The 442,164-nt window shown below is 43.3% G+C and overlaps 1 protein-coding gene across 2 annotated transcripts; it reads left to right on the top strand.

Annotated features, from left to right (window-relative positions):
* Positions 1 to 6,152: 6,152 nt before the first annotated feature.
* Positions 6,153 to 435,228, top strand: PDE3B (phosphodiesterase 3B). 2 transcript variants are annotated; one of them, XM_029582157.1, is made up of 16 exons: positions 6,158 to 7,818; positions 262,540 to 262,590; positions 280,162 to 280,410; positions 282,464 to 282,606; positions 304,471 to 304,577; positions 305,553 to 305,763; positions 307,808 to 307,896; positions 314,576 to 314,718; positions 333,980 to 334,117; positions 361,335 to 361,446; positions 363,661 to 363,774; positions 404,328 to 404,527; positions 414,871 to 415,074; positions 422,507 to 422,668; positions 423,089 to 423,329; positions 432,968 to 435,228. In XM_029582157.1, exons 1-16 carry the CDS (start codon positions 6,919 to 6,921, stop codon positions 433,198 to 433,200), a joined length of 3,297 nt encoding a protein of 1,098 aa, XP_029438017.1. In that variant the 5' UTR covers positions 6,158 to 6,918; the 3' UTR covers positions 433,201 to 435,228. The 2 variants fall into 2 exon arrangements, with proteins under 2 accessions (XP_029438018.1, XP_029438017.1); XM_029582158.1 differs by lacking the exon at positions 414,871 to 415,074 and having other exon boundaries at positions 6,153 to 7,818.
* Positions 435,229 to 442,164: the final 6,936 nt, after the last annotated feature.

Consider the following 442,164-nt stretch of genomic DNA (forward strand, 5'->3'; position numbering starts at 1 on the left):
ACATCTTTAGAGATAGGTCAGGCTTTTTAATATTAATGAGCTTAACATCTTTTGAGGTAAAGGTTTTTGTGTGCATTACCTCAACATAGGCAGCATAGCCTAGTGGTAGAGCTGTTTGTGGTGATGGTGAGAGGTGCTAATTCAATCGGCCCGCATAGGAGGCTCATGAGTAAAATGAGCTTGGAAGTGGGTGCCAAGCTGGTGAAGTGGATTACAAACTGGTTAATTGACAGAAGACAGTGTGTAATGGTACTTGGAACCTACTCTAAAGAGAGAAAAGTGTTTATTTATTTTCACAACTTATAACTCACACTATCCATAGTTCTAGGCTGGTAACAAAAGTACATGCACAATTAATATAAAAAACATTCAAGACATGTACAAAAATATAAAAAAAACCCCCAGAAAACACATTGACCACAGATAAAAATTAAAACAAATCAAGTTTGTACTAAAAAGAAGAAAAAATAAACTAGAAACTTACCATGAATCTGAGATACTTCCGGTGCCTTGAGAAAATTTAGATATGGGTGTATATGTCTTTTTTGTAAAAAAAGAGATCAAGTGCCCAGAAAAAACATCTTGAACTTTTCCTTTTTGATGAATTTGTTCAAGTCCCTTAGGTCTAAACTGGGACAGAGTCCCCTGCTTTCTTTGGTATCAGGAAGTACCGGCAGTAAAATTCCTGCTGTCTTTTCCCTGGTGGAACTGGTTTGACTGTTCTGGCCATTAAGAGGAAGGAGAGTTCCACTACTAGTACCTCTTGATGCGCTACCAGGCCCCAGAACAAGCTCGGGGTAATCTAGCGGGGCATCCAATAAATTCAATCGTACCCTTGTCAGATGGATTAAACCACTAGTCTGAGGTTACACTGGCCACCAGTTCACAAAGAACCATAACCTTTCCCTGACCGGCAGATCCACCACCCTGGGTTCGGGCGACTAGGCCATACTCCTTATGATCAGTCAAAAGCCTGTCCCTGAAGTTGACTGAGGCGCCGACTGGGGCTTCAGGGATCTTTGTTGCTTGGAACAGCCACAGGAGCCCTGTTGAGACTGACGAGAATGAGATGGTGGCGAATAGTACTTCCTCAGGTGGAAGAAGGACTTCCTTGGGTGGAAGAAGGACTTCCTCAGCCCAGACCTCGATAACCTCCTGGATGAGAAGGACAGGTCTGGAATGCTGGCAGAGAGCTGTGAAGGGCCTCATGGTGGTCCCAGATTTGGGCCACCATGTCCTTGACCTTATCTTATTTGTTTTTTTGATCATACGCTAATACAGAATCATGTATATAGTTAATAATTCAATCCCTCTCTAATGGCCCTGTTTAAGTCCACTGGACCCTTTTCTTTCCTCTACTCCTTCCAACTTGTTTCCTCATCTCCCTGTTACATGTAACTTTAATTTTTTCTCTTTCTAAAGCATGTTTTTATTATCCTCATTAATTGTAAACCGATGTGATATGCAAATGAATGTTGGTATATAAACATTTTTAAATAAATCAATATATCTCCAAAGAGATTCTCCCCTGTACACAAGTCAGCAAGTCACTCCTGTACCTCTGATCTGAGATCTGAGGCCCACAGCCATGCAAGTCTGTGGACGCCAGTCACGCCAATTCCCACTGCAGAGATTCTCGATGCCATTTCGAAAACTCAAGTTTCCCAAACTCCAGGCTCTTATGTATCAGCGACAGGAGTGCGTCTTGCTGCTGCTGATGCAATTGCTCGGCAACATTCTGCACCTGCTTCCAGATGTCCTGCATATGTAGATCTGATAGACAGATATGCGGTCAATGAGCATAGCTCCCTGGAAAACCTATTCCCAAGAGCGTTCATTGATCTGTGATCCTTCTTTGGGGGGGACTAAGGAATGGGTCTGAGAGCACTTGGCCTTCTTGAGAGCAGATTCGATGACTGATTAGTGGGGCAGCTGATGCTTGTTGAATCTGAGAGCCTTTTGGATGAGATAAATCACATCCACCTTCCTGTTCACGGGAAGCGCTGAGAGGGGGTGTTCCCATGTCCTCAACAGTATCTTCACAGGGATCTCATGCACTGGGACTCACACAATCTCTTTGGGAGGCTCTATGAACTGGAGAATATCAAGCATTGTATGCCGGTATCCTCTTCAGTCATTAACTGAAAGGGGATGGCCTCTGCCATCAACCGGACAAACCCTGTGAAGAAGAGGTCCTCTGGCGGGGACTTCCTTCATTCCTCTGGAGGAGAAGGATCTGAGGGGAGACCATCAGAAGCATTGTCGGAGATCCCTCAGGGATCATACATGTCCTCATCCCCACTGTGATTGACAGGGGACGGAGCCCTGGATGCTCGACCTTCATCCAGTGGTGCAGGCACCGATGGAATGACATGTGGTACAGGCCCCAGTGTCTTCGCTGGTCTATGGGGAGCTTCCTACTCCGAGGACCCAGAAACGACAACCAGATCGAAATGAGGCAGCTGTGCCCCACAGAGTATCGATGCCACCCCGACGATGTCTGGGTTGGAAACAAGCTGATGAGTGCATGCAGAAATTCCAAATATGGCTTGAGGGGCAATGATGCCTGTCATGCCAAGGATGCACATCACCTTCTCGACAGCCAGTTGCACACGCCTAATTCCTCCTCGAACACAGATGATGCCAAAACAGGCTGGGATGGAGGAGGTGTAACCAGATCCTCTTTGGAACTGAGAGGAGGATCGGTGGCTGGCATTGGGACCAATGGAGTCTTTGGTGAATCCCCAGTATCAATGGAGGACTGGCTTTCCTCACCACAGGGTCGCTTCAGGGGCATCGCAGCTGAAGCTGCTGCATGCTGGTGCCTGCAGTATGCATCGACGGGGACTGATGCCAATGTTTCTTCGGCTTCCCTCGATGCTTGGAACGGTCTTACAGCCAACGAACTTCATGGAACCGATGGTCCCGCCAATGTTGATGGCTTGGTTTCCATCGGTGTGGCTCCAAAGTGTTGCGTCCATTGCTCGCAGATGGCTGCGATCGCTCTGCCTTACTTATTTTCTTCCTTTTTCTCTCTCCTTGAGCAAGATGGTGTTATGGGTTTGAGGTGTTTGAGTGGATTCTTGAGTACTGTGGTGATGGCCACTCCCACAGGGAGTAGCCCCATGAGGAACCGCAGCACTAGGCTAGACTCGGGACACACAAACACAGAAGATATTGTCTTTATTATACAGCTGGATGATACTACCAGAGGTGGCAGTAGTGAAGTGATCCGGTAGCGGCAGTCCAGGGGCCCTCGGCAGAGGAGACCCATCCCACAATGGTAGATGGTAGCAGCACATGATAGTAGAGGGAGTCCTGGGTGCAGGTTCCCAGTGCTGAGCTGTAGATGAGACAGACTGACAAAGGTTAGATTACTCACTAAGTTGATAGCTGTATAGATAGAGATCCCAGCAGGCAGAAGTAGTAGAATTACAGACACCAAGGCAGGGAGAGCAGGCCCTCAAGGAGCGAGTACCTGGTATCCCAGATAGGCACCTGAAAGAAAGCAAAGGGACCCCGAGGAGCGGGTACCCAGGTTAGATGAATGACCCCGAAAGGCAGAGAGAGCTTCCAGCGGCAGCAAGGAAGCGGCAGAGCAGCTTAGACTGGAGGCATTGCAATCCAATCCTTGCTAACTCGATTTGTTAGCAAACGAAGGGCAGGCTAAATACCCGGATGGCGTGACGTCACTCGAGGGGGACGCCCCCAAGGTTCCCGCCATGACGTGAATATAGACGTGGGTGGCGTGCGCGCACCCTAGGAGGCCCTCCGGAGAAACATGGCGGACAGCCTTGCCATTGCTGTTCCGGGGACTACGGAGAGAGTGGTGTGAAGACGCGACGGTAGCCATCTTCCCAAGGCTAGTAGAGAGAGCAGGAAGAAAGGTGAGGCACAGAGGTCGAAGCCATCTGAAACTGACGGACGCAACAGACGGCTGCCTCTGGTGCCGAGTGTCTCGGCATCTCCAACCTAGCATGGGCATTCCAGTCTGCCATGCTCACTCCCGTGGCCTCCTAGGGCGCGAGCACGCACATCTCCTACGCTCAAATACACGTCATGGTGGGAACCTCGGGGGCGGCCCCACCGCATGACGTCAATACCTCTGGGTATATCAAGCCTCCGTTTTGCTACCATCTTTGAGATAGCAAGGACTGGATTAGCTACTCTGACCGCTCTAAGCTGCACGCTTAGATGCCACTTTCACTCCAAGGGCCTCGCTCCTCTAGAAGCTCTAGACACTCGCTTCTCGGGGGTCTCTCGCTTCCAACTACCCTTCGGGGCCTCTACTAACTAATACAATCGCTCCTCGGGGGTCTTTCTCTCTCTTCTCCATTTCAGGATATCGGACTATCAGGTACTCGCTCCTCGAGGGCCTACCAGCCTATGTATCCTGCACCACGGACCTTCAGTCCCACCATTTCATCATTAGGAAGACGCCTACATTCCTGTGAGTACCTCTATGATCCGGTGCTCCAGTGCCATCCACCAGCCATGGTGTTACCCGCACTGCGGGCTCCCGCCTATCGTGAACATCTGCGTGAGATTGTACATCCGAGCCTGTTGAACTTATTAGCACCTCGTGGATACCTTCCTGCCTACATCATCTACCTACAGCAGTACAATAAAGCCCTCCATCCATACTGTGTCTGCTATCTGAATTCAGCCTATCGCTGTGGTTCCCCAAGGGACCCCACCCCGTGGCCGGAGTCATCTCCACAGCGACCAAGGGTCCACAATGCCACAAACACAAAGTCCCTTGATGTCAATGGATCGGTCTTCTCCGGCTGGAAGAGGCACTCCATCTTGTCAAGCTGGATCTTACATCCTTTCAGGGTCATTCTGGTGCACTTGCTGCAACCCTGAATGTCGTGTGAGGCCCCAAGGCAGAGGACACATCTGTCATGGGAGTCCGTGGTAGATATAGTCCTCATACACCTGGGGAATCACTTAAAACCCAAAGTAAATATGTTGTCACAAAATAAAAGGGTTGCAAGATCAAAATCAATGGCGGCGGCTGTCGATGGCGGCACGCACCGAGTGCACTGCCGCCCCAGGAGTATCGATAACAAAAAAAAACGTACTCAGCCGAGCACACTGTTTTACCCGCAGTTAGATGCGAATTGTATAGGCGCCACCTAATCCCCTTATGCAATAAGGACAGCCGACCGCTCGCAGCCTCTAATTTAAATATTGCATGGCGCCCCCAGGAAGGGTGCCTGGGGGTGCATTAGGAAATTTTATGAGCGTCCATTTTCCTAACAGGTGCACAGCCATGGGTTAGGAAAATGGATGCTTAACTGTTTCCCTAACTTGACCACCTGCACTTTTTTTTTTTTTTAAACTTTTGGTTCCTCTGATTTAATATCGCCACACTATTAAGTCAGGGGATGTACAGAAAAGCAGTATTTTCTGCTTTTTTGTACAACTTTTTGGGGTGCTCAGAAATGAACACCTGCCTCTAAAACGCAAGTCCAACCGAAGGGTAAAGCGCACTGTTTTGCATCAGGCCCCAAAGACAGGGAAGCAGTGTTACATTTCACCTTAGTCAAAGAGGTGTAAACTAAAAAAAAATTTATTTGCAGGGACTCTACAGTCTCAATTTATAAAAGACAATTTTAACAGAATAGTATATCACCATGGATACATACATCAAGAAGAAAGCCTGACAAACGGTTCTTTGGGGGAGACAAATAGGGTGGACTGCCCTGGTAACCCCATCCCCAACGCTATGAACTCCTGTCAGCTTGGGGATGGAGCCATGCAGGTTACGTTCCAGGGCCCAGCTGATGTTCACGTGCCCCAGGCCCCAGCTGATGTTCACGTGCCCCAGGCCCCAGCTGATGTTCACGTGCCCCAGGCCCCGCACCTTCCTAAGATCTGCCCTGCCTCGGGATATGGAAGAGCTCCTAATTAAAGTCACTTCTATATGCTTTTCATTTGAAAGACCAAGCACAGAGCGGCCAGACGATGATCACAGGGCCACATTCCCCCTACAAGATTATTCAGCTATAGCTAGTGGGATTTTTCGACCAGGGTTCCCGCAAACATCTGTAAAGGGTTGCAAGCAATTTTATCTATATAGTGGGTGGGAGAGAAGAAGGGAGGGAGAGAAAGAGTAGAGGGTGCCGCAGAATTGCACAATGTATTTTGTGGATCCTTAACCAAAAAAGTTCAAAAGTGAAAATCACGGAGTTAAAGTCAGCCCCAGAGGCCATCCACAGTAGGCTTCCAATGCAAACTACTAGAGAGCCGCTGGCTGCGGCATTGCCCGTCTGAGCATTTTCCCAGAGAAACAAAATGGGGAAAACCCTTTCAGGTTAGTAGCACGTGTGGCCCAGAGCCGTTGGCTAACAACCGTCGCTCAAGCAGCGGGGGCGGACGTCACAGCGCGTGCCTTCAGCAACAGAATTTCTACCAGGATCGAGTGCTCAAGCAAGGGCTTTACAGGCGCAGGAAACGGAGACCCGAAGCGTAGGGGGGTCTCGCACTTTGGCGTGCGCGCGGGTGACGGAGGGGGGGGGGGCCCCCGAAGACGGGCGCGCGCCGAGAGCTCGCCGACTGCTGTGCGCGCGCGCGCTCGCTCTCGTGCGTGTGTGAGACTGGCTCTTAGTAGTAACTACGGCAGCTGCTGGGAGGCGACAGCGAGTTTCAAGTTGAGAGCGAGCAAGCAAGAAAGAAAGAAAGAGAGAGAGAGAAAAAGAAATAAAGGGAAAAAAAAGCGAGAGAAGACATATTTTTGTCTAACTTCTTTTCCGTTTACCCAAAATGCTCGGCTGCGTTCGGTGACGATGGCGAGCGCTCTCGCGCCGAGCCCCAGCTCCCAGGCCAGCAGCTCGGGGGAGAGGGCGTGAAGGGAGCATGAGAGGCGAAGGGCTGGCGTGACGGAAAAAAAAAACAAAAAAGAAAAAAAAAACCATGGCTCTGGGAGAACAGCGCGAGGCTCCGCAGCGGAAAATGAAAGCGCCGGAGGGGGCCGGCGGCGGCGGCGCGGAGGGCTTCAGGAACGGCTATGTCAAGAGCTGCGTCACCCCTCTCCGGCAAGACCACCGGAGGGGCATGCTGCTCAGCGCCTGCCGGTTCTGCAACGTGGACTTCAGCCGCGCGCCCGGGAGGCTCCGCTCCCCCGCTCTCTACGTCGGGGCAGTTGCAGTTCTTGCGATCTCGCTTCTGGTTTCCAGGCGCCTGGAGAGTGGCGGGACCTCGCTGCTTCTGCGGACTTTGCAGGCTTTCCTGCTGGGCTTTTCGCACTCGGTCAGCCCCCTCTTCAGCATCGGCTGTGCCTTCTTCTTCTTAACCTTTTGTCTGGCGAGAACTAAACGAGAGAGCAGCACGCTTTGGCTGACCGCTTTGCCGGTTTGCTGTTACTTGGGGGATTTTTTGGCCGTGCAGTTGTTACGATGGGAAGAAGATCAACATCAGATGCAAATGGTGGGCAGGTTACTCTTCGTGCTGGGCTGCGTGGGTCTGCTGACATTGTTTCACACTTTAAAACTTAAACACAGCGTTCTGATTTTAATTTTTGCCAGCGTTGTCTGGTTGGTTTCTTTTACTAGTCTCCGCTCTCTGCCCCAAGCTATCAGACCACTTTTTGCCTGTCTGGTTGGGGTAGCTGGCTCCCTCCTGGCACATGGGTTTGATCATTTCTTTCAAATAAGGGAAGTTCACGCCAGGATTCCGATTGTGGAGGAGAAAGTGCCTGTGATCAGACCTCGGAGGAGATCCAGTTGCGTGTCTCTAGGAGAAACTTCCAGCAGCTACTATGGCAGTGTTAAAATGCCAAGGAGACCTTCTTTGCCTTGTATATCCCGAGAGCAGGTATGTCCCAAAACTGTTTTTAAAAACTGCATCGTGCTGTTTTTATTTGCGCTTTCTTCTTCGTTTAAGACGCACTTGTGCAGTTGTTGCAGCCTTATTAACTTGTTTATAAACCACTGCGGAATAAATCGTTTCAAACTTGCAGAGTTAACAAAAAGAATACTTAAACTTCTGTGATGCGAGCTGCCTCTGGATGGAAGCTGTTTTGATTACAAATAAAACTGAAATGTGATTTCAGTAGTAAAAGAAGGGTGGGTAATGAGTGGTACTATAAATTGCTATAATCGTAAAATATGTAACTTCTGTTTTTAAAAATGCTGTTTATCTTGTGTTATTACTGTTTTGCTCCTTGGCCATTCTAAAGCCAATCGCCTGCCTCCCGAGGTGGTGGTGTAAACAGAAATTGTGGGAGCATGAAATGTAAACACAGCTTCGCAGCGCTGCAGGATTTCAGTTTATTTTCATTATTATTGATAACAGTTGATCCAAGGGTACTGGAAAGAATCAGATGTTGGGATTGTTTACGAAGTGAGCTGCATGGTATAACAAAGGCTAGCCGTTGTCTGGTTTGTTTTTTTTAATTTGTTTTTTTTTCATTTTAAAAGAAGATTGTAAATTGGGATTCCGACAGTGTGGACACGTTCTTTAAAAAGTTACTGAAGCTGGTTATTGAGTGTTATGATGATGCTGACACCAGAAAGTCCCGTTCTTCCAAATGTTTATCTTGAAAGGAAATTGCTATTAAGGATTTAGGGATAAGTTTTGTGGTCTCTCTTGCAGAAATAACATTGGAAATATAACAGCTTTTTTTTTTTTTTTTTCGAGGCGAGTTTTTACGTGCATTCCCTTTTTGTGTGAGGTGGCAGATACCACAAAACTGTTGCCGTGTTCCCAGTTTGTGGCTTTAAGGTGCAAGCACGTGGACAAATCGAACGCGTTTTTTTTCCGTATGGAGTCCACTGCGGAATACTAAAGAGTAAAGTGTGAGATTTATGCAGGATAGTGTGGAGCTGCAGGACATCCCAGCAATCTATTAACAACAACCCTGGAAAATGGTTTTCCCTTTCTTCAGAGCAGACCTTATTATTTTTTTTTTTTGTGCCGCTGTTCCCAGAAATGCCTTATCCTGTATTTGCCCCTGTATGTTGCAGAATCTCATCATAAATTGTAATTACCCAGTTTACTCGCTCCTCCACTTCAAAAGAGAGAGGAGGAGGGCGTAAACCACCTGGTGGTGATACTATCAAGCCAACAAAATTCAAAGTTGTTTGTGGAGGATCTCTTACTGCATTACTTTCACTTTAGACATGTCTTATCAGTTTATAACTGGCTTTTAAAAACATTATGTTAAAACTGAGTTCTAGTGCCGTCAGTGTTGCTTTCATAAAAGCTAATTATTACTTTATTAGTATATATAGAAAATATTGACCTATAACTGAGCAGGCAGAAAGCTCTATAGTTCACTCGAGGTCTTACCTATTTTCATAAATTATTGGTGATGTGCGTCATACATTTAAATACATTGTACTGACTTTGCCTGTCTAATTTTTATTAGTACATGGTATACATTTTAAAGCATTTGTTTTGAAGTAGTTGAGCCATGTTTTGGTCTTCACAATTTTTAAACATGCTAGATACCTAGTACATCTCAGGAAACTTTTAAAATTACTTAATACAATGATTGTTGAAAATGTTTGCTTTTTCATCTTGTTTATTGTCAGATGTGCCTTTGATAGCTGCTGTCTGTTTAATTTTTTATTTCTAAAATGTAAATGAAGTTAATGAGGTGCATGCTATTTATTATTTCATTCTGGCCATGAAAGTTCAGGTTTACTTATGTACCCAACTTTTCAAATGCTCAACCAATGTAGTTTGTAATAACGATGTAGAACTGTTGTCAAATCAGCGGTAACCTACTTTTAAAATTAGAATTTTTTTTTGTTTTGTTATGCATATATACGTCCTACTAAGAACTTTTTGCACTTGTTAGGAGTTAATAGAATTTCAACTTTTAATAGTTTTCACTCACTTGAAAATTTTAAAAATACCTTTGCATTCGTAAGGGTCAAGTACAACTGCACATGTTTATGAATCTAAGAGCTGAACTCAGGCTGTTTCTACTTTTGGTAAGTACATTAAGTGCTGCAGTTGCTATTTTAGAACATATATGTAATTGAAGTGGTATGAAAAAAAAATTAGCTAGCTTGATTTTTCAGATATGAGAGCTCTGTTTTGACTTTAATGTGTTGATATTGACTTAAAGCAGATTTTAGAATTCTTAATTTGCTCTGATTTATCAATGAAAATGGAAACAATATGAGAACTTTCAGAATAATATTTCACCTGCTGTTCATCTTTTTTTTTTTTAACTGAGTGTAAATCATTTTGAATTGTGAATTGAAATGTGTTGTCTAAACTTTCAGGGTTTTTTTCTATTTAACATAATGGTAAAACTTTTTTTTTTTTTTTTTTTTTTACAAGCGCTGACTGTTTTTAAGTAGTTTTATTTGTAGGCAAAATATTATCTAGTAGATAAGCAAGAATGTCTAAATAGTTTTTTTGCCTTGTTTATTTGTAATAGAGAAAATGAGCTAATAAGAGTTTATCTTGTTAAAGCTGTGTGATAGACCTCCGTGTGCACTGCTGCAAATAAAGAGCTACAAGATTGTAATTGGTTTGTAGTAAGGACACACCTTATTTGTCCAATTAATGTAATATATTGTTTAGTATTCAGCAAGATATGCTAAATTAAGTTCAGTGGAAGCCATATTGTCATACTGAACAGTGATTACAGACTATTTTAAATCATTTTCTACTGTAGGAACTTCATCACTGAGTATAGGCAAGTTGCAATTTAACTATTGTAAAAATGAATATTTGCATTATATGCTTAATATACTGATTTTTAAAAATGGTTGCCAAATAGTCATCATGCTTGCCAAAAAAAAAATGTATAGACTAACCCTTTTCCTGTTCTGGACTAGGTATTCTTGCTTGTAAACCTAATTACAGCTTATAGAGATTTTCAGGTTTTGTGTGGCGTAATATGCAAAAAGATTTGAATGCAGCTACTCAAATGCATTTCAGTAACTTGTTTTTAAGATATGTTCTTCAGGTTTATAAAAGGTCTTAAAATGTGTACACGTTATTGCAGTCTACTTAGTTTGATTAATGAAATCCCACTGAGAGAATTTTAAGTCATTTTTCCAGTAGTCAGCTGAAAATGATGTTTGGAAGATGCTGGAAAATAGCTTCTTAGGTACTATGAGCTTTCCTATACATAAAGGGTCCTAAAATATTGATTGCAACCTTCACCATTTGTAACAACATTGAATACATTTTTCAGACAATGAATTTTACAATAGTAAATTTTAGTATAATTTTTATGTAATTTTTAATCAATTTAAGTATCTTAGCAAGATTTTGTCCTGTAAACTGTATATTTAACATGGCCTGTGGTTAGATTAAAAAAAAAAAAGAGCACTAAAAGTTTGCATTAGAATAATTTCCTGTCTTCACATTCAGTGTGACCATGAACGAGTCCACTGAACCTGTCGCCTTTTCAAAGCTGCTACATTTCTTGAATTATGCACTCTGTAAATATGTGATTTTATTTGGAACTATATTGACTGAGGTAACACAACTCTCTTAATATGGGTAGAAAATAAAGATAAGTTTAGCTACAACAGTCCACTGAGAGAAGAACTTAATCTCATTAATCTCATCCTCTCCAATCCTTATCTCCAACTACACCATGATTAACCATCTCCATTATTGTTTACATGTTTGAATTAATAACCTGTCCTTTCTCTTCTTTCTCTGCCAAGTTCCAATCTCCCTGTTATATGTAACTGCATTTTCCGCACCACTGTTTTTAGTTTATGTTTACGATGCACCCCTGTTCTATGTGAACCAGCATGATGGGACTGCGTTCTCGAATGCCGGTATATAAAAACCCAAATAAATAAATAAAATAAATAATTTTGGTGTTTTGACCAATAATAGAAATAAGGCCTACTAATAATTATAGAACTAATTTTATAGGAAATAAATTATTGTGACGCATAGAATGAAATACTAAGAATTTCCAACCTTTATGAATAATAATAATAATACACTTCTTTATGAATAATAATAATAATACACTTCTTAGTTATAACAGGCAGTACTCTGCCTGCCCATTACAGTACGCATTGGGTGTATTGTGAGTTCAGGTCAATAACCAGGCAACTTCAACACCCAGGTAGTGTTGTGATATACAGGTAAAGCACAGATTGCACTGCTTGAATGTTCTTGCCATGGATACTGGCTTTTCTGGTGCCACAACAGTGCTTTTTACCTGACCTTTGTAATATTGCATTCACTAGTGGTCTTAGTAGGGTGGTTCTAATAGCTCAGTGTGTGGGGGATCTGCATTTTGGATTCGTCATCCATAGGTGTCATTTGGGCTGGATGGTGACCGTATACCTGAGGATGGAAGGAAGATGGCTGTTGCTACTGTTGCCGCTCTGGTTGGTCAATGTGGCACTGAGGGTTTGCTTTTCAGGAATTGCTCAGGCATTTGAAGGGTATCTGTATTACTTGGCCATGCTTTTTAGGTGAACAGGAATAGCACAGACTGCAGGATAGAAAAGAACAAAGACAAAAAGAAAAATGACTTAAGCAGGTTATGCATACTGCAGACTTCATCCTTTAGCTTGCCAGGATATACAGGTATGTTAATACAATTTTCATTTCACAGTGAAGGACACACATTGGTTTGTAACTTGGATAAATTGCTTTATAGTTGAGGTACAATTTGAACAGGAAGGGAGAGAGCTGATAATTTAAATACAGACTCATAGTACTGTTATAGCTGTAGACTTGTAGTAATCAACATTTTAAAGATTCCTTGAGCCGCACTTCTGTAGTGCAAAATCAAACATTTTCCCCCTATTCTGATATACTTATTATGGTTCGTCAAAGATGGACCACATGCTGTCAATACAAGAAACAGTTGGAGCTTTTGAGTTTTTCTCCAATTTGAGATACTGGAACATTCTTTTGGAAACCAGGTCTTGTACAACTCACCTACAACTTGAAAGGGGCTGATACATTTTTGCATGCAGCTTATTATGACTCCTGATGCAGTAAAGTAATGGTAGACTAATGAATTGTGTATTTAAAAAGGTATGCTAACCTGAAAAATGCAAATAGTATCCTCTGCATAGAGTGTGATTTATATGCCCAAAATACAATTTTATGCGCATCAAAAAAAATACTGGTACACAAATCATTTTGTCTGTGAATAAAACTTGCTTTATGCACAGAAAACTTGATTTCTGAACAAATTGTTTTATGTGCATACATTCGTATAGGACCATCACATTTTGAACTCCAGGTTCAAGCACATAGATTAACATTAGCCTGAGTAACACTTACTCCAGCTCTGACCTGGGGTTAAATTTTGAGCATCAAGAAATCATGCATTAAGCCTCTGTATTGCTGAGTAATAGTTAATGCCTTCATTAACATTGAATATAAATGAGGGTGGGATAACTTGTGTGCATGGTTCTTTCTATGCAGGTTTGTGTGTGTGGTGTTTGGGTTGTTTTTTTTTGCCCAAAACTCTTTATTGTATTGGGCATAAAGTCTGCTCACAGAAAATGTGTGCATATTCATGGGTAAAAGTCCGTACAGCCCAGCACATCTTATATCAGGCTCTGAGTTAGTTGTGTTTGTGTCAAAAATGGCTCATTGTTTGGTAGTTAAAACCAAATCGTACAAAGGAAGCACCATCATCTGTTTGTAAAATGGTGTTCAGAAGAATTGTTTTATATTTTGCTTTTGAGCAATGATGTACCTGTGATCTGAGCAGTGAGTATTTTGCAGATGGGCTTTATTATTTTAGCTGCTTTTGATGTCTGATTCAGACCTACAGAAAACTTAAATGGGTTGACTAAAAATATGAGTTAATTCCATTGGTGGTGGTAGTCTCACTTCCTACTAACTATTTCTTTTATTATCTGTTTACAAGAAAGGGTCTTTTTTTTAAAACTTTTGTTGGAATATATGATGGCTAAAATGTCAGAAAAATTAGGCAGAAAAATGTATGCATGGAAGGGGTTAAATTAGAATAAGTTTGGGTTACTGATGAAAAGTTTCAATCATCAAAAGTTCAATCCTAGCTACTGCCTTTTCATGAATCTCTTGTAAACTCTCAGAATTGTCATCTTAAAAAAATATTTGTTTGTACTTTAAGAGAATTTGAGTACTTATCAGATGTATGAATAGATAGTAACTAGTGTTGAGGCCTCAAAAACTGCCACTGCTGCTTATGGTTTCAAACTTGTGCCAATTCATTCTCTTTGTGTATAGAATAATGAAGGAAATATGTACTGAAATAATACAAATAGCAGTTGTGCATATTATAAAACATTTTTTGCCTGGGAGGCTTTTTCATTTTCATTTTCGTTTTTGTTATATGTTGCTTACTTAAATATGATCACAGAATGTTTGTTTGAATTGTAATGTGTTTTTCTGACAAAATGGCTCTATAACAAAGATTTTAAATACATTAATTGACAATACTTAGCTTAGATTTCTTGCTACAGCATTTTCGGTTGGGAATTACTGTTGTGACAACAACTAAATACATGTTTTGTTCTTAGACAAGGGTTCTTTTCCGGGAGCAGTTGTTTCTGAAACTTTGTTTCAGGAAGGAGTATGGGTGATCTTGCACTGTTGAATTTCTTAGGTTTTTGATTTAGGACCCACTATGAGAAAAGCATTTTGCATAATGAGCTATCGATGCAGAAAAGCCACAAGTTGCATGAAGTCTGCCCAAAGAAGAATGCCCAAATTTCCATGGATAACTTAAAAAATCATGGACCTGATTGATTTAAAAGAAAAGGCACATGCGCAGAGATCATAGTCTAGGATAGCTTCTGTACCACCTGTGCTTAATGTGTATATAGATGACTACAGAAAGAAAAAAGCTACCCAAATAGTTTACTTATACAGGTAAACATTTGGGTAGGGTAAACATAATTTTGTTGGTTGTCTTTAGATATTTTAGCCAGGAAGTAGCTTAGTGAAATATAATTCTAGTCATTAAAAATGGTAACACCAGAAATATTTTCCAAGTAATTTCAGCCAAGATAACTTATGCCACTGTTCCAGTGTACAAATGCTGGCTTCTAAGCACACAACTCTTTAAAAAATAAATAAATACAAAAAATGTATATAAAAAAACCTTTTGTTGTCTAATACCAGATCTTACATTTTAATCAGTTTGTCATCAGTACCTAAATGCCTTTTAAAATAGGGGTTTCTTTTCTTTTTTTCTGTAGGCACAAACTGGCTGAAACTCTGTAGTTTCTATCCCATAGTGTGTAGATGATCATTAAAGAAAATCAAATCTATAGTTTTATTTCCTATTTTGCTTTTCTCCTAATGATGGAAAATTGGCTTTTTACTCTTATTCATTGGCATTTAGTTAAAATTTGTATACTTGTTGATGTTTTTTTCATCGACAAGCAGTGCTGAATTAACCATGACAAATGGGTGATGTCATCCAGTGGTACTGAACAGATCCTTCTCTCTCAGCTCATAGAGCTTTCGTTCTATTGAGCATATATGGGAGTTCCCATGTGGGTGTTGCCTCGTGAACCTCCTCAGTATTTTTTCAGCTGAGCTTCAGTACGGATGTGTACCCTATCTCTCTCTCTCTGTTTTCCTTCATTGAATACCTCCTTATATCTCAAGCTTTTCCTAACTTTTTAAAATTATTTCATTGTATCTCTGCCTTGGCAGCCCCCAAACAAGCACTTTTCAGTGCTATAAAAAAAAAAACAATTTTTAAGAAAAATGCCTGGCACTAAGAAGCCCACCATCATGCTTTTGCATGTGGTAAAAAGATGTCCATCTCTGATGGACATATTTATCGATGCCTAGGACCTCACCACAACTGCTATCACTGTGGCCGGATGTCTCTATATGTTGAAAAGTCCAGAGCTTGGAGATGGAGGAACTGTGTAAGACTCTGAGCTGCAGCAGGTCTTCCTGGAGTAGAGCATTGTCTGTTCTCTGGCATTGAGTTGAGTAGGAGCTCCTCAAGTAAACTTCCCCCCTCCCCCCTTGTTGTGCCCCTCCATTGGGTTGAATAAGCAGAAAAGCGCCATTCTCAGGGATCAGCAAGCCCTCAGCGCTCTGTGCCTAGTAAAAACAAAAAAAAAAAAAGAGTGGTGCCACTTTTCAGAGCCGGTGGTGCCATCTGTGCCGAAGAAACTCCATGTCTTGGCCCAGTTGGTGCAATTGATGCATAAGGAATTGATGCAGTCTTTACCTTGTTCACTGGAGCATCGACTCTTGACACAAATCATAATTCCTCCCTCGAATCCTCCAACCATGGATCAGCATCAGCGATGCACCGGGCCTTGTTGCTGCTGATATAACTATTTGTAAAATCACCACTTACAGGAAGCATGGGAGGCGCACAGGGAGATATGCTTCACTTACCTCCCCAGATTTTAAGGGTGATGCAACCTTTAGAATGACTTGCTTTGACTAGAAATGCCAGGTCCTATCTGCTTGGTTGTGCCATTAATTTCTCCCCCCCCCCCCCCCCCCAGGTCAAATATTAGAAAGGCCTGAGGGATGTCGAGGCAGTTCCATTTTAGTTTCTGAGGAGGATATTCCACTCCTAATGTCTGCCCTTGGTCTAAGGGGCAGAGTTAGTGAATACATTCTTTGCCTCCCTGGATGCTAAGGACAAGGAGGGCACACTTCAACCTATCCTCTCTAGGTTATTGGATTTTCTCTCATCAGAGCTCTGTGAGCAGGTTTGAGTCTTTGCCAGTCAGAGGAAATACACTAGGATTACTCTCCTCTGAGGTGACTGAGGATCCCTCCTCCATTGTCTGCATTACCATTCCTTCCACCTTTCTTTCAGGCCGATTAAAAAAAAAACAAAACTCTGCGGGAGAGCTGGCGCTCCGAGGTGAGTGCCTGCTCTCCCGACATGCGCCCAGGCACCTCTCCTGGGCACGCGATTCTTTATTTAAATTAGGGCCTGTGCTAATAAGGAGGTGCTAGGGACACTAGCACGTCCCTAACGCCTCCTTATTAGCGGAAGCGGCAGCTGTCAGTGGGTCTGACAGTTAAGCTTAATTTTACCGGCGTTGGTTGTCGAACCCGCTGACAGCCACGGGTTTGGAAAACGGACGCCGGCAAAATTGAGCATCTGTTTTCCAATCCGCGGGACGGCGGATTGGAAAACGGGACGGCGGATACAGAACGGTGCACTCGGCTGAGTGCACCGTTCTGTATCGGCCTGTTAATATGTGGAATACATCGGGACTGTGCTTCTAGGATAGTATTTTTTTAACAATGTCCATGCCTCTTGCACACTTTTTACCTCTTAGTGTGTTTCTATTTTTCTCATTTTATCAAAGCTTTCCCTTTTAAAAGTTTAGCGCTAGATCCGTGGATTTTCTTATTGTCCCCCTTCCAGTTATTAATTCAAATTTGATCATATTATGATCACTGTTCCCTTCCTCATCCATTATATCCTCCAAATCCAGGATCCTCTCTTATCCCTTTTTTCTCTCTTCCTCTGAGTTCCCAGTACCTAGTCCTCTCTCTTTCTATCCTGTGTTTTCTTTCTCTCTCCATCACCCTGTCCTTGTATCTAGGGACCTTTTCTACTTTCTTCCGCTTCCTCAATCCCTGTCTTTCATTTTCTCTTTTTCTTTCCATTCTCCTGCTTCCTCCTGATTTTTCTCACTTTCTCCTTCGTACCTCATCCCCTCTCTCCCTCTTTCTCTCCTCTTTCCAAACCTCCTCTCTCTGCCCTTCTCCCCACCCAGCAGAGGCAGCCATGCATAAAACTGTAAAACTGTATCAGCATCCTTTCACCCCCTTCTCTTCTCACAAATGGTTCTCATCTGGTTGCATTTTTGGATGACTCCCTATTCTGCTGTCATCTGAGTCCCAAGTCTCTGCATCACAGACATCTAAGGCCTCTGTGGCAGTGACTCTCCAAATCAACAGAGCACAGCAGAGAAGAGCCTTGTACTTCAGGCAACAGGTGGGGAGGGCTTGAACAAAAAGCAGAGGCTCTTCTCTATTATTCACTGCTGTTGTGCTGGCTCCCTGTTCCTGCCCATTCCTTCTGGTCTTTCGGAGTATTGTCTGGTTGCCATGGGATGGGAGGGTGTCGAAGCAGCAAGCAAAAGATTTGGGGCACTGAGGCACAGGAAGAACTCTCCCAAGTCACACAGGTTGAAAAACTCTTCTTTACTTTATGAAGTCGGTAACAGTTTAAAGGCTTGAAGTTCGTATTTTCTAGGTTAAAATAATATGCATAGTAGTTGGCCTTGCAGTGTCAAGCAGTTTTCTGTAGCAGTATACAGGAACATTACTGAATGGTAAATTGTTTAACATTGGCTGTAGTTCTAGCATGATGGCTTAGTGGTTGTGCTGTATGATGTTGTGCAGGAGACCCAGGTTCGATTCTTGTAACTGGTGACTTCTTTTTGTACTGACCAGGGCTTAAGGCAGTGAAAAGTCAGGGAAGGAGGGAATCCCAGGCCAGAGCCCCTGGTCTCCCTGCAGCACATTTTTCAAGGTTCTGCAGTAAGAGTTAGCACATTGCCACTGAACCTTGAAAAATCTGCCACCATCATATTACAAATTTGCAAATGTTTGCATTTTATATATAATATTTAAAACATTAGGAATGTTCATTTTCTGTTGGTTCTGTGTCCAGTTAATTTATGTAGTTCTTTATTAGAGGAAAAAGGATCTTGATGATTGGTGCCAGAAGGAAAGCAATGGCAGCATGTTGGACTGCATGGTCTTCCATCGTGAGTCAGGCTGACTGGTGCTTTGAACTTGCAAGACTGTGTTTCCACGTGGTTTAAAACAGCACTCTGTCCCCTTGTGACAGAGGAAAACGATGTGGTCCAATGTCCTGCCAACATTCTCCTCCTGCAGCCCGATTTTTGGGGAGAAGGAAGAGCATTGAAGGTGCTGCTCCACTGCTTTTGTTTCCCTAATCTGGTTTGGTCTACAGTCCGTGGGAAGGGCTGAAATTTACAGTCTTCCTGCCATAATGGGAGACCAGGGTCCCTGTCCTAGGCATTGTCCATGACAGTACCTACTGACTGGCTTAAGAGCATGCTTACACCAGACTTGTGAGCAAGAGGATTGTCTGATTTGGCAAGGCTAGGTAAAAGGAAGAATAAAAATAGGGAAACAACTTGGACTGTTGTGAATGAAGGGTCTGTGGGGGAGTTTATAGACATCTCCTTCAGTCTACCTTAAGGTTGAATCCCGCAGGGAATCCTGGGCGAAGGGAGGAGCTCTTCACCAGACCTTAAAACCTGAGGGCCTGAGAGGGTTAGACAGCCCCAGGGAACTAATGGAATCCCAGCATATGCACAGACCAGTTAAGGTTGGTAAAACTGCATGTGTTTAAAGGTGAGCTGCACTAGTGTGTTAACCTGAAGTTACTGTGAGCTATGCTGAGCTGAACTCAAAGCTTTTGACCTGGAGTTAAGGTGAATAGCACTGTATAATTTGAACAGAAGCTAAGTTGTGCTGCCTCTTTTTGTGTTTTTGTCTGTTTTCCATTGTAAATAAAATACACTGAAGAGCAGTTGGGAGACTATTTGGTGGTTTTTCTCTGGCTGTAACCTGGCTACCGACTGCTTGTGCTGCTACAGGGTCATGGAGCCTTAGCCTAGTTAAGGCAGATTCAAACAGAGCTGAAAACCTAAAAGTAGCTGAAGAAATTCTGTACCAAAAAAAAATAAAATAATTCCATAGGATCCTAAAGGCTTTCCATTCTCATTGTCCTGTCTATTTAAGAGGAAAAGGGGAGCATAAAAATGAGTGGCATGCCTTAAAGCAACACAGCACTGCCACATGGAAAATAATTTAAACTCATTCACAGGACGATACAGTAAAGTGTGGCCGCGGTTATCCTGCTTCTAACCCGCTTTCTACTCACAATTTGGCCGCGTTAGCCCAACCCGCGATTCACTATCCCTTTTAACCCATCCTTACCGCTTCTTTAAATCAACGGGTACCCCTTTCCGCCCGCGGCATGTATATGAGATGTAAACGATTGGATTAGCTATTCCCCCCCCCCCATTCAGTAACGTGCGCCCCGACTATCGCCTCTTTAACCTGCAGTTTAGCCGCGCGTTTAACCTGCTAATTTACCGCCTACCCCTACCCCTGTGTTAGAGGCAGGGGTAAGGGTAGATGGCAAACTTTCCCCCAAAAGAAAACCTAAAATCCCCTCCTCCCGAAGCGTCTCGACACGTAAAATATGTGAATAAGTGTAACCAACTTACTTTTTGTTTCTTTTTCAGCCCTTTCAGCCTTCTCTGCCATCCTCCGGAGGGGGCAGCCGGCGGCGAAAGCGGCTTCCAGTGGCCCCCGCCGGCAAAGATGGACGAACGCACGCCCGTAGTGCACGGGCGCTCAAGCCAGCGAAAGCACATGGATGGGCGTGCGTGACGTACGCCCGTTCATGTGCTTTCGCTGGCTTGAGCGCCCATCAATTTGGGCGCTCTAGCCAGCGAAGCATATGAACGTACGCCACAAACAAAAAGTAAGTTGGTTACACTTATTCACATATTTTACATGTCGAGTCGCTTCAGGAGGAGGGGATTTTAGGTTTTTAGGTTTTCTTTGGTTAAAGTTGGGATCCACTTCCTGGTGCCTGTCATTTCAAATGTCATTTGAAATGACAGGTACCAGCGCACCCAAGATACTGTATAGGCGCTGTATAAAGCGCCTATACAGTAAAATGGATTTTGCTTCATGGACGCGTGTTGGACGCGGCTTGAATTTGCATGCGATTTTAATACAGTATCGAGCGGTAGGTGAGCTGGACTGTGCGTGCGGCAAACACGGGTGCGCCCGGCACTAATGCAGCTCTTCCTACCGCTCCTTACTGTATCGGCCTGTCAGTTAGCAAGTAGATCTAGAGGTTGACATAACATATTGAGGCAAGGAGAGAGATAGGAATAAAACCCCAAAAGGAAATTGTTTTGTTATTCTTGGTTCTTTTTTTTTTCTTTAAATGTGGAAGGTCGGTAGTATAAATAACTGTAGTTCTCTCCTATTGGGCACAAAGCATGAAAATTAACTGGGCTTAAAAGCCTCAGACATCAGAAGAACTAAAGAGGACTTAAACAGAACATATTGACACAGGCCTTGCAACAAACAAGATCAGAACATAAAAACTAAGCTTACATTTGAGAAGTTGAAATGGTGGTATGTCCCCTCCTGCACTGCTTTAGCAGTGACTTAATAGTGTTCCAGGTACATTTCAACTCACAACGGATGCTATATAATAATGTAGAGATCTGTGACTTATCCTTAACCTTCCTTTGCCAATCCAAATTACCTCATTTCATGTCAGCCATGGTCATGACCACCCATTATTTGCTCTTATCACACTCTAACTGTCCTTTCTCCACTTCTGGTTTTATGATTGTTTTGTTTTTCTTTGTTTACCCATAATAAACAGAAACAGTATGTAGAGCAATTCTGTAGAGATACTTTTTGTTAAAGACTCTGCTGTAATATTTTCATTGATTTTCCTGGAGGAAGCCAAAAGTATTGAAACCCTTAAAGTATCAGTACAAGCCAGACTGCTCTAAATATCAACTGACCTGTTTAATAATTCCTTATTTTTCACCCTCTGATATTGGTCACACTTGCGGTTCATGGTGGGTCACATTTAGCTCTTTTCTTTTAGCCTTATTAAAGTTTGTCAGCTTATATCATAGGTCATGGTAGGTAAGAGTTTATATTTTCTAAACCTTTTTTTATTTTGTATTTTAAATACTCTTGAAAGATACTCAATTTTGAAAGCACCAGAGATCAAATTTCTCAGTTTCACAGAACAGGTTTGGCATAAACAGTGGCATAGACAAGCATTCCTACTACTTAGTTGCCTTTACTCTTTTTTTGGGAGAGATTACACTTAAAAAGTGAGAGGGCAGTTCTATCTCTGTGTCTGTGCAGTCTAGCTTTTTTCCTGAAACTGTCAACAAAGATAGCAGTTAATGAGAACTGATATTTTTTTTCCCCCCTAAACTGATATGGTCATCATTGGAAACCAGACTGAGATCGCTAACATATTTCATGTGGGCCACCTAAATAGCTTTCCAGTGGTGACGATCAGTTACTATCAGCTTGAGTAGGATTTGAACTAGTGATCTTCAGATGAAAGGGTTTTTTTTAACCCTATGCCATTGTCCTGAGTCAAACAGTATTTTAATGTTGGTCCTTCCATCAGAAATTTGGAAATCCTGGTCTATTAATAACGTTTCTTGTTTAACTTTTTAAAGTTCTCACTTGCCTGTCTAAGTAGCCTAGTGAGTAGAGCAATGGGCTGAGAACTAGGGGAGCCTGAGTTCAAATCCTGCTTCTCCCCCTGATGCTTCTTGTGACCTTAGGTAATCTCTATTTAGCCACTGCTATTACTAGCAACAGTAACATGGGATAGATTTAGCTTTTGGGTACTTGCCAGGTTCTTATGGCCTGATTGACCACTGTTGGAAACAGGATGCTGGGCTTGATGGGACCCTTGGTCTGACCCAGTATGGCATGTTAAACTGCTCCCTATTTTCAAATGCATGCAAAGCAGCTCATCTATAGGTAATTATGTAAATAAAATAATGCAACTTGCCAAAGCTGTGCTATTTCCTGAAAAGTTAGCTATAATTCAGGAGTTGTAGCTAACTTTTTCCCCCCGGAAGCATCAGGATGCTAATGTGTGTCCTGATGCCTCCGGCCTGCTTCTTAAAGGCCCCTCCCAATGTGCCTGGAAATGCCCCTCCCAATGTGTCAAAAATCCCCTCCCCCACTGCCTGTGGAAGCGGCCTAGCAGGGGGAAAATTTTAAAATAGTCACACAGTGATGCCCTACCCCCTTCCCAAACCCCCCTTCCTTTTGTCAAAAATTGACCCCTCCCATTTCACCAGTAGCAGCTCCCAGGCCCCCCCCCCAACATACAAAATATTTCCTGGTATTTCCTAATATAACCATTCTGCCCTCCCTTTTCATAGGACATTTGCCCTGGTATTGTAGTGGGCCCCCCAACCTCCCCTTTAAAAAGTTACCCTGGTTGTCCACTGAGGGCTTGGAGTACCCTCTAGGCTTTGGGCCTGTGCAGTGGTCATTTTTAAAAATGGCACCGCCTGGCCCTTTAAGAAGATGACGGCCCTGGGTGAAGTTGGCCACCATCATATGTTTTCGCCCTTTTCCCTAAATTTTTTTCTCGCAGAAATTTTCAACAAGAAAAAAAATATTATGGGTGAAATTTTACTGGAGAGGGGCTAAATATTGCAGGAGCCCACCCGACAATATTTTTCCCATCTCACGATGTAATATCACGACACAGTAAATGACCCCCTTAGATTGTAAACACTATGAGGCAGGGAAATACCTGTCATACCGGAAATATCTCATCTTGAACTCTGGTTTAGAAAGACAAGTGATTTAAAACAAAATCCATATCTACTAGGAAAAAACCTATTAATCTCATTTGCAGGGGAGACTTGACTAAATGACAGGAGGGTGTCATATTGTCTTAAATAAAACTGCAACGTCCCCAACCTGAACTATGCAGTATTTCAGAAGATCAGATGGAATTTTTTATTTTTCTTTGACGGTGCCCCTTAACAGTTCCTAGCACCTGTGGAGAGTAGCTAGTTCAACAAGAATTTCATTCATTACAATCTCACTATATCTCCTTGGTTTAAGTTGAATATGTTCTTTTTTTTTTTTCCAAAATAATTTTTATTAACCCGAAGATGTTACACTCACATGGTAGAACAATAGCATATGCAACACAGAAAACACTGGTACATGGAAAAACTGATTTTGACTTTAGTCGTTTTGACCTAAAACATGGTTTTCAAGTGACTAAGTGTGACTTAAGTACAAGGACTTCCTATATTTATATATTTCTGATCAGGAGCCATGTTTATCAGTATAACCACAAACCCTTTAACACATCGGTGGCACCTTATGGAAAACATCTAATTTAACATTATTTCAGTAAGAGTGACGAAATGGGGTGTACTTTTGTATGAAACAGTTCCTTTATAGATTAACCAGATACCATACTCTCTCTCCTCCTCTCTTTTATTTCACAAGTCTTAAACTGTTGATTAGGGATATGGCAAGAATAGGGGAGGGAGGGGAACCTAAAAAGACAGACTATGGGTCTACCACTTATTTTATAAGTTTCCACCTGCATGGGCTGCAAGCTCAATGGAAAGGCTCATTGCCTTAGAGATTACTTCATACTGTTAGTATGTTGGTGGCAAAACATTACAATGTCCTGTTCAGAATATATGTAGTCAGCTTTAGTTAACATTTAACAACTATTTTCATTTGAGTATTAAATGTATTCCAAGTCATAAAATATGTATGTTTGTAAACTGCTTAACATTATCTAGCAATCAATATTTTTTCTGATGCAGCAATGTTAAAGAAATTTGATTTCTATATCATACAGCCTGAAATGTTTTAAGTATTTTAAGGCTGGAAGTGACTTTTCTATTGTCCAATCAGCATTAAATGGTTCAACTTTTAGGAACGTGACTGGTTATACAGATACATTTTATAAAATGACGTTCCTTTTCTCTGGTTGTGTAGTTAATGCCGAATAACAGTGGTCAAATATTGTGCCCCCCGATGAGGAGCTTACTCAAAACATTGTAGTGGTATTGGGACATCTAGGGATATCTTTGAAATTCCTTGAGAATCTGTCATATGAAGACTCGGTTTTGATCAAGATAAGTTCAGTGATAAAATTCCAACAAGACATTGTATTACATTAAAAAAAATAAAAGGACATATGTTTGAGACCAATGATTACATTAACAATTAGCACAATACAGTTCAGTCTTAGGATGGGCTCTTTATTACATGTATATTGAGCTTCTTTGTGAAGAAGGATTCTATTTTCAATAAAGAAAACGTGGAGCAATATGAATAAAAATGTTTGTCACTCTTAGCTTTTGATATACTAAATACAGAAAATGAATAATTAGATTTGAGTTATTTGTGTTCAAGGCCTCTATGATAAATTTAATAATCTTTCTGAAGCAAGAGTAGCATCAGTTTCTACATCATCAATCACCCTGGCCAACGTTTTAACAAATGCTGGGCCAGAGGTACGTTTTTCTCCATAGATATAAAATGGGAAAATCCCTTACATGTGATCCTTTATGTACTATACAATGCTGGTCAAATAAATCCCAATAATACCAGTTTCAATATAAGACACATGGAATATTGGTTTTGACCTTTTGAAATTCTTCTAACTATTGAATACAGAAAAAAAAAGGTTTCCTGATCTCTAGACTGGAACATATTTCTATTTTCATATACCACTTTTTACCTCCAAAAGGGGACCCTAAGGAGTTTACAGAGAATACAATTATCAATACAGTATCTATAAAAACAATAAAAAGTCCCTAATACTGCCTACCCCATTCCCTGTTCTAACTAAGGGAGGTGACAAAGCAGCAACATGCAACTGAAAAATACTTCCTCCAAAGCAATACAATAAAATTCCTCACCATCAGGCCAATACAGTACAGTGCGCTCCGGAGCGCACTGTTAACCCGCCATTGGACGCACGTTTTCCCTTACCCCTTATTCAGTAAGGGGCCGAAAACGTGCGTCCAACCCGCCGAACCTAATAGCGCCCTCAACATGCAAATGCAGTAAGATATTTAACATGAAAAACACACACTATTACTGAATAACCCCAATTAAGAAAAATGGGATGTTTGGTAAATGTGTGTGTTCCACATTAAAACCCTACCTCACATTAGTGAATCAGTCCCTTGGTGAGCTCTTAGGGAGGTCTTCCTACTCTTGGTGCATAAAATATATCAGCTATTAGGAAAGCAGGGCAGCGCTGGCATCATACTCCTAATTGGATTGCTTTATTATTTATAAACGGGCCGATTCAATAAAGTCCGCGGGAGACTGCCCAGGCCACTAGCCTGTGCGCGCAATTCTGTATTTAAATGAGGCCCGGCGGTAGAAACAGGCAAAAGGAGGCGCTAGGGACACTAGTGCGTCCCTAGCGCCACCTTTTGGCCCGGAGTGGCGACTGTTAGCGGGTTTGACAGCCGGGGTCCCGAAGGGTAAAAAAAAGTTAAACAAAATAAATAAATAAAAACAATTTGAATTCGGCCCGCAGCTGTCGGGTTGAAAACCAGATGCTCAATTTTGCCGGCGTCCGGTTTCCGAGCCTGTGGCTGTCAGCGGGCTCGAGAACCGACGCCGGCAAAATTGAACGTATCACTAACGAATAACCCCCCGCCCTCGGTTATTTACACTTTCGAATAATAGAAGGACTAGGGGGCATTCCATGAAGCTAGCAAGTAGCACATTTAAGACTAATCGGAGAAAATTCTTTTTCACTCAACGCGCAATAAAGCTCTGGAATTTGTTGCCAGAGGATGTGGTTAGTGCAGTTAGTGTATTAATCAAATTTACTTAGGGAATAGCCACTGCTATTAATTGCATCAGTGGCATGGGATCTTCTTAGTGTTTGGGTAATTGCCAGGTTCTTGTGGCCTGGTTTGGCCTCTGTTGGAAACAGGATGCTGGGCTTGATGGACCCTTGGTCTGACCCAGCATGGCAATTTCTTATGTTCTTAAGACCTCTATCATATCACCCCTCAGCCATCTCTTCTCAAAGCTGAACAGCCCTAACTTCTTTAGCCTTTTCTCATTGGGGAGCTGTTCTATGCCCTTTATAATTTCGGTTACCTTTTTTTGAACTTTTTCTAGTTCAACTATCTCTTTTTTGAGATGTGGCGACTAGAATTGCACACAGTAATCAAGATGCAGTCTAACTGTTGAGCAATACAGAGGCATTATGACATCTTCTATTTTATCTGCCATTCCCTTCCTAAAAATTCCTAATATTGTTTGCTTTTTTGACCTCCACAGCACACTGTGCTGACAATTTCAATGTAATATCAACTAAGACACCCAGATCTCTTTCCTGGGTGGTAACTCCTAAAATAGAACCTACCATCATGTAGTTACAGCTGGGTTATTTTTCCCTATATGTATCACCTTGCATTTGTCCATATTATATTTCATCTGCCATATGGATGCCCAATCTTCCAGTCTTGCAAGTCCTGCAATTTATTACAATCTGCTTGTGATTTAACTACTCTGAACAATTTTGTGTTATCTGCAAATTTGATCACCTCACTTGTTGTACCTCTTTCCAGATAATTTATAAATATACAAGCCGTTAAGCCCGTTAAAACGGGCTACATCCCTCTGTCTCTCACCTCCCCCTCATTCTCTCTCCCCTACCTCCCTCATTCTCTCTCCCCTACCTCCCTCCCACCCACTCACCCACTCCTCCCCAGCCTCCCTCTCCTCTCACTCAGTCCCTCCCTCCCACTCAGTCTCACTCACTCCCTCCCCCTCTCTCCCTCTCACTCACACTCAGTCCCACTCACTCTCCCTCAGTCCCACTCCCTCCCTCCCTCTCCCTCAGTCCCACTCACTCCCCCTCAGTCCCACTCCCTCCCTCCCTCTCCCTCAGTCCCGCTCACTCCCCCTCACTCAGTCCCTCCCCCTCACTCCCTCTCCCCCTCACTCAATCCCTTCCCTCTCACTCAGTCACTCCCTCCCACTCTCTCTCTTCGTCCCTCCCACTTAGTCGTCCCTCCCTCCCTCCCTCATCTCTCTCTCTCTCCTCCCTCCTCGCTACCCGCCGCGCCCGTGCCCGCCTGCCCGCCTGCCGATACCAGCCGCCCGCTGCAGCCCTACCGCCGCCGCCCAACCGCCTCCGCCCCGCCACTGCCGCCCGCCGCTACCGCCTCCACTGCCGACCGCCGCTACCGCCTCCGCTGCGCCCGCTACCGCCCCCGCCCCACCACCGCCGCCCGCTACCGCCACCGCCCACCACCGCCGCCCGCTGCCGCTACCGCCGCCGCTACCGCCGCCGCTACCGCCGCCGCTGCCGCCCGCTACCGCCGCCGCTACCGCCCGCTACCGCTGCCCGCTGCCGCTGCTACCACCGCTGCCGCCATGTTTTTTGGTTTTTTTTGACGCTGCCTAAGACTGACGTGCTCGCCCGCACATGCGCAGTAGAGCTGCTCTCTACTGCGCATTTGCGGCACGTCGGTCAAGCGTCGTTTATCTAGTTAGATTAAAAAGCACTGGTCCAAGTACAGATCCCTGAGGCACTCCTTTATTTACTTTTTTCCACTGTGAAAACAGACCATTTAATCCTAGTCTGTTTCCTGTCTTTTAACCAGTTGGCAATCCACAAAAGGATATCATTAGAAGCCTCTCATGAGGGACTTTGTCAAATAAATGCCATCTGAAAATCGAAATACACCTGTTCTACTGGTTCACCTTTGTCCACATGTTTATTCACCCCTTCAAAAAAATGTAGGAGATTTGTGAGGCAAGACTTCCCTTGGGTAAATCCATGTTGGTTGTGTCCCATTAACCCATGTCTATCTAATTGTTTTGTGATTTTATTCCTTATAACAGTTTCCACGATTTTTCCCGGCACTGAATTCAGGTCTGTAGTTTCCCGTATAACCCCTGGAACCCTTTTTAAATACTGGGATCACATTGGCCACCTTCTAGTCTTCAAGTACAATGGTTGATTTTAATGGTAGGTTACAAATTAATTGTAATAGGTCTGACATTTAATTTTTCAGTTCTTTCAGAACCCTGGGTATATACCATCCTGTCCAGGTTATTTACTACTCTTCAGTTTGTCAATCTAGCCTACCACATCTTCCAGGTTCACTGTGATTTGGTTCAGTCATCTGAATCGTCACCCTTGAAAAAAGTCTCTGGAACGGGTTTCTCCCCAACATCTTCTTCAGTAAACACTGAAACAAAGAATTTGTTTAATCTTTCTGCGATGGCCTTATCTTCCCTAAGTGCCCCTATAACCCCCTTAATCATCTAACTGTCCAGCTGACTCCCTCGTAGCTTTCTGCTTCAGATACGTTTAAAAAAAAGTTTTATTATTGTTTTGCCTGGATGGCCAACTTCTTTTCAAATTCTCTCTTATCTGTTTTATCAATGTCTTATATTTAACTTGCCAATGCTTATGCTTTAACCTATTTTCTTTTGATGGCACCTTCCAATTTTAGAATGAAGATCTTTTGGCTAAAATAGCCTCTTTCACCTCACTTTTTAGCCATGCCAGCAATCATTTGACCATCCTTCCACCTTTTTTAACGCGTGGAATACATCTGGACTGCGTTTCTAAGTTGGTATTTTTTAATACCAACTTAGTGCCTCTTGGACTCTCTTTACATTTATAGTGGTATGTTTCATTTTTTTTTTTCTTTTTACTATTTTTATCATTTTATCAAAGTTTACATTTTGGAAGTTTAGTGCTAGAGCCGTGGACTTTCTTACTGTCCCCTTTCCAGATTAATTCAAGTGGCCCCACCACTGTTACCTCTCTCACCAAATCCTGTGCTCCATTGAGAATTAGATCTAAAATTGCTCCCTCTCTCTTCGGCTCCTGAACCAAATGCTCCATAAAACTGCCATTTATTCTATCCAGAAATTTAATCTCTCTAGCATGTCCTGATGTTACACTAACCCAGTCAACATTGGCATAATTGAAATCTCCTATTATTACTGCATTACCAGTTTGGTTAGCTTCCTTAATTTCTCTTAGCATTTCACTGTCCATTTCATCATTTTGGCCAGGTGGTATACGCCTATCATTATACTCTTCCCAACACACAAGATTTCTACCCATAAAGATTCGATTGTGCATTTAGTCTCTTGCAGGATCTTTATCCTTTTAGACTCTATGCCATCCCGGACATAAAGCCCCACCCCGCATCCCAGATGCTCCTCTCTGTCATTGCGATATAATTTGTGCCCTTGGAAAGGCAGTGTCAGTGAACTCTTGGAATTTAACAATTGGCTAAATAACCTTGATGGTAACTTGAAATTCAGAATGTTTTTTTAGACATCCTTATAAAGCACACTACCGCTGGATTTGTAACTGACATATGCAGAAAACCTACAGATACGAATAAACTTCTGACATTTAATAGCAATCATAAATCACTATTATGTAATTTACCGTACAGCCAATTTCTTCGTCTAAAAAGGCTATGTACAGATAAAAAAAACATTTGTGAAGAGATCAGTAGAAATGAAAAACAGATTTTTAAAAAGAGGATATCCAAGAGATTGTATTGACAATGGCTTTCTGAGAGCAGACGAATGGAAACGTTCTGAACTATTGCAAACCCGTGTGAGAACTGTGAGGAAAGATAAGATTATTTGTCCATTAACATTCACAGGATTATCGTATGATATTACCAGAACAATCAGAAAATACTGGCACATCCTCCAGTTACTACCAGTTTTCCAAGGACAGGATGTTATGGTGGCCAACAAACGGGATAAGAATTTGAAAGAGTTCTTATCCCCCTCTGCATTACCCAATGACAAACTCACAACAAAGGCACAATTAGGACATAAACCATGCGGCAGATGTAGTGTTTGTTCCGTGAATTTAAGAGCACAGTCCCTAAAAATTGGAAGAAAAGGAAAAGCTTTTGAATTAATGAATTCCACCACATGTAAATCCTCAGGTGTTATCTACATCACCATCTGCCCATGTAATCTTTTTTTCTGTAGGGAAAACCATAAGACAATTCAATAAGAGTGTTATAGAAAACAAAAATGCTATCAACAGACGCAGTGAGGGAAAACCTTTGGTCGCACATTCAATTGATATGAATCATTCTTTTGAGGACTTCAGATTCTGTATTATTAAGAAACCACATATCAGTTGGAGAGGGGGGAACTTTGACAATATTTTACTCAGATGGGAGCAAAAATTTATTTTTGATTTCAACACTGTATCTCCCTTTGGACTCAATTGTGATACTGACTTAAGTGTTTATCTATGAGCAACTTGGTGATTTCATATCATTTTTACACCCTTTATTTATTATAGTTTATTATTTTTTATCAATTTTTCATTTTTATTCATTTTTTATATTTTTCACATTTTTATTGATTTTTTACATTTTAACATTTTAATATTTTTATACGTATCCATTAAATGTCCAATTTTGCAATATGATTAGTCTTGACAAATTGGGTACATGATTTACCAATTACACTCATGTATAGTCTATCAAGCCCCTACCTTTATTTATTTGTTTTTCCATAAATTTGTACACATTCTTTAAAGGTACAAACAAAAGACTATTTTTATATTTCACTTTTTTAAATTTAAATTTCATATTTTAATCTAGTATTTTACACTCAAAATTGTTATCTAGCTACCACTTATTATCCAAGGTACCACATCGGTCTGGTTTTAGTGCAATATGTTTATTTTTCAATGAACACTGCTATATCCTTGGTTACATTCGTCAGTATTCTTTTAATTTAAATTTTTTTTTATCACTTGTTGCTTTTATTTTCACATTGATTTGGGCGTGTGTTTAATTTCATTTTTTAGCGTTTTCTGTGTACTCTTGTAATTGGTAAGTACTAGGTTTTCAGATTTAAAAAAAAAAAGAGCACATTTGCAATATTTTTGTAGATACTCACAATTTACTATCTAAATAATTACACACTAGTTTTTTTGATTGACATACTACATTGGTTACATTCTATATCATTATTCTAATTTTATACTTTTTTAGCACTTTTTTTTTTAAATATTTACAATGATTGGGGCATGTTTTTAATTTCATTTTTTAGCGGTTTTAATTGTAACAAACCATCTTTAAAAAAATGGCACGTTTGAAATTTTTTTTATAGATACTTATAATTTTATACCTGGTGTGATGGTACGCTGTTTTTTGAATGACATGTCACCCATTGCGCTTTTGCTCCTTGCTGGTGCTCAATGCACATAGAGCCAGATTTTCAAAGGGTTACGTGTGTAAGATACGTGCGTACCCCCCGAAAACCTGCCCGAAGTTCCCCTTGTGCGCGCCAAGCCTATGTTGAGTAGGCTCGGCGGCGCGTGCAAGCCCCGGGATGCGCGTAAGTCCCGGAGCTTTCCTGGGGGGGGGGGGGGGGGGTATGGCGCAGCGGCGCGTCATTTGGGGGTGGGGCCGCGGCCGTGGTTCCTGCCCGGGGGCATTTCGGAGCGGCCTTGGAGGGAACGGAGGCAGGCTGCACGGCTTGGCGCGCGCAGGCTGCTGATTTTGCACAGCCTTGCGCGTGCCGATCCCGGATTTTAACAGATACACGCAGCTATGCGCGTATCTATTAAAATCCCGCGTACTCTTGTTTGCACCTGGTGCACGAACAAAAGTACGCGTGTGCGCAAATTTATAAAATCTACCCCATAGTGAGTTGCCGCTGCGGTTGCGCAGTAACTGCATTTAACCACCTTTTTTTGGCGGGCTTTTTTATAAACAAACGCTGTGGGCATGTATTTAAATACCCCTTTTGGTACTTGTCACTCTTTTCGGCTTTCGGTACGCGTCACAGGTAAAGAAAGTATGATAGTTTTTTGAATAAAAGGCTTCTTATTCGGATTGTTCGCTATATTTATTTACAAATCATTTTTATAATCTCCTGCCGATATTCACAATGACGGTCTGAATACAGAAAGTTGTCACGCTAGATACAATTCGGCATTAAAACAGTGAGTTGAGATACATTTTCTGACTAAAACCCTAAGCCCTTTTTGGTATAACATCACATATAACATGGTTGCAATATAATTTTGCACCTTTATCTCCAATTAATTTTATAGGCAGATCCAGCTGCCTTCTTAAGTTCCATACTGAGGATCAGTGAACACCAGGAGTTCTTTTATTATGCACAAACATCATAAAAAGCCCGACTCAGGCCAAGTTTCGCTCTTTGAGCTGCTTCAGGGGCTGACAGAACAAAACAAATACATACACATATAAAAACATGTACATGTGAATATAAACATATACACCAACATAAAGGTAATATAAATTATATAAAATAAAAAATACAAACAGAGTTGACGTTAAATAACACTTAGTGCCAGAATCATGTGACATAAATCAAAAAGTATCTAAATTCATATGTGCCTTTATCTCTATCCAAGTATAGGTAAACATATTTTAAATACCTATTGTGTGTGATGCCGGCGGTTTGTCTTCAAACAGTAGTTCAGCCTCTTTTAGAAATGTTTAAACAAGTGCCTTCTGGACAGACAATGATGAATACTGTAACAAATTACAACCACATACTGAAGCAAAGAATACCTACGCAAGTTATCATTGACATCGCAATGATAGCCCTAAACAATAATTTCTTTGCGTTCAACAAACAGTATTATATTCAGACGAAAGGTGTGGCTATGGGCTCTTCGATGGCTCCCTCAATTGCCAATTTGTATATGGCAAAATTTGAAGAAACATATTTAAATAATAAGTTTCAAGAGCAAATTGTGATCTGGAAAAGATATATAGACGATGTTTTTATGATATGGGCAGGAGATGTAGAACAGCTGTTTCTATTCAAAGATTGGCTTAATGATTTAGATAAGAATCTCAAATTTAATATGGTTTTTGATTCAACTACTGTTCCGTTTTTAGACATATCGATCACACACACCAAAGAAGACTTCCTTAAAGATATCTACAGAAAACCAACAGATAAGAACAAGCTTTTAAGATTTGATAGTTGTCACAGTAGGCCGTTGGTCAAGAATCTACCTCACACACAATTTCTAAGACTTAAGAGACTTTGCACAAAAAGTGACACCTTCCACAAAAGGTCTATGGAAATGAGAAATAGGTTTATTGCTCGGGGTCATCCTAAAAACTATGTTGATGACTGTTGTTATCGGGCAACTATCTGCAATCGTTCCACTCTTCTAACTTCAAAGGTAAAAAATAATTTAAAAAAACCCAAAATAGTCTGTCCCATTACATATACAAGTATGACTAATGACATCAGTAAAATCCTTACGAAACATTGGCATGTCTTACAGATAAAGAAATTATGATTGCGAATAAGCGTGACAAAAATTTAAAGGACCTTTTGTCACCATCCTCATTACCTTTACATAGACCAAGAGATATTAGACCAGCAGGCCACAGACTGTGTGGAAGGTGCAGCGTGTGCAATGTTAATTTAAAAACCACAAGCATTAAATTAGGTACAACAAACAAAGAATATTTTTTGGAATGTTTCACAAACTGTAGAGTGATGGAGTAATATATGTGGCCATTTGCCCGTGTAAAAAGATGTATATAGGTTAGACCATCAGACCTCTGCACAAACGCATAATTGAGCATAAAAGCGCAGTCAATAGAAAGGTCGATGGTAAACTGCTAGTAGCACATAGCATTGAGGCAGGATATAAATTTGAGGAATATAGATTTTGTGCCATTAAGAAAGTAAATAAGAATTGGAGAGGAGGGAATTTTGATCAGAATCTGTTGAGAATGGAACAAAAATTCATTTTTGATTTTAACACAATGTCACCTAATGGTCTTAACAATGAGAGATTTTTCTGTTTTTCTATAATTTTGTATTTTTTACTATCCATTTTTTAATCAATATTATTTATATATTTTTAATCTCATTGTACAGACATATGGCCACATTGGTTTTTTTTATGTTTTTATTCCTTCTTTTTTATGTGCTTGTATATGGTTTGATTTCATTTCAGTGGTTTTAAGCATTTTATTTTGTCATAGTTGTTACTTCCTCTTCATTACATGAATGTCATTTTATTCCATCACTACGGATTTTATCATCTTATGATGTACTATACATAGTTTCAATAATATTTGTTCTAATTTTACACTTGCAGAAAACTTTTTTGTTACAACTATCATAATAAATTCTGTTTAGATGCATAGAAACCCATTCACTCAATTATACATCCATATATGTGATCAGCAATTGATAAGTTTTTTTGAATTATTTATACTTTCACTTTTGTGCCGCTTCTTTTATCCGGTTCTTCACTATTATTTTTGTGCCGCTTTTATTATTTAATCTTCTCTGGAGTTTCAATTTAAGTACAACTTCATTATATATGTGTGTAATGCACGGAGGCATGTCTCCTTACAATCAGTCTCTTTACAATCAGCCCGCACCGGTGCTATAGAATTTGGCGCGAGAAGGAAGTATGTAAGGGTTTGCCAGACGCGCAGCCCGGCATTTCCAGTTATAAAATTTATGACTTTTACTGTCTAAAGGCTGGTATTCAATCGGCTGAGTTCCTGTCTGAAGTGGAACCTGCCGCTGAAGTGTTTGCGCCGGCACTGGAGTGAAATTGGGGAGCCTCCGGATATAGTAAGAGGAAATGAGCATGACAGCGGCTTTTTGAGTTTGTTTGAGAAATTTCTATACCTCCGATTTTTAGTTTTTATAATGATATTTATTTGTGCCATTTTTAATCGCTTTAATTTTTTAATCAAATGTCGAGTGCACAGCCCTTAAATTATGGCGGGGTTGAATTAGTGTTGGTGCAGCTCAGCCATGATATGATAGCAGTTTTATAGACATTTTTATGCTTTCCGCTATAATAGTCCTTTATAATTGATATTTATTTATGCTATAATAATGTTTTTTTTAGATTAAGTATACAGTGCATAGCATAAAAATACAGTGGGATTAAAGCAGCGTTGGTGTAATTTAACCATGTGATCGATTTAAAGCTTTAGTATTCTTTTCATATTTTTGGGCCAACTTTCTACTGAGATTCAGTAGTTTATTCATTTTTGTATTTTAGCAACCTTGGTTCCTTTGAGTTTGTCTGCATGTCAATACCTAAGACATTTGTTCAGGCAGAGATACTTTGTTTCAGTGTGTGGTTGTAATTTGTTACAGTATTCATCATTGTCTGTCCAGAAGGCACTTGTTTAAACATTTCTAAAAGAGGCTGAACTACTGTTTGAAGACAAACTGCCGGCATCACACAATAGGTATTTAAAATATGTTTACCTATATTTGGATAGAGGTAAAGGCACATATGAATTTAGACACTTTTTGATTTATGTCACATGATTCTGGCACTAAGTGTTATTTAACGTCAACAACTCTGTATACTTGATTTTATATAATTTATATTACCTTTATGTTGGTGTATATGTTTATATTCACATGTACATGCTTTATATGTGTATGTATTTGTTTTGTTCTGTCAGCCCCTGAAGCAGCTCAAAGAGCGAAACTCGGCCTGAGTCGGGCTTTTTATGATGTTTGTGCATAATAAAAGAACTCGTGGTGTTCACTGATCCTCTTGTTTTGGTCGCAACTGCTGTTTTGGATCGGTTTCCAATTTGCTTTTTTGGACCTTCCTTTTTGTAAGTTCCATACTGTCCATTAAATAAGAGTACAAAAATCTTTTTTCAGGCTTGAACTTAATCGCGCCTGTGTACCTACATGTGATGTCATATAGATATTTTATTAGATGCGTGATCCACTGTATCAACAACACTGAGGTAATCAACCATTGTAATATAGCTTGTTTTAGTACATGCACATCTATGTTATAGATATAATTGTAAAGCACCGCATTTTATTTATTTTCTTTTCTTTTTATCCCCATTCTTAATATATACATTTTTATTTTTGTTTTTAATTTTTATACGCACTCACCATTTTTTAATGTTTTAGTTTTTAATTTTTTGTGATCCAACCCTAGTTGTTTGCCTTGGCTTTTTTATTTTTGATTCATATTTTTAAGGGATCATTTGTTTGTTTTTACTTGTTACTTTTTAATTGTTATATATGATAGATTGTAACACCAAGTTGCTTTTAGAGTGGCCATTTACAATCTGTGATGACCTTCATTTGAATCCTTCAAAATCAAAAGTAATCGATACACATTAAAAAATGTACTACTTTTTCTGTTTCTTTTTTCCTTTCGCTCATTGTGACCATTTTTCACTCCCATTAGGTAATGATGTCCTTTGTGCTAAGAAGTATATATTCACACATCACTTAATACTAACATTCCATAGTACGTCTATGTCCTTTGCACCGCGAAGTACACACACACACACACACACACATATATATATATAATTCAAATACCAGTGGGGTGTGTGTGTGCATGTATATGTATGTATGTGTGTGTGTATATGGTATTTGAATTAATTCTTTATTAATCAATTCAAACAAATTAGGCACATTGTTATTCACAAAAAAAAGATTGTTTATTCATCAGTGTATTTATTTGTTACATGTTTATTTTTGTACAATTTATTCAAATCATTTAAATTCATCGCAGCATGTTGTAAAAATATGTGCTCACTATTCAGCTTCATTGTACTTTATATATGTCACTTACTGTTTTATGTATTTATATACATTCATGTCAATATGTTATATATGTGTGTGTCTTGATTTTAATTTTATAATTTTGCCCTTAGTAGCCCCTGAGGCAGCTCTTAAGAGAGCGAAACTCTGCCAGATTCGGGCAAGCTTCAATAAAGGCACTTTTTTTACACCGATCTTCTTTGTCTTTTCGCTTGCCAGCATATTGGATCGGTTTCCGCTTTGTTTTTTTGACTGTAAACCAGTCAGAATATAAAATAGAACAAGAAAATTTTGGGGTCAACTTGGTGGCTAAAGAGTTAGGTCTCCTGGATACATGGCATGTATTACATTACATTCTACTCTAATCCTCGCAATTGTTGTTCTTGCTTGGGCTATATCTTGATTTCTACAGATATGTTTTCTACGGTAACTGATGAGAAGATTTCTGATCATGCACATGCAATGATGGATTGGAACTGGGGCATCTTTTTAAAAAAGGAATATAATTGGCAGATGGAGCCAAATCCATATCAGGATCAAGAATTTCATGGCTACTTACAGGATAAATGGAGGGAATTTATAATGACAAAGATCAGATTTAACCCTTATTGTTGTGGGAATCGAGCAAGACTGTTATGCATGGCCATGTGATTGCCTATGTGGCCAAGCAGACAAAAACTCATAATGCTGAAATTTTAAGGCTTACAATACTAGCCAAACAAGATCTGAATATTATAACATTTTAAAGTTTTTTTGTTCTTAAATCCCATGGCTAAATTTTATAATTCTTGGTTGGAAATTGATGCTATCCCTGAAGTAAGGAATTGATAATAGTGCTACCTAAAAAAAAATGGGCAAGGACCAGCTTGATATAGGTTCCTACAGGCCCATATCGTTAAGTAATGTGGACATGAAAATTATGGTTTCAGTATTGACTGCTAGGCTTAATTTGATGTTACCAAGCTTAGTTGCAGAAGATCAGACTGGTTTTGTCACGGCAGACATGATGTTTGGAATCCAGGTAGATTGATTGCGACTCTTATTCAGCAGAAGAATCGCAGAGCTTTAGTGTTGAGTTTTAGATGCTGAAAAAGCCTTTGTTTCAGTATCCTGGGATTATCTGTTTTGGGTACTAGTAAGTTTGGATTCCAAGGGGGTATATTGCAATGGTTACATAAACTATATAAGTTGCTAAGTACTCGCTTACTTATAAATGGTTTGCTCTCAGATAAGTTTTGGTTGGGGCGGGAAGTAAGACCAGACTGCCCTCTATGATCATTATTGTTTGTTCTAGCCTTAGAACCTATGGCAAATAGGTTGAGGAAGGAAGATGTCTTTAAGGGTATTCAAATGCGTTCAACCCTTTTAAAAATTTCTCTTTTTGCAGATGATATACTTCTTTATGTAGGTGTCCCTAGCAGTAGTGTGCCTTTATTCAAGAGCTTTTTGCTAAATTTCAAAAATTTGCAGGGGTAAAAATAATTTGTGAAAAATCAAAGCGCTTGCCCTGGATCCTATTATTTCTCAGGTGTGTGTGGGGGTCTTTCTGTTTAAGTGGGCGACAGACAAATATTTGGGCGTGTGGATACCAAGAGACCTTTCTCAATTATACTACCTCAATATTCAGGAGATTTTGGTGAAAATACAGGAACTATTACAGATTTATTTATTTAAAAACACTTCTATACTGTCGTTAAGTTAGATAACTATTACAACAGTTTACAGCAAGGCACGATAATGAAAATATGAGTGGTATAGATTACAAATTAATCATGTGCCATCATAGTCCCAGGGCTTGTGTGCACCGCCAAGCCTATGCAAAATAGGCTCAGCGCGCGTAACCCTTTTAAAATCTGGCCCATAGTTTATATCCATTGCACAGAGGTGTTAAATATGTATTAAATAGCATAGCTCAAACTGCTGAGCCTTGAGGCAGTCCAGTAGTAGTTTCAGGCCCTTGAGAATACTCATTATTAAACTCAATGCACTGATAATGGTTCACGCAAGAGGTAAACCACTAACACAGTTCCAGAGCTACCACATTCATGAAGGTGATGTAATAAAAGCCTTCACAGTCCTCCCCTATTTAATTTCCTTGCTTTTCGCCCAAGTTGTACAAACCCTATTCTCTATACTTGCTTCACCCATTTTATGTTTTCCAGGTTATTTCTTCCCTGTTCTTTGTTTTATCCAGGTTATTATTCCCTGTTCATTGTAAAACAAGACTTTGTCTATGTTATTTTGCTGGTTGTAATGTAAACCGAAGTGATAATTAATCTTGTTAATTGAACCTCGGTATATAAAAGTTATAAATAAATAAATAAATAGTACGGTAACAATTTAATACAATAAACTATGTGTGTAAGTTAAGCTTGTCTGTTGGGAACATATTAGGCGGTTTGAATTTAATATTAATATGCATTTGTAGGTTACAAGTAACAAGTTCTAGTTTGGTGCGTCCTTATCAATCAACTGGTTTTCTCCTTCTCTTTATCTTTATAAAAAGCTTGTTTAAAGAGCCAGGTTTTCAGATTGGTTTTGAATATTTTCAAATTTCTCTGCAGTGTTAAGCCAGTCAACTTTTTCATCGTGGATTAGTTTGTGAATTATACATAAAGCCTTATATTGAATTCTTTGTTCAATTGGAAGCCAGTGTAATTCGGCGAGTGTTCCTGTAATGTGGTCATTCTTTTTTTTGCCAGTCAAAATTCTAGCAGCTGAGTTTTGTAATATTTGCAGTGGCCGAATTGTAGATTGTGCTAGACCTAAAAGTAGGGAGTTACAGTAATCTGTGCTTGCGAGTATCATTGCCTGCAGAACTGTGCGGAAATTGTTTAGTGTTAGAAGAGGTTTTAGTCTTCTCAGGATCATTAGTTTCGCGTATCCTTCTTTTATTTTCAATGAGATGTTTTGTTTCATGTTTAGTTCAGGGTCAATTATTACTCCTAGATTCCGTACTTTTGTTGCTAGTTCAACGGTTTGGGTATTTTTAATTGTGAGTGTTGGTTGAATGTGATGTATGTTTTTATGTTCAAGGTGTAATAATTCCATTTTGTTGCTGTTTATTACCAGTTCTATTTGATTTAAGAGCTGTTTGATAATTTCAAGATACATATTGGCAAGTTTCATTGTTTCTTCAATGGTGTTCACAATGGGTAGCAGTAGCTGTATATCGTCTGCGTATAAGTAATGTATGATTCCAAGTCCCGCTTGGGGTGACTTGCCTGTTTCGTTCATGGGGAGGTGTGAACTGTTGAAGATGATTATTCTGTCGAAAATTCTTTAGAGACTATATATATACTTCCTTGTTTGCTATCTAATGCAGATCTTGACATAAGAACATAAGAAATTGCCATGCTGGGTCAGACAAGCCCAGCATCCTGTTTCCAACAGAGGCCAAAACCAGGCCACAAGAACCTGGCAATTACCCAAACACTAAGAAGAACCTATGCTACTGATGCAGTTAATAGCAGTGGCTATTAGGGATGTGCAGACCAAAAGTTTATGTTCATAAGTCCATAAGTCGAAAGGGGGGGTCAATTTCGGTCAATATGGACATATGTAGAATTCCATAAGTTGAGCCTATGTCCATACGTGCACCGATTCCCTAAATAAAAATTTAAACCCCTCACCCTCCTTAATCCCCCCCCCCCAAGACTTACCAAAACTCCCTGGTGGTCCAGCGGAGAGTCAGGACGCCATTCCTGTATTCCTTTGCGAGGAGCACGTGACGTCGGCTGGCCAAAAGTTCCGGTTGTGTCCAACGAGGGTCCCGGAGCGAACGCGCGGGGAATCACGTGATGTCCGCGTCCGCCCGATGTTGAATAAGTTGGAAATCCGATCGTTTTCGCCTCATCACTTTTTTAAGTTAAAAAAAAAAAAAAAAAGTTGCGTTTTACATATGCGGTCAAAACGAATGCACACCCCTAGTGGCTATTCCCTAAGTATAATTGATTAATAGCCATTAATGGACTTCTCCTCCAAGAACTTATCCAAACCTTTTTTGAACCCAGCTACACTAACTGCACTAATCACATCCTCTGGCAACAAATTCCAAAGCTTTATTGTGCGTTGAGTGAAAAAGAATTTTCTCCGATTAGTCTTAAATGTGCTACGTGCTAACTTCATGGAATATCCCCTAGTCCTTCTATTATTCGAAAGTGAAAATAACCAAGTCACATCTACTCGTTCAAGACCTCTATCATATCCCCCCTCAGCCGTCTCTTCTCCAAGCTGAACAGCCCTAACCTCTTCAGCCTTTCCTCATAAGGAAGCTGTTCCATCCCCTTTATCATTTTGGTTGCCCTTCTCTGTACCTTTTCCATCGCAACTATTATCTTTTTTGAGATGCGGCGACCAGAATTGTACACAGTATTCAAGGTGTTGTCTCACCATGGAGCGATTATAGAGGCATTATGACATTTTCCGTTCTATTAACCATTCCCTTCCTAATAATTCCTAACATTCTATTTGCTTTTTTGACTGCTGCAGCACACTGAGCCAACAATTTTAAAGTATTATCCCCTATGATGCCTAGATCTTTTTCTTGGGTGGTAGCTCCTAATATGGAACCCAACATCGTGTAACTACAGCAATGGTTATTTTTCCCTATATGCAACACCTTGCACTTGTCCAAATCTTGCCTCTTAAATATGCTTTTCTCAAGTTTATTTGGAGGGGTAGAAAGGCTAGAGTGGGTTATCCAAAACCTCTTTATAGCAAAGAGGAAGGGAGTCTTGACTTTCCAGACTTACATCAATATGCTATCAGCCAATTACGATTTCTTGGGGAATGGCATACAGATATAAATATTGTGAGAAGGGTATGCTGGAAGGTATGCTTCACCCATGTTTGCTTATGTTTTTTGTACACTTCATTGAGGCCAAATTGATTAAAAAGGCTAAACAAAATGTATTTTGGGCAGTGGCAAGGACTTGGAGGTAGCTCAGGTTTGGTTATGGAATAATTCTCAGTTCCTCTTTGCTGTTACCCTTTGTGGGGAAATAATCATTTCTTACGAGGCCGAGAATACAAGCCCACCTTTCGTTCATGGTCTCATGCAGGAGTAAAGGCCATATTTCACCTATACGATGCTGAACCTTTAACTTTGCCATTCCTTTCAGTCCTTGCAATTATAATTTGATCTACCCAAGTCTTCTTTCTATGCATTTCTCCAGGAATGACACTATCTGGGCACTCTTGCTTGGTCGAAGGAGGATATCCAAAAATAATTCATTTTGCGGATTTCATCCAGCAAAATGGGGAGGCCAATAACTCTATCTCTCAATGGATAAGACTTTGTAAAAAGCTGATGTCTCCTGATGGATTTCAGGCATTAAGTGATTACTAGAGCAGAGAGATAGGAGCCCCAGTGTCCCAGAAAGCATTACAAAAGAGCTGCTTATATATATAGATATAGATATAGATATAGATATAGATATATAGATATATAGATATATTTATAGATATGTCTCTGTGAGAAACATGGTTTATTATAATATACCATGCCTATTATGATGATGATGGTAAACATATTATGAAGCTTGCTGAAGCTGTATCAAATGTAGCTTAGGAAAAGGTACTATGAACACATTTTTGCATTGTGACATGGTGATCCCGTTTTGGAGGTAATTTGCAAATGTACTGGGGTGGTGTTGCTGCAGCAGGGTAATATTCTTCTATTGAGAGACGGGGAATATTCAAAATATAGCAACAGTGTAGCCCCATTTCCTTCTCTTGCTTTGAATGCATGTAAATGTATACTGATGATATGGATGGTGGTAGCTCCACCTACTATCGGTCTGTGTTTGAATAAAATGGTAGACTGTATGGTATTAGAACGTTTAGATGTTAAATTTGGAAAAAGGAAAGTGTCCAAGGAGTATGTGAATACATGAGTCATTTTTTGAACAATTGTCACTAGAAATGGCATGTTAAGCGAATTGGGGGTATGACCCGGACTGAGGAGAAGATGGGTGAAGGAGAAATCTACTGAACTTGAGTTTAAAGGGTACAAGTGGAGTTGTGGGTTTCTAATCTGAGTGATGACTCTTGAAATTGCAGTGAGATGTGACACTGGAAACAGGTTTGGTGGATGGATGTAAGGGGTTTGAATGGGTGTGAATGTGTTTGATTGTTTTAGTAGTTTAAGGTGTGCTTGTGGGTTTGTTTTTGAAGACGAAAATGGAACAAGGGCAGCAGATTGCAAGTAAACTTTTGGTGGGGAATACCTAAATTCTTAGCAGTGTCTGTCTTATAACATCTTGTATTGTGATTATTTGGTCTTGGGTCCATGTTTATACTATGGGTATAATATGTTATATGTTATATTGTATTTCATTGTCATTTCTGTATTTTGCTTTTAAATAATTATCACTTAAAAAAAACCCCCAAACAAAAACACATCTTTACGAGATAGCCAGCGTGGTAACATTTGTAGCTCATAGAGCAGCTTTGGGAAAAGCACCATTTTAAATATTGCTGCTCTACTGACTAGAGAGAGAGGAAGGCCTATCCACGCTGATTGTACCTGAATAGTCTCTATCAAAGGCAATATATTGAATTTATAGAGATCCAATACATTTGATGAAAATTTAAAACCCAAGAAGCCCACTGGAAAGGAAACCCATCTGTCCATGCCAAAGGGAGTTTAGGATCCAAGGCCAGAGCGTCAAACTTAGGGAAATTAATCGAGTCCAGAAAAAGAACCAAAGACTTGAAATAAATGTAAAAAAGTGCTTAAAGATTCTTTAGGGTGAAGGACAGACAAAAGGATGTCATTTGCAAAAAGGCATATTTTTTGCTCTTTCCAACCCAGCATGCACCCTCTTATAGAAGTGTAGTCTAATTTTTGTAGCAAGCGGTTGCAGCATTAATACATATAGTGCCATCTCACAAAACAAAAGTGTGACACCTGATTATTAATTAGAGATCTCATTTGGGGATTAGTATATAAAGTTTCAGCTAATAAAGAAAATTACCTTCTATTCCATATTGTTACAGGATCCAGATCATATAACGCCACTGAACCTTATTGAAGGCTTTATCTGAGTCTAGGTTTATCATTCCATGTTTATTCCCGGATTAGAATCCCGAAGCACATGTATCAGCTTACGAACATTAGTTATTCCATGGCTATGTTTCACAAATCCCACTTTATCAGAGGAAACCAAATTGGGGACCACCACACTTAACCTATTACCTAATATAGTTGCTAGAATTTTAATATCTACATTAATAAGAGATACAAGTCTGTAGTTTTCAGGTCTTGTAGTATCTTTACCCTTTTCTGGAAAAAACTACTACTAGCACCTGGTTAGCGTCAAAAGTAAAGAATCCTTTCCTCAATGAATAACTGTATATTTGTAGTAAAGGATCTAATAATTCTTCTCTGACTCAAAACCCATCTTGGCAAGGGGCCTTCTTCAACTTTAGATTTTTAATAGCAAAATCTGTTTCCAATTTAGAGGTAGGTAAATTGAACCTTTCTAATTGTATAGAAGAAAGGGAGAGTAAAGGTACCTCTGAGAAAAAGGAGTTGCTAGCGTCTTCAGAAGCTTGAAGTGTTGCATAAAGATTAATTGCATCAGTAGCATGGGATCTTCTTGGTGTTTGGGTAATTGCCAGGTTCTTGTGGCCTGTTTTGTCTCTGTTCTCCTATATTGTTGGTCTCTGTTGGAAACAGGATGCTGGGCTTGATGGACCCTTGGTCTGACCCAGCATGGCAATTTCTTATGTTCTTATGTAATATAATAATCTAAAAAAACCTGCATAATGTCCTAGTTTTTTGATGGATGACTCTTGTAGGGGATTATATGTTTATAACAAAATATTTGTTGTAAATTTTTGATCAGCTGCATCGTAATCTAAACTAAACTCAGAATTCAAGAAAACCTAAAAACATTAAAAAAAAAGAATTAAAAATTTGGTTGTTCAACAAAGCATATCAAACCACCCAAAGAATCAACTAATCATCACCGCGCTCCATTACAACCTCATGATTAAATGAATATCAGCACAACTATACTTTTCTAAAATAAGAATGAACTCGTTTTGATCTTAAGCATGAATTTGTTTACTACTAAGCCTAATAACATGTTGTGTTTTTACACCCCTTGTCAAACCCTTTATCCCTATAACCTTATTTTGTAAACCGTTATGATGGCGTTATTTTGACTTTTCCGAATGACGGTATATAAAACTCGTTAAATAAAATAAATCTTATTTGGTTTATTTGCATAACGAAACATGGTTGCATAGAAACCTAGAAGTGACAGCAGAAAAGGACCAAAATGGTCCATTCATTCGGCCCAGCAAGCCCTAAATCTAGTTAGATTGCTGTGCCCTCTGAAAAAGCAAATGATTAAGCTGCTTCTTTAAAGAGTCCACTCTATCCCTTTCACAAGGCTAGACTTAATATGTTGCTTTTTTGCATCTGTTATCTGGCTAGTAAGCTACAAAATATCTGCATCTCTCCGTTTTGCTTTCAGTGACAGGAAATAATCTCTCCACGCATAACCGCTTTCCCAGCATCCCATAGTATTTGCGGAGAACTCTCAGGAGACATATTTAGACTAATATATTGCTGCCATTTATCCACTAAAAAGGATTTAAAAGCAGTATCATCATACAGTGCTGATGGAAAGTGCCACTTAAAAGCCAAAGACCTTCTTGGGCCTATTACAAACTCCACAGATATGGCAGTATGGTCTGAAATAGACATAACACCGATTTTTGCTGTCATAGCAGTAGGGAATAAAAAAGAAGAAAGGAAAATATAGTTAATCCGAGAATAGGAATGTGGAGCTGAATAAAAGGTATAATCAGACTCATTAGGATATAAGACATGTCAGCTATTCATCACCTGTAATTCCTTTATTAAAAATGGCAAACCCATACCTCTACCAATAGATTTCATCTTTCTGAGGGGTTTAGCATTAAGAGACGTATCCAGCACAATATTAAAATCTCCTCCCAATATAAGAGCACAGTCTGGAAATTCTTATTGTAGTTACCAACAGGAAAAAAACCCCCCATGACTATAGATATTAGGAGCATAAACATTCCCCCAAAAAGATACTGTTCTATTTTGCAGGGAGCAAAATAGAACAAAAACATAATGAACTTCTGGATCTGTGAGCTCCACCACAAAAGAAGTAATTTTGTGATTTAATGTTATCACCCCCCTCTGTCAAGCAAAGATAGAATAAAAAGAATACTGGTCAACCACTACCTTCTTTTAAATTTTTTATGCTCCTTAGAGGACAGATGAGTCTCTTGTTTAAAAAAAAAGGCAGCTATGCATGTTTTAAGAAATCAAGTATCTTTCCTTCTTATCATGGAATGGACACCATTCACATTGAGAGAACATATCATAAGAGGTGCCATAACATGAGATGAAAAAGAAAGTAATACTGATTTTTTTTTGGTCTAAGACAAAATACTGAAATAAATATGAAGGATGTTCTCCACTCACAAGCCAGGCATAATCCTATAACTTACAAACATAATTAGTTTCCATTGAGGTTAAAGATAACACTAGGAACTGTCTATAACAATTAAAGCTTGCTAGTTGACTTGTAATCCAATTCATACAGACACCCGGTATACCATAACACATCTGATAAGACAGTTAAGAATGTGAACCACAAAGACAACATATAACATAAGTAGTAGAAGTCCTCCAGTACCAAGGGATTGCATCCTTGTTCTTCTGCTACTTCTGTATGAAGATGCTCTACAGCACAATCCTGCAGGGTGCATTATAGCACTGGCCAATTTAGTAAAGAAAAAGCTATCAGCCTTTGAGTTTAGCTAAATACTTTTGAGCCTGTTAACCCAGTTCCTTTTTAGTGTGAAGCTTCCACATTACTCGAATACTTCCTTCATCTCTACAAGTCAGGATTGAAATTCGACTCAGTAGAATTGCAGCATATCACAATCTTTCTAATGGATTCCCTGCATCTTTAGTAGCAAGATTTTATTAAGGATCTTTCACCTACATTTCTCTATAAAAGACCCTCCAATGCAATGGTACTTAAAACAAGTTTATCCTCCATTTGAGTCTTCTGGCATCTACCGGCATCAAATTTCTATTATGGAAATTGCTTTTTCTCATAGCACTTACTTTAGCCTGCAGAGTAAGTGAATTTCAGGCTCTAGTGATAGAACCTCCATACACTCAAATTTTTAAAAACAGACCAGTATTCAGAACTCATTAAAAATTTTTTTTTTTTTACCAAAAGTGGTTTCTCAGTTCTATTTGAATTGTCAGTAGTACTGCCAGTTTTTTTTCTTAAAACTTGAACAGGCTTTTCACGTATTGGATTGCATAAGAGCTCTTCTTTTGAAATCTTAGTTATTTATTTTTCAGTGATCCAAACAAACAAGGCTACCAGTAGGAAAGAAAATGCTTTTGACTTGGTTATTTGACTGTATGCCTTTCTAATTAAAAAAAAAAAGAAAAAAGTGGGTATTGATCTACCAAATAAAGTCAAAGCTCATCAGATTTGAGCAGCTGCAACTTAAATAGCTTTTCTCTACTCAGCCTGTATTCAGGATATCTGTAGATTAGCTACATATTCTTCAGTTCATACTTCATTAAGCATTATTGTCTGTTTGAAGAGGAATTTTGAATAGTGCTTTGTCAAACAGTTCTTAAAAAAAAAAAATATATATTCAACTAACGGCTTCAACTGCCCCACCTTCTGTACACAGTTGAGTTGCATACTTGTCATAAGGCATTTGAAAATTATTCATTATGAAATCCTCAGCTTGGGAATTCCACTTACGTGGTTGTATTTGTCTTACTTGAGCTCAGAAAAGACAAAGTAGCTTTCCTGTAACAGATGTTCTTGACAACAGGATAAAACAGTCACACATCCCACCCTCTTCCCTTTAGATTTGAAGCTCAGCTAGGGAAAAGACTGAGGAGAATTGTATGGGGTAGGTGCATGGGAACTCCCACACATGCTCAGGACGACTGTCTTTCTAAGGTCTGAGAGAGCATGTCTGGATTGGTACCATCAGTGATGTCACCCACCGGTTACAAGTAAGTAACTACTATATTGTACCTCATTCAGAACTTTTTGCTAGAATTGGGCGACTAATAAATGTAAGTAAATAATTTTCCTTGAACAAATTACTGCTCATGCTTAGACGAATGGCTGGAGTCTGGATCTGGTAAACTCTTTTGGCCCTCAGTCCTTAAATGTTATCACATCAGGACGTGAATAACTTTGGTGAAGAAATGTAGATTATTCCCACCAGATCGGGTAAATATATTTCAGTTGAGCAATATGGCGACAGCAGGGCTTTGTAGTAACCTGATGGTCCTAAACCTGATTGCTGTCCATCAGCTCTCATGGGATTTGGTCATGCTACAGCTGTTATATTTTATATTGGTTTTTCGATGATGACCATATCCCTTCCTGCCTGGCTAAATCTGTTGGACCAGAGAATGCTCTCTTTTTTGGGTTTCTGTCATAGTGTCACTGGTTCCTTTCGCTCAGGGGCCATATTCCGTAACAGAACATGTTTTTTCTATTCCTGTTTTCGCTAGAGGTACTCTCCTATCTTATGCAAAGAAACAAGATGGTCAATCCAAACTGATAGTCAAATGGCAATCTGTATGAAAGCAAGTAAGGAGGCACTGGGACTGATACTCTGCTGAGAATTTCAGCAGATTAGGTATGAGCTCTTGGTTGCAAGGCCTCCCTAAATGGTACAGACCTTCCGATTCATTAATGGATCACCTTCACAGCATCTTCTATCTTAATAGACTGGCTATTCTTTCGGGCCCTCGTCCTTAGTCCTTTTTGTATTGAAAAGTGTCATAAAGGCTGAATAGTTGGTTCCATCCTACAGAACGACTACAGATTGGTTCTGACCCCTTTTGGCTAATGAGACATACCTACTGTATGCGTATCCACAACTGTGTTTATTGGCAAGAATGGTACAGAAAAGTATTTAGGTTGGGCTAGCCTTTTCTAGTCATAGCATGACTCACACAGGATCTTTTCTTCCCATAACTTATCCGATATTTGATCATCCTTCCAATTCCTCTGAGTGTCAAGTATTCCCATCTATTGCAGGGGAAAGGTCATCTGTACCCTATGAACCTTTGCTCAACCTAATTGCAAAGGAGTTCGATGCTTGATCATTTCCTCTTTTCACCGTTCAGAGATCCAAAATATCTCCTATTTGACAAGGAAGCTGTACCTCAAAGAGGAGTATGGTAGATATTCTCATCCAGTTACCAGGGGGCCTTCTGTTTCCTTTCACCTGTTCTGCTGAGGGTCTGCGTTGGTGCTTACTTTCCTTTTCACAGCAAGTCTCAATACTTCATCAGTGAGACTGTGCTTTACTGCTATCACAGCTTTGTTCCAATTGCATGAAATTCTGTTCTCACTTCGTTCTTGGATATCACAATTTATGGAGGTTTTACTGGCACTTAAAAACTCCAGTTTTGAGACCGCCTGTCTTATGCAACCTCACAGTTGAGCTGCTGGAGTTGGTCTCTTGAAATGTCTTATCTAGAAAGTTCTATTCCTAATTGCAATCTCTTTGACTAGATGAGTCGGTGGCTGCAGCCCTTTTATTACAAAGGGGTGTACCACACCAATCTTGAATTTCTTCTGAAATAGCCTCTGTTTCATTGAAATCATGCTATAAGCATTGAGAACAGAAGGCTCTTAATTCATTCCTCTGTGAAAGGGCTGTGTCATATTAGTGGAGGAGAACGCTACTACATTGTCAGGCTCTTCTGTTGTCTGTGTTCTACAAACCCATTTGTTTGGGAGTGGCAGTAGCCATTCGTTCTGTGTCCAACTGACTAGTGGGCTATATTGTGCAGCCTTCACTGCCTTCTGGTTATAGACTTTGTCCAAACTCATCAAGTAAGAGCTTTACATTTTCATTATACTTCTGAGAGCTTTCTCCATTGCTGTCATCTGTAAAGCTGAAACTTGGTCTTCCATATGTCCCACTACTCTTGGGAGAACATATCCAGAAGAGAGTATTTTTGGAGAAGCAGTTTGGCATAGCTTGTTTACCAGAAATCTACTTTCTACGGTAGGGATTGGGTTGCTTTCCAGCTTGGGACTCCCTACATGTCATGGTTAATTCAGCCTTGCTTATTGACTGAGAAAGCAAGTTTGCATACGGTAAATGGTGTTCTCCATAGACAGCAGGATGAATTAGCCATGCTTAATATCTACCCGCCTCCCTGGAGAGTTGACTACTTAGCTAGGTTTAGCTTTAAAATCAGCTGAGGGGCTCGTGAGGTGATGCCCGTGGAGGAAATATCACACATGCTCAGTAGGAAAAGCTCTACTGAGCTAGAGAGATCGGACTGTTCGGTGCTGCAGGATGATGTCGCTCACACATCATCGCTAATTCATCCTGCTGTATATGGAGAACATCATTTATGGTAAATACATTTGCTATCTAGAGATACTGTTTTTGGAAATAGGTTTTGTCAGATGAAATATTAAATCAAGATACTGGCTATCCTGTGAGCAACAAAAACCCATTGGTGCTGGGTTTTTTTTCTTTTAAGTAAAAATTGAGATTCTGAAAATGTTAATTGATTGTATGTATTCTATTGATTTATATTTTTACTTTTGAATATCAATTATGGAATTTTTTGTATTGCTCTTTGAACATGGTATTTATGTAATTAAACTGGATATGGATGTTTGTATCCTGACCAAATTCCAATATAGGTTGTATATTGTGACCTATACAAATTTCCAGTAAAACATTTTTCCAGAAATTGCTGTAATTTACATTTCTTCAGACTGAAATTGGGATCAGAACATCTTCAAAGCTGATATGTTGGTCTTTGCATATGTCCTGTAGGTTGGCGGCATCATTTTTAATGGATTTAAGCTCCTGATGTTTTTGTTCGAGAGACAAAAATGAATTATTAGTTTGTATGTAGGATTTAGATTGGTATGCCAAACACACTACTTTTTATCTGTGCGTAAGGCAACAGTGGCAGTTTTTGTTTTATTTGTGAACTTGTTTTCTAGATTCCACAGCAAACTATCAGGCTAGTACATTTTCAAGCTTTAAGGTAAATGGGCAGATTGAATCCTAGCAACTGAAGGCAAATAGACTGATACGTCAATGCCACATTGATGTCAACAGTTAATGCCATTTGCTTGCGAACTCTTTTGTTTTATGAAGTTTCAATGGTCTCTTTCAATGGTATATAGCCACTGGTGGGCAAAAAGCAGTGTTGTGTACACTTCATTGTGGAAACCTGTCCGTCTGTATACAAATTTGTATTACATGTATGTAGAAAGAGTGAAGGAAACTATATTGAAACATGAATTATCTATTAACTCAGATCTGAGATTTCTAGTTCTGGATTAGGCCAAAACTAACAAGGCAGCAAATTGGAGAGCTGCAGAGAACTGCATATGTGTTCTGTTAAAGGGTCTCCATGGTAAAGCTCACTGAGGGTTAGGTGTAAGGAAGTGTTTCCTAAACATTTATCTAATATGACCCCTTTTTAATTTTTTGTCGGCAGTTTCCTCCTGCTCCTTTGGGCCTCCAGCTCAGTTGGAACCAGGGCTGGGATCCTGGTGCCATGCATCTTAATTTGTAATTATTCAGGGATTTTTTCCTCATATTCCCATAAGAACATGCCATACTGGGTCAGACCAAGGGTCCATCAAGCCCAGCATCCTGTTTCCAAAAGTGGCCAATCCAGGCCATAAGAACCTGGCAAGTACCCAAAAACTAAGTCTATTCCATGTTACCGTTGCTAGTAATAGCAGTGGCTATTTTCTAAGTCAGCTTAATTAATAGCAGGTAATGGACTTCTCCTCCAAGAACTTATCCAATCCTTTTTTAAACACAACTATACTAACTACATCCTCTGGCAACAAATTCCAGAGTTTAATTGTGCGTTGAGTAAAAAAGAACTTTCTCCGATTAGTTTTAAATGTGCCACATGCTAACTTCATGGAGTGCCCCCTAGTCTTTCTATTATCCGAAAGAGTAAATAACCGATTCACATCTACCCGTTCTAGACCTCTCATGATTTTAAGCACCTCTATCATATCCCCCCTCAGCCGTCTCTTCTCCAAGCTGAAAAGTCCTAACCTCTTTAGTTTTTCCTCATAGGGGAGCTGTTCCATTCCCCTTATCATTTTGGTAGCCCTTCTCTGTACCTTGTTTCCTGAATATATCTAGTTTGATCATTGCAGTATTGTCCTGAACTGGGGTCCATACACCAGGGCTCTTTCCAGATCCCTGCAGTCATTGGCCCTAAATCTGGCCACTAGGTGTCAACCTTCAGTGATTACCATGATGCCCTTCCCCTGGGGGCTGTGAACACTGCCTCTTCAGCATCCATAGCCTCTGCCAACCTGTGGAGTGAAAGACCACACTTGGGGATTGAACCAGGGACTTTTCGCATGGCAGTGCACAGCACTCCCATAGCGGTCAGTCCATTCCATTTTAACATTTGAAAATTCACACAGTACCGGATGACCACTAGGACAAAATAAGTCTTCTACTTCTCCTCCCTTCCCTCTAAGCAAACGTCCCCACCTACTCACTTCTCAGATGCAGCAACAGCAGTGGCAGTTAGCGCAGGGTCTGTGAGTCCAGCATGTACTCACAGGCCTCGGTCCTCCTCTTAGGTTTCTAGTTTAATACAAAGCTCGTGAAGGAGAAGGGGGCAGGACTCATGAGTGCGCACAGGCTCATAAACCCTATGCTGACTGCATTTGCAAGTTGGAGTAGAGATCCAGAGAGAGTGGGACAGTGGTGTTCTGTGGCTTTTGACCCTTTCTATTTTTGTGTCCCCATTTGGTACACAACACGGTTTGGGAACTGCTAGTATAAGAAAATCCTGAAAAAACCCCAACCCAAAAGCAAATTATAGAGGAAGTAACCAAGGTCCATCAAGCCCAGCATACTGTCTCCCATAGTAGCCAGTTCAGGTCAAAGGTATCTGGTAGATCACAAAAGTAGATCTATTTCTTGTTGCTTGCTCCCAGGACTGTTTATGGTCTCTTCCTTCAGGAAGTTGTCCAAACCTCTTTTAAACCCCACTACACTAGATGTCTTGACAATGTTCTCTGGTAACAAGTTCCACAGCTTGATTGTGCGCTGAGTGAAAATGTACTTCATATCATGTGTTTTAAATCTGCAAGCAGGAACAAATAGCCCAACAAGTAGGTGTGATGTCATCTGATGATGCTGCCATGATTATAGCTCTCTCTAGCTTCAAAAGACCAAAGTCTTTGAGTATGCATGGATGTTCCCGTGGTGTTGCTGCCATGACTCAAACTGCCTTAGTTTTTTTAACTAGAGGAACAGACACAGAGAGCCTGCATTATGAAAATTGGGGAAGTAGTGAAGCTCCTTGTCTTGAAGCTGGACAAACTAGACATAGTAGTCCTACCTGCTTTAGCCAGTTGGATGACGCAGTCTGTTACATACAAAGATCTTATGGGCAGGGACCCCAAGAAGAGTTGCTTACAGAGCCTGAGGAGATTGCAGCGGAGGCCGTGATATCAATAGAAGATCCTGCAGGGCCCTGTATTTGCAGAAGGGGGTTTTAGCATTAAAAAGGAAAGGAGCTTCCATCAGTGGATTAACCTGGCCATTAACAAAAAAGAAAGGGTATTAAAGAAGGAGGCGCCAAGTATGGAGTCCTTACGAGGTTAAACAAACAAGTACCTCAGAAATGAACTGAGATACATGGATACAAGTTTAAAGGTGGCCACATCGGCATTTTGTCCACCTTGCATTAACTGTGCCGTATAGGCAGTGGGCCCTTAATTGTATCAGATTATGGCATGGACTATTGACTGACTTTTAACTGTCTTTAATTTCCTCTGGTATTATAAAAAGTGATTTTGAAACCTAACTTGGTGGTTCATCAAGATGCCTGGGGAGGGGAGAATTCTGAAAGGAACAATGGGGTCTAGAACCGCTGACCTAGATATTGGGAGACCGGAGCCTTCTCAGGTGAGCAATGTTTGTGGCAGAAAGTTGGGGAAGCAGTAATGAGTTAATTCTCAGGTATTGTGGGCTAGGCCATACCTAGCTAGAGGCTCATTGGTCCGGAAGTAGACCCACCCTTGTAACACAACTGATTTAAAATCTATCTATTTATTTATTTATTTATTTATTTATTTAACATTTTTTATATACCGAGGTTCTGGTAACAGTGTTACTAATCACTTCGGTTTACATATAACATTGAAATGACTTAACACGTGTGTCTTACAGAGAACAAGGAAATGAGGAACTTGGGAATACTTAAATTAAATAACATTATGATTAAACATTATATATAAATAACATTAAATAACATTATCTAGCCAGCAGAGTGTTGTGTTGGCACATTTCTGGCAACTTTAGGATGATATTTTATGTGACTTTAATGATTTTGTTGTAAATCGTTTTGGGAGATTTGATCAGGAAAACAATTAAATAATATTAAATAATTAAATGCTTAGGGCTGAGTCTGAAGTGCTGAAACCTTTCGAGTTGCTTGGATGTTATTTGTGTGCCTGATTAGGGAAGCTGCCTTGGCAATCTTTTTTTGTGTTTTTTTTTTTTCTTTTTCTGTATAATGTAAGCCAATGTGGCTACCTCTAAACTTGTATCCATGTATCTCAGTTCTTCATTTCTGAGGTACTTGTTTGTTTAACCTTGTAAGGACTCCATACTTGGCGCCTCCTTACCCTTTCTTTGTTTGATTCTTGTTTTTTCTTTTTTTTTTTCCTGTTAGTGAAGCCTTGTCTCTTATGCCTGTGCATGCTCAGATCCTGACAGATATGGACATGCTGGAAGGAATAGAGAGAATGAAACATGATTTAAGGAAGCTTGAGCAGTGGTCAGATATGCCAGCTGGGATTCAATGCCAAGAAGTGCAGAATCATGCATCTGGTGTCCGGTAATCCAAAAGAGCTTTATGTGATGAGAGGTTGTACATAGATCAAGAGAAGGACCATGGGGTGATAGTATGTAGCGATCTGAAGATGGCAAAGCAACGTGATATGGCGATAGTTAAAAGCCAGAAGAATGCTGGGCTGCATAGAGAGAGGAGTAACCAGTTAGAAAAAAGTGGTGATAATCCCCTTGTACAGGTCCTTGGTGAGACTTCACCTGGAGTACAGTTCTGGAGACCATAGCTCAAAAGGGGCAGACACAGAATGGAGGCAGCCAGATAAGGTGACCAAAATGGTGGAGTCTCCATCAAATGACTTAGGAGAGGTTGAAGGACCTAAATATGTAGATCCTAGAAGAGAGGAGGTGCAGGAGAGATAATGATACAGACCTTCAGATACTGAAAGGTTTTAATAATGCATAGTCGACAAACCACCTCTGTTGGAAAGAAATCAGCAGGGAGGATCACTCAGAATCAACATCAGGAAATATTTCTTCACGGAGAAGGTGATGGATGCCTGGAATGCCCTTCCAAAGGAGATGGTGAAGACAAAAAATAGTGAGAGAATTCAAAGGAACATGAGATAAACACTGTGTATCTCTAAAGGCTAGAGGATGAAAATGAAGAAGAGTGCATGGGGTAACTTGCTGGTGCGGCAATTACTACCCCTAACCATTAAGGTTTCATATTGTTGATGCACCGTTATTGCTTTCTGCTTCTGTGGCAGGGGGAAAAGTGGAAAAGGGAAATTGAATTCAGACAGCAACCAACAAGACTGACTTTTACGGTCTGGGAAAACAGAAGCATGTGGGTAACTTGCAGATGCGGCTGTTACTACCTTTAACCAATAAACCTGATACTCTTGATTCAACTCCCAATATTGCTCTCTGCTTCAATGGCAAGAGGTAATGGGGAATTGGATTGAGACAGCAACCAATAAGGGCCCTGACTTTTATGGTCTGGGAAACTTGTGTGAGGACTTGTGATTTTTGACCAGTATATAGAACAGAAATGAGATGTAAGTTATAGAGCAAATGTTAGGTGATCTGAAAGTCTTTTGATAGCCGGCTTTCCAAAGGGAAAGAATGTTTGAGATTACTGTTCTGTGTGTGTGTGTGTGTGTGTGTGTGTATGTGTGTATATATATATATGTATATGTGTGTGTGTATGTATGTATATATATATATATATATATATATATATATATATATATATACACACATACATACAGTGGGCCATTGAGTTACGACCGGCTCGGGTTACGACCAACCTTTCAGGTCTTGAGTTATGACCAAAATTCGACTTATGACCGGTTTTTCCGATTTGCGACCAATATTCAAGTTACTACAAGTTTTTTTTTTTTGGGGGGGGAGAGAGAGCCTAGCTATAATGCCCTCATACTAGGTAGGTATTTATACCTCTATATGAGGCCCACCTAGTTACTCGAGGTGAGGTGTAGGTTAAGGGGTTAGGGGCCACTTTGACATGCAGAGTGTGACGTATGAACAGAACAGTGCACTCTTGTGAAGATGTGATGACCTTCGGAGTGAGGAAACACAGAAAGATGAGATTTGTGCAATGTTCTCTCAACCTAGCTTGATGTTACCCCAGGTAGAGAGTCATTATGCAGATATCGTAAAGGAACTGGTGGAGGAGGTAAAATTGTTGTTTCTGGTAGGTTAGGCACATTTTATAAATTTTTGGTGAGTACACTAGGAAATTATTGGTGTTTCTGGTAATAAGATACATTATACAACCATTTTTTATTATAGAAATGGTTAGGTAAGAGGTGCTTTTGGGAGGTTTGGAATGCATTATGGGTATTTCCTATGGAAAAAATAGTCTTGACTTACAACCAGCTGGGATTCTTCCTAATAACTTTTTTTGTTTGGTGTCCTGTCCACACCAAATTTTCAAGACATGTCATGTCGGAGGGAGATGACTATGAAAAAGTGAGGGTGATTATTTTTCTTTTTTGATCTATGCATATGGACAAGTTGCAGATGTGTGTGCAGATCCTAGAAAATAGGCTCTTTTAGTTCTGGGTGTAACTTCTTGTTCTATATCATGACTTCTGGCATCAGTGGAATATTTTCTAATGTGTGCTAGAAGTCTAAAAAATAAGATGGGAGAGTTAGCATATACAGAACTGGATGAAGAGGTAGATATAATTGGCATCTCAGATACCTGGTGGAAGGAGAATAACCAATGGGACACTGTGATACCAAGTTACAAATTATATCAAAATGATAAGGTGGAACAAATTGGCGGAGAGGTGGCACTGTATGTTAGACAGCATTGAGTTAAACGGGATAAAATTCTGCAGGAAACAAAATGCAATATTGAATCTTTATGGATAGAAATTCCAGGTGAAAAAGGGAATACAATAGTAGTGGGTTGTATTACTGTCTTAATGGTCAGAATGAATTAACAGACATATGCTAAAAGAAATTAGGGAAGCTAACAAAGTCAACAGCATAGTATTGAGTGAGTGAATGTTACATCAGGACATTCTAGAAAAGTAAAGTTCCTAGATGGCGTAAATGACTGCTTCATGGAGCAGCTGGTACAAGAACTAACAAGAGGGGAAACTATTTTAGACCTAGTCCTTTTTAGAAGACAGGATTTGGTGTGAGAGATAAGTGTTGGAGCCACTTGGCAATAATAGTGTTCACAACATTATCAAATTTGACTTAATAATTGGAGGGAGCGCAAAAAAGGAATCTACTATGACAGCATATAACTTTCAATAAGGAAAATGATTAGGAAAAAACTGAAAGGAGCAACTGCAAAGATTAAGAGTTTAGCTCTGGCATGGATGTTTAAAAATACCATCTTGGAAGCCCAGACCAAATGTATTTCACACATTAGAAAAGGTGGGAGGAAGGCTAAATGACTATCAGCATGGTGAAAAGATGAAGTGAGACGGGCTATAATATCTAAAAGAACATCTTTCAAGAAATGGAAAAAGGATCCGAATGAAGAAAACAGCATAAGCACTGGCTAGATAGATGTAAAGCATTGATAAGGAAGGCAAAGGGAATTTGAAAAGAAGCTTGCCGTGGAAGCAAAAACTCATAATAAAAACTTTTTCAGGTACATTCTAAGTAAAAAGCCTGTGAGGGAGTCAGTTGGACCATTAGATGATCAAGGGGAGAAAGGGGCACTTAAGGATGACAAAGCCATAGTAGAGAGACTAAATTAATTATTTGCTTTACTTGAGGAAGATGTAAGAAAGATACCCATGCCAGAAATGATATTCAAAGGTGAGGATTCTGCACAAAAACATCTCAGTGAACCTGGAAAATGTACTAGGGCAAATTGACAAACTAAAGAGTAACAGATCACCTGGACCAGATGGTATGTATTCCAGAGTGCTGAAAGAACTCAGAAATGAAATAGTTCACAAATTTCCAATAGCAGGTCTACAATCAGTAACCATCTATAGTACCTGAAGACTGGAGGGTTGCCAATGTAGTGCCAATTTTTAAAAAGGGATCAAGGGGTGATTCATGAAACTACAGACCAGTGAGTCTGACGTCAGTTTCTACCATTTTGCCTGGCACAATCATAAAGAACAAAATTGCTGAGGAGAGAGAGAGATTATGGCCATCTGCTCATTTGGCCCTCCCCCTGCTGACACTGCCAACTCATACTATCGGGACCTGCCTCAGAGCATAAAAAGCGCTGTGCCTAAGCCACACACTCCTGGGCCATTTTCCTTTCAGCATCTGTTTCTTTGGTCCTGGTATGGGGAAGAAGAAGAAAACGGGAACTTCCGTCCTCTCCCCTCCGTGTTGGTGGCTCCTCCTCCTTCCCCACAGGTGATTATTGATAACTTTTTCCAACTACATGGGCACAGTAGGAATTGAAGCTTCTAGCTCCTTCCATGATGAGATTGAGGCCTGAGCTCAGCTGGACCTATATCCCCCGCAGGCTGTTATGTCTGCTTCAGGTGTCTCTGTCAGCGAGTCTGTAGTAATGCACATTCCTACCTCCTCTCTCTCTGCGGATAGGGAAAGGCCCTTGTTAGGAGAAATAATACCTCAGCCAGAGTTTGTCATTCTCAGTGGAAAAGCCTGCTGAAATAACATTGAAGTTTTGTGGTCTGCTATCACCAAAATGGGCCAGTTTGTTTCTAATAAGATTGATTCTTTAGTTAAGGAAGTTCATAGAATATTTCTTTCCTTAAATGAGCATTCTCAGGCGATTCAAGATCATATTGAAAAATAAAAACACTTAAAAATCAATGTGCTAAATTACAAGAATCTGGTGCTGCACTTATCAGGAATACACAGTCTATTTACCATAAACTGGAAAATATTGGTAATCATCTCTGAAGACTTACTTTGTGTTTCTTAAATTTTCCCAAATGTCTCATTTCCTCTAAGGAAATGTTAAATAAATTTCATTTAGAATTTCTTAAGGTCTCTAAAGAGACGATACCTGGCTTTACTAAAGTCTATTACTTATCAGAGCATAAGAAACTTTCATCTCCTAATTTGGTTGGAGCTCCTCCTAATTTAGATATCTCTTCCTTTCTGGAGCAGTCCAGCTCTGAAACAGTTGAGAGAGCTACTCTTTTATTGACTTTAAAAGAAAAAAAATAATCAGAAAAGCAGTGGACTCTGTGTCTTTTCTTTCGATTAAACAATTCTCACAGGACAAGCAGGATGGTAGTCCTCACATATGGGTGACATCATCAGGATGGAGCCCAATCAAGGAAAACTTCTGTCAAAGTTTCCAGAACTTTGACTGGCCCCTACTGGGCATGCCCAGCATGGCACTAACCCTGCAGCCAGCAGGGGTCCCCCTTCAGTCTTCTTTTTTCCGCACAGCAGTAGCCTCGTGGTTTAGGAGCTCTGAAGAGATTCCTGACAGGAATTTTCCTCACAGAGTTAATTAAAATTAAATTGCCCCACAGGGGTCCCCCCTCTAACTTTACTCAGGCCGCGGTACTCCGGTAAGTTTTTCACCGTTTTTCATCGATTACTGTCGAGTTTGGCCCTCGCGGCCTACTGGCCGTCGACCGTACCGCGGCTCGATTTTTCTATGGCCATGGCGTCGGGGTTTCGTCGGTGCCCAGACTGTACTCGCACCATGTCTAACACAGACCCTCATGGAGTCTGTGTAATGTGTTTAGGCCGTGAGCATGATGTCCTGACTTGCACCAAATGTGCCCTCATGACACCAAAAGGTCGCAAAGCCAGAATGAAGAAGATGGGATTCCTTTTCCGTGCTCACACCCCGATGGCGTCCATCGCATTGACTTAATTGGAACCGGCACAGTCGAAGCTGCATCAGCATCGACAACCGTCCGGTGACCGCCCGCCATCGACGTCTTCACGGCAATCGACTCCCATTTCTCCCCCCTCAAGATCGAGGGGATCATAGGGAGAAACATCGACATCAGCATGTAAGTCTCGGACCGTCGAGGGAGCGAAATCATCGACCTCGCCACTGTCCGAGCCACCATCGAAGAAGCCCCTTCCAGGAACGGCACAGACCATTCCTGCGACCGGGTCACCGAGGCCACCCTCACCCGATCGGGGTTTGGGAGTCGCGATTCCGCCTGTAAAGGTGGTCCCTCCGACTGTGCCTCAGCCTCCCTCTTCCGTCACGGAGCCGGGGCTGATTGTCCCAGGTCTCTGGGAAGAACTGGACCGGCTGGTCCAGGAGGCCATCAACAAGCAATGCAACGACTCCAGGTTCCTCCGACACCGGCACCGAGAGTGGAACTGGTCACCGACCCGATTCCAGCAGCGCTGGCACCGCTGCTATCCCGGATGGAGGCGCTCATGGCCACCCTTCCACCGGTGATTTCCGGGTCTCCGATGGCTCCGGTGCGCTCCCTGATTACAGCTTCATTGGGAGGAGAAACACTGTTCCGCATTCCTCCTTCGGGGGTATTGCCTCAGCCATCGATGCCATGTCGTCCCTCGCCACGGATTCATTCATCGGGGGCGATACACACATTGGTGCCATCGATGCCTTTGCCGGCACCGATAACCCCCCAAGGCCATCCACGGTGCCCCTGGTGATTCCTTCGATTTTCTCGGAGCCTCAGCCGGGCCCTTCGGGTATCCAACCCCCTTCTCGTCCTACAGGTCAGTCTACTGATCCTTATGACACCTGGGGTGATGATACTTCCACAGACACCGATGACTTATTTATTTATTTAAATTTCTTATATACCGGCATTCGCGATGGGAGTCGCATCATGCCGGTTTACAAATAACAAGGTGTGACAACAGAATAAATACTTAACTTAAAAACATTAACATGTGATAGAAGAATAAGGTAGCAGTTACAATAAAACAGGGATAAAATGCAACTTGGACTTAACTTCACCTCCCTCTCCTACTGAAAGTAGAAAGCGTTCTCCTCCAGAGGACCTTTCTTTCATTAATTTTGTGAAGGAAATGTTGGAATTGGTCCCTTTTCAGCTTCAGATGGAGCAAGATAATAGGCACCAGATGATGGAGCTTCTCCAGTTCCTGGATGCCCCTAAAGTGATCACTTCTATTCCCATTCATCAAGTTCTTCTTGACCTCCTAAAAAAAACCTGGGAAAACCCTGGATCCGTTGCCCCAGTACACAGAAAGGCTGACACTACCTATCTAGTACAGTCAGCCCCTGGCTTTCAAAAATCTCAGCTCGACCACCACTCAGTTGTGGTAGAATCAGCTCAAAAGAAAGCAAAAAGGATGAAGCCTCACTCCTCTACCCCTCCTGTTAAGGAACACAAGTTCCTAGACAATATTGGTCGACGAGTGTTCCAAGGGGCCATGCTCGTCTCCAGAATTGCTTCTTACCAGCTGTACATGACCCAATACAATAGGGTCATTTTCAAACAAATACAGGACTTCTCTGAAACACTGCCTGACCAATTCCAAGAACAGCTTCAAATCCTTGTCAACAAGGGCTATGAGGCAGGAAAGCGTGAGATAAGAACAGCTTACGATATCTTCGACACCTCCACTAGAGTGTCTGCAACTGCCATTTCGGCAAGATGCTGGGCCTGGCTCAAGTCTTCTGACCTTCGCCCAGAAGTACAAGACAGGCTTTCTGACCTGCCCTGTATAAAAGATAATGTGTTCGGTGAACAGATTCAGCAAATAGTGGCTGAGTTAAAGGACCATCATGAGACCCTCAAACAGCTCTCATCGATACCTTCTGACTTCCCCTCTAGACAGCCCTTCAAGAAGGACTCTAAGAAGTCATTCTTCCGCCCAAGGAAGTACTATCCTCCACCAGCAAGGTCCCGAATTACAAGACCCTATCAAAAATCTCAGCCTCGCCAGCCCCGCAAACAAAAGCCACAAGCAGCTCCCCAGCTGGGGCCTGCTTCAGGTTTTTGACTTTCCCTTGGAGAGCAGCAGCCTGATTCCTCTGCCAAGCATACCAGTGGGAGGTCGATTGTGCCACTTTCACGGCATGTGGCAATCAATCACAACCGACTAATGGGTGCTAGCAATCATTGCTCAGAGTTACCACCTAAACTTTCTCGCTCTTCCACCGGACTCACCACCTCTACAAGCGTGGAGAGTAACCGATCACTCTGTCCTTCTGGAGCAGGAGGTTTCCCTTCTTCTCCAGTTAAGAGCAATAGAACCCGTCCCTCTTTCGCAACAAGGCCTAGGGTTCTATTCCTGGTACTTTTTGATCCCCAAAAAATCCGGGGGCCTTCGTCCAATTCTGGACCTACTTGCCCTCAACAAGTACCTCCAGCGGGAAAAGTTCAAGATGGTAACCTTGGGCTCGCTTCTACCTCTTCTACAAAGAGGAGACTGGCTCTGCCTTCTGGACCTCCAGGACGCATACACCCACATCTCGATATCTCCAGCTCATCGCAAGTACCTCAGGTTTTTAGTAGGCCCAAAGCACTATCAATACAGAGTGCTTCCATTCGGCCTAGTATTGGCACCACGAGTCTTTACCAAATGTCTCGTAGTTGTCGCAGCCTTTCTCAGGAAAGAAGGTGTTCACGTCTACCCCTATCTAGACGACTGGTTAATCAGGGCCCCAAACCAGCAAGCCACTCTATCGTCCCTGGATTTGACCCTACACACTCTAATTTCTCTAGGATTTCTTGTCAATTACGAGAAATCCTATTTAGTCCCATCTCAAACCTTGTCGTTCATTGGGGCAGACTTGGACACCTTGCAGGCAAAAGACTTTCTACCTCAACGAGTGCAAACCCTCGTGTCCCTTGCTCACCAGTTGCAGTCTCAGCATACAGCAACAGCTCGGCAATTCCTTGTCCTTCTCAGACACATGGCGTCCTCAGTCCATCTCACAGCAATGGTCCGCCTGGCCATGAGGCTCATGCATTGGACTCTGAGGTCACAATGGATTCAAGCGACTCAGCCTCTGTCAACCATTGTCCACATCACCGACGCACACCGTCTGTCTCTCGCCTGGTGGAAAGATCAGAACAATCTCCTCCAGGGACTGCCTTTTCACCTACCAGATCCTCAACTCATTCTCATCACCGACGCTTCCAACCTCGGGTGGGGAGCTCATGTGAATGATCTACAGACACAAGGGTCTTGGTCTCCAGAGGAAGCCAAACACCAGATAAATTTCCTGGAGCTTCAAGCAATGCGATATGCTCTCAGAGCTTTTCAGGAATGCCTGTCAAATCACGTCATCCTGATTCAGACGGGCAACCAGGTGGCCATGTGGTACATCAACAAGCAGGGAGCCACAGGCTCCTTCCTTCTGTGTCAGGAAGCTGCGCAGATTTGGGCAGAAGTGCTCTCCCACTCGATGAACCTCAGGGCCACCTATTTGCCGGGAGTGCACAATGTTCTGGCAGACAAACTGAGTCATGTATTCCAACCGCTCGAGTGGTCTCTCAACCCCTCGGTAGCGACCTCTCTCTTCCAGCAATGGGGTTATCCCCAAATAGACCTCTTTGCGGACTATTTGGGGATAGACCACTAAACTCCTGCAGGACCGGGCGGTACTCCGCACTCACCCTAAGTTTTTGCCTAAGGTAGTTTCGGAGTTTCACATTAATCAATCCATCATACTACCTATCTTCTTTCCCAGGCCCCACTCCAACCCAGGGGAACAGGCTCTGCATACCCTTGACTGTAAACGGACTCTAGCGTTCTACCTAGACCGTACAGTTGCCCACAGGAAGAGCACTCAGTTATTCGTCTCTTTCCATCCCAACAAATTAGGGCAACCTGTGGGTAAGCAGACTCTCTCCTCCTGGTTGGCGGACTGCATATCTTTTTGCTATCAGCAAGCAGGCATTCCTTTCAAGACCGTGTTAAAGCACACTCTGTAAGGGCCATGGCGGCTTCAGTAGCACACCTACGATTGGTGCCGTTTCTTGACATTTGCAGGGCTGCCACCTGGAGTTCTCTCCACACTTTCGCAGCCCACTATTGCTTAGACAAAGCTGGAAGACAAGATTCCATCTTCGGCCAATCTGTCCTGCGTAACCTATTTCCAAAGTGACGTACCAACACCCTTCCGCCTGCCCGGTGGGCTTCAGGATGCCCTCTACCAAATTCCACCCCAGTTGTCGTGCCTGTTGCACGCCGTTGGGTTCATTTGATGCATGTTCGGACATCCTCAGCTCGGTACTCACCCATATGTGAGGACTACCATCCTGCTTGTCCTGTGAGAAAGCAAGTGTTGCTTACCTGTAACAGGTGTTCTCACAGGACAGCAGGATGTTAGTCCTCATGAAACCTGCCCGCTGCCCCGCGGTGTTGGGTTCGTAATGTTTTGTTTTATTTTTTCGGCACTGCCTGTAGTTATCAAATAAGACTGAAGGGGGACCCCTGCTGGCTGCAGGGTTAGTGCCATGCTGGGCATGCCCAGTAGGGGCCAGTCAAAGTGCTGGAAACTTTGACAGAAGTTTTCTGTGATTGGGCTCCATCTTGATGATGTCACCCATATGTGAGGACTAACAACCTGCTGTCCTGTGAGAACACCTGTTACAGGTAAGCAACACTTACTTTCTTTTATGTGTCAAAATATTTCCTTATTTTTACACGTGGTGAAGAGAGACGCAAGCTAGACATTAGGCTTCTTAAAGAGAAAAACCCTGAGTTATAGCTTTAAGTGCAACATTTGTACTGAGGTTTACCTCTAAGTTTCATTCTTAAATATCAAAGAATGCAATATGTTTTTGGATCCTATTCCTTTGGAAAATGATTTTGCAAAACAGACCTGCTCCTACAGGTGTTTTGGATGACCATTTTAAAGCTTTGTAGGTCCTGTTATTATGTGGTGATTTTTCTTTTCTTATTAATTTAATTGTATTTGTTTCTTCCCAGATATGTGGTCTATTCTGGAGACTGTTTATATAGTAACATAGTAACGACGGCAGAAAAAGACCAAAATCGTCCATCTAGTCTGCCCAGCAAGCTTCCCAAGGTAGTAACTGCTTCTCCGTGCAGGTTACCCCCATGTTTCTCTTAAGGGTAGTAGAATGATATATTTTTATTCTGAAAACATTTGTTCTGATTTTTGTTTGTATCAAGTTATCTTGTTATATATTTTGAAAATTTAAAAATAAAGAAATAAAAAAGAAAATTGATGAACATATAAATAGGCATAGTTTAATGGGACAAAGCCAACATGGATTTAGTCAAAGGAAGTCTTGCCTCACAAATTTGCTTCATTTTTTTTGAGGGTATAAATATGTGGATAATGGTGAGCCAGTTGATATAGTGTATCTGGATTTGTGGAGCCAACTGTCACCCTCTGATGCCAGTATTTGGCTTCGAATAGGCCAACCACCATGGAGCACAGAAACAGGTCTCTTCCCACCCCACCCCAGCATTTGGTACACTCCCCTTAACTCATCCAAAAATGGGCGCCAAATATCTCCTCCAGAGATGCAGACCCAGGACCCACAGCCCAATTATTGATGATGAGCTTACACTGGGTCTGCTTTCCTCACATAATATTTTTGCAAAGTTAGAAAAAATCCTTCAATGGCTGTGGAAGAGTTACTGAGGCTTCTGATTAAAATATCTTGCCTGATCGAAAACAAATTAAAAAAAAAAGATGTTAATGTAATGTGACTCTTAGCGTCTGCTGCTGTCTACATTTACTGTAATAGCACACATTGAGTGACTAATGAGCTGTTAGCTTGGAGATATTACAGGTGTCATATGTTACTATTTCAAAGGTATTCTGGAAACTGTGTAGATGCATTTGTTTATTTGCTTTTACAAATTACGCATTACAAATAATGTCTGTCAGCACAATAGTCGTTTTCCTAGCGTGTAGCAGATGGACTCAAAACAAATGGGTATAGTGTGCTCGTGCTAGCAGTTGGAGACGGATCTGACGTCAGCACGGGTACATATACCCCCACAGGAAGTGCCGCAAATCAGTAATTTCCGTCTCCAAAGCAGTTTGGAGCTACCTCAAGCTCGCTGAGCGTGTTTCCAAATTCTAACGAATAAATTCCTAGAAGAAACCTATTGAAGTCAAGCCCCGCACTCCTGCGGTGATACCTGGCGGTCACTCACCCAGTTGAGTTTCCCGAGCTGACTTCCGTGGTCCCTCGGAGGTAAGAGCCTCGGTCCGGTGGCTGGTTCGCTGCAGGGACCTAGCCCCCGAGTGAGAAGGGCTCGGGCGCGGCTTGGCCCCCGAGCGAGACGAGTTCGGGCGCGGCCTGGAGGCAGCCTCGGTCCCGACGTGGACTTGGCCCCCGAGCGAGATGAGTTCAGGAGCGGCTTAGAGGCAGCGGGCGCACTTCCTTATGCGCGGCGGTTGAAGGTACTCTCCCCGCAGCCGGAGACCGCCTGGGTCGCAGCCGGGAGGCGCCGAAGACAAGGTAAGGCGTATATCTTTACTTGGTCTCTGAGGAAGTGTGGATTCGCTGGGCCTGCCTACGAGGCAGCACGCCAAGGAGGTCGCCATTTTTGGCGGCCTACTCATCTTCAAGCCGATGAGCGCATGTTGCTAAGCTAAGCGCCCGCGATAGGCGCATGTTGTTAGCGCACGCGATAGGCGTATGTTGTTAGCGCAAGCGATAGGTGCACGTTGTTCGCACATTGTACATCTCCCGTGTATAGACATTTATAAGACGCCCGTGTATAGGCGCACATTTATTAGACACCCGTGTATAGGCGCACGTATATAAGCCGCCCGTGTATAGGCGCACGTTGATAAGGCGCACATTGATAGGACGCCCGTGGATAGGGGCACATTTATAAGACGCCCGTGGATAGGGGCACATTGATAAGACGCTCGTGGATAGGCGCACATTGATAAGACGCCCGTGGATAGGCGCACATCTATAAAACGCCCGTTCTAGGCGCATGCTGTTATGCGCACTTGTTAGGCACACATCATTGGGCGATACCGAATTTCAGGCGAATGGAGTATGTCCACATCAAACATATGGACATATGTCCATATGTTTGATGTATCAGAGAGCCCATGCGGCCGCAGAGCCGGCACCTCCAGAATCTGGCATGAAAGCTCTAAGCCTCTGCTCAGCATGCAACCTCAGAGCCACACAGAGCGAGGAAGCAGACTCACTATGTGCCCAATGTGAGGAGGCCATGGGAGTCCCAGGACAGGACCAGCCACAGCCCAGCGGTTCCTCAGGGAGCACACCGGACTTAGCTGGCCGCGGCGAGCAACCAGGGAACCCGAGAGACCTGGTGCCCCTACGGCCAGATCCGGCTTCGCTTTCCTGGGTGGAATTATTCAGAGGGATTCACGCCTTTGTCCAGATGCAGTCTGCTCCTCGAATGGGTCTTTCCGTCCCGGTTGATCCAGTCCCTGGACCCTCGAGACCTAGGCGCAGCCACTCACCACCCGACAGCCCCGCTTATGGGGATTCGGATTGCTCCCAGGACAGTGAGGAGCCCCCCGAGGAGGGTGAACTTCCCTCGGAGATAGAGCCATATCGGACCATGAGGCGCTTCTTTCAGAAAGAGGATCTTTCAGGCCTGGTCTCGCAATGCCTATCGGAGCTGGCCATTCCGGGCCAGGATACCCCAGGGGGCCCTAAAATGAACCCCCCTGTTAGAGGGCCTGCGCCAACGGGCTCATCATTTTCCCCTCCTACAAGGCAGCACAGCAGCTAATCGATCTGGAATGGAAGGCACCGGAGGCCTCATTTAAAGGGGGTCGGGCCTTGGCAGGCATGTACCCTCTGGATCCGGCGTCTAAGGAGCTGTTGGCGTGCCCCAGGGTAGACGCCATAGTTAACGTAATAGTGAAGCGCACCACCATTCCGGTTGAGGGGGGAGCGGCCCTCAAGGATTCGCATGACTGACGCATGGACACCATTCTGAAACAAGCCTTTGAGGTAGCAGCCATGTCCTTACGAATCGCGACCTGCTGCACCGTGGTGACGTGCTCCTGTTTATCACAGGCGAGAAACAACACCCAGGGAGCAGACATGGAATCCGCTCTCGCATTTCTCACTGACGCAGCCTCTGACCTCGTTCGTACGGCAGCCAAGGGAGTCTCCTCTTCAGTGGCAGCCAGGAGGCAGCTTTGGCTACGTCATTGGGCGGCCGACTCATCCTCCAAGACACGACTCATAAGAATGCCCTTTAAGGGTTCCTTACTGTTCGGCAGCGATCTCGAGAGCTGGGCTACTAAATGGGGTGCCTCCCCATTACCCTGTCTACCAGAAGACAGGGCGAGGAGGAGCCAGCGTTCTTTTTCTAGACCATCTAGAGGTAGAAATTCGCAGTGCTTCAACCCTTACAGGACTTGCTATCGAGCACCTCGTTCCCAGGCCAGGAACCAGTTCTTTCGGACTAAGCATAACAAGAAGAGAACCGGCTTGGGTTCCGGCCCCGGCCGCAACCCACAATGACAATCAGCCGACCCATCCGGGGGTAGCAGCCATAGGGGGCAGGCTAACCCTCTTCTACCGCAGGTGGGTCAAGATTACTTCGGACCAGTGGGTCCTCGCCATCATCCGAGAGGGATATTACCTGGGTTTCTTTTGGCTTTCGCCGAACAAGTTTGTGGAATCTCCTTGTTCACTGGCACTAGAAGTGACCTTACAGAGGCTCCTGGCCCTAAAAGCCATAATCCCAGTACCTGCGGGAGAGGTAAATTCTGGGCATTATTCCGTTTATTTCATAGAACCCAAGAAGGAGGGCACTTTCAGGCCCGTCCTGGACCTCAAGTCAGTCAACCGACACCTACGGGTCCCCAGCTTTCGCATGGAAACTCTACGGTCGGTCAAGAATTCGGTACAGCCAGGGGAGTTTCTCACCTCCCTAGATCTGTCTGAAGCCTACCTGCATATCCCAATCCATCGGGATCACCAGCGCTATTTACCATTCAAAGTCCTGAATCAGCACTTCCAGTTCCGAGCTTTGTCCTTAGGGTTAGCCACCGCGCCGCGGATCTTTACCAAGGTAATAGTAGTAGTGGCGGCGGCACTCAGGAAGGAAGGAATTCTCATCCATCCCTACCTGGACGATTGGCTGATCAGGGCAAAGTCACCGGAGGAGAGCCACCAGGCAACCAACAGAGTTATAGCTCTTCTGGAGAGCCTCGGATGGGTAGTCAACTTAAACAAGAGCTCCCTACAGCCGTCCCAGTCGCTGGAATACCTAGGGTTCCAATTCGACACCCGAGAAGACAAGGTCAGCCTGACCTCCAAGAGAAAATCAAAACTCCAGTGTCATCTGCAGGCCCTGCTGAGCGCCAGCCGGCCCACAGCTCAAGATTACCTTCAGGTCCTCGGCCTCATGGTATCCACTCTGGAAGTGGTGCCCTGGGCGCGGGCTCATATGAGACCATTGCAACGCGCCCTTCTATCTCGATGGAGGCCACGATCACAGAACTACACTGTATGCCTACCTCTACCGGCCAGAGTGCGGTATCAGCTACGGTGGTGGTTGCAGCCCGGCCACATGAGCCGGGGGTCAAGAATGTCCTCCCCAACCTGGATTCTGCTCACCACAGATGCCAGCCTGAACGGATGGGGAGCACATTGCAAGGAACTCACCGCCCAAGGGCGGTGGACCAGAGAAGAGTCGAGGTGGAACATCAACCGACTAGAGGCACGGGCAGTCAGGCTAGTGTGCCTGCGATTTGCCCACAGACTTCGCGACAGAGCGATCAGAGTGATGTCCGACAATGTCACCACGGTGGCATACATCAATCGTCAGGGCGGAACCAGAAGCCAACAGGTATCCCTGGAAATAGCTCCCCTGATGATTTGGGCAGAAGCAAATCTCCAGGACATCTCCGCCGTCCACATTGCCGGGCAGACTTCCTCAGCAGAGAAAGCCTAAACCTGGGGGAGTGGCAGCTGTCACCCACAGCCTTTCAGATAATTGTGGATCAATGGGGGACGCCAGCCATGGACCTCTTAGCGGACAGGTCCAACGCTCAAGTACCCAGATATTTCAGCCGCAGGCGGGATCCTCGGGCTCAGGGGATCGATGCCCTGGTACAGCCGTGGCCTCAGGGGATCCTGTTATACGCCTTTCCTCCATGGCCCCTGCTGGGCGCCATTGTACACAGGATTCAGCGACACAGAGGCCTAGTTATTCTAGTGGCCCCGGACTGGCCAAGAAGACCCTGGTACGCAGACATGAGAAGACTACTGGCAGGGAACCCTCTACCTCTGCCTCCCTACAGGGACCTGCTGCGGCAAGGTCCCATCCTCCACGAGGATCCGGCTCAATTCTCTCTTACGGTCTGGCCATTGAGAGGGCTCGACTGAAGAAAAGGGGATACTCGGAGCTGGTTATAGATACACTCCTCCGAGCACGCAAGTTCTCCACATCCCTAACATATATCAGGATCTGGAGAGTTTTTGAAGCCTGGTGCGACTCTCACGGCACCAACTCCAATGCCGCTAAGATTCCTATCATTTTGGACTTCCTACAAGATGGACTTCAGAAGGGTCTGTCCCTCAGCTCCATCAAGGTTCAGGTAGCAGCGCTGTCTTGCTACGGTCCCAGGAGTGACGGCAACACCATTGCCAAACACCCAGATGTCTCACGTTTCCTGAAGGGAGTCAAACACATTCGCCCGCCACTGAAGTGGCCAGTGCCCTTGTGGAATCTCAACCTAGTATTGGAATTTTTGGCGGGATCAGCCTTCAGGCCCCTTCGAGGCCTGTCCCTCCGTTTATTAACCTTGAAGATCGTGTTCTTGCTGGCTGTGTGTTCCTCACGCAGCATCTCAGAGCTACAAGCACTTTCCTGTCGTGATCCATTTCTCAGAATCACTCCAGAGGCTATCCATCTTCGCACAGTGCCATCCTTTTTACCCAAGGTGGTCTCACACTTTCACCTCAACCAAACCATATCCTTGCCTACCACGGAAGGTTTGAAGAAGTCTGAGGAAGGTCGAATGCTACGCCATCTCGACATCGGCAGACTGCTGTCCAGATACCTGGAAATGTCAGAAGCAGTACAAAAGACGGACCACCTGTTCGTCCTGCACAGCGGGAAGAAGCCAGGGGAAGCGGCCTCACGGTCAACCATCGCCCGCTGGATTAAAGAAGTTATCAAGGCAGCCTATGTGGAGGCGGGAAAACCACCGCCTCTACAGGTCAAGGCTCATTCTACCAGAGCACAATCGGCCTCTTGGGCAGAAGCTAAGCTGCTGTTGCCTGCAGAGATATGTAAAGCGGCGACGTGGTCCTCCCTCCATACCTTCTCCAGATTCTACCGTCTGGATGTCCAGGCCAGGGAGGACACAGCATTTGCGAGGGCAACCCTAAACGGTCTTCGGGCAGCCTCCCGCCAAGTCCGGGAGTAGCTTTTGTACATCCCATTTGTTTTGAGTCCATCTGCTACACGCTAGGAAATGTAGAGATTACTTACCTGATAATCTCGTTTTCCTTAGTGTATGCAGATGGACTCAGCATCCTGCCCGGCTGCCGGCATACATGGGGATTCACCGACTCACGGTAAGCCATGTTTTCTTATAATAGGCCATCCACCCTGCCGGGTGTCGATGCCTTCCGGTTGTGATCACTGGCGGTCTCCAGCTACTATCAATCGGTCAGGGTAATCCTGTTCATTTAATTGATCGGTCAGCTACAGCTTTTGCAAGGAAGATTACTGATTTGCGGCACTTCCTGTGGGGGTATATGTACCCGTGCTGACGTCAGATCCATCTCCAACTGCTAGCAAGAGCACACTATACCCATTTGTTTTGAGTCCATCTGCATACACTAAGGAAAACGAGATTATCAGGTAAGTAATCTCTACATTCCTGTCCTTTCAGTCAAATTTCTTCTATGCATCTGTGTAAATTAACTACTATGTACAGAGCAACATGGTAGAAAATGGTTTTAAATGAATTTATTTATATATTTGCTGTCGTTCCAAGCTAAGATCACAATCTTTAGTTTGTGTTTCAATTTTTTGTGGTTGCTATAAAAAGTGGAGCTCTCTTTGTGATATGGCTGCAAAGAGCATAAACTAGTGTAATGACATCATAACAGACAATGTAATTTGAAGAAGAAGATGGGCCTTTAGATGGTTAAGATATGAAGCAGGATAATGGAACCCATCATGTAGATGAGCAAATGATTTATATGTGTTCTCTCTATGCAGCCTCGCTCCTTTTTTATTCAGAAAAATAAATTTTTATGGATGCATATGGTGGATGTTGGATACGTGCTGTGTGGCAAAAAGACAACTAAATTAACAGGACCCACACTTGATCAGACTGCTTTTGTATTTGTAGTATTGTTACAAGAGATGCACAATTGAAATAACGGAGGCTCTGCCTTGCACAGCCTTGCCTATCATCATAAGCTTCTTAACTGTTATGAAATCGACAGTCATGTTTAACTTGCCTGGAAACATAGGTATGACCTTGCTTTTATTATTTTTTTGTTTTTCACTTTTTTTGTAGGTGATCATGCTGTCTATGTGCTGTAGGATTTGTATAAGAGTATTCTTTGTGACAGATGATTTAACAAAGTGTAGAACATAATTTTCAAATCCTAGCTTCCTATGTAGCAGCAAAATTAAACTGTAAGCTTTTTACTTATTTATCCATTATGTTGAAAAATAGCTTTTGCTTTGTGTATCACTTTTTCTGTATTTGAGTATTTTGTACAGATGAAACTCAATGTAACATAGAAACATAACAGAAAAGGATCAACCGTTCATCCACTCTGCCCATCAAACTTATGGTAGTATCAGCCGTGGCATATAGGTCTCCCCTAATATGGTAGCACCCAAACCGTCAAAATCAAGGCCCTTGTTGGATGCTGTCTGAGTCCAATTCCCCATTACCTCTTGCTGTTGAAGCAGAGAGCAATGTTGGAGTTGCATCACAAGAATAAAGCTTATTGGTTTAAGGGTAGCAAGTTACCATCATGCTTGTTTTCCCAGACCGTAAAATTCAATGTCCTTGTTGGTTGCTGTGTGAAACTAATTCCCCTTTTCCTCTCTTCCCCCTGCCGTTGAAACAGAGAGCAATAATGGAGTTGCATTTATTTATTTATTTATTTCAAGTCTTTTCTATACCGTCGTTTGGTGGGGACCGTCACAACGCTTTACATCAAGGCACATAAAAGTAATGATACTACAATTTGTCCGTTTACATAGGTGCCATAAGGTTCGGTAACATAGTTTATCAATGTTCATTGTTAAATGTGATTAATCATGTCCATGTCTTTCCTTCTCAGTTTTAATTACAGAACTAATTTTACAAATGTAACTTATCTATTAGTAATGGTGCGCTATACCTTAAAAACTACACACTTAGTGAATTTCTGCAGTGTTCATGATTGTTTAATTGTTCGTGCTTTGCCCATCCCTGGCTTCTATTCTCCATTCTCTTTCTGGAAAGCTTGTTTAAATAGCCAGGTTTTTAAACGTTTTCTAAAGGTTTTGCTGTCTCTTTGCATCATCAGTATGAAGCCTTATTGGTCAAGAGTAATAACCGCCACACCTGCAAGTCATCCCCATGTGCTCTTTTCCTCATATCCATTCTCTAGCATTTAGTGATCCACAGTGTTTATCCCATGCCCCTTTGAAATCCTTTTGTCTTCACCACCTCCTCCAGAAGGGCATTCCAGGCATCCCCCCACTTCTGTGAAGAAATATTTCCTGAAGTTGTTTGAGACTTCCTCCCTGGAGTTTCATTTCGTGACCCCCTGGTTCTACTGATTTCTTTCCAACGGAGAAGGTTTGTCGATTGTGCATCATTAAAATCTTTCAGGTATCTGAAAGTCAGTATCATATTTCCACTACACCTCCTCTCTTCCAGAGTATACATATTTAGGTCCTTCAACCTCTCCTCATAAGTCATTTGATGGAGGACCCCCCCCCCCACCATTTTGGTTGCCCTTCTCTGGACCACCTCTATCCTGTCTCTGGTCCTTTTGAAATACGGTCTCTAGAACTGAGCACAATACTCCAGGTGAGGCCTCAGTAAGGACCTGTTCAAGGGGATTATCACCTCCCTTTTTCTTACCGGTTATTCCTCTCTACACAGCCCAGCATTCTTCTGGCTTAGCTATCACCTTACACATTGCTTTGCCATCTTTAGATCTCTCTACACTATCACCCCAAGGACCCTTTCTTGCTCCGTGCGCAACAGCCCTTCACCTCCCATCATATACAGCTCTTTTGGATTACCATACCATAGACACATGACTCTTCACTTCTTGGCATTGAATCCCAGCTGCCATATCTTTGACCACTGTTCAAACTTCCTTAAATCACATCTCATTCTCTCTACTCCTTCCGACGTGTCCACTCCGTTGCAGTTTTTAGTATCATCCGCAAAAAGACACTTTCTGTCCCTCCTGCAATGTCACTCACAAAGATATTGAACAGGACCGGTCCCAACACCAGTACTCCACTTAACACTGTTCTCTTTTCAGAGTAGGTTCCATTTACTATCACATGCTGTCTTCTATCTGTCAACCAGTTTGAAATCCTCGTCACAACCTTGACATTCACTCCCAAGTTTCTCATTTCATTCACAAGCCTCCTACATGGGACTGTATCAAAAGCTTTGCTGAAATCCAAGTAGATGACATTAAGCATTCTTGCTTGATCCAATTCTTTAGTCACCCAATCAAAAAAATCCATCAGATTTGTCTGACAGGACCTTCCCCTGTTGAATCCATACCGCCTTGGGTCCTGCAATTCTCCTGACTGTAGATAATTCACAATTCTTTCTTTCAGCAGAGTCTCCATTACTTTTCCCACCACTGAGGTGAGGCTAAGCTGCCTGTAGTTTCCAGCCTCCTCTCTGCTCCCACTCTTGTGAAGCAGGACTACCACCGCTCTTCTCCAATCATTCGGCACCATTCCTGTTTCCAGGGATCTATTGAACATGTCAGGCAGTGGACCGGCCAGCACATCTGAGCTCCCTCAGTATCCTGGGATGAACCTCATCAGGCCCCATGGCTTTGTTCACTTTGTTTTCCTAGCTCTGCCCATATATTCTCTTCTGTAGACAGTTTTGTCTACTCTACCCCCATCCACTGTCTTGGTAACCAGTGATGGTCCTTCTCCAGGGTTTTCTTTAGTGAACACTGAACTGAAGTATTTGTTTAATATTTCTGATATTTCTTCATCTCTCTCCACACATTGATCCTTTTCACCTTTCAGTTTCACTGTTCCACGTTGGACTTTTCTCCTTTCTCTGATTTATCTGAAAAATGTTTTGACACTTTGCTTTACCTCTTTGGCAATGCTTTCTTTTGCTTGACTTTTTGCTTTCTTGATTACTTTCTTCGTCTCCTTCAGTTTCACCAAATAATCTTCCTTGAGTGTTTCTTTTTGGGATCCTTTATATTTCTTGAACACTGTTCTTTTTGCTTTTATTTTATCAGCTACCTCCTTTGAGAACCAGATAAGTTTCTTATTTCTCCTGCTTTTGTTTACTTTTCTAACATATATATTTGTTCCCTTTGAATTGCTCTTTTTACTTTGGCCCACTGTTGTTCCACTTCTCTTTTTTTTCCCAGTCTTCTAGTTCTACCTCCAAGTATTTCCCCATTTCAACAAAGTCCGCATTTTTGAAATTCAAAACTCAGGTCTTCATGTGACTCTCTGTATCCTATTTGTGATATCAGAGCATACTGTTTGATCACTGATGCGAAGGTGGGCACCCACCTGGACGTTACACATTATCCCTGTTAGTGAGCACTGAGTCAAGTATAACTCCCTTCCTCGTGGGTTCTATTACCATTTGTTTGAACAGAGTCCCTTGCAGGGCATCCACTATATTTCTATTTGTTAGATTCTGAAGAAGGGATTCTCCAGTCTGTGTCCGGCAGATTAAAATCTCTAATCAACACTTTTCCCTTCTTTCCCACCTTTTGGATGTCTTCAACCAGATCTCTATCTAGTTGTGTGTTTTTTTTTTTTTTAATTTAGATTTATATTCCACTTTTTGCAGCACTTCAAAGTGGATTACATTCAGGTACTGTAGGTATTTCCCTATCCCCAGAGGGCTTACAATATAAGTTTGTACCCAAGGCAATGGAGGTCACAAGGAGCGACAGCAGGACTCAAACCCTGGTCTCCTGGTTCATAGCCCAATGCTTTAACTACTAGGCTACTCCTCCACTCCTTCGATTTGAGTCTGAGGCCTGTAAACCAGTAAAAATTGATGCACTATCATTTTTTTTAGGATGGTCCATAATGCTTATTCTCTACCCCACATTCCTTGCAGTTTAGTTGCTTGGATATTATTTTTGACATAAAGAGCTACTCATCTCCCTTTCCTGTCCCCTCTGTCCTTCCTTAACAAGTTAAAGCCCAATATGGCTGTATCCCAATCATGAGAATCCGTGAACCATGTCTCCGTAACAGCAATAATGTCCAAGTCAGTCTCCACCATTAGGGCTTGCAGGTCTGGGATTTTATTGCCCAAACTATGAGCATTTGTGCTTATAGCTTTCCAGCTTCTCTTCTTCAGGTCTCTGCTCTTCTTGGACCTCTTTTGTGCCTTATTCAGCTGACTTTTGTTATTGCCTTCACCCATTTCATTTAGATTTGGGAGGGGGGGTGACATTCCAATTTCCTTCTGCTACCCCTGTCTTCTAATTTAAATGTCTTATGGCGTAGGATTTGAATTTATCTCTTAAGACCCTTTTTTCTGCCACAGATGTAAGCCATCTTTGACATAGAGCCTTTTTACTGTTCTATACACAGCTCCAGCCTCCAATATCTCCAAAACTTTGTTCCTTACACCAAATTTTGAGCCATGCATTGAAGTTATCTATATTGGCTTATGCTCTCTTCCCTTTCCATGAACAGGTAACACTTCTTCTGAAAAGGAAATAGTCTTCACCATGTGACTGTTGTGTTTGTGGCATCGTGTGGACCCTTAGTCGCAGTGGAGATGACTCCTCCCACGGGGAGGGGCCCCGTGGGGAACCACAACGATAGAGAGCAGACACTTGTAGGTGGAAAGCTTTATTGTACTGCTGTAGATAGATGGTATGAGGCAGAAAGGAAATGCACTGAAGCCCACAAGGTGCCAATATATTCAGACAGTCTCAGATACAGAAGTCTCACCCAGATGTTCAAGGTAGATGGGAACCCGCAGTATGGGCAAAGTCAAGCCTGGTGGGTGGAGTTGGAGAACCGGATCGTAGAGGTACTCACAGGAGCATTGTGCAGGCGTCTTCCTGACAATGGAGATGGTGGGACTGAAGGTCCGTGGTGCAGGATACACTGGACTGATAGGCCCTCGAGGAGCGAGTACCTGATAGTACAGAAGATCCTGAAATAGAGAGAGAGACCCCCGAGGAGCGGTTGTCTAGTTAGTAGAAACCCCGAAGGGTTGTTGGAAGCGAGAGGCCCCCGAGGAGCGGGTGCCTAGAGCTAAGGAGCGAGATACCCCGGAAGGTAGTGAGGCATCTAAGCATGCAGCTTAGAGCGGTCAGAGTAGCTAAACTGAAGTCCTTGCTAACTCAACGTAGGTAGCGTAGCAGAGGCTTTAAATACCTGGAGGTATTGATGTCATGTGGTGGGGACGCCCCCGAGGTTCCCGCCATGACGTGTACTTAAGCATAGGCAACGTGCGTGCGCCCTAGGAGGCCACGGGAAGGAGCATGGCGGACTGGGACGCCCATGCTGAGTTGGAGACACCGAGGGTTTCGGCACTTGGCACTAGAGGCAGCCATCTTACCCAAGGAGGAGGAAAAGGGTAAAAAAAGAGGTAAGGCAGAGCAGTCGCAACCGTCTGCGACTGACAGACGCAACAGTGACTAATCTGCTTCGCCAGAGACTGGAAATCTTTGTACCATTTGGATGTTGTTTCCAGCAAGGTCATTGGTTCCCAAATGGATGATGATATCAGCTTCAGAGTCCTTTCTTCTTGGATTGCATTGACTATCTGAATAGCATTTCTACCAGCTGATGATCCAGGAAGGCTTCTAACTATAGTGTTTCCCTCAAAGAGTTCCCATATTAGTGCCTCTTATGATTGAATCACCCCAGGACAATGGTATTTTTCTTATGGCTATTGGTTGTATAATTGAATTTTTGCGTGCATTGGGTTTCTTCTTTCCTTTCAGATACCACTTCAATCTCCTTCGCTAGAGCTTCTTAATTATTTAAGACACAGAAGGCATTTTGTAGTTGTGTTTAAGAGAGTGTCTCTGCTTCACAGGTCTTATTCTACCAGAGCCCACTATAATCCATTTAATCAATTTGTTCTTGGGTTCCTGTACGCTGTGTATAAGTATGGGGGAGGGGAATGTAGGCTGCACAATTGTGAAGAATGGGTGTGTTTGGGTCACAGGTCTGAGCCCAATGAAAACCACTTTTTTGGGGCTTTTGAATTTTCTGTGGTAATGGGAAAATTATTCCTGAATTCTGTAAAGGGGGTGAGGATTTCTTGGTGATTTCTGATAGTTTATTGCAGCTAATTCAGCTTTAAGGTGAGCCAATTCCTTTTCCAGGGCAGAGATTTCTGACAAATGGGGCAAGCCCTAAGTTTCCAGATTTGCCTCCATGTGTGTTTGGTCTCACAGTACCTTGAACCAAAATGAACATGGCTTGGTACAACCCAAACTATAAAACACTGCTGCATCATATTTTTAGACAGAAGGTCTTGTAAAAAGTAAACCACTACTATTACTACTTAACATTTCTATAGTGCTGCCCTGCATTATTATTTCTATAGTGGTCTTAAAATGTAGACATGTTTATAAAGCACATTTTTGGTGTAGTCTGACAATTTTATCCCACTGAATGATATCATTTACTTGTGTGCACTTGCATTCTGCTGTTCTTGTAGAACATCTGTGGCAGGTAAGCAGCTTTATGTTGCAAGCCCTTTTGCTTTTAGACATCTGGAAGCTGACATGTTTAACATGTTTGCATCACTCTGATGTGTGCTTTGCTGCAGGAAGCTAATATCATGGCAGATTCCAGATGTTGGATGGTATACTGGGCTGCAAAATAAAAGATTTTGTGATTTTTAAATATACTGTTATGGCCTTGCTGGACGATTTGATGATACCCCCAAGGTGGGGGAATGCAGGGGTCAGAAGCAGGCAAGGTCAGGTGTGTGAGGTCTTCTGCCTGACTAACCACTTCCCCTTCGAGTTGAGCCCTCTGGTACTGGTGGCTGGCAGGTCTTAGAGTGTGGTGCACAGTCCCCTGACAGGACACCCCCTGGGACTGGCAGGCAGTGAGAGGCAAAGGGCAAGAGGCTGCCCTGTCTACACCGAACACAAAAAGGGTGTGCACGGACAAAACAGGGATGGACAGGTAAGCACAGGGCAACGTAGGACTACAAACAAGGACCAGACAATGCAAGAACAACAGATGGAACAAAGGAAACACATGGACAAGGGGGCCCCTGGGAGTCCTAAGACCAGACAGGAGCACAGGCAAGGAAGGCTACTGAGAGGCCCAACTACAGGACAAGGGCAAGCTAGGAACATACTGGTGAGATAGGTCACTGGGAGGCATAACCTAGAAAAACAGCAAGTCAAGGAACACACAGGCAAGGAAAGCCACTGGGAGGCCTAAACAGCAAGAACAAGGCAAATAACACACAGGTAAGGTAAAAGAACAAGGATACCAGGCAAAGAATATACAGACAAGGGACCAAAGGCAGAGAAGACACACTACGCTGAAATGGGGAGTAACCAATGAGGGAGGATGATATAAGGTTGGCCTTGCTGCATCATGCGGCCTTCATGGTGGAGGCTAGAGCGGGTCCAAGTAGCCCATTAAGGACCTCTGCTAACAGGGTGCTGCCTAGCAACCAGTCTTGTTATAATTAATATCTTAATAGCATTTGTATACAGAGTTTTTACATTGCAATAACAGTATGCTTGTGAACACTGGGCAGCTTGTTCCTCCTGGAAGTAAGCTGCTGGAATGGCCTTTCTGATGCTATAATTTTGAAAGCGTATATGCCATCTTAGAAAAAGAATTGACAGGCTTAAACAATATCCTAAAATATTTTAAAATTATAGCTAGAGATATATGTACAGTTAATATCTGATATGAAAAACATGGCTATTAATGTTGGTGCATGATCTGAATGAAAAATTGTGAGGAGTTAAGAAACAATGCTATCTTTATTAGTACCCGATTTCAGTTAGCTAGTCCAGTGGTTCTCAACCTTTTCCCCATCGGGACACACCTGACAGACCACTGCTCATTACAATTTACGACAGAAATAAAAAATAAAGGTCCAGTATTATTTTTATTGTTAAGAATGACACAAGAAAAGGATACATATTCTGTCTGAACAGAAATTGCATAAACAGTAAACATCCCACACCAAAACAGCACCAATTTCCAGCACTTAACAGTAACCACCTTACCTAAGAAAAGGCAACACTAAAAATATTATACCAGGCCTTAAGACACCAATACATCTATTAGGAAAACTGGCCAAGTCAGGCTGCTATAGAGCCCTACACAGAAACTACACCCCAGCAGAGAACCTCACCTGAATCACATGTGCTGACCCTCGCCTAACAAAGAATAAAGAGACCAAAACGCATAACTAGAAGCATGCAGGCAAAAACTGAATTGGAAATCGCAACAAGCTAGAGTCTATGTAAGCAGTGCAACAAAGGAAAAAAAAAGAAATCACCCATCCTTATAAAACAAATCAAGAAATATAAAATCAGTAGCAGTAAAACCATACTAACAAAAAGAACAGATTATTTCAAAACAGCGGATGAATGAAATATCCAATAATTAAAAACTCATATAAAAAATTTCTAGATACCAATAAAATATTTCAAAGTAGACACAAAGACCCAGTAATGAAAAATAATAAGGATACAAACAATTTTTTGCTCTGCATATCTGGGAAAGTTTGATATTCAGGTGTCCTGAGATTGTTTTGAATTAGCAGGAGGAGGGATGGTTTGCTTGCAATTTTCTCCTCTCTCTCTCACTGGCTCTCAATCGCTCTCACTTATATAGGCTCTTAATTACACATTTACACACATGCTGTCTATCTTTTCAGGCTTACACACACACAGGCTTTCAATCACACACATACATGCGGTCTTTTTCTCTTACACACAGACTCTCATGCTTACAAACATGCCCTCTCTCTTTCTCTAATTTACACTCAGGCTCTCAATCACATACTCACATGCTCCCTCACCTAAACCAGCTCTCAATCACACATACTCTTTCACATGTGCAGGCTCTCAATCATTCACATACATGTTCTTTCACACACACACACACATGTTCAGCCCTCGCGGAGAAAGGAATCCCATTGGCCGCGGGGGTTGATGACATTCTTTGTTTTTCTCCGAGCCGCGCAGCTCATTCCTCAGGCTGTACCTCTCTTCTTTTCTTCCGGCCGACGCTGCCAGCACTAGCATGGTCTCTTCTTCCTGCGCATGCACCCCGCTGCTCACCACTTCCGCTTCCGGGCCGCGGGGTGGGGGGCGGGAAGAAGAGAGCATGCCGGTGCCGCTGACTCCAGCTGTCCTGCCACGTTCCGTCCGGACTATCAGCATTTTAAGCCTGGGCGGAGGACCTATTTTGCTCAGGAGGGGGAGCAGCTGGGTTAGCGGGGGAACGGGAAGTGTGGCGACACACCTGCGTGTTCTTGGCGACACACTGGTGTGTCACGACACACCGGTTGAGAACCACTGAGCTAGTCTGTGGCACAGGAAGATAGTGACTTGCCAAGAGAGCAATACAGCAGTCTTAGCAGCATTCTTTTCTTATCCTTATCTTTGTCACCTAGATATCGCTTCTTCCCTATGGGCTCTCTTTCCCCTAGAGGTTGTGAGTGGGGTGGTTTTGTTCTTTTTACTACTTTTGTTTATTCACTACCAGATACAATCTGGCAGAGACTGAGTTTTTTCTTATGCTGCTCTGCTCCTCACCTGAACCTGAATTGGATAATCATTTGCTCTAGGGATGAGATTTAATTTAATCTTAGTTTCTTGGTAGTTCTTGAACTGAGAGTGGCAGTTTTTATCTATCTGCTAATTGCTGCTGCAGCAACCTCTCAACTTTCATTTTATATGGTACTTGAGTTCTCTATGGTGACTATTGGACCTTAAGATTTTAAAGGAGTTATTAACAAGATGCTAAAATCACAAACCTGTAAGGCCTGTCAGTAACCTTAGGTTATGTGAAACCATAGTTTTGCTTCATTCCCAACTGAAGTAGGCTGAGAACAGTGTTAAAGTTTAGTGTGATAGGTTTATTTTTGCAAAAGATATTTAAAAAAAAAAAAAAAAAAAAGCTGTTAATTTTATAACGTTACAATTCTCTATTGAATTGCAACTGCAGATTCTGTTAAAGTAATGGAGTGCAGATGTATGGTGTCACGTGCCTTTGCAAGCTCTCTGTACTGATATAACATATAGAATTGCTCACCGGAGATAGTGTCTTATATATCACTCAAAGCAAAACCAAATTAGATTTGAACTGTACTGTTTGAAGTTGTGTAAAAAGTTGATAGTACTGCCCAATTTAAGCTTTTACCAGTATAAGAAATGCTCAGCAGGGGAGTGGCATAATTGAGTGGTAACCTATAACGGTGTTTTCTGGGTAGATTGGAAACTACAATGCTATAGATTTCCCAATTGGTGTTGTGTTGGAGGTAACTACTATCTATGATTATGATTAGTTTGCTGGTATAGAAGAGGTTTTCTAAACTATTTGGCAGGATCAAGTTCAACTTTGTTATTTATTTATTTGAAACTCATTCTGCTAATTCAGCATCAGTGGTTCTAAGTGGATCATAAACAGTTACCTACATAATGTTTTATATATAAATATATTTATATTAGTACTCAAATTATGACAAATGCAATAATCATTGAAAATTCAATCTGAAAACAAACAATTTTGAGAACTTTACATAATGCATTAAAAAAGTCTGCCTGAACAATTAAATCTTTAATTTTTCTTAAAAAGCTTGCTGTCAGCTTCTGTCTTAAGTTCTATTGGGAGTTTATTTTGGAGTATGGTCCCGTCCCCGTCCCCCCCCCTCCCCCCCCGACTAAAATTGTTTGATTGCAAGTTTGCAGTCTGTATTTGTTTGCAGAGAGGAATGCTAACAATGACACATCTGCGGAATATAAAGCCCGGGAGGGAATTTATTCCTGCAACATCTCCCTCATGTACAATTGTATACTTTTTTTGAACAAACATTAATATTTTAAATGTACAAAAAATCCCCAACTTACTGTTAATTTTGAAAGCCATAATCTTATTTACAGTTATCAGAACAGATGATTTTTTTTTTGAAAGTTTTGGTTGCCTGCAAAATAGGAAGATCTATCTTGAACTTTATGAATGCACTGTATGAGAATGCTTAATAGTGATTTGAATTCCAAACCTGTTTTTTTTACAGTTGTAATTTTAATTAATTTCTGTATTAAAATTTTATATATCTATTAATAAAGTAGGACATAAGTTTTTTGTTTTTATTTTGGTGAGGCTAATACTAAGCTCATACTATAGAAAAATATCACAGGTTAGCTCTAGGGAAAAGAGTTTCAAAAGAGTCTTAACTGTTTTGGAACTGAACATAGTATTTTTGTTAAAATCTTAGGGTTACCACTTTACTAGCAATCCCTTAAACTACAGTATATTGAAGAAGTTGAAGTTTGACGCAGGTAAATAGGCAGTATTTGACCTTTCACAACACTATGAGGCAAACAGATCCCAACGCTTAGAAGATTTTTGCTGTACTGTTATTTTTTGTCATTAGAAAATGTGAATTGTGTATCTTAACAGTCATTAACAGGTCGATACTGTAACGTGCGGTTGAGGATTTCCCGTCTGTAACGAGCTGGGAGCGCACAATTCGGACGCGTAAGGCGATCCAGCGATACAGTCTCCAGTTTCACGCGACCTTAGCGCTTCTTAAAACAGACGCATAACCCTTTCCGCACGCAGCATGTATATGATATGTAAATGAACGAATTAGCTGTATAATGAAGGAATTAGCTATTCCCCTCCGATACTGTGACGCGCGCTCAGATTATCTCCTTTGTAACCCGCTATTTTGCCGCGTCCTTAACCTGTTAGTTTACCGCCACCCTCTACTTGGTGTTAGTGTGGTGTTAGAAAATTAAAACGGAATAAAGTGTAAAAAATGGGGGCGATTTCGGCGCTCAAGGCCCCGTCCGGTCTCCAGTGCAGCCCCAGTCCTGTCCCCTCCTCCCGAAGCAAAAAAAAAAAAAAAACCCCGAAAAAGTAGCAAGGCTCGGGCCTGCTACGGTAGTCCCTTCTCCCTTCTCCCCTCCTCCCGATTTCGGTGCTCAAGGCGGCCGGGTGGGCGTGCATTCATCCAGGCAGAGGGAGCCGGCGGCGAAAGCGGCCTCCGGCTCCCTCTGCCTGGATGAATGCACGGCCCCCGCCGGCAGTAAATGAATGCCCGTGCGATTTCGGCGCTCAAGGCGGCCGTGCATTCATCCAGGCAGAGGGAGCCGGCGGCGAAAGCGGCCTCCGGCTCTCTCTGCCTGGATGAATGCACGGCCCCCGCCGGCAGTGAATGAATGCCTGTGCGATTTCGGCGCTCATGCCTTGAGCGCCGAAATCGCACGGGCATTGTTTCTGTTTATCCCAGTCTAATCGGTTGCCCATTCAGGAGCCAAAGTTATTTTCATTATGACTAGGATTCAGTGGTCTTTTTCTGATTTAAAAAAAAAAAAAAAAAGGCTGGACATCAACTTATTTGTTAGAAAGAGGTTTTCCTATAAGGAATTGATGCATGAATGAATGCCCGTGCGATTTCGGCGCTCATGCCTTGAGCGCCGAAATCGCACGGGCATTCATTCACTGCCGGCGGGGGCCGTGCATTCATCCAGGCAGAGGGAGCCGGAGGCCGCTTTCGCCGCCGGCTCCCTCTGCCTGGATGAATGCACGGCCCCCGCCGGCAGTGAACGAATGCCGGTGCGATTTCGGCGCTCAAGGCGTGACGTCACGTCATGTGACTGCCTTGAGCGCCGAAATCGTACGGGCATTCATTCACTGCCGGCGGGGGCCGTGTATTCATCCAGGCAGAGGGAGCCGGCGGCGAAAGCGGCCTCCGGCTCCCTCTGCCTGGATGAATGCACGCCCACCCGGCCGCCTTGAGCGCCGAAATCGGGAGGAGAGGAGAAGGGAGAAGGGACTATCGTAGCAGGCCCGAGCCTTGCTACTTTTTCGGTTTGTTTTTTTTTTTTGCCTCGGGAGGAGGAGACAGACTGGGGCTGCACCGGAGACCGGACGGGGCCAGGACAGGTGAGCGGGGGCTGGGGGAAAGTTTGACGAGCATCGGGGAACATAACTGTCCACTTCCTGGTACCTGTCATTTCAAATGTCATTTGAAATGACAGATACCAGCGCGGCCGTGAAGCGTTAGGCCCGCGAACCCAGGATACTGTATAGACGCTCTATACAGTAAAATGGGTTGCGCGGGCCTAACGCTTGCCTAAGGCTTCGCAGCCGCGGCATGCATTTGCATGCAATTAGAAGAGAGTATCGAGCGCTAGGTGGAGAACTGTGCGTGCGGGGAACGAGGGTGCGCCTGGCAATGCCGCACTCTTTCTACCGCGGCCTTAGAGTATCGACCTGTAAGAAAGGTATTTGCATGGCAGTCTCTTTTCATGGTATTGAATGGATAATGCTCTCAAGTTCAAGAATAAACTACAAGTCCTTGGTATAATTAACTGGAAAAACCTGCAAGATTGAAATATGACTTTTGAATGAAAAAATGTTAAAGAATTAAATTATTAAAAAGATATTAAGTGAAATACCCACAGTAATGCATATATCATTTTATTTTCTTAAAAAGTAAATGATGAGGAATATTACATGATTATAGGAAATCCTCATCTTATATATTTACTAATGGAAGTGTCAGAACGGGACAACATTATTCCCTGGAGTAGTATCATTGTAAAAAGATCTATTCTAGAAATGCTTTACATTAATTAGTGTGTAATTGTTAGAAAATGTCTCCCATGTGTTAGTACAGAAGAGAAAGTTTGTGGTATTGCCTGTACCAGATCTGTGTGTTCAGATTTCCCTTTGGGCAAGCAACATTGAAAATCACTTGCCATGTGAATGAATTGTGGTCATTGTTTAGTCTATATGAAGAGAATCATCTATCTCTGTAAGGGAGAAAAAAAAATTGATCTGTTTTCTCTTTGGTAAAGCAAATTGTGTGTTTTTTTTTAACAATATACAGAGTAATTCAGGGGCGTAACTTGAAAGATTGTGAAATTTTAGTTATTTAAAGCTAATACCGTATTTTCCGGCGTATAAGACGAGTTTTTAACCCCTGAAAATCTTCTCAAAAGTCGGGGGTCGTCTTATAGGGCGAACAATTACTGCATTTTTCGCTCCATAAGACGCACTTTTTTCCCCCAAAAGTGGGGGGAAAATGTCTGCGTCAACCCAGCATGCCGCACTCCTGATGGTGGCCACCATGATGCCTGACCAAGTGGTGAGGGGGGAAGGGACCAACATGTGGCCCCCAATGAATACCAACCCCCAAGCCCGTGGCCCAAACACCAAAGGGTAAGCAAGGAGACGCCCCCCCCCCCACCGCTGGTGAGTGGCTGGGCGGCCCTTGGGAGGGCGGTAGCAGCTGGAGCCAGAGGGGGTGCAGCCTGCGGGGGCACACTATTCTCCCCGTTACAGACGCTCACCCACCCGCTGCAGGCTGCGTCAGGAGGGGGGCTGTACACCCGTATAAATCTGCAGTGGAAGCCGGATACCATATTCCTAGTCTACTCTTTTTTTTTTTTTTTTTTTTTATAAGTCTTTGTAAATTGTCTGTATTCCCAAAACTTTACATATGGTATACTAATAGGTAAGAATCCTTGCTAATTTTTACATTTTTCTTTCTTTGCTTATAAACCTAGTTAGATTCTAGCTAATGGATCTTTTGTTTTTAATTGTTACTTTTAATTTGGGGTCGCTTTGTTTTTTTTCTTGGGGAGAGTTGGATGTTTCTGTCTAAACAGTTTCTTGCTACTCTGAACTTTTATATACTGGGGATTTTTTTCCTATTTTTATTTTTCATGTTTCATTCTTAGTTGAATTATTTATTCTGATATGGTTGTTTGATGTTTTTACATAATTTAGAGCAGTAATATTGGAAAGATGGTTTATAAATCAATAAATTAAATTAGCACTTTCTAATGAGACTTCGTTTGCATATATCTATGTCTAGCCAGTAGATACTGCTGTTGAGCAGTGATTCGGACTTCCTACCCTTGGGGTATGTAAGTGCTGTCTTCACAGTATCCTTTGTCCTGAAAGGAGCAAAAGCTAAGCTCATAGATCAAACCCAGGCTCTTCCACCTTACATCTGTACTGGGCCTTTGGTTTGTCCCCTTTTTGGATCTCACGTAACAGATATATAGGACATTAATTTACTATATACTAAATATATAAATACTCTAAATACTACACAAGCATCAGTACTTTCATAATAGCTCAACTAGCACGGACTTTAGGTCTTAGCTTCTTAATTTACTACCCTTGTAAGCCTTTCTTTCCAGCTGTTTAAGCTTCCAAGTTTTGCAGTCCTTGTTAAATGTAACTTTGTTTCTCCTGATTATAATAAGTTGTTTATGTTTACTGTTTTATGTCCCTGTTCGATGTAAACCGATCTGATAAGGTATTTAACCCCGCCGGGGTCGCGACCCACAGGTTGAGAACCGCTGATCTAGACAGTGGTCTAAGAATTTATAAACCACATAACTTTCTCACTCTCGCACAAGCAATGAAAATTGTACAGAAAATGGTTTGCTATAGTTTTTATACCTAATTGCACTGTAGTCTTGAATACAGATTCATAGAAAATGAATGTGGTAAGTGTTTGGCTTTTCAAAATACAGATGTAGCTAAAGGCTTTAACTATAGATAGTTCTTTATTTTAAGTTTAAATTGATTGTCTTTGATAAATTCCCCCCCCCCCTGTATTTTTTTGCGCAAAGTTGAAAATTGGGTTAAACTGACTTTACTCATGGACAAATAGGTCAGTAATCAGCCACACGAGTGTAGCGAGGTGATGTCATATGATAGTCTTGCCGCCACATGAGTTCTCAATCTGTTTTTCTTCCTCTGTGGCAAAAAGACACAATTTTGTTTCTCTTTCCTCTAAGCCTCTTGTCATCCTTTTTTCTTGATGGTATCCTTTTTATTATTTTCATTAAGCTATTTTATGTGAGACTTCCAAAAAAAAAGAGAAATTTCAGTTCAGTCCTTTTTGTGATGGGAGACACACAAAATAAAAAGGGCTTTAGGAGGTGCCCTAAACATACCTACAAAATGCCTGTGGATCTTCATTATGTCTGTAATGGTGCTGCCTAAGAATAAATGTCAGCCAGGGCTTTTAAGATTCAGAAGTTCAGAAATATAATACTTAAAGAACATTTACATTCTGCAGGAGCAAAGAGGAACAGCCAGTTAAGGGAACAGTACCTAAAGTAAAAATGGTCTCATACTAAATGTCATGACTTGCAGAAGTCTCAGCACAGTCTTCATTTCTCCTCTGAAAAATTAAGAGAAACTCTGCCTCTAAGCACAAAAGAAGTAGGTGCTGAGACAGGCCTAATCTGTACCAATGACTCATCAGCATAGAGAATAAAGATGTCTGCTCTATGGCGCTGAGGCTTCCCTGGCACCATCAATGAGCAAAGGTGCAATGTTCTTGTCTGTGCCATTGACATCTCAGCATGAGAATAAGATGTTGGTGCCTACCAGTCTGAAATCTTGCTAAGAAATCTTTACCATTTCAAGTTCTGGAATCTGATAGCTCTTCTATTGGGATAGTTCTTCCTACTGTGGAGCACAACTCTTCTGAGACAAATGTGGCTTTTTTTTTTTTTTTTTTTAATTAACAATTTCACCAACATCCCTGGTTCTGCACCTCCTTATTCTCAATTGGAATCTTCTATTTTGGAGTCCTTAGGCCCAAATTCTGAGCCTTATCCTATCATTTCACCATATCAGGCCAAACAAGATATCTTGCACCTTGACCTAGATTTCAAGTCTCAAAGTTCCATTCTTCCAAAGATAGACCAACATCAGAGGAACCATCTATAATACTATACATTCTTTTTAGAAAGAATCACAGTCCTTGCATTATGATGGTGATGATTTAATCAGACCCTCACCGAAAGATGTCATGCTCAACTTTTCATCAGAACATGGCAAAAGCCATCCCATTCTCTTTGCAGGAAAAAAACAGAGTCTAGGAGCAATACATTTGGAATACTAAACTATATCCAAGCCCCTAAACAAATGATGGCAGTACCAGTTCATTGAGTATTACAGGAACTCTAGGCAAGAATGTGGATAACACCATTACCTACACTATTTTCGCTTAAGACATGACCCATCAGCTTCCTGCTGGCACTATGGATTGTGTAACAGCAACAATACAAGAAGGAGAGGTTTGCAGAAAGTATCTGATTTGATCAGTTTACAATGCATACAGTACTTCCTTCAGGACTACTATAGCAATAGGAGATAGAAGGCTCTCATAGCTTCAATCCTTCATGAGGATGTTCATGAAAAGCTAGTCAGTGCTCCATGCACAAGAGAGAATATCTTTGGAGACAAGGTGAAAAAACAGTAGATCTCATTTAAACATCATTTAAACACTTCTTACCCTATCAGCAGCTACAGCAGAGCAACCATCTGCAAGTAGAAAGTTGTTCTCAACATTACAGAAGGCAGACCAATGACCTTGCATGCAATAGCAACAGCAAAGCAGGACTTGTGCTAGAGAGCACAAGCTAAACCTATCTAGTCAGAACAGTCAAAATCTAATCCTAGCTTTTGATTACAAAATCATCAAAGCTCTACCATTTTGATTTTGAGCAACCTTTCAGTGCGGGAGGGGAAGGGAAGGCTTCAATATTTCAACCCACAATGTTCTTTAATAACAATGATTTTTGGGTCTTGATCATATATATTATTGTTTGCCATTGGGAAGGAAGGCCAAAGCTGTCACTGAGCTGCTGCTGAGAGAAGAGGCACAGGGACGTATATCCTGCGAAGAGGGGAGAAGAGAGAAGGGAACACAGAGAGCGCTGATGAAAAGAGGAAGATGCTGGGGAAGAGAGAACAGGTAAGATGTGAAGGAAAGAGAGGAGATGCTGGTGAGAAAAGGAAAGATGGAAAGGAGAAATGCTGGAAAAAGGGAAGAAGTGAGAGGAGATGGGGAAAAGAGGTCATTAAAATTTTCATTAAGCCTTGTCGATTTTGAAAGTTATGTGGGCCCTCTTCATAAAAAGTCTAGGAATTCCTGCTCTAGAGTTCTATTCTGCTTAATATCTCTCTCCATACACACACTCCCCACACGTCACCTCTATAAACACACTCCCCCCTTAAATATATGCACACCACACATATATGCACACCATCCCTGCATACTCACACACCACCCCTAGACCCACTTTATACTACCTTTTCCCCACAAATTCACACCCTTCAACCCCCACTCTGCCAAATTCACCCTTCCCAACACAGATCCTTCCACCACAACTCCCTCCCCACACCACTACTGTCTACCCCCGCACATATTTTATTGGTGGGGTATGGGAGTGGTCAAGAGAGCCGCACTGGCTTTCTTGAGTGCATTTTGGGGCAAACTGTTCCTTGTACAATTTACATTATATTATTTGATGATGCTTCGTCCATTAAACTTCAGGGTTCAAGGGACATGTGTTAGAAAGCATTTATGTTGGGTAGAATCAATTTTAATCATGTGTAGAGAGTGAGATGTGCCTTCTTTTTGGCTCTGGCGCAGTCAGTTTCATTTATTACTACAAAAGGAAAACATGGCGAGCCGCTCTTCTTTTTAAGCATAGACATTTGTTTCTAGCTGTATGGGGTAGCAATATCCAAAGATTACCTACATGGGCTCATAGCTGGGTCTTGAACTTTTGATCTTCTCTTAAATTTTTTTTTTTTACATTTCTCTCATCTCTCCTAGGTTATAGTTGGTGAATATAATAATGTTTTTTTTTTTAGCCTTAGTGTAGGAAGTTATTTATAGGGGATGAGGCTTCAGGCTTCATAAATGTCATGTGTGTATGTAACAAAACTAGTACTACTTGCAACATGATTGTATAACTACTACTCGGTGTTTGGTTAAGATATTTTTTGTACAGTTGTAAATTTTTTGTATAGTTGTACAGTTGTAAATTTAACATAAAAGATATCCTGTAGGAGCTGGCTGCCAATGCAGTTCGCATAAAATTGGAGACACATGATCTCTTAAATGGTTGGCTATATTTTTTTAATAACTAACACTCAAAGATGACAAGCCAGCAAACATTCATACAGTGTATCTCAGTAGTCAATTGTAATCACAAAAGCTTGAACTGTGGCACAGAAGTCTTGAAATGTAAGTCTTCTAACTAAACGTAACTAACTAAATGTAACTTTTATAAAAGGAGGACCAAGAGAGCATTCAATTGAGGTTTAAGGGCAAATCCGGCATCAGATAGCACACCAAGATCACAAACAGTGTCAAGACAATGGCATACCATCCAAACTTAAGTGGGAAAGAACCCCACTAGGCAGGGGTGACCAATCAAAAGAACTTCAGTTTTGGAGACATTTAACTGCAGTTTATTCTGCTTCAGCCAATTAATGGCTTGCAAGTAATCAAAGAGGGAGCTAGTGTCTGTTACTGGTCCTTTACTTAACAGGCCAAATTAATGGATATAATCAGCATAGCATTTAAAGAAAATTCCAAAAGAGGTAATGAGCTCATGCAGGTGCTGCTTGTAAACATGAAACAAAGAAGCAGATAACGCTGAACCCTGTGGGACTCCAGTAGAAATAGTGCTCCAATTGGAATGCCTATTGCAGAAGACCTCCAGGAAACACTATGGGGCTTGAAAGATTATTCGTCTCCCTTGTTGGGAGAAGAGCCCAATAGCATAGGTCAGAAATTGGCTCCAGTACTTCCCACTGAACCCCTATTAACCAGCGAGGCATGTATGGTGTGTATCGGGGATGTGGGGGTGGTAGTGTATGGGGAGTTGGGGGTGTGTATGTATAGAGGTGAGGATATAGGAGATTGGAGATTTGTTTATGGGGAGTATATGTGGGTTTTGTGTGTGTGTGAGACTTTGGAAATGTGGGGATGCTATACTTCAACAGATGCATCAGTTATTTTTTTCCCTATTTCTGTAGTGTGTGTGTGTCTGCCTGTGTTGCTCTTTGCTGAAGTACTAAAAGGGTGAAGACTGCTTTTGGAATGGAGTTGTGCTGAACATTTTGCACAGCTTTCTATAAAAAAAAAATCAATGGCATAGATATAGGTTTTTTGGTTGGGTTTTTTTTTTTTTTTTTTTGCAGGCTTTGTTCTCTGAAAATGTTGACCCCAATGTTACTGTTTTTCAAACTCCATTTTAAATAGTCACATGCTCTTCCGGCATGCCAATTTGGGGAATTTCTAGCCTTTTTTTTTTTTTTTTTTTTGGAGAGTTATTGTGCCTATAGACAGCCATGACAATCTCCATTATATAATTATTTCCAACAATTTTATACATTGGAAAGCATAAGTCATATTTCTCAGGGAAAAAAAATCAGTAGCTGGTTCTGTAGCTTTAAAAATTGTTTAGTTATTCTGTGAATAATAGTGCTAATCTATAAACATTGTGCTAATTTCACTTTAAACAAACAGCAAGTAATGTACTTCCCCTTTTACTGTTTTTACAACTCTGGTGAGGAATTTACTTTTAGGTTTTGAAATTAATATTTTAAGGCTGAAATTGAGAGAGAACGAAATGCTAGAAAAATAAATGACATGTTCAGCTTTAAGATGCAAGTTTGTTCTATATCAGAGTTAGGAATGTTGTGTCAGATAAGCAAAACAGTTCTGTATTTTTGAGAGAAAACAGAATCTGCTCAGGCATGCAGCTAGTTCAAGTGTGGGCAAATGTTTTGGCCTCAGGAAGACATTGGGGTATAGTGCTATTTCCAAGGGTCAGGGGGTCCCCCTTGAGATCGGTGTGGGTGTGTTGTGGGGGGGGGGGGGGGGGGTAGAGTGCAGGTATCTTTCTTCTAACCCAGTGCAGCCCCCAACTCAAATTTCTCTTTCTCATGCACACGCACTATTACTTTCCATCAGAGGACTCTTCCCCCTTCTTTCAAATCATGGGCCTCTTTCCCTTCCTTCTCTCTTTCCTCCCTCAACGCAAGGGCTCTTCTTTTCCCTTCCCCAATCCAAGGGCTCTTTCCTTACCCTGTACTCCCCTGTAACCTCATCTTTCTGCACTTTCTGCACCTGTGGAGGGAAGACAGGCTTTTATGTTCCTGAGCCCCAGCCTTCCCCAGCCAGCACATACCCCCAAACACATATGGTTTTCTTTCCTTCCTTCCTTCTGTCTGCATTCACCAGCATTTCCATGTTCACAGCTACTGTATCTCAAATCAAATCCCTGCACAGCTGCCTGACTTATCACTGCAGCCTGCCTCTAGTTGCTGCATGTGTGTTGCTGCATGAGTGTTGGTTTCACATTCGGCCATTTCTAGCAGAATGGATTTCACCACTGCATGCCTGAAAACATGATGCCATAGAAGAAAGGTATCTATGAGACTGAATGTGGTCCATGAGCTGTAGTTTGCTCACCCCTAAACTAGGCACTTTTGTTTTTTCTTTTAGCATGTTCTATGAAAAAATAAAAATAAAAAGGGCTAAAGTTTTTTGTTGTCCTTCCATACTTCTGTGACACTGATGTGATAGGTGGACCGTGCAAGAATATAAGTAATGGCGGAGTTAAAACCACTGTAGTGGCAGAAGCAGCAGGACTGGTGGGTTCCCAAAGGCCAGCCCAAGATGAGAAGGAGCCATTAGCATTCAGAGCAGTGGCTTGGCATTATTCCTTGTGCTCTGCCTCTCAAAGATGAGCTGCCAGCAGCCAAAGCATCAAGACTGGCATAATTCCCCATGCCCCAACATTGAAAGATAAGGCAGAGATGATGACTGAGCACCTTGAAGGGGCTACAACCCCTGGAGCTAGATTCTGCCTTGAGTCCTCTGTTTATATATACATACTGACCCACACTTCCTTACTCATCCATACCCCTTTCTCCCCACACTTATAAATCTCCACCTCTGTGTAGCTGCAAAATACACATACATACCTGGTGCTTCTGTAACAAGCACATTTGAAAGAAAGAAATATACTGTATTTTTCGCTTCATAAGACACACCTAGGATTCAGAGAGGGAAAATTAAAAAAAAAATTAAAAAAAAAATGGTGTGCTAAACCCCCTGTGTTCCTGGGTGTCTGTGCGTCTTATGGAGCAAAATAGGGGAGGGCATAAAATGTTTATTTTGTCCCCATTCCCCATCCCAACCCTTTAAATTTAATTAACTACAACCCCCCACCCTCCTGACCCCCCCCCCAAGACTTGCCAAAAGTCCCTGGTGGTCCAGCGGAGGTCCGGGAGCGATCTCCTGCACTCGGGCCGTCGGCTGCCAGTATTCAAAATGGCGCCGATAGCCTTTGCCCTTACTATGTCACAGGGGCTACCGGTGCCATTGGTTGGCCCCTGTCACATGGTAGGAGCACAAGATGGCGCCGGCCATCCATTGCTCCTACCATGTGACAGGGGCCGACCAATGGCACCGGTAGTCCCTGTGACTTAGTACATAAGAACATAAGACTTGCCAAACCAAAGGTCGATCAAGCCCAGTATCCTGTTTCCAACAGCGGCCAAGCCAGGTCACAAGTACCTGGCAGGATCCCAAGGGGTAAAATAGATTCCATGCTGCTTATCCCAAGAATAAGCAGTGGATTTCTGCAACTCTACCTTAATAATGGTTTATGGGTTTTTCCTCCAGGAACTTGTCCAAACTTTTTTATTTTTTAAATGCAGCTACACCAATAGCTTTCACCACATCCTCTGGCAACGAATTCCAGAACTTAATTATGCATTGAATAAAAACATATATTCTCTCTTGTTAGCTTTAAATGTATTACCTAGTAATTCATTGTGTCCCCTGATCTTTGTACTTTTTTGAAAGAGTAAACAACTGATTAAAATAAGGGCAAAGGCTATCTGCGCCATTTTAAATACTGGCAGCCAACGGCCCGAGTGCAGGAGATCACTCCCAGACCTCTGCTGGACCACCAGGGACTTTAGGCAAGTCTTGGGGGGGGGGGGTTCAGGAGGGTGGGGGGGTTGTAGTTAAGTGTTTTGTTTTTTTAATATTCGCTCCATAAGACACACAGACATTTCCCCCCCAATTTTGGGGGAAAAAAAGTGCATCTTAAGTAGCGAAAAATACGGTAATTCGTAGTAGAAATGTGCATTTGTTTAAAACAAATAAGAAAGCTGAATGAAATTAGGCAGATATGTTTTGGTTTGTAGAAAATGAATATGAATGGTCAGTGCCCTTAAACATTGCTTAAAATTAAAGACTTATCGAAAAGCAATATTGCAGTGGGTTTTTTTTCTTCTTCTTGAGGGTAGGTAGCAATGCTTAGCAACTAGTTATATCACACTTGACCCTGGACTGAATGAAGCTGGAGTCAGAAGAGAGAGGGAACAATCCAGGAAGGAGGACCAATCAAGGTCAAACTTTTTTTGATCAGCTTATGTTTGCTGGCATCTGCATGGATTGATAGTGATTTCCTCTCTCCCCCCCCCCCCCCCCCCACCTCCCAAACAAGTTAAATCAGGCAGGCCACATAATTTTGAACTCTCTTGTCTTTGGATGGGAAGAGAAAAGTGGTTAGGTTTTAAGCTTAGAGAGCTGAGAAAAGAGTGAAAAGACTGGGCTAATAGAAGTGAAAAGTGAGATGAGAACTAGCTCTACTGTCTAGTTTTTTTTTTTTTTTTTTGGGACAGACACTTTATTACAGTGTAATAAAGTGTTCTTTATTACACTGTCGAACATCTTTTGAAGTGATATAGCGCACACTTGCTAAAACAGAGCAGAAGGAAAACTCGGTGTGAGCTCGCTGTAGTGGGTGCAAGTCAGTTTACTGACAGAATTTTAAACTACAAACATTCACTGCAGTGTATGTATACAGTGAAGAAAATAGAGCAAAGGAGCTAGGTTTAAAATTTTGCTTTTGTGATTCTCATCTTAATATGGGAAAGTGTGTAAACTCTGTATATATGGTGGCGTGCTATTTTTCCATAAACTGTATCCTCATCTATGGGGGAAAATAAAACAGTATTGCTACCAATAGTGTATGTGTGAATAGTGAAAAGAAAGCACCACACACTAATGCTACAGGTTTTGTAAAAAGACAATTCCTTTTCCATAGTCAGCTGGCAGTGGAGAACTCCTGTCTCTGCTGGTACTGTTTTGCCCCTTTATGGTACCTTGAACTATTCATGTCACTGTTCTTCTTTGCTGCTGTTTTGGATGACTTGGGCTGCTATTGGTGACCTTTGCCCTTCTCACAGTACCTTGTGGTTTTGATGCAACTCTACCATAGGTCACACTCTACTTCTTGGAGGGTTTTGATGCCACTGTTGCAGCTGCTTTATTGCTCTTTAGGTGCCTTGAGTTGTTCATATTATTATGAGTGCCCTTTGCTCCACTTTAGGTGCCTTGTATTTGGTGACCTTTGTGCCTGTCTTGGGGTCTTCACACTACATTTATTGGTGCCTTTTGCCTCTCATTTGGAGCTTTGGAGATATATCATGGATTTTAATCTCCTCAGCAGTTTCAGGTTTTAGAAGGCAGTCTTAGTGGTTGCTTTCATAGAAAGGTTAGTGTCAAGGTAGACACCCAGATATCATACCTCATAGTGAATAGGAATAACTCTTTCACATTGATGTAGTTTTCAGGCATTGGAGATTGGCTAATCCATAGAGCATCAGTTTTAGTTATGTGAAGAGCAAGTCTATTCTGAGACGTCCAGGATCTTACAGCTTGCAAGCAGCTTAAACAGCTGGAAAAGATGGTAAGTGACAGGAAAAAGCTGATGTATACTATCAATGTATATATGATATTGTACCCCAAGAGAAGCAAACAGTTTAATCACAACATATAAATATTGAAAAGTATTACTGATAAGGCAGATCCCTGCAGAACTCCTGAAGATAATGTGATCCATTTTAAAATGGTTGGTTAGAAAGGTGGTGAACCATTTAAGGATAAAGGGACCAATACCTATTTCTTGTAAGCATAAAAGTAGAATGTCAAAATCTACATTTTCGAAGGCAGCTTTAATAAAACAAGCAAAAACACTTTTCCTTTTTCAAGATATTGGCTTGGAAAAAAATCTAATACAGACAAAAAGGTTAGTTTTATGTGCTTTGTGAAGCCGTATTGCCCAGAATCTAATATACAATGTTCAGGGAATTCTTGAAGTTGTTCTAATACTTAGTCCTGGGGGAATTCTACACTACTGCAGAGTGCAGAATTTGCGTAGAATTCCCCCTCGCACAGAATTGTGGGGGGGAAGATGGCAAAGATGAAGGCCCCCGGCACGCCAGTCGCAGTGAAGACGAAGGCCTCCGGCATGCCGCAAAATGAAGTGTGTGAGACATTCGCGACGAACATGAAGGCCCCCGCATATCTTGGGATGCACTCCACTCGCGGCAAAATGAAGGCCCGGTGAGCATGAATGTATGTAGAGAGGTGTGTGTGTAAGGTGGGGGGAGGGGATGGGAGTGGAGGGGAGAGATGAGGGAGGGGGTGAGAGAGAGAGCAGGGGGGTTAGCAGGAGGGTGAGAGAGAGAGCAGGGGGGGTTAGCATTAGGGTATGAGAAGAGAGCAGGGGGGTGTTTTAGTGTGGATGCCAGAGAGAGGGAGCCTATATGAGGAGATTGTGAAGTAGTGTGTATGTGTGTGAGAGATTGGGAATTGGTGTGTATGAAAAAGGGATCGTGTGTATGCAAGGGTGCTAGCCTGTGTGAAGGGATTTTGTATGTGTGAGAGAGCCTGTGTGAAGGAGTGCGTGAGAGAGAAAGGGAGCTTGTGAGAATGTGCATGCAAGAGAGAGGGACCCTGTATGAGGGGATGTGTGCGTGCACTAGAGAGGGGGAGCATCTGTGTGAGAAAGGGAGGGTCAGAGGGAGCCTGTGTGAGGGGCAATACTGAGAACGGGGTCAAACTCCGGGATTGGAGATAAGTGGAAGGGGTTGAACCTAGAGATGAAGGAGAGAGATACTGGCAGGTGGAGGAATTGGTGCCTGAGAGGGCAAAGTGGCCAGGGTAGTAGGGAGAGAGAGTGGAAGAGAGACTGAATTTCTAGGGAAATTCTGTTCAAAATATTAAAAAATCTGTATCTTTAAGTAATAACTTTTTTCTGTATTAATTTAAAATGTAATTACTTAAAGACTGTCATGTAAATTGTGTTATTTTGATCAATATAACATTTACAGAATTTTAAGTTTTTGTGCGCAGAATTCCCCCAGGAGTAAATACTGTATTTTCATGTAGGTTGGCCAGAAATGGGAGACTGGAAATTAGGTGGTGATTGCAGGTTAATTTAGGATCAAGGGAAGGGGATATTTTTCAGATTTGGAAATACCCCTTTCTTTAAACAAGCAAGGATGTCTTGAAGTAAAGTGAAGTAATAATCTTTAAGTAAGGAGCAATACTATTTCTGGTAGCCTTAACAAGCCAGCTTGAAGTGGGATCAAAAGTACTGAATGCTGGTTTTAAGGCAAAAAGATATCTTGTGATTTCAGACAGATGGGAGAAAAATTCTCCATTAGGATATTCTAAGAATGTTGCTCATAATCTACTATTGCTGAGTTATTAACATCAAGTTCTCCTTGGAGACCTTTGGATTTTTGTTTAAAAAAACAAACACAAGCCATTTCATCAGTCTGGGACATTTGACATTGAAGACACTGAAGGACAAATGGTCAAAGATTTCACGAGAAAAGTTCTCTGTGATTGAGAGCAGATTGTAATTTAGAAAAGAAATTCTTCTTTGCATCGATCAAATGCCTATAATGGCATAATAAGATAGGATTCTTTTACCAGTTAAGTAGTAAACATTTCCTCCATTTCCATTCAGATTGACTTAATTTTTTCTTAGCCTGATTGATCTTGGAAGTGAACCACAGACATCTGACTTTACATCATGGATTAATGGGCTTCATTGGAGAGATCTGATTTGAGAATACTGCAAACAAATTTGATTCCAATGATTGATTAATTCTGAGGTCAAACAGCCTTCCAGATCATGTGTTTCTGGTTCCTGGAGAGAAACAAAGCTTATATATCGATATTAATACACCAGATTATTGCCTGAGAGAGCAAAGCTTTTTTTTCATACTGGTTGAGAGAGGTATAAAAACTTAAAAAGACTAGATAATGATCAGTCCAGAGCACTATTATATGGTGTAAATTAGAGATTAACCATTGTTTAATATCTTCTTCCCTTAGAGAGATTACATCTAAATTATGACCTGCTGTGTAAGTGGGAACATTGATAATCAATTTGTATCCCCAAAATGTCATAGTTCATAGAAATTCAGTATCTTTAGTAGGCTTCTTTATATCTGATGGGATATTGATGTGTTGGCAGCATTTGACACTTTAGATCTTAGAATTCTTTTGCAAAGGTTACAAGAAATTGGTATTAATGGTGTAATTCTACAATGGTTTATCTTATAAAGTCAACTTAATTACCTGCTATTAATTAAGTTGACTTAGAAAATAGCCACTGCTATTTCTAGCAACAGTAACATGGGATAGACTTAGTTTTTGGGTACTTGCCAGGTTCTTATGGCCTGGATTGGCCACTGTTGGAGATAGGATACTGGGCTTGATGGACCCTTGGTCTGACCTTGGCATCTTATATTTTAGTGATTGTACCCAGTAGATCCATATTGGTAGCAGCTTCTCTAAACGATATCCAATAAAAACTGGAGTGCCACAAGACAACTCTTCTATTTGCAACCTTTATGCAAATTGCTGGCAGGGTTAGGTTAAACTTTAGAGTCTATGCAGATGATTTACAATTCTTGGTACCAATTGATTAGTCTATAGCCCACCCACTGAAGTTACGAGATTTACTTAGCAGCAATTCAGAAATGGATTTTTCAGAACAGACTGTTACTAAACATCTTAAAAACCAAGATTATTTATTTGGAAGAAAATTGGCATCTGATGATGCATCCTTTCTGCATATTGAGGGTCAGGTCATTAATTTTTCCAAGCATGTTCGTGATCTTGGGGGTCTTCCTTGACTCAGTTACCCGTTAATATACACATTAATTCTACTATTAAAGATGATTATTATAATCTGAGAATTGTGCAAAAGCACTTTTGTTATATGATAACTTTTGAACAGTTTTGCAGTTGTAACTTTTTTAAAGTATCGATTACTGAATCATGCAGATAGGCTTACCATAGCATTAATGTGGAAATTGTCCCCCACGATGATTTGCTGGAGATAAGTGTACAAGATCGCTTTAGTAGAGAAGTTTACCAATAATATGTTGAAGCAACACATGGTGAGATATGATAAGATCTGGTCTCGAGCCATTATGAGAGGGAGAGTGGCTTGGCAAAGAGCAAGGGCTGAAAGGAAGAGGGTGGCCTTTGTAATATAATCTATGTACTTGCTGTACCAAAAGGGTTACTATCAAAGTAATATTTTATTTCCTTCTGTGGGGAGGGGGGTAAATGGTTGCTCTTGATGGTTGTTATATGAATATAAAATACGTTTAAAAAAAAAAAAGTATTGATTACCGTAACGTGCTCTCTTCTTGGTCTTCTAGAGAATTCTGTATGAGCCCTAAAGTATTACAAAATTTGGCAGCCCATGTCTTGATCAGGCAAAGTAGATATGATCATAAAACCTCTGTTTTGGCTTCTTTCTGTTGGCTACTGATCCTTGGGGGGGAGCTATGCTGCGAGTATATATTCCACCCTGAGCACTTACATCTGCAAAAGAAGTCATCTTAAAATTCAGATATACACATATCTTGGTGTATTGAGAGAACATGTACTCTCAAATGCTGAGCCTGTTTTTTGGAATTCCATGTCAGAGCAGCTCTATACTATGTTAGATATAGCCATGTTTAAAAAAGCTTTGAAGACTTTGCTATATCAACAAGGTTTTAAATATATTTAAAAATGGGTGAACTATTCTGCAATTTACGATTCCATATTAATATTGATACCTGGTTTTATAGCAAATCATGGACTCTGTGTTTTCAATATGATGATCTGTTCCTGGGGTGAATAAAATCATTTATAGCAGCCTCAGATTTGTTACTCCTTTGGTCACAGTTTAGATTTTGTCCATTGATAGTAACCAGAACGTTGAATCTGTCTGTTGGTTTTTTTATTGATTGTTGTATTTTTGTTTTAGGAATATTATGTATGTGCTTTTGTGAATCGCCTTGACTTTTGGATTGTGGGATCAACAAATAATTTTAAATAAATAAATAGCCTCTAATTATATATAAGGAACTGATCAGCTGGAAATGTGTGAGGGTTAATAAACTCAGTAATATTTCTAAAATGTTGGCTTAATGGCTGATCTACCCACAATTTTCATTACTTAATTTTGGATTCCAGAATAGGATGCATTTCTTCCTTCCTTGAACTTATAGGTGAACGAATGACATGAATAAACATGTTTTTGTTGTTCAAAGCAAACAAAACAAATTTTGGGGTTAAAGAAAATGAATGAACCGAAACAATTTTTTCCTGCAAGCCTGTAGTAAGGAATTAAAAAATTGCAGGGCAAGATGTAAACTGGCCTTCTCTTCCACGGCTTGTTTTCAAAATGAAATGTTAAAACTAGAATTTAACTTACTTAAACAACATAAAAGATATCAGTAAAATCCTTTGTACTCTTTTATGCCTTCTCCCACAGTTTTTTGCATCAACCCCCTCCCCATAGTCCTCTATCTCCTTATATCAGAGCTTTAGGGTGGCCGGAAGCCTGTTTCCTCTTCATATTAGACAGACTTTGCTGCTTGTGTTCCCTATCTTCCCACACAAACCAACCAGATGGACCCTCCTATTTCTCTTTCATATAGCTATGGCTTCTGCTCTCCACAGGCATGACTTTTGTTGCTACTTATACCAGCCCCCTTGCTTTCACTCAACTACTCACACTCACTTATAACACTCTTTCCTTTCTCCTCAATTGAGCCTCCCTTTCTCTTCCTCTTATCTCCTTCCTTTTATTTGCTTTCTCTTTGCTTCCTTTCTCTGGCCTTCCCATTAATCCCCTGTTTTCTTCTTTTCTCATGGTCCTCCCCCTCTGTTGCTGTCTTCCCTCCCTTCCCTTCTATTCCTCTTTCCCCTTCTTTTTGTTCCTCTCCTTTTGCTTTCTCTCCTCTCCATTGATTTTCTTCCCTTCTCTGCTTTCTCTCCCATCTACTTCTATACTGATTGTAAAATGGGGCTGTTGAGGCTCTGACAGACTAGGAGAGGGGAATTTTTTCTATGTGCTGTTGCTTCCCCTATCTCCTGCTGCTGGTTTGTTTTCCTGAGCAACCTGAGCCAATCAACCTTGGGCAGTAGGAGAAGCAGCAGTGCATTGAGAAGCACTTCCTGCCATTCCCACAATTTTTCCTCTTCTTTTTCTGGCATCACATTGGCTCCATTTTTAAAAGGACCACTGCGATACTTGGACATTGCACCTTCTGTGCTGAATAAAGGAGAGACAACTGAACCAGAGAGAAGACACAGGCTGGGAAATAAATTTGGACTCCCCTGCTGCTGCTTTTCCCTACCATGGTGATGCCTCTTTGGTGGCATACTTGCAATAGTTTAACAACCTTTTACTGAATGTGGGAAGTATTTTTTAATTGTAGAAAACAACTGTTCAATAATACATACAAAGAAGCCAAATGCTGCTTTCATGTGCTCTTAGTAGGGAATTTAGGGCATTAGTTAAATCTACCAGTGGAATTTATGAAGATTCTGAGCAGAATTATGAAACTGTGATATCGTAAAGAAGCTAAGCGGACTAATGAAGACTGTGGTTCTTCCTAGTAGCAAATGCTAGGACACTTTATTTTCAGGAGTTTCTAATTTTTTTTTCTAGTTTGCAAATAGCCTGGTAATTCTTCAGAAGGTTTGGAGCTTCAGGTGAACAGTGCCTAGAAGTTGTTTTTTTTAAAACCAAGTTTGCTGCAGGTGGAGAGAAACCGAAGAGATAAAAAAAAAATCTAAAATTTTAGAAGCTTCAGCATCTTAGATTCAGTAGTTGGGAAGAACTTAGCATGATAATGAAAAATATACTTCCAAGAGACTAAGTATTTTAGTTTTTGGAGCTGTCTTTGAGCTAGGCTGTATGTATATATGCGAAAGGGGGTAGGCTTAAGTATCTACCCATTTTCACCTATATGTACACACAACCTAGTTGAGAAAGGAAGGCTTTCTCCTAGTTGAGTAAAAGCTGGTTAGCAGGCTATGGACTTAACTGAGTTAGAATTCCTGAGCAAAAGGCAAGGCATGAGCCTTGCTGAGTTATAAACCCTGACAATGGAAATCTTTCACCGAGGAAAAACCCTTGGAATGTTGGCCTTGCAGTGGTGGAGCTTTCGTCCCACCCATTAACACCTTCTTCCCCAGGTGGAGGCACCGGATAGCAATCGCATGAGTACAGACAGAGCCCTCCTGAGGGGGGCTCCTGCAAGGTTGGTTCCGGACCCAGGGACACCCTTGCAAGATAATTGGGTAGAATGGTTTACACATTGAGAAGGTTCACTTATTATGAATTAAAAAATACTTTCCATTTATTTGAATATCTCCATTATATCCCCCCCCCTTTCTGTCCTCTGGGGGTATATATATATGTAGGTCCTTTGTACTCTGTGTGCTTCTGAAGATGGTGTTCAGAAGGGTCTAAGCAACAATCTGTACAACAGCCCAATCACTTTTTTCCTAGTTATCTCTCTTCACAGCTTCCCTCTTGCTCTGGCCACTGTCTTGTTGCACCTTTTGCTAATTTCAGTAATGCACTAATTTTTATATATATTGTCTGTCAAGTGTGAAGCTCATAGACCTCTTCCTTTCCTGACCCAGGTTTATATAGTAATCACTTCACACACATGATTGTTTTGCAGTGACAAGTAAAATTGGTTTTCTTATTCTTCATTAATGGAAATTTTGCATGAATTACGTGTTTAATTTATTAGGCATTACAAGCCATGGCTTCATTAAAGTAAACAGTATCAATAGCAATTACTTACTGGTGTCAACTAGGACATAAGAACATAAGAACATGCCATACTGGATCAGATCAAGGGTCCATCAAGCCCAGTATCCTGTTTCTAGTAGTGGCCAATCCAAGCATTAAATATTTCTCAAGCTACTATTGCTTATTAATTAATTAGCCATTAAGCCCGTAACAACGGGCTACATTAAAAAAAATTTTCGGTCCGTTTTCGGACACTGCACCCGTCTACACTTCTTTTCCCTCACCCCCCCTTCCTCTCGCTCATTCACCTCAATCACTCACCCCCCTTCCCTCACTCTCACCTCCCCCCTCATTCTCCCTTCCCTCACTCTCCCTTCCCTCACTCTCACCCCCCCCCCATTCTCCCTTCCCTTCCCTCACTCTCACCTCCCCCCTCATTCTCCCTTCCCTAATTCTCACCTCCCCCTCATTCTCCCTCCCCTAACTCTCACCTCCCTCCTCATTCTCCCTCCCTTCACTCTTACCTCCCCCCTCATTCTCTCCCCCCTCATTCTCCCTCCCACTCATTCTCCCTCCCACCCCTTCTCTCACTCTAACCTCCCCCTCATTCTCCCTCCCCTTCTCTCAGTTCCATCCCTCACTCTCATCCCCTCCCAGCTCATCCACACCCCCTTCCCTCTCCCTCTTGTGCTCTTCAGCACGGCCCACTCACGGAGACGGGAAGTCTCAGGGGATCCCTCCCTGGCGGCACCTCAACTGCTCCTTACTGCCACTGCATTTCCTCCCGATATCACCGCTGCCGCTCCTCCCAGCTATTGTAGCTCGGCCCACCCGACACTCCCATACCGCCACTGCTATGCCCGATATCCCCGCCGCTCCTGCTCCTCCCAGTGCCACCTTAGCTCCGCTCTGACTGACGTGCTCTCCCGCCCGCGCATGCGCAGTGGAGCTGCTCTCTACTTAGCATTTGCGGCATGTCGGTCAAGCTTCATTTATCTAGTAGATAGTTTATGGATTTTCCCTCTAGGAACTTATCCACACCTTTTTTTTTTTTTAAAAACCCAGTTACACTAACTGCTGTAATCACATCCTCTGGCAATGAATTCCAGAGCTTAATTGTGAAGTGAAATAGAATTTTCTTCAATTTGTTTTAAATGAGCTACTTGCTAACTTCATGGAGTGCCCCCTAGTCCTATTATTTGAGTGAGTAAACATTAACTTGTGCAAGTCCTTTCATGATTTTGTAGACCTCTATCATATCCCACCTCGGTTGTGTCTTCTCCAAACTTTATCTATCGCCGGCCCCACACATTGGAATTCCATGCCCATGATGCTACGATTAGAATCCTGCCCGAATAAATTCAAAAAGAAATTAAAAACTTGGCTGTTTCAGCAGGCCTACCCAGATTAGTCTCCTTGCTTCCCTACCTCCGAGCCCTTCCGCTAGGCCAGAGCTTTCCAAACTTTTCATGTTGGTGACACACTTTTTAGACAAACATAATTTTGGGACACAGTAATTCAGTCTTCTAGCAAACCAGAGGTTAAAGGTTAAATGAACGAAATGTATTTCGACAATTTATGTATGTTTCCTTAAATATATACATAATAAAATGATTCACGACACAACCTATCTTGTGAAAATCTTTCATTTATATTAAAAATATATAATATTCCAAGATTAATGTTATTGTTATAATTTATGAATAACAATAATAAAACAAAGTTATTGTGTTATTCAATTTACCTCTTTAATGAGATATATGAGCTTGATGGGATGAACACAGCTTTTGAATATTTGGTGTTAATAAGAAAGTCCAAAGGGTCTTCTGCGTAATTTTAAAAAGCTGGCCAGTTTCACACTATATAATTATTTGATAGCCTCATTCAACTAATTCTATATGGCTATGAGAGTGAAGTCTGGAATTTATAAGAAGGGACAGAATGTCAGTATAAATCCTGCACCTCCAGTTCTGTAACTCTGTGCATCCACTGAAATTCCCCCAAACAATGGAGCTTGGATGTTTCCCTTACAGCTCATCATACTAAAAGATATTTTCAAATTCTGGTGTCACCTCAAAGTAACAGCAGCACAAACACCTTCCACTGCCAGGCATATTGTGAACTAATACAAAACCTTGCAAAAAAGATACTCAAAATCTAAACTGCAATCCCATTGTAACACAACAGAAATAATACCAAGGACTCAAACAACAATAACCCTACCTGTGAAAAAGCAAGGGTAAATATTACACTGGGTCCTAGAATACCAATACACCACCTACTGAAGAAACAAAACAAACCAGATTGCTATAGATCCCTATGCTAGCAGAATCTCTCATCATGGTCACACACACAAGGAGCAGAGACAGACCCTCACCAAATACAAAATAAAGGAGCACAAATTAGACAAAAACTAACCAGACTCTGTGTATTACCAATGGAAAAACAGAACCACCATTCCTCATAAGACAAATAAAATCAAGAAACATAAAGCATCAGTTATAATAATAAAACCATACTAATAAAAGAATATTTTAAAACTACTGATACATAGAATTTCTATTAATTAAAATCATATACATTTTTTACAATTTCCCAAACACCAATAAAATATTTCAAAACAGCACATATATCAAATAACACCCAATAATTAAAACTAATAAGGATTTTAAAAAGCCCCTGCTGTCCATACATGGGAGCTCTTGATTTCCAGTCACCCTGATATTGTCGAGGATTAGGAGGTTATCCTCTCTCTCTCTCACACATACTCACATGTCCATTCTCTCTCACGCATACACTGTCACATACATACACATTCATGCTCTTATACCCACCATAACCTCTCGCTCTCACAGACACTGACACACTCTCAGGCTCTAAGACACTCTCTCCCCCTCCACACACACCCCCCACACAAACTCTTATTCCCCTGGATTTTCTCATACACACTCATGCTCTCACACTCTCTGGCTCCCTCACATACACACAAACACACACACCCAGGCATGTTCCCAATCATTCTCACACACACACACACCCAGGCAAGCTCCCAGTCATTCGCACACACTGAAACTGACCCCCAGGCAGGCTCCCATTCATTTTCACACCACTCACTCACTATCCCCCAGGCATGAACACATTCATTCTCACACACACACATACACCACACACAGGCAGGCACCTATTCTCTCACATACAAACCCCAGGAAGACACTCATACATTCTCATACACAGACACACCCTCAGGCAGGCAACCATGCATTCACACACATACACCCCCAGGCAGACTCATACACACACTAAAGGCAGACCCCCCCTCTCTTTCTTTGCCAGCAACCTTGGAGCCTCTCTCATTCCTCTGCTGCCACTGTCACTGCTGCCGCGTGGCTATTGGGGAGGCGCTGATTGCTGCTATTGGCACTGAAGCCCATTCTGCTGCCTCCTCTGTGCAGGCCCCGTGGGTTTCCACTTCCTCCATGTTGATCTCGTACATTGTAAGATCCGCATAGAGAAAGTGCTACTCTTGCACATTACCAAAGATTACATGTGCCAATCAGTAAAAAGTAATTTTTTTTTCTTTTACCTTTGCTGTCTGATCTTAGTTTTCTAATTGGTTGGTCACAGGCTTTTTTGTTCCACCTCCCCTTTCTTATTTTTTTGCCAATTCCTTTTATATTGTCTTTTTTTTTCTATTTCTTTTCTCTCCATCTATCTTCTTCCCTCAAACATACAGTCAGGTTCTCATTCTCACATGCTTCTCTCTCTCTCTCTCTCTCACACACAGGCTCTCACTCACACATGCTCTTTCTCATACAATCATTCATACAGTCTCTCTCTTGCACATGCTGTCTGACTCTCACACACCCAGGCTCTCTCTTACTCCCACATGCTGTCTTGCTCAAGCACAGGCTCTCACTGTCACATGCTCTCTCTCATAAAATCATTCATACACACAGGCTCTCACTGTCACATGCTGTCTCTCTCACAGACACACAGGCTCTCACATGCTGTCTCTGCAAACATTCAGGTCCTCACTCCCATACACAATCTCTCAACTCATCTCATACAAGCACACAATCTCTCAACTCATCTCATACACGCATTCTACGGGCCCTCAGCCTCTCTCTTACCTCTGGGCCTCCTCTTCACGGGTCGCTGCAGGATGGGCTCTGCAGTGGCTCTGATTTTCACGAGCCGATCCGCGGCAGCGGCGGCCCTGATCTTCACGGACCGATCCACGGCAGCGGCGGCCCTGATCATCGCGTGCCAATCCACGGTGGGGACCCTGCTACCGGGCCTCCTCCTCTTCTCAGTCCGCTGCTCCTCTGCTGCACGCGGCAGATGCTCCACTTCCTTCCTGCCCGTGCGTCTCCGGCAACATTTGTCTTCCGGGGCCGCGTGGGCAGGAAGGAGGAGGAGCACCTGCACGTTTAGACGTGACTTTTTCTTCGGGCCGTGGTGACGTGAGCTTCACCAGGCCCTTCCGATCTTCCTGCTGTGCGTCCTCGGCACAGCCCAGCCCAGCCGAGCAAAACTTCACTGCTCAGCCGCCAGTGGGATGAGGTCCACCGGCGGCCGCATTGGCTCCCACTTGCCGGTGTGTCACGTGCACCGGGCTTGCGCGGCACACTGCAGGCGACACACTAAAGTGTCGCGACACACACTTTGGAAAGCTCTGCTCTAGGCCCTCACTCCCTTGAAGCCCTCACTCCTCCCCCCCCCCCTCTGTCTGTACTTCTTAACCTAGGTCTCTACCCCCCTTTATCGTTCTGTGATCCAAGCTTCTACTCTGATAACTAAGTGCCATCTCCTCCCTTTTCCACCTCTAATACATTATAATCTCTTTGTATTATGCCCTTTTCAGTTTTTAAATATCATGTTGAATTGTTGTAATTAGTTTTAGTTTTTAATTGGCCTCTGATTATGTTATTCACTCTTTCTTTTCAAACCTGCACTTCCGTTGCCCTTTTGGCTTTGCTTCCCCTCCCCTATCTCTTTGTTTTATTGTATTTTCCGCTCATTTTATTAAAATGTGAACCGGCATGATGTTTCGCACTAATGCCGGTATATAAAAGCTATTATTTAAAATAAATAAATAAAATAAAATAAACTGAACAGCTCTAACTTCCTTAGCCTTTCCTCATAGGGCAGCCGTTCCATGCCCCTTATTTTGGTCATCCTTCTCTGCACTTTCTCCATTGCAACTATATAATATCTTTTTTTGAGATGCAGTGACCAGAATTGCCCACAGTATTCAAGATGCAATCTCACCATGGAGAAGTACAGAGGCATTATGGCATCCATCATTTTATTTGCCATTCCCTTCTTAATAATTCCTAACATTGTTTGCTTTTTTGATCGCCACGGCACACTGAGCAGACTATTTTAATGTATCATCCACTATGATGCCTAGATCTCTTTCCTGGGTGGTAACTCCTAAGACAGAATCTAACATTGTGTAACTATAGCAAGGGTTATTTTTCCCTCTCTGCATCACTTTGCACTTGTCCACGTTAAATTTCATCTGCCATTTGGAAGCCCAATTTTTCAGTTTTGCAAGGTCCTGCAATTTATCACAATCCACTTGAGATTTAACTACTCTGCATAATTTTGTGTCATCCTACAATTTGATCACCTCACTCGTTGTACTGCTTTCCAGATCATTTATAAATATATTAAAAAGCACTGGTCCAAGTAAAGAACCCTGAAGCACTCCACTACCTTTTTCCACTGTGAAAACAGACCATTTAATCCTACTTTTTGTTTCCTGTCTTTTAACCAGTTTGCAATCCACAAAAGGACATCGCCTCCTATCCCATGACTTTTTAGTTTTCTTAGAAGTCTCTCATGCGGGACTTTGTTGAAAGCCTTCTGAAAATCCAAATACACCACATCTACCGGTTCTTCTTTGTCCACATGTTTATTCACCGCTTCAAAAAAAAAAAAAAAAAAGATTTGTGAGGCAAGATTTCGCTTGGGTAAATCCACTTTCTGTGCCCCATTAAACCATGTCTATCTAAATGTTTTATGATTTTATTCTTTATAACAGTTTCCACAATTTTTCCCGGCACTGAAGTCAGGCTCACCGATCTGTAGTTTCCCAGCTCACCCTGGAGCCCTTTTTAAATATCGGGGTTATATTGGCCATCTTCCAGTCTTCAGGTACAATGGATGATTTTAATGATAGGTTACAAATTAATGAAATAGGTCTGAAATTTTCATTTTTTAGTTCTTTCAGAACCCTGAGGTGTATACCATCCGGTCCAGGTGATTTACTGCTTTTCAGTTTGTCAGTCTGGCCTACCATATCTTCCAGGTGCATCGTGACTTGTTTCAGTTCATCTGAATCATCACCCTTGAAAACCGTCTCCGGAACGGGTATCTCCCCAACATCCTCTTCAGTAAACCCCAAGGCAAAGAATTTGTTTAATTTTTCCACGATGGCCTTATGGTTCCCTAAGTATCCCTTTAATGGTCCAGCCAACTCCTCGTAGACTTTCTGTTTTGGATATATTTAAAGTTTTTATTATGAGTTTTTGCCTCTACAGCCAACTTCATTTCAAATTCTTTCTTAGCCTATCTTATCAATGTCTTACATTTAACTTGCCAGTGCTTATGCTTAATCCTATTTTCTTCTGATGGATCCTTCTTCCACTTTTTGAATGAAGATCTTTTGGCTAAAATAGTCTTTCACCTTTCTTAGTGCGTGGAATACATCTGAACTTCGCTTCTAAGATGGTATGTTTTAACAATGTCCACACTTGTTGCACACTCTTTACCTTTGTAGCTGCACCTTTCAGTTTTTTTTAAAATAATTTTTCTCATTTTATCAAAGTTTTCCTTTTGAAAGTTTAGTGCTAGAGCCGTGGATTTACTTACTGTCCCCCTTCCAGTCATTAATTCAAATTTGATCATATTATGATCACTATTGCCAAGTGGCCCCACCTCTATTACCTCTCTCACCAAATCTTGCGCTCCATTGAGAATTAGATTTACAATTGCTCTCTCATCTGTTCCTGAACCAGTTGCTCCATAAAACTGTCATTAATTCCATTCTAGAACTTTGTCTCTAGCATGTCCTGATGTTTCACTTACCAAGTCAATATTGGGGGTAATTGAAATCTCCCATTATTACTGCACTACTAATTTGGTTAGCTTCCCTAATTTCTCTTAGCATTTCACTGTCCGTCTCACCATCTTGGCCAGGTGGATACTAGTATACTCTTATTACTATACTTTTTCCCAACACACAAGGGATTTCTACTTATAAAGATTTGATTGTGCATTTAGTCTCATGCAGGATCTTTATCCTGCTGGACTCTCTGCCATCCTGTACATAAAGCGCCACCCCCACCACCAAGATGCAATATAATTTGTACCCTGGTATAGCACTATCCCATTGGTTATACTCTTTCCACCACGTCTCTGAGATGCCACAAGTCTGTCATCGTTCTTTCCTATACACTCTAATATTCTCATCTTCTTAGACCTCTGGAATTAGCACACAAACATTTCAAAGTGTGTTTTTTGTTTGTATTAACATTCTGCTTTTCAGTTGACAGGGATAAATTGGCATCTTTAATTTTATGTGATTTGTTTTTACTTATAGGCACTTCTTTTGATTTTATTGGAACCTCTTTGTTGGGATGCTCTAACTCTCTAGTTTCATTAGTATCCTTTGAAGATACCTCCCTCCAAACTGTGTGCTGCTGAGCAACTGTTGGCTTTGCCTTTGTTCTAGTTTAAAAGCTGCTCTATCTCCTTTTTAAAGCTTAGCATCAGTAGTCTGGTTCCACCCTGGTTAAGGTGGACCTGTCCCTTCAGAAAAAGACTTCCCAGAGCTTAAATTTGGCTTCCATAATCTCCCTCCGACATTTTCCTATGTTGGTGCCCACATGTACCATGTAGGCACCGGCTCCTCCCCAGCACTGTCTAAAATCCTATCCAGGTGACAAGTGAGGTCTATCTCCTTTGCACAAGGTAGGCATGTTACCAGGCGATCCTCACGCTCACCAGCCACCCAGCTGTCTATATTCCTAATAACTGAATCACTAACTTTGACGACCAACCTAACCCTTCCCTCCTGGGCAGTAGCCCTGGGAGACATCCTTGGTGCGGGAGGACAGTGCACCACCTAGAGAGCAGATCCTTGCTACAGGACCATTTCTTGCTGCACCAGGTTGATGCTCTCTGATCATGAGAACTTCCTCCTCCAAGGCAGCACCAGGGCTGTCAGACTGGAGTTGGCTACTTTGTCCCTGAAGGACTCATCTGTTTACCTCGGCTCCTCCAGGTCTGCCCCTCTAGCCTCTAGAGATCGGACTTGTTCTCTGAGGGACAGGAGCTCTTTGCACTGGGTGCACACGTACAACTTCCCACCGGCAGGGAAAAAGTCATACATGTGATGATGCAAAAGACTGGGAGGCCCCCTCTTGCTGCTGGACTGCTGCCTTCATCTTACATTTGTTCAGTTCCTAATTAAGTTTAGGTTGCTATGGGAGTAGGAATTCGTACAATTAGGGTCCTTTAAATATATTAGTGTGTTCATTATTTATCTGGTAGTTGCCTACAAGGGAATGATTAAACTGTTGATAGGGATTGGGGAATTTCTGAATTTAAGTTAAAAGGCTGATTTTTTTTTTTTTTTAAGTGTGAATGTGTCACCTGCCTATAAATTAAAGGATGAGCTAAGGGTGGGAAGGAGCAAAAAGAAACGTACAAACTCTTGGATTTTGCCTGCCCTCCGACTAACTAATACAGACACACAAACACACTAAATTTTATACCCCAATAATTTACTTCTCCCCAAAATTTTTAAGTTCTGAAAAAGTCCCCAATTTTCAGCCACCAGCAAAGGTGATCCTGTCCTCTCAGTGCTCCCAGTTGCATGATTGTACCCTTGTTACTGTATTTCAGTGGTTCTTAGCCAAGAGGGGAGGAGCCCCATATCCTTGGGTGAGGATATGGGTGCATGGAATGTAACCTTTTCCAGGAGGAGTGGGAGGAAGGAATTCGAATTTACTGCTGAAGCTGTTGAGTGGCATGATAAATCAACTAACTAGTTTTACATATAGATTAAATTCTTCCTCTGTGTATGTGTGTGTACAGTTCTCAATCTAAAGCCAGCAGACTTAGAAACAGCCAAAAAAAAAAAATCACCATACATTATACAGATGGTCTTAAGAATGCAAATTCAACATGAAACAGGTTCTGAGTTTTCACTGTACTTTCCTGCTCTGGTTGCAGAAAATAGATACTTTGATGAAAGTTTGTATATTTGTATTTCCTTTTCGTTCTTTGGTGAGATTTTATTTGCTGGTTTAGGAGTACAATTATTTATTGCTTTGTTTTTTGCCACAATGAATCCCTGGAGGATGTGTATTTAGCATATGAGTAAGGCGGAGGTTAGATCTGTGTATTTTTATTTGAAGAGAAAAATTAAAAGTGAAGTCTGAGAAATGAGCAAATAGGTGTTTTGTTTTTTTTTTCTTTCACTCCAGTGAATAGAAACAGCCACCAGGGATCTGATTTCTGTTTGGTAATTCTGGCTTTAGCTGCTTTATGATTGGTAGGTTTGTAATTCAAATCTGAAAGACAGAATGAATCACACTACTCAAATCACTGTGCTGTGCCATAATTTAAGGTAGACAAAAAGGAAGATGGCCTGCCGCTTCAGTTTGATGATGAAAAAATTAGACCTGTCAATTTGATGTACGCAACTGTTTCAATCTAACAGTACGTTGTACAATTGTTACCTGGCTTTTTGCCCTTAGGGAAGATGCAGGTAATCAACCATAGAAAATATACTTAAAGCACTGGTAAACACAGATGAATTAAAGCACCAAATACTGTACAGTATTTAATTGGATGCATTCCTTAAAATCATTGATATCAATAGGCATACTTGAGAGACAAAAGTTTTAAAATGGTCTCATAAATTGGGGGTCTACCCATTTTCTTTTATACTTACACACTCATCCGTCGCAGACTTCAATAAATACCTGTAATTGTTCTCTGAAAACATTTAACTCTTAGTGATTATCAAAAACGGTTACAGTATTATACTTCTAAGAAAAGCCAGGACATTTAGAGTTAGGGCACTCCTAACTCAGGACCATCTTTTTTGCATTGTCACTGTTTTAACATGACAGTTTTCAGGAACACTATCCTACAATTATATGAAAAACAGATGCTAAAACAGCTTTTTCTGTAATACTGTGATTGTATCCATAGCCACTCTTCTCAGATATATTCACATTATTTCAAATTAGCTTATTGTTCACTCTTAACTTGTTTAAGGCTAATTTGAGGAACAAAAGCAACCATATTCAAAACTGTAAAGCAAGCCATTTAGCAACAGAGTTTAGGGGAGGGAAAAGTCTGTGGATGCCAGAGAAGGGTTAAAATGTATTATGCAGTTAGTATGTTTCATTGGCTGCTGATTGAAACAGGATGCAGTGACTACATTGTCAGACTGTTGGTGTGAGTGCAAACAGATGAGGAAATGCTGGAGCAGGCACTCCAGAACTTTGGCTGTCGCCTAGGAAACGGTTTGCGTCATGCTTGCCAGCAATTAACTTGCAGCTCTTTATTTTTGAAGATAGCAGTGCAGGCTGAACTTGGCTGCAGCCAAGGGGGGAAAAAAAAAGCCTGACCTGAGTTCAGGCTGTGGTTTGTCTGTAAATGTATGTGAAATACAGCGCTTAGGAGATGGGAGCTTTGCAAATTCAGACTCCTTGTAACTTTCAGCAAAGACTTGAGAGAACAATAATAGTGTAGAATAACTGTCTTTTGAATAAATATAATGTTAAATGATAAAGCCTATATCTGTTTCTGCAAATTTAACAGTAGCATGATTCTACATTTTATAGTTTGATGTTGCAGTATAAATCCTTCTTTGTTCTGGGATTTTTATATTCTTGTCCTACAAGCAAATGATAAATATACAAAATAATGGTGCATAAAGTAAATGTCTGCAGGATAGAGATTAATATTCCTGAGCCAGCCCGAGTGTCTCTTTTGGAACTTGGGAAAAAATGTCATAATCTGAGTGTCTCCAGATATTTCGATGTTTACATGCCTTGGCAATTTTGCAGAATTCAGGCCAAAATGTTTAATATTTCATGGTAATCATTTTACATAATGCAATCCTCTGTATGTTGATTCTGTTATTAAAATATTTTTGTAAAAGGTTGTGTGTGTGTGGTTTGTTTTTTTTTTTTTAAATAAGAATGTTGGGTGTAGGTAAGCCAGTGTCAGACTGATTTTCCATATATCTATTCGGAAGGCTTCTTAAAAATAAAAAAGAACCTTTAACATTTTAATGTCAAGAAAGGCATCACTTGATAATGAATAATTTACACTAAATAGTGGATTATTGATCAGAACCCATTACCAGTCTACATATAACTAAGCCATCTCCTATTTGTTTTCCTAAATTGGTTTTAAAAATTGTTAGTGTGCTGTGCACACTTTCTATATTTCTGGGATTAGTTATTTTATTAACATGTAGAAACAAAAGGCATTACCAGATTTGGGTGCTGTAATCTTTGATATATCATAAAGTGTAAGAGAGATGGAGCAGGATATAATTTCTTTTAAATACAGCTGCTCAATTCTCATGAATGGGAGCAGGTCCAGTTTTCATAGCTATTCAAGCTGTCAAATTCAAATTAAAAAAATAAAAACAACTTGGTAAGATTTACCTTTCAGATGCAAAGTTTTGAGGTAAAGATGGCAGGTTGGCAAGCTCTCAGATACTGAAATTGATCTGTTCATCTAGTATTAGGTCTGACTACATTCTTAGGTACTATTAACAATTTACTTTTAAAAGTCCTAATGATAGTGTTTTCTGCTCACTGAAGTAGCAAGACGGGCCATAGTATGGCTCATTGCATGACTGAATTAGAGTTACTACATAGGGCAGGGGTCAGGAACCTTTTTGGCTGAGAGAGCCATAAACGCCACATATTTTAAAATGTAATTCCATGAGAGCCATACAATATGTTTAAAACTAAATACAAGTAAATGTGTGCATTTTATGTAAGATCACACTTTTAAAGTACAATAAGTCTCTGAAAATATTACACCAGGCCTTAAGACACCAATACATCTCCTATTAGGAAAACGGACCAAGTCAGGCTGCTATAGAGTCCTACACAGAAACTACACGCCAGCAGAAAACCTCACCTGAATCACGTGCTGTCCCTCACCTAACATAGAATAAAGAGACCAAAACGCATAACAAGAAGCATGCAGACAAAAACTGAATTGGAAACTGCAACAAGCCAGAGTCTCTGTATGCAGTGTAACAAAGGAAAAAAGAAACATCACACATCCTTATAAAACAAATCAAGAAATATAAAATCATCAGCAGTAAAACTGTACTAACAAAAAGAACATATTTCGAAACAGCTGATGAGTGGAATATCCAATAATTAAAAACTCATATAAAACATTTCCAGATACCAACAAAATATTTCAAAATAGCAGACACAAAGATCCAGTAATGAAAAATAATAAGGATACAAAAATTTTTTTGCTCTGCATACCTGGGAACGTTTGATATCCAGGTGTCCTGAGATTGTTCTGAATTAGCAGGAGGTGGGGTGGTTTGCTTGGAACTTTCTCCTCTCTCAGTCACATACCAGCGCTCTCTCTCACACTGGCTCTCAATGACACACCTATACACACATGCTCTCAGTCACTCACATATACAAATGTTTTTTCTCTCTCACTTATATAGGCTCTTAATTACACATTTACACACATGCTGTCTATCTTTTCACGCTTACACACACACAGGCTTTCAATCACATAAATACATGCTGTCTTTTTCTCTCACACACAGACTCTCATTCACATGCTTACAAACATGTCCTCTCTTTCTCTCATTTACACACAGGCTCTCAATCACATACTCACATGCTCCCTCACCTAAATCAGCTCTCAATCACACACAGACACACATGGTCTCTCTCTCTCATTTAAACACAGGCTCTCAATCACATACTCACATGCTCCCTCACCTAAATCAGCTCTCAATCACACAGACACACATGGTCTCTCTCTCTCATTTAAACACAGGCTCTCAATCACATACTCACATGCTCCATCACCTAAACCAGCTCTCAATCAGACACAGACACACATGATCTCTCTCTTACTTATACACACAGGCTCTTAATCATACATACACATGATCTCTCTCACACACAAAGGATCTCAATCATACACACATACTCTTTCAAACAAACAGGTTTTCAATTACAAACTTACACATACAGGTTCCCAATGGTAAACTTACATTCATGCTCTCTCTCTCACAGGCAGGATCTCAATCACAGACATACTCTCTTTCACATATACAGGCTCTCAATCATTCACATACATGCAATCTCACTCACACACATACACACACAGGATCTCACAGACACATGCTTGCTCGCTCATTCACTCTCTCTCTCCCCCTCCCCCGGGAACTCGCGGCAGCAGCAGCCACCTCCCAACGCTAACCTCCTTCATTTTCAGCCCTCGCGGAGGCGAAGGCGGAGTCCCATCGGCCGCGGTTGAAGATTTTCATTTTCCTCCGAGCCGCGCTGCAGTCTTCTTCCCGCGCAGGCACCCGATGCTCTCCACTTCCTCTTCCGGGCCGCGGGAAGAAGAGAGCACCGGCGTGCTCTCTTCTTCCCGCGGCCCGGAAGAGGAAGTGGAGAGCATCGGGTGCCTGCGCGGGAAGACCCGCGCAGGCACCCGATGACTCCAGCGCTGGCACCCGGCTGACACCCGATGACTCCCGCGCAGGCACCCGGATGACTCCAGTCGGCGTGCTCTCTTCTCCTCCCCCCCGCGGCCCGGAAGAGGAAGTGGTGAGCATCGGGTGCCTGCGCGGAAGAAGAGACCACGCTAGTGTGGTCTCTTCTTCCCGCGCAGGCACCCGATGCTCTCCACTTCCTCTTCCGGGCCGCGGGGGGGGGGGAGGAGAAGAGAGCACGCCGGTGCCGCTGACTCCAGCTGTCCTGCCGCGTTCCGCCCGGGCTGACAGCATTTTAAGCCCGGGCGGCGGAGGACCGGGGAGCAGCTGGGTCAGCGGGGAACCGCGAAGTATGGCGACACGTGTCTGCGAGCCAGATGCAGCCCTCAAAAGAGCCATATCTGGCTCGCGAGCCATGGGTTCCCGACCCCTGACATAGGGAGATCTGCTGAAGAGCAGCACAGAATAAATATTGTGGCACTCAAAAACAAAATAAAATTGCTTAAATTTCAAAATCTCAAAAAGGAACCTAGCTGATGCATAAAATAGCTGAGAGATAGAGGACAGTGTGTCCCGATTGTTTAGCAGTCACACGACTTTTCTCAGAGTGATTATTGTTAAGGAACATTTTCTGCCTATGTACTTGCCTGATTTCTTACACTGTTTTATTTTGTATTTTGTTTATTAAATATGAATGATTTAGATTTATTTTTTTAGTGCAGTTACTCTGATCCCTATTCGGCAACAGAACATGGGAGAAGATGCTGTTTGAGGAAGTTAATTTATCCTTATACAGCCAAAGGAAAAATTGGTAATTTTATTTTAATAAAATTAACAACTTTAAAAGGAGGAAGTATGTTTAATTGTGCTACTAGATACTGCATGCTTCTGCAAACATTCATAAATGTATCTTTTTTTGTTTCTTTTTGTTTTAGAAGGCTCTGCTGACTTCAGAGTATTATAACGCTATGATTTCCTAAGCTGGGTTTTATTGGTAGGTGTCCCCCTTTAAAATGTTGCTCTGTATGCTTCAGTTCAGTGTAGTGATGAAGAAATTCTTCCTTGCTAAGTTATCATGTGATGTAACTTTTGAAATACCATGTTGACTTAGCTCTCTTAGTAAGTAATACAAGTTATGCAAGGAAAAATGTTACCTTTTCAGGCAGTGTGTTGAGGGATACTACAAATGAAAAATGAGTAACAATTTTTAGAAAACGGGAGCATCATATACAGACAGTTTAATTGGGTACCGTAGATCAATAATACAAATAATGTAAAGCAAAGGTTTGCATTTCAAAACAGCCATTCATAATGTTAATGAAAAGATGATTTATATTACTGATAAAATTAATACAAAGACAATATAGCTCATAAAAGTGTGAAATAGCTTTATGGCTTGGTGGTTTTGGGAAGTAGGCCTTTGTTTTTTCAGCTAGTTTGGTTTCTCTCTCTTTATTTGGTGCTTCAGGTTTTTTTTGTTTTTTTTTAAACATGATTTATAATTTTCTTTATTTTTGGTCTCCAGTAATTTAGGTTTGACTTATTTTGAATCCCTTCTGAAACACTTCTAGTTCTGGATTCGGCTTTTTGGGTCCTCTTGTGTGTTTCAATTATAAAACTATGAGAGGTGATCATTTATTAAACAATTTTAAAATTTCTTAAAGTTAGTTTGCAGCAATGTGTAAAAGAAAAAAATGTAAACAACTGTAGCGTAAGACTTGACAATGCATGGCTCTGCCATATGATTTCATTCCCATAGCAGATTTGTAAGCAAGAAGTTTCACATCTGTGTAAAAATTTGCCTCCCTCACATTGATTGTTAGCAGAGATGCAACACTTACTACAATTTTTTCAAGTAAAAAATGTCTAATAAGTAGTACATCTGGCCTTTAGTTAGCTGTTTAAGTAACAATGTTTTGTGCCACAGGCATTCAAGACCCTGGTTGTTAAATGTAATTTTAATGTGGAATTTGTGGTAGTCTGCACCTATTATATTAAAAAGTATTAAGACTTGGAAGTATAACTTAACTAAAAAAAAAAAATAAATTCCTTTCTATGACATTCCATTAAATTTATCTGAGTAATGATTGATACATGACTTGCAGCTAATGTTCTGTCATTTTTCTCACCTTATCCTTGCTTACGGAAACTGCTGTTTATACCTCTTGCTTTCCAGAGCGGTCAATTTAAGCAAACAATTACTCAGGTCCTTTTTCTGTAAATATTTCAGACTGGCAACCAAAGGTTAACCATCAAAATTGTTAATATTTAAATTCTGGTTTAATTCATACAGTGTATCATTTTAAGAGCAAGCCAGAATTAAGATAAAGGTTGTAACTTTAAAATGACTTATTGCAGAGGCTCCCAAACCTGTCCTGGGGGATCCTCAACCATTTGGGTATCCAAGATATCGACATGCAAATTTAGCTTATGCGCATTCATTGTCGATATCCTGAAAACCAAACTGGTTGCACATCTTTCAGGCAGGCTTGGGAACCACTGATTTATTGTATTTCTTTGCAAATTGGGGATTTGTGTCCAAAAAAGATTTTACCTCATTCTCAACTATGGAAATTTTTTTTTTTTTTTTTTTAAATATTGCCTTTCTGAAAAATAAAAATTTACTTATAAAACATGAAACTGATCATACAAAGCTTTTTCCTGCACATTTATTTCTCCTGATTTAGTAGGAGGTTTTATGAACAGATGTGTGTTTTCAAGTTGGCTTCCAAAAACAGTTTGTGGGAGTCATGCTGAAAGCAGACATTGATTTGCATGTGGGAAAATGTCATGAGCTGCTGTACATGGCCACTTAGTCAAACATCCAGAAGGATAATTTAAATTGTAGATGTGTATTGCATATTAAGGCTGCTAAGATGCAGAATCTGGGTTATGTAATAAGCCACCTAACAGTGGGTTACTGTGCTTACTGGTGGTTAATTGTGCAGTTCATGCAATATCTTTGTGTTACAGCTTTTTGTTTTATGATACTGATATTTCCACTCATTTCCTGGTGCTCAGAGCAATGTTTTAACTGCATTTTAAAGTATCGCTTTCAGTTATTCTCTTTCCTTTGTAAATAGTTTAGCATACTTGTATTAGAAAGCTTAACAACTTATACAACTGCAGTGTCTGTACCTCTGAAATCATAACATCACGATGGATATCGGGAATCATTTGTTTTAGTTATGTAAATTCCAAGTAAATGACCTAACTTCAGCTAACTTATTTAGCTTGCAGTCTTTCTCCTCATACTAAGTACTCATGTCTTCTTGCTGCTTACTGATAATGCTAGCCCCCTTCCCACTAGGACTTTCACATTTTATGAAACTTGTAGAAAGTATATTCTTAACTTGTGACTGAACACAAGATGTGTTGTGTTGTACTTCTCAGTAGTCATAAGTGACTTCTTTGGGGGGGGGGCAGTGTCCTATTTTGGACTGGGAAGTGGTTAAAGATAGAGAGCAGGACTAAATGGTAAATTTGTCCAGTGCTGAAAAGTGAATAGTGGAGTTCCCCAGGGATCCATTCTAGGACCACTGCTTTTTAATATATTTATAAATAACCTGGTAATGGTGAGGTGATCAAATTTGCCAATGACACAGTTATTAAATCACAAGAGGATTGGGAGAAATTGCAAGACAAACTTGCAAAACTGGGAGATTGGACATGCAAATTAAATTTAATGTGTACAAGTACAAAGTGATGCACTTAAGGAAGAGTAACCCAAATTATAGCTATACAATTCAAGGTTCAACAGGCATCACTATTCAGAAAAAGGATATAGGTGTCATCTTTAATATGTTGAAATCTTCTGCCTAGTGTGTAACAGCAGCCAAGAAAGTATATAGAATGCTAGGAATTATTAGGAAAGGAATGGAGAATGAAACAGAATGATATAGCGCTAAAGGTTCACGGATCCTTTCAACTACTCACGAATAAAGGTGGAAATGTTTAACATCATTTTTGCTTCATTTCTTGATTAATCCAGTATAAGGATCCGTGAACTTTTAGCGCTATACCATTTGTAATTGTGGTTTCTACCATTTGTGTATACCGCTCATCATCTTCACTTCCCATTGGCTGAATAAAACAGAATATCATAATGCTTCTGTATCACTCTGTGGCGCGACCGTAACTTGAGTATTGTGTGCAGTTCTGGTCACCACATTTCAAAAAAGATATAGCAGAATTAGAAAAGATACAGAGAAGGGCAACTAAAATAAAGGGAGTGGAACGTCCTCCTCCGAGCACAATTGAATCTTTATGGGTAGAAATCCCATGTGTATTAAATGCACAATTGAATCTTTATGGGTAGAAATCCCATGTGTGTCGGGGAAGACTAGTGATAGGAGTATACTACCGTCCACCTGGTCAAGATGGTGAGACTGACAATGAAATGCTAAGAGAAATTAGGGAAGCTAACCAAATTGGTAGTGCGGTAATAATGGGAGACTTCAATTACTGGACTGGACTTTAAATAACCACGTTTCTTTGAAAGTTTGAGCCACGCCAAGGAAGGTATTACCCCGATACAGAATTTTACAAAAATTTCAAAAATACTACTAAAAAATATGCAAAAAAGAATAAAGGACTTGGGCCAGTGATTAAACACGACCTGAAGTGACAAGACCTTAAGCTAAAACATGCTGGTATGCCCGCAGGTGTTATGATGGCTCTACAAATGATAGACTGATGAAGCAAGAGGGTAGGTGATCTAAGAACGCCGTGTAGGCAAATAGTGGATTAGACACCAGATGTTGTCCGAAAATTCTTTATTTGAATGGAGACACAAAATTCATACTTTTGCCCGACTCAGGCCGAGTTTCGCCCCACCGGGGCTGCCTCAGGGGCTGTATGTAGATTTTTATAAATTCAATATTCAATATATTTATATACCATGATTCGAGTGTCTGATAGCTGCCAAAAACGTGATCTTTGCTCAGGGCAAGATTACTTCTCAAAGTGCTACATAAACTGTGAAAAACGTCAAACTCTGCTCATTGCAGGATATATATATATTGAATATTGAATTTATAAAAATCTACATGCAGCCCCTGAGGCAGCCCCGGTGGGGCGAAACTCGGCCTGAGTCGGGCAAAAGTATGAATTTTGTGTCTCCATTCAAATAAAGAATTTTCGGACAACATCTGGTGTCTAATCCACTATTTGTCTACAAATGATAGCACATTGACTAAGAAAAATTATAGTTACATGACGTCTTTCTAGTGAGACTTCAATTACCCCAATATTGACTGGTAAATGTATCACCGGGACACGCTAGAGAGATAAAGTTCCTGAATGGAATAAATGATAGCTTTATGGAGCAATTGGTTCAAGAACTGATGAGAGAGGGAGCAATTTTAGACCTAATTCTCAGTGGAGCACAGGATTTGGTGAGAGAGGTAATGGTGGTGGGGCTGCTTGGCAATAGTGATCATAATATGATCAAATTTGATTTAATGACTGGAAGGGGGACAGTAAGCAAATCCATGGCTTTCAAAAGGGAAACTTTGATAAAATGAGAAAAATTGTTAGAAAAAAACTGAAAGCAGCTACAAAAGTAAACAGTGTGCAAGAGGCGTGGTCATTGTTAAAAAATACCATCCTAGAAGCTCAGTCCAGATGTATTCCACACATTAAGAAAGGTGGAAAGAAAGCAAAATGATTACCGGCATGGTTAAAAGGGGAGGTGAAAGAAGCTATTTTAGCCAAAAGATCTTCATTCAAAAATTGGAAGAAGGATCCAACAGAAGAAAATAGGATAATGCATAAACGTTGGCAAGTTAAATGTAAGACATTGATAAGACAGGCTAAGAGAGAATTTGAAAAGAAGTTGGCCATAGAGGCAAAAACTCACAGTAAAAACTTTTAAAAATATATCCGAAGCAGAAAGCCTGTGAGGGAGTCTGTTGGACCATTAGATGATCGAGGAGTTAGAGGCACTTAGAGAAGATCCAGTTAGAGGCACTTAGAGAAGATCCAGTTAGAGGCACTTAGAGAAGATCCAGATTGTGATCCCTATCAAAGAATCCATCACTAAAGCGCTAGAACTTTGGGAAAATTGCTTTCAAGAAATTAACGAGCTCTTATCCAGCTTAAATCTAATCCTAAACCAATCAAAAAGTGAATTCATTCTAATCTCTCCAGATAACTGCAAAATCACTACAAATCCGCCAGCCAACTTGCAAACCTCAAAAGTAAGAGATTTAGGAGTCTCCATAGACAACAGACTAAATTTGAAATCGTTTATCAACCAAACAACCAAAGTCTGCTTCCACAAACTGCACGTATTAAAAAGAATAAAACCCCTATTTCACTTCCATGATTATAGAACAGTGCTCCAAGCAATAATATTTGCGAAAATTGATTACTGCAACTCCATCCTACTAGGCATCCCATCATCTCATACTAAACCGCTCCAAATGATACAGAACACCGCAGCAAGAATTCTAACAAACAAAAGAAGAAGAGATCACATTACACCAGTCCTTAAAGACCTACACTGGTTACCAATCCACTACAGAATAATTCATAAATCCCTCACCACAATCTACAAGAATATTCATGGACTGGCTCCACTCCATTTACAAATAGCTCTTAAAAAACACTCCTCCAACAGACCCATCAGGGAAGCATATAGAGAATATCTACAGGTACCACACAACAATACCACCCAACATATAACATTGAGAGATCGGGCCTTCTCCACAGCAGGTCCCCCACTGTGGAACTCCATCCCCCTAGAACTAAGACAGGAACCATGTCTTCAAACCTTCAGGAAAAGACTGAAAACATGGCTGTTCATGAAAGCATTTCCGGACCCTTAAAGATTCTCTACCATCAAATGCAGCATTACTGATCATTTCCTATTAAACTGAAACAGTCTCTATCTACCAATCATTACAATGTTTTACTTCTCGTTAAACTGTTTATCTTTCCTCTAACTCTAATCCCAGTTAGAATGACCCCGTTTTATTGTAACTTTTTTCTTCCATGCACTTGTTTTACCTTTTAATGTATACTCTTATGTTATTAGTTATTTACGTTATAATGTATTTCTCACCCCTTGTTTTATGTAAACCGACATGATACGAACTCCGTGAATGCCGGTATAGAAAAATACAAATAAATAAATAAATAAAATAAAAAAGATAAGCCCATAATGCAAAGATGAAATGATTTCTTTGCTTCAGTGTTTACTGAAGAGGATGTTGGGGAGGTATCCGTACTGGAGAAGGTTTTCGTGGGTAATGATTCAGATTGACTGAAGCAAATCACGGTGAACCTAGAAGATGTAGACCTGATTGACAAACTGAAGAGTAGTAAATCACCTGGACCGGATGGTATACACCCCAGAGTTCTGAAGGAACTAAAAAATGAAATTTCATACCTATTAGTAAAAATTTGTAACCTATCATTAAAATCATCCATTGTACCTGAAGACTGAAGGATAGCTAATGTAACCCCAATATTTAAAAAGGGCTCCAGGGGCGATCCAGGAAACTACAGACCGGTTAGCCTGACTTCAGTGCCAGGAAAAATAGTGGAAAGTGTTCTAAACATCAAAATCACAGAACGTATAGAAAGACATGGTTTAATGGAACAAAGTCAGCATGGTTTTATCCAAGGCAAGCCTTGACTCAGAAATCTGCTTCACTTTTTTGAAGGAGTTAATAAACATGTGTATAAAGGTGAACCGGTAGTGTACTTGGATTTTCAGAAAGCATTTGACAAAGTTCCTCATGAGAGGCTTCTAGGAAAAGTAAAAAAGTCATGGGATAGGTGGCGATGTCCTTTCGTGGATTACAAACTGGCTAAAAGACAGGAAACAGAGAGTAGGATTAAATGGACAATTTTCTCAGTGGAAGGGAGTGGGCAGTGGAGTGCCTCAGGGATCTGTATTGGGACTCTTACTTTTCAATATATTTATAAATGATCTGGAAAGAAATACGAGTGAGAATCATATTTGCAGATGATACAAAATTGTTCAGAGTAGTTAAATCACAAGCAGATTGTGATAAATTGCAGGAAGACCTTGTGAGACTGGAAAATTGGGCATCAAAATGGCAGATGAAATTTAATGTGGATAAGTGCAAGGTGATGCATATAGGGAAAAATAACCCATGCTATAGTTACACAATGTTAGGTTCCATATTAGGTGCTACAACCCAAGAAAGAGATCTAGGCGACATAGTGGATAATACATTGAAATTGTCGGTTCAGTGTGCTGCGGCAGTCAAAAAAGCAAACAGAATGTTGTGGGAATTATTAGAAAGGGAATGGTGAATAAAACGGAAAATGTCATAATGCCTCTGTATCGCTCCATGGTGAGACCGCACCTTGAATACTGTGAACAATTCTGGTCGCCGAATCTCAAAAAAGATATAATTGCGATGGAGAAGGTACAGAGAAGGGCTACCAAAATAAGGGGAATGGAACAGCTCCCCTATGAGGAAAGACTAAATAGGTTAGGACTTTTCAGCTTGGAGAAGAGATGGCTGAGGGGGGGGGGGGGGGAATATGATAGAAGTGTTTAAAATCATGAGAGTTCTAGAATGGGTTAATGTGAATCGGTTATTTACTCTTTTGGATAATAGAAAGACTAGGGGGCACTCCATGAAGTTAGCATGTGGCACATTTAAAACTAATCGGATAAAGTTCTTTTTCACTCAACGCACAATTAAACTCTGGAATTTGTTGCCAGAGGATGTGGTTAGTGCGGGTAGTATAGCCATGTTTAAAAAAAAAGATTGGATAAGTTCTTGGAGGAGAAGTCCATTACCTGCTGTTAATTGAGTTGACTTAGAAAATAGCCACTGCTATTACTAGCAATGGTAACATGGAATAGACTTAGTTTTTGGGTACTTGCCAGGTTCTTATGGCCTGGATTGGCCACTGTTGGAAACAGGATGCTGGGCTTGATGGACCCCTTGGTCTGACCCAGTATGGCATGTTCTTATCCTCTATGAGGAAAGGCTAAAGAGGTTAGGACTCTTCAGCCTGGAGAAGAGACTGCAGAGGAGAGAGATGAGAGAGGTCTATAAAATGAGTGGAGTGGAAGGAATAAACGGTTGTTTACTCTTTCAAAGAGTTCAGACTAGGGGACACACAATGAAGCTACTAGGTGATACATTTAAAACTAATAAGAGAAAACATTTTTTTTACTCAACACACAATTAAGCTCTGGAATTAATTGCCAAAAGAAGGTGGTGAAAGCTATTAGTGTAGCTGCATTTAAAAAAGGTTTGGACACGTTCTGGAAGAAAAGTCCATAAACTATTAAGTTGGAGTTGCAGAAATCCATTGCTTATCTTTGGGATAAGCAGCATGGAATCTATCTACTCCTTGGGATCCTGGCACGTACTTATGACCTGGATTGGCCTCTATTTGAAACAGGATACTGGGCTTGTGATGGATCTTTGGTCTGACCCAGTATGGCAAATCTTATGTAATTCTGTAGTGATTACTAGATGGTAAGTTCTGGAACTCAAAGTTTGCAAGCTCTTAGCTCTCTCTTCCTCTTTTGTACATAACTTTTATGGACCCAGTTATTGAGCAGGTCTTACCAGGGAAAGGCTGTGCTTCCCATGCTGTGGCAGAAAAGTCAATGTTCATTTCAAAATAACTTTACAAAAATAATTTTATATGATAGCTGACATCTTTGCAGTAATATAATAAATTTTGGCATATCCGGTCTGCTCAGCTGTCCCCTCTATACTGCTTTAATGAAGGAGATCACCCAGCTTTCAGCTTGTTTCTAATCCAGGTCAGTTTTATTATTTCCTCTTTCTGATCCCCTGCATAGTAACATAGTAGATAATGGCAGAAAAAGATCAACTTTCCCATTCTGTCTGACCAGTTATTCCAGTCCAGATTGCTAAGGATATATCCCAGCTTCTAGCTGAAAAATCTTTTTTGTTTTCTTTGCTTCTCCGTCATCCAAGTCAGATGAGTATACAATCCACACTCAACCCAACATGCAGAAGCCCCCAACCCCTATCTCACCTCAAAGTAGTGCAACAAGCCAAGCAGCCACCAAAACCAATGAAGCCATTCCCTGCAGGACATATCCCTGGCCACCACCTGTTTGCTGGTTCAGATTTGGTTGTTTTCTGAGGAGTTATATAGTCTGCTGATATCAGCTTGGCTTCCTCTTGACCTGTGGTGTTGCTTGCTCATGCTTTCATAACTTTCTCCTTGTTTTCTCCTTTTCAGCTTCCTGAACAGTAGTTGGCCCCAGCCAATCTGCCAGTACTGATCCAATTGTTTTCTGGAGAGTTGTAATCTGCTGATAGCAACCTGGCTATCCCATGGCCTACTGTGTCACTAAATTTACTCAACTTTTCAATCTTGTTTCTATCACTTCCTTCCATATCTGACCCAAACAGGTCCAGATTACAAGTGCTGGTGTCCATCACTTCCACTGGTACCAATATTCTAAGCTTTGTCATCTTCCTCTTTGATTCTTATAGTCCCATAAATTCAGTATTCATGCCACCTTCCGTTTATCACCAATTTTTGTAAAATATATACAGCCACTAAACCTAGTGAGACTGGGATGACCTGATTTCATGGAGGAGGTCCTAGGTTTAATTCCTGGACCGGGCCTTCTGACCATGGAAATGCTTCGGAGGCTGCCAGTGGCTGGTAGGGAGTCATTGTCTTCATTAAGAGCGACACCTGGTAAGTGGATATAGATCCCATGATACAGTGAACAAACTAGGAACAAGAACAGTGGGAGTGTGGGTTTATTAAAATGGGGAAAAATTGTCTAGGTAGTTGCAAGGGAAGGCTCATGGTGCCAGAATCTCAGCATTGTTTCTGGCTGAGCTGGAATAGAAAGGAAGAACTACCAGGCCTAAAAAAAAACAAAAAACAAACCCTACCTTCGCCCGCTCTCCTGGCGCGCGAACCGGCCCCTTGCTGGTGCGCGCGATTCACTATGCAAATTAGGCGGCGTGGTAGAAATGGGGAAAAGGAGGCGCTAGGGACACTATCACATCCCTAGCACCTCCTTTTTGACAGGAGCGGCGGCTGTCAGCGGGTTTGACAGCCGATGCTCAATTTTGCTGGCGTCTGTTCTCGAGCCCGCTGACAGCTACGGGCTCGGAAACCGGACGCCGGCAAAATTGAGCGTCCGGTTTTCGGCCCGACAGCCGCGGGCCGAATTCAATTTTTTTTTTTTTAACTTTTTTTTACTCTTCGGGACCTACGACTTAATATCGCCATGATATTAAGTTGGAGGGTGCACAGAAAAGCAGTTTTTACTTCTTTTCTGTGCACTTTCCCGGTGCTGGAAGAAATTAGCGCTGACCTTTGGATCGGCGCTAATTTCTGAAAGTAAAATGTGTGGCTTGGCTGCACATTTTACTTTCTGTATCCCGCGCGCATACCTAATAGGGCCATCAACATGCATTTGCATGTTGAGGGCGCTATTAGGTGCCACGGGTTGGACGCGCGTTTTCCTCCCCTTACTGAATAAAGGGGTAAGGGAAAACGCGCATCCAATAGCAGGCTAACAGTGCGCTCTGTTGTACTGTATCGGCCTGCTTGAGAGGCTGTTGGGCTGTTGTCTTTAAACAAAAAAAAATCTGGCCTCTGCACTGTTGTTGTTTGGCTTTTAAACATTCTGTTCTTGCAGATTACTTTTATTCTGCGTTAATGAACATATATTTTTACATATCTAAATTTGGTTCCTGCTTCTTTTTTCTAACTTTTCTTCAACCCTGTTTATATCACTGTATGATTAAATTTTGTCAGTTTTAGTTTATACCATCTGCTGGTAGACTATTAGGGGCATTTACCACCTTCTTTGTAAAGTTCTCCTATTTCCTCTGAGCTCTTTTCTCTCCTGTCTTGAATTCCTTTTTTGTGGCAAATTTCATCATCTTGTATTTTATTGAAGGCTGTTAAATATTTGATTGTTTCTATAATAATCTCCTTATCCTTATATGGTTTGTGTTCCTTAAATGTTTCTGTGTAATATTAGTGTTGCAGGCCTTGTAACATTTTGGTAGACCTTTTCAAGAACTGCTCCCTTAATTTCAATGCTTACGCAACATTTCTCTCCTTGAATTGAACACTGTAGTCAGTGGCATTTTCTGCTTTCCTGTTGCTGGTGATATGTACTTGATCATTCTTTTGGCTTTTTGTGCTGCTTTATTATACTGACTTGCAAACTTCAGGTCATCTGAGATGATTACTTAAATATTTTTTTCCTGTGTAGTAGTTACCAGTTTTTGTCCTCCTAATCTTAAGTGATTAATGGATTTTTGCACCCCAGATGCATGACTTTATACATTTTTTCCATTGACTCACAACTTCCAAACCTTTGATTCTAATTTTATCAAGTACCCTTTCATTTCTTTCTTCCCTTCCTGGTGTGTCTACTCTGTTGCAGGTTTTTTTCATTAGCAAAGAAATATATTTTACCCTCAAGTTCCTCTGCAGTGTTGCTAATAAGAAATTGAAAAGAATGGACCCTAACTGAACCCTGAAGTACTCCACTGGTCACTTTACCTTCACTAATGTGGACTCCATGGGCCACCATGTCTTGAGTTCTACTGCTTAACCAATTCCTCACCCAGTTTTCTGTCTTAGTTCTGGGGAGGCAAAAACAAAAAAGTGAAGAACCTGACCAGCAATGTATATAAGAACATAAGAAAATGCCATATTGGGTCAGACTAAGGGTCCATCAAGCTCGGCATCCTGTTTCCAACAGTGGCCAATCCAGGCTACAAGTACCTGGCAAGTACCCAAAAACTGTCTGTCCCATGCTACTGATGCTAACAAAAGCAGTGGCTATTTTCTAAGTCAACTTGATTAATAGGTAATGGACTCCTCCAAGAACTTATCTAAACCTTTTTTAAACCCAGCTACACTAACTACACTAACCACATTCCCTGGCAACAAATTCCAGAGTTTAATGGTGCGTTGAGTGAAAAAGAACTCTCCGATTAGTTTTAAATGTGCTACATGCTAACTTCATGGAGTGCCCCCTAGTCCTATTATCCGAAAGAGTAAAGCAGAGTTGCTTACCTGTAACAGATGTTCTCCCAGGACAGCAGGATATCAGTCTTCACAGAAGGGAGACGACATCGGATGGAGCCCTGTCATGGAACACCCCCGTCAGTCTCCAGAACTCCGACCAGCACACTGAGCACGCCCAGTGGTCACACGGTGGTCACCCCTCACTCTTGTCTTATAGCAAAAAAATACGAGCGAAAAATAAAATAAAAAATTATCGAACCCAACTCCGCGGGGTGCCGGGCGGGTTTTGTGAGGACCAACATCCTGCTGTCCTGGGAGAACACCTATTATAGGTAAGCAACTCTGCTTTCTCCCAGGATAAGTAGGATGGTAGTCCTCACAGATGGGTGAATAGCAAGCTACAGGCTGCCTTAAAACATAGAGGGCCAACCAGCACTCAAAAATGTGCAACAGGCACAACAACTGGGGTGCTGTTGGCAACCAAGGGCAGCCTGAAATTCACAGTGGGCTTAGGTAGGAAGAGTTGGGTTCTTACACTTTGAACAAATTCAGAAGGACAGACTGGCCAAAGATGCTGTCTTGCTGACCAGCCTTGTCCAGACAGAAATGGGCTGTGAAGGTGTTGAGAGAGCTCTACGTTGCGGCCCTGCAGATGTCAGCAATAGGTACTGAATGTTAGTGTGCTACTGGCGTTGCCATGGCCCTGACTGTGAGTGTGCCTTCACTCGTCCCTCAAGTGGAAGGCCTGCTTGATGGTAGCAGAATGCAATCCAGTTAGAGTCTGCTTGCCCACCGCAGGGTGAAACATTTCCAAATGTCCGCCAATGTTTTAATCACATAACATTTATTTAGCTTCTCTATGATGTGTCAAAAGACAATCCAGCTTTCATGAAGGTAAACTATCCCTTGACACAGATCGTGTTTCATAAACAACTGTCAGGAGGGACCTTACATCTATTATGGAAAAGCCAAAATATAATATAGTTACATGGAGGAATTGTACAGGCATCAAGGACATAAACCTAAGACACAGAATTTGCAATTGGACATCTGCTGCTTACCGAGGCTTTTAAACAATTCATCAAGGCAAGACTGTATAGCATCTTTGAAGTCTAGGTAAAACACATGGCTATCAAGGCACATATAAAAATAAACAGGGTTCAGCAAAGCTCTACATAAACAAAGAGTTCAGCTTCCATGTGGATACCACAGTCGCAACTTACTGGCTTTCTGACAGCTTGCACAACAAGAATGACACATCAGAAGCAGTTTAAATGAGTTGATCTAATGGTACAAACAGCGCCAGCATGGCAATCACATGATCACAGCTGTCAAGTCAAAATGCGCCCTTCCCAAGTGATGACGTGTGTATGTGTGAGGTAAACATAGTGTAATCTGTCAGAACAGCTTACCTAAGTGATGGCGAAAATGTAGTCAAAGTATAATCTGTCAAGTAAATCAAAGGAAAAAAGAAAAGTCAGTCAAAAGAAGACTAACCAGTCAGTGTTAAAGTTGAGACTGTGGGGAAAAACAGTGTCCAAGGTATGGATCCATTTCTGTTCATGCTGAATAAAAACAAAAAAAGGGAAATGTTCCCTCCACGAATGAAGGGATAGCACACTTCAATAACAAAGAACGGTAGATCATCAATCGTATGTTGAACTTCTTGCCAATGTTTAACAAGGGGCATGTTCTCTCTATGTAAATGCAAGTAAGATACAGCATGCGGTTTTACCCACATTCAGTAAATGGCAGGAACATTGAAAAATGTAGACAACCCCTCTAGTAGAGCAGTCAGCTTGAGAATTTTAACTGAAAAGACTTCCTAGAAGTAGGGTGTGTAAAGATAGAAATTGACAAAAACGGACAGGCTCTACAATGGCCACACGGGGCATGGCCTGAAAACAGGGGAAGTGAAAGCATTTTCTTATTAAAGTCCGAAGAGACTAACATGTCCCACAGGTTCCATCCACATTTAAATGCAAATCGGAAGTGTTGTACTTTTCCCTAGGTGTAATTCTCACTGTGAACTTTGATAATGTAGTGCTGCAGGGACAAATTAGCTGGACACTGAACTGGGTGTTTAAAATTAACTTTACTGATAAATATCCAGTCATCAATAAAAAAGACTGTACAGCTGAAGTCTATTTTTCCTCTTTGAGCTCAGGTTTGTTGGGAAAATTCTTATCACTTCTGCACTAAGATGCCCAACCCATTTGGAAATTCATAGTCTGCGTGGAATCACCTTAGAACATGGAAAAATCCTAACTTCGTCCAAGGTAGCTTTTCTTTTACCCAGCCTTCGCCTGTGTTCCTGGGGAAAATCTAGTGGTGGGACCTAATTTTGGTGGTCTTTCTTTCTTCTCCAAACTCAGTCCTGATGACCTATACAAGGGAAGGGTCTGTAGCTGACAGAGATCAGGCTATACACCCAGTTTCCAAAGGAGAGGTGGTGTGGCAGAAACATCCTCTCAAACAAGAGAAAATAGTTCACTCAATTGTCACTGCAGTCCTCCTCTTGATCTAGAAGGGTATTAACAGGTCTTGAGTGTCCTGGTCTCTGGATCTTGGAGATAGCCATCATCAGGAGGAACCCAGGCTACATGCCAGAATCAACTTGCAAAGAGAAAATATTCTTAAAATTTCTGTTCTGAACCTGAGGTAGATCCTTAAAAAGCAGGCAGTGCCCAGAAGAAACTTTTCTCAAAAAATATATTCAGTGAGGGGGAACAGGCCTCACTCTGAAAGGAAAATCCCAAAATTTGGATCCTGCTTCTTTTTTCCAACTTTTCCTCAACCCTGTTTATATCACTGTCTGATTACATTTTTTCAGTTTTAGTTTATACCATCTGCTGGTAGATTGTAGCTCACTCATCAAATGCCAGCTAAAAATTCCCCTCTTCTAGAAAATGGACCATCCATCTCAGACAACCTCTGGGGGAGGTACTGATGAGATGGTATCAGCCTCCTAGCTGTATAATTCCTATCACAGTGCCATCTAGTGGACAACCATGGAGTCCTTACACCCACATAAATAGGCTGTCTGAAAATTGCTCACCAGTCAATGTGGCTAAAAGCCTTCACATTGTAGAACTTTTATCCACATTGAGAGGAGGCACTACCAGGAGTGTGTTTGTTGGCTGAGGAAAAGTACACACAGATTGCATTTTCAATATTATGCATATATTTTTCAAGCAAAATTCTACAAACAGAAAAAGCAGGAATGTATGATCATACATACTTTGTGCCCACACATTTCAAAGAGAGAGTACACCTGTAGTTTTATGGTAAGATTTGGTATAGAGCCCATGGATAAAAAATACAAGTGGTCTTTGTCCAGTGCAGAAAGTTTGAAAAGTACCTCCATTTGTTTATCTGCTGGGAACCTAGCTGCTCTCTGCCAGTGTACACTATAATGGTTCTGTATAGAGCTTTCCTATGAATGATACTTTGAAGAAGTAGCCTGGGTAGCGGCCTTCTGATGTTATTTTGAGGATGTAAAAAGTAAGAAACAGGCCTCTTTTTAAAATTCACAATTCTTGACTGAACCCAGGCATTACAAACTGTGGGATTATCCAGGTTGCTCCTTTACCAAAAGGAAGGCTTGTTGTGGGTGAAGAGTTCTTTATGAATTGATGTGTCCAGATCCTAAAAATTTTAAAGAAAAAAGCTGCATACTTCAAATGTTAAGTGAATTTAATATCTATTTGGAAAGGACAATTTTTTGTGTGAAAACAAAAGTTTATTCTATCAAAAGAGGATGAAGCTCAATCAGGCAAACTGATGGGCCAATTTGGTCTTTTTGCTATTAATTGCTATAGGGTCCATATTTAGCACTTTCTTGGTTTAAACTTATTTAAACTAACTTGGTTTAAACTAACATTGGCAGGATATTCAGCAGCACAGCCATATCGCCAAATATACCAAACTATTTTATAGTTAGCTGGATAAGTTGATGGGGCTAACTTTAGGATTACTTTGTGGCACAACCAAATAAGTGTCCGAAATATTCAAAAGTTGGCATTTAGTTGGATAATGTGCAAGTTATCTGGCTAAATGCCTTTCAGTATGGACCCCTATGTTATATTTTATTTGGAATTGGAAAGAAAGCATTGTCGACTTTTAATACTTGCATTGTCAGATTGATAAATATAAAAAAGTACAAAAGCCCTCCATTCTTCCGCTTCACGGAGCAGAAGGATGGAAGGCTGCCATCTCCCAATTAAAAAAAAGAAAACAAAACAAAACAAAAAAAAAACAGGGATGGGTTCATGGGCTATAGGTATTACCAATTATTAGGCTTTTCAATATTTGATGATAGTTAATGTGACTTTCAAGGCATACTTCACTTTCAATGCATATCCAGCATAGCTCCCTGCTTCAACGGCAGGGGAGAAGAAAAACTAATACTTCACGCATATCTCTGCTTCAACGGCAGAGAGCTATGCTGCCGCTTACCCAACTAATCAAACTTAACATTTCACTTGGAAGCAGCTCCATCACTGCTCTCTACATTAATAGTGGGGGTGAAAGGGAAATAGAACCTAAGGTTACTAAGAGCCAAGAGAAACAGATAAGCATGAGAAAAAAGAAGTGTGAAGCTTGCTGGGCAGACTGGATGGACCGATTGGTCGTCTTCTGCCGTCATTTCTATGTTTCTATATGCAGCTAAATACATAGCTTTAGGAATAAGTTATTCAAGTTACTATAGACCAGGGCTGCCCAAACTGATCTTGGGGATCCCATAGTCAGTCTGATTTTCAGGATATCCACAATGAATATGCACAAGAAAAAAAAGTCAGTGGACAATCAAAGATTTGGGGGACATTAATCAAAAGATTTTTTTTGTAGGTAAACATGATGTGGCTAGTTTACTCTCACTCAAAAATAAGCTTATTTACTTGCTGAAAAAATTGGGGGAGGCAAACTATGCATGGAGGTTATACCACTTAGATTATTGCCTTTTCGACTTCTAAAATGTTGAAGTAACAGTTCATGAAATTAAGGAAAATTTTCATGGGCTATTTAAGGAAGTCAAAGTGTATAGAACCAAATAATGTATATTTAGGGACTTCCATTTTCAGTTTTTATTTTACTTTTCCTGAGAATCTCAGTGTTACAACAAAATCAGTTGAAAATGACTTTATTATAACACATATGAGAAAAATCATTGGAAAAATAATTTTCCCACAGATTTTTTTTGTATAACATTGAAATTCTCAGAAAAAAATAAATGAAAACTGAAAATGAAGGCTCCTTTGCACAGTAACATAAGACAAAGGGATTGTATAAAACAAAAATTTCAGTGAAAAGTGTGTAATCTATTTTTATTTCTTACTAGTGTTAAGGGCCCAACAAAAATAACAGGGAGTAAAGGCATTTACATGTGTAGAATCAGTCCCCCTGACTTCTCTCCATCATTGGGAACACACTTTTTCTCAGTCATGGATAGAAAGCACATGAGCTTTCTGCAGCAAGTAATAGTACACTTGTTCTGTTGCATGTATATTTTTACCTGCATATAGGTTGGACAGTGTTCTGTGGTACATTTCTCTCAGACATGTACATACACTTGCTCACCCAGGATAAATGTGCAGAAAGTTGAGTCCCATGAGAAAATAATTTTTATTATATTTCATCTTTAATTAAAGTTGGTAAGGCACAATATTTGGTGGTATACTGAAAGTACACCCTAAAAAAAAAATCAGAATCAATCATTTAAATGTCCCAAAAAGACAGTACAAATATGCCTTTTAGAGAGTGATTGACAGTGACCGATGCACAAACATAGCAAATTATATATAGAGAGATATTTCATCTTTGTCTTACAAGGGCTGGAACTGGCAGAGGTGCTTCAACTTATATTGGGCAGCTAAAAAATTAAATTTTCTTTAATTAGTTTACAGCATTATGTGGTACTTCATTTTAAGAGCAGCAGTCCAGATTACCTGCCTCCTTTTGGTTAATGTAACAGCAGCTTAAGACTGTACAGATAATTTAGTCTTTCCATATCTGGTAGTAACAGCAGCGATAGTATTTTATATGAAATGTGAAAAGATGTTAGCATATGGGGCAGGTTTAAAGATCTAAACGTGTATACCCTTGAAAGGTGGGGTAAGGAGATGTGATTGAAACATTTAAATACCTCCAAAGTTTCCAGGCACATGAGGTGGAACTCTTTCAAAGGAAAGAAGGTTCTAGAAAGTAATGGCGAACTCCAGTCCTTGAGTGCCACAAACAGGCCATGTTTTCAGGATATCTACAATGAATATGCATGAGAAAGATTTGTATAGTGCATGCATGGGATAGGGATGAATGGGGGCAGACTTAGAAGTAATCTAAAGAATTTTTATTTTTAGAGCGAGTAGTGGATGCATTAGAACAGCCTCCCTGTGGAGGTGGTAGAGACCAAAACAGTGTCCGAATTCAAGAAAACATGGGTTAAACACAGAGGATTTCTACGGAAGTAGAGGTTGTAAAGATGAATAGTTGATGTGGATGGGCAGACTAGATAAGCTGTATGGTCTTTTTCTGCTGCTATGTTTCCATCTTTGTTTCACTAGAAACTGGGCTGTTCTATGATGCCTCTAAACAGTGACTCAAGACACAGTTTCCAACTTTTGCCCAATCCCTTTCTCAAACTTAGACTTTAAATTGCTAGTTTTACATTTAAAAGCCAAGCACGCAAATTAAACTTATGAAATTGAAAAAGGTTCTCTAACCTTTTCAAGCCCAAGGCACGCCTCCATGAACAAAAATATTGTATGGCACACCAACATTTGCAGAGCAGGGAATGAGAATATGGAGAGGACTCAAGTGGCCTAAAGAAGAGCCAGGGAAACACTGAAAGCTCCAAAAATCTGTCTTAAATTTAAAATCAAAGGGAAAGAGGGTGTAGAAACACACATGAACTCTTCACAATAGACCAGCTTCCTCTATATACAAGTGCAGGAGAGGGGAGACAATGTAGTGCAGGCAGCTTGGCTGTCGCATGTGACTGCCAGAGTTCCTTCACTGCTGCTGCTGTTCCCAGCACTCAGAGTAAGTCATATCCAGTGGTCAGTGAATGCTGTCCCCCATCTCATTTAGGCTGGGGGTAAGACAGAGGTTGGCAGGGCTCTAGAGAGGAAAGAGGAAGATGTGTACTGGGTGCAGTGTGTGTGTGTGTGTGCGCTGCACAAAGTGGGACGCATTTATCAGTGCCCCTGTATACTTCTCATTAATTACCACATACTGGGGCTCTTGCTATGTAGTGGGTAACATGATTACACATATCAGAAAGGAGCTCCTACTTGTTTAAAGAGTCACCACTGGTGTCTCTTGTTACTGCAAAGCACTGAGAGGTGAACCCAGGTACTGACCTAAATCTGAGCATCGGGCAGTAATGACTTTTTCAAGGCATGCCTGATTAGGTGTGTAGGCACACTTATTGGGAAATGCTGATCTAAAGTGAATTTAAACTGCAAAATTTTATCTTTGTGTAAAAATTAAATGTTAGGTACAGAATGGAGTGCTTCTTTAAAACTAAACGTAAGATGTTTTTGATTTAATCTTTTCTAGATTCCGTCATTGCCCTTAATTTTCTCTAGTTTCACCTTACATGCTCTCTTGCTTCCATCTGGTTGTTTCCCATTAACATTTATATTGTAAACCTTCAGGTAATCCATTGTAAAGTGCACTGGTATTATTTTGCCAATAAAATAATACTATGGCTTTCTGTTGGTGATACAGGACTAAATATTCACAATAGTATGTTTGTAGAATACCTGAATTTCAAAATAAGGTTTTGTTGGTGGTTCTTGGACCCTTTCATTCTTCCTCTTCTGTTTAAGAGCTGTCATGTAATATCTTTACAATAAAATCCAACCTTGAATTCTGTCCTAGAAGTGGCTACATGCATTTGTGAAGACTTCATTACTATAAAATGCAGTCTGTGAGGACTTTTAAGATTCATGTCTGTATGATTTTCTAGTTTTATTTAATACAAAACCTGCTAAAGTAGATGAAAGCAGAAAGTGTCATCTGAAAAGTCTAAATATTTCTCTCATAGTTTTAAACTTAGTAAATAGGCCACTAATAAAGAAGTTACTTAGTTATTGCATTCTTCTAAAGATTATAGTTGGTGAGGCTGCTTGACATTTATAGAATCTTTGCAAAGGATAGTTGGAAGGTTTAACAGCCTTATCTTTTGACATTTAGAACACATTGCTAACTAAACAGTGCCTGATGTTCTGTTTTATGTCTTGACCTCTGTAAAGTATGCACTCCAGCGCAAAGTGTTCATTTATGTTCTTAAATTGTATACACATTGGTGCAGATTGCTGTTATTATAGCAAACCATGCTGAACTTGTATATATTGCTGCCCCTATGAGGGAGGAGATGATACTGGACCTGGTACTTTCAAATGGGGAAAGTATTTCTAATATCTGGGTAGGTAGAGCTTCAGTGATCATAGGCAGTGAGGTTTAATATAAGAACAAAGGCAGAGATGAGTGATGACGATGGTCAGTCATGAACTTGTAAGGGCAATCAATGCATTTCTTTTGTCAGTATAAATAAAAATAAATAAAAGGAGCAAGAGACAAATATGATTTTCAAAAGAGGTGATGGGGAAAAATAAGGCTTAAAAGAATTGCATTAAAAATATAAGGGATCTCAGAAAAAGAGACAAGATTACTTGTAAAGAGAAGCAGGGAATATAGTCAGGATAATAAAGGCATGATTTGAAGAAATGATAACTACTAAGGTGGTAAAGTGGTAATGTTTTTGAGATATTGTTTGTTAGTGAAAGGAGGAAGCACAGAGGTACGACTATAAGCCTGTCACCTTCTACATCAGTGGTTCTCAACCCTTTTCCCATAGTGACAGACCACGCTGCTTACAATTCATGGCGAAAATAAAATAAATAAATAAAGGTCCAGTATTGTTTTATTGTTAAAAATGATACAAGGGAAAGACAAGTACTCTGAACAGAAATTGCATACATAGTAAACATCCCATACCAAAACACTAATTTCCAGCACTCAAATAGTAACCACCTTGCCTAAGAAAAGGCAACACTGAAAATATTACACCAGGCCTTAAGACACCAATACACCGCCTATTAGGAAAACGGATCAAGCTAGACTGCTATAGAGCCCTACACGCCAGCAGCATACCTTACCTCAGTCACATGTGCAGACCCTCACCTAACAAAGAATAGAGAGACCATAAAACATAACTAGAAACATGCAGACAAAAACTGAATTGGAACCCACAACAAGCCAGAGAGACACTATACATTGTAACAAAGGAAAGAGAGAAACTTTACCAGTTCTCAAAATAAATCAAGAAATATAAAATCAATAGCAGTAAAACCATACTAACAAAAAACCCCCCCAAAAAACAGATTTAAAAATAGCTGATTGAAATATCCAATAATTAAAAACTCATATAAAACATTTCTAGATACCAATGAAATATTTCAAATTTCAGACTCAAAGACCCAATAATGAAAAATAAGGATAAAAAAAAAGCTTTGCTCTGCATACCTGGGAATGTTTGATATCCAGGTGCCCTGAAATTGAGGACTGTGGTTCCAGTGCCCATGTCTCAAGGAAATACAGGTTGATATTCCTTTCATTTCGTTGTGCCCAAGAAGGACTCCTCCTTTCATCCCATCCTGAATCTCATAGGGTTCAACCATTATTTGCGGGTAACTCACTTGTGCATAGAGACATTGTGCTCAGTGATAATGGCTGTCCAGTCGGAATTTCTGATCTCCTTGGATCTGTCCAAGGCGTACCTCCATATTCCTATCCAATTGGAGCACAGTTTTCTGCATTTTGTGGTACTGGGGTGCCATAATCAATTTCGGGTGCTGCCTTTTGGTCTAGCCACTGCTCCCAGAACCTTTTCCAAGGTTACGGTGGTAGTGGTGGCAGATCTTAGACAGGATGGAATCCTTGTACACCCATATTTAGATGACTGGTTGATTTGAGCCAGATCTCTGGAAGAGAGCCATCTGGTGACCCACAAGGTGATGTCCTTGTTGCAGGAACTTGGTTGGGTGGAGAAGCTAGCCAATAGCAGTCTTCAACCATCTCAGTCGTTGGAGTATCTGGGTGTATGTTTCAACACTAAGTAAGGCAGAGTTTTCCTTCTGGAAGCTTGTATTCAAAAGTTGATGGTGCAGGTGCGTCTCTTGGGGAGCACTATATGCCCGACAGCATGGTCCTATCTACAGATGCTCAGGTTGATGGCGACAACCCTGAAAGTAGTACTGTGGGCGAGGGCGTATATGCATCCGCTTCAGCATTGCCTGCTGTCTCATAAGAACATAAGATATGTCATACTGGTCAGACCAAGGGTTCATCAAGCCCAGTATCCTGTTTACATAGTGGCCAATCCAAGTCATAAGTACCTGGCAAGTACCCGAATATTAAATAAATCTTGAGCTACTATTGCTTACTAATTAATAGCAGTTTATGGATTTTTTCTCTAGGAACTTATCCAAACCTTGATGGAACCCGCAGTCTCTGGACTATTCAATTCGGCTACACCTGCTGATGGAAGTCTGCTCTCACCTCCAGTGGTGGTTGCAAGTGGATCATCTGAGAAAGGGAGTCTCCCTGATGTTGTCAGACTGGTTGGTACTCATGACAGATGCAAGTCTCCAAGGTTGGGGAGCTCACTGTCTGGAACTAATGGCGCAAGGGTGCTGGAATACAGAGGAGTCTCTCTGGAACATCAATCAGCTGGAAGCCTGGGTGGTCCAGTTGGCATGCTTACAGTTCAGCTGCAGGGTCAAGCAGTATGAATAATGTCGGACAGCGCAACAATGGTGGCTTACATCAATTGGCAGGGAGTAACCAAGAGTCAACAAGTATCACAAGAGAGAGACCAGGTTATGGAATGGATGAAAGTGCATCTTCAGGAGATCTCAGGCTTGCAAATTGTAGGAAAAGACAATGTAAGAGCAGACTTTCTCAGTAGCGAGAGTCTGGACCCAGAATGGGTCTCAGTAGCGAGAGTCTGGACCCAGAATGGGTATTGTTGGATAGGCGTTCCAGCTGATTGTGGATCGCTGGGGTCTTCCATTTATAGACTTGCTGGCGACATCTCGCAGTGCGAAGGTTTATTGATTCTTCAGTCACAGGAAAGATTTGAAGTCCTTAGGGATTGATGCTCTCATGCAGGCCTGGCTGGAAAGCAAGCTGCTGTATGCCTTTCCCCCATGGCCCCTATTAAGAAGAATGGATTCGAAGGATTGAAGGCCACAGTGGAATGTTGCTTCTGGTGGCACCGGTTTGGCCCAAAAGACCATGGTATGCAGATCTGCGAAGACTCTGGTGGAAACCCCCATTTGTTTTCTGCTGTACAGGAACCTGTTGTAGATCCGACTCTGTTTTGTCTTACGGTATGGCCCTTGAGAGGGCTCACTTGTTGAAGCATGGATATTCTTCAGTGGTGATTGTCACCTTACTATAAGCAGGAAAGTTCTCCACTTCCTTAGCTTATGTGCGAGTTTGGCAAGTCTTTGAGGCTTGGTGTGAAGATTGAGGAGTGCTTCCTCAATCATTTGGGATTCTGCTCATTTTAGAATTTTTACAGGATGGGGATTCTGCTCATTTTGGAATTTTTACAGGATTGGCCCTTAATTCCTTGAGGGTACAGGTAGCAGCTCTTGCTTGTTTCAAGGGCCAGGTGAATGGTGAATCCTTATTATCTCATTCTGATATGGCCCATTTTCTGAAGGGAGTGAAACATGTTCTTCCTCCCTTGCTGGTTACCGGTTCCTTTTTGGAGTCCTAACCTGGTGTTGGATTTTTTGGATTTCTTTTGACCACTGTGCAACCTTTTGTTGCGATTACTGACCTTGAAAACGGTGTTTCTGGTGGTGATTTGGTCCTCATGTCAAATTTCTGAGCTTCAGGCCTTGTCTTGTTGGGACTAGTTCCTTCGGGTGATTCCAGGGGTGACACAGATGCGTGTACTGTTCCTTTCTTCTTTCCTAATGTGGTCTCAGACTTTCACTTCAATCTCCATTTTCTTACCATCCTTGGATAAGAGATGCAGAGGAGTACTGCCTGTTGCGTCCCTTGGATGTCAAGTTGTGAAAGAAACAAAACAGGACCTGATGCCTTGGAAAGTAAAGTTTTTATTCTAATTAATCCAGGTTAAAAGTAGTAATGCCCGACTCTGGCAGAGTTTTGCTTTTCGGCTGCATCAGGGGCTGTAAAAATAATTTAATATGTGATAAATATGTTAAAAATACATACATGTAATTTATTTTATCTGTAATGTTTTATATTTTCTAACATTTTTTTAACATACGGTATTTATCACATATTAAATTATCTTTACAGCCCCTGATGCAGCCAAAAAGCAAAACTCTGCCAGAGTCGGGCATTATTACTTTTAACCTGGATTAATTAGAAAAAAAACTTTACTTTCCAAGGCATCGGGTCTTGTTTTGTTTCTTTCACATCTGTGGCTACGCTTGACTGATTTCGGATATGTTTCTTTGGACCTTGGATGTCAAGAGACATGTTGTGAGAGATCTGGATGTTTTTAAACCTTTCCGAAAGGCGGATTTGCCTTCATGGTGGAGGAAAACAGGGTGAACCAGCTTTGTGGGCTACAATAGCTCGCTGGATTAAGGAGATAGTCACGGCAATGTATGTGGTGGCTGAAAAGCTGTTGCCCACTCAGGTTAGGACTCATTCCACTAGGGCTCAGGCAGTGTCATGGGCGGAGGTTAAGATTGTTGTCTCCTGTCAACATTTGCTGAGCTGTGACATGGTCCTCTTTATGCACCTTTTCCAGGTATTATCGTCTGGATATGCAGGCCTGGGAGGACGCAGCCTTGGCACATGTGGTTTTGACTGGACTGCGGGAAACCTCCCGCCCTATTCGAGAGTAGTTTGGGTACATCCCACTGGTTCTGGATTCATCTGTCTGAACACTGAGAAATGAGAAATTACTACTTATCGGATAATTTCCTTTTCTTTAGGACAGACAGATGAATTCAGCTTCCTGCCCTTGGCTGCCCAATGATTGGGCTATAGTCGTCCTGCATGGATAAGAGTTTCCAGGGATTACTGGTAAGTGTTAATCCAGTCCCTAGACTAGTGTTAATACATGCTTTTCTGAGCTCACTGTTTGTTGTTTGAATACAAAATTGGTTGTCTGTTTTTAATCACTTTTTTTGCTAGTCTATCCACAGTTGCTTTTGAAGAGAATACTAGCAGGCTGATGTCACTGCAGGATCTCCAGTGTATGAAAATCTTTCTCATGCTTATTCATTATGGATATCCTGAAAACCTGACTAGTTAGGTGTGCCTCCAGGAGAGGGTTTGGGAAACAGCTTTATGGTATTCCTCTGTGTGTTGTGTTGGAATTTAAAATTTAATTATTTCCAGGGAAGTGATGATGTCTTCCTCTTTTTCTGATGGCTTTGCATCTTTAGTGGTTAAATTTTCGAGTATTCTTTTGCCATGGAGTAATATAACAGTAGCTTCTAAAAGTCTTAGAACATAAGAACATAAGATATGCCGTACTGGGTCAGACCAAGGGTCCATCGAGCCCAGTATCCTGTTTCCAACAGTAGCCAATCCAAGTCACAAGTACCTGGCAAGTACCCAAACATTAGACAGATCACAAGCTACTATTGGTTATTAATTACCATATTAGCAGTTTATGGATTTATCCTCTAGGAACTTATCGAAATCTTTTTTAAACCCAGTTACACTAACTGCTGTAACCACATCCTCTGGCAATGAATTCCAGAGCTTAACTATGCACTGAGTGAAAAATAATTTTCTTTGAATTTGTTTTAAATGAGCTACTTGCTAACTTCATAGAGTGCCCCCGGTCCTTCTATTATCTGAGAGAGTAAATAACCAATTTACATTAACTTGTTCAAGTCCTTTCATGATATTGTAGACTTCTATCATCTCTTCTCCAAACTGAACAGCCCTAACTTCACACCCTTGTATGTTTTTCAAATTCTGCTGCCTAAGAAACTCAAATCAAAATGCTTTAACATAGAAATGTTTCACTGATCGACACAACATGCTCTATTATTTCATTGTAAAAACAATTATAGAAATATTCCAAGAGTAATTACAAATAGAAAACTAAAGAAGTCTTGATTGCATAAGTATTTACATCCCTTGACTCAATACTTTGTGGAAGACACTTTTGCTTCAGTAACATTCATGAGTCTTTTAGGATAAGTATCTGCCAACTTTGTATGGCAAAATGGTGCAGTTTTTGCCTGTTCTTGCCATATGAGTTCAAACTCTCTTAAATTGGCTAGGGATTGTCTTTGGACCAAAGTATTCAAGTCCTACCACAGATTTTCTATTTGATTCATGTCTGTGCCACTCCCTTGTTGTTTTTGCTTTGTGCTTAGGATTTTTTGTCCTGCTGAAAAGTAAATCTTCTTCCCTACTCCCAGATCTGTCCCACATTGGAACATGTTTTCCTCCAGGATTTGCCTATACTTTACACCATCCATCTTTCCTGCAATCTTCACAAGCCTCTTTGTCCTCTGCTGCTGCGAAGCATCCTCACAACATAATGGTGCCACTACTATGCTATACTTTTGGTTTGGTGTTAGCATGGTGATGTGTTGTATCTGTTTACATTGCGCGTACCACTTAGTGTTAAGATGAGAAACAAATTCCAGTTTGCTCTCATTAGACCACAAAACCATTACACATGCAAGCAGTGTCCCTTAAATGTGTGTTTGCAAACTCTCTGCAGAACATCATATGGCATTTTTATTTATTTATTATTATTTATTTATTTAACGTTTCTTTTATACCGATGACCGTTCGCACATCGCATCGGTTTACAGTGAACACAAAACCATTGGGCGGGGCCCTTACATAAAACAGATAATATACTGAACTAGGAAACATATAATTGAAATTAGGGGGGAGCCCTTACATCAAAACTATTTACATCAAAACTATATACAGAATTAGTGCACAGTACCAAATCGACAAGCGTAGAGGTGGTCATATCAGGAAATCCGAGTAAGGGTAAGGGTCGGAGGGGGAGTTATGTAATAGGGGGTGTGATGGAGTAAGCTTGTTGGAAGAGCCAGGTTTTAAGTTTCTTTTTGAAAGCGGGGGTATAGGTCTCAGTGCGAATATCATGGGGCATAGAGTTCCATATCGTGGGGCCGGCCAGCCATAGAGTTCCATATCGCCGGCCAGCCATAGAGTTCCATAGCCGGCCGGCCATAGAGTTCCATATCGCTGGGCCATTTCTTCAGCAGTGGCTTTCTTCTTACCTTTCTCTCATACAAACTAGTAACAAAGTAAATGATGGCAGATAAAGACCCAAATGGTCCATCCAGTCTGCCCAGCTAGTTATTTAGGGTAATAAATGTCTCTCCATGCAGGTTACTCCCATTCCTTCTGTTAAGGATAGTAATTGTCACTTTGTGAAATTACCCATGCCTCCTGTTAAGGGAATTATCTGGCACTTCATGTTTGTGGAATAACTTTGAAATTGTTGAACAACCAACCTTTACCCCAGTCTGTCCAAGACCTCTTTACTTTTAAAGTAATCTTAGGCCTCAGAGTGCCCTTCAGCAGTTTCTTTAGCTCATAGCTACTGATTTTGGAGGGATGGCTTGATTATGGCAGTGTCTTGTGTGGTCATACTGTTTCTACTTTAAAATGGATGGACCTGAAAGTGCCCCAAGGAATATTCAAAGACACTGAAATTATCTTATAGCCTTCCCCCTAATCTGTACCTTTGAATAATATACAAGAGTTCTTCAGTAGTTCCTTGTTGGGCAAATTTTGACATTTGCTTCAGATTCAAATTCACTTCATACATAGAAACATGATGGCAGAAAAAGACAGTATTGCCCATCCAGTCTTCCCATTTGTCCAATCAATTTAGTAGTATAATTCTCATCACATTCAAGAGTATGTAAATCAGCTCAGCTACTGTTAGACACAGGTGGGCTGTGTTTATTAAGGGCTTTAAGAGTGTGTTTTGAACTGGAGCTAATTTGGGACTGCAGTGATATAAAGGGTGTGAATATTTATGCAATCAAAACTTTATTACTTTTGGAATATTTCTGTAAATGTTCTTTCACAGTGAAAGTTGAGTATGTAGTATAGATCAGTGGAACAATTCTTAGTTCAATGCATTTTATATTTTTAGCACAATGTGAAAAATGTACTAGGGTGTGAATTTTTACAAGATGTATATGATTTAATTTAATATCAATAGATATTCCTTTTTATACAGATTATGGCCTTATTGATTTTACTGTATACTCTTCACTTTGGGTGTCAGGGTAATCTTAGGAAGACTTTCCCTCCTCTGGTCTTCAGCATACTTATACTTCATATAGTCCAGGAATTCAACCATTATTTCTTACTGCTTGTGGTCACTTAAATGCTTACTTTCTTGCTTCTGATCCTTAGTCTTTCTGCTCTTCACCTCATCTAGTGGTGTCTCACTATTTATGACAAAGCCTCACCTCCTATAATTGATCAGGTACCTCACTTCTGCTGCTGCCCCTCTTCAGGTTTTCTATTTCTTTCTTGTTTCATTTCCCTTTTTACAGCATCAATTAGTTTTAATTTCAGTTATGTACTATTTTGCTTTCATTTGTCCAAATAAAGATCTTAAATTAATCTGTCTATAATTTGCATTTTTTCTCAGTACTATTTGTCTGTCATCCAATTTTAGGCATACTTAAATATCAGGTATATTACACAGAAGTAACAGTAAATTATCTCCTTTTTATCTTTGGGATCCATATGACTATTCATTCTTACTTAATGGAAAAATTAATTGCAGTGGTCTGTTTTCTGCTACAGTAGGCTATGAGGAGATTCACCAAGGCCTATAACTGTGGTACAGATGTTATCTTCGTATCACTATCACCATCACTAGCCCTAATGCTGAGCCACTGGGTAGGCATCTTTTTATCCTTGGTAACCTGCATCCAATGTGGATTTGTCTCTTTTCTTCTTTTCATTTAGAACTCTATTGATAGCATATTTTTCAAAACTTACATAATTTGGAATTTGTTTTCAGTTGGCAAAAAATGTCACTTTGTTCATTTTGTCTCATACGTTCCTGGTAAAGAAACAGCTTTATTCATATAAATTACTGTTGAATGACTATTTTGTATTGCTTTAGTATAGGCTGTGGTTTTAACATCAAATACAACATAAATTCTGTTGATTTGGAGCATCTTTATGAGGTAATTTTGTTATAGTGTATACTTTGCAACTCAGCACCATTATAGTTGAAAGGACTTCCTGATTTATGGTATTTTAACTTCTTTGCAGACACAGCAAAAGAGGAATATTCTTATGGCATACAGAAATATTGCCTATTGGCAAAAGTATAAAGGCACATTTTTACAATATATCAGTATTTCATACTGTTATTTCTCTGCCATCATGCTAATCATCCTTTTCTAAAATGTAAACCTTTTCCTTGTTCTACTGTATCCAAAACCGTTTCCTATGCTTTTTCTGTGTCATACATGCATATACAGTGGCTTTCAAAAGTATTCAACTCCCAAAAGTCAGATTTGCGTGGATTACAAATGACACTCACATAGATTGTTCCATACAGTATGTTTATTGCAAACCAGTATGTTCTTAAAGTAAATTTTCAGTTACAATTCATTATTTATTTGCATTTTTTGTAAAATCAAATTAAAAAACTGAAAAATGCTGCTTACATAAGTATTCAACCCCTATGCTGCGGAAGCTCCAAATTTACACAGATGAGTGATATTGCTCTAACAGTTGACTTATAACTGGCTTCTACCTTAATTATTAAAAAGGTCAGCTTTTCTGGATAAAAGACCCCCTAATTCAAGTACCATTCGTCAGACACTGAATCTTAAAGAAAACTGTGACAATGAAGACCAAAGAGAATTCTATGGCACTTAAAGATGAAGTTTGCACAAGATAGAAAAGCCTTTGATATCCCAGTGAGCACTGTTGATCAATTGTGAGGAAATAGAAGCTACAGCATACCACCCAGACACTGCTTAAACAAGGCCGTTCCTCAAAACTCAGCATCAAAACAAGATGTCTTGTGAGGGAAGCCACAGAGCGGCCAACCATCACTTTGAAGGAGCCACAAAGTTCAGTGGCTGAGACTGGAGTGGAGGGGCATCAGTCAACCATATCAAGAGCTCTGCATACAACTGGCCTGCGTGAGAGGATGGCTAGAAAGAAGCCATTACTGAAGAAAAACACGTCAAAGCACATCTGGAGTTTGCCAGAAAGCATCAGTTGACCCAGGTAAAATGTGGGATAAGATTTTGTGGTCAGAGGAGACAAAAAAGAAGCTTTTTGGCAAAAATTAAAATGCTATGTGAGACACAAACTAATACTGTCCATTCCTCAGCAAACTCCATCCCAACAGTAAAGTATGGGGGTGGCAGCATCATGTGTGGGGATGCTTTGCCTTAGCGGGACTGGGCAACTTGTTAAAATTGAAGGATGGATAGATGGTGCAACATACAGGGAGATACACTGCAAGACAACCTGCTTCAGTCTACTAAAAAGCTAAAACTTGGGGGTAAGTTCACCTTTCAGCAGGACAGTGATCCCAAGGCCAAAGCAACACAGGAGTGGTTGAAGAACAAAAAGGAGAATGTTCTACAATGTCCAAGTCAGAGCACAGATCTCGATCTAATTGAGAATCTGTGGCACAATTTGAAAATTGCAGTCCATAAACGTCATCCAACCAACCTGAGCAAATCTGCCAGGAAGAATGGGGAAAAAAATCACTTCCAAATGTGCAAAACCCAACAGACTTAAAGCTATTATTGCTACAAAAGGTGGTTGTACCAAGTACTAATCTGAAGGGGTTGAATACTTATACAGCAGCATTTTTCAATTTTTAATCTTTTACAAAAAATGCAAAAATGAATTATGACTTAGAAAAATTTACTTTAAGAGCATATTGGTTTGCAATAAATATACTGTCTGGAACAATCTGTGTGTCATTTGTAATCCACACAAATCTGCTGACTTTTTAGAGGGTCGAATACTTTTGCAAGCCACTGTAGGTCTCCCCTAGCACTATGCTGTGACTCATTTGCCTCGTGAGATTTGAGGTCTTGGCATTTTCTTTTTTGTTCTATCCTTATGGAACGGAACTCACTCTCTCTTGCACTCTGACTTGAAAAATATTATCGTAGGTTTAGGAAAACCCTTAAAACTTTTCTTTTTAATAAGGCTTTTGAAAATATTTGAGTTTTTTTTAAATGATTTAAACTATTCTTTATTGAACTGTGATTTATTTTGATTATCAGTTCTGTCTTAATTGTTTTGTTAACACTAGACAAACTGCTATACCATTGTACATTAGGGATTCGGGGCATATTATTTCTATTCTCGAGCAATTGACACAACCTATCCCAGACCTAATCATGGTCACTGTAGAAGTGACCTCACTTTATCCAAATATCCCTCAATAGAAATTGTGAAATAACTTTTAGATTTGAGACCAGAACCTATTTGAGTTCCACTCGTTTCACTCAATGCACAATTAAACTCTGGAATTTGTTGCCAGGGGATGTGGTTAGTGCAGATATGTAGCTGGGTTTAAAAAAGGATTGGATAAGTTCTTGGAGGAGAAGTCCATTACCTGCTATTAATTAAGTTGACTTAGAAAATAGCCACTGCTATTACTAGCAACAGCAACATGGGATAGACTTAGTTTTTGGTACTTGCCAGGTACTTGTTGCCTGGCTTTGGCCTCTGTTGGAAACAGGATACTGGGCTTGATGGACCCTTGGTCTGACTCAGTGTGGCATGTTCTTATGTTCTTAACTGTTTTTCTAGATGATCTGATTTCTCCTAGGTTAAGCAGGATGGTAGTCCTCCCATGTGGGTGAAATCATGAGATGGAGCCCAGCACAGAAAACATCTGTCAAAGTTTCTAGAAACTTTGGCACACTAAGCATGCCCAGCTTGCCACTAACCATGCGTCCAGTCTCTTCTTTTCTGCGGTGCTACCGTTTCACAGTTCTGGAGCTTATGCTCTTTTTTGTGGGAAACATTCCACAAAGTGTGTATTTTCTCAGTTTCTTCCTGCGCTGGGTTGGTTTCCGGTTCCCCCCTCACTTTTCAAGGGTCGATGAGTTTTTATTTTTCACTCTCCTCTGTATTCACCGGTCGCCGTGTCCTTGCAGTCTTCTGTGCGCCTCACGGCAGCCTCAGGCTTCAGTTGGTGCCCCTAGTGTCCTCTGACTATATCCTTAACTGATCCACATGATGGCATTGCACAGTGTTCGGGGCTGCGAATTGTACGCTCATATGACCCTGAAGGGCTGTCGTTGCCAGCTGGACAAGATGAAGGTTTTTGGATCAAGTAAGTCTGATCCTTCCACTCTGGCATCGATGCCATTGCCCAAGGATCGGGGGGAACCTCTCATCCCTTCGGTGTCTCCTCCCCTGGTGCTTTTTGGGTGAGGGGGGCACTATATATCTACGATGCATTTTCAGGGGAGGGGCCCCCACTATCGCAGTGGACAGCCCCCTGCGATAGTGGGACCCCTCTTATGAAAATACATTGTGGCTTGATGAATCTAGGGTTTAGATTGTGAGCCTTCTGGGAACAGAAAAATACCTACAATATAAAAATCCACTTTGAAGTGCCTAAAAAAGAGAATAGAAATGAATGTGCCTATGGATCAAGAAATTCCTGCTCACAGTGATAGGCAGGGTTATACAGTAAAAAAAAAAAAAATAAAAATAAACCCATATAGTATTAGGCCGATTATAACTTATGTTGAGTGTGGGCATGGCCTATAGAAAGCCATGAAGAAACAAAATATAATGACAATATAGTAAACTTCCCATACCAGAATATCACTTACTGCCAGCACTCAAACAGTAACATCCCCGCCAATGAAATGACAATACAGCAAATATTATACCAGGCCCTGAAACACCAATATACCTCATATTAGAAAAAGAGAACAAGCCAGGTTGCTAGAGATTCCTACATGTTAGCAGCATGTAGATTGAACTCACTTCGGTCACTCGTGCATTACACAAAGACCTATACGGAACACAGAATAAAGAGACCATAAAGTATAAATAGGAGCATGTAGACAAAACTAAAGTGGAAAATTGCAACAAGCCAGACTCTGCAGTACAACAGTGGAAAAACAGAAATATCAAGAGTCCTTATAAAAAAAAAATATCAAGGAATATAAAATCAGTAGTAAACCATTGTAATAAAAAGAATAGATATTTCAAAACAGCTGATGAATAGAACATCCAGCATTTAAAAACACATACAAAAAAAATCTAGACGCCAATAAAATGTTTCAAAACAGCAGACATAAAGACCCAATAATTAAAGATAAGGATAAAAAGAATTATCTGTGCTCTGACTCTGGGAAGATTTCCAGGCACCCTGAAATTGTCATGAATTAGGAAGAGAAGTGAGAGATTTTGCTCTCGAACTTTCTCCTCACTTTTTCTATCTGTCTCTCTCTCACATACACTTTCTCTCTGTCTCTCATACAAGTGCTCTCTTTCTCACTCACTATCTCCCCCCTCCCCAAGGCACAAGTGGCAATAACAGCCTCCACTTCCGCGGTCCAAAGAAAGAGGGAAAAGTCCCATCGCTGTGGGGGCTGACGCTTATCTGCTTCTTACTCCGGGCCCACACTGCTCCTCCTGGTGACTATTCTGGCTTAGGGTCAATGCTGTTCATAGTTCTGACTGTGGCATAGCCACTCCTCCCTACAAACACATTAGCCCACCACACATTGCTTCCTCTTCCGGGCCGTGGTGGCCTGAAGGAGGAGAGGCCATGCCACTATTGCTGCTGCCGCCCCCCCCCCCCCCCCCCCCAACTGCTTCCACTAATTTCTGCTGCCACACACCATCTGGGCTGCCAGCATTTTCAAGCCAGGATAGAGAAAGACTTCTTTGTGTCTGGGTGGGGCAGAGAACGGGGAGGGAAGAGCAACTGAGCCATAGAGAGACTAGGAAGCATTGTTTCCTGCCCGTGGAGCATTGTGACAAGACAGTTGAGAACGTCTGATATAGACTCAGACATTGGTTTGTTCATTTTTAATAAGAACAACACAGTGGTTTGGTAGGGAGCATTTTCTTTTTCTCAGCCATTAGAATGAGCGGGTTCCACAGGGGGCCATATTTTTCTCACTTCATTTAAATATTTGTGTTAGCCTTGTTTTAAATATTGTTGGGTCTTTGGTTTTAAAGCTCAGTGTTAAACTGATGACTTGCAGATCTGTTATACTGTGGAATACAACCTGTTTGACCAGATTAAAATGATTGAGTGTCTGACTCAAAGCTCTTCTTGGAAAGAGATTAAGTAGACTAACAATAAATGCCCCCAAGACTGAGATAATTTGGTTAAGTCATAAAGAGGTCAACATGGCTGATTGCCATGTCTGGATGGCGTTTCTCTTCCTTTGAAATTGTGAATTAAGAATCTAGAATAGTTCTGGATTATTACCTTTCTCTAGAATCAATTGTAAGCTCTGCACACACGTCAAAACATAGTGCACACAAGATATCCCAATATTGTTTGCATTATACTAGGTCATAGAGCTTGAATTTCAACTTAGTTTATAAAAAGTTGTGCAAAAGAAAATCTTTATGCACATAGCCTTTCAAAAATTAGAAGAAACATTGGCCATGGCTGTGGGTATCTTGTGCTTTTGGGGGAGGGAATACAACCTCTGGTCAGAGGTGTCCCTCCTCCTGGTGGTGAAGGACTCCTACGACCCTGGCAGGAGGTAGGTGGACTTTAGTTACGTGATTGCATTTCTAGCGGCTGCAGGGCAAAGGAGGCCATGTTTATTTATGTGGCATGTTGGAGGGCTTGGAGTCTGGTGTATCACTTATGTCTCAGATGACTTTGAAGGCCATGTGGGTGTATCTGAAAATATCCATAGAATGTAATTAAAGCTGTAGCCTTTAATTTCCAAAGCAACATAGTCTATTTGCAAAAGAGGATAGTTGTGGGTGAAAGAGGGATAATCCAAGTTGCCCTTATTTGTTGTATTAAAAAAAGATGTTTTGGGGACATGGTTGGAAATTTAACTCATGTACATTTAATTTTAAAGAATGCATGCATGTGGTAGGGATAACACTAAGGCAAGTATTTTACGCTGCTTTCCAACACTGCTTAATTATATGCATGTACTTGTAGTCACTTAATTTGATATTCAAATACAGTATACACGGGTACTTTGTGTTTAAAATTCAGGAGTTAGTACAGGGTGAAAAGTGTGAGCATCTTTTTGCAGTTAGGTGCCCATTAAAAATATACTACTTGAGCTACTACTTAATAAGAACATAAGAAATTGCCATGCTGGTTCAGACCAAGGGTCCATCAAGCCCAGCATCCTGTTTCCAACAGAGGCCAAAACCAGGCCACAAGAACCTGGCAATTACCCAAACACTAAAAAGATCCCATGCTACTGATGCAATTAATAGCGGTGGCTATTCCCTAAGTAAAGTTGATTAATAGCCATTAATGGACTTCTCCTCCAAGAACTTACCCAAACCTTTTTTGAACCCAGCTACACTAGCTGCACTAACCACATCCTCTCGCAACAAATTCCAGAGCTTTATTGTGCGTTGAGTGAAAAAGAATTTTCTCCGATTAGTCTTAAATGTGTTACTTGCTAACTTCATGGAGTGCCCCCTAGTCCTTCTATTATTCGAAAGTGTAAATAACCGAGTCACATCTACTTGTTCAAGACCTCTCATGATCTTAAAGACCTCTATCATATCCCCCCTCAGCTGTCTCTTCTCCAAGCTGAACAGCCCTAACCTCTTTAGCCTTTCCTCATAGGGGAGCTGTGTTCCATTCCCTTTATCATTTTGGTTGCCCTTCTCTGTACCTTCTCCATCGCAACTATATCTTTTTTGTATAATCGCAACTATATCTTTTTTTTGTATAATGCTTTATGCATAATGATATGTTTACTGATTAGTCTTAATTTGTTACAAATCTGTGTTTGTACTATTAGGAACTCAAATAAATTGTTATAATATAAAATTAGAAAACTAGCTGAAAATTTTTCTGTTGGCTAGGAATCAAGTTTGATGACAGCTTTTCATATATTTCTCTTGTCTTTATTCAGATCTTTTTTTACTTTTACCCAGTTGACTGCTAATCCTTATAGAAAATTCTGGCATGCTCAAAACATTTATTCAATGACATGTGATTTCTTCAAACATACTTTTGGCTTTTCATGCGCCTAGGAAACATCTTCACTTAATGTGCTAGTATTTGAAAATTAATTTACCTTGTTGAAATTGTGCATTGATTGAGAGACTCCATTCAACAGCTTTAAAATGATTTTTAGAATACCAATAATGTCGGTACCATTTTCTATACAGGATATTTTTCATTATTTTTATTATAATAAACATGCCCAAAATTTAATTTATTTCTTATTCTCCTAAATTATATTGCAGTGAAGTAGATTAGGTAAAAAAAAATTAGGGGGTATTATGGTGAAAGTATGTTACAAGGTGAATGAATGAGTAAGTATTACAATACAGGCAAATTTGTGTGAGGTGTATAAACATATTAAGATCTTTACATAGGTCAGTTTTCTGGCACCTGCTTCACTTCTTTGCCAGTAGGGATTCTCAATACTTATTCCAGGCTTTCTTAAATCTGTTATTGTTTTTGCCTCCGCTGCCTCTCTTGGAAGATATTTCCATTTATCTACCAAGTTTTTCCACAGTTTATTTCCCTTCTCTTCTAGCTCAGCCATCTCAGTAACAATTAATCTATTAAGAGGCATGAATTGCCGTTTTTCTCTAAAACCTGGTACAAGGGCACCAATTCGTACATGTTGACATTGCTCAATGACTGGGCTCCCTCTCTCCTAACAGGCTGTGAAAGCTGAATCCTAGAATTTTGGTACAGTTTAAACACAGACTATAAAATTGTATCAAATACATTACACATGAGATGAGATTACAAAGAGGCTTCTGTATTTGAATATGCAATTGTGAGGTTTTGTAAATTTAATTTATAGTAATTTTAATCCTTGTTGGAGACTTCAGTTTTATTAAAGGTCTTTGTATCACCGTAAGATTAAATGGTATGGGATCTGAAAAACATTTTGAACTTTATTCTAAAACTTGTCTTAAAGTTATATAAAACTGTTATTTGCTACTAGATTGCAAAGACTATGAAGTAAATTAGCAAAATCAAACTATGAGCTTGAAAAAGATATTACTTTGTGTGCTTCTGTACTGTGAAAAGTCAGTAAAGAGACAGACATGTTAGAAACGGCTTTCTACTGAAATGTGTTCATGCTTGAAATGTGCCATTGTGGGATAAAGTTCATGTCTGACGTAATACTTCTGACCTTCCTCCGCTTGGGGCATTTTTGTTTTTCCTGCAAACACGTGTTTGTCATTACGCTGCCTTTTTTTTTTTTTTCCCCTTTCAGGCACTTAGCCAGGAAAAGAAACTCATAGCTCAAGAACTGGTCTGACATTATTACAGAAAATGAAAAATATTGGCTGCTTCTACTTTACTCTGGGGAGTCGGGTTTTTTGTGTGTGTGTCATGTAGTTTGCATTTGGATATAGTTGGAGTGACTGTGAAACTGTTTCTTTTTGTAGTAAATCAGCTATCACTTGTCAGAATGTTTAACATTAAAACTTGACCTGTTGATATCCTTATATTAATGATTTGCCTTTGTACAAAAGTGATGGAAACAGACATAACTTACATTATTATTTTAACATTTTTGGAGGCCAATAAAATGTAAGCTGTTTACTGGGCAAGTTATATCACTATAGTTAGCCCAATAACTTGACCCTTGTATTCAGCAGGATGAACATGCCTCTGAATGTATTTGCCAAAACGTTTTTGGGTACATGTAGCCAGATAAAAACTTAACCAACTTTGCTTGAATATAGCTAGTTTTTATGTTATCTGGTCTTGTGTGGGCATATAACCTCCTACTTAACAGAATATCTTCCAAAAGATATCTGGTTAAATAGCACTTTTTAAATAAAGGGCCTGCAGCCCAATTCTCTGCCTTCCCCCACCAACTTTTATATGCCCTGTCGGGCCATGCACCTAATACCCCCTAATCCCCTAAGTCTGCTGTTGCCCCCTCCTCCCTCACCATCCCTGGTTCAATTGGTATTTAATCTGCTGCTGCTGCTGCCGCCACTATACCCAACCAGTCACTCACCCCCGTGGACTTAAATTGTGCTCATCTCCCCACCAGCCCCCCCAAACCTTATTTATTTATTTTTATTTATTTAAAAACTTTTCTATACCGTCGCTAAGTTATATACTATCGCAACGGTTTACAAATAGGCACATATACTAAATTTCTTCTGGGAACAGGATATGAATTTACCACTCTTGGCTCGCTTCAGTACAGCTTCTGACACAGGCTGCGCTGGAAGCATATACTGCACACATTTTATGTTTCCAGCTGAAATATTAAATTTCTGTTCCAGTGCTGGAAGTGTAAATTAAATGTGTAAAACTTTCTCATCGCTTTCCTTGACATCTCTGCGGCCTTTGATACTATTAGCCATGATCTGCTTATCTCACGCCTTGCTGATATCGGCATCGCAGGCACCGCCCTCCTTTGGTTCAGATCCTACCTTTCCAACAGACGCTTCTCTGTGAAACTAGGCACCTTTGAATCCTCCCACTTCACCTTCTCACAAGGGGTGCCCCAAAGCTCTTCCCTCTCTTCTACTCTATTTAACATTTACCTCCTCCCCCTCTGCTATCACCTTTCAGAACTCGGCCTCAAATTCTACATATACGCAGACGATGTCCAAATCGTCATCCCTATCCAGGACTCACTATCTGCGACCCTAGATTTCTGGAAAGAATGCCTCTCCTCTATCAACACTTTTTTGACCTCCATTCAGCTTGCCCTCAATGCCGCCAAAACTGAACTCCTTTTCATTCATAACAGTCTCTCAAGGTCTCCCCCTCCAACGACCCCATGATCGCCACCCTCACCTCTCAACAACCTGTACGTAACCTTGGCGTCCTAGTTGACACACACCTAAATCTGAAAAACCATATTACCTCTGTCTTAAAAGGGGGATTTCACAAACTTATGGTCATAAAAAAACTCAAGCCCCCTTCTCCACACACACGATCTCAAAACTGTCATTCAAGCTACATTATCTTCAAAACTTGATTACTGCAATTCCCTCTACCTTGGCCTCCCCCTATCCACCATCAGACCGTTACAGATACTCCAAAACGCAACAGCAAGGATAATTAGCAATGCTCGTAAATCTGACCACATAACCCCTATCCTGAAGGAATTACACTGGCTCCCCATTTCATACCGTATACTTTTTAAAACCCATACCATCTTAAACAAAGCCATTTACAATCAAAAATCTTCATGGCTAAGTGAACCACTTAAACTTACCCATTCCTCCCGACCTACTAGAACGAACTGTAAATGCACATTGCAAATCCCCCCACTTAAGAAAGCCCGTCTTACAGCTACAAGAGATCGTGCCTTTTCGATCGCTGGCCCCACCCACTGGAATACCCTACCCCTCCATCTCCGCCTTGAGCCATGCCCCCTAAAAATCCGAAAAATGCTAAAAACATGGCTTTTTCACTAGGCCTTCCCAGACTAATCTTATCACCGCCTCCTGCCTACCCGTGTCCTACAGATGTAACCCTCATTGATACAAAGAATTGTGTTGAATACTGTATTTATGTAATTATATGCTTTCACTGCATTTTGTAAATACCCTTGTTCCATTAGTATTTATCTCTTCTCTTACTTCTACTGCCCTGTTGAACTTGCTTCTGCCTTACTTACACTTTCTATTTTATTGGTTGTCCTTGTTTCCCCATCCCCTGTTCATTGTAATTTCCATTATTTCATTGTTATAATGTAAACCGATACATGACCAAGTATAATTTTGAAGTGCATCTTGATCTGTTGCCTGTTAAGATTACACCTTATGATCTCCATGAGGAGGACTGACTTTGGTACAATGCAAGTACTAAGAAGGGCTTTAGCCATGAATTTGAGAGATTGAGATCATCCCCAACATGCCATGGCTTACGAATAAAGTTCATTCCTTTCAAAGTATGCGCAAAACAAACCCATTTGGAGAAACTGCCCCAGTGTGGTTTTCCTGGTAATTTATGAGGTTTGCTTCATTAAAAAAAAAAAAAGCTTTTCTCATATTCTGTAATTGAACACAGTCTCTTTCCTTTGTTGATTTTCTGGTGTTGCATTAATTCTCCTAGGACAAATAGGATGGTAGTCCTCATAGATGGGTAACATCATCAGATGGAGCCTGGCACGGAAAACTTTTGTCAAAATTTCTAGAACTTTGACTGGAACACTGAGCATGCCCACTATTCATGCGTCCACGTGAGGTCCCTCTTCAGTCTCTCTTTGTCCATGAAGTAGTAGTCTCATGGTAGTGGAGGTCTACCTTTAACATCCTTTTAAAAGTATTTTCCCAGGTGTTTTTCGATGAGGCCACAGAATGGTTTAAAATGAAGCAACCTCAGACCATCTGTTAACCCGGAACATAGCCATGCCCCAAGGATCTCTAGATTGGGCCTCTGGAGGCTTAAAAAGGTTGCTGGAAAGGCCCAGTATTTAGGCAACTAGATGGCTGAGGGCTGCAGGATGGAGTAAGACCTCACCCCCCAAATGGTACATATGGAACATGGCAGGTAGGTAGAATGTCAGACGACCTCCAAGGTTGTACATCAGGGGCATGGCAGCTAGGCAGAGTGACAGCACACCTCCCATGGTGGTTCATCTGGGACATGGCAGCAAGACCCTCCCAAAGTGTAGAGTGTGATGAATTGCAAACAGATTTTTTAAATTTAGATTTTAGATTATATTCCACTTTTTGCACCTTTTTTCAGCACTTCAAAGTGGATTACATTTAGGTACTATAGGTATTTCCCTATCCCCAGAGGGCTTACAATCTAAGTTTGTACCTGAGGCAATGGAGGGTAAAGTGACTTGCCCAAGGTCAAAATGAGGGACAGTGGGATTTGAAGCCTGGTCTCCTGGTTCATAGCCCACCGCTCTAACCACTAGGCTACTCCTCCACTCAACTCAACCACTAGGCTGCACCTCCACTCAAACAGCACAACATGTCTAAACCATCAAGGCATAAAGTGCAGGAAATCACAAACAGCATAAAGGCCTAAACAGGCCTTGATAGCAAGATGGAAAACCATAAAAAAATTGGGGTGAGAGAAGAATTTGTAATTTTTTTTTCTTTTTTTCAAAATATTTTCTGGGGACAAAACACTCCAGTATAACCAACAAACAGAGTGGGAGAATTAGGCTGGGACTGTAGAGGGGATAGAGCAAAACAACCAAAAAAGAGGTAGGATGGGAGATAAAGCTTGTATTTTTGTTTGCTTTCCCATTTTGTTTTCTGGAGACAAAACACCCCAGTATAACCAACAAAAAAACAGGACTGAGATCCAAACAGCAAACACAGAGGCACCAAAACTCAGATGTTGGTACATAATAAGCATGACAGGTAGGCATATTAACAACATGATCCCAAGATGGTATATCAAGTTTTTGACAAGTAGACAGAGCAGTAACAGCAAGACCCCTAAGGTGGTATATCAGGGGCATGGCAGAAAGGCATAGTAGCAACAAGATCTCTAATAGTAGTATATTGTGGGCATGGCAGGTAGACATAATAGGAAACCCCCCCCCTCCCTCCTCCTAAGGTGGTACATCTGGGAAATGTCAGGTAGGCAGTGGTAGCAGCAAGATCCCCAAGGTGGTACATTTGGGGCATGGCAGGTAGACAGAGCAGTAACAAGGCCTTCCAGAGACTTTCAGTTGTTTTACCACTCACATAGAAATTCTAGAAACTCAAGCAAATACAGATGGATTTTCAATAAGACAAGTTTTTATATCAACTCTGGTGCCAGCCTTGAGTAATGAAGGTTCATGATATCCTCTGCCTTGAAAAAAAACATGTTCACTGGGCATGCTGATTGGTGAGCAGGAAAGATATTGCTGAGTCACCTTGGCTAATTCTGACCAGACTGTGAACTTATGTGCTCAATATGCCAGCATATGTGTGTCCATGTTCTCGATGGACTCTATGAGATAGCGCTTCACAGAAATTTGTGCTGGGGTGGTCCGATCTCTCTTGCCAGCTACTTTAGCAATGGCGTATGTCAGGAGAGATTTTTCTCCAGGCAAGGTGGCTTTGGTGTATTGTGGTGGGGGAGCAAATGATAACTTAGAGAGTGCTTCTCCTGATTACACTAGTTTCTTAAGTGGTCACTCTTTCCTATGCTATATCCCCATTGGCCTCTGCCTCTGATATGCTTTTTCACCCATCCTAGCTACCAGTATCTCCTTCATGAATGTGAGATGCTGGGACTAGAAAGCAAGATTTCCTTTTAACCACAGATCACAAAGTATAGCAAATACATATATATAGTTTTGTGTGAGAGGTTTCAGTATTTTACACCTGCTACAGCAAGAATTTCAGAAAACTGCAACACCTCTGCTTCCATTCCCTCTTGCTCATGGAAGCCTTCTAACCTTTCCTCCAGAATATTTACTAAAGGGATAACCCTGTCAAAAGTGGTGCTTCTGGAACTTAGATCTTCTGTGACATCCTTAAAGGGCTTCAGTATTTATATCAGCTGCCTCGTCACTACCCAGTTATGATGCCCAAGAGAATGCACACCTATCTCTGTTTCCAGAGACAGATCATGAAGGGGTATCTGCTGCTCCAATAACGTCCTACAATTGTAATTCCAGCAGGTACCAACATCTGTTGTACCTGAAGACTGGAAAGTGACCAATGTAACCCCGATATATAAGAAAGGGCTCCAAAGGTGATCAGGAAACTATAGACCAGTGAGCATGATTTCAGTGCTGGGAAAAATCATGGGAATTATTATAAAGAATAAAATCACAGAACATATAGATAGACATGATTTAATGGGACATAGCCAATATGGATATACCCCAAGGAAGTTTTGCCTCACAAATATGCCACATTTTTTTTTTGAAGGGGTGAATAAGCATGTGGATAAGGCTGAATTGGTAGATGTGTATTTGGTTTTTCAGAAGGTGTTTGACAAAGTCCCTCATGAGAGGCTTCTAAGAAAACTAAAAATTCATGGGATGGGAGGCAATCTCCTTTTCTGGATTGTAAACTGGTTAAAAGACAGGAAACAGAGTAGGATTAAATGGTCTGTTTTCACAGTGGAAAAAGGCAAGCAATGGAGTGCTTCAGGGATCTGTACTTGGATTGGTGCTTTTTAATATATTTATAAATGATCTGTAAAGAGGTGTACAGCGAGTGAGGTAATCTAATTTGCAGATGACACAAAATTATTCAGAGCAGTTAAATCACAAGCGGGTTGTGATAAATTGTAGGAGAACCTTGCAAGACTGAAAGATTGGATATCCATATGGCAGATGTCAAGTGCAAGGTGATGCATATATGGAAAAATAACCTATGCTGTAGCTACATGATGTTAGGTTCCATTTTAGGAATTACCACCCAGGAAAAAGATCTGGGCATCATAGTTGATATTATTTTGACATCATCTGTTCAGGTTGCTGTGGCAGTCAAAAAAGCAAACAGAATGTTAGGAATTATTGGGAAGGGAATGGCAAATAAAAGGAGGATGTCAATTTCTCTGTATCGCTCTGTGGTTACACCACACCTTGAGTACTCTGTGCAGTTCTGGTCACCGCATCTCAAAAAAGCTATAGCTGCACAGGAAAAAGTACAGAGAATGGCAACCAGAATCATAAAGTGCATGGAACAGCTCCCCTATGAGGAAAGGCTTAAAGAGGCTTGGAGAAGATACAGCTGGGGGATGGGGGGGGGATATGAAAGAGGTCTACAAAATCATGAGAGGACTTAAATGGGTAAATGTGAAACAGTTATTTACTCTTTCGGATAATATAAGAACTAAGGGGCACTCCATGAAGTTAGCAAATAATACATTTAAAACAAATTAGAGAATTTATTTTTTGCTCAATAAGCAATTAAGTTCTGGACTTCATTGCCAGAGGATGTGGTTAAGGCAGCTAGTGTAGCTGGGTTTAAAAATGGTATGGATAAGTTCCTGGAGGAGAAGCCCATAAACTACTGTTAATCAATAGGGAATAGCCTCTGCTTGTTTCTGGCATTAATAGCATAGGATATGTTTAATGTTTTGGTACCTGCCAGGTACTTGTGACTTGGATTGGCCACTGTTGGAGACAGGATACTTTTCTTAATAAACCCTTGTTTTGACCCACTATGGCATGTTCTTGTTCTTATCATGAATCAGATGTTTGTGGCATTCCACATTCTTCCTGTTTCTCTCAGAAAAGCTATCCCACCTTCATGCTTTGGAAATGTCATTTGGCCGTAGCCCTCAGAGCATCCCTCACTGCCAGGTGCAGTAAGTCTGCAAAGCAATGGATACCCTGAAAGCCCCTATCTTCTGTTGCCTTTATCATATTTGTACCATTGTCTGTCAGAAAAACCTGCCAACCCTCCAGCATCTTTCTTATGGCTGATAGAATATTGCATAGGTAGAGCCTATGCATCAACTGGTTATGTTGCAAAGCCCACCTGTACCCTGATGCTCTGTCTCCACTAGAGCTGTTGCCAGCCCTTGCCTTAGCTAGTCCCACCAATGTGCAGTCAGAGAGATGTAAGCATGCTGGTCCAGATATTGTTGGTGAAATGCAGGCTACTCTTCTACTTCCTTAGCTAGCTGCACCTGCATGCGACTACATCACTGGCTGTATAGGGTGTGGATGAACCTCCTACTAAATGTAGTTTTGGAGGGGACTTTGTAATCGGGTCTAACACATGCAGCAGGCGCTTAAAGCCCACATTCTCCATTACCTGCAAGGGCTGGTCATTAAGGGCAATCATTTCCCCAGTTCTCCTCTTTATTACTTTTGCCTGCCTCTTGCCTTGGGAGAATGCTATGGAACACCATCCCATTTCCTCTATGGTGGATAGCCACTTTGGATGCATGGCTAGGGACTGCTGGCTTGCCACTTGACTGGTTGAAGGGGCTGTGGGATCAGCTTGGCGAAAGCCTTTCCTCTTTTCAACCCTTTTCCCCTAACGTTTACTTGAAGTGGCAGAAGGTTTCCACAGGCTAGTATTTGCCGATGCCAATGTTTGCAGATGAGGTGAGCAAGATGAGGGAGTAAGACCATTGGTGTGACCATGTGGCCATCTGGGGATCACCAGAGGTGATCTGGGCGCAGAAGGCACCCTGCCAGTCTCCATGAATTATTTTCTAATTAAGGTTCTATGTAAAGATTTCTAGTGTTTATTAATTAAGGATATCAGAAAAACTGGAAAAAAAAATAGGTTCATTCTGTTTCTTTGAAAAGGAAAAAAACTTGTATTCTTGTAACTTGTATTCTTGTAACAATTAGCCCGGCAATCATAAATAGCATCTCCAACCCACTTTTCAATTAGAGTCTATTATTGAACAATGTAACCGTAAAATATTGGCACCGCTTGGATAACTTAGAAAACTATCAAACCTATTTCGTGCCTAAATGTAAACCGTTGTGATGGTGCACTACTAAACGACGGTACAGAAAAGCTTTAAAATAAATAAATAAATACATACACTTCTGGAGAGGAAAGGAGAACAAACTTTTCTTCTGCAACATAAACTATTTTATGTGAGAATTTATTTCAAATCAAACTACAGTGTATAAAAACATTTTCAGCAGCTGATTTTTTTAAATTCCAAAGGATTCAGTAACCTAATTTAAATCTTTAACAAGTTTTTCAATCAGTATACTCTTAAATTGAGAAATCTTTTAAACTACATGGACTGTATTCAAATTTCAGTACTACTTTTAATTCACAATACAGTTTGAAATTGCCTCCAAGTCCTACAAAGGACTGCTGTAAGAATGTTGGTAGGTGCAAAAGCAACTGATCCTATCATCTTCATTGGCTTCCAGCAGAAAACAGGAAAGCATGTAAAACTCTCTGCTTTCAAGGGAACAAACTCCTGTCTACCAAAATGGCTTTTCTTTTCCTCTTCTTCCCTGACTGCTTGTCAGAGTGTCCTGAACAAGCTCCATGCTTTCAGCTGTGACACCAAAAACATGGATCCATGTTACCTTAACTTCAGGGGAAAAAAAAAAGCCAAGGCATGACTTTTCAGCCAGGTCTTCCCTTAAGATCCACATCTTCGATGCAAATTCCTGAACCCTCTATGAAGGACTGTTATACACAACAAGGATAAATCTGGGTCTTGAACATTTTCACAAATGAGAGTTCCTATATGAGATCCCAGTGCTTCATAATTTGCAAATTCTGATTTTTACTATAAGCTGTTCTATTGTCTGTTCATTTAAATTTATTGTAATCCATCTTGGGAAAAGGCGGCATATCTAATGTTCCTAAATATACTCTGATTCTGTCTTTTTTCATTTTTTTTTAATCTTTCTATTAGGTTTATATGAGAAATTAGATAAGTGCAGGAAATGTGTTTCCATCTATTGTGTGGAGGGGAAGAAATGATGTACAACTCATATCTATAGACATGATGGGAAGTAAGTGTAAGTTTATAATGTGGAATGTAGCAGGACTAGGCACTCCAGTGAAACATGAAAAGGTGATTTCTCACCTAAACAGATTGCTAGGCACTGATATTATTACAAGAGACCCATTTGTCACCATCAGAACATCTTAAGTTAAAAAGAAAAGAGGGTTCAACCAAAATTTTGCTGCCTCGGGTACTTCCCATAGCAGGGGTGTAGCAATTCTGATTCATAAATCTGTCTCTTTTCAATTGTAGTCTCTACATACTGACCCTAGTGGGAGAAGTATTATAATCTGTGGTCTAATTTATGGAAGACCGCTGATTATGGGGTCTATATATGGGCCGAACAAGTATGATCACTCCTTTTTTTTTTTTTTTAAACAGATGTCATGCAGGTTCTTGCCTTAGAGACCACTCCTGTGATTTTAGGAGGAGATTTTAATTGTGTCACAGATAACTGGACAGAGCATCTACCAAGAGCCAGCAGCCTTAGGCTGAAAATAAAGGCATACCGTTTCTATGCAATGCCTTATGGCTAGTGGATGTCTGGAGAGTGCTTCACCCCAGAGATAGAGATCTTACTCATTATGCTCGGAAAGTAATTCTCAAGCACGGCTGGATTATCTGCTAGTGTCTTTAAGACATAAGCTTTTTTTATTTGGGAATAAATTGGATAAGCTTTTGGCGAATCTGGTAAAGGGAGAGCGCAGGTCAGTCTTAGTAGCTGGGCTGTGCTCTCCTCAGGGAAGGTAGCTACCACAAACCAGTACATTAGTGCATTATTTAAGGAGCATTATGCCAATTTATATTCTGTGGAAAGGGGAGATAACTTGATGAGGAGACAATTTATAAGTGAGCTCAGGGTTCCTTCTTTAACTCCCTTTCAATTGAAGCTCCTTAATAATCCTGTAACTGATTCTGAAATAGCAACTGTGGTTCGCTCATTACCTTCGCTCAAGGCACTGGGGCCAGATGGTGTGACAGCTCATTTTTACAAGGTCCTGGCCCCATCAGTGAAAGATAACTTATGAGACTTGTATGATGCCATGCTTCAAACTGGTCAGATGCCAGAATCAGTGCGTATGGTGCACATCCTCGTTCTCCGCAAACCAGGCTGAGACCCACAGCTGACATCATCTTATCGTCCCATCTCACTTTTAAATGTAGACAAAAAAAGTATGCAAAATTATTAGCCAATAGACTGACCAACATCATGCCTTGCCTTATCTCTCTTGGCCAGGCGGGCTTTGTTAAGGGACATCATTCTAGTATTAATATCAGGAGACTTCAAGTTTTGTTAGATTTCTGTAGGCGTGGTCATTTCGTAGACCCCATATTGGTGGTGTGTCTTGGGATTTTTTTATTCTGTGTGTTAGAATTATTTGGCTTCTCGGGGCTCATCTTGCAGACGATTAAATTGCTGTATAGCAATCCCCTGACTAAAATTTGGGTTAATAGTATTCTCTCTGAGTCTTTCCAAGGTTGCCTTCTTTCCCCTATATTATTTATTCTTACTATGGCAGTGGTTTTCAAGCAGTGTGTCGCCACACTTCCCGGTCCCCCGCTGATCCAGCTGCTCCCCCTCCCGAGCAAAATAGGTCCTCCACCCAGGCTTAAAATGCTGATAGCCCGGGCGGAACACGGCAGGACAGCTGGAGTCAGCCGCACCGGCATGTTCTCTTCTTCACACCCCCCATCCCACGGCCCGGAAGAGGAAGTGATGAGCAGTGGGTGCGTGCACGGGAAGAAGAGACCATGTAGTGCTGGCAGCATCGGCCCGAAGAAAAGGAGAGGCGCAGCCTGAGAAATGAGCTGCATGGCTCAGAGAAAAACAAAGAATGTCGCAAACCCCCCGTGGCCAATGGGCTGAAAATGAAGTAGGTTGCTGCTCCCTTTAGGATTAGAAGTGGAGAAGGCTGCTGCTGCCACTAGTTCGGGGGAGGGGGGAGAGTGAGTGAATAAGCATGTGTGTTTGAGATCTTGTGTGTGTATGTGAGTGAGAGAGCATGTATGTGAATGATTGAGAGCCTGTACATGTGAGAGAGTATGTGTGTGATTGAGAGCTGGTTTAGGTGAGGGAGCATGTGAGTATGTGATTGAGAGCCTGTGTGTAAATGACAGAGAGCATGCTTGTAAGCATGCGAATGAGAGTCTGTGTGAGAGAAAGACAGCATGTATGTGTGTGATTGAAAGCCTGTGTATGTAAGCCTGAAAATGATAGACAGCATGTGTGTGTAAATGTGTAATTAAGAGCCTATATAAGTTAGAGAGAAAAAGCACGTGTATATGTGAGCGATTGAGAGCCAGTGTGAGAGAGAGAGAGAGAGGAGAAAGTTGCAAGCAAACCATCCCTCCTCCTCCTAATTCAAAACAATCTCAGGGCACCTGGATATCAAACGTTCCCAGGTATGCAGAGCAAAAAATTTTGTATCCTTATTTTTCATTACTGGGTCTTTGTTCTGCTATTTTGAAATATTTTATCGGTATCTAGAAATTTTTTATATGAGTTTTTAATTGGATATTCCATTCTTCCGCTGTTTTGAAATAATCTGTTCTTTTTGTTAGTATGGTTTTACTGCTAATGATTTTACTGCTAATGATTTTATATTTCTTTTGTTTTATAAGGATGGGTGATGTTTCTTTTTTTCCTTTGTTGCACTGCATACAGAGACTCTGGCTTGTTGCGGTTTCCAATTCAGCTTTTGTCTGCATGCTTCTACTTATGCGTTTCGGTCTCTTTATTCTTTGTTAGGTGAGGGTCAGCACATGTGATTCAGGTGAGGTTTTCTGCTGGCATGTAGTTTCTGTGTAGGGCTCTATAGCAGCCTGACTTGGTCCGTTTTCCTAATAGGCGATGTATTGGTGTCTTAAGGCCTGGTATAATATTTTCAGTGTTGCCTTTTCTTAGGTAAGGTGGTTACTGTTAAGTGCTGGAAATTGGTGCTGTTTTGGTGTTTATGCAATTTCTGTTCAGACAAAATATGTATTTTTCTTGTCATTCTTAACAAAAAAAATAATACTGGACCTTTATTTTTTATTTCCGTCATAAATTGTAATGAGCAGTGTGTCACACATGTGAGTATGGTCTGTCAGGTGTGTCACGTTGGGAAAAAAGGTTGAGAACCATGCACTATGAAACCATTAGTGGTGATAAAAAGTGAGTTATGGCAGCCTCTGTTTATGAGCCAAGGCTTTCTGTTTTTTCATCTTTTTTGTTTGCAGATGGTATACTCCTATTTATTCCGCAAGCTAAATCTCTACTTCCTCAGGTCCTAGACATTTTTGCTGATTATATGGACTTATTCAGGGTTTAAGTTGAATCTTGACAAATCAGAAATATTAGATTTCTTGGGTCATTTGCACCACAACTGGAATTCCATCCCTTTGTGGTGGGAGATAGCGAGTATTAAATATTTAGGGTTTTTTTTTTTCCCATTTATAGCTTTCATTGGCATGAAACAAGACAGAAATGCACCAAGTACATAATAATTGCAGCCATAATAGAACAAAAAATGCGAATGTACAGGGGTTTTTATCCACAGAGATCCGAGTGTGTGGTATACAGCGAATATACCATACGTAATTAAGGAATTTTGCAAATGTACAACGGGTTGGATGAATTTTCCCTTATCTTTAATGGGTCGCATAGCTCTGTTAAAAATGTTGCTTATCCCTAAGTTGCTATATTCCTTGCAAATGTTCCCCCTGGTGCTGTTCCGTAAGGCAAAATATTCTCCGAATCTGCTCTAGTTTTGTGTGGCAGGGCTGGAGGACTTGGAAGGTCAATGATACCCAAGTCCGAAGGCGGATGGGGATTTCCCAATATCCACTACTATAATTTAGCCTGTATTTTGCAAGTACTGGGGGACTGGCTGCTGGGACAGCAATGTTTGCGGAGGTAGAGCTGGCTATGGTTTGAGTTTTGTGTTGCATGCTGGGGCAGGTGATGTAATGGATTCTATTGTTCTTATCCAATATATGCAACACGGTTGGCGAACCCTGCGGAAGATGATGTTGCTAACATGGAAAACATCTCCATAACTCCCTATCTGTGGAAATCGACAGTTCCCTATAGGGGACAGTCTACCTTTTTTTTTTTTTTTTTTTTTTTACAAACTTATCAAGGGCGGGATGGGATCAATTTCATTTTTTTATTGACTATGGAAATAAGCATATGTTCTCTTTTCAATACTGTCAATTCCAAGCTAAGGATTTTTTACATTACTTACAACTTCGAAGTTACATACTCGCAATGATGAAGCTCAATGCATCAAAACCCTCTCTGGGGCCCCTTTCAGAGGCTACTAAGTATCTTTAGGGGAAGCAAATACTCCTTAGCAGGGCTGTATAAATATTTGCATTCTTTCCATCGATATTGCATGTTAGACACACTAGCTATGGTCTGGAAGTCGGATCTTGGGATGGAACTGGAAGGAGATTACCTGTGTGAAAGTCTAATCATGCTAAACTGTAATGTCCCTTCTGTATTGATCAGGGAGCAACATTTGAGAATCCTTCATAGAATTGTCATATCCCCAAAAGGAGCTTTTAGGATGAAGCTCGACAGCCCGAAATATCGCAGGTGTCCCGAACCCATGGACACACTAAGACACGACTTATGGACTTATGTTCAACAGTTCTGGACACAAGTCAGACAATATTTTTACAATCCACTTTTGATTTAACTACTCTCAATAATTTGGTATCATCTTCAAATTTGATTACCTCACTCATCGTATTCCTTGCCAGATTATTTATAAATATATTAAAAAGCACCGGTCCAAGTACAGATCCCTGAGGCACTCCACTGTTTACCGTTTCCACTGAGAAAACTGACCATTTAATCCTACTCTGTTTCCTGTCTTTTAACCAGTTTGTAATCCATGAAAGGACATTGCCTCCTATCCCATGAATTTTTAGTTTTCTTAGAAGCCTCTCATGAGGGACTTTGACAAACACCTTCTGAAAATCCTAATACACTACGTTTATCGGTTCATGTGCGTTTTGACGCACGTCTATTACACTCTGTCCCGTGGCCTGTATATATCCTCTAGGATTTAAAGCCTTGGGATCCCTGTACTGAAGTCATTGCACTGGCTACCCATATCTTTTAGTATTGATCTTAAAATTTGTTTTTTAAAGCCTTGCATGGGCTGTCCTTAAAATATTTCCTATGTTCCAAATAGAAATCTTTGATCTATCCAAGATAATTGCCTACTGCACGGCTTCCCAAACTAGAGATTGGAACTTCAAATGACAGCACTCTTCATGTGCCAGAAGCAGTTGCATTAGTAATGGAAGATGACAAGGCCTCTGTGAGCTAGCTTGCACTCACAGGCTATGCAGTGGCTGTGCTTTCTTATGAGTTTCTGCAGTAACAGTAAGCCCTGCGTGAGGAGGGACTGGGGCTAATATGGGGCCTGTGAACTTGCACTGGCTCACAGGCTCCATGCTCATTTCCCTGCTAGCTTTGACTGATGATCCACACAGAGCTTTGTGGATAGACTATGTTGATTCTTCTTGGCCTTTCGGCTGCCTTTGACACTATGGACCATGACATTATATTTAATCATCTATAGGTTCTCATGATCCAAAGCACTATGCTGAATTGGTTTGTCTCTATCTACAAATAAAAAATAAAAAGCTTTTTTTTTTTTTTGGCTCTATTATTTGGAACTTGGTATCTAGAGAAATTTAGTTAATGGATTATCTGAGTTTCTGTAAACAAAGTAAGGCATGGTTTTCTACTTGAGCTTTAGATTGATAGTATTTTATATGAAAAGTTGGTGGTATACTGGGTTTGCTTATATACACAAACATGTACCCATTAATGGGGACAGAACAATGTATTTTAGCATTTTTACTGTAGTTTTTATTGACTGCTAAGGTTTTGTTTGTTATATATAATATATTTTGTTTTTTTAAACATGCATGGTAACTAAACTGAAGGAAATAAATCCTCTAAAGGAATTTGTTGGAGGGTTAATCCATTGCTCTTAGTGTATATTTGTGCATTGGTAAGGAGATTGAAAGCTTGAATGAATCCTGTGTAGTTAAGGTTAAAATTTAATTCTAAGTTTATAATTGTGTGTGTTTGGGGAACTAGGGAGAGCTTGAATTAATCCTATGTATTTTAAGATTAAAAGTTATTTCTAAATTTTTAATTGTGAGTATGCAATGGTTACTGGGAACTGGTTTCTGGGCATATACTCTCTCTGGTGTTTGATCTGAAAAGATGTTAAAGGCAACTATTGTTAAAAATCAGAAGGAAAATCAGCTGAGCGGGTCAAATTGTTAAACTACGCATAGTGCCAATCACTCAGAGGAGATTATAAGTATTTTTGTTTTAAGAAGTTGTCTTAGAAGCATAAATATATAACTGAGTAAACCTCAGTCCTTAGAGTCTGCTAACTGCAGAAGCATCTTCTGTGTAGCTTAAGGTTAAAATCTAATTCTAAATTTATAATTGTGTGTGTTTTGGGAACTAGAGAGAGTTTGAATTAATCCTGTGTGTATTTTAAGATTAGAAGTTATTTCTAATTGTGAGTTTTCAAAGGTCATTGGCTGGATCTGAGAAGCTGTGAGACCTGGTTCCTGAGTAAGTGGAAAATAGCCTAGTGGCTAGAGCAGTGAGCTGAGAACCAAGTAAGCCAGGTTCAAATCCCACTGCTGTTCCTTATGACCTTCACCCTCCATCGCCTCAGATACAGATTGTAAACTCTCTGGAGACAGGGAAATATCTACACTCCCTTTGAGCTACTAATGAAAAGGTGTGAGCTAAACAAACATTTTTTAAAAAGTAGTCTTTACAAAGAGTTTCCCTTTGAAAATGAGTATGTAGTTCTGTGGGCAAAACTGTGTATTGCTACAATTGGACAAGAACCAAAAACAGAAAGCTATAAGAAGGAAAGATCCCTATAGTAAATACCTAACTAAGCCTTATATGTTAAAAATGCCTTCACATCACATTATTCTGTTTAACTCCTGTTTGGAGCACTAGGCCTAAAAAATGATTTCTTTATTGTGCATTGTTTTATAACTTATTAAATATTCTCTTGGGTATGTTACTGTGTACAAGCCAGGTTGGCCACTATCCCAGCTTGTGACATTGGCAGCTGTTTTGTTTGAAGGCAGGTGGTCTGGAGAAGAAGCACCCATAAATTATGGCTCAGCTACTTTTGTCTTTGATATTATGCTGGACTCTTATCAGAGAAAACTTAGGGGGCTTCATGCAGAGATGCTGTATTAAAATAACATTGTCATCATAGGGAATCCAGAAATGGTAGCTGAAGTTGTAAACTGTTCTTAGTGCTAATAAATGTGTATATGGCATATGCTGTCCTTTCTTCTTTCTCCCAAATTGAAAGTATATCATTAAAAAAACTTTTAGTTCTTGCCTTTTAATAGCCAAGTCAAAACACACTGTTCACTAATTGTGTTTCCATTCGGTTTGAATTATGTGCTTACATGGTTTATTGTTAGATGGTTTCAAGAATTCCTAAATATACAGGCAGAAAACAGTATTCTCATAGGGACAAGCAGGATATATCATCCACATAATGGGGTGATGTCATATGACAGTGCTAACATGGATAATCTCGCAGAGAGTTCTGGAAAGCCTTTTTTGGGCATCTTTGGGATTTCCTGTAAGCATGCCGTTTCCTGGGGCCTCAGTTCATTTTATCTGTGGCTGAAGTGGAACAGAGAGAAAGTTTTTACATTTTGTTGTCTATTGGTTTGTTTTTTCCTTTACTTCGATAATGTCTTTTTAATTGGTCTTATTTCATCCCTCTATCTTTTTTCTCCCTAGTCGTGAGACCCTGACTCTTTTTCCTCTGTGCAGCCTATCTGTTGCAGCCCCAGCTGATCCTTTTTTCTGAAAACATTTCATGTTTTTATTTTTCAACATCTATTTTCCTCAGTGTGTCTGAAAAGACCATGACCTTCAAATGTGTATGCTATGCAACTTCAAGATGTCCATTACCAACTATCATAATGTCTGTAGCCATTGTCGGGAGCTAGAGCATGTGTCGTCCCTGGCAGTGATGTCTGCTTAAAGATGTTATTCAGAACCATTAATCTCTGAAGATAGAAACTTCAGGATACTGTTACTGAACAGAAGTCCAGTGCAACTCAAGTGGTGCTGAAGATATTGATGTGAAGCACTGGCACCAAGGGAACATAACATAAGAAGTTGTCATACTGGGTTAGACCGAAGGTCCATCAAGCCCAGCATCTGTTTCCAACAGTGACCAATCCAGGTTATAAGTACATGGCAAGTACCCAAATATCAAATAAATCTCATGCAACTAATGCTGGTAAATAAGCAGTCAGTATTTGCCGTAGCCTGTTGGTTAGCTAGATAATGAGACCTCATATATGCTATGGCAGGGTACTGGTGAATTAGTCCCTGGGTGCCAATAGTTCAGTAATACGGTGATAGACTCTGCGTGCACCGTCACAAAGTTATAATCATAGGTCTCACTAGATGATCAGAGTACCGACAACGTGTTGTCGGTTACTAAGTATTATAGGCAGTAGAAAGGATAAACACTTATCGTAGCATGTTTGGCTGTTATTGCAGTCAGGGACTCAGTACTGGTGTGTTGGCCCGACACGGCTCGTGTTTCTGGGGAACCTTCTTCAGGGGCCGCAGTGTGCCAGTGCTGCAATGTAATAAAGCAAAGTTAACACATCCCATGTTCAAGACAGACGCAATGCAAGCTGTTAGTTGCCATAACTTACTATTTTCCAGACTGCCCGCTTCTTCTGCTACTTGGCTGCAGCGATATTTTGGCAGCAGGATCCGCCATTTTAAATTGCTAATTATATACCTACCGCTGCGGGCGGGAACAGGTGAAAATGACGTCAGACCAATTTAGCTAAATTGGTCTGACGTCATTTTCACCTGTTCCCGCCCGCAGCGGTAGGTATATAATTAGCAATTTAAAATGGCGGATCCTGCTGCCAAAATATCGCTGCAGCCAAGTAGCAGAAGAAGCGGGCAGTCTGGAAAATAGTAAGTTATGGCAACTAACAGCTTGCATTGCGTCTGTCTTGAACATGGGATGTGTTAACTTTGCTTTATTACATTGCAGCACTGGCACACTGCGGCCCCTGAAGAAGGTTCCCCAGAAACACGAGCCGTGTCGGGCCAACACGCCAGTACTGAGTCCCTGACTGCAATAACAGCCAAACATGCTACGATAAGTGTTTATCCTTTCTACTGCCTATAATACTTAGTAACCGACAACACGTTGTCGGTACTCTGATCATCTAGTGAGACCTATGATTATAACTTTGTGACGGTGCACGCAGAGTCTATCACCGCATTACTGAACTATTGGCACCCAGGGACTAATTCACCAGTACCCTGCCATAGCATATATGAGGTCTCATTATCTAGCTAACCAACAGGCTACGGCAAATACTGATGGTATAATATGATGTTGTTTTGAATAATTGTCATAGATTACATCATACATTCAACAGTCTTTATCTATATTAGGTAAATAAGCAGTGGCTATTTCCTAAGTCAACTTAATAACATTTTATGGATTTCTCCAAGAACTTCTCTCTTAAATCCAGCTAAACTAACTACCTTAACCACATCCTCTGGCAATGAATTCCAAAGCTTAATTATGTGTTGAATGAGAGAGAATTTTCTCTGATTTCTTTTAAATGTGGTACTTGCTAACTTCAAGGAGTGCGCCCCCCCCCACCCAGTTCTTCTATTAGCCAAAAGAGTAAATAACCAATTCACATTTACCAGTTGTAGTCCTCTCATGATTTTATAGACCTCTATCATATCCCCCTCCTCAGCTGTCTCTTCTTCAAGCTAAACAGCCCTAACCTCTTTAGCCTTTTCTCATAGAGGAGCCGTTCCATCCACTTTCATTTTAGTCACCCTTCTCTGTGCCTAATGCAACTATATCTTTTGTGAGATGTGGTGACCCGAATTGCACACAGTACTCAAGGTGTGATCTCACCATGGAGCATTAGTCATTATGACATTTTATTCACCATTTCCTTCCTAATAATGCCAAACATTTTATTTACTCTTTTGACTGCCACAGCACACTGAGCTGACAATTTCAATGTATAATCCATTATGACACCTAGATCTTATTCCTGGGTGGTAATGCTTAATATGGAACCTGAAATCACATAAATATAACAAATTGTTTTTTTCAATTTTACAAATCTCTCGTTATTATTTCCTTAATACAGTGGATAACCACCACTGCTCGCCTCAATTGAGTAATAATCCACTATCCAGATGTTTTTTTTCAATTCGTTGATTATTTCCTTAACACTGTGGACACCAACTCTTGCTCGCCACAGAATGCTCACACTCAGCTCTCCAACAAAAGATCTTTGTTTCTCCCCTCAATCGGGGCTTCTTCAGGGACTCATGCAAAATAGACAATTCATCAATCCGAGATACACTGTTCTTCACAGTTTTCTAAAAAATCAAAAAACCCCCCATAAACACTTCCAAATTTCCTATACCTATCATGGAATAACATCTAGATAGATACTGACCTATAGTACAAAACGCTGGTACTACCCGTTCATATTCTTTATATCCAGGTTAAAACCATAATTTACCGACCTCGATAATCTTTATCAAAACATCATCTTCATCAATGTGCCATCAACACTAAAGCCTATAAATCAAACAAACACATGAACAGAACAGCTATAATAGATATAAAAAACTTACCCGATAAAGCCATTCTCACAACGCCCGCCATATCCTGTACTTACTTTTAGTGGAACTGATGTCCTCACCAATGGAAATCACATGTTGTAGCGTGGTGATCTAACCCCGTCACCTATCCCATTTATAGAGACCTTTGAATCAACACTTCAAACGCATCATCACAAGACAAATACCGATTAAAAATTAATTGTCTTAATTAGTTCAAGATGCCTGCGCTAAGTGCTTTGGCACTGTCTGTGATGCTGAGTGAACCAGTCTTCATGACCTATCCTCTGACACTGAGCAGTTTGACAAAGACTTTGTTTCAGTTTGAGTTGGCATCGGTTCTGTGCATACCAAGCTAGAAGCAGAACAGCTTCAGAGGGAGAGATCTGTCTAAGCCTTTTTGGTCCAAATGTCCAAAGATTCATCTGTTAAACCTACAGAGTTAATGACGCCAGAGTAGATACTTCTCAGATTGCAGATCCAATTTTAATCTCAAAATCTGAGTGAAGATTTTTGGAATCCTACTTATAGGCCTGGATAATCTGATACCGAAAAAGAATATTCTCCTGATTTTTCCCTAAGGTCGTTTTCCTCCTCAGGTGAGGAATGGGCGCTCTCCAAAAGTTCTTTCCATCTTTTGCATCATCTTTGGCTGAGATCATTCCATTCATTTGCAGGTAGAAGATGTGCTAAGGTACCAGTGCTTGGCTTCCTCAGCTGTTGTGATGCCCCCAAGAAGTCCATGGTGCACCCTCTTTAGGATTTACAGATGAGGATGTGGGAAACCCCATTCTCCCTCCTTCCTGTTGGAAGGATGGACACTACTTGTCCAGGCAGCCTCACAATTCAACAAAGTTTACTTGCAACATTAATCTGTGGTTGTTGAATATGTCGTAAAAAGGGTCACAAAAAAAAAGCTAAGATTCACTCCTTTTTACCCCCCTGAATGAGTCTTAGACTTTGGACTTTTATGTAAGGATATTCTTCCAGAGTGCTATGCTCAGCTGATGCATAGCATACTGATTGAATACTTTCATTCTATACTAAATAGAGCACACAAATTTTCTACTTCCTCTCTCCTGAAAAGCATGCAGATTTTGTTCACTTACTGGACAATGGTAAGATGTAATTTTCATCAAAAAGAGGGTTACCCAATATGTTCCTTGGTACTGGAACAAGGAAGGCTTGGTTTTCTGCCTGAAACAGCTGCCATCCCCTTTGGCCACACAGGATCAGTAACAATGGATGAGAGACGAAAGACAGAAAAATATGACTACAAAGGAAAAGTCAGCTGAACACAATCACAAGGTCCATTTGAGAGAGAGGGCTGGAAGGGAAACAAGTCAGTGTCGAGATTCAAGGGAATAGCCATATCATTGCAGGGAAACTGGTAGCATGTAGACACATGCTAGCAATGTATAGGACCATGTTTTGGCAAAGAAAGCAGGCAAGGCCTCAGTATATATACATAATAGAACAGGAAATAATCCAAGCAAGATGGCCTCCAACAGGAAGTGGGAATCATAGGTCTTTCTGTTAGCATATCTTATAATATCCCTGGTAACCTGAATAAAATAAGAGACCAGGAAACTATAATTTTTATAGCTCACTCTTTGCCAAGACATATTGATTTCTATTCCTTCTGAAGTTTTTTGATCAGGAAACCAATCAGGTTGGGCAATTCACCATCCTTGAACATGCAGAACCAAGGAACTTAGGTTCATCTCAACATAGTCTCACAGCCTGGATGTTGCAAGGAAGTTAATTCATTCCTATGGTGTCTCAAATATGTTGTCTCCAACAGCGGGGAATGGAGGGGGGGAAAGGTGAATTCAGCGGGGGATGGGGGGGGGGGAGAGAAGGTGAATTCAGATGACAGCCAACACTGGGTCCAGGGTACTGATATGCAGAGATTAGGGAAAAAGCATAGTACTTGCTTCTATGGCCAAGTCCAAAAACAAAGCACGTTCAAGTAGCAGCATTGTATGAATTATCAAGAAGGCTGTAAAAATGTTATGCTAGCAGTAATATTGTTATGGGTTTGACAGTTGCTTGGTTTTGATTGTTAATATTACTTTCCTTAACATAAGGCTTGAGGGAACTTGCACAGAGCAGCAATTACTACCTTAACAGAAACATGGGGGTAACCTGCATGGAGCGGCCGTTGATACCATAAGAAACTTGCTGGACAGACTGGATAGACTCTTTGGTCTTTTTCTGCCATTATTGCTGTGTTACTATGTTAGTATCTCAGATTGTCCTGGCTTTAGAAAATAATCTATTAGAAGATCTTATGGATTTAAATGGAAAAGGTTGGCCATTTGGTATAGTGGCAAGGCCTTATATAACCCCCTTTATTGCTCCATACAAAAACTGCTTGAGTATCTTCATCATCTTTCAGAGTCTTTCTTAAAGCCAATTTCATTTGGTTCACCTCAATGCCATTGGGATTTATCACGTAAAAGATAACCTCATCTCTGTACATTCTTTAGCTGTCAAATTTATGTGGGGCTTGTTTTCAATTAGTCTCCCATCAATCCTTCTGAGTCATGGAACTTCAGTGTGGTTCTTATCTAGTAGATGGAAGTCCCTAAATTGCTGTGGACTGTTGTGGGTCAACCTGGGAAATCTTATTAATGTGGTGGCTTCTTCAGCCTGCAGAGTCAGTGAGCTTAAGTCCCTGGTGATTTATCCACCCTTATCGTAATAGGGTAGTATTGTGTACCCATCCCAAGTTCCTGTCTAAGGTGGTGTCAGATTTCCACCTTAACCAGTCATTCTTTTTACCAACATTTTTCCCAGGCCACATGCTCATAGAGGTGAACAAGATCTGCATAGTTTGATTACAGGAAAGCTGTTACTTTCTACCTGCAATCGACCACTGCCCTTAGGAAGGTTCATGTAGCTTTTTGGGTTTTTAGACCCAAACAGGTCTGGCATTGCTGTAGCCAAATGGATAGGGTCTAATTGGATAGCAGGTTGCATCTCTTCCTATAATGCTGAGGCAGGTCTGAGTCTAGAAAGGAATGTCAAAGCCTTGGCCTTATCTGTGTCCCATCTAAGATCAGCCTTTATTGAGATCTGCAAGACTGCAGCTTGGAGTTCAGTCCACAAATTTTCATCCTATTATTATCTAGGTACTGACTCTTAACACAACAGGAAGTTGTTTGGTTGGTCCTTCCAGGTCTCTCTTAGGGATAGAATCCAACTCTACTCTCCTTAGGACCCATTACCATTATTCCGGGTTGTCTTTCCATAAGTAAAAATTCTAAATGGGTTTTCTCTCAACAGAAAAATGTTCTCTGCTCGTCGGTGGCTTTTTAAACTATATTTCCCCTTTTTGTTGAAAGGCAGCCATTAGTTAGGGATTCCCACTTGCGTGGCTGTATATTCTGCTTGTCCTCAAAGAAAGATAAAGTGTTTATCTGGATAAATGTAAGGAGAATGAACAACACAAATCTTATTTTGTTTTATTGTACTTAAATCCAGGCTGCCAGCCATTCTTTCAGGGCACTGGTGCCTGTAAGGTAACCCCCAGGGCAGGAGTGGGCTGAAACTGGAAGTAGTTTCTTCAGGCAAGGGCTGAGCCAGGGCTAGGTCTTTTGCCTGTACTGGCCACTTCCCCCTGGGGTTGAGCCCACAGGTTCTTGTGGTTGGCAGGACTTAGTTGGAAGTTGCTCACAAGGTACAAAAAGGTGTCCACAAAAAACAGGGAATGCACCACAGGACAGACTGGTTAACAAAACACAGCAAGCGCAAAGGCCACAACAATAGGGCCACATGCAAGGTAACAGTACAAGGCAATTACAAGACAGAGCAACACCCAGAACAGGAAGGCCACAATAAAGACCACAAGAAATAGTAGTAAAAACAAACAAACCGGGAACTCAAAGAAGGGCTAAGTAAAGACAGTAGGATGACCACAGCAAAGAGTAAGGAGACTAAGATGAGGAAAGATACAATGAATAAAGCAGAGCTTTTTAAGGTGTGGCATTGCTGACTCATGAGCCTTCGGAGCAAGTCTGCGCAGTTCAGAGTGTGGCTCTTTGAGGGACCCTTAAGGCAGAGAGCCGCACTGCAGCCAGGATTCTTACACATTCTAACGGGCCGATACAGTAAAAATCGCAGGAGAGCGGCCGAGCGCCCACTCTCCCAGCGTGCACAGGACACTCTCCTGTGCGCGCGATACATTAAATTAATTTATTTAAATTAAGGTCCGCGGGAAAAAGGAGCTAGGGACACTAGCGCGTCCCTAGTGCCTCTTTTTGGATAGCAGCGGTGGCTGTCAGTGGGTTTGACAGCCGATGCTCAATTTTGCCGGCGTCTGTTCTAGAGCCCGATGACAACCATGGGTTCGGAAACTGGACGTTGGCAAAATTGAGCATCTGGTTTTCAAGCCGCGGGCCCATTTAACATTTTTTTAAAATTATTTTTTACTTTTTTTAACTTTTGGGGCCTCCGACTTAATATCGCCATGATATTAAGTCGGAGGGTGCACAGAAAAGCAGTTTTTGGGTAGGTGCTAATTTCTTAAAGTAAAATGTGCGGCTTGGCTGCACATTTTACTTACTGTATCGTGCGTGAATACCCAATAGGGCCATCAACATGCGTTTGCATGTTGCGGGTGCTATTAGGTTCGGGGGGGTTGGATGCGCGTTTTCGACACGCTTTTACCCCTTACTGAATAATGGGTAAAGCTAGTGCGTCGAAAACACGCGTCCAATCGCGGGTTTACAAAGTGCTCCACCGGAGCGGAGCGAACTGTACTGTATCAGCCTGTAAGTAGGATACAATTGATACATAAACATTTTGCTGTCAGTCTGAGACAATGAGGGTTGTGCCATTGGATGATGTCACTAGGATATTTCTGCAGTTTGTTTTTTATTTTTGGTTTCTTCATTAGCTGTGTTTCTATAGTTTTATTTAGAATACTTATTGGAATATTTGTGGCCAGGTCTGTAGTTTAGGAGCTAATGAGCATTTTTTTGGTAATCCTGAAAAGTAGATCTGGTTGCAGTTGTAAAGGACAGAGTTTTAGAAATCCTTATTTTAAAGTCTTTGATTACTACAGCAATCAAGAAACAAAATTCTTGAGAATACACAGCATGCATTTTCATTTAGATGCTGATGGTGATCTATTTTTAAAGTGTCCAAATTTGGATGTGATTTAAAGTTGTCCAGAGAGCAGATAGGGACATAGTATCATGCAGGCTGGTTTCAAATAAAACAAAAATTGTTTTATGCCTAGTATTTCATAAAAATATTGGGAACAGTTTTTTATTCAGGTAGGAGGAAAATGATACATTCTTATTATTCTTCTGTCTTCACTCTTGTAATTAATACTTCTGGTGGAATTCTGTGCAGAAAAACTTAAAATTCTGCATATTTCATATTGGTCAAAATAATACAATTTACGTGACAGTTTTTAAGTAATTACATTTTAAATTAATACAGAAAAAAGTTATTACTTAAAGATGCAGAATTTTAAATATTTTGAGCAGAATTTCCCTAGAAATTCACTGTAAAAGTGTCCCATCCACATGCTTTCCCTATTCCCCTGGCCACTTTGCCCTCTCAGGCCCCAACTCCTCCACCTGCCAGTATCTTTTCTCTCCACCTCTAGGCTCAATCCTTTCCACTCTATCGCCACTCCCAGAGTTTGACCCCGTTCTCAGTATTGCCCCTCACACAGGCTACCTCTGTCCCTCTCTCTCTCTCACACACATGCTCCCTCTCTCTAGTGCACATACACACACCCTCATACAGGCAGGCTCCCTCACTCTTTCACGCGCACACATCCCCTCATACAGACTCCCTCCCTCTCTCGCACACACACATCCCCTCATACAGGGTCCCTCTTGTATATACACCCACACAAGCTCCCTTTCTCTCTCATGCATACACTTTCACAAAGGCAACCTATGTCTCTCTCTTATGTACCCCTTCACACAGGCTCTCTCTCACAAATACACAATCCCTTCACATAGGTTAACATCCTCACATACACACGATCCCTTTTTCATACACACCAGCTCCCAATCTCTCTCTCTCTCTCTCACACACACACACACTGGCACCCACACACTCAAACACCCCCCTCAATGCTCTCTCTCACACCCCCTGCTTACTCTCCGTGGTCTCTCTCATCTTCCCTGCTTTCTCTCCCACCCTCCTGCTCACCCCCCTGCTCTCTCCCTCCCCCCTCTCTCTCACCCCCTGCTCCCTCTCTCACCCCCTCCCCCCTGCTCTCTCACACCCTCTCCCTCCTCCTCTTCCTCTCTCACCCTGCCCTCCCCCTCCCCTCTCACACACACTCCTCTCTACACATATTCACTCTCACCAGGGCCTTCATCTACGCTGCGAGCTGAGCATGTCCTGCGGGGCCCTTCATCTTCACTGCGAATGTGCATGCTCCATTTGCGGCTTGCTGGGGCCTTCATCTTCATCACACATGGCATGCCAGGGCCTTCATCTTCGCCACACATGGCACGCCAGGGCCTTCATCTTCGCCGCGAATGGCACACGCTCCATTCACAGTACGCCGGGGCCTTCATCTTCTATGCCATTTTCTGTGCAAAATTCTGTGCTCCACAGTAGCGTAGAATTCCCCCAGGACTATAAGTAAAGCATGGAAGGGTTGTTCAGCTGCTATATATAGGCCCAAGAACATCATCAGTTCACAAAGTTCAGTTTTGTAATTTTTTTTCAAACTCAAATGTGTTAAAGCAACATACACAAAAAGTAGAAGGACAATTAATTGGATTGGGAATATTACCGTAACTAAAGGACAATACCATATGCAGGAATAATGAATAAGATCATCCCCAAATGTTAGTTTTAAGTCCTGTTTTTCAATATATTGTCATTCTGTGCTTTATAATGTGGATATAAAAATTAAGTGCAAAAGTATGTATAACCTCTATCAATTAAAAAAAACCCAAACTAATTCAAGACTTTCCATCAAATAGAAACAGCAATCTAGATAGGTGCAAAAAGGGCTGGCAAGCAAATTTGATATGTCACATTTTTCATATATTTCTGGTACAAGTGATTCTTGGGTTTGTATTGTAAAATTCAATTAAAAATTAAAATTAAAAAAGTTACTTTTGTGATAGTTAATATGAGAGGACGTCTTAGAACCAAAATCAGAAAATATTTCTTCTTGGAGAAGGTGGTAAATGTCTGGAATGGAGGTGGTGAAAACCAAAACAGTGTAACAATTCAAAAGGGCATGGGATAAATACTGTGGATCCCTAAAGGCTAAAGGATGGAGATGAAGAAAAGAGTGCATGAAGTTAACTGCTGGTGTGACGGTTACTACTCTTAACCAATAACAGTATCAAGGCTTAATGCAACTCCATCATTGCTCTCTGCTTCAACGGCAGGGGGAAACAAGGAATTGGATTTGTACAGCGACCAATGAGGGCCCCAACTTTTATGATCTGGGGAAACAAATATGGGGGTAACTTGCTGATGTGGTGGTTACTACCCTTAACCAAGAAGACTGATGCAACTCAAACATTGCTCTCTGCTTCAACAGCAAGGCATAACGGGGGGAATTGGATTCAAACAGCATCCAACGAGGACCCTGACTTTTACGGCGTGTGAAATTGATAAGCATGAAGTAACTGACACGGCACAGAAGATACTACCATAAGTTTGCTGGGCAGACTGGATAGAACATTTGGTCCTTTTCTGTCGTCATTTCTAAGTTTGTGTGTGCTTGGTCTCTAGACCTGCAGTAGATCACAGAACTTCTTTCCAGTTCTAGGAAACTAAACCCTAAAAAATACTTTTGGTGACAGCTCAATGGTTCTGTAATCAAAGCGTCTTTTATAAAACATCCATGTCATTTTTCTTGTACTTTCCTGTTGATGCTAGTAACTAAACATTTATGTACTAATGTAAATTTCGTTTTGCATTTTTATACATACTAACTCTACAAGAAGAAAAGTCATATTCACAGGTTTAAATCTTAAATATCCATGGTATATTAACTGAAATTATAAAAATGTACTTTAGCATAAATTAACTTTCATTTTGATAATGAGAGCTTAGGAGAACTATTGTAGCAAGAATAATGTTAAATGTGATCATGGAAACCTTCTTCCTATAGCAACATTTCTCTATAGTATATCCTTCACAAAACTATTACTATAATTCTGTTTTTCTGAAAATCTTAACATCCCATCTGTTTTCTGCTATGTTAACTATGGATTTGAAAGCTCACCTTTACTCATGGTTTTTATCTTTTAACATAGTGCATGGGAAACTTGCAAAATGTTTGGCTTGCAAAGAACAGTGCAAAATAGCAATGGTTAATGGAGCTTACAGTTTTAAAGAAATGTGGAATCAGTCACATATTTATGGGCTTTGACCATTATGGTCATCTTTTTATCAGGCTGTCATTATGTAACTTGTCAGGTGTAGCGTTGCACTATGCAGCTTCTCAGACATGGTTGGCTAGGTTTTAAGTGTTTTGAAGATATTTATTGAAATGTGGATAAATTTACTAAAGGCTGAATAAGAGGGAGCCTGAAGCAAGTGCAGGCCATTATTGTTCTTGGTAGTACAGGAAAATGAAAAGTATTAATAGTCCCTAAATTCTAAATCTTGTATCTGGACTGCTCTTTTTGTACCTCCAATGCGCCCTTACTTATTACCCAGTAAAGAGACAGACTCTTGTACATTACGGAAAACTCAACATTGCTGAAGCTTTTAACCATAAACATATCTTTATATATACCTGATCTAATCTAAGAATTGCCCATCTCATTTTGGCTTACCACAGAACCAGCCTATCTTCTTAAACATCTTTAGGTATTGCCAGTGTTTCTCTTAGCCTACAGCCTCATGAGATCTAACCACTGCCTTACAGTTGACTGTAGCCCAACCAGCAGTAGTGCGATTTTACTCTTGGCCTTCACATACCACTACACCCAGGGATCTTCCCTTTAAAGGAAGAAGCCCAGCAGGGCATCACCTGTTGATTCACCATGCATTTAAAGGTGAATTTTAAAAGCTGGATGAGAGCCAAATCGTGAGATATGTGCGCATCTAGCACATGCGCACATCCACCCGATTTTATAAGTCACCCACAGGCGCGCACAAGTACTGATGCGCGAATATCTCACATGGGGGGGGGGGGGGAAGGATAGAATGTGGGCAGAGTGTGGGTGTTCTGGGGTGGGGCAAGAACCTACGCGCCTGGGTATGCATCCAGGTATACTTGAGCACAAATTTACTTGTGCTATGGATGAAGTGTAAGTCTCAATAAAACTATTTCCAGACATCTCTGAAGTGTTAGAGGGGTCTGGATTAATGGGGGAGTGCAGGCTAAAGAACCAGGGGAGTTTGGATGACCTAGCTGTAGACTGGGTAAACTGGTGGATAAACTGGTGAAAATGGTTATGGTGTGGACACTCCCCTGCTATAAAATTCCCTCACTTGCATGGCTCAAAGCCGACATTTTGTGGCTTTGTACACACACTTGTAAAATTAGGAGCGCACATACAGCGCCAGGGCTATTTTATAACATTCACAGATATGTGCATGTAGGATATAAAATTGCTGCATATCTGGCTGCTCATTCCCACATGTGTATATGTGTGCTGGAGCACCATTTGAAAGTTATGTCTAATATGGTATCCTGGCTCAGTACCATGGTTCTCAGCTATGCTATTTGTAGCCTGTATAACACTCCTTCCTGCTACCAAACTGGGTGGGAAAAATCTAGGGCCAGCAAGGTTTAGAGTAAACTGCCGAAGTTGTCTCATTATATAGAACTTGTCACTACCAGCAATGCTGATTGCTCCTTCAATCCCAACTGGAAGTTTTCTCAACAAATATTATGGAGCTCTGGAGTGGACCATACCAGAAGACCAGGGGCAAGGACTATTCTAACAGAGCCCTGCATGTACTGCCAACCCAGAGGCATCCCCATATTTAAAGTTAGTATTTACTGACCTCTCTCCTAACCTGCTATCTCAGTAAATCCCAGGAAAATATTTAAAAAAAAACAAACAAACCAAGAGTTAAGTCTAATATCAACAGTCATTTTTTTATATAAGGTTACTAGCATAAGTATCCATCAAAAATGATGTGGGGAAAAAGCCATTTAAATAACATATATGTAAAAGAATGAAATGTAATATTATAAAATTGGTGTACCATGTTTATGAATCCACAGCTTCTTTTCCTCAGTGTCATCTTCATTGAAACTTTTCTAGTCTGTTCTTTCAACCTGTCATCTATAGTTTCTGTAAACCCTTAGCCTTTCCATTTTCATCTTTTTGCTTATTTGTATTCCACACATTAAGAAAGGTGGAAAGAAGGCAAAACGATTACCGGCATGGTTAAAAGGGGAGGTGAAAGAAGCTATTTTAGCCAAAAGATCTTCATTCAAAAATTGGAAGAAGGATCCAACCGAAGAAAATAGGATAAAGCATAAACATTGGCAAGTTAAATGTAAGACATTGATAAGACAGGCTAAGAGAGAATTTGAAAAGAAGTTGGCTGTAGAGGCAAAAACTCACAGTAAAAACTTTTTAAAATATATCCGAAGCAGAAAGCCTGTGAGGGAGTCAGTTGGACCGTTAGATGATCGAGGGGTTAAAGGGGCACTTAGAGAAGATAAGGCCATTGCGGAAAGATTAAATGATTTCTTTGCTTCGGTGTTTACTGAAGAGGATGTTGGGGAGGTACCCGTAATGGAGAAGGTTTTCATGGGTAATGATTCAGATGGACTGAATCAAATCACGGTGAACCTAGAAGATGTGGTAGGCCTGATTGACAAACTGAAGAGTAGTAAATCACCTGGACCGGATGGTATACACCCCAGAGTTCTGAAGGAACTAAAAAATGAAATTTCAGACCTATTAGTAAAAATTTGTAACTTATCATTAAAATCATCCATTGTACCTGAAGACTGGAGGATAGCAAATGTAACCCCAATATTTAAAAAGGGCTCCAGGGGCGATCCGGGAAACTACAGACCGGTTAGCCTGACTTCAGTGCCAGGAAAAATAGTGGAAAGTGTTCTAAACATCAAAATCACAGAACATATAGAAAGACATGGTTTAATGGAACAAAGTCAGCATGGCTTTACCCAGGGCAAGTCTTGCCTCACAAATCTGCTTCACTTTTTTGAAGGAGTTAATAAACATGTGGATAAAGGTGAACCGGTAGATATAGTATACTTGGATTTTCAGAAGGCGTTTGACAAAGTTCCTCATGAGAGGCTTCTAGGAAAAGTAAAAAGTCATGGGATAGGTGGCGAGGTCCTTTCGTGGATTGCAAACTGGCTAAAAGACAGGAAACAGAGAGTAGGATTAAATGGGCAATTTTCTCAGTGGAAGGGAGTGGACAGTGGAGTGCCTCAGGGATCTGTATTGGGACCCTTACTGTTCAATATATTTATAAATGATCTGGAAAGAAATACGACGAGTGAGATAATCAAATTTGCAGATGACACAAAATTGTTCAGAGTAGTTAAATCACAAGCAGATTGTGATAAATTCCAGGAAGACCTTGTGAGACTGGAAAATTGGGCATCCACATGGCAGATGAAATTTAATGTGGATAAGTGCAAGGTGATGCATATAGGGAAAAATAACCCATGCTGTGGTTACACGATGTTGGGTTCCATGTTGGGTGCTGCAGCCCAGGAGGGAGATCTAGGTGTCATAGTGGATGACTCATTGGAGTCGTCGGTTCAGTGTGCTGCGGCAGTCAAAAAGGCAAACAGAATGTTGGGAATTATTAGAAAAGGAATGATGAATAAAACGGAAAATGTCATAATGCCTCTGTATCGCTCCATGGTGAGACCGCACCTTGAATACTGTGTACAATTCTGGTCGCCGCATCTCAAAAAAGATATAATTGCGATGGAGAAGGTACAGAGAAGGGCTACCAAAATGATAAGGGGAATGGAACAACTCCCCTATGAGGAAAGACTAAAGAGGTTAGGACTTTTCAGCTTGGAGAAGAGACGACTGAGGGGGGATATGATAGAGGTGTTTAAAATCATGAGAGGTCTAGAACGGGTAGATGTGAATCGGTTATTTACTCTTTCGGATAGTAGAAAGACTAGGGGACACTCCATGAAGTTAGCATGGGGCACATTTAAAACTAATCGGAGAAAGTTCTTTTTTACTCAACGCACAATTAAACTCTGGAATTTGTTGCCAGAGAATGTGGTTCATGCAGTTAGTATAGCTGTGTTTAAAAAAGGATTGGATAAGTTCTTGGAGGAGAAGTCCATTACCTGCTATTAAGTTCACTTAGAGAATAGCCACTGCCATTAGCAATGGTAACATGGAATAGACTTAGTTTTTGGGTACTTGCCAGGTTCTTATGGCCTGGATTGGCCACTGTTGGAAACAGGATGCTGGGCTTGATGGACCCTTGGTCTGACCCAGTATAAATAAAATAAATAAATAAAATAAATCTTGCCATGCTTTTTACATTGGTCTACTCCTGCTTCATTTTCATGTAGTATGGATATCTTTTTTTTTTTAACTATTAGATTTAATGTTTTTGTGTTTGATAGTTTTTGGTATATTATATTTTTAGTCTGTTCATAGAGGCTTAATTTACTATAAAACATCTTGGATAGTTAAGCTGGAAAAATGGTTATAAACCAGTTATATCTTGCTACTCGTTTGTCCTCAAAAGTGGTAATTTTCCATACTACATATGTACATATAATGATGTTTAACTTTATTTTAGAACTCAAAATTTCTTTCACTATCAATTAAGTAAATATAGCATAGTCACTTTAAAAGATATCTTATAAAAAATGTAAATAATGCTACACTGCTACTCACAGGCAATCACGGCTGTTCATTGCACCAAAAATTAACCAGAAATGATCCTTCAGGCTTCTATGCAGAAATGATAACCATCAAACTGACTTCAATGCTAATTTAGATTACCGAGTACCACTCAATATCTACATTTAAACCATGTGGGACAACTGTGCCCAGTTGTACAATCCAGAATTATTCTCAGAGACTTAATTGAGCCTCTTGTTCTCCCCCCCCCCCCCCCCCCCCCCTTCTCAGTTGGGCTGAGATGTGTTCAACTATACCCCATTTTAAATCATGGAGAGAATTATGTTCAAGGCAATGAACCACTATTGTTGCCTGAATTTTCTTAGTAGTAATACAACTTTTATGTTCAGCTAGATGGGTCTTAATCTTGCTGTTTGTCCTACCAACATATAACTTTAAGCACGGGCAATAGATAAAATAAACCACAAAAGTGGAGGAACAGTCTATATGATAAAATAAGCAAACTGTGTTGTGAGAGCTAGGTACTGGCCAGCTTTGACCTGTAATAGTTTGTGCACATTAGGCACATTTACTGCAAGCATATGTCCCTTAATTTCGGGAGAGCTTGACGCAAACTATGATGGTGTAATTTGAGATTGAACTACATGGTCTCTGATGTTCCTTCCCCATGTCTGTGCTATTGTGGGAGTTAAAGAAATTATTCAGAGCTGTGGTGCTGGGAGCTAGATGAGAGCATTTTAGTGCACATACAAGTCTGGAGTCTTTCAAGATCTGATGATCTACAGAAGCTAGGTTCTTTCTGCATGCAAACCTCTTTCATATGCATGTTTAATAATGTCAGAAGATAACCTCTAGTGAGCAATCTAGAACTCAATGCTTGAGCTTGCAGTAAAAATTCTTGTTTGGTAGAGCAAATTCTGACGCATTTTAAGTAACTGACCAATCGTAAAAATAAATCTCCACTGGAAAGGATGAATGTAATAGTGTTTCTCTCATGGACGTTTTGGTATACAGTAGTGTGAAGTCTATCATCACACTTGGATATCCTAACATCCATAAAAAATATGATTGAAAAATGCAGAGGTCTATAAAATCTTGAGTGGGGTGGCTTGAGTAAGCAGGGAACGGTTATTTACCTTTTCAAATAATAGGGAAAACAAGGGAAGCTCCATGAAGCTAATAGGTAGTATATTTAAAACAAATTGGACAAAGCATGTGCTTTCTTCCAGTTCATCATTAAACTGAAGTTTGTCAGAAGATGTGTGAAAACAGCATAGTTGGGTTTGAAAAGGGTTTAGACAAGTTCCTAGAAGTAAAGTCCATAAATAGTTATTAACCTTGTAGATTTGCAAAAGCCACTGCTTATCACTGGTTATGATCAAGAAGGACTAGATCTGTTTGGGATATTGCTGAGTATTTGTGACTTGCAGTGGCCACTGTTAGAGACAGGATGCTGGACTTGATAGACCTATGGTCTGGCCCAGTATGGCGTTTCTTAGGAGCATATATATTAAATCTTGTTTCTGGTTTTGCAAGTAGTTTAGGACAATATTGTTCAAATGTAACATCACGAAGCAGTACCTGTTCAAACTATTCTGAAACGGCAGGAAGCACAGCATGCAGCAGCATATTATTACCAGGAAGTTTGAGCTGCATGGTATCTATATTTCCTCACTGTTCTCATGATGTGTGTGGAGCTGCGCAGTACGGGTGCCACACAGCTCACTGTGACTTGAGAGCCACACTGGAGTGTGCAGAAGGGCAAGATAGTAAATAATTAGGGGGAATTGTGATGAGCATGAACAATGGGAGCTGGGGAAGGCAGAGGGTAAGAGTGAGTAATGGAAGCTGGGAAAGGGAGGAAGTGGGAGTAAGCAGTGGGGGCTGAGTTGAGGTTAAGAATGAGCAATAGGGGAGTGGGAAATGGAGGTAGTGGGCGTGAGCAGTGGGGGCTGAGAAAAAGAATGGGGGTGGGGGGGGGGGGGGGGGGGGGGAGGAGGAAGGGGCCGGGGAAGGTGGGATGTTTTTGTTCTGATGGATCCTGAGGAAATAAAAAGTTTCTACTGTGTTCCGAGAAGAAAAGTTTGAAGACCATTGGTTTAAGGTGGTTGTTTTAATCTGTCATAATTTCATGTCAGAATTTTTCCCCAAATGAGGATTTCCCACACTTATGATCTCTGAATCAAGTTGCTATGGTGCTAGTATCATTGTTTGTCTAATTCTGTACTGAGTTGCTATGGAAATGCTTATTTACTTAACTAATGCCTAACGGTGTCAAACAGATGCTGCTGGCAACTCAGAATCATTTCCATTTGATCAATATAAGACCTCGGATAAACAAGAGAAGTAAAGATTCACTTCAAAATAGCATATAATAACTGTTCATGTAGATGGGCCAAAGGTTTTGGATCATACACAGGTGAAACATTTTTCTCAAATGTTTACATATATTTCTATAAATTTTAGGATAGTTTCTTAGAGAACAGAGACAACTGACTGTTAGGAAGAAAATTTAATTTAATAAAGAGAAATGTTTGTAGATTAATTTTAATACTCAAGATCTTTTCAAATGAATACTGTATTTGCTGGAAGAATATATATTCCATACCACCAAAAGAAATATATAATGAAATAGTTATGCTCTGAAGCAGATGTTCTCAACTTAGTCTACAAGATGTACCTAGCCAATCAGGTTTTCAGGATATCCACCATGAATATGTATGAGATAGATTTGCATGCACTGCTTCTATTGCATGCAAATCTATCTCATGCGTATTCATGGTGGATATCCTGAAGGCCAGACTGGCTAGATATGTCCCATGTATTGGGTTCAGAAACACTGCTCTCTGGGTAGATCTGGTGTCTTCTTCCCTTGTCCTTGTTAAAAACTAGAGTTTTTCCAGAACTGTACACAAGCTATGGTGTTTTCCATTGCTGTAGCAAGATCCTCCTTCATATAGATCTTCCCTAGATATATATCATAAAAGAAGAGACCCAGATTGGCCATTGTTGGAGAAAGGATGCTGGGCTTGATGGACCTTTCTCTGACATAGCATGGCATATCTTATATTCAAGAAGGACTTTGCCGCAGACCGCACGACTGAAAGCAGGTCCCTGGAACGGATAGGCGCTGGGAGAGAGGCCCGCGCAGCCGGCGCTTGAGCCCATCGGGGTAAGGCCATTAACTCTCGCCCTACCTCCGTGGGCCCCCGCTCCGGCCACGGGGAAGTTCCAATCTTACCTCCTCCTGCTTCTTCTTCTTGAAATCGCGGCGATCCGGCTGACTCTCCACTCTCCGCCCACCGCCGCAGGAAGCCACAAGACAGGACCTCCTCCTACTATTCTCCTCAACCAATCACGGAGAAGCAAGCGAGGTTTTTAATCCCGGACATCCTAGGCGCCGCGCGCCGAAGGAGCGCAACAAAGGGGCCTGCCCCTTTGTGCGCCCCTTCGTGCAGCCCCGGAGAGCCCCTGAGAGCCCCGGAGCCCTCGACCACTAAAACGGAAACCGGCTGAACTCCTGCTAAAATCCACCAAGACCTCCAAGCGTACCAGAACCAGGGCCAACTACACACTCCAGACCAGCCATCTAACGCTTGACCGCTCTCACTCTTAAACTTCAATCCAGAAAGACACACACAGAGGCAAACAACTACACCTGTGACACTCACGGACAACTCTCCAGGACCCCAGCAGCCATTCATCAACGCTAGACAAAGACAATCAAACAACACCAACGACTCCACACACCAACAACCCCCAGGACTCCAGCATCCACCCAGCACCTACTCCAGGACTCCAGCATCCACCCAGCACCCACTTCAGGACTCCAGCATCCACCCAGCACCCACTCCAGGACTCTAAAATGCATCCAACATTCTCAATCCCCATCATACATCACTATTTCTCACAGAAAACAAATCAAACCAGACAAGCAAACCATCGCAACCTAAAAACTCTCACACCTATCCTAATAACTCCGATAACCCAACTACTAGGCCTCTCACTATTCACACTATCGCTCTTCAATGCGCAATCTATAACCAAAAAATCACTAATCCTCAACGACTACCTCACTGACGCCAAACCAGACATTTGCGCAATAACTGAAACATGGCTGAAACCCTCAGATACTGCAATTTTAAACCAACTACCTACGCTAACCTACGACATCTTCTCCCTACCTAGACTGAAAAAGAGGGGAGGAGGAATCCTACTTGCAACTAAAAAAGACCTTAAATTCTCACAACATCCGATACACTCCGATACTAAACTTGAAATTGGCTTCTTCACATCTCACCAACTCCAAATCCTTCTCATATATGCCCCCCCGGGTCTCTTAGAATCTGACGTCTCACCCATCATCGAAATAACCACAACCCTCCTCAACCTCGACACCCCAGCAATAATATTAGGAGATTTCAATCTACACATGGATAACCCTGCTCTCTCACCTAGCTGCCAAACTCTTCTACTAGCATTCTCAGCAATGGGCTTTTCCCAAATAGTCAAAAACCCGACACATAAAGCAGGACATACGCTGGACTTGATCTTTATCAACAAAGGCATAAAATCGTCTTCCCCACCAAAAAATACGAAGGTACCCTGGTCAGATCACTCCCTGATTTCTACCTCATTCGCATTGGAAAAACCTACTACTCCTCATTCACCTACTCCCTCCTTCAATTACAGGAAACCTTGTCACCCTGACGACCTCACCAATCAGCTGACCAAACACCTTCCCGCTATTGTTCTCACCGATCCCAATACTGCCTTACGATCTTGGAATTCCATCACAGAATCCATAGCCAACAAGCTCTGCCCTCTAACTACAAAAAAATCCCACCCAGACGCCTCCAAAAAACAACCATGGTTCAACGACGATCTCAGAAGGCTAAAACAAAAATTAAGACAAAAGGAATCTAACTGGCGGAAAAGTCCTACTGCTAGCACACTCTCAGCCTACAAACGCACGCTACAACAATACAAGGCCTGCACCTCCAAATCAAAAAGAGACTTTTTTGCCTCCAAAATCCACAACTTAGTCTTTGACGCGAAAGCTCTATTCTCCTATGTTTCCTCCCTAACCCAAGTACCCTCACCAGAATGCCCTAGTAACCAAGCTCAAGCTAAAGCAGATGAACTTGCTCTCTTCTTTCAAAACAAAATCACAAATCTTCTTACTCAACTTCCCTCCAATATCATCCCCCTAACTCCAGCCCTAATGCCTCACATCAAAAACATTCATCTTGAAATGTTTGAACCCACTTCGTCTTCCGAAATCCAAACCATCCTTAGAAGAACGAAACCATCTTCACACCCAGCAGACCATATTCCCTCAAAACTTCTCCTCTCAATACCAGACACCATCTCTAAAACATTAGCGGACATCATCAACTGCTCGCTTTCCCAAGGTTCCTTCCCAGAAGACCTCAAACAAGCCTCACTCAAACCTCTTTTAAAAAAACCCAACCTGGACCTAAAAGACCCCAACAACTACCGTCCAATAGCTAATCTCCCCTTCATAGCCAAGATTATGGAAAGGCTTGTGAACTCCCAACTATCAGATTTCATCGAAGACAACAAAATTCTATCCGCCTCACAACATGGATTCCGCAAAAATCGGGGCACAGAATCCCTACTTACCTCCCTAACAGATCTACTTATCTTAGGCATAGACAAAGGTCAATCCTTTCTATTGATCCTTCTGGACCTCTCAGCAGCTTTCGATACCGTAAACCACGCTATCCTCATCAAACAGCTAGCTGCGATAGGAATCTCTGGTTTAGCGCTCTCCTGGTTCAAATCATTTCTAACCAACAGAGGCTACAAGGTAAAAATCCAGAATAAAGAATCATCACGCCACGACTCGACCATCGGAGTCCCACAAGGTTCCTCCTTATCCCCTACACTCTTTAATATTTACCTCCTACCACTATGTCAACTCCTCATCAACCTCAATTTAATACACTTTCTCTATGCAGATGACATCCAGATCCTGATCCCCATCAAAGAATCATACTCAAAAACCCTTGAATACTGGGAATCCTGTCACCTAGAAATCAAAAGCCTCCTCAACAGCCTAAATCTGGTACTAAACTCCGCCAAAACTGAGGTATTACTCATAACTCCTGGTAACAATCTCACAACCTCTCTGCCAACCAACCTACAAACCACTCATGTGAGAGATCTAGGTGTGCTAATCGACAATAAACTGAACTTCAAAGCCCACATCAATAAAACCACCAAAGACTGTTTCTATAAACTGCAAGTTTTAAAAAGGATAAGACCACTCTTCCACGCCAAAGACTTCAGAACCATCCTCCAAGCCCTCATTTTCTCGAAATTGGACTACTGCTGCTCCACTTTACTTGGCCTCCCCTCCTCATACACAAAACCGCTCCAAATGGTCCAAAACGCAGCAGCCCGTCTACTGACAAACACTAAGAAAAGAGACCATATCTCCCCAGTGCTACAAGACCTCCACTGGTTACCAATTCATTTCAGAGTCATTTATAAATCCATCACCTTGATTTACAAAATCATTCACCAACATACCACAATCGATCTACAAATTCCTCCCCGCGTACACAAATCCACAAGACCGACCAGGGAAGCCTACAGAGGATGCCTCATTGTTCCACCCACGAAAACCACTAATCACAGCACCTTAAGAGACCGAGCCCTTTCCACTGCAGGCCCACCGTTATGGAACTCCATCCCTCCAGAACTCAGAAACGAACCATGTCTCCTAACCTTTAGGAAAAGACTCAAGACATGGCTTTTCAGGCAAGCCTTCCCGAACTCTACCTAATATGCACCACAAATAAATTCTCTACTCAGAGACTGTATATATGAGACGCCATATTTATATTGTACTTTTGTATATAATTAACCTCCTCTATCTCTTTCTATTTCTTACATTCCCAGTTCATTAGCCCTTGTTAATTGTAACTGCTTCTCTTCATCACGTTATTTATGTTTGGTTGTATTATTCGCACCCCTGTTATCTGTAAACCGACATGATGTGAACGAGTTCATGAATGCCGGTATAAAAAAACCTTAAATAAATAAATAAAAATAAATATTCATGTCCTCCAAGTGAATCAGCAACATATACGGTAGTGCAGTGGAAAATTGACATGTAGAAAAAAAATATTTTTCTGGTTCCATAATTTTTCTTCTCTTCAGTTTAATGTGTGTTAAAGGAATTCTGTAATACTGTTGTAAGACTATATTTGTTGGATACTATGCTAAGCATTAAGGATTTCATTTGCCCAAAATTTTTTTTTTGGCTGGTGGAGAGTAATTGATAGGGTGGGGGAAAATACCCTCAAAAGCAATTTTAAAAGCAAATATGCAGAGCAGCATTTGTGGTGCATTGTTTCAAGTTTATTCAGGCTTTAGTCACTAGAATACAAGCACTCTTAATCAGGTATCACAGCAAAAATAGGGAATTGCAATAAATGCATGTAATAAATATTTAAAATCATAGCAAATAAAATATATTGAATCAAATAAAATATATGAATTACAAAAATCACTGTAGAATATTTATGCAGTACAGGAAATTACTTGAAGAGCATAAACATCTTGTATATGTAACATCAAGTGAAGGTTTGAATACATTTTTAAAAAGTCTTCTAGTTTTCTAAACATATACATAGTAACATAGTAATGATGGCAGAAATAGATCAAATGGTCCATCCAGTCTGCCCAGTAATTTTCTTTTGGTAGTAACTGCCATTCCGTGCAGGTTACCCATGTTTCTATTAAGGGTAATAACTGCCTCTTCATGCCGGTTACCCCCAAGCCTTATGTTAAGGTTACCCCTGGTTACTCACAAGCCTTATGTTAAGGTTAGTAAAATATCATTGTAGTCGAATGCATTTGGGATCTGAATGTAGGTGCTGACTAGGAAAGTACTTAATCAGATGCTTCTGCAAATTCATTTCAGAACCATGAATGGATTTAAATATTAATGCTATACAATCCCTAAGAAAGCAAGAAGGACCAACTAATATATCATAACAAAAATCTCTTCCTCAATTTGTTAAACAATAAGGGTCATCATAAGTGAATCGTATAGCTTTGTTAGATTTTTCACGGTTCAACAGTTTTAATCATCAGCCTTAAAGCATCACAGTCCAAACCCTTCATTTCAATCTACTCTCTCACATTTTTCAAGAACTTTTATATTTTGTAATTAAAGCAGTCAACTAATCTATCTCTGAGACTGATGTTAACCTTAAAATGGATCCGTGCTTCACTACTACATTGGGGAAACTCAATGACCGGCCATCTTTATGTTTCTGCAGTTATGTCACTAAAATGAAGGCATTTCATTGTTATTTAAACTATCCAATCCACTTGGTTATCTCATTGTGGTTAATTACTACTTCACATCCTTCATTATGATTAAAAACAATCCATATATTAACACAATTGTCTTAAATCTTATCAAAACAGCATTTAATTATATGACCATATTCTAACTCCTCATGGAGACTTCTTGGTTTAACAGTTTTAAATTTTAAAATGCAATATTGTTCCCAGTATGTCACCTTCAGTTAGGGATCTCCACCACGTATTCCTAAGAGTACATGTGCCAGAATAATCCATTTTAAATTCCCAAAAGTATGACTGCTTTCCAGGCAATGTGTCACTAAAAGTGCTTAAATCTTTCTTGTCTTAATACAGCTCCAATGTTCAATTAATCGCACTCTAATATTTTGCTTGGTGCATCTTTATATAAAGTAAATTACAAGGGCAAAGGGGTGTGGTGGGGCCTTATTGTAAATAGGAGCTCCTGGAGTTTCAAACAAGAAAATCTAGGTGCAGGCTCAGCTTATTAAATGTTGGTACTATGTTCTTTGAAATTCAGCATTTGTTTTATTTTCTCTCTACCAGGGCCTTTAAAATCGAACTACTCTCCCATCTTTGAGAAACTACTCTGCTTGCAATCCAATTTGAATAACATGCTTATACTTGGTGATTTTAATTTGCATATAGATGCGATATCGATAATAAAGACTGTTCTCCAGAGCGGGACCATACTGTAAGATAAAACCGAGGTGGATCTTCGTGAAGAATAGGCCCCTGCCATAGCAGATCCCTGTGGACCGCTAATCGGAGAGGAGAGTCCACCAGGAGCTTCCACAGATCTGCATTCCACGGCCTCCTGGGCCAGTCTAGCACCACCAGAAGCACTAACCCTGAGTGTCTCTCAATCCTCCAATTCATTCTGCCCAACATGGGCCGTGGGAAAAAGGCATATAGAAGCTTGCCTTCTTCCAGCCACTCCTGCCTGAGGGCATCAGTGCCCAAAGATTTCAGATCTCTCCTGCAACTGAAGAAACCAGGAACCTTCGCATTGTGTGATGTCGCCAGTAAGTCTAGAAACAGGAGTCCTAAGCAGCCCACTATGAGCTGGAACGCTTAATTTGACAATTCCCATTTTCCTGGATCCAGGCTCTGTCTGCTGAGAGAGTCTGTTCTTACATCTTGGTCGTCCTTCTCTGTACCTTTTCTAATTCTGCTATATCTTGCAATGTGGGGACCAGAACTGAACACAATACTCAAGATGAGGTCGCACCATGGGGCGATACAGGGACATTATGATATTCTCTTTTTTTATTCACCATTCCTTTCCTAATAATCCCTAGCATTCTATTTGCCTTCTTGGCTGCTGCTGCACACTGAGCAGTTTTCCACTTATTTTCAACAATGACGCCTACATCCTTTTCCTGAGTGGTGACTCCTAATGTGGAGCCTTGCATTTTGTAGCTATAATTTGGGTTAAAGTGCATCACTTTGCACTTGTCTACATTAAATTTAATTTGCCATTTGTGTAGTCCAGTGCAATCAATGCAGTTTTGATTGACCGTGCCAGATATTAGTAGTGTGTAGTCTTCATGTTATCAGTCATTTATTTTGCTTTCTTATTTATTGTATTGCTTTTAGTCTGTTTAATGAACTATTTTATGAATGTACTATTTGTTATATGCCTTGAACATATGGATATGTGCAGAATATAAGCTTTTAAAATAAGTAAGTCCATGGATCAACTGCTCTTCCAGATGAGTGAGCAGCAGGTGCCGCCTTTCTCAACATAATCTGCTGTACCAAGCAGGATAATTTCTCATCTAAACATCAAAACTGGCATTGGCACCAATATCAATTAAATTGAAAAACACTCATTAGCCACCTGTTTATTTTGTCTTTCCAAGTAGTCATATGTACCAAGTGATCCAGGTTATCCATCCCCTCCCCTCTTTGATTTTGTTGTAATCCATAATAAATGGTTTTCTTTCCTCCAGCTACTGTCATGTCATAGTGCATTGATGATAGTATAATTACTGCTTTAGAATTCCTGGGCACATATGAAACTAAGGTGAGATCCTCATCAAAAACAAAAATGGATGGGAATTTCTCTCTTGGGATCAAGCTCTATTTCATTTGTAATGTCAGTCTTTTTTCTCCTGATGATGCCCAGGTAGGTCAGGTTTTCACTTAGCAGTTTGTCTGCCAGGTCTATGCTGGTGAAAAAGCTATCACCCACAGCATTCTTTGATGAATTTTACCAGGGCTGAAGCAGATTTTGTACATCTGTTCTTCTCCAGCTTATTTGCCCAAGTAAATATGCCATTCTGGGTTGTGAGATGTTACCGCATTACAGCACCATCAAATTTTGATGCCATACTTTGAAGGTTTGATCTAAAGGGACAGTAATCCATGAAAGCTACCAGCTGCTTATCCATAGTCAGGTGTATGCAGTGTCATGTATTTGGACTGCAAAAACCCAAGGAAGCAAAACAGTATTACAAGGTGGTGAGTAGGGCCAGACAGGACCTGCGGAAGTACTAGGCAAGCTAGACCTGGGCCTAGGATGCCGACCATATGGGGGGGGGGGCACTTCAAGTGGCAGAATTTTGAGGCGGCAAAAAGTGCCCCTTCAAAATTCTACCCAGCCCTCGCCTCACCCTGCCTTCCTTCCAGTCGTGCCACCTTACTGCCCCCCTAACACGAAAACCCCTGGTGGTCCAGCAGGGGGAGGGGCCCGGGAGCGATCTGGTGCTCCCGGGCCGTCGGCTGCCACTAACCAAAATGGCGCCGGTAGCCTTTAGCCCCTACCATGTGACAGGGGCCAGCTAATGGCACCAGTAGACCCGGTCATATGGTAGGAACTAAAGGCCACTGGTGCCATTTTGGTTAGTAGCAGCTGACTGCTCGGGAGTGGCAGATCGCTCCCGAGCACCCCCGCTGGACCATCAGGGGTTTTCGTAGTCTTGGGGGGGGGGGTGGGAGGGTGGTAGGGTTATTTTATTTAAATTTGAGGGGGTGGTGGCATGTGGTCCCCACCCTTCGAGGTAGGAGTCGGGGCTGCGGGGGACAGGACAGGCTGGTGTTGGCGCGACCGGTGGGGGGTGGAGTGGCACAAGGCAGAAGGTGCCTATGGCGCCTAATCCCCTTGCACCGGCCCTGCGGCCAGAAGCATGGTAGGCTACGTAGAAAGAAGCTTAGCCAGCAGAAAAAAGAGGAGATAATTCCCCTGTATATGTTGTTGATTAAGCCTCACTTAGAATGTGTTCAGTTCTGGAGCCATATCTCAGAAAGGATAAAGATAATCTAGAGGCAATCCAAGAGAGGGGCAATCATAATGGTGCAGGTTCTACACCAAAAACCATATGAGATAAGACTTGAAGATCTAAATAGGAGAGATGAGGAAGATATAATAGAGACAGCTAAATATAGAAACATAGAAATGACAGCCGAAGAAGACCAAACGGCCCATCCAGTCTGCCCAGCAAGTTTCACACTTTTTTTTCCTCTTGGCTCTTAGTAACCTTTTGGTTCTATTTCCCTTCCACCCTGACCATTAATGTAGAGAGCAGTGTTGGAATTGCATCTAAGTGAAATATCTAGCTTAATTAGTTAGAGATAGTAACCGCCGCAATAAGCAAGCTACACCCATGCTCACTTGTTCACCCAGACTATGCAATTCAGTCATTGTTGGTTGTTGTCTGTATATAGATCCACTTTTCTGTACAAGAAGCAAACCTTTTCCAGTGGAAAGGAAGCTGTAGATCTAAGAGGCTCCAAGGAGATGGACTCTGGAACAACATCAGGAAATATTTTTTCACAGAAAGAGTGGTGGATGCTTGAAATACCCTTCCGAAGGAAGTGGTGGAGAAAACACTGGTAATGAAATCCAAAAAAGCATGGTAGCAGGAAGATGGTAATGATCGCTGGGGTAACATATATAGAGCAGTGGTTCAGTGCAAAACAGCAGTGAAATGACAGCCTTTTTTTCAAAGAAGGCATTGGACCATCAATAGCAACCCTAAACACCTTGCTGGGCTGACTGGATGGATCATTTTGATCTTTATTGGCTGTCATTTTACTGAGACTATGAAGTGTCAGAGTTGTGGTGCTTTTAAAAGGAATGGTCTTGCTTGATGTGCAGTACAGCTTATAAGGGAGCAAGGGCAAGGTGAATTATTCAGTCTGTATAGGACCCTTTTCCTTTTTTTTTCAGATTTGACTGTATATGTGACATTGCTCTATCATCTCTACAAAATTGTTACTTTCTCCTAAATGAAAAATGTTTGGCAGAAACTGTAAAATTCCAGTCTAATAATAGCTGAATATACTAAAAGCATACCAATGACCATCATATATCAGATTCATATATAGACTATGAGTTGGTTTTAAGTGTCTCTCAGTATAATCATTGGTCAACTAACTTTAGAGTACTTGAAATGAACTTTTTTATGATTTTTAATTTGTAGATAAAACTGCCCCTATAAACACTGATGTTAATGTTAAATTCCAAAGCCCAAACCCAAAAGTGTTTTTGGGAATAAGAATGAAAGATTTGATGTATTCTTTTCTTTATCCTTTTCAATCCTTTGTTTCCTATGGAGCTAGGCCACATAAGTGATTTTGACTAAAATGAAGCTTTATGAAGGCTGAACTGTGGGAAAGTGTTTAGTTGTTGTTTTTTTTTACCTTACTTTATGCTGATTTCACAGTGGAAGCATGCTCATTTCACTTTGTCCACCCAGTTCCAGATGTTGGTAATGTCAGGAAATCAGCTTTGCGTATTGGGAAAGGGAAAATGATGGTCATGTATATTATATGTACTGATAATAGATAATGTGATTCTGAACTGGGGCAGTTTGAAAAGACATGGAAAGGGGCTTTAAACAACTTTTCCAAAATGTGTAGGCCCTTAGAAATGTGGAGAATTTTCGTAATATAGAATGTGGTTATTTTTATTCAGTGAATTTGAGGAATAACTTTTGGCCATTTGCTTTTCTAAGTCTGAATTCGGGTGAATGGAGCAGTTTTTAAATTCTGACTTATTTTCTCAAGGGAGTAAAAGCTTGGAAATAAAAGAACTTTTTAGTGGAAGGAAAAACAAAGTTTGTGCCAGTTGTAATGAATAAAAATTGTCTCACCTTTTAATATCAACACTGAGTAATAGTTTCACTTTTAAGCTTTCCTTTGTTGTTGGCTGTATTCAATCCAAGACATAAAAACAATTTTAATAGGTGACACATTGTTTATAGAAATATAGAAAATGGTGATACATAAGGACCACAAGGCCCATTTAGTCTGCCCATTCCTGATGCAATACTAAAAAGCCTATCTGATCTCAGGCTTTACCCTTACTTCTTCATATCAAGGATCTTCTGTATTAATCCCATCCTCTATTGAATTTTGTTTCCTGTTTTGACCTTCACTACTTCCATGTATCCATCACCCCTTCCTTATTTTACTTCTACATCTAACCCATTTTAGTTGGGTATGTGCTTCCTCACACAACTCCCTTTTCTCTCGATAGATAGATAACAGATTAAGAAAGTTCCATATATACAACAAGAACAACAAGGTTAATGAATGAATGGATGTTCCCTATAATGGTAATGAAGAAATAATAGTTCAGTAGTGATTCCCTGAGGAAACCATTTGGGTGAAATGAGAGTCTCTCGTGTGGAGTTCTATCAATATAGAGAGAAAAGGGAGCTGTGTGAGGAAGCATTAAGGGAGTTCTATCAATATCGAGAGAAAAGGGAGTTGTGTGAGGAAGCATTAAGGGAAAACTATGGGAGTTGTATGAAGAAAATTAGATCTAGAGTTATATGAGCAAATATTTAGAGAAAATGTTGGGTGCTTCTGTATAACACAAGATTATGAAATTAAATGATATGGAAACTGTGTAAGAAAAATTGATATAATTAAATGAATGTTAGGGAACTATTTGGGAATTGTATAATCATTGGATAATGGGATTAGTCACATGTATGTAATATGAGTATGAAATATTGATGGAAAATGTATGTATTTTAATGTAATAGGGATATGTGCAATATTGTATTATGTGGATGAATGTGGTATGAGTGGATAATGTTTAAAACGTTTAATGGTATTATGAGTGTGTAATTAAGTGAATAATAAAAAAAAATTTGTGTTGATAAGATATAGGTATATAGAGTATATTTATTCATGACAGAATAATACCTGTAGATTACCCATATGTTGTAATTTATATTTAAAAAAGGTTTAGACCAGTTCCTGGAAGAAAAGTCCATAAATCATTATTAACGTGGCAAAATCCACTGCTTATCCCTGGGATAAGTAGAATGGAATCTGTCGACCTTTTGGGATCCTGCCAGGTACTTGTGACCTGGATTGGCCACTGTTGAAAACAGAATGTTGGGCTTGATGGACCTTTGACACAGTATGGCAAATCTTATGTTCTTATTGTACTTTAATACTTATCACCATTGTATAGCACTACACATACACACAGTAGCCCTATAAAAATAAGTAGTAGTATTAGACTAAACAGGGTCTGTATTTATATAGTAGATAGGGAAAAATGCTGGGCTCTAAGGTCTTTATTTGTTGACAAGCACTGTTATTTTAGTAGTGTGTCTGAAACAATCACCTCACCTCAAGTCTGCAAAATGGATGTCATTCTCACTGAGCAATAGATTTGGATTATTTTCTGGATCCACTGAAAACTACTTTCGGTGAAACTCCATCTACGTTTGTCAAAATATGAAAAAATGAAGGTAATGTTTCTGCAGAGGGGTGTTTTGCCTAATGTATGATGTAACTGATGTAATTTGTGCTAGTGAGTCATCCTTTACCTTAGGAAAGAGAAATAATTAAATTATTAAAAAAATTGCTGCAGCTTCCATTATCGTTTACTATCTGCTGACTGGAGAATTAGTTGTGGAGAGGAGAATTTCATAATGTGAGGGGATTTTACCTATAAGCTGCATAACAATTTACTCCTGGGGGAATTCTGCTCACAAAAACTTAAAGTTCTGCATTCTTTATATTGGTCAAAATAACACAATATACATGACAGTCTGTAAGTATTTAATTTAAAATGTAATACAGAAAAAAGCTATTATTTAAAAGTGCAGAGTTTTAAATATTTTGAGCAGAATTTCCCTAGAAGTTCATTGTAAGTGTGTCTTCCACTCTCTCTCCCTACTCTCCTGGCCAGTCTCCTTTCAGTTTGCCCTCTCAAGCCCCAACTCCTCCTCCACCTGCCACTATTTCTCCCCTCCCCCTCCAGGCTCATTCTCTTCCACTCTATCTCCAGTCCCAGAGTTTGACCTGTCTTTCAGTACTGACATACTTTCACTCTCACTGTCACTTTTACACTCTCTCACACACACACACATCTCCACTGTAGTGCACATTCACACCCCCTCATACAGGCTCCCTCTCTCTTTCATGTACACATACAGACTACCTCTCTCTTTCATGTACACACTCTCATACAGACTCCCTCTCTTTCATGCACACTCTCATGCAGACTCCCTCTCTCACGCACACACACAGGCTCCCTTTCTGTCTCGCACATACGCGCGTGCGCACACATACACACACGTGCTCCCTTTTTGTCTCGCGCACGCACACACAGGCTCCTTTTCTGTCTCTCGCTCACCCCTGCATTCTGTCTCCCTTTCTCACTTACCCAACCCCACACATAGGCTTCTTCTCTCACAAACAGGCAAGCACCCTCATATACACACAATCCCTCTTTCACACACACACACCAGCTCCCAATCTCACACATATACACAATCCTTCACAATCTCCTCACATAGGCTCTCTCTGGCACCCACATTCACGCACCCTCACACATGCCTTCTCTCTGATTGCCCAGACTCGCAGTCTTAAACACACACACACGTCTCCACTTGTGGCACACCAGAGCCTGTTACATTTCGCCGAGTGGGACAGCCTACGCTCACGGCACGTTGGGGCCTGCTGCTTCACCGCGAATAGGACGGTCTCCCCTTAGACATGCTGGGGCATGCAAAATTCTGCGCATTTTCTCTGCAGCTGAGCTGGAGGGGAGTTCTGCGTTCCACAGTAGTGTAGAATTCCCACAGGACTAATAACATTACTCCCTACTACAACAGGTCTTTCCTTGGCCCAATCATCTTTCTTTTGATTTCCAGGTTTTAAACATCTGCCACTGGAAGCTGAAGCTAATTTTCTAAAAATACAGAATGTTGTTTATTTAAAAGCTTCTTGTAGACACTTTCGCTTTTTGTGCAAAGGTAAAGATGGCCCTCTAGTGCGATAATGATGTTTTGGTCAACTGTGATCATAAGCTATTGTTTTTCTAAGCAGTTGTGAACATTTTTGTCCTGTATCCATCCCTTTTGCCTTTTAATTCATTTGTATAAAAAGATTTTAGCATCCTGATTCATAATTAATCACAGAGCTAAGGTCTCCTAGAAGATTAGGTTCTTAGATGCTTTGACAGACTTAACAATTCATGGCAGCTTTATTCTGAGTGAAAATCCTAACAGAACAGAAGTAGAATTTAGGTAGTTTTATGGTTATTTCATGTGGCATCTTATTTAAGGTAACTTTCAACAAAGTGTATAAACAGGATAAAATCATTTATTAGATCAAAGAAAATCAAACTAAAATGTTTTGAGTTTTGACATGAAAGTATAGAGTGTGTGTTTTGAATGAGGATGTAGTAACTTATTTCCTGCTTTTGCCAGAACTGTTCTGTTCAAACATTCTCTCTGATCATCTTGTACCAGTTCTGAGGTGAGAGGATCACCCAGCTTTTCCTGTGTATCCTGGCATGTGGGGAAGGGGGGGTAATTGACATTTCTCAGGGATGAAAAATACTTCTAGCTGTGCTGTGGTATTGCCATTCCTTGCAAAGACACTCCCAAAGTCATTCTGGTCTGGTCACAAATCTGTCCATTGTGCTGGTCAGGGTTGAGAGGAACTGAGTCAGATAAACTCAAGTCTTCCCATTCCTTTCCTTTAATCATCGTAAATAGAGAAGAAATCAGTGCTTACAATAAAACCAGGGGGTGGCATGAGCTCAGACTGCTAAGTATCTCCTGTGTTGCTGCCACCTTGGCTGCTAATCTCTGCTTTTCATGATTGAAATTATTTTTGCTGCATTAATTAAAACCAGTTCAGTTTATTAAAATGTTAATAGATCTATATGTCACCCTCTAAATATTTTGCCAGTTAAAGAGAAAATAATTAAATGATGCTGGTATTAAAACTATGAAGAAAACATAAATACAACATAGATATTTAATTTTTGGTTTTGTTAAATCTATAAATCTGATTCTTTTCATTTGCTTTGTGAATGGTAGTACCCATAGTAACACTGTCTTCAGGCAATGTGTATGATACAATCTGGAGTAGTTTTATTACTATATCTTAATTTAGATAATGTAAATTTTGGTATTATGTAAACATACTAAGCAACTATAATTTCTCCTTTCCTTTAAGAGCCTTCAAGGCTTTTGCCATGCCATGTTTTCAGTTGCAGTACCATGCTGTCACATACTACTATTAGTTTTGTCAAAATGTGATAATCATATAATCAGAGTATACAATTTTGGTGGACATGCAGTTTACTTTAAATAAAAATTAGTTTTAATCACCTCAAGTTGTACAAAGAGAAGTGATTAATAAATGGAATGGTAAAATTATCTTCATAGAAATACATTAGACTATATAGCTCATGACTGTATGGCTCATGAGAACTGAATTGTGATGCACTGTTAACTGGACCCTCCCTAAAATAGTATATTGCAGGCACTTAATGTGTATCTTAATCTGTTTTTTTTAATCCTACTTTCTATCAGTAACAGACATCTGAAAGGAATAGGATATAATTTAAAATAACCACACTACCTGTCGTCTCAATGTCATGCTGATTTTTAAAAAGGGCTCTAATAGGGTGGCTCTTACTGGAATGTCCTCAATTGAAGTGTCAAGAGAGACTACCAGCAGGCCTTTCTTGTGAAAAGGAATCAACTCCTCCCTCCAAATCTACTGGAATCCTTTTAGATTTAGGTATATAATAAAGCTTGGAAAATTATGGTAATTTATGCAGCGTTTCGGTCACATAACATTTCATTAGCTTCTTTGAGTCAGTTGTGATACTAGCATTGCAGCTGAAGGCTTGAGTTGATTTTACACCGATAAAGCTGTGATGGGGTACAGAGTGTGTGTTTATTAAAATTATTATATTGTGTAATCCTGATTCCTTTGATACTTTTGACAAAATTGTGGGATGAAGAAGAAAACTAGACCTTTAGGATAAAGGATATTAGGTACCTTTATTTTCAGTTTTTATTTTATTTTTCTTGGGACTTTATTGGTGTTCTATTACAAGATCAAAAATTATTTATATCCAGAAAAATGGAGTCCTTTTTCCCACTGATTTCTCCCATTTTTTATTTTGTTGTAATAAATACTATTTTGTGCTGATTGCTGATTCATTTGGTAAATCTCAATAACATACTGCAGTTTTGTCTTAATACACTGTAGAGGACAAAAGATTATTGTAAAATTTGAGTATATTTACCTTTGCAACATGTGTTTGCATGAAACAGTATTAGTTTTTGGATGCATAATATAGAGTCTTTGTGGGTAATAATACCTTATAAAAGACCAACAAAAAAGATGTCAGAGTATATGAGCTTTCAGAGAGGAGAGGCTGTGGTCTCAAAAGCTTATATACTCCAACATAATTTTGTCTTCACTTTTAAAGGTATTGTTGCTTACAAAAACTGCAGTTTTCTCCAGGAACAATATGGCTACTAGATCCTTTTTATATGATACACGTAATTTATGTTTGATAAATATAGATTTTTATTATATTTTACTATAGTAGATTAAACCTTAACAAATTAACTTCTGAGCATCTATTCTCTTTGCTAGGAATTAGAACTGTAATGACAGAATAATGCCACATTGTACATACTGGGCCCCACCTTATTTTCATAAAATGTATGCATAATTTAGATGTGTGGAAGAAAGTTTTGAGTATGGATCCCAAAAGTGAATAGTCATTTTCTGCAATGGATCTGTCTTTTTTTTTTGTAATATATGTTTTGAGGGATTAAACTGTTTTGTAAAATGTTATTTATTTATTTATACATTTTTATGTACTGACATTAGATCAGTGATGTCACATCGGTTTACAGATAACGAAAAGGAAATAAGCAGGGGGGGGGGACTTATTTCTTACAGTGAAACGTATTTCTAACAATGCAACGTAATGAAACTTAAATTCTTGCCTATTTCTTGCAAGGCAACTTAATTAAAAATATAAATTCCCTCAATAAAAAATATTGGGAAAAAAAATATATAAATTCATATGAAACTCTTCTAAAGCAACTTAATGAGGCTTGAAACTTACTTTCATGGTACCTATTCTATCAATATTCTTTAATAGATCAACTGGCCCATGCAATCTACCCAGTTATTCCTGTCCACACTACAAGGATTATAACCCAGCTGCAAGCCATAGCGTATAACTGTAAGATCTATTTCCATATCTCTGTCCTTTTCCAGAACAGTTATTGTCATCTTCCTTACTTTTGCTCTATCATCTTGAGCAGATGAGCATAGAAGATTTTCATTTTACTTTACACCTCCTTGTGTAACCACAAAACTTGGAATAATTAAATATGAAGCTATGTGATACATACCCACATCTTTCATCTGATTTTGATACCTAAATGCTATTTATTGATATAGATAAGAACATAAGAAATTGCCATGCTGGGTCAGACCAAGGGTCCATCAAGTCCAGCATCCTGTTACCAACAGAGGCCAAACCAGGCCACAAGAACCTGGCAATTACCCAAACACTAAGAAGATCCCATGCTACTGATGCAATTAATAGCAGTGGCTATTCCCTAAGTAAACTTGATTAATAGCCATTAATGGACTTCTCCTCCAAGAACTTATCCAAACCTTTTTTTGAACCCAGCTACACTAACCACATGCTCTGGCAACAAATTCTAGAGTTTAATTGTGCGTTGAGTGAAAAAGAATTTTCTCCGATTAGTCTTAAATATGCTACTTGCTAACTTCATGGAATGCCCCCTAGTCCTTCTATTATTTGAAAGTGTAAATAACCAATTCACATCTACTTGTTCAAGACCTCTCATGATCTTTAAGACCTCTATCATATCCCACCTCAGCCATCTCTTCTCCAAGCTGAACAGCCGTAACCTCTTTAGCCTTTCTCATAGGGAAGCTGTTCCATCCCTTTTATCATTTTGGTTGCCCTTCTCTGCACCTAATCCATCGCTATATCTTTTTTGAGATGCGGCGACCAGAATTGTACACAGTATTCAAGGTGCGGTCTCACCATGGAGCGATACATCTATATTTTTCTCACAGGACAAGCAGGATGGTAGTCCTCACATATGGGTGACATCACAGGATGGAGCCCAATCATGGAACACTTTTGTCAAAGTTTCTAGAACTTTGACTGGCACCTACTGGGCATTCCCAGCATGGCACTAAACCTGCAGCCAGCAGGGGTCCCCCTTCAGTCTTCTTTTTTCCGCACAGCAGTAGTCACGCGGGTTAAGGAGCTCCACAGAGATTCCTGACAAGAATTTTCCTCACAGAATTACTAAAACAGTCATACCCCACAGGGGTCCCTCCTTCGAATTTTTGACTCTGCGGTACTCCGATAAATTTTTACCTGTTTTTGGTCGATTCCCGACGAGTTTGGCCCTTGTGGCCTACTGGCTGTCGTCCATACCGCGGCTAAATTTTTCAAAGGCCATGGCGTCGGGGTTCCGTTGGTGCCTGGACTGTAGTCACATCATGTCCATAACAGACCTGCATAAAGTCTGTGTAATGTGTCTCGGGTGCGAGCATGATGTCCTGACGTGCACCAAATGTGCCTTAATGACACCAAAAGGTCACAAGGCCAGAATGGAGAAAATGGAACTTCTCTTCCATTCTCAAACTCAGACGCCATCTATTGCATCGACGTCGTCTGAACCGGCACCGTCCACTTCGCGCCAGTATCAGCCACCAGCTGGTGACCGTCCGGCGTCGACGATTTCTTGGTCTTCAACTTACCTCTACTCCCCCTCAGGACCGAGGGGATCATAGAGAGAAACATCGGCATCGACACCGGAAGTCTCGGACCATCGATGAAGGAAAATCGACTTCGCCATCATCTGAGCCGCCATTGAAGAAACCCCGTCCAGAAAAGGCACCGACCCTTTCTGCGACTGGGTCACCGAGGCAACCTTCACCCGGATGGGTATCGGGAGCCGCGATTCCCCCTTTAACGGTGGTCCCTCCGGCTATGCCTCTGCCTCCTTCTTCCTTCCGGAGTCGGGGCTGCTTGCTCCAGGTCTCCCTGAAGAACTGGACCGGATGGTTCAGGAGGTCATCGATAAGGCGATGCACAGACTCCAAGGTCCCCGCGGAACCGACCATCGATCCTATTCCGGCAGCATTGGCACCGCTGCTATCGAAGATGGAAGCGCTCATAGCCGCTTTTCCACCGATGGATCCTGGGTCACCGATGGCTCCGGTGCCTTCCCCGCTTACCCTGTCATCAGGAGGGGAAACACTGTTCCGCATTTCTCCATCGGGAGTCCTTCCGATGCCTCAACCATTGATGCCGATCTGCCCATCGGCGCCACGGATCCATCCTTCAATGCCTTCATCGGTGCCTCCAATACTTCCCTTGATGCCTTCAGATCCTAGACCAGGACCTTCAGGAATACCATCGTCCCGTCCTTTGCAGGTTCCTACAGGGACAGTTGCTGATCTCTATGACACCTGGACTGACTATTTCAAAAAAGGAGTCAAAACGTGGCTCTTCAAGCAAGCCTATCCCGACACAAACATAACGTAGACCTTTTAGTCTAACAGTTTCATTACTGATCCTACACAGCCAGCCTCCGCACCTCCTCCCCTGCGCCTCCCCACCTCACCTTTCCCTGTTTCCCTGGTACGCTACTTTCCCTCCCTGAATCCAGCTTGGTACTCCACGACCCACGACTTCCTAGTTAAGATATCAGTGTATCGACTGTACAAAGTTTTCCCCCCCACATCTCTGCCCCTTCTGCTCTCCTAGCCCTTAAATATCTGTTGCATAATGCCCCTTTGTATTTATTTCCTCTTTTGAATTACTTCTTTGTTTTGTTATCTACGATTTGGTTTTTTGTTCTCTGTATTTCCTCTTATCAGTTCATTGTAAGCCGGCATGATGTGCCTTACGAATGTCGGCATAGAAAAGCCTTTAAATAAATAAATAAATAAAGACACCGAAGATTTACCATAGTCTCCTTCTCCTACTGAAAGTAGGCAGCATTCTCCTCCAGAGGACTTGTCCTTCATAAATTTTGTGAAGGAAATGTCTGAATTGGTTCCCTTCCAATTACAGACTGAGCAAGATGATAGGCACCAAATGATGGAGTTGTTACAATTCCTGGATGCTCCCAAGGAAATAACCTCCATCCCTATTCACCAGGTTCTTTTGGATTTCCTCAAGAAGACCTGGGAACACCCTGGTTCTGTTGCTCTAGTCAACAGGAAAGCTGATACCACTTATTTGGTCCAGTCAGCCCCAGGATTCCAGAAACCACAGCTGGATCACCAATCTGTGGTTGTAGAATCATCCCAAAAAAGGGCAAAAAGATCAAAACCCCACTCTTCCTTTCCCCCAGGTAAGGAACAGAAATTCCTGGATGCCATTGGCCGGCGTGTCTTCCAGGGATCAATGCTTATCTCCTGCTGTATATGACCCAGTACAACAGGGTTTTATTCAAGCAGATACAGGACTTTGCAGAGTCCCTGCCTCAGCAATTCCAGGAACAGCTTCAAGCCCTGGTACACAAGAGCTTCGAGGCAGGGAAGCATGAAATCAGATCCTCTTATATCTTCGACACTGCTTCCAGGGTATCTGCAACTGCTATTTCAGCAAGAAGATGGGCCTGGCTTAAGTCGTCGGACTTGCGCCCTGAAGTACAAGACAGATTATCTGATCTGCCCTGCATAGGTGACAATCTGGCGAACAGATTCAGCAGACAGTGGCGGACCTCAAGGACCATCATGAGACCCTTCGCCAGCTCTTTCTGATGCCCTCTGAGTATTCCTCCAAACAGCCTTTCAGGAAGGATACTAAAAAGTCATTCTTCCATCCAAAGAAGTCCTATCCACCACAGTCTAGGACTCGTTCCACGAGACCTTTCCAAAAGGCCCAGTCTCATCAACCGGAGAAACAAAAGCCGCAGGTAGCTCCTCAGCTGGGCCCTGCTTCAGGCTTTTGACTCCAGCATAGAGAGCAGCAGCCAGTTTCCACTGCCTCAGATACCAGTGGGAGGTTGATTGTGCCATTTCAACAACAAGTGGCACACCATCACCTCAGACCAGTGAGTCCTTGCCATAATCTCTCAAGGTTATCACCTGAACTTTCTCTCCATCCCACCGGACTCCCCACTTTTACTGACGTGGAGAACATCCAATTACTCACTTCTCCTGGAGCAGGAGATCTCCCTCCTCCTCCAGTCCAGAGCAATAGAGCCAGTGCCCTACTCCCAACAAGGCCTAGGATTCTATTCCTGGTACTTTCTAATCCCCAAAAAATCGGGAGGCTTTCGTCCAATTCTGGACCTACGTGCCCTCAACAAGTACCTCCACCGAGAAAAGTTCAAGATGGTAACTTTGGGTTCCCTCCTTCCTCTTCTGCTAAAAGGAGCCTGGCTCTGCTCTCTCAATCTCCATGACGCGTATACACACATTGCGATAACTCCATCTCATCGCAGGTTCCTGAGATTTCTGGTAGGCCCCAAGCACTATCAGTACAGAGTGCTACCATTTGGCCTGGCATCTGCACCACGAGTCTTCACCAAGTGCCTCGTAGTAGCAGCAGCCTTCCTCAGGACTCAGTGTTCACGTTTACCCCTATCCAGACGATTGGTTGATCAGGGCTCCCACTCAGCAGGCTGCTCTGTCATCCCTACATCTCACTTTACACACTCTGACTTCACTAGGATTTCTCATCAACTATGCAAAATCCTGCTTAGTCCCATCTCAAATTTTATAATTCATTGGGGCAGACTTGGACACCTTGCAGGCAAAGGCATTTCTGCCTCGACATCGAGCTCTCACTCTCATCTCTCTCGCACACCAGCTACAGTCTCAGCACCGCACGAGTGCACGCCACTTCCTCATCTTGCTAGGACCGCATGGCGTCCTCAGTACAGGTTACCCCAATGGCCCGCTTGGCCATGAGAGTCATGCAGTGGACTCTAAGGTCACAATGGACTCAGTCCGTCCAACCTCTATCAACCACTGTCCACATCACTGATTCACTCCGTCAGTCTCTAACCTGGTGGCAAAATCAGATCAATCTCCAACGAGGCCTGGCCTTCCAGGCTCCAGACCCTCAAATAATTCTCACCACCGATGCTTCCAACCTCGGCTGGGGAGCCCATGTGATTTGTAGACACAAGGAACCTGGTCTCCAGAGGAAGCCAAACACCAAATCAATTTCCTGGAGCTTCGAGCAATCAGATATGCTCTCAGGGTATTTCAGGATCACCTTTCCAACCAGGTCATATTCATTCAGACGGACAATCAGGTGGCCATGTGGTACATCAACAAACAGGGAGGGACGGGCTCCTACCTAGTGTGTCAGGAGGCTGCGCAGATATGGGCGGAGGCCCTCTCCCATTTGATGTACCTCAGGGCCACTTGCCTGCCGGGAGTGGACAATGTGTTGGCGGACAAGCTGAGTCGTGCCTTTCAACCACATGAGTGGTCCCTCGACCCCACTGTAGCGGACTCAATATTCCAATGTTGGGGTTACCCCTACATAGACCTCTTTGCGTCACCTCAGAACCACAAAGTAGAGAACTTTTGCTCTCTCACTCGCAGCCAACACTCTCAGCCAAGAAATGCATTCTCCCTCTCATGGGCAACTGGTCTCCTATATGCATTCCCTCCACTTCCACTTCTCTTGAAGACTCTCGTGACGTTACGTCAGGACAAGGGACGCATGATCCTGATAGCATCTCACTGGTCTCGCCAGGTTTGGTCTCCAATTCTTCAGGACCTCTCCATTCGCAGGCACATTCCCTTGGGAAAGGACCCGCTTCTGATCACCCAGAATGACGGGTGCCTACGCAACCCCAATCTTCAGGCCTTGTCTCTGACGGGCTGGATGTTGAAAGGTTAATTCTTCAGCCATTTAACCTTTCGGTGCCAGTTTCCCATGTCCTGATTGCTTCACGGAAGCCTTCCACGAGAAAATCTTATCTTTACAAATGGAACAGGTTTACATCATGGTGTTCTTCTCAATCCCTTGATCCCTTTACCTATTCCACCACAAAGTTTCTAGACTATCTCTGGCACTTGTCAGAATCAGGTCTAAAAACCTCCTCCATCAGAATGCATGTCAATGCGGTAGCCGCCTTTCATAAAGGTGTCGGGGATGTTCCTCTTGCAGTACAACCCCTTGTAACACTTTTTCTGAAGGGCTTGCTTCACCTCAAGCCTCCACTGCGCCCTCTGGCCCCTTCTTGGGACCTCAGTGTGGTTTTGAGTCGGCTCATGAAACCACCATTCGAGCCTCTCCAATCCTGTGATCTTCGCTATCGCACATGGAAAGTGATCTTTCTTTTAGCAATAACATCTGCTCGCAGAGTTACTGAGTTGCAGGCACTAGTTACCTGTCTGCCTTACACTAAACTTCTGCAGGACAGGGCAGTACTCTGCACTCACCCTAAGTTCTTACCTTAATCAATCCATTATACTACCTACCTTCTTTCCCAGGCCTCACTCCAATCCAGAACAGGCTCTGCATACCCTTGATGGTAAATGTGCTCTAGCATTCTATGTAGACTGTACAGCTGCCCACAGGAAAAGCACTCAATTGTTTGTCTCTTTCCATTCCACCAAATTGGGGCAGCCTGTGGGTAAGCAGACTCTCTCCTCCTGGTTAGCGGACTGCATATCCTTTTGCTATCAGCAAGCAGGCATTCCACTTCAAGACCGTGTTAAAGCACCCTCTGTGAGGGCCATGGTGACTTCAGTAGCACACCTACGCTTGGTGCCGCTTCCTGACATTTGCAGGGCTGCTACCTGGAGTTCTCTCCATACCTTTACAGCCCATTATTGCTTAGACAAGGCCGGAAGACAAGATTCCATCTTCGTCCAATCTGTCTTGCGCAACTTTTTTACAACTTGACGTACCAACACCCTTTCGCCTGCCCATTAGGGTTCAGGATGCCCTCTACCAAATTTCACCCCAGTCCTAGTGCCCATTGCACATCTGGGTACATTTGGTGCATTCTTGGACATCCTCAGCTCGGAACTCACACGCATATGTGAGGACTACCATCCTGCTTGTCCTGTGAGAAAGCAAGTGTTGCTTACCTGTACCAGGTGTTCTCACAGGATAGCAGGATGTTAGTCCTCACAAAACCCGCCCGCCACCCCGCGGTGTTGGGTTTGTTACGTTTTCTTATTTTATTTTTTGGCAGTTCCTGTAGCTTTAAACAATACTGAAGGGGGGACCCCTGCTGGCTGCAGGTTTAGTGCCATGCTGTGCATGCCCAGTAGGTGCCAGTCAAAGTTCTAGAAACTTTGACAAAAGTGTTCCGTGATTGGGCTCCATCCTGTGATGTCACCCATATGTGAGGACTAACATCCTGCTGTCCTGTGAGAACACCTGTTACAGGTAAGCAACACTTGCTTTATAATCTACGGTATATGGATTAATATTCATCTACTGCTCTGTGCATCCTCTCCTTTCCTCTATTAGCTTGTCTCACTAGAATAATTTCTAACATTGGTTGCTTCTTGGGTTAACTGTTTCTGATATCTATATGCAGGCATATGGAAAATGTTATATTACTTGATATTTGTTATTGCTCACACAGGGCAGAAAAAAGATACTGAGCATCTTTTATGTTTGTCAATGAGATTAGACATTATCTTAAACTGGAAGATGAAATATATCAGAAGCTGTTTAATAGGAAATTGAAGGAACCTAAATATCACATGTTATGTTTTTTTAATTGACTGCTTTTCTTAAACTATGAATATGTACTGTTTACTATCTCCAGATAGTTTAGTTGATCATAAAAACAGATAATTGACTGCTTATAAGGACCAAAAGTCCCATCTATTCTGCTCAGTTTAATTCCTGTTGCATTGCCTTACCATCCAGTTGATCTGTCATCTTCACTCCTTCGTAACTAAGTGTCCTTTGTGTTTATCCTTTGCTTTCATGAATTCTGCTCCTGTTTTTGTCTCAAACATTTGCTCTTGGAAAAACATTTTGTAACAACTTTGAATCTCTTAATATGTGATGCTATACAAGCAGTCCAGACTGTTCTGTCCTCCAGCCTTTCTTCATAGAAAAATGCTTTATTCACAGTTCAGCAAAACAATAACAGAAACAATGTGCTTACCTCAGCAGCATAAATCAAGACTTCTGACATTCACATCTCAGCAGAATACCTGCATTCCTCCTCCCTAGGGCCCTCCTGGACCTGCTCTCTTAATCCCCTGCTTAAGGAAACACCATGGGACCAGAATTTTTTCTTGGCTGTGTCTTAAGGTGGACCAGGCTAAATATCATGGTCTTTTAAAGGGATCTTGATGGACATTCCTTTACATACCCTCTCCCGGTTTGACCTTCCCAGGTCGAGTACCTGCCCCTGCCAGGATTAACTCCCTGGAACGGGGATTGTCTTGTGGATTTCCGCTAGCTGCTCAATACTTTTACCTCTTTCTCCTTTATAAATAAGGAGGAAGTTGGATTATGGCCCTTGGACCCAGGGACTAGCTTCCTGTCTACCCTCTATTCCTGGGCAGACCTGACTAGCTCATCTTTCCCTTGGGTACTATCCAAGATTCTCTCTCCATCCCCTTATGTTGGAGTGTATGGGGCACCTCCTCTAACCCTAGTGGAACTCAATCCATAGCAGTCTCTAAATACTGGAATTGATTGTTTTCTTCTCTGTCATTGTCATTATGATCTGAGTAACTTAGATTCCCTGATGAATGAGTTTGGCTCTTCTGATGGGAAGGTCTCTTGAAGAGATGCCTCGCTATTGTCTTAACTGGTTGAGCTAATAAGCTGGGCCCGCAAAGCCTCAAACTCTGGATAAGTTAAGCAATAAGTAGATTTTAAAACATTGCTTTTAGTTTTTAAAGCTATGAAACAAGGAGGGCTGTCCTATCTTAACAATTTGCTGAAATTTTATAAGCGCTTCCGATCTTTGCGATCGTCTGGAATGTTTTTATTTGAGGTTCCGTCTGTTAAGACCTCATGGCTTGCGAAGACACAGAATCAAGATTTCCATGTAAAGGGCCCTTCTTTATGGAATGCCCTACCAGAATCCTTACATGCAATTGATGATCTGGTTACCTTTTGCATTAGTTGAAAGCTCCGTTATTTAAATCTGCTTTCTCATATCCATAAAGGTAACATCTTAGTGATATACACAGCCTAGTGGTTGCCTGGGTATTAGTTTATTTTAATTTTTGTTTGGTATGTTGATTTTACCTTTGTGTTGTCTACCATTTTATATATTTTATTGCTTTGTAATCTGCTTAGCACAGAACTTTTGTTGTTGGTGGAATATAAATACTACTAATAAATAGATGGTCATGTCACTACTTCTAGGCTGATGTATCCAGCTGGGGTTATCCGTAGGACATAGCTGGACTGGTATTATCACTGGCCAGCATGTATACATGTGAGGGTCATGCCCTTCTCATGATTGATCTGCATTCTCTGTACTAGCTCTCTCCAAATTAGTTTTTACACTTCCTGACTCCACCATCACTTGTGTGGGAGAATTGTCCAGCTCCACTGGAATCACAAAGGAGGAGGAACTTAACTGAGGACAGTTCACAAACTTGCTAATATGTGGGGCCCTTTTATTGATATTCTTAGGGTTACTGTTTGCTTAAGGACAATCGCAGACGAAATGCACACACACTCCACAGCTGAAGCAGAGCGGACCTGGATCCCGGAGTACTCTGGCACCTTTGAGTGCTGGCATACTCACTGTTACATAGATGGGGCCAAGCTATCCACAAACTGCTCAAGTAAAATCAGTTTGGCTACTTCAGCACCTGTCTTCCACTCAGGCTGTAGCCATTTCTATCCTACATTGTTTAACCGGTAGAACAGGCTTTGTGGACACTCCCCAGAATAAGGACGCCCTGCTGGAACTGTTGATGGTACACTTCTGGTGTACATTCAGCTCTCTCAGGTATGGTGGTTTTAACTTCTGCATAGCTGGCCTTTTCTTCTGGGTTTGTAGCTTGAAAGGCAGCCTGGCTACTGCCTGTTAATAGATTCTCTAGGTATGTAGTCTATGTGGCCATTCTGACAGCTGGGTGGTTCACTCAAAATTGATCAAAAAAGCAGTCTTTCTCACCTGAAGCCATCTTAAATACTAAGGGAGATAATTGGATAAGCCGTGCTATAGTAGCTTAAGGCACTTGTGCTATCTGGATCAGTAACAGCTGTTGCTGATTGAGCTCTTCTTGTAGTGCCTGCTGCTGAGTATGCTGCTTCTGTACCTATCACTGTCTATATGTTCCACTATATCCTCACTGTGGGAGTGGCAAACACACAAGAACACAAAGGGGACTCAGTTCTCCAGCTTCCCTCTGACAAGCTTTGGCACACTCCCTGCCATACACTGCACAATAGCTCACGTACACTACACGCTGGAACGATAGCAGATCCCAGGGCAATTAATATTAATGTTATTGAATAATCTATATGTGCTCAGTATTGCAAATATATAAATATATTAATTAGGTAATAGAATTAATGGCAATATTAGTAATACGGTATGGCACATCCTTCATGTAAACTGTCCATTGTAGAAAAGCTTAGGGAAGCAGCATCTTAGTCATCTGTCAACTTCAGTCTTCCTTATTCTTCTGTCTCTGGCTTGCTTGGGTCACTCCTTTTTATCTAATGCTTTTGCTGTCTTACTGGATTGCCACATTTATTTTTATTTATTTATTAGGTTTTGAATACTATCACTAAGACAGACCATTGTAACTGTTCACAACACATTAGAATATACATCAGTTTAAACCTTAATACATTCCTAAAAATCATTTCTTGTAAAATACATAGAAATAAACCTAAAACACTAAAAAATTAATAAAACTTATTAAAATACAACCCATAAAATATAAGCAAAAAATAAAGCTACATAAAGCAAAAAAACAAGCTACACTCTAAAATACAGGTAAGCAAATATTGAAGACAGAATAAAAGCATAAATAAAAGGTAAAAACTAAGAATGGCTGGTGTATGCTTCACTAAAAAGCCATGTTTTTAAATTATGCTTAAACGTCGTAAGGGATTATGTCAGAAGTCTGTTAAACTCTAACCTTAGGTGTATGTGTGTTGGCAGAAAGCAGTTGTGTTGCGGGTTGACTTTTAACCCCTGAGATGTACTTGGCTTCAGCTGTGCCAGTGATGGGGCTAGGGACATGGCTCTACATGTGTCTGTATATTCTCATAAAGGCTGCGAGAGTGTCAGTGTGGGCTCTGAGTTCACTAATAGACTCAGGTTAAATAATTTCATAACACTGTAGTTGTCATGGCCCTCTGTGAGGGCCCTCCAGTAATTATTATATTTGGATTTATTGTGCTCTGATATTGCAGAAGCTTCATTCTTCCTAAAGGGCCACTGCCTTGTTCAAAAGCACAAAAAGAATTTTCCGCTCTTGCCTCTGGGTAGGGAAAGAAAAATAAAATCCTAGCCTGTTCAGATTAACTCACTACACATCCCTGTCTTTTCAGACAGAGCTAGCCTCCTTAACCTGCAGTACTTAACTCCAGGCAGCCATTGCAGTGAGGGCCACCTAAAAAAAAAATTCTCCCTTTTCCTCTTGGCGTGAGTCTCTGTTCTGTGCTAGTGCTTAGAGCAGAAATCCCACGGTTACCACCATATATGATGCAGTACAAGCAGTCTTAGGCTTTAGAAGGGGATGGAGGACAGAACAGCCTTTCTCCACAGAAAAATGTTTATCCACAGCAAAATAACAGAAACAGTCTGCTTACCTCAGCAGCATAAATCAAGGCTTCTACCATTCACAATTTCGACAGAATACCTGCCTTCTTCCACTCCTGGGCTTGCTCTCTTAATCCTCTGCTCATGGAAACACCCTGGGACCAGGATTCCCTTCTGGTCTGTATTTTAAGGTAGACCAGGCTAAATATCTGGTCCTGGTCTTTTAAAAGGGGCCTTGCTATATTCTCCTTTACAGACCTCTTGTCCTAGAATTTCCTTTCAACTGAAAAAAGTATGCTGCTTATATATTATTTGTACCTCTCATGTATGTGATTGCCTCTACCGTATTGCCTTATCTCTTCCCTCCTCTAGAGTATACATATTTTTCTCCTCAGGGAATTCTGTACAAAAAAAAATTCTGTGCACAATAGTTTAAACTGCAAAATTCTGCTTACTTTATTCTTCAGAATAATACAATATAATCATTGTCATTGAGTAATAATTAGTTTAAAATCATTATTGTCATAGGTTAGGCAAGAGTGTCTATTCCTGCTTCATTATAGATCACTGTCCATCTTTTCCTAGCACTGCATACATCCTTTTCTTGTACTTTGATATTAAAAAGCTTCTTTTGAAAATCTTACATTTTGAATTTTTGTCATATTGTTTTCATCATTATTTAGAATATTTGAGTTTCTCATTCATTAAACTGCAGTGCAAAAAAATGTTCTTACTTGAAGATGTATGATTTTTTTTGGGCAGAATTCCCCGAAGATTGTCATTACAAACCATAACTGGGTGAGGCCCATCATTGGGCTAACTGGTGTGCAAGATAGTCCGGGAAATGAGGGATCTCCCTCTGGCCACAGGGGACCTCACCTTTTGGTGATGTGACTGCGCAAGACCTTAGAGCTATTTCTGCTGCAGCTGTGGCCTAGGGCACCTGCTTAATTAAACCTAAATAATACAGCCTGATGCCCTGGGTAGTTGCCTGTGTCGCCCTCCCCTTCCAATAGCGCTGAACTAGCCTGTAGTTTTCAGAGGCTTTAATTTGGGAAAATGTAGAATGCAAGTTGCTCCGAGTTGCAAGCAATGTTGACCTTTTGCAGTTGCCAATACTTCCAGCAGCACAGTGGTATCCAGGGGTATTTGTGCAAATGCCAGCAATTGCCAGAAGTCAGTGCTGCTTCCAGTTCCTCTCTGGTTCCGAGGATTGCCAAATTAAAATCCTAACTTAAAGCAGTAGACCTCTTCCCTTCCTCCCCCAGTACAATTCCCATCTCTGCACGCACATATACTCTTATCTCCCAATTCATCCCCCCTCATATTCTCAGCTCCCAGCTCATTTTCCTACACACCCTGCTCTCTGTTTTCTCCCCCTTGCAGATGTACTCTCTCTGTCTCCAGTTAGTCCCCTCTCTCTGTACTCCTAGCTTATCCTCCCACAAACCTTTCCCTGTTCTTCCCGTCATGCTTTCTGCCCCACCCAACCCCTAGCAATAGCCTCCAACTACTCCCACCCACACATCTCCCACCAGAAAATTTCTGCCTGCCCACCAGTCAGTCTCTAGCTGTTCACCTGCCCACCAACTAGTCTCCAGCCTCCCATTCTTTAGCCACCCCCTCTACTAGTAACCTCTGTTTCTAGCCATGACCTCCAGCCAGCCAATCCTAACCCATTCCACTACCTACCAGCCAGTCTTCAGCTGCTCCAGTCACTTTAGCTTCCCTGCCAGTCAGCCAGTCTTTAACTGCTGCCCTTTCCTTTTCTCTTTCCAGTCTCCAGCCAGTCTACGAAAACTAAAAAGTCATGGGATAGGAGGCGATGTCCTTTCGTGGATTACAAACTGGTTAAAAGACAGGAAACAGAGAGTAGGATTAAATGGTCAATATTCTCAGTGGAAAAGGGTAAACAGTGGAGTACCTCAGGGATCTGTATTGGGACCGGTGCTTTTCAATATATATATAAATGATCTGGAAAGGAATACGACGAGTGAGGTTATCAAATTTGCGGATGATACAAAATTATTCAGAGTAGTTAAATCACAGGCAGACTGTGATACATTACAGGAGGATCTTGCAAGACTGGAAGATTGGGCATCCAAATGGCAGATGAAATTTAATGTGGACAAGTGCAAGGTGTTGCATATAGGGAAAAATAACCCTTGCTGTAGTTACAAGATGTTAGGTTCCATGTTAGGAGCTACCACCCAGGAAAAAGATCTAGGCATCATAGTGGATAATACTTTAAAATTGTCGGCTCAGTGTGCTGCAGCAGTCAAAAAAGCAAATAGAATGTTGGGAATTATTAGGAAGGGAATGGTAAATAGAACGGAAAATGTCATAATGCCTCTGTATCGCTCCAAGGTGAGACCGCACCTTGAATACTGTGTACAATTCTGGTCGCCGCATCTCAAAAAAGATATAGTTGTGATGGAGAAGGTACAGAGAAGGGCAATCAAAATGATAAAGGGGATGGAACAGCTCCCCTATGAGGAAAGGCTGAAGAGGTTAGGGCTGTTCAGCTTGGAGAAGAGACGGCTGAGGGGGGATATGGTAGAGGTCTTTAAGATCATGAGAGGTCTTGAACGAGTAGATGTGACTCGGTTATTTACACTTTCGAATAATAGAAGGACTAGGGGGCATTCCATGAAGTTAGCAAGTAACACATTTAAGACTAATCGGAGAAAATTCTTTTTCACTCAACGCACAATAAAGCTCTGGAATTTGTTGCCAGAGAAGGTAGTTAGTGCAGTTAGTGTAGCTGGGTTCAAAAAAGGTTTGGATAAGTTCTTGGAGGAGAAGTCCATTAATGGCTATTAATTATACTTAGGGAATAGCCACTGCTATTAATTGCATCAGTAGCATGGGTTCTTCTTAGTGTTTGGGTAATTGCCAGGTTCTTGTGGCCTGGTTTTTGGCCTCTGTTGGAAACAGGATGCTGGGCTTGATGGACCCTTGGTCTGTCCCAGCATGGCAATTTCTTATGTTCTTATGTTCAGTCAGTTCACCCCACCCAGCTCTCACTTTACCCTGATTCAGTGTTCATTGCTATTCTTCTGGTACTGCACAGCTTTCAGTGAGTTTTTACTGTGCATTGCCTGAACTCCTTTGCTGGTTATGAGAGACCACGAGACTGAGACCAGCATAGGAGTGTGAGCTCAAAATCACAGAAAGCCATATGGTACCAGAAAGCATTAACTATTCTGGATCAGGACTGATAACGAGCATTGAATCATAAGGAGAGGTGGGGTGGAGGGGTAGGTGGCAAATCGGTGGGAACAGATTTGGGAGGTAGCTGCAGAGAGAAAGAGACCAGTGTACCAGCAGCAACCTTTGTACTGCTTTCCCTTCCGTGAGCTCAAATGGCTGCCTAAATTCTGCCCAATGAGGGGATTCTGCACCAATTCTGAAATGTGCAGAGGTACAGAATTCCCCAGAAATAGCATTAGGTCCTTGAGGAACGAATCTTTCTGGAGCCAAATTGTTAGGTGTGATACCAGCCTCTCAAATTCTACTGCTAGTTGCATGTCTTAATATTTCACTTGTGCCAAAGATAGCTTTCTTCTGGAGCTTGTGTGATGTCACAGATATGGCAATGTGGAATTTGGCTTGAATGTTTTTTGATCATACCAAAGAAACTAAGACCAATTAAGATTATTATGATGTTCTGCTATATACTTCTCTGATGCTTGGTCCTCTGTTTTTCTACATGTAGTACAGAATTGTTGCTTGAAACTGATGCTTTTGGTTAGCAAATCAATTTTTGTTTTTCTATTAGAAATGCATTTGGCTTTCTGGCAGCTTGGCATAGAGATGTTCCATGCAATCATACGTTCACTTGCTATAGTAATACATTATTGCAGTGGTTCTCAACCGGTGTGTCGCGACACACCAGTGTGTCGCCAAGAACATGCAGGTGTGTTGCCACACTTCCCGTACCCCGCTGACCCAGTTGCTCCTCCGCCCAGGCTTAAAATGCTGATAGCCCGGACGGAGCATCGGCATGCTCTTTTCTTCCCACACCCGCGGTCCGGAAGCGGAAGTGGTGGGCAGCGGGTGCGTGTGCAGGAAGAAGAGACCATGCTAGTGCAGGCAGCATCGGCCCAAAGAAAAGAAGAGAGGTACAGCCTGAGGAATGAGCTGCGCGCTTCAGAGAAAACCAAAGAACGTAGTCAACCCCCGCGGCCGATGGGACTCCTTTCTCCGCGAGGGCTGAAAATGAAGTAGGTTGCTGCTGCCTTTAGGGTTAGACGTGGAGGAGGCTGCTGCTGCCTCTACTTTGGGGGAGGGGGGAGAGTGAGTGAATGAGAAAGCATGTGTGTTTGAGATCCTGTGTGTGTGAGTGAGAGAGCATGTATGTGAATGATTGAGAGCCTGTACATGTGAAAGAGAGTATGTGTGTGATTGAGAGCTGGATTAGGTGAGGGAGCATGTGAATATGTGATTGAGAGCCTGTGTGTAAATGACAGAGAGAGAGCATGCTTGTAAGCATGCGAATGAGAGTCTGTGTGTGAGAGAAAAAGACAGCATGTATGTGTGATTGAAAGCCTGTGTGTGTAAGCCTGAAAAGATAAATAGCATGTGTGTAACTGTGTAATTAAGAGCCTATATAAGTGAGAGAGAAAAAGCACGTGTATATTTGAGCCAGTGAGAGAGAGAGAGAGAGGAGAGAAAGTTGCAAGCAAACCATCCCTCCTCCTCCTAATTCAAAACAATCTCAGGATACCTGGATATCAAAGGTTCCCAGGTATGCAGAGCAAAAAATTGTTTGTATCCTTATTTGTCATTACTGGGTCTTTGTGTCTGCTACTTTGAAATATTTTATTGGTATCTAGAAATTTTTTATGAGTTTTTAATTGTTGGATATTACATTCATCAGCTGTTTTGAAATCTATTCTTTTTGTTAGTATGGTTTTACTGCTACTGATTTTATATTTCTTGATTTGTTTTATAAGGCTGGGTGATGTTTCTTTTTTTCCTTTGTTGCACTGCATACAGAGACTCTGGCTTGTTGCGATTTCCAATTCAGTTTTTGTCTGCATGCTTCTAGTTATGCGTTTTGGTCTCTCTATTCTTTGTTAGGTGAGGGTCAGCACGTGATTCAGGTGAGGTTTTCTGCTGGCGTGTAGTTTCTGTGTAAGGCTCAATAACAGCCTGACTTGGTCCGTTTTCCTAGTAGGAGATATATTGGTGTCTTAAGGCCTGGTGTAATATTTTTAGTGTTGCCTTTTTTTTAGATAAGGTGGTTACTGTTAAGTGCTGGAAATTGGTGCTGTTTTGGTGTGGGATGTTTACTGTTTATGCAATTTCTGTTCAGACAGAATATGTATCTTTTTCTTGTGTCATTCTTAACAATACAAATAATACTTGACCTTTATTTTATATTTCCGTCGTAAATTGTAATGAGCAGTGTGTCACACATGTGAGCGTGGTCTGTCAGATGTGTCATGATGGGGAAAAAAGGTTGAGAACCACTGCCCTAGACCGTAAAAGTCAGGACCCAGCATTGTTTTTTCGATCTTAGCATCCTGGTTCTTGATAACACTATCATGTTTCCAGTGAAGGTGAATAAATGTATCTTGTACCTTTCTGTCTCTATGCCTTCTGATATAAGCAGTCTCCAGTATGGAATTAACAAATCTGGTGAAGATGTTATCTTGAACTATTTTATTGTCATTAGTTTAATATGTTTACCACTCTTTGTAAATACATTCTACTCACATGTATTCATTTTTTCAAGGTCTTCTTTTGTCAAGGTCTTTTTTTAACCTCACTTGACAAGTTACAGGTACTTTTTCATACTTTAATTCATGCCTCTTATTTTTGTAGATGATAGAACTTATATTACTTAATTTTTTACTTCACTCATTATCTTAGCCCTCTGAAAAATTATTTCTCACAGTTTCATATTTTTAAACAAATTGTTTTTTGATGTCCTGTCAGAATTTTTCTTTACAAGCTCATCCTTTTTCTTACACAAGTTTTAAATTGTATATGCTGTAGTAAATTTCTGAATTAACTGTTCATGAAGTAGCACTTCCTCTTAATTTGTTTTATGCACTAGTGGAGTGCTAACTGAAAGGTATATCCGGTACAATGAGAGGTGTCTGGCTGAGAGCCAAAAGAAACAAGGGGATGAGGGAAAAGTTACAGCAGACACACTACATGTACAGCGCATAATATTTCTTTAATGTGAAAAAAGGAGTATTTTCACTTTTTCGTGCTTACCAGTGCCCATGTTAAAATGTAGCATCTACACAGTTTTAAAAAAAGACTAATTTTGGACAAAGGTGATTGCTCTTTGATGTTTTGTGCTATTTCTTAGTTGTGCTTTAATTCTGGTTTGTAACAATGCAGCTTGAAAATTCCCCTTTCAAACAATAATGGTAAACATACATTTTGAGGCTAAGTCAAACTAATGCGATCATCTTGTATGTCCCCCATTGAGGGCATATACACATCAGATAAAGTAAAATTGACTAGTTTCAACAAGTTGGCCATTTCCTGTTAGGGAAATAAAGCAAAGTTACTTATTTGAAACAGTTATATATGTATGTATGTATTTTTCAAATATATTTCTGACCTTATATCCAGAGTCCTTTGTTTTCAGTTTGAATTGATTTTCACCCATAAATTCCTGAATTTTTCCAAAAGTTACAATTGATTTAAACAGATATTCACCCTAATTTTAGGCTGATTAAAAAGCTATGCCAGAACTGATACATTTAAAGACCTCCAGCCACTGCTGGGTGCCAGTGTCTCCCCCCACCCCCACCCACTAGTGAAAGCACTTACCCTGCAGTGCACCCATGCCATGTTTCAAGTCCGGCCTCCCTACCCCCCAAGCAGCCAAAGTGCCTGCTGTCTGGTGTCGCAAATGCATTTGAAGCAGGCCCTGTCCACTAGAAGCACTTTACAAAAGCAGATGTGCAGTGCTATAGAGCACGGGAGCCTCAGTAAACATGCTGCCTAGGGAGAGAGGAGAAAGGAGAAACCTTGAGCCACCATCAGTAAGAGTGAATACTATTACAGTGCAGGGAGGGGTGGGAGTAGGAGAGGAAGATTATTGGTGTTGAGAGACATGCTAGGCAGGGGATGGGGATAGAGATGAGGATGCTGCTGGGGGGGGTGGGTAGATGGGAGAATCTGCTTAATATTTTTACTGTCCTGACTTCTGTCTACCAAAATAAATTCTGATATTTACCCAGAAAAATGTTATTGATTTCAACTTATTTTCTCCTTTTTTTGTTCTCATTATAACAAATCCTGATAAATTCATGAGAAAAAGAACAGTAAAAAACAAAAATGAAGATCCCTGCTTATATTCATAGCATTCTAGACGAGTTACAATAATACAACATAATATCACATAAAAACACAGCATATAACCAACTTTCTGTTCAGTAGTCACGCATGTTGGACCGAATGTTCCAGAGCTCTCCAGAAAGGCTAAAGCCCTTCACTGCTCATGCATGGTAATTCCTGTTCTGCAGCAGCAGCGCAGTTTCCTCAATTGTTATTTAGGTTTGACTGGAAGAAAACAAGTCTTAAGGCAAGGGTTGCCAACTCTGGTCCTCAAGAGCCACAAACAGATCTTGTTCTCAGAATATCCACAACGAATATGCATATGAAATTTTCATACACTGGCTCCACTATATGCAATTATATCTTATGCATATTCATTATGGATATCCTGAAAACTGGGCTTGTTTGTGGCTCTTGAGGACCTGAGTTGGCCGCCCCTGTCTTGTGGGGAAGATAGGTGGGCTTGTGTGACTGGTGAAAAGCAGTCTTTAAAGAACATCTGCTGGGACTGTATTTGCTTTCTCTGAAGACTGCCTGAGCCACAGAACTGTAACTCCTTAGCTAAAGGTAATCTTCAGCCAAAAATGGAGAAAGCAAGAATCACAAATGGGCAGGCTACATATTTGTTGAAAACAGCGTTTTCTGTATTATAATTTTTTTTTTAAATAATAGGGAAGACAAACTTAAAATTGGTTTAAGGAGGGATGGAGTTGGGCTCTACAACTCAAAAAGGCAATGAAGAATAGATAGTCCAAATCTACTTTTCCACTAAGAGATTGTATATAGGCAGGAATAATATGTGAATGTGTGTATTGAACTAGATGTCACAGCATTAGAAATCTCAGTGGAAGTAGAACTTAAATGCTGCAGTGGCTCTAGCAAGATCTTGACCTGCGCTTCTCAGTTCAGGTCTGCCTGGTCATAACAGAAGTAGGTGCAGTTTGCCACCCACTTAGAAATAGTGCACTTCGTCATCACAGTCCCAGGTCTGTTGGGGGTCAAAAGAAACAAAACATTGAGTGGAATTTTCTTTGGGCTTTACTCTAGGTAGGCAATAGCTTTCTTGGAATCCAAGGAATGAAGATCCTTTTCACCTTTATGGACTTATGGCCTAAGGATCCTCAGAAGATATCTTCCACTCCCTCATTCCCATCAGCAACAGCAAGGACATGACTCTCAACCCAGACTGTGCAGGGGCTCCAAGCCAGAGACACTCCCCATTCAAAGGGCTCTGACTAGATCTAGGACATAGCTAGAATTCCAGTGTGTGACCTGGAGAACATTCCTGTGTGGGGAAAGCTGAGGTTTTATGTAAACTGTTGGCCGAGTGTAACCTAAGAGAGCTGGGCTCTAAGTTTTTAATACCAAACAGATATAGATTTCATCTATTGAAAACCTTACCAGCTTTCTTACTGAGAGGGTATTAGTTTGCCTGAGAGCATTTTCCCTCATCTAGGGGCTAGAGGGGTTATGTCATATTTCCACCATAGGAAAGAGGGTAGAGCTTTTATTCCAAGTGTTTTCTCAATCTAAAAAAGGCAGGATGATTTTGAGCCATTCTAGACCCAAGGGCCTAGAACAAGTATCTGTTGAAGGTAAAGTTTATGATTGTTTCCCTAAGCACCTTAATCCCCTTTCTAGAAAAAGGAGACTGGCTGTATTGTTTGGATTTGAAGGATGCTGTTACAGTTGAAGGTTCATGGGACGGTCCCATGAGCTGCCGCACTCATCTCGGGCATCACTGGTCTCCTCGTGGCAGAGACTCCACCGAGAGTGGCACACCTCGCTGAAAACACCACCATGACCCGGGGCTTTCCTACGCACGTACATCTAATCTTAAAGTGGCCACTATGTCACTACGGCACCGTTTGACGTCAGCGGACTTCCACTATTTAAGGCTGCCCTAGATACCTCTCAGACGCCTTAGCAACTGTTCTCCTGCATACTGCAGTTCTTTTGTTCCTGTGTTCCTGTACCTCGGCATTCCTTGTTCCTGTCTTCCAGTGCTCCTGCCTCTTCCAGCCTTGTCTTGCCCAGCTTGCCTCATCCAGCCTTGTCTCCTCGTCTGTCTCGTCCAGTATCTCTCATGTGTCTTCATGCATCCTTGGCCTGACATCCTTGCATTGAACCTGACCACGATTGCCTGCCCACCTGAGCCTGACCCCTTCATTGGACCTGACAATGCTTGCCTGCTGCCTGGACCTGACATCTTGTATTGGACCTACCCCGTCTGTCTTCGACTCCTCCAGTCTGCTGCCTGGTATGCCATCAAATTCTTGCTCTTTCTATCACCCCAGGGACCCTTCTAAGCCCTGCCAGCTGCCAGAACTCAAGGGCTCAACCTGCTGGAGATGCAGTTGGTATAGGTGAAGCTCCAGCTTGTCCTACTTCAGGGTGCATTCTGAAGCTGTCTGCGTAGGTCGCCTAGATTTGCTAATGAGGCAGTGTCAACTATGCCACAGTACCAAGGGCTCACTACCAAGCTACTCATCACAGATGCTTTCACCAGTGTTTCCTCAACTCTGTCCTGGACACAGACCAATCCAGTCAGGTTTGCCGCAATGAATATGCATGAACTAGGTTTGCATATCCAGGGTCTTCATTGTATACAAATCTATCTCATGCATATTCATTATGGATTTCCTGAAACCACAGCTGGTTTAGAAGTGCCTCCAAAAGAGGGTTGGGAGACGCTGGCTCAATGGACAACTATTTGCACTTGGGGCAGAACTTAAATCCACTGACATGGTGAGGAAAGTTGACAAGATGAAACAAAAAAAAAAAAAGCAATTTTCCTCTTGATAGATGGTCCAAAGGAAAGAATACATTTGGCAAGGTGGCCTGCTAGCAAAGACCCTCTGAAAGAAAACTGCAGATTGGTTCAGCAGGAATGTCGGAGAGAAAAAGAAATTCTTAAAATGTTCCATGAAATATAATTGGGGCAAAAATTATAGGGTTTTTTTTGCAAAAAGATCAAAAAGATGATTTTCTTTAGAAACTCTGCAAGCTTTTAGCACAGGAAAACATTTGACAATTTTGGCAGAAAAAAGAAACGAAGGGGAGCTGTGAGGAGCTGGAATGCATGAATTACATGAGTAGTGAAAGGTTCTTGCTTTTCCAGAAAACTCTGGAAGATTCTCTGTTTCACTTCCAGCATGATCATGTGATCCACTTATGTGGCTCATTGAACAACTTGACTTCAGAAAATGTAATTTACTGATCTTGAAAAAAAATTTTCTTTTATTTATTTATTTTATTTATTTTTACAGCTTTTAATATACCGGTGTTCGTGCAAGCACATCAATAAACTTGAGAAAGGAGGAAATTACAAAAAACAGGGAGTGGGGGAATGGAGCAGGAGCGAAAAGAGAGGGGGGAGAGAGGTAAAGGAGGAAAGACAGCAGCTGAGAAAGGTACAAGGAACGTATCAGTATTTACAGTATAGGTTGTTTAACGAGGTTTGAACATGGTTGATTATTACAGCGGTTAATGAAGGATAAATAGATTATAAAATGATATATATTAAAGCTTAATTACAGCAGTTATGGTGGATTATAATGATAACTTATTAAACAATTAAACACATATATATAAACTATTAGCTTATTTACAGCAGTTACAGCAGGTAATAACGGTGTCTTGATTTAAACATAGGGTTGTAAGTTTTAACTGGGGTTTCAGTGGAGCATGGTGGATAGGTGGCAATGGGGTGGGGGGTGGGCGGGGGGAAAGGGTGAGGGGAGGGAGGGTGGGGGGGTATGGGTGGGTTGGAGGATGAGACTCGGGTGGTGGTGAGACGGGGGAGAGACTAGGGGGGGGAGGCTAGGGGGGAGAGACTTTTATAAGTGTTTTTGTAGATTTGCGGTAAGATACAATCTAATTAAGCAGATATTAAACCAATGCTTTAGAAATAGCTTATAAGAGATAATTTTGTGAAAGGTGGAGTGAAATTTTGTATGGAAAAGTTTATCAGATTTTTTGGGTCAAGTTCATTAAATCTTTTGATATAGGGGGAAGGAGAGAGGAGAGAGATCCTGGAGAGGAGCCTAATTACAGCACCTGTTTCCTGCATTGAACGGAGTGTAAGGACGTGTCCCGGTCCAATCGGACTTTGCTGCTGACGTCATCAGAAAGGGGACGGTAGGGCTTAAAACCGCCCCTTCCTGCGGCGCGCTGCTGAAGCCGCGCGCGCCAAAGGGGCGTGTGGCTTTGTTTGAGATTTGGTATAAAGAATTATTCCTCCATCATTTTGACTTTTTGTGAGTATGAACTTTGTTCTACACAATACTCTCTCTCTCCCCCTCTCTGAATACCCCCGCTTGGCAACTCCTAAAATATAAGCTATTAGATCTAGAAATTTTGGAAGAAGAGCCCTGAATACATTTTCTAAATTTAAATATTTATGCCGCATTCAAAAAGGAAAGCAAGGATTAAGGAGCTTGGGGCTGGAACCCAGGCCTCAGATATCCTGCAACCTACGATTGAAGGGTACATGCTTCCTGTAGTGGTTACTATGACTCCGCGGCAGCCCTTGGCATTCAGTCCAGAGGAGCGTCTGGATTGTTCGCTGGACACATAAGTCAGCTTAAGTTCCGGAGCTCCGTCTACCCCCCCCCCCCCCCCCCCCCCAATTTCCCTCAGAAGTATTGGTAACAGCAGAAGGACAAATAGGTGACAGGGTTTACTCTTTTGTCACAAATGAGTCCATCCCGGAACCTGGAGCAGTGAGGTTCATGGAGGGTATAGTGCAGGGGGAAGGAGTACTAATTCCCCCTGAAGTTAAAGCCTCTACTCCTAGAGAGAATCAAGAAACATCGGGGGAATCAAAAGATCTCTTGGAAAGCCAACGAACTGAGTTTAGTTTACTACGCCCAGCTATTCCGAAGCCTACCGAAGTTACAATGGACTCTATATGGACTGCAATAATGGTATTAGAAAAATCGGTATCCTCTCTAGTTGACGTTACCTCTAATATGGCGGGGAAAATTCACCCCATGGAATCTAGTATTTCTTTAAATAAGCAAAATATAGCTCATTTAGACCAGAAAGTTACTACTCTGCAAAATAATCACGTACAATTGATTGTCTGATATGATACAACAAAGGAAACTGGAGAATATAGAAAATTCCATTAGATATTTAAGTCTTCGCATACTTAATTTCCCTGTACTTGAAAAGGTATCCCCCTTAGAAACGTTAAAAAAGTACTTAATGGAAGTGTTAAAAATTCCTAAAGAGTTGACGCCTACATTGGCAAAAATTTACATGACCAAGATTATTACAACAGCATTAAATGATCGTGTGCCTGATTTAGATTTAACACAATTTCTAGAAACATCTAGTGAAATAAAGATTAGTAAGAGAGGAACTATGTTTATACATTGTGTATTTGCACAAGATAGAGAAATGATACGCAAAGCTTTTTTCCGCAATAGGAAGACACCTTTTCTGGGACAGCCCGTATGGATTTTTCCAGATATTACACGTTCTACTCAGGAACGTAGGAAAAGTTTTCTTTCATTGCGAAACGAAGTGGTAGGCATGGGAACTAAGTTCAGTCTTAGGTTCCCATGCCAATGCATAGTGAATAAGCAAGGGGTTAAAAATGTATATTTTGAACCTGACCAGTTACAAACATATTTAAACTCAAGAACTTTGGTGAGTCCAAGTTAAGAATATCTTGATTACGGTATGAGAAAATAAGTAACACTAACTTCTCTACCTCTATTATTTCCTATTAGAGATACGTTTATCTAATTTCTTTGACTGCTCAGGATAGGAGTTGTCTTTCGTTTCATTAATACTACATGGGAAGATGTTGCAGTTTGTCTAGTTTAACCTATTTATTTTTTTCCTTTTCTTTCTTTTTTTGTTGTTTCCAAAAAAAAAAAAAAAAAAGTCATAAGTGTGAAAGTAGGAAACTGCAAAACCCCTTGTATTTTTCCTTGAATGTACCTGTATGATGGTTAAAAATTCTATAAATAAAATAATTAAAAAAAATATTTTGCTATATTAAACAGGTTAGGATGGCAAAATATTGACTATATAAAAACCTAAAGAAAGAATATCTGGAGGATATCAGACTTTGACTATTATTAAAAACATTTGTACTCCAAGCACAGATGTTTTCTACTGTAAGCCTTTGTAGAATAAATAAATATATCAAGGACATTCAGCATGTCTAAAATTAATAAATGGAAAGCAGTGTGTCAGAACTCAATATTAACAAATTCCAGCAAGCTGCAACAGTAGTACCATAATTTTGATCTCATGTATTTTGCTTTCTGCTTGCAGAGATAACAGTAAAACAAGTTCAATTGACGTAATCAGCCCTGATAGCATCTTCAGATTGTGCTGCTGACGTTTTTTTGTGGTTTTAGTGGCTTGGTAGCATTGCAGGACATGCAGACTTGTAATTGTATTCTACTCAAAACTTCAAATAAATTGTAACTGTAGGCAGTGCAGCATACTTTCTGTTTTACTTTCTGTATCACATTAGCCTTTGTAGATTTATCTTGGCTTTCTTGAGTTAAAGCCTGTCTTTAACCTCAGCCTGTAGTTAATCTATCAAAAAGCAATGTTTTCTCATTGGTGAGTGAAGAGAACCAAGCAAAACATATGAACGGCAAAAAGTAAAACATTTGTAACAACTTTTTCTATTTTTTTCTGAAATTTAATGGTATATACTTTGCAGTCAGTACTGCTTTGGGAGAATCTAGAAAATTATTTTTGAATTTCTGAAAGCCTTTAATGTTTTATACACATTTTGACATTCAAATACATACTGTTCACAAATCAAATATGTATATTTTGCCTATTTAACTTTGGTGTTCAGTTTTTATTTGCTTTTTTGATAACTGGCCATAGCTTTATCACACATGATTCATCAACAATTCACTTTCTCTGTCATTAGAATTTTCCCCTTGTTTTCCTTTTTATCAGAATTTTAATATGCCTTTCCTGTTGACTTTTCCTCCCACTGTGGAAACCCAAGTTTAAGAATAAATCTATAAAGATTTCATAATATGGCCAATCCCTATTACCCACATTACTCTATTCCTTTTGCTCTATCCCAAAATAAACATATCAGATCCAGCTGGCCGCAGTTTAAAATTAAATGGTTATAATTGTTTGACAAGCAAATCTGTTTTTGAACTATCTGTTCCTTTAACATAAAAAAAAACATTTTTAAAAAAAATAATCACATTTTCATGTGTCCTGTTTACAGATATGCAGATGACTGTTTTTATTTTTTTAACTAATTAATATATTAATGAATGTTATGAACTTTGTTTGCTATTGTAATCTGCCTAGCAAGTACTGATTGATATAGGTGATAATGTGTTCCCCTATTTTCCTGTGCAGGACCAGGCTAGATGCCTGGTCCACCTTAAATGCCTTGTCCACCTTAAATGCCTTAAGGAGAGTATGTACTATGGGCGGGATCCTACAGGGCAGGTGGGGATCAGAGGGTGTAACCAGAGACTGGGGAATAAGAGCTGGGATCCAGGTGGGGATAGCCAGACCAGGCCAGGTATCCGGGAGGAAGGCAGCTTCTGTGTGTAACTGACCAAACACTGAGCTGAGACGAAGCAGCACAACTGTGAGTAGAGAGAAAGTACACTGGCTGAAGGTAAAAGTCTACTGCTAAGTATATAATTGAAGCTGTGAATAAAGTTCATGTTTTAAGAAAAGCTGGAGTCAGACTGAATTTCTGCCTCAGGGCCTGTGGGAATCACAGCTCGTTTCCATAGTGAATTATAAACATTTTTAAAATAAAAAACAAAATTTAACTAGCCTGAAAGCACATATTTAGTGTTCAAGAAATCCAATTCGGAATTCAGCAGGCTAAACCTTACAAACCACTTGGGCCAGAATTTTTTTGGTTTTGGGGGGGAGTTTTATAAGTTATCAGTCAGGTGTCAGCTCCATTGGCTGCTATGTATGAACATTCTATAAATGTGGGGACCATCTAATACAGAAACAATAAGGCTTTAATTACTTTAATTCCTAAAAAAGGTAAGGTTTTATATAAGCCTGAATCATACTGTTGTATCTCGTTTCTTAACTTTGACTTGAAATTACTTGCTAAGATAATGGCTGAAAGGTTGGCCCCCATACTCCCAGTTTTGATTCTTAACAACCAGACTGACTGTCAGATCAATACAGTAAAGTGCAACTGCGGTTACCCTGCTCCTAACTCGCCTTCTACTCACTTTCCGGCCGCGTTAGCCCTTCCTGCGATACACTATCCCCTTTAACTCATCCCTACCGCCTCTTAAAATCCCCGGGTGACCCCTTCCGCCTGTGGCATGTATATTAAATGTAAACGAGCAAATTAGCTATTCCCTCCCATACAGTAACGCGCGCCCCGACTATCGCTTTTTTACCCTGCCGTTTTGCCGCGCGTTTACCCTGCTAACTTACTGCCTACCCTTACCCCAGCGTTAGAGGCAGGGGTAAGGGTAGACGGCAAACTTTCCCCCAGCCCCCGCTCACCTGCCCTGGCCGCGTCCGGTCTCTGGTGCAGCCCCAGTCCTGTCCCCTCCTCCCGAAGCAAAAAAAAAACAAAAACCCAAAAAAAAAGTAGCAAGAGAGCGAGGGGAGAGAGGGCAATCCTACGCTCGGGCCTGCCAGTCCCTTGTTCTCTCCTCCCGAAGCAGGGCGCGAAAAGCAGCCTTGCTCTGGGAGGAGGGGGGGCAGTTTAAAGCGACAAAGCGACTTACTTTTGCAGCCCCCCCCCCCCCTCCGGACATCGGCGACGACCTCGCCTCCAGCCTCCAGCTGTCAGACAGACGCATTGCACGTGGGAAAGCGGCCCCTTTGCGTGCAATTGGCTGCTCAAGACGTGACGTCACATGCCATGACGCTAAACGTCGTGACGTCACGTCTTGAGCAGCCAATTACACGCATAGGGGCCGCTTTCCCACGTGCGATGCGTCTGTCTGACAGCTGGAGGCTGGAGCCGCGGTCGTCGCCAATGTCCGGAGGGGGGGGGGGCTGCAAAAGTAAGTCGCTTCGTCGCTTTAAACTGCCCCCCCCCCCCCCCCCCCGGAGCAAGGCTGCTTTTCGCGCCCTGCTTCGGGAGGAGAGGAGAAGGGACTAGCAGGCCCGAGCCTAGGATTGCCCGTCTCTCCCCTCTCTTGCTACTTTTTCGGTTTTGTTTTTTTTGCTTCGGGAGGAGGGGACAGGACTGGGGCTGCACCGGAGACCGGACGCGGCCAGGGCAGGTGAGCGGGGGCTGGGGAAAGTTTGCCGAGCATCGGAGAACATAACTGTCCACTTCCTGGTACCTGTCATTTCAAATGTCATTTGAAATGACATTTGAAATGACAGATACCAGCGTGGCCGTGAAGAGTTAGGCCCGCGCACCCAGGATACTGTATAGGCGCTCTATACAGTAAAATGGGTTGCGCGGGCCTAACGCTTGCCTAACGCTTCGCAGACGCGGCATGCATTTGCATGCAATTTGAAGAGTATCGAGCGGTAGGTGAAGAGAACTGTGCGTGCGGGGAACGAGGGTGCGCCTGGCACTGCCGCACTCTTTCTAACGCGGCATAACTGTATCGACCTGAGTGTGATGTAAACATTCGGTGACTAATATACAGAAAATGCTTAACAGTCATTAAAAAGGCTAAGAAAGAGTCCACTTTTGTATTTGTCAGCTTTAACTTAGAGAGTTGTTTGCAGCTGTTTGGATCTATCTGTTTGCTGTTTTAAGGAAAGAAAGCATTACTGGCCCTTTTTTTGGAAATGATTGAATTATTATATTCTGAACCCAGAGCTGTGCTCTTAATGCTGGCTGAACGGAGGAATTTGGTATTTTGAAAGAGGAACTTGTCAGAGATGTCTGTTATCCCTTCTTCTTTTCTTATTTCTTTTGAACCCTTATTAAAGCGGATTCATTTTTTGGCTGAGATCCAAGGGGCTAAAATGGGGCAATCTGAATTCAAAATTGCTGCCTTTGCAGACAATATTTTAGTCCATATTTCTAATCCTGTCCGTTCTCGTGTAGCGTTGATGAAGGAGTTTTCTTTGGTTTGTTCTCAGGGCTAAAATTAAACCTGGATAATTCAGAAGCTCTGGGTACTTCTCTGTTGGTGAAAACCCTGTGGAGACCAGAATTCCCTCTATGATGGTCTGAGGGCTTCTTTCGCTGTCTAGGAATTGTCCTTCCCACTGACCCTTAAGGGTTAGGGTTTGGGTTAGGGCCTTAATGATCTACTCTTGATCATGTACACAGTTTACATTGCAAGTTTGGCACTCACTTCCGTTACCTTTGATTGGGAAAATAATCATCTTAAAAAGATTAATCCTAAGTGGCTATATACTGTATGTTTGTTACTTCATTTATATAATACCTTAAGTTCTTTTTTGAGAATACATAAGGTTACATAAGGTTATTTCTAAATGTTTGTGGCAGGGGTCACAAGCCAAGGCTTAATATTAATCAGCTAATGGGCACTTGGAAAGATGGTGTAATTGGATTTCTGGATTTAGAGATACAATTGGGCATATCAGTTGCATCATATCAAAGACTGACTTTGGGATATTTCTAATTTATATCCCAACCAACACACAACAGCATTTAGTTTCTCCGCTTTGCATTTAGTTTGCACCATGCCAAATATGCGATTTTGCTGTCTTTGGTGAAATATGGAGCTCTTTTCCCAACACTGTAGAAAATTTGAAAAAGTCAGTGTGAGAAGTTGGGCCACTCTATGGAAATTTCTCCGTTTATCAGTCTAAGGTAATTTGACCTTTTCACCAGAATCCCACTACAAAATTTTTAGCTGTTGGGCAACTAAAAGAATTACTCAACTTCGGCATGTGATTAAACATGCTGGGGATATGTTGTCCTTTCAAACCCTTCAACACACTTTAGCTCTAACACCTAGGGGTCAATATTCAAAACTGGCCGGTTAAGTAACTTACCGTAGGTTTTTTTTCATTCCACTATAAATATAGCGGAATGAAGAGCTGCGGCCAGAAAAGGGGTGTGTGTGTGTGTGTGTGTGGGGGGGGGGGTGATAGTGTGCACCCAACCACATTGCGGCGGTGCATTGTCACCCACTGTGGTTTTGGCCTCGGTGCATACTATCACCCCCATAACACCCCTGCAAAAGGTGTAGTTAATTCTGGCACAACTGCCAGCGATAATATGTAAAACATTATCACCTAGAGTGCAACTGGGCCCAAAAATTTAACCCCGCACAATCCCCACCCAAAGCCCTCCCCTTCCCCTCAATTAAATTTTATGCTCGCTATGCGGTCGTTATTGCGTGCGTTAGGATGTTATCTCACACGATAACGGCCCATCACATTTTGAAAAATAACCCTGTAAGCTGGTTAGAACTTATCCAACTAACAGGCCGATAGAGTAAGGACGTGTAAGAGAGAGTGCGGCAGTGCCGGGCGCACCCTCGTTTGCCGCGCGCACAGTTTGGATCACATACCGCTCGATACAGTATTCAAATGAGATGCAAATGCAAGCCGCGTCCATGAAGTGGTAGGCGTGCGCAATCCATTTTACTGTATAGAGCGGTATACAGCGCCTATACAGTATCCTGGGTGCGCTAGTACCTGTCATTTCAAATGTCATTTGAAATGTCATTCCACCAGGAAAGTGGATGGTTCTCCTACGGACCCTGCTGTCCTGAGCGCCGGCAAGCCCCGGCGATCGGCGGCAGGGAGCGCAACAAAGTACCTGTGCGCGCAGCTCCGATTTTCCACCTCCTTCGGACGGGCAAGAGAGAGGCGAAATTTCACGGGCAAACTTTCCCCCAGCCCCCGCTCATCTGCCCTGGCCGCGGCCACGCAAGCCCCCAGCAGCAGCAGCAGCAGAAGGGCGTCCATGGGTGCCAGTCTCCCGTGCGGGTGCGCTGACAGCTCCGGAGCAGTCCCAGTCCTCTCTCCCCTCCTCCCGAAGCGCGCACCGCGACTCCCCTGCCTCCCGGGGGAAGCCGGCGGCGGATCGGGCGCTCCCCATGCGAGGTGGCTTCCAGCAGCCCCCGCCGGCGAAGGTGCATGAACGCACGCCTGTAGGCCCAATTTGGGCGCTCAAGGCAGCGATGATGCATGAACGCACGCCGTGACCTGAGCGCCCGGCTGGACGTCCGAGGTCACGGCGTGCGTTCATGCACCTTCTTTGCCTTGAGCACCTAAATTGGGCATACAGGCGTGCGTTCATGCACCTTCGCTGGCGGGGGCTGCTGGAAGCCGCCTCGCATAGGGAGCGCCCGATCCGCCCCAGGCTGCTGAAGTCGCTCTCGCCACCGGCTTCCCCCGGGAGGCAGGGGAGCCGCGGTGCGTGCCTCAGGAGGAGGGGAGAGAGGACAGGGGCTGCTCCGGAGCTGTCAGCGCACCTGCACGGGAGACCGGCACCCATGGACGCCCTTCTGCTGCTGCTGCTGGGAGCTTGCGTGGCCGCGGCCAGGGCAGGTGAGCGGGGGCTGGGGGAAAGTTTGCCTGTGAAATTTCGTCTCTCTCTTGCCCGTCTGAAGGAGGCGGAAAATCGGAGCTGCGCGCACAGGTGCTTTGTTGCGCTCCCTGCCGCCGATCGCTGGCTGCTGGGGCTTGTCTGACGCTTCTCAAGCTGGCAATCCCCGATGCCCAAGCGTAATACAGAAATGATTTTCGCCCTGCGCCTTGCTTTATTTTTTGTAATTTTCCCCCTTGTGCGAGAAGCATTTTTTTCTGTGGATTGGGTTGGTTTGGGACTGGGCGGCTAAGTTCACCACACTAACGCCAGGGTCAGGGTAGGCGGTAAATTTGCAGGTTAAAGACGCGGCAAAATAGCTGGTTAAAAAGGCGATAATCTGGGCGCACGTTACTGTATCGGAGGGAATAGCTAATCCGATCATTAACATATCATATACATGCTGTGGGCGGAAAGGGATACGTGTCTGTTTCAAGAAGCGGTAAGGACGCGTAAAACCGGATACTGAATCGCGGGTTAGTCAGATGCGTCCAAATTGTGCGTACAAAGCGGGTTAGAAACAGGATAACCGCGGCCGTGCTTTACTGTATCGGCCTGTAAGTTACTTATCCAACTAAGTTACGATATATATTTAGCAGTGTAGTGCTTTATGTCCGAGATTGCATAGAGTCCAACAGAATAAACATCCTGCATGAGACTAAATGCACAATTGAATATTTTTGGGTAGAAATCCCTTGTGTGTTGGGGAAGACTATAGTGATAGGAGTATATTACAGTCTACCTGGCCAAGACGGTGAGATGGACAGTGAAATGCTAAGAGAAAATTAGGGAAGCTAACCAAATTGGTAGTGCAGTAATAATGGGAGATTTCAATTACCCCAATATTGACTGGGTAAATGTATCATCGGGACATGGTAGAGAGATTTTAAGTTTTTTTATTTAGAGTCTCTTCTATACCAATAGCCGTTTGCACATTGTATCGGTTTACAAAACATTTTTCAGATACATCAGTGAAAAGAGAAAAGTTCAAAGTGGTATAGTGAAATTGAAAGGTGGAAAGGATCAATGTGTGGAGAGAGACGAAGAAATGGCAGAAATATTAAATGAATACTTCAGTTCTGTGTTCACTAAAGAGGACCCTGGAGAAGGACCGACACTAGTTAACAAGAAACTGGAGGGGAATGGAGTAGATGTAACTCCATTCACAGTAGAAAATGTATGGGAAGAGCTGGTGAAACTGAAAGTGGACAAAGCCATGGGGCCTGATGAAGTTCATCCCAGAATACTGAGGGAGCTCAGAGATGTGCTGGCGGGTCCGCTGTGTGACCTATTCAATAGATCCCTAGAAACGGGAGTGGTGCCGAATGATTGGAGGAGAGCGGTGGTGGTCCCGCTTCACAAGAGTGGGAACAGAGAAGAGGCTGGTAACTACAGACCGGTTAGCCTCACTTCGGTGGTGGGAAAAGTAATGGAGTCACTGTTGAAAGAGAGAATAGTGAACTATCTACAGTCGGGAGAATTGCTGGACCAGAGGCAGCATGGATTCACCATTGGAAGATCCTGTCAGACAAATCTGATTGACTTTTTTGACTGGGTAACCAAGGAATTGGATCGAGGAAGAGCACTCGATGTCATCTACTTGGATTTCAGCAAAGCTTTTGACACTGTCCCGCACAGGAGACTGGTGAATAAAATGAAAAGCTTAGGAGTGAGTGCCGAGGTGGTGGCCTGGATTGCAAACTGGTTGACGGACAGAAGACAATGTGTGATGGTAAATGGAACTCTCTCTGAAGAGAGAGCGGTTTTAAGCGGTGTACCGCAGGGATCGGTGTTGGGACCGGTCCTTTTCAATATCTTTGTGAGCGACATTGCGGAAGGGATAGAAGGTAAGGTATGTCTTTTTGCGGATGACACTAAGATCTGCAACAGAGTGGACTCGCCGGAAGGAGTGGAGAGAATGAGACGGGATTTAAGGAAGATGGAAGAGTGGTCGAAGACATGGCAGCTGACATTCAATGCCAAGAAGTGCAAAGTCATGCATATGGGGAATGGAAATCCGAATGAACTGTATTCGATGGGGGGAGAAAGGCTGATGTGCACGGAGCAGGAGAGAGACCTTGGGGTGATGGTGTCTAATGATCTGAAGTCGGCGAAACAATGTGACAAGGCGATAGCTAAAGCCAGAAGAATGCTGGGCTGCATAGAGAGAGGAATATCGAGTAAGAAAAGGGAAGTGATTATCCCCTTGTACAGGTCCTTGGTGAGACCTCACCTGGAGTATTGTGTTCAGTTCTGGAGACCGTATCTCCGAAGAGACAGAGACAAGATGGAGGCGGTCCAGAGAAGGGTGACCAAAAAGGTGGAAGGTCTTCATCAAATGACTTATGAGGAGAGATTGAAGAATCTAAATATGTACACCCTGGAGGAAAGGAGGAGCAGAGGTGATATGATACAGACTTTCAGATACTTGAAAGGTTTTAATGATCCAAAGACAACGACAAACCTTTTCCATAGGAAAAAAATCAGCAGAACCAGGGGTCACGATTTGAAGCTCCAGGGAGGAAGATTCAGAACCAATGTCAGGAAGTATTTCTTCACGGAGAGGGTGGTGGATGCCTGGAATGCCCTTCCGGAGGAAGTGGTGAAGACCAGAACTGTGAAGGACTTCAAAGGGGCGTGGGATAAACACTGTGGATCCATAAAATCAAGAGGCCGTCAATAAAGAGTGGGTGGCTAGCCAGAATGACGGCTACTGCCTGGAGACAATACCCTTATTCAATAAACATACACATGGTTACTGTGACTCCAACATCGCTCTAAGCTACAACAGCAAGAGGAAATGTGGAAAAAAGGATTTGCACTCACAAAGTGGGGAGTAGCTGGCTTGTTACGGCGGTTACTACCCCAAACCAAATAAGCCTGATACTTCACTTTCAATGCATATCCAGCATAGCTCTCTGCTTCAACGGCAGGGGAGAAGAAAACCTGATACTTCACGCATATCCAGCATAGCTCCCTGCTTCAACAGCAGGGGAGAAGAAAAACTGATACTTCACGCATATCCAGCATAGCTCTCTGCTTCAACGGCAGGGGAGAAGAAAAAACTGATACTTCACGCATATCCAGCATAGCTCTCTGCTTCAACGGCAGGGGAGAAGAAAAACTGATACTTTACGCATATCCAGCATAGCTCTCTGCTTCAACAGCAGGGGAGAAGAAAAAAGGATTCGCACTCACAAAGCGGGGAGTAGCTGGCTTGTTACGGCGGTTACTACCCCAAACCAAATAAGCCTGATACTTCACTTTCAATGCATATCCTGCTTCAACGGCAGGGGAGAAGAAAAACTGATACTACAAGCATATCCAGCATAGCTCCCTGCTTCAACAGCAGGGGAGAAGAAAAACAACCAATAAGGGCTGAATAACACAGTCTGGGTAAAACAAATAAGCATGGGTGTAGCTTGCTTATTGCGGCGGTTACTTCCCCTACTACCCGTAACTAATCAAGCTTGATATTTCACTTGGTTGCAGCTCCATCACTGCTCTCTACATTAATGGTGGGGGTGGAAGGGAAATAGAACCAAAGAGCTAAGAGAAACATATAAGTGTGAGAAAAAAATGTGAAGCTTGCTGGGCAGACTGGATGGGCCGTTTGGTCTTCTTCTGCCGTCATTTCTATGTTTCTATGTTTCTATATACATAAAATAAATAACTTTTGGGCATGGCCCTTACAAATAACAATCGAATGGCAAGTAACAAAACAGAAATATAAGGGGGATAAGTGTGTTAAGATATATATGTTTTAAGACCCAGAACTAAATATTGGGGTATCATAGGCATTTACAGTAACAGGAACTATAAATAATGCTGAGGAGCATAACAATGAATATGACAACTATAATACAATACAATGTACCAGGAGACAGCGTTCTTAAGGCGTTCATAATCAGTTTCCAAGGGAGGGGTAAAAGCCAGGGATGGGGGGAAAACTTAAGAGTTGGTAGTATGCAGGGGTCGAGGAGCACACAGAAGGGAGAGCAAAGATAAGAGGAATGGGGGAGCTGTAGCGTCGCTAAGGATTCATAAGGGGGTAGAGCAGACCAGGGGGGTGATGCATAAGCGACTAACAGAAGGGGGGGAGGTAGGGAGGATAAAGGGTAGAATCGAAGTCAGTTGATGGGGGGAGGGTAAAAAGCATAACAGGTCAGCTACTCGGGTGCTTGTTAAGTATTTTTTGGGGGGGGGGAAGGGGGTAGGCTTGACGGAACAACCAAGTTTTCAGTTTGTTTTTTTTTAATTTAGGAGTAGAGGTCTCAGTGCGTAGATCAGGATAAAGTAGATAAAGTTCCTGGATGGAATAAATGAGTTTTATGGAGCAATTGGTTCAGGAACCGATGAGAGAGGGAGCAATTTTAGATTTAATTCTCAGTGGAGCACAGGATTTGGTGAGAGAGGTGTAACTGTGGTGGGGCCACTTGGCAATAGTGATCATAATGTGATAAAATTTGAATTAATGACTGGAAGGGGGACAGAAAGCAAATTCATGGTATCATACCTCCTGGGTCAGCAGTCCAGATCTGGTTGTGGGCCCTGTCCAACAGGATGGTGCTTAGAGCCATGTACCTGGCCGGGGTGGTAACCGAGGTGGACAGACTGAATTCAGCCTTCAGACCCCACGAGTAGTCTATGGACGAGGGGGTAGTGAATCAATATTCTGCCTCTGAGGGAGCCTAGACATAGATCTATTTGCAGCCACTTGCAACAGGAAGGTGCCTCGGTTCTGCTCCCTATAAAGATCAGACGACAAACCAGCTTCGGACACCTTTGCTTGTCATTGGGGCAAGGGTCTTCTGTACACGTATCCTCTGATTCCCTTAGTGGCAAAGATTATTTTGAAGCTTCACAAGAGCAGGGGGACACTGATCCTCAGAGCCCCTAGTTGGCCCAGATAAGTCTGGTTTCCACTCCTATAGGAGTTGTCCATCCGGAGACCGATCAGTCTGGGGACTTCCCCATAAGAAGTTGTCATACTGGGTCAGACCAAGAGTCCATCAAGCCCAGAATCCTGTTTCCAACAGTGGCCAATCCAGGTTACAAGTATCTGGCAAGTACCCAAACATTAAGTAGGTCCCATGCTACTAATGCCAATAATAGCAGTGGCTACTCCCTAAGTCAACTTGATTGATAGCAGTTAATGGACTTCTCTTCCAAGAACTTATCCAAACCTTTTTTAAACCCAGCTATCCTCAATGCCCTAACCACATCCTCTGACACCAAATTCCAGAGCTTAATTGTGCATTGACTGAAAAAGAATTTTCTCAGATTTTTTTCTCCATTTTTTTTTTTTAATGTGCTACTTGCAAACTTCAGAGTTCCCATCTTGTACATAAGAACATAACATAAGAAATGCCATACTGGGTCAGACCAAGGGTCCAACAACCAAGTATCCTGTTTCCAACAGTGGCCAATCCAAGTCACAAATACCTGGCAAATACCCAAACATTAGATAGATTACAAGCTATTATTGCTTATTAATTACCGTAATAGCAGTTTATGGATTTATCCTCTGGGAACTTATCCAAACCTTTTTTAAACCTAGTTACACTAACAACTGTAACCACATCCTCTGGCAATGAATTCCAGAGCTTAACTATGCGCTGAGTGACAAAGAATTTTCTTCTGTTTGTTTTAAATGAGATACTTGCTAATTTCATGGAGTGCCCCTGGTCCTTCTATTATCTGAGAGAGTAAATAACCGATTTACATTAATTTGTTCAAGCCCTTGCATGATTTTGTAGACTTCTGTCATATCCCCCCTCAATTGTCTCTTCTCCAAACTGAACAACCCTAATTTTATTAGCCTTTCCTCATAGGGCAGCCCTTCCATGCCCCTTAGATTTTGGTCACCCTTCTCTGCACGTTCTCTAGTGCAGCAATATCCTTTTTGAAATGCAGTGACCAGAATTGCCCACAGTATTCAAGGTGCGGTCTCACCATGGAGCGATATGGAGACATTGTGACATTTTCTGTTTTAGTTGCCATTCCCTTCCTATTAATTCCTAACATTGTTTGCTTTTTTGACTGTTGCAGCACACTGAGCCGACGATTTCAAATTATTATCCACTATGACGCCTAGATCATTTTCCTGCCTGGTTGCTCCTAATATGGAACCTAACATCACGTAACTACAGCATGGGTTATTTTTCCCTATATGAATCCCCTTGCACTTATCCGCATTAGGCATCCAAATGGCAGATGAAATTTAATCTTCCAGTCTTGCAAGGTCCTCCTGCAATTTATCACAATCCGCTTGTGATTTAACTACTCTGAATAATTTTGTATCATCTGCAAATTTGATTATCTCACTCGTATTCCTTTCCAAATCATTTATAAATATATTGCAAAACACCATCCAAGTACATATCCCCGTGGTTATCTGCAGTTTACCCTTTTTCACTGAGAAAATTGACCATTTAATCCTACTCTCTGTTTCCTGCCTTTTAACCAGTTTGTAATTCATGAAAGGACATTGCCTCCTATCCCATGACTTTTTAATTTTCTTAGAAGCCTCTCATGAGGGACTTTGTCAAACGCCTTCTGAAAATCAAATACACCACTTCTACCGGTTCACCTTTTTCCATATGTTTATTAATCCCTTCAAAAAAATGAAGCAGATTTGTGAAGCAAGATTTCCCTTGGGTAAATCCATGCTGTGTTCCATTCAACTATCTCTTTCTATATGCTCTGTGATTTTGATCTCCAGATCTCATCATGCAAGATCAAGGCAGTCTGCAGCATCCCAACCTCCAGGCCCTGTTGCTCACAGCCTGGATGTTAAGAAGTTAATCCCGCAGCTGTTTGATGTTTGAGAGGATGTGTCTCAGGTCCTGGTGGCTTCTAGAAAGTCCTATGGATTGAAGTGTAGGAGGTTTTCTGATGGGTGTGAGCATAAGGCCCTAGATTTGTTCTTCTGCCCTACACAAAAATTGCTTGATTACCTTCTGCACCTATTGGATGCTGGCTTAAAGACCAACTCGATTAGAGTTCATCTCAGTGCAATTGGCACATATCTCCAAGGTGTTGTATGCTTCATGTGAGGCCTGCTTCAATTGAAGCCTCCCCTAAGGTCTCCTGCTGTGTCTTGGGATCTCAGCTTGGTGTTAGCTCAGCTGATGAAAGCTTGTTTTGAGCTGCTGTGCACCTGGAAGGTCATATTTTTGGTGACGGTCACCTCAGCATGCAGGATCAGCAAGCTGCAAGCCTTAGTGACTTACCCACCTTACACTGTTTTATCATAACAGGGTGGTCTTATGTACACACTCTAAGTTTCTGCCTAAGGTGGTGACAGACTTCCATCTTAACTAATCCATTGTCCTGCCATCATTCTTTTTCAGGCCTCATTCGCACCAAGGCGAAAGAACACTGCACACTTTGGACTGCAAGTGAGCCTTAGCTTTCTACCTGGAGCGGACAGAAGCCCATAGACAGTACATTCAACTTTTTATTTCTTTTGATTGGAATAGGTTGGACGTTGCTGTTGTGAAATTTACAAAATGGGTCTCCAGCATATGTCATTCTGGCTTAATGCCAAATTTATAAACTTGAAATTCAGTGATTAAATGGCAAATGGTGATCACTGATTTGATTTAAAAATTACTGTAGCACAATTGGCTAGCAGATTACATCTTCTGTTATGCCCAGGCGAGACCTCATCTTGGGATCATGTCAAGGCTCATTTTGTGAGAGCCATGGCAGCATTGGGTGGCCCATTTCCGAGCAGTTCCAGTGAAGGAGATCTGCAAAGCTGAAACATGAAGTTCTCTCCACACATACACGTCTCACTATTATCTGGATAGATATGGCTGATGTGACGGTAGATTCGGCCAGTCTGTCCTTTGAAATCTTTTTGAGGTGTAGAACCCCTCTCTCTGCCTGGGGCCCATTTTTTGGGTTCAGGCTGACTCCCTCCCTTTACCAACAGCACTGTTGTGCCCGTTGGCACCTAGTTAGGTGTCTGGTCCCCTTTTGTGATGGGGAAGCAGCCTGTAGCTAGGAATTCACCCATGTGTAAGGACTACCATCCTGCTTGTCCTAGGAGAAAGCAGAGTTGGTTACTTGTAACAGGTATTCTCTAAGGCAGGGGTCGGGAACCTTTTTGGCTGAGAGAGCCATGAACGCCACGTATTTTAAAATGTAATTCCGTGAGAGCCATACAAGACCTACCAAATTAATTTACTACAACCCCCACCCTCCTGACACCCCCCCCCCCAAAGACCTGTCAAAAGTCCCTGGTGGTCTAGCGGGGGTCCAGGGCTCGCAAACAAATCTTTAATAAAAAAGTAAAAATCTAGCAAAAACCCCCACCCTCCTGATGCCCCCCAATACCTCCAAAATTACTTTACTACAATCTCCCACCCTCCTGACCCCCCCAAGACCTGCCAAAAATCCCTGGTGGTCCAGCGGGGGTTCAGGGCTCGCAGACAAATCTTTAATAAAAAAGTAAAAATCTAACAACCCCACCCCCACCCTCCTGACGCCCCCCAAGACCTCCAAAATTAATTTACTACAACCCCCCACCCTCCTGACCCCCCCAAGACCTGCCAAAAGTCCCTGGGGGTCCAGTGGGGGTCCAGGAGCGGTCCGGGAGCAATCTCCTGGACTTGGGCTGTCGGCTGCCAATAGTCAAAATGGCATCGACGGCCCTTTGCCCTTACTATGTCACTTTGCCCTTACTATGTCACAGGGGTTACCGCCGCCATTGGTCGACCCCAGTGACATAGTGAGGGCAAAGGGCCGTCGGCGCCATTTTGACTACTGGCAGCCGACAGCCCAAGTCCAGGAGATCACTCCCGGACCGCTCCTGGACCCCCGCTGGACCACCAGGGACTTTTGGCAGGTCTTGGGGGGGGGGGGGTCAGGAGGGTGGGGGGTTTTGTTAGATTTTGACTTTTTTATTAAAGATTTGTCTGCGAGCCAGATGCAGCCATCAAAAGAGCCACATCTGGCTCGTGAGCCATTGGTTCCCGACCCCTGCTCTAAGGACAGCAGGAAGTTAGTCCTCTCGAGTCCCGCCCGCCACCCCACGGAGTTGGGTTTCTCCTATTTTTTACTTGTATCATAGAATTATAATTAAAGACTGGAGAGGAACCCCGCGTGGACGTGTGGTATAGGGCATGCTCAGTGTGCCTAGTCAGAGTTCTAGAAACTTTGCCATAAATTTTCCACATCGGGGCTCCATCTGATATCACCCATGTGTGAGGATTAATATCCTGCTGTCCTCAGAGAACACTTATTACAGGTAAGCAACTCTGCTAAATCAGATCCTTTTAGTGTCTTTCTTTCATAAGACGTGATTCATTAAGATTTCCAGTGAACTGTTGATTGAAAAACCTATAACATTATCAGCTAGCAGTACTGTATGCAGATTGCTTATTTTAGTATTTGGAAATAACTCACCAATTTAAATAACAGAAAACATTTGTCAATTTTTTTGGGGGGAGGGGATGTCATGAATTAAGTATGTTAGTTTTCTGAATGGAAAATGTATGAATATTGTATGTATTTATCAGAGAGCTTTTTAAATCATATAAGCATTTCTTTAAATAGATTCTATGTCAGTTAATGGAAGCAGTACTGGCTTCCTGAAGAGACTACTATATTGTATTTGCCAACCCAAAACTATGACCCATCTCTCTATCTGTTACCTGTGCCGTCCACGGCAGACCTGCGGCACGGCCCCCTCACCTTTCTACAGTGACTCCAGCTCCTCGTTCCTCCTCGCTGGCAACGGTGGGCCGTCACCTCTGTCCTTGGGCCTCCCCCGGTGCCTCTGGCCCTGCTGCAGTTCCTGGCGTTCCTGGTCTTGCTACTACTTCTCGTCAGGCCTCTCCGCGTGGCCCGTGGAGAGACTCTGCTACCTGCGCCGCGCCCCTCCCGCGCACCATTGATGTTTAAGTAGGGACCGCGGTGGGAACCTAGCCGCGGCCCCGGATGATGTCAACCTAGCAACAGTATTTAAGCTCAGGCTACGCTCCCTAGCATTGCCTTTGCATCAGGTCTCCTTGCTGGTTGAGTACTCGTTGCCTCCTAGAGATTCGTCTCATCTTTGCATTCCTGTTCCTCGTTGTTCCTGGTTCCTGTCTCCTTGTTCATACCTCGGATTGATCACACGGACTTTGACTCTGCTTCGCCTGACCATGCCATTGACTCTCTCCAAGCCCGGAACTCTGCTTTGCCTGACCACGCCATTGACTCTCTCCAAGCCCGGACCTCTGCTTCGCCTGACCATGCTATTGCCTATCTCCAGACCCAGCCCTCTTCCTCGCCTGACTTCGCTACTGCTATCCCCAGACCCAGACCTCTGCTTCGCCCGACTACACTACTGCCTTTCCTGAGACCCAGACCTCTGCTTCGCCTGACTACGCTATTAACTATCTCTGTGATCAGACCTCAGCCTTGCTTGCCAATGCCTTTGGATCACCGCCAGCCTTGACTCAAGCCTGCTTTTCAATGCTTCTCCAGCTTACTCCCTGGGCGTGGTTTACTCAGGCTTCGGCCTGCTCTTGCTTGAGCACCCCCTGTCTGTCTGTGTTCCATTGGCGCTCGAGTTTCCAGGACACTACCCTGTCCAGAGTAAGGCTGTACTAACTCTCACCTGCTGTCTCTGGGCTGAACCAACTCTCACCTCTACTACACACAGAGGCCCACCTAAGTCCTGATGGCCCCGGCTCCCAAAGGCTCAACCCGTGGGGAATGAGGGCTGGTATAGGTGAAGCTCCAGCGGCCTCTGTCGATCAGCCCACTCCGCCTGCTGACGGTGGGGACCCGTAGGTCCCTACCTACGGGTTGTGTCAACCCCACCTCGGCCCAAGGGTCCACCTTCGACGCAACACTAGCATTGTCTGGTATGTTTAATAACACCCATGTATCTGGACTAATGGTTTCAGTTTGTAAGTCAGGACCCAAATGTGCATGCTAAACGATTGTAGGTAGGTCTAAAAATCATTAGGAAAATCAACAGTGAAGTAGCCAAAAAGTCAGAAGTCTATATTCAAAGATTTTAGGTTTCACCCTGTTGTATGCATGTATTTCCTCCAGGTTACTTATTACCTGCAGAAAATTGAGCCCGATATAAAGATAGTGATGAAAGCATTTTGAGGGCATAGTTAAATTTTAACCAGCGAGTGGTGACATTCAGTACTTAATTGGATGTCTAGTTGTAAAAATATATGCCCTAAAGCTACGCAGGTGATTTTATTCGGGTAACTTAAGCTGGATATATTCCACTGACTATCCAGGTAAAGTTGCATAGGTCACTTTCCTGCTCACCGGCCCACTGAATCTCTCTCCCTCAGGCTTCAGCTTGTGAATGTTTTCTGAAACTAATTTGGATTCTTAACTCTGCTTGCAGTTGAAAATCTGAAGAGATTAAGTTCTGCAGGATAGATTGCATGATTTTGGGAAGAAAACTATTGTGGCCTGCAGTGATTTTATTTTTAATGATGACTCCCTGATTTTGTTTCCGTTGTTGAGTGGATCCCAAACAAAAATAAGTTGAGAATCTGTAATTTGTCATTCCCATTTATAACACTTTTATGATTGCCATTCCAGCATTAAATTAGGTAAACAGTTTCTTTTAAAATGGAATGTGTGTGAATATTTTAAGGGTTTGGCAGCATAAAAGCATTCATCAGAATTTATAATTATAATAGAATTTAGATGCACTATAACATTGCTGTTTGATCCTCCATTCACTGTGCTTAACTCAAGAAAACCTTCAATTATAGTGTTAAAACAGCTAAAAACAGTATTCAGCATAATTTAAAAAAGCATTATGTGAAATAAGCACTTTAAAACTAAAGTATCAAAGGACTGTTATGTGTCGGATAAGTTTGAGATCTGGCATTTAAAGAAACACTAAAATGACTGTATATAGCGATGTAGCACCACCCACTGGTACAAGATGTTGACAGTTTGTTCTGTCTTTACTGTGGTCTGTAAACAAGAAGTAGAACATACTTAATATATTACTTGGATAAGATAAGCAAAGATGGGCTTGTTTTTTCATGTAAATGTAAAAATGTAGTAAACCAGTATAGCAGGGGCAAAAAAATCATTTTATCTTTCTAGGAAAGTTGGTTAGGCTATATATGGAATATGATGCATAATTCTAAAGCATACAATTTAAAGAAAATATTGGAGAGGATACAATGGAGGACTACTAAACTTGACAAGTAATAGGTTTATTGTCTGAGGTAAAGGTGCTAAAGAGTGATATGTCTGACCTCTGTTCAGATGAATAAAAACAGGTTGCTATTCATACCTCATGCCATCAGATTTTTTGAAACAAAAAGAATGGGTTTCAAATCTTGGTGTGAAATTTACAAAATGGGTCTCCAGCATGTCATTCTGGCTTAATGCCAAACTTATAAACTTGAAATTCAGTGATTAAATGGCAAATGGTGATCACTAATTTTATTTTAAAAAATGACTATAGCACAAGTCCAGTGGCTACTGTAGCACCTGATTTGGTTACTACTTTTGATCCACAGGTAGTCAAATAGAGCTAAATTTTCAATAGGGCACTTAACTGCAACGCATTCTTAAGCCCCCCACAAAAGGTCTGTTTTTAAACACAAGGTACCGGCTGAAATTTAATTTGAAAATAGGATAGTTATGCGGTAAAATATATCTACTTACAGTTAGACAATAGAAAATTGGGATATAAAGTTAGCTGTGTCTGTGCAAACCTTTTGAAAAAATGTAAGGTATACCAGTAAATCTAATTTACACCCCAAAATGCTTTATGCAAACAAGTTTGTGCACATTGTGAAAATGTATATATGCTTTCAGAAGGCTGAAAATGCACTTACCTGTATATGCCTAACTTATGTGGGTTAACTTTTTTTTTACCTGCATAAAAGGGAGCTAAGTTTTAGAAAATATATCCCATAAAGCATTGGACTTGATTAGGATGTTTTCTGTTCTGTACATTTTAGATTTTTTAAATTGGTCCACTGGTTCCTGTAAAGTCAGGATGTTTTGTAGGTGATTACATTGTAATTATTTGTAGTGCACATCAAAAAGTCATTTTTTATATTGTTAGTCAGTTTTACTCCATTTTCTCTCCTTATTCACATTCGATTCAAGTCTCTTAATTGGGGGGTGACTGAAAGGGAATTAGACAAGAAGAGTTAACTTTTAAATGGCATCCCCAAATCAGTATGGTGAGGGAACTCTGCAGGATATTTTCCTTTACTAGGTTGATTGAGTACATTACTCTTACGATGCAATTGAACCCTGCTAGTTCCAAAATTCGTGGAGGTCCATTTTCAGCTGCTATCCAACTGAACAAGTTAGCCAGATTTTAAGCAGCGTGGCCAGTATTCTAATAGCCAGATAAATTTATCTGGCTGAGTTAGCTGGATAAATATCAATGCCCCTTTTTCCGAGGACAAGCAGGATGGCACATGGGGTGACATCATCCAGTGGAGCCTGACTCATAAAACTTGTGTCAAAATTTCTAGAACTTTATGCCTCACTGAGCATGCTATTATGCCATGTGTCCACACTGGAGCCCCTTAGTCTTTCTTTTTATATAGAGCCCTCAGGTGGCAATTTTTTGCCTCATTCTTCCAGCCTCTAGGCCTTCAGGGTTTTTTCTGGCAGCAGACTCAATTGTTGCAGCCCTGCAATTTTCTTACTTGATAGTTCCCTAGATAGACAAGAAAGAAAAATTACAGAATGCTCAAAAAATCTTAGTTCTATTTTGGTGCCTGGGGGCCATTGTTTTATTGCCACCAGTTTGATTTTGCTTCCTTTTTTTTTTAGTCAAACATATCTAGTGTTTCCAGTGATGCCTCCGATGTGGCAGGTCTATGTCTATCATGGATTCCCATAATAGATGTATCCTGTGCCTGGGGGCATTAAATAATGTCCATGGATGTTACAAATACATGACCAGGATCCAGAAGCACTGCCAGTCCAATTGGAATTCATGGAGAAACATTTCAGGCATTGGAAGATTGATCTACCAGCATCGACATGAAGGTAGCATCATCGGAATTGGAGGGGACTCTCTGTGCCAATGGCTAATAGGGAACCCAGAGACAGGTCATCATCTGGCTCTTCCCACTCAAAGAAGGTATTGGGTTGGGCCTCTAAGACACCGGCATTGAGGAGTTCCAATGCTGGGCATTGAAGGAAACTGAAGAAGCATCTGTCTCTGTCTGCCAAATGCCGGGAGCGTGGACAGTCTGACATCTGACAAGATCTCTTCCTAAGTGGGTTCCATGGTGAGGAGAGCTCATACTCTCCATGACTTGCGATAACCTCCAGCAGTTCTGTTGTCAGCCACTGATATGCCTCTCGGTTTCCCCCTTCCTGCCTCCCAGTTGGCGATGGCATCAGCTATCTTTTAAACCCCTCTCTTTTAAACCGCTTCTCTTAAACCCCTCCTCAAGAAGCACAACTTAGACCCCAAAGATCTTGCTAACTTCCGCCCCATCTCGAATCTCCCTTTCTTAGCCAAATTAACAGAGAAATTGGTTAATACTCAGCTTTCAGAATATCTAGAAGAACACAATATCCTATACCCATCCCAATACGGATTTCGCAAATCTCGCAGCACAGAAACGCTTTTCATATCATTAACAGACCATATCATTATGGGATTAGACAAAGGCTACTCCTTTCTCCTAGTACTCCTAGAGATCTCGGCGGCATTCGATACCGTCAACCACTCCATCCTCCTGAATCGACTAGCAGACATAGGCATATCTGGATCAGCCCTCAGTTGGTTTACGTCTTTCCTCAGTAATAGAAGCTTCAAAGTTAAAATCAATAATAAAGAATCATCTTCGGCAAGGTCCTCACTTGGTGTACCTCAAGGATCCTCTTTATCACCCACGCTTTTCAACATCTACCTCCTCCCCCTCTGCCAGCTTCTAACAGACCTTAACCTAACACATTACCTATATGCAGATGACGTGCAGATTCTGATTCCGATAACAGAATCCATCGCAAAATCACTCACGCACTGGAACAACTGCCTAAAATTGATCACCAGCCTTCTCAACAGTCTTAATTTGGTTCTTAACGCATCTAAGACCGAACTCCTCCTCATCTCCCCCAACTAAGACAACCCACTCCCACAGACCATCTTCAATACCCAGCTCACGCTCGGGGTTCTACTCGACAATCGCCTAAACCTAAAGAAAATGATCAACACCACAACCAAAGATTGTTTCTATAGACTTCAGGTTCTAAAAAGACTTAAACCTCTACTATTCTTCCACGATTTCAGGACAGTTCTGCAAGCCTTGCTATTTGCTAAAATAGACTACTGCAGCGCTCTCCTCCTGGGTCTCCCCAGCTCTACCACCAAGCCTCTACAGTTGATACAGAATGCCACAGCTAGAATCCTGACCAACACCAACCGTGGAGAACACATATCACCCATCCTCCGTAACTTACATTGGCTCCCTGTGAACTACAGAATCCTTCACAAATCACTCACCTTAATTCACAAATCCATCTATAACCACCTGCATCTGGACCTTGAATTCCCTCTCAATCTCCATTTCTCCAACAGACCGACTAGAGAAGTATATAAAGGAACCCTACAGGCCCCACCTACAAAAGCCACCCGCCTCACCTCGACCAAAGATCGATCCTTCTCGACAGCAGGCCCAGCTATTTGGAACAACATCCCATCCGACCTTAGACTGGAACCCTGCCTTTTAACATTTAGGAAAAAACTTAAGACCTGGCTTTTCCGCCAAGCCTTCTCAGATCTCCCTGATACACATTAGTCGACCGAGCATCCTTCTTGAACAATGGATCTCAGTAACACTCCGCACTACCTTCTAGTCCTTAATAAGATCCTCCCCTGACTCAACAATTGTTTATACTCTGTTTACTGCCTTTTTTTCTCCAGCAGTCTATGCTTCCAAGTTTAGTATCCTTGTTATATGTAACTTTGTTCTTCCTGTTCAAACTATTGTTTTTGTTACAGTTCCCCAGTTCGATGTAAACCGATCTGATATGGTCTTTAACCATGAAGGTCGGTATAGAAAAGTGTTAAATAAATAAAATCTTTGAGGAGTTGGATAAGAAGATCCAGCACGTCTTGGAGAAGGTGCTGCAGGACCTCTGTATCAAGGGAACCAGGGCAGGCACTGACCATCCCATTGGCTGCCTGATGGCAAAGCGCGGGAATCTGTGTCAAGAGTGATGCTGATTCCTAAAGGGGGAGCAGGTTCAACACCTGTTTCCCATTGCTAATCTCAGACTCCTCAGGGGAGGAAGCTTCCCTAAATCAGAGACTCCTTGGGACCCAGGCCCATACAGCAAAGACCACCTCCCACGGGGACCTTGGCTGAGGATCTGGCATCTCTCACCTCCATCAGACCAGGAGGAATTGGACTCTGAGTACTCATGGGGATACAGCTGTGAATCCGGTGACTCTTGAGAAGGACCTCTCTTTCACAGGTTTTGTCCAGAGAATGGCAAAGTCCATTCCATTTATAGATTGAGGATGAGATCAGATCATGGTAGTCCCAGTCTATGCAGATGAGGATGTGGGAGATCCCCTATCTCTCTGGCTCCTGTCAATAAAAAGGCAGACACAATTTCTCATCCAAAAGTCTCCTGGATTTGATAAGACAGCTGCCATATCAATCTGTAGAAGTTGAATCTACTCTCAAGAAGAGGTCTAAGACTCATCCCCCGTAGGGAAGGAGTCCAGAATCCTAGACACTCTTGAGAGGAAAATATTTCAGGGGTCTATGCTCATTGATTGCAGAGCCTCCTACCAGCTCTTCATGAGCCAATGCATGCGGGACATACTGAAGCAGATACAGGGTTGGCTGAGTAACTTCCTCAAAAGCAAAAAGATGCCCTTTAGTCACTGGTAGACAAGGGGTTGGAGTGCTGAAAACACATGATCCACTCACCCTCAAATGTTTCAAGATGGCATCAAGAGTCTATGCCATGGGGCTTGGTGCCCTTAGACTCTACTGACTGCAGGCTCAGATTTCTGATCAGAAGTCCAGGAAAGACTTGCAGATGTGCCATGTACAGGACATAATTTCTTCAGAGATCAGATGAAGGAAGAGGTCATGCACATTTGAGAGCACACTAGCGGCTCCCCGCTGGCAATCCAGACTGGGCCTTCTCATCTGGGAAGCACTCGAGAGTTGGGCAAATGAGGTACTTATTCCAGCCGAGAAGATGCTATCCTCCTCCACCTTGCTCCTGTCTGCATCAGCCCCCATATGCCTATTCTTGGCAACAGCAGACCCCTAAGCCCTAGAGAGCAACCCATTCAACTCCTGAGACAGTTTTCACTGAATCGCCAAGAACATAATCAATATCCAGGTACTCATGCCAGAGGACCTTCCTGTTAGAGACAGGGTGATGTTTTATGTAAACCTATGGCCCAATGTTACTTCAGGTGCATGGGTCCTCAGCATCAGAAGAGGGTACAGATTAAATATATTGAGTCTCCTGCCAAATCAGCCTCTGGACCCCAGCTGGGGTCAGTTGCCATATTGGGAACTGCTGCAAAGGGAACTCTCCTCCCTCCTATTTATTGTGGTTGAGCCCATTCCACCAGGGGAAAGAGGGCGTGGATTCTTCTCCAAGTACTTCCTGATAACAAAGAAAACAGGGGGACTCTATTCCATCCTAGACTTAAGGGTCTTGACCAAATTTATCAAAAGAGAAAAGTTTGAGGGTTTCCCTGGGCACCTTGGTCCCCTTTCTACAAAAAGGAGACTGGCTTTCTCTCTCAAACTGAAGGATGTTTACACCCATATAATGATATTCACAAATCACAGGAAATATATTTTATTTGGGGAGATCCAAGATGGCGCACTAGAGTGAGGGTGTGCAGCGTCTCTCTCCCTCTTTTTCTTGCAAACTTCTTTCCTATGCCTCATTCCGGGTGAAAATGGAGAGCCCGCAAGAGGCTGAATACGGAGGCCTCGGCGGGCATGGTACGAGGGCCGATGGATGCTCACCTCCTCAGAGGAATCAGATTGCCGGGTGAGGAGTTTCTGGGGGAAAGCCGTGGAGACACTATAACAGCCGGCGTCCTCCATGACTCATTGTTATCTCTCTCCCCAGCCGAAAGAACAGCCCCCGAAAACCTGGAACACCCGGAGTCTCTTCCGGGTTACGCCAAGGAGGGGGTCCCGCGCAGAGCCGAGGGAAGCTCAACAAGCATGGGACTGCCAGAAACCTCTGGGACATAGGGTGAAATGCCTGATAGAGGAGAAACACATTTGCTGGAAGAGTTAATCTCCTGGCAAGTTGATGAATTGGGAGAAGAATTATTACAAGAACTCTACCCTGAACCACCTCCAGTGGTAAGTCTAGATATTTTTTCCCTTGAATCAATCTGGATGGCAATAGAAGCTTTGAAGAATAATGTGGCTATCCAAGTCAGACCTATAGTAAGAAAAGTGGGACAAATGGAGATGCAGTTGCAAAAGTTAAAAGAGAAGACTATAGATAACAAACGGGAAGTTACATTGTTAAAATCAGATATTGGGGAAATGAAAAAGTTGAATCAAGGTATGGTTAAGGATAATCTATATCTATTAAGAGAAATAGAAAAATTTGGAGAACCAACAAAGAAGTAGGAACTTGAGACTGATTAATTTCCCTAAGAAGATCTTAGTAACACCGACAGAAATGTGGACTAAGTTTCCTTTGGAGCTGTTGAAAATTCCTCAGGCAGTTTTACCTCCACTTTAAAACATTTTTTATCTTCCCACAAGGAAAAAGATACAAGTTGAAGGAAAAGACATGCAAAATTGTCCCCTCTGAATTTATCAGCGATTTTGGAGTCGTCAACGGAGGAAGAGGCCCAGCCAGCAACATTAATAATTTAATTTCTAATAGACTCTGATAGAGACTGGGTTCTCAAACTAGATTTTCGAAATAAACCCAATTAGTTTTTGGTCTGAAGGTACAAATTTTCCCTGATCTAGCTAAGGAGATGCAGTTTAGGAGGAAACAATTTCTTGAATTAAGATTGGGGGTGGTTCAATTGGGAGCCCAATTGTTTCTTAAGTTTCCATATAAATGCCTTATTAAGTTCAAAGACTTAACATATACTTTCTTTCAGCCATCCCAGTTGGAAAATTTTATAAAAGATAGATCTATTGCCTTGTCAGGAGATAGCTCAAGTCCAGATCTTGTATAAACCTCATTTTAAGGATGAAAAGTTCTATGTGATATAACCTATTTCAGCCTAGTGCTTTCAAATCAATGGTGGTGTTAAATTGTTATATTTAGTTTCTTGTTAGATAAAATCATCTCTTGTGAAGGATCTCCCGCAACTTTATTGGGGGGCTATGGTAAGACATAATTATGTTTTCCTGTTAAAATAAATGATTATCCAGATAATACTGTTTTACACATTTTTTTCTTTAAATGTATACAAATTTGTATCATTGAAAAAAACTTAATAAACAGAAAATTAAAAAAAATATATATATATTTTATTCATTGTGGGAGGCTGTCCCTTCAATTTTGTGTGCTGTTAAGGTTAAATCAGCCCCACATGTCTTCACCAAATGTCTTGCCATGGTGGCAGTGCACTGTTTCCTTATCTGAATGACTGGTTGGCCAAGAACAGCAGAATCAATGAGCATGACCATCTGGATGTTGGTGTAGTTGATAAACCCTAGTAACTCCCAAGTCTCATCTGAGCCCGTCACTTCAATTGGAGTTTATGAGAACTCTGCTAGATATTACTCAGGCAAAAGCCTTCATTCCGCAACAAAAGGTATCACCCTGATATCCGCAGTGGAAGGGGATCCACATTAATCAGAAGATGTCAGCATGGGAAATGTTGAGGCTGCTGGGCCTCATAGCATTAATTGTATGTCACTCCCATGATATACCTCCATATGAGGAGAGTCCAGTGGACACTCAGGTCACAGTGGCTGCAGCAATGCAGGACCTACAGGACAGCATCCATGTCACACACGCACTAGGGACTCCCTGTCCTGGTAGCAGGACAATTCCAATTTGGTCAGGGGCATCCCCTTCCTAAATTCTCTGATCCATATTGACCTTACACCTGTGTGTCCAACCTGGGCTAGGGAGCTCATAGAGAAAGGCTCTTTACCCAGAGCCTTTGGTCAGCTCAGGAGAAGTTCTATCAAATAAACTTCCTAGAGATAAGAGCAATCTAGTACTCTCTAAAAGCTTTCAGAGATTGTTTGCACAGCAAAATCATTCTAGTTTAAACAGGCAACCAGGTTGCGATGAACTGCCTCGACAAGCAGGGAAGCATGGGTTCATACGTCCTGTGTCAGGAGACTGTCCAGACAAGGCACTAGGCCATCTCTCAAGGGATAGCTCTCAGGTCTGCATATCTGGCAGGCTTGGAGAATGTCCTGGCGGATAGATTGTCAGTCCTTGAAATCCAATGATTGGTTCCTGAACAGGGGGATAGCAAACCAGATATTTTACCACTGGGTCACACCTGTGGTAGATCTGTTTGTGTCTTCTCAGAACAGGAATGTCTCATTCTTCTATTTCAGAAAAGGGGGGGCAGGGTAAATTAGCCTTGGATAACTTTGCCCTAGATTGGAGCAAGGGTCTGTTATATGCGTATCTTATGATTCTGCTAATTGCGAAGACTTTGTTTGAAGCTCAAAGAAGATGGAGGCACTATGATACTCATGGCTCCTTTTTGGCAGAGACTGATCTGGTTCCCAGAGAGATGTCCATTAGTGAACCAATCAGATTGGGCACTTGCTTAGAAATTGAGAAATTGACTCTGTATCATAAGTTTTTTTGGCTTCAAGAAAGGATTCCACTAGAAAGTCCTATGGATTTAAATGGAGGAGGTTTACTTCATGATGTGAGCATGATCCTAGATCTTGTCTCCTGCTATACACAAAAACTGCTTGATTTACTTTCAATATTTATTTGAGTCTGGTCTTAAGACTAACTCAGTAAGAGTTCTTTATTTCAATTGGTACCTACCATCACCATGTTGAAGATAAACCCATTTCTGCAACTTTTAGTTATCTGGTTTATGTGGGTCTCCTTCATCTGAAGCCTCCCATGAAGCCTCCTGCTGTGTCTTGGCACCTCAGTTTAGTTCTGGCTTAGCTGATGAGAACTCCCTTTGTCACTGCACTTCTGTGACCTGAAGTACCTGACCAGAAAGCTCATAATGGCATGCTTGGGCATGCCCAGTGAGGTATAGTCAAAGTTCTAGAAACTTTGACATGTTTTCTGGGCCAGGCTCCATTGGATGATGTCACCCCCACATGTCAAGACTGACATCCTGCCATTCTCTGAGAACATTGGTTACAGGTAAGCAACTCTGCTGTTCTGCCTCACTTAGCTAGCTAATTAAAATAGTTATCAGTCTGAGTGGTTGCCACTGAACACAGCCAAATATTGAAACATCACCACTTAGCTGGATAAGTAGTGCTGAATATAAACTAACTGATTAGCATATGGTATTGCCAAGAAGTCACATGACCATCTTCACAGCTTGTAATTAAGATGTTGCTTCCATTTAATAAGCAAAATATTCAATTATTCTATATTTTTGTTAGCGAACGCAATAGGTTTCTTTTCCCAACAGGCCTTAGGATAAACATTCCAGATTGTTATAATTAAAATGTCTTTAAGAAAGTATTATTTATTTAACCTTTTTTTTATACTGACATTAAAATACACATCATAACAGTAGGTAGAAATTACAATGAACAGGGGTGGGGGGTGGACAACCAGAAACAAGAGTTAGAGAGGCTCTAGCAGAGAGCCCAAAGAATAGAGCAAACAGAGGAGGGTGTAGGGTGGTAAAAAAAACTATTTACAAAACAGTGGGATTTTACTTGTAATATCATAAGTCTAACATTTTTTAAGTGTTTATTTTAAAGTCTGTTTATATTTTTGTATACAATCAATTGTGTAGTTGTATCTTGCTATGATAAATATTCTGATATGGTGAGAAATCCAATATGGATAAATAAAATAATCAGATCTAGATATGTTTTATTTTATCTTCAGCCTTGTAATCTGGTACTTTTTGTTTATTTCTTTTCCAGATGATTCTTTGGGACTGGGACTTGAAGCAGTGGTACAAACCCCAGTATCAGGTCAGTTAGTTCCTTTTTTATTAGTAAAAGCTTTGTCTAAATATTTTGAGTAATTATAACTTTCAAGGCCCTTATATATTTGGTTAGGGCAGTCACATGCAGGAATTAGAGAATACCATATTTCTTTTTTTCCATAAGTTTTATTTGTTCCTATTTAAGCCTGTTATACATCATATTACCTGAAACCTATTGAAATTTCAACAAAGCGTATGTGTAATTGTGGGTTGTAGGTATTCCTAGGGGAATTCTGAGCTACTGCGGAATCCAGAATTTGCGCAGAATTCCCCCTTCCTGCAGATTTCCTCCCTCGTCGCCCTTCCTGCAGATTTTCACAGTCGCCTCGCCGATTTCCTCCCTCCAAAACCAGAAGCGCACGGACAGCGGCCATCGCAAGAGTGGGGGCATCTCAGCACGGCAGAAAATAGCAGAGGAGACCCTAGCATGCTGCGAATGGAGTGCGTCCCGCGGCACACGGGTCGCGCTCTGTTCGCGGCGAAGATGAAGACCCGGTGTGCCGTTTGCGGTGAAAAGGGAAGGCCCCCGTGTGCCGCGAACGGCGCTCCCAGGCCTTCATCTTCGCCGCGAACAGAGGGTGTCCCGCGGCATGCCGGTGAGAGAGAATGTGTGTGTGAGAGAGGGGAGGGTGACAGGGAGCATGGTTGGTGAGGGGGGGTGGGGAAGGTGAGAGAGAGCAGGAGGGTGTGAGAGAGCATGGGAGGTAAGAGAGGGTGGGTGGGGGATTCTTGAGTGTGGTTTCAGAGAGAGGGAGCCTATATTAGGGTAAGGGATGCCGGTGAGAGAGAATGTGAGAGAGAGGAGAAGGGGTGTGTGTGTGTGTGGGGGGGGGGTGCTTGTAGGTTTCAGAGAGGGAGCCTAGGTGAGGGGTGGGGAGGGTGACAGGGCAGGAGGGTGAGAGAGAGCATGGGAGGTAAAAGAGGGGGCTGGGGGGATTCTTGAGTGTGGGTTTGAGAGAGGGAGCCTATATGAGGAGATTGTGAAGGAGTGTGTGTGTGAGATTGGGAGCTCGTGTGTATGAAAAAGGGATTGTGTGTATGTGAGGGTGCTAGCCTGTGTGAAGAGATTGTGTATGTGAGGGAGCCTGTATGAGGGTGTGTGTATGTGTATTAAAGAGAGGGAGCATGTGTGTGAGAGAGGGAGGGACAGAGGGAGCCTGGGTGAGGGGCAGTACTGAGAACAGGTTCAAAGTTTGGGACTGGCAATAGAGTGGAAAGGGTTGAGCCTAGAGGTGAAGGGGAGAGATATTGGCAGGTGGAGGAGTTGGGGCCTGAGAGGGCAAACAGGTCAGGGGAGTAGGGAGAGCGAGCGGAAGGGACACTCTTACAGTGAATTTCTAGGGAAATTCTGCTCAAAATATTTAAAATTCTACAACTATAAGTAACAACTTTTTTCTGTAATAATTTAAAATGTAGTTACTTAAAGATTATCATGTAAATTGTGTTATTTTGACCAATATAAAGTTTGCAGAATTTTCTGTTTTTGTGCGCAGAATTTTAAATTTTTTTGCACAGAATTCCCCCAGGAGTAGTTGTAGGTAGAGTGTGTATTGGCAGTGTGCACATAGCTCCAGCAGTTCAGCATGGCAGTGGGCATGTGGTTTTGGCTGTGATGTGTGCATAGTTCGACAAGTCAAAGGCCTGGATGTGGGTGCACTTGTCTCAATAGTGCGCATATCTTGCAGGGTGGTGGCAGAATATGGTGGCGGATGTGTTGTTCTTTTGCAGTGACAGGAGTCAGTAATGTGTGTGTTTGTATTGGAAATTTGCATGTAAATTTGGCAGGCCAGCAGCAGAGTCCATGTTGAACAGTTGACAGCACCCCCTACTGCATGAACAGAGAACCAGCAGCCTAAGCTATGCAAACAGCACAGTCACAGAGAACCAGTGCCAAGGCTATTGTATGTACAGATATTTCTTGAGGGTATGTATTTCTAAATGTGTTTAAGAATAAATAATTATTGATGTGATGTTATTGTTGGTAGCACTGCTAGATTAAACCTTATTAAAAAGGTTTTATTCATGCAGCATTTAGTATTTTGATAATTCTTTGTTTTTTCACAGGGTATAAATTGTTCTGATTAGGTCAACAGTTGAGTAATAGCAATAGAGGTGCTTCCTTTTCTTTTCTAGAATTGGATATTATATTGACATGTAAGTTACTGAGGCATTAACACACTTTCGTATTTTATACTGAGGCGAAATCATATGCATAATGTGTGATCAAGATTACTAGTGAAACCTCTACAATTACTGCAAAATGCTGCAGCACGTGTTCTCACTGGCAAGAAGAAATTTGATCACTTCTCACCAACCCTGATGAATCTACATTGGCTACCTATCACTCAAAGAATCAAATACAAGACATTAACTATTCTTCATAATGAAATCGACAAAGATAACAACACTTCCCTTGATCACATGATTAAACTTCACAAACCACCATGATCAACAAGAATCTCTAACAAATTGCAGCTAATCATACCCCCCCTCTCCGATGCGAGACTATCTATCACCAGGAATCGAGCATTCTCTATAGCTGGTCCAAAAGAATGGAACTCTTTACCAACATATTTAAGCTCAATCAGGGACACCAAATCCTTCAAAAAAGAAATTAAAACTTGGCTATTTAGACAATCATTCACAGTCTGAACTGGATATCCACTCTCAGCTCATCGAAACTCGCCCTATGTAAGAACCCTAACCCTCTCTTCCTCTCCATCCTTCAAAACCGCTTAACTATTCTCTCCTCTATTTCCGCCCCTCTTTATTTTCTCCCCATCTTACCTTGAACCATTTCTTCCTTTTTACCCACCCAGCCCTTACTCTAATAAATTGCTCTCTCACTCCTCTACAATACTAATCTGATATTTACTTCCACATTAACTAATTTCGCCCATTATATTTCAGCAAGCCCAATTTATAAGATGCTTTCTTTAATTATGTTCTATTCTATACTACTCTGCTTTTGCCAAGAGGTTAATTATGATTCTAATGTTTATGTGTTACACAAACATTTTCATGTATGAAGTTGTTCAATTGTAAACCGGAGTGAAGGCTTTCTGCTATACTTCGGTATAAAAAAGAATCTAAATAAATAAATCCTATAAAATAAAAATATTAATATAAATTTTGAGGACAGGGAGAAGGATATGTCTATATAAGTACCACCTATGTAGTCTGATTCTTGTTTCATAATATAGTGAGTTATGTGTCAGTTAAACTCCAGGGCCATGTAGTTTAGATGGGGCTTAGGTATTCATAAGGATATTCTGACCCATTACTCAGAAGGAGCTTTTTCTTGCCATAAAAACAACAATTATTAGTTTAGGCTTTTAAAGTATGTCCATAAAGTATCTTCTTTATGGACAAGCAGGATAGGAATCAGCCACATACAAGTGGGTGAAGTCATACAATGGCATTAAGGTAGAAAAAAGTATCCCAGTTCTTGATTAGTAAAGAAGAAGAAACAAAGCTTTGTTTTTCCATATTTTTTTCTCTCACATGCCTCCAAAATTGTTTTGTTTTTTTTTAATTAGTCTTGCTTATTTCTCTCATAATTAAGTTTGACCTTGCCTCAGCTCTCATAAGTGTCAGACAGCAAACCAGCTTTAAAATATACCTCCACTGCTCCTACAGAATGTCCTTGTCTGACTAACACAGCTGCTATGTTTGCTCTTTAGGCCTGTCGCATGTTGTATCAAATGTCCCCCAGGGCCAGAAGATCCAGAAATTATACATTAAAAGTATACAAGTCATTTTTAAGCCTTCGGGTTGACTAAGAGGAAATCATTGCCAGCCAAGGGAGCATCGCCAAAATTAAAAACAGCTGGAACCTCTCATGCTAAGCGCCATGACTCAGGGAAGTCAGCGCAGGTGTCATTCCTCCTTTAGTAAAAAGGGAGAAAAGTTGTGCTGTTCAGGGCCAAAGCATCAAGAACCAAAACAGGCCCCACAGTTGCCAACAACACATGGGTGCACAGAAAAGCACCTTTGGCACCAAGATTTTTCAGTTCTGAGACCTCACCAGTGCCATCTGCAAGTAAAAGTACCGCATCTTTGTTGGTCACAACAGCGTCTCAGTGGCAAGACACAGATATTGGCACTAAGCAAACCATAAAGTTAGTTCATTCAGAATGTACGCTAGCCAAATATTCTTTGCCAATTCTAGATCAGAGTTTGATAGTTCTTCTATTGATCATCACATCGTCTCTGAGAAAAATGTGGCTTGACATCTCTGCTAAAACAAATGGCTCCTATTTTGCAGTACATTGGCCCCCAGAATATGAAACTCCATTCACTATTCCACCATATCAATCCAGATCAGAATTAATGCTTACTGAATTGGATTCTAAGTCTCAGGGTTCCCCTTTCTCTACAGCAGGGCTTCCCAAACTTGTCCTGGGAACCCCCACAGCCAGTCAGGTTTTCAGGATATTCCCAATGAATATGCATGAGATAGATTTACATATACAGAGTCTCCATGATATGTAAATTTATCTCATGTATATTCATTGTGAATAACCTGAAAACTTGACTGGCTGTAAGATCTCCAGGACAGGTTTGGGAAGCCCTTCTCTAAATGTAGGAGAACCTCAGACCTACCTATTTTGCGACTCATAGGAGGAATAAAAATCATCATTTCCCTGTATGTTACGATACCCCCTGTTGCTGCGCTACAGGAGGTATCTTACCTTCCTCCCGGAGGCCGCTTTGAAGCCAGGGCCTCTCCTGTGCACCATCCGGGACTTGCTCCAGGGCCTGGGAGGCCTAGCTGTTCCTGAGGCCTGCCTGTGGCTTGCATGCATGCGTTTGGACTTCCTGTTTGGCGACGTCCTTCCCTAGGGGCCGGCCCGCAGCTCTCTACCCCACTTATAGGGCCAGCGAGGGGCGGTCCTGGCAAACTCCTCCCAGGGAGTTGCCTACAACCTCCAGTATATAAGGACTTTCTTGTCACTTGCAACTGGCCTTCGGATTGAGTGCTACAGTTGCCTGTACCTCTTCCTCGATCCAGGTCTTCCATGGTCTACCTTGTTTTGATGGCTCCTTGTCCTGTCTTACCTTGATGTCCACTACCTGATGTTACTGATGTCTGCCTTGATGTGTTCCTGATGTCCTGATCCAGTTCCGCTTGTTCTGCCCTATGTCTTGTCTGGCTCCTGAGGCTTCTGGCCTGTTGGGCCCTGGAGTGGCCAACAGGTGGGATTCTTCCCTGCGCTCTGGAGCTTCCCTGCCTGCCAGCCGAAGGGGCTTCGGATGTCATTGCTCCCGGCATCGGAGTTCCTGCTCGCCTGGATCTTCCCTGCGCTCTCCTGTTCTCAACGTGGTCCACGACCAGCCTTCCTGGGCTGTGTAGGGCGCGTATGGGACGGGGTGGTCCGCGACTCAGTCCCGTGGGTGGGCTGAGTAGGGCGCCCTCAGGGACAGTGCCCGTGTCTCCTTCCAGCCCTCCTCTTCGATGTCTGCACTAGCCTTTGTCTACGATGTCTGCACCTGCCTTGTCTACGATGTCTTCAGTGTAAAGGACTCTGTCTGCCCTCGCCTCTGTCCGGCCTGCTGCCCATTGCCGTTCCCAGCGGCAGGTCCGAAAGGGCCGGGAACAGTCGGAGGACCGTTCATCAGTCAACTTCCCAGTGTTGGCTGCCATGGGCGTGCAGGTCCGGCTGAGGGTCAGACTCCACTCTTTACCCACCTGGCTCACCATGCCTGCCCAGCTCACCTCCCACGGTGTGGCTTGGGGCTCCTCCTTGAGTCCTGCCGTGGCCCAAGGGCTCACCACCCGCTTGAGACGACCGCGCGCGCTCGTAACACTGTACGTACCAGGATCAGTCCAGATGGTGGGTTATGTCCCCCGTCCAGCAGATGGAGTCAGATCAAAAACTTCTAGGGGAGGTCCTATATAATCTCACCTCCCCTGCCTCAATTCTCAGTATCGTTCTGACTCCAGCAGATGTGAGCAGAGGACACGGTGGTCCCCAGCACTTTAGCTTAGGGTTCTGGGCTCTTCTTTAGAGGGATCAAGTGAAAAAAAAAAAAAGAGGAGTTATTCAGGCAGGGGAACGGCATTAAGCCTAGGAGGGTTGTTCTTTGCTCTTTCTTGTTGCTAGTGGCTTGCTGACAGGCTGTTTTCCTTGTCTCTCCTTCTCTCCTTTCTCTCCCTACACTGTTTTGGGGTAAGTGTCTTTTGTTTTATTTCAGCCTTACCGGTGGGGAGCCGGAGTTCCTGGTGACGGTTCTGGACCTCTGGGGTGCACGTCTGTGGGGCCGATCTCTCCCCCTCTTCCCTGTTCATTCCCCCCCCCCCCCCTCCTTAGTGGAGCAAGAGGCATCCCGACCAGCCCCGTGAAGTGACATTCCCCGGGACCGCCTGCCGTCGGGAAGCCAGATTACCCGACGGTCTCTTTGGGTCGGTGGGGGGGCCAGGCCGGATCCTATTGCGGTCAGTCGCTGAAGATTTTTGCCGCACGCCCCTCCCCCTTTCTTCGCCAATGCAGCGATCGGCGACCTGTGAGACCTGTGGCAGTCAGGGGGGACGTCTGTCACGGGAGGGGCATTGCGCAAGCTGCCTCCCCGAGGGGGAGGACTGCTCCCCTCCGGGGGATGCCGCACGAGCTCCGGACCGCGTGGGGAGGAAGCAGCAGGCCCCGTTCCCGCTGAGTGTGGGAACGGCAGCCATTTTGTTTCCTGATTCGGATGCCGGTTTTTCAGAAGAGGACACAGAGGCCCCGATTTCAGCAACGCTGCCGGTTCTAGTCCCTTTGGTGGAATCGGAGCCTGGTGGGCAGGAGGGGGAGCCCCCGGGGTGCCCGCCCTCGGGGGTCCCTGCTTTTTCACCTGAGTTTGTCGTCCTAATGCATAGGGCTTTTCTACAAAGCAGGGACTCGCTCATGGGGTCCTGGGGGCCCCCTTCCCCCAAACTGGCGCGCCCAGCCACCCTCCTGGGGGGAAATCTCCCACAGGACAGTACTCCACTAACTGGTGGGGGGGGCGGGACCCTCTTGGGACCCACCTGCGACATCACGAGCACCGCAATCCTGTTCGGGGGGGGGGGGACCCTCCTCTGGATCCGGACGGGGACGACCCCGTCTTGGCGGCCCAGGTGGAGGGCGACGATCCGAGAGTCCTCCACATTTTTCAAGCTGGGGAGTTGGATGATCTCATTCCCCACATTCTGCAGGAGATGGATATCTATCCTCCCCCGGAACCGGTGGGACCCGACCCGAAGCTCAAGAAGGGGGGACCCCCTTCTGGCGGGCCTTCGGCAACTGGCTAAGGCTTTTTCCACTCATCACACCATTTTACAATTAATAACCAGATAGTGGGATGCGCGGGAGGCCAACCTTAGGGTCAGTAGGGCCATGGAGAAATTGTATCCTCTTCCGGCTGACTTCCTGGAGCTCCTCAAAGTCCCCGCCGTGGATTCTGCGGTTTCAGCGGTCACAAAGCATACCACCATTCCAGTCACTGGTGGTACAGTGTTGAAGGATATTCAGGATAGGAAGCTGGAGGTTTACCTCAAACGGGTCTTCGAAGTCTCAGCGTTGGGAATGCGGGCTGCTATTTGCAGTTCGCTAGCGCAGCGAGCGGGTCTTCGTTGGGTCCAACAGCTTCTCACCTCACAGACCTTGCCGGAGGCAGAGGCGCAACAGGCGGACAGGTTGGAAGCTGTGGTCGCCTATGGGGCTGAAGCCTTTTACGATCTCCTAAGGGTCCTAGCCCGTTCTATGGTGGCGGCGGTGGCGGCTCCGGTGGCTTGGGAACTGGTCGGCTGATGCCTCGTCCAAGACCCGTCTGGGGTCCCTTCCCTTTAAGGGCAAGTATCTCTTTGGGGAAGATCTGGACCAAATAATCAAATCACTCAACGAAAAAGCTGTCAATAAGTTGCCAGAGGATCGACCACGTTCTTCGAGATCATTCAATTCCTCCAGAAGCCGGTACCACAATCAGCGCCAGACGCGCTCTACGAGACAACAGCCGTCCCAGGCGCCATCTTCTCGCTCGTCCTTTCGTGGAAGCCGTCACTGTAAGGAAGGGCAGGGTTCGGGTACCTCCCCTAAATCTGTCCAATGATGTCAGGAGGACCCGCGAGTCGATTCCTCGTCTGGGGGGTCGAATTGCTCTCTTCTAAGAAGAGTGGGTACAAATCACGTCAGATCAATGGGTTCTGGATATTCTAAGACACGGCTACGCCTTGGATTTTGTACACGCGCCTCGAGACAGGTTCCTGTTCTCCCCTTGCGGGTCCCTACTCAAACAAAGGGCCGTTCAACAGACCCTCGATCGCCTCCTATCGTTGGGCGCGATAGTGCCGGTTGCAGCCTCCGAGCTGGGTCGAGGTCATTATTCCGTCTATTTCGTGGTTCCCAAGAAGGAAGGTACTTTCCGGCCTATTCTGGACCTCAAGACAGTCAACAAGTCTCTCAGAGTTCCTCTGTTTCGCATGGAGACGCTTCGCTCGGTGTTGGCTGCGGTGCACCCAGGGGAATTCTTGGCCTCACTGGATCTCACGGAGGCGTATCTTCACATCCCGATCCATCAGGCCCATCAATGCTACCTTCGCTTCAAGATCCTGGGTCAGCATTTTCAGTTCCGGGCTCTTCCTTTTGGCCTGGCCACAGCTCCATGGGTTTTTACAAAGGTCATGGTGGTAGTGGCGGCGGCTCTTCGCAGGGAAGGAATCCTGGTGCATCTTTACCTGGACGACTGGCTCATTCGGGCGAAGTCTCAGGCACAGGGCCTCCGGGCGGTCGACAGGGTAGTACAGCTTCTCTACTTGCTGGAGTGATCGTCAACTTCACCAAAAGCAAGCTGGTTCTATCCCAGTCGGTGGACTGCCTAGGGGCCCATTTCGACACAAGGGAGCCCAAGGTGTTCCTACATCCGGAGAGGGCGCAGGCCCTGCGCGAACAGACTCACAGGTTCATAGCGCTTGAAGCCCCCACGGCATGGGACTACCTGCAGGTGCTAGGAACCATGGCCTCCACCATTGATCTGGTCCCGTGGGCCTTCACTCACCTGCGACCTCTCCAGAGGGCCTTGCTTTCCCGGTGGAAACCAGTATCACGGGATTTCCAGGCGGTCCTGCTGATCCCGAAGTCAACGTTGCTCAGTCTCTGCTGGTGGCTGGACCTTCATCGCTTGGCTCAGGGGGTGTCCCTGGAGGCCCCGGACTGGGTGATAGTCACCATGGACGCCAGCCTCGCCGGCTGGGGGGGGCAGTCTGTTGGGACTGCTCAATCCAGGGCCGGTGGACGGCGGAGCAGACACGGTGGCCCATCAACCGGTTGGAGACCAGGGCAGTCCATCTAGCGTTGCAGGGGTTCTTCCCCCTGGTACACCGTCGGGCAGTCAGGGTTCTATCGGACAATGCGACCACGGTGGCATACGTCAATCGCCAGGGGGGCACGAGAAGTCGTCTCGTATCATTGGAGACCGACAAGCTGATGGAGTGGGCGGAACTCCATTTACAGCGCCTGGCGACTTTGCACATTGCGGGCATGGACAATGTACAGGCGGACTTCCTCAGCCAACAATACTTGGACCCCGGAGAGTGGGAACTATCAGACAAAGCAATGCGTCTGATAGTAAAGCGCTGGGGGAAGCCACACATGGATCTAATGGCAACCGCCAGAAATGCAAAGGCCGTTCGTTTCTTCAGTCGCAGAAGGGAGCATGGCGCGGAAGGGGTCGATGCTCTGGTCCTACTTTGGCCACGTCGGTGCCTCCTGTATGTCTTTCCACCGTGGCCACTAGTGGGAAAGGTTATCCGAAGGATAGAGGCGCATCAGGGGCCGGTAATCCTGGTGGCACCGGAGTGGCCCCGTCGGCCGTGATTCGCAGATCTCCTCAACCTGGCGCTGGAGGGTCCGCTTCGGCTCAGTCATCTTCCACATCTCCTCCGCCAAGGACCAGTATTTTTCGAGGAGGCAGATCGCTTCTGTCTTGCGGCTTGGCTTTTGAGAGGCGCAAGTTGAGACGTCGCGGTTATCCTGAGCCCGTCATATCGACTCTGTTGCGGGCACGTAAGACGTCCACTTCTGTCACTTATGTCCAGGTGTGGAAGGTTTTTGAGGAGTGGTGCGTGTCGCATGCTATTCAGCCGACCCAGGCTTTGGTGGCACAGATTCTCTCGTTCTTACAGGCGGGTCTGGATTTGGGTCTTGCCTATAACTCGCTTCGGGTTCAGGTGGCGGCATTGGGGGCCTTCCTTCATAGTGGGAACAAGGTTTTACTTTCTGCCCATCCGGATGTCCTACGTTTCCTTAAAGGGGTAAAACATGTGAAGCCTCCGATTCGCCCGCCTTGTCCCTCATGGATCCTGAACCTGGTGCTCCGTGCCCTCTGTGGTCCACCTTTCGAGCCTCTGAGTACAACCACCATCAAGGACGTCACTCTCAAGACCATCTTCCTGGTAGCGATCAGCTCGGCGCGATGGATCTCCGAACTGCAAGCGCTATCCTGCCGTGAGCCATACCTCTGATTTTCAGCTAGCGGAGTTTCTCTGCGCACAGTGCCATTTCTACCTAAGGTGGTCTCGGCTTTTCATCTCAACCAATCGGTAGAGCTGCCCTCGCTTTTCCTCGTCTGATTCGGGTGACCTGCGCAGATTAGATGTACGGCGATGTCTGATGCACTATTTGGAGGTCACGAATGATTTCCGTCTTTCTGATCACTTGTTCATCCTTTGGTCAGGTCCCAAGAAAGGTTGCATGGCCTCCAAACAATCCATCGCTCGTTGGCTGAAGGGAGCGATCGTAGCTGCATACCTTGGAGTGGGTAAGTCTCCGCCGTTAGCGGTCAAGGCTCATTCCCTTCGCGCCCAATCAACGTCTTGGGCGGAGAGTACTTCAGTGTCTGTTCAGGAGATCTGTAGAGAGGCAACCTGGAAGTCGCTTCATACCTTTGCGAGGCATTATCGCCTGGACGTTCGGGCGCCGTCGGGCGGTCATTTTGGGGACAGGGTCATCCACGCAGGGCTGTCTTCAGCCCACCCATGATGAGGAAGCTTTGGTACATCCCACCGTCTGGACTGATCCTGGTACATACAGGGAAAAGAAAATTATTCCTTACCTGCTAATTTTCGTTCCTGTGGTACCATGGATCAGTCCAGACACCCTCCCTATGCCTGGGGGTTGGTTGTGGGACATCCCTGCTTACATGTCTCAGTTTTTCACTCTGTAATTCTTGGTGCTCCAAGATTTTTTAGTCTCGCAGTTCTGTTCGCAAGTTCACAGTTAAGAATTTGGTTCCAAATCTAGTTATTGTCTGGTTTGACAGCCATTATTAAGCAAATTGATTACTTGATCCCTCTGTCTCTTCTCTTCTTGGCTTTGCTAGTCTAGTTACTGAGAATTGAGGCAGGGGAGGTGAGATTATATAGGACCTCCCCTAGAAGTTTTTGTTCTGACTCCATCTGCTGGACGGGGGACATAACCCACCGTCTGGACTGATCCCTGGTACTACAGGAATGAAAATTAGCAGGTAAGGAATAATTTTCTTATACTTCTCTGCGCAAGCATGAATTAACGAAAATGTTTGTAACATCATCTGATGGTGCCGACTTGGACATAGCTGTCAACTGAGCATGTGCTGGAGTTCCAATATGCACACACACACATTGCTTTGTGAGCCCCTCAGTCTTTCTTCATCCAAGCTAGCACAGACACACCCAGTCTCTCTCTCAAAAAATATTTAGTTCTTTGGCCTTAGTACTGTCATACTGCCTCATTGGTGGTTCTATTTTTCTGCCACTGCCTCAGCAGCCCTTCAAACAGAACTATTAACTTCTAATAAAAAAAAAAAAAAAGAATTAGATTGAGAATGGAACAGCTCAAGGCCAAGAAGCCTGTGATCAGCAAGGCCTGTAGAGAAAAGTTCAAGATGGCAACCTTGGGTTCCCTCCTTCCTCTTCTGCAAAGAGGAGACCAGCTTTGCTCTCTCGATCTCCAAGATGCATACACACACATTGCGATAAATCCATCTCATCGCAGGTTCCTGAGATTTCTAGTAGGCCCCAAGCACTATCAATACTGAGTGCTCCCATTCAGCCTGGCATCTGCATCACAAGTCTTCACCAAGTGCCTCGTAGTAGTAGCAGCCTTCCTCAGGACTCAAGGTGTTCACGTCTACCCCTATCTAGACGATTGGGTTGATCAGGGCTCTCACTCAGCAAGCTGCTCTGTCGTCCCTATGTCTTACTTTACACACACTGATTTCGCTAGGATTTCTCGTCAACTACGCAAAATCCTGCTTAGTCCCATCTCAAACGTTATCATTCATAGGGGCAGACTTGGACATCTTGCAGGCAAAGGCATTTCTGCCTCGACAGCGAGCTCTCACTCTCATCTCCCTCGTGCACCTTCTACAGTCTCAGCAACGCACGACTGCACGCCACTTCCTCATCCTACTGGGACACATGGCGTCCTCAGTACAGTTACTCCAATGGCCCGCTTGGCCATGAGAGTCATGCAGTGGACTCTAAGGTCACAATGGACTCAGTCCATCCAACCTCTATCAACCACTGTCCACATCACCGACTCACTCCGTCAGTCTTTAATCTGATTTTTCCACCAGGCTAATCTCCAAGCCTGCCCTTCCAGGCTCCAGATCCTCAAATAATTCTCACCACTGATGCTTCCAACCTTGGCTGGGGAGCCCATATGGTCGATTTGCAAACACAAGGAACTTGGTCTCCAGAGGATGCCAAACACCAAATCAATTTCCTGGAGCTTCGAGCAATCAGATATGCTCTCAGGGTATTTCAGGATCACCTTTACAATCAGGTCATCCTGATTCAGACGGCCAACCAGGTGGCCATGTGGTACATCAACAAACAGGGAGGGACGGGCTCCTTCCTATTGTGTCAGGAAGCTGCGCAGATATGGGCAGAGGCCCCCTCCCACTCGATGTACCTCAGGGCCACCTATTTGCCGGGAGTGGACCATGTGTTGGCGGACAACCTATGTCGCACTTTTCATCTGCACGAGTGGTCCCTCAACACCTCAGCGGGCGCAATATTCCAACATTGGGTCATCCTCGCATAGATCTCTGCGTCACCTCAAAACCGCAAGGTAGAGAACTTTTGCTCTTTCACTCACAGCCAACACTCACAGCCAAGAGATGCGTTCTCCTTCTCAAGGGCAACCGGTCTCCCATATGCATTCCCTCCACTTCCACTTCTCTCAAAGACTCTCGTGAAGTTAACGTCAGGTCAAAGGATGTATGATCCTGATAGCACCTCACTGGCCTCGCCAAGTGTGGTATCCAATACTTCAGGATCTCTCCATTCGCAGGCACATTCCCTTGGGAATGGACTTGTTTCTGATCAGTCAGAACGGCGGGTGCCTATGCCACCCCAATCTTCCAGCTTTGTCCCTGACGGCATGGATGTTGAAAGATTAATTCTTCAGGCACTTAACCTTTCGGAGCCAGTTTCCCGTGTCCTGATTGCTTCACGGAAGCCTTCAACGAGAAAGTCTTACCTATATAAATGGAACAGGTTTAAGTCATGGTGTTCTTCCCAATCCCTTGATCCCTTTACCTGTTCCACCACGAAGTTTCTAGACTCTCTCTGGCACTTGTCAGAATCAGGTCTAAAAACTTCCTCCATCAGAATGCATGTCAGTGCGGTGGCTGCCTTCCATAAAGGTGTCTGATGTTCCTATTTCAGTACAACCCTTCGTAACACGTTTTCTTAAAGGCTTGCTTCACCTCAAGCCTCCACTACGCCCTCCGGCCCCTTCTTGGGACCTCAATCTGGTTTTGGTTCGGCTTATGAAACCATCATTCGAGCCTCTCCAATCCTGTGATCTTCACTATCTCACATGGAAAGTGATTTTTCTTTTGGCAATCACATCTGCTCGCAGAGTTAGTGAGTTACAGGCCCTAGTTACCTATGCGCCTTACACTAAACTTCTGCAGGACCGGGCAGTACTCCACACTCACCCTAAGTTCTTACCTAAGGTAGTATCGGAGTTTCACATTAATCAATCCATTATACTACCTACCTTCTTTCCCAGGCCTCACTCTAATCCAGGAGAACAGGCTCTGCATACCCTTGACTGCAAATGGGCTCTAGTCTTCTATCTAGACCATACAGCTGCTCACAGGAAAAGCACTCAATTGTTTGTCTCTTTCCATTCCATCAAATTGGGGCAGTCTGTGGGTAAGCAGACTCTCTCTCCTCCTGGTTAGCGGACTGCATATCCTTTTGCTATCAGCAAGCAGGCATTCCACTTCAAGACCGTGCTAAAACACACTCTGTGAGGGCCATGGCGACTTCAGTAGCGCACCTACCCTCGGTGCCGTTTCCTGACATTTGCAGGGCTGCTACCTGGAGTTCTTTCCATACTTTTACAGCCCATTATTGCTTAGACAAGGCTGGAAGACAAGATTCCATCTTCAGCCAGTCTGTCTTGCGAAACCTTTTTACAACTTGATGTACCAACACCCTTCCGTCTGCCCATTAGGGTTCAGGATGCCCTCTACCAAATTCCATCCCACTCCTTGTTCCTATTGCACATCTTGGGTACATTTCTCGGACATCCTCAGCTCGGTACTCACCCATATGTGAGGACTACCATCCTGTTTGTCCTGTGAGAAAGCAAGTGTTGCTTACCTGTAACAGGTGTTCTCACAGGACAGCAGAATTTTAGTCCTCAAGAAACCCGCCCGCCACCCTGCAGTGTTGGGTTCGTTACGTTTTCTTATTTTATTTTTTGGCACTTCCTGTAGCTTTAAACAAGACTGAAGAAAGACCCCTGCTGGCTGCAGGTTTAGTGCCATGCTAGGCATGCCCAGTAGGTGCTAGTCAAAGTTCTAGAAACTTTGACAAAAGTGTTCCGTGATTGGGCTCCATCCTGTGATGTCACCCATATGTGAGGACTAACATCCTGCTCTCCTGTGAGTGCACCTGTTATAGGTAAGCAACATTTGCTATACATGGTCTCTTTCACATGCTTCTCTCTCTCTCACACACAAACCACACACACACACACACACACACTCTTTCTCACATATACACAAGTGTGTTTCCTCCAAGGAGTATCTAGGTGTATGTGTTTGCATGTGAACAACACTTTTTTTAGTGTTGCGTTTTTGTATATAGCACAAAGAAAAATTTATGTGAGCGATGGTACGAAATGTATGAGCAATCGCTCATATGCTCAGCTTAGAGGAAACTGCACACATGCTGTCTCTCATACATGCTCTCACACACGTGCTCATACTTTCTTCACACACAATGAATTCCAGAGCTTAATTATGTGTTGAGTGAAAAATAATTTTCTCTGATCTGTTTTAAATGAGCTAATTGCAAACTTCATGGACCCTAGCCTCATGGATCCTACTATCTTCAGCCATGTGGGCACAGCCATTGCTGCTGCTGCTTTTCTCTTAGGCCATACACTGCTCCTGTTCTTCTCTGATCCTCCTCTTCTCTTTGGCAAGGAGGGCCTGCCAAGTGCTGCTGATGCTTCTGCTGCTTCAAGCGCTGTGGGCCAGCCAACACCCCTCTGCTGTGTCCTGCTATTTTCTTCTGGGCCCTGCAGGGCCCATGCCACCTGCTGCTACTTACCATGTGATTGGGCCGCCCCCTTTCTGCCTGCACAGGCCTATAACACACTTCCTCTTCCAGCTCCCTTGGGTGAGAAGCAGAAGGCCCAGTTGCCACAGGCCTGCCACTAGGAACAATCAGAGTGTTATTTCCACATTTGTAGAAGCATTGGGTGGCCACCTGAAAACCCATGGAGCTCTAGGTGACCGCTTAGTTCGTCTAGTGCTTCCAATGGCCCTTCCCCCTTCACGCCCCATACATACACACCCACACATTCGTCCTACATTCCCTTACACATGCTTTTTCCTCATCTTCTCCCCACCTTCTCTGTTTCACAATTCCATACTACTCTTCTCCCTCATACACGTGTTTTCCTATTCATATAAACACACAATCCCACCCCCACTCACACACACAGACTTGCTGTCCAGGCAATGAATGATACTGCCAGAAGCAGAAGGCTTCTATCACGAACCTTAGAGATTTTGGGGATGTGGGAGGGTTTCTGTTGGCATCAGGAGTGGAGGGGGTTGAGGGGGCCTGGAGCTCTGATATTGAATTTGAAATTGCAGAGTGGTGGGAGTGGGAAACTGGCTGTTTGTTAGGATAAAATGCCCACAAGTTTAAAATTATCTTTTTGAGGGGAGGGACAGAAGACAGCATAGAGTTCAATGTCCCACATCAATTTAAAGATTTTAGTGGGGTCTGGGAGTGGAAGATCAGACCAGGAGGCATTCTAGATATTTTTTTCTGGTTACCATTTAACTGGATATATATTGCATATATCTAAGTACTTGAATAAGTTTAGGACTGCTCTGAGGAAGTCCTTTTGATATCTGCCAAAGGGGCCGATGCAATACAGTGTGCTCAGCTGAACGCACTGTATAACCCGCACTCGGATGCGGGTTAAATAGATGCTAATCCACCCCCTAATGCAATAGGGGGGATAAGTGCCTATTTAACGCGCATCCGACGCAGAGTGAATGCGATAGTGCTAATCACATGCAAATGTATGTGAATGAGGCTATTACTCATTCACTCCGCATTAAAAAAAAAAAAAAAAAAAAGTGTTTCTCAGACACATTTAGCTCTGATTTTAACGCCTGCTTGGAGCAGGCGTTAATAGCTGAGTGCATGTAAAAGAAGTACAGAAAAGCTGAAAAAACTGCTTTGCTGTACTTTTTTTTTTATTTACTTAAGAAAAAAAAACAAAAAACCTCTGCAGACCGCCGAGTTAGGAACACCGCCGCCAGTAAACTCTGCATCGATTTTCATAACCGGCTGTCTGCCAGTAATGAAAACGGATGCCGAGTATACCGGCGTCAGTTTTTGTAACCGGCTGCCGTGACCCCCCTCATTTGTTTATAGCATGGTGCCCCCCTTGCGGGCGCCATGCACGCGTTAAGAAAGCGGGCGCTGAAAAGTCGGCGCCCGCTTTCCGTGTTTAATATAGCATTGGCCCCTAAGTTAGGGGGATAACTTTGCTCTGCTCCAGAACAAACCCGGGCTGTCTCTCTTTTTTTTTTTTCTTTTTTCCAGGTAGGTTTTAGCAGGCTAATGACTTATCCAGCTTAACCGCAGCCAGTCACAGGGGGGAAATACATTGAAATGTCAGATTTGGCTGGCTAAGTTTGGGACTTAACCAGAGAAATCCTTTGGTATTAACAAGAGGGCAATTTTCAATGTTCTGCTATGGATTCTTTTGATTCAAATATAATTTGAGTGAACCAACTGAATTTGCTTGAACAACATTTATTGCAAACTTGACTACTTTAGGAGTTATGCCTGTAAAACATATTGGCATTTGAGATTTCCCATATATTGTACTTATGACAGAAATCAGTATTGGGCCCTATTGTAATTGACCTTTTTCTCCTTGTTGGTCTGTAGTGAATTATGATTTTTGGTAGTTTTTAATGGGCTGTATAGGCACCATGCTTATTAGAGAGCTGGGAATAATTTAATAATTTAAATTAACATTGTGCAATATTTCCTCTTTTCTAGAATGCTGGGACTGGAAATGGAGTAGATCTCTCAGTTATAAATGAGGCCCGCAACATGGTATCTGACCTCCTCATCGATCCATCTCTTCCCCCACAAGTGATTTCTTCTCTTCGAAGCATTAACAGCTTGATGGGTGCTTTCTCAGGTTCATGTAGACCCAAAGTAAACCCATTTACACCATTTCCAGGTTTTTATCCTTGTACTGAAATGGAAGACCCAGTAGAAAGAGGAGAAAGAAAAATGCTCAAGGTTGGTCATAATGTTTGTAAACATTTACTTTTATTTTTACATGTGCATTTCTGCTCAATAAAGATTACTTCAGGCCAACATACTTGAGCAAAACATTTACTTTTAGGTAGCAGCAGTTAATTAGCAAAATTACAAATACAAAAGACTCCTATCTATTTTCTTCTATTATATAATTCCAGTATGTTTGGCTTGTCAAATAATTCTGGTTGCACACTTAAGAACATTTCACTGCTTGGATTTTGGCTCTAGTATATAATATTGGCTCAGAGAATAGTATCTTTATCACATGAGCAAAAGTGGCGTATCTCTGTCAGTACCATTAATGGTTCATATTGTTTTAAATTTTCCATCCAATTGTTCAGTCAGTGTGCCAGAAAAGATTTGTTTCTTCCTTTAGAAAAGTCTTATAGTAATACATTTTATGTGACTTGTATTCCTTTTGGGGAGAAGCAGACTTCTTTATTTTGAGTTGTAATTCTGAGATGAGATATGCTAACAATAATATTCAATAGCTACATTGTTATATTTCACTATTTCATCTCATTCATATGCCTCTACCCTGATTGAGAGAATTAAAATGCTTTTGCACTTCAACTTGAGAACTTTTCCCTAATATAAAACACTTTCTTTTATGCATTACGTTAATGCTGAACAGAAGAGAAAGGAAAAAAAAAAGATTACTTAAGAAGATTACTTTGCTTCTTGCAGCAAATCAAGAACCCAAGTGGAGTCCATGTGGACAATACATTAAAGTCCTCATCTCAATGTACAGCAGCAGTCAAAAAAGCAATTAGAATGTCAGGAATGATTTGGAAAGATTGGAAAATAAAATGGCATATATGCCTTTATATTGATCTGTCATGCAACTGTACTTTGAATATTGTGTGCAGTTCTGGTTGCCCCATCTTAAAAAATCTACAGCAAAACTAGAAAAGGTAGAGAAGAGCAACAAAAATGAGAAAGGGAATGAATAGTTGTTTTATGAAGAAAATCTAAACAGGATAGGGCTATTCAACTTGGAGAAAAGACAGTTGAAGGGGTGGAACAGGTAAATAGACAATTACGTAGCCTTTTCTATAATACTAAAACTAGTTAACACATCATAAAACTAGCAGGTAGCAAATCGAAAACAAATTAGAGAAAGTATTTTTTCATTCAATGCATAATTGAGCTGTGGAATTTGTTGCTGGAGGTCAAGGCATAGCTGGATTTAAAATTAATTTGGACATATTCCTGTGGGAAGAGTATGTTAACATTTATCAACCAGGTAGATTAGGTAAAGTTACTGCTTATCTCTGGGAGTGAGCAACAACAAATGGATCAAATCATAATAAATAAATATTCTTTGGGATTTACCACATGCCTTCTAGTGACCCTGATTGGCCATTGTTAGAGACAGAATGCTGGGCTTGATGGAGCATTGGTTAAACCCAGCATGGCACTTCTTATTTTCTTATTTACTCTGTTTACTTGTTAAAAATCCCTTTATTTTCAGACACCACACTGAGCACAGTAGTTTCTTCCTACACTGACCTCACTGAACAATGACAATCTGTGATCTGATGAAAGAGCAGTTCCTGAAAGTACTATAATTTGCACATGACCTTGTACTATATTGACTTGTAAATATCTAAAACCCATTTTAAAAACCATTGTAATGTACTGAACTGCGATTGCTAAAATATATTCACATGCATCTAAAGTTGAGAATAGTCTCTCTGTGGCCTTTTGCACCACTGTTTATTATTTTGCTTATTATGTTAAATTAAACATACCACATTCAACTTCATTAGTCATCTGCATTTAATCCTCTTTCTTTATGCATAAAAGTAACAATTGGGTAGATGGTAAAGGCAAATGATCTATCACTACCAAAATCAAATTACTTTTGGTTTCACATTGGATACATACAACTTATGCTAAATTTAGACAAGAATCTGAATATATTTTCAAGAAAGTTTAATATGAGTTGTAACAAAACTATATGTGGCCATTAAGGGCAAATACCAAGTTTCTATTTTATTTATATATTTATTTATTTATTTATTTGCAGGGATTAAACAGCAGAAATAGTTTGCCAACTCCACAGTTAAGACGAAGCTCAGGATCCTCAGGTCTGACACCACTCGAGCCTTTACCTTCAAGATGGGATCGCAGTAATGGCAAAAGATCTCACCAAGAATATAGTGCTGCAAGGTAAAATAGCTTTTTTGTTTTTTTTAAAGGCATTCCAAACTTGACTAGCTCAAAAGTTTGGTAAGTTGAAACACCTCCTTCCCCATTCTCCCATGAATGGCTCACACTGTGGAGGAGTAGCCTAATAGAGAGCAGCAGGCTGCAAACCAGGAAAACCAGGGTTCAGATCCTTCTTTACCGTCCATTACCTCAGGTACAAACCTAGATTGTAAACCTCCTGGGAATAGGGAAATACCTACATATACATATAGTAAGTACATGAATATAATCTGCTTTGAAAAGCCAAAAAGTAGAATACAAATAAATAAAATATAATGCCTACAAAAGGAAAAAATAACCTTTTAAGCTAGGTTTTGGGTTTTTTTTTTGTTTGTTTTTTTTTACAAGGAAACTGGCCTTATAAGCCATCATTTCTCTTGCCTTTCCCACTTCCCACATAACTTTTAACTAATTATCCCATTTCATTCAGATGGTAGAGCACCCTGTAACCCTTTTCATTTGCTCCAACACCCACAACATTTAGAATCCCCGTTTCCTTTTCTTTCGTTTAAGTAAGTAGTTCAGTTCAGTTGAAATCTCAGCGAGGTCAGAACCCATTGTGCTATCACTAAGCATTTTGAAATTGGACTTATCTGGCTAAGTGGTGCTGCTGAATATCTGGCTAAGATCAGTGGGTGCCACCTAGCGTAACAAGGAGGAGTTGTTAGCCGGATAAGTTATCCAGCTAACTGATATTCCTGTACGTACCCGGATCAGTCCAGACAGTGGGTTGAGCCTCCTTTCCAGCAGGTGCAGACAGACTAAAACTTGAAGGATGCCCTATATCAGGACAGAGCCTATCCTCTACCCCTTCAGTATTCGTCTGTCTCCAGCAGGTGCAGCATCTCCCCTTTGGTTCTCTGCTGTAGGCTAGTCAGCCTCTTCGTCTTTCTTTTTCGGCTCAAGCAAGTAGTTCTTTGATTCCCGCTTGTTTTAGAAACAAAGGAAAAAAAATCTATGAAGGAAATTTTGCCTTCTTTTAGTGCTTTTACTGTTTTTGTGTGGAAGACATCCATCTCCCAGCTCTTGCCCGGCTCAGGGGGGCTTTGCCCCTTTTGCAGGAGGGGGTTCCCTGCATAGTCCTGAGTCCGTGGACGCTTCCAGGTGTGGGGACCGATGCTCTCTGGGCCTCGTTCCCTCTCTGGCTGCCGAGAGGGTTTTTAACCCGCTGCTGCGCTCAGTAAAAAAAAAAAAAAGGAGTTTAAAAGTTTCAAACTTTCAATAAGTTGCAGGTACTCACCTACCTCTAACTTATTTGCAGCAGTTGACCAGCTTTTTTATTTTTTTCTGGTCAGAGTAGGGCTAGAACCGGCAGCCAGAGAAGCAGAAGGCAGCAGGTTTCCCGCCTGCTCTCTCCTGCTGTGCAGGCTGTCAATCAAGCTTTTTTTTCAGCTTTTTTTTCTTCAGCTGCGGCTTAGCTATGTCCCGGCTGGCAGCCTGCCTTTCTTGTGGGCTGCACTCTTCGCGTTTTTCGCGGCAGGGCCTCTGCACCTCTTGCCTGACGGGTGGGGAAGGTCCCTCCTCGGCAGGACAAGCAAATTTAGCCCGGGGCTCCACTCCTCCCGGCATGGCTAGGCTTTTCCCGGGTCGGCAGAGCCCGGGAACGGCCGCCATCTTGGATTTTTCATCGGGGCCGATTTAAGAGCTCCCTGGGGCTGGGGGGCCAGATTTTTTTGATTTAACCTCCGATTTGGCCCCCGCGGGTGCCCAGGAAGGGGGGTCCTGACCTTCCCTTGCCCCCCCCTCCCCCCCGCCAAATCCAGGATCCCTTTTTCAGCGGATTTCATCCTCATGCACAAATCTTATCTAGCTAGCCTGCATGAGCTGGACGAAAGCCACCCCCCCCCCCCCGCCAAAAATCCCTCACAGCGCCATTGACCACTGGACCGGCCGCGGAGCCCCAGGGACCGGTGTGGGTGGTCCCGCGAGTGCCCCCCCCTCCCCCGGTGTCTCCTGTGTCCTCTGACCCCGCTGCTTCCTCGGATTCGGCGGATGCCCCCCCGCCTAGAGGGGGATGACCCTAGAGCCCTCTGTCTTTTTCGTAAGGAGGAATTAGAGCCCCTCCTCCCTTTTGTTTTGCAGGAGCTGGGTCTGGAGAGTCCCTCCATGGATAATCTCATGGCCTTGCTCCCTAAGGATATGAACCCGGTTTTGGGAGGACTCCGGGCTCCGGCCTTGGTCTTTCCCTTCCACCCCATGCTTAAGCTCCTTAACCTGCGGGAATGGGAGGCTCCTGAGCGTGCGCTTCAGGTGGGGCGTGCGATGGATAAGCTCTATCCCCTCCCGGAGGAGGGCTTGGAGTTATTGCGAAATCCATCGGTGGATTCTTATGTTTCTGCAGTGGCCAAGCACACCACGATTCCGGTGGAAGGTTCCACGGCCTTGAAGGATTCACAAGATCGTAAGCTGGAGGCTCACCTGAAGCACATCTTCGACGTTCTGGCCCTTGGGGTCCGGGCGTCTTGCTCTAGCAGTCTCATGATGCGAGCGGGCCTCCAGTGGATCCAACAGTTACTCTGCGCCCGGGAGCTTCCGCCAGGTGAGGCAGAACAAGCCGAACATCTGGAGGCAGTCACCGCTTACGTATCGGACGCCCTCTACGATCTGGTCCGTGTCCAGGCGAAGGTGATGGTTTCGGCAGTGGTGGCCCGGAGGCTCCTTTGGCTACGCTACTGGTTGGCTGATCAGTCCTCGAAGACTCGGCTGGGCACGCTGCCCTTCAAAGGTAAGATGCTCTTTGGCGAGGATCTTGAGAAGCTTATGGACTCCTTGGCTGACAACAAGGTCCATAAGCTCCCAGAGGACCGCCCTAATTCTTCCCGATCCTTCACGGCCTCTCGCTCTCTTGCTTCTCGGGGGCGGGGCGGTTCTGTGAGGGGGTCTTCTTGTGCGCAGTCCTGGTCGCAGTCCTTTCGTGGCAGACTGCCCTTTCGCGAGGGCCAGCCCGTGCGTGCCGCCGCTAAACCTGCCACACAATGAAGTTCAGCCGACCCATTCCTCGGTTCCTTACCTCGGCGGACGCCTCTCCCTGTTCTTCGAGGAATGGGTCAAGATCACGTCGGATCAGTGGGACCTCGACATTATCAGACACGGGTACGCTTTCGACCTCGTCAGGGAACTTCCAGATCTCTTTCTTTTCTCGCCTTGCTGCCGGGCCAAGAGGGACGCGGTGGTCCTGACTCTCTCCAAGCTTCTGGATCTGGGAGCGGTGGTCCCAGTCCCGGAAAGGGAAATTGGCGCCAGCCAGTATTCTATTTACTTCACTGTGCCCAAAAAGGACGGGTCCTTCCGCCCAATATTGGACCTCAAGAGGGTCAATCGGGCTCTCAAGATCCCCCACTTCCGCATGGAAACCCTGCGGGCGGTCATTGCGGCGGTCCGCCCCGGAGAGTTCCTTGCTTCCCTCGATCTCGCAGAAGCTTATTTTCTTATTCCCATTCACCGCAACTATCAGAAGTATCTCCGATTCCACATTCTCAACCAGGACTTCCAGTTTCGACGATTGGCTCATCAGGGCCAAGTCGGAGACCTCTTGCCAGCAGGCGGTGGATCGTATCTTGGAGCTCCTTGCCTCTCTCGGGTGGATATTGAACTTTTCCAAGAGGAAGCTTCAGCCCTCCCAAGAGTTGGAATTTCTGGGAGCCCACTTCGACACCCGAGTAGGCAAGGTTTTCTTACCTCTGGAGCGAGCCCTCAAGCTGATCGATCAGGTCCAGACTTTGATTGCCCTACCCTCCCCGATAGCCTGGGATTATCTCCAAGTCCTGGGATCCATGGCTTCTACCATCGACCTTGTCCCCTGGGCTTTTGCTCATATGCATCCGTTACAGAAAGCTTTGCTGTCCCGTTGGTAGCCAGTGTCGGAGCAGTTCCACGTGGTCCTTCCGTTCTTGGATTCTACTGCCGACGAATTACAGTGGTGGCTGTCTCTTCCTCATCTTCTGCAAGGGATGCCTCTTCAAGCTCCACAGTGGACGATAGTGACCACGGACGCCAGCCTGTTGAGCTGGAGTGCGGTCTGCCTTTCTCAGTCCACCTAGGGAACATGGTCGCAGACTCAGTCGCGCTGGCACATCAATCGACTGGAAACTTTGGCGGTCCGCCTGGCGCTTCAGGAGTTCCTTCCCCTGATCCGCGGCAGGCGGTATGAGTCCTGTCCGACAACTCCACCACAGTGGCCTACATCAATCGCCAAGGGGGCACTCGCAGTCCCCTGGTAGCCTTAGAAGCCAGCCGTCTCCTCGCTTGGGCGGAGCGTCACCTACAGTGCCTTGCGGCTTCTCACATCGCCGGAAAAGACAATGTTCAAGCCGACTTCCTCAGCCGGCAGTCGCTCGAACTGGGAGAGTGGGAGCTCTCGGACGCGGCCATGGCTCTGATAGTGGACAGGTGGGGGTCCTCCTCACCTCGACCTCATGGCAACTCTGCGCAATGCCAAGGCCAATCGGTTCTTCAGCCGCTGGAAGGAGCACAGCGCAGAGGGCGTGGATGCTCTGGCTCTACCTTGGCCAGCGGATGTCCTTCTGTACGTGTTTCCCCCGTGGCCACTGGTGGGGAAAGTTCTCAGGAGAATCAAGCTCCACCAGTGATTCTCGTCGCTTCCGAGTGGCCACGAAGGCCGTGGTTCGCGGATGTCATCAATCTAGCGGTGGACGGGCCCCTGCGCCTCGGTCATCTCCCTCGTCTCCTCCGGCAGGGGCCTGTATTTTTTGACCAGGCCGATCGCTTCTGTCTTGCGGCCTGGCTTTTGAGCGGCGTCGCCTGAGGCGCAAAGGTTATAGGGAGGAGGTCATCTCCACCCTGCTGCGAGCCCGGAAGCAGTCGACTTCTCTGGCCTATGTGCGCATCTGGAAAGTTTTTGAGTCCGCGTGTACGGAGGCGGGTGTCCCTGCGCGCTCCGCCTCGATTCCTTTGATTCTTTCTTTTCTTCAGAAGGGTCTCTCTAAGGGCCTCTCCTTCAGTTCTCTATGCGTTCAAGTCTCTGCGCTCGGCTCTTTCCTGGGTCGGGTGGACGGTCATGCCTTAGCAGCTCACCCTGACGTGATTCGTTTCCTGAGGGGCGTTAGACACCTCCGCCCCCCCTCTTAGTCCACGTGTCCGTCGTGGAGTCTCAACTTAGTCCTTCATGCTCTCTGTGCGGCTCCCTTCGAGCCTCTTCGCCACGCTACGCTCAAGGATCTTACTCTAAAGACTGTCTTTCTGGTCTCTATTTCCTCTGCTCGCCGTATTTCCGAGCTTCAGGCGCTGTCCTGTCGGGAGCCCTTCTTGCGTTTCTCGGATTCCGGGGTTTCTCTCAGGATGGTTCCTTCCTTCTTGCCTAAGGTTGTCTCCGCGTTTCATGTCAACCAGTCGGTCGAACTCCCAGCGTTCTCTCCGGAGGAGATTGCGGGTACGGCGGGTGGCGACCTTCGTCGACTAGATGTAAAATGAGTCTTGCTTCGCTATCTCCAGGTCACCAATGACTTCTGGGTATCGGACCATCTCTTCGTCCTTTGGAGTGGTCCCAACCGCGGTAAACAGGCTTCTAAGACCACGATTGCACGGTGGTTGAAGGAAGCCATTTCCTCAGCGTATCTTTGTCAAGGTCGTCCGCTTCCTGAGGGTCTGAAGGCCCATTCTCTGCGTTCTCAGGCTACTTCTTGGGCGGAGATTTGCAGGGCCGCCGCTTGGACGCCTCTGCACACTTTTGCTCGGCACTACCATCTGGATGTACATGCTCCGGTGTTCGGTTCCTTTGGGCGGCAAGTGCTTCAAGCGGGACTGTCTCAGTCCCACCCAGTTTAGGGAAGCTTTGGTACATCCCACTGTCTGGACTGATCCAGGTACGTACAGAAAAGGAAAATTAGTTCTTACCTGTTAATTTTCGTTCCTGTAGTACCATGGATCAGTCCAGACGCCCTTCCCTGTCTGTCTTCTGTCCTCTCGAAGCTTGTTTTCTTGCAGGTCTGCAGATTTCCATATATTTCTTTGTGCAAGATTACTGAGCAAATACACCGGAAGCCTTGGTCGTTTTCTTATACCAAGTTGATGCAAGAGCGTATAGGTATACCATGTTTTCTACATTATTCCATATTTGCTCCGTTGAGCTTTACAGTTACTTGCTTGATCCTATTCTTGGGTTTGTTGTTTTATGCTTTGACATACGTTATACTGAAGGGGTAGAGGATAGGCTCTATCCTGATATAGGGCATCCTTCAAGTTTTAGTCTGTCTCCACCTGCTGGAAAGAAGGCTCAACCCACTGTCTGGACTGATCCGTGGTACTACAGGAATGAAAATTAACAGGTAAGAACTAATTTTCCTTTCAGATTTAGCCAGTTAATTTATCCAGTAACTGTAGTCGGGCCACAGGGCTGTCCTAAAATTAGCCAGTTAAACGTATCCTGCTAACTTTAAGATAGCTGGGTATATTCAGCACTGGTTAGCCAGATAAGTTTATTTAGCTAACTAATAGAGCCACCCGGTGGCTGAATATGGACCTCCTTGCATTTATGTCATATAATTTGTACCTATCTAGAATTCTATTACAAGTGCAGCATGCTTGAGCAAAGTGTTATAAAACCATTCCTCAAGTAGCCAAGCTGCTATGACTGGCAGAATGGATATATCCTTATAGTGTAGACAGGGATCGCTGCTCAGACTGGATGGGTCAATTGGTATTTCTTTTCCATCATGTTCTATGTTACCAAGATTCTCTGACGTAAAAGTAAATAACATATTGCACCATGTTTATACTGTACATTACTTAATATGTTCCCACATTGAACAGTAGATGGCAGGCTTGAACAATATTCTGTTCAAGCTTACAGTGATGTATCACAGCATGTAATGTAAGACCCAGAAAAATGTGTATGTAAACAAAAATGAATCTGCTTGTTTTGTAAATAATTATGTAGTTTATTTAATAGCTTATAGTTTATATTACACATTATTCAGACTTGGGGGTAGCCATTAATTCAAGGCAGCATAAAAAATCCAGGATGAGGTGATGTCTTATTTTTATTTATTTATTTATTTGCTTGCAGTTTTTATACACTGATATTTGTTTAGTAACCTCACATCTGTTCACAATTAACAGAAACATTGCAGCTGTGCCAACTAGAACGAACATGTGCAACAGTGCTTTACAATAAACAATAAACATTTACAGTAAACAATTAACTTTACAATAAACTTGTTAACGAGCATATGCAATAGTGCTTTACAATAAACTTGTTAAGCGGGGGGGGAGGGGAAAGAACAGTGGAACAATGAAAGGGAAAAATAAAATAGTGGTACAAAACAAATTATCTCATTGAATTTATAAGTCTATAAATAAATAGAAAGAATTTTATAAAACACAATTGGAAAAGAGAAAAGCTGGGTATGAGAGAAAGATAAGGGATAGAAGTCTTATATACAATTGATATACAATCGATATGAATAATTGCCAACAAAAGGTTAGGTGGTTTGGTTGTGTAAATATAACTTTTTGTATTGTAAAGAAGTTTGGATGCAGTTTGTGTGAAAGGTACATTCCTTTTAATTCTTTAGCTCAGTTTGCAAGAGGTATTTATGTAGAATAGCGTTTTAATCTAAAGTACATTAAATTTGCAGATATAGATTTCAGCAACTCTCGCATATAACTGTAATCTGATTAATTTGCAAGACCATTTTTATTATTTTTGTTAGGACAATTTTACTTTTTCATTACTTTTGAAAGTGTCCACATTAAAATGTTGCAGAATCTATTTTGATAAAAAGTGCTCTGTTGTGCAAGTGAAATTGTTTTCTCACAGGAGAAGCAGGATGTTAGCCCTCACATATGGGTGACATCACAGGATGGAGCCCAATCACGGAACACTTTTGTCAAAGTTTCCAGAACTTTGACTGGCCCCTACTGGGCATGCCCAGCATGGCACTAACTCTGCAGCCAGCAGGGGTCCCTCTTCAGTCTTCTTTTTTCTGCGTAGCCTCGCAGTAAAGGAGCTCTGCAGAGATTCCTGACAGGAATTTTCCTCACGGAATTATTAGAAGTTAAAGGAGGGACCCCTGTGGGGCAAATTAACTTTTTTCAGTCCGCGGTACTCCGGTAGTTTTTACCCGTTTTCCCTCGATTACCATCGAGTTTGGCCCTCGCGGCCTACTGGCCATCGACCGTACTGCTGCTCGATTTTTTTGCCATGGCGTCGGGGTTCCATCAGTGCCTGGACTGTAATCACACCATGTCCATCACAGACCCCCATAAAGTCTGTGTTGTGTCTAGGATGCGAGCACGATGTCTGGACCTGCACCAAATGTGCCCTTATGACACCCAAAGGTCGCAAGGCAAGGATGGAGAAGATGGGACTCCTCTTCCGTGCTCACATCCTGACGCCGTCCATCGCATCAACGTAATCGGAACCGGCACCGTCGACGTCACACCAGCATCGACCACCGTCCGGTGACCGTCCGCCATCAACGTCTTCTCGGCCATCGGCGCCCATTACTCCCCCTCAGGATCGAGGGGATCGTAGGGAGAAACATCGGCATCGTAAGACTCGGACCGTCGAGGGAGCGAAACCATCGACCTCGCCACTGTCGAAGAAGCCCTGTCCAGGAAAGGCACTGACCGTTCCTGTGACCGGGTCATCAAGGCCACCCTCACCCGATCGGGGTTTGGGAACCGCGATTCCGCCTGTAAAGGTGGTCCCTCCAGCTATGCCTCTGCCTCCCTCTTCTGTTCTGGAGCCGGGGCTGCTTGCTCCAGGTCTCCGAGAAGAACTGGACCGGCTGGTCCAGGAGGCCATCGACAAGGCGATGCAATAACTCCAGGTCCCTTTGGTACCGACACCGGCACCAATTGTGGAACCGGTCATCGACCCGATTCCAGCAGCGTTGGCACCGCTGCTATCCCAGATGGAGGCGCTCATAACTGCCCTTCCACCGGTGATTCCCGGGTCTCCGATGGCTCCGGTGCGCTCCCCGTTGACAGCTTCATCGGGAGGAGAAACACAGTCCGCATCCCTCCTTCTGGAGTTTTGCCTCAGCTATCGATGCCAATTCGTCCCTCGCCACCGATTCATTCATCAGGGGCGATACGTACGTCGGCGCCTTCGATACCGGCACCGATGCCCTCCTGGCCGTCCACGGTGCCCCCGGCGATTCCTTCGATTTTCTCGAAGCCTCGGCCGGGGCCTTCGGGTATCCAACCCCCTTCTCGTCCTACAGGTCAGTCTGCTGATCCTTATGACACCTGGGGTGATGATACTTCTTCAGACACCGATGACTTACCTTCACCTCCCTCTCCTACTGAAAGTAGAAAGCATTCTCCTCCAGAGGACCTTCCTTTCATTCATTTTGTGAAGGAAATGTCTGAGTTGGTCCCTTTTCATCTTTAGATGGAGCAGGATGATAGGCACCAGATGATGGAGTTGCTCCAGTTCCTGGATGCCCCTAAAGTGATCACTTCCATTTCCATTCTTCAAGTTCTTCTTGACTTCCTCAAAAAGAACTGGGAAAACCCTGGATCCATTGCCCATTGTCCATAGAAAAGCTGACACTACCTGTTTAGTGCAGTCAGCCCCCGGCTTTCAAAAATCTCAGCTCAACCACCACTCAGTTGTGGTAGAATCGGCTCAAAAGAAAGCAAAAAGGACGAAGCCTCACTCATCTACCCCTCCTGTTAAAGAACACAAGTTCCTAGACAATATTGGTCGACGAGTGTTCCAAGGGGCCATGCTCATCTCCAGATTTGCTGCTTACCAGCTGTATATGACCCAATACAATAGGGTCATCTTCAAACAGATACAGGACTTCTCTGAAACCCTGCCTGAACAATTCCAAGACCAGCTTCAAATCCTTGTCAACAAGGGGTTTGAAGCAGGAAAGCATGAGATAAGAACAGCTTACGATTAGTAGAGGTGTCGAAGATGAGTGTCTGCAGCTGCTATTTCGGCAAGACGATGGGCCTGGCTCAAATCTTCTGAGCTTCGCCCAGAAGTACAAGACAGGCTATCTGACCTACCATGTGTAGGAGACAATCTGTTCGGTGAGCAGATCCAGCAAATAGTGGCTGAATTAAAGGACCATCATGAGACCCTTAAACAGCTCTCATCGATACCTTCCAACTTCCCCTTAAGACAGCCCTTCAGGAAGGACTCTAAGAAATCATTCTTCCGTCCAAGGAAGTACTGTCCTCCACCAGCAAGGTCCCGAACTACGAGACCTTATCAAAAGCCTCGGCCTCGCCAGGCCCAAAAGCAAAAGCCAGAAGCAGCTCCCCAGTCGGGGCCTGCTTCCGGTTTTTGACTTTCACTTGGAGAGCAGCAGTCTGATTCCTCTGCCAAGCCATACCAGTGGGAGGTCGATCGTGCCACTTTCACAACATATGGCAATCCATCACAACCGACCAATGGGTGCTAGCAATCATTGCTCAGGGTTACCACCTAAACTTTCTCACTCTTCCACTGGACTCTCCACCTCTGCAGGCGTGGAGAGTATCCGATCACTCTGTCCTTCTGGAGCAGGAGGTTTCCCTTCTTCTCCAGTTAAGAGCAATAGAGCCTGTCCCACTCTCGTAGCAAGGCCTAGGGTTCTATTCCTAGTACTTTTTGATCCCCAAAAAATCCAGGGGCTTCGTCCAATTCTGGACCTACGTGCCCTCAACAAGTACCTCCAGTGGGAAAAGTTCAAGATGGTAACCTTGAGATCGCTTCTACCTCTTCTACAAAGAGGAGACTGGCTCTGCTCTCTGGACCTCCAGGATGCATACACACACACTCCAACTCATCGCAAGTACCTCAGATTTTTAGTAGGCCCAAAGCACTATCAATATCGAGTGCTTCCTTTCGGCCTAGCGTCTGCACCATGAGTCTTCACCAAATGTCTCGTAGTTGTAGCAGCTTTCCTCAGGAAAGAAGGTGTGCACGTCTACCCCTATCTGGACGACTGGTTAATCAGGGCTCCAACCCAGCAAGCCGCTCGGTTGTCCCTCGTTTTCACTCTACACACTTTAATTTCTCTAGGATTTCTTGTCAATTACGGAAAATCCTATTTAACCCCATCTCAAAACTTGTCGTTCATTGGGGCAGACTTGGACATTTTACAGGCAAAAGCTTTTCTACCTCGACAACAAGCGCTAACACTCGTGGCCCTCGCTCACCAGTTGCAGTCTCAACACACAGCAACAGCTCGCCAATTCCTCGTCCTGCTAGGACACATGGCGTCCTCCGTCCATGTTACTCCAATGGCCCGCCTGGTCATGAGACTCATGCATTGGACTCTGAGGTCACAATGGATTCAGACTGTTCAGCCTCTGTCGACCATTGTCCACATCACCAACTCACTCCGTCTGTCTCTCGCCTGGTGGAAAGATCAGACCAATCTCCTCCAGGGACTGCCTTTTTAAGTGCCAGGTCCTCAACTCATTCTCACCACCGACGCTTCCAACCTCGGGTGGGGAGCCCACGTGGACAATCTACAGACACAAGGATCTTGGTCTCCACAGGAAGCCAAACATCAAATAAACTTCCTAGAACTTCAAGCAATGCGATATGCTCTCAGGGCTTTTCAGGAATGCCTATCAAATCATGTCATCCTGATTCAGATGGACAGCCAGGTGGCCATGTGGTACATCAACAAGCAGGGAGGCACAGGCTCCTTCCTCCTGTGTCAGGAAGCTGCGCAGATTTGGGCGGAAGCGCTCTCCCACTCGATGTACCTCAGGGCCACCTACTTGCTGGGAGTGGACAATGTCTTGGCAGACAAACTGAGTCGCGTCTTCCAGCCACACGAGTGATCTCTCAACACTCGGTAGCGACCTCAATCTTTTGCCAATGGGGATACCCCCAGACAGACCTCTTTGCATCCCCTCAGAACCACAGTGGACAATTACTGCTCCCTCATTCGGAGCAAGCGCTCTCAGCCCAGAGATGCATTCTCCCTCTCGTGGGAACCGGTCTGCTCTATGCATTCCCTCCACTTCCTCTTCTTTTGAAGACTCTCGTGAAGCTACGTCAGGACAAGGGAACCATGATCCTGATAGCACCTCACTGGCCACGCCAAGTGTGGTTTCCCATACTCCAGGATCTCTCCATCCGCAGGCACATTCCCTTGGGAACGGACCCGCATCTGATCCCTCAAAACAACGGATGTCTACGCCATCCCAATCTTCAGGCCTTGTCCCTGATGGTATGAATGTTGAAAGGTTAATCCTTCAACTACTTAACCTTTCAGATTCGGTTTCTCGTGTCCTAATTGCTTCACGGAAGCCTTCCACCAGAAAATCTTATTCCTATAAATGGAAAAGGTACACATCATGGTGCACTTCGCAGTCCCTTGATCCCTTTTCCTGTCCAATCCCAAGGATTTTAGCATTTGTCAGAGTCAGGTGTAAAAACCTCTTCCATCAGAATGAATGTCAGTGTGGTAGCCGCCTTCCATAAAGGTGTCAGGGATGTCCCTATATCAGTACAACCCCTCGTAACACGATTTTTAAAGGGCTTGCTCCACTAATACCCATAGGATTTAACACATAACCCCTATACTTAAGGACCTGCACTGGCTACCTATCCCATACCGTATCAAATATAAAACCCTCACCATCATGCACAACGCCCTACATAAAAACAATTCCGCCTGGCTTAAAGACCTGCCACATTTCCGTACCTCCAATCGTCCCACCAGAAATGCCCTCGCAGGCACTTTGCACACCCCACCCCTCAAAACCGCACACCTCTCCAATACCAGAGAAAGAGCATTTACCATAGCCGGCCCCACCCTCTGGAATTCACTTCCCTATCACCTACGACTGGAGCCCTCCTTACATACCTTCAAAAAAGGCATCAAGACTTGGCTGTTCAGGCAAACCTATCCTGATACCAACCATACCTAGCCCACTCCCTATTTTCCCGCCACCTTTCCCTCCCACTCACCCTCTCCCTTCTTCCTCTCCCCCCCCCCAGCCCACACCCCCCCACCTCTACCCTTTCTTCTCTCCCCCCTGCTCCCCTGTCCGCCTTCCCAAAAAATTTACAGCCTTGCTAAAGTTATAACCCAAACAAGTAATTCTACTATTGATTTAATGTATACAAGTACCCCGTCATATTTTATAGTTTAGAACCCTGTTACAGTTATGTTTTCTTCTTATATTGCTAAATTATTGTTTTGCTACTCTCTCTACCTGCCCTATCCTTTCTCGCTGTTCTTGCCCTGCCCCTCTCTCCCCCTTTGTTACCTGCTCCACCTATCCCCTCCCTGTTTTTTGTATTTTCTGCCTGCTTCAGTTTTTTGTAAACCGGCGTGATGTGTCCTACGAATGTCTGTATATTAAAAGTTTCAAATAAATAAATAAAATAAATATCAAGCCACCTTTACATCCTCCGGCCCCTTCTTGGGACCTTAACCTGGTTCTTGGTCGGCTCATGAAACCACCATTCGAGCCTCTTCACTCCTGTGACCTAAAATATCTCACATGGAAAGTGATTTTCCTATTAGCTATCACTTCAGCTCGCAGGGTTAGTGAGTTACAGGCCCTAGTTACCTATCCGCCTTACACTAAACTCCTGCAGGACTGGGCGGTACTCCGCACTCACCCTAAGTTTTTACCCAAGGTAGTTTCGGAATTTCACATTAATCAATCCATCATACTACCTACCTTTTTTTCCCAGGCCCCATTCCAATCCAGGGGAACAGGCTCTGCAGACCCTTGTCTGTAAACGGCTCTAGCTTTCTATTTAGACCGTACACTTGCCCACAGGAAGAGCACTCAGTTATTCATCTCTTTCCATCCCAACAAATTAGGGCAACCTGTGGGTAAGCAGACTCTCTTCTCCTGGTTGGCGGACTGCATATATTTTTGCTATCAGCAAGCGGCATTCCATTTCAAGGCCGTGTTAAAGCACACTCTGTGAGGGCCAAGGCGACTTCAGTAGCACACCTATGATCGGTGCCGCTTCCTGACATTTGCAGGGCTGCCACCTGGAGTTCTCTCCATACCTTTGCAGCTCACTATTGCTTGGACAAAGTCGGAAGACAAGATTCCATCTTCGGCCAGTCTGTCCTTCCTAACCTGTTTACAACGTGACGTATCAACACTCTTCTGCCTGCCCGGTGGGGTTCAGGATGCCTCTACCAAATTCCACCCCAGTTGTTATGCCTGTTGCACGCCTTTGGGTACATTTGGTGCATGTTCGGACATCCTCGGCTCGGTACTCACCCATATGTGAGGACTACCATCCTGCTTGTCCTGTGAGAAAGCAGGTGTTCTCACAGGACAGCAGGATGTTAGTCCTCACGAAACCCGCCCGCCGCCCCGCGGTGTTGGGTTCGTAACGTTTTCTTATTTTATTTTTCGGCACTGCCTGTAGCTTTTAAACAAGACTGAAGGGGGACCCCTGCTGGCTGCAGGGTTAGTGCCATGCTGGGCATGCCCAGTAGGGGCCAGTCAAAGTTCTGGAAACTTTGAGAAAAGTGTTCAGTGATTGGGTTCCATCCTGTGATGTCACCCATATTTATTTATTTATAACTTTTTATATACCGAGGTTCAATTAACAAGATTAATTGTCACTTCGGTTTACATTACAACCAGCAAAAAATAACAGAGACAAAGTCTTGTTTTACAATGAACAGGGTAGAAGTAACCTGGATTAAAACAATGAACAGGGTCGAAATAACCTGGATAAACATAAAATGGGTGAAGCAAATATAGAGAATTGGGTCTGAATAACTTGGGCGAAAAGCAGGGACATTAAATAGGGGAGGAGTATGAAGGCCTCAAGTTGGATAGAGTACTCATGATGCGGATAAGAACCAAGGCTGAAGTGAGTAGTTATGGGAAGGCTTGTTCGAATAACAAAGTCTTAAGTCTCTTCTTAAAGGTGATTGGACATCGTTCCAGCCTCAGTTCAGGAGGGAGCAGGTTCCATTGCTTGGGGCCCGAGGCGGATATAGCTCTCTTAATGAGGGAGGTCTTGATGGAGGGTGCTTGAAGAGTGCCTCTCTGGGCCAGTCTAATTGGACGGACCGAGGTGTGGAGTTGCAAAGGTATTGTAAGATCCAGAGGAGTAATGTTGTGTATGGCTTTGTGAGTGACTGTTAATAGTTTATGAAGGATTCTAAACTTAATTGGTAGCCAATGTAGATTCTTTAAAATTGGAGTTATATGGTCCCTCTTGTTGGATTTTATGAGGATCCTGGCCGTAGCGTTCTGTAGTAGCTGGAGAGGTTTGAGTGAAATATCAGGCAGGCCGTGAAGGAGTGAATTTCAATAGTCAATTTTGGAAAATATAATGGCTTGTAAGAGTGACCTAAAATCATGGAAATGGAGGAGGGGTCTTAGGCATTTTAGAACTTGGAGTTTAAAATAACACTCCTTTACTGTGTTGTTGATGAAGCCTGTGAAGGTCATTTGGCTGTATATGATTACCCCGAGGTTTCTTACCTTGGGTGAGAAAGTAGGGGACATTGACTGTTGAACGTTATTTAGTGGTACGCTGCCATCTTGTGTGATTAGGATGTATTCTGTTTTGTTGGTGTTGCGTAGCAAATTAAGCTTTGAGAGGAGGTTGTTGATGTGGATGAGATGAGCATTCCAATGGAGAAGGGTTTTTTGCAGCGATTCTGTGATCGGTATCAGGATTTGGACATCGTCTGCATAAAGGTAATATGTAAGTTTCAGATCGGAGAGTAGATTGCAAAGGGAGAGAAGATAGGTATTGAATAGTGTCGGGGATAAAGATGAACCTTGAGGAACTCCAAGGGAAGAGATGAAAGGGGGGGATTCTTTGCTGTTAATCTTGACTTTGTATTGCCTATTTTGAAGGAAGGACTTGAACCAGTTTAGTGCGGTATTTTTGATGCCGATCTCCGCTAGCCTGTCCATGAGACACTGATGGTTCACTGTGTCGAATGCAGCCGATAAATCTAGGAGGATGAGAAGACAGGGCCGTTTCTTTTCCAGGTTCATGAGGATGATATCTGACAGAGAAATAAGGAGAGATTCTGTATTTCTAGCTTTACGAAATCCTAGTTGGGCTGGGGAGAGGATATTGTTATTGTCCAGAAACTCGGAGAGTTGTTTGTTGACAATTCTTTCTAGGATCTTGGCAATGATAGGAAGGTTTGCAATAGGACAAAAGTTTGCTGGGTTGTCGGTGGAGAGGTTAGTTTTTTTTAGAAGGGGTTTTAAGATAGCCAGTTTAAGAGGGTCGGGGACATGACCTTGTGCTAAGGAGGCATTGATGATAAGTGAGATGGGCTTAGAAACTTCTGTGGCGCTTGAGATGAGAAGATTGGCAGGAATCGCATCGAAAGGGTGGGAGGCTGGTTTTAGTTTCCTCAGTAGTGATTCTATTTCTAGTGAGGAAGTTGATTCGAATTATTCCAGGAATGCTGTATGAGGCAATGAGGCTTTGAAAGGTTGATAAGTCATAGAGATGAGAGGGGATGCCGTGAAAAGAGGACATGATTGGCCCGGGGATGTTAGTGTTGTTCGGGCGGCCAGTAAGTTAGTTATTTTGTCTTTGAAGTAGTTGGCAAGTTCAATGGATTTGAGAGCTGCTTTGTCATCTGGGATAGCCGGAACTGGAGGTTTAGTAAGAGAAGAAACCAGTGAGAAAAGGGCTTTTGGATCAAAGATGAAATTGTGGATTTTCTGGGAGTAGAAATCTTTTTTTGTCTGAAGCATTTTGATCCTGTAATGGTGCATGAACGATTTGAAAGATGCTAGGTTTGAAGAGGAAGGATTCCTGCGCCAGCTCTGTTCCCTTTTTCTAAGTTCGCGTTTAATGGATTTTAATTCTGGAGAGAACCAAGGTTTTTTCATGTCCTTGTTAGAGGAGATAACCTTAGTTTTTAGGGGGCAGGTCAAGTCTGCCACTTTACTCGTTATTTTAGACCATGAGGATAAGGCAGTGTCTACGTCTGTGAGGTCCAAAAGGTTAAGCTCTGGAGAGAGGTGAGAGATTAAGGTTTCCTGCTTGCATAATTTTCTGAGTTGAATTGTGGCTTTCTGTGAAGAGGAGGGCGTAGAGAGTTGGTTGAGGAGTGACGTGGAGATAAGTTTATGGTCAGACCAGGGAATTGACTGACAGACAATGTGGGATGCTTGGGCTAGGATGTTAGTCCATATGTGAGGACTAACATCCTGCTGTCCTGTGAGAACACCTGTTACAGGTAAGCAACATTTGCTTTATTGCATAGTTTGTTTTTTCTTAATGTAGTGTACTTTAAAATAATTTGTATTAAGTCTAGCCAGAATAGTGGAATGCTGGAAACTGGAACTTGTTGGTTAAATATAAACAAACAGGTATTTTTATATAAGATTTTAAGCATATTAAAGATTCAGTATTCTAGAAAGGCTCTTCTAAAATCAGGCCAACTGGTAAAATGGCCACTCTGTTTCCTGTCTTTTAGCCAGTTTGTAATCCACGAAAGGACATCGCCACCTATCCCATGTCGTTTTACTTTTCCTAGAAGCCTCTCATGAGGAACTTTGTCAAACGCCTTCTGAAAATCCAAGTATACTACATCTACCGGTTCACCGTTATCCACATGTTTATTAACTCCTTCAAAAAACTGAAGCAGATTTGTGAGGCAAGACTTGCCTTGGGTAAAGCCATGCTGACTTTGTTCCATTAAACCATGTCTTTCTATATGTTCTGTGATTTTGATGTTTAGAACACTTTCCACTATTTTTCCTGGCACTGAAGTCAGGCTAACCAGTCTGTAGTTTCCCGGATTGCCCCTGGAGCCCTTTTTAAATATTGGGGTTACATTTGCTATCCTCCAATCTTCAGGTACAATGGATGATTTTAATGATAGGTTACAAATTTTTACTAATAGGGCTGAAATTTCATTTTTAGTTCCTTCAGAACTCTGGGGTGTATACCATCTGGTCCAGATAATTTACTACTCTTCAGTTTGTCAATCAGGTCTACCACATCTTCTAGGTTCACTGTGATTTGGTTCAGTCCATCTGAATCATTACCCATGAAAACCTTCTCCATTACGGGTACCTCCCCATCATCCTCGTCAGTAAACACCGAAGCAAAGAAATCATTTGATCTTTCCGCGATGGCCTTACCTTCTATGACTATGACTGAGGGCATCTTTCCTGGAGAATTGAAAGATGCTATTATATGACCTAGTCCAAAAAATGAGGCTAAATCGTCTGTAAAAATTACAAATTATAGGCCTATCTCTAATTTGTTGCACCTTAAGGAAGATCACTGAAAAATGTGTTTTAATGCGGCTTGATGATTTTTGATTGAAAACAAGGTGTTAGATGATTTTCATTTTGGTTTCTGTGCCAGTCATGGCAGAGTTACTACTTTCCCCTTTTAGACAAACTTTTGACCTCAAAAGATCAAGGTATTTCTGGAATGTTGGTACAACATGATCTCACTGCAGCTTTTAATACCTTAGATCATTCTCTTCTGATAACACGTCTAACACAAGTGGGTATTGGAAGAAAAGTATTGTCATGGTTTAAGTCATTTTTATCCCACAGGAGACAGTGTATGCAGATTGGTAACACTACATTTGATTGGAGATTGATAGAATGTGGAGCTCCTCAGAGATCTGCCCTTTTTGGCAGCCCTTTTTAATATTTTTTTTGCAACCCATTTGTACAATTTTTTAAAAAACTGAATATTTTTTACCTAATATATGCTAATGATATTCATTTTTTTCTACCCATTTCCAATTTTGATATTCTGCTGACAAGATTCTTGGATTGTATGTCAGCCATAAGTAATTGGTTAAATAAGAATTGGCTAGCTCTTAAAGACCTCTATTCCATAGACTAGTAATTCTTCTCAACCTATATCATCTAGTATTCGTTATGCAGATACAGATTTGAAAGTATTTTCTGAAACATGGAATTGAGGAGTCATTTTGGATTCTCAATTACCTTTTAAATCGCATTTAAAGTTTTTAATCTCTTCACCCATTACAACATTTATTACCAAGGGAGTTGTTCAGAATCATATTACAATCTGTTTTATTTGGACAATTAGATTAATGTGATGCTTTGGTTGTAGGCTTGCCAAAATATCAACTTAGAGCACTGCGGTTAATTCAGAATACCGCAGTGAGGTTTATTTTGGCTAAAGCAGTTTAAGCGTATTACTCCTGCATTGAAAAATTTGCATTTGCTACCTATATCCTGGTGCTCCAAATTTAAGATGGTGGTCATTATTCACAAGTTATGTTATGGTCAGCACCATTGCATTACACAGAGTCTATTATCTGAATATTGTTCAAGCAAAAGATTGTGGTCTGCGGACTCCCATTTACTCACCATTCCTTCTTTGCGTGGGTATAGACTACCAACCACTCATACCAGTGCTTTTTCTTACATTGGACTGCTATTGTGGAATGCCTTATCCTGGGATATATGCAGAGAAACAGACATGAAAGCGTTCTGGAAAAAATTTAAAGTGTGTTACTTTAGAGAAGCTTTTGATTTAATTGTGGTTTTATTGTATATTGTTTTATGAGTGTCTGTAATCCTCCGTGAACCATTTGTGTGAGAGTGAGTGGAATACAAGTGATATTTCAATAAAATAAATGAAAGATCAATAACAGAGATTTAACCCCATTGCTATATCATTACTGCTTAAAACTGGATGACTGACAGGAGTAGTCACAAATCACAACAAATGGGTAATGCTACAGGTATTGATTATACATGAATAAATAAACAATATATACCTGTATCACTTGTCATCAACATTTATTTACTTTAATCACATACAATATCTAAAATTTATATAATTTATATAATATTGTGTTTAGTGTTATGTGAATGAATGTGGTATGAGTGTGAATATTATATAATTTATATAAATTGTATGTGATTAAAGTAAATAAATGTTGATGACAAGTGATACAGGTATATATAGTTTATTTATGACAGGGATATACCACGTTAAACATCCCATTTCCTTATACCAGAGCTTTCCAAACTTTTCATGTTGGTGACACACTTTTTAGACAAACATAATTTCGTGACACAGTAATTCAGTCTACCAGCAAACCAGAAGTTAAAGGTTAAACGAACAAAATGTATTTCAACAATTTATGTATGTTTCCTTAAATATATACATACATAAAATGTTTCACAACACAACCTATCTCATAATAAATATTTGCAGGCTTCCACTTCCTCCATGCTGATCTCGTACATTGTGAGATCCGCATAGAGAAAGTGCTACTCTTGCACATTCCCAAAGATTACATGTGCCAATCACTAAAAAGTAATTTTTTTTTTTTGCCTTTGCTGTCTGATCTTAGTTTTCTAATAGGTTGGTCACAGGCTTTTTTTTCCACCTTTCCTTTCTTGTTTTTTTGTCAATTCCTTTTACAGGGTCTTTTTTTCTATTTCTTTTCTCTCCATCTGTCTTCCCTCAAACACACAATTAGGTTCTCATTCTCACACACACAGGCTCTCACTCACATGCAATCTCACACATCCACAGCTCTCACTCTCACATGCCTCTCTCTCATACATACATACATACTGTCTCTCTTGTGCACATGCTGTCTCACTCTCACACACACAGGCTCTCTCACTCGCACAGGCTCTCACTGGCACATACTGTCCCTCTGCACGGGTTGCCGAAGGATGGGCTCTTCAGAGGCCCTGATCTTCCCTGGCCGTGACATGGGATCTGCAGCGGCCCTGCTATCGGGTTTCCTCCTCTTCTCGGGGTGCCGCGACGTGGGATCCGCAGCGGCCCATTAATGCTGCTCTTCTTCTGTACACAGCAGATGCTCCTCCTCCTTCCTGCCCACGCGGCTCCGGCAACGTTTTTCTTCCAGGGCTGCACAGGCAGGAAGGAGGAGGAGTGAACGTGACTCTTTTCTTCGGGCCGTGGTGATGTAAGCTCCACCACTGCCCGCCGATCTTCCTGCTATAGTTCCCTGTTTCCGCCGGCCCTGTGGACCGGGCGACACACCTCCACACTACAGGCGACACACTAATGTGTCCCGACACACACTTTGGAAAGCTCTGCCTTATACACTTCCTACATACACTACTATTTGCCACTGTTTGGATAGGATATTAGGTTAGTCATTTGTTGTGATCCATTATGTCATTTCTGTTTTCTTGTAATGGGTCATAGGCAATTTGTAGCAATGGAATTCCCAAGCCCAAGTACTGCAAGATCATTTATGTAGAGGAATCAAAATGCAATACATTTATTTTATCTAGTCTGGTCATCCTATTCATTTTTGAAGAGTAGAAAATAGGTTTTAAGATTTTTATTCATTCATTTATTTGGGCATTTTATATACCGTTATTCCAAAAGAAGATCACAACGGTTTACAAAGGCATCATTCATATTCTAGGTCAACATTCATAGTCTAGGTCTATACCTCAACAAAGACATATCTGATGTAGTGTCGACCATGAATAAGGGTTAGGACAGTAGTTTGTTATACATGTGTTCTACTTAAATGACATTCATGTATTTGCCAGTAAGTTTTCAGAATACACTTTACCTCTCTGGTTACTCTTTGCTCATTCTATTAACAATATCTATGGTTGTCTTTTTTTTTTTTTTTTTATAGTGAAGTTATCTGCATATTGATCATCTAAGTTAAATCACATGCATTTTTGAAGAGCTATGACTTTAGTTCAAGTTTAAAACTTTTTTCCTGTTATCAGATGTAATACCTCTGGTAGAGAGTTCCATAACTTAAGACCAGCTATGAAAAACATTTGGTCTCTTATTTTTGCAATAGAATTGGAGAAATTCTAATCAAAGAACAATTGAAGTAAAAATATCAAAAACATTTCACAACAGCAAAACGAGATTGTTTAGATATCATTTCATTTTTATTTTATTGTGCTTTGTAGCCAAGGATCACATCCAAATGGGCCTTTCAATTCAAACCTTCTGACAATCCCAAAGCAAAGGTCATCTTCTGTGACCCTCACTCATCATGTGGGTCCTAGACGAGCAGGTAAGAAACTATTTTATGGCCTATGCAAGGCAGATCTGAAAGTATTGCTACATGACTTCAGCATATAAGAAATTTAGGTTGAGCAGATATACTCTTAGTTCCAGATATACTCTTAGTTGACTCAATTACTACTGTAATTGAGTCAACTATCTGGAACTATCACTGTTCACTTATCTATCCAGACTTAGTGTAATGATGGTATTATTTTGTTAATTACAAGATTGTTGATCCTGGCAGCATGACCATTATTTTGCATGCTTTGCCTACTGTGAAAATGTCAATTTAGCATAATTTTGAGATCCCCCTGATATATAGCATAGCTTTGAGATCCACAAATATGTCAATCCCTCACTCTGTAATGTAAACAAGCCTTTCCAACTTATGGTTAAATTTATATATTAAGTTCATTGTGGCAGAAGCATTTAACCAAGTTAATTATCTTTTTTAATGCTAAGTACACTTTGAGAACTGTACAAAATCTTTATACTGAAAGAGGTATGAAGATAAAATATAGAACTTGTAATTTAGTGTCACTGACAGCTAATGAGATAATTGAAAGAGAAGCAGATTTTGCATCTGGTGGTTTACATATTGCTGTAGAGGTCTGTTTTATTTGTTCCCAAAATAAACGTATATCTTAATGTTTTTGCCAAAGATATAAAAAAACAGATATTCCTGTGTAGATAGTTCATCAATAATTGGTTCCCTTTATATAATGCCTTATATTCAGACAAAGCTCTCAAATCCTTAAATCCCTGTATTTATATTAAGAGCATCTTCATGCTAAAATGCTTTCTTTGCTTCCTTATTGGAAGAATTACTCTGTACTTCAGTTATTATATAAATGAAATGATTGTAAACAGTGCAGGCAAACTAAATGGGTTTTCCTGTTGGAAAAGAAACAGCTGAAATCTGATGTCCTCTTCACAGTACTCTTCACCAGTGAAACAATTCATATTTCTGTTTATATTGCAGGTATGTCCCCTAGCCTGAGTCCTGTGAACTCTCCCAGTCATGTGCCTAATACTATTAGTACTCTGGTCAATCGTTCGCCGATAGAATTTCCCGATACAGCTGATTTTCTAACTAAGCCAAGCGTGACTTTGCATAAACCTCTGGGATACATATTTAGTTCTTCAGATTTTCAGCAGCCACTCAGAACTTCTACGGGTCATATTTGTAACAGGTAAATTAATGTTTAAAAAATAGTTTGTGCTTCACAAATGTGTTTAGAAAATATTTCTATCACATTCATGTTACCTCTTTACAGTCTGTTAATTTTGTGCTAATAACTTGTTATAGCTTGTCAGCACAGTCATTTTGAAGGTAATTTACAAAGGGATTTCTGTGGATATACTAGTGTTTTACCTGTGTAAATTGCCCACTCTGGATTTGGTAAAATAACACGCATAGTTCCATTAGATGTGGGATTAGTTGGGGAGGAAACTATAGTTTTGTTAAGAAGAAGTAACTGCAGAAAAAGGCTCAAATCACTGTGGGTGCTTTTTCCTTACCCCGCTCCTAACCCGCTTTCTACTCACTTTCCGGCCGCGTTAGCCCTTCCTGCGATACACTATCCCCTTTAACCCATCCTTACCGCCTCTTTAAATCCCCGGATAACCCCTTCCGCACGCGGCATGTATATTAGATGTAAACGATTGAATTAGCTATTCCCTCCCATACAGTAACGCGCGCCCCGACTATCGCTATTTTACCCTGCCGTTTTGCCGCGCGTTTAACCTGCTAACTTACCGCCTACCCTTACCCCTGTGTTAGAGGCAGGGGTAATGGTAGACGGCAAACTTTCCCCCAAAAGGAAACCTCTAAAAACCTAAAATCCCCTCCTCCCGAAGCGACTTTTTGTTGTTTTCTTACTTCTTGTTGCTTTCAGCTCCTTCCCTTCTCTACCGTCCTCCAGCGGCGAAAGCGGCTTGCAGCGTTCCCTCGCGACCATGTGCAGCGTCTTTTGGGAGGAACCGGAGTCCTAGCGCCTCCAGTACCCTGGAGGAAAAATCCTCTCTCCCCCCCCCCCCCCCCCCCCCCCCCGGAGAACCCAGCTGTGGTTGAGAGGCGCGAGTACTGAGTGAATCCCCTTCCCCAGGGCAGTGCCCCTGACAGGGGCTGCAAGGTAGCGAAGCGTACTTTCATTGGCCTGAGCGCCCGTCAATTTGGGCGCTCCAGCCAATGAAAGCACATAGACGGGCGTGCGTGACGCACGCCGTGACGTCACGCGCACCCGTCTATGTGCTTTCATTGGCTGGAGCGCCCAAATTGACGGGCGCTCAGGCCAATGAAAGCACGCCCATCTGTGCTTTCATTGGCCTGAGCGCCCGTCAATTTGGGCGCCCCAGCCAATGAAAGCACATAGACGGGCGTGACGCACACCGTGACGTCACGCTCGCTTGTCTATGTGCTTTCATTGGCTGGAGCGCCCAAATTGACGGGCGCTCAGGCCAATGAAAGTACGCTTTGCTTCCCTCACAACCTTGTAGCCCCTGTTGGGGGCACTGCCCTGGGGAAGGGGATTTACTCAGTACTCGCGCCTCTCAACCCCAGCTGGGTTCTCTGAGGGGGGGGGGTTGAGGATTTTTCCTCCAGAAGAACCGGGACCTGCGCAGGGGGGACCACTGCGAGCCGTTTTCGCCGCCGGCTGCCCCCTCCGGAGGGCGGCAGAGAAGGGAAGGGGCTGAAAAGCAACAAAAGGTAAGTTGGCACATGTCGAGCCGCTTCGGGAGGAGGGGATTTTCGGTTTTTAGGATTTCATGGGTTAAAGTTGGGATCCACTTCCTGGTGCCTGTCATTTCAAATGTCATTTGAAATGACAGGTACCAGCGCACCCAGGATACTGTATAGGCGCTGTATTAAGCGCCTATACAGTAAAATGGGTTGCGCGGGCCTAATGCTTCGCCTAACGCTTTGCAGACGCAGCTTGCATTTGCAAGCAATTTAAATAGAGTATTGCGCGGTATGTGATCAGATCAGTGCGTGGGGCAAACGAGGGTGCGCCCGGCACTGCCGCACTCTTTCTAACGCGGCCTTACTGTATCGACCCGACAGTTTTAAAGTAAAAGTATGTGCAATGCTCTTCTGTGACAATTGGTGCAGAGACTGGGAATAAAAAGTACGCATGGACTCTGAGCAGTTGTGGGCATTTTGAACATTGCCCCTTGTAAAGGTGATATAATAGTATAATAAATAGCATAATTTTGTGCCTTAACTTTTACTTTCAGCTGTGGACGTCAGATTTTCAAGCCTATTCCAACCTCAGAAACAGCAGAGAACTTGCAATCAGGTTTTGAATATCAAGGCAGAAAATCAGGTTGGTTTAAAATACTCAAAAACGGTTGCACAGTTGTATTTTTTACTGAAGTAGTTACAGTACTTCAGTCCCATATTGAAACTTCTAGTCTCATGTAAACACTTCATGTATTTATGTTTCTGCTAGTTTAATATTCTATAATATTAAATTATTTGGATATCATGTTTACCTCATTTAGGATCTTTTAGATTGCCCTAAACAACAATTTTTGCCATAGTTTTCACAATGAGAAGTGACATAAGATTTTAACTGTATAATTTTTAATATTTGTCACTTTATTAAACAAAGGTGTAATACAGAGAGCAAGGGATAAACAGCTATAATGTTCCATGTTTAATTGGGCTCCATTTACAGCTGTGTTTGGGGATTGAATCAGTTTAGCAATGGAAAGAGGGGAAAAGAGATGCTATACAATATTACTGAATTAAAAAAACATCTTTAACAAAAATAGTGGTTTGTTTTGAACATGTAAGACTCAGATGCTTTACTGTCCCCTCAGATCAAAACTTAATGTTTTGTTACTTTTTTTTTTTTTTTTTGCAAGTAAGATTTTTTTTTCTCAAGCAGTCTGCAATCTCCTGTTCTTTTGAGCTTCCAGGTCAAGCAGAACAGGCCTTTCTTTGGGCTATGGCACCAGGCATCTTCATTTGAAACAGCCTGAAGGCTTCCTCCATATCTAATCTTCTCCCCTGCCTGCTTTCTAGCCTAGCCATTGCAATAGTTTCTTTCTCACAAGGATAAGCAGGATGGTAGTCCTCACATACGGGTGACATCACAGAATTGAGCCCATTCATGGAACACTTTTTTGTCAAAGTTTCTAGAACTTTGACTGGCCCCTACTGGGCATGCCCAGCATGGCACTAACCCTGCAGCCAGCAGGGGTCCCTCTTCAGTCTTCTTTTTTCCACGCAGCAGTAGCCATGCGGTTAAGAAGCTCTGCCAGGATTCCTGACATGAATTTTCCTCATGGAATTATTAAAAGTTAAATTACCCCACGGGGGTCCCTCCGTTAACTTTTTCAGTCCGCGGTACTCCGGTAAGGTTTTACCCGTTTTCCGTCGAGTTTGGTCCTCGCGGCCTACTGGCCGTCGACCATACCGCAGCTCGATTTTTTTCTATGGACCTGGCGTCGGGTTTCTGTTGAGGCCTGGAATGTGCTCGTACCATGTCCATTACAGACCCTCATAAAGTCTGTGTAATGTGTCTTGGACGAGAGCACGATGTCTTGACCTAGACCAAATGTGCCCAAATGACACCAAAAGGTCGCAAGGCCAGAATGGAGAAGATGGGACTTTTCTTCCATGCTCAAACCCTGACTCCGTCCATTGCATCGACATCATCTGAACCGGCACCGTCAAAGTCGCGCTAGCATCGACCACCAGTCGGTGACCATCTGGCATTGACAACTTCCCAGCCTTCGACACCCTCTTCTCCCGAGGGGATTGTAAAGAGAAACATCGCCACCGGCATCGAAAGTCTCGGACCATCAAGGGAGCGAAACCATCGACCTCGCCATCGTCCGAGCAAGAAGAAACCCCGTCCAGAAAAGGCACCGACCTTTTCGGCGACCGGGTCACTGGGGCACTCCTGCTATCGAGAATGGAAGCGCTTTTAGCCACTTTTCCACCAATGGCTCCGGTACCCTCCCTGCTTGCTTTATCATCGGGAGGAGAAACACTGTTCCGCATTCCTCCATCAGGAGTTCTGCCTCAGCCATCGAGGTCGGTGCCGATACTTCCATCGGTGCCATCGAGTCATCCACCGATGCCCTCGATGCCTGCGCCAGGGCCTTCATAGCTTTCATTGATGCCTTCGGAGCCTAGACCAGGACCTTCAGGTCCTAGAGGGACATGTGCTGATCCTTATGATACCTGGACTGATGATTCCTCACCAGACACCAATGACTTGCCATCATCCACCGAGAGTAGAAAGCGTTCTCCTCCAGAGGACCTTTCTTTCATAAATTTTGTGAAGGAAATGTCTGAATTGGTTCCCTTCCAATTATTAACGGAACAGGACGATAGACATCAAATGATGGAGTTGCTTCAATTCCTGGTTGCACTCAAGGAAATCACCTCCATCCCTATCCACCAAGTTCTTCTAGATCTCCTCAAGAAGAACTGGGAACATCCTGGCTCCATTGCACCAGTCCACAGGAAAACTGACTCTACCTATTTGGTACAGTCAGCTCCAGGCTTTCAGAAGCCTCAGTTGGATCACCAATCTGTGGTGGTTGAATCTGCGCAAAAGAGAGCAAAAAGGTTGAAACCTCACACTTCCTTTCCTCCTGGCAAGGAGCAGAAGTTTTTAGATACCATTGGTCGCAGAGTCTTTCAAGGATCAATGTTGATCCTCCGAATTTCCACCCTATATGACCCAATATAACAGGGTCATTTTTAAGAAGATGCAGGAGTTAACCTCCATGCCTCAGTCACTTCCAGAACAACTCCACACCCTAATTAACAAAGGTTTGGAGGCAGGAAAACATGAGATCAGATCATGTTATGACATCTTCGACATTGCAACCAGAGTATCTACAGCTACTATTTCAGCAAGACGATGGGCTTGGCTCAAGTCTTCAGACCTTCAACCGGAAGTCCAAGATAGGTTGTCTGACCTTCCTTGTAAAGGAGACAATCTCTTTGACGAGCAGATTCAAAAGACAGTGGCTGAATTAAAGGACCATCATGAGATTCTCAAACAGCTCTCTCTGATACCTTCGGATTATCCTTCCAAACAGCCTTTCCGGAAGGACTCTAAAAAGTCTTTCTACAGACCAAAGAAGTCCTACCCGCCAGTAGCCAGACGTCGTTCTGTGAGACCATTCCTCAAATCACAGTCTCGTCAGACCCGAAAACAAAAGCCTCAGACAGCACCCCCCAGCCAGGCCCTGCTTCTGGCTTTTGACTCTCGCGTAGAGAGCAGCAGCCAGATTCCATTACCACACATACCAGTGGGAGGATGGTTATGCCATTTCAACAAGATATGGCAATCAATCACCTCGGACCACTGGGTCCTAGCAATCATTGCTCAGGGCTATCATCTCAATTTTCTCTCCATCCCACCGGATTCCCCGCCTCTAATGGCATGGAAAACATCCGACCATTCATTGCTCCTGGAGCAGGAGGTCTCCCTCCTACTCCAGTCCAGAGCAATAGAACCAGTACCATTCCCTCAGCAAGGTCTCGGGTTCTATTCCCGGTACTTTCTAATACCCAAAAGATTGGGAGGCGTTCGTCCAATTTTGGATCTATGTGCCCTCAACAAGTACCTCCAGAGAGAAAAGTTAAAGATGGTAACCTTGGGCTCGCTTCTTCCTCTTCTACAAAGAGGAGACTGGCTCTGCTCTCTCAACCTCCAGGACGCATACACTTATATTGTGATAACTCCATCTCATCGTAAATACCTGAGGTTTCTCGTAGGCCCAAAGCACTATCAGTATCGCTTGCTTCCATTCGGCCTAGCGTCTGCACCACGACTCTTTACAAAATGCCTCGTCGTGGTTGCCGCCTTCCTCAGGACTCAAGGTGTTCACGTCTACCCCTATCTGAACGATTGGTTAATCAGGGCTCCGACTCAGCAAGCCACTTTGTCATCCCTACATCTACCTTAACCACTCTAATTTCACTCGGATTTCTAGTCAACTACGACAAATCCTGTTTAGTCCCATCTCAAACCTTATCGTTCATTGGGGCAGACCTGGACACCTTGCAAGCAAAGGCTTTCCTGCCTCGACAACGAGCCCTCACTCTCGTGTCTCTGGCGCATCAGCTGCAGTCTCAATGCTCGACGACTGCACGCCACTTTGTCATCCTCCTGGGACACATGGCGTACTCAGTTCAGGTCACCCCAATGGCTCGCCTGGCCATGAGAGTCATGCAGTTGACCCTAAGGTAGCAATGGACTCAATCCCTTCAGCCCTTGTCGACCATTGTCCATGTCACCGACTCACTCAGTCTGTCTCTCGCCTGGTGGATGAATCAAATCAATATTCTACAGGGCTCGCCCTTTCAGGCGCCAAATCCTCACATAACTCTAACCAACTTCGGGTGGGGAGCCCATGTGGCCGATCCCCAGACACAAGGTTCTTGGTCTCCAGAGGAAGCCAAACACCAGATAAATTTCCTGGAACTACGAGCAATTCGATACACTCTCAGAGTATTTCAGGATCGCCTGTCCAATTAAGTCATCCTGATCCAGACGGACAACCAGGTGGCCATGTGGTACATCAACAACAGGGAGGCACAGGATCCTACCTTCTGTGTCAGGAAGCTGCACAGATTTGGGCAGAGGCCCTCTCCCACTCGATGTACCTCAGGGCCACCTACTTGCCGGGAGTGGACAACATATTGGCAGACAAGTTGAGTCGCACCTTCCAACCCCACGAGTGGTTTCTAAACCCCTCAGTAGCGAACTCCATCTTCCAAAAATGGGGTTATCCTCAAATTGCCTACTTTGCGATTCTGGGGTGACGCAAAGAAGGCAATTTCTGCTCTCTCACTCACAGCCAACATTATCCAACAAGAAACGCGTTCTCCCTCTCACGGGTAACCGGTCTCCTATATGCATTCCCTCCACTTCCACTTCTCTCGAAGACTCTCGTGAACTTATGTCAGGACAAGGGAACCATGATCCTAATAGCACCCCACTGGCCCCGCCAGGTGTGGTTTCCAATACTTCAGGATCTCTTCATTCACAGGCACATTCCTCTGGGAACAGACCCGCTTCTAATCACTCAAAACGACGGGTGCCTCCGCCACCCCAAACTGCAAGCCCTGTCCCTGACAGCATGGATATTGAAAGGTTAATCCTTCAGCTGCTTAACCTTTCTGATCCAGTTTCCCGTGTCTTGATTGCTTCACGGAAGCCTTCCACGAGAAAATCTTACTCTTACAAATGGAACAGGTTCACATCACGGTGCTCTTCTCAGGCCCTTGATCCCTTTACCTGTCCAATCCCGAAGTTTCTAGACTACCTCTGGCACTTGTCAGAGTCAGGTCTTAAAACTTCCTCCATCAGAATGCATGTCAGTGCGGTAGCCGCCTTCCATAAAGGTATCGGAGGGTGTCCCTATCTCAGTACAACCCCTTGTAACACGCTTCTTGAAGGGCTTGCTTCACCTCAAGCCTCCACTGCGTCCTCCAGCCCCTTCTTGGGACCTTAACCAGGTTTTGGGTCAGCTCATGAAACCACCATTTGAGCCTCTCCAATCCTGTGAACTTCGCTATCTCACATGGAAGGTGATTTTCCTTTTGGCAATCACTTCAGCTCGCAGAGTTAGTGAGTTACAGGCCCTAGTTACCTATCCGACTTACACTAAACTCCTGCAGGACCGGGCGGTTCTTCGCACTCACCCTAAGTTCTTGTCTAAGGTAGTTTTGGAGTTTCATCTCAATCAATCCATTATACTACCTACCTTTTTTCCCAGGCCCCATTCCAATCCAGGAGAGCAGGCTCTGCATACCCTTGACTGCAAACTGGCTCTAGCGTTTTACCTAGACAGTACAACTGCCCACAGAAGGAGCACTCAATTATTTACCTCTTTCTATCCTAACAAATTGGGGCTGCCAGTAGGTAAGCAGACTCTCTCCTCCTGGCTAGCGGATTGCATTTCCTTTTGCTATCAGCAAGCAGACATTCTGCTTCAAGACCGTTTTAAAGCACACTCTGTGCCGCTTCCTGACGTTTGCAGGGCTGCCACCTGGACTTCTCTCCATACTTTTACAGCGCACTATTGCCTAGACAAAGCCGGAAGACAAGATTCCATCTTCGGCCAGTCTGTCTTGCATAACTTATTTATGACATGACGTACCACCACCCTTCCGCCTGCCCGGTGGGGTTCAGGATGCCCTTCCCCAAATTCTACCCCAATTGTTGTGCCTGTTGCACATCTTGGGTACATTTGGTGCATATCCGGACATCCTCAGCTCGGTACTCACCCATATGTGAGGACTACCATCCTGCTTGTCCTGTGAGAAAGCAAATGTTGCTTACCTGTAACAGGTGTTCTCACAGAACAGCAGGATGTTAGTCCTCACGAAACCTGCCCGCCACCCTGCGGTGTTGGGTTCGTTTTCTTATTTTATTTTTCGGCACTGCCTGTAGCTTTTAAACAAGACTGAAGAGGGACCCCTGCTGGCTGCAGGCTTAGTGCCATGCTGGGCATGCCCAGTAGGGGGCCAGTCATTCTAGAAACTTTGACAAAAGTGTTCAGTGATTGGGCTCCATCCTGATGATGTCACCCATATGTGAGGACTAACATCCTGCTGTCCTGTGAGAACACCTGTTACAGGTAAGTAACATTTGCTAGCAGTCACAGATCATAGCCCATGGCTATCTTCAGAACATGGTATGTTTGTACCCTGAGTCTGACCACAAGGTGGTGGTAGTGTGTGATGAGAGATCTCTCTGTCTCTCCTATTCCTGTGGGGCATGAATACTGCTTGTACACTGCCTCTAGGTCCAGAAGGCCCAAGAAGCAAGAGGTGGACTTGAGAATTGAACCCGTTTCCTGCATGGAAGCACGCAGCATTTCCATGGAGCCATTGGGTTAGCCAAAAAAATAGAGTTTTTAAATAATTGTTTATACAAGTATTACAAAATATACTCATTAATACAATGTGAAAGAAAATTTTTAAACGCATAAAATGTTATAACCTGGCGTTTTTGTGTGTTAAAGGTGAAGATGGCAGCAGCTGTGTGTTGAAAGAATCAGTCTGCCTAGCAGAGAAACAACTAAGCAAAAGTACAGAAGACAAAGAGAGCAGAAGAAACTTAACAGAATATAATGACCAGCATGTAGAGAATAAACAAGAAACTGGGGTGAGATCCTTGGCTTTAGCACCATCTAGTTGGGCCTTGATTCAGACCTCTTTTTCAGTCTTGTATTATCTGTATTGAGGGGCTTTACATGCTCTGTAGGCAATGGGACAATAAGGAATAAGTGTGAACAGGTCCTGTTGACTCTCTCTTGACTTTATTAGCATTTCTTTTCTGTATTCATTGTATCCCTTTCAATGCTCTTCAAAGAAACAGAAGCACATTTCCTTTTTTGTGCTTTTTATTTCAGTTGAAAATAGGGTATGCAATCATTGATATATTTTCAGAATTGTCAGGAATTGTCCTTCACTAGCAGAAGCAGCTCTTGCTTCCCTAGAAGGTTTAATTTAGATTTTTTTTAGTTTAAATCTCTTTATTAAGAGGTTAACAAGTGTATAAGTTTGCATAAACATGTGAAACATTTAACAATACACAGTGATGTACATCTGAAGAAACAAAGCCAATAGCGAACCTCTTATTTTCCAAGGAATGATAAGAAGGGGAGAGGGGGAGAGAAAGTAAAAAGAAAGAGTAAGAAGCTGGGATAAGAAAGGAAGAAGTAAAAAAGAGATGAGGGGGAAAGCAGCCATGGTAGATGATGCAATGAAGAAGGAAGCAATACATAGTTAAGGGACTAATCATTCTACGCCACTCTTATCATGGAGAAAGTAATGTTACATAGTCGTCTAATGGCTTCCACACCTGGCACCAAGATGCTATCTTGTGGAATTTTATCGCCATGGCCTTTTCATATTTGCTAAATAAGCAGACAGAATTCCACCACAGGTGTTCAGAGAGCAGATCGCTATGTTTCCAATTGGCCACTATATTGTGTAATGCTACCAATATCAAAAAATCTAATAATTTACCCTGAGCCAATGGGAGATGTATTGTAGGGTCAGTACTTTTTAAAATGATTAAAGAATAGGTTATGGGTTGTGTAAGGCTTAAAATTGCAGAGATGGTGGTCAAGTTCAATTTAGATTTTAATTAGGTAAAGAATCTAATCTGAAAGTTCATATAGATCATTAATTATATCTTTCATGGCCAGCAGTTCATTATATGCAAAATAGTACATAGTCTTAGTGAGCTGCAAGATAAACTGTTTACCAAGAATTGCATAGAGAACAAAAGAAAGGAGGATGATGCAGGAGCCAATTCGTCTTTTTTTTTTCTTCCTATACAGAGCCTACATTTATTAGGATAATATCATAGGAACCAATTCAACTCTTTGTTTTCCAGAGTACAATTCCATATATTCACAAAAATTAGAAAATGGAAAATCCTTTCTCACAGGACAAGCAGGATGGTAGTCACATATGGGTGACATCATCAGGATGGAGCCCAATCTTGGAAAACTTCTGTCAAAGTTTCCAGAACTTTGACTGGCCCCTACTGGGCATGCCCAGCATGGCACTAACCCTGCAGCCAGCAGGGGTCCCCCTTCAGTCTTCTTTTTTCCACGCAGCAGTAGCCTCGCGGTAAAGGAGCTCTGAAGAGATTCCCGATAGGAATTTTCCTCATGGAATTACTAAAAGTTAAATTGCCCCACAGGGGTCCCTCCTCTAACTTTGTCTCAGTCCGCGGTACTCCAGTAAGTTTTTACCCGTTTCCCGTCGATTACCATCTAGTTTGGCCCTCGCGGCCTACTGGCCGTCGACCGTACCGCGGCTCGATTTTTTACAATGGCGTCGGGGTTTTGTCAGCGCCCGGACTGTACCCGCACAATGTCTATCACAGACTCACATAAAGTCTGTGTAATGTGTCTAGGACACGAGCAAGTTGTCTTGACCTGCACCAAATGTGCCCTAATGACACCGAAGGGTCGCAAGGCCAGAATGGAGAAGATGGAACTTCTCTTCCGTGCTCAAACCCCGACTCCGTCCATTGCATCGACGTCGTCAGAACCGGCACCGTCAACTTCGTGCCAGCATCGACCACCGACCGGTGACCGACGACTTCTCGGCCATCGACACCCTCTACTCCCCTCAGGATTGAGGGGATCGCAGGGAGAAACATCGCCATCGACACTGTAAGACTCGGACCATCGAGGGAGCAAAATCATCAACCTTGCCATCATCCGAGCCGCTGTCGAAGAAACCCCATCCAGGAAAGGCACCAACCATTCCTGCGACCGAGTCACCGAGGCAACCCTCACCCAATCGGAGATTGGGAGCCGCAACTCCGCCTTTTACGGTGGTCCCTCTGGCTATGCCTCTGCCTTCTTCTTCTGTTCTGGAGCCGGGGCTGCTTGCTCCAGGTCTCCGAGAAGAACTGGACCGGATGGTTCAGGAGGCCATCGACAAGGCGATGCAAAGTCTTCAGGTTCCTCCGGCACAGACACCGGCACCGCCTGTGGAACATAAGTGCTTCCAGGATGGAAGCACTTATGGCCGCTTCTCCACCAATGGCTCCGATGCCCATCCCACTGACAGCATCATTGGGAGGAGGAACACCGTTCCGCATCCCTCCATTAGGAGTTCTGCCTCAGCCATCGATGCCAATACGTCCCTCGCCATCGACCCATCCATCGGTGCTGATACGTCTGTCGGCGCCACCGAGTCATTGGTGCCTCCAATAATTCCTCCAATTCCTTCGGAGCCTAAACCGGGACCTTCAGGTATCCAACCACCCTTGTCCCCCTCTAGTTCTTAGAGGGACGGGTGCTGATGCTGATGATACCTCAACAGCCACCGATGATTTACCTTCACCACCTTCACCCACTGAGAGTAGGAAGCGTTCTCCTCCAGAGGACCTCTCCTTTATAAACTTTGTGAAGGAAATGTCTGAATTGGTTCCTTTTTAGTTACAGACGGAACAGGATGATAGGCACCAGATGATGGAGTTGCTCCAATTCCTGGATGCCCCCAAGGTAATCACCTCTATTCCCATCCATCAGGTCCTTCTCAATCTCCTCAAGAAGAACTGGGAACATCCTGGATCAATTGCTCTAGTACACAGGAAAGCTGACACTACCTATTTGGTGCAGTCAGCCCCAGGTTTTCAAAAATCACAGCTTGATCACCACTCTGTCGTGGTAAACTCTGCACAAAAGAGGTCAAAGCCTCACTCGTCTGTTCCTCCTGGAAAGGAACAGAAATTCCTAGATAACATTGGTCGCCGAATATTCCAAGGGGCCATTTATTTATTTATTTATTTAGAGATTCTTATATAACGTGGTACGTATAGATATACATCACCACGGTTTACAGTAAACAATAAATTAGCAACAGGCTTTACATACAACAGGTTATACCGGAAGTAAACAAATAACAGCCACAGCCATGCTCATCTCCCGAATTGCCGCCTATCAACTTTATATGACCCAATATAACAGGGTCATTTTTAAGCAGATACAGGACTTCTCAGGCTCCCTGCCTCAGCAATTTCAAGAACAATTACAAACCTTAGTAAACAAGGGTTTTGAGGCAGGCAAGCATGAGATTAGAACATCTTATGAATTTTTGACACTTTTACCAGAGTGTCTGCAGCTGCTATTTCAGCGAGACTGTGGACCTGGCTCAAGTCTTCTGACCTTCGCCCAGAAGTACAAGACCGGTTATCCGACCTGCCTTGTGTCAGAGATAATCTGTTTGGCGAACAGATTCAACGGATGGTGGCAGAATTAAAGGACCATCATGAGACCCTGAGACAGCTCTCTTTGATGCCTTCCGACTTCTCCTCAAAACAGCCCTACAGAAAGGACTCTAAGAAGTCATTCTTCCGCCCGAAGAAGTCTTACCCGCCACCAACCAGATCCCATGCCACGAGACCTTATCAAAAACCGCAGTCTCGTCAAGCCCGTAAACAAAAACCACAAGCAGCTCCTCAACCAGGACCTGCTTCAGGTTTTTGACTTCCACTTAGAGAGCAGCAGCCAGATTCCTCTGTTGCACATACCAGTGGGAGGTCGATTGTGCCACTTCCACAACATGTGGCATTTAATCACGTCCGACCAATGGGTATTGGCAATCATTGCTCAGGGACACCATCTGAACTTTCTCGCCATGCCACCGGACTCCCCACCTCTACAGACGTGGAGAACATCCGAACACTCCATTCTACTGGATCAAGAGGTTTCCCTCCTTCTCTAGTCAAGAGAAATAGAACACGTTCCATACTCTCAGCAAGGCCTAGGGTTCTATTCCCGGTACTTCCTAATCCCCAAAAAATCGTGAGGCGTCTGTCCTATTCTGGACCTCCAGTGGGAAAAGTTCAAGATGGTAACCTTGGGATCGCTTCTACCTCTTCTACAAAGAGGAGACTGGCTCTGCTCTCTGGACCTCCAGGACACATACACCCATATTGCGATAAGTTCAGCTCATCGCAAGTGCCTGAGGTTCCTAGTAGGCCCCAAGCACTATCAATACCGAGTGCTTCCATTCGGCCTAGCGTCTGCACCACGAGTCTTTACAAAGTGCCTCGTAGTCGTCACAGCCTTCCTCAGGACACAAGTTGTTCACATCTACCCGTATCTGGACGACTGGTTAATCAGGGCTCCCACTCAGCAAGCTGCTCTGTCGTCCCTCAATCTAACTTTACACACTCTAATTTCATTAGGATTTCTTGTCAATTACAACAAATCCTACTTAGTCCCATCTCAAACCTTTGTCGTTCATTGGGGCAACTTGGACACCTTACAGGCAGGCTTTCCTGCCTCAACAACGAGCACTGACTCTTGTATCTCTTGCTCACCAGCTGCAGTCTCAGCACTCTGCGACTGCACGCCAATTTCTCGTCCTCCTGGGACACATGGCGCCCTCAGTCCATGTCACACCAGTGGCCCACTTGGCCATGAGACTCATGCACTGGACTCTGAGGTCTCAATGGACTCAAGCTATTCAGCCTCTGTCGGCCATTGTCCACGTCGCCGACTCACTCCGTCTGTCTCTCGCCTGGTGGAAAAATCAGACCAATCTCCTCCAGGGATTGCCCTTCCAGGTTCCAAATCCTCAAATCATTCTAACCACAGACACTTCCAACCTCGGGTGGGGAGCCCATGTAGCCGATCTGCAGACGCAAGACTCTTGGTCTCCAGAGGAAGCCAAACACCAAATAAATTTCCTGGAGCTTCGAGCAATCAGATATGCTCTCGGGGCTTTTTAGGATCGCCTATCGAATCAGGTTATCCTGATTCAAACGGACAACCAGGTGGCCATGTGGTACATCAACAAACAGGGAGGTACGGGCTCCTTCCAAATCTGTGCAGCTTCCTGACACAGAAGGGTGGAAGCTCTTTCCCATTCGATGTACCTCAAGGCCACCTACTTACCGGGAGTGGACAATGTGCTGGCAGACAAGCTGAGTTGCCTCTTTCAACCGCACAAGTAGTCTCTCAACCCCTCGGTAGCGAACTCCATTTTCAACAATGGGGATATCCTCGAATAGACCTCTTTGTGTCCCCACAAAACCGTAAAGTGGAAAACTACTGTTCTCTCATTCGTAGCAAACTCTCTCGACCCAGAGACGCATTTTCCCTCTCGTGGACAACTGATCTGCTCTATTCATTCCCTCCACTTCCTCTTCTCTCAAAGACTCTCATGAAGTTACGTCAGGACAAGGGAACCATGATACTAATAGCACCTCACTGGCCACACCAAGTGTGGTTTCCAGTACTTCAGGATCTCTCCATCCGCAGGCACATTCCTTTGGGAATGGACCCGCTCTGATCACTCAGAACGACGGGAGCCTACGCCATCCCAATCTTCACGCCTTATCCCTGACGGCATGTATATTGAAAGGTTAATCCTTCAACCACTTAACCTTTCTGAACCAATTTCCCATGTCGTAATTGCTTCACGGAAGCCTTCCACGAGAAAATCTTACTCTTACAAATGGAAAAGGTTCACGTCATGGTGCTCTTCTCAGTCCCTTGACTCCCTTTCCTGTCCAGTTCCGAAGTTTCTGGACTATCTCTGGCATTTACCTGAGTCAGGTCTAAAGACTTCTTCCATCAGAATGCATGTTAGTACGGTAGCCGCCTTCCATAAAGGTGTCGGGGATGTCCCTATATCATTGCAACCCCTTGTAACACGCTTTTTGAAGGGCTTGCTCCATATCAAACCTCCACTACGTCCTCTGGCCCCTTCTTGGGACCTTAATCTGGTTTTGGGTCAGCTCATGAAACCACCGTTGGAGCCTCTTCACTCCTCTGACCTTCGATATCTCACATGGAAAGTGATTTTCCTTTTGGCTATCACTTCAGCTCGCAGACAGCTCAATACAGTAAAGTGCGACCGCGGTTACCCTGCTCCTAACCGGCTTTCTACTCACTTTCGGCCACGTTAGTCCAACCCGCGATACACTATCCCCTTTAACCTACTCCTACCGCGTCCTAAAATCCCCGGGCAACCCCTTCCGCACGCGGCATGTTTATTGCATGTAAACGATCGAATTAGCTATTCCCTACCATCCAGTAACGAGCGCCCCGACTATCGCTATTTTACCCTGCCGTTTTGCCACGCGTTTAACCTGCTAACTTACCGCCTACCCTTACCCCCCTGCGTTAGAGGCAGGGGTAAGGGTAGGCGGCAAACTTTCCCCCAGCCCCCGCTCTCCTGCCCTGGCCGCGTCCATGGGTGCTGGTCTCCGGGGCAGCCCCAGTCCTCTCCCCTCCTCCCGAAGCAAAAAAAAAGCGAAAAAAAAAAGTTGCAAGAGAGCGAGGGGAGAGAGGACGGGCAATCCTACGCTCGGGATTGTCAGTCCTCTCCCCTCCTCCCGAAGCAAGCAACCAAAGCAGAAAAAACGAAAAAAAAAAAAAAGGTAGCAAGAGAGCGAGGGGAGAGAGGATGGGCAATCCTACGCTCGGGATTGCCAGTCCCCCCTCCCCTCCTCCCGAAGCAAGGCGCGAAAAGCAGCCTTGCTCCGGGAGGAGGGGGGGGGGGACTGGCAGTGCAAAGCGACGAAGCGACTTACTTTTTGCAGCCCCCCTCCGGACATCGGAGAGGACGACCACGGCTCCCCTCCCCTGCCTCCAGCTGCTCGCGATGATGGATGCCAAAAGGAGAGAGAGGGGAGAGGACGGGCAATCCTATGCTCGGGATTGCCAGTCCCCCCTCCCCTCCTCCCGAGGCAGGCACGAAAAGCAGCCTTCCTCCGGGAGGAGGGGAGAGAGGACTGGCAGTGTAAAGCGACGAAGCGACTTACTTTTTGCAGCCCCCCACCGGACATCGGTGAGGACGACTCCCTCTCCTGCCTCCAGCTGCCCGCGAAGATAGACGCCTGCACGGGCGAAAGCGGCCCCTGTTCGTGCAATTGGGCCGCTCAAGGCGTGACGTCACGACGTTTGGCGTTTGGCGTCACAGCACAGCGACTGACGTCACGGCACAGCGACTGACCACAGCTTTTTGACAAGAGTGTTCTCAGAGACGCCATCCGGTTCAGCAAATTGTGTCAACGTTTTGCACACATAAGCAAAGTATCTGCGGTAAGAAATACAAAGCAGTCACCAGTGGTACCCGACCCCCTGAGGAAGGAGGTTTCCTCCGAAACACGTCGTGTCGGTAATAAAGTCGGATTCGACCACTTTATCATCTTCATCTTCAGCTTTCTACAACTTCATGCCGGATATCAAAGCTGCAAGTTGCAAGTTAAGTACAACTCTCCAGCACAGTTAGAGACCTTAAGTGCGTCGGGACAGCTCTCCTCACAGCGTCCCACAATAATCAGCCCACTGAGACCTATGATTATAATATTACGAGAAGCTTGCATCATTATAAGCTCTCATTAAACCCTGACACAGGGTATATAATATATGAGGTCTCGGTGAGCTTCCCACCCTAATTCTCTTCAGGAATTGTTTATTAATTGTCTATATTGGTTGTTTCCTGACATTAGTGGATTTTGCAATTTTTTGTATTTACACTAAACTTCTGCAGGACTGGGCGGTACTCCACACTCACCCTAAATTCTTACCTAAGGTAGTATCAGACTTTCATCTCAATCAATCCATTATACTACCTACCTTTTTTTCCAGGCCCCATGCCAACCCAGGAGAACAGGCTCTGCATACCCTTGACAGTAAACGGGCTCTAGCGTTTTACTTAGACCGTACAGCTGCCCACAGGAAAAGCACTCAATTGTTCGTCTCTTTCCACCCAAACAAGTTAGGGAAGCCTGTGGGTAAGCAGACTCTCTCCTCCTGGTTGGCGGACTGCATATCCTTCTGCTGTCAGCAAGCGGGCATTCCATTCCAAGACCGTGTTAAAGCACAATCTGTGAGGGCCGTGGCGACTTCAGTAGCACACCTACGATCGGTGTCGCTTCCTGACATTTGGAGGGCTGCCACCTTTGCAGCCCACTATTGCTTGGACAAAGCCGGAAGACAAGATTCCATCTTCGGCCAGTCTGTCTTGTGCAACTTTTTTACAACTTGACGTACCAACACCCTTCCGCCTGCCTGTTAGGGTTCAGGATGCCATCTACCAAATTTCACCCCAGTTGTTGTGCCTGTTGCACGCCTTTGGGTACATTTGGTGCATGTTCGGACATCCTCAGCTCGGTACTCACCCATATGTGAGCACTACCATCCTGCTTGTCCTGTGAGAAAGCAAATGTTGCTTACCTGTAACAGGTGTTCTCACAGAAAAGTAGGATGTTGGTCCTCACGAAACTCGTCTGCCGCCCCGCGGTGTTGGGTTCATAACATTTTGTTGTTTTATTTTTCGGCACTGCCTGTAGTTTTCAAATAAGACTGAAGGGGGACCCCTGCTGGCTGCAGGGTCAGTGCCATGCTGGGCATGCCCAGTAGGGGCCAGTCAAAGTTCTGGAAACTTTGACAGAAGTTTTCCGTGATTGGGCTCTATCCTGATGATGTCACCCATATGTGAGGACTAATATCCTGCTGTCCTGTGAGAACACCTGTTACGGGTAAGCAACATTTGCTTTTATTTATTTATTTTTATTTTTTTCTATACTGACATTCCTGTAAAAGTACAAATCATATCGGCTTACAATCGGCCATCCCATGCTTTTCCAGCATGGGGCGGCCTCTTCTGGTTAAACAAGTCTGAATTGTGACCCCTGGAATTTTAAAGTCAGTCTTTGTTTTGGATCCTTGGATGAGAAAAGGATACTTGGATACCTTTTGCAGGCATAAAAGTTTTCCCCCTATTATTACAATTTTGTAAAGCATTAACAAAAATGCATCTGCAAGCAGAAAATCAGCTCAAATTTATACTTAATTGTCCAAAATACTTCACAGATGTTTAGTAGCATACCTTCCCATTTTACAGATTCTCAGAAGTCAGTCAATATTTTCATGTTGTAATTGATTTATGCATACATTAAAAAAAAAAAAGAAAACTCCTCAGCTGACCTGGAGGCAAGGCATTTGAAATTTATTTTACCTGTGTTTTGGCATTATAAGAATAGATAAAGATTTTTCTCAGCCTTGGGAATTAAAGAAGATGTTCATCTTTTATAAGAAGAAGTATTTGAAATATAAACATAAAAAACAATCAATAAAGAGATTCAACTGGGGGTTGTTTAAATCCATAGTGCCTAAAGGTACTATGATTGACTTATCTCCTTATTAATAATTCCGAAATTTTTATACAAGGAGCAGAATACTAGAATATACTTTGTATTGGTATTTGCTTGTCCGGAAATGTTACTCCTACCAATAAGGATTAAATAATTTATTATGACAGAACTTGACCACTATAACAAATACTAAGAATTTCTTTCTGTTTATGATCAAGCCCTAATATTGTTTATAACAAAGAATGACTACTGTTAATCTAAAGGAGCTGAAATATTAAACTGTCCACAAGTTAGTCATCAGCTACAAGGAATGTTACTACTACTGTCTTATATTTTTCAGGATTTAGTCAATCTGGCTTTAACCAGTTATAAGAGTCCTTTCTTGTATGTAACTAGTTCCCTTACAGTTAATGACTAAATTGTGGGTCTATAAATATGTTCCTGTTCTACATTAAAACAAATGTTTGACTTTATAAATCAAGGTGATGTTCAACTCGAAAGGCAATTAAGTACATTAATAAATTAAAATTAGTCTAGTTGTTCTAAATTGGGACAACTGTAAATACTTTTTGGTGACATGCTCAGTTTCTTTAGTAATGAATTAAACTGCTGTTGTAATAATCTTCGCTAGACAAACCCAGTGGTGTTTTGTTTTACAGTTGCCTCTGTTTAGTACCCACACCTGCTGGCTGGGGTTGAGAGCCTCCACTGTTACCCCAACAGCAATAACTACAAGTTTATTTAAGAAACACTTGCATTAAGAGCAATGCCCCAGTGATAGAACTATAGTATTGGTTCTCAATATGATCCTTGGACATTCTCCCAGATTTAAAACATTTTTTGCTTTTCAACAGATGAAATGTTGGAATGAATTATATAAAAGGTATCAATGTCTGTCTATAGGCACAATAACTGTCAAAGGAAAAGGGATTGATATTCAACAAATTTAGTATGCAGGAAGAAAATATAAGTATCTCGGGCAAGTCTGAATACCAGAAACATTGGGTCAGTATTCTTAGAAAACTGAGCCTCCAAAAATAATTCCCATGGGTTTCTATAGGAAACTGTTAGAAGTGGTTAGAACTGTCAGAATGATGATGACAGTTTCATTCTGAATGAGTCCCCCTTCCGGCACTTTGGCACAAGGCAATAAAGGCAGAAACGAGGAAAAATAACTGGAGCAGCTAGTGTCAGATGGCACCAAAAGCCATTTTCAAAACCATTTCTCCCACACTCCAAAGTTGCATACAAACACAAATCCACACCTACCCCCACACACATTCTAAAACACACAACCCATGCACCTCCCCATACTTCCCACTAACCCCCACTCACCTGCCACCTCCACACACATCCACATACATGCATTCTTATAACCACAGACCTATCAAATATGCTCATACCCGTCATGCAAAAACACACACTTGCCTACACAAACCCCCACACACTCTTGTCTTTGACAAACATCTACACCCTTTAAGCCCCTCAAACACACATTCGTCACAGACTACCCCCCCCCCCCCCCCCCCCCAACACACACACAAACTCTTTCTCCCAGGACAAGCAGGATGGTAGTCCTCATGTGGGTGACATCCCTGGACGGAACCCTATCACGGAAAACTTTTCTGTCAAAGTTTCTAGAACTTTTGACTGGCACACTGAGCATGCCCAGCATGCCATAATCCCTGTAGCCACAGGGGTCTCCCTTCAGCTCTTGTTTTCCACGCTGCAGTTTGCCTCACAGTTAGCTCTGTGAGATTTCTCACAAAACATTTCCTCATGGAATACTTGAAGTTTACTTATCTAAAAACTTCCCTTGCATGGGTTTCCTATCGCAACATAGAATTTTGTTGCTCGGTGAGTGAATTCTCTCGTCTTCGATCGATTCCTGCCTCCCCTTTTTTCGGTGTCTGCAGGCCATCGATCGTTTTTGGGCCTCACTTTTTCTATCATGGCAACAGGTTTTAGAAAATGCCCGGAGTGTCCCCGTACAATGTCGATTACCGACCCACGTGATATCTGTGTGCTGTGCCTCAGCTCATCACACGACATTTCTCACTGCCCAAGGTGTGCCCATATGACCCCGAAGGGTAGGCGGGTTTGCCTCGACAAGATGGAGTCCCTTTTTAAAATCAGGTTGACTCCATCGAAGTCCACCCAGTCATCACTGGCAGGAGCATCGAAGAAACTTGTCGTCAAACCTCGCCGGGAGCACCAGGGCGGCGGTGACCATCCGTCACAGACTCCATCTAAGGCATCCGCATCATCTTCCTCTGTGCCGGTGCCATTGCATCTTCCATCGAGACTGAGCACCGAGGGATGATGCACCGACACCTGCACCGACACGAGTCTACTCCCGGTGCCGACACCACATCAGCCTCAATGGCTATCGAGCCGAGTGCGAAGAGGACATGGGTAGAGGAGCCTCCAACCCCCTCTCCACCCGAGAAATCAAGGCGATCCCCACCGATATCGGTGCTGGGTACTGAGCCCCCACAAAATTCCTGTGGAGGTGCCAGTAGTCCTGCCTCCCCCTGTAGCTACAATATCTACTCCAGCTTTCAGGGAGGAACTGGATGGTCTCATCTGCCAGGCAGTGCTCAATGCTTTCTGAGACTGTCATCGATGCCGGCCCCCGCACCGACACTGGAGCCATCGATGATTACACCGCTCCTGAGCCGACTGGATACGCTCATCTGGTGCCCTTCCAACACAACCTAGGCCACCGATGCCAAAGCAACCTGCAAAGTCTCTGAAACCCCAGATACCCATTCCGGGGTCCTCAGAAGACGAAGGCACGGACTCCAATCCTCTCTCAACACCTGTTCCACTGATGCCAGATCTGATACCTGGTCCATCAGGGCTCTCAGGACCGAGATGCCCAAGTTTCCCCTCGATGCTGTTGGTGCTGCCGAAATCCACATTGGTGCCATTGCATCTTCCATCGAGACCATTGAAGGATCCATCGGTGCCAATACGTCCTACAGTACCAACTTTCTTCCCTCCTTCAGGATCTTGGCTAAAGACCTTTTCTGACACATGGGAAGATGTTGTCACCGACACATCCACGGAGGACATCTTATCAGAACGTATCTCCTCCGGAAGAAAGGAGAAAATCTCCCCCAGAAGACCTCTCCTTTGCAAATTTTGTAAAGGAAATGTCAGAGACAATCCCCTTTGACCTGATTACAGAGGAGGGGACATGCCATAAAACATTGGAAGTTCTCCAATTTGTTGATGCTCCAAAGGAAGTTATGGCTATCCCTGTCCATGAGGTGCTCATGGATCTCCAACATAGTCTCTGGGAGCATCCTTGTACTGTCCAACCAGTGAATAGGACAGATGCAACATATGGTCCAGCATATTCCTGGATACCAAAAGCCATAACTACCCAATCAGTCAGTGGTAATTGAATCTGCACAGAAAAAGGCCAGGGGTCTATGCCCTCAGTCTTCAGCACCTCCTGGCAAAGACCAAAAATTCTTGGATATTTTGGGTCGCAAGATGTTTCAGGGCCAAGTCGCTGGATTTTGAAATCTATACAGAGAACAGCAGCCACTCCACAAATCCAAAGCCAGATTTGCCAGTGGGAGGTCGAATTCACCACTTCATAACCAACTGGCTTAGCAATACCACAGACCAATGGGTTATATCCATTATAACCCAGGGATACCAAGGTACCCCCGGATTCATCACCCCATCCACTGTGGATGCAAAAAGATCACACAACTCTTCTAGAGTCCGAACTCTCCACCCTTCTGGGCGCCAGGGCTCTGTGGAAGCTGTTCCCCGGGCACAGCAGGGCAGAGGATTCTACTCCCGCTATTTTATCATTCCAAAGAAATCAGGTGGCCTCTGCCCTATCCTAGACCTCCGTAATCTCAACAAATTTCTACAAAAAGAAAAATGCAGGATGGTGTCCCTGGGCACCATGCTTCCCCTTCTGCAAAAAAGAGATTGGCTCTGTTCTCTGGATCTTCAGGATGCTTACGCTCATATTCCAATATCCCCACATCACCGCAAATACCTGCATTTCCTAGTGGGACATCAACATTATCAATACCGGGTTTTGCCTTTCGGACTTTCCTCGGCACCCCGTGTATTTACAATGTGCCTAGCAGTGGCTGCAGCCCATCTACTCAAGAAAAGCATACACATGTTTTCTTACCTGGACGACTGGTTGATCAAAAGCCATTCTAAGCAAGGAGCTCTCGACGCTCTCAATTTCACTATCAATCTGCTACACTCATTGGAATTTCTCATAAACTACCAAAAATTCCACCTGATTCCTTCTCATCTCCTTACTTTCATCGGAGCAGATCTAGACACCACAGTCGCAAAGGTCTTCCTGCCCATTGACCGCGCAGAGACACTCTCCAAGCTAGCTACGTCTCTGCGTACAAAGAAAACAGCTTTAGCCCATCAATTCCTAATGTTGCTGGGCCACATGGCTTCCACGGTCCATGTCACTCCTATAGCCAGGCTGGCCATGAAAATCACTCAATGGACTGAAATCCCAGATTCAAGTAACCCACCAGCTGCAATTATCGCTTCTCTGGTGGACAAACGAAGGCAACTTGCTAACAGGTCTACCCTTTCAGCAATCAGTTCCGCAAGTAACTTTAACCACAGACGCATCCAACTTGGGTTGGGGAGCTCATGTGAACAATCTTCAAACCCAAGATACTTGGACACAGCTCGAAGCAATGTTTCAGATCAACTTCCTAGAGCTTCGAGCTAAACGTTAAGCTCTCTATGCATTCAAGAACTGCCTTTCTCACAAGACAGTTCTCATACAAATGGACAACACAGTTGCAATGTGATACTTGAACAAGCAGGGCACCACAGGCTCTTATCTCCTCTGGCAAGAAGCCACGCAGATCTGGGCCTGGGCCCTTGCACACTCCATGCATCTCCGGGCCACTTATCTTGCAGGCATACAAAATGTAGTAGCAGATCGCCTCAGTTGACAGTTCCATCCCCACGAGTGGTCTCTGGATCCTGTGGTGACGATTAGAATCTTCCAATGCTGGGGTCAACCGACAATAGACCTCTTTGCATCCCAACTGAATCACAAAGTGGACAGATTTTGCTCCCTGCACAGGCATCCAAACACATTATCCATGGACGCCTTCGCTTGATCCTGGAACACAGGCCTTCTTTATGCGTAACTCCCGATACCGCTAATATCCAAAACTCTCGTGAAGCTACAACAGGACAAAGGGTCAGTGATGCTCATAGCCCCATATTGGCCTCGACAAGTATGGTTTCCCATGTTTCTCGATCAAAGAACCCATTCACCTGGGCACAGCACCCACTCTTATAACTCAGAACCAAGGCATGTTAAGCCATCCAAACCTTCAGACCCTTTCCTTCACAGGCCTGGATGTTGAAAGCTTGATCCTGCAATCGCTCAACCTTTCAACTGATGTGTCTCAAGTGCTTGTAGCTTCACGAAAGCCTTCTACATGAAAATCCTATCGTTCTAAATGGAATAGATTTACCATATGGTGCACACAAAAAGGTATCGACCCTTTTTCCTGTCTCACTTCATCTCAATTAGACTATCTCTGGCACCTTTCAGACTCTGGTCTCCAGACTTCTTCGGTGAGGGTACACCTTAGTGCCTTCTCAGCGTACCACAAAGGAGTTGGGGATGCCCCGGTAACAGTGCAACTCCATTGTGAGTAGGTTTATGAGGGGCCTGCTACAACTCAAGCCCCCTCTACGCCCAGCAGTCACTGAATGGAACCTAAATTTAGTCCTTGCAAGGTTCATGCGCTCCCCGTTAGAGCCTTTGCACTCCTGGGATGTTAAATTTCTTACATGGAAGGTTCTCTTCCTAGTAGCTATTACATCTGCTCGAAGGGTTAGTGAGTTACAAGCACTTGCCACATACTCACCCTATGCAAGGTTCCGACATGACTGAGTGGTGCTTCGTACTCACCCTAAATTCCTTCCCAAAGTGGTTACTGACTTCCACTTGAACTAGTCTATAGTCTTGGCCACATTTTTCCCAAGGCCCCACTCTCACCAGGGCGAGAGGGTTTTACACACCTTGGACTGTAAACGTGCACTTGCATTTTACTTAGACCGCACTGCAGTCCATAGGAAATCCACCCAACTTTTTGTTTCCTTTGATTAAAAACAAACCAGCAGTTGCAGTGAGCAAATAAACTCTCTCAATTGGCTAGCAGACTGTATTGAATTCTGCTATAACAAAGCAGGCCTTCCTCTCCAGGGACAAGTGAAGGCGCACTCTGTAAGAGCCATGGCAACCTCAGTAGCACACTGTCGTTCAGTACCGATTGCTGAGATTTGTAAAGCTGTAACATGGAGCTCTCTTCACACATTTGCTGCACATTACTGCCTGGACAAGGAAGACTCTGCCTTTGGCCAATCCGACTTGAAGAACTTATTTCCAGTATAATCCCAAATCCTTCCACATCCAATCTGCTGTAATTTTCAGGCTGCCTCATTTTCCCCAAAAGTACCCCAGTTGTTGTGCCTGTTGCACAAGTTGTACGCTGCTGGTCCAAACAAATATGAGTCATCCTGTAACTTGCTAATCACCCACATATGAGGACTACCATCCTGCTTGTCCTGGGAGAAAGCAGAGTTGCTTACCTGTAACAGGTGTTCTCCCAGGACAGCAGGATGTAGTCCTCACGAAACCCACCCACCACCCTGTGGAGTTGGGTCCGAATCATTGTATTATTTTATTTTTTTGCTCGCACCTTTTGCTACAAAAGAGACTGAAGGGAGATCCCTGTGGCTACAGGGATTATGGCATGCTGGGCAAGCTCAGTGTGCCAGTCAAAAGTTTTCTGTGATAGGGCTCTGTCCAGTGACGTCACCCACATGTGAGGACTACATCCTGCTGGCCTGGGAGAACACCTGTTACAGGTAAGCAACTCTTCTTTCTACAAACAGCTGTGCTGGAAAGTGTTCAAGAATCCATGCCTCTGCATGCTTTCCTTGCTTGTTAGGGCATCCACAATGAATATGCTTGAGACATATTTGCATGTATTGGGTTTAAGAGAGAAGTGACTGTATGCAACTATCTCATGCATTTTCATTATGGATATCCTGAAAACAATCCATGGAGGGAGATGCTGAGGGCCAAGTTGAGAACCAGCTGGCAGCTGCAAATGGTAGTCTTTTACTTTATTATTAGTGTTTTATTAATTATTTTAACAAATCATGCGAATATCTATATGAATGTTCTGTGTAAATAAATGTGCTATATTACTTTGGCTTTTGGTTTTCTTGACTTATTTAAACTTTTTTCTTTTCATTGCATAGATCTTCAGTTCACTCTGTCTTGCAGTTATGACATAAATGACCATTGCTGTTTATTAAAGTGGTTAACTTTAATCATAGAGCATGTGCACATTCTCTTTAAGCAGATCTAGACCAGAGGCCCTCAACCTGGTGCTTGGAGATCCCCCAACCAATTTGTTTTTCAGGATATCCACAATGAATATACATGAAATATATTTGCATGCACTGCTTCCATTGTATGCTATGTCTCTCATGTTCATTGTGGCATGCAGATATATTTATTTATTTATTTATTTATTTAGCATTTTTTTCTATACCGAGGTATAGCAGAATTGCCTTCACTCCGGTTTACATATACAAACAACAATATACAAAATATATATATTTCATTGCACATTCATTGTGGATAATCCTGAAAACTAGATTGGTTGGGGGATTCCCCAAGGACTGGGCTAAGGACCATTGATCTAGACCTTTTTAGAACAGTAATTGGAATCAGGTTTGAGCCCATACCGTATAAATGAAAGACCTGCTACACAAATAATTTAAAGAGTGGTTATGTAGCAAAACAAATCTTTGCTTAGTATTTTAGGAAATCATTTGTTTATTTTGTTAAAAATCTTAATTAGAATTTTTATAAAAGTTCTCCAAAAAGGGCTGTGGGTAATGTACAAGTAGCATGCATCATTTCCTTTTATTATTTTTGACAATTTACTGATATCATTTAAAGCAAGCCATATATGCAGTATTTCAAAAATGTGATTGGCAAAAATATTATGATACACAAAAAAGTACAGTTTTAACACATTTTTCTGTTTTCCTAAAGTATCAGTGTTAGGAAAAATCATTTGGGAGTTAAGTCATCAAGGCTTTGGAGGTAAATTTCAAAAGGAATTATGCACGTAAATGGGCCTCTGAAAATTGCTAAGATATATACTACTTCTACATTTTATTTATTTATTTAAAACTTTTTTATACCGGCATTAGTAGGTACATCATACCAGTTCACATTTGAACAAAAGCTGGAAGGTACATATAACAGGGATTGGGGTTGGATCAACAAAGAGTGAAGGCGGAAAGATAGCGCACCAGGCAACAGATAAAATATAAGTAACAGGAGCTGTCAATGATAACAATATAAGGGCCTCAGTTTCTAAAGTATCTTAGGCCTGTGAAACTTTAGGTAATGGGGGGGGGGGGGGCGGTCCTGTGATACCCGGCATCGATCGCACCGTCGCGGTGTGATCGCTGCCGGTTTCGCACCCAATAGCGCCACCATAGAAGGTGTAGCTATTGGGTGCGAACTTGGACGCGAAAAGGGCCTTACCTTTTCGTCGTCTGCGGCGTCTTCGTGGAGTCGGCCCCGGTGACGCCCCGACTCCTCCTCTTCCAGGGCCAACTCCGCCCCCATTTTGGTATCGCACGCAATAAGGGACTTTTCGTGTGCGAGCCACTTGGAAAATAAGGCCCTAAATAAGAAATAATAAGAAATATTAAAATTACAAAATACAAAGCTATATACATGGGGTCAGGTCAGATGATGATGACGCTTTGGGAGGATGAGAGTGAGAAAACTAATCTGGGTAAGCCTGCTTAAATGGATTTACATGAGTAAATCCTTTTGAAAATTACTTCTATAATTAATTGCTGAGGAGATAAAAAAATATATATTTGACAATTCTTTTCTGTAGCCATTCATATGATAATGAATCTAATTTGGGGTGTCTGCTTTTGGCTGCTATAATGAAAGGTACATATCTTTTACTTCAAAATGTGTTAAAAATATATATTAAGTCTGTTAAGACAAAAAGGAGACCTTAAAATAAAACCAAAAATGGATCAGCAAGAATCTGCTTGAAGCTCCTACAGTACGACTAGCCAGACTGAATAGCATGAGAGAGAGGGCGTTTTCTGTAGCAAGTCCCATATTATGGAACTCTCTCCCAAATGTTTTGAGGCAAATCACTGATAGTAAAGAATTAAAAAAAAAATCACTAAAAACATACCTCTTCAAAGAAGCATTTGCAGCTCTGCAAATCAGAGAAAGCTCACATATTTGGTACTGCTTTTTCAGGTTTTTCGGTTCTTTGTTTTCTGGCTGTTCTTGATATTTAAGGTAATCATAAGACTAGAGAGTTTTAGTTTTATGACATATTAAGATGTCAGAGAAGTACAGGGTTTTAATATGGAAATTGTATTTTTCTCCAACTTTTATTTATTTTAGTTTATTTTATAATAATATTTTTTTGTTTTGTCTTTTGCTCAAACAATATAAGCTATATAATGTTATTCTTAGTTATGTTCTCTTATTTTAGTTCTATTTTATTTTATGATTTTATTTTAATACTATTGTAAACAGTTTTGGTCAATTATACAATGTTAGGATGGTATAGAAATATCTTAAATAAATAAATGAAGTAAGGGCAAAACCTAAGAACATTGATATTTGGAAAATCTGGACATCAGTGCTGATATAAAATATCTCATTGACATACAGGTAGAAGATGATTCTACATTGGAATTAATGTTAATAGAAGATCACGATTCATTAATAGCGAAGTTGGACAATTGGAATTTTCCCATTTTTGACCTCATGGAAAAAACAGGTGGCAAATGTGGAAGGATCCTTAGCCAGGTTTGTGTATACTTGCTGGTCACTGGGGAAAGTCTCATCCGTAATATTACTGAAATATATCATGATTTACAGGTGTTTATTCCCAACAAGCACTGTACAAATATAAATGCTTGGAAGATTAAAATCTGAGCATCACTGGAAAAATTACTGTTCATAGCCCTGAATATAGATGACTTGAAAAAGGACTGACAATCAAAAACTAGAGTTTCATATATTTGTTTATAGTTGTATATTCATAGCATGTTGGATAAGAATAGATTATTAACCATATGTTCATTATCTAATCTCCACTCACTCCCAGTTGTCATCACAGTGTATCTTTTCCAAATCAGTTTGGTCTAATAGTTTGTGAAGCAACTATTAGCCAATACACATATGCACAGAATGGGAAGAAACTTTTGCCCTATCAGGGAAAGCTTTGATAAATCAGCTCTGTTGCTTGATGTTCAGTCAGAATTGCTCATTGATAAAACTGGTTTTCATTTATTGGTTCCCCAATCTGCAAACTTAAGTTTTTCAAATCTTTACCTCTTAGAATTTGCAAATATACATCTGAAGAAGGGACCCATATGTTCTTCAAAGCTCATTGGCAGAATCATCTTTTTTGTTGGACCTCAGAAAGATCATAATCTTTATATACTGCTACATTTTTGGCATCTTACTTCCATACAGTGTATGCAGAAAATATTCAGACCCCTTCATTTTTTCCACATTTTGTAATGTTACAGCCTTATTCTAAAATGGATAATAGCATTTTTTCCTTCCTCAATTTACACACAATACCCCATAATGAGGAAGCAAAATCAGGTTTGTAGAAATTTGTGCAAATTAATTTAAAAAAACAAACTGAAATTTCATATTTACGTAAGTATGCAGACCTTTTGCAATGACACTCAAAGTTAAGCAACAAGCAGTAGCTATTCCCTATTGATTAATAGCAGTTTATGGACTTCTCCAGGACCTTATCCAAATTTTTTTAAACCTGACTGCACTAACTGCCTTAACCACATCTTCTGGCAATGAATTCCAGAGCTTAATTGTGTATTGAATGAAAAAGAATGTTCTCACAGGACAAGCAGGCTGGTAGTCCTCACAAATGGGTGACATCGAGGATGGAGCCCTGTACGGAAAACTTTTCTGTCAAAGTTTCAACAAGCTTTGACTGACACTGGCACACTGGGTGCACTGAGCATGCCCAGCCTGCAATTATCCCTGTGAGCCACAGGTGTCTCCCTCAGTCTTCTTTTTTCCGCTCTGCAGTCAGCATAGCGGTTGGAGCTCTGTGAGGATTTTTTAACTAATTACCTCATGGAAACACTTAACTTTTCACTTCAAAAAACACTTTTCCCTGCACAGGTCTCCCTCCGCGTACGTTTTTACGACGCTCGGTGAGTACTAATTCTTATTTTTCGGTCGGTTCCTGTCACTATCTTAAGGCTGTTAACTGACTGAAGCCTTCCCTTCCCCCATTTTTCAGTTAGCTTTAAACAGCTTGCAAGTATCTCTGTGACACTCTGCTTCCTTATGCTAGTGGGGTAGGGATTTTTTCCTTAACTTTAGGACCTCTGTAGCTTCAAGTCCTTCGTTCCCTGGTACCCTCACGCAGTCGATACCCTATCGCTACACCGGGACCCTCCTAAACCGCCCTGGGCTTTTATATGTCATCAGCGCCCCTCCCCATACGGTGCCCTGATGCCTTTATCCATGTTTTTTGCTTTTCAGTGCTACCAGGCTTTTTCCTCCTACGCACTGTTTTTTTCCTTGGGCTTCCTCGGTGCCGTCCCTACCCGGATGCATGCCATTGACGCACACGCTGTTAGTCACTGCCATGCATACTCGGGTCGCCGCCACCGCTGCCCGAGACACTTTTTAACGATCCCAGGGTCACTTCATCGATGCCACCCCCCCTTTTGGGGATGCCATCGATGCCCCATCCTCCCCACCGATGTCCAGCCCTTTTCCATCGGTGGGCATCGGTGCCACATCGATTCGTCGGTGGGCATCGATGCCGGATGGTCCCCATCGGTGGACATCGGTGCCGGATGGTCCCCATCGATGGACATCGGTGCCGGATGGCTTGTCCGTCGATGGCATTGGTGCCGGATGGCCGTCCGTCGATGGCATCGGTGCCAGGTCCTTTTGCATCGATGGACACCGATGCCCAGGTGTTTCATCCATGGGCATCTGTTAGAATGCATCCATCGAGGGCAGTCGATGCCAGGCTGCTCCCATCGGTGAAATTCGATGCCCAGGTGGGTCCCATCGGTGGGTATCCATGCCGGCTCGATTCCGTGGATGGGCGTTGATGCCAATGCCAGCCTTATGGCTGGCATCGATGCCCATGCCGATTCCAGGACTGGCGTTGATGCCGGGATGGAATTCATCGACTGGGAGATCCATGCCATCGATTCCATACGTGTCCATATCGATGCCACCGACACACGTGTCTGGGGCACCGATGCCATGTACACTTGGAAATCTGAGTCTGTCCAAATCGATACCGTCAACGTCTGTGGCCCTATAGTTGATGCCCGTGGCCATGCCACAAACGGCATAAATGCCCGCCTCCATGCATCGATGCCCTCGACACCTCCGTTTTCCTTCGGTTGTCCTTGACGCCCTATTGATTCGACTTCGACTCAGTCGATGCCGGTATCTTTTTCAATAACGGCAATGTTTTTCGATTATTCGATTCCACATCGTTTCAAAGATACCTATGCCACTGCTGTCAGTGCCCGTCACTGTCATCATTCTCCTGGCCAGTCATCGACGATTTTTCATACCCATTTTGATGATATCCTCGAAGCCCCTTAGGTTGCCTTCAATATCGTCAATACCGACATAGCACCGCCACATAATACCCTCGCCTCCCTCACATTGCTCCACGCTTGGGTTCTTTTTTAAGCCCCGTATTAGCTTAAGACACTCCATTGTGTCAGGAGCAGAGCAGGCGTGCTGACAGTTCGTCATCGATCGCCTTCCAGGACGACGAGGGCTTCCATCTCGGCGCTGGGGAAAGACCGGGCCGAGCACCGTGGCACCCATCATCGCCGACATCGTGATCGTCCGCCGCTGACGCCATCCAGCACATCGGTGCCATCCTTCTCCAGGCTGGACAACGCTCGGGCAGAGCGACATCACCACTGCCATCAGCACTGTTCCTACAGTTTTGGCAGTCCTTGGTGATCCAGAACTTCCGGATCCAGGTCCGACAGCTTCTGCATTGGCGTCACGACACATCGAGCCGCTGTGACGAGGGAAGGGAACATGAGTTCCGTTAGGGCTCCTCTGTTTCCTGGCGTGCCCCACCGTCAAGTGGTGTGGGACTATGGCCATCTGTTACACTTAGCAGTCTAAACGCCACTCACGCCTGGCCTGTCTCCTCTGTACCTGTGCCACCATACCGGGTTTCAGAGCGAGATGGACGTTTACGTCCCCGGCCTTACCCTCGAGGACTCCGGAGACCGTCGGAGTCAACAATCTTCACCGGCTCGTCTTGCGGCGATCCACGTCGGATGGTAAGTACCCCGCTTCGGCGGCATTCCCATAGAGTTGTGTTCTCCCATTCGGACCGTGGTTCGAAAAGTTCTGGGTCATGTGCCTTTTAGAACTGTATTAGTGTCACATATCGCTATGTTAGCTATGTTAGCCACAATATCAGGAGAACCCCTCTATCTTCTTGGGATTGCAGCAGGGCTTCTTCTCTTGTCAGTAACAAGTCCCTGTGCCGACCAATGCTCTGACTCTTGGTTCCCTCCCAACCAAGGTCCAGCTGCATTGGCTGATCTGCTAAACATGAGATTCAGCAACCATTGCCCCATGTACAAGTCCACCTTGAGGCCTGGCCACAGGTCTCAGTGTCTCCTTGTACAGCATACAGAAATGCGGGTACCACTTACCGCTCACACACCTGCAGGAGCCTACATGATATCCTCCATTGGGACACCTCCTGGTCTCCCATCTGGTCAGATATCAGAGCGGCCACCCCACCTTGTACCAAAGTCCCGGTACACTCCCCCAGGCGCTACGAAGTGCAGAGGGGAGAAGGGAGGGGGGTTGGGGAGTTTTAATTGTACTATTCTTTCTTTTAACAGAAAATAGTTACTCTCCGCACATCCTGGACCTAAGAAAATCCAACTTTCTTTAGACGTCACAGGTACAATGGTATCTTTGGTTACCATCACTCCATACTGCAGTAAGTACATTATTTAATGTTTCTATGTGCTTTATGGTGAGTCAACATTACAACCCCAAGCTCTGCCGCTGGCACCAGCTTCGGTAAGTGAACTGTCTCTTGCATCACTGTTGGTGAATGCTGTTTTCTCTGCGGAGTGTAACATCATTCACTTTCCTTGCATACACTACTGCTAACCACTTTCAGTACATGCAAGGAGCTCTCACTTTTTTCAGGACTCACTATACATTTACTAACTGGGATTACTGTCACTGCCATAAATCCCTTCTGTAACACTTCTGGACACTACAGTCTTAAGACCCTCTTGTCCAGCATGCGCACAGACATTCTGATACATTGTTATATGTCCCTGCGCATATTTTCCATAACCTCAGCCTTTCAACTTTTCATGGTTGGGCTATGGGGTTTCTTCCCACTATGCATTTTTTCTCATAATTCAAAACTGCTATGGGTTATATTCAGTGACATTCTATACTCAATGGACCTAAGTGGTTTCATTGCTTTCGTCCCTGATTCTTATCCCAGTTCGAACTAGGACCTAGTCTCCTTCGACTCATGCTCGCAATTCCTTAGGGTTATAAAGTTTCTCCTGAAAGCTGTCAACCCATTATGCATCTATTGCACTCCAGCATAGTTTCTCATAAACTTCCTGGACGTTGCACCCATGAGTTATGCCCTTATGCCTTCCAATACTGCTTTTGCAACAATTCTTTGTGCATACAGACAGACAGCATAGGGACAATGTGCTTTCCAACTCATAAGCACGCATTACCTCTTAGCTGCTCTGCTAGACAGCTGCGCAGCTCTACCCTTGGCCCTTGTTCACTTCATGCGTCCTTGGGCCACATATCTAAGAGATTTAATGAACGCTCTATCAGACCTTCTCCACGTAGGTTCTATCCTCTCGAATGGTCTCAATTACATGTGTACAGGGCAAATCTTTTAACGCTGAGTTTAACTAAACTTTCCTCGGCGTCTGCATCATTCCATACGATGCACAGGTTCTGCTCCCTGCACATGTTTCTTATGCGTTCCCTTAGATGCCTTTTCTTCCATCAAAGGCCTCTTCAATATATCTCTTCTGCTGCCTCTCGTAGCCAGCATTCTTCTAATGTTGAACTGGGATGGGGTTCAGTATTCTTTTCCCCACTCCCTGACTGAGATCAGTATGCTTTCCCATACTTCTCAATCCATCATATCAGTAACCTTTTATTCTCTCACCAGTCAGTCCCAAATCATAGACTTACTGATGTTCTTAGGTTCTGGTAGCGTCACAAAACCTTCTAAACATAAATCTTGCCGTTTAATATGGCAGGCTTTACCTCCTGACGCTAAAAAAAAAAAAAAAGAGGTATTACCCCTTTTACTTTTCCACCATTTTTTCTTACTCCCTCGGATTCTGTTCTCCAGACATCCTCCACATAGATACACCTTTCTCTTAGGAGGTGTATCGTTTTGGGAGTTGGGTTCCTGTTTTCGGTAATCCTCTCTGAGTCGGCTTACCATGGATTATCCACTGATCAAGCCGCCTCTATTTCTCTAATCACGGAATGAATATATATATTCTCCTTATAAGTCTCATACATTCTACGTTTGAGCCTTTCCATTCCTCTCTTCCACAGTTTGGCAAGGGAACTTCTTTCCCTCTTAATGTCATTCCTGCCAGCAGGGTCCGTGAGTTATGCACTCTTTCCATACTCACCTGACTCCGTTCCTCTGCCACTGAGTAGTTCTACGCATTCAACTTTCTATCCTTTCAGGTAGATGTTGTATCTCCTTTCCTCAGGAAATACTCTATTAATTTTTCCTAACCTCTCTCTCTCGCCCTAGGGAGAGACTGGGTTTTCCACATTCCTGGACAGTAATGCTGCGCTTACATTCTATCTACATTGCACTGCATTCCATGTGAATTCCACTTGACTCTTTCCTTCATGCAAGGGTCAAGCTGCTACTTCCAGTGGCCACACAGACCTAATCCTTCTGATTAAGTGGTCTATATTTCCTTTCCTACCAACAAGCAGACATTTCACTACAACACTGTGGGTATCCACATACTGTTGTGTCCGTCTTAGCCTTAACAGCTTCCCTTTGGTTACTGCTGCTTGTACTTTTTTATCAGGTTGCAGCCTGGAGTCCTCTCCATACCTTCGCAGCCTATTATTGCTTACATTTGACTAGCCGGCATGCTCCATGTTTGGCCAGTCCGCCTACTCTTACTTTTTTCAATTCACTACCCAACATCCTTCCACGAACCCATTATGGTGTTGCGGATGCCCTCCGTTCCCATTTCCACCTCAGTCGTTACGCCTTTGCGCATCTGCGGTGTATCTGGTGCATTCCCGGGCATCCTCAGCTCGGTACTCACCCATTTGTGAGGACTACCATCCTGCTTGTCCTGTGAGAAAGCAAATGTTGCTTACCTGATGTAACAGGTGTTCTCACAGGACAGCAGGATGTTAGTCCTCACGAAACCCGCCCGCCACCCCGCGGAGTTGGGTCTGTATACTTTTATTTTAGTTTCGCTTGCGCTTTTTAGCTATAAGACGAGACTGAGGGAGACACCTGTGGCTCACAGGGATAATTGCAGGCTGGGCATGCTCAGTGCACCCAGTGTGCCAGTGTCAGTCAAAGCTTGTTGAAACTTTGACAGAAAAGTTTTCCGTACAGGGCTCCATCCTCGATGTCACCCATTTGTGAGGACTAACATCCTGCTGTCCTGTGAGAACACCTGTTACATCAGGTAAGCAACATTTGCTTTCTCTGATTTTTTTAAATGTGCTATTTGCTAACTTCATGGAGTGCCCCCTAGTCGTTGAATTATCCAAAAAATAACCGTTTCGCATTTACTCATTCAAGTCCTTTCTTTATTTTGTAGACTATCATATCCCTCCTCAGCCATCTCTTCTCCAAGTTGAATAGCCCTAACCTCTTTAGCCTTTTCTCATAGGTCGCCTATCTCTGTTCTTTCTCCAGTGCAACTATATATTTTTTTTAGATGCGGTGACCAGTATTTCACAGTAATCAAGGTGTGGTGTAAGCATTGAGCAATTATAGAGGCATTATGACATCATTTAATTTGCCATTCTCTTCCTGTTTGCTTTTTTGAACACTACAACAAATTGAGCCGACAATTTCAATGTAATATCAACTATGATGCTCAGCTCTTTTTCCTGGGTGGTAACTCCTAAAATGGAACCTAACATAGTATAGCTACAGCATGGGTTATTTTTCCCTATATGCATCACCTTGCACTTGTCCTTATTATATTTCATGTGTCATATGGACACCCAATGTTCTAGTCTCACAAGGTCCTCCTACAATTTAACACAATCTGCTTGTGATTTTACTACTTTGAATAATTTTGTATCATATGCAAATTTGATCACCTCACTTGTACCTCTTTCCAGATCATTTATAAATATATTAAAAAGCACCGGGCCAAGTACAGATCCCTAGGGCACTTCACTGTTTACCTTTTTCCGCTTTGAAAACAGACAATTTTAAACCTAATGTCTGTTTCCTGTCTTTTAACCAGTTTGCAATCCACAAAAGGACATCTCTTCCTAACCCATGATTTTTTAGTTCTCTTAGAAGCCTCTCATGAGGGACTTTATCAAACGCCTTCTGAAAATCCAAATACACCACATCTACCAGTTCGCCTTTATCTACATGCTTATTCACCCCTTCAAAGAAAAGTAGCAGATTTGTGAGGTAAGACTTCCCTTGGGTAAATCCATGCTGCTGTGTCCCATTAAATCATGTCTTTTCTTTGTTCTGTGATTTTATTCTTTATAATAGTTTCCACGATTTTTCTTGGCACTGAAGTCAGGCTCACTGGTCTATAATTCACCAGATCACCTCTGGAGCCCTTCTATCAGGGTTATATTGGCCACCTTCCAGTATTCAGGTACAATGGATGATTTTAATGATAGGTTACAAATTACTTGAAATAGATCTGAAATTTCATTTTTTAGTTCTTTCAGATACCTGGGATATATACCATCTGGTCCAAGTAATTTGCTACTCTTCAGTTTGTTATTGTGACTTATTGCATCTTCCAGGTTCACCGTGATTTGGGTCAGTTCATCTGAATCTTAAAAACTATTGCCAGAATGGGTATCTCCCCAATGCCCTCCTCAGTAAATACCAAAGCAAAGAATTCATTTAGACTTTCTGTGATGGCCTTAACTTCCCTACATGCCCTTTAAATCCCTAGATCATTTAAAGTCTAATTGACTTACTCACAGGCTTCCTGTTTCATATATAATTAAAATAGTTTTTATTATGATTTTTGCCTCTACAGTCAATTTCATTTAAAATTCTCTTCTAACCAGCCTCGTTTCTTCCATTATCACATCTATGCATACCCCAGAACAGGACAACATGTGTGCATCCATTTTGCACAGACTGTCTTTTGATACAGGTGATCCTGTGCTTCCACAGTTTACAATGGGTGCCTCAGAGATACAATTGTATTGTATGGGTACACTCACTATTGCCAAGTGCCCCACCACCATTTCCTCACTCTCCAAATCCTGTGCTCCACTAAGAATTAGATCTAAAATAGCTCCCTCTCTTAAGGGTTCCTGAACCAGTTGCTCCATAAAGCTTCATAAATCATATGCAATCATATATCAGTAGAAACTCTCCTCAACTAACTCATAACTGGTATAATTGCAAAAAAAAAAAAAAAGCTTATTAAAATGAATAAATAAGGAAATAAATATATTTATTTTATTTCAAACTAAAATTTAAGAATCTTATAAACCAGTATGAGACTATAAAATGAATCTTATGGAGATATAAAATAAAGTAAGGAGCTATTTAGGCCCCTCCAAAAGGGGAAGACTTTTGAAAATAGGCAGGTTGTCCATAAAACGCAAAGCAAGGTTTTGCGTTTTATGGAGTGGGCAGTGGAGTGCCTCAGGGATCTGTATTGGGACCCTTACTTTTCAATATATTTATAACTGATCTGGAAAGAAATACGATGAGTAAGAGAATCAAATTTGCAGATGATACAAAATTGTTCAGAGTAGTTAAATCACAAGCAGATTGTGATAAATTGCAGGAAGACCTTGTGAGACTGGAAAATTGGGCATCAAAATGGCAGATGAAATTTAATGTGGACAAGTGCAAGGTGATGCATATAGGGAAAAATAACCCATGCTATAGTTACACATTGTTAGGTTCCATATTAGGTGCTACAACCCAAGAAAGAGATCCAGGTGTCGTAGTGGATAACACATTGAAATCGTTGGTTCAGTGTGCTGCGGCAGTCAAAAAAAGCAAACAGAATGTTGGGAATTATTAGGGAATGGTGAATAAAACGGAAAATGTCATAATGCCTCTGTATCGCTCCATGGTGAGACCGCACCTCAAAAAAGATATAATTGCAATGGAGAAGGTACAGAGAAGGGCTACCAAAATAAGGGGAATGGAACAGCTCCCCTATGAGGAAAGACTAAAAAAGAGGTTAGGACTTTTCAGCTTGGAGAAGAGATGACTGAGGGGGGGATATGATAGAGGTGTTTAAAATTATGAGAGGTCTAGATCGGGTAGATGTGAATCGGTTATTTACTCTTTCGGATAATAGAAAGACTAGGGGGCACTCCATGAAGTTAGCATGGGGCACATTTAAAACTAATAGGAGAAAGTTCTTTTTTACTCAACGCACAATTAAACTCTGGAATTTGTTGCCAGAGGATGTGGTTAGTGCAGTTAGTATAGCTGTGTTTAAAAAAAAAAGGATTGGATAAGTTCTTGGAGGAGAAGTCCATTACCTGCTATTAATTAAGTTGACTTAGAAAATAGCCACTGCTATTACTAGCAACGGTAACATGGAATAGACTTAGTTTTTGGGTACTTGCCAGGTTCTTATGGCCTGGATTGGCCACTGTTGGAAACAGGATGCTGGACTTGATGGACCCTTGGTCTGACCCAGTATGGCATGTTCTTCTTATGTCCTTAGGGCATTCCATCATGCAGGGCCTACTAGAGGGACAACTTGTTTTCAAGCGCACAGTCTTTTTACAACTGTAGGAGCAGGGAATTTCAATAGATTACTCTGAGTATATAGATTGCAAATTGAGGATGACCCAGTTTTTAGATTTCAAGTAATTTGGGGCCATGTTATGTAACATTTTACAAACTAAAGTCAGTAATTTAAATTGGGACCTAAATCTTACTAGAAATCAGTGTCAATAGGAATATGAGCTCTGTGCCATGTACCAATAAGAAGGTAGGCAGCAGTATTTTTAATTGACTCAAGCCTCTGGAGAAAGGCCATTAACCTACACCCAATACAACAGTGTTTTGTAATGAACACCAATATCGAGGAATACATTAAGTGATTAATAAAAAGAGACCATACATGGACACAAAGTTAGGCACATTGTTTTGAATTCAGTTCTTTGAACCTGTTTTATAGCTTCACTGTAGTGAAAAACAAAAAAGTGAAGGAAAAAAATAGTTGAGATCAATGATTTTATTAGGGAACATCTAATTTGTAAAAGCACTTTTGTGTCTAACTTTGGCTCCATGTAATTAGATCTTTTTATTAAACAGTTTATTGCTCCATATAGAAGAGGACGTGGCTAGTTTTTGGTATGTTTAGTGTTCTCTAGATATCTACAGTAATTTATAGTTGCATATGGATTGTTAAAATAAACACCAATGCCTTCCCTCCTTTACAATGCACCCTGTCTCATAATAGCTTAGTCCAGTGGTTCTCAACCGGTGTGTCGCGACACACCAGTGTGTTGCCAAGAACACGCAGGTGTGTCGCCACACTTCCCAGTCCCCCGCTGACTCAGCTGCTCCCCTGTTCTCCTCCGCCCAGGCTTAAAATGCTGTCAGTCTGGGCGGAACGCGGCAAGACAGCTGGAGTCAGCGGCATGGGCATCGGCATGGTCTCTTCTTCCCGTCCCCCACGGCCCGGAAGAGGAAGTGGTGAGCATCGGGTGCGTGCGCGGGGAGAAGAGACCATGCTAGTGTGATCAGAATCGGACCGAAGAACAGAAGAGAGGCGCGGTCTGAAGAATGTGCAGCGCGACTTGGAGGAAAATGAAGAAGAGCGTCAACCCCCGCAGCCGATGGGACTCCTCCTCCGCGAGGGCTGAAAATGGAGGAGGTTAGGGTTGGGAGAAGGCTGCTGCTGCCGCTAGTTCGGGGTGGGGGGGGAGGGAGGGAGAGTGAATGAGCAAGCATGTGTGTATGTGTGTGAGTGAGATAGCATGTATGTCTGTGATTGAGAGCCTGCCTTTGAGAGAGAGAGAGCATGAATGTAAATTTACAATTGGGAACCTATATGTGTAAGTTTGTGATTGAAAACTTGTTTGTGTGAAAGAGTATGTGTGTATGATTGAGATCCTTTGTGTGTGAGAGAGATCATGTGTATGTATGATTAAGAGCCTGTGTGTATAAGTGAGAGAGCATGTTTGTCTTTGTGAGATTGAGAGCTGGTTTAGGTGAGGGAGCACGTGAGTAGGTGAATGAGAGTCTGTGTGTGAGAGAAAAAGACAGCATATATGTGTGTGATTGAAAGCCTGTGTGTAAATGTGTAATTAAGAGCCTATATAAGTGAGAGAAAAAGCATGTGTATATGAAAGTGTCTAAGAGAAAGTTGTTTCGAAATAATCTGTTCTTTTTGTTAGTATGGTTTTACTGCTACTGATTTTATATTTCTTAATTTATTTTATAAGGATGGGTGATGTTTCTTTTTTCCTTTATTACACTGCATACAGAGACTCTGGCTTGTTGCAGTTTCCAATTCAGTTTTTTCTGCATGCTTCTAGTTATAGGTTTTGGTCTCTTTATTCTTTGTTAGGTGAGGGTCAGCACATGTGACTCAGGTGAGGTTTTCTGCTGGTGGGTATTTTCTGTGAGGGCTCTATAGCAGCCTGACTTGGTCCGTTTTCCTTATAGGAGATGTATTGGTGTCTTAAGGCCTGGTGTAATATTTCAGTGTTGCCTTTTCTTAAACAGTAACCACCTTACCTAAGTGCTGGAAATTGGTGCTGTTTTGGTGTGGGATGTTTACTATTTATGCAATTTCTGTTCACACAGAATATGTATCTTTTCCTTGTGTCATTTTAAACAAAAATAATTACCGGACCTTTACTTTTTATTTCTGCCGTGAATTTTAATGAGCAGTGTGTCACACGTGAGCGTGGCCTGTCCAGTGTGTCACGATGGGAAAAAGGTTGAAAACCACTGGCTTAATCCTTGACCCCTAAATCCAAACTTCCCTTTCCTCAGCCTTCACCAAAAAAACCTGCTGAAGCAACAAAGATTTTACCATTTTAGGAAATTTACATTACTGTGCCACCTATCTAGATACAAATAATATAGTAATACATTGTAATGTTTTATCATTATACTATTGTATCAACAGAAATAAAATCAACATATTCAGCTATATAAAATATAGTACAATCAAAAATAAAAAAATATTACTACACAGCAGAAATATAGCTAAGCTGCACATGGGCCTCTAGTGGGGAAGCATTCAACAATTTAGGGGTAAAGCATGCAAAATATATTTCCTAGTCCAAGCAAGTTTTACAGAAGGTTATACTGAGTCTGCCAACAATGCTTCTTGGGATGATCTTAAAACCCTTTGTGGCACTTAGTACATCAACTGTCCCAACAAATAACCTGGGATTCCTCAGCGAAAATATTTACGGAGCAGGATCTAAAATTGCACCCTTTGCCCCACTGGAAGTCAGTGCAATTTAAAAAGAATAGGCATCACATGGTTTGAGGCTCTCCCTCAACCAAACAGGACATTGTGTTCAAGAGTATACACATACAAATACCGGGGTAGATTTTATTTATTTATAGGTTTTTATATACCAACAACCGTTTGCACATCGTGTCAGTTTACAGATAACTTAAAACTTTTTGGCAGTGCCATTACATAGAACAGTAAACTATGCATACAAGAGAAAAACATGAACATATGGAAACTGGGTAAAGTTGCGCACACGCATACTTTTGTTCGCACATCAGGCGCGAACAAGAGTACGCGAGATTTCAATAAATATACCCGTAGCTGCGTGTATCCATTAAAATCCGGGGTCGGCGCGCGCAAGGCTGCCCAAAATCGGAGCGGCCTCGGAGGGAACTTTCATTCGGCCTCCCCCACCTTCCCCTCCCTTCCCCTATCTAACCCACCCCCCTCTACCTTTGTCGCGCAAGTTATGCCTGCTTGAGGCAGGCATAACTTGTGCGCGCCGGGCCGGTTGCCGGCGCGCCATGTTCCAGTCCAGGAGCTGATCCGGAGACCGTGGCCACGCCCCCGGAACGCCCTGGGCCGGAATGACGCGACACGCCCCCTCCCCCAGGAAAGCCCCGGGACTTACACGCATCCCAGGGCTTTGTGCGTGCCGGAAGCCTATGCAAGATAGGCTCGGCGCGAGCAGGGGGGGGGGGTTTGGGGTAGGTTTTCAGGGGTTACACATGTAACCCTCTGAAAATCTACCCCACTATGAAAAGAAGGCTTCTGTATTCAGTTAATAAAACCAAAGATTTTCTGTAGCTAGTATATTGAGTGTTGTATAACCTTTGCCTCCACCCCCACCCCCGTGCCCCACTGGATTATCCTGCTAATATATTTTTGTACCATTTTGTAGGCCATTCAGTTAGGAATTTTAAGTAATGTGTAAGGTACTGTTAATGTACTATTTATGGCCAGAATTACATTAGCGAAAAACAGTGTCAGATTGAATGTATTAAGTGCAGTACATTTCGTGAGGCGCATGGTGATGCTGAAGCAACTTTAATTACAAAAAAGTGGAATGCCGAAAAATTATGTCGAAGCAAAAGCTAGGTTCAGAGGAAAATGGGACAGGACTGCTGACGAGTGTTTTACGGAATTTGGTGACGGTTGACTGCTAAAATTATTCCAAGAAAGCCAAAAAATTATTGAAAATTCCAGCAGCAAGGACATAAATGGGTAGATTTTCAAAGCTGTACGCGCGCAAAAACGGGCACTTGTGCGCGTAAACGGCAGTGGCGCGCACAACCGGAATTTTGCATAGAGGTATTTGTGCGCGTAAGTGGCCCTGCACGCGCAACCTTACGCAAATAAAAAAGGGGCGTGTCTGGGCGGAGACCGAACATACACACGTAAATTTATTTTATAAGTGACACGCATAACTCCACCGGCGCACGCTTTCTAGTTCACGCACGTATAATTTACTACTGCTTTTTGTGTGCGCAAGGTATGAGTGAAGGTTCGGCGGCTGCTGTCTGACATCGGTAAAGTTCCAGACATCCGGCAGAAGGGCAGAAGGTGGAAAGGAGAGGCCGTGGGGGAGTAACCGGTGTAAACTGGGGCAGTAGAAGCGTTTCCCATAGCCAACGTTAATGTGCGTATAACCGTAGGAGAGAGAGCCTCAGGAGCGTCTAAAGACAGCCATTTATTGGTAATTCCCTGTCTACACATGTTCACAGCAGCAATATGGCTCCTGTAATCCATAAGGCTCAGAAGGGAAAGAGAGAGGAGGCGAAGACAGCTGAGACTGAGGCAGTACCCGTTACACAGAGTCTACAGGACTCGCACCCAATTTCTCGATCTGTCTGAGGAGGAAGTAATGACCCATTACAGATTTGATAAGGAGACCATACTGTCCCTCTGCCGAATGTTTGCGTGAGGGGTTGCAGGTCACCCTCTAAGGGGCCGTGCCTTGCCTGTACACATCAAGGTGACTACCTTCCTGGCATTTCTGGTTACCGGCACCTTCCAAACACCGCTTGGCCTGACGTCTGGAATCACTCAGGGTGCCACCTTAAAGTGTCTGGAGCAGGCCCTGGCTGCCCTGCTGTGACACACACACCACTTTATCTCCTTCCCCATCAGAAGAGAGGAACAGCATGAAACCATGAGAGACTTCTACCAAATAGCACGCTTCCCCTCAGTCTTGGGAGCTATTGATTGCACCCACGTGGCCCTAAGGGCACCAGGAGGAGATGAGGCCATCTACCGCAATCGCAAGGGATTCCACTCACTAAACATGCAGGTGGTGTGCAACGCCAAGGGCCTCATCACGAATGTGGTGGCTCGCTTTCCTGGATCCACCCACGACGCCTACATTCTCACCCAATCCAGGATCTATGAAGAGTTCCAGCTGCGACACATCACTGGGGGCTGGCTCCTAGGTAGTACAGCAACCAACAACAGCACCCACCTATCTTAGTAGAATCACTATATGTAGGGTGCCACAGTAGGCATTCAGTTTGTAAGCCATGTGAGCTGTACCCCAGTGACGCACAGACGTAATATAACCTTCTGGTTTTCCCTCTCCCACCTTCCCTCCCTCCCTCTCCCACCTTCCCTCGCTCTCCCACCTTCCCTTCCTTCCCCCACCTTCCTTCCCTCCCTACTCCCCACTTTCCTTCCCTCTCCCACCTTCCTTCCCCTTCCCTCCCTCCCCCACCTTCCTTCCCTCCCTCTCCCACCTTCCCTCCCTCCCCCCCCCCCCCCACTTTCCTTCCCTCTCCCACCTTCCTTCCCTCCCTCCAACACTCGGACAATACATGGGCCCCCTTCCACCCTTACTTGAAATGACCACACCATTTTGCTTAAGAAAACTTGTATTGTAAGGCTACCATTTTTACAATATTTACAAGAAACAAAAAAGGATGGGGAGGGGTGGTCTAAGGAGCAAAACTATTTACAGAAAACAAAACTCTCGTGAGGTTAGGGAGGCAGGGACCAGAGAGGATGATCACAGACGACGGATCAGATCCCCCAGGACCCGTACAGCTGCGCCAAGCAGCTGTAGAGCCCTGGTGATCTGAACCGTGTTCCGGATCATCCTCTCCTGGAAGGCATTCACAGCCCTCAGTCCCTCTTGGACCCCCCTCACGAACGCGAGGAATTGCCCATATGTGAGAGGCTCATCCTCGGGGGAACGTGGCCCCGGGGATGGGCCTCTTCGCTGGTGACGTGAGGGGGGCCGATGAGGCACAAGAGGGCCATGAATGCCTCCCTGGGCCAGCAAAGGCTGGCCCCTGTGTGCCCCCGTGTTCCTAACCCCACGGGCAAAACGGGGAGGTTGCCTTATGGGGAGGGGGGGCTAGGGGAAGGCCCGGGGCGCGCCTGTGCCCGGGGAGGTGTCCGCCGAGGGTGACGTCTCCTCCTGGGGGGTGGGGGGGAGAATCCACCTCCCCCCCTGGAGTAGCTGCAGCTCCTTCTCCTGGAGCTGGGCCTGGCATGGCCTCCTCAGCATCTGTGAAACAAAAGGAGACATCTGAATACACAGTACATTCACGTTCAGAAGGGGGATACCACATTCCAGTAGCTTGGAGGGGTCACTTACCACCAGGCCCAGCCCGCTGTGCCCGCAGCTGCTCCAGCCACCTCGGCCTATGTAGGCGCAGCCACCGGGCTTTCTTCTTCAGGTCCTCTATCTATTAGAAAGAAAAGAGGGAGAACCATTAATGTACTCTGATAGTCATAATAGTAACTGGATACTTGGATGTGGGTGTTACAACATTAATGACTGACGACCATAATATTCTTCACTAATCATTATAGTAGTTATCAGCATTGACAATTGAGGTAAAACACAACAATTTTGGATGTAATTACTGAGCATGCCCGGCATGCCATGATATTCTCTGCCACAGGGGTCTCACTTCAGTCTTCTTTTTTCCGCGCTGCCCTCAGCATCGCAGAGACAGGAGCCCTGTGAGATTTTCTCACTACTTCTGACTGAAAAAGTCAAATATTTTCTCTATTTCCCCATTTGGGGTCTCACTAAATCTCATTTGTTACCGGACGGTGACAAAAAGCAAATATTTTGGATTTCTTTTCTCAGGATTTCTCTTCTCACAGTTTCATCGACGGCTGTTGATAGAAACCTGGCTTCGGGCTTCAAAAAATGCCCAATTTGCAACAGAATCATGTCTATAACAGATCCACATCTAGAATGTGTAATCTGTTTGGGAGAAACACATGAAATCTCTTCATGTGGAAAATGTAAAGAAATGACCCCAAAGGGCAGAAAGCTGAGACAGGAGAAAATGTCTCAACTTTTCCTTAAATCAATGCCTTCACCGTCTACCTCGATGAAATCCTCACCAACAGGGGTCACTAAGAAACTTCTACTTAAAAAACGAAGAATCGAGGAATCTGGCGATGCTCCGTCACCAGTACCATCAACTTCATCGGCCAGGTTAGTGATGGAATCGAGGCCTAAGCAAAAACACCGGCATCGATCCTCGGTGTCTCCGTCGCTCCCTCCCCCGGGGGAACTGACTAAAAAGCGGCACAAGCCATGCGATACTCCTCTGACCTCTGCTTCGATGCCCTTACCTACTCCATCGATATCGACGTCAGCATCGATGCCACCGATGCCAGACTTAATCTGCCTAATAAGGTAAATGGTCACGGAAGCCTTCCAGGCGCAAGTACCGGCGTCATCGCCAATGCCGGCTGTACAGCCGATGCTGGCGGTCGCGTTGATGCCGGCGATCGTGCCGATGCCGGCCGTCACGCCAATGCCGGTGATTACGCCGATGTCGACGGCTACTTCAATGCCGGAATCCATATCGATGCCGGCGGCCGCACCACTATCTACAGTGGCGTCGATGACGATGGATACGCCCTCGATGCCACAGGCGCCAGTGTCATCGGAACTAGTGACATCGGTTCCTCCATCGATGCAAATAACCTCGATTCCACCGATGCCTTCGGTCAAAGTTCCAATATCGATGTTCTCTTTTCTTCATACATCGCCTTTGACCGTCCCTTCTTCTATGCAGAAATCAGTTTATACAACAGCACCTACGGTACATCCTTCTCAGGAGCCATCGACATCGAGACAGAAATCATCGAAAAAATTGAAACACTCGATACAAAAACATTCAACTGCATTTTCTGACACCTTAGGTGCACAAGCAGCACTTCCCAGTATCTTAACCAAAAGGTACGAAGATTTGTTGGCTACCTTACCTTCTCATCCGGTAGAGAAGGAAAGAGAAGAAATTTTCTCTGATGATCCTCTACCTGGACCCTCAGGTGTAACACAGCTTTCCAAGCCTACACCACCTAGACAAATTTCTGGATATGATACGTGGTCAGACACTTCATCAGACCTCTCTTCAGAAGAATTCATGTCTGAACCGTCGCCACCTCAGGCTAGAAAACAATCCCCTCCAGAGGATTTTTCTTTTTCTGCCTTTGTCCAAGAAATGGCAGATTCTATACCATTCAAACTGCAGGCAGAGAGCGATGACAGACAACAAACTTTAGAAATTCTTCAGTTTGTGGATCCTCCTAAACATAATTTTGCAATTCCTATTCATGAGGTGCTTTTGCAACTGCAACAACGCATCTGGGAACATCCCTGCACTATTCCTGCAGTGAACAAAAGAATAGATTCTACATACCTAGTGCAACAGGCACCGGGTTATCAAAAACCTTAACTTCCCCACCATTCGGTGGTCGTAGAGTCTGCGCAGAAGCGTTCCAGGCAAGGACAACAGATTCCTGGATCAATTGGGTCGTAAAGTCTATCAAGGAGCAATGCTGGCCTCCAGGATTTCAGCATACCACCTTTACATGACTCAACACCAGAGAAATCTCTGGAAACAAATAGAGGAATTTATACCATCTCTGCCTACAGAATGCCAAGAAGCAGCACAAACCATCATCACCAAAGGTTTAGATACTGGAAAACATGAGGTGCCAGCCGCCTACGATGCATATGAGACGGCTTCCAGAATTGCTGCTTCCGGTGTTAGTGCCAGAAGATGGGCTTGGCTAAAAGCCTCTGACTTAAGACCAAAGGTACAAGATAAGCTCGTCGACCTTCCTTGCCTAGGGGATAATTTGTTTGGCACTAAAGTTCAAGACGCAGTATCACAACTACGTGAACATACCGAAACTCTACGGCAATTATCCTCTCTTCCGCATAATACCCATGCTACTCGCAGACCCCCGAGACGGGACACCAGGCATCCTTTTTATAGGCAAAGGAGATATTATCCTCCCTCATCCAGGCCGAGGCCTCAACGGTCCCAACAACAACCACAGCAGAGGCAGCAAAGAACACCTAAGCCTCCACCAGCTTCACAGCCTGGACCTGCCACTGGATTTTGAGATCCTATCCAGAGAACAATGCCTCTACTCCAATCCTCGGCCAACACTGCCCTTGGGAGGAAGACTGTCCAAATTTTACAACACTTGGACCTCAATAACATTGGACCAATGGGTCCTCTCAATTATACACCGAGGATATCAACTCAATTTCACAACCATTTCTCAGGATTTTCCACCGTCTTACTCCCATCTCAGCAAAGATCATTTGCTTCACCTACAAACAGAATTATTCACCCTTCTGAAAGCCAGGTCCGTAGAATTGGTGCCCCGGCTTCAGCAGGGCAGAGGATTCTACTCCCGTTATTTCCTCATTCCAAAGAAAACCGGAGGCCTCCGTCCCATCCTAGACCTCAGAAATCTCAACACATTTTTAAAAATAGAAAAGTTCAGGATGGTTTCTCTAGGCACCATGCTTCCACTTCTTCAAAAAGGAGATTGGCTTTGTTCTCTGGATCTTCAAGATGCTTATGCTCATATTCCAATATTCCCTCCTCATCGCAAGTATCTGCGCTTCATGGTAGGCCATCAACATTTCCAATACAGAGTTCTACCATTCGGACTTGCCTCTGCTCCCAGAGTATTCACCAAATGTCTGGCAGTAATAGCAGGACATTTGCACAAACAAAGTGTCCATGTCTTTCCATATCTAGACGATTGGCTCATCAGAAGTCAAACTCACACGGAGCTCTCACTTCTCTAAATCGTACGATTGCTCTCCTCCACTCCATGGGTTTTCTCATCAACTATCAAAAATCCCACCTTACACCGTCTCACCTACTACAGTTCATAGGTGCAGACTTGGACACTACCCTATCAAGAGCCTTTTTACCACAAGATCGTGCAAACACACTTTCTCTCCTGGCAACATCCAAGCGCTCAAAGAAACAAGCGACAGCTCATCAGTTTCTGATCTTACTAGGCCACATGGCCTCCACAGTTCATGTCACTCCTATGGCAAGACTAGCCATGAGGGTAACTCAATGGACTTTAAGATCACAATGGATCCAAGCAGTTCAACCACTGCATTCTCCAATTCAAGTAACCCACCAGCTACGTTCCTCTCTACTCTGGTGGGCAAACACGGACAATTTGCGAAAGGGCCTGCCCTTTCAACAACCAGCTCCACAGATAACTTTAATTACAGATGCATCCACCTTGGGCTGGGGAGCTCACATAGACAATCTCCAAACTCAAGGAACTTGGACAAAACTCGAAGCTACTTTTCAAATCAATTTTCTAGAACTTTGAGCTATACGCTATGCACTGCATGTGTTCAAGGACTGCCTTTCAAACAAGACTGTTCTCATCCAAACGGACAACACAGTTGCCATGTGGTACATCAACAAACAAGGAGGTACGGGCTCGTATCTCCTTTGTCAAGAAGCTGCACAGATTTGGGTCTGGGCCCTGAACCACTCAATGTTTCTCTGGGCCGCTTACCTGGCAGGCATTCACAATGTAGTGGCAGATCGACTCAGTCGTCATTTCCAACCACATGAGTGGTCCCTGGATCTCTCAGTAGCGACCAGGATATTTCAACGTTGGGGACAACCAACAATAGACCTCTTCACATCATACCTGAATCACAAAGTGGACAAATTCTGTTCTCTACACAGACAGAAGAACCAGTCAACCAAGGGCGCCTTCGCTCGCCCTTGGAATTCCAGCCTACTATACGCGTATCCTTCGATACCACTCATAACCAAGACTCTTGTGAAGTTACAACAGGACAAAGGGACCATGATTCTCATAGCCCCATATTGGCCTCGACAAGTATGGTTTCCCACACTTCTGGACCTCTCAGTCAGGGATCACATTCGCCTAGGCGTAGCGCCCTCTCTCATAACTCAGGATCAGGGTCGGTTGCGCCATCCCAACCTTCAATCCCTATCCCTGACAGCATGGATGTTGAAAGCTTGATCTTACAACCACTCAATCTTTCATCCAGTGTCTCTCAAGTGCTTATAGCTTCACGTAAACCTTCCACACGAAAGAACTATTCTTCCAAATGGAAAAGATTTACTATGTGGTGCAGACAAAATGACATAGACCCTTTCACCTGCCCCACAACCTCTCTATTAGACTACTTATACCATCTATCAGAGTCTGGTCTCCAGACTACATCTGTAAGAGTCCATTTAAGTGCAATCTCAGCTTACCATAACAAGATGGGAGATGCACCAATATCCACACAACCTCTTGTCAACAGGTTTATGAGAGGTTTAACTCACCTTAAACCACCAATATGACCACCATTCACAGAATGGGACCTAAATTTGGTCTTAACAAGGCTCATGTGTTCTCCTTTCGAACCCATAGATTCCTGTGATCTTAAATTTCTCTCATGGAAGACTATCTTCCTTATAGCCATTACATCAGCTAGAAGGGATAGTGAGCTACAAGCACTTGTCACGTACGAACCCTATACAAATTTTCTACATGACAGAGTGATTGTCCGTACACATCCAAAATTCCTCCCTAAGGTCGTTACGGAATTCCACTTGAACCAATCCATAGTTTTACCCACATTCTTTCCAAGGCCTCATTCTCACAAAGGAGAAACAACCTTACATACCTTGGACTGTAAGCGTGCACTATCTTTCTACTTAAACCGCACTGCAGTCCACAGGAAATCCAATCAACTTTTTGTCTCTTATGACCCAAACAAACCAGGTAAAGCAGTGGGTAAACATACTCTATCCAACTGGTTAGCAGATTGCATACAGTTTTGCTATGAAAAAGCAGGCCTTCCTCTCCAAGGGCGAGTAAAGTCACATTCAGTAAGAGCTATGTCAACTTCAGTAGCACAGTATCGTTCAGTGCCAATCCTTGACATTTGTAAAGCAGCAACATGGAGTTCTCTTCATAACTTTGCAGCTCATTACTGTTTGGACAAACAAGGACGACAAGATTCAGCCTATGGACAATTTGTCTTAAAGAACTTCTTTCCAGTTTAATCCCAACTCCTTCTACAACCAACCTGCTGTGATCTTCGGCTGACTCATTTTCAACAACAAAACTTCACTGTTGCCTGAATACAAAGTGACTCAGCCTCTAGCTTGCTAATCACCCATATGTGAGGACTAGCATCCTGCTTGTCCTGGGATAAAGCAAAATTGCTTACCTTGTAATAGGTGTTATCCCAGGACAGCAGGATGTAGTCCTCACAGAACCCACCTGCCACCCCGCGGAGTTGGGTCTCAAACCTTTTATTATTTTATTTTTGCTAAAGCTTATTGCTACAATACGAGACTGAAGTGAGACCCCTGTGGCAGAGAATATTATGGCATGCCGGGCATGCTCAGTAGCCTCAGGCTGCCAGTCAAAAGTTTCTAGAAACTTTGACAGAAATTTTTCCCGCAATATGGGTGACGTCACTGACGGAGCCCTATGTGAGGACTACATCCTGCTGTCCTGGGATAACACCTATTACAAGGTAAGCAATTTTGCTGACTTTCGTTATCATTGAGTAAAAAGGCGCATGTGTGACACCTGTTCGGCCACCCTCCCATTAATCACACACAGCCAAATGATTAAGATCCAGAGTTTTGATGTAAGGCTACAGCAGTTTATTAGATTCCTAACTAGGAAATCGGAGGGTGCCTGAGCCTTAACTAACCTATCCTGATTCCTCAGGAGCTGGCATCAGATCTCTCCATGACCATTTCTGCAGGTCACCCAAGGCCTGTATCCACTCTACAGTGCCTTGATATATCACATTGTCCTAGAGGGGGGCCCAACCAGGCAAGCTGCCACACATTAGGCCTACCACTTTCCCCGTCCAACCAAAGTATTAGGGGGGGGCGCCGCGAGCAGTGGTATCCTGAGGGGAGCCAATGCCCCCGGGTGCATGGAGGCTCATGCGGCCGCTGAGCAGCGACACGTATATAGCAAGCAGATCGGCAGGGCCGTGGTGGAACTCACTTCACCATGGCCCGAAGAAAAAGATCGCGTTTAAACGTGCTGATGCTCCTCCTCCTTCCTGCCCGCGCGGTCCCGGAAGTAAACGTTTCCGGAGCTTCGTGGGCAGGAAGGAGGAGGAGCATCAGTGCGTGCAGAAGAGGAGCAGCGCTTACGGGCCAAGAAGAGGAAGAGGCCCGGTAGCAGGGCCGAGAAGAGGAAGAGGCCCGGTAGCAGGGCCGTCACGGCCCGAGAAGAGGAAGAGGCCCGGTAGCAGGGCTGCTGCGGCCTGAGAAGATCAGGGCCGCTGCAGAGCCCATCCTGCGGCGACCCGCAAAAAGGAGGCACAGAGGAGAGAGAGAGAGACTGAGGGTTTGTAGAGGGTGCGTGTATGAGATGAGTTGACAGATTGTGCGTGGGAGTGAGGACCTGAATGTTTGCAGAGACAGCATGTGAGAGCCTCTGTGTGTGTGAGAGAGCCAGCATGTGACAGTGAGAGCCTGTGCTTGAGCAAGACAGCATGTGGGAGTGAGAGAGAGAGCGAGCCTGTGTGTGAGAGTCAGACAACATGTGCCAGTGAGAGACTGTGTGTATGAATGATTGTATGAGAGAGAGCATGTGACAGAGAGAGCCTGTGTTTGTGTGTGAGAGAGAGAGAAATGCATGTAAGAATGAGAACCTGACTGTGTTTGAGGGAAGAAGATGGAGAGAAAAGAAACAGAAAAATAGACAATATAAAAGGAATTGGCCAAAATATAAGAAAGGGAAGGTGGAAAAAAAAAGCCTGTGACCAACCGATTAGAAAACTAAGATCAGCCAGCAAAGGTAAAAAAAAATAAAAATTACTTTTTAGTGGTTGGCACATGTAATCTTTGGGAATGTGCAAGAATAGCACTTTCTCTATGCGGATCTCACAATGTACGAGATCAGCATGGAGAAAGTGGAAGCCCATGAGACCTGCACAGAGGAGGCAGCAGAATGGGCTTCAATGTCAATCGGTGCCTCCCCAATAGTCATGTGGCAGCAGTGGTGACAGTGGCAGCAGAGGAATGAGAGGTTCCGAGGTTGCTGGCAAAAGAAAGAGAGGGGGGATCTGCCTTTAGCATGTGTATGAATGGGACTCTACCTGGGGGTCTATGTGTGTGAATGCATAGGTGCCTGCCTGGGGGTCTGTGTGTGTGAGAATGAATGTGTGCATGCCTGGGGGATGGGGAGGGAGTGGTGTGAAAATGAATGGGAGCCTGCCTGGAGGTCAGTGTGTGTGAGTGTGAGAGCATGAGTGTGTATGAGAAAATCCAAGGGAGTAAGAGTTTGTGTGTGTGGAGGGGGGAGAGAGTGTCTTAGAGCCTGAGAGTGTGTCAGTGTCTGTGAGAGCGAGAGGTTATGGTGGGTATAAGAGCATGAATGTGTATGTATGTGACAGTGTATGTGTGAGAGAGAATGGACATGTGAGTATGTGTGAGAAAGAGGGGATAACCTCCTAATCCTCGACAATATCAGGGTGACTGGAAATAAAGAGCTCCCACAGAAGGGGACAGCAGGGGCTTTTTAAAATCCTTATTAGTTTTAATTATTGAATGTTATTTGATATATGTGCTGCTTTTAAATATTTTATTAGTGTTTGGGACATTTTTTACAATGTATATGATTGTAATTAATAGAAATTCTATTTATCAGTAGTTGTAACTTATTCTTTTATTATGGTTTTACTATTATAACTGATGCTTTATGTTTCTTGATTTTGTTTTATGAGGAATGGTGGTTCTATTTTTCTATTGTTAATACACGGAGTCTGGCTTCTCGGAGTTTCCATTTCAGTTTTTGTCATTTGTGCTCCTTCATTTTGTATTCTGTATTTGGTGAGAGTTTGTGTTCTGCAGGCAAAGACTGAGATGAAGCATTCTTTTAGCATGTGGTTTCTCTGTAGGGATCTGTAGTAGCTTGGCCTGTTCTGTTTTCCTGATAGGTGGTGTATTGATATTTTAGATTCTGGTGTAATATTTGTGGTATTCTTTTTCATAGGTGGGGTTGTTATTCTTTGAGTGTTGGCAAATAGTACTGTGTTGATATGGGAGGACCATACCGAAATATCGGGGTGTGTACATACATATACAATATAATTTACATATATAATTGGGTACCCATGGGCCAGTATGGAGAAAAATCCCCCGGGCCACTATTTTCCCACAATCCGCCCCTGGGTATCATCCATGCTAGGCAGCTGCCCATAAGGTCTTGAACTAATCCTCCACTAAAAAGAAATGCAGATTATTCCTTTCTTTCTACTGAAAAGAAATTGATTTGTTTAAATATTGTTCCAACTGTAAATTATGTATAACAAATATATATGCTTTTTATTATGACTAACCTTTGTTTGGCAAGAGCTTTTGTTTTCACTTGAGTAGAAATGGTTTTATACAATGCAGTAAGGGAGAAAGGGTGAATTTTTGGTGCTGGTCCAGGTTTGTATACTCTTGGCATTCAGAAATAGCTAATTTTAAGGCAACTAAGGACACTTGTCATGAGATTTAACTATTAAAAGACTGAATCTGATGGTGGACTCATACATAGTCTGTGGTATATGGATCAAACAGATGTCACGAGAAACAGGCATGAGCAACTGTGCAGATGGGCTAAACTTTTGAGTAGAATAAAAAAGAAAAATATGTAACAGAATGGAGTAAAAAAGAAAATGTGTGGAACAATAAGTAGAATTTATGAATATATTACTACATATATTTTATTTACTTTATACTATGACACACAAACAGCGCAGTGGTAAGAACACACATGGTTGCATACAGGATTATCACCGGGTAACATTGGCAACACCAATTCTTGGCTGAGGCACTCTCTCTTCTGACACTTAAACTCCCCAGCTAATCGTGTGGGTCCTATTACCACTCTCACGTTTGGGACAAACTGAGCCGTTATTGGCCAGTGTGGGGATTGTGCACAAGTCCAGAGTTGGTGCAAGGAGGAAGAATAATAGAGGGCCAGTGGTGCGTGGATCACTTTGTCGTCTTAGTGTCCTCCCCCCCCCCCCCCCCCCCCCCCCCCCCCGCCCCCAGCTTGGCATCTCTCACCCTGCTTTCCTGCCCATAGTGATGGCTCTGGTTGCATAATGTGACTTGTCTCAAACTAATTTCATGGTATTCATTTTTATATGATGACTATTAGTTTTCAAAGTTTTAGAGAACTGGCAAGCAATTCCACAAATGTATTTATTTATTTAATTTATTCATTTAATAAAGAACTAGTAATCTATCTATGAAACGAATAAGCCTATTAAGGGTCTGTAGTAAAGAATTGTGTAATGCAAAGTTGACCATGTCGTTAGTATTACAGATTTTTAGTACTTGTATTGATCTTAGAGAAAACTGAATTGTTTGCAGTCTATAATTACATTGTATGGGGCCAACATAGAAATTATCCAAAGATGGATACATACGAGCTTTGAAGACCACATAGACTACTTCTTCCAAAGGGACTTTTGTGATCTTGAAAGCTTATGTAGAAGAAAAATCTTTGGATAATTCTTATGTTGGTATGACATAAAAGAATCCCAGCCTGCAAAGAATCCAGTTTCTTTACTCTTTGTAAGCTTTCTTTTAATAAAGAGCAATTGTTTTATATTCTTTCGTGGGTCAACACTGGAAAATGGCATTTCTTTGCCAAACATAAATAAAAGATTAGTGTTTTAAAAAAGAATAGTGGTAATGGATCTGAAAGGTTTCTCGATTCAGAGAAGAACAGATTTCTCTCCTTTGCTTTCAAAGTGGTGGTAAGCAAACTTTTCGCTTTGGGTGGAAAGCTTTCCAGTAATTTGTAATGAAAACCCATTATCTCTAAGTAGTTTTTAATGGAACATGTATAAATTATTAAATTTAGCTTATTTTTCATAAAACATTTAAAAATAAACTATACAGCAAAACAAATGGCCAGACTTGTTAAACAGTGACTCAGGTTTTCTAAATGTTTTTAAATGGAACATTCTTTCCAAATGTCTCTAGGTCACATACACCTTGTTTCAAGATGCTGGTTTGATGGAAATTTTCAAAATTCCATCTCGAGAATTCATGAACTATTTTCGAGCGCTAGAAAATGGCTACCGAGACATTCCCTGTAAGTATGATGCGTTCATGTAGACATTTTCCCCTTAAATGCTTATGTAAACATGCAAGTTAATGTTGGATATACTAATTTAGGTATTGATGTCTGCAACATTTATCAGCTGCCAGACAAACATATATAACAATATAAACTTAAGTAGGAATCCAAAGAATTTAATGGTAAGGAACTTGTTCCTCTGTTTTACAGATGTAATCGATTTTGAATTTGTGTGTCCTCTGCCTCATTTTGAAAAATCATTAAAGAAAACCTATCACACTAATTTCAGGCCGTAATAATAATAATTAATTATATTGAAGTAAACATTGTCAACTTTAGAAAGAATTAAACTTGTCCCATCCTTTTACATTATTCAACCCCTATTTGTATTCGACTTAAACGCAGGTTTGAAACTTGTGAGCAGTAGCATCACTCTTCAAGGCTTCAACCGTAACTACTGTTGATTCAGGAATAATTTCCCTAAAAAAAATTCTCTGAAGAAAGAGTACATCTTAGTTATATGCACAGCATGTGTGAGTAAGAAGGGCCTGAGTATTCTGGCTGTAAACATTTAGAACAGGGGTGGCCAGTTTTGGCCCACAAGCCAGAAATGGGCCTGATTTTCAGGATATCCACAATTAATATGCATGAGATGGATTTCCATCTCATGCATATTAATTATATACAAATATATTTTCATATTGTTTAGGGATATCCTCAAAACCAGGCCTCTTTGTGGCTCTTGAGGACCAGAGATGGCCATCTCTAATTTAAAGGGTACTTTTCAAGTGTATGTACATAAGTATATGTGCTTATGTGCTAATCAGTAGGTGCAGACAGTTATGCCTAATCTTTATAAACTGTCTGGCGGGAGCCGCACAGTTTATAAAACACCATGAATTTCTGCCCCATAAGTATAAACATCTGTTTCAGCATCCACATACTTTTCAATTCATAGAACCACATACTTTCTACACACATTTGATAAAAGTATACACACATCTGTTAACACTTGAAATAATTCTAATATGTGCATGTAATAACTATAATTTATATGCAGTGGTTTGTATTTTATATGCAGTGGTTTGTATTTTATAAAGTATGTGTATACTCTGCTTATGAAAATAATTACTTGCATGTGTACTTTAATTACCAGTTTGTGGACACCTCCACCTGTTTACTCTGACCCCTAACACCACCACTTAAACCAGAGCTTCTACCTAAAAACTGTAGACAAAAGACAAGTGTAATTGTATTTCTTCATCTGAAATAGCAAATTTAAAAGCATGCATGGAAGTTGCATGTACACTGCTTACAAAATACTTATGCACATACTTCCAAACCTTGCCCTAAAATGTCCTTGAAACACCCTCCTTTTTACTTCTATAAAAGTATGTGCAAAATGAAATGCATGCATACATCAGACCTTCTGAAAAAGTGCTTACTGTGCACGTATATCCCGCTTTTACACATGCAAACACTGTATAACTTTTTGAAAACTCACCTGCTTTTACTTAGGAAATTTAAATTTCAATGGGAAAAGATTTGTAGGGGGGTTTGATTGCTCCTGCACATAATCACACATTGTGGGGGGGGGGGGGGGTTTATTAATGTAAAAATGTGCTTTTGGGATTCAAAAATCAAAGGGCCAAATATCTATTTGGAGAGAAAAAGCTAGCTGTCAACAAACGGAAAGACATCTAGGGGATCATCTTATTCGAATATGTACCAGGCTTCAATAAAGTGCAATATAAGAAGTTAGCATTTTTCACAGAATAAAAAGCTCAAGGCCAAGGAGGAGAGCTGAAGCTCAAAAGTAATGTGAGAGAATACTTTTTAACTGATGGCGTAGCGAACACTGGAACAGACTTTCAACAAAGATTTTATGAGCAAGAAAAGTGGGATATGCATGGGATAGGAAACAAAGGATCTTAGTGGCAGAGTGAGAGAAAACACCATAGATTGAGAGTAAGATCTGTGACAGCACAGTAAACAGGAGCTAATGGACAAACTGGGTGCACCAAGTGTTCCTTTTCTGCCAACCTCTTCAAACTTCACATGCTTCTGTCTTGAAGCAAAAGTCCATGAAAGGAGTAAGAATTGTAATGAGTATGTAATAGGTAACCATTATATTTTTTTCTATATTCAGAGAGACAGAATAATTATGTATGTAAGCTTTCATAGACCCTTATGTAATAAGTATGTATTTCATGTATACTCTGATTTTAGATCACAATCGTACCCATGCCACGGATGTCCTTCATGCAGTCTGGTACCTAACAACACGGCCAATTCCTGGATTTCCACAAATCCACAGTGATCATGCGACTGAAAGTGACACGGGTATGAATTTATATCATTTTTCCCTTCATTCAGTAAATACAGTTTTGTAGTTAAGTCAAATCAGTGAACAAAATAATTTTACTGATCATTCTGGCAGACCTGATAAAGCTAGAAACGGTTTTTGCTCGAATATCTTTAAAATTGAATATTCAAGGACTTGAAATAAGCAGTTTGTTTGGATTATAACTATTTTGGTCCTGGTTTCTGGCTCATTGATTGAAGATCAGTTGTTTGAAAGATGCCAAATGTATCATCTGCTATGTCTCATGCAGCAAAAGAAACTCAGATAAATGAAGCTGCTGTATTGGCAAAAGAAGACAACAGATCCAGTGACTGAAGTGTTAGGCTAATATTTAATTAAGAAATTAAATATGTCAAAATAATACTACTTTGGACATCTGAACTTTTGAAGATAATACTTCATTTTTATGCTAAGCAATTATAATTGTTAATGGTTCAAACTCCTGACAATTGTTATTGTTAGCATTTTGCAATTAATCTTTATCATACAGTACTATCCACTAGGGCTGATATATAGTACTGACCATAAAACATCAAAGAGTAGAAGGTAGAAATATTATTAAATATTTTTCCATTAATAAGCAGGGCTGAATTAGCAATAATATGCGGATAATGTCATCCAGCGACACCGAATTGACATCTCTCTTAGCTAGCAGAGATTTTTGTTCTTCTGAACATGTGCTGGCATTCCTGCTCAGGCATTGTCTTGTGAACCCCTTCAGTTGATTTTAGAATTAAGTCTAGGAGGTGGGCAGGTATTTAGTAATGGTAATTTATCCTGCTATCAATGGAAAACATCATTTAAGCTAAGCAAATTTGCTTTCTTTCCCATTTATAGTACCTTCCGAAGTCTCTTATGAGAGCTAGCAGGGATGTCTCCTTTATTTTTGCTCAGCTATATAGTCATAGTAAAGCTGTGCTTTTTAGATAATTTTGTATACATGTGATTATCCGAGAACTATGATAATTAAGATTGAAACAGAAAAAGATGATGATGGGGCAGCCCCGCCACAACATACCAGGACAAGAGTGGGCGGGGCTGCCAATAACGGGATGCCCGGGGCCACTCCTTGCCCAGCACCACGTAGTTCATGCCTGCATGCCTCCCCCCCACCTCCCGTTCTCACTGGCCCCTTCCCTCCCCCCGAGCTGTACAGCATTGCCATTTTACTAGCCAGCTGCAATGGTGGTCTGTGCCTTGGTGCTCCGGGTGGTGTCGCGAGGTGGGAAGAGGAAGAGCTTCTTTATGCCGGGCCAAGGTACTGCGCAGGAGCAGGGTGTGGTGCTGGGGTGCAGTTAGATGCCCTTCCCTTTTTCCAGGATGCACCCTAAAAAATGAATGATGCGATATGGTGGCCTGGATGGCCACTGGGATTTCCCAGCATCCGCAGCAGCAGCACAATGTTGTCTGTCCCGGCTGGAGGATTGCTGTGCCAGGGAGGAGTACTCAAGGGGTTTAAACTTAGGAGCTCAGCAATCCCTTCCTCTTGGATTGCTCTTGCCAGCCAGCTGAGCGCACTCCACCCTTCCAGCCTTGTTCCAGTGTTCCTTTGTTCCTGTTATCCCAGGACAAGCAGGATGATAGTCCTCACATATGGGTGACATCATCAGATGGAACCCTGATATGGAAAACTTCTGTCAAAGTTTCTAGAAACCTTTGCCTGGCACAGTGAAGCCACTGAGCATGCCCACCATGCCATGATATTCTCAGCCACAGGGGTCTCCCTTCAGTCTCAATTTTTCTGCGGTGCGGTAAGCATCGCGTAATAGGAGCTCTGAGAGATTTTCCCTCACTTTTTCCTCAAATAAATAAATAAATGTTTTCCATAACTCTCTTCTATATGGACCTTCATGATCTCGATCATATCAGATCGGTTTACAAGGAACAAAGGGAAGTAAAATCGCTAAGAACATTAACAAGAACAGATAACGAGGTAGCAATGGGATAGATAAAGTTACAGTAAAACAGGGTCGAGTGAACTTGGGGTATGACGTAGCTAGGGCTACGACTAGAAGAGGAAACCAGAAAAGATTAACCAAAGGTCAAGTTAACAAATGTAAATAGGAGGGATCTTGAGCCATGAAAGGCGAGGTCTGACAAGTATGTGACTGAAAAGTTATGCCAGTATATCACTTGGGTCTTCCTTTGACATAGTAATCGGTGAGTACTTTTTTTTTAAATCATTTTTCGGTCGATTCCTGTCACCTTCACTCGGTACTCGCAGGTCATCGACCGTTATCCGGCCTATTTTTCAACATGGCCTCCGGATTCAAAAAAATGTCCAAATTGTAACGGAACTATATCGATCACCGACCCGCACAATGTTTGTGTTTTATGCCTGGGATCAGGCCACGATGTCCGGGCTTGTACAACTTGTGCCCAGATGACACCTAAGGGCAGGCGTGCCCGGTTGGATAAAATGGAGGAGCTGTTTCAAAAACTCACTCCATCATCGTTGACATCGTCACCGAAGACATTTCTTACCTCGATGTTTTTCAACAGAGGGTGATAAAGGGCCGATGACCGTCTGTCACCGACCCCATCCGGATCTTCCGTAGCGTCTTCATCGACATCTAAAGAACATCGTGAAAAAAGACGCCATTGGCACCGTTCCGTATCCGGTCCATCGGAGGGAACGACATCCACATCGGCACCAAAGGACATCGAGCCGATGCCGAAGTGAGTCCGGGTACTAGAGCCAACACATCCCTCTGTACCCGAGATACCGAGGCGCTCTCCACCGGGATCTGTGTTAGAGACAGTGCCACCACGTTCAGTCATGGAAGAGCCAGTAGCGCCAGTCTTACCTTCGCTGTGATAGTGGACCCAGTCCCAGTCTCCAGGGAAGAAGTGACTTTCATGGTCCAGCAGGCCATCGTTGAGGCGTTCCAAAAATTCCAGCCTCCTTCCATGCCAGCACCGACACCGGCATCGACACCAGAACTGTCGATTTTTCAACCCCTACTGAATAAAATAGATGCATTACTCTGAGCTTTTCTGGCACCGACACCGGTGACGCCGACAGCTCCCCCGACGCTACCATCGACACCATCGATGCCAAAACATCTGCCGATGATTCCTTCAATTCCAATACCAGGCTCATCGGAGGAAGATGGGAGAGACTCAGATTCCGTCTCTGGGCCATTGGGTCTTCAACACTTCCGGGCACCGACATTACCTTCGATGCCTTTCACTGATCCATCGATGCCTTCGCAACCCGGTCCATCGGGTGATGCTGGCCATCTATTGCCATCGAGACCTTTTGATTCCCCATCGATGCCTTTGCTGCCTCCTCTAATACTAAAGCAGATTCCAACTCAACCATCGAAGTCTGCTTCTAAGACAAAACATCACCAACAAAAGCATAAACCAGGTTCTTCTGAGGAACATTACATCCTCCCAAGGACTGTATTGAGGTTGATAGACACTGACACTGATACAGATGATTTAGAGTCAGAGCCTTCTCCACCAGAAGAGAGGAGGAAGTCCCATCCTGAGGATTTGTCATTTGCAAATTTCATAAAGGAAATGGCAGATACAATTCATTTTTAATTGCTTACCGAAGAAGATACAAGACACAAGACTTTTGAAGTGTTGCAGTTTGTGGATGCACCAAAGGAGGCAATACCCATTCATGAAGTGCTTCTAGAGCTACAGCATCGATTATGAGAACATCCTTGCTCTGTACCGGCTGTAAACAGAACAGACACAACATATCCCAGGTTTCCAAAAACCGCAATTGCCACACCACTCAGTGGTAGTCGAATCGGCTCAGAAAAAAAGCCAGAAACAAAAACCACCCTCTTCTAGCCCACCAGGAAAAGAACAGAAGTGTTTAGATGGCCTAGGAAAAAAGGTTTTTCAAGGATCCATGCTGGTATCTAGAATTGCAGCATACCAGCTTTACATGACGCAATATCAAAGAAACTTGTGAAAACAAGTTCAGGATGTTATCGATAACCTTCCTCAACAACAGGCACTAAATACTCTTATTGCCAAAGGCCTGGAATCTGGCAAACACGAGGTACGGGCAGCTTATGACTCATTTGAGACATCCGCCCGTCTATCAGCAGCTGGAATCAATGCACGTAGGTGGGCTTGGCTCAAGGCTTCGGACCTCAGATTAGAAGTCCAAGAGAGACTGGCGGATCTTCCATGTACTGGAGACAATCTCTTTGGAGAACAAATTCAGGATGTTGTCTCACAACTCAAAGACCATCCTGATACACTCTGTCAGCTCTCCAAGTTACCATCTGATCAGCCTTCCTCCATTTGAAAAAGTAATAGAAGAGATACCAGAAGGCCTTTCTATAGACCTAGAAAGTACTACTCACCTGCTACTTCAGCGCGTTCTTACCGTCCACCGCAAAGAGGTCGTACACACCAACCAAAGCAAACAAAAACCCACTTTTCGATATTGGTAATGATGTTTCCCCACGACAAATCGAAGGTACTTGCGATGTTGTCTGGAAATGGGTATGTGTGCATAAGCGTCTGGCTCTGTTCTCTAGTTCTTCAAATCTTCCCGTTGAAGCAATGGAAGAATGGTTCCCAGGGATACCAGACTGGTCTGGATACCAGACTGGTCCAGCAGCTGGCGTTTGAAATACATCAAGAGAACAGAAGCCTCTCCACCAATCCTATGCCCCACTTTACCAGTAGGAGGTCGACTCCATCATTTCAAACACCAATGGAGTATCATTACCAAAGATACCGCCTCAAATTCAAAACAATACCCCTGCAGTCTCCACCCAACACATTTTGGACAAGAACTGTCATCACATCTCAGCTTCAAGTAGAACTCTCAACTCTGCTGACCACCAGGGCTATCGAACCAGTTCCCTGGTCTCAGCAAGGCAAAGGGTTCTATTCCCGCTATTTTCCAATTCCAAAGAAAACAGGCAGCCTCTGCCCTATGTTAGACCTCTACAATCTCAACAAAAAGAAAAATTTTGGATGGTATCCCTGGGAACCATTCTTCCATTGCTTCAACGGGAAGATTTGAAGAACTAGAGAACAGAGCCAGACGCTTATGCACACATACCCATTTCCAGACAACATCGCAAGTACCTTCGATTTGTCGTGGGGAAACATCATTACCAATATCGAGTCCTGCCATTTGGACTCGCCTCTGCACCTCTATTATTCACAAAATGTCTAGCAGTAGCTGCTGCACATCTAAGAAAAACCAGCATTCGTGTTCTTCCCTACCCAGATGACTGGTTAATCAGAAGTCCATCTAGGCAGGGAGCTCTGTCTGCCTTAAAAAGCACAATTTATGTTATTTATTTATTTATTTAATTTAAATCTTTTCTATACTGTCGTTTGGAGGATAAGACTGTTGCACTACCTGGGCTTTCTAATCAACTATTAAACATCCCACATCAAGCCGTCTCAGCTCCTCACTTTCATCGGAACAGACCTCGACACCACAGTGGCTAAAGCTTTTCTTCCAAACGACCGTGCCAACAATCTAGCACACTTGGCAAACTCACTAATCCACTGCCAGTTCACCTCTGCCCATCAACTTCTAATATTACTAGGACACATGGCCTCTACAGTGCTTGGTACCCCTATGGTGAAGTTAGCCATGAGAAAAACTCAATGGACTTTGAAATCTCAATGGTTCCAAGCTTTCCAACCACTGTCATACACAGTTCCACTCACCCAAATATTACGTCTTTCGCTCTATTGGTGGACGAATCAAGCTGCCTTAAAAGCAGGCCTCCCTTTCCAGCAATTAATTCTGCAAGTCATCTTAACGACAGATGCCTCCAATTTGGGATGGGGAGCACACGTCAACAGCCTTCAAACACAAGGGATGTGGACTACGCTCGAAAAGAGTTGTCAGATAAACTTCTTGGAACTTCAAGAAATGCGTTATACCCTGTATGCTTTCAAAGACTGCCTCTCCAACAAGACTGTGCTGATACAAACGTACAACACAGTAGCAATGTGGTACATAAACAAACAGGGAGGCACGGGCTCTTATCTACTCTGTCAAGAAGCAGTGCAGATTTGGGCCTGGGCTCTCCAACACTCTTGTATGCCTGCAAGATAAGTTGCTCAGAGATGCACAAACATCCTAGCAGACTATCTCAGTCGGCGTTTCCATTCCCACGAATGGTCTCTGGATCCCTGGGTAGCGAGCAAAAACTTTCAACGCTGGGGTCGCCCAACCATAGACCTCTTTGCATCCAAACTGAATCACAAAGTGGAAAGATTCTGCTCCCTCCACGGCCATCGACAAACGTTCCCCATGGACGCCTTTGCTCGCCCCTGGAACACAGGACTTCTGTATGCGTATCCTCCTATTCCGCTTATATCCAAAACTGGTGAAGCTACAACAGGACAAAGGATCAATGATCCTCATAGCCCCGTACTGGCCTCAACAAGTATGGTTTCCCATACTCCTGGACCTCTCGATCAGAGAACCAGTTAGCCTGGGCACAACACCCACTCTCATAACTCAGAATCAGGGCAAGTTGCGTCATCCCAACCTGCCAACTCTTGCCCTGACAGCTTGGATGTTGAAAGCTTAATTCTGCAACTACTTAATCTTTCTACTCAAGTCTCTAAAGTTCTCGTAGCTTCACGAAAGCCTTCCACACGTAAATCTTACCACTTTAAGTGGACAAAATTTACCAAGTGGTGCACACAAAAAGGTTTTGACCCTTTCTCTTGCCCCACTCTTTCTTTATTGGATTACCTGTGCCACCTTTCGGATTCTGGTCTACAGACATCCTTACAGAGGATAAGAGTCATAGCGGCATACCACAAGGGAATAGGGGATGCGCCAATAACAGCGCAACCCCTAGTGAGTCGGTTTATGAGAGGCTTACTCCACCTTAAACCTCCCATTCGACCACCGGTTACTGAATGGGATCTTAATTTAGTGCTAATGAGACTCATGTGATCCCCGTTTGAGCCTCTGCACTCCTGCGATGATACACTTCTTACATGGAAAGTACTTTTCCTAGTAGCCATTACATCTGCAAGGAGGGTCAGTGAGTTGCAAGCTGTTGTCACGTACTCATCCTATATAAGGTTCTTACATAACCGGGTAGTCCTTCACACTCACCCCAAATTCCTACCAAAAGTGGTAACGGATTTTCACCTCAATAGATCCATAGTCTTGCCTACTTTCTTTCTAAGGCCACACTCTAACCAGGGAGAGAGCGTTTTACACACCTTAGATTGTAAACGTGCGCTAGCTTTTTGCCTGAACCGCACGGCAGTCCATAGAAAAACAACCCAACTCTGTTTCTTTTGACAAAATGTAAACCAGGAGTTGCATTGGGAAAACAAACTCTCTCCAACTGGCTAGCAGACTGTATCGAATTCTGCTATAAAAAAGCAGGCATTCCTCTCCAGGGGCGAGTAAAAGCGCAATCAGTAAGGGCTATGTCCACATCAGTAGCACACTATCGTTCAGTGTCTATTGCTGATATCTGTAAAGCTGCAACTTGGAGTTCTCTTCACACCTTTGCAGCACATTACTGTTTGGACAAGGAAGGAGGACAAGATTCAGCCTTTGGACAATCGGTATTATATTGGAAATAAGTTGTTTAAGAAAAACTCCTTCTACATCCATCCTACTGTGATTTCAGGCTGCCTCATTTTTTCTAACATTACACCCGTTGTTGTGCTTGTTGCACAAGTTGTATGCTGTTGGTCCGATACAAGAATAACTCAACCTGTAGCTTGCTAATCACCCATATGTGAGGACTATCATCCTGCTTGTCCTGGGATAAAGCAAAATTGCTTACCTTGTAATAGGTGTTATCCCAGGACAGCAGGATATATAGTCCTCGCGAAACCCACCCGCCACCCCGCGGAGTTGGGTCCGCTATGTTTTATTATTTTATTTTTTCGCTCCCACTTTCTGCTACAAACGAGACTGAAGGGAGACCCCTGTGGCTGAGAATATCATGGCATGCTGGGCATGCTCAGTGGCTTCACTGTGCCAGTCAAAAGTTTCTAGAAACTTTGACAGTTTTCCATATCAGGGCTCCATGTGATGAATGTCACCCATATGTGAGGACTACATCCTGCTGTCCTGGGATAACACCTATTACAAGGTAAGCAATTTTGCTTTCTGTAATTTAGCTATTGTTTCAATGACTATGTCGCAGCGGGTGTCTGAGCCTCTAGGAGGTGGAGTTTGTTTTGCTGGGGTGTTGTAGGAGTCCTGGGCCACCCATCCTTCTGAAACACAGCAGGTCTAAGCAAACTGGAGGGAATTCAAGATGAAATGCTAGAAATGGAGAAGGATTGGGTGGCAGGAGGAATCAGCAAATTAGTGAATGAAGTTTGTGCACAAGTATTTTCAAAGCAGTACACACACCTAGAGGTTGATTTTTAAAAGCACCGCTTGCAAAAAAACCTCCTACATACATACGTGTGTGCGCGAGAAACACAGATTTAAAAACACGAAGATCACGCGTATATACCTATGTGTGCGTCAGATGTAAGAGGGAGGAAAAGGGGCAGGGCGTGAGCATAGCATGGGCATTCTGGGGCGAGACCATGAGTTATGCATGTGACTCCATATTTTAAAAGCTGAGACTGTAGCAAAGCATCGGCTTTTTATCCATAAAACTTTACTGCTGCTCCAGACGAGGAGCAAGTTTGTAGATTTCGAGTTTTATGTCTTACAGGACAGGGTGAGGGGTCTGGGTCAACTGGGGGGTGTGCAGCATCAAGACATCAATATTAACAGGGCAAACTGGTGGACTAATTAGAAAAACTGGATTGTCCCTCATGTGAGCATATTGTAAAATCTTCCTAAATTTGCGCATAAAAGCCGGCAAAGTCCTAAGAAAGATGCGAAGTACATTTTCTCGAGCAGCCTCTTAAGATTAGGCACATACGTACACACGGGAGGTGTATTTTAAAACATTCGTGCAGCGTCTTTCCACTCGCACCCTGATACGCAGGTGAATGGGCACATGCATGCTTATTTTAAAAATAGGCTGATACTTCATAAAATACCTATTTAAGCATTTAATTACAATGTTTGCACATTGTCCATTCTTTTGCGTATAAAATATTTAAATTTCATTAATTATTTATATACCACACCAATCAGTCTAAACATTTGTGGTAAACTGCCTTGGGCAGCTGTATTAAATATCAAATACAGTTCTTGGGCAACCGTTAGAAATATGTGTGCGTCCTGAATAAAACACACATACTTTCAGAGCAGAAAACGTGGTATTTTATCAACTGGGAGCTTCTTCCCCAAAAATTATAAAATACTAGCATTAATCTCGGTGCATCCACTTGCATGTGCAAATGCTGCACTGCAGATGGGTTTGAAAGTTAAGGCTTCAAAAAGTTCATTTTCAAAAGGTTTATGTATTTAAAAAGTGGCATATATGCAAGTAATTAGGCTCTACGTGTGTATTACGTACTTATGTATTTCTAAAGTATGTAATAACATATTTTGGACTTTTATACTTTGCATGCACATATATGCATGTAAAAAAGCAGTAGTGTGGGGAGTTCCTGGGTGAGCACTAGCAGTTTTGTGCATAAGTTGCTATTTTAAAAGACACGCATACATTTACCAACTTATACAATAAATATGCAGTACGTCAGTTATTTTGTGCATAATACAGACTGGGTAGAAGGTTTGGGTGAACTGTGGGGAAATCAGGCTGAAGATCCAGGAGGGTCTCAATGATCTGGGGAAGGCCTGGGCAAAACTGGTGGACTGAACAAGTAAAACTGGTAATTTAATCGGCATAAGTTGGTGTGTTTTATAACACACGTAAGTGCATAAATCAGGACTTACTCAAATAAGTCCTGTTTAACTTTCATAATGTATAAACGCACATACATTATTAAAATAGGTTGTAAAGTATGCACATTCAATGCATTTATATACATAGCTTCAATGCAGTACATGTATTTGTGCAGAAGCCTCATGTATATGTTGCAGGGTAGAGATATGTGTATATTTTATTACGTGCATGTATAATATACATGCATTATATGCATGCATATGTGGTTGTGCGTAAATGCATTATAATTTATGCTGCCACGCACAGTTTGAAGGCTAGCCTCCCTGCTTGTGCCTGAGGTAATGGAAAGTGAAATGGACGTGCCCAGAGATCTAATCCTGCTTTTCCCCACTGATGCTCTATTGTCGTCTCCTCCAGGCATAGATGATCTAGAAAAACAAAATATATTATTATTGTTATAGAAAATGCACCTTGTATCTTTTCAAAGATGACTAGGCATGGATATTTATCTCACAGGACAAGCAGGATGGTAGTCCTCACATATGGGTGACATCATCAGGATGGAGCCCAATCACGCAACACTTTTGTCAAAGTTTCTAGAACTTTGACTGTCACCTACTGGGTATGCCCAGCATGGCACTAACCCTGCATCCAGCAGGGGTCCCCCCTTCAGTCTCTTTTTTTCTGCGCAGCAGTAGCCACGTGGGTTAAGGAGCTCTCTAGAGATTTCTGACAGGAATTTTCCTCACGGAACTTCTTTCAAAATTTTCAAAATATTCTACCCCATAGGGGTCCCCCTATTGATATCCATACTCCGCGGTTGAAAAGTAAGGCTTTACCTTCATTTGCGATCGATTCCCGTCAAGTTTTCCCTTCAGGGCCTACTGGCCATCGACCGCACCGCGGCTAAATTTTTGTCGAAGTCATGCCGTCAGGTTTTCGTCGGTGCCCCGACTGTCCTCGAACAATGTCCATCTCAGACCCGCATAGAGTTTGCATATTGTGTTTGGGGTCCAACCATGATATGCTAACTTGCCCGCTCAGAAAAGATGGGGGTTTTGACTGAAAGAGAAACTCCGACTCCATCAACTGCTTCAACTTCGTCTGAGCCGGTGCCTTCGACCTCTCGCCAGCAGCGAGACACCGGTGCTTCCCGACCGGCATAGACTACTCCAAAGGTGTTGACTTGTTCCTCATCGCCTCAGGAGAAGGACCGAGGACAACATCGTGAAAAGAGTCGACACCGTCATCGGAAGGCTCAGTCTGCTGACCCAGGCAAGGCATTGGCATCGACAGAGCCACCGATAAAGAAATCCTGTCCTGAGAAGGCCCCAGCCTCCTCTGTGACTGGGTCACCGAGGTGTTCCCCACCTTCATTGTGCCGGGAGCCGCGACTCCATTTTCACTGGTGGACCCTCCGGCTACGCCACTGTTGCCTCCTACTCCGGAGCCGGGGTTCCACGCCCCAGGCTTCCGCGAGAAATTGGATTGGATGATCCAAGAGGCCATCGGTAAGGCACTGCAGGGCTTTCAACCTCCATCGGAACCGATGCAGATGCCAGCCCCAGTCACCGACCCGATTCCCAAGGCGCTCGCACCGCTGCTCGGCAGGTTGGATGCGTTGATCGGTGCTCTTCCCCCACTGGAACTGAGGATGTCCACCGCCTTCCAAACAGATACCTTTGTGATCGAAGGATGAAGAAATACCGATATCCATACAGTCGCCTGGGATCTTGCCACAGACTCATCCATCGATGTCGCCGGTTCCATCTGTGCCTATGCCTCCATCGGTACCGCCGTCGGTGCCTCCATCGATGCCGTCGAATCCTCGGCCTGGTCCGTCGGGAACAGCACCATTATTCCCCTCTGGAGATCCTATGGGAGCTTGTGATCAACCTTGGACCGATGATTCTTCCCAGGATACTGATGGCTCTGAAGGTAAGTCATCTCCCCCTGAGGAGAGAAGACATTCTCCTCCAGAGGACTTGTCCTTTATTAATTTTATTAAAGAAATATCTGAGGCAATTCCATTTCAGTTTCAGACAGAAGAGGACTCAAGGCACAAGATGCTGGAAGTACTCCAGTTTCTTGATGCCCCAAAGGAAATCGTCTATTCCTATTCATGAAATCCTAATTGACCTACTGAAAAGGAATTGGGAGCACCCAGGCTCGGTACCACCTGTCAGCCGAAAGACAGATGCCACCTACCTCGTCCAGGCAGCCCCTGGGTTTCAAAAAACACATTTGGGTCACCATTCTGTGGTTGTGGAGTCAGCCCAGGGAAAGAACAGAGGTTGTGGAGAACAGAGGCTGTGGAGTCAGTCCAGGGAAAGAACAGAGTTCCCTGGATGCTTTTGGCAGGCGTGTCTTACATGGCTCAATGCTCATTTCTCATATATATGACCCAGTATAACTGGTAGGAAACTATAACAGGGACATGTATAACAGGGACCTGTTCAAAAAGATCCAAGATTTCTCTGAATCTTTACCAGAACAATTCCAGGATCCACTTATTGCTCTGGCTCAGAAAGGCCTAGATGATGGCAAGCATGAGGTCAGCGCGGCCTATGATATTTTTGACACTGCCTCCAGAGTGTCTGCAGCGGGGATTAGTGCAAGAAGGTGGGCCTGACTGAAGTCCTCAGACCTAAGGCCAGAGGTGCAGGACCGGTTAGCAGACCTACCCTGCGCTGGAGATAATCTCTTCGGGGACAAAATCCAGGAAACAGTAGCACAGCTAAAGGACCACCATGAAACGCTCTGCCAGCTTTCCTCAGTACCTTTTGATTTCCCGTCCACTTCTAAGAGGACATTCCGAAGGGACTCTAAGCGACCGTCTTTCAAGCCATGGAGATATTATCCTCCTGCCGCTCGAGGACGTCCTTCCAGGCCGTACCAGAAGGGTCAGCCCAGGCAAGTCCGACCTCAGAAGACCCAGCCAGCCCCTCAACCGGGCCCAGCTGCTGGATTTTGACTCCTCGCTGGAGAGCATAAGCCAACCTCCTCTACCGTCCGTACCAGTCGGCGGTCGACTGTGCCATTTTACCAACATATGGCACACGATCACTTCAGACCAGTGGGTACTTACTGTACTGACCCAAGGCTACCACCTCAACTTCTTCACTGTACCGGAAGACTCCCCACCTCGGTCGACGTGGGGTACATCCGACCACTCCTCTCTTCTGGAAGAGGAGGTATCAACCCTCCTGAAATCCCGGGCAGTAGAATCAGTGTCGCTCTCCCGGCAGGGGTTCTATTCCCGGAATTTCCTCATCCCAAAAAAGTCAGGAGGCATTCGTCCAGTACTGGACCTGCGTGCCTTAAACAAATATCTTCAGGGGGAAAAGTTCAGGATGGGGACCTTGGGTTCTCTACTGCCTCTTCTACAAAGAGGAAATTTGTAGATCTAGAGAGCAAAGCCAGACGCGTATACACACATCTCGATCACTCCGTCCCATCGCAAATTCCTTCGTTTTCTGGCCGGCCCCCGGCATTTTCAGTACCGGGTACTGCCATTTGGCCTGTCATCCCCTCTTCGAGTCTTCACCAAATGCCTCGTAGTGGTCACGGCCTACCTGATATGTCAGGGCATCCATTTCTACCCTTATCTCGACGATTGGCTGATAAGGGCTTCGACTCAGACGTAAGGAGGCTAATGCATCCCTCTAACAATCCATACGTTGCTGTCTCTCGGGTTTCTGATCAACTACCCCAAGTCCAGCCTAGTTCCATCTCAAGCCCTATCCTTCATAGGAGCCGACCTGGACACCATGCAGGGAAAAGCATTCCTCCCTCAGGATCGAGCTTGTACTCTCATATCCCTCGCACACTGTCTACAGAATCGGCTTTATTAGACAGCTCGTCATTTTCTCATTTTGCTGGGCCACATGGTGTCCACTATGCATGTTACTCCAATGACACGCCTCGCCATGAGAGTCATGCAGTGGACTCTAAAGTCCCAGTGGACTCATGCTTACCAGCCAATTTCCAGCATTGTCCACGTTACCAAGCAGCTCCTCCTGTCACTGGCCTGGTGGATGCAGCTCTCCAACCTCCTTCAAGGCCTTTCCTTTCAGGTTCCAGAGCCTCAAATTGTCCTAACCAGATACCTGCAACCTAGGTTGGGGGTGCTCATGTCGACGGCCTCCAGACTCAGGGAACCTGGTCTCCAGAGGAAGCCAAACATCAGATAAATTTCTTGGAACTTCGAGTAATCAGATATGCCCTCAGAGTCTTTCAAGATTGCCTCTCAAACAAGACCATCCAAATTTTAACCGACAACCAGGTAGTGATGTGGTTCATCAACAAGCAAGGAGAACAGGCTCCTACCTTCTGTGTCAGGAAGCTGCACAGATATGGGCGTGGGCTCTTTCCCACTCAATGTACCTAAGAGTGATCTACTTGATGGGTGTGGACAATGTTCTGGCAGACAGATTGAGCCGAACCTTCCATCCACACGAATGGTCTCTCTATGTCCGCTACCGCAGGGTTATCTTCCAGCGTTGGGGGTATCCACATATAGACCTCTTTGCGTCCTTCCACAACCGCAAAGTAGAGAACTTCTGCTCGCTCACTCGCAGCCGCTACTCACAGCCGAGGGATGCTTTCGCCCTCTCGTGGTCCAGCGGTCTCCTCTACGCATATCAAAGACTCTCGTGAAGTTACGAAGGGACAAGGGCTTAATGATTCTGATAGCGTGGCCAGTGAGGGGCTAAGTCTGGTTTCCAATCCTTGCAGTCCTCTGGCAAAGCAGCAGGTGATTGCTCAAACGCTCTCTCGATTGAAAGCACTGGGAGCCATTGTCCCAGTACCATCAGCCGAGCATCGAACGGGTCGATTATCTACTTCGTGGTTCCCAAGAAAGAAGGCACATTCCGGACGATCTTGGATTTGAAGCGGGTCAACCGAGCTTTGCGGGTTCCAAGGTTTCAGATGGAGACTCTGAGATCCATCATTGCGGCCGTCCACAAGGGTGAGTTTTTGGCCTCTTTAGATGTAAGGGAAGCTTACCTGCACATAGGAACCTCTGATGGTGCGCTTGGATTCCTAAGGTTTATGATTCTGGGAGAGCGTTATCAGTTTTGCGCTCTGCCGTTCGGATTGGCGACTGCTCCACGGGTCTTCACCAAGGTGATGGTGGTAGTAGCGGCTTGCCTCTGGTGGGAAGGGATATTAGTCCATCCCTATCTGGACGACTGGCTCATTCGAGCGAAGTCGGAGGAACTTTACAAGGTAGCAGTGCAGTCTGCTTTGAACCGCCTTCGGTCGCTAGGCTGGATCGTCAATTATGCCAAGAGCCAACTGGTCCCGTCCCAGGTGTTGGACTTTCTGGGAGGCCGGTTCGACACTTCTGTGGGCAAAGTTTTCCTCCCCCAGCAGAGGATGGAAAAGTTAATATCTCAGGTTCGGCACCTGTTGGCCCTTCCTTTGACCACGGTGTGGGACTATTTACAAGTTCTTGGTTATATGGCATCTACCTGGAGTTGGTTCCATGGGCATTTGCTCATATGCGACCTTTGCAGAGAGCGCTGCTTTCCCGTTGGGATCCCAAGTCGGAAGACTTCCACCTATCCTTGCCGTTGAGGGAACCAGCCAGAACCAGCCTGAATTGGTGGTTGGTCCCGGACCACCTTCTTCAGGGAGTGGACTTGGAACCTCCACCTTGGATAATCGTAACGACGGATGCCAGTCTGACCGGTTGGGGGGGCAGTCTGTCAGTCCAGGTCCACACAGGGGCGATGGTTCCCTCAGCAGGCCAAGTGGTTCATAAATCAGTTGGAAACCAGGGCAGTTCGTCTAGCCCCGCACCAATTTCTTTCCCTGATCCGCCACCGGGCAGTACGGGTTCTATCCGACAACGCGGCCACCGTGGCTTACGTAAACCGTCAAGGGGGTACGAGAAGTCGGCCGGTAGCCTCCGAAGTGAATCAGTTGATGGTCTGGGTGGAACGCCATCTGACCCGTATCGCGGCATCTCACATAGCAGGAGTGGACAATGTTCAGGCGGATTTTCTCAGCCGGCAGCGGCTGGATCCCGGAGAATGGGAACTGTCCGAAGAGGCGATGCAGCTTGTGACTCGCCGGTGGGGGATCCCACGGTTGAATTTGATGGCAACTCAGCTGAACGCCAAAGCGGCTCATTTCTTCAGTCGCAGGAGAGGGCATGGGTCGGAAGGGGTGGATGGCCTGGTGCTCCCGTGGCCTCCAGACATTCTCCTCCATGTATTTCCTCCTTGGCCGTTGATGGGAAAGGTTCTAAGGCGCAAAGAATCCCACCGGGGTCCGGTCATTCTAGTGGTTCCGGAGTGGCCAAGAAGGCCATGGTTTGCGGATCTTATCAACCTAGCAGTAGACGGTCCTTTACGTCTGCCGAATCTGCTAAGGCAGGGTCCCGTATTTTTCGATCAGGTGGGTCGCTTTTGTCTAGCTGCTTGGCTTATGAGAGGAGACAATTGAGAAAGAAAGGTTATCCAGAGGCAGTGATTTCCACTCTTCTTCAGGCTCGAAAGACCTCTACTTCTCTTACCTATGTTAGGGTCTGGAAAGTGTTTGATTCATGGTGCAGTGGGTTGAAGGTGTCCCCACAGCGGACCACTATAGTACATATCCCGCGTTCTTACAGGATGGCTTGAAGAAGGGTTTGGCGTATAGTTCGCTCTGAGTACAGATGGTGGCGTTAGGCTGCCTACGGGGTAAGATTGAGGGTTCCTCCATAGCGGGCCATCCGGACGTTGCTCGTTTTTTGCGGGGTGTCAAACATTTACACCCACCGGTGCGGGCGATTTGTCCATCCTGGAGCTTCAATTTGGTTCTCCATGGTCTTTGCGGTTCGCCATTTGAGCCCATCAAGCGGGCCACGTTGAAGGATTTAACTTTCAAAACGGTGTTTCTCGTGGCCATTTGTTGGACCAGAGGCATTTCAGAAATTCAAGCATTGTCATATAGGGAACGGTTCTTACGAATAACGGACTCGGGAGTCTCACTACGGACGGTACCTTCCTTTCTGCCAAAGGTGCTCTCGGCATTTCATGTCAACCAGTCGATTATCCACCTCCGGAAAGGCTGATAATTCAAAGGTTCTCCTCACAGTCAGGATATGAGGAGGTTGAATGTACGACGGATCCTTTTACGGTATTTGAAAGTGACTAATGTTTTCCATCTGTCGGATCATCTTTTTGTGTTATGGAATGGTCCAAAGAAAGGACACAAGGCTTCCAAAACTACCATTGCCCACTGGCTGAAGGACGCTATTGCTTCCACGTACATAGGTCGTGGACGCCAAGTACCTGAGGCTCTTAAAGCCCATTCTATCCGATCTCAAGCGGCGTCGTGGGCTGAAAACCAATGTGTTTCGCCTCAAGAAATCTGCAGAGCGGCTACTTGGAAGTCATTGCACACGTTTGCTAGGCATTATCGGTTGGATGACCGGGATCCGGCTGTGGATTCTTTTGGCAGCAGTGTGCTTCGAGCTGGACTCTCTGGGTCCCACCCCATTTAAGGCGGCTTGGGTACATCCCAGCAGTCTGGACTGATCCTGGTATGTACAGGGAAAGGAAAATTGGTTCTTACCTGCTAACTTTCATTCCTGTAGTACCAAGGATCGGTCCAGATGCCCGCTCAGGAATTTATGGTTCAGGAGAGTCCGCGCGTCGTCTTTATTATTTTTTCTCTTTACAGATTGTGCCGCTTCAGAGTTTTGGCATGCGTACTTCTGCATTGTTTAGGCAGGTTATTGTTTGGTTTTTTTTGGTGGTTAAACAACTTTTTTTTGGAACTTGAGGGTTTCTTTGCTTGATCTAGTCATTGGCTGTTTAAATTTGCTTCATTCTGCTTTGATATTGATTATACTGAAGGATCGCAAATGGCACACCAGTATATCTTGGGGGGGGGGGGGGGGGGGTGCTTTTCAGCTTTTCTCTGACTCCATCTGCTGGAAGGGAGCCATAACCCAGCAGTCTAGACTGATCCTTGGTACTACAGGAACGAAAATTAGCAGGTAAGAACCAATTTTCCTTTACCAAATGTAAAAAGGTTATTAACTGCAATAACTGACATTAAGGAAATGAACTGAAAAAGGATTAAAATCTAAATGCAGTACTCTTAAGTGACCACTAGATTGTGTCAGTAGGATAAAAATGACTTCTCTTGTTAATATGTGAATGGAAGCTTTATTTGTGGAAGAGTACAAGTTAGATTTTCCTTTACAATTGCACTCTCTCAGGCTTCACCTCTGCTCTTCTCCTCTCTGACCATCACCTAATTTTCACACTTAACCACCCTCCCCCGCAGTCTTGTTCATTAGCAGTATCCAGGCTATTGACCCCTGCAACCTCTGTCCTCTCCTCTATAAACTTGTCAGTCTGTCGATGCAATTTTTGCATATAACACTATACTCTCCTCTGCTTTGGATGCCCTTGTTCCACTTCTCCTTTGTCCTGTAAGGTATGCCAAACCCCAACCTTGGCTCACCTCCAGAGGTTGCTTCCTAAGTTCCTGCATCCACTCTTCAGAGCATCTCTGGCTGAAATCTGTTTCCCCATGCTCGCCTTCTACCATTCTGCAGTTACACTTGCCAAATAAAATTATGTCCATTTGACAAATACAAATCCCACCATCTCTTTACCTCACTCACCTTCCTCCTTAAACTGCCACCACCTTTTATTCCTTGCACAGACTATGGGTGATTTCATCTATGGAAACACTGGGTGATTTCATCTATGGAAACAGACAAAAATAATCTTGTGTTTTCCACCAGACTGACTCCTTCACCTCCCACATTTATTTATTTTATTTATTTAGGTTTTTTATATACCGGCATTCATGATACAATCACATCATGCTGGTTTACAGTTGAACAGGGGTGCATAATAACTTCAAACTGGAACTATAGTGCGGAAAAAAGCAGTTAAAAATAACAAGGAAGATTGAACTAGGCGAAGAGAGAAATAAAAGGAAAGGATATCGTCAGTTAAAGATAATTATACATCGCTGAAACTAAAATGACTGTGAGATATATGTTGATGGAGTGAGAGATTAATTAGGGTCTGGGAATGCTTGCTTAAACAGCCAAGTCTTAAGTCTTTTCCTGAAGGTTGGGAGGCACATCATTCACCCCCAACATCATTCATCTCCCCTTCCTTTAGCCCCAACACACTTTCTTCCTTTTCTGATCACAGAGGAGAGAGTACCCCATCTTCTCAACACTCACTACTTGTTCCTCTGATCCCATTTGCTAACAGCTCCCTTAGTTTTATCTCCCCTACAATCATCACCTCCCCTCTGTCACATCCTCAGTCAATCACTAGCCACAGTGACTATCCTGTCTTCCTTCAAACATGTTAAAAAAAAAAAAAATCTTAAGGAGCAGCATAAACACCCTTCACTGAAACCTACCTATCCTGCTAAACCATCTTCCTCCTCCCTTTCACATCTAAACTGCTTGATTGTGCTGTTTATCTCCACTGTCTTGACTGACTTTCATCTCAAGCCATTCTGGATTTCCTTCAATCTGGTTTATGCCTGTTACATTCCACAGACTGCTCTTACCCACAGACCGTTTCATGGCCAAGACTTCATTGTCCTCATTGAGGGTTGCCAACTACCCGGTTTTGGATCGGACAGCCAGGTTTTCAGCTGTGCCGTATAGTGTCTGGTCAGATGTACTGACCAGACACTGAAAATCCGGTAATAGCAAGAGGCTCCTCTTTCCTACAGCTTCCTGGTTATAGGGAAAGACAGAGCTGAGCTGTGTCCCCACCCTCTTGCCTCCTTTTCTGTGTTGTGATTGGATGGGATGGAGAGAGGAGGTGGGACATAGCACAACTCTCAGTTCCCAGTGCACCACAGATTTCTGCAGCAATGCCCTCTGGGTCTCTCCCCCTCCCTCACTGAGTGCTAGGCCAACACCTGAGAGGATCTGCAGCAAGCTAGCCAGGAATACAGTCACAGAGGAGGGGAAGGTGGCGAAAGAGACAGTCAGAATCACATGGTGGGGAAAGGGAAGAGACAGGGGGGACACAGAGTAAAGGGGAAGAAAGGTAGATAGACATATGGGGAGCGAGCAAGGAAGGAAAGAGACACGGGCTTATGGAAGGAAGGTCACAGGGAAGGGGATAGGGACAACGGGAACATGAGGGAAGACAAGAGACCTAGATGGGGGAGAGAAGGAAGAGACTAGGCACAAAGAAGTAAAGATAGAGGAAGACACTGGAGAGAAGAGGGACATAGGAGGGAAGAAGGAGGGAGGGGAGAGAGAGACGAGCATGGGGCGGGAGGGACTAGACAGGAGGGGCAGCACAAGAGAGGTGTGCACAGGGAGGGCATATTGAGAGACAGGTGACACAAGGGAGACACAGATGAAAGGCTGGGAAGGTTTTAAGGAAAGGGAGAGTGAACCACCTGTCAGAGAGGAGGATGTGTGTTTATGGGGAAGTATGGAGGTGAGCGTGTATTAGGCTTTAGTTGTGATAGAGAGCAAAACTGCATGAGAGAGGCTGCGGTTGATGTGTTTATGAAGATAATTGAAAAAGCTTTCAAGCACCCCCCCCCCCCCCCCGATATATGTTTTATAAAATGTTAAGTAATGAGTCGATCGACAACTAACAGTAGTCTGTAACCTTCCCCTCCTTCCTGCTTCCCCCTCCCAAAGCATGAAGTTAATGGAGTGACCAGTTATGGACCATGGAAAAGTTGGCCCCCCTATCCTCATCTTATCCACTGCTTTTGATACTGTTGATCATAGTTTACTCCTTGACCCGCTATACTTAATTGGATTTTGGGACTCCTATTGTGCTTTTACTGATTCATAGCTGAATAGCAGTGGAGAAAAAAACATTGCATGAGTCAGTGTGCTCAAGACTGTCTTGGGGTATACCTCTTTAGGTGCTCTTATTTCCTCCTAGGACTTCCATTACCACTTTTATACTGCCTCCTCCCCAGATCCACCTCTGTTCACCAGAAATTTCATTGTGAATCCAGTCTGAAATTTAAGCTTTGCTTGTCTTACATCGCCGTTTGGCTGTCCCACTGCTACCTTAAATTTAATGTAGCTAAGATGGAGCATTTTCTTTGGGTGGGGGGGATGCATAAAGTCTAATTTCCCCTCTCACCTTTTTTTCTATCTCTGTGGATGGCACAGTCATCCTCCCAATTCCCGAAGTCTGTAACATTTGGGTCATCTTTGATGCCTCTCACTCTTTCTCTACCCACATCCAAAAGACTGCTAAAATGTGGTGTTTCTTCTTGCATAGCATTGCTAAAATTCTCCCATTCCTTTCCCAGCATGCTACTAACTGCTCATCCATGCTCTTATCGCCTCCCATTGAGACTACTGCAACTTGGTTCAGCAGGAGGCCTGCAAAAAGCATCTGTCTTCACTGCAATCTGTTCAAAATTTGGTTGTATGGCTTATCTTTCGTTAACGTTGCTATGACCATGTTACCCCTGTTCTAAAGTTCCCATAATGGTTCCACATCTACTTCCGAGTACAGTTCAAGCTTTTCTTACTTTGAAAATGCATTCACTCAAACTCTTCATTATCTATCTCCAGTTATCTCCCCCACATACTTTCTCTTCAACTCTGTTCATTGAGCTAATCACTCTTATGTGTGCCCTTCCCCTGCATTGCCAATTTTGGAGTCTGTGCTTTGCCTGGAATAGTTTCTCTGACAGGCTGATGCAGTAACCTGTGCATTAAGAGCATGTGTGCTGAATTTCAGCATACAGTTTTAATGCAAAAACTGTATGCTGAAAATTTTCTTATGTAATTTTAAATGAGCATATATGCCATACTGGGTAAGATCAAGGATCCATCAAGCCCACTATCCAGTTTCCAACAGTGGCCAATACTAGTTACTTAGCGTTCAATCAGATGAATCCAGAACAAGTGGGTTATGCACCTCTACCAGCAGATGGAGACGGAGCAAAGTGACGTCACAGTATATATACCGCTGCAGTGACATCAGCCTACCAGTATTCTCCATCTCCAACAGATGGTAGAGGTGCATCGCCCTACTGTGGATCGCTTTGAATTGAAAAAGGAGAAATAAGGAAACAAAATTTGCCCTGCTCTCCTGCAGTGATACCAAAAGATCCCTCCCCCAGTTGAGAATTTTTGCGGTGATTTCCGTGTTCCCTCAGATGAGTACCTTGGTCCGGTAGCTGGTTTTTCAGCCGGTGTGGACTGGCTTCCTGCACCTACTTCTTTTCAGCTGCTTAAAAGCTAAGCGTAGTGGTGACTGCATATGCTCTCTCTCCCCGCAACCGGACACAGTCTCTGTACTCAGCCAGGTAAGACTGAGCACAGGTAAGTAAAAAAAAAAAAAGAAGGAAATAACCCTTCCTCCTGTCTGTATTTTTCATTAATTTAAGGCTTCCTCCTTCCCCGGTCTCCATGCTCGGCGTGCCATTCCAGTGTTTGTCCCACTCAACGGGAGAACAAAGGACGTGGGCAGTCTGGCAGGTTGAACAGCCTCTGTAGGCTAGGCCCCGCTCTGAGGCTTTTTTGCTGCATGCTGCGTGGTGGGCCTCAGCAGCTAATCGATCTGGAATGGAATGCGCCGGAGGCTTCATTCAAAGGGGGTCGGGCCTTGTTGGGCATGTACCCTCTGGACCCGGCGACCAAGGAGCTGCTGGCGTGCCCCAAGGTAGATGCCATAGTTAGCGCAATTGTGAAGCGCACCACCATTCCGGTGGAGGGGGGAGCGGCCCTCAAGGATGCACATGACCGGCGCATGGACGCCATTCTGAAACGAGCCTTTGAGGTGGCAGCCATGTCCCTACGAATTGCGACTTGCTGCACCATGGTGACGCGTTCCTGTTTATCACAAGCCAGGAACAACACCCCGGGAGAAGAAATGGAATCGGCTCTCTCGTTCCTCACTGACGCAGCCTCCGACCTCGTCCGTACGGCAGCCCAAGGGAGTGTCATCCTCAGTGGCAGCCAGGAGACAGCTCTGGCTACGTAATTGGTCGGCCGACTCTTCCTCCAAGACACGCCTCACAAGAATGCCCTTTAAGGGATCCCTCCTGTTCGGCAGCGATCTCGAGAAACTGGCTAATAGATGGGGCGCCTCTCCATTACCCCATCTACCAGAAGACAGGTCAAGGAGGAGCCAGCGTCCCTTTCCTAGGCCATCCAGAGGTAGAAACTCTCAGCGCTTCAACCCTTACAGGGCTCGCTACCAAGCACCCTCGTTCTCAGGCCAAGAACCAGTCCTTTGGACCAGGCACAACAAGAGGGGAACCGGCTCAGGTTCGGGGTCCCGGCCGCACCCCACAATGAGAATCAGCCGACCCATCTGGGGGACGAAGCCATAGGGAACATAAGAAACATAAGAAAATGCCATACTGGGTCAGACCAAGGGTCCATCAAGCCCAGCATCCTGTTTCCAACAGTGGCCAATCCAGGCCATAAGAACCTGGCAAGTACCCAAAAACTAAGTCTATTCAATGTAACCATTGCTAATGGCAGTGGCTATTCTCTAAGTGAACATAATAGCAGGTAATGGACTTCTCCTCCAAGAACTCATCAATCCCCCTTCAAACACAGCTATACCAACTGCACGAACCACATTCTCTGGCAACAATTCCAGAGTTTTAATTGTGCGTTGAGCAAAAAGAACCCTCTCCGATTAGTTCAAATGTGCCCCATGCTAACTTCATGGAGTGTCCCCTAGTCCCTCTACTATCCGAAAGAGTAAATAACCGATTCACATCCACCCGTTCTAGACCTCTCATGATTTTAAACACCTCTATCATATCCCCCCTCAGTCGTCTCTTCTCCAAGCTGAAAAGTCCTAACCTAATTGCGATGGAGAAGGTACAGAGAAGGGCTACCAAAATGATAAGGGGAATGGAACAACTCCCCTATGAGGAAAGACTAAAGAGGTTAGGACTTTTCAGCTTGGAGAAGAGACGACTGAGGGGGGGATATGATAGAGGTGTTTAAAATCATGAGAGGTCTAGAACGGGTAGATGTGAATCGGTTATTTACTCTTTCGGATAGTAGAAAGACTAGGGGACACTCCATGAAGTTAGCATGGGGCACATTTAAAACTAATCGGAGAAAGTTCTTTTTACTCAACGCACAATTAAAACTCTGGAATTTGTTGCCAGAGAATGTGGTTCGTGCAGTAAGTATAGCTGTGTTTAAAAAAGGATTGGATAAGTTCTTGGAGGAGAAGTCCATTACCTGCTATTAAGTTCACTTAGAGAATAGCCACCTGCCATTAGCAATGGTTACATGGAATAGACCTTAGTTTTTGGGTACTTGCCAGGTTCTTATGGCCCTGGATTGGCCACTGTTGGAAACAGGATGCTGGGCTTGATGGACCCTTGGTCTGACCCAGTATGGCATTTTCTTATGTTCTTATGTTCTTTAGTCTTTCCTCATAGGGGAGCTGTTCCATTCCCCTTATCATTTTGGCAGCCCTTCTCTGTACCCCCTCCATCGCAATTATATCCTTTTTGAGATGCGGCGACCAGAATTGTACACAGCACTCAAGGTGCGGTCTCACCATGGAGCGATACAGAGGCATTATGACATTTTCCGTTTTATTCATCATTCCTTTTCTAATAATTCCCAACATTCTGTTTGCCTTTTTGACTGCCGCAGCACACTGAACCGACGACTCCAATGAGTCATCCACTATGACACCTAGATCTCCCTCCTGGGCTGCAGCACCCAACATGGAACCCAACATCGTGTAACCACAGCATGGGTTATTTTTCCCTATATGCATCACCTTGCACTTATCCACATTAAATTTCATCTGCCATTTGGATGCCCAATTTTCCAGTCTCACAAGGTCTCCTGCAACTTATCACAATCTGCTTGTGATTTTAACTACTCTGCACAATTTTGTGTCATCTGCAAAATTTGATTATCTCACTCGTCGTATTTCTTTCCAGATCATTTATAAATATATTGACAGTAAGGGTCCCAATACAGATCCCTGAGGCACTCCACTGTCCCACTCCCTTCCACTGAGAAATTGCCCATTTAATCCTACTCTCTGTTTCCTGTCTTTTAGCCATCCTACTCTCTGTTTCCTGTCTTTTAGCCAGGCTAACCCTATTCTACCGCAGATGGGTCGACATTACATTCGGACCAGTGGGGTCCTCGCCATCATTCGAGAGGGGTACTACCTGGACTTCCTTCGTCTCCCTCCGGACAAGTTTGTGGAATCTCCTTGTTCACCCCTTGTAATACATGTAGTGTATTTTGATTTTCAGAAGGCGTTTGTCAAAGTCCCTCATGAGAGGCTTCTAAGAAAACTAAAAAGTCTTGGGATAGGAGGCGATGTACCATCGCCAGCCCCCGTCGACCTCATCGACAAGGTCAGTCACAGAACCAAGGCCTAAGCACAAACATCGACATCATCGATCCTCAGCGTCACTGTCACTCCCCCCCCTCCCGGGAGAACCGACTGCAAAGCGGCATAAAGATGGGGATGTACCGCTAACATCCGCGCCTACGGTGCCACCGTCGAAATCATCGATATCGACGCCTACATTGACATGGCTACTACCACCGACTATGCAAGACTTAACTGTCCTCATCAGGCACGTAGTGATGGAAGCCTTGCAGGCACAAGTTCCGGCGACCCTCGCCGATTGCCGGCGATGATGCCGGTGAGCACCCCGATGCCGGTGCCGTTTTCGACGCTTACGTCATCGATGCCAAGTAACATCCGTGTCAATGCCTCTTTCGATGCCAGTGTCATCATTGGAAATTCTCTCAATGCCAGTAACATCGGTACCATCGATGCCCTTGATGACTATTCCCACATCGATGTTCTCCTTTTTTATCCACATCGATATCGACCGTTTCATCGATTCCACAGCCGATATCCATATACACTACGGCACCCACCCTACCTCCTAGTAAAAAAGCATCGGTATCTACACAAAAGTCATTGACTAAATCAAAACCTTCGATGCCTAAACATCCACTAACAGCACCTTATCTCCCTGAGGTTCCAAGTTCTGCCGAAGCAGCGCTGCATGGTATCCTTACCAAGCGATACCAAGATTTGCTAGCCTCCTTGCCATCTAATCCTGTAGAAGAGGATGTAGAAGACACTCCACTTGAGGACCCTTTGCCAGGACCTTCTGGTGTTCCTCCTTCTCATAGAACTACACCTACTCATCATCAAACTCCAGACTACAACACTTGGTCTGACACTGACTCAGATGCCTCCTCAGAGGCATTTATGTCTGACCCATCACCACCTCATGCCAGAAAACAATCCCCTCTGGAGGATTTTTCTTTTACCACCTTTGTACAGGAGATGGCGGACTCCATCCCCTTCACATTACAAGCAGAGCAGGACACCAGACAACAGACTTTGCTTTGGAGGGTCGACAAACTGGAGTACCTCCAAATTATTGCAATTCCTATCCATGATGTACTATTGCAACTACAACAACGGCTCTGGGAAGAACCCTGCTCTGTTCCTGCAGTGAATAAAAGAGTGGATAGTACCTATCTTGTACAATCCACACCTGGTTATCAAAAGCCACAACTTCCCCACCACTCAGTGGTCATAGAATCGGCGCAGAAGAGGTTTAGAAGAACAAGGGTCCACTCATGTACACCCCCAGGTAAAGACAATAGATTCCTGGATCAATTGGGCTGTAAGGTTTTTCAAGGTGCAATGCTGAACTCCAGAATTTCATCATACCACCTATATATGACCTAGTACCAGAGAAATCTCTAGAAACAAATAGAGGAGTTTGTTCCATCCCTTCCTACACAATACCAAGAGACTGCACAGGCTATCATAAACAAAGGTTTAGATGCCGGTAAGCATGAAGTCCGAGCTGCCTACGAAGGCTATGAGACGGCTTCAAGAGTGGCTGCGTCAGGCATCAGTGCCAGGAGGTGGGCCTGGCTCAAAGCCTCAGATCTAAGGCCAGAGGTGCAGCATAAGCTAGTAGATCTCCCTTGCCAAGGAGACAACTTATTTGGATCCAAGGTAGAGGATGCTGAGTCTTAATTAAAAGAGCACACAGAAACATCACAACAGCTATCTTCCCTCCCACATGATTCCTCCACACATACTAGCCACAGACCTCCACGGAAAGACACCAGACGGCCTTTCTACAGACAACGGAGATATTACCCTCCTGCATCCAGACCCAGGCCTTCCAGAACCAAGCAAAGACCACAACCACGGCAACAGAGAGCAGCTAGGCCCCAACCAGCTCCACAAACAGGACCTGCTATTGGGTTTAGAAATTACATCCATAGAATTGAGCCTTTACTCAAATCCTCAGCCAGGACTACCAGTGGGAGGCAGAATATCCAAGTTTTACAACAACTGGACATCCATAACATCGGACCAATGGGTCCTATCGATAATAGATCGAGGATATCAACTCAATTTCATTTCAGTTCCCCAAGATTTTCCACTGTCACTCTCATCTCAGCGAAAATCACATGCTTCAACTACAAATAGAATTATCCACCCTTCTGAGAACCAGGGCTGTAGAGCTGGTACCCAGGTCTCAGAAAGGAAGAGGATTCTATTCAGGTTATTTCCTCATTCCAAAGAAAACCGGAGGCCTACGTCCCATCCTAGACCTCAGAAATCTCAACAAATTTCTGAAAAAAGAAAAGTTCAGGATGGTTTCTCTAGGCACCATGCTTCCACTTCTTCAAACAGGAGACTGGCTTTGTTCTCTGGACCTTCAAGACGCTTATCCTCACATTCCAATATTCCCTCCTCATCGCAAGTACCTGCGCTTCATGGTGGGTCATCAACGTTTCCAATACAGAGTCCTGCCATCCGGCCTTGCCTCTGCTTCCAGAGTATTCACCAAATGTCTGGCAGTAATAGCAGCACATTTACGCAAGCAAAGTGTACATGTCTTTCCATATCTAGACGACTGGCTCATCAGAAGTCACTCTCAAGAGGGAGCTCTCACCTCTCTCAGTCGAACAATTTCCCTACTTCATTCCATGGGGTTTCTCATCAATTATCAAAATCCCACCTTCCTCCATCTCACCTACTTCAATTCATAGGTGCAGACTTGAACACTATCCTATCAAGAGCCTTTCTACCCGACGATTGAGCAGATACACTATCCCTGTTGGCAAACTCGATTCACTCAAAGAAACAAGCAACAGCTCATCAGTTTCTAACCTTATTAGGCCATATGGCCTCCAAAGTTCATGTCACTCCGATGGCAAGACTAGCCATGCGGGTAACTCAATGGACTTTACGATCTTAATGGATCCAAGCCATTCAACCACTGCACCAGCTACGCTCTTCTCTACTTTGTGCAAATTGTCCTTGTTCACCCACCAAAGGCCTACCCTTCCAACAACCAATCCCACAGATAACGTTAACTACAGATGCATCCACCTTGGGTTGGGGAGCGCACATAGACAATCTCCAAACCCAGGGTACTTGGACAAAACTCGAAGCAACATTCCAAATCAATTTCCTGGAGCTTCGAGCTATATGTTATGTACTGCATGCGTTCAAGGACTGTCTTTCACGCAAGACTGTTCTGATCCAAACGGACAACACGGTAGCCATGTGGTACATCAACAAGCAAGGAGGTACGGGCTCGTATCTCCTTTGTCAAGAAGCTGCACAGATTTGGGGCTGGGCCCTGAACCACTCAGTGTTCCTCCGGGCTACTTATCTGGCAGGCATACACAATGTAGTGGCGGATCGACTCAGTCATCAGTTCAAACCACACGAATGGTCCCTGGATCCCTCAGTAGCGACCGGGATATTCCACGTTGGGGACAACCGACAATAGACCTCTTTGCGTCACATCTGAATCACAAAGTGGACAAGTTCTGTTCTCTTCACAAACAGGAAAACCAACTCGCCCTTGGAACTCAGGCCTACTATACGCGTATCCTCCAATACCGCTCATAACCAAAACTCTAGTGAAGCTACAACAGGACAAGGGGACCGTGATACTTGAGGCCAGTACGGGGCTATGACAAGTATGGTTTCCCACACTCCTAGACCTCTCAGTCAGGGATCCAATTTGTCTGGGAATAGCTTCCACACTCATAACTCAGGATCAGGGTCTGTTGCACCATCCCAACCTTCAATCCCTATCCCTATCCCTGACAGCATGGATGTTGAAAGCTTGATTTTACAGCCACTCAATCTTTCAGCCAATGTATCTCAATTTCTTATAGCTTCACGTTAAACCTTCCAATGAAAGAATTATTCTTTCAAATGGAAGAGATTCACTTTGTGGTGCAGACAAAAGAATATTGATCCTTTCACTTGCCCCACTGCCTTTCTACTAGACTACCTATACCATCTTTCAGAGTCTGGTCTCCAGACTACATCTGTAAGAGTCCATTTAAGTGCAATCTCAGCTTACCATAATAAGCTGGGAGATGCACCTATATCCTCACAACCTCTTGTTACTAGGTTTATGAGAGGCTTAACAACTTAAATCACCAATTTGGCCACCTGTTGCAAAATGGGACCTGAATTTGGTCTTAACAAGACTAATGCGTTCTCCTTTCAAACCCATAGATTCCCGTGATCTTAAATTTCTCACATGGAAGACTATCTTCCTCATAGCCATTACATCAGCTAGAAGGGTTAGTGAATTACAAGCACTTGTCACGTACGCACCCTACACAAAGTTCCTACGTGACAGAGTGGTTCTCCGTACACATCCAAAATTCCATCCCAAGATAGTTATGGAATTCCACTTGAACCAATCCATAGTTTTACCCACATTTTTTCCACGGCCTCATTCTCACCAAGGAGAACGAGCCTTACATACTTTGGACTGTAAGCGTGTACTATCGTTCTATTTAAATCGCACTGCAGTCCACAGAAAATGCAATCAACTTTTTGTTTCCTATGACCCAAACAAACCAGGTAAAGAAGTGGGTAAACATACTCTATCCAATTGGCTAGCAGATGGCCTTCCTCTCCAAGGGCGAGTAAAGGCACATTCAGTAAGAGCAACGTCAACCTCAGTAGCACACTATCGTTCAGTGCCAATCCTTGACACATGTAAAGCAGCAACATGGAGTTCTCTTCACACCTTTGCAGCTCAATACTGTTTGGACAAAGAAGGATGACAGGATTCAGCCTATGGACAATCTGTCTTAAAGAACTTGTTTCCAGTTTAATCCCAACTCCTTCTACAACCAACGAGACTAGAGTGAGACCCCTGTGGCAGAGAATATCATGGCATGCTGGGCATGCTCAGTGGCCTCACAGTGCCAGTCAGAAGTTTCTAGAAACTTTGACAGAAGTTTTTCCCGCGGTAGGGCTCCGACAGTGATGTCACCCATATGTGAGGACTACATCCTGCTGTCCTTGGATAACACCTATTACAAGGTAAGCAATTTTGCTATCTTGAACCAGCATCCTTTTTAATTCACTTTCGAAATTATCTTAAAAATGTACATATGCATTTAAACCAGAAATCCAGAATTGAGATTGGAAAAAGTTATTTGAATCTTGAGCTGCAGCAAAGACAATTTCAAAAAAACATCCACACAGCATTGTTTTATGCAGTATACAGATAGGTTCAATTCTTGCCATCACGCTGCCCGGGTATGTGTTGAATCTGTTCATTATTCATAAGCCGACATCAGCTGATGTTTCACCGTGAGGCTGCTTCAAGGCAGTTACTGTATGAACACAAAGTCAGTATTGAACAACTCACATTTGTGGCAACTTGCTAAAAAAAAAATGTATTCAAGTTTTTACATACCTCTTGTATCCAAACAGTTCTCATTGTAGTCTACGACTGCTAATGGCGATTCAAGACAAAAACGCTAGCACAAATGTGCCTAGTATTTATATATCGGTATTCTACCAATCACCCTTATTGCTTTTAAATGACCAGGTATAGTGATTAATTCTCATTAGCAATAATCAAAATGCAGTGTTCAATAAAAAGGAAACCAGTCACTCTCTAAATTAAATCCAAAAGGAGGAGAAAACTGCAGTTTGTAAATCCATCTGCTTTCTTGTTGTAACAATCTTTTAGCTTTATCTCCACCTTTGATGGCAAAATTGATTTGTTCCAGAATACTGCACTTTGTCACCAAATTTATGTTGCATTTCAATACAATGCTTGACTGGAGGTGCATCTCTCTTCATTGTTTTCAGACAGCTTTTATGCTCTGCTAATCTTGTACGGAGTGGTCTTATTGTTTTGCTTACATAGACTAGCTTGCAAGGACACATGAGAACATAAACTACAAAGCCAGAGTTGCAAGTAGTAAATTCTCTAAAATTGTTATTTTTGGCAATCTTCTGGGATTAAAGAAAAAATCACCTTGCATCATAATTCCACAAAAGGAACAATTGCCACATCGTTAATGACACTTAAGTTTATAACCACATAAAGTATTCAAGGAATCCCTCTTCTTATCTGGTAAAAACAACGGGCTAACAATTACCTTACTGTTTTTAGATCTCACATACGCACTTCTTATGTCGCATTTCAGAAAGCAAGGATGTAGCTGTAAAATGTCAAAATGTGATTTGATGATTTTGGCCAAACCCAGAGTCAAACTTGTGTACTTAGTAACAAAGTTCAGATGATCAGCAATCGGTGATTTCTCCATTGACCTACTCAGTAGATGATCTCTGTTAGAGAATCTACCCTCTTGTAGCATTTCTTTAATAGTTTCACCGGCTAACAGTTTTTCATGTATACTACCTCCTCCTCCAGAGATTAGTTCTGCATTCTTTCAACTAACAAAATGTTATCAGCCAACTGATTACCCCAGAATATGTAAAATATGTAACCAAATGTTTCAGGTGCAGTTCATAAACAAGCACAATACATTACCCACCTTACTATTTGATATCTTTATTTTCTTTAATTTTTTTCCTTGGGTATGTTAACTAGAATTTTAGGTGTTTTGGTTACTGCATCTCTCATGGTTTCAACAATCATTAAGGAACTCGGGGTCCTTTTTGTTAGTCAGCTTTGTAATTGTTTTTCATTTTTCATTCACAAATAATCTTGCTCATAAGATTTTTTCTGCTTAGAAATCTAATTTAATGACCTTTTCATCCATCAGTATAAGTACATTTTTGCTGTCTTTATTTCAATCACTTTCACTTGTCTCAGGTTCTCTCTCTCTCCATCTTCTCATGGCATGGTGAACATTTTAATGTTTTCAGAGGTACAAAATATTTGATCTTCCTAAAGTCAGTTGTATTATTCCTCTTACTATTGAATGTATGCATGCCCCCTTGCTATAGACTATAAACTGGAGTAAAAAAAGATCTAAATCATAGGTTCACACATTGCAAAAATGTGCCTCTTAATTGTGAAATAGTCATTATGATTAGATGCAATACATGTGTAAAATAATCAAAATCTGCAACTTAAAGCCCTCAAAAATAATGACAAAACACTTTAGAAAAGGAAATATGAATTTAGTATTTCTGCTGTTATCCATAAATGCTGATCAGATAGGGCATTATATATATTTCATATTTAGCAGTTAGTGTTATGCAACATTTACTATTTAATGCACATACTTAAGATGCTTTAAACATCCATGAAATAAAAATATCAACTTTTTTGTTTTTGTTTAATGATATATATATATTCCTCAGCATTTCAAGGAAGTGCTGTTTATATAAATTAGACATGATAGTTGTCCAGAAAAAATCTTAAATTAATGTAAGGCATTTGTTTAGTTTCAAAATTAGAAGATGAACTAATCGGTTTCTAATCTAAAATTGGAACATGAAGCTAATGTACATTCCATTGAAAAAGTATAAAATTAAGTGATGACTCAATCAGAAGTCTTAGTCTATGGGAGAACATTTTAACGCTAGCAGCTGCCACTTACTCCTTTGTCTGTTATCCATTTGAATTTACCTTATCCATGCCTTAACAACCCCTTTGGGTCACTTTCCGCTATAATAATAATCACACTTGCTCTGTCTTATGTTTAAAATAAAAGCTGTGGCCATTTTATACCTAACATGATAACTGGTCCAGATACCCGAGCCAGTAGCATGTTATTTCCACCGCTGTCTCCCGCATGAACCAAGCAAGGCAGCCTGACTCCGTGGGGCCCCCCCCCCGCCTTTTTCACCTCCCGGCGCTGACTGCTACCCCGCCGTCATGTGATGTCACAAGCACAACTTGTAATCTGGCCCGTTGTGACATAACCCCAAACATAGTAAGTACAGTTTAATGTATACAAACATTGTTGGTCTGTTTCCAAATTCTAACACATTATGCAATTTTATAGTATTATAGTCTTATCCCTGCAACCGGGGTGGGTGGGTGGGTTTTCTGTGCTTCAACGATCGGAAAAGGATCGTTTAGAGTGTGCCGCGGAAGCAGACCTCTTCCAGTTATCAACCGCAAGTACTGTTTTGTGTTTTTTTTTAAGGTTTTTAAATAAAATTGTTTTTGTTATCGTTTTCTTTGTTGCCTAGTGGCTAGGGCAGCTGGCTTGGGAGACTAGTGTTCAAGTCCCATGCCGCTCATTGTTAGTGCTGGTATGTTGCTTGAGACCTGGAGGTGGCAGGCAGTGAGGCAGTTGCTTCTCTCCCCATTTAGCTTGGTCTGTATTCCCCTACCTTGCTTCAAGCTTTGCCACGCGTCTGAGTCCTGGTGGACTGGGCAGTAAGCGCTTGGTCCTCGGCGTTCCAGGGATCGTGAGTTTGCATCCAGCTTAGGGAAAAGGGAGGGGAGGGTGAAAAGTAGGTGCTAGTCGAGTTTTCAGGCCCCTCCAGTATGAAGGGGTAGGAGAGGAGGGGAACTTACTGGCAGACCTGACTACAGTTTGAGGAGCCTACACCTTCATTAGGCTGAATGGCTCCCCCCTCCTTTACGATCTCTCATGCCTTGGCCCAGGATCCTAGCCAAAAAGGCAGAAAGGGGGGGGTTGCAGGGGGATTTGGCTCCATGCGAACGATGGTGGGGATCAGTGACCATGCGGTCCACATGCCGATGGGGGGGGGGGGGGGGGTGGGGTTGCAGGTGATTCAGATCCAGGTGGATGGGGGGTTGGGTAAGGCCCGCCAGCAGCTGATGGCAGCGTGTAGCGTGCAATTCATTGGCCCACTAGGAAAACCCCATTGACTGCCGTTACTCCAGTGGCCACGGCTATTATCTGCATCAGTGGCACAGGATCTTCCAGGTATGTGGGTGAGCTGCCACGTTTGGCATCTCTTGGGGGCAGGTTGCTGGACTTGGTGGACCCCCCGTCTGATCCAGCGGGCCAATTTCCGATGTTCTTAAAACATAACATACTTACCACCAAGGACAACCGTTCACAATCGGGGGAGAGCAGGCCCGGCGGCCGACACCAGGCCCTCATCAATAGGAACGGCAGAGGAGAATAACGGCGAAAGAAATGAGTCACCTAGCCGCGACACATTAGCAGTGGTAGTTGAAATCGACGAGTCTGCAAGACATGGAGATGTCATGCCACCCAGGACAGCAGAAGCGATGACGAGAGGCCATCTACCAGCAGCTAAGTTGAGCAAAGACCACATAAGGAACATTGACTCACCGATGTTGCAGAAGGTAGCGGGCAAAAGGTGGGTTCCGCAGAAGTGGAACAGGCAATGATGCCGGCAAAATCAAAGCGCAGGTCCAGTTCTAGCTCAGGTAGCTCTTCGCCATCATAGTCTTCCGAGACCTCTAGCGATAGCTACCAGCAGGTAGCAACTAAGACAGTAGACAAGGAGTCCAGGGGCCCTCCAGGACTAACCACTCTGTCTGAGTTATGGGAGGACGTGGCAAGGAAAATGAGGATGAAAATCAAAAAGAGGAAGTATATAGACATATTTTCCATCCTGCACGGAAGGCGCAAACCGGAAGGGAGAAAGAAACGGAGATCTGGATCGGCAGACCTGTAGAAAGAAAGAAAAATTCATAATACTGTAGTCAGCTGGATGAAGGCTTTTATGTACATGATGAGCGTGGTTGGACCCCGGGACCCGTCGCAATATGGACCTATGTTACAGTTAACATTTTACAGGCATACCAGGAACACGAGGGTTGGGCATGGCTCCACTATGATGAGCAATTCTGGGACAAGATGGAGGAGAATCGATTCATGACTTGGGGAACCAGGACGTCAGTCTATGGATAAATCAGATGACCAGGAAACCCACGGAACAAGGAAAAGAGGTCAAGATTTACAAGGAGAACATCGCCAGTCAGGCATGCTGCAAGGCAGGTGCACGGACAAGATACAACTTGTCTTGTTATACCGCCACCAAGTGTTACCTTTCCAGACTGCAAATTTAAGCACATGTGTGCAGCACTGCACCCAATGACAAAATGTTCCAAAAAAATAGTCAATGGGGAATAAGGCCAAAGCTACTTGAAAAGGGACATTTTGAAAAAGCACAGTCACCCATCAGATTGGAAGCTATTCAACCATGGCTGAATATATATCAAAATCAACAAAAGGCACATAAAATTGCCCAAGGGTTTCGGGAAGGTTTTCATAATACCTTTCCTAGGCTGCATTGAAGAAATACATACAAGTAGTGCACCATCCGCAACACATAAGAACATAAGAAACAGGATGCTGGGCTTTATGGACCCTTGGTCTGACCCAGCATCAGTTTCCAACAAAGGCCAAACCAGGCCACAAGAACTTGGCAATTACCCAAACTCTAAGAAGATCCCATGCTACTGATGCAATCAATAGCAGTGGCTATTCCCTAAGTCAATTTGATTAATAGCTGTTAATGGACTTCTCCCCCAAGAACTTATCCAAACCTTTTTTGAACCCAGCTACACTAACTGCACTAAGCACATCCTCTGGCAACAAATTCCAGAGCTTTATTGTGCATTGAGTGAACAAGAATTTTCTCCTATTAGTCTTAAATGTGCTACTTGCTAACTTCATGGAATGCCCCCTAGTCTTTCTATTATTCGAAAGTGTAAGTAACCGAGTCACATCTACTCGTTCAAGACCTCTCATGATCTTAAAGACCTCTATCATATCCCCCCTCAGCTGTCTCTTCTCCAAGCTGAACAGCCCTAACCTCTTTAGTCTTTCCTCATAGGGGGAGCTGTTCCATCCCCTTTATCATTTTGGTTGCCCTTCTCTGTTGTACCTTCTCCATCGCAACTATATCTTTTTTGAGATGCGGCGACCAGAATTGTACACAGTATTCCAGGTGCGGTCTCACCATGGAGCGATATAGAGGAATTATAACATTTTCCGTTTTATTAACCATTCCCTTCCTAATAATTCCTAACATTCTATTTGCTTTTTTGACTGCTGCAGCACACTGAGCCGATGATTTTAAAGTATTATCCACTATGATGCCTAGATCTTTTTCCTGGGTGGTAGCTCCTAATATGGAACCTAACATCATGTAACTACAGCAAGTGATATTTTTCCCTATATGCAACACCTTGCACTTGTCCACATTACATTTCATCTGCCATTTGGATGCCCAATCTTGGAGTCTTGCAAGGTCTTCCTGTAATGTATCACAATCCGCTTGTGATTTAACTACTCTGAATAATTTTGTATCATCCGCAAATTTGATAACCTCACTTGTCATATTCCTTTCCAGTTCATTTATATATATTTTGAAAAGCACCGGACCAAGTACAGATCCCTGAGGCACGCCACTGTTTACCCTTTTCCACTGAGAAAATTCACCATTTAATCCTACCCTCTGTTTCCTGTCTTTTAACCAGTTTGTAATCCACGAAAGGACATCGCCTCCTATCCCATGACTTTTTAGTTTTCTTCGAAGCCTCTCATGAGGGACTTTATTCATTTATTTATTTATTTAGAATTTTTTTATACCGATATTCCTATAAAGGATATAGATCACACCGGTTTACAAAGAACTTAACTTTCGCTAGGAGGCGATACAATAAACAGTGCATATAAACCATTGAACATTTTAGAAACAATTGGAATTAAGGAACAACAGCAAGCCTAGAGCCACAATAAATAAATTGTGAGTCAATCATAAATAAAATAAATAAATAAGATAAAAATAATAATAATAATAATAATAAAATAAATAGTTAAAGTCTTGTATTCATGTTTTAGGATCTGCATCTAGGAGAACCAAGGTTTTCAGGGAAAGTTTGATTAAACAGCCAAGGACTTTGTCAAATGCCTTCTGAAAATCCAAATACACTACATCGACCGGTTCACCTTTATCCACATGTTTATTAACCCCCTTCAAAAAAATGAAGCAGATTTGTTAGGCAAGACTTCCCTTGGGGTAAATCCATGTTGACTGTGTTCCATTAAACCATGTCTTTCTATATGCTCTACGATTTTGATCTTGAGAATAGTTTCCACTATTTTTCCCGGCACTGAAGTCAGGCTCACTGGTCTATAGTTACCCGGATTGCCCCTGGAGCCTTTTTTAAATATTGGGGTTACATTGGCCCACCCTCCAGTCTTCAGGTTCAATGGATGATTTTAATGATAAAATTTGTAACCTAACTAATAGATCAGAAATTTCATTTTTGAGTTCCTTCGGTACCCTAGGATGCATACCATCCGGTCCAGGTGATTTGCTACTCTTTAGTTTGTCAATTTGGCCTACTACATCTTCCAGGTTCACAGTGATTTCGTTCAGTTCATCTGACTCATCACCCCTGAAAACCATGTCCAGAACTGGTATCTCCCCAACATCGTCATTAGTAAACACGGAAGCAAAGAATTCATTTAGTCTTTCTGCAATGGCCTTATCTTCCCTAAGAGCTCTTTTAACTCCTCTGTCATCTAATGGTCCAGCCGACTCCCTCACAAGTTTCTTGCTTTGTATATATTTTAAAATGTTTTTATTATGAGTTTTTGCCTCTATGGCCAACTTCAATTCAAATTCTCTCTTCACCTGTCTTATCAATGTTTTATACTTAGGATAAAACATAACTTGACAATGCTTATTTTCTTCAGATGGATCCTTCTTCCAATTTAAAAGGTGAGGTGAAAGAGGCTATTTTAGCCAAAAGAACATCCTTTAAACTATGACGGTAATCGTTTTGCCTTCCTTCCACCTTTCTTAATGTGTGGAATACATATGGACTGCGCCTCTAGGATTGTATTTTTAAACAATGTCCATGCCTGTTGAACACACTTAACCTTTGCAGCTGCACCTTTCCGTTTTTTTCTATTTTCCTCATTTTATCAAAGTTTCCCTTTTGAAAGTTTAGTGTTAGAGCTGCAGATTTACTTATTGTCCCCCTTCCAGTTATTAGTTTAAATTTGATCATGTTCTGATCACTGTTGCCAAGTGGCCCCACCACCATTATCTCTCTCACCAAATCCTGTGTTCCACTAAGAATTAAATCTAGGATAGCTCCCTCTCTTGTTGGTTCCTGAACCAATTGCTCCATGAAGCAGTCATTTATTACATCCAGGAACTTTGTCTCTAGCAAGTCCTGATGTTACATTTACCCAGTCAATATTGGGGTAATTGAAATCTACACACAATATCGACAGTTGTTTTCAAGGCACAACGAGCACAATTCTCGCTAAAAAGACGTTATGCGGCTCTAATTCTTCTTACTCAATGTGCTGTGTACAAGATTACTGTTATTATTTATAGGACCATCATAACACCTGCGAGCATACCAGCATATTTTAGCTCAAGGTTTTGCCACATCAGGTCGTATTTAATCATTGGTCCGAGTCGATTATTTCTTTTGTATTCTACTTTATTTATTTTTAATTTTTTGTAAAAATATATCGGGGCGATACCTTCCTTTTGTGTGACTCAAACTTTCAAGAGACGTGGTTATTTAAAGTCCAGTCCGACGCGCGTTTCGCATCGCTGCTTCAGGGACTGTAACAGATCACATCACTTCTGTATTTTATCACTGACAGGTAAGTACATCACTGCCCCGTTACTTTTTAGGCTTTCTGCAAAGGACAAATACCGTCGTGATTCAACATTACTGTTGTCTGTATCCAGCATGCCCAGGTATGTGCCAAACAAATATTTAAATGTATGTGCTGCAAGTAATGTTGAATCACGACGGTATTTGTCCTTTGCCGAAAGCCTAAAAAGTAACGGGGCAGTGATGTACTTACCTGTCAGTGATAAAATACAGAAGTGATGTGATCTGTTACAGTCCCTGAAGCAGCGATGCGAAACGCGCGTCGGACTGGACTTTAAATAACCACGTCTCTTGAAAGTTTGAGTCACACAAAAGGAAGGTATCGCCCCGATATATTTTTACAAAAAATTAAAAATAAAAAAAGTAGAATACAAAGAAATAATCGACTCGGACCAATGATTAAATACGACCTGATGTGGCAAAACCTTGAGCTAAAATATGCTGGTATGCCTGCAGGTGTTATGATGGTCCTATAAATAGTAGCGGTAATTGAAATCTCCCATTACTATTGCACTGCCAAATTGGTTAGCTTCCCTGATTTCTCTAAGCATTTCATCATCTGTCTGACTTTTTTGTCCAGGTGGATGGTAGTATACTCCTATCATTATATTCTTACCTAACACACATGGGATTTCTACCCATATAGATTCTACTGAGCATTTAGTCTCTTGTATGATCTTTATCCTGTTGGACTCTATACCCTCCCGGACATAAAGTGCCACACCCCCACCAAGTTGATCCTGCCTATCATTGCGATATAACTTGCACCCTGATATAGCACTGTCCCATTGGTTATCCTCCTTCCACCAAGTCTCTGTGATGCCAATTATGTCAATCTCATCATTTGCTGCTATATACTCTAACTCTCCCATCTTACTTCTTTGAAATGTCTGTATGCCAATGCCAGAAGTTTTGTTTGTTTTAACAACCTGTTTTTCAGTTGTTAGGGATAATTTGGAAATCATTAGCTTTGGTGATTTTTTACATATAGGCATATGGGCTATGTTTGCTTTTAATGGAGCCTCTCTGTTGGGATGCCCTAACTCTCCTGTTTCATTAGTATCCTTCAAGGATACATTTCTCCGAACCATGCACTTCTGAGTGACTGTCGGCTTTCCCCCTTGTTCTAGCTTGATTGCACTTTTAAAGTTAGAGACAGAAATTGTCCTGGGCAGAATAACTGGGGTCCGTTCAACGAACAACCTTTTCTGCACATGTTCCTTTTGCCATTGGCTCTCATCCCAAAAAAAGAAAAATATCGGCTGATACAGAATTTATCATACCCACCAGGTCGCTCTGTGAACGACCAATTGGCACACGAGTGAACAGTGCGGTACGCATCATTCAATTCCACAGTAGCACTGGTAAGAGCTTGTGGAAAACGGGGCCCTAATGGTGAAAGTGGACATCAAAGCCGCCTTCCGTTTACTGCCGGTAGACCCAAAAAGTGTTCCGTTACTTGGTTTCAAATTTGAAGAGCAACGTTTCTTTGACAAACGCATGCCCATGGGATGTTCTGTCTCATGCGCTTACTTCGAGCTATTTAGCTCATTCCTGCATCGGGTCACGGTACAACGTACTGTTTCTAGAATTAGGATATAACTATTATATGGTGGTTGTAAAGTCACTTACTGTGCTATTTATCCACAAGTTCTGAGCTCCTTCCTACCCCAAAGAGACAAAATATGAAGCCATTTTGAAAAATGGAATATCCACTTATGTGTACTTATGTTATTAAATTAAATGATTTGATTAAACCAAACTGAAATGTTCTGTAGGAGGGTTTGCTATAGTGCAGTGATGTGGAATAGCATTACGTGAGGGCCAATGTTAGACAATGGAAATGATGAATAATGGGAATGTTTAGTTGGTGGCTGAACTCTTGAATGTTGACTGTCAAATCTTTATAGCATTTAACTTTGTAACACTTTTTCATTTTTTCCTAGATTCAGATAGTGGAATTTCTCCTGGTCGAATTGCCTATATTTTTTCTAAAAGCTGCACTATTACTGATGACAGCTATGGATGCCTGTCATCAAATATCCCTGCATTAGAGTTGATGGCATTGTACGTAGCAGCTGCCATGCATGATTATGACCATCCAGGCCGAACAAATGCTTTTCTAGTGGCAACAAATGCCCCTCAGGTAGGTACCTTGTAAGGCAGTAACTTAAAGCTGGAATGCTGGAGGAACGTTTTCCAAGAATTAACTTTGTCCTTACATTCACAAAGAATGTAATGTGCAGTTTCTCTTAATAAACTACAAAAATTCTAAAACTACAGTAACCAGCAACGTGCTCAAAGAAGAAAAAACTATTACTAAGTGACAAAAAAAAACAACAATTTAATACCTATTCAGATCTACAAGTGACAAGACACAGTGTAAAGGTTTCCACTCCTGCACTGAGTAGTACACCTAATTAATGAAGTATTATATCTTTAACGCATGACTGAGGCTCAGCTATGGGAGTCCAGACATTTTATCCACATGCTGCTTGTTCATGTTATGTAGATTTAATGCTAAAACAAAGGAGACCAAACATTGGCTCGTATGTTTAGAGTTTTGGGAGAGAGAGTACAGCAAACTATAACACAGTGCCAAAAATAACTTAAGCCCTAAGACCACATCTAATAAAATGAACTCATGTAGAGCTAGGTGTCAAAGGAATCTGGAAACACTGTAATATAAATACTGTTCTCAGAGGCAAGCAGGATGGTAGTCCTCACACATGGGTGTCATCAGATGGAGCCGCGACACAGAAGACTTTTGTCAGTTTCTAAAAGTTTGATTTGCCACCCTGGGCATGTCCAGCATGCCCTATACCACACGTCCATGTGGGGGTCTCTCTTTTAGCACGGAGCTGTAGCATTGCAGTTGGTGAGCTCAAACGATCCTAACCACGGATGGAGAGCTCACGTTGATGGGCTCAGCACCCAGGGTCTCAGTTCTGCCCCGGAAAGCTATTGCCAAATAAATTTCCTGGAGCTCTGGGTGATCCGGTATGTGCTATGGACTTTCAGAAATTGGCTGTCCAACAAAGTTGCCCTGATCCAAACCGTCAACCAGATGGCGATGCGGTATGTCAACAAGCAGGAAGGTACCGGCTCATACCGCCTGTGTCAGGAAGCGGTTTGGATCTGGTCTCGGGCCCTATCCCACAGGATGGTGCTAAGGGCCATGTACCTGGCTACGATGGAGAAAATGGTACTGGATAGACTGAGTCGTGCCTTCAAACCCCACGAGTGTTCCCTAGACCAGAGGGTGCGAATCGGATATTCCGCCTCTGGGGGAGCCCGGATGTGGATTTCTTTGCGTTCCCTTGCATCAGAAAAAAGTGTCTGTTCAGCTCCCTGTACAGGACAGATGGCAAACCAGCCTCGGATGCCCTGGCCCGACATTGGGGCAAAGGTCTTCTGTACACGTATCCTCCGATTCCTTGTGCGTACCCCGATTAGTTCAGACTCCTGGGTTTTGCCTCCCTGCCAGCAGATGGAGACAGAGAAAGCTTCATTGACACTATACAGCAATACTGTATAACAACACCCCTGCCAAGCTCACACAAATTTGGAGAAGGACCACTGAGTTTTGGAAAAGGACTGCTGGTTGTTGGCAAGTCTACATATGAGAGTGGAATAGGGGATCCCTCCAAAAGGATTTCTGTTTGGCCACTGGGAAAGTTTTATGCACTCTAAAATCACCATGGGAGCTTTAACCAGTTACCTGAGATATAGGATACCTACCTAGAAGAAAAAAAACACCTTTATAAATCCCCCCAAAGCGCGATTTTAAATCCTTTCCTGCGGCTCCCACTAACGGCTCTGACCCCGGACGGTCGCTCTTCACCCGAACTCACAGCCCGGCGCACCGCCGTCCGACCTCCCCGACCGTGACCCGGCCCCAGCCTCATCGCGAGACCGGAAGAGACGGACGCCAAGCAAGCGGCCCTACACCCGACCCAGCCGCACCATCGTAACGCCGAGACCCACCTCTCAAGGTGAGCCGATCGGGGCCTCTAGCCCGAGCTCTCGCTCCAGGCCCTCTCCAGCGCCGACTCGACGAGACCCCGTCCACCTCTCCCCAGGCGGCGACGTGGGACCTGATCGGGCCATTCTTTAAAAGCCCAAAAAGCTCGCCAATGGCCTGCCCCTTGTCGTGCCCCTTAGCGTGCACCCTTCACCCCTTCTCAGACGAAGACCCTAAAAAAGACTCCCTACGCCACGGCATGACCCGAAGATCCTCTCGATCGTAAACCCAACTACTAACCACCCAAGAACTCCGCTGATATAAGCATCTGCAAGAGAGCTCACCACCAATAAGAACAGCATGCCTGACAAACCTCCACCTTACTAGCGTTCCCTATCCAGGATCATAACCACCTTACAGACGCAGCCACTCACCTCATCTTCACCCACTAAACACCCTCCCGCTCTCATCTGACATCCCCTTAACCACACAGGCAAACCCCCCCCCCCCCCAATATCCTAATAACATCCCTTTTGACTCCCACCCGCTGCATTCAACAAGACAAGATGTACTCCCCTACATCATATGCACCAAAACAAAGGCACCGTCACTTAGTAAGCATTCCACTCACAGAAACCATTAAAAGCTTGTTCTACCTTACTTTCCTTCTAATAAACGGCCAAGCCCTCACAAAGAAAATCGCTCTCATATCAGACATCCTCCATGACCAAAACCCAGACTTCATTTGCAGTAACCGAAACATGGTTCGATAATACGTGGTCGGTAGATTTTGAACCAACTAACCAACAACACATACGACCTATTCTCGATCCCGAGGAAATCACGTCGTGGAGGAGGACTCCTTCTAATCATAAAAAAAAAATTCAACATGAAGCTAATCCATCTCTCTCCCCCCTCATCAACTCGAAATAGCTCTCTTCGACTAGGTATATTTGAAGGTTTTCCGAATCTACTGCCCACCCAAACTTCTCGACAAAGACATATCACCTTTCATTGAACTGTTCATATCAAAGATCAACAACAAAAAACTACCATCATCCTAGGAAACTTTAATCTCCACACCGACTTAAACCCCCCCCCCCCCTCACTATCATGCCAAACACTACTCGATGTCCTAACCATCTTTCAATTCACTCAACATGTCAACAACCCAACTCACAAAGCAGGGCACACCCTCGACCTGATCTTCAGAAATGATTACTTCATTTCGAACCCAACCATATCCTACTCTCAAGTCCCGTGGTCAGACCACTTCCTCCTACAGTGCGAGACCCACACCAAACCTCCAACAAGGATGAATCCATCAACTCATTCTCCTTTAGTTACCGACCACCCTTCACACCCGATATACTTCAACATGAGCTGGAAAAACACCTATCAAACATCGACTTCTCCAATACAACCAATGCCACGCATTCCTGGCACCAAATAACAACAGAAACGGCCAACTCCATAAACCCTGAAAGAACCAAACGAGTCAACTCAAAAAGACAAAGCAACAACCCCTGGTTCAACCCACAACTAAAGGAGACCACATCAACCCTCAGACGAAAAGAAAAAGACTGGAGAAAAAACAAATGTCAACTAACACTTGAAAGATACCGAACCCACCTCGCCTACTATAAAAACCTAATAAATAAAGCAAAAAAGGAATATTACAGCAAAAAAATCCTAAACTCTTCAAATAAACCAATATCAAACTCCCTCAAAAAAACATAAGCCAAGACCTCGCTAACTTATTCAAAAACAAAATCAGCAATATATCAGAAAAAATAATCAAGACCACAAGCAACAACCCAACCCTGGTTCGCACAGACATCACACCATGGGCGTACTTTGAACCGATATCAACTTCTGAAACAGAGAAACTCATCAAATCACTGAATCCAGCCAGACACGAGACGGATACAATACCAACTCGCGAGCTAAAAGAAATCTCCCAAACCATCGCACCGACCGTCACTGCAATCGTAAACAAATCGCTAGAAGAAGGTGATCTTCCGGTCAACCTAAAAGTCGCCACCATAAAACCCATCCTAAAAAAAAAGAACCTAGACCCCTACGACCTTAGCAACTACCGCCCCATTTCGAACCTTTCATTCCTCGCCAAGCTAACCGAGAAGGCTGCCCTTAAACAACTGAATGACCATCTAGATACAAACAACATCCTACCCCCAACCCAACATGGCTTCAGAAAAAAATCACAGTACTGAAACCCTACTCACCAGCCTAACAAACAGCATTCTAAGAGGCTTTGACCAAGGACAACGATACATCCTCATTCTACTCGATCTATCGGCTGCGTTCGACACAGTAGAACACAGTTGCCTAATCTCCAGGATATCTGAAATAGGTCTAACAGGAAAAACCCTAGAATGGTTCACTTCCTTCCTTCAAAATAGATCGTACAAGGTAAAACTCAACAATTACACCTCCGACGCCATCCCTCTTGAAACCGGAGTGCCTCGAGGATCATCTCTATCGGCCATCCTATTCAACATTTACCTATTACCACTCGGAGAGATGTGAAAGGAGTTGGCAATCACCTACTTACTTTATGCCGACGACATACAGCTAATCATCCCGGTACCAAACTCCATAGAGAACGCACTAAAAATCGCAGCCACAACCATCAACAAAATCAAAATTCTACTGAACCAACTAAAACTTTGCATCAACACCGACAAAACCGAATGTTACCGATCGAAAGAAGGAACTCCGGCGATCACCTGAACCACCCCATCGTCATCGACAACACCATCAATCTAAAAGAACTCGTCAAAGACCTGGGTTTCTCGATCGACCCTCAACTCAACCTCAAAAAACACATCACCACGAAAACAAAAGAAGGCTTCCACAAACTTTCAATCCTCAAGCACCTCAAACCCTTACTAAACCAAACTGATTTCAGAATCATTCTCCAATCTCTGATCTTCTCAGGCATCGACTACTGCAACTCCCTCATGATAGGTCTACCAAAATCAACCTTATACCCTCTCAAATTGTACAAAACGCCACTGCTCGAATTCTCACTGGATTAAAAAACAACTGACCACATCTCACCCGTAGTAAAAGACCTACACTGGCTCCCTGTAGAAAAAAGAATAGAATACAAAGCACTGTCAGTTATACACAACTCAATCCACCACGACGACTACAACTGCCTCAACACCCTAATTCAAATGCACCACTCGCAGCGCCACACTAGATCAACCAACAAAGCACTACTCGAAATCCCACCAGCCAAACTAACCACCACAAGAAGGAGAGCCTTCTCAATTGCCGGACCTCAACTCTGGAACTCACTACCTCCCAGTCTCAGAACCCAAAGCAATACCAAGCTGTAAAAAACATTACTCAAAACATGGCTCTTCAAACAAGCTTACAAAGATGGGATTGGATAAACCAACATATAGGACAACCCAGCAGCTCCTCTCCCAATTTAGTCCCTCCCACCCCTTATATTCCCCCTATGTCCTCCAGTCACGCCCACTTTCTTTCCCCTCCCAATCACTCTTAATTCTCCTCTTGAACACCCCACTACTTAGTACCCCCACTGAACAACGTACTAACTGATGATTTCAACACCCTTGTTTGGACAAGCTATTGTATCAAATTCTACTCGATTAATATGTATATATCCCAAGTTGTTTCCTCGCCAACCCATGCGTTTTATATCGATCCCCCGAAATCAATGTATCTCCCCGCTATAGTTACGAACTTGTTGAAGGTGCTCTACTGATTTTTATGCATTTCGTTGTTAAAATATAAACCGGAGTGAAGGCCTACACTAATACTTCTGTATATAAAAGCCTATAAATAAATAATAATAAATAATGCATAACCCAGTATGCTACCTGCAGTTCCTCAGTATTACTCTGCTCCAGCAGCTGGCAGATGGTGTAAAACCTGCAGTTTGGAGAGAAGGGAAAAAAATAAAAGAAAAAATTTCTGGATCCTCCCAGGGGGTTTTGAGGTCCCGGTGGAGCTATCCCCCCTAGTTTGAGGTGGATGAGCAGCGGATCGGTGACCCTTCTAGATAGCTCGGTCCAGAGGTACGTGGGGTGGACATCTGGTGGCCCAGATTCTTCATCCCCCATGAGATAGCAGTGGAACCTGCTGACAGTTCTGCACTGCAAACCCAGTGGAGCAGGGAAGTATCCCAGTGGTCTGGCTCTTTTCTGATCTGCCATGCAGCCTGTGCTCCTGGAACTGGAACCTCTGCACCAAAGCAAAGTATTGGTTTATATGTATTTTTTGTTTTTATTTTTTACTCTCTGAGAACAAATAAGAGAGAGAACAAGGAACGAGTTAGAGGAATCTGTGCAGTATTGGAGTTTCAGGGTGGAAGCTATTTTAGCTCGGGGAGCACAGTTAAAGGGGATTTTCAGCAGCTTCTCTGCCTGCTGAAGAGACTGGGTATCGGCTCAATGGTGCTGAGGGACCGTCGCCCCGCTTGCCGTTCAGGTGGCGACGGTGCCGTGTCTATGGGGAGGAACTGCCTGCGCCTGGGGCAAAAGCAGCATGGTGTTCGGGGGGGTGTACATCGAGCATGACCGCACCGGTAGAGCAAGCCTCGTGGGTAACGAGGTCTAGTGCTGAGGCTTTTCCCGTCAGTGTGGAAACGGCAGCCAATTTTAGGTTCCCTAGCGACATCTGCGGGAGAGATGGGGGAATCCCCCCTCCCCTCGACTATCTCTGGCAGTTCCTTGTCCTGCAGAGGTGCAGAGAGGCACTTGCACTGAGTAGGTCTTCTGGCAGTTTTAATGAGCTTATTTGCAAAACACGTTTAGCGGGCTGCTGGCTCTCTATCCCAGTTTCCGTGGATTCTCGGCCGGTCAAGAGGCCTGAGCTATCGCGAAGCTCTTCAGGTGGATGATTTTCGGTGCTGGATGTTAAATAGATCTGGGTCTAAACGTCCTGAAGGTGCAGGCAGGCTTTGCTTAGCCGCGAGGTAGGCCACGGTCCAGAGGTACGAGGGGTGGACATCTGGGGATGCGTAGGCATCCGCGCACATTCTCGCCGCGTGGAGGTCGTACGCACGGGGACCTGTGCGCGTAAGGCCGTGGCCTAGATTTGAGCGTGTATGTTCGCAACCTAGACTTGAGTGCGCATAAGACCGCGACTTAAACTTGAGCGCGTATTTGTGCACGTACGACCGTGGCCTATACTAGCGGGTATTTGCGCGTCTACTCGTGCGCATGTGACCGCGGCCTAGTCTGGAGCGCATATCGGCGCACGTCACGAAGGGGTACGCGTGTATGCCTGGGTGGCATCGGTTTGTACGTAGGAGGCCACCTAGAACTGAAGTTCAGGAGAGCTAGGCGGAGGGGATGAAGAAGTCAAAGCGTCTTGCTATCTGTAAGGCTTGCCATCGGATAGCAATTAAGTCCTCACTCTCTCTTCGTTTGTATCGGCACTGTTTTGAGCATCTAAAGGATTAGACTACAGCTTTTGCCCATGTTGGGATATCCCTCTTGGCCTGTGTTGTCTCTGGAGGGGAGGGGAGTGGAGTGTGAGGCGAAATAATATTAAGTTCTCCTCCCTTGTTCCCGAGGGCAGGAGTTTCCCCGAGAGAGGTTGGAGAGAGCAAGGTTGGGCCTATGGGCTCTGGTGTAGATCTATCCTTCTGCGTGGAATGTTTCCAGGGCCTGCAGACCTTTCTGCAGGGGCGCCCGGCGAAGGCGAAGCAACCTACTATGTAGCGATCGCATGCTTGGGACTTGTCATGGTGGGCAAATGCCGCAGGGAGGCTGTCCCTGGTAATGTTCAAGGGGGTGTGGATAAGGAGTCGTCAGAGGATTCAGATGGGGCATTGACTTTTTCACCTCCTAGAAGAGGGAGACATTGCATATGAATAAGAGCCGCTTTGGACTCATCTCTGTGAAAAAATAAAAAATCTGAGCAGTCTTGCCGAATTTGTGAGCAGTGTTGCTGAATTTGTTTGCAGACCCTGAACACGCTTAGTGTGGCCGGAGGTGAGTTTTAAGTTAAGCGCCCTGTAAATTTTCCCCCCTATCCAAATCACGAGATATTGGATATAAAGAAGGTAAATTCGGCTCTCGCGGTTCCCCATTTCCGTACGGAAACTCTGCGGTCCCTCGTAGCGGCGATACACGAGGAAGAGTTCTTGACATCTCGCCTCGATAGAGGCTTTTCTGCACATAGGACCGTGAACCTTAGCCTTCAGGCCAGAGCACCAGAGATTCCTAAGGGAACATTTTCACTTTTGAGCTCTTCCCTTCAGCTGGCTACAGCTCCATGTACCTTCACTAAGGTGATAGCGGTTGGGGCGGCCACATTGCAAAAGGAGGATGTGTTGGTGTATCCGTATCTGGACGACCGGCTCCTTTGTGCCAAATCAGATTACCTCTGTCGACAATCAGGGCAAAAGGTACTGATGAGTTTGAAGTCTCTAGAATGGGTGGTGAACCTAGCAACGAGCCATTTGGTTCTCTTACAAACTCTGGACTATCGGGGAACTCAGTTGGACACAGTGGCGGAGAGAGATTGCTGAAAATGCAGATTCTAGCAGAAGGCTCATCTGAGCTTTCGGTGCCCAGGGACTATTTATAGGGCCATTACCGGAAGATATGATGGCCACGCTATTCTATAAGTGAATCATAAAAGGCAATATAATTTTATGGCTCATAATGTGACAAAAAGAACTCAATAAAGACCTAGGCTTTCTATTTGTTTCAAAGCGTTCAATCATTGAGTATAAGTGTATGGCATTAGAACAAAATTTACACATGAATAGTAATTGAGATTCAACTTATTATTAAACAATGTTCAAGCTTTCTTCCAAAATTTTTCTTAATGAATATATAGTAGAAGAGTCTTGTCGCGTCCATCGGTGCTAGACGGCTTCGCCCCGTTTGCCTCACCTCGTTCACGGCTCCTCCCGCATCCCTCGGGGAAAAAGGCTGCCGTCACGTCTACGAGCCGACCTCTCCGGCGTCCCCGGAACGGCTACGGTGCTGTCTACTAGGGTGCGCGCGCGCACCCCACCCATGTCTTTATTCCAGCTTTGGCGCGAACCTCGGGGGCGTTCCCCTCTACCGATGTCACGCCATCCGGGTATATAGCCCGTACTAAGTCGCAACCTCGTTGAGTTCTCAAAGGATTGGTTTCGGCCGGTTCTAAGCTACTCTGCCGCTTCCGTGCTGCCGCCGGAAGCCGTCTCTCTGCCCTTTGGGGTATCGCTAACCTGGGTACCCGCTCCTCGAGGGCCTGCTCTCCCTGCCTCGGTGCCGCTACCTAATTTCTTCAACTCGGTGGAATCGCATACCAACAGCAACCAACTAGTGAGTAATCTAACCCTCAATCTATCTCATCCACAGTACTACCTTGCTGGGAAACCTGCACCGGATTTCCCCTATAGCAACAGGGTGAGAAGGGTCCCCTCTGCCGAGGGTCCTGAGACTGCTACTTCCAGACTACCTCACTACTGCCACCTCTGGTGGTACACTACAAGATGTTTAGTTCTTTTATTAAACTCTGCCACAGTACCCAAGAATCCACCCAAACACCGCTTAACCATACCTAGTCTATTATCATGAAATAGAGAAGAATAAAAGGTTCAATAAAAATCATATGTATCCAGACTAACTTTAGGACAGATATCTACCAATTTTTTCTTCATATGGAAACATTCATATTATGGATATGTTACTTGCATGATACAGAAAAAAGTGCGGGCGCGAGATTCAGGAGGGTGGCCTATGCAAATTAGGGCCCACGGTAAAAGGAGGCGCTAAGGACACTAGCGCATCCCTAGCGCCTCCTTTTTGACGGGAGCGCCGGCTGTCGGCGGGTTTGACGCAGACGCTCAAATTTTCTGGCATCGGTTCTCAAACCCGCCGACAGCCGCGGGTTTGGAAAATGGACATCGGCAAAATCGCTCGCCCGTCTTCTGGCCCGCGGGCCTATTCTTAAAAATATTTGTTTTTAATTTTTACTTTTTCGGCCTCCGACTTAATATCATAGCGATATTAAAGTCGAAGGGTGTACATAAAAGCAGTTTTTTCTGCTATTCTGTTCAGTTCCCAGGTGCCGGCCGAAATTAACGCCTACCTTTGGGTAGGTGCTAATTTCTGAAAGTAAAATGTGTGGCTTGGCTGCACATTTTACTTTCTGTATCGCGTGGGAATAACTAATAGGGCCACGAACATGCGTTTGCATGTCGTGGGCCATATTAGGTTCGGGGAGGGTCGGACGCGCGTTTTCGACCGAATAAGGGGTAAAGCTAGCGCGTCAAACGCGCATCCAAACCTGGGCTAACAAAGCGCACTGTACCGCTATGTTTCCTTGTGCACGTTGTAAACATCTGGGAAAAAGTGTAACTACTAACCTTCATGTGCGCTTTAAGTTAAAAAGTAGCGCAAAACTTGCTGTGGGTAATTGCGCATGGTTTTCCACATAATACGTTTTCAGTTCGACGTGACTAAAAACGCACATACCTTGTCTTGTGTTTTGATATATATTTTATATTTTTTTTGTAGGCTGTGCTGTATAATGACCGATCTGTCCTAGAAAATCATCATGCAGCTTCTGCGTGGAATCTCTTCCTTTCCGAGCCAGAATATAACTTTCTCACTCATTTGGATCACGTTGAGTTCAAACGCTTTCGGTTTTTAGTAATTGAAGCCATTCTTGCTACAGATCTCAAGAAGCATTTTGATTTCCTTGCTGAGTTTAATGCCAAGGTTTGTTAAGCAAGCTACTAGTTCACTGTCAAGCCAAAAAAAAAGAAAACGATTTAGTCTTCTTTAGGCTCTCAGTTAACTCAGAATCCGGAATGGGATCTGTTACCGTGAACCTTTATTCATATAGAAACATAGAAATGACAGCAGAAGAAGACCAAACGGCCCATCCAGTCTGCATCTAATTGAATTTGTAGCATAGTTAGGGGTAGTAACCGCCTCAATAAGCAAGCTACACCCATGCTTTTTTTTACTTGACTATGTAATTCAGTCCTTGTTGGTTGTTGTCTATATATAGTTCTCACAGGACAAGCAGGATGGTAGTCCTCACAAATGGGTGACATCATCAGGATGGAGCCCTGTACGGAAAACTTTTCTGTCAAAGTTTCAACAAGCTTTGACTGACACTGGCACACTGGGTGCACTGAGCATGCCCAGCCTGCAATTATCCCTGTGAGCCACAGGTGTCTCTTTCAGTCTTCTTTTTTCCGCTCTGCAGTCAGCATAGCGGTTGGAGCTCTGTGAGGATTTTTTAACTAATTACCTCATGGAAACACTTAACTTTTCACTTCAAAAAACACTTTTCCCTACACAGGTCTCCCTCCGCGTACGTTTTTACGACGCTCGGTGAGTACTAATTCTTATTTTTCGGTCGGTTTCTGTCACTATCTTAAGGCTGTTAACTGACTGAAGCCTTCCCTTCCCCCATTTTTCAGTTAGCTTTAAACAGCTTGCGAGTATCTCTGTGACACTCTGCTTGCTTATGCTAGTGGGGTAGGGATTTTTTCCTTAACTTTAGGACCACTGTAGCTTCAAGTCCTTCGTTCCCTGGTACCCTCACGCAGTCGATACCCTATCGCTACACCGGGACCCTCCTAAACCGCCCTGGGCTTTTATATGTCATCAGCGCCCCTCCCCCCACGGTGCCCTGATGCCTTTATCCATGTTTTTTGCTTTTCAGTGCTACCAGGCTTTTTCCTCCTACGCACTGTTTTTTTCCTTGGGCTTCCTCGGTGCCGTCCCTACCCGGATGCATGCCATTGACGCACACGCTGTTAGTCACTGCCATGCATACTCGGGTCGCCGCCACCGCTGCCCGAGACACTTTTTAACGATCCCAGGGTCACTTCATCGGTGCCACCCCCCCTTTTGGGGATGCCATCGATGCCCCATCCTCCCCACCGATGTCCAGCCCTTTTCCATCGGTGGGCATCGGTGCCACATCGAATCGTCGGTGGGCATCGATGCCGGATGGTCCCCATCGGTGGACATCGGTGCCGGATGGTCCCCATCGATGGACATCGGTGCCGGATGGCTTGTCCGTCGATGGCATTGGTGCCGGATGGCCGTCCGTCGATGGCATCGGTGCCAGGTCCTTTTGCATCGATGGACACCGATGCCCAGGTGTTTCATCCATGGGCATCTATGTTAGAATGCATCCATCGAGGGCAGTCGATGCCAGGCTGCTCCCATCGGTGAAATTCGATGCCCAGGTGGGTCCCATCGGTGGGTATCCATGCCGGCTCGATTCCGTGGATGGGCGTTGATGCCAATGCCAGCCTTATGGCTGGCATCGATGCCCATGCCGATTCCAGGACTGGCGTTGATGCCGGGATGGAATTCATCGACTGGGAGATCCATGCCATCGATTCCATACGTGTCCATATCGATGCCACCGACACACGTGTCTGGGGCACCGATGCCATGTACACTTGGAAATCTGAGTCTGTCCAAATCGATACCGTCAACGTCTGTGGCCCTATAGTTGATGCCCGTGGCCATGCCACAAACGGCATAAATGCCCGCCTCCATGCATCGATGCCCTCGACACCTCCGTTTTCCTTCGGTGTCCTTGACGCCCTATTGATTCGACTTCGACTCAGTCGATGCCGGTATCTTTTTCAATAACGGCAATGTTTTTCGATTATTCGATTCCACATCGTTTCAAAGATACCTATGCCACTGCTGTCAGTGCCCGTCACTGTCATCATTCTCCTGGCCAGTCATCGACGATTTTTCATACCCATTTTGATGATATCCTCGAAGCCCCTTAGGTTGCCTTCAATATCGTCAATACCGACATAGCACCGCCACATAATACCCTCGCCTCCTCACATTGCTCCACGCTTTGGGTTCTTTTTTAAGCCCCGTATTAGCTTAAGACACTCCATTGTGTCAGGAGCAGAGCAGGCGTGCTGACAGTTCGTCATCGATCGCCTTCCAGGACGACGAGGGCTTCCATCTCGGTGCTGGGGAAAGACCGGGCCGAGCACCGTGGCACCCATCATCGCCGACATCGTGATCGTCCGCCGCTGACGCCATCCAGCACATCGGTGCCATCCTTCTCCAGGCTGGACAACGCTCGGGCAGAGCGACATCACCACTGCCATCAGCACTGTTCCTACAGTTTTGGCAGTCCTTGGTGATCCAGAACTTCCGGATCCAGGTCCGACAGCTTCTGCATTGGCGTCACGACACATCGAGCCGCTGTGACGAGGGAAGGGAACATGAGTTCCGTTAGGGCTCCTCTGTTCCTGGCGTGCCCCACCGTCAAGTGGTGTGGGACTATGGCCATCTGTTACACTTAGCAGTCTAAACGCCACTCACGCCTGGCCTGTGTCCTCTGTACCTGTGCCACCATACCGGTTTTCAGAGCGAGATGGACATTTACGTCCCCGGCCTTACCCTCGAGGACTCCGGAGACCGTCGGAGTCAACAATCTTCACCGGCTCGTCTTGCGGCGATCCACGTCGGATGGTAAGTACCCGCTTCGGCGGCATTCCCATAGAGTTGTGTTCTCCCATTCGGACCGTGGTTCGAAAAGTTCTGGGTCATGTGCCTTTTAGAACTGTATTAGTGTCACATATCGCTATGTTAGCTATGTTAGCCACAATATCAGGAGAACCCCTCTATCTTCTTGGGATTGCAGCAGGGCTTCTTCTCTTGTCAGTAACAAGTCCCTGTGCCGACCAATGCTCTGACTCTTGGTTCCCTCCCAACCAAGGTCCAGCTGCATTGGCTGATCTGCTAAACATGAGATTCAGCAACCATTGCCCCATGTACAAGTCCACCTTGAGGCCTGGCCACATGGCCTCAGTGTCTCCTTGTACAGCATACAGAAATGCGGGTACCACTTACCGCTCACACACCTGCAGGAGCCTACATGATATCCTCCATTGGGACACCTCCTGGTCTCCCATCTGGTCAGATATCAGAGCGGCCACCCCACCTTGTACCAAAGTCCCGGTACACTCCCCCAGGCACTACGAAGTGCAGAGGGGAGAAGGGAGGGGGGTTGGGGAGTTTTAATTGCACTATTCTTTCTTTTAACAGAAAATAGTTACTCTCCGCACATCCTGGACCTAAGAAAATCCAACTTTCTTTAGACGTCACAGGTACAATGGTATCTTTGGTTACCATCACTCCATACTGCAGTAAGTACATTATTTTAATGTTTCTATGTGCTTTATGGTGAGTCAACATTACAACCCCAAGCTCTGCTGCTGGCACCAGCTTCGGTAAGTGAACTGTCTCTTGCATCACTGTTGGTGAATGCTGTTTTCTCTGCGGAGTGTAACATCATTCACTTTCCTTGCATAGATTACTGCTAACCACTTTCAGTACATGCAAGGAGCTCTCACTTTTTTCAGGACTCACTATACATTTACTAACTGGGATTACTGTCGCTGCCATAAATCCCTTCTGTAACACTTCTGGACACCACAGTCTTAAGACCCTCTTGTCCAGCATGCGCACAGACATTCTGATACATTGTTATATGTCCCTGCGCATATTTTCCATAACCTCAGCCTTTCAACTTTTCATGGTTGGGCTATGGGGTTTCTTCCCACTATGCATTTTTCTCATAATTCAAAACTGCTATGGGTTATATTCAGTGACATTCTATACTCAATGGACCTAAGTGGTTTCATTGCTTTCGTCCCTGATTCTTATCCCAGTTCAAACTAGGACCTAGTCTCCTTCGACTCATGCTCGCAATTCCTTAGGGTTATAAAGTTTCTCCTGAAAGCTGTCAACCCATTATGCATCTATTGCACTCCAGCATAGTTTCTCATAAACTTCCTGGACGTTGCACCCATGAGTTATGCCCTTATGCCTTCCAATACTGCTTTTGCAACAATTCTTTGTGCATACAGACAGACAGCATAGGGACAATGTGCTTTCCAACTCATAAGCACGCATTACCTCTTAGCTGCTCTGCTAGACAGCTGCGCAGCTCTACCCTTGGCCCTTGTTCACTTCATGCGTCCTTGGGCCACATATCTAAGAGATTTAATGAACGCTCTATCAGACCTTCTCCACGTAGGTTCTATCCTCTCGAATGGTCTCAATTACATGTGTACAGGGCAAATCTTTTAACGCTGAGTTTAACTAAACTTTCCTCGGCGTCTGCATCATTCCATACGATGCACAGGTTCTGCTCCCTGCACATGTTTCCTATGCGTTCCCTTAGATGCCTTTTCTTCCATCAAAGGCCTCTTCAATATATCTCTTCTGCTGCCTCTCGTAGCCAGCATTCTTCTAATGTTGAACTGGGATGGGGTTCAGTATTCTTTTCCCCACTCCCTGACTGAGATCAGTATGCTTTCCCATACTTCTCAATCCATCATATCAGTAACCTTTTATTCTCTCACCAGTCAGTCCCAAATCATAGACTTACTGATGTTCTTAGGTTCTGGTAGCGTCACAAAACCTTCTAAACATAAATCTTGCCGTTTAATATGGCAGGCTTTACCTCCTGACGCTAAAAAAAAAAAAAAAAAGAGGTATTACCCCTTTTACTTTTCCACCATTTTTTCTTACTCCCTCGGATTCTGTTCTCCAGACATCCTCCACATAGATACACCTTTCTCTTAGGAGGTGTATCGTTTTGGGAGTTGGGTTCCCGTTTTCGGTAATCCTCTCTGAGTCGGCTTACCATGGATTATCCACTGATCAAGCCGCCTCTATTTCTCTAATCACGGAATGAACATATATATTCTCCTTATAAGTCTCATACATTCTACGTTTGAGCCTTTCCATTCCTCTCTTCCACAGTTTGGCAAGGGAACTTCTTTCCCTCTTAATGTCATTCCTGCCAGCAGGGACCGTGAGTTATGCACTCTTTCCATACTCACCTGACTCCGTTCCTCTGCCACTGAGTAGTTCTACGCATTCAACTTTCTATCCTTTTCAGGTAGATGTTGTATCTCCTTTCCTCAGGAAATACTCTATTAATTTTTCCTAACCTCTCTCTCTCGCCCTAGGGAGAGACTGGGTTTTCCACATTCCTGGACAGTAATGCTGCGCTTACATTCTATCTACATTGCACTGCATTCCATGTGAATTCCACTTGACTCTTTCCTTCATGCAAGGGTCAAGCTGCTACTTCCAGTGGCCACACAGACCTAATCCTTCTGATTAAGTGGTCTATATTTCCTTTCCTACCAACAAGCAGACATTTCACTACAACACTGTGGGTATCCACATGCTGTTGTGTCCGTCTTAGCCTTAACAGCTTCCCTTTGGTTACTGCTGCTTGTACTTTTTTTATCAGGTTGCAGCCTGGAGTCCTCTCCATACCTTCGCAGCCTATTATTGCTTACATTTGACTAGCCGGCATGCTCCATGTTTGGCCAGTCCGCCTACTCTTACTTTTTTCAATTCACTACCCAACATCCTTCCACGAACCCATTATGGTGTTGCGGATGCCCTCCGTTCCCATTTCCACCTCAGTCGTTACGCCTTTGCGCATCTGCGGTGTATCTGGTGCATTCCCGGGCATCCTCAGCTCGGTACTCACCCATTTGTGAGGACTACCATCCTGCTTGTCCTGTGAGAAAGCAAATGTTGCTTACCTGATGTAACAGGTGTTCTCACAGGACAGCAGGATGTTAGTCCTCACGAAACCCGCCCGCCACCCCCGCGGAGTTGGGTCTGTATACTTTTATTTTAGTTTCGCTTGCGCTTTTTAGCTATAAGACGAGACTGAGGGAGACACCTGTGGCTCACAGGGATAATTGCAGGCTGGGCATGCTCAGTGCACCCAGTGTGCCAGTGTCAGTCAAAGCTTGTTGAAACTTTGACAGAAAAGTTTTCCGTACAGGGCTCCATCCTCGATGTCACCCATTTGTGAGGACTAACATCCTGCTGTCCTGTGAGAACACCTGTTACATCAGGTAAGCAACATTTGCTATCCTCTTTTCTACATAGCTCTCTGCTTCAACGGCAGGGGCAAAGCTGGCTATGCGTTGAAAGTGAAGTATCAGACTTTTTCCCCTGCTGTTGAAGCAAAGAGCTATTCACAATTACCCAGGGATTTTTTTCCCCCTCTCTTTTATATTCTCTCTTCAACTCACTCAGCCTTTACAGTGATTATCAAGGTCCCTCTGTAACCATGCAGTCATGGTCTCGAGGTCTAACTTCTAGGTATCAGACTGAGACTCCTCCCATAAGGGCTATGAATACTGTCTGTAGAGCATCCACTGGCATGGAGAACTAACTTCAGGAATGAAACAGGTCCTCCATATAGCACCGGGCCAGCACTTTTACCTTTTTTCTAGTAGTGAATAGTTAATTGATGTGCTATTTAAATTCTAAATATTTTAGGCGACTATCAGCAGTTCTCTGGAACATATTTTATAGTAAATAGAATGAGATGCTGTAACATACTAACAGGTGCAAACAACCTGCTGTTATGTGCCTTACTTAGGAAAGCTGAAGTCTCAAAACATGGGCCTTACTTCTCTGGGGGTTTTTCAGTATTTGTAGAAAATCACAAAATGCATAATTATATTCATATTTTGCTTTGTACTAGTTTTAAAATGTGGGAAATCCAAAAGTATTATGTAGCGATAGACTCAGAAAAGAGAGATAGCAAGTTCAATTATTTTGCAAAAGAAAAGCTGTAATTAACCCACAAACTTGCTCTTCAATTATGTGTTTTAATTACTCTGAATTTTTGTCTGATTGGGCAGGTTAACAATGGAGCAAAATTTATTGATAAAAACCATTCTTAGGTAAAATACTTCATAGGCATTGCACTATTGCAGTGCATCATCTCCTGAGGATATTCACAATGTCATGGGGTAAAGAGGTGTGGAGTGTGTATTACGGAGCCTTTACAATTTCTCCTAACAGCGTGATGGTGTTTTTGCATCTGCATAGTAATTTATATAGGGTTATATAGACACAGACTCTGGGGAAAAAAAACAAACTATAGTACAGGGGGTGGTGGCCAACTGTGATCCTCAAGAGCCAGAAACAGTCCTGGTTTTTGGGATATCCACCTTGAATATGCAATAACACTAAAAATATTTAAATGAATGACTGACTCCATATTTGTATTTTTCACTTTAACATTAATATTAAACAATATTAATAATTTAAATGTTTAAAGTATAAGCTACCTTCTTGTTTATCTTCTGCTTATCAGGTTAGTGATGTAAATAGCCATGGCGTTGAGTGGAACAATGAGAATGATCGCCTTCTGGTATGTCAAGTATGCATTAAGCTGGCAGATATCAATGGTCCAGCCAAAGGTAGAGATTTGCACTTGAAATGGACAGAAGGCATTGTGAATGAATTTTATGAACAGGTATGTGCACTATTTATATAGCTATAAATTTTTTCTCATTTATAGAAAGCAATGCCTTGTTTCTGTCACTGAATATATAGGAATCTTTATTTGCCTTTTGTTCCCGAGATGCCTCTCGATCCAGTTTAAAAAATGTAGGTCAACTATAGTGTCTATGAAAGAAGCAACCGATATTGGCTAGCTATTGAAATATCCTATTGTATTTCTTCTGTCCTGCATATTTTTAGTTATAGAAATCCAGAATTCTGTTCAGCAAAGATGCATCATGGAATAGTTCCTATCGAAAGTCTTTTTTTTTTTTAAAAAGACTACATGGAACTGACAGCATTTCCATTCCACTTTGTATAAACAATAGATTTGGCAACTATAATTTGATATGGTCTAAAAAAACGTATTTCTTTTCCTTAAAAATATTTGAAGGGAGACGAAGAAGCAAGCCTTGGCTTACCTATAAGCCCTTTCATGGATCGTTCTTCTCCTCAATTGGCAAAACTTCAGGAATCTTTTATTACTCACATAGTGGGTCCCCTATGTAATTCATATGATGCAGCTGGTTTGCTTCCGGGTCGTTGGGTCGATGAAGATGAAGATGTTGAAAGTGAAGACGATAGAGAAGAATTGGACACAGAAGATGAAGAAATGGATGATGAACTGGGTTCAAGTAAGAGTTTTTTTTTGTAACTTTTAATTGATGAAAATTTCAAACAGCTACAACTGACAATATTGCAGTTATAAAATATTTCTTTTTTTGTTAGCATTATTGTGCATTTGGTGATAGTAAACAAATAATAAATCGTAGGAGATCTTTGTGGACATTTAAAAATAAAATTATTTTAAGTCCATTATATCATGTTAGTCGTGCTACCTCATAAGAAATATACGTGCAAATACGTTGTTCAAAGTAAAATATTTATAGCTCATATTTGTTTCTTACAATATGTTTTGAAACATTGTGTTAAGTGTGTAAGGTATTGAGAATTAAAATCTCCCTTTTATCCACTAAATATATGCAGCAGAGTTCTGAAGGGAATTTTTTTTTTTATAAAGCTGATTGCACCATTTAGTCTTCTATGGAAAGGCTATATATTGGAATGTACCCTTGTGTGTAGTTGCTCTAGGTAGAATTGAAGAGAAAAATGATTTTCGGACAAGTAGCTCCACTAAGTAACAGTGATAGTCCTCTACGTGTATATCATCTGACCTAATTTTATCCCCATTTTCCCTCCCCTCTAAGGTGATTTTTTATAGGGAAATTCTTTGTGGAGTTTCCCTTTGAAAATCCGGAGGCAGCTGGGGCTACGCCACTTTTTTTATACCCCTCATACTTTTGTAGGTTTAAAGAATGCAGAATAAACGACGGGGTAGATCGTAAAAGGGTGCGCGCGTACGCGAGTTATAAAATCGGGGGTTGGCGTGCGCGAGGGGGTACGCGATCGTGCACCTCGCGAGCACGGAGCCGGTGCCGAGCCACGCTGCCTTGGCCCGTTCCGTCCCCCCGCCCTTCCCCCCAACCTTTTTTTGTTTTTGACTTGTTTTCAAACTGACTTCAGCCCTGGTAGGCCCATTGTGGGAACTTATCAGAGGGAAACGTATTGTCGATGCCCACAAATAATGTGTTTTACATTGTTTGTTATTTTAAAGTCCGCATTGAACGACCCAAAATAAAAATAGTGGTGCGTAAGTGTAAAAAAATATTGTCCACAAGGACTATAAGGTCCTTTTCCTGTGTAGTGACTCCCGATACATAACGCGGCATCGTGTACCTGTAGGTGGGATTAATTTTCCCTAGGTGCATCGCTCTGCACTTTTCCCCTTAAATTTCATCAGCTATTCAGTTGACAGTCCCCTAGTCTCTCAAGGTCCTTCTGTAGTTCCTGGCAATCCACTGCCGTCGTAACAACCTTGAATAAATGTGTGTCATGTGTAAATAGATCGGCTCACTCGTCATTCCCTTTTCCAGATGCACTGTTGCGCTCTGGATTAGGGATGGTTTGAGGGCATCGAGGCCGTTACGCTCCGGTGGGTCCCTCCTCCCTTTGGCCCGAAGAGAAGAGGTTGCTATAATGGCTAGGTCTACACCGTAGAAGAGAGGCTGCTGAATTGCCTGGCCCTACGCAGCCGAAATGAAAAAGTTGCTGTCAGCTGGACCATGCAGCTGAAGAAATGAGGCAGATCTCAGCTAGTCCACACGGCTTGAACAGAAGAGGCTGCTGTCAGCCGGGCCTATGGTCAAAGAGAGGAGGCTGTCGGCGTCAGGACCGCACTGCAGAAAGACTCTGGCTTTCTCGCAGGACAAGCGAGGATGGTAGTCCTCACGTACGGGTGACACGAGGATGGAGCCCAATCACGGAACACTTTTGTCAAAGTTTCTAGAACTTTGACTGGCACCTACCGGGCATGGCCAGCAATGCACTGACCCTGTATCCGGCAGGGGTCCACCTTTGGTCTTTTTTTTTCCACGCAGCAATGGCTAAGCGGGTTAAGGAGCTCTCTTGAGATATTTCTTCACGGAACTTCTTAAAAAATTTACCAAAAACTATACCGCATAGGGATCCCCCTATCGATATCTGGACTCCGCGGTCAAAAGGTAAGGTTTTACCCTCGTTGCGGTCGATTCCCGTCGAGTTTCCCCTTCGGGGCTTACCGGGCATCGAGCGCACCGCGGCTAAAAGTTTGTCCAGGTCACGGCGTCGGGTTTTTGTCAGTGTCCCGATTATGCGGGTCTGTGATGGACATTGTCCTCGGACAGAGTTAGGGTATCACGGTCGGCCCCCGAGCACAATACACAAACTCTCACCAAATGTGCCCAAATGACGCCAAAGGGGCCGTAAAGCCCGTTTAGAGAAGATCGAATTTCTTTTTCATTCAAAACTCCCGACTCCATCGACCGCTTCGACCTCTTGCCGGCAACGAAACACCGGTGCCGTTCGTCTGGCTTTGACTACTCCTAAGGTGTCGACTTCTTCCTCCTCGCCTCAGGAGAAGGACCGAGGAGAGTATCGTGAAAAGTGTCGACACCGGCATAGGAAGGCTCAGTCCGCCAAACCAGGCGAGGCATCGACAGAGCCATCGACAAATAAATCTGAGAAGGCTCCATCCTTCTCTGTGACCGGGTCACTGAGGCGTTCACCGACGAAGGCGGGTAAGGGAGCCGTGGTTCCACTTTCACCGGCGGACCCTCCGGTTATGCCGGCGCTGCCTCCTACTTTGGTGCCGGGCTTCCGCGAGGAATCGGATCGGATGATCCAAGAGGCCATCGGTAAAACACTACAGGGCTTCCGGCCTCCATCGATGCCAGTCACCGATCCGATTCCCACGGCGCTCGCACCGCTGTCGGGTAGAGTGGATTTGTTGCTCGGTGCCCTTCTACCGCTGGAACCGAGAACAACCGGTATGTTCTCTTCCTTCGATGCCTCTGGTGCCATCGAGTCCTAGGCCTGGTCCTTCAGGATTCACACCATTTCTCCCTTCTGAAGATCCTCAGGGAGCTGGGGATCAACCTTCCCAGGATACAGATGATCTGCCTTCAGAGCCCTCCCCTCTTGAAGAGAGAAGGCGTTCTCCTCCCGAAGGTCTGTCCTTGATCAATTTAATTAAAGAAATGTCTAAGACAATTGCATTTCAGCTTCAGACAGAAGATTCAAGGCACAAGATACTGGAAGTGCTCGTTTCTTGATGCTCCTAAGGAAATCTTGTCAATTCCCATTCATGAAATCGTCATAGACCTGCTGAAGAGGAATCGGGAGCATCCGGGTTCAGTTCCACCTGTCAACCGTAAGACAGATGCCACCTATCTTGTGCAGTCAGCTCCTGGGTTTCAAAGATCAGAACTAGATCATCACTCTGTGGTTGTGGCATCAGCCCAGAAAAAGGCACGATGTTCCAAACCTCATTCCTCCATACCTCCAGGAAAGGAACAGAAATCCCTTGATGCTTTAGGCAGATGGGTCTTTTGTGGCTCAATGCCTATAATCTTGCATTGCTTCCTACCGGTTAAAAAGGTTCCTGACCCCCAGTATAAGAAGATTCAGAGAAATCCTGTATCTTTACCTGACCAATTCCAGGATGAGCTAAACACTCTCGCTCAGAAAGGCACGAGGTCCGCGCCGCGTACGACATATTTGACACCGCCTTTAGGGCGTCCGCGGCGGGGATCGGCGCGAGGTAGTCCTGATTGAAATCCTCCGACTTCAGACCAGAGTTACGGGACAGGTCGGCCGACCTGCCACGTGCCGGGGATAATCTCTTCGGAGACAAAAATCAGGAGACCGTGGCGCAGCTCAGGGACCACCCCGAGACGCCGCGTCAACTTTCTTCAGCGCCTGCTGAGTTCTCGTCCACCTCAGAGAGGACATTCAGGCGAGATGGTAAGCGACCGGCCTACAAACCGAGAAGGTATTATCCTCCGGCTTCCCGAGGTCGCCCTTCCGAGCCTTATCAAAAAGGTCAGTCCAGGCAGCCCTGACCTCAGAAGACCCAACCTGCTCTTCAGCCAGGACCAGCATCAGGGTTTTGACTCCTTCCTGGAGAGCATAGGCCAACCTCCTCTTCCATCAGTACCGGTCAGCGGTCGGTCGTGCCACTTCACCGACACTCGGCGCACAGTCACCACCGATCGGTGGGTACTCGTGGTAGTCACTCGAGGCGGTAACCGTAACTTACCGACCGTACCTGCGGACTCCCCACCTCGGCTGACGTGGGGATCAACCGATCGCTCTCTTCTTCCGGAACGGGAGGTATCGACCCTCCTCCGGTCCCGGGCAATAGAACCAGTGCCCATCTCCCAACGGGGGCAGGGATTCTATTCCCGGTATTTCCTCATCCCAAAAAAGTCAGGTGGCGTTGGTCCGATCCCGGACCTTTGCAGATACTTGTTTAGGGTGCCAAGAGAGAAGTTCAAGATGGTAACCTTGGGGTCTCTACTTCCTCTTGTTCAAAAAGGAGATTGAGATGTGCGTGTGTACGTGTCCGTGTATGCGTCCCGGAGATCTAGAAAACAATTATTCCATCTCCTCACAAATTCCTGCGATTCCCGGTCGGCCCTTGTCATTTCCAGGACCGTGTACTGCCGTTCAGCCCGGCGTCTGCTCCACGAGTAATCGCCAGGTGCTTCGTGGTAGTCGCAGCCTTCCTCGGGAGTCAGGGCGTCCGTGTCTACCCTTATCTCGACGATCGGTCGATAAGGGCCCCGACTCGGCAAGCCCCGTTGGCGTTCTTGCGTCTCTCTCTCCATACCCTCATCTCCCTAGGGTTTCGAATCGACTGTTCCAAATCCAAGATAGAGTTTGGGATGGAACTCTCTTCTATAGGGACTGACGTAGACACCATACAGGCGAAAGCTTTCCTTCATCAGGATTGGGCATTCGCCCTGGCCTTCCTGGTGAATCTTTTACAGACTCTAGTATCCTCAACTGCTCGTCACTTCCTCATACCGCTAGGCCACACGGCATCGGTACATGTGACGCCGACGACCCGCCTAGCCGTGAGAGTCACGCGGTGGACTCTAAAATCCCGGTGGGTTCAAGCTCGTCGGCCAATGTCCAGCACTGTTCACGTTACCACACGGCTCCGACTATCGCTGGCCTGGTGGATGCGACACTCCAATCTAACTGTAGCCTGAAATGGAAGAACTTATAGAATCTCAACTTACCTTGACGACAGATGCCTCCAACCTAGGGGTGTGGTGCTCGTGTCGGCTACCTGCAGACTCGGGGAACCTGGCCTCCAGAGGAAGGCAAACACCAGATACATTTCCTGGAGCTTTGGGCAATCAGATATGCCCTCAAGAGTCCTTCAAGATTGCCTTTCAAACAAGACCATCCCGATTCAAACCGACAACCAGGTGGCGATGTGGTACATCAAGAAGCAAGGGGGAACGGGCTCCTGCCTACTGTGTCAGGAAGGTGCACAGATATGGGCGTAGGCCCTTTCCCACTCGATGTGGCTCACAGTCGCCTATTTGCCGGGCGCGGACAACGTTTCCGCGGACGAGTCGAGTCGAACGTTTCTTCCGCACGAGCGGTCTCTCTACCCCACGGTAGCGGACACGATATTCCAACGTCGGGGTTACCCTCGGGTAGCTCTCTTCGCGTCGGTCCGCAACCGCAAACTACAAAACTTCTGCTCCCTCGCGCGCTCGCAACCGAGAGACGCTTTCGCCGTCTCGTGGGCCAGCGGTCTCCTCTACGCATACCCTCCACTTCCACTCATATGAAAGACTCTCGTGAAGTTACGGAAGGAGAAGGGCATGATGATTCCGACAGCCCCTCGCCGGCCACGCCGGGTGTGGTTTCCAATCCTCCAGGATTTATCGGTACGCCGCCACATTCCTCTGGGGACGGATCAGCTTGCGATAACTCGGAACGACGAATGCCTGCGCCACTCCAACCTCCAGGCCCTGTCTCTGACTGCCTGGATGTTGAAAGGTTAATACTCCAACCTCTTAACCTTTCGGTGTCCCGAGTCCCGGAAGCTTCACGAAAACCTTCCACGAGCAGGTGTTATCGTTCCAAATGGAAGAGGTTTACAGTAGGGTGTACATCTATGTCCTTAGACCCCTTCACTTAGTCCAGAAACGTCACCGTGGAACATCTCTGGCACTTGTCGGAGGCAGGCCTGAAAAGGTTCTCCATCAGGGTGCACGTCGGCGCGGTAGCCTCGTTTCATAAAGGCGTGGGGGATGTTTATATTTCGACACAAACCTTAGTAACACGCTTTATGGGAGGCTTGCTCCACTTAAAACCTTCACTATGCTATCCGGCCTCTGCTTGGGACCTTAATGTAGTTTTGGGGCGGCTCATGAAACCTCTGTCGTGATCTCAGTCATCTCACGTGGAAAGTGGTTTTCCTTCTCGCTATCGCATCCGCTCGCAGAGTTAGTGAATTAGAGGCATTAGTTACACTAATAATCCGCATGACAGGGTAGTGCTCCGCACTCACCCTCGATTTTGACCGAAGGTAGTCTCGGAATTTCATAATAACCAATCTATTATCCTACCTACCTTATTTCCCAGGCCCCATTCAAACCGAGGAGAACAGGCTCTGCGTTCCTTGGACCGCAAGCGTGCTCTAGCCTTCTATCCGGATCGCACGTCGGCCCTCGGCAAATCCACTCAATTGTTTGTTTCTTTCCATACCATCAAATTGGAAAATCCCGTGGGAAAGCAGACCCTCTCCTCCCGGTTGGCGGTCTGCATTTGTGTTTGCTACCAGTAAGCGGGCATTCCGCTACAAGACCGTGTAAAAGGACGCCGTCGGGGCTATGGCGACAACGGTAGCACACCTCCGTTCGGTGCCGCTTGCTGATATTTGTAAGGCTGCTACCTGGAGTTCTGTCCGTACCTTCGCAGCCCACTATTGCTTAGATTAGACCGGCCAAAGATGGAATCCTGTCTGGCAGCCTTTTCGATGTGACTTGTTTTCAGTGTAACTTCCCACCTACCCGTTCAGGTTTCAGGATGCCCTCCTAACCAAAATTCCACCCCCGTTGTTGTGCCCGTTGCACGTCTTTGAGTGCATTTGGTGCTTTGCACCGGCATCCTCGGCTCGTTACTCACCCATATGTGAGGACTACCGTCCCGCTGTCCCGTGAGAACACCCGTTCCAGGTAAGCGACTCTGCTTTCTTTTTTCCGTCACACCAAAGCAAAAGTTGCCCGCAGCCCGCACGTTATGTGGAGAGAGCGAGCGACGGCGTACGTGTGCGTGTGAGAGAGAACGTATCCGTGAGCAAATAGCGTGCAAGAAACCGTGTGAGAGAGATGCTGCACAGTCACACAAAGACTGTTGCAGTTTGTATCTTTTGGGGAGAGGGATTGCTCGTGTGTGTATAAAGTTGTTTTAAATATCAGATTCTAATTATTGGATATATTTTTCATTGTTCTGATTTTACTATGATATGTTAAGTGGAACGGTGACTTAGCTTTTTCATTATAGCATTATATACGGACGGGTAGCTTGTGGTTTTTGGCTCCGATTACGTCTGCACGTTTCTGTTTATACTTTGGTCTCCTTCATCTGATTTTGGTGAGGGTTTGTTTGGTTTCTGCATGTGTGACTAAGGTGAGATATTATGCTAGCTTGTAGTTTCTGTATTGAGCAGCTCAGGTTCTAGTAAGAGGTGCATCGGTGTCGTAGGGCCCAAAAATGGAAAGCTATGATTACAAATGCTCATAGTTTAGGCAGTAAAATCCCTGACCCGCAGGCCCTAACGGTGGAGGCGGAATTGGACCTCGTTGCTGCTATGAAGACGGGGTTCACGGATTCTCACGATTCAGTTATAGCCCGGTATGGCTGTATCCCAAAGAGCTACTCCTTCCCTCTTTTCTGTCCTTTCTTATGTCCAAAACAATATCCGAGCTACTGACTTGCAAGGAATTTGGGGTAGAGATGGTCATTTTGTAATAAATAGTTTTTGTTTACGATGGTGCATCAATTTGTATCGGTGTGGTTTACAGGCTTCAGACTCAAATGGAGGAACTAGACCAGATGTGGTCAAAGGTGGGAAAGAAGGGAGAAGTGTTGATAAAAATCTCCAACAACCTGTCAGATGTAGACAGGAAAATCCCTTCTGTGGAATCTACCAGAGGTAGAGCAAGGGGGCTCTCTTCAACCTAATGGTAATGGAGCCCACGAGGGAGGAAGCGATACTTGAGCTAGTGCTCATTAACAGGGATTAAATATCTGACAATCACCGGTGCCGAGGTAGGCAACCACCCGGACGTTAAACGGTACGGTTTGACATTACAAACGGGTCTTTGTGCGACTACCCCGTTATCCTGTCCAAAAAATGGATTTTGTCGAAATGGTGATCTACCTCCGGGTATAAGTAGATGACTGGGAGGAAATGGGAGAGGTAGAACAACAGTGGAACAACCGAAAGGAGCAATTAGCAAATAAATCCTGATGTTTGATGTTTGTTTTTATTCCTCACGGTGAAACTTTTGCGGGCAAGGCTACATTTCTGTTGTACGGGGAATCGTATTATTCTCTTTAAATAGCTTTCTATATTTATCTCATTCAGGGGGCAAAAATGCAACCGTGAAAACATAGTTCCTGTGGGCGTGGAGCTAATGTTCAAAGAGAAACACCCTATGGCGTTTACTTTGGAAAAATGGATCTGGCAAATCCCATCTTGGGTTTAGTGTATATTTCTCCTACGTGATGAGAGGAGGTGAAAAAGTAGCTGACTTGAAGTAGGAACGGGGATTCCACCCCACATCCCCAGGACTGCCCACTTTAGAAGCAGATAAAAGTATGCACGCTCTCTTCTAGTGGACATAATAAAACATTTCTACATGGCTAAAAAGTATGCCCCTCGATGTTTCTCGGAGAAAAGGAGACGGTGCAGGGTGGTATGGACTATAAAGTTGATATTTTGTTGTATTCCGTTCCTCTAACAAAATGGAGAAACCTAACAATGATATACTGTATTTTTTGCTCCATAAGACGCACATTTTTCCCCCCAAAAGTGGGGGGAAAATGTATGTGCGTCTTATGGAGCGAATATAAAAAAAAAAATTAAAAATGTAACAAACACCCCCCCCCCCCCCTCCTGACTCCCCCAAGACCTGCCGACTTAATTTACTACAACCCCCCCAAGACCTGCCAAACGTCCCTGGTGGTCCAGGAGCGGTCCGGGAGTGATCTCCTGGGCTTGGGCCGTCGGCTGCCAGTAATCAAAATGGCACCGATGGCTCTTTGCCCTCACTGTGTCACTGGGACCAACCGCTGCTATTGGTCGGTCTCAGTGACATGGAGATGGCAAAGGGCCGTCGGCGCCATTTTGTTTACTGGCAGCCGACGGCCGAAGCCGAGGAGATCGTTCCCGGACCGCTGCTGGACCCCCGCTGGACCACCAGGGACGTTTGGCAGGTCTTGGGGTGGGGGGGGGGGGGGGTCAGGAGGGTGGGGGTTGTTAATTAATTTAAAGGGTTGGGATGGGGGTTTTTTTTGGGGGGGGGAGGGGTTCCCAGAGAAAGAAATGTTTTCTGATCTGGGGAGTGGACCGAAATGGCCCTCCCCAGACTCGAAAACAAAATGGGGAGAAAAAAAAAAAGCTATGCACTCCCCTAATTTGCTCCATAAGACGCTCAGACACTGAGCCGGTTTAGGACAAAATTTTTTTTTTTAATTTCCCCCCTCTGAATCCTAGGTGCGTCTTACGGTCAGGTGCGTCTTATGGGGCAAAAAATACGGTATATAAATTTCCTCAGTGATCTTATGCTATTTGATTTGAAAGCAATAGTTTATCGGGCCTGTAAAAGCATAATAATGTAAAGTTTCCTTATTTACCTTACAGAACCCCAAAGAAGGAAAGGCAGGCGGCAGATGTTTAGCCAGATAATGCATCACCTGAGTGAAAATCATAAAGTATGGAAGAAGGCGATAGAAGAAGAGGAAAAAAGTAGAGCTGAAGCAAGTAAGCAGCAGACTGAGAAGTCATCCTTACCTCAATCAACAGATGAAATTCAGGTCATTGAGGAAGCTGACGAAGAAGAGGAAAGACAGCCAGAAGAAGAAAGACAATGTTAAGAAGACATTAGAACAGTGGCCGCCACGAGGGAGCCCATATGCTTTCTCAGTCTTTAGACTTTAGACTGACACATTTCATATACTGTAATGTTGAAAGGCCTTAATACTGTGAGAGGATTCTTGCTGCCTTTGCAGTATCCCACTCTATGCACTTTCATCACATGGGATCTATAAACTTTGAATATTGTATACCATCATGCAAAATTCTTTATGCCCTACAATTACCTTATTCTGATGCTGCCTTGCTAAATACAAAGCTCTTATTTTCCACGAGGTACCTATGATAAGAAAGGAAAAAAAAATCCAAGTGACGCTCGTTACCAAAGTCATCAGAACGTTTTGCTCATACGGGAACATTGGCGGATCCCGATATAATTTGTGGATGTCATTTATTTATGCTGTTTTTAAACGTGAATCCGAGAAGAGTCCGTGCCTATTTTGAAACCCGGGACCGAGTATCGTAGTAAAGACTCGGTAAAGAGACCGTGTTCGGATGACGGCAGCGGTCCGCGCCGTGTGAATTTCCCCAATCTTTGGATATATTGTGTATAATATGCCATGTCTGTGGGAGAGGTGGGGGATCTCTGTTTTAATTTAAAAAAGTTTTTTGTTGTTGGAAACTTTCAGGTATGTTCAGACTATTGAAGATAGAGTATAAGCTCTCCTCCTCCTTCTTTATCGCATTGAGGTTTTGTGGTAGAACACAAAAGCCGTTAAATGTATTTCAGCAATGAAGGGATTTTAATCTAGGATTTTATCGAGATGATGACAAATATCTACCTTAACTCAGGATGTCATGTATACAGATGTGTAAAAAGTAACAAACGGCAAACTACTCCCTCCCCGTGCGAGTGTTAGATACTAATTTTGCAAATAAAAGTAAACACGGTTCCTTTTTTACTTGGTATGTAAAATTTCAGGGTAATAGAAATGAAACCAATGTGCATGGAGGGAGATGATGGAGGTTCAGTAAAAGCACCCATCGGTCATCTCTCCCCATACCAAAACAAATCAACAGTCTCAGATCCCTCGTCCCAGTACCGGTGAAGTACATTTTCGATACGACATTGTAATTTCTTTATATTTAGCAGGAGTGATTTGCGGCGTTATAAAGTTTGCTAACCAGAGGTAAAAAAAAGGCATCGGATTGAAAATTGTCACGTCGATCACACCGTTATCATACTTTTGATCCGGAATGTAGTTTCTCCATAACACGTTCACACAAATATATCTGTATATATATATATATCTATATGTGTATATATGCACTTCACCTAGCGTATACTTTGGCCAGTGCACAAGAAATGCTGAAATGACTACTATGTACTGCTGTCTTAGTTTCAGTACAAGAGTATGATGGGGCAGTCCCTAAAATGTAGTATTTAGATTTTATGTAGGAAATCTAGACGTTCCACTAAAGTGTTACCACCCAGGATCTCCCTACCTTGATGAAAATTATGTCAAGGAAAACGCACGTACAGATCTTACACGATGCTTGTCTATTTAGGATGCACACATTTAAGTGTTTTGTTCAGACTATAAAAGAGGTAGTAAAAAAAATATGCACCTTTTAATACCGAGCGAGTGTTTAAAAATCAGCACCGAAGGAATTCTTGATGATGTAGAACCAATTCAAGCTACTCTGACTTTCATTATTCTCACAGACTGTATCTGGATTGATGTGTTTTTACACCCGCAGTCGAACCGGGTAATCAAACAAATTTTCGTAAAAGTAAACCTTTCCATTTACCAGGGGTTTGAAATCTTATGCTGTAAACGACGAAAAGGGTAGTCTGTGGGGGAATTTGTATCTTATCTCGGACAATATCTTTGTACGACTTAGTTTTGTAAATCACCGAAACACTTGTTTGTTATTTATTGTACACGCCCTGTGCCAAATGTTTCCCCTTTCTTCCATCACTGCTATCGCCACATTCTTTGGAACACTTAGGCAGCGTTCCCACGGAATCTTTCTACTAGTAATAAAAATAGCAGTTTAAAATAAAATGTATTGATATTAATATTGAACTTTAGAAGTGCATGACTTATTTTTTCAGATGGCAATATATTGGTCTAGCAGTGTAACCTTCCCTTGAGTTCCAACCTTAAGCGGTAGACCTTAAAATGTCACTTTCCCAAATCTGTACCTTCAAAATTAGAATATTTCGGATGTAGCATGCTTCCCGTTCTGTTCGTACGATATCTCCTTGAATCTATAGTAACGTCCTACATTTTGATAAATTTGTAAGATTGTTATGCCAGGGTTAAAAGACAAAGTTGCCTTTCTCAGTATATTTCGTTATTTATTTATTTATTTATTTATTTATTTATAGCTTTTATATACCGAGGTTTAATTAACAAGATTAATAATCACTTCGGTTTACGTTACAACTAGCGACATTAACAGAGACAGAGTCTTGTTTTACAATGAACAGGGTAGAAATAACTTGGATAACCTGGGTAACAAAACATTGAACAGGGAAATAATCTGGGATAACAAATTATGGGATACATAATGTCGGGTGAAGCAAAACAGAGAAATTTGGTCTGGATAACATGGGTGAAGAACAGGGAAAATTGAGTAGGGGAGGACTATGAGTAGGAGAGAACTATGAAGTCGTAAAGTCGGTTAGGGTATATCTTCTTTTATCGGTCTGAATGGATGAAAGCTTTTCCCTCCTAAGCACAAAATGGGAGAAAACTCTCGATACGGTCGGGTGTATGGTATCGCAGGGTATGTTCAGCAATACTCTTACATTGCTGAATATGCAAAACAAGTTACCTAGATTAAATTATCTGGCCGAAACCCTACAATTGAATCCGTATGTTGTGAATTTACCGTGGCATCGAGATTTCCATCGGTATATTCTTTCAGAGCCGGATGTTCCCGTCAATCACTTTGAAATATGTTTAAATCTTGTTTCATTCCATTGTCAAATATGGGGGCGGAGAATATATATATATACAAATTATTTTTAGGAAGGAAATGTGCATTTGTTTAGAAAAGTTAGGGAGGAGGGGAATGGAGTAAAAAACGGTAGCAAAGATCTCACAGTCGGTCCAATACGGTACGGCGCGCTCCGGCGGAGCACACCGTTAACACGTATTTGGACGGGTGTTTTCAAAGTGCTAGCTTTACCCCTTTTTCAGTAAGGGGTAATAGCGCGTCGAACTCCCCCCCCCCCCCCTGCCAAACTAATAGCGCCCGTGACATGGAAATGCATGTCGATGGCGCTATTAGTTATTTCCGCGTGATTCGGTAAGTAATACGTGCAGTCGAGCCGCACATTTTACTTTCAGAAATCAGCGCCTACCCAAAGGTAGGCGTAAATTTCTGCCGGCACTGGGAAAGTGCACAGAAAAGCAGTAAAAGGTGCTTATCTGAACACCCTCTGACTTAATATCATGGCGATATTAAGTCAGAGGTCCCAAAAGCAAAAACGTGGGTTTTTTTAAGGTTAAATCGGCTCGCGGGTTGAAAACCAGATGCTCAATTTTGCCGGCATCCTGTTTCTGAACCCGTGGCCGTCGGCGGGTTTATGAACCGATGCTGGCAAAATGGAGCGTCGGCTGTCAAACTAGCCGACGGCCGCCAAAAAAGAGGCGCTACGGATACGCTAGTGTCCCCGGTGCCTCATTTTACCACGGGCCCTCATTTACATGCGGCGCGATACTCAATCGTGAGCACGGGAGAGTGGCCGGTAGGCAAAGCTGACATCATCTGTAATATGCACGGTAGAGTTCCTCTACTTTTATGAGACATTATAAAGGTAAAGTGACTGGATAAAATTAGTGTCTTTGACCCCACGGCAGACTTTGATCACCTTCTTGGAGAAAGTGAATGGGCTTGTAGGTGGAGGCTTCCGTTGCAGGGATAGAGTGGGGAGACTTTCTCTCTCTGGAAAATAGTTTGCTCTCTCCATCACTCTAGCTTTGAGGGAATATCCCGATGCTGTCGCCACCTCGTCGCGGTACGACGACGGGAGTCTAGGTGGGAATAACCGATGCCTATTCATTATAGATGTTATAAAAACCTTGACTGGCTAGGAGTATCCCAAGGTCTGGATAGAGAACTCCTGTTTATCCATAGCTATGTGGAATTTCTGGAATGAAATGGAAAAATAAAAAATGTTAGAAAAGGGAAGAAGAGAGTTGTGGCCATGCCACAAGAGACTAGGACTTTTCATGGGTAATGGAGCTTGAGTCCTTAAATAATTGGTCTCCTATGCTTACTCAAAAACATTTAGCCTAATCTATACAGTTAATGGCTTTCTTCATATCTAAAAAAGATCATCATGATTCCCACGGAGGGGGGGAAAGTGGGTAAGAGCAACAGTTTTGTAGCCCTAGCTATCCACTACTGTTTTGTCATTGTATATTTTCCAGTATTTTGATCTGTCCTTTAAGATGTCTAATTTCTCTCCTGTCCCCATAGTGGGCTACGGTTGAGACTTGTCATATTTAATGATTGTTTGCTTAAATAGTCCAAAATTCCAAAGTAAGACAGAAGTATCAATGTTGGAATTACTGTTTAAAATGTCTTGCTCTAAAATGCACACTACTGTGCTGTGCTGTGTTGAGGAAATCCCAAAATCAGAGTTAAAAGATTTAGCGTTGTCCACATAGATCATGGCTATTTGAAGGTTACGATTGCTGATGTTATCAGACAGATAATGAAATAATGTCGGTTGAAAAAGGAAGATACGTGAATTCGAAGCTCACGCGCATGCGCGTGAATCCCGGCAGACGAGCGCGCGGCTAGGCCACGCGCGGACCGAGCACGTCATGGAAAAGGCCCGGCCGTGCACGCGTCTGCCGGTACGTGCCGGGGAGGGGGAGCCACCCGGGACGGTGGCCGTTAGGCCCCGTTCCAGGGTGGCGCAACCTGGCGGCAGGTCGGCACGTGGAACTTAAGTTCTGAAATACGATAATTTTGTCACTTTGTCTGAATAAACTTCTTTTTCCTTTTAGGGGCCGGGGCGGAGAGGGGAAAAAGGCAGAGTAGGCCGGGGGGGTGGAGGGAAGTTCCCTCCACGTCCAGTCCTTAATTGGAATGGACACGAAGGGAGCTTGGAATCGGTTACTCCCAATGTTCTCGGCGCCACTCTTGAGCAGTTATGATAATCAATATAAATAAGGCTTGGGGATTGGTTTGTGACATTTTGTACTGTCTGGTTTTTATAGAAAATGTACATGGTGCTATTTCATGTGGTTAAGCTTATGGACTTAAAAAGTCCTGGGAGGTGGTAATTTTTTCCTTTAGATTCCCAGTGGGTCGTACCCTGTCCGATAGAGGCAGACGGGCCAGGGTTTGTTCCCTTTAGTGAGTCCGCCCGTGGGCCAGTGGGGTGCACATCTGGTTCTCCGGATCCCTCCCTCATGAGGCCACCCGGGTGGTTGTAGGTTCTGCAGGGATTTTGTTAGTTCCCTTAAGGCTGAGAAAATCTGTATTTTTCAGTGTAATTGATTTTGTTAGAAAAGTGTCAGGTTTTCTTTGAAAGGGCCAACGAGCAAACTAAGGAAATTCTATTTATTTAAGGCTCACGGCAGCACAGCTCTGATGGCAACTTACCCCCAGTAAGCTTGGCTCTGGAGTAAAGGAGGCTTTCCTTTTCCTTTGGGGGTTTCTTTGCCTTACTTTTTTTCCCCCCTGTTGATGGTATGTTTAGTTCCCTTCCTTGTGATTGTGTGTAAATGGGGTCGGTCTTTGTACTTTGTGATTGGAGGGCTCCTCTGGCGCTCCTCGATGGGTGCAGTGGTGTGGTGTTCCAGCGATTGGGGGGATTATTTGTGGCCACAGTGCTGGCTGCCTTGTTGGAATTTTTGGCAGCCGTTCCCTTGCCATTGGGGAGAATGGGGGAGGGTTTGCCTCCTTTGTCTCTGGCTTGTAGTGACTTTGGTGTTGGGGGGGGGGGGGGGGGGGGGGTGGAAATTGTGAGTTGGCCCTATGCCGCTGCTAGGTCTGAGGCTGCTGGGGGCTGTAAAGTGCTTTTGGGCAGAAAAGGTTTACTGGTTAAAAAGGCTTTGTGTGCTAATCAAATAGCCTGGATGTGGAATGGAATCGGGGAGGTTTGTTGCTGGTCTCGGGACCCACTTTGAAACCTGTGGGGGTTGGGCCATCATTGCCCTCTGCCGGGTCACCTGTGACTTGGGTGCTGCTCCCGAGCATCTGGACCTGGGGGGTACCGACAGGTCAGGGGTGAGCAACATCTGGGGATACTTTTCTGGGAGATGATCCAGGGGTTCCTAGTTGCGGGTTCGAGGATATTGAGGTATGCTTGTTCCGAAGGGAGGAATCGGAGGTGTCGGTGCCTGTAGCCTTTCATGGTGTTTGGGGGTATTAAAATGGCCCCGTGATCTGGATTTGGAGGAAGAGGATCTGGTCCAGGATGAGATAAGAGGGCCTCCGGGCTTACCGGGTGTAAAGGAACTAATTTCACCACCTTATAGTATCGAGAGCAGGGGATGGCTGGAGATTAAGGGGACTGCTATTTGCGTGGTGGGTTATGCGGATCGAAAGACATGCCGGGCCGCGAGTCGTAGGTGGACCTCAAAGACCACTTTGAGGTCTCCGTGTCGGGTTTGCGTGGGGGTGAGAAGGCTGCCGCGTGAAGCTGGAGCGAGTGGCCGTCGGGCGCGACCGCCGAAGGACCCGCTCCCAAAGTCGGGGGAGCGAGCGGACGGTGTCGAGGGAATCGAGGCGTCTGTCGAGTTTGGGACAGATGGTCTCTATGATTTGGTGCGTACCTCCTCCAGAGTTATGGCTTTGGTTGTCATGGCTAGACGGTTGTCGTGGTTGTGTTATAACTCCTCTAAGATGATATCTGCTGAACGGTTAGGGTCTTAGCAGTTCAAGGAGCCTTTGTTGTGTGAATCTGGAGACTACCTTGAGCATCAGTCACTTGGGGGGAGAATAAGGTACCTTAAATCTGCTTTAGGTCTGAAATAACCACTTTGCAACTTTGTACCGACAGGAGCTCTGGGCCAATGTGGGTTCCCTCTGCTTTTCAGAGGTAAGATTCCCCTAGGGGGCATGCTGTTTGGGGGGCCTGTAGGGCATTTTGGGGTGCTGCAGGTGGATCTGCAGCCAGCGGTGAGTCCTCTTTATGAAGGGAGGGGGGTCCACTCCATTGTTCCGGTTATAGGAGGCTGCTTGATGCAGTTTATAATAAAGAGATGGTTTGACCCACTCATGCTTAATTTCCTTGGTCTTTTAGAACCGTTACTCCAGAGTACAAGGTGAATGAGCAAAAGGCCGTTTGGGTGAACTTTGCTCCCCAGTTCCTGTGGGGAGCCTGTAATTCCAGTGCCTGCGGGGGAGCTGCAAATGGGACGTCGGCCTCCTTCTTTGAATAGCGCTCTAAATTTTGTGATTCCAAGGTTCCCCGCTTCCGGACGGGAACCTCGTGTCGAGTGACGGTGGTGGCGCGCAAGGGGGGAGAGTTCCCGGCTACTCTGGATCTTACGGAAGCCTATCTGCACTTTTTGATTAACCCGGGGTCCGAGTGTGTTCTTGGCTTAATGATCCATGGAGAACATTTTCAGTTCAGGGCACTTATTTCCTTTTGTGTCGGCCTTAGCCCTGTGCAGTGCTGGTACTTTAGATAAGGATGTACCGGGAGATCTTCCTTTCATATGACTGCTCTGATTGCAAATTCACAGTCAACATGGATCAGCCAACTTTGGCCAGAGTTAGTGATGTCCTGCTCCCCCTCGGGTGGGTCGTGAATGTGGCTTCGTATGGAAGAAGGCCTGGGAACTATTAGCGGAGGGTGTTTTTTGTGCAGTGGATGCTGAGTTAAGGGAGTTTCTCCCCGGTCTCCATCTCCAGGGCAGGAGCAGGTTAGTGTATCTTTGTTGAGTGACTGAAGGCATCATCTCAGTGGAATGGACCTTGAGGTCCCGAATTGGGTGGTGGTAGGTGAGGAGGCTAGTCGGAGGTCCACGTAGAGTGGGTAGTTGCAATATGAGATGAAGAAGAGTACCGCTTTGCCATTCAGAATAGTCCCATCCCCGAGTCAAAGGAGGTAGCTCCGGTGTCAATGTGCGGGTTCCGCCTGTGCTCTGTTTTACGTGTTCCTTCCTCGGCGGGCAGGGTTTGGTGTTATATGGAGAGATGACATGGTGAAGCGATATGGGTAGAGACGGAGTGGCCTCTGTGTCTGCGGTTAGTGGATTCTCATTGAGGTGGCGGTGGATGGGCTGATTTGTTTGGGACAACTCGAGGGTCTCGTTTGGCAGGGTGTTATAATTTCCAACAGGCTTATGTTTAGTCGATTGATCACTTGTGTTGCAGGCCAGGAAGCAATCTAACTATTCTGGTGGGTATTTGAGGGCTGGAGTATTATTGCTCATGGGGTTCACGTGCTTTGGGCCTCTTCCTTTAAATAGCTATTTCCAGGGACGGACCTTCAGAGAAACCTTCTTGCAGTAGAGTTGGAGTAGTGTTGGTGGGGGTATTAGCAGAAGCATCAATTGTAACCCTGCAAAGGGTAATAGTTCCTCTGTGGAAGGTGAAGCATTGAACAAAGTGGTATTTTGATGGTACAAGGTAGTGGAAGAAAGAGCTTGGCCACATACAACATCTGCCTGTCAGGATACATTCCTCCAGATTGGAGAGAATTGAAGTGATGAGATGTTAGAATGTAATCATTTAAGGCTCAATTACTGGATCCTATTTTAGCTCATGTAAGTAGGGCTTTATTTTGCAGAAATGTGGAAAGGTGAAAATATCCTGTGGTGATAGAAATTTCTATTTGCTATGGTGATGTCCTGGTCCCCTCAGTCTCATAGCTGGGTTTGCAGCTATACAGTTAGAGGTTGCTTTGAAAAGGGCACGTACGTGTGTGTGTGTGTGTGCGTGCGCACATGTATGGCCGAGATAAGGTGCCTGCACACATAATGTTTGTGTTTGCAAGGAGGGTTCATGTGTGCACCCTATCCCTCATCACCCTCCCCCTGTTT

This window comes from Rhinatrema bivittatum, chromosome 17 (assembly GCF_901001135.1).
Source record: "Rhinatrema bivittatum chromosome 17, aRhiBiv1.1, whole genome shotgun sequence".
NCBI lineage: Eukaryota > Metazoa > Chordata > Amphibia > Gymnophiona > Rhinatrematidae > Rhinatrema > Rhinatrema bivittatum.

Coding starts and splice junctions, on each gene's coding strand:
- PDE3B (XM_029582157.1), top strand. CDS start 6,919: ATGGCTCTGGGAGAACAGCGCGAGGCTCCGCAGCGGAAAATGAAAGCG. Junction 282,607..304,470: donor CAAGAATATAGTGCTGCAAG/GTAAAATAGCTT, acceptor TGTGCTTTGTAG/CCAAGGATCACATCCAAATG. Junction 363,775..404,327: donor TGCGACTGAAAGTGACACGG/GTATGAATTTAT, acceptor ATTTTTTCCTAG/ATTCAGATAGTGGAATTTCT.